At 48.7% G+C, this 572,009-nt stretch overlaps 8 protein-coding genes, 2 long non-coding RNA genes and 1 pseudogene across 16 annotated transcripts; 8 read left to right on the forward strand and 3 right to left on the reverse strand.

The window, feature by feature from the left end:
- Positions 1 to 8,154: 8,154 nt before the first annotated feature.
- Positions 8,155 to 12,970, reverse strand: LHFPL7 (LHFPL tetraspan subfamily member 7). The gene is made up of 3 exons (XM_055254271.2): positions 12,624 to 12,970; positions 11,498 to 11,636; positions 8,155 to 8,995 (listed from the first exon to the last, which is right to left on the reverse strand). Exons 1-3 carry the CDS (start codon positions 12,822 to 12,824, stop codon positions 8,733 to 8,735), a joined length of 603 nt encoding a protein of 200 aa, XP_055110246.1. The 5' UTR covers positions 12,825 to 12,970; the 3' UTR covers positions 8,155 to 8,732.
- A 13,233-nt stretch (positions 12,971 to 26,203) lies between these two features.
- Positions 26,204 to 274,267, forward strand: KIAA1671 (KIAA1671 ortholog). Of its 5 annotated transcripts, XM_055254245.2 has the most exons (13): positions 26,204 to 26,292; positions 101,105 to 101,256; positions 103,416 to 105,008; positions 108,288 to 108,375; positions 114,433 to 117,198; positions 125,588 to 125,722; positions 249,271 to 249,389; positions 252,690 to 252,939; positions 255,787 to 255,961; positions 258,422 to 258,546; positions 261,848 to 261,990; positions 267,494 to 267,576; positions 269,208 to 274,267. In XM_055254245.2, exons 3-12 carry the CDS (start codon positions 103,471 to 103,473, stop codon positions 267,570 to 267,572), a joined length of 5,418 nt encoding a protein of 1,805 aa, XP_055110220.2. In that variant the 5' UTR covers positions 26,204 to 26,292; positions 101,105 to 101,256; positions 103,416 to 103,470; the 3' UTR covers positions 267,573 to 267,576; positions 269,208 to 274,267. The 5 variants fall into 5 exon arrangements, with proteins under 5 accessions (XP_055110220.2, XP_055110221.2, XP_055110222.2 ...); XM_055254246.2 differs by lacking the exons at positions 267,494 to 267,576; positions 269,208 to 274,267 and adding an exon at positions 262,113 to 264,066; XM_055254247.2 differs by lacking the exons at positions 267,494 to 267,576; positions 269,208 to 274,267 and adding an exon at positions 262,116 to 264,066.
- LOC129468560 (uncharacterized) lies at positions 179,090 to 189,468 on the reverse strand. Its single transcript, XR_008652698.2, has 3 exons — positions 189,353 to 189,468; positions 187,169 to 187,286; positions 179,090 to 179,735 (listed from the first exon to the last, which is right to left on the reverse strand). It is a non-coding gene; the product is annotated as an uncharacterized lncRNA (long non-coding RNA).
- A 3,784-nt stretch (positions 274,268 to 278,051) lies between the features above and the next one.
- Positions 278,052 to 284,531, forward strand: CRYBB3 (crystallin beta B3). Its single transcript, XM_055254269.2, has 5 exons — positions 278,052 to 278,318; positions 279,519 to 279,637; positions 280,601 to 280,733; positions 282,050 to 282,192; positions 283,899 to 284,531. Exons 1-5 carry the CDS (start codon positions 278,244 to 278,246, stop codon positions 284,062 to 284,064), a joined length of 636 nt encoding a protein of 211 aa, XP_055110244.2. The 5' UTR covers positions 278,052 to 278,243; the 3' UTR covers positions 284,065 to 284,531.
- LOC129468556 (beta-crystallin B2) lies at positions 279,580 to 309,135 on the forward strand. Of its 2 annotated transcripts, none has more exons than XM_063623426.1 (7): positions 279,580 to 279,637; positions 296,463 to 296,566; positions 298,442 to 298,521; positions 302,252 to 302,370; positions 305,166 to 305,298; positions 306,671 to 306,813; positions 308,870 to 309,135. In XM_063623426.1, exons 3-7 carry the CDS (start codon positions 298,468 to 298,470, stop codon positions 309,036 to 309,038), a joined length of 618 nt encoding a protein of 205 aa, XP_063479496.1. In that variant the 5' UTR covers positions 279,580 to 279,637; positions 296,463 to 296,566; positions 298,442 to 298,467; the 3' UTR covers positions 309,039 to 309,135. The 2 variants fall into 2 exon arrangements, with proteins under 2 accessions (XP_063479496.1, XP_063479495.1); XM_063623425.1 differs by lacking the exon at positions 279,580 to 279,637 and adding an exon at positions 289,614 to 289,649 and having other exon boundaries at positions 296,202 to 296,566.
- A 24,904-nt stretch (positions 309,136 to 334,039) lies between these two features.
- On the forward strand, positions 334,040 to 506,999 carry LOC129467502 (aspartate-rich protein 1-like). Its single transcript, XM_063622361.1, has 18 exons — positions 334,040 to 334,234; positions 342,147 to 342,223; positions 355,035 to 355,444; positions 361,501 to 361,616; positions 364,112 to 364,233; positions 366,143 to 366,290; positions 370,008 to 370,035; positions 377,070 to 377,137; positions 378,534 to 378,555; positions 381,509 to 381,594; positions 383,316 to 383,337; positions 385,969 to 386,048; positions 489,993 to 490,014; positions 497,758 to 497,834; positions 499,576 to 499,597; positions 499,870 to 499,914; positions 502,247 to 502,323; positions 506,922 to 506,999. The coding sequence occupies exons 6-18, from the start codon at positions 366,183 to 366,185 to the stop codon at positions 506,997 to 506,999; spliced, it is 735 nt and encodes a 244-aa protein (XP_063478431.1). The 5' UTR covers positions 334,040 to 334,234; positions 342,147 to 342,223; positions 355,035 to 355,444; positions 361,501 to 361,616; positions 364,112 to 364,233; positions 366,143 to 366,182.
- Positions 389,732 to 442,193, reverse strand: LOC129468552 (low-density lipoprotein receptor-related protein 5-like protein). 2 transcript variants are annotated; one of them, XM_055254266.2, is made up of 5 exons: positions 441,974 to 442,193; positions 403,207 to 403,603; positions 400,402 to 400,573; positions 392,854 to 393,070; positions 389,732 to 390,142 (listed from the first exon to the last, which is right to left on the reverse strand). In XM_055254266.2, the coding sequence occupies exons 2-5, from the start codon at positions 403,470 to 403,472 to the stop codon at positions 390,039 to 390,041; spliced, it is 759 nt and encodes a 252-aa protein (XP_055110241.1). In that variant the 5' UTR covers positions 403,473 to 403,603; positions 441,974 to 442,193; the 3' UTR covers positions 389,732 to 390,038. The 2 variants fall into 2 exon arrangements, with proteins under 2 accessions (XP_055110241.1, XP_063479494.1); XM_063623424.1 differs by lacking the exon at positions 441,974 to 442,193 and adding an exon at positions 405,690 to 405,855.
- Positions 470,350 to 472,679, forward strand: LOC129467503 (immunoglobulin lambda-like polypeptide 1). Its single transcript, XM_055252019.2, has 2 exons — positions 470,350 to 470,875; positions 472,272 to 472,679. The coding sequence occupies exons 1-2, from the start codon at positions 470,365 to 470,367 to the stop codon at positions 472,589 to 472,591; spliced, it is 831 nt and encodes a 276-aa protein (XP_055107994.2). The 5' UTR covers positions 470,350 to 470,364; the 3' UTR covers positions 472,592 to 472,679.
- Positions 479,809 to 484,252, forward strand: LOC134733536 (aspartate-rich protein 1-like). The gene is made up of 3 exons (XM_063623429.1): positions 479,809 to 480,517; positions 482,902 to 482,963; positions 483,501 to 484,252. Exons 1-3 carry the CDS (start codon positions 480,319 to 480,321, stop codon positions 483,576 to 483,578), a joined length of 339 nt encoding a protein of 112 aa, XP_063479499.1. The 5' UTR covers positions 479,809 to 480,318; the 3' UTR covers positions 483,579 to 484,252.
- A 159-nt stretch (positions 507,000 to 507,158) lies between the features above and the next one.
- Positions 507,159 to 513,124, forward strand: LOC134733537 (uncharacterized). Its single transcript, XR_010117122.1, has 3 exons — positions 507,159 to 507,624; positions 507,927 to 507,968; positions 512,425 to 513,124. It is a non-coding gene; the product is annotated as an uncharacterized lncRNA (long non-coding RNA).
- Positions 513,125 to 537,880: 24,756 nt separating this feature from the next.
- LOC129468549 (ral-GDS-related protein-like) lies at positions 537,881 to 548,933 on the forward strand (annotated as a pseudogene).
- The last annotated feature ends 23,076 nt before the right edge of the window (positions 548,934 to 572,009 follow it).

Raw genomic sequence — 572,009 nt, forward strand, 5'->3', positions numbered from 1 at the left:
GTCTGTGGCCAGCTGATGTCCAGATAGGCAACTCTGCTTCTGATGGTTGTCTGGCTGTTGGCTAGGGCAGTGGGGGAAACTGGGTTTCACATCTCACATCCTCCAGCAGGCTAGCTTAGGCTTGTTTACATGGCTATGAGGGCTGATCCTGGAAGGTAAGCAGAAACACACGCTGTCTCTTGGTCTCAGCTTCTCTGGCATAAAGTCATTTCTGCCACATTCTGTTGGTCGGAGTAAGTCACATGATTAAGCCCAACTTCAGAGGGTAGGGAAATAGACTGTACTTCCTGATGAGAGTCTCTAGAAAGTGACACTGAAAAGGAGCATGGGCCAGGCACAGTGGCTCACCCCTGTAATGCCAGCACTTTGGGAGGCCAAAGTAGGAGGATCACTTGAGGCCAAGAGTTCAAGATCAGCCTGGGCAACATAATGCGACTCGACTCCGTCTCTCCAAAAAAAAAAAATTAAAATTAAAATTAGCTGGACGCAGTAGCATGTGTCTGTGTGTCTGTGGTCCCAGCTACTCAGGAGGCTGAAGTGGGAGGATCGCTTGAGCCCAGGAGATAGAGGCTGCAGTGAGACATGGTCATGCCACTGTGCCTCAGCCTGGGCGACAATGCAAAATTCTGTCTCAAAAAAAGAAAAGGAGCATGGATCCAGGCTGGGAGATAATTGAGGCCATTTTTGCAGAGTCTACCACATTCCCAAAGGTCCAGTGCACAAGAGGGGTTCCCAGTCAGCCATTTGACATGAGAGCATAGCTCTAAATTAACACTTCCCTGAATCTCGACTGCTGAGCTAGCTCATTTCTCACCTCCAATGCTCCCAAAGACAACAAGTTCATTTCCCCCAACATCGCTGGTACTCATGGCTGCCATTCAGAACTATAGTCATCAGGCAGTGAGCACCTTGCACAGATCTCCACCTCCATCAGTCTCTAAACATGGACTGAGGAAAACTAGTTTTCAGCTATGGAAGCACAGCCTGATATAATGAGCACCATCAAAACTTCAGATTTTAAATAGAAAAAGGTTTCCAACTAAGCCAGCAAAGTAGAGGAGGAGTTTGCAGGTGGCATTGGCTGCCTGGGTGTGCCACATCACCACTTTCTTTTTTTTTTTTTTTCGTGAGACGGAGTCTCGCTCTGTCGCCCAGGCTGGAGTGCAGTGGCGCAATCTCGGCTCACTGCAAGCTCCGCCTCCCGGGTTCACGCCATTCTCCTGCCTCAGCCTCTCCGAGCAGCTGGGACCACAGGCGCCCGCCACCATGCCCAGCTAATTTTTCGTATTTTTAGTAGAGACGGGGTTTCACCATGGTCTCGATCTCCTGACCTCGTGATCCGCCCGCCTCGGCCTCCCAAAGTGCTGGGATTACAAGCGTGAGCCACCGCGCCCGGCCACATCACCACTTTCTTGGAAGACTCCCAGCAGAGGCAAGAATGAAACCCACAGCAGCCGGCAGGTAGGGGCTCTTTGAGTTGGAACATACACTTCCTCCTGGGGGAAGCATCTCAGAGCAAATACTGGTCGTGATGTTGCCACTGTCCCTTGAAGCCTCCAGTCTCATTTCTCTGACTTCAACATGAACTCTGTCCATGGGCTCTCCTCCTGGAGGGTGCCACTGTTGTTTGCAGCTGCCTGGCACGGCCAAACCTGGGGAGTGCTGGGCACCTGTTGCGTGTGCACAGATGCCTGGTCATATGCACTATTGGCCTTTGATCATTCGCAATATATTTTACAGGGAAAAAAGTCCTAAGAGAACACTTTTGCTTTTGTAAAGGCTTTTCTAAATACATGCACTCGGGCTGGGCACGGTGGTTCACTCCTGTAATCCCAGCACTTTGGGAGGCCGAGGTGGGCGGATCACCTGAGGTCAGGAGTTCAAGACCATCCTGGTTAACACGGTGAAACCCCGTCTCTACTAAAAATACAAAAAAATTAGCCAGGTGTGGTGCTGGGCGCCTATAATCCCAGCTGCTCAGATTGCACCACTGCACTCCAGCCTGGGCGACAAGAGTGAAACTCCATCTCAATAAATAAATAAATGCACTTGAACTTTGCATAGATGCGAAAAGATGGGTCTTGGATCATGAGGCACATTTTCACGACTCAGTGGGGCTGAAGAAGTGGTCTTGGTTTCCATGGGCACCTGTAGTTGGCATCGTGGCCCCCGCTCTTCTCTTCATCCCCCTTTCCTGCACCCCTTTCTCTTTTCCTTCCCCTTCATCATATTCCTTTCCTCCTCCCCCTTCTCTCTCCCCTTCTTTTGCCTGCTCTCCTTATATCAAAGAGCACTTGGATAGCGTCTATGCTCACATTTTCTACCTGAATGATGCTGGTCTTACACAGAGCAAGACTGCAGTGTGAAGGCCTTTCTGGATGCTCCAATTTTTTTTTAAACCATCTGCCATTTCCTTTTCTCCTAGAATCTTCCTTTTGGCTTATAGGAGAGAACTTGGGGCAGTTGAGAAGCACTTTTCATGCCAAGAATTTGGGAGGCCCTCGCCTTCCCATTTCAGAACAGCTGGCAGCCATGTTATGCCATTTTATTTTATCTGCCTTCTTCCCCTCTGTCCTTCTCTCCAAGGCCTGAGATCTCAGTAGCCCAGGGGGAAGGGAAGTAAGGGTGTAATCAGGGACTGTGATGGGATTCCTCTTCTCTCTCATCTTTTTTTTTTCTTTTCAGATGCTCTTAGAATAGAAGTTTGCTGGCCGGGCGCGGTGGCTCACGCCTGTAATCCCAGCACTTTGGGAGGCCGAGGCGAGCAGATCACGAGGTCAGGAGATTGAGACCATCCTGGCTAACACAGTGAAACCCCATCTCTACTAAAAATACAAAAAATTAGCCGGGCGAGGTGGTGGGCGCCTGTAGTCCCAGCTACTCGGGAGGCTGAGGCAGGAGAATGGCGTGAACCCTGGGGGGCGGAGCCTGCAGTGAGCCGAGATCGCGCCACTGCACTCCAGCCTGGGCGATAGCAAGACTCTGTCTCAAAAAAAAAAAAAAAAGAAAGAAAGAATAGAAGTTCGCTGTCTTGGCTGGCCATGGTGGCTCACAACTGTAATCCCACCACTTTGGGAGGCCAAGGCAAGTGGATCACCTGAGGTCAGGAGTTCGAGTCCATCTTGGCCAACATGGTGAAACCCTGTCTCTACTAAAAATACAAAAATTAGCCAGGCATGGTAGCGAGCGCCTGTAATCCCAGCTACTTGGGAAGCTGAGGCAGGAGAATCACTTGAACCCGGGAGGTGGAGGTTGCAGTGAGCCAAGATCACGCCACTGCACTCCAGCCTGAGCAACGAGTGAAACTCTGTCTCAAAAAAAAAAAAAAAAAAGAATAGAATGTAGCTGTCAAAGGAAATAATGATTATTTTACAAAAATGCTATTTCTTACCAAAGGCTTTGAGTCTGAAGCCTGTTCCTTCTCTCTCTCAGAGAGATGTAGCAAGACTTTGAGAGGCATTCAAGACATGCTAGTACCCCTTGAGCCTTTCTTCTTGGAGGATTCAAAGGGGAGTTGAAACAAGAATGACTTTCTCTGCTGGGCGCAGTGGCTCACGCCTGTAATCCCAACACTTTGGGAGGCCAAGGTGGGCAGATCACCAGGTCAGGAGATCGAGCCCATCCTGGTCAACATGGTGAAACCCTGTCTCTACTAAAAATACAAAAATTAGCTGGGCATGGTGGCATGCATTTGTAGTCCCAGCTACTCAGGAGGCTGAAGCAGGAGAATCGCTTGGGCAGAGGTTGCAGTGAGCCGAGATCATGCCACTGCACTCCAGCGTGGCAACAGAGCGAGACTCTGTTTCAAAAAAAAAAAGAATGACTTTCTTACCATACCAACTAAAATCATGTCATATAGCTCTGTCCACATATTCCGGGAACAATAATGTAGGATCCCAGGTCTGGTACTATGGCTGTGTGGCCTTGGGCAAGTGACTTTACCTCTGTGAACCCAGAAAATCTGAGGCAGGTCTCAGTTAATTTAGAAAGTTTATTTTGCCAAGGTTGAGGACATGCCTGTGACACAGACTCAGGAAGTCCTGACGACACATGCCCAAGGTGATCAGGGCACAGCTTGGTTTTATACATCTTAGGGAGAAATGAGACAGCAATCAATATATGTAAGAAGTACATTGGCAAAACAACTTGAAGCAAAGACAGGAAGACTTGAAGTGGGGAAGGAGCTTACAGGTCACAGATGGGTGAGACACAAACGGTTGCATTCTTTTCAGTTTCTGATTAGCCTTTCCAAAGGTGGCAATCAGATATGCATCTAGCTCAGTGAGCAGAGGGCTAACTTTGAATGGAATGAGAGGCATGTTTGCCCTAAGCAGTTTCCAGCTGGAGTTTTCCTTAGTGATTTGGGGTAGTTTCCTTTCACACCTCTTAGCCTCAGTTTCCACTTCTGCAAAATGAAGATAATAATGCCTCCTTTGGTTCTGGACTCAGTCTTGGCCCCTCCACCCTCATTCACTGGAACTCTCTGCCCCTCAGCCTCACTGAGGACGGGGGTGGGAACCCATTTGTCCTGAGTTCCCATCGTCTACCTTTCTTAGGTTCTCAGGTGAGACTTTGAAACTTAAAAGAATGCAGCTGTAGGAGGAGAACTCCGGAAAGGGTGAGCCTTGGACCCTCCTGGGCTGTGTCTTGGAGAAACTCCGAAATTCGGTATGATGAGGCTGTCAGTTCTTGGGCATCATCTACACTGACACTGCAGTCTGCATCTGATTCTGCTGTCAGGAAAGGGCTCCCAGCTCCCCATCTTTTTGGCTTCCAAGCCACTGTGCATATTGAGAGCTTGAGCCCAGGACAGGTATAAACTCTAGAGGAGCACAATTTGACACTTTTTGAAGTGCCAGCTTGCCAGTCCATTTCTAAGTCAACTCCAGCAGAATTCAAATGACCAACGGGATTGTGGAGACTTTCCCACACAGGGACCTTCCAATGTCTTCCTGGCTTTCTTTTTTCAAATTTGTGGGCACAGTAATTTCCAGGCTTTGTAGGTGCAGGGCTCCTTGCAAACAATGGATGCCTCTTGTTTTGATGAAGAGAAAATTACAGCACTCCCTCTATTGCCAGATAAAGACAGAGTCTCTCTGTAACTGATTTTGCTTTACCAGCTGGAGAATCATTCCCTTTGGCATTGCTGAAACAGTTCAAAGAGAAAATTAAGAAACTTGGGGGCCATAGTGAGGTTATCACAGAGAAGAGGCAGCATGTTCCAAGCACCAGTGGGTGATGTGCAGACTGAGTTTGAGCTTCTACTTGCTGGCTTCCACTTGCCCCTCCTTGTACTGGGATCTGCCCGAGGCTTAAGGAATCTTCCCACATGAGACAGATTTGCACTGAAGTGCTTCTGGTAACACTTGAAATGAACCACTGGTCTTCAGTCCATTTGAACCCCTTGGGGTATCTTCCTAGATTTGCTACTACTTTTTTTCTATTGTTCTATTCTGTTTTAAAAAGCTGTCAAGTTGTTCTTACTGTTCATACTGAAAGATAAATAACAAGCTGTGTTCTCTGTGATCTATGTGTCTTCAGAACAATGGAATCACTCCTGGGGGTTGTTCATGTATATTCTTGGGTGGGTGTTTGAAGCCAAAAGAGTTTGATTATGATGAGCTGGATGGATGGGGACAGAGGGAACAAATCCAGGTGTTATTTTGCATCTATCACAGAGTCTGACAGACCTAGGTTCAAATCCCAGCTCTGCCACTGATGGGCTTTGGGCAAGTTTACTGGCCTTGGGCAAGTAATTTTACCTCTCTGAGCCTTGATTTTCACTTCTGTGAAATTGGGATAAGAAAGACTCCCTTAAAGAAAGAACTGGCCATTGCGTGTTTCTGCCTGCTCAGCATCCTTCCCTCCTTCTGGTACCAGCACCCCCTCAACTTTGGGGAACTATAACAGTGGCCTTCTAATGAGACTCCTGACATGGCCCACCCTGCCCAGGGGTGAGCACATGACCCATTGCAGGCCAATCAGACCCCTTCCCTGGGATTTATATATACCAAGAGAGGAAAGAGAAGTTCACTCTTTCCTCTGGGGCAGCTATGCTAGGAGATGGCATCCTAGAGCTGCCTATGACCATGTCTTCTGCAGATAGGAGTCAAGTATGGCTGGGTCCAGATGTTCAAATGAAGTTCTTAGAGCTTAGAGCTTCACCTCTCTCCATCTCGTGCTTCTATTCTCCTCCATGCTGGCTTCCACAGAGCCCATGCCCAACTCTGAATCAATCATTCTGACCAGGCTTGATTTGCCAGAAGGGCTCATTTATCCATCTTAAAGCCCAAGGTAGCCATAGAATGGCTGTGGGTCATTTTTTTTTTTTTTTTTTTTTTGAGACGGAGTCTCACTCTGTTGCCAGGCTGGAAGGAGTACAGTGGCACAATCTCGGCTCACTGCAACCTCTGCCTCCAAGGTTCAAGCAATTATCCTGCCTCAGCCTCCCAAGTAGCTGGGACTACAGATGTGCGCCACCTCCCCCAGCTAATTTTTGTATTTTTAGTAGAGATGGAGTTTCACCATGTCGGTCAGGTTGGTCTCGATCTCTTGACCTCATGATCCACCCACCTCAGCCTCCCAAAGTGCTGGGATTACAGGCATGAGCCACGGCGCCTGGCCAACTGTGGGTCATTTTTTATAGGGATATTAGGGTACTGCTCCCGAAGAAGAGCAATGTGTCAACACAGGAGAAATTAACAGATTGACTCCTGGCAGAGGAAGCAGCATGTGCCAAGCTGTAGAGGTGGGAATGTTCCCGGACCAAACTGAGGGTCAGGCTGCTATTTCTCGTGGCCCAATAGCGAGATGCAGATGAACCGGGGAGAAACAGAGTTTCTATTTCCGTAACCAGTTACAGGGAGAAGGTCTGGAAATTATTGCCAGACCAGTTCAAAATTACAAAGTGTTCCAGAGCTTGTATATTCTAAGTTATATGTCTACATGTAAGTGTGCAGTCATCTAAAGACATAAGTGGGCTGGGCGCGGTGGCTCATGCCTGTAATCCGAGCACTTTGGGAGCCTGTGATGAGTGGATCGCCCGTGATGAGTGGCTCGAGATGAGCCTGGCCAACATGGTGAAACCCCATCCCTACTAAAAATACAAAAAAATTAGCTGGGTGTGGTGGCACATGCCTGTAATCTCAGCTAATTGGGAGGTTGAGGCGGGAGAATCGCTTGAACCCAGGAGGCAGAGGTTGCAGTGGGCTGAGATCACGCCATTGCACTCCAGCCTGGGCAACAAGAGCAAAACTCCATCTCAAAATTAATTAATTAATTAATTAACTTCTTTTAATCTACAACTAAGGTCTGAGTCTTGAAGACTTTCCTCCTCTGGAGCCTCAGTAAATTTACTAATCTAAATGGGTCCAAGTAATGGGATGATTACCCTTATCTTGTCTCCTGCTAAATCACGGGGATTTGGGGGGTTCCTTCAGATCTCTAATAAACTTGTTTGTGGAGGCCTGGGGAGTTTCTTCAGACCCCCAGTAAAACTTGTTTAATCCTAAAATGTGTCCTGCTAAGAATTCCTTTGTTATTTTGTCATGCTTTGAGGCCCAGGCAAGGCCTAGGCAAAACTCTTGGTGGGCTTTTGTTACATTCCAGCCTTTGTATAAGGGCACTGACTTTTAACATTAAACTTAACCACTCGGTCAGTGCTGAAACAGTTGTTATGGAGGGCTGCATTTGGTGAGATCCGGCCTGTCACAGGAATAGGACTTCTGTGGGCTCAGAGGTTTACTGTGGCTAGAAGGAGAGGCACAGGGGTTGGGTGGGTGACAAGAAAGAGCCTGAAGAGAGAGGCTGGAAATGGATTCTAAAGGGTCCCAAGTAACAGTGTAGTTTCCACATCAATGGGATTATTTGCATAAGGGGTGAGAAAGGTCCTTAACTCCTTCTCCCCAACCCAACATTGGCTCAAATTTTTTTTTTATTTTTTGAGACAGAGTCTCCCTATGTCTCCCAGGTGGGAGTGCAGCAGTGAGATCTCAGCTCACCGCAACCTCCGCCTCCCGTGTTCAAGCAATTCTCCTGCCTCAGCCTCCTGAGTAGCTGGGACTACAGGCGTGCACCACCACGCCCAGCTAATTTTTGTATTTTTCGTAGAGATGGGGTTTCACCATATTGGCCAGACTGGTCTCGAACCCCCGACCTCATGATCCACCCGTCTCAGCCTCCCAAAGTGCTGGGATTACAAGTGTGAGCCACTGCTTCCAGCCTATTGACTCAAAATCTTATACATAATAGGCACTCACTAAATATTTGATGAGAAAATAAATTTCAAATGCTCTAAAACAAGGAAGAATTATAAAAAGAGAAGGGAGAGAGAATATGCGCATGCCAATTAAACAATTTAGTTTTTGAGTGACAACCATGAACTCAGAATTAGCCTGGGCAGTTTTCATAAAGATGTTGAATTCTCAGCACAAACTCTTACCTTGAGGTAAGGATTGTAATAATAGTAGCCAATGTTTATTGAACGCTATGTGCCAGACATGGTGCAAAGTGCCTTATTTACATAGAGTATCTCCAGTGAATTCTCAGAACAACCTTAGGAGGTAGGTATGATTTCAACTTTCATTTTCCAGAAGAAAAAACCATTCCAGAGAGGTAAAGGGGCTTGCCTGAAGTCACGCAGCAAGAAGGGGCAGAGATGGGATTTGAAGTTGGCTACATGATGATTTCAGAAAACTCTGGAGTGTGCCCTTTGTGCTCCTCCCAGGAGATTTTTATTTGTTCATTTCTGGCACAAGGATGATTCTCTCGGTGGCACTGGAGAAGATGATGGTCCTCCCTTGGACTTTGGTCGTGTGGCGCCAGCTGATGATGGGCAGGAGGCTGGCCAGGACTGCATTGAGGATAGCAGTCGTGTAACCCCAACCCAGCCGGCACTTCCCACCATAATACATGGAGGAGGCTTCGCACACTTCCTTGACGAATGGGGAGGCAAGGCCAATTGGGAAAATCAGCAGACCCACAATCATGGCAGTAGCTGGAGATAGCAGGAAGGAAAGACAATGTGTTGTCCAAGGGGCACCTCACTAACTTTCCATCCCACGACTCATCCACCCTATATCCACCCATCCATCTATCCACCGACCCATTCATTCATTTGCTTATTTATTGGCTCATCTCTCCTTTTGTCTACCCACTCATTCAACTACGCTTCCAACTATCTGTCCCTTCACTAACCCATCCATTCAAGCATACTCTTACCCACTTATTTCCTCCATCCTTCTATCTACATATCCATTCACACATCCGTCCTTCTATCCATCTTCCTACTTAACCACCTGCCTCCCACCCATCCATCTGCCCACCCATCATCCACCCTCATCTTCCATTCATCCATCCAGTATACCCATTTTCCTTACCCATCCACTAAAATATCCACCCATTCATTCATTGTTCATCCATCCACTTACCAACCCACTCATTTATGCAATTCCCTAACCCACCCATCCATCCATTCACTTATTTATTGGCTCATCTCTCCTTTTTTCCACCCACTCACTCAACTACACTTCCACCCTTCTGTCCATCTGCTCATCCATCCACTCAACCATGTTCATCTCCACTTATTCTCTCCATCCCTCTATCCACCTATTTATTCACTCATCCATTCATTTGTCCATCTTCCTACTTAACCACTTGCCTCCCACCAATCCATCCATCTACCCATCCCTCATCCTACATCCATCCAACTATATTCCATTCTATCCATTTTTCCTATCCTTCCATCCATCCATTCATCCATCCACCAGTCCATCTATCCATCCATCCACCAATGTATCCATCTATTCATCCATCAGTTCATCCATCCACTTATCAACACACTCATTCATCCATTCACCAGCTTACCCATGCAATCACGTGTTCGTTCATCAAAACTGTTAGAGGTGCTGCAGTGGACATTAATGATACTAATGAAATGATTGGACACCTTCTTGCTTCCAAGGCACTCATAACAGAAATCAGAAGATCCCCTGGCCTCCCTTGCTGCTCTCCAGCCACCCTTGTCTACTTTCAGTTCCCTGCACATGCCTTGCTCCCTTGTCTCCATGCCTTTGTTCTTCATGTTCCCATTACCAGAAATGCCCTTGTACTCTTGACTAACTGCTACTCATCCTTCCAGACTTGGCTCAGGTGGGACCTCTTCCAAGAAGCTTGCCTTAACCCATCCATACACTGGGCCCATCCATAAACTGGGTCAGGTGCTTCCTGGAGTTTTTTCTAGCATCCTTTGCTCATCCCCATCATGTGAAATATCCACTGACTGCTGCCCTCCAACCCCCCCACCAACTAGACACTGCAAGCATGCCTAGGACAAGGATCATGTCTCCATCAATTGACTCAGCAAATGTTTATTGGGCACCTATTATGTATGAAGCACTGTGCTAGGGGCTTGTGATAACAAGGCAGACAGACATGTCCTTGTCCTCATGGAGCTGATGTTCTTTGGAGAAAGAGGGACAATAATCAATTAGGCAGATTAGACATTTCAGGTAAGTATGTGCTATGAAAAATATAAAGCGAAGTAAGAAAATAGAGAATCTAAGGAGAGGGAAGATCCCTTAGCTAGAAGTCATGGAAGACCTCATGGAGGCAGTGATATCTGAGCAGAGCCCGTAATGAAGTGAGTAGCAAGACCTGCGAAAATCTGGTGAAAGAGGAGTCCAGCAGAGGGAGCAAGCATGGTGTATATGAGCAACAGATTGCAAATCAGAATAGCCAGAGCACACTGAGCCTGGCAGAGGAAGGAAGAGATGAGGTTGGTGAGGGACTGGGGACTGGGTTAGGTGGAGCCTCATAGGCTACGGTAAGAAGTTCAGATTTTACTCTGAGTATGATGGGAAGTGATTGGAGGGTGGATAAGCCAGTCTGAGTGGCATGATCTGATGTCAGCTTAACAGGACTCATTTGTCCAGTGTGTGGCCAAATAAACACTAAGGGGGAGCAGTGACAGCAGTGAGACCTGTGAGGTGCTTATTGCTGTAATCCAGGCAAGAGATGGTGGAGAATTAATTGAATGAGGATTGCAATGAAGACCTGGCTAGTACATTCAAAAGCTATGTATAAATTACAGAAAAGTGACCCTTCTCAAGAGATGCAGTCTTGCAGGTTCACAGTTTAGCAAGTGAAGTGTGGGCTAGATTTCAGCACTGTGCACAGCTTGCACAGTGCACAACATCCCCAACTGTGTATGGTGGCCCTGGTAAGGATGACACGAAGTGGATGAATGAGAGAGAAACAAAGGGGGACAGATTATTAGGACTGGGTCAGCTAAGAGCAGGAATGGGTGACACTAAGGATGCCATCTCTCCCTCCCCCTGATTTCTGGCTTGCCAAAGGACCAGGACTAGTCAACAATCCTAGGGTTTATCTCCGAGATCTGACCCAAGAGGCCATGCTCTGCTCACAGACTCATTCATTCATTCACTCATTCCATAAATATGTCTAGAGCACTGACTATGTGCCTGTGCATTGGATTTACCTGCCACTGCCTGCACCCCTGGCATTGGAACACTGCTTCTCCTTGGGCACAGCCCTTTGGGGGCCACAGCCCAAGACAGGAGGAAAATTGCATTGAAGGCCAGCAGGAGCCAGCCTCCGAGGAGCATCACAGCTGAGACCTGCAGGGAAGAGACAGAAGGAAGGGTGTTGGCTGGGACAGGGGCAGGTGGATGCTCCCTCTGCTCATTGACCAGCTTCTGAGTCCTCGCAGCATGTGGTTTGTGCTATTACGATCTCCATTTTACAGAAAAAGAAACTGTCCAAGAAAATAAACTGTCCAATAAAAGTCCAAGAAACATAAGTCATTTGCCTCAGAACACATGGGTAATTAAGTGGTAGAGCCGGAATTAAGATCCAGATTGACTGACCAGCATATAATACCTTTATTAGGCACTTGCTACATGCCAGGATCATCAGGAGAGGCACCTGGTAGCACCAGGCTCATCAGGAGAGGCACCTGGTACCCCTATAACAATCAATTTTGAAGGCTGTATATTCTTCCTTAGAGGTGCTGGACTAGGAGTCCTTTCCCATTCTCCCCATTGTTGATTTTGGCAATGTGCATCACAGCAGGGACTTTAACACCTTAGCTTTCATTTTTAAACCTAGCAGTGTTTAGAGGGTGGCCAGGTAAGAGTGTGCAGGTTGTACACTGCACAAGTCTTAGAGACGCATTGGGGGCCATCATAGATTTGCAAACTGATTACAGTGACTTTCCAGCAGATGGCAGTAGAGCATCCTAAAGAAGGGGCACCTTTTCCTAATTTGCACGAAGGTGCTATATTGGCTGGCAGCTGCCTTTGGAATCATCCTGCATGTTTGCTAAATTATCAGTAGCTAGACCCCACTCCACGCCTACGGAGACAGGGGCTCCGGGTGGAGCACAGAACTTGGCATTTTTGCAAAGTTGCACAGGTGTTTCTGAAGGGCTTTCAGGATGAAGAACCTCTGTGCTCAGTTTTAAGGAGAGTAATGGCAAATTCGAAGGCACTAGGACACTCAGGCAGTGAGGAAAGCCTCCTGGAATTCCGCTCAGCCAGGTTTCCTGCCACGATGAGTTTAAACGAGCCCCTGAAGACCCAGTGACTTGGTGAGCCAGCTCTCACCTTCCAGGCAAAGTCAGGAATATCCTCCAGGGAACTGAAGGTCAAGCAGCTCTGGTTCCAACTGTTGCCCTGAGGCCAGGAGCAGTAGGTGAGGATGCCAAAGGAGAAGGTCGGGGTCTGGAACCAGGCAGGGGAGATGAGGCTGAGGGCTGAGGTGCAGGTCAGGGAAAGCCCCAGAGCTACCCACACGCTGCTCCACATTAGGCAGTATTGCTGACCTGGGGGTCAACAGGGAAGATTACGGATGGAGACTGCAGGGACAAGGAGAGAAACGGGCTGGCAGAGGTGCTCCCTAGCCAGGGATCTGGTGTTATGATCAGACCCCAGATCATCAGCCCCCCTTGAGCCTGGAGATGCAAATGGGAGGTACTAATAATGTGGTCTGGTAGTGGGGGTTACTTTGCCCTAATAAATTCTAGAAGTACAACCTCCAAGTCCTAGAATAAATGTTAGCCCTTAAAGACCTTTGAACATTTGCCCTTGCACCTTCTGCATGGCACATCATCCTCACTGGTCCATGCAGGGCTCTTCTCATATTCCATCCATACTTTCATTTGTTCATTTGTTCGTTCATTCATTTATCCTTTTTTTTTTTTTTTTTTTTTTTGAGACAGAGTCTCGCTCTGTGGCCCAGGCTGGAGTGCAGTGGTGTGATCTTGGCTCACTGCAAGCTCCGCCTCCCGGGTTCATGCCATTCTCCTGCTTCGGCCTCCCGAGTAGCTGGGACTACAGGCGCCCGCCACCACACCCAGCTAATTTTTTGTATTTTTAGTAGAGACGGGTTCCACCATGTTAGCCAGGATGGTCTCGATCTCCTGACCTTGTGATCCGCCCACCTCAGCCTTCCAAAGTGCTGGGATTACAGGCGTGAGCCACCGCACCTGGCCCATTTATCTATTCTTCCACCGAACTTCCTCTGTTCAAAAGGGCTGCTTCTACCCAGTTGGGGCACCTTTTAAAAATTCACACACATGGCCCGGCGCGGTGGCTCACGCCTGTAATCCCAGCACTTTGGGAGGCTGAGGCGGGCGGATCACGAGGTCAGGAGATCAAGAACATCCTGGCTAACACAGTGAAACCCCGTCTCTACTAAAAATACAAAAAAAAAAAAAAAGTAGCCAGGCGTGGTGGCAGGCGCCCGTAGTCCCAGCTACTCAGGAGGCTGAGGCAGGAGAATGGCGTGAACCGGCGACCCGGAGCTTGCAGTGAGTAGAAATCGTGCCACTGCACTCCAACCTGGGCGACAGAGTAAGACTCTGTCTCAAAAAAAAAAAAAAAAAAAAAAATTAACACACATAGGCCGGGCGTGGTGGCTCATGCCTGTAATCCCAGCACTTTGGGAGGCTGAGGCGGGCGGATCACGAGGTCAGGAGATCGAGACCATCCTGGTTAACACGGTGAAACCCTGTCTCTACCAAAAATACAAAAAAATTAGCCAGGTGTGGTGGTGGGGGCCTGTAGTCCCAGCTATTCAGGAGGCTGAGGCAGGAGAATGGTGTGAACTCGTGAGGCGGAGCTTGCAGTGAGCCGAGATCACACTACTGCACTCCAGCCTGGGCAACAGAGCGAGACTCTGTCTCAAAAAAAAAAAATAATAATTCACACACATATGCCCGTCTGTCTGTCCTTCCTTCCTTCTTTCCTTCCTTCCTTCCTTGCTTTCTTCCTTCCTTCCTTCCTTCCCTCTTTCTTTCTTTCCTTCTTTCTTTCTTTCTTTGAGAAAAAAGGCTGGAGTGCAGTGCCTGATCATAGCTCACTGCCACCTCAAACTCCTGGGCTCAAGCAATCCTCCCGCCTGCTGAGTAGCTGGGACTACTGGGGCAGCTAATTTTTATTTATTTTTATTTTTTGCAGAGACGTTCCATCACATGTGGCTAATTAGAAACCTTTTTTCTTTTTTGTGGAAACAGGGTCTCCCTATATTGACCAGGCTGGCCTCGAGCAACACAGATGCTGTTTATAGCAGCCACCTTGTTTTTTTTTATTTTAGTTATTTAATGTATGTCATTTTGTGTGGAGTTGTTAGGTTCGCAAAATTGGTGTGGTGCTGTATGCATGCATTTCTCATTGCTGGTATTATATTTTCTTTCTTTTTTCTTTCTTTCTTTTTTTGAAACAGAGTCTTGCTGTGTGTTGCCCAGGCTGGAATGCAGTGGCGCCATGTCGGCTCATTGCAACCTCTGCCTCCCAGATTCAAACAGTTCTCCTGCCTCAGCCTCCCGAGTAGCTGGGACTACAGGCACATGCCACCACACCTGGCTAATTTTTGTATTTTTAGTAGAGACGGGGTTTCACCATGTTGGCCAGGCTAGCATTATGTATTGCATTCTGTGTCTTACTTTTGGACTGAAACACCATGGATTTAGGATGGATTCATGTTGCCGTGTATACACCTGTTCTACTTGTTTTGGTTTGGGTTCCCTTGAAGCAGATCCCAAGGGTCTCACCCCCTAATATCATCACCTTGAGGTTAGGTTTCAACATACAAATTTTGGGCAGACACAGATATTCAGTCCATAGCAAGACTCTAGTGAGAATCTGTGAATGTGGTTTGATTTTGCGTATATTTGTTCTTTTTTTTTTTTTTGGCATGATACTGCTTTTCCAAAGGAAATTCAAATTTTTTTTGTTTGTTTGTTTGTTCGTTTTGTTTTGAGACAGAGTCTTGCTCTGTCTCCAGGCTGGAGTACAGTGGCACGATCTTGGCTCACTACAACCTCCGACTCCCTGGTTCAAGTGATTCTCCTGCCTCAGCCTGAGTAGCTGGGATTACAGGCACAAGCCACCATGCCCAGCTAATTTTTGTATTTTCAGTAGAGATGGGGTTTCACCATGTTGACCAGGATGCTCTCTATCTCCTGACCTCGTGATCTGCCCGCCTCGGCCTCCCAAAGTGCTGGGATTACAGGAGTGAGCCACCGCTCCTGGCCGAAATTCAAATGTATTTTATTTTATTTATTTTATTTTATTATTATTATTTTCTGAGATGGAGTCTCGTTCTGTCACCCAGGCTGGAGTACAGTGGCACGATCTCCACTCACTGCAAACTCTGCCTCTGGGGTTCACGCTATTCTCCTGCCTCAGCCTCCCGAGTAGCTGAGACTACAGGCATCTGCCACCACACCCAGCTAATTTTTTGTATTTTTAGTAGAGACGGGCTTTCACCGTGTTCGCCAGGATGGTCTTGATCTCCTGACCTCATGATCCACTCGCCTCGGCCTCCCAAAGTGCTGGGATTACAGGTGTGAGCCACCGCGCCCAGTGTCAAATGTATTTTAATATAAAAGTAAGTCAATGTAGAGTCAAGTCTTACTTAAATAATAATAGTCATGGTTTCATGGCATGGCTGAGGCTGGAAGGTGATTTGCTAACAAATAGCCAATCCTGCCATTGATGGCCAGAAAGGAGGCCCAGAAGGGTGAGCCTGCCCAAGGGCACTCAAGGTCAAAAGCAGCTGAGCTGCCAACCAGGCCAAGGGCACCTAGGCAGCTTTGCCAGGCACCTGCGGCACAACCTTGGGTTTCACTTTGGCCATCTAAGCCCAGCCACCCACTAAACACGGCGGGAATTCTGGGGTTAGAGGCCAAGAAACCACTCCACCATATCCCTGGTGCGGGACCTGGGGCAAGTGGCCCCATTGCTCTGGGCCTCAGTTTCTCCATCTGTACAAGAAGATTATGAATCCCTTAGTCTGGACTAGGGGCAGACAGCGTTGGGATCAGTCAGTGGGCAGGGTGATATGATGGAAAAAGTCAGAGAAGCCCAGATCCTCCCCTTCCCATCTATAGGAATTTGGGGAGATGGCCTCACCTCTCTGGAAAATTGGAGTGAGGGTTGTTGTGAAGCTTCAAGGGGATAAAGTGTGTGTGTGTGTATAGGTGTTGCAGGGGGATGGGGCAGAGATAAACCTGGGCAGGTATATCTGGGTCAAGTTGCATGGGCTTTTTACCCCGAGATGAGAAAAACCTCGTGGCTGCTCGCCAGCGAGTGAAACATGCTCCCTTGAGTGACAGGGGACAGTATTTTTATGGGATTTTTTTGGTGGTGGTGGTGGTGTTTTCCCTACACCAAAATCAGCCTCTCCTTCAGGTTGGCAAGATCGTGAGGGGTGTAATTCCAGCCAGGAAGCCTGGGAGAGCTGAATCCACCTAGGCCTATGATTGTGCCTCTCTCTGGCTGCGCCAGTGGCTGTCCAGGCGTTTCCCACCTTGAAAGGAGTTTTGTTCTCCAGATAATGCTCAATGTCACCTGGGAAAATCACGCCAACCGTCCAGGTGCCCAGAAACTTAAATGAGGCATTATAACCCGAAACCACATCCGGCCAGGCTGCAATTGGCTGGAATCCACCTAAGGAAAGCTTGAAAGGGACTGAATATTTTCTCCTCTGGCTCAGTGCTTAACTTTTAATAGCAGTCAACAATTTCTGGGCACTCACCAGGCTTCAGTCTAAGCACTTGCATAGGTAAGCACTCGTTATCTATAAGCCATATGGCCACCTGATGCGATAGATACTATTATCACTGTTCCCATTTTACAGATGACAAAACTGAGGCTCAGGAAGCAAGCCATAGAACTGAGACTCATACTCTGGGAATCAGGCTCGGGTTCTGGGCCCCTGAGCCCAAAGTGATACTAAGGATTTAATTTAAAGGCCAACGAACCCAATGGCTTACTAGAGCTGCCCAAGGTTAGGGCATGGTCAACTCTCATGCCAGCCCTGCCCAGGGGACAGGGATGATTCCAGAGAAGCCATACAAAGGCAGAATCTCAGGAGGAGAAATGGGATTGGGAGTTTAGAGGTGGCTGCTAGGGACTTGATATGTCAAGCCAAGTCTCTTTCTTCTTCTGGCTTCTATGTCTTTCTCTGTAAACTGGAGGGGTTGATCAATCATTCATTCAACTTTAATGTGCCCAGCTCAATGTGATCTCTTCACCCCCTACCCCCAGGATACAGTGGTGAACAGAACATAGTCCCCACCTTCAAGGAGCTTAGAGTTTTGCGGGCAAGACAGACCAACAAGATATAGCAATGTGTCCATGTGCTCACCCATTCAACAAATATTTATTGGGTGTCTACAATGTTCCAGGAACTGTTCTAGGTCCTGGGGGATTCAGCAGTGAGGAAAACAGACAAAGCCCCTCCTTATGGAACTTAGACTCTGGAGGGAGACAGACAGGAAGGAAATAAGCAAGTCAATATGTAATATGCTAGATGTCAATAAGTGCCCTAGAGAAAAATGAAGCATTGGATGGACATAGCAAGTGATTGTGTAATTGGGGGATGGTCATGGAAAGCCCCATGAGAAGGTGACCTTTGAGCTGGGCCTGAAGAAGGTGATGGAGGGAGCCATGTGGAGTGGTGTCAGAGGAATATTCCAAGCAGAGTGGGGAGCAGGTGCAAAGGCCCTGAGGTGAGTGTGCCCTTAGCACATTTGAGGATGAAAAGAGGCCCGTGTGACTAGAAGAAATGAGGATAGGAAAGAGCGGTGGGCCTTGTAGCAGAGATAAGGTCTTGCTCTGTTGCCCAGGCTGGAGTGCAGTGGCACAATCACACCTCACTTCAGTCTCAACCTCCTGGGGCTCAAGCAATCCTCCCACCTCAGCCTCCCAAGTAGCTGGGGCTACAGGCATGCACCAGCAGGCCTGGCTAATTTTTTTTTTTTTTTTTTTGAGACCGAGTCTAGCTCTGTCGCCAGGCTGGAGTACAATGGTGCAATCTCGGCTCACCCCAACCTCTGCCTCTCGGGTTCAAGCAATTCTCTTGCCTCAGCCTCCTGAGTAGCTGGGACTACAGGTGTGCACCACCACGCCCAACTACTTTTTGTATTTTTAGTAGAGACGGGGTTTCACCATGTTGGCCAGGCTGGTGTCAATCTCTTGACCTCGTGATCCGCCCACCTTGGCCTCCCAAAGTGCTGAGATTACAGGTGTGAGGCACCTCGCCTGGCCGCCTAGGCTGGTCTTGAACTCCTGGCTTCAAGAGATCCTCCTGCTTTAGTCTCCCAAAGTTTGGGGATTATAGGCATGAGCCACCGTGCCTAGCCTGGCTTTTCACTTGTGAGTGCGGTAGGGAGTCTGTGGCTGGTCTTTAGCAGGGGTATGACATGAACCATCCTAGGTTTTCAAAAGACCACTCTGGCTCCTGGGTGGAGAACAGGCAGAAGAGAAGCAGAGAGAGAAGGCTTCAGAAGGTGACTCGTCAGTCAGACAAGAGACAAAGGTGGAAGTGGATGGACATGGAGGCGGGGTTAGGGGAGGAGGACAAAGAGTGGTCAGATTCTGGATTGATTTTGAAGGGCAAAGGTCAAGCTGATCAGATTTGCTAATAGAGTAGCCCTGGGGTATGAGGGAAAGTGAAGAGGCAAGGATGCCCCTAGGGCTTTTGACCTGGGACGGAGAACCTGCAGAAGGAACATGTTTACTACAGCAGGTGGAGGTGTCTGAGTGTGAGGTTGTGTAAGCAAAGCTTGAGATGTGTATCTTCCCCAACCCATCAATCGATATATACAGGCTTGAGTACAGACACATCTCCACACCATGAAAAAGCCTGGGGTGACACTGGGGACAAGCACAGAGGAAGGGCACCCGATCCAGCCTGGGGGGTGCAGGCCACGTCCAGGCTGAGATGCACAGATGGGCAAACTGGGTCTGGGGAGGACTTTTATCCCTTATCACATTCTCCCGGCTATGCAGCCAGGTAAGTCCAATTTCTGGATCTATTCCAGCATCTGTCACAAATTGGCTGTGCCACCTAGGACAAATTATGTAACGGCTCTGAGCCTCAGGTTCCCCATCTACAAAAGGAAGGTCAGTGGGACTTAACCCTTTGATGCATTCCTTTGAAGATATGATTTAAAACTACGGATGTTGGCCAGGTGCGGTGGCTCACACCTATAATCCCAGCAGTTTGTAAGGCCGAGGCGGGAGGATCACCAGAGGTCAGGAGTTCGAGACCAGCCTGGCCAATACGGCAAAACCCTGTCTCTACTAAAAATACAAAACAGCTGGGCATGGTGGCGGGTGCCTGTAATCCCAGCTATTTGGGAGGCTGAGGCAAGAGAATCACTTGAACCCGGAAGGCGGAGGTTGCAGTGAGCCGAGATCACACCACTGCACTCCAGCCTGGGCAACAGAGCAAGACTGTCTCAAAAAAAGAAAAACAAAAAAAAACTAAACCCCAAAAAACAAAACTATGGATGTTTCCACATGCACTCTCACACGAGCAAGCATGCACACATGAGCACGCATGCACGCGCGCACACACACACACACACACTCACACAATTGTGTGTCATTTCAGAGGCTCATGGGCCTCCTGAAGCCCGTAACAGCCCCTGAACGTGCTTCATGCTATCCCAGTTTCCTTCCCTCCCCACTCCTCACCTCAGGTCCCTTGTCCCTCCAGACTCACCACACTTTAGGTCAAGACCCTCCAACGTGGCCACCTCTGCTGAGGCTCCGGCTTTGGATCCACGTCTATGACCTTGTAAAATTCTCCTCTCCTTTGAAGGAAGAATTTAGCTTGTATAACAATGCAAGGGCATGCTTGATAAACTGGTCTGAGGGTGTGCGTGCGTGTGTGTGTGTGTGTGTGTGTGTGTGGTTTTTCCTTCCCACTTCCTTAAATCAATAGTTTTCACTCCAGGCTGCTGGGTGGGCTGAGCAAAGAGGGGAAAGCCATCTCCAGGTGGGGACAAGGGGAGGGTATACTGTTTTCTGGGTAGGGCAAGGCACCAATAGGGATTAACTGATCTATGATTAAATGCTAGGTGTAGGAAACCACAGATAGAATCTCAGGAGAAGAAATGGGATTGGGAGTTTAGAAGTGTCTGCCACTGTGTTCTCTATCTTTCTGTCCTCATAATTCTAGCCCAGGCAACTGATATGCATATTTTTCTGTATTTATCATAGGATCTTCTCTGTGAGCTGTGGACTTCTCAAAGTCAGGCACTGGGTCTTAAATATCTTTATCCTTAGCACAAGACTTGGCACAGAGTAGGTGCTGGTATTCTTTTTTTTTTTTTTTGAGACAGAGTCTCGCTCTGTCGCCCAGGCTGGAGTGCAGTGGCGCAATCTCGGCTCACTGCAAGCTCCGCCTCCCGGGTTCATGCCGTTCTCCTGCCTCAGCCTCCTGAGTAGCTGTGACTACAGGCTCCTGCCACCACGCCCGGCTAATTTTTTGTATTTTTTTTTTTTTTTTTTTTTAGTAGAGACAGGGTTTCACTCTGTTGGCCAGGATGGTCTCGATCTCCTGACCTTATGATCTGCCTGCCTCGGCCTCCCAAAGTGGTGGGATTACAAGCGTGAGCCACCGCGCCTGGCCTGGTATTCTTTTGCTATAAGTGATGGAAGCGCCACTGAAATAGACGTGAGAAATGTATTGGTTCACATAACTGAAAATTCTCTGGGATGGGCTTCAGGCACAGTGGGATCCAGGTAAATAAGCAATGTCTTCAGAACCTCTCTCTCTCTCTCCACCTCTCAGTTCTGTTTTCTGCTCTGTTGGCTTCACTGTCTAGGTGGATTCCCTCTAACAATATTGCCCTTTGGTGGCTCCTGGCTGACATTCCCAGACTCAGCAACCCCAGAGAAAAGAAAGCTTCTCTTGGCACGCTATTGCAGCAAGTGCTGTGATTAACACTCATTGGACAAACTTGGATCCCATACCCACCACGAATCAATCATTGTGGCCAGGCAAATGGGATGCTCTGATTGGCCAGACCTACGTCCTGTGTCCTAGGGTTGAGGGTTGAGGTTTGGAAAGTGAGGATCAAGTAAGGGTGTCTCGAGGCTTACACCCCTTGAAACGACATAGACGAGTGTAGGGGGTGGGATTCTTCCCTGGAGGAAAACGGAGATGCTGTTGGCAGAGGGGAGATGGCTGCTAGGAAGGTGAGAACAAGAGACATCGCCTCAGTGCACAGGAAATGCGAGCTTTTCCCTGTAGCTTAACGAATGAGCACCTGGCAGTTGGTATTGTCGGAAGCAGGAGGTTCCCAGCCAGTTAGAGGCAGAAAATCTCAGTGAAGCCATGTCTCAGGCTTCACTCAAGTCCCAGCTCTGCCGCCTCAGTCAGTGTGACCTGAGTTGGGGCATCGCTGCCTCCTTGGCCTCAGTTTCTCTACCTGTAAAATGAGGGCGTCTGGAGTGGTGGTTCCAGGGTTTTTTCCCAAGTCACTCAATCATTCATGTATTCATTTTTCCCCTTTCAATCAGTATGTGTTGAAGGGCACTGGAGTTAGCCTAAACTGGATTTGGATTTCAGTTCTGATGTTTACTCACTGTATCAGGCTTGACTGATGCACCTTCTCAGGTGTGCTCAGCTGCCTCCTTCCTAGCCAGCCAGCAGCTCTGGACAAGATCAAGCCTCCTCTTGCTTCCGCCTGCAGACGGCTTGGGTCAGTTGCTGCATCTACTCGGCCACCTAGGCCTGCATCTCCCACTGTCATTCAAGCAGACCTGACCCGCTTTAAGGGAGGGAGCCCTGGACCCTCCTCTTCTAGGCTCAGGTGAAGCCCTGTGTATGGAATTGGCTTCCCTTGGGGCTGTCTGGAGGCACAGATAACACAGTTGGGCCCAACAGTGACTAATTGTGGACAGGGGATGGGAGGTGCCAGCCGATGAAGTCCTTGTGCTTCCTTCATCCCTTCCATGGTCTGTTTCATGCGGCTTCTGTAGCCAGCCTAGTAAGGCATGTCTTATATTTGCTCTCCCTCCTCCCCTGCCTTGAAGTCCCCTTCCCTTCACCCTTACTGAGCTGGGATTTTATCCCTAATAAAGCATTAGTACATAAAATTTGCCTTGGGCTCTGTTTTCCAGGGAGCCAGGCTGAAATACTAGCTGTGTGACCTTGGGCAACTTACTTAACCTCTCTGAGCTTCAGATCCTTCATCTGTAAAAGGTACATAATAATAGAGCATCTCATCGGGGCACAGTGGCTCATACTTGTAACCCCAGCACTTTGGGAGAATGATGCAGGTGAATCGCTTGAACCAGGAGTTCAAAACCAGCCTGGGCAACATGGCAAAATCCCATCTCTACAAAAATACAAAAATTAGCCAAGCATGGTAGCGCATGCCTGTAGTCCCAGCTGCTCGGAAGCCTGAGGCAGGGGGATGGGTTGAGCCCAGGAGGGCGAGGCTGTGTAGTGAGCCAAGATTGTGCTACTGCACTCCAGCCTGGATGACAGAGCGGGACTCTGTCTCAAAAAAAATAAGCAATAATAATAATAATAGAGCATGTCTTATAGGTTGTTGTGGAGTTTAATGAGACAGCACAGGCAAAATATTTGGCTGAATAAATGATAGCCTTCATCAGTATCATTACCGTGAACCAAACGCTGGATTCCAGCATGTGAAAACATTTATGCAACATTGAACTTCATGAATATTTATTGGGTGACAACTCTGTTTCAGGTACTATGCTAGTCTCTTCCCACAAGGACCTCACAGCCTAGAAAGTGGCTGAAGAGTAATTGGGCAATTATACTACAGTGTGATCAGAACTTTAATGAGTGCGGGCACCAGCCCCAGATTCTGCAACATCTAATCAGTTTTTTTGAGACAGAGTCTCGCTCTGTCACCCAGGCTGGAGTGCCTGGGATGGTGGTGGTTAGGGATGGCTTCTTTGAGGAACTGATGTAGAAGCTAAGATCTGAGGGACATTTAGTTGTTAACTAGATGATGGGGAGGCAGAGGGCAAAGACTTCCTGGTGGGGGTAATGGCACGGGCATAGGACTAGTGTTGAGGGAAAACATTTCAAAGAACATATTGGCTCTCACACTCAACATGCAGATAAATTTTAGGAAAAACAAAATGGATAAATATGTACCAACGAAAATGCATGAACGTGGTGGGGTGTAGAGCTATACTGTCCAATATGGTAGCCAGGGCCACATGTGGATTTTAAAATTTATACTAATTAAAATTAAATAAAATGTAAAACTTAGTTCCTCAGTCTCCCTGACCTCATTTTAAGTACTCTGTAGTCATCTGTGGCTAATGTTGGACCGTGCAGATATAGAACATCTCCATCGTTGCAGAAAGTTCTATTGGACAGAGCCGACAGAGGCTAATCAGGACAGACCTTCTGGAGGAGGAGACAAAAGACTGCCAAGAAAGGGTTCTGGGAAAATCCCTGGGAAGCACTGTGCTCTATTTTTAGAAAAAGAAAAGCCAGGGCTGGGAGTGGTGAGGTGGGGGGAGGGAGGGGTGTTGCCTCTGGAAACTGTACTACCTGCCACCTCTTTGGTCAGGGTCTACCTCTGGGTATGTGCGAGCTGGCAACTCTCAACTAGGCGGGAAGACACAGGAATGGAGGGGGAACCAGCTAAGGCGGGGGCCTGACCAGGAAGTCCTGCCCCTTCTGGGTCCAGGTTCAGGAGGACTCTGGGAGTCGTAGTTCAGCACTTCTGGAATCCCCTTAAAGCTTGACAGGGATAGAAGAGCTGACACCGGCCTGGGCTGGGCATCTCTTGGGGCGGAGAGTAGGGTTGATGGTCAGGGCTGGGGCCGTGTCTGGGTTTGAGTCTCCATGGGGGGTGGCAGGAGGAGGACTGTCTTGTCCCCTCCCATCCTTATGTTCTGGAATGGAGAGGAGATGCCAAGGTGGAAGCTTGCATTGGCTGGGGAGCTGAGAAACATGGAACATTCCGTTAAACAGAACCCCCAGCCTACGCATTCTGGTTCATGGAGATTTGCCCAGGAGAGACAGGAAGTTCCCATAAGGTTAGGGAGGAGGGGCAGCAGATGGCATGTCATCAGCTGTTGGCCATTCATGCACTCAGCATATATTCTTTGAGCACCTACTATGTGCCAAGCCCTGTTCTAGGCACTGGGAATCGGAGGTGAAAGAGAGACAGAAGTCCCTTCCTCCAGTAGGTCTAGACAGAAGAGCAGACAATCAACAATGATTTTCCTTTGCTCATATAACATACACGTCATGTAAAGGCCTGACTTACGTGGATTTGGAAGGATTTTAAGTTTCAACCCAGCCATTCCTGGTCTCCTACTCACAGACTTCTCTCTGGAAGTGGTAGTCGTCTGTAAAAGCGACTGGGTTTGATCCTTTCCATGACTGTACTCAAGATACCCAGAGGATAAGGAGAATGTCCTGAGACATGAGACCTCATGGGACCTCTGCCCCCCAATTCCTGGGTTCCAGCACTGTACATAAGTCAATTGGGGGTTATCAGGCTGCTGTTTGGTAAACAGGGTTTACCCTGCCTGGGTCTGACGGTGATGATCAGACCTTCAAAAGGGTTGCAGTGCAAACGGTGTGGAGAACAGGAGCTGCCCTTGTTTCTTACACACACCCAGCAACTTAAGAGCAAAATGAGGCAAGAAGTCTCCCCACCAATCCTCCCGAAGCCACACAATGTGACGTCCTTTTCTTTTTTTTCTTTTTTTTTTTGAGACGGAGTCTTGCTCTGTCGTCCAGGCTGGAGTGCAGTGGCGCACTCTTGGCTCACTGCAATCTCCACCTCCCGGGTTCAAGCCATTCTCCTGCCTCAGCCTCCCGAGTAGCTGGGATCACAGGCATCCGCCACTATGCCCAGCTAAGTTTTGTAATTTTTAGTAGTGACCAGGTTTCACCATGTTGACCAGGCTGGTCTCAAACTCATGACCTCAGGTGATCCACCCGCCTCGGCCTCCCAAAATGCTGGGATTACAAGCCACCATTAGCAGCCTGTGATGTCCTTTTCTTTCTCTTTTTTTATTGAGGTCTATCTTGCTTATAATAAAGGCACATTGATTTTAGGTCCTCCAGTTATTCATGCTCTGTACATTTCCCATAGGAGCACATGTCACAGATTCAACTCGATACACTCGTGAAATTATTTGTTTCAATATCTGTAAGCTGCACAACAGCCTGGATTTTGCCAGCTGCCCACCACTGGGTCTCCAGCACCCAGCATGCAATAGGTGCTTAATAAAGATCTGCTGAATGGAATGAGTAAAGGATAACAGAACAGGTATTTTCTCTTTCAGAGGCGACTTCTTGCGATTCTCTCAACTTGTCCACAAGTTCCTATACCCATTACCCCACAACCCACACCCACAACATAAGGGCAGGAGGATTCGCACACAGTAGGCGCCCCAGCGAACTCTCAGGTGCAGTGCCCTTGTTTGGCGCGAGGAGGCGCCAGCACCGCGCACAGACCTTGCCCGCCCCCGGGCCGGCACCAGCAGCCCAGGCAAATCAGTGGGCCCACATTTATGGAGCGCCTCCTGAATTCCTGGGTTGCATTAGGCTCGCGGGGTCGCCGGCTGGGCAGCGGGTCGGTGCCGGTGATGGGGGATCCTGGCTGGTGACTGGGGAACATCCAGGGAACGCGGGAGGGGACCGGGAGCAAAGTTCCCAGTTGGACAGAGCGGGGTCGGGCCTCGAGGGGCGGGAGCGCTTCCGGCAGGGGTGTCCAAGCGAGTCGTGACCTCTGACCCGCCGGAGAGGTCCCAGGCCCAGGCGCCACTGCCGACTCGGGTCCTGCCGGCTCTGCTCCCCTCCGCGCAGGCGCGGCCGGCCGCAGTTCCCATGGTGACGGGGGCGCGTCCCCGCCCGAGGCCCCGCCCCCAGCAGGCTAGGCTGCGCGGGGCTGCGGTCTCCTAGGGCAGGTGCCGCGGGCTGCGGGCAGGTGGCGGCGCGGCGCGGGCTGGCGGTGGCTCCACGGTAGGTTGCGCAGCGGCTGCGGGGAGTGGGGGCCGGCTGGCCGCCTCCTGTTCCCGGCCGGCGAGGTAGCTGGAGGTGACGGCGGCGGGCGAGGGCCGCCAAGTTTCTGCCCGGCCGAGGCCCCGGGAGAAAAGTTGGCAAAGTTGGCCGGGGAAGAGGCGGGGACCCGGAGGATTTCCCCAGACTCCGGGTCTGCAGGGAGGGAGGATCCCGGTTTGGGAGCCGGGGAATCCGTCTCCCGAGACTTCAGAGTGGATCCCGCGGGAAGATCCCGCACAGGGCAACCAATGGATCACGTGCCACCCGGTTGGCGACTTGGGAGTCGATCCCTGGAGGGGATCGGGCGCTGGAGGCCTGGGGCCCCACTGGATCCCCAGTCAGGGGTGACGGCGGAGGGTGATTCGAGACTGGGAGCGAGAGGATCAATCTCCTCCCACGCTAGCCTGAGCTTTGGGAATGGATTCAGAGAGATCCGGTGGCTAGGAGCTGAGGGATCGCTGGAGATCTGGGTTACTCAGCCTGGAGCTGCTAGGGTCTGGACATCTGTGCGGGTTGGAGGCCCCGGAGGTGGACAGTGGGAAGCAAGGGCGGCGAGCGAGACGGAACCCGGGTCGAGGGGAGCCCAGAGGACAGCGGGGTGGTTCGGGGGGTGTGAGAGGGGCGGCGAGCGGGGCCCCTCGGACGCAGGCGCTCCGGACGCGTCCTCTCGGCCTGGCCTGCGCCCCCCTTCGCCTGTCTTCCCAGGGCGGAGGCGCCCTGATGGGATTAAGCCTCAGTCTCCCTGTTCCCAGGCAGGCCCGCGTGGTCCCCGCCCCGATGGCGGCGCGGCCCACCCGGGCTCACGGGTGGGGCCCTCGGGATGAGAAGCGACTCGTTGACCCCCACCCGAGCCTGACCTTTTCACTCCCTGCTGGCACACACTCGCCTGGGAGTGGGGGCGCCGCGCCTTAAAACCCTGCTGTTTGTCCAGTCCCGGAGCAGGCGTGTGACCTCCACCGCGCGACGCCTAGGTGGCCAGGGCTTCCTGCCTGCCGGGACTGAACTTTCTCTAGCCAGGAGCAGCCATTATCTTTTGGAAGGGAAAGGACTGTACCTGTTGCACAAAGAAAAACACTTTCTTTGCACCTTTTTTGTGACCTTGGGCAAAACACTTAACCTATTTGAGTCCAGATAGGGACCCTCTGGGCACAATGGGCTTGGCCTAGGAGGGTCTGCATTCTGCCTCTTCTAGGAGGCTGGCAGGATGGATCGGAATGAAGGGTATGAAACAGGTGGGGGCTCTATAAGTATCAGTGCCTCCCTCAGTCTATGGCCTCTCCTTTCCCATGCCCCATCCCCTGTGCTTGCCTTACAGTATCTAAAGATTCCAGAAACCCTACTTGCTATCTTTTGAAACTGCAGGATTAGAGAGCTATTTAGCTTAACCTTTCTTCCAAGTGGGTTAATTGCCCCTCTGATCCCCCCTTGCAGAGAGAAGCTCTGAGGTTTGGCTAATGAGTAACCAAGACATTTGGACAAGTCTTCTCCCTTGGTCTGGCTTTCCCTCTGCTAATCCATCAAGGTTCCTGGACAAACATGTGTGCACCCCCAGACTCTGGCGCCTCCTTCCTTCCTGTTGCAGCCAGGGACAGTTACCGAGGAATTTGTACAGACACAAGCCCAGATCTTGGTGATTCTGGCAGGAGGATCCTTTTTAAAGGATTTGCATGCTTGACAAGGGTGCAATTACCCAAGAGAAATGCAGAGTTTCAGTGCAGTGTCTGGACGTATATTTCAGCTGGGCACATGAACTGGCTGGTTCCATCAACCAGCATGTATTGAGCACCTATGTCAGGCGCACTGTAGAAATGGTGTGGCCTAGGGCAACTCAGGATCTGTCCTCTTGGAGTTATTTTCCAGCTATGAAGCAGTCGGCTTGCCCTGCAGTCTAGTACTGATTCTTGATGTTGAGGATACAGTTCTCACCCTAGGTTCAGAGGCTGGAAGCTGCCCCAACCCCCACTGGAGGTCCTAGGGGCTGTTTTTTCTTTGTTCGTTTTGTTTTGTTTTTTGAGATGGAGTCTCACTCTGTAGCCCAGGCTAGAGTGCAATGGTGTGATCTCGGCTCACTGCGACCTCTGCCTCCCGGGTTCAAGCGATTCTCTGGCCTCAGCCTCCGGAGTAGCTGGGATTACAGATGCCCGCCACTCTGCCCCGCTAATATTTGTTTTTTTTTTTTTTTTTTTTTTTTTTTTTTTTTTGAGACAGAGTCTCGCTGTGTCCCCCAGGTTGGAGTGCAGTGGCGCGATCTCGGCTCACTGCAAGCTCCGCCTCCCGGGTTCACGCCATTCTCCTGCCTCAGCCTCTCCAAGTAGCTGGGACTACAGGCGCCCACCACCGCGCCCAGCTAATTTTTTGTATTTTTAGTAGAGACGGGGTTTCACCGTGGTCTCGATCTCCTGACCTCGTGATCCACCCGCCTTGGCCTCCCAAAGTGCTGGGATTACAGGCGTGAGCCACCGCGCCCGGCCAATATTTATATTTTTAGTAGAGATAGGGTTTCACCATGTTGGCCAGGCTGATCCCAAACTCCTGACCTTAGGTGATCTTCCCGCCTCCGCCTCCCAAAGTGCTGGGATTACAGGCGTGAGCCACCGCGCCCGGCCGGGGCTGTTTTTTATTGAAGGCTGACCTTGGCAGGAGAATGAAGGAGCCAGTTGTCTGGTCTGAGCATTTCTCCTCACCAGGCTACATCTCTGACCAACTCAGAAACAGAGCCTCACAGGGATATTTTATATGTGCATTCATTCATTTATTTATCATTTGTTCCTTCAACAAATATTTCAAGACACTGTGTCAAAGATGAGGCAAGCAGCCATATCCTTAAAGGGGATACTTTATGTCCTGAAAGTCTTTGTGAACATATGCACTTGTCTGGAAGGGGAGAACTATGATCATAGGAGGAGGCGCTGATGCCTTTGGCTATAAGGACGGATGGGGGTCAGAGAGTTTAGTTTTCTCGACAGCCAGTGGGAAGAGGTTGGTGTTATGGGCTGCAGAAATGGAACAGTTTGTGCAGAAGCCTGGAGGTAGAGGAGTGCCTAGGGTGTTGACTGGGGCCAGGCCAGCCATGCTTAGTGGTTTGGACTTTATTCCTGGAGCGTGGGGTGCTGTGGATCACAGTGGAAGGGTCTCTGCAGGTGAGGGGCAGGGTCAGATGTGTGTTTTGGGAAGCTTGCCCTGGCTGGTGTGGGGAGGCTGGATGATTGGAGGGTCATGCCAGGAGGCTGGGGGCCAGTAAGCAGGCTGCTAGAAAAATCCAGGTGAGAGGCCAAGTGCGATGGCTCACGCCTGTAATCCCAGCACTTTGGGAGGCCAAGGCAGGCTGATCACGAGGTCAGGAGATCGAGACCATCCTGGCTAACGTGGTGAAACCCCATCTCTACTAAAAATACAGAAAAATTAGCCAGGCGTGGGGCAGGTGCCTGTACTCCTGGCTACTCGGGAGGCTGAGGCAGGAGAATGGCGTGAATCCGGGAGGTGGAGCTTGCAGTGAGACGAGATCACGCCACTGCACTCCAGCCTGGGCGACAGAGTGAGACTCCGTCTCAAAAAAGAAAAGAAAAGAAAAGAAAAGAAAAATCCTGGTGAGAGACCATGGTGGACTGGACATAGAGACCAATGGTGTTGAAGGGTGCTCACTGACAACTTTGACATTGATCAGTGTTACATTTAGAGAGCCACTCACTTTGAAGATCCCTTCCTCAAGGTGGGTGTAACAGTCTACCTGGGGTAAGGAAACCCCTCAGAGGGGGTGGTATCAGTACTGAATTCAGTTTAGCAAACCTGCTTTAGAACCCTCTGCCCGTTCAGGGGTAGGTATAAAACATGCCAGTCCTCAAGGACTTCCTGTGGGGAGACATGGGGCACATTATTCCCATTTCACTGCTGCAGGCCTCTGTGGCATAGTGAGGCCTTTGCCAGGCAGCAGTGGCAAAGCAGGAATTTGAACTCTCAACTTGCAACTAGTGAATATTTGGGTTCAGGTTAAGCAGTAGAGAAGCAACAGAGGAAGGTGGGTTTGAGCTGGGTGTAGAGGGGATAAATTGAAGGAGCCTTCCAGGAGGAGGCAGAGATAGAAAGGAGGGAGCCACCCAGCCCGGCGCAGTGGCTCATGCCTGTAATCCCAGCACTTTGAGAGGCCGAGGCGGATGGATCACGAGATCGGGAGATAGAGACCATCCTGGCTAACACGGTGAAACCCTGTCTCTACTAAAAATACAAAAACAAAAAATTAGCCGGGCATGGTGGCGGGCTCCTGTAGTCCCAGCTACTTGGGAGGCTGAGGCAGGAGAATGGCGTGAACCGGCCAGGCGGAGCTTGCAGTGAGCCGAGATCGCTCCACTGCACTCCAGCCTGGGCGACAGAGCGAGACTGTCTCAAAAAAAAAAAAAAAAAAAAAGAAGGGAGGGAGGGAGTCAGCCAGAGATACTCCAGGGCAAACCCTGGCCCTGCCCGCTCCTAGCTGTGGCCTTGGGCATGGTTATGGTTTTGAGACTCGACTTCCCTATCTGTAAAAAGGGCTCATGATAGGATACTCCCATTCTCAAAAGGTTGTTATGTGAGTTTAACGAAGCAGTGTATGGACAGTGCTAGGCCCAGTGTCTATGCTCTGTAAGGGGTGGTATGATTATTATCACTATAGCCTGTCATCAGGATAAGTTCCAGGTGGGTGGTGCTTTGCTCAACCTGGTGTGTGCATGTGTGTGTTGGAGGGAGAGAGGGAGTGACCCACAGGTGATACTTGAGTCTTAAAGGATGAGTAGGAGGGAGGGCTGGGGACATTCCAGGCAGAAGCAACAGCACTGGCAAAGGCATAGATCGCCTGGAGAACTGCATGCCAACTGATATACCCAGAATTCAGGGTGTGCTGAGTGAATAAAAGACCATGGGCAGCAAAAATTCCTTTTATACCCCAGACACTCCCTGAATTTCTAAACCTGAAGGCTTTGGCAGGTTTGGGGCAGAGAGGAGGGCAGGAGCATCCCTGTCCGGGAGTTCACACTCCTTCTTCCACTCACCCATCCAGATTATAGGAGCGTGAACCTAGACAAGCCATGTCCCCCTGGGACCTCAGTTTCTTCCTCTGTAAAATCAGAGGACTAGGGAGAATGTAGGTAAAGCACGTAGTACATCAGAGCAGCGCTGTTATGCCAGAATCTGGGCTAAGCTCTTTTGTTCCCTTTTTTTTTTTTTTTTTTTGAGACGGAGTTTCGCTCTTATTGCCCAGGCTGGAGTGCAATGGCAGGATCTCGGCTTACTGCAGCCTCCACCTCCCGGGTTCAAATGATTCTCCTATCTCAGCCTCCCAAGTAGCTGGGATTATAGGCATGTGCCACCACGCCTGGCTAATTTTGTTATTTTTATTAGAGAACAGGGTTTCTCCATGTTGGTCAGGCTGGTCTCAAACTCTCGACCTCATGTGATCCACCCGCCTTGGCCTCCCAAAGTGCTGGGATTACAGGCACCCAGCCTTTTTTTTTTTAATATTTTACAACAAACCCAGGTAGTGCCTGTTTTCGAGACCCTCAACTTTACAGTTCATGAAACTGAGGCTTCAAGAGGTTATTGATTTTCTGCGAGGTCACGCAGTGGGAAAGTGGAAGAGCTGGGAATTGAACCCAAAGCTGTCTGCCTCAAAGCCATGCCCTTCCCACTTCATGGCTCCCAACACAAGGAGGGGTGCTTCTGCCTATTCTCGCTACTCAAACTGCTGCCATTTAAGAAGAAGCTAAGGCCAAGCACAGTGGCTCCCGTCTGTAATCCCAGCGCTTTGGGAGGCTGAGATGGGAGTATTGCTTGAGCCCAGGAGTTTGAGACCAGCCTGGGCAACATAGCAAGACTCTGTCTCTGAAAAAACAATTTAAGACCGAGTGAGGTGGCTCATACCTGTAATCTCAGCACTTTGGGAGGCCAAGGTGGGCAGATCACCTGAGGTCGGGAATTCGAGAGCAGCCTGGCCAACATGGTGAAACCCCGTCTCTACTAAAAATACAAAAATCAGCCAGGCGTGGTGGTGGGCACCTGTAATCCCAGCTACTCGGGAGGCTGAGGCAGGAGAATCGCTTGAACTCGGGAGGTGGAAGTTGTGGTGACCTGAGATCATGCCATTGCAATCCAGCCTGGGTGACAGAGCAAGACTCTGTCTCAAAAAAAAAAAAAAAAAGTTTAAAAATTAGTCTGGCGGTCAGGCACAGTGGCTCACGCCTGTAATTCCAGCACTTTGGGAGGCAAAGGCAGGTGAATCACCTGAGGTCAGGAGTTCGAGATTAGCCTAGACAATATGGAAAAACCCTCTCTCTACTGAAAATACAAAACAAAACAAAAAAATAGCCAGGAGGCCGGGCGCGGTGGCTCACGCCTGTAATCCCAGCACTTTGGGAGGCCGAGATGGGCGGATCACGAGGTCAGGCGATCGAGACCATCTTGGCTAACTCGGTAAAACCCCGTTTCTACTAAAAATACAAAAAATTAGCCGGGCGTGTTGGCGGGCGCCTGTAGTCCCAGCTACTCAGGAGGCTGAGGCAGGAGAATGGCGTGAACCCGGGAGGCGGAGCTTGCAGTGAGCTAAGATCGCGTCACTGCACTCCAACCTGGGGGACACAGCGAGACTCCGTCTCAAAAAAAAAAAAAAAAAATAGCCAGGTATGGTGGCACATGCCTGTAATCCCAGCTACTTGGGAGGCTGAGGCAGCAGAATCGCTTGAACCCGGGAGGCGGAGGTTACCCTGAGCTGAGATTGTGCCACTGCACTCCAGCCTGAGCGATAGAACAAAACTTCGTCCCCCCCAAAAAAAGAAAAAAAATTAGCCTGGCAGTGTGTCAGGCTGTGTCCCAGCTAATTCAGAGGCTGAGACAGGAGGATTGCTTGAGCTCAGGAGTTCGATGCTGCAGTGAGCTTTGATTGCACCACTGCACTTTAGCCTGAGACAGAGTGAGACCTTGTCTCAAATAAATAAATACATAAATACATAAAAATTTAAAAAATTAAAATTAAAAATAAAAAGAAGCTGGTTAAGCACAGTGACTCACACCTGTAATCTCAGCACTTTGGGAGTCCGAGGTGGGCGGATCACTTGAGGGCAGGAGTTTGAGACTAGCATGGCCAACATGGTGAAACCCCATCTCTACTAAAAAAAAATAGAATAAAATAAAATAAAAATTAGCCAGGCGTGATGGCGGTTGCCTGTAATCCCAGCTATTCAGGAGGCTGAGGCATGAGAATCACTTGAACCTGGGAGGCGGAGTTTGCAATGAGCTAGATGGTGCCACTGCACTCCAGCCTGGGCAATAGAGTGAGACTCTGTCTCAAAAAGTAAAAATAAAGGAAGCTAACAAACAATTGAGGCACATACACACACACACACACACATATATATTTTTTTCCTTCAATGCAATGAATATTTTATTGAGCATCTTATGTGGGCAAGGCACTCTACTTGTGAAAAATTCAAAAGATCACCTGCCCTTAGGAATCCTCTGGTCAACTGTATGAGAAGAAGGAAGGGGGCAAGGCAAGGTGAGACAAATAAGCAAATAATTATGGACTTGACTTCTGGGCAGAAGCTATCACAGCTACATTTGTTAATTGCTCAGTTAAGTGACCTTTGAAATGTTCTGTAGCCATGTCTCCATTAAGAATATGAAATACGGCCGGGCGCGGTGGCTCACGCCTGTAATCCCAGCACTTTGGGGCCCCGAGGCAGGTGGATCATTTGAGGTCAGGAGTTTGAAACCAGCCTGGCCAACATGGTGAAACCCCGTCTCTACTAAAAATATAAAAATTAGCCACGTGTGGTGGCACCTGTAGTCCCAGCTACTCGTGGGACTGAGGCAGGAGGATCACTTGAACCTGGGAGGGAGGTTGCAGTGAATCGAGATCACACTACTGCACTCCAGCCTGGCAACAGAGTGAGACTCCGTCTCAAAAAAATAAAAATAAAAATAAATAAATAAATAAAATAAAACAAATAATTTCACACATGAATTGAAAATAGATTTAGGTACTTTCCCATTTCAGAATGTGTTGATTTACCTCATTATTTTTAAAAACTGAATAAGGCCAGCTGTGGTGGCTCAGGCCTGTAATCCCAGCACTTTGGGAGGCCGGGCAGATCACTTGAGGTCAGGGGTTCAAGACCAGCCTGGTCAACATGGTGAAACCCCATCTCTACTAAAAATACAAAAATTAGCTGGGCATGGTGGCGTGCACCTGTAATCCCAGCTACTCGGGAGGCTGAGGCAGGAGAATTGCTTGAGCCCAGGAAGGCGGATGTTGCAGTGAGCTGAGATCACGCCACTGCACTTCAGCCTGGGTGACAGGGCAAGACTCTGTCTCAAAAAAAAAAAAAAAAAAAAAAAAAAGAAAAGAAAAAAGCTGAATAATTTCCAGTGCATGAATGGACATTGAGTTGTTTTTCAGGGTTTTTTTTCTATGACACAGTGCCGCAGTAAACATCCCTGTTGACATGTCTTTGCACATTTGTTGCAGTAGGCTAGAGGACAGATTTCCAGGATGTGGAACTTTGGGGATGAAGGGTGTTTAGAACATTGATCTGACCTGCCCATTTTCCCAGCAGAGTGGCTATACCTTTCACACTCTTACCACAGCTGTGCGAGAGACAGCCTCTTTGTGTATTTCAGAGAGAAGGAACAGTGTTTGGCTCTCTCTTGTCTGTGGCCATAGGACATGGCCTCCAGCCTGAGCGAAGGTGAGAGTTCTTATAAGTGACACAATATTTTGTTGCCCTTGGGGTTCTTTTTGTTGTTGTTGTTTTTGTTTTGAGACAGGGTCTTGCTCTTTCATCCAGGCTGGAATGCAGTGGTGCGATCTCAGTTCACTGCAGTCTCGACCTCCCGGGCTCAGGTGGTCCTCCCACCTCAGCTTCCCAAGTAGCTGGGATTACAGGCATGCACCACCACGCCTGGCTAATTTTTTGTATTTTTATAGAGACGAGATTTTGCCACATTACCCAGGCTGGTTTCAAACTCCTCAAGCGATCCTGCTGCCTCAGCCTCCCAAAGTGCTAGGATTACAGATGTGAGCCACCACACCCAGCCTGGCCCTTGGGTTTTAATACAAACTGCTGGAGACTCTGTCTCGGAAGATATTTGCCCATGTACACACGAGACTTTCTGGACATACGTGGTCCCTGTATTAGTCAAGCTTTTCTGTGATCATACTGTGTAACAAACATCTCCTACATCACAGTGGCCTTTAACAGCAAACATTTGTTCCATGCTCACGAGTCAGCAGGTAGCTTGGCTGACCTTAGCTAGGCTTCGCCAGCAAGGCTGGCCCTAGGCTTTGGATTGGGTTCAGGTCTGGCTCGTGAATCTTCATCCAGATTCACAGGCTGAAGGGTGGCAGCCAGCCAGGACATGCTCTTCTGTGGTGGACAACAGAAGCCTCCATTCTGAATTGAGAAGCTGTCACTTCTGCTCTCATGCTATAGGCTGAAGCAAGTCACATGGCAAGCCTGACATCAATGAGTTGAAGTCTACTCCTCTCATGGAGGCTGAAGAAATATTTGCTGAGCAATAATAGAACCTGCCACAATTATGTTTCTGATGGGGTAGGATGGGTCCTTGCAGGAGTAGAGGGTCTGCCTGGAGGGCATGGGTAAGAATCATGGCTCATGATTTGTGTGGGACAAGTGGTTGCAGAGCAGAGGCTCTGGGTAAGGAGACCTGGTTTGAGTTTATAACCAGAGACAGGCAGTTCATCAACTGAGTCTCAGTTTCCTTATCTGGAAAATGGGAATAATTTGTCTTCTCTGGCGAGCTGCTGGGAAGCTCAGAGATATTACTGCATAAGAAGGTGCTTTATACCTATGAGGTGAGGTGGGAAATGAGGGATGATTGTCTTGATAATGATTTTTGTGCTGGAGCTGGCTTACAATTCCTTGAGCAGTGATACCTGCAGCCAGTAGAGTGAGAGAATGCAGCGATGCCAAGGTGAGACTGGGAGGGATAGGCCTGGGTTTGAATCCCAGCTCTGCCCGTTATGGGCCACATGACTTTTTGTATTTTTTTTTTTTTTTTTTTTTTTTTTTGAGACGGAGTCTTGCTTTTTCACCCAGGCTGGAGTGCAGTGGCTCAATCTCGGCTCACTGCAAGCTCCGCCTCCCGGGTTCACGCCATTCTCCTGCCTCAGCCTCTCCGAGTAGCTGGGACTACAGGCGCCCGCCACCACGCCCGGCTAATTTTTTTGTATTTTTAGTAGAGACGGGGTTTCACCGTGGTCTCGATCTCCTGACCTTGTGATCCGCCCGCCTCGGCCTCCCAAAGTGCTGGGATTACAAGCGTGAGCCACCGCGCCCGGCCGGGCCACGTGACTTTTGATCAGCCTCATCACATCCCTCAGCCTCCGTTTGCCTGTCTGTAAAAGGGACACAGTGTGCTTGTGCCCATTAACGAGGACTGAAATGCTTGGCCTGAGGTAGATGATAACCAGATGGTGGCTGTGAGGATTGGCATGGCACTGAGGGGGTCCTGATAGGGGCAGAATGAGGAATTCTGCCACCCATTCCCTTGGGAATATTGCAGGGAACCTGGAGCCAGACTGCTTGGATTCAAATCCCAGCTCCACCGCTTACCAGCTTTGTGGCCTTATGCAAGGCAGTTAACCACTCTGGGCCTCAGTTTTCTCATCTGTAAGCTGGGAGTAATAATAGAGCCTGCCTCATGCGGTTGACAAGCATTAAATGTGTTAACATATAGTACTTGCTAATTAATTTACATGAGCCTTAGCTAGTATTGTTAGGATGACTAGTATTATTATTAGTCTGCGGAGGCCCAGAGAGGTTGCTTCCCTTCCTGGGAGCCACCAGGGTCTTGGGGAAAAGAGTGATGAGAAGCAGATGCTTTTTGGGGTCCTGCTTCTGAGCCGGTGTGCTTTCCCCCTTCTGCTGTAGCTGATATGGGTCGGCCCAGAGCAGGCCTTTGAGGATGTCCAAAGTGCCTTTACCAACCACACAGCCCTCCTGAGTCCTGAAGCAGCCCTGACCCAGCCAGAGAAGAGTCATGGGGAGCTCTGATCTAAGAAGTACTCACATGGCGCCACTATGAATGCACTCAGCAGGCTTCTGGGAGCCCAGGTTTATAAGTATCCACGGGAGTCACTGAGCTAGCTGCAGGGTTAGAGGCCACTCACTCTCTCCTTCAGTTGGGCATCTCTCCATAAAAATGTATCATGTATTGGGAGGCCGAGGCGGGCGGATCACCTGAGGTCAGGAGTTCGAGACCAGCCTGCCGAACATGGCGAAACCCCATCTCTACTAAACATACAAAAAATTAGCCGGGCTTGGTGGCAGACACCTGTAATCCCAGCTACTTGGGAGGCTGAGGCAGGAGAATCACTTGAACCTGGGAGGCGGAGCTTGCAGTGAGCCGAGATCACGCCACTGCACTCCAGCCTGGGTAACAAGAGTGAAACTCCATCTCAAAAAAAAAAAAAGTATCATGTATTGATGTCATGCCAAGTTTGGGGAGAATGAGAATCTGCTCGGTGTCAGGGGTGGGTTTCCAAAGTAAGCTGGGTGGGGAGGGAACATCTGGGGTTGCTTCCTGTGTGACCCTGGGCAGCTGGCCCCACTTCTCTTAGCATTTCCTGTGTGCACATTGTTCAGATGGGCCACTGTGTCATGGGTGGTGAGAAACGACAGCCCTCGACCTGCGCGCTGGCTTCTGCCTGGACTCTTTGCCTTTATAAGTTTGCAGGAGATAGGCCGGGCGCGGTGGCTCACACCTGTCATCCCAGCACTTTGGTAGGATGAGGCGGGCAGATCACGAGGTCAGGAGATCGAGACCATCCTGGCTAACATGGTAAAACCCCGTCTCTACTAAAAATACAAAAAATTAGTCGGGCGTGGTGGCGGGCGCCTGTAGTCCCAGCTACTCGGGAGGCTGAGGCAGAAGAATGGCGTGAACCCGGGAGGCGGAGCTTGCAGTGAGCCGAGATCGTGCCGCTGCACTCCAGCCTGGGCAACAGAGTGAGACTCTGTCTCAAAAAAAAAAAAAAAAGAAGTTTGCAGGAGATAACTGAGGCTGCCTCTCATCTTTATGCAGACCCCACTTTTGAGAATAATAATGTTATCTGTAGTAAAACAAAAATAGGGCTGGACACGGTGGCCCACATGTGTAATCCCAGCACTTTGGGAGGCCAAGGCAGGCGGATGACTTGGGGTCAGGATTTTGAGACCAGCCTGGCCAACGTGGCAAAACCCTGTCTCTACTAAAAATACAAAAATTAACTAGGCATGGTGGGGCATGCCTATAGTCCTAGCTACTTGGGAGGCTGAGGCAGGAGAATTGCTTGAACCTGGGAGGCAGAGGTTGCAGTGAGCTGAGATTGTGCTACTGCACTCCAGCCTGGGAGGCAGAGGGAGACGCTGTCTCAACAAAAAACAAAAAACAAAGAAACCCCACAAAAGCAAAAATAACAAGTGAGTATTAACTCTGCCTAGGCCCTGTGCTCATCATTTTCTTATGTACTTGTTTTTTTATTTGTTATTTTTGAGACAGGGTATTGTTCTGTCACCCAGGCTGGGGTCCAGTGGCGCTATCACAGCTCACTGCAACTTCCATTTCCCAGGCTCAAGTGATTCTCTCTCCTCAGCCTTCCGAGTAGCTGGGACCACAGGAATGCACCACCATGTCCAGCTAATCAAAAAATTTTTTTGTAGAGACAGGATCCTGCTATGTTGCCTGGGCTAGTCTTGAACTCCTAGTCTCAAGTGATTCTTCTGCCTCAGCCTCCCAAAGTGCTGGGATTACAGGTGTGAGCCACCATGCCCTACCCCTATACATTGTTGTATTTTATTCTTGTGACTCCATTTTACAGGTGAGGAAACTGAGGCTCGGAGAAGGAGTCACTTGCCCAGGACCATACTGCTGGGAATGGGGAATGTGGATCCATGTAGCCTGACTCCAGCCACCATGCTCTGAATCTCTCCTGCTGGTGCCCCTCTGGTGGTGAAGCAGGATGGACAGAGCCGAAAAATCCTAGTGTTAGATCCTGTTCCCACATGTTGATGCTGTGTGGCTTTGCACGAGTGATTTCACCTCCCTGAGCCTCAGTTCTGCAGAAAGAAGATGACAAAATTTCTTCCGTGAGGTCATTGTAAGATTAGATACAGCAACCATTTATAAAGTCTCTGGCACATAGTAGGCTCTTAAAAAAAAATGGAGACCTCAGCTGGGCACGGTGGCTCACACCTGTAATGCCAGCACTTTGGAAGGCCGAGGCAGACAGATCACCTGAGGTCAGGAGTTCGAGACCAGCCTGGCCAATGTGGTGAAACCCTGTCTCTACTAAAAATACGAAAATTAGCCAGGCATGGTGGTGCAGACTTGTAATACCAGCTACTTGGGAGGCTGAAGCGGGAGAATTGCTTGAACCCGGGAGGCTGAGGTTGCAGTGAACTGAGATCACGCCAATGCATGCCAGCCTGGGTGACAAGAGTGAAACTCCTTTAAAAAAAAAAAAAAACGGGAGACCCCATAAAAAGATGAGCTTAGGCCAGGCGCAGTAGTTCACACCTGTAATCCCAGCACTTTGGGAGGCCAAGGCAGGCAGATCACGAGGTCAGGAGTTCGAGACCAGCCTGGCCAACATGGTGAAACTCTGTCTTTGCTAAAAATACAAAAAATTAGCCGGGCATGGTGGCGCACACTTGTAATCCCAGCTACTTGGGAGGCTGAGGTGGGAGAATCACTTGAACCCGCAAGGTGGAGGTTGCAGTGAGCCAAGATTGTGCCATTGCACTCCAGCTTGGGCAACAAGAGCGAAACTCCATCTCAAAAAAAAAAAAAAAAGATGAGCTTAAGGTTTTAAAAAATGTGTGTAAGTTGTCCCAAAGAATTATTTTATAAATCATAATGTAAATCTTCCTTGTTCGTTGTAGTAGCAGAAATAGCAACAATGGCAGTAATAAAAAGTAAAAACTCACATTGATTCACTGCTTCTTACAGGCCAGTTCCTCTGACATAGATTTTGCGTGTTTATAGGATCCTCATTACAACCTATGAAGAAAGATGGTAGTGTTATTCCCATTTTACAGATAAGGAAACTGAGGCTCCAAGAGGTGAAATGCCTTGCTTTCCAGCTAGTGGCAGGCAGGGAGGACTAGAGCTTTGTTATTAATACATGAGGATCTCATTCCAGTGCAATACCCCTGCCTGTTGGAGAAACAGCTGTATTTTCACAGGCTCCAGGTCAGGGCTGAGGCTCCCAGCTGACTTTGTGTTGATAGTTCTTTCCTTTTTGTTTTGCTTCCTCGGGGAGGAAAGCCTTTTCTGGGGAGTCCTGTTTGCCGATGGCTTAGCGAGCACTGCCGAGGGAAGGAAATTGTGGGTCTGCAGGGCCTCCCTGCAGAAGGGGAGCCCAGTGGGTGCATTGGGTGCACCGAGGTCACTGTACACTCACACCGCCTGGCCTGTCTGGACTTGAAGCCTGGGTCTTGGCGGGCACTGCCTGCTCAGCCTTGCCCAGTGCCCTGGGCAGGGCTGGGGAGTGACTTGGTTAGGGAACTCCTAGTGCCCTTTGGCCTGGGAAGCTGCCCAAGTTTGTCTTTCCCTTTCATTTTAGGCCCTAGCACTGGAAAGTGCTTGTCTTTGTTTCTGGAATGCTTGCTCACCTGCATACCTGGGACTGTGCTTATCATGTGAAGAGGTTCTAGGCCATGAGAGAGAATATAGAATGTATTAAAATGAGTCCTGGGCTGGGCATGGTGGCTCATGCCTGTAATCTTAGTGCTTTGGGAGCGCAAGATGGAAGGATTGCTTGAGCCCAGGAGTTTGAGACCAGCCTGGGCAACAGAGTGAGACCCCGTCTCTACAAAAAATTTAAAAAATTAACCAGGTGTGATGGTGCACACCTGTAGTCTCAACTGCTCGGGAGGCTGAGGCATGAGGATAGCTTGAGCCAGGGAGGTTGAGGCTGCAGTGAGCTGTGATTGTGCCACTGCACTCCAGCCTGGGTGACAGAGCAAGAGCCTGTCACAAATGAATGAATGAATGAATGAATGAATGAATGGGTTCTAGGCCTGAAGTCAGGCCTCCTGAGTTTTAGTCCAGCTTCTGTGCTGTGTGTTCTTGGGTTTACCCCCTCCCCTCTCTGGACCTTTTTTTACAGAAGGACAAGGAACTGGATAGGTAGATTCTAGAGCCTCTTATTTCTGCCATACATTCTGGGAAGAATTAAAACCAGCCTTTTAAAAGACAGGGCCTAGAAAAATCACAATTTGCTGACAGGGCCTACTGTGTGCCAAGTCCCTTGTTAGGGAGGTACTATGTTAGGTGCCTTCTTGTCAAATCCTCGGAATGACTCAGGCAGTTGGTATTACCAACCCCCTTTACAGTTGAGGAAACGGAGGCTCAGAGAGGTAAAGCCCTCCTCAATGTCATAAGTTTGGGGTAAGAGGCAGCAGAGCCTGTGTTTGAACTCAGGTCTTCCTCCTGCAAATCTCTGACTCCATCAGAAATACCTTCTCTCCCATCAGAAGTTCCAGTGCCGTGTGTCCTTTCTTCTCTTGGGATAGTTGATCATTTTCATCTTTGTTATTTGTTGAGCATCTGCTGTTTACCAAGGCCTGCACTGGGCCTTGGGCCTCAGAGCTGCCTGGGGCCTGGCCTCCGCCCTCCAGGAAGACAGAGAAGAGGAGGCAGAGAGCAGCAGGCCTAGGTCTCTGATCCCAGCCTCGGCCCCATTGTCTCCCAGCCTTGAAGCAAAACCATTTCCCTCGACACGCTTAAGACTTGGATGAGGGCTGGGCGCAGTGGCTCACACCTGTAATCCCAGCACTCTGGGAGGTCAGGGCGGGCGGATCGTTAGGTCAAGAGATCGAGACCATCCTGGCTAACATGGTGAAACCCTGTCTCTACTAAAAAATACAGAAAATTAGCCGGCATGGTGGTGGGCGCCTGTAGTCCCAGCTACTCGGGAGGCTGAGGCAGGAGAATGGCGTGAACCCGAGAGGCGGAGCTTGCAGTGAGCCAAGATCGTGCCACTGCACTCCAGCCTGGGCGACAGAGTGAGACTCTGTCTCAAAAGAAAAAAAAAAAGACTTGGATGAGACAGGACGCTTTGGCAACCAGCAGACCACCTTCTTCTTGGAGAGGCGAGGTGCCTGGTTACTGTCAGATTTAACTCGAGAAAGGCAGTGGTAATGTTTCCAAGTCCTGCCTTGATGCAGATGTCTTAATCACAGCCCCTCTGCCTTCCTGTCCTTTAATTTATTAAAAGGTAGGGGAAGGGGGGCGGCGGGGCAGGGGAGAAGGCAGCAAAAACCATGGAGGAATTTTTGGAATGCCCAGAATGCTGGCTGACCTAGCAGAGCAGGTGTGAGCCATCTTCCCTGGCTTTGGTTGGAGTCTGTTGGGCATGCCTGGAGGCTCTCTGGGTGCCATCCAGTTCTTGTCCCTGAGGCCTGAGTCACCCCAGGAAGGTGGCTCTGCTGTGAATCCAGCTGCAGCCTATAGTAGAAGACGCCGCTTGGGTCCGGAGCCATGCAGCCCGCAGTCATGTCCTGGCTCTGTTTTCTCCCCAGCCATGGGAATGGTTTCCCGTATCCACCCCAGCATCCACACCCCTGGAATGGAGGTGCTGATGTCTGTCTTTCAGCCTGGCTGGGAGCTTTTAGCAGGGTCACATGGTGGACGCTGGGACAAATGGAGTGTCCATGCGATTCTATCTGGGTGGGTGGTGATGGTAAGTAAAGCCCCCACTGTGTGCATGGAGCTGTCTGGAGTACTGAGACATTCCCAGACTTTTATTGATTACATAATCTTATCCTTTGGGGGACCCGCCTGCTTACTTGGCCTCCCCTCCACATCGTGCATGTGTTGGGCATGAGATGACTCTCTTTTTATTTTCCAAATTGATAATTTGTGTGCTCTTTTTATCCTTATTATGCAGCAATACATTTTTATTGTTTTATTGTTTCATTTTGTGTTGTTTTGTTTTGTTGAGACAGGGCTTTGCCTTGTCACCCAGGCAGGAGTGCAGTGGTGCAATCATGGCTCACTGCAGCCTTGACCTCCCAGGCTCAGGCGATTCTCCCACCTCAGCCTCCTGAGTAGCTGGGACTACAGGCGTGTGCCACTATGCTGGCTAATTTTTAAAATTTTTTTGCAGAGGCAGAATCTCCCATTGTTGCCCAGGTTGGTCTTGAACTGCTGGACTGAAGTGATCTGCCCACCTCAGCCTCCCAAAGTGCTGGCACTACAGGTGTGAGCCACCGTGCCTGGCCTCATTTTTGTTGTTGAACATTTCAAAATGTAGTTGTCCCTTGGTATACTTGGGGGATTGGTTCCAGATCTCCCTCGGATACCCATATCTGAGCAAGCTCAAGTCCTGTATATAAAATGGTGTAGTATTTGCATATAACCTACACATATCTTCTCGAATACTTTAAATCATCTCTAGATTACTTATGATACCTAATCCAATGTAAGTGCTAGGTAAAGAGATGTTGTACTGTATTGTTTATGGAATAATGACCAAAAAACACCTCTGTACATGTCCATTACAGACATAACCATCCATTTTTTAAAAACAATATTTTTCATCCAAGCTTGGTTGAATCCATGGATGTGAAACCCACAGATACTGAGGGCTGGCTGTACAGATAAACAAAAAGAAGATAAAATTCATAATCCCACATTCTAAAGATAACTGGTGCTAATATTCTGGGCTATGATTTAGACTTTTCATCATAGCCTGCATACATACATATTGATTGAAATTTCAGCTCTGTATCTTGGGGCACATGTAGAATGTGGGCTTTATACTGAGGTGGCTTATATTCCAGCCCTGGCTCTGTAACCGCTTGGCTGTGTCACTGTAGGGAGATCACTACCCAATATGAACTTCAGCTTCTGCTCTGTAAAACTGGGTTGCTAGGAGGATTAAATGAGTGAAGTTCTGTGCACTGTTTACAGAGGGGCCTCTTCTATGGATGCTGTAATTGATAACTAGTGGATTTAGATAACAGGCTTCAGAGAAGACCCCCTCCCCCAGGCACAGCCGAGGTGGGAGCTGCTCAGAATGGGGCTTGGGCCAGGGAGTTTGACTCACACAAAGCACTCTGGGCAAACTCTCAAACCAGTCCTGATCTTTATCACTCCAGGATGCTTCCTGTCCCTGCCGAGGCCTGGGCATTGTCCAAGTTAAAGCCACCGGACGGTCCCAGCAGGCTGGGAGGTGGCCCCTGTAAAATGAGCTCACCAAGAACCCTTCCACCTCCCCCGCTGACTTCAGCAGTGGCTTCTGGAGGACAGGCTGGAGACACCAGGGGAGAAGGATAAGGCTGGCCTGCTACCTCCAAGAAGGTCTGAAAGCCGTGATGTCACCCGGACACTGGAGGATCCCAGAAGGCCAGAGAGAGGAAAGGGCTGGGGGAGCCATAGAGCAGGGCAGGTCATGGAGCCTGTTTTTCAGAGGGGAGTTTGGGGTTGGAGACATCTGTAGGGAAGTGAAGCTGTGCTGTACTAGCTCTGTGACCTTGAACCAATACATTATACAACCTGGGCCATCCTTGGTTTCCGTCTCTATAAAATGAGGCTAATAGTAGGTCTTACCTAATAGGGTAGATGTGCCTTTATCATGTAAAGGCTCCTAGCACAGCCAGGCACATCGTCAGTGCTTCTTCCTCCTTATCATCATCATCTAGTACAGGGGTCCAATCTTTTGGCTTCCCTGGTCCACACTGGAAGAAGAAAAATTGTCTTGGGCCACACATAAAGTACACTAACACTATCAATAGTTGATGAGCTAAAAAAACAAAAAACAAAACTCAAAAAATCTCATAATATTTTAAGAAAGTTTATGAATTTGTGTTGGGCTGCATTTAAAGCCGGCCTGCAGCCCGAGGGCCATGGTTTAGACAAGCTTGATCTAGTACATTTATAACAACACCAACAATACAGACTGAGCCAGACCCTGTGCTAACCACTTGCTATGCACTATGTCACTCAGTCATCGTAATCAACTGTAGCTGCTGTAATTTATTTATTTATTATTTATTTATTTTGAGACAGAGTCTCACTCTTGTTGCCCAGGCTGGAGTGCAGTGGTGCGATCTTGGCTCACTGTATCCTCTGCCTCCTGGATTCAAGCGATTCTCCTGCTTCAGCCTCCTGAGTAACTGGGATTACAGGCAGGTGCCACCACGCCCAGCTAATTTTGTATTTCTAGTAGAGACGGGGTTTCACCATGTTGGTCAGGCTGGTCTTGAACCCCGACCTCAGGTGATCCACCCGCCTTGGCCTCCCAAAGTGCTGGGATTACAGGCGTGAGCCACCACACCCAGCCAGCCACTGTTATTAATGCTACTATCTGGCTGGCTGATTCCCCATGGGAAGTGATCAATGAAGGACAGCCACAGTGGTTATTCCTATTTTTGCTGGTACTACCCAGAGCTGTCTGTGTGAGACATAGCTCCCTTGCCAACCCAATATCCACAAATTGGGGCATCTACCCCTTGTGTAGAAGTGAGTCTTCTCCTGGGGCTGTTCTTGAGAAAAGCTCCTTGTTTTTCTTGTTCATGACACCTCAGTGCCATGCCAGGTTGCCTTTAGTTTGTGATCCTCTGAGCCCTGTTTGTCTGTTTTAGTTTCCCTGAAGGATGGCTGCTGAATCTTGGGGTTATCCCCTGGGGTCCCCCAGTGTGAATGTTGTACCCACAACATGGTACATTCCCACTGTCTCTCAAATTTGGGGGTGATCCATCTGGCTGCTGTGGGATGTGGTACTGAATTTGCACCCAGAAATTGGTATTTTTTGGGGGGGGGTTCGTGGATCATGAAGGAAAGAGTTTGGCTTGTAGGTAGAGGGTTGGGGAGTTACCTGGGCTTCCCCTGGGCTGTGGCCTGAGTGCTTCCTCAAACAGGCTGGAATTCTTAACGTGCCACAGTTTCCAGAGAGGTTTCTTTAGCAGTGCTTCCAAAGGGAGCATGAACCTGGGGGATTTCATGTTCCAGGGTGTGTCTAGTGGGAGGGGACTGAGGGAGGGTAGGTGCCTGGAACAGGCTAGGGTCCCAGCTGGTGACTCAGTTTCCCTTCTATCTGGTCAGGGCATTGAAGTCCAAGATCATGCTAGAGAGAGATGGGAATCTTTAAACATAACTCTTTCTGTGGTGTTTATTCCTTTTTTTTTTTTTTTTTTTTTGAGACGGAGTCTCGCTCTGTCACCCAGGCTGGAGTGCAGTGGCGCGCTCTCGGCTCACTGCAAGCTCCGCCTCCCGGGTTCACGCCATTCTCCTGCCTCAGCCTCCCGAGTAGCTGGGACTACAGGCGCCCGCCAACACGCCCGGCTAATTTTTTGTATTTTTAGTAGAGACGGGGTTTCACCGTGTTAGCCAAGATGGTCTCGATCTCCTGACCTCGTGATCCGCCCGCCTTGGCCTCCCAAAGTGCTGGGATTACAGGCTTGAGCCACCGCGCCCGGCCAGTGGTGTTTATTCCTAAAACAATATAGGATCATTGCAGAACATGAAGGAAAAATAGGTAGGTAGGCAGGCAGACCAACGTTATGCAGAATGTTATCACCCAGACAGATACATTACAGTGGTTAACAACAACTAATATATATATATATGTATATATTTTTTGTTTTTGTTTTTGAGGCGGAGTCTCACTTTCTTGCCCAGGCTGGAGTGCAGTGGCGCGACCTCCGCTCACTGCAAGCTCCGCCTCCTGGGTTCACGCCATTCTCCTGCCTCAGCCTCCCGAGTAGCTGGGACCACAGGTGCCTGCCACCATGCCCAGCTAATTTTTTGTATTTTTAGTAGAAACGGGGTTTCACTGTGTTAGCCAGGATGGTCTCGATCTCCTGACCTCGTGATCCGCCCGCCTCGGCCTCCCAAAGTGCTGGGATTACAGGCGTGAGCCATGGCGCCCGGCCAACAACAACTAAAATATTGATCATAAACATGGTTAATGATTATTGAGCACTTGCTACATGTTTTATATGGTTTACCTTATTTCACTGCTCAGAAGACAGTGCTCATGACAGATCTGCATTCAGGACCCTGCGCTCATAAGCATATGGTCAGAACCACCCATTCAGTCTTCTGTCTACCGTATAGCTGCTTTCCATCCGTTCTTCCATCCATTCCTCCATTTTGCATTCATCCATCCACCTACCCATTCATCCACTCACCCATTCATCCACTCATGCATCCATCCATACATCTATCCATCCATCCATCCATCCATCCATCCATCCATCCATCCATCTATGCATCCATGCATCCATGTGTGTATTCATCTATCATTTCATTCATCTGTCCTTCCATCCACTTACCTGTCCTTTCTTCCTTCTTTCCATCTATCTACCTACCTACCTTCTATTCCATCCACTTATTCTTTTTTTTTTTTTTTTTTTTTTTTTGAGGCAGAGTCTCTCTCTGTCGCCCAGGCTGGAGTGCAGTGGCGCGATCTCCGCTCACTGTAAGCTCCGCCTCCCGGGTTCACGCCATTCTCCTGCCTCAGCTTCCCGAGTAGCTGGGACTACAGGCGCCCGCCACCGCGCCTGGCTAATTTGTGGAAGACGGTGTCTGCTTTCGATGGGGTGGCTAGGGAAGGGCTCTGGGAGGAAGTGACCTATGTGCTGAGACCTGAAGGAGACAAAGGGGCCATCTGAAGAGCCCAGGGGGAGAGTTATGTAGGTAGCAGGACCGGCAAGTGCAAAGGCCCCCAGGCAGGAGCAAGCTGGGCATGGTGCTGGAAGACCCGAAGGCACAGGGAACAAGGGGGAGAGGCTCAGGAGGCCAGGCTAGTGCAGGGCAATGTGGGGTTCATTTTAACTGCAGTTGCCCTTCATGGCAGGACTCGGTTTGGGCTTTTTAAAAACGCTGACTGCTGAAAAGGGAATGGACTTGTGCTCAGGGGCAGAAGTGGAGGCCTGGAGGCCAGTGAGGAAGCTGCATCTGTGCAGGTGGGCAGGGTGGTGGCACACAGGAAAGGACGGTCCTCCCCATGACCCTCCCATTCCCTGCTCTTGCTCCTCTCAGTACAGACTCCAAACTGCATATGATGGTTTTGTTTTGTTTTTTGTTTGTTTGTTTTGTTTTGAGATGGAGTCTTGCTCTGTTGCCCAGGCTGGGGCGCAATGGCGTGATCTCGGCTCACTGCAACCTCCACCTCCCGGTTCAAGCAATTCTGCCTTAGCCTCCCAAGTAGCTGGGATACAGGCGTGCACCACCATGCCCAGCTAATTTTTTTGTATTTTTAATAGAGACAGGATTGTCTCTACTAGGCCAAGCTGGTCTCTAAGTCCTGACCTCAAGTGACCTGCCTGCCTCGGCCTCCCAAACTGCTAGGATTACAGGCATGAGCCACCATGCCTTGCTATTGCATGTAATTATTTATATATTTGTTTCTCTAATAATGTCTGTCTCTCCTATGGAACTATGAAGCTCCAAGAGGGCAGGGACTTTGCTCCCTGCCATGTCCCAAGTACAGTTTCTGGCACATAGTAGGGACACTTAATAAATATTTGTCAAATGAATGACTAATATGGTCCTCCCAAAAACCTGGGTGAAAATAGTAATGATGCTGAATAATAGTGATGACTATATATTAATAATAATAGTAGCAAGCCGGTGCTGAATGTGCCGTGTAGACCCGGGCCCAGCCCCGCCCGTCCTCTGTCCAGCTGCACCTCCTTTGGTGGTTTGCACGATGGGATTTTCACCAGCTCTGGGAAGCCCCGTCACCTGGCAGGCCCTCAGCAAATGATTGGCTGATTTGCAGGCTCTGCTCCCTTTCAGGAAAGGATTTATCAGCCGGACTTAGGTCTGGGTGGGGCAGGTTTGGGTGAGGCCTCTCAGCTGCGTAGGAGGTAGAACTTCTGGGTAAGCTGAGGACTGAAGTTCAGTTTTCCAGCCTGACTTTTCCCGGCCTTGTGACCTTGGGCAGGTCCCACCCCCTCCATGAGCTTTAGTGTGTGATGTGATGATGATGACAGGTACCAATGCTACCGTTTGTTAACCCATTAGGATGTGCCAGGTACTGTGTTAGGTCCTTTAGTTCTCATGGTGACACCATGAGGCAGGAACTATTCTTATTCCCATTTTCCAGATGAGGAAAGTGAGGTAGAGGGAGGTTAAGTCATTAGCCCATGGTCAGTCGGCTAGGAGGTGGTGGAGCTGGGATTTGAACCCAGGTAAAGCTAATGCATGAACTCCGTGTTTAAACTCCAAACTCCAGTCATTCTTGTATCACTTTGGGATTTTCTTGATATGTGTATACCACCTGGGCTGTTTTTCAGTAAACATTTTTCTTGAACTCTTCTGTCTTTTCCAGTACAGCCTTATTGAGATATAATTCACTTATCATCCAGCTCACCTCTTTTTTTTTTTTTTTGAGATGGATGTCTTGCTCTGTCGCCCAGGCTGGAGTGTAATGATGTGATCTCGGCTCACTGCAACCTCAACTTCCCGGCTTCAAGCAATTCTCCTGTCTCAGCCTCCCGAGTAGCTGGGACTGCAAGTGCACACCATCCTCGCCTGGCTAATTTTTGTATTTTTAGTAGCGGTGGAGTTTCACCATACTGGTCAGGCTAGTCTCGAACTCCTGACTTCAGGTGATCCACCTGCCTCGGCCTCCCAAAATGCTGAGATTACAGGCATGAGCCACCACATCCAGCCCAACCCAGCTCACCTCTTTAAAGTGCACAGTTCAGTGGTTTTTAGTATATTCATAGATATGTGCAACTCTCACCATGACTGATTTTGGAACATTTTCATCACCTCCAAAAGGAAACCCCATACTCGTTAGTGGTGCCCCTTCACCAGTTTCCTCCCCGGCCTTACACAGCCACTAATCTACTTTCTCTATGGATTTGCCCGTTCTGGACATTTCATGTAAATGAGATCATACAATATGTGACCTTTTGTGACTGACATATTTAACTTAGCCGAATGTTTTTGAGGTCATTCATGTCATAACAAGTATCAGTGATTCTTTTTTTTTATTAATTTTTTTTTTGAGACAGGGTCCCACTGTGTCACCCAGGCTTGAGTGCAGTGGTGCAATCATAGCTCACTGCACCTTCGACCTCCTGGGCTCAAGCAATCCTCCTGCTTCAGCCTCCTAAGTAGCTGGGGTGCAGGTGTGTGCCACCATGCCTGGCTAATTTTTTTGATTTTCAGTAGAGGTGGAGTTTCGCTCTGTTGCTCAGGCTTCTGAGTTCAAGTGCTGAGATTACAGCTGTGAGCCACTGCGCCTGGCTTGACCAGTGCTTATTGCTGTCACATATGTGCTGTACCCGTGCACATATTGAAATATATGAAATTGCCGTTTTCGTAGGTCAAGAATGGCAGATACCAGAATTTCATAGGGTTCAACCTCAGGATGATCCCATCAGATAGGCAGTATTGATCTCTTTTTCCAGATGAGAAAACTGAGGCTCAGAGAGGGAACTGACTCCACCAAGGAAATACAGCCAAGGATGGTGCAGAGCGGGGATCCAAATTCCCTGCCAATTTCATTCTGTTCCCCTGGCCTCCCTTTGCACTTGGGGATGCTGCTGCTGACTCACCAGCAGGGGATGAGAGCTTTGGTTAATTTGTCCAGCAGCAGGGATGGGTTTCCCTGCACCATTCACACTCCCTGCCACTATTCAGCATGGGCTTCCCTGCACCATTCACACTCCCTGCCACTATTCAGCATGGGCTTCCCGTGTGGCTACTGTATGCCTTGTGGGAAGAGGCGGGCATTGGGGTGGGACTGGGAACCGAGTGAGTTTGTGGATTTCTGGTCTCTAGGGCCTCAGACAGCCTTGTCCTCCCACTCCCCACCCGGAGCCAGTGACTGCAGGCACTTGGCCCTGCTGCAGCTGGGAACACTGAGCCAGGCACATCCCCCTGGGAAGGATTGCTCCACATTCGGCAGTTCCCTGTTTATGGAGAAAGACAGCAGAACCCCCAGGGGTGGGCATTGGATCCCAGCCCTAACAAGGCTGTCTGGATGTTCCTGCCTTTCTTTTGGAAGCTTTCCTTTTTAGAGAGGGAACAAAAGGCTTAGAGAGGATGAGTATTTTGCTCAAGGTCATTCAGCCAGCCAGGAGCTGAGCAGGGACACAAATGCTAGGATTTTGCTTCCCAGTTCCTGTTTCTTTCCATCTGACATCCCTCTCTGCCTCCCCCCACCCTTCCTGGGCCCCCCTGTTGTTGTGTTGGGGGCAGCATGGGGGTCTGTCCATGCTGCCCCCAACCCTTCGGTGGGTATGAACTGCTCGGGGGTGCAGAAACCCAAGAGCTGTCTGGGTGAGGCTCGAACACCCACTGGCCACCTGCCAGACTTGGACGCTCCCACCTGTGACACAGAGAGCCCACCGGGCTGGTCGCGACATGAAGATGCTTTCAGCACCCAGCACCCAGCACCCCAGTGGGTGGAGGAACAGGTTTGGGCCCTTTCCCTGCCTGCTCCCCATATGCTGGGGCCCACCCCTAGCTGAGCCCGTGGGGGACCTACCTCTGGCTGGGCCTGAGACTGCAGGAGCCTCGTACAAGAGACGCACTGCCAGGTTGGGGTGCTTGGGCTGGGAAATGCAAGGGTGGAAACTCTGGCTTCCCGGGGACCTGCCAGTCATGAGGGGGACCTGCCAGTCAGGATTCAGACCATGTTATTGGGTCAGGGAGGATAGAGCAAAGCAGGTAGGCTCCCCTGTCCTGTAAGCCTGGGTTCAAGTCCTCTGCTTCACCACTTGCTGCCTGTGAAACGCAGGGAAAGTTCAATCCTCGGCCTCAGTTTCCCTGTCTGTACAATGGGAACGATATTAATAGTAGAACCACCTCAGAGAGCTGTCATGAGGATTGACCGAGAGGCTGCCTGTGAAGTTCTGAGCCCAGTGCCGGGGATGTTGTCGGCAGCTGTTATTATGATTACTGTTAATGTGCTAATTATACTAACGTTTCCATGATCAGCGTCAAACATATCCACGTGTGTTTACTGGTGACCTTGCAACATCGGAATTGTGTTTCTTTGGAAAAAGGGAAACTGACAGCGCAATGGAGGCAGGAGATGGATAATGTGACCCTTTAAAGGCCCTTTGTGTCCAGGACTTTTGGATAAAATGTTTGGCCCATGCCTGTTACCATGCGCTGTTGTCTGCTCCCCCAGAGCCTTGATAAACTGGGCTGGAGGCCTGGGTGAGGCTCAGCAGGGATGGTAGGAGGCTTCTTACCCCCCAGCTGCCTCCTGGTAGCAGCTGCCAGGTCTGGCCTCATAGAGCCTGTGAGTCCAAACAGAAAGGCCTGAATGTGTCTGAGACCCTCTAATTCTGATTACCTCGGGAATCCCCCTCCCCCGGCCCACCCTGGGGCTCCAGAGGGCCCCAAGGGTCTGATGTGCTGACACGCCAGGATCTTGGACTGGCTTCTCGCCCTTAGATTCCCAGGGTGGGGGGTTGAGGGGCAGGGCCTGCTGAAGCCTAGAGAGGGCAGGGCCTTGGCCTGCGTCACCCTGCAAGTGGAGACAGAGGATTCTTGGCTCTGGGCTCTGGGCAGGGACATTTTATTTATTGCTGAGTTGGCCCCTGTCCTCACAGTTTAATTTCTCAGCTTCCCCACATTCGGCACCGTAGTCCTTATTCCATACTCATAAGTGGCTTCTTGTCTTAAACCAAACCAAAAGGCTAAAAATCTCCCTGGACCTGCATAGCTTCTTGCGAGTGTCTTTCAGAACCTCAGGGCTCCAGCAGGGTGCGGAGCAGGAGATGATCATGGCCACCACCACCGTAATCATAGCAGTTAACGTATTGAACACATGCTGGGAACTGGGCACTCTGCTAGTCACTTTATACTGATTAACTCCTTTCATCCCCGCAACAGCCCCAGGAGGCAGGTGATATGGTTTGGCTCTGTGTCCCCACCCAAATCTCATCTTGAATTGTACTCCTATAATTCCCACGTGTTGTGAGAGGGGCCTGGTGGGAGATAATTTGAATCACCGGGGCGGTTTTCCCCATGCTTTTCTTTTGGTAGTGATTAAGTCTCACGAGATCTGATGGTTTTATCAGGTGTTTCTGCTTTTGCCTCTTCCTCATTTTTCTCTTGCTGCTGCCATGTAAGAAGTGCCTTTTGCCTCCTGCCATGATTCTGAGGCCTCCCTAGCCATATGGAACTGTAAGTCCAATTAAACCTCTTTTTCTTCCCAGTCTTAGGTATGTCTTTATCAGCAACATGAAAATGGACTCGTACAGCAGGCATTATTACTTCTATACCCATTTTGCAGATGAGCAAACTGAGGCACAGAAGGAAAGTAACTTCAAGGCTGCCTAGCTAGCATGTCATAGAACTAGGTTTTGAACCCGGGCCCTGGTGTCTGACTTGTTTTAAAAAATCCTACTTTTAAAAATTGTGAAATACGGATACAGTTTACCATCTTAATCTTTTTTGTTTGTTTTGTTTTGTTTTGAGAGTCTCACTCTGTCACCCAGGCTGGAATGCAGTGGTGCAATCTTGGCTCACTACAACCTCCACCTCCTGGGTTCAAGAGATTCTCCTGCTTCAGACTCCCGAATAGCTGGGACTACAGGCATGCACCACCATGCCCAGCTAATTTTTGTATTTTTAGTAGAGACGGGGTTTTCACCATGTTCGCCAGGCTGGTCTCAAAACTCCTGACCTCAGGTGATGCTCCTGCTTGGCCTCCCACAGTGCTGGGATTATAGGCATGAGCCACCACACCCAGCCAACCATCTTAATCATTTTTTTTTTTTTTTTTTGAGACAGTCTTGCTCTGTTGCCCAGGCTGGAGTGCAGTGGTGTGATCCTGCCTCACTGCAACCTCTGCCTCCAAGGTTCAAGCAATTCTCCTGCCCCAGCCTCCCGAGTAGCTGGGATTACAGGTGCACGTCACCATGCCTGGATAATTTTTGTATTTTTTTTTTTTTTTTTTTTTTTTTAAGTAGAGATGGGATTTCGCCATATTTGGCCAGGTTGGTCTTCAACTCCTGACCTCAGGTGATCCGCCTGCCTCGGCCTCCCAAAGTGCTGGGATTGGGCCGGGCATGGTGGCTCACACCTGTAATCCCAGCACTTTGGGAGGCCAAGGCGGGCAGATCACGAGGTCAGGAGATCGAGACCATCCTGGCTAACACGGTGAGACCCTATCTCTACTAAAAATACAAAATAAAATTAGCCGGGCGAGGTGGCGGGCGCCTGTAGTCCCAGCTACTCGGGAGGCTGAGGCAGGAGAATGGCGTGAACCCCGGGGGGCGGAGCCTGCAGTGAGCTGAAATCGCGCCACTGCACTCCAGCCTGGGGGACAGCGAGACTCCATCTCAAAAAAAAAAAAAAAAAAAAAAGTGCTGGGATTACAGGTGTGAGCCACCATGCCCGGCCAACCATCTTAATAATTTATTTCTTTCATTTCTTTTATTTTTTTGAGACGGAGTCTCACTGTTTCGCCCAGGCCAGACTGCAGTGGCGCGATCTCGGCTCACTGCAAGCTCCACCTCCCGGGTTCACGCCATTCTCCTGCCTCAGCCTCCTGAGTAGCTGGGACTACAGTCGCCCACCACCGCGCCCGGCTAATTTTTTGTATTTTTAGTAGAGACGGGGTTTCACCGTGTTAGCCAAGATGGTCTCGATCTCCTGACCTTGTGATCCGTCCGCCTTGGCCTCCCAAAGTGCTGGGATTACAGGCGTGAGCCACCGCGCCCGGCCAATAATTTTTAAGTTTACTACCGTTTGGTGGCATAAGTACATTCACATTGTTGTGCAACCGTTACCAGGTACATCTATCTCCAGAGCTCTCTTCGTCCTCCCAGACTGAAACTCTTCTACTCATGAACAACGCCCCATCCCATGCCACCTCCCCACAACCCCTGGCAACCACTGTTCTATTTTCTTTCTCTATGAATTTGACTACTTTAGGCATCTGATATAAGTGAACCATACAGTATTTGGCCTTTTGTGATTGCGTATTTTGCTTAGCAAAATGTCTTTCACCTGTGTTATAGCATGTAAGAATTCCCTTTTTTTTTTTTTTTTCTTGAGACTGAGTCTTGCTCTGTTGCCAGGCTAGAGTGCAGTGGTGCAATCTTGGCTCACTGCAACCTCCACCTCCTGGGTTCAAGCGATTCTCCTACCTCATCCTCCTGAGTAGCTGAAGAATTCCTTACTTTTTAAAGGCTGGATGGATAATATTCCATTGTATGGCTAGACCACATCGTTTATTCTTTCATTCATCAGTGGATGCTTGACTTGTTTCCACGTTTTAGCTAGTATGAATAAAATGCTGCTACAAACTTAAGTGTACAAGTATCAGTTCAAGTCTCTCCGTTCAGTTTCTTTGAGTTTTTTTTTTTTTTTTTTGAGACGGTGTCTTGCTCTGTTGCCCAGGCTAGGGTACAGTGGCACAATCTTGGCTCACTGCAACCTCCACCTCCCCGGTTCAAGCAATTTTCCTGCCTTAGCCTCCTGGGTAGCTGGGATTATAGGCGCCCGCCACCATGCCTGGCAAATTTTTGTATTTTTAGTAGAGATGGGGTTTCTCCATCTTGGCCAGGCTGATCTCGAACTCCTAACCTCATGATTCACCCGCCTTGGCCTCCCAAAGTGCTAGGATTACAGGCATGAGCCACTGCACCCAGCCCAGTTTCTTTGATTTTATACCCAGAAGTGGAATTGCTGGATGACATGCTAATCCTGTTTTTAACGTTTTAAGAAACAACCATATCATCTTCCACAGCGGCTACACCATTTTACATTGCCACCAACAGTGCACAAGGGTTCCAATTTCTTCACATCCTTGCCAACACATTATTATTATTATTATTATTTGAGTTGGAGTCTTGCTCTTGTCACCCAGGCTGAAGTGCAGTGGTGTGATTTCAGCTCACTGCAACCTCCGCCTCCGGAGTTCAAGTGATTCTCCTGCCTCAACCTCCTGAGTAGCTGAGATTACAGGCATGGCGCCATCATGCCTGGCTGATTTTTGTATTTTTAGTAGAGACGGGGTTTCACCATGTTGGCCAGGCTGGTCTCAAACCTCTGACCTCAGGTGATCTGACCACCTTGGCCTCCCAAAGTGCTGAGATTACAGGCATGAACCACCACGCCCGGCCAACACTTGTTATTTTCTGTGTGTGTGTGTGTGTTTTTTTTTTTTTACTGTTATCCATTCTTATGGGTGTGGCTGGCACGTGATTTAATTTGTGAGGAATTTGTAGGCTCTGTATTTGTTGGGTTCTGTGTCTATGTGAGCTGAGGTGCCAGGCAGGGACTGGTTCCTGTTAGAATGTCAGTCACATCCTGCTGTGTTTTCTGGAAATACTTTGTTCTCCCTCACTGGACTGTGAACTTTCTGAGGATGTACCCTGGTGCCCCCATGGAGAGCTGGCCTGGGTGAGATGCTGAAGAAATACTTAACCCACTTCTCACTGACCCGGGGCACACCCTGGTATGTGTCTTTGGAGGGAAAAAGGCTGGAGCCCCGCGTCTCATTCTTCCAGGGTGCTCTACACTTACCAGGGAAGAAGAAGCCCCTGAGTGCCTGAGACATGACTCTTAGCCCTGGATGCTCAGGAGAAACTCCCTGGGGAGCTTCAGAAAAATACAGATGCTGGGGCCACTATCTAGAGACTCAGCCTCAGCTGGTCTGAAGCAGGACCCCTGGGGATCTGTATTCAAAAGGAAAGCTCGGCCAGGTGCGCTGGCTCATGCCTGTAATCCCAGCACTTTGGGAGGCCAAGGCGGGAAGATTGCTTGAGCCAGGAGTTCAAGATCAGCCTGGGCAACATGACGAGACCCCCATCTCTACAAAAAATAGAAAAATTAGCTGGGTGTGATGGCATGCACCTCTAGTTCCAGCTACTTGGGAGACCAAGGTGGAGGATTGCTTGAGCCTGGGAGGTTGAAGCTGCAGCAAGCTGTGATTGCACCACTGCACTCCAGCGTGGGTGACAGAGCAAAACTCTGTCTAACGTAAAAGGGAAACACCCCAGGCGATTCTTATGGCACCTGGCCTGGGAGGCATAACCATATATTACTGGACTCTGCCTGAATTAGCTGAGGAGAGACATGCGTATATGTGTACTGAGATCATGGATAAATTAAGTGAATGAATGAACGAATGAGTGTAGAGTCCCCCAAGCTCTGTCATCCACACACCACTTGAGTGATTTTTGCACATCTTTTTACTTCCCATGTTATTATTCCTCTAATTATCTAAAACCACTCCCACCTCATTGTACTCAAACAATTCTATGTATTATTACTGTCAATTGATAACACCAGCGATGCTGGCCATAAGTAGAAGATTACTTAAGAAATACAGACAAAGGAAATCAAACAGTGTCATCAAGTTCCCACTAAATAAATGCCGCTTTCACTGCAGGTTTTTGAGCTAGAAGTGGCTGTACTCTCTCTTTGCTAAAAAGCCTGATTAGCAAGTGTCGCAGAAGTGTTGAAGACAGGCTGGCACCTCATGGAGACCTTCTCCTAGCTGGAATCACTTTTCTTCTATGAGTCAGTGCTATTTAATGTCCATTCTCTGGACTGTGTGCCTCCCACACTCATCAATGCAGAGCTAGGGAATGAGGGTGTGTGACGCAGGAGCCAGGTGGGTGCAGGATTGTGGGTCTGCATGGGTGAGGGCCTGTTTCTTGAGTGGCCTTTGCTGGTCGCTGGCATTTGCCCTGTGGGTGCTGGGGTAACTTGAGTCCAGGGCATCCCTTGCCCCACAGCAGCCCCAGAACCTCAGGAAGACCCAAGAGGCTTTTATCTCCAGGGTCATTGAGCTGGGATGGTCCCTGCCAAGGTCGTGGTGTTGGCTGGGCACAGAGCCCAGAGGGCACAGGCCTGGAAGTTGGGAATTGGGAGGGAGAGGGAGCTTCTCCTGCTGGACCCAAGTCCTTGCAGGATGAGTGCCAGCGTCTTGGCTCCTTGAATCACTCATAGGGAGGCCAGTGGTCTGGGTGCTGGTTTCCCTGACCTGCTTCAACCTGCTGTGTGACCTTGGATGAGTCCCTTGGCCTCTCTGAGCTTCCTTCCAGGCATCTGTTGAATTCATTTGGAAAGTACTCCTCTGACACCTGCTGTGGGCCAGGCTCTGTGCTGGGGGCTACAGGGAACCCTGCAGCTGAGATTCCTTCTCTCTTGGGGTCTGTGGGCTGGAGGGAGAGGCAGACCTCGCAGGAGGGAGAAAGAAGACCAGGATGCTTTGAAGAAAATGGGTGATGAACTTTAGCTGAGGCGTCGGCTTGTGCTTTTCTGAGTGCACCTTAACAAATTATCACAATCTGGGTGGTTTCAAACAACAGCACTGTATTTTCCGACTTTCTTCAGGCTAATAGTCTCCTCAGAGCCACACTGCTTCAAAGACTGTAAAAGAGAATCCCTCCTTTCTTCTTCCAGCTTCCAGTGGCTTCCAGCAATTGTTGGCGTTTCTTGGCTTCTAGCTGTGTGTCTGTGTGTTCTTTTTTTATAAGGACACTAGTCATTGGATTAGGGTCCACCCTAATGCAGAGTGACCTCATTCAGACCTAACTAATTACATCTACAAGGACCCTATTTCCAAAGAAGGTCGAATTCTGAGATTCCAGGTGGACCTGAATTTTGGGGAGACCGTTTTTCTCCCATTACACTGAAGCAGGGCCATTAAAGCTCAGACTTAAAGGATGTGTGTATGATGGGGGGGCGGGGGTGGTTCAAGGTGCGGTTGTTTCAAGCAGAGGGAACAGCTTGTGCTAGGGCTTTCTGGCAGGAGTGCAGCACAGAGGCCTGTGTGACTGTGCGGTGGGGGCTGAAGCGGGGGATCTGGGGGCCTTGGGGTATGGGGCCATGGAAAGGTGTTTGGATTTTTTTTTTTTTTTTTTTTTTGAGACAAGAGTTTCACTCTTGTTGCTCAGGCTGGAGTGCAATGGTGCGATCTCGGCTCACCACAACCTCCGCCTCTTGGATTCAAGCAATTCTCCTGCCTCAGCCTCCCAAGTAGCTGGGATTACAGGCGTGCACCACCACACCCAGCTAACTTTGTGTTTTTAGTAGAGACGGGGTTTCTCCATGTTGGTCAGGCTGGTCTCGAACTCCCGACCTCAGGTGATCTGCCCGCCTCAGCCTCCCAAAGTGCTAGGATTACAGGTGTGAGCAACCGCGCCCAGCCGGTGTTTGGATTTAACTCTAAATGCCTCTCAGGGGCTTAAGCAGGGACATTATGTGGTTGCATTCCCATTTGGAAGAAGGTCACTTAATTAGGAAGGGGCATGACAGTGACTGAGGGTACATGCCTTAAGGGTTACCCCCAAGCACACTGACGTCCCTCCAGTGTTCTAAGCCTCAAATCCTTTGCAGATAGGTAGGGCAGTACTTTTATCTCTTGAGGAAATGCAGGCCCAGAGAGGTTAAGCAGTTTTCTTAGGGTCACACAGCTAGGGGAAAGAAAACTCAAGGCCTCAGCTAACATCTTCAGTCTTGTAAGTTCTCAACACACCTGCAGGCAAAGGACCATCCTCAAATATAGCTGGGTGTCCAGGGCATGGGAAATAGCCCAGGACAGTGAGTACTGATTTTACACCTGTTGGTGAAGGTAATGCATCATCTGCCCAGTCAAGAGACGGTTTAGCTACTGGGCAAGGGATAAGGCTGCTTCAGCAACTTAATAAGTGTGGAATTAATTCCCTTATATCTGTCAGCTGCTGTGAGTCTTCCCATTCAGGACAAAGCTCAGGAGCAGAGGAGAAAAAGCAGGCAAAACTTTGGGAGGCCAAGGTGGGCGGATCATGAGGTCAGGAGATCGAGACCATCCTGGTCAACATGGTGAAACCCCATCTCTACTAAAAATACAAAAAAATTAGATGGGCTCGGCGGCACATGCCTGCAACCCCAGCTACTTGGGAAGCTGAGGCAGGAGAATTGCGTGAACCCTGGAGGCGGAGGTTGCAGTGAGCCTAGATCATGCCATTGCACTCCAGCCTGGCGACAGAGCTAGACTATGTCTCAAAAAAAAAAAAAAAAGCAGGCAAACAGCAATAAACGCTGACCTGTGTCCACCAAGGAGCATGTTAGAGAGTTGTTATAGAATCCTAGGCCCCGGGCCCAAATGAAATGGCAGGATAATTCCAACTGTTCCAGAACCACGGAGCTGCTGTCTCTCTGATTTTTTGGATATGTATTCATGTGGAAAAGAACTTTCTTCTTATTGGGAAGTAAAAATACATCTCTATTCAGATAAAACATCTCTATTCACATTCCAAACTGGGAACATATCAATTTTTCCCACACTGGGATTTAAAACATAAATTAGGTGCTGTCTCCGAGGTATTGAGGATGCTAATATCCTCCTAAGAGATGGGCTTGTTGGCTGGATCTGAAATTCCCTGTGGAGTGAAAGGCCCTTATTTCCTGCTGTCTTGTGTTTCTTTCTTTCTTTTTTTTTTTTTTTGAGATAGAGTCTCACTCTTATCACCCAAGCTGGAGTGCAGTGGCGTGATCTCGGCTCACTGCAAGCTCCGCCTCCCGGGTTCACGCCATTCTCCTGCCTCAGCCTCCCGAGTAGCTGGGACTACAGGCGCCCGCCACCACGCCTGGCTAATTTTTTGTATTTTTAGTAGAGATGGGATTTCACCGTGTTAGCCAGGGTGGTCTTGATCTCCTGACCTCGTGATCCGCCCTCCTCAGCCTCCCAAAGTGCCGGGATTACAGGCGTGAGCCACCACACCCGGCCTTTCTGTCTGTTGTTTCTTTAGTTCCCTCTTTGTCTCAGCGCCCTTTGAGAGAGGAAGAGAGGGAGGGGGGGAGAGAGAGAGAGAGAGTGTGTGTGTGTGTGTGTGTGTGTGTGTGTGTGTGTGTGTGTGTGTGTGTGTATGGGGAGGGGAGAGAGAGAGAGAATGAGAGGGAGGAACTACTCTGTTCTCCAACACCAGGAGAAACCTCTCCCTCTGGAATAGCCCCTTCCCATTGAGGATTTTTCTCCAACTGTGTTTGGCGAGGGTTGTGGGGTAACCCTTTGGGAGAAAGCTGAGTCAGTAAGTGCCGATGCCGTCTCCTGACTGCTGGGATGGACTCCTTCCCCAGCAAGGTGGAGAGATGCGTGTGTGCGTGTGTGTTATGGGGGGTGGGGACGTGTGAAAGACAGGAGTTAAATTTGGTCCCGGATCTGAACATGGGTTTCCTTCCTCTCCTAGTGAAAGGCCCTATCTCAGATGAATCACGTCCTCTCTTTATAGAGTTCTGGGCTCACGGAATGTCAAGGCCAGTCTGGCGCTCTTGGAGGGGTGCCTGCCCAAGGGATGTCAGATTCTAGTTTGTGACTCTGGAGGGGCATTTGGCCACCGTAAGGGATGACGCTTGTGGCTTCAACCAGAGCATCTTCCCTATGTAGTCAGTCTTCCCTCGGTATCTGTGGGAGACTGGGTTCCAGGATACCAAAATCCTCAGAAGCTCAAATCCCTGATATAAGGTGGTATAGTATTTGCATGTAACCTATACATATCCTCCCAGATGCTTTAAATCATCTCAAGATTAATTATGATAGTTAATACAATGTAGATACCATGTAAGTAGTTACTATACTACATTGTTTATGGAATATGACAAGAAAAAAAAAACTCTGTACCTGTTCAATACTGATGCAACCATCCTTTTTTTCCTGAATATTTTCAATCAGTGATTAATTGAATCCATAGATGTAGAAACCATGGATACAGAGAGCTGACTGCCTATTCATTTCACTCACCCCCCCACCCATCCATCCATCCATCCATCCATCCATCCATCCATCCATCACAAGCTTGATGCACAGCTCTATGCTGGGGGCGGGGCCTCATGGTAATTATCCACCAATTGTTATCTGATCATCTGTCAAGGCCCTGACCCCTTTCAGGCACTAGGGCGCATTCATAGAAATGAAGGACAAGGCCCCTCGCCCTCTGGAGGTCACAGCCTAAAGCAGGGGTCGGCCAGCTTCTCCTGTAGAGGACCAGGTAGTAAATATTTTCAGTTTTGCAGACCATAAGACCTCTGTCACACTTGCTGACCTCCGCCGTTTACTGCACAAGCAGCCCAGAGGATGTAAACGAGTGGCTGTGGCTGTGGTTTGACTGCAATCACAACTTATTTATAGACACACACATTTGATTTTTATATGATTTTTTTATGTGTCATTTAATACTGTTCTTTTGATTTTTTTCCCAATGATTTATTTATTATTATTATTATTTATTTTTTTTTTTTTCTGAGACAGAGTCTCGCCCTGTTGCCCAGGCTAGAGTGTAGTGGCGCGAACTCGGCTCACTGCAAGCTCCGCCTCCCAGGTTCACACCATTCTCCTGCCTCAGCCTCTGGAGTAGCTGGGACTACAGGCACCCGCCACCACGCCCGGCTAATTTTTTGTATTTTCAGTAGAGATGGGGTTTCACCGTGTTAGCCAGGATGGTCTTGATCTCCTGACCTCATGATCCACCTGCCTCGGCCTCTCAAAGTGCTGGGATTACAGGTGTTAGCCACCGCGCCCAGCCTATTATTATTTTTTGAGACGGAGTCTCACTCTGTTGCCCAGTCTGGAGTGCCATGGTGTGATCATAGCTCACTGCAGCCTCAAACTCCTGGGCTCAAGTGACCTTCTTTCCTGCCTCAGCCTCCTGAGTAACTGAGACTACAGGCACACGCCACCACACCTGGCTAATTATTTTATTTTTTGTAGAGGTGGGGTCTTGCTGTATTGCCCAGCCTGGCCCTAAGCAATGCTCCCACCTCAGCCTCCAGAGTAGCAGGGATTACAGGTGTGCACCACCACTCCTGGCTAAATGACAGCTAGTCTGATAGACTCCTGCCAGATTGGGCATATTATGTCTGCTTTGCAATTGAGGATACTGAGACATGGGGAAGGAGAATGACTTTCTGAAGTAGAACCTGGATTTGAGCCCAGCCTTGTAGTCTCTGACCCCTGTCATGTCTGCCTTCTCTCCACACGTCTCCAGAGCTCTCTGCCCTGCAGGGGGTCCATCTGCAGCATCACAGGACTGTCAAGACTCCTGCCTAGATCTCAGCCCCCCAAACTGGGAGCACTTGTTATTTTTAGGGTATCTCTATTCTGACCCCCGCTCAGTGGGAAGGATTCCCATTTTTGCTTCATATGATCCTTTGGGTAGAAAATCACTATTTATGTTAGTTCTTCAAAAATGAGTTTGGGGCCGGGTGTGGTGGTCATGCCTGTACTCCTAACACTTTGGGAGACTGAGGTGGATGGATCACTTGAGGTCAGGAGTTCAAGACCAGCCCACATGGTGAAACCCCATCTCTACTAAAAAATACAAAAATTAGCTGGGCATGGTGGCTAGTGCCTGTAATCCCAGCTACTCGGGAGGCTGAGGCAGGAGAATCGCTTGAACCTGCGAAGTGGAGATTGCTATGAGACAAGATGACACCACTGCACTCCAGCCTGGGTGAAAGAGCGAGACTCCATCTCAAAAAAAAAAAAAAAAAAGGGTTTGGGTGGTTTACCTCATCTGAGAATTGTGGTCCGGTGTCAGACCCAAAGATGGGGAGAGAACAGGGCAGGGAGCTACTGAACACCAGGTACTGTGCTGGGGTTTTCAGTGTCCATCTGGGTTTGGTATCTTCCCCATCTCACAGTTGGAAAAACTGAGGCTCAAGGGGAGCACTGACTTGTCCAAGGTCGTGCAGCCAGTGATTACGGAGCTGGGATTGGAACCCAGGTCTCTGACTCCCTGCACTTTGTGCTGGTGTTGATCTCCCAGGCCCAGTGCACTCACCGCTTCTTCGTGGAGGGAGTTTTGAATCAATCATTTTTCAAGGTCCCTTTGGTTCTGGTTTCCCCTGGTTTCATGTTGAGAGTGAGTAGGAAGGGGTGTTCATTGTCTTCCTCTCAGCCTTGTGTTCAAAGCCATATTGTCCCTTCTCTTGGTCCCCACTGTCACTGAATTCATCTTGGCCACCCTGTCTCCCACCTGGAGGGTGGCAGGAGTCTCCGGCCCCAGCTTCAGGCTTCCCCCTTTGCCATTTAGTTTATTCCTCACTGGGTGCCTGGTGTGCTTGCAGGCGGGTCACAGCCCTGCTGACAGCCTCCTCTTCATTGAGGTCTCAGCTCACATGGCACCTCCTCAGAGAGCCCTTCCCGTCCCCTAATCTAGAGTTGCTGCCCCTCTGCCCTGACTTCTTATAACCCTTGCTGTATCGCCTTCATAGCCCTGGTCAACTCTGAGCTCAGTCTCTTCACTGCTGTAACAAGGGAGCTAGGGCTGCATGGTCTCTAAGATGAAAATTCTGAACTCCTAAACCCTAGGAATTCAGGGCTGGTCAGGGCTTAGCGGGGATGCACTGGCCCAAGGCAAGAGTGTGGGAGGAGGGCTGACCCTGAGCCACAGGAAAGGGAGAGTCCCTGGGTGGGGAAGAAACTATTTGGGATGAGTTCCCAAAGCTTAGCAAGAGCTCAAGAGCCCCTTTCCCCACCACTCCCCGATAAAACACTCACTATTGTCTTAGCTGCAGTTTTGGTGCCGGGAGGGTGTGCGGGGTGAATGTCCACCCGGCAAAGGGACTTCTGCCAAAGGGACTCTTGTTTATTTGAGATTTGAACAAAAAAAGGCTGTCCTTTTAAAACCACAGCTCCAGAAACTTTGTTGGGGTTTTGGGATCAAGGCGGAAGATGGCAGGGAGCTTTTTCTAGCTCTTTGTTAAACATTAAAAACATATTCTTTTGATAGAACATTATGAGCATCAGACGGCAGGAAAAGGAATATTCAGAAGCCCATCATCATTGGGCAAGCACCGTGAAATTTTGGCAGGGTGATTTTTTTATCTTTTATTTTTTTAGACAGAGTCTTGCTCTGTCACCTAGGCTGGAGTGAGTTGGTGCAATCTCAGCTCACTGCAACCTCTGCCTCTGGAGTTCAAGTGATTCTCCTGCCTCAGCCTCCCAAGTAGTTAGGATTACAGGCGCCCGCCATCATCCCTGGCTAATTTTTTTATTTTCAGTAGAGACGGTTTCACTATGTTGGCCATGCTGGTCTCGAACTCGTGACCTCAGGTAATCCGCCTGCCTCGGCCTCTAAAAGTGCTAGGATTAAAGTGTGAGCCACCTTGCCTGGCCTGTTTACTGTCATATGTGTGTTCCTCCCTAGGCACCTCCCACACATGACTCAGTACCTCCAAACATACACATACATCTCACACCCACCCTACCTCCTGGAAACATGTTCCCTGGCCCCACACATACCATGCACACACCATGCGCACACACATGTGCCTGCCCAATGTGCGCCCACGCCAGCAGCAGCCCTGGGTGGTGGTATGAGGTTTGGGCTGCAGAACCACCGCCTCCAACCCAGCCCTGGCGTGGACAGGCCACCTCTGGAGCGTCAACATGTGGGACACAGCAGGCACCTGCTTACACCTTGGCCTTGCCCTTCCTTAAAGGGTGGAGCAACCATGGTCCTCTGGTGACCCTACCTTGCGGGTGGGCAGCTTCATGCTGGTCTTGGATTCCTGCCAGAGGCTGAAGGCCTGGTCTTCCCTCCTCATCTGTAGGAAGGGCTCAGGGCTCGGTGGGTAAGCCAGACACTGAGCTAGGTCCTTCTTGCCCAGCTGGGGAAACTGAGGCTCGGGTGCCACAGCCGAGGTCACAAGCCAGGACCAAAGGCTTTTGCTTGACCACACTGTCCCACCCCTGGCCCAGGGCTGGCCAGGCAGCTCCAATCATCCAGGCCTTCTCTGAGGAAGGGACCCTTCCTTCTTTAATTTTATTTTTATTTTTTTGAGGAGTCTTGCTCCGTTGTCTAGGCTGGAGTACAGTGGCTTGATCTCAAGTCACTGCAACCTCCGCCTCCGGGGTTCAAACGATGCTCCTGCCTCAGCCTCCTGAGTACCTGGGACTACAGGCACACACCACCATGCCCAGCTAATTTTTTTTTGTATTTTTAATAGAGACGGGGTTTCACCATGCTGGTCAGGCTGGTCACGAACTCCTGACCCTAGGTGATCCACCCACTTCGGCCTCCCAAAGTGCTGGGATTACAGGCATGAGCCACCATGCCCAGCCCCTTTCTTCCTTATTTTTAGGAATGTCCCCTCTTTTTCTCCCAGTCCAGCAGGGCAGATCAGCTTTGTGGCTCTGGAATTGACAAGATGAGTCACCTTGAACAGACAATTCATCTCTTTAAGCCTCAGTTTCCTCCTTTCTTGTTTGTTTGTTTGAGACAGAGTCTTGCTTTGTTGCCCAGGCTGGAGTGGCAGGATCTGGGCTCACAGCAAGCTCCACCTCTGGGGTTCAAGCGATTCTCTTGCCTTAGCCTCCTGAGTAGCTGGGACTACAGGCACGTGCCACCATGCCTGGCTAATTTTTGTATTATTATTATTATTTTTTTTTAAGTAGAGACAGGGTTTTACTGTGTTAGCCAGGATGGTCGTGATCTCCTGACCTCGTGATCCGCCTGCCTCAGCCTCCCAAAGTGCTGGGATTGCAGGTGTGAGCCACCGTGCCCGGCCCAGTTTCCTCCTTTCTGACGTGGGGAGAATAATAATCGCTATAGTCACTGAGTAATTGCGAGGGACCATGGCCATAATCTCCATTCAGAGTTTATTTTAGAGCTGGGGATGAGTGTAAATAAGCGTGGCTTGTGTGCTCGTTTTCTTGTTTGAGTTGTTATTTCCTCTGGTGTGGGGAGGTTGGGGACTGGGCTTTGCTCTGTCCCCTCCCGTCTCTTCCCATCCCCTCCTTGGCACAACCACATCAGCATTTTGGGCCTGGGGCACCCCTCCTCCCGTTTACAGAGCGGGCAGGACATGACTCATGCCTACACTGGCAGACACCGCCCTTGGTATAACTGGCTGCACCTGAAGCTAATGTCCTAAGAGATTGTCTCTGGGGCTTAGGGATTTTCCTTCGGGTAATTGGGACGCAGGATGGAGTTTGGACCCTGTAGGAGCTGAGTTACCCTAAAGAGCTGGATTCCTTAAGGATGTCCATGCCTAGGGCTCTGGCAGGAGACAGGAGTCTTAACTTTCAGGGTTCACATGGTGACTGGTAGGCTCCGGGCTTTTACTGGGGGCCAGGGTCTCAGATGGAGGGAATGTACCTACTGTGTGCCTGTAAAATTTTGTCTCTGTTTGCCATTCCTGACTTCTGTAAACATTGGATTTCTTCCTCTGCCTGACTGAACACTGGCCCTGTCTTGTTCACACCTGTATCTCTGGCTCCTAGTACAGTGCCTGGCACATAGTAGGAGCCTGGTAAAAGTTTGATCAATAAATGAACAATGGCCGGGCGTGGTAGCTCACTCCTGTAATCCCAGCACTTTGGGAGGCTGAGGTGGGCAGATCACTTGAGGTCAGGAGTTCGAGACCAGCTTGGCCAACATGGTGAAACCCCCTCTCTACTAAAAATACAAAAATTAGGCGGCTGTGGTGGTGCATGCCTGTAGTCCCAGCTACTCGGGAGGCTGAGGCAGAATTGCTTGAACCCAGGAGGCAGACGTTGCAGTGAGCCAAGATCACGCCACTGCACTCCAGCCTAGGCGACACAGCGAGACTCCATCTCAAAAAATAAAAAAAGAAAAACAACAATGCCAAGTGCTTTTTGATGTATAATCTTAGCAAATCTCTCAGCTACTATTCAAAGCAGATAGGACGGTTTAACTCATCTGAGAGGTGGGGAAACTGAGGTTTGGGAAGTTAAGAAACTTACCCATGCTCATAGAGGTAGGATTTGAATTTGAGTCTGCGCACTGTGGACTACCAGCCAAAGCTCTCTCCCGACTCAGACTCCCAGTTGCCAGGTGCTGATCTCGAAGCCGCCCTCTCTGCCTTTCCCTCTAATCTGCCTTGAAGCCAGCAGTTCTCACCTGGATGCACAGGACGGAGGATGCTGACATGTGAGATGCTGTCCCCCCCACCGGGAGTGGGAGACTCAGTGAGGCTCCTGGCAGGCAGGCAGTAACTCCACCCTCTCCCGCTCAGGAAAGCAGATTGGAGTGCTAGGGAGGCAGGGTGAGGAAGGTGATTCTGGGAGAGCCCCAAACACACTCTCATAGATGGCCTGAGTCCTGCAAGACCCTGTCCGTTGTCTTCTCTCCAAAGTCAGCCTGTGATACTTCCCTTCACTCTACTCCAGCTGTGCAAGCAGAAATTTCTATTCCTTGCATGCCCCAAGCTCTTTTCTGACTCTAGACCTCATGGCTCTCCCTTGGCCAGCTCCCTCTGACTGTAGGTCATTCAGCTGATAGGTCACCACCTCCAGGAAGCCTTTCTGATCACCCGATTTGTGCAGCCCAGCTGCTATTCACATCACAAACCCTGTTCCCTTCACCTCCCTTGTCACATGCTACCGTCTTTGTCTTGGTGCATGGCTTATCCATTGCCTGTCTTTTCCACCTTCCACCTGCTCTAAACTCCATGTAAACAGGAAATTGTGAGTTTATCCACATTGCTCTATCACCAAACATGGAGTATGGCACATAATAGGTCAGTATATCTTTTGGAAAAATTGGAAAAAGAGCAACTTTTAAAAATTCAGCAAGTGCAGCCGGGTGTGGTGGCTCTCGCCTGTTAATCCCAGCACTTTGGGAGCCAAGGCAGTTGGATTACTTGAGGTCAGGAGTTCAAGACCAGCCTGGCCAACATGGTGAAACCCTGTCTCTGCTAAAATACAAAAAAATTAGCCGGGCATGGTAGAGGGCGCCTGTAATCCCAGCTACTCAGGAGACTAAGGCAGGAGAATCGCTTGAACCCAGGAGGTGGAGGTTTCAGTGAGCCAAGATCACGCCATTGCACTCCAACCTAGGCAACAAGAACAAAACTCCGTCTCAGGGAAAAAAAAAAAAAAAAAAAATTCAGCAAGTGCAAGTGTTACAACCTCATCATCTTGGTAGTCAGTGGTTTGCTGACACATTTCAAAATGGGGTGTGTCTCCCCACTGTGTCACGACACCTTAGGAAGGAAGTTGTTTTCCAAGCCAGTCCTTCTATTGTGAGTCAGTGATTCTAGGAAAGAGTGGTGTCACAGGTTGGGTTCCCCCAAAAGCAGAGCCTTAGTCAAGGGTGCAAGGGCAAGCAGTTTATTTGGGTGGCAGTGTACCATTAGGGTGAGATAAGGAGCAGGTTACCTTGGGGGACAGCTGGGGCTCAGCTATGCCGGGGACCTCTGGGAGCCTATAGAGCATGCCATTAAATTATCCGACTTGAGTGCTAGGTAGCTGGGGTATCTATCCCCCAGCAACAGAAAGTTATCCACCAGTGCTGAGAGGATTTGGGTGGAGTCCAGCAGTGTTTGGTATGACAGAGCAGGCTCTTCCCAGGCACCCCGTGGTGCCTGGGGTGGCACACCTCTGGTGAGGACCTGGCTGGCTCCAGCAGGCAGAGGGCAACCGTGGCTCAGGTGAACCAGTGCATGAGATCAGAGGCTCTGACGAAGGAGTGGCTTCCCTGTTCCTGCTTCTGCCTGAGATCCAGGGCTGTTTGCAGAAAGGTGACTCTCTAGGCATATGAGGATCTCTGAGCCCAGAGAGGTCATTTTCTTGGGGTCCCCTTTTAAGAATGAACTGTATCATCATCAGAGCTGTTGTATACTGAGCACCTGCTGTATACACTTTCCAGGCCTCTTTGCTTCCTTGTATCTTTTGAGATGGAGTTGGGGCGAGGGGTCCACTCTATCCCCTTGGGATAGGAGACAAGGCTTGTTCCTCCTCCTGCTTTCCAGCCACGTTCCTGCATTTGTGCAGAAGCTGTGCAGCCTAACTCAAAGCTCCTGCCTCATCCCAGTCTCTGTATGTTAGGTTTTTTTTTGTTTTTTGTTTTTTTCTTTTTTGAGATGGAGTCTTGCTGTCTCACCCAGGCTGGAGTGCAGTGGCGCAATCTCAGCTCACTGCAAGCTCCGCCTCCCGGGTTGATGCCATTCTCCTGCCTCAGCCTCCCAAGTAGCTGGGACTACAAGCGCCTGCCACCATGCCTGGCTAATTTTTTGTATTTTTTTAGTAGAGATGGGGTTTCACCGTGTTAGCCAGGATGGTCTCGATCTCCTGACCTCGTGATCCGCCCACCTCGGCCTCCCAAAGTGCTGGGATTACAGGCGTGAGCCACTGCGCCCGGCCAAGGTTTTTTTTTGGCAGGGGACAGGGTCTCACTCTCGCCCAGGCTTGAGTGCCGTGGTGCAGTCATGACTCACTGCAGCCTCAACCTCCCTGGCTCAAGCGATCCTCCTACCTCAGCCTCCCTAGTAGTTGGGACTACAGGCAGGAGCTACCATGTCTGCCTAATCGTTTTTGTATTCTCTGTAGAAACTGGGTTTCACCATGTTGCCCAGGCTGGTCTCCAACTCCTGAGCTCAAGCAGTCCACTGCCTTGGCCTCCCAAAGTGCTGGGATTATAGGCGTGAGCCACCATGCCCACCCTCAGTCTCTTTAAATGATTAATAATAATACGGTTATGAGGACAATTACTGATGTAGGTGTTGACCATTGGCATTATGCTAAGCACTTCATGTATGTGATCTCATTTAATCCTCACAAAAGCATGTGAAGTACCTACCCTTGCTTCCGTTTTATAGATGAGGAAGATGAGGCTCAGAGAGGTAGAGTGAGTTGCCCAAGGTCACACAGCTAGTACAGATGGAGATGGCTGGCTCTGGAAGTCCTGTTCTGAACAGAGGGATACAGACAAGGGGAGGAGACTGGGGGCACCCAGCTGCCAGTCCTGCATGTCATCCCCTGACCACAGTGTCCTCTGAACTCCTAACTGGTGATTATGCTGGGTAAAGTTGGCATCTGGGAGAAGTGAGGGCAGGTGGTGTTTATCTGAATGCAGGAGATTGTAGAGTGTTTTCTCTAACAAGGCTGGGTAAGTCATCTTCAGGGGAGGGGCTTACAAGGACTCACTGGGGGAACCGACCCCTGTGTATGCAGGTGGCTATGCTAAGAGCTGGTGATAGAGCAGGGTGTCTCAGTGGAGGGCTCCCTCTCGGACTCAGAGGCACATTTTAGACCTTCATTGCTGGTGGCTGAAAAGCACAGCTTAGGTCCTTCTGTGTATCTTACAGAGATTAAAGTAAAGGGCATCAGGAACCAGCAAGTAGACCCTCCCCACATGTGCACACACGCGAGCCTTATGGATTACACGTCCCCTTACAGCGTGGCCCCTGGGTTGGCCACTGGAATTGCCATTCCTTTTCAGACTTAAGATTTGGGAGGCAGTGTGTCAGCCTGGAGTGCGGGCGAGTACTTGAAAGCCTTAAGTTCTGTCTTATGTTGGGTTCCCTAGAAGGAGAGCTTGAGATAGGATTCTGTGAAAGTGATTGATTTGAGTTGTGACTCATCAGTCCCCGAGAGAGGGAGACAGGATAATAGGGCAGGGGAGGGGACATTTGGCCTCAGTCTGATCCCCTGGGGTACTCTGAAGCCACAGAGTAAGTCCTGCCTTGGGGCAAGGGTAAGTAGCCCCTTGTGTCCCTTGGAAGCCAGTCATCGGCTGTGGGAGTGAGGGATTTACCAGGAGGGGTGGAGACTGTGGGCCAGCATGTTGGAGGACAGCCCTCCTGGAAAAAGGTGTAACTGTGAACTGTGGGCAGACAACTGATATAGCAGCTGGGGGATGGGTGCAGCAGCAGGAAATGGGATTTGGGGGAGGGGCAGATCCAACAGCATCTCCCATAGGTTGCAGTGCTAGATTCATCCCTAATTGGCTGTGTGACCTTAGGCAAGCCTCTTGGGGCTGAATTTTACCTTCTGTATGCCAGGGGCTTGCATAGAGCCACTGTGGGCTCCATCCCATTCTTACCCTCCATGCAGTGACTTATTTTCTCATGTAAACATTGATTTGCTTCAGCAAATGTTTATTGTGTACCTATCACATGCCAGGCACCTTGCAAGGCAAGGATCTCTGCATCAAAAAGGATCTCTGCCTTCAGGAAGCAAGGCAGACGAGTAACCAGGCATAAAACAGTGGGGTTGGTGTCACAAAGAAACAGAGAGTTCTGGGAACCAAAGCAGGGGTCTGGAAAGGCTGGCTGCAGGGGTCTGGAAAGGCTTCCTGGAAGAAGTGGTATCTAATTAGGGACCCATGCGCATTAGCTCTCATGAGTACTGATGTCACTCAGGAAAAAGAGAAGGTGACTGGCAGCTTTGTGCGGTCTCTTTCCCATCCCAGGATGGAATTCTTCCAGATTTTGACTTCTCCCATGTCTTGCTTGAGAGAGGAAATTGCCTATATGAAAAACAATCATGACAAAGCTGACATGTCGATGTCCGGGATGAGTGAGTTAGGAGCTGGGAGGGAAAGGGTGCTGGTAGGGGTTGTCGGTGTTGAAAATGCATGGCGTACAGGAGGTTGGTGGGGCTGGTGCCCTGGGTGAGGGGCAGGAGATGAGGTCTTAGTGGTAGACAAGAGCAAAGAATGCAAGACCGTGGTGAGGGGTGTGGACTTCATTTTGTGAGCACCTGGAGGCCACTGGAAGTTTGGGGTTTGCCTCCTTAAGCATAACATACATACAGGAAAGTACACATATCTTAGGTGTCAACTAGACACGTTTACATATGTATACAAGATGTAATCACGCATATCAAGATATAGAACATTCTCAGGTCCCCAGAGAGCATCTTTATACCCCTTCCTAGTCACAGTCCCCAAAGATAATTGCTGTTCTACCTTCCGTTACTCTAGAGCCTACTTCATATAAATTTTGCCTGAATTTCATATACATGCCATTTTACAGAACAGTTTAGAATGCTGCTTGTTTTGCAAACTTTAATGCCTGTCATATTTATCCATGTTTTCTTCTTGTTGCGGTACAAATATTCTTGACTTACAATGGGGATACGTCCTGATAAACCCATCATAGGTCAAAAGTATTGTCAGTCAAAGTTGCATTTAGGCCATGTGTGGCGGTACACACTTGTAATCTCAGCGCTTTGTGGGGCTGAGGCTGAAGGATCGCTTGAGCCCAGGATTTTGAGACTAGCCTGAGCAACATGGTGAAACCCCATCTCTACAAAAAAAAAAAATAAAACACAACAACAAAAAATTAGACGGGCATGGCAGTGTAGGCCTGTAGATCCAGCTACTTGGGAGGCTGAGGTGGGAGGATCACTTGAGCCAGGAGGACAAAGGTGCAGTGAGCCATGATAGCACCACTGCACTCCAGCCTGGGTGACAAATTAAGACCCTGTCTCAAAAAATAAAGGAAATTGCATTTGGGCCGGGCACGGTGGCTCACGCCTGTAATCCCAGCACTTTGGGAGGCCGAGGCGGGCGGATTCCGAGGTCAGGAGATCAAGACCATCCAGGCTAACACAGTGAAACCCCGTCTCTACTAAAAAATGCAAAAAAATTAGCTGGGCATAGTGGCGGGCGCCTGTAGTCCTAGCTACTCGGGAGACTGAGGCAGGAGAATGGGGTGAACCTGGGAGGCAGAGCTTGCAGTGAGCCGAGATCGTGCCACTGGACTCCAGCCTGGGCGGCAGAGCGAGACTCTGTCTCAAAAAAAACAAACAAACAAACAAAAAAACCAAATTGCATTTAATACTCATAAACGTATCACCTATTGTAAAGTTTAAAAACTGTAAGTGGAACTATCACAAATGAAACCATCCTATGTTGGGGACTATCTGCAGGTTGGTTTTTTTTATTGCAGTATTATATGCCATTATGTGAATATGCCACAATTTATGTATCAAATGTAGTGCTGACGGACATTTGAGTGGTTTCCAGGTTTTGACTATTATGGAGGAAACTGTTATGAACATTCATATATAAATTTTTCATGGACCCAAGCATTCGTTTCCATTGAGTAGATACCTAGGAGTGGAATTGCTGGCTCACAGGTTAGGTGTTGAGATTCAGCTTTTATAGGTCCTGCCAGTCTTCCAAAATGTTCGTGCCAATTTAAAAGCAGCTTTAGTTCCACATCCTTATCACCACTTGGTAATGCCAGTCTCTGTAATTTTAGCCGTTGTGGTAGATGCAGAGTAGTATAGTATTTTATAATCAATATAGTGTATAGTATACACAGAGAGAGAGAGAGAGCACAATAGGGTCTTGCTCTGTCACCTATGCTGAGTGCACTGGCGCAATCATGGTTCACTGCAGCCTCAACCTCCTGGGCTCAATTCACCCACCTCAGCCTCCTGGGTAGCTGGGACTACAGGCATGTACCACTATGCCTGGCTAACTTTTCAATTTTTTGCAAAGACAGGGTCTCATCATATTGTTCAGACTGGTCTCAAACTTCTGGGCTCAAGCGATCCTCTCTCAGTCTCCCAAAGTGCTGGGATTATAGGTGTGAGCCATTATGCCTGGCCTTGAGTAGTATGGTATCTCATTTATGTGCTTTGTTTTTGTTTGTTTGTTTGTTTTTTTGAGACGGAGTCTCACTCTGTTGCCTAGGCTGGAGGGCAGTGGTGCGATCTCAGTTCACTGTAACCTCCGCCTCCCAGGTTCAAGCTATTCTTCTGCCTCAGCCTCCCAAGTAGCTGGGACTACAGGCACCTGCCACCACGCCCAGCTAATTTTTTGTATTTTAGTAGAGACGGGGTTTCACCGTGTTAGCCAGGATGATCTCGATCTCCTGATCTCGTGATCCACCCGCCTCGGCCTCCCAAAATGCTGGGATTACAGGTGTGAGCCACTGTGCCTGGCCTGTTTTTTTTTTTTTTTTTTTTTTAATGTAGCTTTTGTTGTTGTTGTTGTTGTTGTTTTTGAGACAGGTCTGGCCCAGGCTGGAGTGCAGTGGCCCAATCTTGGCTCACTGCAACCTCTGCCTCCCGGGTTCAAGCTATTCCCATGCCTCAGCCTCCCAAGTAGCTGAGATTACAGGTGCATGCCACCATGCCTGGATAATTTTTGTATATTTAGTAGAGTTAGAGTTTCATCATACTGGCCAGGCTGGTCTTGAACTCCTGGCCTCAAGTGAACCCGCCTGCCTCAGCCTCCGGAAGTGCAAGGATTACAGGAATGAGCCACTGCACCTGGCTTTTTTTTTTTTTTTTTTGAATAGAGACAGGTTCTTGCCATGTTTTCCAGGCTGGTCGTGAACTGGCCTCAAGCAATTCTCCTGCCTCGGCATACCAAAGTGCTGGGATTATAGGCGTGAGCCAGACCCTCATTGTATTTTTGTGTTTTCCCAATGACCAGTGAAGTTGAACTTTTTTTTCATGTGCTTCTTGGTCATGTGGAGATTTTTTTCTGTGTATGTGTGTAAAGTAACCATTCGAGTCTTTTGTGCCTAAAAGAAAAAGAAAAACAAAACTGAGTTGTCTTTTTTCTTATTGACTTATAGTTCTTTATATATTCTGAATAGAGTGCTTTGTAAAATGTGTGTATGTGTATGTATGTGTATATACGTGTGTGTATATATGTATATGTGTGTATGTGTATATACGTGTGTGTATATATGTATATGTGTGTATGTGTATGTATGTGTATATATGTGTGTATATATGTGTGTGTGTATATGTATGTGTGTGTGCATATATATGCATGTGTATCTATGTGCATGTGTATATACATATTTTTAATTCCAGTCTATGATTTGCTTATATAATTCTTAATGGTGTCTTCTAATGAACAGAAATTTTCTTTTAAGATCAATCTATTCCATGTTTTCCTCTAGAAACTTGGTGAAAAATTTTCACTGAAAGATTTTTGTGTAGGGGATGAAATGTTTACAGTGGCATTTTAGAAAGTTGATGCCTGCCCCAATGTGGACCAGGCCAAAGCGGGGGCTGATAGAGTCTCCAGGCAGGAGAAGGTGGTGGTCTGGATTGGGGCTGGGGGAGATTGGCCCCAGAGGGTAGATGGAGGGAAGTGGGGGATGTGGAGAGAGATTCAGAGGCAGATTGAATAGGATTAGAGTGGGGCATGATCTCTTAGAATCCTTTAGGGCACTTTCTATTTTAAAAAATGCTAACTCATGAGTCCCTGGACCAGACCATCTTGCCAGGCCTGTCCAGCCTTTCTCCCACACTGGGCAGGCCTGAGTGCCTGTTGGTTTTCAGATGATACCTGCTGTGTGGTCCTGTTGGCCCATAACCCAGGATTCCTGTAGCTGGGAGAACCTGCATTTATAGCATCCTTGGGCTAAAGCAATTTTTACATTATGTAAATAAGTATATATTTTTATGTTATATAAATATGTGATATAAAATATATAATCATATATGAGTGTATACATTTATATACATATACAGACATACATATATATACACACACATTGCATCATGAACCACGAACTGCAAGTTCTAGTGGTAATTCTGACTGGCAAGTGTCCCACCTCTGGTTAGGAAAAACACTTCTCTTTCCCCTTTCCCATTGTCCTGCCCTAAAAAACGAGCAGGCTTGCCTTATTTTTGGACTTAGCGTTTGTCATGGAGGTGCTGTGGTTTAATGATCCAGGAAGAAAACCACTTTGGAGTTTTTGCTCCTGGTAACCATTGGTAACCAGTGGGTAGGGGAAGCTGAGCATGTTCAGCTGTTTTAGGTTAGGCTCCCCCAGAAGCAGGCCCAGAGACAAGGATGGGAACATGAATGGCTTTTTGGGGAGCTGACCCCGGCAGCACTGTTTGATGAGAGTGGAAAGTGAGACAGGGAAGGCAGGAAGCTATATACAATGTGTTATCAAAACCACACACGTCAGGCTTCTTCCCCAGAGGAAAGAGGGAGCTGGGGTGTTGATACACCAACTTCCCTTAGTCTTTGGTGGAGGGCTGCTCTGGGGCATTAATTGGCTGCATTTCTGACCTGAGTTGCTCCCACAGCCAAAAATCAAGCCTTTAGCCAGAAAAACTGCGGATGTCCTCAGGCCACCTTCTGCATCTAGAGGTGAAAACTGCAGATGTTCTTAGGCCACTTTCTGCATCTAGAGGTGAATGCTGAGAGCACAGAGCTGGGCACCAATGGTGGCTGCTGAACCCTCCCTGAGAAACACTTGGATGCTGTGACATTTGTATATTTGGAAATTCAGTCCATTGAACTTTGTGTTTTAACTTCATGGCTTTTTTTTTTTTTTTTTTTAAGACAGGGTCTCACTCTGTTACCCAGGCTGGAGTGCAGTGATGCAATCTCAGCTAGCTGCAACTGCCCCTTCCTGGGATCAAGCAATTCTCCAGCCTCAGCCTCCCAAGTAGTTGGGACTACAGGCACAAGCCACCAATGCCTAGCTAATTTTTGTAGAGATGGGGTTTTGCCATGTTGCCCAGGCTGGTCTCGAACTCCTGAGCTCAAAGTGATCCACCCACCTCGGCCTCCCAAAGTGCTGGGATTACTTACAGGCATGAGCCACTGCCCCTGGCCTCTTTGGCATTTGTTTTAAACTTTTTTTTCCCTCTTACTACAAACACGTTCATTTATCAGAAGGCAACACAGCAAAGGAATCGAGAGAGTGGGCTTCTTGGTCCTAGTGTCTGTGAGCTTCAATTTCCTCCTCTGTAAAATGAGAGTAAAATACCACCTGCCTCCGAGGTTACTGGGAAAAACCATTTTTTGTCTGTGAAGCATTTCATATAGAAACTGGCTATACATCCAAACACAAATACTTATCTTGTTATTATTACATAAAACTTACAACTACACAAAAAAGATTAAAATTAGCCATAGCCTTATCTCCTTTCACTTGGAGATAATTTTTTTTTTTTTTTGAGACGGAGTCTTGCTCTGTCACCCAGGCTGGAGTGCAGTGGAACAATCTCGGCTCACTGCAAGCTCCGCCTCCCGGGTTCACACCTTTCTCCTGCCTCGGCCTCCCGAGTAGCTGGGACTACAGGTGCCTGCCATTACGCCTGGCTAATATTTTTGTATTTTTAGTAGAGATGGGGTTTCACCGTGTTAGCCAGGATGGTCTTGATCTCCTAACCTCATGATCCGCCCGTCTCGGCCTCCCAAAGTGCTGGAATTACAGGCGTGAACCACCGCGCCCGGCCCACTTGGAGATAATTTTTGTAAACATTTTCACATGTGTTCCTCTAATACTTTCTCTCAGTATCCATACATTCAAATTTGTATACCCATGCATGTGGATCTATATCAAATGGAAAATAGGATTTTTTTTTTTTTGAGCCCTGTTACCCAGGCTGGAGTATAGTGGTGAGATCTTGGCTCACTGCAGCCTCTGCCTCCTGGGTTCAAGCAGTTTTCCTGCCTCAGCCTCCCAAGTAGCTGGGATTACAGGCGTGTGCCACCATACGCAGCTAATTTTTTGTATCTTTAGGTAGAGATGGAGTTTCACCATGTTGGCCAGGCTGGTCTCGGACTTCTGACCTTGTGATCCGCCCTGCCTCAGCCTCCCAAAGTGCTGGGATTACAGGCGTGAGCCACTGTGCCCGGCCTATTTTTTTTTTTTTTTTTCGAGACACGGTTTCACTCTGTTGTTCAAGTTGTTGTGTGATGGTTTTATCATAGCTCACTGCAGCCTTGAACTCCTGGGCTTCAGTGAGCCTCTGACCTGAGCCTCCCTAGTAGCTGGGTCTACAGGTGCACACCACCATGCCTGGCTAATTTTTGTATATTTGGTGGAGATGGGATCTCACTATGTTGCCCAAGCTGATCCTGAACTCCTGGCCTCAAGTGAGGCCTTGGCCTCCTGAAGTACTGGGATTACAGGAGTGAGCCACCATACCCAACTGAAATGGGATCTTCATGTCCATATTGTACCTAAATGTTTTAAAATTTAGCTTTTATTGATTTGGCTAATACATTGACAAGATTCAAAGTGAAAAGTTACCAAAGTGTAGACAGTGAAAAGTCTCTCTCCCATCCCTGTCCCCCTATCTGCCCATTTCCCTGCCCTCCAGGAAACAAATTTAAAACTTACTTTTAATTGTATTTTATTTTTCCCCTGAAACTCTTTGTAACTGCTTTTAGCTAAAAGTGTAGAAGAGGCCAGGCGCGGTGACTCACACCTATAATCCCAGTACTTTGGGAGGCTGAGGAGGGCAGATCATGAGGTCAGGAGTTCGAGACCGTCCTGGCTAACATGGTGAAATCCCGTCTCTAGTAAAAATACAAAAAATTAGCCGGGTGTGGTGGTGGGCGCCTGTAGTCCCAGCTGTTTGGGAGGCTGAGGCAGGAGAATGGCGTGAACCTGGGAAGCAGAGCTTGCAGTGAGCCGAGATGGCGCCACTCACTCCAGCCTGGGTGACAGAGCAAGACTCCATCTCAAAAAAAAAAAAAAAAAGTGTAGAAGATTTGATTGTACTCATTATAATTCATTAACTGTCAATCAGTGAATCCTGAATGAATTCCTTGTAGGTGGCAAAGGTTATCTTAGAAATGGAAAGGTTGGCTGGGTGCGGTGGCTCACACCTGTAATCCCAACACTTTGGGAGGCCGAGGTGGGCGGGTCACGAAGTCAAGCAATCGAGACCATCCTGGCCAACATGGTGAAACCCTGTCTCTACTAAAACTACAAAAATTAGCTGGGCGTGGTGGTGTGCACGTGTAGTCCCAGCTACTCAGGAGGCTGAGGCAGCAGAATCGCTTGAACCCGGGAGGCGGGGGTTGCAGTGAGCCAAGATGGTGCCACTGTACTCCAGCCTGGTGACAGAGCGAGACTCCATCCAAAAAAAAAAAAAAATAGAAGTTGAAAGGTTACTCCAAGGTGTTTTGTATAATTCTGGCCCTGGAGATAGAGATTTTTCTAGTGCTTGTATGCTGGTTAATACAGATGATGGATTTGGGGGTTGAGGGGCAGTGGGTGGATCATGCAAACTTGTTGCACTCCCCAGTCCAAACCACAAGTGCTCTGTGCCTGTAATAATAACTCACTTCATTCCTTGGATCCTCCGCTAAGCAGAACCCTTCATTAACCCAAGACCTCTACTTTACCTGCCTTGTGGTAGTGTCCCCTGCATTTAAGGCAGAGGGACAAAGACGCCAAAATAAACTCTTCTCAGTGATGCCGAAGGTCATACATAGCTCCCTCCAGTGGGGGAGTAATTTGTGGTTAAATTAAATAAGGTTGGGCCTGGGGTCAGACCATCAGCCCTGTGTCTTCCTGTGTTGAGAAGGCAGAGAATGAAGCTAGAAGATCTAAGTTTTGAGTGCCAGCTCTGCCTTTTCCTACCCAGGTGACTTCCTGTCTCTGAGCCTCAGTTTTACATCTGTATAATGGGATTCTACAATGCTGTCCAGGAGAGCTTTGCATGCTCTCCAACAGCGTACCTAGCATCGTGTGCCTGTGGAGTGCTTGAAATGACACCTGTGCAATTAGAGCACTGAATAGCCAATTTTATTTTATTTTATTTTTCTTTCTGAGACGCAGTCTCACTCTGTTGCCCAGGCTGGAATGCAATGGCGTGATCTTGGCTCATTGCAACCTCCACCTCCTAGGTTCAAGAGATTCTCCTGCCTCAGCCTCCTGAGTAGCTGGGACTAAAGGCGCCCACCACCATGCCTGGCTAGTTTTTTCTATTTTTAGTAGAGATGGGGTTTCACCATGTTGGCCAGGCTGGTCTCGAACTCCTGACCTCAGGTGATCCACCCACCTGGGCTCCCGAAGTGTTGGAATTACAGATGTGAGCCATTGTACCTGGCCTTAATGACATTTTAAATGAACTGATATTTAAATTTTGGTAAATACATGGGAAGTACAGTACCAGGACCTACCTCCCAGGATTTGATGCTGTGAAATGCTTAACAATTGGGAATGGGGGAATTAAGGTGTCTGGTGGCCCTGGGGGGCGACCCAGACAAAGAACTTCATTGAGATGTGGGCTCTGGGGTTTTTCAGGCAGCCATTCAGCTCAATACTGCCTCTTTCGGGAAGCCCTCCCCTTCTCTCCCCAGCCAAGCTAAGCTCTGTATGCGTTTCCTGTTGTGCTGTAACAGATTCTCACAATTCAGTGATTTAAGCAAATTTCTTACTTTACAGTTCTGACGGTCAGCAAGAGTGTGTCCTTTCTGAGGCTCTTGGGGAGAATCCATTTCCCTGCCTTTTCTGTTTTCTAGAGGCTGCTTCATTCCTTGGGTTTCAGCCCCACATCACTGTTTCTGTCCTCACATTCTCTCTCTTTGACTCTGACTTTCCTGCCTTTCTCTTATAAGAACCCTTGTGATGACATTGGGCTCAGAGAATCCAGGATAATCTTCCTGTCTCAAGAGCCTTAACTTAATCACATCTGCAAAGTCCCTTTTGCTATGTAAGGCAATATATCTGCAGGTTTTGGGGATTAGGACCCGGACGTTTTTGGGAGGCATTATTCTGTCTACTGAAAGCTCTTCTTCTTGTGGGTTTCAGTCATGCCTCTGAGGCTCACACTCCTGTGGTCACCATCTGTGGCCATGCCTGCCTCTCGCACCAGACCATGCCTCAAGGACAAGGATGTTATGCCCCTAAAACTTGCCAGAATACCTGCTCTAAGCTGGGTGGGACCTGTGCTACCCTGAAGTTACAAGGTCTGCTAGTGTTAGCCGGGCGCAGTGGCTCGCGTCTATAATCCCAGCACTTTGGGAGGCCGAGGCAGGCGGATCACAAGGTCGAGAGATCGAGACCATCCTGGCCAACATGGTGAAACCCCTCTCTACTAAAAATATAAAAATTAGCTGGGTGTGGTGGTGTGTGCCTGTAGTCCCAGCTACTCAGGAAGCTGAGGCAGGAGAATCACTTGAACCCGGGAGGTGGAGGTTGCAGTGAGCCGAGATCACGCCATTGCACTCCAGCCTGGTGACAGAGTGAGACTCGGTCTCCAAAAAAAAAAAAAATAAATAAAATGATATGCTAGTGTTGAGGTAGGAGGAGGTAGGAGGCGGGACTTGACTTTGGAGGTGGGGCTCAGACTCTGGACCACACTGAAGATTAGCTGAAAACAGGGAAGAGGTGACAGACTGTCTCCATAAGACATGCCCACCAGTGCCATGTCAGTTTATCGTTGCCATGGCAACACACAAATGTTCTGTCCCCTTTCCATGGTAACCACCTGATGACCTGGAAGTTACCACCCCTTTTCTAGAAATTTCTGCATAATCTTCCCCTTGACTTGCATGTAATTAAAAGTGGGTATAAATATGACTGCAGGATTGCCTCTGAGCTGCTCCTCTGGGTGCACTGCCTATGGGGTAGCCCTGCTCTGCAAGGAGCCGTACCTCTGCTGCTGCTGTACACTGCCACTTCAAGAAAAGTTGCTGTCGGCCGGGCACGGTGGCTCATGTCTGTAATCCCAGCACTTGGGGAGGCTGAGGCGGGTGGATTATCTGAGGTCAGGAGCTCGAGACCAGCCTGGCCAACATGATGAAACCCTGTCTCTACTAAAAATACAAAAATTTGCCAGGCGTGGTGTCAGGTGCCTGTAATCCCCGCTACTCAGGAGGCTGAGGCAGCAGAATCTCTTGAACCTGGGAGGCAGAGGTTGCAGTGAACTGGGATCGCGCCACAGCACTCCAGCCTGAGAGACAGAGTGAGACTCCGTCGCGAAAAAAAAAAAAAAAAAAAGAAAAGTTGCTGTCTAACACCATTGGCTCACCAATTCTTCCTGGGCAAAGCCAAGAACCCTCCTAGGCCAGGCCAAGCCCCAATTTTGGCGCTTGTCTGCCCTGCCTCAGCCCACTACGTGGTTGACCTTTGTAAATCACTTTGCCTTTCCAAACCTCAATTCACCACACTGTAAAATGCGGTTAATAATAGTATCAGCCCCAGGAGGGTCATTGAGGGTAGGTATTAACAGACATGCATGTAGAGCCTTTGGCATGTCACCCAGCACTTGGGTAGCACTTAATGACACAGCAACTATTGATGCTTCGAAGATAAATAGGGTGGGATTTAGATTGAGGCCACCTGAGTTCAAATCCTGGCTCCACCACATGGGCCAGTTGCTAAACCTCCCTTGTTGTCCTCATCCATGAAATAGGCCTCATCATGAAACCCAACCTCAGATGGTGGGTTGAATGGGGAGATTCATTTAATGTGCTGTCTGGCACAAAATCATTGTTAGTGATTTGAGGATGAGAATGACTAATAACCAGACTTTCCCAGGGCCCAGCACTTACAGATCTAAGGACAGTGGAGCCCAATAAACTTGCAATGGTTCACTGAGTTCCCTTTTTGTGGTTAGGCCAAGTGTGTCTCTTCAGCTACACAGAGGCCCAGAAATGGGTCTGTTGTCATGCCCTGAGGCTGGCAGTGCCAGGCCCTGATGCATTCATGGAGCCTTGGACTTAGGTGTGGGAGGAGCAGGAGCCAGTGGTTGCCTTAAGGGCGTGGGAGGCACAGAGATACTCCTGGGAAAACCAGGAGAGGACCTGTCAGCTGTCATTTTTGTCACTTTGGGTTTATTGGTATAGATGGCATGGAAACGGGAATGTGGAGTGGAGGGGAGAGTGCAGTGCTGCAGACAGAGATGGACCCGAGACTTCACAACACCAAGACATGGGTTCAGTCTCAACCACCCTTTTAGGCTTTTCTTGCCTCCTGGCTTAAGGGGATGTTGTTTGGTGTTTATATTTCTTGGCACTCTCCCTTCCCCACTTTTTTTTTTTTTTTTTTTTTTTGAGACAGAGTCTTGCTCTGTTGCCTAGGCTGGAGCGCAGTGGAGCAGTCTTGGCTCACTGCAACCTCTGCCTCCCAGGTTCAAGTGATTCTCCCGCCTCAGCCTCCCAAGTAGCTGGGATTACAGGTGCCTGTCACCACACCCAGCTAATTTTTGTATTTTTAGTAGAGATGGGGTTTCGCTATGTTGGCCAGGCTGGTCTCGAACTACTGACCTCTTCCTACCTCGCCCTCCCAAAGTGCTGGGATTACAGGCATGAGCCACTGCACCCAGCCCCCTTCCCCTCTTTTTTTTTTTTTTTTGAGACAGAGTCTCAGCTTTGTCACCCAGGCTGGAATGCAGTGGCGCGATCTTGGCTTACTGCAACCTCTGCCTCCCGGATTCAAGTGATTCTTCTGCCTCAGCCTCCTGAGTAGCTGGGACTACAGGCGCATGCCACCATGCCTAGCTAAATTTTTTGTATTTTTAGTAGAGACGGGGTTTCACTGTGTTAGCCAGGATGGTCTTGATCTCCTGACCTTGTGATCCGCCCTCCTCGGGGCCTCCGAAAGTGCTGGGATTATAGGCGTGAGCCACCACGCCTGGCCCCTTCCCTACTTTTAATCAAGACCTGTACAAGTGACAGACTGGTGTGGAACACAGGCCAGGCTTGTGAACAGTATCTGCTTACCCATTTGTCCCTCATCCCCCTCTCCCCAGTGGTGAAACAGGACATGATTCGACAGTGGATAAAGGTGGACTCCCTTGAATTACTGCCTCTCCCAGATTGTTCTGTTAGAGAGCTATTGCTTTGGATCTTAAACATTTAGGCAGTTCCCCTCTCCCTGCCCCCCTGCAACCCCATCAACTCACAAATACATCTGCAAGTCTTTATATTCTATTTGCACTTTTTTTTTTTTTGAGACAGAGTCTTGCACTGTCGCTTGGGCTGGAGTGCAATGGCGCGATCTCGGCTCACTGCAACTTCTGCCTCCTGGGTTCAAGCGATTCTCCTGCCTCAGACTCCCGAGTAGCTGGGATTACAGGTGCCCGCCACTACGCCTGACTAATTTTTTGTATTTTTAGTAGAGACGGGGGTTTCACTATGTTGGCCAGGCTGGTCTCGAACTCCTGACCTTGTGATCCGCCCGCCTCTGCCTCCCAAAGTGCTGGGATTACAGGCGTCAGCCACTGCACCTGGCCTCTATTTGCACATTTATTGTGCATTTGTAGAGACCTACTATGTGCGGAGTCTGCTGGTAGGTGTTTTACATGCACTATCTCCTTTAATCTTCAGATTTGAAGTAAGTATCATTGACCTTACTCATAAAGAAACTGATCTTTGAGAGGTGAAGTGGCTCTGTTAAAGGAACCACAGCCACTGTGTGCATTTAGAAGACATTTGTCCGCGGAATCCACTTGTGCCAAACTCCGTGTTCATTAGGAATATTTTTGCCTGCATGTAATAGAAACCCAAACCAACAATAGCTTAAATGTGTATATTTTATTATTTTTCACATAAAAAAATGGAGAGGAGAGCAGTTCAGAGTTAGGGCAGTGGCTTAACTATATATCAAGTTATTTTCCATGTCACTATCCTTAAATTGGCTTGTGGTTTCTTGGTCCCAAGACGGTTGCCATGACTCCAGACATCATATTCTTGATCCAGGTTGGAAGGAGAGGCTGCACCACAAGCTGCATCTGCCTGGATTTTTTTTGAGACAGAGTTTCACTCTGTTGCCCAGATTGGAGTGCAGTGGCGTGATCTCGGCCCACTGCAGCCTTCACCTCCTAGTTTCAAGTGATTCTCATGCCTCAGCCACCTGAGTAGTTGGGATTACAGGCACCTGCCACCATGCCTTGCTAATCTTTTTTTTTTTTTTTTTTTTTTTGAGACGAAGTCTCACTCTGTCGCCCAGACTGGAGTGCAGTGGCACGATCTCGGCTCACTGCAACCTCCACCTCCTTCTTGAGTTCCAGTGATTCTTCTGCCTCAGCCTCCCAAGTAGCTGGGATTACAGGCAAGCACCATCACGCCCACTGATTTTTGTGTTTTTTGTAGAGATGGGGTTTCACCATGTTGGCCAGGCTGGTTTCAAACTCCTGACCTCAGGTGAACCACCCACCTCGGCCTCCCAAAGTGCTGGGATTACAGGCATGTGAGCCACCGTGCCTGGCCTAATCTTTGTATTTTTAGCAGAGATGGGGTTTCACCATGTTGACCGGGTTGGTCTTGAAACCCTGACCTCAGGTGGTCGCCCACCTCAGCCTCCCAAAGTGCTGGGATTATAGGCTTGAGCCACTGAGCCTGGCCTGCCTGGTTTGTTGTTGTTGTTACTTCTTTTTCTTTTTCTTTCTTTTTTTTTTTTTTTGGAGATGGAGTTTTGCTCTGTCGCCCAGGCTGGAGTGCAGTGGCGAGATCTTGGATCACTGCAACCTCCGCCTCCTGGGTTCAAGCAATTCTTCTGCCTCAGCCTCCTGAGTAGCTGGGATTACAGGTGTCTGCCACCACACCTGGCTAATTTTGTATTTTTAGTAGAGACAGGGTTTCACCATGTTGGCCAGGCTGTTCTTGAACTGCTGACTTCAAATGATCTGACCACCTTGGCCTCCCAAAGTGCTGGGATTACAGGCGTGGGCCACTGCAACTGGCTCACGTCTAACTGTTTTATTAGCAAAGTAAAAGCCTCCCTAGAAGCCTTTCCCATTTCCCCTAAAGTTCTTAAATATTTTTTAAATCAGAATTGGGTCACATGGCCACTTTTAGCTGCAAAGGAAGCTGAGAAAGCAAGTCTCTGGCTTGTTAGTTTTAAGGAGGGAAGCTGCCAGAGAGCTTGCATCTGCACTGTTGATGCCAATATCATGTTCTTTCCACTTTACTGGTGATTTTCCCTGTTCAGATTAAACACACAAAAACCCCACGAGTTATTACCGTGTCCACTTAACCCTTGTATTGTTGTTTTGTTTTTAAAATTTTCCCCTTTCTTTTCTTCTTCTTTTTTTTTTTGTTTTTTTGGAGACGGAGTCTCTCTGTCGCCCAGGCTGGCGTGCTGTGGCACGATCTTGGCTCACTGCAACCCCTGCCTCCCCAGTTCAAGTGATTCTCCTGCTTCACCCTCCCGAGTAGCTGAGACTACAGGCATGAGTCACCACGCCCAGCTAATTTTTGTATTTTTAGTAGAGACAGCGTTTCACCATGTTGGCCAGGCTGGTCTCGAACCCCTGACCTCAGGCGATCCACCCGCCTGAGCCTCCCAAAGTGCTGAGATTACAGGCGTGAGCCGCCACTGTGCCCGGCCACTTTTCCCCTTCTCAAAGTTAAATATGTTTGTTTTAAAAGGAACCTTTCAAAAACTCTATTGTAAACAAAACCAGTGTTGCTTGCTTTAAGTAGAAAAATAACAGTAAAAATTAAATACAATAAAAACAATCAGCTGCTACTACAACAGCTAATGGTCTGAGCATGAGGCTGTATTCCTCTGTTAAATTGGGAGATGAGCAGATGATGGAGATGTAGGTGTTAAAGTCATAGTGGCACCCAGCAGAGACTGTCTAGCAACTTCTGAAAGCTCCCATGAGGATTAGAAAGGCAACCATGTGCTTTAGTGCTGTGCCTGGATACCAGAGCCTCCTAAAGTCATCTTGTGTCCTAGGTGGCTACCTCCCACCTCTCAGGATCTCAGCCCTGCCCCACTCAGTCTATCCTGTGCCAGGCACTGACTAGGTTCTAGGAAGGGGAACTGAGAGTGGAGGGGTGTATCCTCTGGGTAGAGTGGGATGGGGTTCGATGGGGGATGTAAATTGTGTTAGGGGGACAGTCTCAGGCTTTTCTCCTATGCAAGGCATTTAATCGAGTCAATTGCCCTGGAGGGTTGGAAGTCATTTTGGCCCAGGAAATCAGCATAGGCTTCCTGGAAGAGGTTTTATTTAAACTGCTCTAAAAGGATGAGTGGGAATTGGGCAAATGGACATTGTGCTGGGGGTAAAGGGCTGTCTATGAAGAAGGAATAGCATGAAAAAGACACTCAAGTCATTGTATTTACTTGGGATTGTGAGACTGTGGTCAGGGTCTGCTGTATTGAGTAGGTTGTTTTTTTGGGGGGCGTTTGGGAAGGCTTGAATACCTTGCCCAAGGCAAGGGACAGTGGGAGCTATTGATGATTTTAGAGCTGGGGAGGGATCAGACAGACCTTCCCAGGATTTGGAGCTTTGCCAGCCAGTGTAAGCTTATTCTTTCAGAAATCTATTTGTTCTTGGAGGGAATTATTTCTTTATATTTCCTGCAATGCAATATGTACATCTCAGTCTCCCTAAGGAGAGAGCGTGTTGTGCTTAGATTTTTCTGAGTCAAGCATTGTGCTGCTGTGTTTTATGTTGAATTGAGCTTTGGGGTTGAGTTTCCTCTGCTGTGAACACCAGTTCCAGGGCTGGGTCTTCCTTCCTGCCCCCTCTTCCTACACCAGGCTGGACACACACAGCCTCTGGGCTGGTTCCAGACTCGTCTCTGTCAACTGTTCCAATTGCCCTTGGAAACCTTCTAGTCAAGCTTACGATGATCCTGCCATAAAGCAGGGCCAGTAAAACTCCAAATGAGGGCAAGGCCTGGTTTATTGCTCATTCGACATCTTTATTGGGTCTGCCCCAGGGGAGGGATTAAGAACCCTGACCTCTGAAGCTTTGAATTGAGTCACCATGGGAGATGTTTTCCTTACGTGTGATTCTGCATATATCCAAAGCTCCAGAAGAAACGTGCACCCTTTGAACCAAATAGCCTACTTCTAGGCAAATTTCACTTGGGAAAATAATTGTATGTGGATGTTCATTGCAATGTTGGTTTTAAGGTTCACTGATTGACAGGCTGACCATTAAAGATCCAGTAGTGGGGGATGGGTTATCTAATATTCATATAATGGAATACGATGAAAGCTGTAGAAACTGCTGTATAGGGTGTATAGCTATTGTCCTGAAAGATGGTCATGACATAGTAGTTTGAAATGAAACAATAACAACAAAAAACAAGTTTCTAAATAGGATGCATGATCTGATTCCATTTTAATTTTGACCACGAGTTCCTGTTTTTGTTGGAAATATCAACGTTGTTGTACATCAGAATAGTGGGATTTAGGAATTTTTTTTTTTTTTTTTTTTTTTTTTTTTTTTGAGACAGGGTCTTACTCTGTCACCCAGGCTGGAGTGCCATGGTGCAGTCATAGCTCACTGCAGCCTCAATTTCATGGGCTCAAGCAATTCTCCACTTCAGCCTCCCAAAGTGCTGGGACTACATACACCACCATACTCAGTAAATTATTTTATCTTTCTTTTATAACGAATCTTGCTATGTTGACCAGGCCGGTTGCTAACTCCTGGCGTCAAGCTATCCTCCCTCCTTAGCGTCCCAAAGTGTTGGGATCACAGGTGTGAGCCACCACACCTGGCTGGATTTACGATTATTAAAAACACTTTTGCTTGTGTGTATTGAATTTTTCTGTCGTTACCATGTGGAACGCCTAAAGAAGTCTAGTGGAGGGGTGAGGCTCAGCCAGAATACTGTAAGAGCTTTGGGTATTTGGAAGAGGACATCCACCCTTGGGGGAAGTCCAGTCTCTTAGGAGACTAAGATCTCCCCAGTCTAAAGCAGGGGTCAGCAAATTTTGTCTGTAAAGAGCTATAGTATGTATTTTAGGTTTTCTGGGCCATATGGCCTCTGTGACAACTACTGAATTCTGTCACTAAGGCAGAGCCATAGATAAAGGCTCTTGAAGGAAGCCATAGATAGTCTGGGCAACATGGCGAAGGCCCTTCTCTACCAAAAATTTAAAAAATTAGCAGGTCATGGTGGTGCATGCCTGTAGTTCCAGCTAGTTAGGAGGCTGAGGTGGGAAGATTGCTTGAGCCCAGGAGATTGAGACTGCAGTGAGCTGAGATCATGCCTGGGACACAGCAAGACCTTGTCTCTTAAAAAAAAAAAAAAAGCAGCAGCAGCCATAGATAATATGTAAATAAATGGCTGTGGCTGTGTTCCAATAAAACTTTATTTGCAAAAACAGGCAGTGGGCTAGTTTGTCCTATGGACTCTAGTTTGCCAATTTCGGATCCAGAGAAAAACAAGGGGGGAAACAGCAGCTTAATTAATGGTTTCAGTGAGTAGTCAGCCAGTCCTAAAATAGCACAAATTGTAGGAAGGAACAAGCCAATGAAAACTGAAATGACACAGGAAGGAACAAGCCAATGAAAGTTGAAAAGGCGGATGTTAAGCAGAGGGGTAAAGATAAGTTGTAACATTCTTTCTCCAGATCAGCAGCTGTACTTGGACAAAGGGCCTGGAGTGAGGCAGTTTGGATTATGCTTTAGAGGGCCTAAAAGGCAAATCAGCATATTAAAGGCTCTGAAAAGTCCTGCTGGAAAGACACCTGTTTACCATTGTTGAACCCAGCATTTCCCACAGTCTTTTAATATACCACAGAATGCTTCTGTGGATGTGAGTGTGCCCTACCCCACATCCCATGGTCCAGGGGAAGTTTGGGGAAGGCCATCTCAAGCTGTTCCTCTGGATCCCAGAGTCAGAAACACCCGATGTGCCGAACTCTAATGATGGAATTTACACAGGAGTCAAGACTTTGCTAATTAGGGTAATTCTTACAGAAACAGTATACAGTCCGTACGAAAATTAGTTCTGCTACTGCTGTCATTGCGAAGTAAGAATTTGATTTGACCCCCTCAACTATTTTTTATTGAGCACCGACTTTTTAAGGAATCACAGGTGCTTCCTTTTTTTTTTTTTTTTTTTTTTTTTTTGAGACTGAGTCTCGCTCTGTTGCCCAGGCTGGAGTGCAATGGTGTGATCTCAGCTCACTGCAACCACCACCTCCCGGGCTCAAGCGATTCTCCTGCCTCAGCCTCCCAAGTAGCTGGGATTACTCTTGCGGTCCGGCCACAGGGGTTATTCAGGGATGCACCGAGAAGTAGTGAGAAGAATGGTGAAAGAAAGACACAGAGAAGCGGGATTAGGAGGGACGGTTCCCTGATAGGGAAGCGACGACCCAAGCTCTGGTTTATTCAGTGCTTTTATACATGCCAGGGGTTAACAGTCCACACAATAATTATTTTTGTCTTCCTTTGATGCGGCCTCTGCAGTCTGTCCTGTGCTAACCATTAACTATGAGAAGCCATTCACAGCGCTTCACTGATCTGGTAAGAACAGGAAGCTACCCATAACAGGATCTTCAGTGGTGGTCTTTGCCATCCCACCTACTTCCCTGTCTGCAGGCTTTGCCAATGCATGGGAATGTGAATTTGGCTCTCCACAGATTACAGGCATGTGCCACCAAGCCTGGCTAATTTTTGCATTTTTAGTACAGATGGAGTTTCATCATATTGGCCAGGATGGTCTCGATCTCCTGACCTCGTGATCCACCTGCCTCGGCCTCCCAAAGTGCTGGGATTACAGGTGTGAGCCACCGCGCCCAGCCAAGAATCACAGGGGCTCCCTTAAAAGAGACTAAGAACACACATCTCACAATCCAGAAAGTTGTTCTCCCTCCGGGGAATGTGTCAGGTGCAGAGAGAAGTGGAAAACACAGAACCGATGAGTCTTGGGGTTGAGCCGAATCAGAATCACGGAATCTTAAAAATGACAGGAAATTTAGCAAGCCCTGTTCAACCTCTTGTGTCTGAGGCCCAGACTAAGGCAGGGAGGGGCTCGCCCAAAGCTGTCACTGCAGGTTCATAGAGGAGGTGGGACAAAAACTAGGGTGAAGGACATGGATTCCATTTTTACAAAATATCCAGAAATGGCAAATCCAGACAGAAAGTAGATTAGTGGTTGCCAGGGGCTGGGGGAGAGGGGAATGGGGAATGACTGCTAAGTGAGTATGGGATTTCCTTGGGGGTGATGAAAATGCTTTGGAACTACATAGGGGTGATGGTTGTGATGCACTATAGGCCAGCCCCAGAGTTGGGGCTTAGCCTGGGAGGGTTCTGGGTTCTTAGATTCACCCAGGAAGGAATTCAAGTGAGCTAGCGGTGTTAAACAGCAACTGTTATTGAAGCAGCAGCATGCAGCAGCAGCAGAGGTGCTGCCCCTCGCAGAGCAGGATTGGCCTATAGGCCGTGTGCCCAGAGTAGCAGCGCAGAGGCAGTTCTGCAGTCATATTGATACCCACTTTTAATTATATGCAAATTAAGGAGATGGTTTATGCAGAACTTCATAGAAAAGGGTGGTAACTTCTGGGTTGTCAGGTTGTTGCCCTAGAAAGGGGTGGTAACGGCTGGGCGCGGTGGCTCATGCCTGTAATCTCAGCAGTTTGGGAGGCCGAGGTGGGCGGATCACCTGACGTCAGGAGTTCAAGACCAGCCTGGCTAACATGGCAAAACCCTGTCTCTACTAAAAATACAAAAATTAGCTGGGCCTGGTGGCAGGTGCCTGTAGTCCCAGCTACCCAGGAGGCTGAGGCAGGAGAATTGCTGGAACCCAGAAGGCAGAGGCTGCAGTGAGCTGAGATTGCGCCACTGCACTCCAGCCTGGGCGACAGAGCAAGACTCCATCTCAAACAAACAAACAAAAAAGGGGGGGTAACTTCTGGGTGTTGCCATGGCAATGGTAGACTGACATGGCACACTGGTGGGCAGGTCTTACAGGGAGGTACTTCTGCTCTGACCTGTTTTAGCTAGTTGTCAATTTGGTCTGGTGTCTGAGCCCTGCTTCCGGAGTTGAATCCCACCTCCTACGTCAGTTGCATGATATAAATGTACTAAATGCCGCTGCTTTGTGAACTTGAAATGGTTGAAATAGTAAATTTTATGTTATGTGATTTTTACCCCAATTTTTTAAAAAGTAGGATGATTGAATAATTTATTGCCCAAACCTAGACATCTTAGTAAAATGGGCTTATCCCAGGTAAACCAGAAGGTGGGATCACCCTGACTAAAACCGTCTTGTTCTGGCTCCTAAGCCAGGGCTTCTTACTCCTGGATGCAACCTGGACTCAAGTTAACAAAAGTGTCTTCAGTGTAACAAGTGTTACGTTCTGCCCCATCAGGGCACCTCCCATTTTTAGAAAGTTGAACTTCTCCACAGTCCTGCTTTCCCCTACAGAGGGTGAATGAATAGTGCTTGCACTCTAATAACCATGTTTATCCCATGCCTTTGGGCTTTTGCATATGCATTTCCTCTGCTGACGCCAGCCTCCTCCTCCTCCTCCTCCTCTGCTTGGCTGACTTCTCTCAGTCTCCGTTGCGATATCTTCTCTTCCAGGAAAGCTCCCCTGACCACTGTTTCTTTGGGCTTGTATAACCCCCATGTCTGCCCTCATCAGGGCACCTCCCAAATTTCAGTGTTTCCCTTCCTCCTCCCCTACTAGAGTGTGTCGCCATTGTGATTAGGAACGTTCCCACCACATTCCCTGTCCAGGCATAGCCCAGCATAGACCATGAGGGCTTTTAATAGAGATTCGCCTGAAGGACATGGGCCCCATGAGCTGGGTCACGTGGTAATTAGAGCTTAAGCATTTGGTTCCCGTTATGTTTGTTTTTTAGTTGTTTGTAGATTTTTGCTTTTTTTTTTTATTGCAGTAAAATGTACATCACCTGAAATTTACCATTTTAACCATCTTTAAGTATACAGTTTGGTGGTATTAAGTACATTCACATTGTTGTGTGACCATCATCACCATCCATCTCTAGAACTTTTTCATCTCATTTTGAAACTCCCTGTCCGTTAAATAATAACTCCCCATTCCCCAGCCCTGGCAACCACCATTGTACTTTCTGTCTTTATGAATTTGCCTATTCTAAACACCTCATATAAATGAAATTATGCATACAGTATTTGTCCTTACATGTCTGCTTATTTCACTTAGCATAATGTCTTCAAGGGTCATCTGTACTGTAGCATATTGTAGAATTTCCTTCCTTTTGGCTGAATAATACTCCATTGTATAAGGATAGATTACATTTTGTTTATCCATCTATTGATGGATGTTTAATTGTTTACACCTTTTGGTTATTATGAATAATGCTGCTTCAAACATTGGTGTACAAATATCTGCTTTCAATTTTAGGGGGGTACACTCTTAGGAGTAGAATTTCAAGATTCTGTGTTTAATTTTTTGAGGAACTCCCATACTGATTTCCACAGTGGATGTGCCATTTTATATTCACAACACCAGCAAGGTATAAGGTTCCAAAGTCTTCACATCCTGTCCAATAGTTGTTTGTGCGTGTGTGTGTGTGTGTGTGTGTGTGTTTTAATTAAGTAATAGCCACTCTCATGGATGAGAAGTGCCTTTTACATTTGAACATCATAACAAGCAGTTATTTTAGTTAAGCCCATGTGGATTTTGGTAGAAATCTGATAGGAAGGCAGGGTGGGATCCACAATTCCAGCCACCCATGGGCAAGTCACAGCACTCCTCTAGCCTCAGTTTACTCATCTGTAGAATGGAAGTTGTAATAGGACCTGCCTCTTTGGGTTGGTAAAGGGATGAAATGAAATAATCCTTGTAAAGCATTTAGTGTAGTGTCTGGCGCATGGTGTGAGCTTAACAAACGATAGTTATTTTTATGCTTTGCTTCTGAAAGCGGGCAGGAGATAGTCTTAGCACCTCTACCTTTCAAATTGATGATGGAAAGACAGCTCAGAGGAAAACCTCTGGTATTGAGATGTAAAAAAAAAAAATTGTTTGCACAAACAACATTCATGGACATAAAAGGAATTTAAAAATTTACCAACAAGTCCAACCCAGGTCTCCAACATGTTTTTTTTGTTTTTTTTCCATTTGTCCCTGTTCTCTTCCAGACCTCTGTCATTTGTATAAACAACCTTTGCTATTGTCATGGCCTTGAATACAAAAAAAATATCCCTTCTGCTTCCCCTACCAATTATCCTAAGTGCTTCCACTTTCCTGTGCATACCCCCTTACCTTTGGCTGAGATATGTTCTTTCAGAGTTTGCCTATTATAGTTAAGGCAACTATCTTTTCTGATTCCAAACTCAAGACTTATGGTGTGATGGGATTTTTGTGCAGGCTGGGAATTGGAGGTCTGCTCTTCTTGCTGACAGGTTGCAGCTTTTGTGACATTTCACATGCTTATAAGTCCTGGGTTGTTTCAACTAGGTGTTATTGCCTATTGGAGTATGTTTTTGCTGTGTTTCGTTAGATAACACTGCAAAGGACATCTTTGTGCATATAACTTTTCTTTTGGATTACTTCCAGAGGATACATTTTTAGAAGTGGGATTACTGAGTTGAAAAGAAGTAAGTGTTTTGCCGGGGTGAGGGGAAAATATTTGATTTGGAGTCAGAAGACCTGGATTCCAACTCCACCTCTACCCTTCACTAGCAGTGGGAATTTGAACTGGCTGTTTCTGGACCATACTTTTTTTCTCATCTGTTAGAATGGTGGTAATTAATAATTTGAACAGCACAAGTTGTCGAGAAGATGAATGAGAGAAGGCACAAGATGCACAGTCATTTAGCATGGTGCCTGACTCTTGATGTGAGTCTCAAAAATGTTAGTTGAAAGTGAATATTGCCGAATTGTTTTTACAATTTACATTGTCGCTAGGACCAGGTAAGGAAATCCATTTTCCCACACTCATGTCTACATTGAATATTATTTTCTTCTCTTCAGGTGTTTTTTGCACACCGACTTTATGCCCCTTATGGTTCAGACTCCAGATACAGCCATGAACAGGACCCAGGACCCTTCTTGCTAGGAGCTCACAGTCTAGTGGAGGAAACAGAGGTAGTCACCAGGTATTCCTCAGTGCTGGGCGAGGGGGAAGCAGGAAGTGAGATATTGCAGCACAGAGGAGCACCTGAACAAGCCCCACTCATGGAGCATTAGAGAAGGCTTCCTGGAGGAGGTGGCATTGAGATTAGCTAGGCAGTGAGGTAAGGGCGGTGCAGAGGCATGAAGGCGAGAAAGTGTCCACTGTGTTTTGTGGCCTGTCTGGGGTTCATTGTGCTGAAGTACGTGAGTGTATGTGACAGACAGACAGATGGGGTGGTGTCAGTCATTATAATGAAGCTGGGGAGACAAAGAGGATCTGGATCCTGTAGGGCCTTGGGGAAGAAGTGTGGCCTTTATTCAGAAGGCATCAGAGAGACACGGGGGTGTTAAGCAGGGGAATGACATCCTGGCGCTTGCACGTTGGAGGCACCCCTGGCTACGGCTAGGTGAATGGATTGGAGGAGGCCACAGCTGAGGCAGGATCGTCAGTGAGGAGGCTGATTTTATTTTATTTTTAAGACAGGGTCTGGCTTTGTCACACAGGCCAGAGTGCTGTGATGTGATCTTGGCTCACTGCGACCTCAGCCTCCCAGGCTCAGACAATCCTCAGCCTCCTGAGTAGCTGGGACTACAGGCATGCACCACTACACCTGGCTAATTTTTGTATTTTTTAGTAGAGATGGGTTTTTGCCATGTTGCCCAGGCTAGTTTTGAACTCTTGGGCTCAAGTGATCCTCCCACCTCCGCCTCCCAAAGTGCTGGGATTATAGGCATGAGCCATTGCGCCTGGCCAGAGGCTGATTTTAAATGTCCCTTCTCAGTGAAATCTTCCCTAGCTAGCCTTTCTCACATTCCCTCTTTTTGTGTCACTTATGTAACATTCTGGAGCTTGTCCTTACTTTGTTTCTTTCTTTTTTTTTTTTTTTTGGTCCTTTTTTTCATCTTCGTGAATGTCCATTCCATGGGAACAGGGTTTTCTGTTTGTTTTGTTCACTGCTGTGTCCCTAGCACCTGGCCCAGAGCCTGGTACATAGATGCTTGATAATTGTGTATTGGAAGGAAGGAAGGAAGGAGCTAGGGCCACAGTCATGAGGACACAGACTAGAGGATGCACATACTCCAGTGATACTTGACATTTTGATTGGATACAGGACAGACCTCCTGTGCACAGCAGCCCTTCTCTGGGAGGACACCAGCGTGCACTTTGCCAATCTGTTCCTGGTTCTTTTTTTTTTTGGGGGGGGGAACGGAATCTCGCTCTGTTGCCCAGGCTGGAGTGCAGTGGTGCGATCTCAGCTCCCTGCAAGCTCCACCTCCTGGGTTCACGCCATTCTCCTGCCTCAGCCTCCCGAGTAGCTGAGACTATAGGTGCCCGCCACCACGCCCAGCTAATTTTTTGTATTTTTAGTAGAGATGGGGTTTCACCATGGTCTCGATCTCCTGACCTCATGATCCGCTCGCTTCAGCCTCCCAAAGTGCTGGGATTACAGGCGTGAGTCACCGCGCCCAGCCCTGTTCCTGGCTCTTTGCATGCATGGCTCACTGCACAGGATGGATTTGCAGATTTGGAGGCTAAGGTCACATTCCGGAAGATGCTGGAAGGTGTCAGGACCAGCCCACGCCCCTCACCAGATGGTGGCATTCCCAGGAAGTGGCAGCCAGAGACAACTGAGTAAATGACTGATAAGCTCTCAGATCGAATTTAAGGGTGTAATTATGAAAGATCTTCAACAGCTGTTAGAATGAATCAACACCTCTGAATCTGGGAGAAAAGCTGCCAAACTGTTTGGTTTTGAATGGAAGTGCTTTTCTTCCCTTCTCTCTTGTGAGGCTTCAAGCTCCATGGCTGTGTCCCCAGCACCAAGTACAAAACCTGGCGCTTGGGAGGGAGGCAGTGAGCTTTGGCAGAAGTAGGGTCACAAGGGTGGACAAATGAATGCTTTCGAATGACTCCTGTTGAATTTCAGCACCTGTTGCTCTTGGATGACTCCCTTCTCAGACAAATGATTTTTTTTCCTGCATGAAATAGCAGAAAATGGGAATCTTGCACGTTGCAAATTAAGCTTGGGGAGATCAAGCATGTGGACTTGGCAGGTTCAGCAACAGTAGAGAAACACTCATTGCTAGCCCACTGCCTGGGGTCAGCCTGATGTCCCCTCTCTCATGGTCCTACCACAGCCTCCTGACCTTCCCAGATGGATGCCTTTGTTCTCCATCTGTTCACCGTGCTGCCCTCCATGACAATATACATACATATGAAACTAGAGGTGGCTCAGACTTGGTTTCCCTTCTTTCTCTGGGGAGGTCTTGTCGACTTGGCTTTGGTCATAATGCTCAGCTAATACACTGTTTAAAAAAAGAGGCTGAGGCCAGGTGCGGTGGCTCACGCCTGTAATCTCAGCACTTTGGGAGGCCGAGACGGACAGATCACGAGGTTAGGAGATCCAGACCATCCTGGCTAACACGGTGAAACCCCGTCTCTACTAACAAATACAGAAAAAATCAGCCAGGCATGGCGGTGTGCGCCTGTAGTCCCAGCTACTCGGGAGGCTGAGGCAGGAGAATGGCGTGAATCTGGGAGGTGGAGCTTGCAGTGAGCCGAGATCATGCCACTGCACTCCAGCCTGGGAGACAGAGCGAGACTCTGTCTCAAAAAAAAAAAAAAAAAAAAAAGGCCGGGTGACCGGGCCCGGTGGCTCACGCCTGTAATCCCAGTACTTTGGAAGGCTGAGGCGGGCAGATCACGACGCCAGGAGATCGAGACCATCCTGGCTAACACGGTGAAACCCCGTCTCTACTAAAAATACAAAAAAAAAATTAGCCGGGCGTGGTGCTGGGCCCCTGTAGTCCCAGCTACTTGGGAGGCTGCGGCAGGAGAATCACTTGAACCTGGGAGGCGGAGGTTGCAATGAGCTGAGATCGCGCCATTGCACTCTAGCCTGGGTGACACACCGAGACTCTGTCTCTAAATAAATAAACAGCCAGATGTGGTGGTAGGCGCCTGTAATCCCAGCTTCACGGAGGTTAAGGCACCAGAATCACTTGAACCTGGAAGGTGGAGTTTGCAGTGAGCCAAGATTGTGCCACTGGACTCCAGCCTGGGCGACAAAGTGAGACTCTGTCTAAAAAAAAAAAAAAATAAATAAATAAAATAAATAAAAAATAGTGAACATGTCCCCCCCCAAGAATAAACAGCATCTAGCTTCTCCATGAGTGGGCTTCAGAAATGTTTTCAAAGAGGCTAACATCTCTTAAATCAAGTGTAACATAAGTGATAACATTTAAAAGAAGAATTTAAAGCATACAGTTAAATTGGTTTCCTTGTATTTTACAGCAGGGTAAATGAAAACCCGAGAATCATAGGTTTCTAGGTTTGGCTAGGACTTTAAAATATTACGGAGCCATCTACTATGGTGGTTTAAAAACTCCTTTTACTAGGCCGGATGCGGTAGCTCAATCCCAGCACTTTGGAAGTCCAAGGCGGGCGGATCACAAACCAGCCTGGCCAACATAGTGAAACCCCATCTCTACCAAAAATGTAAAAATCAGCCGGGTATGGTGTCATGCACCTGTAGTCCCAGCTACTCAGGAGGCTGAGGCGGGAGAATTGCTCGAACCTGGGAGGCAGAGGTTGCAGTGAGCTGAGATCATGCCGTTGCACTCTAGCCTGGGTGACAGAGTGAAACTCCGTTTCAAAAAAAAATCCCAAAAAACTCCTTTTACTTTTCTTTGTTCATTGATTTATTAATTCATTCATTGACTCATTTGTGCAACTGTGTTTAGCAGATACCAGACATCTGCTAGGCATTTGCAGTGGTAACTTGAGAGCCAGTTCAAGATATAAAGCAGATGACGGGTCACAGAGGCACTGTTTGGTGTAGAGGAGCGTGGACCAAGGGACTAAATTTATCTTGTCCTCCTTTTCCTTCCATGCAGTATAGTCATTGAGGTGGGTTCAAGGTTCCCAAAATGGGGTGACATTTGTGTACTATTGATCCTAATTCAGCAAACGGTTGCTCTTGGTGACTCTTTTCCCAGGAAAATCCATGCAGAGTAGCATTCATTCCACATTTGGGCAGGTGAGTTGGCGTGACAGTGTGAGGTTAATGTGGATGTAGCAGGTGCCTGCCCTTGGGGTGGAGCTCCTCTATGTGGCCCAGTGAAACTGATAGAGGTCTCTGGGTGAGGGTTGGTGGATTGAGCCTCTGGCTTGTGAAACTGATAGGGGTCCCTGGGTGAGGATTGGTGGATTGAGCCTCTGGCTGAGCACGTCACAGCTTTTTGGTTCTGTCATTCAGTAGCCACAGCTAGAGTAACTCATCTTATGTCCCAGATTGCTTAGAGTCATTTGGCATGAGACTCATGGTACCTGGACTTATTTAGCATCTTAGAGAGTGGGCAGCAGGGGCAGAAGAATGTTTCTTCATTCATTTACTTATTAACTCAGCAATGACTTATTTCTCTATTCAATAATCATGTATCTGGTGCTTTTATGTGCCAGGCTGCTGTGCTAGCCACTAGGGATTTGGGGTGTCCTCTGGCGGGGCTTACCATTGAATGGGAGAGGCTGATGTGAAGGATGATGTCGTATTAAATGTAACAGTGCAGCTATGCTAAGTCCTGCCAAGCCTCCGAGTGTATGTGGTGCTCTGTGAACAGGCAGGAGGGGTTGTACCAGGTTGAAGGGAGACAGAGATGTGTGAACTGTGGTCTGTGTCTGTGTGTGAGCAAGATGGTTGTCCCAGAGAGCAGGCATAGCATGTGCAAAGGCCCTGAGGAGGCATTTGGAGGGCTTCAAAGAGGTGCGATGTCCAAATACTGCTGATGAGCAGAAGCAGCTACCAAGTGAGTCAGCACCTTGAATGCTCAGTAGCTACCTCCTCTAAGTCAAGTGAGTTATGCAGGACCACCAGTTCCAATTCTTCTTCTTTTTTTTTTTTTTTTGAGACGGAGTCTCGCTCTGTCGCCCAGGCTAGAGTGCAGTGGCGCAATCTCGGCTCACTGCAAGCTCCGCCTCCCGGGTTCACGCCATTCTCCTGCCTCAGCCTCTCCGAGTAGCTGGGACTACAGGCGCCCGCCACTACTCCTGGCTAATTTTTTTGTATTTTTAGTAGAGACGGGGTTTCACCGTGGTCTCGATCTCCTGACCTCGTGATCCGCCCGCCTCGGCCTCCCAAAGTGCTGGGATTACAAGCGTGAGCCACCGTGCCCGGCCCACCAGTTCCAATTCTAGGCAATCAATCCTCCTATTTGCCCCCACATCCCACATTTAAAAAGTGACATTTGTTACCCAGTTGTAATTGCTTGTGTGTGTATGTGTGTTTCTTACAGAAGACTGTGAGTTGCATGGTTGCAGGGGATGTTTCATGCTCATCTTTGTACACACCGTAGGTGCTCAATAAATGTATCAGAGAACAGGGAAGATTTTTATTGAGCACGTACTGTGGGCTCAGCACTATTTATGCACACGTACATATAAGGCTACAAAATCGAAAAGCCAAAAGGAGCATACGTTTTACAAGCTGGAGTAGATGCCAGCGGATGCATTTGGAGCTTGAAAGCTTTTGTGCCGTCTGTTCCCCTACTGCCAGAACTCCGGAACTGAGGCTGTCATCCTGTGTCTCCTTAGACCTGCTGAAACTCAGCCTGCTGGGACGGGTCTGCTTTCCCCCTTCTTGTTTCTGCCATGGAAGCGTGTGGACAGCCCCATTCATGATGACATGTGACACTACTGGCTTTCCCCGGCAGTCACACCCCCTGACCCAGGGCCTGCCAGCTTGGGTAAGTGGGGCCCATGCTTGACCCAAGCTTGAGGGCTGGAGTGTCCAGGGGTGTGGAGAGTGCCTGTGAGTTCTGCCAGATAATTTTCTCTCTGTCCTTTGAATCCTGTCATTGTTCCGTGTCTCATGTCCTGGCTATTACATATGTATCCCCAATCAGGGATTCCAGAGGTCACAGGGGCTGGCCCTAAAGGCCAATGGCCCTGATTTTCTGGGTGGGATTCTGGAGCCTTAGAACTCTGGTTGGGATCTTTGTGTATGGAGATTCTCCAATTCTCAGATTCTTCATATCTGACCCTCCATTCTACCTCTAACCGTGTCTAGACAGTGTTCTCCAGTTTGGGGAGATGGAATCTGTTAGCACCATCGAGCGTGTAAGGAAAAGAAAATATCAAAATCTGTCTGCCTTTCTTTCCTGGAGGCTGCTGAGTGAGTCAGAGCCGGGGGAGCAGTGTGGGGCCCCAAGGAAGGGAAGTGGAGAGGCTTGTGTTTAACTAAAATACCTTCTACTTTTTTAGTCCATCTAGATGGGGGCTGGCTGGGGGCAGTTTCACAGGGAAGAAAACACTGGCATGAAGAGATCCCGGGTGATCAAGAACAGCAACTTACCTGGCACTTTTTAAGACCAGAAAGGAATAAAAAATAATTTTAAAAAAGACAGAGCTAAGGCTGGGTGTGGTGGCTCATGCCTGTAATCCCAGCACTTTGGGAGGCTGAGGCGGGTGGATCACGAGGTCAGGAGATCGAGACCATCCTGGTTAACACGGTGAAACACTGTCTCTACTAAAAATACAAAAAAATTAGCCGGGCGTGGTGGCGGGCGCCTGTAGTCCCAGCTACTCGGGAAGCTGAGGCAGGAGAATGGCTTGAACCTGGGAGGCAGAAGTTGCTATGAGCCAAGATCGCACCATTGCATTCCAGCCTGGGCAGCAAGAGTGAAACTTGGTCTCAAAAAAAAAAAAGAGCTAAGTGGGTGGTGGACTTGAGGTTAGGTTTCAGCTGGATGATTGTAGGCAAGTCTGGCGACCTCTCTGGGCCCTTTCCCTTCATCTCCATGAGGGAGAAAATGATCATTCCTTCTTGCCTTTTGGAGTTGCTGGAGGATTAATGAGAGAGGAGGTCCCCTGCTTTGAGAAAACAGATCTCATAGCAGGGTGAACAAGAGGCTTATGCCCCAAGCTACTACAAAATGGGGTCTCCTAATTGTACCCACTAAATAGGGTTGTGAGGAGGATGAGATGTATGAAACGCAAGAAGCATGTGGCATAGCTTGAGATCTCACTCATGGGAAGCCCTCACTGTTGGACATTTCTCTTTCTATTAAGAATATGAAGGCAGTCAGCATAAAATGCGTGTTCAACAGAAAAGAACCACAAAGCAAACAAATAACGAAAGCAGGTTGAGTGAGAAAAATGAGAATGGCTTCTTTTTATGGCATCTGGAAGGGTGGGGGAGGGGAAAGAAAAGGGACTAAGGGATGATTGGGTGGGGTTGGTGCCTAGGGCATGGGTTCCAAGGTCACTAACCAGCTTTGTGCTCCCAGGCACTCCCGAGCTGCATTGCTGTGTGACCTGCAGCAGGTTACTTGCCTTCTCTGTGCTAGGTGCTTGGCACATACTTGTGATTAGGATCACCTAGGATGTGGGCAGGCTCTGCAATGGGAAAACAGGGTAACAGGAGTGAGGGAATGCGAGGACACTCCCACTGAGGCCTATTCAGGGAGGAGCATGTGTGGTGTGAATTTGGTGTCAAACATGGTTTTAAATCCTACTTCGCCTCTTGCTTCCTGGGTGACTCCAGGCCAGTTACTTGGCCTCTCTGAGCTGGTTTCCTTATCTGTGTAGCAGAGATCACTGCTTTTTGCCGTAAGTGCTGGCCTCTAGATTAGCTGTTAGGGGAAAGTCCTCCAGTGTGTGTTGATGCCTTTTCTACACCCTTGGAGCTGGAACGAACTTCACGGTTGGGCGTTTAGTCCACTCCCCTCGTCCAGAGCTCAGAGACGGGAAGAGGCAGGCCCAAGCCTGCCCGGTGAGGTCAGCAGAGGGCTGTCATATGGAATCTGGGGCTCAGGACTCTGTCCCATTTCTCTAAACCATTCTGCTTCAACCCAGACACTGACCGTTTTCCAAATTTACTTTTTTGTTTGTTTTGTTTGTTTAGCAATTGCTTCTCCATTCTTGATGTTCCTAATCCCCATGAATCCACAACCATAACCATGGCCACACGGGTCGAGGTGGGCTCCATAACGCCCTTGACGGCTGTGCCAGGCCTGGGTGAGATTGGCAAGGAGGAGACCCTGACGAGGACCTACTTCCTCCAGGCTGGCGAGGCCTCTGGGGCTCCCCCAGCCCGGATCTTGGAAGCGAAGAGCCCGCTGCGGAGCCCGGCCCGCTTACTCCCTCTGCCAAGGCTCGCCCCCAGACCCTTCTCTAAGGAGCAGGATGTGAAATCTCCTGTCCCGTCTCTGCGGCCCAGTTCAACTGGACCTTCTCTCTCTGGGGGGCTCTCTGAGGAGCCAGCAGCAAAGGATCTGGACAACAGGATGCCCAGCTTGGTGGGGCAGGAGGTGGGCAGTGGGGAGGGCCCGAGGACGAGCTCGCCCCTCTTCAACAAGGCTGTGTTCCTGCGGCCCAGCTCCAACACCATGATTCTCTTCGAAACCACCAAAAGCGGCCCCGCTCTGGGGAAGGCGGTCAGTGAGGGAGCTGAGGAGGCCAAGCCAGGTGTGTCCAGCTCCCGGCCTGAGGTGGCTGCCAAGCCCACCCTGCCCACCCGAAAGCCTGCGGGGACCCTTCCCCGGTCAGCTCCCCTGTCTCAGGACACAAAGCCACCTGTACCCCAAGAGGAGGCAGGCCAAGGCCATCCTCCCTCAAAGGCCAGCAGTGTGGAGGACACGGCACACCCTGTTGTGGAGCCCAGGCCTCGCCTGAAGAGAAGGCCCGTGTCTGCCATTTTCACGGAGTCCATTCAGCCTCAGAAGCCAGGCCCCGGCGCAGCGGCCACAGTGGGCAAAGTGCCACCCACCCCTCCCGAGAAGACGTGGGTGAGGAAGCCCAGGCCCTTGTCCATGGACCTCACGGCCCGGTTTGAGAACAAAGAGGCCTTACTGAGGAAGGTGGCCGATGAAGGAAGTGGAGCCACAGCAGCGGACATGGCTGGGCTAGAGAGGCCCAGAGCAGCGTCCAAGCTGGACAGGGAGTGTTTGGTCAAGGCGGAGGCTCCTCTTCATGATCCTGATTTGGACTTCCTGGAGGTGGCCAAGAAAATCCGTGAACGGAAGGAGAAGATGCTTTCGAAGCCGGAGACGGGCAGCCTCAGAGCCCTGGGGGGCTCAGCCGGGATCACCCCCAGCAACGACCAGAGTCCCTGGGAAGAAAAGGCCAAGCTGGACCCAGAGCCAGAGAAGGCTGCTGAGTCCCCCTCACCCAGGCTGGGAAGGGGCCTAGAACTTGCTGAGGTTAAGAGCAGAGTGGCGGATGGAGAGGCCCCGGCAGGAGGAGAGTGGGCCTCTAGGAGGAGTGTCAGGAAGTGCATCAGCCTGTTTCGGGAGGACAGCACCTTGGCCTTGGCAGTGGGGTCTGAATCCCCCCTGGCCACCCCTGCATCCCCATCGGCGGCACCAGAGCCGGAGAAAGGGGTTGTGAGCGTCCAGGAACGGATCAGAGGCTGGACTGCCGAGAGCTCCGAGGCTAAGCCCGAGGTCAGGAGGAGGACGTTCCAGGCTCGGCCGCTGTCGGCGGATTTGACCAAATTGTAAGTAGGAACATCCCACACCCCTCCCTCAGCTGCCCACCCACAGACCTGAGGAAAAGGGAACCAGGCTCCATGCTGGGCACCTGTCACCCCCCTCAGTTTACCCATAGCCCAAGAGGAGGTAGTGGCAGGGTCCATTTCTCAGATGAGGAAGGTGAGGTGCAGAGAGGCAGTGCAGCTCCCTTCTGGGTATGGCCAGCCAGGGGGCCCGGAGCCCAATTTTCATGGCTTTTCTCAGCTGCAGATGTACTGTGTGATTGAAGTAGGCGGTATGTGCCCATTTCACGGAGGCAGGGCAGAAGGGTGAAATACTGTGAGGAGCTGGGAGCTGGATGGCATTCCAGCTCAGCCTGTCTCCATAGCTAAGCCTTTCTTCCCTGAAGTCAGAGAGAGAACACTTAAGATTGGGCCTAAACCTCTATGAGTGGCCCAAAAAATAAACTCAGAGGAGTCAAGGTAACTTGGGCTAGTCAGTTGGTTAACACTGATATTCTAAGTCATTTGGTTAATAATCATATTCTAAGTCAGTTCGTTAATACTGATACTCTTAAGTCAGTTGGTTAATAATGATACTCTAAGTCAGTTGGTTAATAATGCTATTCTAAGTCAGTTGGTTAATACTGATGTTCTAAATCAGTTGGTTAATACTGATGTTCTAAGTCAGCTGGTTAATACCAATGTTCTAAGTCAGGTGGTTAATAATGATGTTCTAAGTCACTTGGTTAATGATGATGTTCTAGGCCGAGTGTGGTGGCTCACGCCTGTAATCCCAGCACTTTGGGAGGCCGAGGCGGGTGGATCACGAGGTCAGGAGTTCGAGACCAACCTGGCCAACATGGTAAAACTCTGTCTCTACTAAAAATACGAAAATTAGCCGGGCATGGTGGCGGGCGCCTGTAGTCCCAGCTACTCAGGAGGCTGAGGCAGGAGAATCGCTTGAACCTGGGAGGCAGAGGTTGCAGTGAGCCGAGATTACACCACTCCACTCCAGCCTGGACAGCAGAGCAAGACTCTGTCTCAAAAAAAAAAAAAACAAACAAAAACAAAAAAGATATTCTAAGTCAGTTGGTTAATACTGATGTTCTAAGTCAGTTGCTTAATACTGATGTTCTAAATCAGTTGGTTAATACTGATGTTCTAAGTTAGTTAATAATGATATTCTAAGTCAGATGGCTAATAATGTTATTCTAAGTCAGTTTGATATTCTAGGCCGGGCGCGGTGGCTCACGCTTGTAATCCCAGCACTTTGGGAGGCCGAGGCGGGCGGATCAGGAGGTCAGGAGATCGAGATTACAGTGAAACCCCGTCTCTACTAAAAATACAAAAGAATTAGCCGGGTGTGGTGGCGGGCGCCTGTAGTCCCAGCTACTCGGAGAGGCTGAGGCAGGAGAATGGCGTGAACCTGGGAGGCGGAGCTTGCAGTGAGCTGAGATCGCACCACTGCACTCCAGCCTGGGTGACAGAGCGAGACTCCGTCTCAAAAAAAAAAAAAAGATATGCTAAACTTGGCCCACCTCCGACATCTCTTCTTTGTTTTCCCACAAGTGGCCACAACAGAGAGATGCCACTGGGCATGATCGACTGGCTCTTAATGGCATGCATGCCACTGACATACTTTGTCCAGGGTGGAGCTTGCAAGGCAGGATCTCTGGGCAGACTGCCCTCCCGGCCCTGGGAACCAGGATAGCCAGCCAAGCCAAAGCTAGACCACTGGCCCTCAGTGCTTTAGAATAATGGAAAAAATACCAGTGCCTGGGCCCCAACCCCTAGAGAGTCCGATGCACTTGTTCTGGGGAGGGTCTTCTATTTTGGTAGTTTTTATTTTTTATTTTTATTTATTTATTTTTGTCACCCAGGCTGGAGTGCAGTGTCGCAATCTTGGCCCACTGCAACCTCCACCACCTGGGTTCAAGTGATTCTCCTGCCTCAGCCTCCCGAGTAGCTGGGATTACAGGCGTGCACCACCATACCCAGCTAATTTTTGTTTTTGTTTTGTTTTGTTTTTTGTTTTTTTTTTTTTTTTTTGAGATGGAGTCTTGCTCTGCCGCCCAGGCCGGAGCAGTGGTGCGATCTCGGCTCACTGCAAGCTCCGCCTCCCAGGTTCACGCCATTCTCCTGCCTCAGCCTCCTGAGTAGCTGGGACTACAGGCGTCAGCCACCACGCCCGGCTAATTTTTTGTATTTTTAGTAGAGATGGGGTTTCACCATGTTAGTCAGGATGGTCTTGATCTCCTGACCTCGTGATCCATGCACCTCGGCCTCCCAAAGTGCTGGGATTACAGGCATGAGCCACTGCGCCCAGCTCATATTTTGGTAGTTTTTAAAAGCTTCCAAGTCGCTCTTATGTGCAGCCAGGGCTGACAACCCCTGAATTAAGATATCAGAGAAGGACACCTATGCCAGGGTCCTAATATGCTTCCTCTCACTATGTCATCGAAGAGCCTTGGAGAGGCCGTGTGATTATCCCCATCCGACAGATGGGGAAACTGAGGCTCTGAGTTTAGACAGTCAGCCTCACATATCCCAGGAGGCAGACCCTGGGTTGCTGAGTGTGGGTTAAGTTTAAGTGGTTTGATTTCTCTCCCTTTGCTTTTCTTCAAAGTCCCCAGCTTTGAACTAAACACGTGCTACATCTTCAGGTATTTACACCAGAGAGCTCTCCAGAGATGGAAAGATTCTAGTTCCACACCCTCTTCCCTTTTTAAGGTGGGGAAAACGAGGCCCAGAGAGGGCCCTGGTGATCCAGAGAGGCAGAGACAGACCTGGGCTCCCACACATTCCTTGACAGCCCACTACCCTTCAGTCTGGGGGCTGCTCTGAGGTGGGGCTGCTGTTTTACCTGGCATTGCTAACAACAGCCATTCATTATCCCTCATGGGGCATCTTTACTCTTCCCTAAACGCCCTCACATAGCTATTAGGGCCTTGAGTAGCCTCTTATCTGCCCCATAAAAGGGATGGGGAGGTGTTAATTATCCCTGTTTTATAGATGAAGAAACAGAGGCTCAGATGAGGTCACAAGCCTAAACCAAGCCTCCCCAGTGAAGAGGCAGTAGAGCTGGGACTGGCACCTGGGTGTCTTCCCCCAGCCTGGGGTTCCTTCCACCCCAGTAATGCTGTGTTTGAGGTAGGCTCTCCCCACTGGGCAGTTCTCCTTTCGGTAAGTGGAAAGGAAATGTCCTTTCTGAAGGTTACTTGGCCTGGCCTCCTAAGCTGGTGTGTGGGCTGGGGGGAATAACAGCTTCCAGCTCCATAAAGGTAACTCAGATCTCTGTACCAGGTTTTCAAGTTCAGCTTCAAGCAACGAAGTCAAATATGAGAAGAGTGCTGAGCTGAGTGGCGAGTTTCCTAAGGAACGGAGAGAAAAGGTAAGGAGTGGCTGTGTAGCACGTCTCTCATTAACCAGCGGGCAGTTATGGCTGCTGGAGAAAGAGCCTCCATGATCTTCTAGGCCCTGGGAAGACTCAGAAACGTGTCATGCACATGATAAAACATTTTTTCTTCTAATGTTGGGACTTTGAAGTCCCTTTTGGCATGAAGAGTTGTGATTCCCTACTCCCAGGTGTTAAATGCTGTTTACAAATGTTATCAGGCATTTTTTTCTTCACAAAGAGGCAGAGGGGCATGGCTTTCTTATATAGGAGTGCCTGCTTTATTAAAATACTAAAATTTAGGTTTAAGATGTTAATAGAAGCTCCTTCAAGGTCCTTCATAATGGTTCTTATTGCCTTCCCCGTACTTACCACCTAGCCACAGAAGGAAGAAGTAGGTGGCTGGGCATAGTGGCTCACATTTGTAATCCCAGCCCTTTGGGAGGCTGAGATGGAGGGAGGATTGCTTGAGCCCACGAGTTTGAGACCAGCCTGGGCAACATAGTGAGACTCTTATCTCTAAAAGAAAAAAAAAAATTTTTTTTTTTAATTAGCCAGATGTGGTTGTGCATGCCTCTAGTTCTAGTTAAGGCTGAGGCAGGAGGATTACTTGAGCTCAGGACTTTGAGGCTGCAGTGAGCCATGATCATGCCACTGCACTCTAGCCTGGGTGACAGAGTGAGACTTGTCTCTAAAAGAATAAAAATATAAATTAAAACAAAAAGAAGTAGGTTACCAGCAATTAAATTGCTTGAAAAGTATTTTTATTTCATCTTTTTAATAAGAGAAAACTCATAAAATTATCTCCTAGCTAAAACCGGTTTGTGGTTGATGCTTTCTGCAGAGTCTTGGTTGTTTTTTTTGGTTGGTTTGTTTTCGTTTTGTTTTGTTTTTTTTTTTTTTTTTTTTTTTTTTTGACGGAGTCTCCCTCTGTCGCTCAGGCTGGAGTGCAGTGATGTGATCTCGGCTCGCTGCAAGCTCCGCCTCCTGGGTTCATGCCATTCTCCTGCCTCAGCCTCCCGAGTAGCTGGGACTACAGGCGCCCACCACTATGCTCGGCTAATTTCTTTTGTATTTTTAATAGAGATGTGGTTTCACCATGTTAGCCAGGATGGTCTCGATCTCCTGACCTCATGATCTGCCCACTTCGGCCTCCCAAACTGCTGGGATTACAGGTGTGAGCCACTGCGCCCGGCCCAGTTTTTTTAAAAACAGCTTTAATTGAGATACAATTGACATACAGGAAAGAGCACAGATTTAACACATTCAACTTGGTGAGTTCCCTACGTGTGTACACTTGTGAAACCACCATCACAGTCAGAATAGCGAACATCTCCATCACATGCAAAAGGTGCCTCATGCCACTTTGTTGTTTTTCTTTGGAAACAGAGTTTTGCTTGTCACCCAGGCTAGAGTGCAGTGGTGCGATCTTGACTCACAGCAACATCCGCCTCCCAGGTTCAAGTGATTCTCCTGCCTCAGCCTCCCGAGTAGCTGTTATTACAGGCACCCACTACCACACCTGGCTAATTTTTGTATTTTTAGTAGAGACGGGGTTTCGCTATGTTGGCCAGGCTGGTCTTGAACACCTGACCTCAAGTGATCCACCCACCTCAGCCTCCCAAAGTGCTGGGATTACAAGTGTGAGCCACCACACCTGGCCGCCATGTTGTAATCTCTCCCTTCCCCTGCTCTTCCCAGCCCATCACAGGTCTGCTTTCTGTCCGTGTAGATTAGTTTGCATTTTCTAGACTTTAATATAAATGGAAGCAGTCCTCCTTTTTTTTTTTTTTTTGCCCTTGCTTCTTCACTCAGTAAGTATGTTGAGATCATTCATGGTGTAGCATGTATCAGTAGTTCATTCCTTTCTGTTGCTGACTAGTATTCTATTTGTGTAAGTAGACCACAATTTGTTTATCCATTCACCTTTTGATGGACAATTGGGTTGTTACCAGTTTGGGGCAATTACCAGTGAAGCTGCTGTGAACATTTGTGGACAAGGCTTTGTAAGAGCTTCTATTTCTTTTCTTTTCTTTTTATTTTTTAATTTTTTAATGTATTATTATTTTTTATTTTTGAGATGGACTCTCGCTCTGTTGCCCAGGCTGGAGTGCACTGGTGCGATCTCGGCTCACTGCAAGCTCCGCCTCCCGGGGTCACGCCATTCTGCCTCAGCCTCCTGAGTAGCTGGGACTACAGATGCCCGCCACCACGCCCGGCTAATTTTTTTGTATTTTTGGTAGAGACGGGGTTTCACCATGTTAGCTAGGATGGTCCTGATCTCCTGACCTCGTGATATGCCTGCCTCAGCCCCCCAAAGTGCTGGGATTACAGGCATAAGCCACTGCGCCTGGCCTTTTTTTTTTTTTTTTTTTAATTTTTGAGACAGAGTCTCATTCTGTTGCCTGGGATAGTACAGTCACATGATCTCAGCCCACTGCAACCTCTGCCTCCTGGGTTCAAGTAATTCTCCTGCCTCAGCCTCCCGAGTAGCTGGGGACTACAGGCACGTGCCTCTATGCCTACTTAATTTTTTTTTATTTTTAGTAGAGATGGGGTTTCACCATGTTGGCCAGGCCAGTCTTGAACTCCTGACCTCAGGTGATCTGCCTGTCTTGGCCTCCCAAAGTGCTGGGATTATAGGTGTGAGCCACCGCGTCCGGCCAGGACTTCTATTTTCTTTTCTCTTGGGTAAACATCTAGGAGTAGAATGGCTGGATCATATGGTAGATGCATGTTTTATGTTTTAAGAAACTTCCGTGGAGTTTTAAAAATAACACCAGCGCTTGGTTTCAAGCTTGTACCCATCTCAGTAAATCACCAACAAAAGTGGGCTGGCTTTGAATGGCAATACCCACCACCACTCTTGGAGGCGGTGGTTTGCCCTGCAAGTTTTATTGTTGCATTTTCTGAATCATTTCTTTGAAAATGGTTAGGAGTGATACAATTTAAGTAATTAAAGCTCCTTATATTTGTATTAAAATGCTGTAGTGACAGCAGCAGCAAGGGCAAAAAGGCTCTGTGTGGCGAGAGTGGCAAAATGTTGATTGTCATTAAATTGGGGGGATGGGTTGGGCAAGTTCATTATTTTCTCTGTAATTTTGTGTATGTTTAAAACTTTAAAGAAAGGAATAGTTAAGAAATAAACCCTTGCTTTACATGTGATGAGATTTTATCTCTATAAGTAGACTTTATGTGTGTGTGTATGTGGGTGTGTTTATTGTAGTAAAATACACATAACAGACTGGACGTGGTGGCTCATGCCTATAATCCCAGAACTTTAGGAGGCCAAGGTGGGAAGATTGCCTGAGGCCAGGAGTTTGAGGCTGCAGTGAGCTCTGATTACGCCACTGCACTCCAACCCGGGCAACAGAGCGAGATGCTGTCTTTATTTTATTTATTTATTTATTTATTTAGAGATGGAGTTTCGCTCTTGTTGCCCAGGATGGAGTGCAATGGCACGATCTCGGCTCACTGCAACCTCTGCCTCCTGGGTTCAAGCGATTCTCCTGCCTCAGCCTCCTGAGTAGCTGGGATTACAGGCATGCGCCACCACGCCCGGCTAATTTTGTATTTTTAGTAGAGACAGGGTTTCTCCATGTTGGTCTGGCTGGTCTCGAACTCCCGACCTCAGGTGATCCACCTGCCTCGGCCTCCCAAAGTGCTGGGATTACAGGCATGAGCCACCGTGCCTGGCTGAAATCCTGCCTTTAAAAAGAAAAAAAGTACACTTTAACATAAAATATACCATTTTAACTATTTTTAAAGAAAAATAATGAATTTGTGAAATTTAAAAAATTTCAAAAATTCAGTCTTTCTAATATATATATATAAATAATACAAAGAGAGTTCTGAAAGGCTGTTCAAGGATCATAACCCATTGGTAATAGCTGTTATCCAGGAAGGGGGACTGGTATTTCAACAAGTGAACAAAAATGATTTGAACTTTGGCCAGGCGTGGCAGCTCACACCTGTAATCCCAGTACTTTGGGAGGCCAAGGCGGGCAGTTCACCTGAGGTCCGAAGTTTGAGACCAGCCTGACCAACATGGAGAAACCCCGTCTCTACTAAAAATACAAAAAAAATTAGCCAGGCCTGATGGCGCATGCCTGTAATCCCAGCTACTCGGGAGGCTGAGGCAGGAGAATCACTTGAATCTGGGAGGCAGAGATTGCGGTGAGCCGAGATCGCGCCATTGCACCCCAGCCTGGGTGACAAGAGCGAAGCTTCATCTCAAAAAAAAAAAGAGATTTGAACTTTGTATTGTTTGGATTCCTTTACAATCAGAATGGATTCATATATTGTTTATGTAAAATTTACATATTAAAATATAAACAGTCCAAGTGAGGTGGCTTGTGTTTGTAATCCCAACACTTTGGGAGGCTGAGGCAGGTGGATCACTTGAAGTCAGCAGTTCAAGACCAGCCTGGCCAACATGGTGAAACGCCGTCACTACTAAAAACACAAAAATTGGCTGGGTGCGGTGGCGCATGCCTGCACTCTCAGCTACTCGGGAGGCTGAGGCAGAAAAATCGCTTGAATCCGGGAGGCAGAGGTTGCAGTGAGCCGAGATCGTGCCATTGCACTCCAGCCTGGGCAAAAGAGCGAGACTCCATCACAAAAAAATATATATATATGTATATATGTGTGTATATATGTATGTATATATGTATATGTGTATATATGTGTGTATGTATGTATATATGTATATATATGTGTATATATCTGTGTGTGTGTATATATATTTAAACAAAGGTTTACAGTCAGTGTTTTTAGAGCACATCAATGGCATTCCATCATCTACAGTAGGGGTTAGCAAACTGTGCCCCTGCCCTTATTATAACCACTTTAAAGTGCACAACTGAGTGGTATTAAGGACGTTTTCAGTGTTACACAAGCATCACCACTATCTAGTTCCAGAATCTTCTATCACCTCAAATGGAAACCTTGTGTCCTCATCTCCCATTCCCAGGCATCCACTAATCCACTTTCTGTCTCTAAGGATTTACCTATGATGTGTGTATATATTTATATTTGTATATATGCTGTATATAATGGAGTCTTACGTAGCTATTTGACTGGCTTCTTTCGCTTAGCATAGTATTTTCAAAATTCATCCACGATGTAGCATTAATCAGTATTTAATTCCTTTTATTTATTTATTTTTTTAGACAGAGACTCGCTTTGTTGCCCAGGCTGGAGTGCAGTGGCATGACCTCTGCTCACTGCAGTCTCCGCCCTCCAGGTTCAAGCAATTCTCTTGCCTCAGCCTCCTGAGTAGCTGGGATTACAGCCGTGTGCCACCACACCCAGCTAGTATTTTTAGTAGAGACGGGGTTTCACCATGTTGACCAGGCTGGTCTCGAATTCCTGAGCTTAGGTGGTCCGCATGCTTCGGCCTCCCAAAGTGCTAGGATTATAGGTTTGAGCCACTGCACCTGGCCTTTAATTCCTTTTAAAAGATTTTTTTTTTTTTTTTGTATAGACGAGGTCTCACTATTTTGCCCAGGCTGGTCTCGGACTCCTGGACTTAAGCGATCCTCCCATCTTGGCCTCCCAAAGTGCTGAGATGACAGGCGTGAGCCACCGCGCCTGGCCGGATCTGCCTCTTTCTATGGTAACAAATGCCTGTGCAGTAGTCCCTCGTTTGGAGATAATCAAAATTTTGCCAATGCCTTTCCAGTGAGCATTCAGATGGTTTCTGTGTTCTTTTGCTTGTACCAATGGTGCTCTCAACTTTCTTGTTTGTGTAGACTTGTGCATGTGGACAAAGTCCTGGGAGGAACTTGGCCGGATGAAAGGAAATGAGTATTTTAACATCAGGATAGATAAATTGCTTTGCCCAAAGTCAGGTTCATTTATGTTCTCTCCAACAGTATCTGAGTGTCCATTTCCCCACATCCTCACCCACACTGGGTGTGTTCATTCTTTTCAATTTTATAGTATTTCATTGTTTTAATTATACAAGCAGCCCTTTCAATTACTCCACTTTTTCCTTTCCATCTCAAATCCTTAAACACTGAGGTGTTTCTTTCTCTTTTTGTTTCTTTCCAGCAAAAGGAGGGGCATGGTTTGGATGGAGCATGCATCCTGAGAAGCCCCTGGAAGCCTGGGACACTCCGGGAGAAGTCCAGGCAGACGGAGCAGCAGGTTAGTTCTAACCAAGACCCCGACACCTGTCGCGGTGGAAGCTCAGTGGAGGCCCTGTGCCCTTCTGACGTCACTCCAGAGGATGACCGGAGCTTCCAGACTGTGTGGGCCACAGTGTTTGAGCACCACGTGGAGAGACACACAGTGGCTGACCACTCGGGACGTTGTCTCTCCACCACACCCCCTGGTGACATGGCCGATGCCCGTGTCTCAGAACCCAGGCTGAGGCCTGAGATGGGCTCTTGGCTGGGCAGGGACCCACCAGACATGACAAAACTCAAGAAAGAGAACTCCAGAGGGTTTGACAATCCCGAGACAGAGAAATTGGGACCAACTACCCTTTTGAACGGTGAACTGAGACCATATCACACGCCTCTCCGGGACAAATACCCTTTGGCTGAAAACCGCAATAATAACACCTTCCTCAAACACTTGGAAAATCCTCCCACATCCCAGAGAATTGAGCCCAGATACGACATTGTGCATGCAGTGGGAGAGCGTGTGCACAGCGAGGCCATCTCACCGGCACCGGAGGAGAAAGCGGTCACGCTTCGCAGCCACAGGTCTTGGCTATCACTGAAGGACAGGCAGCTGTCCCAGGAGGTCACCCCTGCTGACCTGGAGTGTGGTTTGGAAGGTCAGGCAGGGTCCGTCCAAAGGGCCAGTTTGATTTGGGAAGCTCGAGGCATGCCTGAGGCTAGTGGGCCGAAGTTTGGGGGCAATTGCCCGTCGCCCAAATGGACAGACGGGGCAGTGGTGAGCTCACACAAAGCCACCGTGGCGGTCAGTGAAGAGCACTGTGCTCCCGGGGCCACCTCCATCAGGGCTATCAAGGCTGCCGTCTGGGAAAGCCAGCATGAGGGGCCAGAGGGGGCCAGAAGCAAGCCAGGAGTCGGAGCAAGAGGCCCACCCCAGGGATGCCCCCTCGATCCTCCTTCCAGGGCTACGAATGGGCCTTCTGACTCCCACGCACGAACACATCCAGATGCATTTGCTGTGCAGAAAGGGCCCTTCGTTGTAGCTGCCAGGGAGGGTGATCCAGGGCCGGCCCAGGTGCCACAGCCTGCAGTCAGAATGCGGAAAGCCAGCCCCAGGGACCAGAGAATGGACAGATGGCGGCGGCGGACTTTACCCCCCAACGTGAAATTTGATACATTCAGTTCTCTCGTCCCAGAGGACTCTCTACATGTGGGGCACAGGCGAACAGATTATGTGAGCCCCACAGCCAGTGCCTTAAAACCTCAACTATCCCACTACAGGGTGGAGACCCAGGAGGTAAACCCAGGCGCTTCACGGGACCAGACCTCCCCAGCAGTGAAGCAAGGGTCACCTGTGGAACCCAAGGCGACATTTTTTGCAGTCACCTATCAGATTCCCAGTACTCAAAAGGCAAAGGGTGTGGTTCTGTCAGGAGCTGAAAGCTTGCTGGAACATTCTAGAAAAATCACTCCACCCTCATCTCCTCATTCTTTAACATCCACTTTGGTTTCTCTTGGTCATGAAGAGGCATTGGAGATGGCAGGCAGTAAAAACTGGACAAAGGGACGAGAGCATGAAAATGCAAGCATTTTAAAAACTCTGAAGCCACCAGACCGTCCATCATCTCTTGGGGCCAGGAGTCTGGACCCTTTCAATGGAAGAATCATTGATGTGGATGCCTTATGGAGTCATCGGGGATCAGAAGATGGCCCTCGTCCTCAAAACGATCGGAAGGAAAGTGCGAACAAGATGTCCCCCAGCGGCGGAGCTCCCCAAACCACCCCGACTCTGAAGAGTCGTCCAAAAGATCTCCCTGTGAGAAGGAAGACTGAAGTGATCAGTGAGACGTTCCCAGGTAAAATCAGAGACGGCTACAGATCCAGTGTTCTTGACATTGACGCCCTGATGGCTGAGTACCAGGAGCTGTCGCTGAAAGTCCCTGGGGAGGCTCAGGAGAGGAGGAGGAGTCCCACCGCGGAGCCCAGTACGTTGCCTCGGGAGAGGCCTGTTCAGCCAGGTGGGCTGGAGCAGAGAAGGAGGAGCCTGAAGGAGATGACCGATACCGGGGGTCTCTGGAAACCGGCCAGCTCTGCCGAAATAAACCACAGTTTCACTCCTGGCTTAGGCAAGCGGCTGGCAGAGACCTCGGAGACAGCCATGGGCACCAAATCTAACCCTCTCTTCTGGGCTCTGCCACCCTCGGCTCCTTCTGAAAAGTATCCAGGGGGCTCTCCTATACCTGCGGATCCCAGGAAAAAAATGGGGTTCACTGAGGATGACAGAAAGGCCTTTGCCAGTAAACATCACGTTGCAAAGTGTCAGAATTACCTGGCTGAGTCAAAGCCCTCTGCTCGGGAGGATCCAGGCAGTGGGGTCAGAGTGTCACCCAAATCGCCCCCCACTGACCAGAAGAAAGGGACCCCAAGGAAATCCACCGGGCGGGGAGAGGAGGGCAGTGTGGCCCAGTGGAGTGACCACCCACGTGACTGTGGACGGGTGCTGCTGGATATCAAGAGGGCCTACTCAGAGAAGGGGCCCCCTGCCAACATCCGAGAGGGCCTGTCCATCATGCATGAAGCCAGAGAGAGGAGGCGAGAGCAGCCCAAAGGGAGGCCCAGCCTTACTGGAGAGAATTTGGAGGCCAAAATGGGACCCTGTTGGTGGGAGTCAGGGACTGGAGACAGTCACAAGGTAAGTACCAAGACTCTTTAATTTTGTCAAACATGGTTTAAACATCTAGCCTAGGGGGCTGAAACTCAGATTTTGTGTGGCCCACATGGGTACATAAATGAGTGGAGTCAGGCTGGGTATGAGGCTCCAGGGAGGGGTGTGGATTGTGGCAAATGGAGAGCTCATGCCCTGTCTGAACTGGACAACTGCTGCTTGGTCCTACCTGGTTCTTTTGTTTGTTTGTTTGAAACAAAGGGTCTTGCTTAGTTGCCCAGGCTGGAGTGCAGTGCCGCGATCATGGCTCACTGCAGCCATAATCTCCTGGGCTCAAGCCATCCTCCTGCCTCAGCCTCCCAAATAGCTGGGATGACAGGCGTGCGCCACCATGCTTGGCTAATTTTTAATTTTTTGTAGAGACAGGGTTTTGCCGTGTTGCCCAGGCTGGTCTCAAACTCCTGGGCTCAAGTGATCCTCCCGCCTCGGCCTCCCAAAGTGCTGGGATGACGGGTGTGTGCCACCACGCCTGGCCCAGGTGGTTCTTCATAGGCAGGAATGCTGGCCTTGAGATGGCAAACCTCATTTATCAAGAGAATCTGACAATCTAGATTTTTATGTGTAATCCTCCCATTAGCAAATGAGGAGGACTTATTTTTAAAAATGCTGTTCAGCCCAAACAAGACTTGTCTGCTAGCCCCATGCAGCACGTGGGCCACCTGTTTTACACTTCTGTCCTACAATGACAATAATGATAGATATCAATGGTAGCTTTATTGTGCTCCTGCTGTATAATAGCCTGTTGTATTCTGTTCATTATTATGTCCCCAGAATCCAGCATCATGCTTGACATACTGTGAATGTTCAAGAAATATTTGTTGGCTGGGCGCGGTGGCTCACGCTTGTAATCCCAGCACTTTGGGAGGCTGAGGGGGGCGGATCACGAGGTCAGGAGATTGAGACCATGGTGAAACCCCATCTCTACTAAAAAATACAAAAAATTAGCCGGGCGTGGTGGCGGGCGCCTGTAGTCCCAGCTACTTGGAGAGGCTGAGGCAGGAGAATGGCGTGAACTCGGGAGGCGGAGCTTGCAGTGAGCTGAGATTGCGCCACTGCACTCCAGCCTGGGCAACAGAGCGAGACTCCGTCTCAAAAAAAAAAAGAAATATTTGTTGAATGAGTGAAGAAGTGATCTTACGGGAGATCATCATGGTTTTGGGTTCCAGCAGACCCTTGTTTTTTTTTTTTTTTTTTTTTTTTTTTTTGAGACAGAGTCTCACACTGTCACCTGGGCTGGAATACAGTGGTGTGATCTTGGCTCACTGCAACCTCCACCTCCCGGGTTTAAGCGATTCTCCTGCCTCAGCCTCCCAAGTAGCTGGGATTACAGGAGCCCGCCACCATACCAGGCTAATTTTTTTTTTTTTTTTTTTTTTTTTTTAGTAGAGACGGGGTTTCACTATTTTGGCCAGGCTGGTCTTGAACTCTGACCTCGTGATCCGCCCGCCTTGACCTCCCAAAGTGCTGGGATTACAGGCGTGAGCCACCTTGCCTGGCCTGTAAGCACTTTTTAAGGGGGTGATCCCAGGAAGAACCAGTAGGGGAGAGAAGACGTGAGGTAGGTGCTACAGGGGCCGTGGTGGGCCCCTGAGGCACATCTCACTGGGGACCCCTGGGAGGCAGCATGGAACACCTCTGAAGTTGTCGTGTCCAGGGGTCAAAGAACCTGGAGTATGTATTTTCCAATCCCTCTGTCCTTGCCTGAGGCTGTTTGTGGGGTCATGAACATTCAGACTTTTCCATCCTGGCTGGCACCATGCTCAGCAGAAGAAAGAGGAAGGGATCACTTTAATTACAAGCACACCCTTTTGGGGGTACATAAGCAGAATAGCTGTGAAGAAACCCTCACCCAAATAAGCCACTTTGTTTCTAACACACACACAAATTCAAATCTACCCAAATATCTATCAGTGAGGCTCTAGGGTGTTGGCAGAGGGCCCCTTCTCTTGATCTTTGGCATATACTTGAGTGTTGGGCAGAGTGCTGACACTACCTACTGCTGTGTGATCATCTTCCTGTACAGATGGGGGGAAAAATAACAGAGGCTCAGAGTGGTGAAATAACTTGTCCCAGGTCACACAGCAGTAAGTGACAAAACTGGTATTTGAACCCAAATCTGGCCTATTACCCAAGTGGGCCATATTCTAGGAGACCATTCTGGTGAAGAACCATGAAGGTGGGGAAGAAATCTGAGGCACAAGGACCACCCTTTGGAAGCTTCTGATCTCTGTGGGGAGATGGGCCATTGTGATCCAAGACTGGGGAGTGATGGGGTGCAGAGGGAGGCACTGGAGAGGAGGCCCAAGGTGTCCTGGAGGAGTTGGTGGTCTCAGCCCAAGCTTGAGGGATGGCCATGCTTTTGGGTGGGCTGATGAGGGGAGGTGAGGGCATTCTCAGCAGGGCACAGCATGGATAAAGGTTTGGAGGTGGGAAGAGCATAGGATGTTGTGGGGGACATGTGGAAACTGACTTAGCACCGCCCTGTGTGACGTGGCATCAGCAAATCAGGCTGCAGATTCCACCTTTTCCACTTGCAGCTGAGTGATGCAGGGCAAAACCTTTCACCTCCCTGCACCTGAGTTTTCTTATCTGTAAAAGGGACTAGGCGGCCAGTCTGGAAGTGGATGCTGCAGAAAGGAAACACTGGGATACAGTCAGTAATGATCATGCGGTGAGGATTTGCCTCCAGTTAAGAGTGGGTAAGTGATGGAGTCAGGCTTTGAACCCATGTCTGTTCCCAAGAGGCCAAGCTCTCCAACCACCATGTTCAGGATCACGCAGACTTGGCATCTGAATCTCCACGCTGCTACTTGCCTGCTGTGTGTAAAGCAGCCTGTTGGCCTCTCCTGGCCTCAGTTGCCATGCCAGAGTTAACAGGGATTCCTGCCCCAAAGCACTGTTATTAGACTGAATTGAAATAAAGCACCAAACTTGGGCCATCCCCGTGTGCTTCCTGAGAAGGGTTTCACCTGTCCCTACCCGCAGGCTGATATTGTGGCAACAGTGGAAGAAGGAAGAGGCTGAGGAAATGCGACACTTTATCTGTTTACCAGCACCTTGCTCAGGGCTCCCCGGTGGTGGGGGAGTCAGGATGTTGTGGAGGGGGAATCCTGGGCTCAGCTCTGTCCCGCAGCCCAGCCTTGGATGCCTGCCCGGAGCACGCAGGCCCCAGCAGTGCTGGTTGTCAGGGGATCTGTTTTCTCACCAAGGGATTGGGAAGCCTTGGACCAGCTTCCTGTTTCTCTCTTGTCTCCTGCCGAAAGATCTTCAGTTCTTTGATCTTAAAAAAAAAATAAAAACACACCAATACAGAAGCAAAAAATGTTGGTTGTTAAAATTTCAAACCTTACAGGGGTATAGAAAATAAAAGATGAGTGTTCCCCCAGAGGCAGCCACCATTACAGTTGTTTATGTCCTTTTGGACTTTCCTATATTGACAGTCACTTATCAATCATATATATGCATAATTGTCATGCTTTTCATATTGCAATAGTAGCAAATGCCTGCGTAAAATTTGAAATACTGGCTGGGCACGGTGGCTCATGCCTGTAATCCCAGCACTTTGGGAGGCCGAGGTGGGTGGATCATGAGGTCCGGAGATCGAGACCATCCTGGCTAACACGGTGAAACCCCGTCTCTACTAAAAATACAAAAAAATTAGCCGGGCATGGTGGCGGGTGCCTGTAGTCCCAGCTACTCAGGAGGCTGAGGCAGGAGAATGGCATGAACCCAGGAGGCGGAGCTTTCAGTGAGCGGAGATCGCGCCACTGCACTCCAGCCTGGGCGACAGAGCGAGACTCCGTCTCAAAAAAAAAAAAAAAAAAAAAAAAAAATTGAAATACTATAGAAAAATGGTGTCGAGAGAAAATCTCCTTTAAATATTGAGCGTGGTGCATAAACTGGGGAACACCCCTCCAGGCCCATTAGTGGTTTATAACTGAGGGCAATTTTGCCCCTGGGGCACATTTGGCGGTGTCTGGAGACACATTTTGTTGTTGTCACACCCTGGGAAGAGGTTGCTATTAGCGTCTCGTGGGTAGAAGCCAAGCATGCTGCCCAACATCCTACAAGGCACAGGACAGCCCCCACTGCAAAGAATGGTCCAGCCCCAAGTGTTTGCAGTTTGTAGGTTGAGGAACCCTGGTCTGGACACAGACATAGATATAGGTAAATGCATAGACTTACATATAGGTAAATACATAAGCTTTCTATGGAAAACTACAACAGTCTACAGATAATCTGTGGCTTACTTTTTTTTTTTTGAGATGGAGTTTTGCTCTTGTGGCCCAGGCTGGAGTGCAGTGGCACGATCTTGGCTCACTGCAACCCGTGCCTCCCGGGTTCAAGTGATTCTCCTGCCTCAGCATCCTGAGTAGCTGGGACTACAGGTGCACACCACCATGCCTGGCTAATTTTTTGTATTTTTAGTAGAGATGGGGTTTCACCATGTTGACCAGGCTGGTTTTGAACTCCTGGCCTCAAGCAATCTACCTGTCTTGGCCTCCCAAACTGCTAGGATTACAGGCGTGAGCCACCACACCCGGCCTCCCCTTCCTCTTTTTAATGGTTGCTGAGTATTGTATTATGTGACTGAGCCCAATCTGTTTTCACCTCGACCCTCATTGATGGGTATTTGGGTGGATTTGAATTTTTGTGTGTGTTAGAAACAGGGTTGCACCGGGTGCAGTGGCTCACATCTGTAATCCCAACACTTTGGGAGGCCGAGGCTGGCGGATCACTTGAGGTCAGGAGTTCAAGACCAGCCTGGCCAACATGGTGAAACTCCATCTCTACTAAAAATACAAAAAGTAGCCGGGCGTGTTGGCGGGCGCCTGTAGTCCCAGCCACTCAGGAGGCTGAGGCAGGAGAATTGCTTGAACCCAGGAAGTGGAGATTGTAGTGAACCGAGATTGTGCCACTGCACTCCAGCTTGGGCAACAGAGCGAGACTCTGTCTCAAGAAAAAAAAAAAAAAAGAAGAAAAAGAAACAAGATTGCTTCCTTGGGTGAGGGTTTCTTGATTTACAGCTCAAAAGGGTGTGATCGTAATTAAAGTGATCCCTTCCTCTCTCCATCCCTTCCTCTCTTTTTCTCTGTTCTTCAGTTAACAAACACTTATAGAAACTGTTTCCCAGACCCAACAGTATTTCATTTATTTAAATTATTTATTTTAGTTTTAAGAGAGAGACGATTTCACATGGCTCCACTCCAAGAATACTTAAAAAAAAAATTCCCCTGATACCTGCCATGCTTACATTTCTTCCACCCGGTAATCACTTTTATTCCTTTTTTTTAATTCCTTTTTTTTCTTTTGAGGCTTCTTTATGAAAATACAAGCACATAGAAATGCATATTTTTATTTTTGCTTCACTTTTCCATAATAAAGAGCATTTTCTCTAAGTGGTTGAAACTGTGGTTGCCTATGGGAGTAACACAGGGAATCCTAAAAGATATCAATGACTGGGCCTCTCTCCAGGTCAGTTAGGTCAGAATCTCTGGGGTAGGACCTGCCTTTGTTAGTTATGAAAGCTCCCCAGGGGAATCTTGGGTTGAGGATCTCTGCTGAACCCACAGATTTTCCACCTTTCTGTTTTTCATATAATGTGTCTTGAGAGTTTTATTTATTTTTTTTTTTTGAGCCAGGGTCTCACTCTGTCACCCAGGCTGGAGTGTAGTAGCGAGATCATGGCTCACTGTGGCCTCAACCTCCTGGACTCGAGCAGTCCTCCCACCTCAGCCTCCCAAGCAGCTGGGACTACAAGCACATGCCACCACACCTGGCTAATTTTTCTTTTCTTTTCTTTTCTTTTTTTTTTTTTGAGACAGAGTCTCACTCTGTCGCCCAGGCTGGAGTGCAGTGGCGTGATCTCGGCTCACTGCAGCCTCCACCTCCTGGATTCAAGCAATTCACCTGCCTCAGCCTTCCGAGTTGCAAGGATTACAGGCATGTGCCACCTTGCCCAGCTGATTTTTGTATCTTTAGTAGAAACGGTGTTTCACCGTGTTGCCCAGGCTGGTCTTGAACTCCTGACCTCAAGTAATCAACCTGCCTTGGCTAGGATTACAGGTGTAAGCCCCCACCATCATGCCCGCCCGGCCTCTTTTCCTTTTTTTTTTTTTTTTTTTTTTTTGAGATGGATGGAGTCTTACTCTATTGACCAGGCTGGAGTACAGTGGCGTGATCTCGGCTCACTGCAACCTCCACCTCCCAGGTTCAAGCAATTCTCCTGCCTCAGCCTTCCAAGTAGCTGGGATTACAGGTGCCCGCCACCACGCCCGGCTAATTTTTGTATTTTTAGTAGAGACGGAGTTTTCGCCACGTTGGCCAGGCTGGTCTCAAACTCCTGACCTCAGGTGATCCACCTGCGTCGGCCTCCCAAAGTGCTGGGATTACAGACGTGAGCTACTGTGCCTGGCCTTCCCTTTCTTTTTTTTTTTTTTTTTTTGAGACGGAGTCTCACTCTGTCACCCAGGCTGGAGTGCAGTGGCATGATCTTGGCTCACTGCAAGCTCCGCCTCCTGGGTTCATGCCATTCTTCTGCCTCAACCTCCTGAGTAACTGGGACTACAGGCGCCCGCCACCATGCCCAGCTAATTTTTTGTATTTTTTTTTTTTTTTTTTTTTTTTTTGAGACGGAATCTGTCTCTGTCGCCCAGGCCTGGAGTGCAGTGGCGCAATCTCGGCTCACTGCAAGCTCCGCCTCCTGGGTTCACGCCATTCTCCTGCCTCAGCCTCTCCGAGTAGCTGGGACTACAGGCGCCCGCCACCACGCCCGGCTAATTTTTTGTATTTTTAGTAGAGACGGGGTTTCACCGTGGTCTCGATCTCCTGACCTCGTGATCCCCCTGCCTCGGCCTTCCAAAGTGCTGGGATTACAGGCTTGAGCCACCACGCCCGGCCTGGCCTTCCCTTTCTTGATGGCACAAAAGCACAAAAGTTTTTAATTTTGAAGAAGTCTATTTTATTTATCGTTCTTTTGTTGTTTATGCCTTTGGTATCATATTTAAGAAACCACTGCCTAAGCCTAGGTCTTGAAGATTTACACCTGTATTTCCTTCTAAGAGTTTCCTAGCTTTAGCTCTTACATTTAGGTCTTTGATCTATTTCAAGTTGATTTTAGTATATAGGATGTCAGATTTGCAGCATGTTTTGCAGGTCGAGTCTCAGCTTTGCTGATGGGGTGGAGAAAGGTGGGAGAGAATGGGGAGGAGAATGGAGGGCAACCCGAGGGTCTTGGCCTCCTCAGCTGGGGGATGGATGGGCAAGGTGGGGGAGGAGCAACTGTGGAGAGATGGAATCAAGAGGCATGTTTTGAGCACGTAGATCTGAGATGAGTGTGAGCTTCCAAGAGATGTTGAGTGAGCAGTGGGATCTCCGAGTCTGGAGTTCCAGCACTGAGACAGAATTGGCAGGCATCTGGGTGTAGATGAGATTTATTTAAAGCCATGGGGGGCGTGAAGAGAGATCCCAGAGGGAATGATGTAGCAAAAGGAGAAAAGGCTCTGCGGCTGGCCTGGGACATGTGGGGACACTGATCAAAAAGAGCCAGGGGGTTAGGAGGAAAACCAGAGGGTCTCTGAAGGCATCCAGAAAAGAGGCTATGAGGGAAGGGATTAGAAATCCAGTCTTCCTCTTCCCGGTGCTGTGTGTTCTTAAGCAGGTCCCTCCCATCTCTGGGCCTTTGTTTCCTTGTCCACGCAGGGAGAGTGTGAAGCGTATAAAATATGCATCCGGGAGTCCTGGCCTATGAATGTTTCCCCTATATATAACTAAGTGGAAAAAAACAGCAGGATTCCAAGTAGATGTACTGGAGATGCTGTGCTGTTCACGCACCGTTTCTCTGTATGTGTGCATGTGTGTTTGGGTGCATAAAGAGATGATTAAAATAAGGTCACCAAGAATGACCACTGGCAGTAATGAGGCCGGCCAGCATTTATGGAGGGCTCCCCAGGTGCCAGGGATGGAGGAGGCTAGGGTAAGCCAAGCCAGGTGCCCAGGACTTGTGCACGTCTGCCCCCTGGTGGCTATACTGCATCATGTACATTCCATGTGCTGTTCCTTAGCCCCTAGAAGCTGGATGCTGTTATCATGGGGTTCCTTTCCCAGATAGTTGAGGCTCAGAGAGGTTGAGGCACCCACCTGAGGTCACACAGTTATTAAATGGCTGAGGCTGGGCCACTGGAACCCAGAGCTACCGCCCTACATGTTATCTCTGATCATTAAGGTGGGGGATTTCTGGGGGTTTAATTTTCTTCTTTGCCCTTTTTGGTACAGAATGGACTCTTGGCATAATATATTTTTTCCTGTAAACGACAAGGCTCCCAGTAAAGTCCTTTTCTTGTGCTCTGTGTCTCAGGTGTTGCCACGGGACCTGGAGAAGGAAGATGCCCCCCAGGAGAAGGAGCGACTGCTCCAGCAGGTGTCCCCTGTGGCTTCAGTTCCCCGGAGAAGCCACAGCTTCTGCAAGGACAGGAGGAGCGGGCCCTTTGTGGTGAGTGATACCACGCGGCTGGAGAGGATTGCACAGGGGTGCTGGTTGCTGGACACTGCTGTGAATGTGGTTGTTGGAGCGTCTGGGTGGCCCAGGGCCCTGATGGGGTTGAGGGTAGCAGGCAACTGTCCAGGAATCTGGTGTCATCTGACTAGCTGTGTCGTGGTTCTTGATGTGGAGGGTGTTTGGTGGCTCTGCTGGGGAAACCTTCTTCCTCTTGAGTTTCCAGCCCAGCACTACCTGGTGTGGAGTGGTTAAGGGAACATAGACTGGTGTTGGAAAGTCCTGGGTTCAAATCCCAGCACGGTCTCCTGTCAACCTCTTTGAGATTTTGAGCAATTTACTTAATTTCGCTGCACTTCAGTTTCTTTACCTGGAAAACAGGATCTTGATTCCTATTTCTTTAGCTCTGTTGCGAGGATGGAATAAAAGTGTGTGTGGGGCCCAGCACGTCATAACACACTTAGGAACTGACAGTCATGGTGATAACAGGAGGCAGCAGAAAGCTGGTTCCAGAGCCAGATTGCCTGGGTTCAAGTCCCGGATCTGCATACATTCACGTGTGACCTTGGGCTGGCCTCTGGCTTCAGTTTCCTCATCTGTAGAATGGGGATAATAATAGTATCTACTTTACAGGGCTGATGTGGGGCTCCGAAGAGAGAATGCATGAAGTGCTTAGCATGCTTCTGGGTACATAGCAAACAATAAGCGTCATCGTCACATAATTATTACTTTTGTTACTGGTACGACTGTTCTTGTTTTCAAGTCTCCCTCTGGCTCTTGCTTATCTCTGTGTCCTTGTGCCCTCTTCCCCCTCATCCTGTTTCCTTACTTGTGAAAGGACGTGAGTACACACTGAGCAGGCCCCGGGGGCAGCTGCCCCCTCCAGAGCCTCAGTGTGCCCACATGGGTTCTAGGGCTTTGCCACCTCCAGTGAGTTTCTTTTCGGACTTTAGTTCCATACTGTTTGGAGTTTTGCACTTGCTCATGAAGCCCCTTTCCAGCCCAGGTCCTATACGGGGGCATCGAAGACAGGGCTCCTAAGGCAGCGACACTTCTGCCCACAAAGGCCTCTTTGGTTGCTCGGCTCCGTAAGCTTCAGGGAGACCTGGGCCTGGTCTCACGTTTTGGAGACATACGATTTTGCACTGAAGCTCCATTGAGAGTCCATCCCTTCCAGTTTTATGGCCACAGGCGAGAAACTTTGCTTTCCTGAACCTCAGTTTCCATTTCTGTAAAATGGGGTTGAAGAAGATACCCTGGCATGGTTCGTGCTAGGAGTGATGCAGAGTAGCCACAACGTGAGCCCGACTGTGGGGCTGGGGGAGATGGGCCAGGGAGGAACTCAGATCCCAGCTAGGTGTTTACTGAGCAGCCCAGGAATTTTCCTCGAGGATCCAGATCCTAGCCAAAGATTCACACACATTTGAAACCTGCCTGGATTTTTTGATAAACATTCCCTTCCATTGACTTCTTTCTCAGCCATTTCTCCAGTCCCTCTCAGATAGCTCTGACTTAGCTTATCTGATTGTACTTGAACTTGTGTGTGTGTGTGTGTATGTGTGTGTGTGTGTGTGTGTAGACAAAGGTGATGGGGAGAGAAGCATTTTAAACTTGTCTTTTTAGAGTCTCTGCTTGCTAGCATCCTCCTTGGCCATCCGGCTCCTCCTCTTTCACTCTCTGTCATTAAAGAGCTTTTGTCCTTGGAGTCCTCGGGCAGCTTGCCTTGGCTCTTTCCTTCTGGCCTCTGAGGCCCCTGCCCCACTCTTGCCTGCTTGATTTCCTCTCCTCCAGAGGTAGGTGGGTGGAGGGACTTAGCGGGAACCGGAGAGTGCTGGGGCCTCAGACCTCATTTCCCTGCTTTTGGGACTCATACCTGCAATTCTGGGGAGTGGCCACAAGGAGGAGGTGGTGTTCAGCTGCTATCCTGGTGCCTCCAACAGCCCATCCCAGAGGGACATTTTAGTATTGGGCTCTGGAGGCTGAAAGAAGTGGCTTTAAGTTCCAACTCTGCCACAGTGTGACCTTGGGCAAGTGACTTCATGGACCTCACTAAATATCAGTTTTTTCTTCTGTAAGATAAGGATAGTTCTCTATGACCTCAAGAGTATTTTTGTGAGTAGTAAATGAGATCACCCAGCACACAGTAAATTCTCAGTGTCTCAACTGCAGTGGTAACTTTTCCTACTTTCTCCCTCTTCCCTTCCTCCTTTCCTGATCCTTTCCATCTCTTCTACTTTCCCTTCCCTTTCTCCTCCTCCTCCTCCCCTTCCTCTCCTCTCCTTTTTTTCTCACCTGTCCAATTCTCTTTTTATAAAAGGGGAAAGTGAAGCCAGGAGAGAGGACCTGACTTAACCAGGGTGACCCAGCAGAGGAGGGCTGGGGTCCTGAGCCCCTGGTGGCTGTCCCTGCTCCTCTGGAAATTGGTCATACACGCATTTTGTGTCTCATGAGGCGTTTGAAGGGATTCACTGTGTCTGCTATGATTCCCATCACTGCTTTGATGAATGACTTTGTGCTGTTATTTTCCCATTTAAGTTCATGTTCATCTTCATTTTTTGAGCCTCTCAGGCCTTGCCAGTTCCTACTTCAGCCTCATATTAGAGACCATGAATCCTATTTTGCAGAGCAGGAAAGTGAGGCTCAGAGTGGTTCAGCCCCTTGCCCAAGGCCACACAGTTAGCAGCTGGGGGAGCTGGAATGGAAACGGAGCCTATCTCGCTCCAGCCTTGGTCCTAGGCCCTTCCCGCCATGGGGCCTGTGCTTTTGGCTGCCAGCCCCTGCCAGCTCCTCTCTCCCCTGGGCCTGCAGCACTCCGTGCATTAGCTACATGAGGAAACAAGACACCCTGAGCCCTGGGACTCCTCCTGGAGCTGAGAATGTGATATTTGCTCAGCCCGGGGTTGGCCATCAGCTGCTGTGTTCCTGCTGTCTTGCAGAGGGTGCCTGGGACCTACCAGGCCAATGCCCTGCTGATTTGCATAGCCCTGCCCACGGTTGCTGAACTACAGACCCTGCCACTTGCTAGAGGCCTTGAGCAAGTGAGTTTACCACTCGGGGCCTCACTTTTCCTCCTCTATAAAGTGGATAGTGATAGCAATAACAAAGCCTAACACTTACTATCCTTACATGTCGTGTAGATACTGCTATTATTTCCACTTCACAGATGGGCAAACTGAGGCTCAGAGCCATTAAGTGTCTCTTCCAAGTTCTGGGTCTGCCAGTCCATGCTCTTAAGTGTCTGCTGAACTTTCCACTTGTCTTATATGGTAGCCCAGTGGGAGGACAGAGCCCAAATGAGATGATGCTTACTAAGCTCTTAGCACAGTGCCTGACACCGAGAAATGGCATCACAAATCATAGCAGCTATTATTATTATTAATATTTGAGATGGAGTCTTGCTCTGCCACCCAGGCTGGAGTGCAGTGGCACAATCTCAATTCATTGCAGCCTCTGCCTCCCGGGTTCAAGTGATTCTCGTGCCTCAGCCTCCTGAGTAGCTGGGACTACAGGCGTGCACCACCACACCAGGCTAATTTTTGTATTTTTAGTAGAGATAGGTTTTGCCATGTTTGCCAGGCTGGTCTCAAACACCTGACCTCAAGTTTTCCTCCAGCCTTGGTTTCCCAAAGTGCTGAGATGACAGGCATGAGCCACCGCACCCGGCTTATTATTATTTTATTACTATTTGCTGCCAGGTTTTTTTTCTATGCTCTCCGGAAGAGCTGATGGGAAAGACAAACATCCATAGCCTTAGAAGTTTTTCTGCAGTTGAGGAGACAGGCCCAGTGTAGGGAAGTGTCTTGTGTATGGTCCTGTGGCCTCCAGAGGCAGAGCTGGGGCTGGAGTTCGTCTTTGTGACTCCTTGGCCAGTGCTCTCTGTTTCTCCCCATCTCCCTTGTTCCTTTCAGGGTTCCCCTCAGGACCTCGAGTCCACGTGGCGAATCCAAGTCCTGTATCAGGCTTCCTCCCTCTCCTCTTTTCCCCACGAAGTGAGCTTTGGTCTGCATTTTCGCAGGAACCATAAAACACAGTGACTCAGTTGTGGACCGTGACCTTGAGTCACAATTTACCCTGGAGGCCCATCTTGTGACGATGAAGTCAGAGATTCATCAGCTGGGAGGCTTCCCTGCAATGGGCCAGTGAGAGGGCCTCTGGTAGTCTCTAGAATTTTCTCCCAGTCCCCCAAACCTATTGGTCAGCGTATGCTGGCTCATTTAGTCTTGAGTTTATTTCTTTTTGGGCCTACTATGCGCCAGGCCCTGCATGACGGGGCCTGGAGATTTTCTCCGTCAGCCTCCTGGAGTTCACAGCCCAGGGGTCTGAAAATGACCTGGGAGGGTCCAGTTAGGTGCAGGAAGTAGGAGGCGAGACATTTGGGACTGAGAACTCACATAGGCAAAGGGGGGTGCTTGGGGGACCAGTTGGGCTGAGGTAGAGTGTTTAGGGATTTTGGTTCTTTTTCTGACAAATATTTGTCTGCATGTGGTAAGTGCTATGCTGGGCAGTGGGCTACAGTTATGACTAAGGCATAGACAATCAAGAGGGTGGGTAAATAGGCCAGGCGCAGTGGCTCACGCCTGTAATTCCGGCAGTTGGGGAGGCCTAGGCAGGCCATTTGCCTGAGCTCCGGAGTTTGAGACCAGCCTGGGCAACATGGTGAAACCCTGTTTCTACTAAAATACAAAAAAAAAAAAAAAAAAGAATTAGACTGGCGTGGTGTTGCGTGCCTGTAATCCCAGCTACTCAGGAAGCTGAGGCAGGAGAATCACTTGATCCCAGCTACTCAGGAGGCTGAGGCAGAACAATCGCTTGAACTCGGGAGGCGGAGGTTGTAGTGAGCTGACTTTGCACCACTGCACTCCAGCCTGGATAACAGAGTGAGACTCCATCTCAAAAAAACAGAAGGTAGGTAAATAATTGCAGTGGGTTCTAGTAGCTACTTTTCTTTTTTTTTCCTCAAACAACAGAAATTTACTTTCTCACAGATACACAGGCTAGAAGTCCAAGATGAAGGAGCTGGCAAGGCTGGCTTCTAATGAGGCTCCTCTCCGTGGCTGACAGCTGTGTCCTTCCTTTGTCTTTGCGTAGCCTCTTCTGTGTATGCAGGGTGGGAGGTGGGGGATAGGTACATGTCTCTGGTCTCGCTTCCTCTTCGTTTGCCAGTTTATTACAAAAGATAAGCTGTAGAAGTAGAGATGCGAAGGGTGAGGTATGGGGCAGGGAGCGCAGAGCTTCCATGCCCTCCCTGGGCACTCCACCCTCCAGGAACCTCCCGGTGTTCAGGTATCCGCAAGCTGCCTAATAGCTACTGTTTATTGAACATTTACTATATGCCAGGCATCATGTCATGTGCTTTAATTTAATTTAAATTTGTGTAAAGTCTCCCTGGAGGAGGGAGGGGGTGTCTCCACTTGGGGAGGGCTAGCTGAGAAGCAGGAGTTGGAGACCAAAGAGTCTGAGTTCTAAGTCTTGAAGGCTGAGCAGGTGTTTTTCAGGTAATTATGGTCTAGGGAACAGTGGTTTGCCCCTGATGGAGGGAACAGCATGGGCAGAGGTTTAGAGGCGTGAAATTGTGCTCTATACAATGGACGTCATCTGGGGTCCTTTAAACTTGACTTCCACGTGACCTTCCTGGACACACGCAGTGTTTGGTTTAATGCTGAGCTCAGACTTTCCCACATCTCTCACTGGTGAAACTGTGGCACTTTGCTTCTGAGGCTGGTGCAGTGTCATCGTCATGCCGGCACAGGATCTGCCAGGGCAAAGGTTGGGAGGTTTGAGAGCATTTGGACCTGATGACTTTGTTATTAAGACTGGAAAAAGGAGGGGATTCTGCTGACAGCAGTGGTAGTCCTTGTGAGTGTAATCAACTTGAAATAATTGGGAACTTGTGAGGTGGCCCCGCCCCAAGAACGTATCCTGGATGCTAGTTAGAGATTTCTTCTAGATTTCAGTTGGTTGACAGAGTCCAAATGAGAAGGAAACAATCAGAATGAAAGACCACACAAGGACTGCTGAAAGTAACTCATCAAAGGTTGCAACTGAAATAACAAGTTGTGGGCTGGGCGCCATGGCTCATGCCTGTCATCCAGTGACTCAGGAGGCCGAGATAGGAGGATTGCTTGAGGCCAGGAGTTCCAGACCAGCCTGGGCTGAACATAGTGAGACCCCTGTCTCTAAAACAATGAATAAATAAAAATTTAATAATTAGCCATGGTAGCTCATTGAGATATTTATTTTCATTTCCCTAGTGACTAATGATTTTGAGTATCTGTTCATGTGCCAAATGACCAGTTGTATATCTTTTTGGCAGAAATGTCCATTCAAGTCCTTTGCCCATTTTTGAATCAGATTGTTTTTTCTTTGTTGTTGTTGAGTTGTAGGAATACATACATACATGTGTGTGTGTGTATATATATATATATAGAGAGAGAGAGGGAGGGACAGAGAGAGAGAGAGACAGGCAGACAGACAGGATCTGGCTCTGTTGCTCAGGCTGGAGTGCAGTGGCATGATCTCGGCTCACTGCAACACCTCGTGAGCTCAAACCATCCTCCCACCTCAGCTTCCCAAGTACCTGGGACTACAGGCACGTGCCACCAGGCCCGGCTAATTTTTTTTTTTTTTTTTTTTGTATTTTTGGTAGAGACGGGGTTTTGCCATATTGCCCAGGTTGGCCTCGAACTGCTGAGTTCAAGTGTTCCTCCCACCTCGGCCTCCCAAAGTGCCAGGATTACAGGCATGAGCCACCATGCCCAGTGGAATTTTTTAATATATATTCTGGATATTAATCTTATATCAGATATTTGCAAATATTTTTTTCCTATTCTGTGGGCTGTCTTTTCATTCTCTTGATAATGTTCTTTGATGCACAAAATTTATAACTTTGATGAAGTTTGATGACGCCCAACTTTTTCTTTTGTTGCCTGGAAAAGGATTTTTAAAATTGAAGTGTGAGATGAATACAGAAAAGAGCTCATATCCTAAGCCAGATGGCCTGGGTTTAAATCCCGGCTGTGCTACTTACCAGCTATGTGACTTTGAGTGGATTGACATCTCTGTGCCTCAGTTTCCCCATCTCTGAGACTGGGATCCTAACAGAGCCTACTTGTTAGAAATGCGGTGAAGTGGCCGGGCGCAGTGGCTCACTCCTGTAATCCCAGCACTTTGGGAGGCTGAGGCGGGCGGATCACGAGGTCAGGAGATCAAGACCTGGCCAACACGGTGAAACACCATCTGTACTAAAAATATAAAAATTAGCTGGGCATGGTAGCAGGTGCCTGTAATCCCAGCTACTCGGGAGGCTGAGTCAGCAGAATCGCTTGAACCCGGGAAGTGGAGTTGTAGTGACCCAAGATCGCGCCACTGCACTCCAGCCTGGTGCCAGAGTGAGACTCTGTCTCAAAAAAAAAAAAAAAAAAAAAAAATGAAAGAACTGCGGTGAAGTGAGATGAGCTCCTGTGCACAAGGTGCGATGAACAGTGCCTGACACCTAGTAGGTGCTTCATAAGGGTTGGCTGTTCTTGCTGTGACTATGTTAGACACAGAGTTTCTATGTGGCAGACACTGTGCTAAGCACTGTGCAAACACTATCCCACTACCCGTCTTCATACTCCCCACGTTCTACATGAAGTTCCATTTCCTGGCACTTTCCCCCTAAGTGACTTCGCTATATTCTGAAGTGCCAAGAAGATGCCCATTTAAGAGATTCTGAACCTAAGGCTCAGAGAGGGGAGGTGACTGGCCTCGCAACACGCAGTGAAGAAACAGTGATGGCTGGATTGAATCCAGACCTGTGGACTTATATCTCTTATATCTTCTTGGGAGAAGAAAGGGTGTCTCTAGTGGGGCAGGATCCCCAGGTGGAAGAAGGATGGCTGGCTTCGGTTTCAGCAGTGCCACCTGGAGCTCCGGGGCTCTGTGGGCTCCCAGGGACCAAGGCCACGCAGGGCCCCCAGCTGGATGCCAACCGGCCCGCAGGAGAGAGATGAGTGAATGACAGGGACACCTGTTCCTTGCAAAGCCTTCCTCGTGGGGGTAGGCCAGCATCCTGGCGCGCGCGCGCCCCCTGGTGGAACAGCGCGGGATTGCGGGCTCTAGAGGCTCCCCTTGCTGTTGGAAGGAGACCCAGGAGAGTGCCAACCTTTTCCACCTGTTAGCCCATTAGCTCACAACGCACTGCCGCCATCTCACAGATGAGAAAAACAGAGGCCCAGAAGGGTAACGTCACATGTCCAGTGCGCTCTGCCGGGCTTTTTTTTTTTTTTTTTTTTCTAGACAAGGTCTCACTCTTGCCCAGGCAGAAGTGCAGTGGCACAATCATGGCTCACAGCAGCTTCGACCTGGGCTCAAGCGATCCTTCTGCCTTGGCCTCCCGAGTACCTAGGACCACAGGCATGTGCCAGCATGCTGGCTAACTTTTGTATTTTTTGTAGAGACAGGGTTTCGCCATGTTGCCCAGGCTGGTCTTGAACTCCTGGGCTTGAGCTATTCACCCGCCTGGGTCTCCCAAAGTGCTGGTATTACAGGCCTGAGGTACCACACCCAGCCTCATCCCTCCTTTGAATAGAATCCGTCCTAGCACCCTGTGGCAGACATGAGTTATGGAGAAAGCAAGTTTAAGACTTCAGAGTGGGCCGGGCGCGGTGGCTCACGCCTGTAATCCTAGCACTTTGGGAGGCTGAGGCGGGTGGATCACGAGGTCAGGAGATCGAGACCATCCTGGCTAACACGGTGAAACCCCGTCTCTACTAAAAATATAAAAAATTAGCCAGGCGAGGTGGCGGGCGCCTGTAGTCCCAGCTGCGCGGGAGGCTGAGGCAGGAGAATGGCGTGAACCCGGGAGGCGGAGCTTGCAGTGAGCTGAGATTGTGCCACTGCACTCCAGCCTGGGTGACAGAGCGAGACTCCATCTCAAAAAAAAAAAAAAAAAACAACAAAAAAAACAGACTTCAGAGTGTGATGAAGGATCCAGATTCCAGATGCAGCCCCACCAGTTGGAGCCTAGATTTCTTCTTCTGGAAATGGAAAGAACTCACTCAGGGAGCTTTTCAAAACTTGGATGCCCAGGTCACATCCCAGAAATTAAATCCAAATGCGTGGGGGCAGGGCCTGGGCATCAGTATTTTTTAAATAGACTTTACTTTTAGAACAGTTTGAGATTTACAGGAAAATCAGAATGATGGTACAGAGAGTTCCCATACACCCACACCCAGTTTCCAGCTATCATCACCATCTTGCCTTAGCATAGTATGTTCATTACCATCAATGAGCCAATATTGATACGTTCCTATTAAATAAAGTTCGTAGTTTATTCCGATTTTCTCAGTTTTAATGTTATGTCCCATCCAGGATGTAGTATCAGACTTTCCTTTGTTTTTGATGAGCTTGACAATCTTGAATAGTCTTGGTCAGGTATTTTTAGGACTCCCCTCTATCGTCTGGGTGTCAGTATTTTTAGAGATCCCCGGGGGATACGGCACAGTTCGGGAACTGCTGCTCTAGGGCCTTGTGTGTGTGTCTGGGTGGGGATGAGTTGTTTATATAAAAACGAGTTAGCACCCTGAAGAGTAGAAGAGAAGAAGTAATTTCCATGGTCCGGTGATCTGTTGTTATAATGAACCGTCCCAGAACTTAGGGGTGTAACATGGTCATGGATTCCGCGGGTCAAGAAGCCAAGCAGGGCTCTGTGGGTACAGCTCTTCTCTGCTAGGAGTCCTGAACAGCTGGGGCAGGAATCATCTGGAAACCTCATCACTTAACGTCTGGTGCCCGGGCTGGGATGACTCGAGGCTGGGCTCCTGGGACTCATGACCAGAGCACCTGAGTGAGGCCTCTTCTCAGGACCTCTCTAAACTCAGATGTCACCCTTGGGCAGGGCCTTCCCTGACACCACCTCTGCAGAAGGGCCCGGGCCCCCATTATTCCCTCACAGCACCCCCATTATCACGTGCAGTGTCTTTCCAATATCTGCCTCCCTCATCAGGGTGGAGGCTGTTTGCTGACTTCTTATCTCTCCCCCACCAAACGAGAATTGCAGGACTGTAGGGCTCTTGACGCTCTTGTTCACTTTTGTGTTTTCAGTGCAGAGTTGAAGCTAGGTAAATATTTGTTGAGTGAGGGGCCAGGCATGGTGGCTCATGCCTGTAATCCCAGCACTTTGGGAGGCCGAGGTGGGAGGATCGCCTGAGGTCAGGAGTTCAAGATCAGCCTGGCCAACATGGTGAAACCCCGTCTCTACTAAAAATACAAAAATTAGCTGGGTGTAGTGGTGGGTGCCTGTAATCCCAGCTACTGTAATCTCAGCTACTTGGAAGGCTGAGGCAGGAGAATCACTTGAACCCAGGAGGCAGAGGTTGCAGTGAGCCAAGATCACGCCACTGCACTCCAGCCTTGGCGACAGAGTGAGACTCCATCTCAAAAAAAAAAAAAGAAAAAACTGTTGAATGAAGGAGTGAGTGAGTCCACAGCTGAGGAAGGGAGACAGACACACAACAGACTAACCTGACAGAGGAGGGAGTAATTGGCTCTTCCTTGGCCTGGTGGCAGGGGAACTAGAAAGACTCATCTTGCCCTGGATCCCGACAGGGGAGTAGAGTTTGACTAGGCGGAGGGAGGGGCAGGAAGGGTAACCCAGGGACCAGCCTGCACAAGGCCGGGAGGCTGGACAGCTTGTGTGGCAACAGTACCTTGCTGCCCCTCCCATGTAGTTCCTGGGAGGGGACGCCTGTACCCTCAGGGTGCCCACTCATCACTGAGCAGAGAGGAGGGCTCAGAGGGAAAATGGAGAATTTAGGTGGGGGGCAGAGTTCTGAGGGCAAAGTCCCTTCCAAACTGCCTCAGAAATCCCTGATCTGAGGATTCCTAAATGCCAGGCCTCCTGCAAGGCACCTGGGGCAACTTGGGGTTTGGAACCCGGATTTGCAGGCCCTTTCCCGGGGATTCTGCATCGGGAGCTGTGCCCAGAAGCCAGGCCAGGCAGGGATGGGGATTTCGTGACAAATGTTGGGGAGAAAGGAGCTTCCCCTGCATCCCAGCTCTTCCTTGCCCAGAATGTTGGTTGGATCATCCAGTTTTTCAAGCAGAACTGATGATCCTGATTTTATTTTATTTATTTATTTATTCTGAGATGGAATCTTGCTCTGTTGCCAAGGCTGGAGTGCAGTGGCACGGTCTCAGATCACTGCAACCTTTGCTGCCTGAGTTCAAGTGATTCTCCTGACTCAGCCTCCTGAGTAGCTGGGATTACAGGCATGCACCATCACGCCTGGCTAATTTTTGCATTTTTAGTAGAGACAGCGTTTTGCCATGTTGGCCAGGCTGGTCTCAAACTCCTGACCTCATGTGATGGTCCACCTCGGCCTCCCAAAGTGCTGGGATTACAGGTGTGAGCCACCGTGCCTGGCCTGATCCTGATTTTAATGTAACATCTCACCATGTGCTCAGGCCACATTCCAGCTGCCTTCGGTTCACACTCTGAGTATCGGAGGTCTTGTTATTCACACTCATTATCTCACTGGATCCTTGCCATACCTCTGGGAGACCCACGGGAAACTGAGGGTTGGCGAAGCGAACTGACTTGGCCCGGGCTCCGACACTGGGCAGGTGGCACAGGTGGGGGCTCAATCCAGGGCTGCCAGTTTCTCTGTTTTACCTGCCTCATTCTCCTCCCAGGTGAAACAAGGCACTCATTTTCTTGTGCAGCATTCAGAAATGACCACAAGAGGGCAGGATGGAGACGGTCTATTTTCCACATTTCGTTTTTAATTTGCCTTTAAGCCGTTTTACATTCGGGCCTCCATTCTAAACCTGAAACATCCAAATTTTCCATGACCACTTAGATTTTCATCTTTTCATGCAGCCCACTAATTTCGGTAAATGTGTCACTGTGCTCTGTCCCCGTTGGGCCCCGTGTCAGTTTCTATTTTGTGAACCTGACATCAGAGCTGCCCAGCTGAGCTTAGGATGTTCCTCTGCAGCCTTCACAGGCCTGGCTGCTCCATTTATTTTCATGGATGATATTTTCTCTTCCGGAGAAAGTATTTTTTGGGAAAAAAAATTTTTGTTTTTGTTTTATTTCTAAAAAGAGTGTGGGGTATGGATAGCCGAGTCCATAGTGAGAACCTTATGGATATAGAAACAGCATTTGTGTCTTAAGCAGATGTATTTCCAGAGATGCTGAATCTTCTACTTGAACTCGAAGTCTCTTGAGAATAGGGACATTTTGTCATATTTCAAGCCTGGGTTCTGTGCCACCTTCTCCAAGAAGCCCTCCTGGGTTGCACCCTGTCCTGTGAACTCCATTCCAGGCCCTCTAGCTTCTAGTGCTGTAATTTATTCCCAAGTGCTTCTCTTACAGACCGTGAGCCCTGCTGAGGGCAAGAATCCTGCCTCACTCATGTCCCTAATGCTCCACACTTAATCCTCAGGGCCTTCATTGATTGAGCAGTTGCAGTCAGCCTGCTGAGTGCTTTTCTCACATCATCTGACCTCTGCCTCACTGCCGCCCTGTGAGGGAGGAAATTATCATGATTGTTGTCGTTGTTATTCTCAGCCTCATTTTTTTTTTTTTTTTTTTTTTTTTTTTTTTTGAGATGGAGTCTTGCTCTGTCGCCCAGGCTGGAGTGCAGTGGCGCAATCTTGGCTCACTGCAAGCTCCGCCTCCCGGGTTCACGCCGTTCTCCTGCCTCAGCCTCTCCGAGTAGCTGGGACTACAGGCGCCCGCCACCACGCCCGGCTAATTTTTTTTTGTATTTTTAGTAGAGACGGGATTTCGCCGTGGTCTCGATCTCCTGACCTCGTGATCCGCCCGCCTCGGCCTCCCAAATTGCTGGGATTACAAGCGTGAGCCACTGCGCCTGGCCTCAGCCTCATTTTATGTCTGAAGAAACCGAGGCACAGAGAAGAGAAGCAGGTTGTCCTGGATGACACTGTTTGGCAGGGCCGGAGTTGGGATTTGAACCCCAGGCCTACCTGAGTGCAGATCCCTTCTCCTAGCGGCTTCGCTCCCAGCTCCTGGTAGGGCTCAATCATGTTCACTGACTGAGTGGGGAGGGAGCGCTCCAGCTGGGTTCTAGGCGCTGCTGGCCCTGCGCATGCCCAGGCAAGACCTTCTAGCTTGCTTCTCCCTCTTTTCTCATCCCTTGGCACGGTTTGCTCCTTCTTTTCCTCCTCCCTCTTCTCTTCCTCCCTCTTCTCTTCCTCCCTCTTCTCTTCCTCCCTCTTCTCTTCCTCCCTCTTCTCTTCCTCCCTCTTCTCTTCCTCCCTCTTCTCTTCCTCCCTCTTCTCTTCCTCCCTCTTCTCTTCCTCCCTCTTCTCTTCCTCCCTCTTCTCTTCCTCCCTCTTCTCTTCCTCCCTCTTCTCTTCCTCCTGTTTTTTCTCCTCCTTTTCCTCTTCTTCCTCTTCCATTTTTATCTCTTCTTTCCTTTTCTCTTCCTTCTGCACTTTTTTTTTTCTTTTTAAAAATCGAGACAGGGTCTGGCCATGTTGCCAAGGGTGGTCTGGAACTCCTGGGCTCAAGTGATCCTCCCACCTCAGCCTCCTGAAGCGCTGGGATTACAGGCCTGAGTCACTGCACCGGGGCCCCTCTCCTCTTCCTCCTCCTCTTCCCCCTCCTTTTCCTCTTCCACCTTTACCCCTTCCTCTCTTTTCTCCTCCTCCTCTTTTTTCTTCTTCCTCCTCCTCCTGCAATAGCTTATTGAGATATAATTTACAGACTATAAAATTCACTCGTTTGAAGTGTACAGTACTTTTTAGTAAATGTACCAAGTTGCCCAGGGATCACTCTCTAGCCCAGAACATTGTCCTCACCCCAGAAGGAAGCGCTGTACCTATTAGCAGGCACTCCCCCTCGCCCCCACCCCATCCAGCGGAAGCCCCTGGCAACAGTCGTCTGCGGTCTGTCTCAGCAGTCTTGCCTTTTCTGCACATTTCCTGTCAGTGGGCTCATGCAGCATGGCTCTGTTGTGTCTGGCTCCTTTCACGCAGCACGGCTTTTTTTTTACGCATCTGCGTTGGTCATATCAGGACTTCAGGCTTTTGCACTGGGCTGCTCCTTCTTGCTGGGTCCTGTCTTCGCTGACCCCACCTACCCCGTCTGCCCGCATGGTGGAGAGAACCAGTTGGGGCCAGGAGGGCAGTTGTTGGGTCAGGCTGGGAACTGAGAGGATGGAAAATGTGTTTGCTGTTCCCCACCCCCCCCACCCCCACTCCCCCCCCACCCCCACTCCCCCCCCACCCCCACTCCCCCCCCACCCCCACTCCCTAGTTGTGTGTTTTAAGTGATTTCAAACGTGCTGCAGCTGACAACACTCTTCAGGGCTCTGTGGGTTGGCTCTCCCCCAGGATTGGCTCAGAGGTGCCTTGTTTGGGGCAGATAACCCCATTTTCTGATGGGCTGGCCCCAGTTTGGGCTCCCTCTTGTTGCTCTGCTAGCCAGGGGGGCTGAAGTGGATATGCCATTGTTACCAGAAAAGAGGGTCTTGAAACGGACCTCAAGAGAGGGTTCTCGGATTTCATACATGAAGGAATTCAAAGCAAGTTCCGGAGTGCCGTGAGAAGGGATAGTTGATTGAAAGCTACCGTGTTACAGAGTAGAGCACCCTCAGAAAGTGAGAGGAGGACCCCCCGCCCCGAGTTTGTTTTTAAGTTTTTCTTATAGAGGAGTGTTGTCTATGTAAAAGTTAAGCTAAGCTGTGTCTACTTGCAGGTGAGCTCACGGCATGACAAAATTGATTACTTTATTGATTTAAAGAAAACGTGGCACATATATATACACCATGGAATACTACTCAACCACAAAAAAAGGAAGGGAATAATGTCTTCTGCAGCAACTTAAACGGAGCTGGAGACCATTATTCTTAGTGAAGTAACTCAGGAATGGAAAACTAAATATTACATGTTCTCACTTATAAGTGGGGGAGCTAAGCTATGAGCATGAAAAGGCATAAGAATGATATCATGGAATTTGGGGACTTGGGGGGAAGGTTGGGAGGTGGGTAAGCGTTGAAAGACTACATATTGGGTACCGTGCACACTGCTTGGGTGATGGGTACACAAAAATCTCAGAAATCATCACTGTGGAATTCACCCATGTAACTAAAAACCACCTGTACTTCCCAAAACTATTGAAATATGAAACAATCTTGAAAAGCAAAACAAAAACCATCCTTGACATTTTAGTGTGGGAGTTTACTGAAGCGTAACTATAATTATCTTGCAAGCACATACTGTTATGGGTATTGGGACACCTGGACTCTATGCTGATGTAGGAGTACGTCCTTGTAGGTATCTTTAGGCTGTTTCCTCAACTGTAAACATCCCATGACTATCTTGTGACCAGCAAGGAATGTGGCTTTTTAGTCTTCAGATGGAGTCGAATTGAACATGGCCTTACTCTGGCTCTACCAGCCGCCCGCTTCCCTAACACCACCAGGCACTCACAGCTAAAATGTTTTTTTTGTTGTTTGTTTTGTTTGTTTGTTGTTTTTTGTTTTTTTGTTTTTGTTTTTGAGATGGAGTCTCGCTCTGTCACCCAGGCTGGAGTGCAGAGGCACACTCTTGGCTTACTGCAGCCTCCGCCTCCTGGATTCAAGCGATTCTCCAGCCTCAGCCTCCCGAATAGCTGGGATTACAGGCATGTGCCACCACGCCTGGATAATTTTTGTTATAGTAGAGATATGGGGTTTTGCCCTGTTGGCCAGGCTCGTCTCAAACTTCTGACCTCAAGTGATCCACCCACGTTGGCCTCCCAAAGTGCTGGGATTACAGGCGTGAGCCACTGCGCCCAGCATAAGATGTGTTGAGCCCTTACTGTGTACTGGACTCTGAACACTTTGTACGTACTACCTCATTCATGCCTCCCAGCGACCCTGCGGGGCAGGCACTGTCATCATCCTTATTTTACATGAAGGAGCGGGGGCCCAGAGAGATTAACCAGCTAGCTAGTGTGGGAATGAGGCAATCTAACTCCATCCACACCCTTCCCCTGGGCCCAGGGATGCCTCTGTAAGACACCTCATCCTCTCCCTAGGCCTCAGTTTCCCCCTTTGGGAACCTGTTCTGTTCTGTCTGCGCCCTGACCTTTCAGGGAATCATAAACTGCTTGAAGATGGGCACATGTCTGGCTTCCCTGGGTCCCCTTCGGTGGCTGACAGTGCAGTGCACACAGTAGGTCTGCCATCTTCATGATGGCAGATGATTTCATTGTGAGCAAGACTGGTGCTGGGACAACTGGGAATTCTCTGCCTTTTAGGGAACAGTTACAGAGCACTTACTAAACCCTTGGCTGGTGCCAGTCCCCGAGACCACAGAGATAACCTGGGACCCAGGCTTTGCCCACGGGGAGCTCCCAGCCCTGTGAGGAAGACAGGCCATCCTCACCCAGCACTTCCTACTGTACCCGAAGAGAGGGCGCAGTGACTCATTTTTTGCTGTTTGCATTAGGTTTGAAAGATGGTTGAACGTCCACAGAAGGAAAAGGAATTCTTGGCAGAGGGCCCTGCCTGAACATAGGCAGGGAGGCTGAGCAGCCACGTGTGCTTGAGCACTGGTTCGGCGAGGCAGCAGGCAGCAGCTGTATGGTGAAGGGTGTTGAAGGCTGAGCCAGGAATCAAGGCTGCTGGCCACAGATGCATTGATGACGGATGACGTGCTGGTGGGGCTGAGCACCTGAAAAAAAAGGGCATCAGTTCCCAATGCAGGGCCCGGCATACAGTAGACCCGCAGGGAGAGCATGAGGAATGGGTGGCCACCTCGGGTCCTGGAGGGTAGTATTTCGTATGTTTGGCCTGCGGGATGTGGGAGGAATGTCACTGAGCCATTCCTCAGGTGGCACATGCCATTTTTGCCCCTGTCCCCACATAGGAATGCAGGCCACTTCTCACAGGCTGGAAGATGGCCTTGCTACATTCAAGTCTTCTGATGCTTAAATGTTGGTTAGTAACTAATTCAAACAAAATGGTGCACCACCTTCCTCTTTCCCCCCAAAAAAGAAAAACAACACTCAAAATTATGTCTAAGGGGGCTACCATTTTTCAACCTTTTTTTTTTTTTAAGAATTATTATTATTATTATTTTTGAGACAGCGTCTTGCTGTGTCGCCCAGGCTGGAGTGCAGTGGTGCGATCTCAGCTCACTGCAACCTCCACCTCCCGGATTCAAGTGATTCTCCTGCCTCAGCCTCCCGAGTAGCTGGGATTATAGGCGCCCACCACCACACTCGGCTAATTTTTGTACTTTTTAGTAGAGATGGGGTTTCAACATATTGTCTAGGTTGGTCTCGAACTCCTGACCTTGTGATCTGCCTGCCTCGGCCTCCAAAAATGCTGGTATTACAGGTGTGAGCCACCGTGCCTGGTCGAGACTGGGTACTTTAAAGAAACAGAAATGTATTTCTCACAGTTCTGGAGGCTGGGAAGTCCAGGATCAAGGTGCCAGCAGCTTTGGTTTCTGGCAAGGACCTGTTGCTTGTAGATGGTGTTGTCCAGGTTTTCTCATGCGGAAATGAGGGATGGGATAGAAGGGGTGAGCTCACCCCTTCAAGCCCTTTTATTTTTGTTTTCAAATTATTTTTATTATTGTTTTTAGAGACAGGGTCTGGCTCTGTCATCCAGGCTGGAGTGCAGTATTGCAGTCATAGTTCACTGCAGCCTCAAACTCTCGGGCTTGAGCAATCCTCCTACCTCAGCCTCCTGAGTAGCTGAGACTACAGGCACACACCACCACACCAGGCTAAGTTTTCCATTTTTTATAGACACAGGGTCTTATGATGTTGCCCAAGTTGGTCTTGAACTTCTCACCTCAAGCGATCCTTCCACCTCAGCCTCCCAAAATGCTGGAATTATAGGCGTGAGCCACCGCACCTGAGCTCAAGCCCTTTTATATGGGCATCAATTCCACCCATGAGGGTGGAGCTGTCATGGCCTAATCACCTCTCAAGTGTTCCGCTTCTTAACACCCTCATCTTGGGAATTAAGTTCCAGCTGATGAATTTTGGAGAAACACATACATTGAAACCATAGCCCTGGGGAATCCAGGCTGATTTCACCTCATGACCCTTAACCTCGTTACATCTGCAAAGACTATTTCCAAATATGGTCGCATTTGCAGGTTCCAGGTGGACATACGTTTTTAGGGGTCTCCATTCAACCCATTTTGGGGAGGAAGCCTGCTTTTGACAGCATGGGCAAAGCCTTTGTGGGTGCCTGGCCCACAGGGTGGGGTCAAGTGGTGGGAGGTGCACAGGGGCCTGGGGTGGGAGGGAGCAGGTTGGATTTTCTCCCAAGAGTGATGAGGAAGCAGGGAAAGCATCTAAGATGTGTGTGGGGGGTGCCTCGGTCACATCCATACTTGCAGGTGGCCCTCTGCCATGGAGAAGGGCCCCTGGGGGTGGGAAGAGAGGATACTTCCACTTCGTCAACCTCCAACTTCTGACGCAGCCACACTCCCCGGGTTGCCTGGGCCCATGGGGCAGGGTGGTGGCCAGAGCAGGATAACTAGGACTGGGCACTAGGGGAAGCTTCTCCTGGGGGTGTGCCCTGGTGCGTTTGACCACCTCTGGTTGGGAGATGGGGACTTGAGGGTCTCCATCTTTGGCACCTGCCCAGCGGCGCTCCCCGCCCCTCGCCCCCCACCTGGTCCTAGATTGGCTCTGTCTGCACCTTGGACTCGCCGGGTCTTGGACCTTTGAATGTCTCTTTTTATTCTTAGCCCCCTGCCCTGTCACCATTGTCACTGCCACCTCCAGCTTTCTCCCCGGCTGTTCCCGGTGCTCTTTGTCCCTGCCTCCCGGGCCATCAGTCTCGCTTGCTTTCTCCGACTTCCTTTGGGGTTCATCCCTTGCCCTGCCTGTCACTCTCCCATCAGAGCCCCTACCCCACCCATCTCCCTCTCCTCTCCCTCCATGTCTCTCGTCTTTCTGTTTTTCTCCTTTCACCCTCTGTGTTTCCTGTCTTGCCCTTCCGTCCCTGTCTCATGCCTTTCCTGCCTGTAACTTCCTTCTCCTTCCTCCCACCTTCCTCCCTCTGCCCTGCGCCTGGCCTGCCGTCCTCTCTTCCTCTCTCCATCCCGCCTGTCTCCGGCATCCTGTCTGCCTCCTTCCAGCCCCTTTCTCTCTGGGCGCTTCTCTGTCCTGGGCTGATAGGAGACCAGACAGTCAACCGTTAGCAGCCTGCATGCTCACTGTGGCCCCTGTCAGCCAAGGGGTGTCAGAAAGGCCCTGGCAGGCCCCTGTGTTTATGGCAACAGTCATTCAGTAGGGCAACCGCAAGTGCCGCATGCCCCGCTGTTCTATTAATCCCTCAGTTAGCAGGGCCTAACCCCTGACTTGACACTCATCAGCCAGTCAGCCAGGACCCGCCGCGCCAGGGGTACCGCCAGGCAGCTGGCATCATCCCTCCAGTGGTGCTGCCAGTGCAGAGGGACCAGCCCTTTTGCTGCACTTTCGTCAGTCAGCAGGACCCAGTGCTCTGGCTGTACTGTCAACTGGGGCTGTCCTCTGACTGGTACTGTCAGCTGGGGAGCAGGGCTGGCTTTTCAGCTATACTGTCCGGCAGTTAGGGAGCAGGGCCCACCTTCCGACTGCACCGTCAGGGAGCAGGGCGGGCCTTCTGACTGTGCTGCCAGTCCCTGGCTCTGCCATCACTGGGGCCAACCCCTGACTGTCAGGCAGCGAGCAGCTGAGACCCAGTGCCTGCTGGGAGTGGGGCGCTGAGAATCAATGAAACCACAGGCCTGCCTCTGAAGAGCTTTGAAGCTACCCCGTGGTTTTCTCAGCTGCTGCACCCAACACCCTCTCCTTGTTTTTTGTTTTTTTTTTGAGACAGAGTCTCACTCTGTCACCCAGGCTGGAGTGCAGTGGTGTGATCTCGGCTCACTGCAAGCTCTGCCTCCTGGGTTCACACCATTCTCCTGCCTCAGCCTCCCGAGTAGCTGGGACTACAGGTGCCCGCCACCATGCCCGGCTAATTTTTTGTATTTTTAGTAGAGATGGGGTTTCACCATGTTAGCCAGGATGGTCTCAATCTGCTGACCTCGTGATCTGCTCGCCTTGGCCTCCCAAAGTGCTGGGATCACAGGCGTGAGCCACCGCGCCCGGCCCACCGTCTCCTGGTTTAAGTGAGTTTCCTGTTAGTTGCTCTGTCTAGCGTTGGGTGGTGGGGCTGAAGGATGCAGCACAGATGGGCCCAGGATGTTGCTAGGGCAGTCAGTGTGCCAAGCTCCAGGCTGGGGGCGGGAGCCTGGTGCAGAACCCAGGGCCTCTGCCCGGTGCCTCCGTGAACCCCTCCCCCGCCTCGGTTTTCCCCTCTCAGCAGCGGGAAGGACTTTGCCTCAGAAGCACAGCTGCCTTGCATCCGGCGCTCACTCACCCAAGTCTCTGGGTTATGGCCTCGGCTTATGGCGAGCAGGTGTTGAGTAGGGAATACAGGTGCGTCTGGCTTGTATTTGAACCCCTGTCTCACTGTTTAGTTGCTGCTCACCTCAGGAACCTCTTTTTGACCCTGTGAGCTTTGGTTTCCTCAACTGGACAGTAGAAGTGATGATACTGCCCTCACGATATGACCATGAAAACTAAACTAGATGGTTTGGCAGCATTCTACCTCGTTGAATCCTCAAAGCCCTGAACACAGGGATAATTCATCCCATTTTACACAAGGGGTAACTGAGGCTTAGGAAGATGAGGTGACTTGCTAAAATCATGCTCTTTTGAAGGAAACATCTGGGAAAGTTTGCCTTGGATTTGCCTGAGGTGTGCTTTATTTGCATTTTAATCTCTGAAAATTGACATTCTCCTCACTCCCCACCTGGTGCAGCTGGCAGCTGGTGCCTCAGGGAGCTGATCCCTCCCTTCCCCAGCACCCCACTCCCCATGCTGGGCTGGGTGTCCACAGGAGTGGATGGGCCCAGGACTCATGGCTGGGAGGCCTGGGTTCCAGCCTTGCTTTAGTTACCAACTCACCACGTGACCTTGGCCAAGTCCCTTGACTTCTCTGGGCCTCGGTTTTCCTCTCTGTATAGTGGGGATGGCCACACCCTCCTTCTAGGGGGGATCAGAAGCTTAGCTGAGTTTAAAAGGAACATGACTGACATCAAAGGAGCCCAGTGAACCAATGGGATCCTGAGTTGATTTCCTTCCCTGTAACGAGCGGCAGGGTCTCCTTCTCCTCATGTGGTTTGGGGAGGAGGAACCACATACACTTGGGCTCACACGCACAGCACACAGTCCACATATGCGCAAAACACACTTGTATGCACACATGCACACATACTTGACTCACGTGAAAGCATGTACACACATACTCCTTCATGCATAAACACACACACACACACACACACACACACACACACACACGCATTCACGCATTCAGTTCCCGGGCATCGCCTTCTCTCTTCTTGCCTTCTTGCCGTGCAACTGAAAACCCTCCATGCCTATGGCTCCCGGGAGGGTGAGGGTCCAGGCAGCTGGGTTCAGAAGGAGCCGCCCCTGGACCCGCCCCACTGGACGAGAAGCCAGAGATGCCCCAGGCGGGGCTCATAGGACCGAGTGGTGGCTTCTCAGTTTCCCAGGCAGCCGTGGCCATTAGTGGAGCCGACTGGCTGGTCCCCTGGCTGTGAGCCGGCTTCTGAATGATTTATGCCGGCTTGAACTTGACTCCAGCGTGACAGGAGTGAGAAGAGCCGCTCCCGCTAGAGGAAAGCTGGAAACCATACTGTGCTCACCACATAACCTCTGGGTGCCAGAAATGGAGTATTACTACTGCCCCAGCCTGCTGAAGCTCTTGCGCTACCTCTGGGTGAGTGGCGGGGGGGAGTGCAAGCTCCAGGACGCGGTCACCTCCTTTCCCTCTCCTCCTGCTTCCTGTCAACTTTGCTTTTTGGCTGTGTCTGGTTAGCAATGTCTCTGTTTTCTTTAAGAAATGGTGGAGGTTACACGGAAGAGAGAATGTTGGGGAAAGAGGAAACGGGCTTGGTTTGGGAGGTAGCGCAGGTTTGTAGGAAGAGCTGAGACTCCTGTACAGGAATGAAGATCCTGGATCCGATGTGGGCTTTCCTCTAGTCCTCAAGAAAACAGGAAGAACGAGAACCACGTCAGTGAGTTTTTCAGAAAGCAACATTTATTTGATTTAAAGGACTATTCTTTATTCTGAAATTACATCCCTCTTGCCTCTGTGTGTGTGTAAGAATGTCCATCTTCTATGAGATGAAAATAATAGATTTTGCTTTCCTTTCCTGAACCTACACAGTGAGAGAAGAAGTTGGGACCCCTTCCCCCTCAACACACACACTGTGCTGTCTCCTCTGGATAACAGAGGGAAAAAAAACCAGAACATTTTCTGATGAAACGCCAAAGTCAGGGAAGCTGTGCAGAAGTGCTTTGTGAGGTATAAAATGCTTTCAGGTCTCATTTTGACTTTGCGACTGCTGTCTGTGCCTAGGCAAGTTACTTCTCCTCTCTGGGTTCCTGTTTCCTCCTCTGTGAAATAAGGAGTAGGTGTAGGTGATTCTGGGTTGTGTGACTTTGGTCTGCTGTCTGTGCCTGGGCAAGTTACTTGTCCTCTCTGGGTTCCTGTTTCCTCCTCTGTGAAATAAGGAGTAGGTGTAGGTGATTCTGGGTTGTGTGACATCCATCAGGGCTCTGGGAATAGAGGGACTTATTGAAGAATTGTCACGGGCTGGTCTCAGAGTTTTCCAGAATACTTGCCACTGGTTTCAGCACACCGAAAAGGGAAAGTCTTAGGAAATATTATCTTTCCCATTGCTGAGTGTTTGCAAATACTTCAGATGCCTTCTTGCCCAGATAATTTTCCAGAGCTCCTAAAAATACAACTTTAGGAAACATTGCCTTTCAGCCGCCAGTCCCCGAGTGTCTCACCTCCCTCCTGAGCCCCCCAGAGTAGTGGGGAAACAGGAGATCCCCCCAGTCCATATTGTTCAATCATTGGCATATGAACATTCTTATATAATAAATGTAAGGCAACATTGATTGATTGATGGATGTTTTAATTACAAAAATAATGCATGTGCATGGTAAAAAGACATGGAAAATTCAGACAGGCACAAAGAAGAAAAGAAGTCTCCGATAATCGTATTTTTGAATTGTGTGGTTTGCAAGGTCTGGATAACCTTGATGTGCCTGGCTGCATGTTGGGCTCTGGGCTCCCTGCTGGAGATGCAGAGATGACTAAGATACAGTCCATGATCCCCAGAACTTAGAGCTTGGCATAGGCGTTGAACTCATCGACAAACGGCTGCGATCTTATGTTCATTCAGCACACACTTACCAGCAGTAGTTTGGAGCTAGCGCCAGATACTTGGAATATAGGAGCAAGGCAGCATGGTCCCCTGACTGCATGGAACTTAGTCTGGTGAGAATTTGGACTTTGCTCAAGGAACTGAAACAAAGACCATGTGTGTGTTAGGATGGGGGTGGTGCACAGTGCCTCAAGGGACATGGTCTCATTGGGGTGTGGGGGCCAGGAGAGCCTCCCCAAGGAAGCTAAGTGCTGGAGGATGCCTAGGAGCTGGCAGTTGATGCTAGGGTAGGGGTCCAGGAAAGTGTGTGCCAGACAGAGGGAACAGCATGTGCAAAGGGCTGGGGTGGAGTCAGAAAGAGCAAGAGCCCGTGGCATGCCCATGGTACATTCCAGGTACAGGCCTAAGCTCATTCTGGCCAGTAGAGGCTGGGCAGGAATGCCCTCAGCCTTCTAGGGGCAGCTTTGTGGAGTGACAGAGTCACAGCTCCTCACCTGGCCGTGACCCACCTCTCTAGTGACCTTGGGCAAGTCTTTTCCTCTCTGGGCCTTGGTTTCCCCATCTGGACCATGAAGAGGTAGGGTGAGGCAGTTTAGAATTCCTAGATGTGATAATGAGAGAGATTTCCATTTGTCTGCTGCTTTCTGTGGGTGACCAGGTCCTGGGGGAGTGAGGAGCCACACAGGCCCACCCCTGGTTTTGCAAATTACCCACAATTTCTCTGTCCCTCTGAGTCACTGAAGACAGCCTGGCAGACGTGTTAACAAGACCAGGATCTTGGATTAGCCCTGGTGTCTGCACTTCTAAACTGGAAACTCTTGCTTGACCTCTCAAGGAAGCTTGGGAATGTGGACCTGGATTCTGAGGAAGCCCCGTGGCCTTGGGAAGTCCAATTCAGCTTCCCAAACTTAGCTTCCTCATCTGCAAAGCGAGGCCCCGCTGCCTTCCTCATTTGCTTGCTGGGGCGATTCATTTGAATTCTCTAGCTCATTTCTGAAACCGAGAAGCTGCTCCCAGAATGTCAGCTCCTCCTGCTTCCCAGGAGGCCGCCGTCAGATTTGGTGACCAGCTAACTAGGAATAATTGCAGAGAGCCAGGTGGAGGTGCTCACTCCCCTGGCACTCCTGTAGCTTGGCATAGTTGAGAACATGCATTCATCCATCATTTCTTCAGCATGGGCCCCTCCTCACTGCCCCTGGTCCCTGGTAATGTCACCCATTCACTAGGGTCTTCCCTGGTGAATGACCCCCTTCCCTTCTGCATTCTTTGTCCTGTTATTCTACCTTTTTGTTTGTCTGTTTTTAGAGATAGGGTCTCACTCCGTCACCCAGGTGCAGTGCAGTGAATGATCATAGCTCACCGCAGCCTTGTCCTCCTGAGCTCAAGTGATCCTCCCACCTCAGCCTCCAGAGTAGCTGGGACTACAGGTGCGTGCTATCATGCCGAGCTAATTTTTTAACTTTTTGTAGAGATGTGGCCTCACTATGTTGCCCAGGCTTGTCTTAAACTCTGGAGCTCAAGCGATCCTCCCACCTCAGCCTCCCAAAGTGCTGGGACTATAGGCATGAGCCACCATACCCAGCCTTCAGATTTTTAAAGTTTTAAATAAATTTTAAAACATTGTATACATTTAAAATGTGCAACCAGATGTTTTGGCATATATACATAGTGAAATTAGTACTGCAGTCAAGCAAATTAACATACCTATCTCCTCTCACAGTCACCTTTTATTTATAAACTGGTAAGAGCACCTGAAATCTACTCTGTCAACAAATTTCCAGTATGTAATACAATACCATTAACTATAGTCACCATGCTTTAGGCCTCTAGACATATTCATCCTTTAGAACTGCAACTCTATACCCTTTAACATCTTTCCATTCCTCCCCCTACACCCCTCTGCCCCATTCTGGGTTGGTTTGTTTGTTTGTTTTTTAGGTACTCTTGCTCTGTCGTCCAGGCTGGAGTGCAGTGGCATGATCTTGGCTCACTGCAACCTCTGCCTCCCAGGTTCAGGCAATTCTGTCTCAGCCTCCTGAGTAGCTGGGACTACAGGCGCGTGCCACCATGCCTGCCTAATTTTTGTATTTTTAGTACAGACGGGGTTTCACCATATTGGTCAGGCTGGTCTCGAACTCCTGATCTCAGGTGATCTGCCCACCTCACCCTCCCAAAGTGCTGGGATTACAGGCATGAGCCACTGCGCCCAGCCCTGCCCCATTTTGTTTTTATGTATTTGACTATTTTAGATTCCACATATAAGTGAGAGCATGTAGTATTTTGTCTTTCTGTGCCCGGCTTATTTCACTTAGCATAATGTCTTCCAGGTTCAATCATGTTGCAAATAACACGATCTTCTACTTTTTAAAGGCTGTATAATCTGTTGTGTGTGTGTGTGTAGATATATATGGAGAGGATATATATATATATTATTGAATATATATACATGAAGAAATTGAGGGGTGGCTCATGCCTGTAATACCAGTGCTTTGGGAGGCCAAGGAGGGTGGATCACTTGAAGTCAGAAGTTTGAGACCAGCCTAGTCAACATGGCGAAACCACATCTGTACTAAAAATACAAAAATCAGCTGGGCATGGTGGTGTGTGCCTGTAGTCCCAGCTACTTGGGAGGCTGAGGCAGGAGAATTGCTTGAACTTGGGAGCCGGAGGTTGCAATGAGCCAAGATCACACCTCTGCACTCCAGGCCGAGCGAGGCTGTGTCTCAAAAAAAAAAAAGAAATTGAGGCGCATATATATATATATATATATATATATATATGTATGTGTATATGTATATGGAAACATGTTTCCATGAAACATGGAAAATTCAGATGAGTACAAAGAAGAAAATAAGTCTCTGATAATCTGTATTTTTGAATTCTGTGGTTCGGAAGTATATCTATCATCTGTCTGTCTCTCTGTCCAACTGTACATGCCACAGTTTCTTCATTCATCTGCTACTGGACACTTCGGGTGTGTCCACATCTTGGCTATTGTGAAGATGCTACATTGGAGCATGGGAGTGCAGATATCTTTATGGGATACTGGTTTCATTTCCTTTGGGTATATGCCCAGAAGAGGGATTGGTGGATCTATTCTCAGTTTTTTGAGGAACTATCATACTATTTTACGTAACAACTTATTTTAGAATACTTGAGAAAATTTACAAAGATAGTAGCGGGAGTTCCTGTGTACCCTTCACCCGGTTCCCCTAATGTTAGCATGTTACTATAACCATGGTTCAGTTATCAAAAGAAAGAAGTTAACATTGGTGCGTTACTGTGAACTAAACTCCAGACTGAATTCCAGTGGGGGCGATTTTCCCCTGCAAGGGACATTTGGCAATGTCTGGAGACATGTTTGATTGTCACAGCTGAGGACAGGGGTGCTACTGGCATATGGTGGGTAGACACCAAGGATGCTGCTTTACACCCTATAACGCACAGGACAGGTCCTTCCCTCCCCTCCCCTCGACAGCACCAAGAATGATCCTGGCCAAAGTGTCAATTGTGACAAGGCTGAGAAAACTTGTCTTATTCCACTTTCACCAGTTTTGTCACGAATGTTCTTTTTGTTCCAGGATCTAGTTCAGGGTCCGACATTGTATTTTTTCGCTTTCAGTTTCATCCCTAGTAGGGCCTCATCACTGCCATCTGAATGAGTGAATCAGTATGCATCTTTTTTTTTTTTTTTTTTTTTTTTTTTGAGATGGGATCTCTCTCTCTCACCGAGGCTGGAGTGCAGTGGCGCGATCTCGGCTCACTGCAACCTCTGCCTCCTGGATTCAAGTGATTCTCCTGCCTCAGCCTCCCGAGTAGCTGGGATTACAGGCGCCTGCCACCATGCCCGGCTAATTTTTGTATTTTTAGTAGAGATGGGGTTTCACCGTGTTAGCCAGGCTGGTCCCGAGCTCCTGACCTCAGGTGATCCACCCACCTTGGCCTCCCAAAATGCTGGGATTACAGGCGTGAGCCACTGCACCTGGCCCATCAGTGCTTATCTTTTTGTGTGTCCACTGACAGCATAAAAAAATCTGCCATGTTATTTAAAAACAGTTTGTAAACGTGATATTTAACAGCTGCTTAATATTCCTACCTGTTGTCAGCCTTGGTTTATGGGCTACTGGTTTCATTTACTTTGGATATATACCCAGAAGAGGGATTGGTGGATCTATTAGCCAATTCTTTGTGGTTGGACACTTAGGTTATTCCCAGGTGTTTATGGTATGCATAATTGTTCTCAGCCTTAAATCTTGATTCATATTTCAAGCTATCTCCTGTGTCGGCTTCTTAGAAGTGGGGCCAAGCGTGGGCTGCAACAGGGTTTCTGCAAAGTTGTCACTTGTTGGTGGGATGTTTTTAGCTTCCTGTTGGCGGCCTGAGTCCTTCTCATAGCTGCACTTCTCTTCTGGGGGGAGAAGCCACTATCACTGTCAAGCTTGGTGCTGGTGCAGCAACAGTTGGGGCATGGGGAGAGAGATTAAGTTTCTCTTTCAAACCATTAGTAAGAGCAGCTGAGGGCTACAGCCTCTGGCGTGGCTGTCGTGAGTTACTTAATCTCCTTTGTTGCTGAGATAACCTCGCCAGATGGTCCCAAGGCCTGTGGCCTTGCTGGGGCATCGGCATCAAGCTGCTCTCTTGGGGTTGTCAATTACAGCAATAGTAATTAGTGATATAAGCAATAGTAATATGATGATAAAAGTCACTGTCACCACCACCACTCCTACTGAGTGCTCACAAAATCCTGGGCCTGTGCTAAGCGCCTTTCAGAGGGGTCTCATTATATCCTTATAAGAACCCCAGGGGGTCGATCTCGTTATTACTTGCATTTTGCAATTAGGGAAACTGAGGCCTTGAAAGGCTAGGTATCTCCTCCAACGTCCCCAGCTAGGAAGTGCTGGAGCCTGTATTTGAACCCAGCTCTCCCTCTGTTATTTTTACTACTTCGTGGAATCTGATCTTCTGGTTTCTCAAGTGGGGAAACTGAGGCCCATGGTGTTGAAGCGACTTCCCAGCCTACAGGAAAGCTTTCTATGCATATCAAGCTTTGCAACGTGGAGGATGACAGAAGAATGTGGCACTAGGCCAGGCGGGGCTCTGGAGGGAGAGCCCTGGCCTAGAATCCTGGCCCTGTCTCTACTGGCTGTGTGGCTTTTGGTAAATCACATCATGGCTGTGGGCCTCAGTTTCCCTCCCTATAAGTGGCAGTGGTCAGCCCCACCTTGCAGGAACTGTGCTGAGGATTAGCTAAGAATAAGGGGCATTAGTGTCCTTGGCACAGGGCTGGACTTAGAGTGGGCATTTAATATCGAGATGGTCTTTGTTGGGGGCTGGGGAGGGCTCTGATATAATGGCAGGGACCCCCACCTCCTGTCCCACGCTCTTCCCAGCTGCCTCTCCAGCCCCGCCCAGGGTCTGTGAGGCCGACTCTCGAAGGCTTCCTCCACTCCAGCCCCCCATGGCAGAGGCGGCTGCGTTGAGTGTAGTGAGGAACTGCTGAGTGGCCCGTGGGGTGCGACACCCCGGCTGGGGCTTCTGACAGCTTCTTGGGGAAGGTGCAGGTCCCTCACCTGCCCTTTTAAGATCCTCCTGCAGGGTCCGTGTTCCATGCCTCGGTCTCCCTGGAATGATGGGAAATCACTGTGGTTTTCATTGTGTTTCTAAGCTTCATGTCCCCACGTTTGACTCTGTGACCAGATTTTTGAATGGAAAATATATCTAAATGTGGTTAGTTCCACTGTTTTCTCCCCAGACCCTCTTGCTACTTGTTCATTTGGCTCTGGCCCTCACTCAGCATGTAATCACCTCTAGGTGACAGTAGTAATAATAATAGTCATGAAACAGCAAAAGATATTATCCTCTTTCACGCTAAGTGCCTCAGTGTGTGGGATGATTAATCCTCACAAATAGCCCTGAGGGGTGGATTTTATTATTATTTTACCAATGAGAAAACTGAGATTCTGAGAGGCTGCGTAACCACCGGATATGCAACAGCTGGCCAGGGGCAGAGCTGGTATTTGAACCTGGAAAGTCTGACTCCAAAGCTAATTTGATGACTACATGCAGTCTGTCTCAGGCAGGAAGGTTACTTGTGTGTTTACCACTGAACTCCCAGCCCTTGGCCCAGTGCCTGGCACATAGTAGGTGCTTAATAGACGTGGGCTGGCCAGGTGCAGTGGCTCACGCCTGTAATCCCAAGACTCTGTGAGATCAAAGTGGGAAGATTGCTTGAGCCCAGGAATTTGAGACCAGCTTGGGCAACATAGCGATACTCAGTCTCTACAAAAAAATTTTTTTTGAATAGCCAAGTATAATGGTGTATGCCTGTAATCTCAAATACTCAGCAGGCTGAGGCAGAAGGATCACCTGAGCCCAAGAGTTCGAGGCTGCAGTAAGCTAGGATTGTACCACTGCTTCCCAGCCTGGGAGACAGAGCAAGACCCTGTCTCAAAAAGAAGTAAAAAATAAAAATAAATGTGGGCTGATGGACCACCCTGTTGACCTGACATGTTGAAAGCTATTGTGGGGACAAAAGGCCTTATCGTAGTGCCTGGCACTCCACATGCACACTGTAAGCAATTACTGTTGCCAGCTTCTGAATCTCAGATCACAGTGGCTTCAGTTTGTGCCAAGGGTCTGGTTTGGCTTTGTCTCGGCAATGTCTGTGGCTGAAATAGAAGAACTGACTATTTTTGTGCTGTTTGAGTTGGGCCTGAGGTTTGGGCCACGGGACAGTTGGCATCATGAGAGATTTTCATCTGACTTGAGCTGTGGGTGCCTTTTTAGGCCCAGTCGTGGAGGCGAAAACGGGCTTGGAGTCAGTCTCTCCTGACTTCTAATCCCTACTGGGCCACTTACTAATAGAGCATGGGGCCTCGAGCAAATCTCTTAGCCCTCCCAGAAACTCAGTTTTGCCATCTATAGAGTGGAAATATTGATAGCAACTTCCTCGTGGGATGGCCTGAGGACTCAGTGAGGCGATGCAAACAAAGCCAGGCATACAGTAGGTGCTGAATAAGTGGTGGCAGCCGATGCTGGTGCTAGGCACCTGATGTGTCTTCAGTTCAGTTCAGTCGCATGCACCAGGCCCTGTCCTAAAGGTTTGGGATATATCAGTGCACAAGACAGCCATGATCCCTGCCCCAGGGACTAACATTCTTTTTTTTTTTTTGAGATGGAGTCTCGCTCTGTCGCCCAGGCTGGAGTGCAATGGCACGATCTTGGCTCACTGCAACCTCTGCCTCCTGGGTTCAAATGATTCCCCCGCCCCCGCCTCCTGAGTAGCTGGGATTATAGGGGCCTGGCCAGGAACTAAAATTCTAGTGGGGTGTTCAGCAATCAACAACGGGCATATGTGAGAATGTTGTATAGTATGTCAGGAGGTGGGCTGTGCTGGGGAAAGACAAAAGGAACCAGGTAAGAAGGTTCTGGAGGGCTTGGGTGTGTGGGGCCTCTGCCACTCTAAAAAGGTGACATTTGAACAGAGACTTTAGAAGCAGGGAGAAAATAGGCCAGGGGAGCTTGGGGGGAAACAGGAATAGTCAGTGCAAAGGCCTTAAGGCCCAAGCATGCACAGGCACATTTGCAGAACAGGAGGGATGCCATGGTGGCTGCAGCAGACTGGATGAGAGGAGAGAGTGGGCAGTGAGGGCAGGGAGGTGACACAGCCTGAGCATGCCAGGCCTTGCAGTCACTCTAAGTACTATGCCTCGTGCTTGGGGGCACCAGAGCCATGGGGGAGGTGACCCTTTGAATAGGACTGACACAGCCCAGCTTGGTCTTTGAGTAGGTCCCTCTGGCTGTCATGTGGGGAACAGACTCAAGTAAGGGGACCAGTGAGGAACCACTGCAGTGGTCCAGGTGGGAGATGATGGCCACTCAGACCAGGGGCAGGAGAAGAGGAGAAGTGGGCAGATTCTGGATCTGGTTGGAAGGTTGAGCCCCAGGATGTGCTCATGGATTGGACATGGGATAGGAAAGACATGAGTCATGGATGACCCTGACAGTTTGCCATCTGCTAAAAGATGGAGCTGTCATCAGCTTTCATTAGGAAAACTGCAGGGTAGAGGGTCCTGGGGACAGACCAGGACCCGGGTTTGCACTTGTTGGTTGAGTTTGAGAAGTCGATTAGACACCGGTGTCAGCACATGTTTTCCACCTCCTCCCATAGCTCACCTTCCCCAGCTGTGCAATGGGAAGGCTCATTCATGCCCTGCCCATGCCTAAGAGTTGTTGTGATACTCAGGCGGGAGGGGAATTGTAAAGGATTAAAACACAGGGATTAAAACATCAAGCCCTGTTGTGAGATCCCTCAGCCCCTTGGAAAATCCTCACCATTTCTGAGCTCCAGGAAGCAGTACCCAGAGCCTTTGGAGCAGGAGAAGGCCCTGCTCACATCCACTAGAGGGTTTGAGAATTCAGCTGGGCCCAGGCCAGCTCCCCTCAGCACCTTCCTCACTGTGACAATTTCAGACTCTTCGTTCTTTATTTTTATTTTTTTAGAGACAGGGCCTGGCTCTGTCACCCAGGTTGGAGTGCCATGGTGCAATCATAGCTCACTAAAGCCTCGAACATCTGGGCTCAAGTGATCCTCCCACCTTGGCTTCCCAAAGCACTGGGATTACAGGCATGAACCATCACACCTGGCCAATTTCAGACTCTTTGTCTGCCTGTTATGGCCCCTCCAAGCAAGACCACTGCCCTGCCTGTTAGTCCACAGAGTCTTTGCCATATGTAAAATAGATTGCTTTTTACAATAATAAAAAGAGAGCCATGTGGTAACAGTGGCTCCCCAAGCCTAGACTTCCACTTTTTGGTTCTTGGTGGGCCTCAGTCACCCTTCCGTGCTGTTGGGAGCTTTGTCCTGAGAGGCTGAAGTGAACCCCACTCTCAGATGGAGGTCTTTGAGGCCCCAGCCCTAACTGTTCCAAAGCAGTGATTGCTGGGTGTCAGACATTCCAGGGCTTAGAGCAGTTAGAAGGAGCATGCCAATCTTGTGACTGCTGAAAGGAACCGTAAATGCAAGGCAGAAGCTTGGGAGGGCTGGACATTTGGGCAAAATACTTCTAGGAGCCAGGATTTCAGGATGCAAATGCCATGTGACCCTGAGCAACTATTTGCCCTCTCTGGGACTCAGTTTCTCTGTAGGTATAATGAAAAATTGGACTGGAGTCTCTTAAAAGTTTCTTCCTGCGCACAATCTCCCAATTCTAAGAGTCCAGTAAGGAGTGGAGCTTCAGAGTCAGACAGATGTGGGTTCTAATCCAGCCCTCGCTGCTCTATGACATTGAATAGGTGACTTCATGTCTCTGATCTTGTGTCTCACCTGACGATGAGAAACTCCCGCTCTCAATTGAGGATGATGTAAGCATTTCATTGTGGAGACCAGTGGGGAGAGCACCTAGCACAGAGTAGGTGCTGTCTTTCCACATTTCCAAGGGAGGAATTGAACCCACAGGGCAGAAGTTGCTGGCTGCCTGGAGGGTGGAATGTCTTCTCGATTGAGGCACTAGAGGGCACCCCTGTTCTAACAAATCACTTTGATGGGCAGCTGCTTTTTTTTTTTTAAGCGGGTGCAGAGCTACATGCTTTCACACCTGAGTGTGTGTGGCTGTCTCAACAGCCATTGAGGCAGGGGTTCTGACTGTCCAAATTTTACAAATGAGGACACTGAGCAAAACCTGACTTGTCCAAAGGTTGCACAGAGCCTCTGGAAAGTCCAACATCAGGAGAGAATAGTGTGGAGTGTAAAAGAAGGAAGGAGACGGGAGGATCGTTTGAGGCCTTGGAGTTCCAGACCAGCCTGGGCAACATAGCAAGACTCCATCTCTACAAAAAACGTAAAAGTTACCCAGCTGGGTAGTGCATGTCTATAGTTCCAGCTACTGGGGAGGCTGAGGCAGGAGGATCACCTAAGCCCAGGAGTTGGAAGCTACAGTGAGCTATGGAAGGCTTGATGCAGGTCGATGCCGTCTCTGTGCCCTCTACCTGCAATGTTTGCTGCTGGTAGGCAAATGGATCTTCCAGAGCTGAAAAAGGACTCAGATTTGGGGGTTTCAAGCTGAGTGGACACGTGATTTCTGTGTTTGAGACAGAGTTGATGAGTGTGGAGCCAGGATACTGTGACCTTGTACCAGCCACCGCCCCCTCTGGGCCCAGCATCTTCTTTGCTGAAATGCATTAACTTATCTCATAGTTGGCTTGCCGTGCACGTGTATTGAGTGCCTACCCTGAACTAGGCCTGAGCTGAGTCTTAACACCTGAGTAGGACAAGAGAAGATGGGCATCCAAGAGGCTGAACCACAATGCACAGAGGCCAGGCACCTCTGGAAGAGGTGGGAGATTTGAGGGTGTCATTGATTTTATCACTGTGATTGGAGCCCAGAGGACACAATGTAACTATTTCAATGGTTCAGTAATGCATGGATGACAAGGTTGTCAAGGAATTTGGTCTGAATTATTACAGTTTAAGGAAACCTGATGTTGGCCAGGCCTGGTGGCTCATGCCTGTAATCTCAGAACCTTGGGAGGCCCAGGTGGGAGGATCACTTGAACCCAGGAGTTGGAGACCAGCCTGGGCAACATAGCAAGACCCTGTCTCTACAGAAAATTTAAAAATTAGCTGGGCATGGAGGTGCATGCTTTCAAGTCTCAGCTGCTCAAGAGGCTAGGCAGGAGGATCACTTGAACCCAGGAGTTGGAGGCTGTAGTGAGCTGTGGTTGTGCCACTGCACTCCAGCCTGGGTGACAGAGCAGGACTCTGTCTCTCTAAAAAACAAAAAACACCTGATATTTTATATAGAAATTCTGAAGCAGGGATGCACAACTGCAGGTGTTTCATGTTGCTTTAATATTTTGTATCAAACATATTTATATTAATAAAATATAGGCATGTTCATGTTGACCTAATATTTTCTAGCTATAATATAAATGTAATAATATCATAATCAGAGATTTTTATTTTGCTCCTCCTATGTGCTGGTGTATTAGTTTTCCAGGGCTGCCATATTAAAAAACCAGAGACTTCTGAATGGCTTTATTAAACAGAGGAAATGTATTTTCTCACAGTTCTGGAGGCTACAAGTCCAAGATCAAGGTGTTGGCAGGTATGGTTTCTCCTGAGGTCTCTCTCCTTGGCTTGCGGATAACCACTTTCTCTCTGTGTCCTCACACCATCTTCCCTCTGCGTGTGTGCGCTCCTGTCTGTGTTTCCAAATTTCCTCTAATGAGGTTAACAGTCAGATTGGATTAGAGCCCAACCTAACACCCTTATTTTAAACCTAATGACAACTTTACAGGCCCTATTTTCAAATAATAGTCACCTTTTGATGTACTAGGGGGTTTGGGCTTTAATATATGAATTTGGGGGGAATATGTTTCAGTCCATAACAGCCAGGTACTAGGAAAAGCACTTTAGAATGTTTCTTTTTATCTTCACAACAGTCCTAGAAGAGAGGCACTGTTATTATGTGCATTTTACAGATAAGGTAAACAAGGCTCAGAGAGGTTAGCTCACTTGCAGAAGATCACACAGCTCGTCAACAGTGGAGCCAAGATTTGATCCCAGGCTGTCTTACTCTGGAGCCTGCATTGTGTTAGTTTATGTTTTTAATTTGACCTTAATCCTAGGGATACCTTTTCCACATTCTGTTGAATTTACCAAGCTGTCCTCATGCCTCATTGTACTCTGCCCTCTTCCTGTTAAGGCCTAGATTGGAAAAGACCCAGATAGCGGGGAAGAAAGCCCTTTGCCAGACTCCAATGCTGCCCCAGCCTGCCTGGGCCCCACCTGGCCTGTTTGGCTACCTGCCCAGGGGGGCGTGCCTGGGGCCACCCCCTTCCAGCTCTGCCCTGACCGCCCCTATTTGCCGAGAGCAGCCTGGGCCCAGTGAAAGCCTCCTTTGTCCTCCAGTTCATTCCTCCTGGAAGGATGACCTAAGTCTTGTCTTGAGGACAAAGCGGCGGCCTGCCACGTGAGTGCAGGTCAGCCCCAGTAGTCTGCAGAGTCTCCCAGCCTAACTGATAGGGGTGGCGGCCTTAGTTATGGTTTGCCAAGTTTAGTGGGGTCAGGAAGGCTGCAGAGCCCCCTCTGTGTCCTGAGAGATAATGCCAGTGGCTCCTGTGTGTATAAAACTTGACAATGGCTTACGTCTGTAATCCCAGCACTTTGGGAGGCCGAGGTGGGCAGATCACCGAGGTTAGAAGTTCGAGACCACCTGGCCAACATGGTGAAACCTCATCTCTACTAAAAATACAAAAAGTAGCCAGGCATGGTGGCACACGCCTGTAATCCCAACTACTCAGGAGGCTGAGGCAGGAGAATCGCTTGAACCGGGAGGTGGAGATTGCGCCAAAGCACTCCAGCCTCGGCGACAGAGCAAGACTCTATCTCAAAAACAAACAAACAAACAAAAAACCTTGACAATGTATAAAAGGTGTTTTATGGTTTCTGGTTTATCTGATCCTCCCAGATTCTGCAGGGTGTGCAGGGCAGGGACCTGTTGAAGAAATGCCTCCATATTCAGTTGCCATAACAAACGACTCCAAAACACAGCAGTGCAAACCAACCACTGTTCATTATGTCCATGGATCCTGTGGGTCAGAAATTAGGCAGGGCTCAGTGAGAGTGGCTGCTTCCTGTCTGGAGTGTCAGCTGGGAGCCTCAAACAGTTGAGGGGTACAACCATCTAGAGTCTTCTTCACCCATGTGTTTGGTGCATGTGATGGTTCAAAAACCAGGCTTCCCTGGGACTGTCAACCAGAGCACTGAAACACGTCCACTCCTGGTGGCCTGGGCTTCCTCACAACATGGCAGCTCAGGGCTCTGGAAGTGAGTGTTGTGGCAAAGAAGGCAAACGCCACACTTCCCTTTATGATGGCTGCAGCCGAGGACTTATATAGCGTCACTTCTGTTCTCTGCTGGGCCATGCAGTGACAAGGGGAGGGGACATGGACCCCCTTCTCAATGGCAGGAGTGGCAAAGAATGTGTAGCTGCATTCAAAACCACTGCACCTTGTAGTAAATCAGATGTGCCCAGGTGACATTCACTGAGCACCTACTCTGTGCTGGACACTGTGCCAGGGACTTCATGTGGACGCTTCTCTCAGTCCTCTCAGCAGCCAATTCAAAGCCATTGTTTTCCTGGCAGGCATTTGGCCTGGGAGGGCAGAGGAGCCAAGGAGAACCAACACTGCTGCTGGCAGTTTGGTGTTGAGTATGCCACAGTCGGAAGATGTGGGCTGATCTTTTTCTCTTCCTCCTCTGAACTTAGAATATTCCTTGAGTTTTTGAAAATCCTGAGATGTCTGAATCACCTCACTCACCAAACCCTCCCTCTGGTGTATATTTCCAGCAGTTTCTCTCTCCCAGTCTGCTGAGTTGCCCCCACCTGCCCCCCATAACCCCGTCTGTCCTGCGGCTCCGTGAGAGGGGCGTGTTGCCTGCTGCTGGGTCTTTTGAGGAACCACTGGGTGGGGCCTCATGGCCCTGACAGGAACCAAGTGATTGCTCACCCTGTGTGTGTGAGCTGGTGTTTCTATGACTTCCTTCAGATCCAGGCCTGGTATTCATTCCTCCGCCTCCCCACAGCCTGATAGACAGTAAGTGCCCAATATATGTTGAGTGAAGCAAACTGATAAATGGTGAAGGAAGGAAGGGAGGCTGTTCAAGAGCAGAGATTCTCTAGTATGCACATCTGTGTCCCTGACACATAGTAGGCACTCAATAAATACCCACTGCACTGGAGGAATGAAAGAATGAATGGATGAATGAGACTGTTTGCAAGCAGAAACAGCCCCTATCTTTGTATCCCGGTCACATAACACAGTGCCTGACATCCAGGAGTTTCCATCAATGAATGTTATGCTGAATGAATGAATGAACCACTGAAGTGAACTCTATCAGTAGTGGCTGTGTCTTGTTTCATATCTATATGCCCCGTGCTTAGCAGAGGGCTGAGTACACAGCAAGTGCTCATTAATCATTTATAGAACTGAACGAAAGAGTGAAAGAAAACAATGAATGCGAAAATGAAACTTTTCATCCTCAGAGAGCATGTCTTGTTCATCTCTGTCTCTCCACTTCCTAGCTTAAGGTCTTGCACACAGCAGGTGCTCATTAAATGTTAATCTGAATGAGTGAGTGGGTGGGTGAGTGAAAAAGTGGTTCTTGTGGGTAGGGACATGTCTTGCTCATTAGTTTCCCCACTTCCTAGAACAGGGCTTGGCACACACTAGGTGCTGAATAAATAAATATGTGTTGAGCTGAACGCATGAGTAAGTGAGTGCATAAATGAAATTCTTGAGGAGAGGAATGTATCTCGTTCATCTTTTCCCTCAGATCCTAATGCAGGGCCAGGCATAGAGCAGGTGCTTAGCAAATGCTTCCTGCGCTGCCCTGACCTTTGTAGGAGCATCCATCTGTGAATGAATTGATAAGGGAAGCCCGACTGGGTGGACCTCGCCCATCTCCATCTGCCCCCTGTCCCATCCACTGAACCTCACTGCAGACTTTTCCTGTTCTTCGGTCTGCACAGGTGGACAGGAAATCCCCCAAAGGCCTGCCGGAGAGCTGTTTCCCATATTTTCTCCACACTGGGCTGGCTTTGAGTGTGACTAAGGCGCCAGTCCGAATCCCAGTGCCGTCTGGCTGTGGAACAGTACCCCCCAGGGACCCCTCTTCCTGACCACGTTAGCAGTTCTAAATTTAGAGCCGGCTGAGCCGTTTGCACCAGGCAAGTAAAGCCGGGGAATGTTCTACTCACAGCCAGCCTAAAGTTACCATTTTCAGCACTGGCCAGGCCTGTTAACCCCCAAACAGATGAGCAGTAGGCATGGAGAGAAGAGTTAAGGCTATGGGGTGCAACAGAACAGGGTTCAGATCTACCTCTTTGACTTCAAATTTATAATCCATGACAACAAAATCACTTATGTGAGCCTCAGTTTTTCTCATCTGTAAAATGGGTATAATAAACTTTTATTCCACCCCTCCCACCCCCCACCCCACTGCTGCCTCTGGGATCTTATTTACCAACCTCAGCTACATGTCTTGCTTTTCCAGACTTCTCATGCTGAATCTGCCCACTCTCAGAGATTTAGTTTGGAATCAGTAGATACCCAGAAACTGTTCAAAAAACTGTGTCCCCACCAGGCACGGTGGCGCATGCCTGTAATCCCAGTACTTTGGTTGGCGAGGCGGTGGATTACCTGAGTTCAGGAGTTCGAGACCAGTCTGGCTAACATGGTGAAACCCTGTCTCTACTGAAAATATAAAAATTAGCCAGGCATGGTGGCAGACGCCTATAACCCAGCTACTCAGGAGGCTGAGACAGGAGGATAGCTTGAACCTAGGAGGCGGAGGTTGCAGTGAGACGAGATCGCGCCACTGCACTCCAGCCTGGGAGACAGAGCGAGACTCCTCCATCTCAAAAACCAAACAAACAACAACAACAAAAAACAACTGCATCCCCTTGTTGATTTTGCAGAGCAGTGTCTCAGGTCGGGTTCCCAGAAGCAGACTCTGAGGTGGGGATTTGTGTGGATGTGATTTAGTGACAAGAGCTTGAGTCAATGTGGTCCATTCAGGAGCTTTGGTGGGTGAACAGCATCACAAAATAAGTCCTACTTCAGAGCACTGGGGCAGCTTTTCTTCCACTGCCCACGGTCTGGAGGAGAGGGGGCTGTGAGCCATAGCAGCCAGAGCCCCCAGCACCTGGGGGATGGGTGCCCCAGCCAATAAAGGAGATCTGGCAGGGAACCAACAGCATCTACCACCTTTAGTGAGGCTTCAGGGTATTGACTCAATTAAATGAGATGCTGGGTATAAATTGGCTAGCATGGAGTAGTTGGTGGTCCGTGAGTGGTCATTTGGTAAAATGAAAGCTCTTAAGAAGATGGAAGTGGTTTTACTGGTGTTAATGATGTCTTTCTTTTCTTTCTTTTTTTTTTTGAGATAGAGTCTCACTCTGTCGCCCAGGCTGGAGTGCAGTGGCATGGTCTCGGCTCACTGCAACCTCTGCCTCTGAGGTTCAAGTGATCCTTATGCCTCAGCCTCCTGAGTAACTGGGGTTATAGGCGTGCACCACCACACCCAGCTAATTTTTGTATTCTTAGTAGAGACAGGTTTCACCATTTTGGCCAGGCTGGTCTTGAACTCTTGACCTTAGGTAATCCGCCAGCCTTGGCCTCCCAAAGTGCTGGGATTACAGGCATGAGCCACCGCACCTGGCCAATGTTGTCTTTCATTCCTCAAGCGCTTACTGAGTACCCACCAGGTGCCAGGCTCTGCAGAAGGGTACAGAGGTGCGGCCACCACATTCCCCACCACTAAGGAAGGGGTGACAGACACATAAACGGATACACGTGTGATGATGCAGTAACTGGACTGTCTTCACACACTGAAGGGAATTTAAGTCACCTTTTAGGGACAGAACATTTAATACAAGTGATGATCAAACATTAAAAATAAGTAACTTTTTTTAATTGGAAAAGTAATACACAGACATGTATAACATTTCCAACAGTGCAAAACAGTGTTCTAAAGAGAAATCGGTCTCCCTGCCACCACCTCCTCCGGAAACTGGTGACAGGTTCATGTGTCTCCTTTTGAAAATATTCTCTGCATACATAAGACAATGTCTGTGCCTATATCTGTGTCTGTACCCTCCCATATGTACATATGTATACACACACACACGTGCATGCACACACGCACAATTGGCCCTTTGTATCCATAGATTCTGTATCCATGGATTCAACCAACCACAGATCAAAAACATTCAAAGAAAAATGTATGGTTGCATTTGTACTGAACATGTACTGACTTTTCTTGGCATTACTCCCTAAACAATACAGCATAACAGCTATTTACTTAGTGTTTACATTGCGTTAGGTATAAGAAACCTAGAGATGATTTAATGTATGTAGGAGGATGTGTGTAGGTTCCATGCAAATACTACCCAATTTTATGTAAGAGACTTAAGCATCTGTGAATTTATGTGTTACTGTGGGGGTCCTGGAACCAATCCCCCACATATACCAAGGGATGAGAGTGTGTGTGCCTGTGTGTGTGTTTAATTTTTTTTTTTTTTTTTTTTGAGACAGAGTTTTGCTCTTGTTGCCCAGGCTGGAGTGCAGTGGCGCGATCTCGGCTCACTGCAACATCTGCCTCCCGGGTTCAAGCAATTCTCCTGCCTCAGCCTCCTGAGTAGCTGGGATTACAGGCATGCACCTCTATGCCCAGCTAATTTTGTATTTTTAGTAGAGACGGGGTTTATTCATGTTGGTCAGGTTGGTCTCGAACTCCCAACCTCAGGTGATCCACCCACCTCAGCCTCCCAAAGTGCTGCGATTACAGGAATGAGCCACCACACCCGGCCGTGTGTGTTTAGTTTTTAACACAATCAGATCTTGCTATGCATAGTTATCAATGTCCTGACTTTTCTTTTTCTTGTAATGATGAGATTTTTCTATATCAGCATAATGAGTCTATGCCATTCTTTGTTAATGGCTTTGTATTCTTCCTTGCACTATAGTTTTTTGAACCAGTCGCCTCTAGACAGACATATGAGTCATTTCCAGTTGTGTGCACTATAAACAATGCTGCAGTGAACATTCTTGTGCAGACACCGTTGCACCCTCATGTGTTTTGCTGCAGGAGAAATGCCTGGCTGTGGCCTTTCTGGGTCATCTAAAGATGGAACAAGGGTTTTCCAGGTGGGCTGGGACTGGCAGGGATGATAGAGCTATGCTCAGGCATAAAGAACAGTGTATGTAGGTACAGAGGCTGGAAGCTGAGAAGAGGGTGGTGTGCTGTCAAACATAAACCAGGTCTGCTGTCTGCTTCCTGGCTCCTGGGCTCCAGCCTGATGCTCAAATGCCCCCACCTCTGCCAGGGTTTCACTCCACCTGTGAGGATCCAGGGAGTGCGGGCAGCTCCTTAGAAGAAGTCTGTGGCCCACCAGGCTTTTCTTGCTGTCAGGCCTCAGGGTTTGCATTGGAGTGTGCTGAGCTCTGGAGCCCTTAGCTCTACTGCTGTGCCAGTTGAGAGACCATGATTTCTCTCATCGGTCTCCGAAGTTCTGGTCTCACCCTGCATGTGGCTGGTGTGGTGAGAAGCCCACAGTGGCAGGCTGTTCTCAGCATCCTCCATCCTCATATTTTGGAGAGTTTAGCTGGGACCCCACCCTAAATATGTTCAGGACTCCAGCCTCATTTGTTATCTGGGTAGCTGTTAGGTTAATCTGTTTCCTCTTCCCTGGCCTTTCCTGCACATTTATTTTGAAAGTTGAAATCTCAAATGTCTCCCAGACTCCCTCAGTCCTTTAGAACATAGGCAGTCCTTTGGGAAAACCCCACACCTGGAGAACTTTTCTGAGGCCTTGTCGGGAGAAACAGACAGGGGCTGGCCCCTTCTGCCTCTGTAAGGCAAAATGAATGACTAGTTACTGGGTGCTTGCTGTATATCAGATACCACACGAGGCACTTTTTCTGTCATCTCATGGGTACACGTAGCACCTTCATCAAGCAATATTGTTATCATCATTTTATCACAGGCTCAGACAGGTGTAGTGACTTGCCCAAGGTCACAAAACCAATGAGTGGTGGCTCTGTTATCCCACAGGGCCGTCCTTCTGTTCTAGTGTGTTTCTCTCCACTATTCCTTGTTGGGAATTCCATGCTGTGAATGTTCTTCCATTGGATGTCTGTCCTTTTGGACTGCAGGCTCCACAAGGGCAGGGATCCTCATCTGTCTTGGTTCACTGCTGTATCCCTGGAGTCTAGCACAGAGCCGGGCACACAGTAGGCAATCAGTGAACTCTTCTGAAATGACTGCGTGAATGCGTGAATGAGTGAAGGTTAGATAAAGTACTAGTCCACTCTTTTTTTTTTTTTTTTTTTGAGATGGAGTCTTGCTCTGTCACCCAAGCTGGAGTACAGTGGCGTGATGTTGGCTCACTGCAACCTCCAACTCCCAGGTTCAAGCGATTCTCCTGCCTTAGCCTCCCGAGTAGCTGGGAATTACAGGCACCCACCACCACGCTTGGCTAATTTTTGTATTTTTAGTAGAGATGGGGTTTCACCATGTTGGCCAGGCTGGTCTCAAACTCCTAACCTCAGGTGATCCACCCACCTCGGCCTCCCAAAATGCTGGGATTACAGGCATGAGCCACCGTGCCTGGCCTGGTCCATTCTATTTCAAGCAAAGGTGTTGTTTGTTTGTTGTTGATGATGGTAATGATTATGAAGATGATTTTGTTCTACCTCTCAGAATTGAACTCACGCTGCCAAAAACAAAACTCTTCTTTCTTCGTAAGCCAGTTTACCTTGTGGGAATCTGGCATTTTGCATTTTTCCTCTCCAAGCCAAATGAGAATGCCTATTCTATAAGAATATCAGCAGAGATAGAAATCTGAACATTTCCTTTAGAAATTTCTGCGTAGAAAACTAAAGCGAGGCAGAACTGTGCTTGAAGATTTCAGTTGCCATGGCTACAGGTAATACAGTGAATCATGTTCTCACACGCCTTCTTCCTTGGGCCTTCAACTGCTGTATCTCCGTTACAGGATTTTGACTATTAAATGCACTTTATTCAGTAAGGGGTTGAGAGGAGATGCCAGCTGCTGAGCCCCCGCTGACTGAAATGCTTCAACCAGCAAGGATTTGTTGAGCATCTCCTAGGCTCTGGTTCATCAGGGTTCATCTTCACCACCGTCCTGTGGGTGTTGGGGTTACCACCTCCGTTTTAGAGATGGACAAGCACAACCCCATAGAGTTTGGCTTGTGTGTGTGTTCATTCATTCATTCTTTAGTTTACTTGTTCATTCATTTACTCCTTTGTTTATCCACTCAACAAATTGTATTGAGTCTTCTCTGTGCCCGACGCTGTTATAGTCACCAAGCATCAGAGGGGAATGCGAAAAAAACAGTTCCTGCTCTGGCTGAGTGTGTGTTCTAGTGGGAGAGACAGCTAATATATATGAAAGATAAATAATTCCAAATACAGATAAATGCATGAAGACAAGGAAACAGAATGACATGACAATAAAACAGGTGATGAGACTGGGAGGAAGCGTGACTGGAGTAAAATTTGGGTGGAGCCCTGAGGGAAGGAGCCAGCCACGCAGGGATGTGGGGAAGGAGGCTGCAGGCAGAGGGAACAGCATGTGCAAAGGCCCTGCGGTGGGAACAAGCTGAGAGAGGTTGAGGCATAGTAAGGCCAATATTGCCAGCCTTCCACTGAGCAAGTAGGGGAAGCAAGTGGGAGCCTTGTGGGCCAGGGCAGAACATGTAGAGTTTATTCTGGCTGTAGTGGAGAGATGAGGGAGCATTTTTGGTGGAGGCTAACGTCGTAGGATGGAGAATTGTCAAGCCCAGCCAGGCTGATCTGTGGGGAGTGGACTGGAGGGGCAGGAGGCAAAGCAGGGAGGCCAGCAGCAGTGGGGACTTGGGTCCAGTGCTGGGGTGGGATGGGAAGCAAGGAGAAGTGATCGGGTTCAGGCTGTAGTTTGAAATTCAAGCCAATGGGAATGGATGTGGAAGATCTGGGGAGAAGAGGAACTACGGAGGGTCCCCAGTGTCTGGCCTGAATAACAGGCGAGTGGTGCCAAATTTTACTGCAACAGGGATGAGTGTGGAGGGAGCAGCTTTAGATGCAGGGGAGCTGTTGCGAGTTGGTGGGAAGAGATGGCATCACAGCACAAGAGGAGAGGCTGGCCTGGGCTGTGAGTATGGCCCCTCTGCCCCCTGCACTGGAGGGAGGCAGGGTGACCTCCCAGATGCAGGGAACAGGGAGGGTGAGCTCAAGGTCACCAGCTGAGTATGGATGGGGGAGTTGCAGATTAGTGGAAAGAGAGAATTTACTGAGTTTTGGAAGCAGACAGGTTCCTGGGTTTAAGTCCAGCCGGCAAGTGACTATGTTCATTGAGCACTTACTACGTGCTAGGTAATCTCTAGGCAGTGTCTCACACAACCCTCACACAAGCCCTACAAAGCAATTGCTATCGTTATCCCCATTTACAGATGAGGAGACTGAGACTCAGAGAGGTGCAGTAACTTGTCTGAAGTCCACAGTGCATTGGTGGAGGGGCCAGTTTTGAGCAGGCAGCCTAGCTATGCTTCACAGCCTAGGAACAAGATCAGAGGCTCAGATTTCTTATCTTTCAAGAGCAGAGACGAGACCTTGCAGGGCTGTCAGTGGAATGCCGTGAAATAATGGATGGCAACCCCTGTAGAGTGCCTAGCACTGTGCTCGGGCACAATAGGTGCCTAAGGGACGGCCACTCCCTCCCCTGACCTGTTTCTGTCCGCTTGGTTTCCATTAAGTGACACTCGCTGCTGGCAGCTCGTTACTGCAGTGTGTTCAATTGCTTGGAGAAGTCCTTCCTCCAAGGGATCTCATTAAGTCTGTTTTGAAATGAGAACACTTGGTGGGGAGCGGGGAGGCAGTTATTATTATACCCTGAAAATAACTTGTTTGAGTAAGAATGGAGAGGTACCGGGATCTTCCCTGCTCCCCGACACACACACATACACACACACACCCTGCCCCCGACACACAGACACACACACACACACCCTGCCCCCCGACACACACACACACCCTGCCCCCTGACACACACACACACCCTGCCCCCCGACACACACACACACACACACACACACACAGTCGCTGTCCCTGCTCCTTCTGCTTCTGCTCCTGGCAGTGATGCTGGTTTGCAGACATTTTGCCAGCCCCCTGCCTTGCCTCCCAGGACTTTTCACTTTGGGTTAAAGAAGGGAGGGAGGACAGAGAGATATGTGGGGCCACCCTGAGGACTGTGCAGGTGTCCACATCCAAACACAAAGGCTGCTCCCAACTTAAAGCATCGCTCTTGTTTTTGAAGAATGCAAACCATCAACTCAGACCTTCTTGAGGGAGGAGTTGTTCTGTCAAAGCTCCAAACAGGGCATTTTCTGTTGCCTTCTTCAGACTTGGGATGAATGATGGTTAAATGGGAGCAGGGCTGCCCAGTTTAAACGCAGGTGTGGGTCATTTGCCCGGAGCTCGGAGCCCTCCAGAGGGACCGGCGTGTTGTGCTGTGGGTGGCACATGCAGATCCCCAGGGCGGCTTTGTGGAGTGAATGAATCGGGGGGTGGAGACCTGAAGGGCCCTTATAGATCATCATGGCAACCCCTCCTTGTTGGCTGAGAGGACACAGGCCCAGGCAGCACGTGGGTCTATCCAAGGCCCCTCAGGTGGGAGACGAGCAGGCCCCGGGGTGGGAAGTAAAAGGTGAGAGTGAGAATGCCCCTCAAGAGAACTTGAAGAAGGAGCAGAATGGGACCAGCGAGTTCATTTTAGTGAAGGCTGACACAGCATAACCCCCGGGCCTTCCTCCCGCGGCCTCTCCAGGCCTCCTTTTCTTTCTGAAAGGTCTTAGGGAGGTAGGATTAAAGCTCCGGACAGCGTCTTAAGAAAATATGTCATGTGCCTTGAGAAAGGTGATTGTGAAAATGAACACTTAAGAAGAGGTGTCACTATCACTGTCTGAGCCCGGCCCCAGGAGGTACACATCCGCATTCTCATGACTTTGTGTTTTCATGAGCACAGCCTGTGTCCTGGGTGGATCTGGGAGCATCAGGAAGCCAGCCCTTCCTTCCTCTCTCTCCCTCCTCCCTCCCTCTGATTCTCGCTGAGCATGGTTCTTTGCTACGTCCACTTGTTTGTTCCCCAGCTCTTTATTGAGTGTTTTAAGGAGTGGGGATACTGTAGTCAACAAAACGGCCGGATATGAGTGTGCTGAGTCTCAGGTGGTATTTCTTGAGACATGAGGAAGGCTCCCTCCAGAGTGTATGTACAAAAGTTCACCAGCCTGCAGACCAGACAAGCCCAGGACCAGGCCTCATGCAGTCATTTCTTAGCTGAGTGACCTTGAGCACAACACCGAACATCTCTGAACCTCAGTTTCCCCCTCTGTAAAATGGCAGAGGTACCATCCAGCTCACTCTGTGATTCTGGAGATTCTATGGGGAAAGGTAGGTGTGGTTCTTATGAAAGATGGGGTACCATGCGGTCCAGTCTCTGCACAGCATCACATTCCAGCATCTGGGAGCAAAAAACAATAAAAATTACAAATGCTATGCATCTCTAAAAGAACATCAAGAGGCCGGGCGCAGTGGCTCACGTCTGTAGTCCCAGCACTTTGGGAGGCTGAGGAGGGCAGATCACAAGGTCAGGAGATCAGGACCATCCTGGCTAACATGGTGAAACCCCATGTCTACTAAAAATATAAAAAAAATTTATATTTTTTATATTTTTGGCATGGTGGCGGGTGCCTGTAGTGCCAGCTACTCAGGAGGCTGAGGCAGGAGAATGACGTGAACCCGGGAGGCGGAGCTTGCAGTGAACCGAGATCGCGCCACTGCACTCCAGCCTGGGTGACAGTGCAAGACCACGTCTCAAAAAAAAAAAAAAAAAAAAAAATCAAGAAACATGTAAATGATAAGCTGTAGGAATACTGATGACTGCTAAGCCCCCCAGACTCATCCCCTTACGCCCAAATCTTGTGCAACCTCATCTTTGCTGCTTTTCGTGGTTCTGTTTCCTGATCCTTTTTGACTTAGCATGACCTCACCGTTCTGGTTAGCCTTCAGCTTTCTCTTCTCTTGTCTCTGGTCCTGTTCTTCTGTAGCCAAGACAAAAAATTTCTTTGAGGGTGCAGCACCCAATGGAGGAAGCCTAGGTTTTCTGCTGGGCCTGCCAGCAATAGCACTGTCCCTGGGATCAGACGGAGAGGGAGGATTTGGATCTGCAGAGCCAGATGTGTTCCCTGCCTGCCGCAGATGGTAGTTGGGGAGCTAAGCTGGGAGTTCTTCCTGTCCTCTCTGTGATGAGTCGGGGAGAAAAAGCCTAGAGCTCCCGAGGAATTCTGTTGTGTGTCCCCGGCCTTGTCAGATGAGGAGAGACCATCTGCGGGGTACACGGCGAACCTGACACTCGACACACCAACTCTAGCATCTGAGAACTCCTAAAAGGGCTTGTGGCTGTTTGGCACAGCCCACACAGGGCCTCGAGGCTCCTCCGCCCTACTGGAGTCGGGGTGGCAGTGGCAATTACAGCCGCTTGTCCACAGGCCATCTCCGAGGGCTGCCTCTCTGTGTCTGTTCACCAGAGTAGCTGAGGAGCCTGGTGTCACTCGTCCTCAGCTACGTTAGAGTGGATGGAGGTGGTCTTAGCAGTCACTCAAGACACACAAGGTCTTGTGGGGCCCCTGGCTTCTCAGGCTTCCATCTTCCCTCGCTGTTGCCTCTCCGCTGGTCTTTGGGTGTTTCCCATTTGTCTAAGACATTCCCATCCCATGTCCTTCACCCTCAAAGTTCTGCCTATTACAAGAACCAACACCATTATTATTTTTTAACAGTTCTGAAAAACCTTAATTGACATACAATAAACTACATATTTCAAGTGTAAAATCTGATGAGTTTTGATGTATGTGTATTCCCGTGGAACCGTCACGGCAGTGAAAATAATGAGCACGTTTCCCACTCCCTGAGGCCTGCTCCTGCCTCTTTGGAACCCACCGCTCCTTCCATCCTGTCCTCAAGCAACCATGATCTGCTTTCTGCCACTGTGGATTAGTCTGTGTGTTGTAGACGTGCACGTGAATGGAGCCGTGCACTCTGCAGTCTTCTTCGTTGGTGTCTCTCACTTAGCATAATTATTTTGAGATGTGTCCACATTGAGGCACATATCAATAACTCGTTCCCTTTATCGGAACACTTTTCCATTGCGTGGATGTGCCAGTGCATTCATCCCTTCTCTTGTTGACCAGCATTTGAGTTGATTCCAGTTTAGAGCTATTATGAATGAAGCTGCTATGAACATTCCTGTACAAGTCTTTGTATGGACAAATGTTCTCATTTCTCTTGGGTAAATACCTACAAGTGAGATGGCCTTATCATATGGTAGGTGTATGATAAACTTGTTAAGAAACTGCCAAACTCTGTCAAAGTATTTGTAGCATTTTGCACTCCCATGCTCAGGGTATGAGAGGCCCAGTTGCTCCATATCCTCACCATTGTCATTTGGTACAATGGTGTTTCATCAGTGGAGATGCTGAAAGTAACAAAGACCCCCATAAAAATGGGTCTGACAATAAGGACGTGTATTACCTCGCACAGTTCACCAGCTGGTATTAGTATGGGGTTCGGTAAACTATGGCCTGTGAACCAAGAATGAGTTTTGCACTTTCAAAAGGTTGTAGGCTGGGCGTGGTGGCTCACGCCTGTAATCCCAGCACTTTGGGAGGCTGAGGCAGGCGGATCACGAGGTCAGGAGATGGAGACCAACCTGGCTAACATAGTGAAACCCCATCTCTACTAAAAATGCAAAAAATTAGCCAGGTGTGGTGGCGGGCGCCTGTAGTCCCAGCTACTTGGGAGGCTGAGGCAGGAGAATGGCATGAACCCGGGAGATGGAGCTTGCAGTGAGCTGAGATCGCACCACTGCACTCCAGCCTGGGCAACAGTGCAAGACTCTGTCAAAAAAAAAAAAAAAGCTGTAAAATAAACCAAAAACCACTCAAAACACAAAGAAGGTATGACAGAGACTGCATATGACTTGCAACACCTGAAATATTTACTATATGGCCCTTAACAGGAAGTTTTCCAAGTCCTGGATGCATAGATCCACCCAGGTTCTTCCCATCTTCCTGCACTTTTTCTCGGCATCTTATTCCCTCATGGTCCCCAAATGGCTGCCACAGTTCCAGCCATCCTCAGGAGCCCGGACAACATCCCACCAAGGAAGAGGTGCATCACGAGGTAGACTTCTCCCTGTAGTCCACCCAGCTGACTTGTCCCCAGGTCCCCTTGGCCAGGATTTGGTAGGCAGAGGGTTGTGAAAATTGACACTTACAAAATAGCAAAGAGAACACTGTGATGGGAGAAGCCCAGGAGTTGAGGAGCACAGAGAAGGCACTTTACTTGGAGGAGAGAGCAGCAGAGAAGGCTTCCTGGAGGTAGTGACATCAGCACAAAGTAGAAATTGGCCAGAGAAGGGGGCAGGGAAGAGAAGGCAAATAGTAGTTCTTCCATCCCCTCCCCTCCCTTCCTCTCTCTCCCTTTTCCTTCCCTTCTTTACTTCATTCATTTATCCATTCAACAAAGACTTACCAAATGCCTCCAGTGTGCCAGGGACAGGGGGCAATAGCAGAGACTAAGACATAGAAGATTTCTGTTCTTATAAGCCTTCCTTAGGGGGACAGTAATAAATAAACAATTAGGGAAATACCAAATAATTGTAATTATGAAAGTGTAAGTGAAAGGGTGCTGTGATAGGGTCTGGAGAGTAACCTTAGAGCTGCGACTCAGAAGCAAGAAGCATCAAGGCTGTGTAGGATCTGCAGGCAGCTCTGGGTTGGAAACAACTGGGTGGAGGGGGCGGGGGGGGGTTTGCTTTGATTGCCCTGATGCCGGGGGCTCTGGAAGAGATTAAATCCAGGCTAGCCCAAGGTCTAGGACTCTGAGGCTGTGGAATGTGCATTGTACCCAAAAGATGGGCTGCCATGGGGACCTGTGGAGTGACACCCCTTTGTCAAGATGCCAGGGCTGCCTGGCCACCCCATTCCCTGCCCTCTCCACCCACCCCAGCATGGCTCCTGGAACAGCGTGGGTGGTGCGAAAGAGAGGCTCTCTGCGTGCAGAGAAGCAAGGCATGTGAGAACAGACCTCCAGCCGGGTCAGGAGAAAGCACTCCTGTTTGAAGGCGTGCTCTGCAAGTGGAGACCATTCCTCACAGCAGCCATGAGATGAGAGAGGCGGGGGCTGCCCAGCTGAGTGATGGAAATGATGGAGGTAGGGCGTGATACCACTGTTGCCTTGCCCAGAGAGCCAAAGCTGCTGAGCACAGGCCTCCATGTCAGACTTTGCCACTAAGCCGCTGCACAACCTCCAGCCTTCACTCTCTGCCTCGATTTTCTCCTCTGTACAATGGGGATGCTTGTTTTGTTCCCATGAGTTGATCAGAGCATATAATGTTATCACCACTGGTAAGAAGGGTACCATTTTTCTCCCCTTTTAAAGGCAGAGAAAGTGAGGCTCAGAGAAGGTAAGCTACTTGCCCAGGATCACACAGCAAGGAGCTGGAGGGCCAGGCAGTCAGACTTTGGAGCCCTGCCCTAAACCGTGCTTGTGAGGATGACATGAAATGATGTGGGGCCTGGCACACACAATATGTCCCATCAGCTCTTAGGAAATATGTACCCTATTGGAGCAGCCTTTGGATGAGTGTCGATTTAGCCTGGGGAAGGGGGGCATTTCTCTTTATAAGTTTGTTTTTCAAAATGTGGGGTTGTTTTGTTTTGTTTTGTTTTGTTTTTTAGACAGAGTCTCGCTCAGTCACGTAGGCTGGAGTGCAGTGGCGCAGTCTTGGCTCACTGCAACCTCTGCCTCCCGGGTTCAAGCAATTCTCCTGCCTCTGCCTCGAGTAGCTGGGATTACAGGTGTGCGCCACCATACCTGGCTAATTTTTGTATTTTTAGTAGAGACGGGGGTTTCATCATGTTGGTCAGGCTGGTCTCGAACTCCTGACCTCATGATCCACCCGCTTCGGCCTCCCGAAGTACTTGTATTACAGGTGTGAGCCGCCGCACCCGGCCAAATGTGGGTACTTAAGCCACACTCGTTCCAATGGTGGATTCCAGTGGGGCAGTCCCCACTGGAATATCCGTGCCTGTTGCTGGGGGCCTCCTGTGTGCTCTTGGCTTGCACTGATACCTGGGAGGTAGGTGTCATGATTTCTATCTGCAAAAGGAGGCAGCTGAGGCAGGAGAAGGCTGTGCAAGGGCCCCAGGCCATACAGTATTTGCAACTGGGTCTGGTGGCCTTGTAGAGGAAGGCCGAGGATTTTGAGTTGATCTTTCCCATGGTCTTCCTGGGGAACCCCGTTGGGGAATCACGTCCCAGAGAGGAGGGGAGCATTGCCTGGGGCCCCACAGTGGTGTGGGGAAGAGCCTTGCTCTTCCTCTCCATTCAGCCTGGGCAGGAGGCATGGAAGATGCCTTCTGAGGCCCCCCCAGACCTGCTGGTCACTAGAGCCGTCGATGTGGTTGAGTTTTTGTCAGAACTGAGTACGGGAGGGGGTCCCCAAAGCCATGTTGGTGAACCTTGTGTTTTTCACCATCAGGCTTCAGTTGGGGTTCACACCCAATCTTAAGTGTGAGTGGGAGAAAGCCAAATGGAGTGGAAGGAGGAACACAGGGCAAGGTCTTCCCTCCTGTGACCACATCTTCTGCACCCTATAATCCAGCTGACACAAATGGGGGTATTCACAGGGGCAGGGTAGCCCAGTGGTTAAGGGCACAGGCTTTCAGTTCCACCCAGCCGTGGGTTGTGTCACAGCTCTGCACATAGCAGATGCATGACTTGGACTAGTGATGTCATTGTCCAGAGCCTCTGTTGTCCCATCTGTACAATGGAGATTACAGCCTTCCTGGGTTATACCTGTCAACGAGGCAGTAGGGCGCACAGTAAGCCCTTGGTGAATGACAGCTACTGTGAGTTGAGACTATGCTTACTACAAACCCCAAGTAAAACAGTCGCACAGGCTAGGGATTGGGTCTCTGGCTTCCCTGCTGTAGTACCTGGTTCATAGTAGACATTCAAGAAAGTGCCTGTTGAACTCAGAAGGACAGGAGGGAGGAAGCAAGGAAAGAAGGCCAGAAAGGCCTTTTCATTTTTTCAATCTTTTATGATACTCATGGAGACCTTTATAATCTCGGAGTGTTGCTTAGGGAGCAGTTCAGCCAAGTAAAGCAAACTCACTGGTCAGAAATACATTTCTTAGGGGAGGTCACGTGTTTCTCATCCCATTTCTCATTTGTTGTTTCCCAAGAACATCTTGCTTTGTTTTGCTAACTGAGCCAACAATATGGAACTTCAGCCACAGCAGTGGAAAGAAACGTGTTTGTTGTCCAGCCCCAGGCAGTGTGGCCAAAGATACCAGCAGAGCTCCCCTCCTCCTTCCCAGGGGCTGATTGCCCCCAGAACCACTCGGTGGCCCAGTGAGATAAGTCAGGCAGGGGAATTAGGTGGGGTCCTGCCGCCTGCCTTTTTCCATTTTAGAGAAGGCCAGGGTTTGCAGCCTTATGAGAGGCCTGGCTCTTGGAAGAGGAGCTGTAATTACAGACTGGCTTTGCCATGCCAGGCAGGGCCACATGGCAGACTCTCCACAGCGTGGAAAACGCTGCTTTCTACTTGAGCTGAGGGTGGGGCCTGATAAAGAAAGGTGATGAGTTTCTGTCTGTTTCTAGAAAGATTTCCTTGCCAGATGATTTTTATTTATTTATTTATTTATTTATTTATTTATTTATTTATTTATTGCTCATCCCAAGGTTAGTTAAAGACATCTTAGGTCACTAAAATGACTGTTTGAAGAAGAATGTGATAAATTAACACAAGGAAATAATCTTGGGCTTGGTTTATAAATAATCTGGGATCGACTCGTAAAATCAAGTCATTTCTATTTTTTTTTCTTTTATCTGAATTCCTTTCCCTGTTGCCTTGGAAACAAGTCTCCCAAGAAGGATGTTTGGAGTCCTGTGACTTGGGTTCAAGCCTCAGTGATTCCTTCATTTCACACGGTGGGTGCGATGAGAGCCCCTCGAGGATGTTGAGTATCAAGGCTGGACGGGACACGTCCCTGCCGCCCACAGGCTCGGGACCCAGAGGGGAAGACTGATGGGTAAACCAAATTATGGCCAGGTAAACTGTGTGATTCGGTGGGGGTTACATAGGCAGGGTGGGACACCAGAGGTGCCCCCTGCCCCTATGGATATAAGGAAACAGGGGAGATGTCTCAGAGGCGGGAGTATCTAAGCTGAGCTGTGGTGGACTAGATGCTGACCAGGTGAGGAAGGGGTGGAAAGGTGTCCTAGCCAGAGGGAACAGCATATGCAAAAGGCTGAACCAGAGATGGCATGGCACATTCCAGGATTAACATCTGTCCAGTTTGTCCAGGGTAGAAAGAAGCTGGGGAAACAGGTAATATGTGAGGTTGCAGACAAGTTCAGATCATGCACAATTTCTAGGAGATATCAGAGAGGGCGCCTGCTACAGCTGGACTGTGAGGCCTTAGGGCAGCCCTCGGTCTGGGCCTGTTTCTTTAGTTTAGTGGGAAGGTTGGCCTAGGTTGGTCCCTGCTGGTGTCCTGGTTCTGACTGTCTAGGGTTCTGTGATTCATTTGAACAGTGAGATGATAGGAATTATAATAGAAAAACGATCATTCCTTGTGGTCACCATTTATTATTTTTTTGTTGTTGTTGTTTTGAGACAGAGTCTTGTTCTGTCGCCCAGGCTGGAGTGCAGTGGTGCAATCTCCGCTCACTGCAACCTCCACCTCCTGGGTTCAAGAGATGCTCCTGCCTCAGGCTCCCGAGTAGCTGGGACTACAGGTGCACACCACCATGCCTGGCTAATTTTTGTATTTTTAGTAGAGATGGGGTTTCACCATGTTGGTCAGGCTGGTATCGAACTCCTGGCCTCAAGTGATCCACCTGCCTCAGCCTCCCAAAGTGCTGGGATTACAGGTGTGAGCCACCACGCCTGGCCTTATTGATGTTAACTATGTGCCAGGGGCACAAATTATCTCAGTTGTTTTTTTGTCGCAACCTTTTAAAGGGGGTGGGCCTCATACAAGATGAGAAAACCATGACTCAGGCGATGCAGGCCTTACACGGAAGCCCTGTGCCATCCGCTGCCTTCTGACTGATGGTGTTGCTGCATCTGAAAGAGAGAAAAAAGTAGGCTGAAGCTGAGTTCATGAGCCAGCCCTTCCCACATGTAGTCCTGGGAATTTGTCTCCAGGCCAGTCGACAAGAGAGGGAAACTAATGCAATTGGCAACTGGGCAAGCCCTTCTGAAGGCTTTTCCTGACCCTCACAAGAGGCCTGGGGAACAACCTAGATAAGTGTAGAGAAATGAGGTGGTGAAAGGCTTTGGGATCAGACAGGTCTGGGTTAAAGTCCCAGAGCCCTCTTGCCAGCTCAGTGACCTTGGGCAAGTCCCCCACCCCACCCTTTTATTTTTTTTTTGAGACGGCGTCTCGCTCTGTCACTCAGGCTGGAGTGCAGTGGCGTGATCTCAGCTCACTGCAACCTCTGTCTCCCAGGTTCAAGCGATTCTCCCACCTCAGCCTCCCGGGTAGCTGGGATTACAGGCACACACCACCGTGCCCGGCTAATTTTTTGTATTTTTTTTTTTTTTTTTTTTGAGACGGAGTCTTGCTCTGTCGCCCAGACTGGAGGGCAGTGGTGCAATCTTGGCTCACTGCAAGCTCCACCTCCTGGGTTCATGCTATTCTCCTGCCTCAGCCTCCTGAGCAGCTGGGACTACAGGCGCCCGCCACCACGCCCAGCAAATTTTTTGTATTTTTAGTAGAGACGAGGTTTCACCGTGTTAGCCAGGATGGTCTCTATCTCCTGACCTCGTGATCTGCCCACCTCAGCCTCCCAAAGTGTTGGGATTACAGGTGTGAGCCACCGCGCCTGGCCTTTTTTTGTATTTTTAGTAGAGACGGGGTTTCACTGTGTTAGCCAGGATGGTCTCAAATGCCTGACCTTGTGATCCGCCCGTCCCAGTCTCCCAAAGTGCTGGGATTACGGGTGTGAGCCACCACGCCCAGCTCAGGACAAGTCCTTATGGCTTTTTAAACCTCACTGTCCTCTGCAAAATGGGGAACATCACTAATAGGACTCATGCTCAAGTGTTGTTTTGAGGGTTAAATGAGGTGAGATGTGCAAGTAAACATTTCCTGGGTACACAGTAAATCCTCCATTAGTGGTTATTATTTTCACTGTACCACCTTCTTTTTTGTTTGTTTTGTTTTGAGATGGAATCTTGCTCTGTTGCCCAGGCTGGAGTGCAGTGGCACGATCTTGGCTCACTGCAACCTCAGCCTCCTGGGTTCAAGCGATTCTCCTGCCTCAGCCTCCTGAATAGCTGGGATTATAGGAACCTGCCACCACACCCAGCTAATTTTTGTATTTTTAGTAGAGATGGGGTTTTGTCATGTTGGCCAGGCTGGTCTCGAACTCCTGACCTCAGGTGATCCACCCGCCTCAGACTCCCAAAGTGCTGGGATTACAGGCATGAGCCACCGCTCCTGGCCCCACCTTCTTTATTAACATAATATTAGTGTACCTCTTAGTCTAGGATGCACAGTCTTGGAATGTCCAATCTTTTAGGAAGCAGGATGTGAAGAGGGTCGTATAAGTGGGACCTCCTGCAGGAGATCTGGAAAAAGCTGAAGGTTGTCTTGGAGGTGGGAGAGGAGGGGAAGGCAGCTGTAGGCAGGGATGCCACATGTCCAGAACTCCGAGGGCAAGACTGAACGTGCCCCCACTTCCTGGCCTTCGCACATGGTGTTCTCGCTTTCAGCCCTCTTGGAATACTCCTATTTATCCTTCAAAACCCCACCCAGATACCCTTCTTTTAATTGTAAGTCTTTAATGAGTGATCATTTCCCTGTGACCTTCTTTCCTCAACCTTTGAATTTCTTGGTTGGGGTTCACCCTCCCTATTATGTTCCCATAGCATGTTATTCACTTGTTCATCAGAACCCTTGGCAATTGTTCATTTTTTTTTTTTTCCTATTTCTTTCTTCCACCAGACCAGGGATTCTTGAAATTATACATGTTTGTATTCGATTTTGGGGAGAAAATGGGATAGCCTCAGATTTGAGTTGGCCTTCCACCCTTAATGGCTAAGAATCAGATAGATACACTGAGCTCTTCAGAGACTATAGGTCCCCTCAAGCCCAATGCTGAGCTTGCAGAAAGTAACTGTCCAGGGAATGTTTGTTGAATGAATGAATGACCGACATATTCTGACTTCTTCTTTCTCTTTCTTTCTTTCCTTCCTTCCTTTTTTTTTTTTTTTTTTGAGACTGAGTCTCGCTCTGTTGCCCAGGCTGGAATGCAATGGCACGTTCTCAGCTCATTGCAACCTCCACCTCCCGGGTTCAAGCAATTCTGCCTCAGCCTCCCAAATAGCTAGGTTCAAGCAATTCTGCCTCAGCCTCCCAAATAGCTAGGATTCCAGGTGCCCACCACCACTCCCAGCTAATTTTTACATTTTTAGTAGATACGGAGTTTTACCATGTTGGCCATGCTGGTCTCGAACTCCTGACCTCAGGGAATCTACCCGCCTCAGCCTCCCAAAGTGTTGGGATTACGGGCATGAGCCACCGCGCCTGGCCCATTTTCTGATTTCTGAAATAACACGTGCTTGTCTAGAAATGGCGATCTCTGTGTCTCGCCTCACATTGTAAAAGAAATTCCCATTTACCTCCTGGATCTCAGCAGCTTCTCCAGCATTTTTTGGATTAATTATGTAAGAAAAAGATGGTTTTCTTTCTTTTTTGATGCCCAAAACATCCCAAGAGTTTCCTGGAGAGAACAGAAGACTTTGCAGAAAAAGTCCTCTGGGGGGGAAAATGCTTGTGCTGCCCCAGTTTTCAGGAAGCGAAGCTTTTTATAGTCACACTTGCAGACCGCTCTGTACCTAAAGGAAGCCAGGAGGGAACAAGCAGGCATCTGGCTTTATAGCTCATTTCTGCACCCCTCTCCCCTTTCTGGAAGGAGGCAGAACTGGATGATTCCACCTGCCATTTGGTCTCTGCTTTTCTGGGCACTTGTCTCCATCCAGACTGATTTGGTGAGGGCCAGGATATATAGCTTGTCACAGGTATGAAGTGGGGGGAGGTGCCAAACTCCACCACTTAATAGCTGTGTGACCTTGGGTTGGTCATTTCACTTCTCTCTGCCAGTTTTTCCATCTGTAAAATGCGAGTGATAACCGTATTAATAGTATCAGCCTCCTTTCATTGTTGGGAGGAGCTGATGGTGTAATACAGTGATGCAATGTAATGCCTGGCACATAGTAAGTGCTCAGTTAGCAGTGGTGATGGTGGTGGTGGTGGTCTTTGGTCAGGTTCTCTAGAAGCAGAGACTGACATGAGGATTCTGGTGCAGCGATTCATTGAGGGAAAGCTCTCAAGTGAAACCCATAAGGAAGAAAGGGCAACAACTGGGGCAGGGGACAAAGCTAACTACAGATGTGGTTTCAGCTGAGCCTCAGCCCAGTCCCATGGGGACCCCTACAGTGTGAATTGCATCACTGAGTTGGTGGTGCCTTGAGGCAAGGAGACCTGAGTGTTGTGTTCTGTATTGGTCAGTCATTGGCTGTGGGCATCTGGACATAGCCTTCAGTAAGGGCAGTTCTCCAAAGTAGGGTAGAGCTCTGAGCCTTTTGTAACCAGCATTCACAGCAGCTGAAGGGTGTGTGTGCACCTTCTAGAAAAGGGGATCTTAGTCAGGGGAGGTACCAGCTGCTTCGACGAAAATGATGAGTTTGATGACTTAATCTCTGAAAACCAGAGAAGTCAAGTAACTTGTTCACCATCACACAGCTATAATAAGAGCTATAGCTGGGTCTCCAAACCCTTAATCATGATGCTATACTTATTTAGCAAGGATGGGGTGGGTCTAGAATAAGGCAAGGGAGGTGCTCACATAGGGCACAAAATTGGGGGACATCAAGAAAAGTCACTGATCACTATAAATAATATTTCAATTGTGTTTTTAAAAAATTAAAATTAATGCAAAAATTTATGATGAGAAGGGAATCAGAACTATAAATAAAAACAGTATTAGTATTACTTATTTTTTTCCTTTTGCCTCTGGCGCCAGCATGGCTTGCACTGCACTGAGCAAGTCCCTTTTTGAACAATTAGGTTCTTACACCTTTTCATCATTATCTATGTGACTGTGATGAACATTCTTATAGCAAAATGTTTGTATATTATTATTGTTATTTCCAAAGGAATTCCTGTGTGTGAAACTGGATCACTAACTATAGGGTCAAAAGTTGGACATAGTGCCCCCCCACCCCAACCTTTTATTATGAAAATGTTCAAACATTTAGAAAAATTATATAGGAAAACACCCATCAGCTAGATTCCATAAAATTTTCTATGTGGCTGGATGCAGTGGCTCACACCTGTGATCCCAGCACTTTGGGAGGCAGACGGGGGCAGATCACGAGGTCAGGAGATCGAGACCATCCTGGCTAAAATGGTGAACCCCCCCCCCCTCCCCATGACCAGGTGTCTCGCAGGAAACTTAAAAATACAAAAAAATTAGCTGGGCGTGGTGGCGGGCGCTTGTAGTCCCAGCTATTCGGGAGACTGAGGCAGGAGAATGGCCTGAACCTAGGAGGTGGAGCTTGCAGCAAGCCGAGATCGCACCACTGCACTCCAGCCTGGGCAACAGAGTGAGACTCCGTCTCAAAAAAAAAAATTGCTATGTGTGCTTTATAAAAATGTAGCCATCCATCCATGGCACTTTTTTATTTTTATTTTTTGAGACAGGGTCTTACTCTGTTGCCCGGGCTGGAGTGCAGTGGTGTGATCACAGCTCACTGCAGCCTTAACTTCCCAGGCTGAAGCAATCCTTCTACCTTAGCCTCCAAAGTACTGGGACTACAGGGTTCAAACAATCCTCCCACCTTGGGTTCCCAAAGAGCTGGGATTACAGGTGTGAGCCATAGCACCCAGCACTCCATTGTTTTGTGTATGTGCATTTCAAAATAAATTATTGGCCGGGCATGGTGGCTCATTGCCTGTAATCCCAGCACTTTGGGAGGCCGAGGCGGGTGGATCACAGGTCAGGAGTTCAAGACCAGCCTGGGCAACATGGTGAAACCCTGTCTCTACTAAAAATACCAAAATTAGCCAGGTGTGGTGGTGCGCGCCTGTAATCTCAGCTATTCGGGAGGCTGAAGCAGGAGAATCGTTTGAACCCAGTGGGAAGAGGTTGCAGTGAGCTGAGATCACGCCACTGCACTCCAGCCTAGGCGACAGAGCAAGACTTTGTCTCAAAAAAAAAATTATAGATATCAGTACATTTCAGCTGTACATTTCAATATGTGTGTCATTAACTGGCAAGCCATTATTATTATTATCATTATTATTATTATTTTTTTTTTTTTGAGACAGAGTCTCGGTGTCGCCCAGGCTGGAGTGCAGTGGCGTGATCTCGGCTCACTGCAGGCTCCGCCTCCCGGGTTCACGCCATTCTCCTGCCTCAGCCTCTCGCGTAGCTGGGACTATAGGTGCCCGCCACCTTGCCTGGCTAGTTTTTTGTATTTTTAGTAGAGATGGGGTTTCACTGTGTTAGGCAGGATGACCTGGATCTCCTGACCTCGTGATCCACCTGCCTCGGCCTCCCAAAGTGCTGGGATTACAGGCGTGAGCCACTGCGCCTAGCCGCCATTATTTTTTAAGACTTTTGATTTAGGGTGTTAAATTTCTTCCAGGAAATATATACCAGTTTTCATATCCATCTGCTGTGGGTATATGTGTTTGTTTCACCACAACCTTGACAACACTGGGTATGATCATTTTAAAGGTGTTTTACTTTCTACTTTGATTTAACATTTTTCCTCCTGAGGACCCCAGTGGATTTCCCACCCCGATGTCCAGACGGTCTGTTAAAAAGCTGTGTGCCATTCTAGCTCTCTAGGTATTTCTGGTGTGACTTTCCTGGGGCCAGGGGGGAGGACTCAGCTCTTTCTCAGGTCTGTTCCTGTTTCCACCCTGGACATCCCAGGCCTGCGTGATGAGGGAGCAGGCCACGAAGAGGACTTCCTGGTGTAGGAGCTCACTATGGGCAATCTGTGTGGGGAAAATGGGCGAACTTTGGAGGCCCACTTTGGATGCCAGAAGTCCTGGGACCTAGGAGGCTGCATGTGGTGGAGGGTGGAGCCAGGCACTCATGGAAGTGCGACCTAGCCCTGTGTATGTTTCCTGTGTATGTTTCCTCACCTGCATGGTGGAGTAATGCTTCTGGATATATCAACGTAAGGTATATAGGCTGCTGCAAGAGCCCCCCACCCCATCTTTGCCTTCAACCTTCAGTTTTCTCATGGACCAGGTACCTACTTACCTCTGGGCAGTTGTATCTCTGTGATTTCTATGGGCCAGGAATTTGGGAGCAGTGTGGCTGAGTGACTGTGACTTGGAATTTCTTATGAGGTTATACTCAAGATATTGGCCAGGTCTATGGTCAGCTAAGGGTTTGACTAGAGATGGAGCATCTGCTTCCATAGTGGCTCACTGACATGGCCAGCAAGTGGTGCTAGCTGTTTGCTGGGGTCTCAGATTCTCTCCATGTGGGTTTCTGTGTGTGACTGCTTGAGCATCCTCACAACATTGCGGCTGGCTTTCCCCAGCATGACCTCAGAGAGCAAGGTAGAAACCATGATGCCTTTAATGACCAAGCTTTAGAAGTCCTACACTATCACTTCTTCTTCTTTTTTTTTTTTTAGACAGAGTCTAACTGTGTCACCCAGGCTGGAGCGCAGTGGCGTGATCTCAGCTCGCTGCAACCTCTGCCTCCCGGGTTCAAGCGATTCTCCTGCCTCAGCCTCCCAAGTAGCTGGTATTACAGGTGCCTGCCACTGCCTGGCTAATTTTTGTAGTTTTAGTAGAGACGGGGTTTCACCATGTTGTCCAGGCTAGTCTTGAACTCCTGACCTTGTGATCCACCCGCCTTGGCCTCCCAAAGTGCTGGGATTACAGACGTGAGCCACCGCGCCCGGCCCATCACTTCTTCTTTACTCTGCCAACCACACGGACCAACCTTGATTCGTTGTGGGAGGGGACCACAACAGGGTATGAATAAAAGGGGGCAAGGATTATTGATGGTCATCTTGGAGGACACCTATCAGGCATAACCTTGGTACGTGATTTCACCTCTGTGGATCTCAGTCTCCTCTGTCAAATGGGTTCATGCAAAAAAATTCATTAGTTGATTCCTGTGAATGCTTTAGAATGGTGTTGGACATTGAGTTACCTCTTAATAAATATTAGCCACCACTGTTATCCCCTGCTGGGCTGTGAGCCCTCTGCTCTGAATCTCTATGCAGTGCCTGGCTCAGAGTAGGCACCCTCTGAATCTTTATTAAATGAATGAATGAATGAAAGAATGAATGAGGCTGGATGTGGTGGCTTATGCTTGTAATCCCAGTACTTTGGGAGGCTGAGGCAGGTGGATTGCTTGAGTCTAGGAGTTCGAGACCAGCCTGGACAACATGGTGAAACCCTGTCTCCACAAAAATTACACACAAAAAAATTAGCTGGGCGTGGTGGCACATACCTGTAGTCCCAGCTACTCGGGAGGCTGAGGTGGGAGGATCGCTTGAGCCTGGGAGGCCAAGGCTGCAGTGAGCTGTGATCATGCCACTGCAGTCCAGCCTGGGCAACAGAGTGAGATCCTGCATCCAAAAAAAAAAAAAAAAAGAAGAAGAAGAAAGAGAGAGAGGGAGAGAAAGAGAATGAATAGCTGTAAGGACTGGGAATACATAGAAAAGAAAGAGATCTGTTGGTCACATTGCCAAGGAGTCCTTTGTGATAAGCTTTCTCAAGTGAGGCCCTTTGACCAATGTCTAGAAAACAAATATTTGTTGAAAACTGTAGTGAGATGGTGGTGGAAAGGACATAGGATGCATTCTGAGCGACCTGGGTTTCAATTGTGTACTTGGTGTCCGAACAATAAATATTTACAGAGCCCTGACTCTGGGCTAGGTACCATGTTCGACCTGGGAAAACCTGGGGTGGGAGCAGCTCTGGTGCATGCCTGGTGACATCCTTGCTGTGTGACCTTGGGCGAGTGAATCTATGTCTCTGAATCTGCATTTCCTTGTCTGTAAAAGTAGTGGGGTTGGGGGGACATGGATCCCTGCTAGAAGGAGAAACCTCCTTTAACAGGTGTGCCTGACCTCCAGGATCCAGCTGCTGCCCACCCCCTTCTAACAACCCCTGACATGTTTGGGATCTCCAGGCAGAGGACAGAAAACCTGCATGGGTCAGATGAGCGGGGCCTGGCCGAGGGCAGTGGGTGTTAGGGTCTAGTCGTACCCCCAACCCCTAGTACTCCAGCCCTGTAAGGGTTAAAACCCAGGGAGCTCATGTGACCTAGTGTAAACCATGAATCATTCCCATTGCTCCCAGTGCTGAGCCTGCTGCCCAGGACGGGGCAGATGCTGTGCCCCGGGTTGCCATGGCAACGCCGCCTGTACTGAAATACAGCCCGCCCCAGTCCTTCCTGGGGGACCTCAGAGGCTGTGTCACCTGGATCTGTGTTGCCTTCCAGAGATGGAGAGAGAGACAGCTGAAAAGGAGAGAGAGAGGAGAGAAGCTTAGAGACAAGCAAGTGGAAGTTGAGACACAGGGAGAGGGAGGAGAGCGAGGCTGAGAAATCAACAGAGAAACAGACCACGAGAGGGAGACAGACTGACAGCCGACCGGAGGTCCCAAGACGCTGCCCGTAACCTTAGAGGCAGAAGCCGTTTCCCAGCAGTGCTAACCTTCCCGGGGCTGCCAGGTCTCCGACATACACGCACACACACACACGTGCACACACATGCACACACGTGCAGCCGCATTTCCTGGCGCGCTTGCGGTGAGGGCACAGGGGTGGGTAGGCTGGCAGGCACGTGAAGTTGCCATCAGCCCCGAGGGACCGTGAGCGAGTTGGGACTTGGGGGAGAAAAAAATGGGGGCGGACGTCAGCTCCCTGGGCGGCCGCCGCCACCGCCTCCGCCTCCCCGAGGCCCCTCCTGCATTCCTGGGCAGCGAAGCCCCTCGCTAAGACGGGGGCTGATGTCATCCCGGGCTGCTCAGCCAGGGGACCCGGGGGGCCCTGGTGGCTGCCTCCGGAAGTGAGCTAGCCGCCTGCCGGCCGACAGGTTTGGAATCTCCAGCCAGAGGACAGAAAACCTGCATGGGTCAGGTGAGCGGGGTCTGGCCGAGGGCAGCCGGGTAGGGGGCAGCAGGGTGCGGCAGCTTGCCCACCGGAACCTTCCAGGGTGCACCTCAGGGGGGCTGCCTACCTGAAGGGAAGTGAGGACGAGGGTGCCCAAGGCCGCCCCCTCCACCCCCACCCCCAACCCCCGCCTTTCGGGGACCGTCACGCCCTGGAGTGAGTGCAGCCGGCTTGTTCCTCAAAGCTCCTTGTCTCGGCCGATCTGCTGGGTGAGCCCTGGAACTGGAACCTGGACTGCCCAGTGTGTTGACTTTACAACTCCGCTGGCCTGGCACTTAGCTGCCTCTTAATTCTGAGCGGCACCCGTGGATGCAGCCGGCTGCTGTCTCAGGGATGTTTACTTACCCTTGGTTTGCCTGAAGAAAGCTGCTGTTTTTAAATTTTTTTCCTCCAAGCAAGCCCAGAACTTCCATGAGCAAAAGAGTCCGAAGAGGGGAGAGGACACTGGCGTTTTAATTGCTGTCTCCCTCCCTAACCTCCTTCTTCCCTCTCCTCCTGGCTGGCCCCATGGATTACCTGGGAGATAAACTCACGGTGGCTCAGACCCACATGACCCAGTGGATGGGCACCGTGAGGAGGTCCTTCCAGGAAGCCCTTAATTTGGTGACCACCACGGTGGGCCACGAACGGACCAGTGCAGAGTCGGCCAGCCGGACCCCCTTCAAGCGTACTTCCTCCTTCCGACACCTGGCTTCCCGGAGTCGGGAATCCTTCCGCCGCTTCTCTGCTCGCAGCCAACAGAGATTTTCTTCACTGAGGAAAAGGCATACAGATTCGGAACCGCCAGATATTGTAAGCTTATTATGTTTTAAAAAATATTAAAACAACACTGAAAGCTCCTCCCCTCCAGTCCTCCCAGGGAGGGGGTCCCAGACATCAAACCGGGGAAGTTACTTCTTCCAGAATAGTTGTCAGTCAAAGCCCAGGCACTTCCTGTCCCCTGTACCTGGGAAAGGCACGTAGCAATAATTCCTCTCTCTCCTGAAGTCAGTCAGGAAATTTTTGCTGGAGTCGACGTCTGTGTGGACAGGGCCAGCACATGAGTTGGGCTGAATTTCCCAGTTGATTTATGTTTAAGTGTGAACACCCTAGCCCCCGACACGAAACCTCATCCTTCCCCCTATTTTTGGGGTGGATTAGTGGCACCTGCCTCATCTCCTCTCACCCTCCTAGGAAGCACAAGTGGCCATGTCATGTGCACGCTGAGTTGTAGCTTTTGTCGTTCCACCAAGCTTTCATTGGATTGCCAAGGAAAGGGTCTTAGGAGACCGAGGTGGTGGGCGAGTTTGCCCGCTGGCCGTGAACCTGGGGTTTGGTGTGAGTGGGCCAGGGAGGGAGGCCTTGATTTCTTACTCAGGCAGGCTCGGGAGGGCATGGATTGGGACAGCAGGGTGGAATGACAGCTAATGATTAAAACCTTGGCCTGTGTCCTGCTAGGGGACAGTGCAGAAACAATCGTAAGGTCCTTATGATGATTTGGAGAGGTGGGACTGGGCCCAGAGAGCGAAAGGGCCTACCGTGGGGGAAGCACAGTGAGCGAGTGGCAGAGCCAGGTCTGGAACCCCAGGCTCTGACCTCCCCATTCACAGCTCTTTCCAGTCCAGCTCCCGGCAGATGTTCTCCCCAGACCCTCCCAATTACTTCAGGGCTGCCCACGTCACTGACCAGGCCTGAGCCTAAAGAGAGGGCCTGCCATTTTCACATAAGAGACTTCTGCCACCTGACTGTGTTGGCCCAGTTTGTGGGAGCACTTGAGGATAGGTGAAGGGCTAAGCCAGCCCCTTTTTCTGGGTTCCTCCTAGCCAGGAGTGCTATGGTCATTAAGGGACCCAGCATTTAGGGAGGAGCCCTGAGCTGGCCCTCCCTACACTCGAGGTGGCAGGGCTCACAGCTGCCCTGCCAGGTGCAGGGGCTCAGTATCCCCTCTGCTGGCCCAGAGGTGTGGTGACTCACCCCAGGTCACGCAGCAGCTGGAGCAGGCAGGTGCAAATGCAAGGCAGGAGCCGAGCACTTGGGCATGACATGTGTCTCGTTCACAGGACGTCTCCTTCACAATGGGTCTGTGCTCCTTTGTGGCCCGGAACAAATTAGTGGGGCTTGAATTTATGAGACAGATTCCCCAACCTCTGGAAGGTGTGACTTGGCACAGGGAAAGAAGGCCCCTCATTCATTCTGTCTCCCTCTGTGTGTATCTCTGTCTCTGTGATGTGTCTCTCTGTCTTGCTCTGTCTCTGTTTGTTTCTCTGTCACTCCTGTTCTCTCTCAGGGTATAGGGTTGGTGACAGGCAGGCTCTGTTGGCAATCCTCTTTCCCCACCCTGGGGAGTGGTGTGACCATGGGCATTGGCCTGAATCCCCTAGGCCTCTTACCCTGTGTTGCAGGTTGGTGCCACTGGCAGGAGTGACCTCTCCAGCTGGTTGAATAAATGAAGTTGGGTGGTGCAGAGCCATTCCCTGTTGCATCGAGATGCCACCAAGAGTGTAAATACATGCTAAATACATTCAAGCTTCAGGTTCCTTCCCATGTAGCCACCCTACTGGGTGGTAGGCACCAGCTGGCCTTGGCCTTGACAGCTTGAATCAGACTCCTGGCTGAGGAGCACTGACCCATTCTTAAGCCTCAGTTTCTTCCTGTGTCCAATGAGGAGAACCAAGGCCTTGGTATGAGATTGAAGCACGCCCCCAGCACAGTGCCAGGCACACAGAAGCTGCACACTTGTGAATGCCCTCTCTCTGTTGCTTGCCTAGGCACTCTGCCTGAGCAGGATAAAGGCAGAGTTGGGATAGGAACATGTGCAGTCTTGCAGATAAGTCAACAAAACGCAAGGCCAGGGACCCCCTGCCTGGGGGTTGAGTCCTGGCTCTGCAGCTTCCCAGCTGTGTGATCTTGGGCAGACTCCTTCCCTTTCTGTGCCTTGATTTCCTCCTCAGTGAAATGGAGATGATCGTGCATTGATGTGCTGGTAAACGTGTGGTGGGCGTGGCCGTTCTTAGCTTGTGATGTTTAAAAATTAGTTCTTGTGGCAACCAAACCTTTCCTCTCAAACCATCCCTTCAAAGATTTTCAATGAGCTGGAAAACCCACACACGCCCTTTTTACTCAGGGACTTCACTTAAATATTCGTTTTATGGGAAGAAACTTTTTAAAGCCACAGACAATTACTTAAGAGTTTGGGACAATAGCAGTATCTGTGGCTGGGGCTAGGAGGGGGCAGGATTTTAGTCTTTCTGACCTTGTACGTGATTTATCTAAATAATCCATTCATTTCATCCTGGTTCCTGCCTCCGGCTTGTATTTACTCAGAGCAGTGTAGAAGAATCTATCACGGGCATAAAATAACCCTCAAAGGCGTGCCCTGAAATGTTTTCTAAAGCCAGCCTTGAAGTAATTTGCTAATGGCCTGCCTGCCTCTGTGTCCAAGGGATAAAAGGGGGAAAGAGGGAAAACAAATGCTTTGTCTCTGAGCCACAAAGGCAGGAAGAGGCACGTTTGTGCTGCAGTCCCATGTGAGCCTGAGAAACACGCCTGGTACTCCAGGTTTAGCCGAGGAGACGAGGTGGACTCCAGTTAGAGGCCAGACAGAAAATTCCAGAACCCAGGAACAATGGCACTGGCACAGGGGCCAAGACTGGAATAAAAGCAGGAAGTGGGGGGTCTCTGAGGCCATGGGGTGCCACACCAAGAGGGCTTTGGAGTCAGACAGCCTTAGGCCTGAGTCTCAACTCACCACGTGCAAACTGAGTGACCTTGGGCAGCTTAAATCACCTCTTTCAGCCTCAGTGCCCTCATCTGAAACATGGAGATTCAGCCGGGACTTGTCTGGCGCGTGGTTCAATGGGACAGAGTGGACTAAGAGCCAGCACAGCCCTGGCATGCAGGAGGTGCTGAATAAATGTTCGTTCCACGTTGCTTTTTGGGGGGGCTCAGACTGTAATGTGAGTCCTACCTTCCTAGAAGGCTAGACTGGTGCCTTAGGGAAGCAGAGTAAGAGCCTGATCAACCTGTGTTTGTATTTACTATGTGCAGGTCTCCATGCTAAGCATCAGGTGCAAGTAATTTGTGTGTCTTCATTAATTCACTCATATTTTCATTCAACCAGTATTTATTTATTTTTATTTATTTATTTAGAGACAGAGCCTCACTTTGTCACCCAGGCTGGAGTGCAGTGGCACAATCTTGGCTCACTGCAACCTCTGCCTCCCAGGTTCAAGTGATTCTCCTGCCTCAGCCTCCCCAGTAGCTGGGATTACAGGTGCCCTCCACAACACCAGCTAGTTTTTGTATTTTTAGTAGAGACAGGGTTTCACCATGATGACCAGGCTGGTCTCGAACTCCTGACCTCAAGTGATCCACCCGTTTCAACCTCCTAAAGTGCGGGGATTACAGGCATGAGCCACCGTGCCCAGCCTATTTTTATTTACTTATTTTGAAGACAAGGTCTTGCCCTGTCACCGGGGCTGGAGTGCAGTGGCATGATCATAGCTCACCACAGCCTCGATCCCCTGGGTTCAAGCCATCTTCTCACCTCTGGAGTAGCTGGGACTACAGGCATGCGCCACCACGCCCAGCCATTTTTTTTCTTTTGTGTAGAGACAGGGTCCTGCTATGTTGCCCAGGCTCGTCTTGAGCTCCTGGCCTCAAGTGATCCTCCCACCTCAGCCTCCCAAAGTGTGGGGATTGCAAGCATGAGCCACCGTACCCCACCCCCTCCACCAGTATGCATGTATATATGTATGTATGCATGTACGTATGTACATACTTACGTACATACGTATTGAGATGCAGTCTTGCTCTGTCGCCTGGGCTGGAGTGCAATGATGCAGTCTTGGCTCACTGCAACCTCCGCCTCCTGGGTTCAAGCAATTCTCCTGCCTCAGCCTCCCGAGTAGCTGGGACTACAGGCATGTGCCACCATGCCTGGCTAATTTTTGTATTTTTAGTAGAGACGGGGTTTCACCATGTTGGTCAGGCTGGTCTCGAACTCTGGCCTCAGGTGATCCACCCACCTCAGCCTCCCAAAGTGCTGAGATTACAGGTGTGAGCCACCACACCTGGCCCCCTCAGTTAGTATTTACTGAGTACCTACCACAACTCTGGTGCAGGAGAAATGGCTGTGAACGAAAGAGACAAAACTCCTTCCTTCACAGAGCTGCCTTCTAGTGAGGCTGATAATAAAACACATCAGAATGTAAATATGTCATATATGTGCTGAAAATGAGGGAACTACCTTAAAATATCATGGGTCTGTCTGTAACCTCAAACTATTGCTGTATATTAGAGTTTCTCAGCCTTAGCTCTAATGATATATTGGGCTACATAATTGTTTATGGCTGTGAGGGGTAAGGGGTAGAGTCTGTGCATTGTAAGCTTATCCCTGGTTCCTACCCACTAGAAGCCAGTAGCATCCCTCAGTTGTGACAACCAAAAATATCTCCAGACATTGCCAAGTCCCTTGGGGGCAGAATCACAATGCCCCTCCCAGCCGCCATCCAGGTTTGAGAACACTGCCGTATATAATGTGGTGTGGGGCACAATAATTGTAGCTGGGGTATATTTTCCCAGTGACTTAAATACGGGGAGGAGGGTAGGGATCCCACATCCACTGAGCCTCTCCTACTTGCCAGGAACCACACAGCTGCCTCTGTAGGGTGTAGCCCCATACTTTGTGAATGGAGAAATCTGAAGCACAGAAAGGTGAAGTCACAGGCCTGGGGCCACACAGCTGGGGATCCATGAAGTGGGGACTCCATCCAGCATGTGTCGGCCTTGCTGGGAGCATGACCACGCCCTGCACTGGGGATTCACTGTTAAACACCTGCCCCAGAGCTGAGCGTTCAGTCCTCCAGCCCAAGGCCGAGTGGGAGTATTTGCTTCTGTGTTAATTATGGACTGTAATGGAGGCTTAAAATATTCAGCAGGGCTCACCATCTCCCCCCACCAAACACACACACACACCCACACACACACACGCACGTGCACACACACACGCGCGCACACACACACGTGCGCACACACACACACACACACACACGCACACTGCTTCAGCAAGTGGGGGAGAATTGCAAAGAAAGGATGTATAGGACTCCTGCCTTCGGAAGCACCATTTCAGCCCCATCTCCATCAGTACTTTCTCCCTACTGGGGTCCTCCGGCTCTGTAACAAATTACCACAAACTTGGTGGCTTAAATTAATATAACTTCATCTGTCACAGTTCTGGAGTCCAGAAGTCCAAAATCAAAATATCAGCAGTTGGCTGGGTGTGGTGGCTCACACCTGTAATCCCAGCACTTTGGGAGGCCGAGGTGGGTGGATCACCTGAGGTCGGGAGTTCAAGACTAGCCTGACCAACATGGAGAAACCCCATCTCTACTAAAAATACAAAATTCGCCCAGTGTGGTGGCGCGTGCCTGTAATCCCAGCTACTCAGGAGGCTGAGGCAGGAGAATTGCTTGAATCCGGGAGGAGGAGGTTGCAGTGAGCTGAGATCATACCATTGTATCCCAGCCTGGGCAACAAGAGTGAAACTCCATCTAAAAAAAAAAAAAAAGTCAGCAGTCAACGCCTCCCTCCAGAGGCTCTAGGGGAGCATCCTTCCTCACCTCTTCCAGCTTCTGGTGGCTCCAGGCATTCTTTGGCTTGTGGCCACGTCACCCCAGTCTCTGCCTCTGTCTTCATGTCACTATCTCCTCTTCTCTGTCATCTCCTCTCCTGTCTCTGATAAGGACACTGGTCCCTGAACATAGGAGCCTCCTGGATTACCTAGGATGATCTCACCTGGAGACCTGCAACTTAATTTCATCTGCAAAGGCCCTTTTTCCAAGTGAGGTCACATTTGCAGGTTCTAGAGGCTAGGATGCAAACATAACTTTTGTTTTTTGTTTTTTGTTTGAGATAGGGTCTTCTGTCGCCCAGGCTGGAGTGTACTGGTGCAATCATGGCTCACTGCAGCCTCAACCTCCCAGGCTCAGGTGACCCTCCCACCTCAACCTCCCAAGTAGCTGGGACTACAGGTGTACACCACCACACCTAGCTAACTTTTTGTATTTTTAATAGAGACAGAGTTTTACATTGTTGCCCAAGGTAGTCTCAAACTTCTGGGCTCAAGGGATCCACCTACTTCAGCCTCCCAAAGTGCTGGGATTACAGACGTGGGACACTACATCCAGCCAACATATCTTTTTAGGGGCCACTATCAGACCCCCACACACTCCCCACAGCTTACACTCTGGCCCCTCCCATCCAGTCCATTCTCCTCCCAACAACCCAAGAGATCAGGTCATTCCCCTGCCTCACCCCAGACTTAGATGCCCAGTTTTCCTGTGAGACCTGGCCCTGCCTCTCTGCTGACATCAGCTCCTACCTCTGTCCTTTATGCTCACTCTGCCCTTGCCACTCTGACCTCCTGCTCTTCGTCAGTCACCCCCTGCTCCTTCCAGACCCCAGGACTTTGCCATCACCATTCCCTCTGCTGAAATGCCCTTGCCCTCTCTTCACCTCTGCAGAGAGGCTTCCCAACATTCCAGGCTGTGGTGAACTCCCTGCGTTTCCCTGCACCCATCCTTCTTCATTTCTTCCTGGGACCTATCTCGGTCTATACTTATTTCATGTCACTTGTTCCCTGGTTTTTTCTCTGACTCCTCTACTAGAATGTAAGGTCCACGAGGGCCAGGGCTTTGGCAGTCCTGGTTCACCTTGATATTGCCAGTACCCAGAACAGTGGCTAGGAGCTCACAGAGTATCTGCCTTCCTGAAATCCACTGTCCTTCATTCTTGTGTCCACCCTGTGACACCATCTCCATATTATAGATGGGTAAACTGAGGCCCGGAGAGGATAAGTGACACAGCCCTGGTGTACACCTCTTAAGAGATGACAACAAGTGTACGGCCACATCACCCTGAATGCTCCCTGCTCCCAGTCTCATCTGATCTCAGAGTTGACGCCAGGATTCTAGTCCAGGGAGGTCTGGAGTTCTTTCCCTGTAGAGGGCAGGATGGAAAATCTGAAGTATGATGGTAATAAAAACCACTCATTCATTCGTTAGGAATTTTTAATTGAGTACCTGTTTTGTACCAGATACTGTGCTCGGTAGAGGAAGAAACAGGCAGGGTCTTTGCCCTCACGGGACTCACAGGAGCAGGGAGACGCATTAAACAACTAAGTAAACCAATGAATGAACAAAGAAAGTACTCTCAGATAATGGTGAGGGCTCTGAAGAAAATGTAACAGGGCATGGGGACCCATGGGAGTGTATTTTAGGAACAGTGATCAGGAAAGTCTTCTCAGGAGGTGACATTGGAGCAGAGACCTGCATGAATGAGGGGATGAGCCCCAGAAAGTTTGGAGGGACATTGGGACAGCAGGAAAGGCAGTGCAAAGGCCCTGAGGCAGGTTCGTGCCTGGTGTGTTTGAGGAGCAGCAAGGAGCCCAGAGTGACTGAAGCAGCACAAGTCAGTGGGAGAGGGTAGAAGTGAGCTCAGAGAGGTGGGCCAGGGGCCAGGCCAGGTAGGGCCAGGGAGGGGGTTTCTGATAGGATGTTAGATTTTAGCATTGGAGGGTACTGAGCAAAGGAGAGCTATGATCAGATCTGTGCCTTTGTGTGGAGTGTTGGAAGAGAAGAGCAGAATAACAACTCTAGCTACCACTTCTTGAGTGCCTGCTGTGTGCCAGGCACAGGTTGTTAATAATACATTTCTCCTGGAGATCTGGGCTTCAAAGGACTGGGGTCCAGCTGCTGTGCACCCTTCCTCCATCTCCCGCTGCCTGTGCCGACTGCCAGCTGCCATCTGCTACCTCATGTCTAGAGCCCTGCCAGGTGCCCTGGTCTCGGGCTGCACCTTGGGGTTTGGATTCAAGGGGTTAGACTTAAACCCAGCCCCAAAGGCCAGCATGATGTCACTTCATTCTCTGCTACGGTGTCGCCGGGCAGGCAGGACAGGCTGCTTTCTTTTGGGCTGGCCTCACCCAATTTCAGGTCTCCTTTCACCCTCCCGGCAGCAGAATGATGTCACCCAGAAAACAATGGTTCCTTTATAGATCTAGCCCAGGCCAAAGGCTGGGTCTCAGAGTAGGTGCCTCTGGGAGAGACCTGGAGTGAATGGAGGGACAGAACAGAGGGCTCGGGTGCTCCACAGGGATCTGCTTTTGTTAAATAATGTTAATCACCTTTCCTCTCTCCCCAACCAAAAAAATAGGGTGTGCTCAGTGTCTACTTGGAACATATAGAAAAATGTAAAGAAAACAAAGCCCACCCATTCTCCTAACATCACATTGATGAAAACCACTCCTAGCATTGGAATGCATTTCCTTCTTGTCTTTTTTCCCCCCTCTTCCAAACAAAATTGCCAACCTTCTGTCTCTTTATATCCTTTAAAAAATATGAAAGTTTTGCCGGGCGCGGTGGCTCACGCTTGTAATCCCAGCACTTTGGGAGGCCGAGGCGGGTGGATCACGAGGTCAGGAGATCGAGACCACAGTGAAACCCCGTCTCTACCAAAAATACAAAAAATTAGCCGGGCGTGGTGGCGGGCGCCTGTAGTCCCAGCTACTCAGAGAGGCTGAGGCAGGAGAATGGCGTGAACCCGGGAGGTGGAGCTTGCAGTGAGCCGAGATTGCGCCACTGCACTCCAGCCTGGGCGACAGAGCAAGACTCTGTCTCAAAAAAAAAAAAAAAAAAAAAAAAAAAAAAAAAATATGAAAGTTTTATATGTCTTGATGACACTTTTAATGCCCTTGCAACATTTGTGTGCTCCATAATTTATTAACCTGTCTGGCTGGACATTTGGATCATTTCCCATTCTGGGCTACCAGGAGTGACCCTGCAGGGGCAGGGCCTGCATGTGTACTTCTTCGTCTGGATTTCTGAGAGGTCCCCGAGGTTTAAGTAAGCTCACGTTGCTTTCTGTGATCAGAAGGCCCCTTTGTTACTCTCAGTTTTCTCTCCCTCTCCCTGCGTTTTCTAATCTGAGATGTTTTGTTCGGACAAATGCTTCTTGCTTCCTCATCAGGAAGTCAGAAATTTCAGGAAGGAAATCTGGATTGATATGCATCACAGGGAGTGTTGTGTTTTCGGATTTCATGAAGAATGGAGTCTTTAGTTGGCCGGGCATGGTGGCTCACGTCTGTAATCCCAGCACTTTGGGAGGCCGAGGCGGGCGGATCACAAGGTTAGGAGATCGAGACCATCCTGGCTAACACGGTGAAAACCCGTCTCTACTAAAAATACAAAAAATCAGCTGGGCAAGATGGCGGGTGCCCATAGTCCCAGCTACTCGGGAGGCTGAGGCAGGAGAATGGCGTGAACCTGGGGGGTGGAGCCTGCAGTGAGCCAAGATCGCGCCACTGCACTCCAGCCTGGGTGACAGAGTGAGACTCCGTCTCAAAAAAAAAAAAAAAAAGAATGGAGTCTTTAGCAAGAGAAGTCCTTAAAGAGAAATAATGTATTAGATTAGTTATAATGGTGTGCTGGTAAAATGTTTAACAACCCCGTCTTCTTGGGGAAAAAGCTTTGATTGGTAGCATTTGCCCAATTTGGTGGCATAAATGCTCCCACCGTGGCCAATTGTAAGCTTCTAACTAGTTTTCACTAAACACAAAGTTGGGGAAAGATGGGCAGTAGATTACTGTTCTTTAGTATTTTTACCACACAGATATAATAGACATAAGTGACCGCAAGCCAATGGAAAATAATAAAATGTAGCAAAGTAATTAGGAAGTGATGAGATGTGAATATATATTACTTTTGCTTTTAATGTGATTTCTTTAATTGTAAGTTTAGATCATTTAATCTTCAGTAATGGCTGTGTTTAATACCTGGCTCCTGAAAATTGCAGTTGTCCCTCAGGGGCCAGGACAAGCCAGCTCCAGTATACGCAGCTGGTTAAGAGAGAGAATTGTGGGATCTGGGAACTGTGAGTTTGAATCCTGATTCTGCATCTCCCTTGCTATGTGGCTTTGGGTAGTTTTTGTACTTTTTTAAATCCTCAGTTTCCTCTTCTGTAAAATGGGGCCAATAATATTATTCCCTCCACAATTGCATATGTGGAACTGCGGCACAATGCTTGGTGCATAATAGCGAGGTAGGAAGTGGGACTCGACTCCAGAGGCGGGGCTCGGGCACCAGACCAAATTGAGGACTAGCTAAAACAGAACCAGGGCAGAAGCAGCTTTCCAATCAGACACGCTCACCAATGTGACATGTCAGTTTACCATTGATTGCCATGGTAACACCTGGGAGTTACTGTCCCTTTCCATGGCAATGACCCGATGACCCAAAAGTTACTACCCCTTCCCTAGAGATTTCTGCATAAACTGCCCCTTAGTCTACATGTTATTAAAAGTGGGTATAAATGTGACTACAAAACTGCCCTGAGCTGCCACTCTCTGCCTGTGGGATAGCCCTGCTCTGCTGGAGCTGTCACGGAGCTGGAACACCGCCACTTCAATAAAGCTGTTTTCTTCCATCTCAGCTTGCCCTTGAATTCTTTCTTGGACAAAGCCAAGAACCCTCATGGACTAAGCCTCACTTTGCCTGTCCTGTATCAGTAGGATCTCAGTGAACAGTCATTATCGGCCGGGCACAGTGGCTCATGCCCGTAATCCCAGTACTTTGGGAGGCCGAGGCGGACGGATCACGAGGTCAGGAGATCGAGACCATCCTGGCTAACATGGTGAAACCCCGTCTCTACTAAATATACAAAAATATTAGCCAGGCATGGTGGTGGGAGCCTGTAGTCCCAGCTACTCGGGAGGCTGAGGCAGGAGAATGGTGTGAACCCGGGAGGCAGAGCTTGCAGTGAGCCGAGATCGTGCCACTGCACTCCAGCCGGGGCGACAAAGCAAGACTCCATCTCAAAAAAAAAAAAAAAAAAACAGTCATTATCATCATCACCATTGTTATCTGATCAGAGCTTAATAGTTGGCAAGGCACAGTCAAACATGATAGCCTCTAAGGTGGTCCCCCCAGTGATTCTTGCCTTCAGTTATTCACACTGTTGTGAAGTCCCCTTCTATGCTGTACTGGGTTGGTCAGTGTGACCAACAGAATACACGGCATTACTTCTGAGATGAGTTTTTTTTTTTTTTTTTTTTTTAAGATGGAGTCTTGCTCTGTCGCCCGGGCTGGAGTGCAGTGATGCAATCTTGGCTCACTGCAACCGCCCCTTCCCGGGTTCAAGCAATTCTCCTGCCTCAGCCTCCCGAGTAGCTGGGATTACAGGTACGTGCCACCACACCTGGCTAATTTTTTGTTTTTTTAGTAGAGACGGGGTTTCATCGTGTTAACCAGGATGGTCTCAATTTCCTGACCTTGTGGTCCACCCGCCTCAGCCTCCCACAGTGCTGGGATTACAGGCATAAGCTACCGTGCCTGGCTGAGATGAAGTTTCAAAAGACACTGCAGCTTCCCTCTTGGTCACTCCCTTTCTTGGAGCATTCACTCTGGGGAAAGCTGCTGTGTCTTGAGGACCCTCAAGCAGCCCTATAGAGAGGCCCATATGGTGAGGAACTGAAGCCTCCAGTCCACCACCAGCAAGGAACTGAAATCTGGCACACAGGTGAGCTTGGAAGCAGATCTTCCAGCCTGCAGGTGAAACTGCACCTCTGGCCAACAGCTTGACTCCAAACTCATGAGATACCCTGAGCCAGGACCATTCACTGAAATCCTTCCTAGATCCCTGGCTTCCAGAAACGGTATGAGATAATGTTTGTTGTTTCAGCCCACTGAGTTGTGGGGCTATTTGTTATGCAGCCAGAGATAACTGGTACACATTTCTTCTCACTTATGCTTGTGGAAATAGTCTGAGGATGGCCAGGGAGTATTATTTAATCCCTTGTCTTGCAGATGAGTAAATTGAGGTAGGAAGACCTGCCCATGGTCTGTAATGTGTAGGTGTTGGTATTCCCAGTGGATGCCTTTCTTGTCTCATGTGTTCTTGCCCATAAAGGAGGCTGGCTGCTCAGCCAGCCTGGGGTCAGGGTCCCAGGGGCTTTTGAGCAGCTCACCCTTTTAGGAGTTGGCATGAATCTCCCGGCATGGGATGGAATTTGTTTCTTGGACTCTAAGTGCCCATTACCCCACTTAACTCATCAGACATTCATTGTAAGAGCTGGGCCATAAACAGCAGCGACCTCTACGCAGAGATATGAGAGCATGGTGGCTTTTCTCCAGCATCAGTTTCTAGTCCAGAGAAGTCCTGTCAGATTGCCCTGCTCCCTTGGAAGGAGGGTCTGAAGCATACCTTATTACTAAGAATTAAAAATTGCAGAGTTTTTGAACACTTTTGACTTTTGTTTTCTAGGCATAGATTTGGTATCTTCTGTCCTTTCTTGATAGCAAGAAAAGGGGTGCAGGTAGAATTAGCTGAGTACAGTTCAGAGCTTGGCTCTCCCTTCAGACAGTCCTTAGTTTGAATCCCAGCTTTGCCACTAGCCAGCTTTGGGACCTCAGACAGATGACTTTAATTCTGCAAGCCTCAGATGCCTTGTGAAGTACGCAGCATGATGCCTGGAACCTAGGAAGTGCATAATAAATGCCAGGCACAGGCCAGGCGCGGTGGCTCACGCTTGTAATCCTAGCACTTTGGGAGGCCGAGGCGGGCGGATCACGAGGTCAGGAGATCGAGACCACGGTGAAACCCCGTCTCTACTAAGAATACAAAAAAAATTAGCCGGGCATGGTGGCGGGCGCCTGTAGTCCCAGCTACTCGGAGAGGCTGAGGCAGGAGAATGGCGTGAACCCAGGAGGTGGAGCTTGTGGTGAGCCGAGATCGCGCCACTGCACTCCAGCCTGAGTGACAGAGCGAGACTCCGTCTCAAAACAAAAATAAATAAATAAATAAATAAATAAATAAATAAATAAATAATAAATGCCAGGCACAGTTGCTGGCCTTATAACCTTGACACATTAGTCAGATTAGAGTATGCTGTGCTGCAGTAACAAACTGCCAGCTCTCAGACACTTAACACCAAGTGTTTGTTTGTTTTGAGACAGGGTCTCACTCTGTTACCCAGGCTGGAGTGCACCATTGTGATCATAGCTCACTGCAGCCTCGACCTCCCAGGCTCATATGATCCTCCCATCTCAGCCTCCCCGCTAGCTGGGGCTACAGGCATGTGTCACCATGCCTGGCTAATTTTTTGTAGTTTTTGTAGAGATGGGGGTCTCACTATGTTACCCAGGCTGATCTCGAACTCCTGGGCTCAAGCAGTCCTCTTGGATCAGCCTTCCAAAGTGCTGGGATTACAGGCGTGAGCCACTGTGCCTGACCGTTGGTTTCGTATTTATGCAAAGTTAGCTGCTGGTCCAGGGGCTGTCTATAGCAGCCGCCTCTCCAGGTTGTTCGCATCTGGCAGCTAGGCCATCTGGGAAGATGTGACTTCTTTGTAAAAATTTCAGAGGAAAAAACTGGAGGGCCACATCAAGGCAGAGGCTATTGTCCCATTTTACAGATGGGGAAATTAAGGCTTAAAGAGTAACGTATTTTAAGCATTGGCCATGTGCCAGCCACTGAGCTAAGCAGATTGTCTTAAATCCTTATAGAAACCCCATCCAATAGGTATTATCTATGTCGGGTCTATTTTACAAATGAGAAAATTGAGACTTGGGGAGAGGTGACTTGCCCAGAGTCACCTAGTTCATAGTCGGCCAAGCATGGACTCCAGCACGGGTCTGCTGACGTCTCGTTTCTTGTGCCTCCCATTTGAGGAAGTGGATTGAGAGATTTGGGGTGCGTTTCCTGAGAGGTACCATGGTGTAGACCTGAGTTTCACACCATGGTGACACTGACGTTCGGGGCTGGATAATTCTCTGTCATAGGGAGCTGTCCTGGGCACTGTAGGATGCTGAGCAGCATCCCCGGCCTCCACTCACTAGATGCCTGCACCATCCTTCCCATCCCCAGTTATGATGCCCAAAAATGTTTCCAGCCATTGCCGAATGTCGGGGGCAAAGTCACCCCTGGTTGAGAACCACTGATGTGGATTGTAAGAGCTCAACCTGGGATGTGAGTTCAAACCCCTGCCAGGCTTTAAGTAACCATGTGGCCTTACCCAACAGATTCTGGACAAGGCCAAAGCATTAGTAGTAGGCCTTTGGAATACCCTTTTAGATAATAGAACCTTTGATTCCTGGTGTAATTTTGGGCAAGTCTCTCTGCTCTGATAAAGCATTTTTCTTTTGCTACAAAGTGGCGCAAACAATATCAGTTCACGGAGTTGTTACGAGAATGACAGGAGATGCTGGTGGAGGGCACATAGTTCTTTATAAACAGTGGCTTTTATTGTCATTCTAGTTATCACCTGTCAAAGGAGAGGTTCAGAGGGGGGCAGATTTTCTGGTGTTTGGAAGTACTCTTCACGGTCTGTTAATTCCCAGTCCCTCATCTCCTGGCTCCATGTCCAAATATTTGCTTTCTGCCAAAGCCAGAAGTTATCCAGCACCTCACGTTCCCACCATCACCAGCCTGATTTCTAGAAACAGCCCTTCCCTGGGCACACCTATGATTTAACACTGGTAATTCCTTAATTCATAGCTAGGAGCCTGTTCTTTTCTTCTTGGTAATTGCCTTGTGCTTTGGGAAGGGTGAGGGTTGGATGTGGCAGCCACGTTGCAGACATCTTGGCAGGAAAAACCTGGGATGTTCTGGAGCCTCTGGTGCTGCATTTGAAGAGCATACAAAGGTAGCCATGCTGGCAGATGATGTGTTGAGTTTCATTATCCATAAATGTTTTTAAATGAGCCCTAGGTGCCCATGTAAACAGGTAGCTGAGGGGCATGAGGTTGGTGTGGAATTGTTCTTCATGGAGGAGTTCCTGAGCCTTGGTTGTCAGAACATCTAGATCCTTCCAGTTCCCTCCTTTTTTTGTTACAGCTGAGGAAGCCAAGGCCCAGAGAGGGAGAGAGACCTGTGCAAGGTCACACAGCAAGTTGATGACAGACACAGGACTGGAGCTTGGGTTTCTAAATTCCTTGTTGAGGCATTGGAGGCCCGGTGATTCTCAACCTTGACATCCTTTGGAGTTGAGTCACAGACATTTACTGAGCTCCTATCATTTGCAAAAAGCCCTGTAGTCAGCTGTGTAATGTGTTAAAAATAATGAGACACCGTCCCTGCGTTTGGGTTTTTAGAAAAGTGAGCATATGTGTATCCCAGTTGTGCAGCTTTGAACCAATGTCCTCTCCATTACACTGGCTATGGGCCTCAGTTTCCCCATGTTTTTAGAGGTTGTGGTGTGACCTCTTAAGATCTTTGCAGTAAAATCAGCTCAGATTCAAATCCCTGCTCCCCTGCCTACTAGCCGTGTGACTTTGAGCAAGATTTTGAGCAAGCCTCAGTTTCCCCATCTGTTAAAAGGGAATCATAATACTCTTCATGGTGGTGAGAATTCCATACAGTAATGAGTGTGCTGGGCACATTGGTAGGTGCTCAGTAGCTTCACTCTGCCTGGCCTCCCTTTTGGACCACCAGGGCTGCTCACAGCTCGGCGGCAGCATTCCCTCCTCCCAGCTTTTGCACAAGCTGTTCCCTCTGCCTGGAATGAAGGAACCGTGGCATAGGCTCCGCTGGTGTTTTAAGAGGGTTAAGCCTCTTCTTCAAACTGTGCCATTTTCTCTCCAGAGTGACCCCCAGCCTCGAGTGTTTTGTTTTGTTTTTTTTTTTTTTTTTTTTTTTTTTGAGATGGAGTCTTTCTCTGTCCCCCAGGCTGGAGTGCAGTGGCGCGATCTCGGCTCACTGCAAGCTCCGCCTCCCAGGTTCACACCATTCTCCTGCCTCAGCCTCCCGAGTAGCTGGGACTACAGGCGCCCGCAACACGCCCGGTAATTTTTTGTATTTTTAGTAGAGATGGGGTTTCACCATGTTAGCCAGGATGGTCTCGATCTCCTGACCTTGTGATCCGCCCACCTCGGCCTCCCAAAGTGCTGGGATTACAGGCTTGAGCCACCGCGCCCGGCCTTCGAGTGTTTTAGTTGTTAGAAGGGAGTGAGGTGGACACATGGGCCTGGCATAGAGCCAGCAGCCCCATCCTCTTCTTCCCGGCCTCCTTTGCGTCCACTTGGCTTCCCTGCCCCCCTTGCAAGATTCGTCCCATCCCATCCTGCCCCACCCCACCCCACCCCTAAGTTGCTACTTGATGATCAAAGCATATTTGTGTGTCATTAACAGCCACAACTAATTAGGAAGGAAAGGTTAAGTAGGAGGCATTCCTATATACGCCTGGGAGCTGAACAGTTGGAGATTTTTCATATCCTATGTTGGATTTTCTTTTCCTCTTATGCATAAATACAAGCCCTTTTGTAGGGGAGATGAAAAAAAGAATGGAGGTCATTAGAGATCTGCTTAGTGAGTTTCCTAATCTTTTCATGGGACTTGGAGCCCCACAGATTTTCAACAACTTAGTGCCATTGGTTGAAAAATGGTCTCTGAGCTGAATTGTGGTGAAGCGGCTGCTGTGGTTCAGTGGTGTCTGATTGCTGGGATGGAGGTGGAGGAGGAGACAACAGAGGTACAGATGGGCCTGAGTTCAAATCCTGGCACCACACTTCTGACATCTGGGACCTTGGCCAAGGGCCTCAACCTCTTTGAGTTGTGATATCCTTGCATTTACAGAGGGCTAAAGATATGAAGATTGAACTCAAACTTGGGTGGGCATCAGATATATCTTGGGTCCTGGTGCCACGAGGGGAGTACCAGGCAGGTGCCTTGGGGGTCTGAGGAGGGCCCCAGAATCTGCTTGTGTGACAAGAGCTCTAGGTGAGCCCCGGGTAGAGATGATTATGTGGACACCGCCCTTTAAGGACCAATCCCTTAATGTTTCTTCATGTTCATAAAAATAAATAAATACATATCTGATGGATGAATGCATGAATGCATGGACCAATGCATGAATGGATGCCAAGCTCCTAGCTGGCTGCAAGCCAGGTGTTGGGTGGATGATGAGCGCTCAGCAGAGCTGTGCTTTCTTGCCAGGAACATGATTTGGAGAGGCTCAAGATTATAAATCTGAATTTCCTGTTCAACAGCAACTTGTGTCCATGAAGGCAAGTCTCCCTTCTCTGAGGACTACAGAAGACTGTGGGTCTGTTGTGATCCAGTCTCAAGAACTCAGTGGTCAGTCCTTGTCCAGAGAAAGTGTGGTTTTGTTCTCACTCCCCTAATGGGTGCCCTCCAGGCTATTTGGGCTTTTCTGTGGGTGCCCCAGCCCCATCTCTGTGCACCCCCATAAGCCATTGCTTTAGACCCAAAGATTCTCACAGCAGTGCCAGACTCACAGATCTCCGTTTATGTGGCTGTGTGGGATTGGAATCAGGCAGTATTCCCCAGAGTGAATCTGGAATCCTTTCTGAACTAATATAACACAAAGCTTCTGATTAGCTGGTTTGAATTCCGTCCTCGGCTCATTTATGCAGCTAACCTACCCCTGTCAAGCACCTGCTGTGTGCCAGCTGCAGTACTGGGTGCATTCGCATACCTGAGGTTGGACATTACTTAACCCTCATAATCCTCCTGAGGATGGAGACCAAGGGAGGCAGCTGCACTTAGCGCCAGGGCCCTGGGTGCAGAGGCTGGGGTTCTCCCTGCTGTCTGTGCTCTGTCAGTCCTTTGAGCCAAGTCAGAGGTCCTTTGTTATGTTTCTCTCCCAAGCATGGAGTGCCATGAGGATGGTGGCGGCATGGCAGAGTTAAAAAAAAAAAAAAAACTAGTTAGTGCTAAAAGCACAGATTCTGGGCCGGGTGTGGTGGCTCACGCCTGTAATCCCAGCACTTTGGGAGGCCGAGACGGGCGGATGACGAGGTCAAGAGTTCGAGACCAGCCTGGCCAACATGGCGAAACCCCATCTCTACTAAAAATACAAAAATTAGCTGGGCATGGTGGCATGCACCTGTAATACCAGCTACTCGGAAGGCTGAGGCAGGAGAATCACTTGAACCCGGAGGCAGGGGTTTCAGTGAGCCGAGATCGTACCATCGCACTCCAGCCTGGGCGACAAGAGCAAGACTCCATCTGAAAACAAAACAAAACAAAAACAACCCACAGATTCTGGAGCCAGAAGGCCTGGGTTTGAATCACAGCTTTTCCCAGTTCTGCAATCTACCAGCATGTGACTTAAGCAGCTTGCTTGATGGCATTTGTGCTTCAGTTTCCTCCTTCTTTCTTTTCTTTTTCTTTTTTTTTTTTTTTTGAGACAGGGTCTTGCCCTGTTCCCCAGGCTGGAGTGCAGTGGCATGATCATAACCCACTTCAGGCTAGAACTCCTGGGTTCAAGGACTCTTCCTGCCTCAGCGTCCCAAGTAGCTATGATTATAGGTGCAGGTTACCATGCCCAACAGTTTCCCTAGCTCTAAAATGGAGAAAATAACAATATGTTGTGAAGAATACATCTGTTGACGTATACAATGCTCCTAGAACAGTGCCTGGCACATAGTTGGCTCTAAAAGTGCTTATTAACAGGCAGGGTGCAGTGACCCATGCCTGTCATCCCAGCACTTTGGGAGGCTGAGGCAGGAGGGTCGCTTGAGCCCAGGAGTTTGAGACCAGCCTGGGCAACGGAGTGAGATGTCATCTCTATGAAAATTTTTTAAAATAAATAAGCAATTATTATCAATATTATTATATTCACTGCTATCTTATAAGAATATTATAAATAAATACATAAACTGTTATACATAAATATTTTGGAGGTATGATTTACATACAGCAAAAGGTATATATCGTAAAGACATAGCTTGAGTTTTGACAAATGCACACACCCGTGTAAGCCACACCCTGTTAAGATCTAGGACATTCTCATCTCCCGGAGAAAGTTCCCTTAGCCCCTTTCCACTTAGTCCCCCCTTATCTGGCTCTTAATAAACATTTCTTGAATGAATGAGTGGGTTAAAGAATGTGTACTGAGAATCCATCGTATTTGATCCCAAACCTCTTCATGCCAATTGTACTACTTGTAATCGTCATTACGTAACCTGATTAGCTGTTATATAAATGTATGAGATACAATTGCAAAGAGAAAGAGAGTTGTCATACTCTGAAAACTTAATTAAACACTTTGAAAAGATTCCATACAGGCAAATTGCTAAAAAAAGAAGTCCCATCCTATGAGGGGCGGGGGACACTGTCAAAGACAAGGCTGAGGAATCGTAAACATCTAGATGAGTTCTACACTCCCTGCTTCCCTGGTGTCTGGGCCTCCACCTGGAGCTCAGGCACTGCTCTGTGCCTTCCCCGGCACCTGCAGCACAGGCGACCCAGCCTCTGGGGGGAGAGCTCCTCTCCCCACTGCCCTCCAAGCCTGTCCCTCCTGGGGAAATAGCGCAGCTTGGAGGCTTAGAATCCCATGCCTGAATGTCGGGGGCAAGGTGTGGGTGACCAGGAAGACAGAGGTAAGATCCCAGGGCCCCACCTCCCATAACTTACCCACCACACCCTAAACCAAGGTTGCTCCTTGAGGTTTTTAATATATTGGACTAATGTGATTTTGCTTAAAGAGATTTTTTTTTTTCTAAAGCTCAAAAATGAAAAAGAAAGTAGAAAACCGGTGATGTGGTGCTGGCCACCACCCCCAGTCAGAGACGAGGAGACTTTCAAACAGGGTGGGGGCCTTGCCCAGTGACACACAGGGACTGCTCTGGAAGAGACTGGGCTTCCAACTCAGAGTACTTAGCATTTCGTATGGTGATTTCCATGCAGTGATGAGGCGGGTGCCATCTGGGTGTTTTCCAGCCCTGGAGAGCTGAGGCCATGCTCAGGGAACACACCTGCAGCCTGCGAAGGTCCCTTTCCCTCCCTGCCTCCATGGTACCCTCTGCAGAACTGGAGTTTTGCACAGGTTTGGGGCTTAGGATGCACAAGGTGCCCGGCATGTGCCTGGTACCTCTTCAGCTCACAGGTAGTGCCCACACCCATGGGCCTAGCAAGGTCCCTGCTGCTTCTAAGGGGACTAGGGTCTTTGGCTCAGGTTTTCTCCCTCTGGGGCCTGGCAGGTGGCACAGGGCTGCTCATCCCTGAGGGAGAGTTAGGGATGAAGTCACCCTTCAGGTCCCTGGCCTGGTCAGGCACACAGGCCATTTGCATGGGCTCAGGCTGATGTCACCCTGGGAAGCCATTCAACACTGGGGGCCACCTTCAGCCCTGGCTGCCCGCCTGCCTGTTGTGTGTGTCCTGTTTTGTTTGTCGTGTGGGGCAGGGTCAGGGAGGAGCCCTGTGGTGGAGACAGTTTTCTCTGCTGTCTGAGAACAGGGTGACGCCATCCTTCTTCTCACTGAACCGTCTCAGGTTGGGAGTAGGCTGGTTCCCTGTTCAGGTCTCAGCTCTGCCATCTGCCGGCTGGGTGGCTGTGGGCAGGTTACTTTGCCCCTCGGTGCAAGGGGCATGGCCGGGGCATAACCGCATAGAGTTGTTGTAAGATTGACACGAGTTGATGGGTGTGAAACTATTTAGCACAGCATTGGCCATTAGGAACACCTGTTAGCTGTTGTTGTGATTATGGTGGTGGTGATGGCTGTGGTAATTGTCTGGGAGATGTTTATGAGTGCTGTTATATTATTCCCATAATTGATTGAAGTCACACTTTTCGAAGAAAACAGACACATTTGTCCCTTCTTGGATCCCCACTTATTTTAAATCAGTGCAACTTAACAAGACACATATAATCTGTAAGCAGGGGCTTGCATTGTTTCCAAAACCTTTACTAAAGCTCTCACCCTTCCAGTTTGCAAACTGTTGTTAGAGAACGGAGGTTCTCAAACAATGCAAGTACACAGGCCCCACCTCCTAGACATCTGACATAATTGGTCTGAGATGCAGTCCAGGCGGTTGGAGTTTTAAAATCTCCTAGGTGATTCTAAGGTGCAGCCAGGGCTGAGACCCACTGGGGTCAGGGGGCATAGCAGAAAGAACACAGGCTGTGGAGTAAGAAAAACCCCAGATCAAATCCCAGATCTGCCAGTTACCTCCTGAGCTACCCGGGGGCAAGTTTCTGCCCCTCTCAGAGCCTCGGTTTCTTTATCTGTAATGTATTTCAGGAGTCTGTTGGGAAGCATGTGAGATTCATGTGAATGGCACCTCTTATGGGGCTGGTGAGTCCAAGTGGACATTTCATAGATACATCTCCAGAATATCAGGGCTTGGAAGTGACCTTAGACTCTGCCAGCTGGTCCCACCTTGTCTCTCTACTGAAGATCCCTGTTACAGGGTCCCCTCACTTTCACAGCCTGGACATTTCCCAGAGTTCTTCATGGAAACACCTGGCATGTTGATGAGTGTTCCATGAATAAAGAATACCAACGCCTGTAATCCCAGCACTTTAGGAGGCCAAGGCAGGCAGATCACCTGAGGTTAGGAGTTCAAGACCAGCCTGGCCAACATGGCAAAACCCCATCTCTACTAAAAACGTGAAAATTAGCCGGGCATGGTGGCAGGCGCCTGTAATCCCAACGACTTGGGAGGCTGAGGCAGGAGAATTGCTTGAACCCAGGAGGCGGAGGTTGCAGTGAGCCAAGATTGCACCATTGCATTCCACCTGGGTGACAGAGAGAGACTCCGTCTCAAAAAAAAAAAAAAAAAAAATACCAGAGACAATATATTTAAGACTCACTTGGTTAAACAATGTTTTTAATGCAGGACTTTTCAGAGCCTTTTATTATGCAAATATACATTAGGAACCTCCAGACATGGTCCTTGGCACCCTGCTGTATTTCTGAGATCTCAGATGAGAGAATTGTTGCAGATTTGCTCACTGACTTGAGTGGGAAAATCTCACTACACTGAACGTACACACCAATGGTAAGATTTCCACTTTCAGAAATGCTAAGTCTGGGGGAGAAATGTGCCTCTAACTGGAAGGTTTCAGGAGCATGTGTTGACCACAGAATTCACAAAGCATTTCACTAGGTTGTATCTTGCATAACACACTTTAAATGGGCCTGGTCATTTTGTTTTCCTTTTAGAAGTAGATAGATTAGCTTCCATCAAAAGACTCTGTTCTTCGAATTGTCTTTATATAGTCAATGTTAGTTCATTCTTCCTCTATTTTTATTTTTTTGTTTGTTTTTAGAGACAGAGTCTCGCTGTGTTGTGGAGGCTGGAGTGCAGCGGCACAATCATAGTTCACTGCAGCCTCGAACTCCTGGGCTTGGGCGACCCTCCTGCCTCAGCTTCCCGAGTAGCTGGGACTACAGGCACCCACCATGGTGCTTGGCTAATTTAAAAAATTTTTTTCTTGTAGAGATGAGGTCTTGCTATGTTGCCCAAGCTGATCTTGAACTCCTGGGCTCTAGCGATCCTCCCACCATGGCCTCCCAAAGTGCTTGGGATTACAGGGGTGAGCCACCGCATCCTGCCCCTCCTCCATTTTTATTGGATGGAGAGGAAGGTACATGCATAGATGTATACATCACCCTCGTCCTGGACATTGGTGTCCCTTCCAGATGCAAAGATGCTGGCCTGAGAGGGCCCTGAGATTCCACAAGAGGAACTTTCCATCTGGTCCAGGATCCCCTTTATTTAGAGAAGAGAGCCTCAGCCCAGACAAAGAAACAACTTGGCCAAGGTGACACTGCCTCTTTGGAGCAAGCCTGAAGGCAGAACTTTGCCCCAGAGCTGGGTTTCCTTTTGCTGCCCTCCCCTGTGACTGAGTACCTTGCATGCTGTTTTTTCAGCCTAAGCCTGATTGGCCTCCAGTTATTATTGAAATGAGTGGAGGTTTCCGGGAACACAGCAAATCCATAGAGTTTAATTAATGAATGTGCCAGAGGGCTTGGCAGCTGGATTCTTGTGTTTACCATGGGCTTGGCTAGCAGGCGATTCAGGAAGAACTTTAAGGAGGGTGGGGTCCATCTCCCTAGCCCTGCTTGCTCTCCTGGTATTTTGTGTGTGTGTGTGTGTGTGTGTGTGTGTGTGTGTGTGTGTGTGTGTACCCGAAATCTGATTCTCTCAACCTTTTTATAGGCATATGATGCATATGGTTTTTTTCGTTATTGTTTTTAAAAGTACTGGCATTTTATTTTTTGCATTTATCAATTTGTCAAAACAAAATCATCCCCACAGTGACCTTGGAAATAGTAGTTAAATGTCTCTGACTTACACAGACCTAAGTAGGAGCTGTGCTGTCTCTTCTGTCATCCCAGTTGGGGTTGTGAAATGAGCAATAAAGCTCAGATCACCTTGCAGCCTCCAGCCCAGAGAGTGGAGGCAGCTCAGGAGAGCAGCAGCCTAGCCATGCTGCCGCTCTGCAGCTTTGCAAAGCCGGGAGGCCTAGTGGTTTCAAGGCTTGGATTGAGACAGACCAGAATTTAAATCCCAGACCCACCACTTGCCAGCTCTGTAACCTGGGGTAAACTCCTTAACTTCTCTGAACCTCAGTTTCTTCTCAGGTAAATTGAGGATAATAATATACAGGCAGACCTCATATAAAGATTAAATGAGATAATACAGGTAAAGCACTTAGCACTGTGTCACGTAGCAGACACTCTATACATGTTAGCAGTTATCCTAATCATCATACGTACATTCCGTTTTCTAGGGGTGACCACTGAGTTCTGGGTAGATTCATTGAGTTGCCAAAGGATTGACGTAACATGACAGTTAGGCATTTGTTTGTGACGGTCCCTATCCCTGCCCCATCTCATTTAGTTTATATTCACAAGGATTTGAGGGCTAGTCTGCACTTTGGGCTATTAGTGCCAGTGGCTTTCCCTGCATGGATTTTGGGATTTTTGTTTTGTTTTGTTTGAGATGAGTCTCGCTCTGTCGCCCAGGCTGGAGTGCAGTGGCACAATCTCAGCTCACTGCAAGCTCCGCCTCCTGGGTTCACACCATTCTCCTGCCTCAGCCTCCTGAGTAGCTGGGACTACAGGCACCCGCCACCACGCCCAGCTAATTTTTTGTACTTTTTAGTAGAGACGGGGTTTCACCGTGTTAGCCAGGATGGTCTCGATCTCCTGACCTCGTGATCCATCCACCTCAGCCCCCCAAAGTGCTGGGATTACAGGTGTGAGCCACTGCGCCTGGCTGATTTTGGGATTTTTATGTGTTTCTTTGTGTAGCATTGGCTGTTTGTTCTTCCCTCTGTGTTCACACTTTTGAAATTTCCTTCCCACTCTCGAAGTCTAAAGAATTGAAGTCAGACGTGACTAATTAATGCCTCTTAATTGGGGAAATATAACCTTTTAGATGTTATTATAATAAAATGGCAGCTACAAAAAGAAGGTGATTCTGCTCCTCACGTGGCCGTCTGGTGGGTGTCCGCTCCGGAAAAGGACAGGGAGAGCGCGTCCTCCTGGGCTGCCCTCTTTGGTTCTGCATTTCCAGTTCACTGCAAAGTCAGAGGGCAGCCACGTCATGACAGCATCACCACAGTACTGATGGCTGACATGCATTGAGCGCTTAGCATGTGCCCAGGGCACTGTGCTAAGTGCTTCAAGTCCTTTGATGCTTTTCATCCTTGCAGCCACCCTGCGAGGTAGGTATTATCATCCTGCTTTACAATTGTGGGAACTGAGGCTCAGGAAGGTGAAATGGCTTACCCAAGGTCACAGAGCTGGCAGGCTACAGAATCAGCATTTGAACTAGGGCTTGCACTTGAGACCAGGAGCACAACCTATCCCAGAGTTGTGTACTCTGCAGCTAACTTGAGCTCTGAGTAGGAAACTTCCCTGGCCCTATTTAGAGGAGAAAGACAGGGAGGGAGCTCATGTTCCGTAGGTATCTACCCTGCTTCATGTGCCTTTTATATATCTTTCATTTCATTCTTGGTTTTAAACGCCCCCTCCTCTCTCTCTCATGCAGACACACACACCATCAGCATTATGATCCTTGCTTTTCAGATGAAGAAATCAAGGCTCAGAGACATCAAGGGGCTTCACCCAGATGACACAGCCAGTAAGCATCAGATTTTGAACCCAGGTGTGGCTGATTCTGAACTCTTGCTTTTTTCTACACTGAACCAGACTGTAGCATTTCTGATTATGTTCTCAAAGGGGAGAAGGGATAATGTGAATTCAGAGCTTGGCATCATGCAAACAGCCCTAAACCGTGAGTCAGGAAGCCTGGGATTTCTGGGCAATACCCTGCTGGGATTTCTGTGGCAGTACCCAGAAAATCCTGCCCCTGTTTTTGCCTCCATTGTCCCATTTGTACCACAGGGACATGGTCTCCCAGGTTTCTGAGCCTCTTTTGCATGTCAACATTTCGTGTATATTCTGATTATAGCCAAAGATGCTTGTCTGTGTATCCTGGAGGAGATAGAGCTTGGGGCAGAGCTATAGACCTTTGAGAGGATCCCTGGAGTAGGTGAATGTAGTACATCATGCCTCTCAAGGCAGAACTTAGACCAATAATGGTTTTTTCTTTAAAAACCAAAGAGAAACTTTTCCCTAGTTGGGGGATAGACAAGTAGTGAGTTTCCCATTAAAAGGGTACATTTTTGAGGCATTCAGAGTGATATGGATACTTCAGGCATTAGGAAATGTGAAATAGTGAGGTTAAGCAAGCAGAGGCTGGGCACTCTAGATGCAAATACCTTTCAGCTCTGCAATCCTATTATTCTGATCAAAGATAACCAGGTGGTGAGCCTATAGCAGGGTACCAAGTGGCTTTCCCTGTATCTGCTAACTCTAAATGACTGGGAGTGGCTGCCTGGGGTGCAGTGTTAGGGATTCTCTGATAAGCTCAGTTCTGTAATTGATGATTGATGTCTGCCCTGGGCAAGGAAGTGTTACTGACTTTCTACTTTCATCTTTGCTGTTTTCGAAAGGGTACCCCTTTGTGTTTCCAACATGAAATTGTTACTTTTTTTTTTCAATCAGGGAACAGGAGGACATGGATGTCAGCAAGAATAGGAATAGCAGTCACCAAATCCCACAGCCTGAATTCTCTGTCCTATGTTACTAGGCCTGTGGTAACACCTCTCTGTAAAGGTCAGAGGCTAAATTTAGGAAAGTGTCATGGAATCATGGAATGGTTATTATTCATGATGACTGTCCTTTATTTCCCTCAGTTTGGGAGAATTACATAATGGCCAATAATTGATGTTAAAAAACAGGTGATAAGCAAGAACATTTGAGATTAATCTCTTGCTTCTTAAAGAGGCACTTTTGTATACCTGCCTAATTTTCAAAGCTGTCCCTGATTGTTAGGTAAATGACATGTGCTGAGGAATCGAATGGGGCACAGTTTACCAACTTCTATAAGTGTGTTTTTCACTTTCTGCTTAATCACTGTTATTTACCATTGTGTCCTCATCAAGTGATTTTCTTTCAAACCAAAATAAAAGTTGCCCAACCCTTTCTCGGAGAGTTTGTCCTCCTGCCAGTACCTGCCTGCAGCTGGGAAAGTTTCCAGTAAGTAAACAGTTTACAGTGGAGGAGATTGAGGCCCAGAGAGGTTAAGTGACTGAGGCCTAACATGTCACACAGTCAAAGAGTGGCAGAGCTGGAATTAGAACCGAGGCCTGTTTATCTCAAAAGTTTATCCACTTAAATATGCCAAATGAATGGCTGTCCTGCAGTAGATACTCAATGTACAATGACTCATTTTTCTTGTGCTTGTCTAAAAATTGTTTGCCTCTGTATCTGTCAGGATCAGCTAGGTTGTGCTGCAGTGACAAATGGCCCTCAAAGTTTCAGTGGCTTAAAACAGAAAAATAGGTTTTGTTTTTATTTTTTGAGCATTTTAAATGCCCACTGTCATTGGCTGTGTCTGTGTTCCATGTCATCTTTACTCTGGTGGCCTAGGTTGATGGAATAGATTGCCTGTGGGAACAGCCGGCTGCATGGCTGATGGAAAGAGATCATGGCCAACCAGTCATTGGCTCTTAAAGTTTCTGCCTGGAAATGAGTGACATCACATTTTGCTTGCATTTCACTGGCTAGGGCAAGTCACGTGACTGCACCTGACACCAAGAGGGGTATATAATCCTTCGGTAGGGAGTGACATTGGATGTGTGTGCCTTGCAGTATGGTCTGCCTGACACAGTCTCAACATGATCTTTATCAGTTCATTTGTAGAAATAAGTCTGCCCAAGTCCATTTTCTCCTTCTCTGAAGCATGAGCCACCCTTTTGGATTAACTCTGCTCTTGTTGCTTAGATTGATTAACGATCCCTGAGTTGAACATTCTCATGTACAGCCCCATCTCTGATTTTGATAGGTTCATTCATTTATTCATCTGTTGGTTCATCCTAGAGATGGACTGGAACCTGCGATGTAAAAACAAAAACAAAAACATCAACCTTCAAATACTAGAGTTCTTCAAAGAAATTCAGAGTTCTTTCAAGATATTCAGGCCCATATCTCTTCAACCCACGAAAGTGTTGCTGAGCAGGTCTTGGTGCCTGCATTTCTCCAGGTGGGCAACGTTTATCGAGTGTCTGCCATGTGCCAGGTGCTTCCATGACCCAGGAAACTTCCAGAGATCTCAGAAAGATGTTTTGTCTTTGGGTGCTTGGGAATCCCACCCCTTCCTGGTCTTCCCTCTGAGGGAAAGGGAAAAACAACTTCAGTGCTTGAGCAGAGAGAAGCACCAGCCACTGCACACCACCCCCAGACCCCAACTGAGAAGCAGTGGAGGAACAATTACTGTGGCTTTTAGGCAATGTTGTAACGGGTCTCCTGGGCATCTGTGCTCATCTTTTCTCAGCTGGGAATTCTGGGGATGCTGCTTGGAAGATATTTATAGAAGAAATGCTCATTGCCTGGGGTTCTCAGGCAATTACATAGTAAGAAGGGGGAGCCGAGGCCCCCCTAATGGGGCTTACCCTGGGAAGGCTGCAGGAAGATGCAGGTTTGGCAGGCTGCCTTATCTTGGCAAGGAGCCCCGAATCAGAAGCAGGCCTCCCTGGTTACAGAGGAGGCCTCAGGAAGTGGAGGGAGGCTGTATGGTGCAAAGGTGGGGTCCAGCAGACTTGGCCTTGAGTCTGGATTTTGCCACCTACTTGCTGTGTGACCTTGAGTAAATTACGTGGCCTCTCTGAGCTTTAGTTTCCCCTTCCATCCAGTTGTCAAAGATGTGGTAAGGATTTAATGACACGATCTATCTCCTCAGCAGATGCTTGTTGCGTGCCTACTATGTGCTGGGGATTTATCAGAGAACAGACCATTTACTTTCTAGTTGGAGTTGGGAAGAGAGGCTATAAACAACAGCAAAAGTGGTCTAATATCAGGGGTGGTGAGTGCTGTGAAGAAAAGCAAAGTGAAGTTGGGGAGATAGGCATGGGTTTTGGGGGACATGTACTTTACACAAGAGTTTAGGGAAGCCCTCTTTGAGGAGGGAACATAGAAGAAATGAAAGAAATGAAGCCCAGAGCTGTGCAGATATCTGGGAGAAGGAAGAACATGCCAGAAGTGGGGACAGCAAGTGTGAAGGCCTAAGAACAGAGTGTGCTGTGCTTGGCTTACTTTAGAAAGCAAGTGGAGGTCTTTGTGGCCGGGTGGCAGTGAGTGAGGCTGAGAAGTGGTGTGGTGGCAGTGCATTGATGAGTACTGCTGCATAACAAATGATCGCAAACTTAGTGACTTAAAATAATATAAATATCTCACAGTTTTTGTCAGTCAGGAATCCAGGCCCAGTTGAGGGGTCCTCTGCATAGAGTCTCACAAGGCTGCAATCCAGGTGTTGGCTGGGCTGCGTTCTCAGCTGGAGGCTCGACAGGAGAATCTGCTTCCAACCTCACTTGGGTGATTGGCAGAATTCATTTCCTTGGGGTGGAGGACTGACAGCCCTGGCCGCTTGCTGGCAGTCAGCTGGAGTCCAGCCTAGAGGCTGTCCACAGTTCCTTGCCTCATGGGCTTTCTCATGGCCATTTGCTTCATTAAGCCAGCAAGGAGTATCTCTAGAGTGAGCCTGCTAGCAAGGCAGGGTCTTCTTTTTTTTTCCTTTTTTTTTTTTTTTTTGAGGCGGAGTCTCGCTCTTTTGCCCAGGCCGGACTGCAGTGGCACTATCTCGGCTCCCTGCAAGCTCCGCCTCCCAGGTTCACGTCATTCTCAAGGCAGGGTCTTCTATAATGTGATGCCGCAGGGGAATAACATCCCACCCCTTTGCCACATTCTGTTGGATGAAAGCAAGTCATAGGTTCTGCCTGCACCCAAGGGGAGGGGCTCACACAGGGTGTGAACACCAGGAGGCGGGGATCCTGGGAGGGGCACCTCGGAGTCTGTCAGCCACATGCAGTGAGCCATGAGGGTCGATGCTGGAGAAGTGGGGAACAGGGAGCAGTGGGCAAGGGCCCCGTAGGATGCAGCAAGGGCATTGGGACTTATTCTGTGTATGACAGGCATCCGTAGGAGGTTCTTGAGCAGAGGCGTGGTATGAGAAACTGGCCCTATCTCAAAGAGTGCATTTCATATGTGGTCACTGTCATCATGAACAGTTATTCCAGCTCCTGGGTAGGTCATTGGTCAAAAATATATGGGAAGGAGAAGTGAGGGGGAGTTGGAAGAGTAGAGTTGTCTTTCAGGCTCTTCCTGGGACTTGCTGTGGAACTTCCTACAAGGCCCTCACGTCTCAGAACCTCTGGCCCTCATAAGACCGTAAAACAGATAGGACTGGGCCCAGAGGAGCTCCTCAGCCTACTGGGAGAACCAAATGTTAAACATGTAATCACCCTGCCAAATTACCCCTATGTTTTTATCCTAGCTTTATAAAACAAGGATCAAAAAATGGGCAGGAAGTAAATTCACCCACATTTTAACAGTGATTCTCTTCAGTGGTGAGATTGCGTTTTTTGTTGTTTTTGGTTTTTGTTTTTTGTTTTTTTTGAGACGGAATCTCGCTCTGTCACACAGGCTGGAGTGCAGTGGCACGATCTTGGCTCACTGCAAGCTCTGCCTCCTGGGTTCACGCCATTCCCCTGCCTCAGCCTCCTGAGTAGCTGGGACTACAGGCGCCTGCCACCACACCCGGCTAATTTTTTGTATTTTTAGTAGAGACGGGGTTTCGCGGTATTAGCCAGGATGGTCTCAATCTCCTGATCTCGTGATCCACCTGCCTCGGCCTCCCAAAGTGCTGGGATTACGGGCGTGAGCCACTGCGCCCTGCCCATTTTTTTCTTTATAAATTTTTATTAATATATGTATCTTTATATCTAGATCTATATTTATATTTTATAGTGAAAAATGTATAACTTCTATAATCAGGGGAAAAAACCCTAATCTCCAGGGTTTGGGGGTGACATATCTCTTTTCTAACTACCCTCCCCTACCTTCTGGGAACAGCCAATCCAGGCCTACGCATGTCCCCACCTTTTATTTAAAGAGGTGATGCATCACGGGATTTTCCTGTCCCAGCCTGCTGAAGCCGAGATCCAGAGGTTCTGACTTAGACTACAAGTTCATGAGCCTGTCTGGCATCTTCCAAAGTGTGGCATTCAGTAGATGTGGTTTGGAACCCTGGCTCAGTGATGTGTTAGCTCCATGACCTTGGTCAAGCTCCTATGTCTGTCCATGCCTGAAGTTTCCCAGTCTTTAAGGATAATGCTATATAACCTTTACCTTACAGGGAAAATGAGGAGAGATGGGATGGGGTGAATCCCTGGGAAGCACCTTATTAAGCCATGAGACACCACCAAAATGGTTGCTTGTTCAAGATTAAGAATTCATGAGCTGCCCGTTTCCCCATCAGGCACTTCTGCAGCAGACCCTTAACTTCTGCAATCCCTGAAATTCCACACTAGCATCCTAGGGGTCGGGGGCACTGTGTACTTGAGCGGCAGCCTCTGGTTGCCTAGCAACAGGAAATCCATCCTGGTTGATACTCTTAATTCGTAGGAATGTTCTGCCCACTGGGATGGCGCTGATACTCAGTTACACGAGAAGGGGAAAATCAGCAGTGTGCACAACTTGGCCACAAGTTGCAGAATCTGATCCCTTCTCAGAGTCCTCTCAGCCATAAATAAGATGCTGGAGGCCACAGTAGAGTCACAGTGCTGGCTTTGCCCCAACAATTCCGTGGTCACCAGGATTTCTTGGCACCACCCCCCTGAACTGGTTCCAGCTGCCATCTTGGCCGGAGGGTCTGGTTTGAAATGCTTTTTTGGATCCACAGGGGCTGAGGCGAGTGGGATGTTGTCCATGTGTGCTTCTTTTAAACCAGATGGATGGACCAGGCGTGGTGGCTCATGCCTGGAATCTCAGCACTTTGGGAGGCCGAGGCGGGTGGGTCACCTGAGGTCAGGAGTTCGATACCAGCCAAACTGATATGGTGAAACCCCGTCTCTAATAAAAATACAAAAATTAGCCAGGTGTGGTGGCAGACTTCTGTAGTCTCAGCTACTCGGGAGGCTGAGACAGGAGAATTACTTGAACCCGGGAGGTGGAGGTTGCAGTGAGCCAATCTCGTGCCACTGCCTGGGCAACAGAGCAAGACTCCATCTCAAAAAAAAATAATAAAATAAAACAGGTGGATGAATCCCAAGGTGCTCCTGTGCCTTACCTGGGAAGTAAGTGGGGACTGGCCCTTCAGAGGTAGGCCCCAGCTACGCTTCCGTTCTCAAACTCAGAACTCTCCAGTGGGAGGACTCCTTGGTAGGGACACCTGGGCTTCTAAACACAGGCTGGTGAGGGGCTGTGATCTTTTCACAAGCCTTCACCCTTTTCCCACATCTATTTACTCAGGTATTTTTCAGGCTTTCCCCTGTCCTGGGCACCGGCCAAGGTGCCAAGGAGACAGTGGTGAGTGACATTCACCTTCCCTTCAGGGAGTTGTCAGTCAGCCAGGGGAAGAAGGCCTTGAAACAAGAAAACCAGCAGACACACAAGAACTCCCAAAGGGTTAGGAAGGAAACAGATGGAATGTGTGGGCCTCCACTCTTAGGGGTCTGAGGAGGAGTCTACGCCAGCACAGGGTTGGGCAGGCTGAGCACATGGCAGATGTGTCAGAAAGCAACTGCCTTTTGTTCTGAAATGGTGTTTGTCATTATTTGAGGATGTTAACATGTCCAAATGTCCATTTTGAAATGAATTCGTATAAAATGAAAACATTGCTGCGAAAAGTTCGCAGTCCAGGGTCTGTCTTTCCTTCCTTCTCTCCTCCCTTCCTTCCTTTCTATAAATTGTCATGGGCTGTGAAATGTGAAATGCTGGTGTCCACTCATCTGGTTCCAGCTTCTCATCTGACAGATGTGGTTCCTGAGCCAGCTGGACCTTAGCCAACATCACATGCCCCTAACTGTCCTCTGCCCCATTTTCCCTGCAGATGACATGCACCAGGCTCCCCAACCCTCACCACAAGCCCTGAGGGCCCTGGATAGCCTAGGAGTCTAGAAACCTGGGCCTAAGATTAGACTGGACCAAGTTGATCCTGTTTCTGCCATTTATGTGCTGTGTGACCTTGGGCAAGTGAATTAACCTCTCTGAACCTTTGTTCCCTTGTCTGTAAAATGAGAATGATAGGCTGGGTGTGGTGGCTCATGTATGTAATCGCAGCACTTTGGGAAGCCGAGGTGGGAGGATCCCTTGAGTCCAGGAGTTCCAGATCAGCCTGGGCAACATAGCAAGACCCCATCTCTACCCAAAAAAAATTAACTACAAAAAATTAGAATGATAATAATAGTACCAATGTCACAGAATTGTTCAGGGGCTTCGTTGTGAAAGTGTTTGATTGGTATGTAAGAAACACGTGTGTTCTCACAGTCTCTTTCTCTCTCTTTCTCCTCCCCCTTCCCTTTTTTAACCAGTATTTTCTAGTTTTTAAAATGCTTCAAGTTTTTCTACCTTTACCATGTGCTGAATGGTCTTTGTTCCTGTCTTTACCTCTTGGCACTGTCTCTATCTTCTGAGGTCCAGTTCACATGCCTCCTCCTCCAAGTAGCCCACTGTGCTTCACCCACCCGCTAGACTAATCCCCACTCACTCCGGGTTACAGACTCCAGTGGTCTGCAGATACACCTGGCTCCCCTGATGCTCCTGTGACAGGGAATGTGACCTCCTGGCTCCCAGCTCTCTGGGGGTGCAGGGCCTCACTGCCTTTCCATAGGGCCCAGTTCAGTCAGTGACATTTTCTTATTGAGGCCACAGGACAAACTCATAAATTAGCTCTATGGTTTGACAAAACAGAGTGTGGACTTTGGGCTGGAATACACTTCGGAGTCTCATGGCCTCACATGGGAGGCGAATCAGACTCAACAAACCCTAAACAAATATTTGTGCAGGCTTTACAGCAACTGAGTGAAGTGTTTCTTTCTTGTCCCCCTTGTGTAGGTGAAGAAACTGAGGCCCAGTGAGACAAAGGGACTTGCCCAGGGCCCCACTCCCAGGCATAGAAAGGGAGGGACTTAGGATTCAAGCCTGTCTACACCAGGGGTTCCCACCCTGAACCTCGTCCTAGGAATCCCCAGACAAGCCCCATTCACTGTTAGTTAACCCATACCTTTTCAGGGGTCTGATGTGACTGGGTATTATCTGATGTTTCCATGCAAGAACAAAGAAGTAAGGGGTGTGTCTGCCATCAGAGGTCTGTGACTTCCAAGTTCAGGAGAAAATGCCCTTTTGCTCTTAGAGTCCTTGACTAACCTGCTTTTAATTCCCCTGGGCCATGCACATCTTGGTCCAGGTGCTGTCAGGAGTCCTTTCCCTTTAGGGATGGTGGATCCCTGAGGTCCCCAGAGCTACCTGACAGCCACAGGGCCAGCCCACCTGAGGCCTGGGTCCCAGCATGGGTTCCCTAATTATTGCTGAAAACCATCTCTCGCCTGTCAACATTCTATAAATAGGGACCTGGAGGAAGAATAAAAAATACCACCGGCTCTTTTCCCCAGTGGGGGTGGGTTGAGTTAAAAAGCCTCTGAAATAGCAGCATCAACGGCGTAGGAAAGCTGGAGGGAGTTGGGAGAGCTGAGAGGTCACCTGGGACTGTTTTCCTCCCTCAGAGGACCTGCCTGTGGGCCATGAGGATGCTGGTGGTTTCCCCAAGGCCACGCAGCATGGCCCTGTCTGACTGCTACTCCCCCAGGGACATGGTGTAGGAACATTTGGGATTGGGGAAGACTGGGCCTGGTGATCCCCAATGTGTGCTTCCTCCACACACGTTGAACATGGCCACCTCTGGCTTTGTCACCTGTGCGGGTTACTTCCCCTTCCCTGGGCCTCAGATTCCGTGTCCCTAAAACAAGGTCCTTGCCAGCTCCAAGTCACTCAATGGAAAACCCAAGCTAGAGGCCGGGCATGGTGGCTCACGCCTTTAATCCCAGCATTTTGGGAAACCGAGGCGGGTGGATCACTTGAGGTCAGGAGTTTGAGACCAACCTGGGCAACATAATGAGACCCTATCTCTACAAAAAAAATTAAAAACTAGCCGCATACAGTGGCAGGCACTTGCAGTCTCAGCTACTCAGGAGGCTGAGGTGGGAGGATGGCTTGAGCCCAGAAGTTCAAGGCTGCAGTGAGCTATGATCACGCCACTGTACTCCAGCCTGGGCGACAGAACACAGCCCTATCTCTAAAAAAAAAAAAAAACAAGCTGGATTAATGCTGAATACCATCTTTTGTCAGTGGTAGTGTGCATGAGTGTGCACATGTGCCTGTATGAATGCAATTCTCTTTAAAACTCAGTGACACGCTCAGGAAATTACCTGTGCAGAGAGTCAACTTCTTACTAATTAGAAGGCCCTTTGAGGGCAGAGTTTAATAGAATCTCATAGTAACACTATACAATAATAATAATATAAGTTCTAGTCGTGGCTACCACGTATGGGCTCAGAGAGGTTTATCAAGTTGCCCAAAGTCACACGGCTGGTGGGCAGCAGAACCAAGACCCAACCGGGGTCTGTCTGACCTCAGACCAGTCTTAACACCTGGACTTCCATATCAAGTAGGCTTTGCAGGATAAGTTGCTCAAACAAATCCCTTACCTGCACTTATTTTGTTTTTTGTTTTGAAAAGCAGCACCCTGCTTTTCCTAGCCTTGCCCCCAGGCCTCACCAACAGAGTGCTGACATGTTATTTATCATGAAAACATATGAACAATAGCAGTTCCCAGAGCCAACCTTGCTGCCAAGTTGTTACCACAGGAGATATGTAGAATATGTGGGGGCAAGGAGAGGAACCTAGGAAGTGATATTGAGTCTGGGCTGCCTGGCTTTGACTCCCAGCACTGTGGCTTTTGCCCCAGGGCAGGTCACTTCCCTTTGAACCTCAGTTTCCCCATCTGAAAAATGGGATACTGGCAATGGATAATGTTCCCCCCACTCCTCCAGTGGGAGCAAAATATTTGAAGCCCTTGGTGTTCACATTTGGAGATCATATTTATTAATGCACTCACCAAAGGATCTTGCATATAGACAGTCAGTGCCCAATCAGTGTTTAAAAACAAAATAAAGGAGAGCAGAGTACAGTGGGGACTGTTTGGGAACCCAGGAGCTAGTTGAGCTGGGCAGACCTCAGCCCTGGTCTCCTGCCCCTTTCATCTCCACTGGAGCTTTGACTTATCTTCCATCCTGCAGGGTTGGAGCAAACCTAACACTTTGTGTGCCTAATCCATGTGTGTGTTTGGGAAGCTCCAGGTTTAAGAGCAGATGAGGGCAATATGATTTAGGAAAATGAGAGAGGGAGGGAGGGTGAGGGATGCCCCACCCCCTTCCTTGCTCCTTGATCTAAACGTCAAACATGCTGTCTGTGCCATGCAGCATTTTATTTTTTTATTTTATTTTATATTTTATTTTATTTATTTTATTTTATTTTTTATTTTATTTTATGACAGTCTTATTCTGTCACGCCGGCTGGAGTGCAGTGGTGCAATCTTGGCTCACTGCGACCTCCACCTCCCAGGTTCAAGCGATTCTCCTGCCTCAGCCTCCTGAGTAGCTGGGATTACAGACGTGTACCACCATGCCTGGCTCATTTTTGTATTTTTAGTAGAGACAGGATTTCACCATGTTGGCCAGGCTGGTATCAAACTCCCAACCTCAGGTGATCCATCTGCCTCGGCCTCCCACAGTATTGGGATTGTAGGTGTGAGCCACCGCACCTGGCCCCATGCAGCATTTTATAACAATACTTCCACCTCCAGTCCTTTGCCCTGGCCATGCCCTCCCCCTGGGACGCCTTCCTCCTGGAGGTCCTCTTGGCTGAGGCCCTCATCTCTTTGCTCACATGTTACCTTTTCACAGGGACTTCCCCTGACAGCCAGCCCTATTTAAAATCATAACATTCCCTCCTCCCCCACTCTTCAGTCCCTCTTTCCCTGCTTCACTTTTCTCCACAGCAGGTATCACCTTGCAGTGTCATTTGTGATCTGCTCTGTTCTGTGAAGGGGGGGAAGAAGAATGGAGGGCTGGCAGGTGGGCTTCTTGTGTGCTAGGAGCTCTCATTCACTATTGCATTTAGTCTGTAACAACTCAAAGAAATGAACTGTTTTTCCATTTTTGTAGATGAGGACATTGACACTTGGTATCTTGGTACCTTTATATTATCTGGATTCTAGGATTTATCCCTCTTCCTTTCCTTTCCTCCCTTCCTCTCCCTCCCTCCCTCCCTCCCTCCCTCCTTACCTCTCTCCCTCCCTTTCTTTCCCTTGCTACCTCTCTCCCTCCCTCTCTCCTCTCTCTTTTTTTTCCCCCTCTCTTTCTTTATAAATTCATTAAACACATTGTGCCAGCTTTGGCCCTGGGAAGAAGGAGGTAAGCCTAGTGTGGTCCCAGCACTCCCTCAGAGGCCAGCCCTCCCTCAGTCCCAGCCCTTTCTCAGTCCTGGCACCCCCCTCAGTCCCAGCCCACCCTCAGTCCCAGCCCTCCCACAGTCCCAGCCCTCCCACAGTCCCAGCCCTCCCTCATTCTTAGAGTGGGGATGGGCAAAGCTGGCACAAGCCCCTGCTGTCCAGGGTGCTAAGTGGTCTCAGAGAGTTATGAGTAAGGAGAGTATGCTCCCTGGGCTGTAGAGAGTAGGAGTCCCCCAGCAGATGGAGGCAAGGAAGGGCAGTCCATGCAGGCAGTTCACAGCAGTGGGCAACTGTAGGGCTTATCAGGGAACAGCACTCTGTCCTTTCTTGCTGAAGCAGGACATGAGTAGGGAGGAGCATCCCGTGATGGGCCTGGTGCAGAGCCAAGGAGCTTGAACTTTATCCAACTGGCACCACAAGGGATGTCAGCCTGGGAGCTTCCAGCTCACCTGGAATTTTTGCCCTTCGGAGCCTTGCAAAGGCTTGGGATGTTAGAAGGGCTCAGCTGAGGTTTCTCAGCCCAGGATTCCCCTGCCTTGACCTTGAGTCTTATTTGCATCTCGCTCCCGTAAGTGCTGTGGTCTACCCTTCGGAGAATGAACAGTGTTTACTGCAAGGGCTTTATTTTCCAGAAGCAGAGGGTAGTCACTGCAGCAGTGATTCTTACAGTTCCTATAAATTTCACCGGCTCCTCTGACTGGGCTGATCTATACCAAGAGTTCTGAAAAGAGCAAATTCTGAAAAGCTCCTTGTATCATCCTGCCTCTTGGGCTTGGTGTCTCCTGCTGGTTTCAAAGTGACACAGAACTATGATTCTGACTCTTACGAGCACCATAACAATCACAATCATTTCCTGAGCACCTACTACTTGCCAGGCACAGCCCTTAGCACTTCTCATAGATCATGAGCTCATCCAGTGCTCGCCTCGACTCTGGACATTGGAGCTGAGGCTCAGAGAGGTGTGGTGACTCGCCCAAGGCTGCACAGCTTCTAGGTGCCTGGGAGCCAGGACTGGAGCCTGGGTCTGCCTAGCTCCAAGGTGCCTGCTGACCTGGGGTTCATCTTCCCTGAATCCTCGTGACTTTCATGGTCTGCATCTGACGTCCTGGCCCCTCAGGGGACTGAGACCACCTCTTTTCTTCTTCACTCCTTCAGGAATTCATTGGAGGTAGAGAGAAGTTTCAGGGAGGAGGAGAGTGGAAGATTTGATTTTCTGGGGCGCTGGTCACCATCCCTGGCTTGAATCCTTTTACCTCCCTTTCCCTAGAGCTCTCCTTCCTGCCCTGTCCCTGGTGCCCCAAGCCTCTTGCCTCCTCCCTTCTCTGAGCCCTTCCTCCTTGCCCCTCCCCAAGATTGGACCCTGGAAGACCCCCCACTTTTATTTTCCTTAAATGCATCTGCTTCTCTTTATCGCTTTGCTCTGCCTTGGGTCAGGCCTCTGTGGCCTCTCACCTGGACAGTGGTGGTGGTCTCTCCACTAGTCCCCGGGCTCCTCTCTTGCCCTCTCCAGCCCATCCTATGTACAGCAGGTGGAGTGTTAATCTTGTCCCTTGGAGTGGTAATTCTGCTATATAAGTCGCACATGGTCCCTGTACCTTTGCCTTAACTGCTCTTTCCCTTCCCTGGCTAATTCTTAGTTTTCATTAAAGACTCAACACAAAAGTCACCACCTCCAGGAAGCCTTCCTTGACTCCCTCCCCATGCCTTTCCTCTGTGTTGCATCCATTCCATCCACTCCAGCCTTGGCCTTTGCCCTTCCTGTACCCGGTTGAAATGGTCAGCTTTAATATCCATCTCCCCAACTTGATTTTAAGCTTCCCCAGGGCAGCTGTCTGAGGCATGTCAGATCCTTAGCATAGTTCTGTCATACAGTAGTTGCTGACGAAGTGCTCAGTGTCCTGAGCGAGCACCAGACAACCTCTGACCTCCTCTATCCTGAGTCCGCAATCCCGTGGTTCGTGAGGTGGACGGGCATTGTTTTCCTCTGCTGTTCTCATCACTGCATGATGATGTTGCAGAGGAGGCCACCTGATGGGAGCAGCCACAGTTGGCCCAAGAGGGTGGCTGCTTTCTGCCTGGCAGCAGAACCCCTGGATTCTAGGGATGGACCCCCATTTTACAGAGGGGGAAACCCGAGGTCCTGAGAAAGTGACTTACTTGAGGCCATACAGCCAGGGAACCAGGCTCTGTCGGCCCTCTGAGCCCCTTCCCTGTGCTAAGCCATGGCAGTGGGTGGCAGTCCAGGGCAGTGGAATTCTCAGGAAGGTGCTGCCTGCACTCCTTTGGGCTGCCCCTGCCTCCCCCAACACCCCACCACCCTTCTCTAAGGCCTAATCTGCCTGCTCCTCACCTGGACTGTACCTCTTGCTCTTCCCTGGCATGGTCTCATAAAATACCAAGACTCGGGAAATAGAACTTGGGCGTAGCTGGATGCCAGGCAGAGTGAGCCGGTCTGTAAGCGACGCAATGCCAGCTCTCACGGCGGTGGGGAGAATATGCAAATTGGGGGCTGAACAGTACCCCGCTCCTCAAGTCTGTGGGCGGGAAAATCATAATGTGTGCATAACTGGGTTGGTTTATGGCTCTTTTCTGGGTCCTCTGCTTTTTTTTTTTTTTTTTTTTGAGATAGAGTCTTGCTCTGTCGCCCAGGCTGGAGTGCAGTGGCGCAATCTCGGCTCACTGCAAGCTCCGCCTCCCGGGTTCACACCATTCTCCTGCCTCAGCCTCCCGAGTAGCTGGGACTACAGGCACCCGCCACCATGCCTGGCTAATTTTTTGTATTTTTAGTAGAGACGGGGTTTCACTGTGTTAGCCAGGATGGTCTCGATCTTCTGACCTCATGATCCGCCTGCCTCGGCCTCCCAAAGTGCTGGGATTACAGGCGTGAGCCACCGCGCCCAGCTCCTTTGCTTATTTTAAAAGAATTAACTCAAGCAAACCATGCCCACTGTAGAAAAATAAGATTATAGAGAGAAACAAGAACAAGGTTATTTAGCATCCCATCCCCTGGAAATGATCTTTATGACATATCTGTATCCTTTAAGAATTTTTTGCATTTATATATGCAACATATATACATATATGCATATACAATATATAAATATATATGTATACATATATTTTTGTATATATACACATATATATATATAGATAGATCAACAAAGTCCAGTTACACAACATCAACATGAACTTTTTTTTTTTTTTTTTTTTTGAGACGGACTCTCACTCTGTCACCCAAGCTGGTGGAGTGCAGTGGCACAATCTCAGCTCACTGCAACTTCCCCCTCCTGGGTTCAAGCAATTCTCATGCCTCAGCCTCTCCAGTAGCTGGGACCACACCTGGCTAATTTTTGTATTTTTAGTAGAGATGGGTTTCACCATGTTGGCTAGGCTACTGTCCAACTCCTGGCCTAAAGGGATCTTCCCACCTCGGCCTCCCCGGCTTCCCAAAGTGCTGGGATTACAGGTGTGAGCCACTGTACGTGGCCAACTCTTTTTTTCTTTTTGAGACAGGTCTTGCTCTGTTGCCTGGGCAGGAGTGCGATGGTGCTATCTTGACTCACTGCAGCCTCCGCCTTTCAGGTTCAAGCAATTCTGGTGCCTCAGCCTCCTGAGAAGCTGGGACTACAGGTGTGAGCCACCACGCCTGGCTAGTTTTTGTATTTTTATTAGAGACTGGGTTTTGTTGTGTTGGCCAGGCTGCTCCTGAACTCCTGGCCTTAAGTGATCCGCCCGCCTCAGCCTCCCAGTGACATGGACTCTTTTGTAACTAGTGTCCGTTCATTTTCCCTGCTTTGACTGACTTCCTGGGTCAGTGAATATAGACCAGCAGCCTCATTTTCAGTAGCTGCGCTATATTCTGTTTTTCAGGTTACGCCCACTTTATTTCGTCAGGCCCTCAATGATTTTTGGATACTTAGATTGCTTCCAGTTTTTCTGTCTTATAAATAATGCTGCAGTGAACATTACTGAGTATTCATTCTCACACACCTGTGTAATCAGAATAACTTTTAGCAGTAGGGTGACAGGGACCCAGGCCAAGCCCATATACAGTTTTAAGGCTGTGCTGCACATTGCTGAGTGGGTTGAGAAGTCCATTGTCATGGCCATTTACATGCGTGTGTGAGGTGATTAAATCACTCCCATGTCAGCTAAACCTTGCTGTGAGCACGCGTGTACACACAAACACATCCGTGCAGGCACACAGACACATGCATATACAGAGGAACATACACTGACTAGTTGCCTAATTTCTCTGAGCCTCAGTTTTCTCCTATATAAATGCCACACCAGGTTTGCAGTCCCCGATCCACCCTTCTGAAATTCAAAAAGCTCTCATTTGAGCAAAACTTGCCCCTGTACCAGTGCACCTGGGTGAGTTGCTCTGTCACCCAGGCTGGAATGCAGTGGCGCGATCTTGGCTAACTGCAACCTCTACCTCCTGAGTTCAAGCAATTCTCCTGCCTCAGCCTCCTGAGTAGCTGGGATTACAGGCGCATGCCACCATGCCCAGCCAATGTTTGTATTTTTAGTGGAGACGGATGGGGGGGGTTTCACCATGTTGGCCAGGCTGGTCTCGAACTCCTGACCTCAGGTGATCCACTCGCCTCGGCCTCCCAAAGTGCTAGGATTATAGGTGTGAGCCACCATGCCTCGCCTAATTTTTGTATTTTTATTCCTGATTTTTTTTTATGCCACATGGTGAGGCTCTTCCTATGTGTCATGAAATATTAACATGTTTGCTTGTGGAGTGTTGTCCTACTCACATGTTTATGAACCTTGTTTTCATTTATCATCCCCCAAGGGGCCTTTCTAAACATTTTTTCCCTAGTTGCCTTCCCAGTAACTGTACTACCACATAGTATAGTATATCAATAGTATATCTGTACTGCCACAGATATATTGTAAATCTGTATATGTACCATATGCATATCTGTGCATCATACATTGAAAGATATTTTTCCCACACGTCCCCCTAGAAACAATTTTCCCTGCTTGGGGATAATACCACTCCTGTTGAGACTGCACCAACTAGACCAGGAGTTCTCAACCTGGGGTGACTTTGCCCCCAGAACATTTGGCCTTGTCTGGAGACATTTTTGGTTGTCGTGATAGAATGGGGTGCTACTGACATTGGTGGCTGGAGTCCAGGGATCCCACATTGCACAGGACAGCCCCCACCACATGTCCGTAGTGCCATGGTTGGGAAACCCCATCCTAGACCTCACTGGGGGAATCTCACAATATGCAATATACCCATGCATTGCCTTTCTAAAACCTGAAAAGTCCTGAGTTGGAGACATACCTGGCCCCTGGGTGTGCGATTGGGGCTGGTGGAGCTGTGACAGTAGAACCCGCCTCATGGTGTTGGTGAGAGGCCCCTTTGGGGGCTGGCATAGTCAAGTGCATTGCTGGGCACCTGCCCCACAGTGTGTGCTCGCCCAGGAAGAACCCAAACGCCTAGAGTCCTGGGCACTCGGATGTTGCCCTACAATGAGAAATGGGCCCTTCTGCCACAGAGCATCCTGGCTGCAGCATCCCAGAGGCCTTTGGGAGCCCTGACGAATCAGAGAAGTGCAGTCCTTGCCCAAGGCTGCACAAGCTTCTAAGTGCCAGGGAGCCAGGGTTGGAGCACGGGTCTGCCTCACCCCAAGGCGCCAGCTAACCTGGTGTCTCTTCCATGAATCCTGTGACCTTCAAGGTCTGCAGCTGACATCCTAGCACCTCAGGGGCAAGAGACTACTTTTCTTTTCCTTTTTTTTTTTGAGACGGAGTCTTGCTCTGTCGCCCAGGCTGGAGTGCAGTGGCGCAATCTCGGCTCACTGCAAGCTCCGCCTCCCGGGTTCACGCCATTCTCCCGCCTCAGCCTCTCCGAGTAGCTGGGACTACAGGCGCCTGCCACCACGCCCGGCTAATTTTTTTTTTTTTTGTATTTTTAGTAGAGACGGGGTTTCACCGTGGTCTCGATCTCCTGACCTCGTGATCTGCCCGCCTCAGCCTCCCAAAGTGCTGGGATTACAAGCGTGAGCCACCGCACCCAGCCTGAGACTACTTCTTTTCTTCACTGCTTCAGGCATTCTTGGGAGGTACAGAGAGGTATCAGGGAGGAGGACAGTCTAGGTGTGACTTCTCAGTCAGCCAAGTAAAGTCCGGCTCCAGGGATGTCCAGGGCTTCCCTACGTGCCTGAAAGCCTGCCTATGCAGTGGGTTTGTTGTTTTATTTGGGGGCTTTGATCCAGGCACTGTGTCTGCCTGAACTGGCCTCTGGGTTCTCCACATGCACCAGCTTTGCAGCCAGCTGATAAGCTGCCTTCAACAGCCCTAGTCCCTATGTCTCGGGGCTCACAGTTGTGGCTTCCAGAGAGCTCACCAGATTGCTCTGATCAACTTAGGACCTAACACTCATATGATGCGCAGATAATCACTTGCTCATTCCTCCTCAGGACAGACAGGAACCACTGCAGGAGATCGTTCTGTCCTGACTTGGGCATTGTTAAGGGTTGGCCAAAGACATACCATCCACTTGGGTGTTTTCCAGGGCCTCTGGCTTACCATGGGGTGGATTGGGAAATGGGGTGGGTGGAGCTAGCTGTGAGTTAGAACAGACAGCACTCTAGGCCTGGGCAGAGTCTTTGAACAAAGCCACAGGCTGGGCTCAGCACCAGAAGGAAACAGAGCCCTTGGCTCTGTCTCAGGTAATGGAATGTCAGCCTGACTGGTTTTCCCCCTTTCCCTGGGGTGGGGTGTTCATCAACAAAGGAATCTGTTTGCTGGTTGACAGCTTGAGGTTCCAGGCACCCCCTCACCGCCGCTGCAAGGTCCCCAACTCCAGAGGAAGAGAGACTTCATTCATGCTGAGCTTCCTATAGGCCCCAGCTCTGCCAGGCCAGCTATGCAAGGCTGCTCTGCAGGGCAGATGGGAGGGGGCTGTCCAGTCACACAAAATAGTAGTCTCTTAATAGATACGACAGTTAACTTCCCCAGGCTGTTCCCTCTGGCTGCTTTGCCTTCCCTGATGTCCCCACCTGTCATGTCACACCCTCCTCAGGGCCCTCTGTCACCTGCCACTCAGGCCTTCTGTGCCCTCTCCCCCACTCTGTCTGAGGCCCAGGGGACCTTGGATACTTGGGATAGGAAACGTTGATTAATCAGCAGAGCTCGATTCCAGATGGCATTTTCTGCCCCTTGCTCTTTTTAAACCTATTCATAATAATTTTCGCATCTTTCCACATCAGCCCTTCAATTTCTGCCTTCTGAAGAGGCAGTCGTTGTTTTGAATGGAGACACCATGTTATTCCCTTGCACTGATAAACTATAGTTTAGGTATCAGGTGCTCTTGTGGAAGGGCAGTTGGCTTGTGTGTTTGCTATTACCAAAAACAGTGCTGCTGGGACCATTCCTTTGTGCGTTTGTATGTGTATTATATATGTTTTGTGTGTATGTGTATTTGTGTCTGTTTCCATGTATTTGTGTATGTGTGTGTTTGTGTGCGGTTTTTTGCAGGTATGCATTTGTGTATATTTGTGTGTATGCACCTGTGTTTGTGTGTGTGTATTGGGTGCATGTATTTATATGTGTTTTTGTGTTGTCTGTATTTTTTGTGTATGTGTGTGCATTGGTGTAGATATTTGTGTGTGTATATTTGTGCATGTGTATGTGCTTGTGTATATTTGTGTGAGTGTTTTTTGTGTATATGCATTTGTGTGTACATATGTAAGTATCGTGTATTTGTGTGTATGCATATCTGTGTGTTTATACATGTGGTTATGTGTATATTTTTGTGTATATGCATTTGCATGTGTATATACCTATGTGTGTATTTGTATTTATGTACCTGTGCTTGTGTGTATTTGTATATATGTGTGTTTATGTGTATTTTTTCTGTGTATATGCATTTGCCTGTATATGTGTGTATTTGTATGTATGCACCTGTGCTTGTATTTGTGTATGTGTATGTATATAGTTTTGTGTGTATGTATATATATATGTATGTGTGTATTTATGTGTATCTGTGTGCATGTATGTGTGTATGTGCTTTTTTTGGAGACAGAGTCTCGCTGTGGCGCCGAGGCTGGAGCGCAGTGGTGCAATCTCGGCTCACTGCAAGCTCCACCTCCCAGGTTCACGCCATTCTCCTGCCTCAGCCTCCCGAGTAGCTGGGACTACAGGTGCCCGCCACCACGCCCGGCTAATTTTTTTGTATTTTTTTAGTAGAGACGGGGTTTCACTGTGTTAGCCATGATGAGGTTTCACCGTGTTAGCCAGGATGGTCTCGATCTCCTGACCTCGTGATCCACCCTCCTCGGCTTCCCAAAGTGCTGGGATTACAGGCATGAGCCACCGTGCCTGTATGTGCTTTTTATGTGTATGTAATTGTGTGCATATATGTGTGTATTTGTGCGTATGCATCTGTGTGTGTTTATATTTTCGTGTGGATATGTGTTTGTGTGTATATGTGTGCATGTGTATTTTTGTGTACATGTTTGTGTGCATTTGTGCGTGTTTGTGTGCATGTGTTGTGTTTACATGTGTTTGTGTGTATATATGTGTATGTGTGCATCTGTATGTATTTTTGTGTCTTTGCATGTGTGTATGTATACATATGTGTGCATCTGCATGTGTTTGTATGTTTTGTGTATATGTGTATATGTGTTTGTGTATATATACATGTATGTATGCATCTGTGTGTGTGTTTTGTGTATATACATTTGTGTGTATATACATGTATGTGTGGATCTGTGTGTGCGTGCATCTGTCTGCTGGATGGACTCCCAGTAGCAGGGATGGTCAAGCCACTTTGTGACATTGGAATGTTATCATTCCCATAGAACACAGCTGATTTGGTGGCAGTGTCCTTCCAGGGAGAGAGAGACCAGGCCCTGGGCTGGAGGATTTGGGGTCCTCAGTCAATGGGGAGACACACCCAGCTCCCTGCCTCCTCAACAGGTTTACACGTACGCTGCAAGGCTGCAATTCTGTCACCTGACAAGTTGAGCCCTAGCCTGAAATAAACTATGAGAGAGATGTTTTGACATGTGATGTTTCAAAAAAAGAAGTCAAATTGGGCTTAGGCTGTTTTAAGAATCCCTCCAAGAGGAGCCAAGCTGGGATCAGTGGGAGCAGATTCCATTAAAAGGAGATGCTGGGAAACGTAAAAGAATTATATACTTACATATAATTATACATTTTCAAAACGTACTTTTTATATCACTAGCCGCAAATGTTACAAAATATAAAAAGAGGTAGAATAAAAAAAAAGTCATCTCTCCCCATCCTCTAGTCACGCAATTCCTCTCCTAGAGACAAGTATGATTGCAGTTTTCTTGTGTCCTTAGATATTCTGTACGTTTTGATCTTTACTTTTTTCCCCCTCACGAATGGCAGAGTCCGCCACCTGTTACTTTGCACCTTGCTTTACTCACTAGACAGTGAATCTTGGAGGTCGTTCCATGTCAGTAAACTTATGTCTGCCTCATTCTTTTTAACTATTCTTTCTAACAATTAAATAGAGTTCTACATTATAATTGTTCTATAATTTAGGTTAAATACATTTTTTAAAACTCCAAATTCTCTTTTCCCTTGACTCATCATAACCTTAGAACTGTAGAGCTTATATTAACAGAAATTCTGAGTTAAAAGGAACATCAAATTTGTCTATCTCCATGCAAGAGTTCCATAGTACTTCTAGAATGTTCTGTGCCCCTCCCCTCTCCCCTGATTATTTTGGGCATTTTTCTTCTCCCTCAGGATCAGTCTCTCCTATTTTGCACCTAAATGTATCACACAGGCCACCCCAGTTTCACTGTCAGCACGCTGCACATAGTTGTTTTTTTTGTTTTTTTCAGATGGAGTCTCGCTCTGTTGCCCAGGCTGGAGTGCAGTGGCACGATCTCAGCTTACTGCAACCTCCACCTCCCAGGTTCACGCCTTTCTCCTGCCTCAGCCCCCCGAGTAGCTGAGACTACAGGCACCCGCCACCACGCCCGGCTAATTTTTTGTATTTTTTGTAGAGATGGGGTTTCACTGTGTTAGGCAGGAGGGTCTTGATCTCCTGACCTTGTGATCCGCCTGCCTCAGCCTCCCAAAGTGCTGGGATTACAGGCGTGAGCCACCATGCCCAGCCCACATAGTGTTTTATAAAAAACAATTTGTTTTAAAAAGCAACAAGAATTAAATTTTAAGGACATATATAAAAGCAGATGGTCCTGTGATATATCAAGAGGGTCTGGGTAAATAGCAGTGTCATTCTGACATTAGAGAGGAGGCAGGGAGTCATTTATGGGTTCATTCACTCCATCCATCCATCCATCTTCACTTGCTTCCTGTCCACTGTGGCTGTCTCTGAACTTGGCACTGGCATTTGAGGGCGAACAGACCCCAGTTCCTGCCCACAGGGAGCTTACAGTTTAGAGAAGACAGTCAAACAAATGATAACCACAGCCCAGCCCAATAATTTCTATGACGGGGTGAGCACAGGGGGTTCTATGGGGGTCCTAAGAACCCACCTAGGGATGGGGCCAGCCAGGAGAGGCTTCCTGGGGGAGTGGATGCCTGGGCCGCATTTTAGGGACACATTCCAAACAGACCCCAGGCCATACTGCCAGCAGCCGACACACTGGACCGAGGAGCACTTCCTGGGTGAAACTACAGTGGGCGTTGGTAGAGTGGGGAATCGCAGGCCACTAACTTGAAGCCCAGCCACCTGGGTTTGAATGGAGCTGCTTCCTCTCTGTGCCTTGGTCTTCTCATGCAGAAAGTGGGGATAGTAACAGTACCCGATTCCTCGGATTGTTGGGAGGACTTAATGTCACGGCCCAGCATGCAGTAAGCGCCATCCAAGTGTCTGCTATTGTTACTATTTAATGTCTCAGAGCCTCAGCTCCCTTATCTGTGAAATGGGGATATTAACAGTATCTATTATGGGAATTAAACTTGATGGTCTACATAACGAATCTGACATGGTGCCAGGCGTGCAGTTGGTGCTTCTTAGGTGTTTGTGGCTGTTACTATTCTTATTGCCTCCCTGCCCACCTCTGACACCCACAGCGCAGGCTCTAGGGTTCCCACTGGGCTTCTTGGGTCTAGGGGAACCCAGCCTCTGAGGCCGACAGGGGCCTGGGCCTTCCAGCCCAGCTGTTGTTTCTGTTTATAGCCTCCAAGGAAGCCCCCACTCAGAGCCTTGTCAGGCACTCCCAGCCGGGAAACCAAATATGCCTCCTGCAGACCAGCTGCAAACTTGTGTTCCTGTCACTTTGGGTAACGCTTGTCCCATGGAGACAGCATGTCTCTGCCACAGGCATCATTTTGCAGCCTGCGCACCACGGTGGATGACTCATCTGCCCTGCAGAGCTGGGGCTGCGGATCATTATGTGATGTAGGACCTTCCCCAGGGTGCCCTTGGAGGGAGTCCTAGTCTCCCTGGACATCAGGTCCAGGGAGATGCTGGGGGATCTGCTTTAGGTAGCCACTCTGGTTCTTAGCTGAAAGACAGAACTGTCAGGCCTCATCAGAACCTGTTAGCACCTTGTCATGATGTTTGTTAAAACGATGTGTTTGGGAACTGAACAGTGGACACCAACATCATGTGGACTGGCATCTATTTGGCACCGACCACATGCCAGGCATGTGCTAGTTCTCCCCAGACATTGACATAATCCTGCCAACACCCCCAAGCTTCCCATTTTACAGAGGGGAAGTTGAGGGTAGAGAGGTTGAGTTGTAGCTAGCAAGTGGCACAGCTGGATTTCTCTGGTCTGCTCGGTCATAGAGCCCTAGCTCAGAACTGCTAACCTGTCCCACCTCCAATATGTCAGAGCATCAGGATAGGTTAATTTCATATCTGCAACCTAAAAGTTTGTGGTTTAGGTTGCTAATCAGTAAGGGCTGTTAGCATATCTCTGGAATGTTTGTAAAAACTGGTTATATTGAAGCCCCAAGGAGTGAGCCCCATTATTTCATCATTAGTTAGGTGGGTGCACCGCCAACATTGTGAACAATCTGAATACATGCTGACTTAAAGGGGAATGAGCCAAACCCTTTACACCGACAGTTCACGCAGAAGGTTTTGTAAACACTGGACATTAGCCAGCAGTCAGAGGTTAGCCATCAAGCTGCAGAGAGCTGCTGAGACCTCCAGTCCCAGACCATTGATCACCAAGAGAGTAAACTGAAGCACAGAGAAGGGCAGGGCCTTGCTTGAGGTCATCTAGGGAGTGGAGCCAGAGCTGAGGATGGCACCTGTGCTCATGACAATGGGTCAGGAGTTACAGCTCGGCCACATGCACACAGGTGCACACGGGCGTGTCCCTACGGGTGGAGCCACAGAGCCGCAGCCCAGGTGGGCCCATCCAGCCCCCTCATTCAGAGGCTTGGGCACACATGCCCCTCCACCTCCCTGTCACTCTTGCCCTGTGTCTCTCTGCGCCCATCTCCGTGCTTCTCAGTCTTGGGCTTGCTCTTTCGATTCGGTCTTGCTCCCGTCTCTGTCCTTGCTGCTTCTCTCTCTGCCTCTGCCTGCCTGTCTCTGTCTCCCTCTCCTCTTCTACTCTCCCTCCTCCACACCAGGCTTGCATCAACCCCAGAGATGACCTCAAGGCCTTCCTGCCCCACTGAGTAGTGTCCACAGCATGTCCTGAGTAGCCTGCAGCCAGGAGATCAGCCCAGACTCTGGACCATGCCGCTGCCTCAGTCACCACACCCAGCCATATCCGCCACACCTGACTACACCTGGCCACACCTGGCCCAGCCTGGCCACACCTACATTGTTGTCCTTGGAGCCCACTGAGGGGGAGTCAGTGGCTGCTGTCCCACAGCTTTCCCTAAGAAGCGCCATTCCTCCCCTGACACAGAGCTGGGGATGGGGCAAGACTTGGCTTGTGCTGTAACCAGAGGTGACACAGTGGTCTGCCCGGAAGCCCATCATACATCCTGACTTCTCTCTCAGCTGGGACTCAAGTCCATGGGAGGGGATGCTGTGCAGGTTTTTGCTGGCAGCTTTGAGAGAGGGTCCTGAGGGGTCTGCCCAGCCTCATATCCCATCTAGTTCCTTCTAGTCTGACCCCCTTCCTTCCCCTCCCCTTCCCTCCTTGCTTCTCCCTTCCTCTCCCATCCCTTTCTTCTGTTCCCTCCCTTCCTAACTTCCCTTTTCCTTCTTTCTTCCCTCCTTCCCTCCTTCCTATTTATTGAGCACTTACTGTGTGCCAGGTACTGTAACTAAGCACTGAGAATTGCGACAGAAAACAGCGACCCCCTCGGAGACTGCATGTGCTGGGAGGGACACACATTCAACAAGTCATACAAATAATTTCAGTACCACCTACTGAGGCCAGGGCTCTGAAGGGGAGGATGCCCACGTAGACCGCCAGGGGTCAGGGAAGCCCGTAAGAGGAGCTGACATCAGCGTGCCATCTGAAGGATGAGTGGGCCTGGGCCCGTGAAGGCAGCATCCTAGGCGGAGCCAACAGCTCAGACGGGCCTGTGGCACAATGGTGCCTTGTGTGTGTGAGGATCGCGTGGCCAGATCAGAGCGGGTGAGGAAAGAGGGTGAGATGAGGGTGCCAGGAGTGAGTGCTGATCAAGTGGGACCCACAGGGCCCAGTGAGGACCCTGGTTTTATCTTCAGAGTGCTGGAAGGGAGCCGCTGGAGGGATGGGAGCATGTGTGCCGAGGCCATGCTGGACCTTCTGAAAAGACAGTCCTGACAGCTGGGTGTGCAGGGTGGATGTGAGACAGACTGGGGGACTTGGCCCATCCTTGGCCTCCAGCCCCTCCCCTTCTCCTCTTCTTGGGCCCAGCTGAGACCCCGCCTGTGGATGCACTTCGGGATGGCCTGTGGTGACCAGAGCACTGGCCAGGGAGTCAGGACGCTGGGTTTCAGGCCTGGCTGGGCATGCCTCCCACTGCCTGGTCCTCAGTTTTCCCATCTGTAAAATGGTCCTTGAGGACCCAGGAAAGCCCTCAGTGTCAAGCCAGAGTCAGGAGAATGTGCTGTCTTTGGATGTCTTTGGGTGCCAGGCAAACTCAGGTTCAAATCCCAGCTCCACCCCTTCCAAACCATGTGACCTTGGGCATGCCAGATCGACTCCCTGGGCCTCAGTCTCCTCCTCTGTGAAATGGGTTCCTCATGGTTCCTACTTCATAGGCTTCTTGGGCGCTTTCCATGGCATGATGATTGGCACATTGTCAGCACTCAGGAGTGTCAGCCCCTGCCGTTGTTATTACTGTTATTGCTTGGCCATGGTACTGGTCTGGCCTGGACACAGGACGAGAAGCTGCCTGGGCCCACAGGGGCACTGGGACAGAGTGCGTGTCCCCCACACTGGCCTGGGCCCCATGACCACAGAGCTCCCTGCACAGCCGGGGGTATAGAATTGCAGAGGGGATTGGGACACACTTCTGGAATCTCTCAGAACTGCTCTGTCAGCTGTGTGCCACCGAGCACTGCCCTGACTCAGGGTTCTTTCTTAGGCGGATGTGTCAAACACCCCAAAATACATGCAGGTATCTCTTTTTCCCATCCCCTGTGTAACTATATCACCTTTTCTATTTAAGAAGCTCATGGTTACTCACTGCAAAAATATTATTCTCAGAAACATATTTCTCCAACAAATGTTTATTGCACAACTACTAGAGGTGAGGTATTGTTCTAAGTGCTGGGGTACTATGATGAATGAAACGGCCCCTATAGATCAGAGATCAGCAAACTACTGCCTGAAAGCAAAATCTAGCTGGCTGCTGCTTTTGTAAATAAAGTTTTATTGGGACACAGCCATGCACACTCATTTAGCTATGAGTCTTGTGCTGCCTTTGCATTAACAACAGCAGAATTGAGTAACTGGAACAGAGACCATCATGACCCACAAAGCCCAAATATTTACTATCTAGCCCTTTACAGAAAAAGTTTGCTAAAGTCTGGTGTAGATTGACTAAGAGCCTGTTTCTGATTGGTAATTTATGATGTGTACCTACACTCCCATTTATGTGTTTGTTTTCACAAAACTGGTGCCACAACATACATTGTTTTGTTACCTTAAAAAAATTTTTTTTGGCCTGGCATGGTGGCTCAGGCCTGTAATCCTAGCACTTTAGGAGGCAGAGGCAGGTAGATTGCTTGAGCCAAGGAATTCAAGACCAGCCTGGGCAACACGGTGAAACCTTGTCTCTACAAAAAATACAAAAATTAGCCAGGCATGGTAGCACATGCCTGTAGTCCCAGCTACTCAGGAGGCTAAGGTGGGAGGATCGCTTAAGCCTGAGGAGTCGAGGCTGCAGTGAGCCGTGACGGTGTCACTGCTCTCCAGCTTGGGTGATAGAGTGAGACATTGTTTCAAAAAAAAAATTTTTTTTTTTTACGTTTTCTAGTTTATGGCAGACATCTTTCTGTGACAGTAAATATTACTTCTGGACATTATTTTCCTTGGCTGTATTTTTTTTTTTTTTTGAGACAGAGTCTTTTACTGTCACCCAGGCTAGAGTGCAGTGGTGTGATCTCGGCTCATTGCACCCTCCGCCTCCTGGGTTCAAGAGATTCTCCTGCCTCAGCCTCCAAAATAGCTGGGACTACAGGTGCACGCCACCACGCCCAGCTAATTTTTATATTTTTAGTAGAGATGGGGTTTCACCATGTTGGCCAGGATGGTCTTGATCTCTTGACCTTGTGATCCATCTGCCTCGGCCTCCCAAAGTGCTGGGATTACAGGCGTGAGCCACCACGCCCGGCCATTCCTTGGCTGTATTTATCCATTGCGTGGATATTGTATTTCACCATTCCCTGCCGTATTGAACATTTAGGTTGTCTCTAGTATTTTGCAATAATAACTAATCCTGCAGGGCGGTGTCCAAGTTCATAGATCTTGGCAGGTATCTCTGATGGATTCCTTGAGATAAATTTCTGGAGTGAAAGTTACTGAATTAAGGCTATGCAGATTTTAAATTTGGGGACATATATTATGGGTTGTTTTAATATAGCCTTTAGGGGGTATGTGTTAGCCTGTCTCCCCAAAGCTGTCCACTGAGGCACTTGTCTGCCTGCAAGACAAGGGCCCAGAGATCTCACCTTCCAGTGGCTTTGGGGCTTGGCAAGCCAGTCCAGGCAAGTGGTTTTTAAACCTGCCAAGTCTTGAGGTTTTTCAGAGCATTGTAACCTACATCTCCTTTTGAGAGCCTCCTGACACATCATAGAAAAGGTGGGGCAAGTAGAATGTTGGTGGCAGGAAGGAGCACCGGGAAAGGAGCCCAGAGCCTGGGTTCCAGTCTCCCCAGCTCCGCTTCCCACTCACCGGGAGAACTAATAGCCCCATAGCTGTTCCTGTTTCTGGGCCTCCATTTTCTTATCGAAAAGGAAGGGCCGACTGAATGGACTCAGAGGGTCCGTCCAGGTGTACTTTATAGTATTCAGTCAACCTCATTTGACATATGACCAAATCGAGGTAGGGATTGGAGACTTGGATAAATGGAGACCAATTCAGGCAGAGCTCTCTGCCTGCCTTTTAATTCATCATGTGTATTTTCAGAGTATCTTGTAGATTATCCACCTGCCTGCAGTCACTAAGGGTGTTTTTTACAGCAGCCTGTGAAGCAAAACGGAGTTGGAAGAACATCCTGCCTTAAAGCTAATAAAACAACCTGACTTTTAGAAAGTGAGTTGCAGGGGCCTGGTATGGTGGCTCATGCCTGTAATCCCAGCACTTTGGGAGGCCAAGGCAGGCAGATCACGAGGTCAGGAGTTCGAGACCAGCCTGGGCAACATAGTGAAACCCCGTCTCTACTAAAAATACAAAAATTAGCTGGGCCTGGTGGCACCCACCTGTAGTCCCAGCTACTAGGGAGGCTGAGGCAGGAGAATCGCTTGAACCCAAGAGGCGGAGCTTGCAGTGAGCCAAGATTGCGCTACTGCACTCCAGCCTGGGCAACAGAGCTAGACTCCGTCTCGAGAAAAAAAAAGAGAGAGAGAGTTGCAGGCCTGTGTGTGTGTGTGTGTGTGTGTGTGTGTGTGTGTGTCTGTGGTTGATTTTGAGGCCTCGTAGCTCTGGGGCTAAGCTCAAGTGTTGTGATTTGAAGCCCCGCCAAGTTCTGGTCGAATGATGAGGCATGAATAACTTGTAATGCACACAAGGTTACCAGGATACTAACTAGATAAAAGTGCTGATTAACAGCTTGCTTTCTTAAACTGCATTCACAAGATGAATTCCCTTAGGTACCCTAGCCCCTACATGACTCCAGATTTGAGGGTCTGTGTTAAAAATCAGAGAATGCAGTTATATTCACCATAACCTACTTTGATTGAACATTGAGACACAGAGAAGTAGCTCGTCCAAGGTCATATAGCTACCATGTGGTGGTCTCTGGATTCAAGTCCAGGTGTTCTGGCTCTGGAAGCAGTGTTTGTTCAGGGAAGACTGCTGAGAAACTGGTAAATGATAATTATTACACTGTGGAAAGTTCTACAGCAGTGCTGTACACTACAGCTTTCTACAGTGATAGAAATGTATTCTCCATGCTGTTCAGTATGGTGGGTGGCTGTGGAGCCCTTGAAATATGGCTAATGCCACAGGGGAACTGAATTCTTAGTATTATTTAATGTCAATTAATATAAATTGAATTTAAATAGTCATAAGTGGCTAGTGGCTACTGTATCAGATGGCACAGATGCAGAGACCTGAGGTCTAGGGGACGATGGGAGCCTGGGGCCTCCTGAGCCAGCCCTCAGGGTAGGATGGCGGGAAAGTTCAGGGAAGGCTTCCTGGCCATCAAAGTTGAAATCTGAATGATAACTCGGAGGTGGTGGCTGCTCCACCAGGTCTGGAGGTGAGAGGGAGGAATGTGAGGGGAGGGAAATGGGGCTGGAGGAGCCAGTGGGAGGGACTGGGGGTTGAGAGGAGGGATATGGGAGGAGGGAAGCAACACTGAAGGAGCTGCTGAGCCCACCAGGCCCCGTGCCCATGCAGGTCCCGCAGGCCGTAACCCTATCCCTAACCCCAGCCTTTACCCGGAGGGACGTGGGGGGCTGTGGAAGGGCTTTGAGCAGGGACTTACTCAGTTTTGGAAAGTAGAATGAGAAGAACATACAGGGCGAAGGATGACAGGGGAGGCCCCTCGGAAGCTGCCGCCGTGGGTGAACAGATAGCTGGTCATAGCTGGAAGGAATGTTCCAGAAAGAGACTTTGAAGGACTGAGGATCGATGCAGTGTGGCAGTAAAGGCGAGAGAGGAGGCAGCAGCGCTGGCCTCAGGACCCTCAGTCTGGCATTAGGCGGTGGAGGGAGAAAACCCATCCATCCGTGACTCTTGGAGAGTTCAGATCCCTGAGCCTGAATCCCAGACCTCTGTGGGGAGGGCACACAGTTGGTTGTATAAAGGGAAGCCACCATGTTTTGGTTGGACACCATTTATCCCCAGGGCCATCCGCAAGAGGTCTGGAAACTGCCCCCTTGCCGCCTGCCCTGGTTTCACCCTCAGCAATGGACTTGACCTTTTGGTTTCTAGGGGGCCCCTGCAAATTCCTTCTTCCGTCCCTCAGCCCTGAGGGGGATCCCCCTTTCTCAGGGACTTTAAGAACCCTTTGCCAAGCCTCCATTCCCCTGCCTGACTCCAAAGAGGGCCTGAAAATTGCTGCCATCATGACGGTTCCCATCTCCTGGGCACCCATTTATGTGCCAGGCAGTGAGCTTAACACTTTCCGGAGATTATCTCTTGATACCTCAAAACTTTAGTCCTTGTTTTTCCAGTGTGAAAACTGAGGCTTGGATGGGTGGAGTCACTTAGCCAGGCCGCACAGCTGGGCCGAGCAGAGACAGCAAGCCCTGCCCTGGGTCCCCACCCTAGCTATAAGCTGTCACTCCTCTGCTTCCCACTGAGCTTAGCACACCCAGGCACAAGCCCAGCATCCACCTTGCAGCCTCAGGACAACAAGCTGCTTGGGACAACGATGTCTTGTCCTCCACCGGAAACAACCCCTGAGTCCCCAGCATCTGGCCTCTGATTCTGACCTCCGAAGGGCATTAAGTTAGGGAATGGCCAGTTCCATCACATCTTTGAAAACAGTAAGGAGCTGGGAGCGGGCTCAGATGACCACTTCCAGCCCAACGTCCCAGGGAGAATTCTGTCCACGGTGCTGTGTCTCTGAGTATATCAGGTGACCTTGCCTTGCAAGGCAAAAACATAACACTCCCCAGCAGGGCCTGACTGCATCCCTACAGCGCGCTAACAGCTATCCCCATGTGCTGCCTGTGGGCTTGGAAGTTAGGCAGCCTCTTCCAAAGCTGGCTTGCTCATCCGGATCCCAGAGCCCTTTGACCTGGTGACTCTATACCTAGGAATTTCTCTTACGGGAATAATTGCAGAGATGTGTTGATTTAGCCTCAGGGTTGTTTGTCATATTATTGATTCTAGTGGTGAAGAAAATCCTCAGCAACCAAAAGTCCCAGCACTTGGGGTCTGGTTAATTGGAAGATGCTTCATCCGAAAAGTGAAATATTCTTCAGCCAGTAAAATGGTGATGTAGGTGAATTGATCCTGAGAAAATTCCAGGCAGGACTATGACAGGATACTGTCTTTGGGTGATGAGTTCTTTTAAAATGTATTCTTCGTGATTTTCCGTTACTCCTAAATGTTTTACAATGAGTAAGGTGTTATGTTGTAACTAGAGACAGAAAAGCTTCTACAGACAGTAGAATTAAGAGTAGACAGCAGCTCTTATTCAGGTCTATGAGTGTAGCCATTTAGCAGGGGTGACTGAGGGATTTATTCTGAATTCCCGTCCTTGTATACACCTCATTCACAGTATTCCCACAAACATCATGGGGTATATGAGTATCTCTAAAAGGCAAGAGAAAGAGAATGGAAAGGAGGTGACCATTTATGGGATGTTTCCTGAGTGCTGGGCCCTGTTCTAGGAGCTGTCAGTTTGCATCTGTGCCCTGGGGTGACCATTATATTCTCACTGAATTCTTGTAACTTCTCTGCAATTCAGAGAGGGAAGCCAGAGCCCTGAGGCCACACAGCAGGCTTTTGCCCAGGCGCCCACTCATTCTGCAGGACCACACGGACCACAAGTGCTTTCTCGGCTCTATGTGGTTCCAAAGAACCTGAGAAGAGGCTGGCTCCCCTGCCTGGGAGGAAGATAAACTGCTGAGGAACAATCAGCCCACCTCCGTTAACTGAGCACCTACTGCGTGCCAGGCAGGCTCCAAGAGGGGAACAGAAACATTGGAGCATCCCAGTCTTAAAGGGCACATCTGATGAGTTGCAGAATCCCAGAGCCTGCGTCTGTGCTGTGACCTCCCACACCCAGTTCCCCAGTGCCTAGCATGTAGTAGGTGCTCAGTAAATATCAGTTGCATAATATAACTTATGTGTCACATTCTGCCTGGTACAATTGATAAATCATCCAGGGTATACAGTGGTGGCTCACGCCTGGAATCCCAGCACTTCGGGAGGCCGAGGTGGGCGGATCACCTGAGGTCAGGAGTTCGTGACCAGCCTGGCCAATGTGGTGAAACCCTGTCTCCACTAAAAATACAAACAAAATAGCCAGGCATGGTGGTGTGTGCCTGTAATCCCAGCTACTAAGGAGGCTGAGGCAAGAAAATCACTTGAACCTGGGAGGCAGAGGTTGCAGTGAGCCAAGATTGCGCCACTGCACTCCAGCCTGGGAGACAGAGTGGGACTCCATCTAGGAAAAAAAAAAGTTTAGGGAGGAGATATCACCATGGGTTGCAATAGCTTTGGGTAAGAAGGATGGATAGGGAGGTGGAATGACACAAACAAGGCTGCAGAGGCCAGGAGTGTGTGAAGCTTGTGTGGATATGGTATGTAGTAAGCCAAAGAGTGTGGGATAGAGAGTTTGTTTGGAGCAAGGGTAGGGGATGGGATCAGACAGGAAATTTGGGGGCTCGCTTGCAAGGGGCCTTGGATTTCTACGTGAGGACAATAGGGAACCCCGGAAGGTTTTTGAGCAGGAGATGATCTGAAGCATATTCCAGCAGAATGTGCCTCCTGATCTCAAATGGAACAGAATGTAAGGAGTAAAGATGAGCCCCGTTTGTCTTTCTGGGCCAGGCTTATGCCCTAACCCCCATCTCCAAATTCCTCATCAAAAGACTGTGACTGGGGCTGGGCGTGGTGCCTTACGCCAGTAATTGCAATGCTTTGAGAGGCCGAGGCAGGAGGACTTCTTGAGCCCAGGAGATTAAGACCAGCCTGGGCAACATGACGAGACCCTATCTCTACAAAAAAAATTTTTTTAAATAGCTGAGTGTGGTAGTGTATACCTGTGCTCCCAGCTACTTGGGAGTCTCAGGAAGGAGGATCACTTGAGCCCCAGAGGCCAAGGCTGGAGTGAGCTGTGATTGCACCACTGCACTCCAGCCTAGGTGACAGAGTAAGACCTTGTCTCAAAAAAAAAAAGAAAAAAAAAAGGTGACTGAGAGCGTCATTCAAAGCTCAGGCAGCCAAGGCCATCTGAGTCATCAGTGTGCCAACAGCCCATACAAGGATTGGACTTTTGGTTTTGTCTTGAGGGCACCAGCTTCCCCACTCAACAAAGCACAAGCCTAAGTGGCAGCCACTTCAGTGGCCACATCACAGGGAATGGGCTTTTAATTTGCAAAGCAGACAAATGAGGGAAGACAGCAGTTCAGTCATTTAATGGGGATTTATGGCCTTTCCACTGTGTGCCAGGCTCGGCCCTGTGGTCATGTCTGTGCTAATCAGCACCCTTGCTCCCTGCCTGCCCTTTCTGAGGGCCCAGGCCAAAGGCTGAGACCAGCAACAGACCAGGTTGCAAGAGTCCAAGGGATTGATGTTGCCTGAAGCACAGTGGTTTGGACCTGGGGGTTGAATTCCATTTCACTGGCTGTTTACTGGCTATTTGATTTGGGGCGTGTAATTTCATGTTTGTTTTTTTTTTTTTTTGAGATGGAGTCTCTCTCTCTGTCGCCCAGGCTGGAGTGGCACAGTCTCGGCTAACTGCAGGCTCCACCTCCCGAGTTCACGCCATTCTCCTGCCTCAGCCTCCCGAGTAGCTGGGACTACAGGCACCTGCCACCACACCCGGCTAATGTTCTATATTTTTAGTAGAGATGAGGTTTCACCATGTTAGCCAGGATAGTCTCGATCTCCTGACCTCGTGATCCGCCCACCTCGGCCTCACAAAGTGCTGGGATTACAGGCGTGAGCCACAGTGCCCGGCCATAATTTCATGTTTTTAAGCCTCAATTTTATCATCTGTAAAATGGGGATTGTAATAAGATCCTCCCCATGGGATTGTGGAGGGACTGTAGTTCAACCAGGTGATCTCATGTCAGGAGCTCAGCCCAATGCCTGTCCCAAGTTTGGTGCTCCACGGATGTTGTGTCTGGTGATGCGGTTGGGAAACACGGTAGTGGTAGGAACCTGGGCAGGCGGGTGCATGGAGCTTCCCCCAGCCAGATCCATGAGTCTGAGTAACACTGAAGATGAGAGAAGTGTGCCCAGGCTGTACTGAGAGGAGGAGAGAGGGCCATTGAGGTGGGGGCCAGGCGATGCCCTGCAGGGCTCCACATGCCAGGTAGGGTGACCACTTCATCCCAGTTTGCCCACTTTTAGCACTGAAAGTCCTGTATCCTGTGATACCTTGGCAAACCAGGACGATTGGTCACCCTAGTGCCCAGCCAAGATGTCTGGCCCCACTTAGGAGGGCAGCGGGGAGCTGGGATGGGTTTGAGCGGGGGGCCATGCGATCTGATTTGCGTGTCAGCCGGCACGGGGGTTCTGAGTACATTTCCTGGTAGAAATCTCACATCTGGCTTGTCTTTGCAGGACCAGCTGAAGCAGTGTTTCTCCCGGCGGCCTGCTGAACCCAAGGACACTGACACCCTCGTGCACGAAGCCGGCAGCCAGTATGGGACGTGGACAGAGCAGTGCCAGAGCGGGGAGAGGTAGGACACGTGCGATGGGATTCTGGCTGCAAAGGGGGCAGCTGGGCTGGAGTTGCTGCAGCCCACCCACCTCCTGATTTCTATATTGCTAAAACCTCCAGTCTGTAATTACAAGAGGAACCCATTCTGGTTTTAAAAAAGAAATTAGGAAGTACAAAAAAAAACTAATAAAGATTATGGGCCGGGTGCGGTGGCTCACATCTGTAATCCCAGCACTTTGGGAGGCCGAGGCGGGCAGATTGCCCAAGCTCAGGAGTTCGAGACCAGACTGGGAAACATGGTGAAACCCCGTCTCTCCTAAAATACAAAAAATTAGCTGGGTGTGGCAGCGTACGCCTGTAATCCCAGCTACTTAGGAGGCTGAGGCAGGAGAATCACTCGAACCTAGGAGGCAGAGGTTGCAGTGAGTCGGGATTGTGCCACTGCACTCCAGCCTGGTGGAAAGAGCAAGACTCCGTCTCAAAAAAACAAACAAAAAAAAGATTATGAGTCAGCCGCAGTGGCTCACGCCTGTAATCCCAGCACTTTGGGAAGCCCAGGCAGGCGGATCACTTGAGGCCAGGAGTTTGAGACCAGCCTGGCCGATATGGCGAAACCCCATCTCTACTAAAAATACAAAAAAAAAATTAGCTGGGTGTGGTGGTGGGCACCTGTGATCCCAGCTGCTCAGGAGGCTGAAGGACGAGAATCACTTGAACCCGGGAGATGGAGGCTGCAGTAAGCCAAGATGGCGCCAATGCGCTCAATCCAGCCTGGGTGACAGAGAGAGACACTTTGTCTAAAAAAAAAAAAAAAAAAAAAAAAAAAGATATATGAAATATCCAAGATAGGCAAATACCATAGAGACAGAAAACAGATGAGGTGCTGGGGGTGGAGAGGGAATGGGGAGTGGCTGCTTCATGGGTACCTGGTTTCCTTTTGGGGTGATGGAAATTTCTAGGATGACAGTGATGATGGCTCCACAACACTGTGACTGTCTCACATGTGACCAATGGCAAATTGTATTTTACCACAGTGATAAAAATGATAAAGTCACCAATATTAAAGTTGGGAGGGGGGTGATAGAATTGAAAATGGATAAGAAAAAGTAAAAGGAAAGCAAAGGTTTTTTACAGTGCCCAAGAAAGCTGTTTTTCCCACTGACCCATGAAATATGTGTTTAGTTATGAGCTTACTTAAATTTCTTTAGAATACCCCTGCAAGAGCACTGGACTGAGAGTCTGGAAACCCAGGTCTTGGTTTTGCACATGTCACTGTGTGACCCTAGGAGCCCCTTCCTCTCTCGGGGTGTCCATTCCCCAGCTCTGACTTGGGACCTGTGGGACCTGGAGCATGGACTTGGGTGCGCCCCTGAGGGGGTGCTCCCTGCTGTCCCACAGAGACACTGCAGCTTCCCCTCCTCGGGCCACCGCAGGAGCATGGCGCATCCAGCCTTGGACAGTGGTGCCACCTGCTGTCTCTCGGTGGTGTTACCTTCATCCTGTGTAGATTTGCCTCAATCCACCTTACAGCCCTAACATCCTCCGTATGACAAGTAATAAAATCATCCCAGAGCTGACAGAAAGCATGGTGAAATGCCAGCACACCTGTGGAAAGTTCTGCTCAAGGGAGCAGCCTGGTGGTCTTGAGAGTAGGCCCACTTGTCAGGTGTGCCCACCTGTCCTTTCTCAAGGCAAGGGTTTCCCATGACCTGGAGGCTTTGCTAGGCTGTTGGCTTAGGTGTTGTTTTTAATATGTGGGCGGAGGCAGGGCAGGAGGTTATTAATGACTTGAATTATCTGTAAATTTTCTATCTTACATGGTTCCAATGACCCAAGCGATACCTGATTATACTATCATAGGAAGAGATTTCAGAAGTAGGAGAGAGCCAAAGACATGGATGCTGGAGTCAGACTGCCTGGGCTCAATCCCAGTCCTGCTGCTGGGGGCAAGCTAATTTACATCTCTGTGCCTCAGTTTCCTCACCTTTAACAAGGTGAATAAGAATACTTCAGTTCATGAGGCCAATTATATTAGTCTATTTTCACACTGCTATACAGAACTGCCTGAGACTGGGTAATTTGTAAAAGAAAGAGGTTTAATTGACTCACAGTTCTGCAGGGCTGGGGAAGCCTCAGGAAACTTACAATCATGGCAGAAGGTGAAGGGGAAGCAAGGCATGTCCTACCTGGCAGCAGGAGAGAGAGAAGGGGAATGTTCCACACACTTTTAAACCATCAGATCTTGTGAGAGCTCACTCACTATCATGAGAACAGCAAGGAGGACATCTGCCCCCATGATCCAATCACTTCCCCCACCAGGCCCTTCCTCCAATTCGACATGAGATTTAGATGGGGACACAAATCCAAACCATGTCACCAACCCTAACTTGTAGGATTGTGGCAGTTATAGGATAATCCTCATAGGATTGTTGGAGAGGATTGAATGACACATTTTTTAGCACAATGCTTGGCACATAGTAAGTGCTCAGTAGATTTTTATTAAATGACTGAATGAATGAGTGAATGAAATAACGCAGGTCCCACCACCTGCTCTTCCATGGGTAACTGCTGATAACAATTTGATCTACATCAGCACTGCCCAGCAGAAATACAACATGATGATTTGATCCTTATGCAATATATACTTGTATTGAAACACCACTCTGTACCCCAGAAACGTGTAATTACTATGTACCAATTATAAATAAAAAAGAATTACAATGTGAGCTGCAAATGCAAGACATACATGTAATTCAAAATGTCCTGGTAGCTACACCAAAAGAATAAAAAGAAACAAGTGAAATTCAATTTAGGGATGTATTTTATCAGAACCAAGGATTCAAAATACTATCATTTCCACATGTAATTAACATGAAAAGTTATTAGTGAGGCAGTTTACATTCTTTTTTTCCATTCAAAGTATTGGAAATCCAGTGTGTAAGGTATAGGAAATCCAGTGTGTAAGATACTCACGGCATCTCAGCTCTGTCACTTGCTCCATTTGCAAGGACCCAACAACCACCTGTGATAAGCAGCTTCCGTCCAGGACAGCGCAGGGCTAAAGGATCTTGAGTGGCACAGGACTAACTCCTCCTGTTCTGCACCTGGCCAGGCGTTCCAGGCAGTGCCTTAAACAGCACCTCGCTGGCATATCTTGTGCTGTCTCCAAAGAGGGTCTTCTGCTGGGATGTTCTGTCTGTTGTTACCTGGCTTATAAAACATACCCCAAGCTATGCTGCCTGCAGCATCTTTCACTTGAAATCCCGTTCTCTGAAACATTCTCCATAACTATGTCTCCCTTCATTCCCTTTTTTGGCAGCTTGGCCACTGAGTCCCCAGATAGCAGTGCCACATCGACAAGGAAACAGCCCCCCAGCAGCCGTTTGTCTTCTCTGTCCTCCCAAACGGAGCCCACCTCGGCCGGGGACCAGTATGACTGCTCCAGGGACCAGCGGAGCACCAGCGTGGACCACTCCAGCACTGACCTGGAATCCACCGACGGGATGGAGGGGCCGCCCGCACCGGACGCCTGCCCTGAAAAGAGAGTGGATGACTTCTCCTTCATCGATGTAAGTCGGTAGCCAGGAGCATTTCTTCTTAAATGGAAATTCCAGCCTCTCTCTGTGAATTGCCACTTCAGGTGTAGGTGTGCCAGGGACCCTTGGAGTGGGTACAGAGGGCACCGTCTTTGAAATGGGACTCACTTATGCATGTATCTTGGACCTGCGATACACCTGCTGTGTGTCTTGGGGCAAATGTCTTTACCTCTCTGAGCCTCAGCTTCCTTATCCACTTGTAACCAGCATCATCAGCTCCACAGCCTCAAATACAATTGCATGCATTCAAATTAAAACTGATCTAAGCCCTCACCTGCCAGGTAAGCAGGGAGTCTGACCACTTACCCCTGGGAAGTCACCCTGGAGTTCATAGTTCCAAGCATGAAGAGCCTGGAGTTTGCTCAGAATGATTCTGCTGAACGTTCTCACTAAGGTCTTGCTTGGTACAACAGTGTCCCTGGTATCAGGGGATCCAGCTGTCTCTGTAGTGGCTCTTCCAGGACAGAAAGTCCCCTCAGGCATGGGCGCCTTTCATCGGGGTCCCAGGGGACAGCCCCTAGCACTCAGCTCTTTCAGGTCCCAAGCACAGCCAGGATGTCAGCTGCCCCAGCATAGCAGGTCAAATGGTCTCCTGCTCTAGCACCTTCCAGACCAGAACTTGTCCTCCTTTCCCCTGGGAGCCCCACCTCCAGGAGTCAGGCAGATCTTCCTTTTCAACCCTTGAAACCCAGGGGTGATGTCATTATTCTCCTCCCATAACAATAGGGCTACCTGCCCACTCTCTGGGGTATGGAACATCTGCGAAATGTGAAAGGGACCCTCTCTCCTGGCAGTAAAGCCTCCCACCTACACACTTGGGCATGGCTACCCACATTTCCCCAGAGGAGGAACACCGCTGCTTTAGAAAAAGGGCTTCCTTCAGGGCTTCAAAGAGGATTCTCCTTCAGTGTATGGCCAAGGTCTCTCACTGGCACCTCTAGATCAGGGCAGAGACACACAAGCTGAGTCTTGATTAGGGAAACCCATTATATAACCATGGCCATGCCCACCTCCCTGGGTGTCATCAGGATTTAGTTGGGTGATATATTCAGTTATTCACTCAACAGACATGTATTGAGATCTTGCTGTGTGCCTTACCTGCCAGCATCATGTCACTGCATCATGAACTTTCCTGCTAGAATGCTAAGTGGTTCCTTCTTGATGTCCATTATAAACAACAGTCACTGAGTGTTGACCACTGGCCCAGACACATGTTAATAACCCCAGAGGCAAAACTGCGTGCCCATTTTGCAAATTAGCAAATCGAAGTGGCCATGGAGTGACTCTAAATGCTGGTGTCCCTAAGCATAGGTCTAATGCTTACTGAAATTATACTGAGGTTTATGTGTGATGCCCACCACGATTTGGGTCTCCTGTGGGGATACTGAGGTTTATGTATGGTGCCAACCATGATTTAGGTCTCCTGTGGGGACGGTTTGGAGGCCAAATGGGGAGGTGAAGGCGGGGCACTAGGGAATCCAGTCTCTGTACCAGGCTGAGGACGCAAGGGTAGCACCATCTTCCCTTCCAAGCCAGCCCCTCTGTCAGTGTGATTCTGTCCTGCTGTCTCGGAGTCTGAAAACCTGGCTCTATTAAGTGGCTGAGAAGCAAGCCTGCCTCTAGGTGCAGCAGGCACTTTCTGATTTCCGTCCTTCCCCCTCTTTCACTGGTCCCATGCAAGTCTCCTCACAAGACACCACTGTGGCTGGTTTGGGGAGTAGCTCCTTCCACCACCCCATTGGGACTTAGGTTACTTACCATTGTTGGGAAATGATTCATTGAAATTAGCCTGTCATCACTGACTTAGAAGGCCTTGGGTGATGGAATTTCTCCAAAGTGGACCTAGGCGGAAGAAACCAACATTTCATGTAAGAACGTGAGCTCGCCGGAAAGAGCTCTTGGCTGTGAGCCTTGGTCAGGCTCTGTCTGAAACAAGGGCTTTCCACACCTGAGCGCAGGGCGTTCTCTCAGCCACTGTAGGAAGGAGACACTCTGTTTATCTCCTTTTTATAAATAGGGACACCCAAGCTCAGAGAAGTGAAGCTCATTGCCCAAGGTCACACAGCCAAGATTCGAACCCAGCAGGGTTTGAACCTGAGCTCTGAGCACTTCACTGCTGTCTCCCGGGAGAATTCTGAGCCAGGCGCTTCCCATCTCCTTACTGGGGCCCACCCAGATGGTCTGCATTCCCCACCCTTTCACTGGGGATAGTAGTGACTTGGCAGCCCTCACCAACCCCCCACCTGTCGCAGCTCAGAGTGTGAGTCTTCAGGGATGCCTGAAAATGGACGCCTGATGTTTAGTAAGCTGCCCCTCCCTTCCCACCTGCACCCTAGATTATGTGAGTAACGGAGGAATTCCACGGAGAACCTCTCAACCCGGGGACTCTGTGTGAATACAGTTGGCAGAAGGATTTAGTTAGATGTTGAATCCGTTATTCATTCAACAAACAAACATTTATTGAGCTCCTGCTGTGTACTGATCATTGCCGTAGATTACATGTTTTGTGGTGGATGTCACTGGGAGGGAAAAGGCATTCATATTATGTGCCTACTGGGTGCCAGGCAGCCAGGCACTGTACTAGGGCACTCAAGGTTCATTATTCCACCTGACTTTTGTCATCAGCCTATGGGGTATGTTTTATGGGGAAATTTAGGCTTTGGGTGTTAGGTTACTATTAAAATGTGGAAGCCCTGGCCTAGGTACCACCTAAATAGCCTCTCGTCTGTCAACGAAGCTGTGTACCGCCAACTGTGTTGTGGTACCCTCCATTGATGGTTCCCTTGATTTTTTTCCTCTTCCTCCCTGCTGCTCCCAAAGCAAACCTCAGTCCTCGACTCAAGTGCCCTCAAGACCCGGGTGCAGCTCAGCAAGAGAAGCCGCCGCCGGGCCCCCATCTCCCACTCCCTCCGGCGCAGCCGATTCAGTGAGTCTGAGAGCAGATCACCTTTGGAGGATGAGACTGACAACACGTGGATGTTCAAAGACTCAACGGGTATGCCATGCCTTCTTTCCTCCTCAGACAGCACATTGAACAGCAGGAAGGATTTAGACTAAGCCCTACGAAAAAATTCTTCACTTGGAAGGCTGTAGATCATTAGAACACAATTACATAGGAAACTGATTTCTTGTTATGCAGAGCTTATCAGAAACTAGGTAAAACAGTGTTTTGAAGGTTAGTATATTGATTGAGGCTCTTTGAGTTACAAGAGACAGAGACATAGCATAATAAGGTTTTACTATTTCTGCTTTTATTTTGATTAAATTCACCCCTGTATGCTCTTTAGGTTTGCTCGCTGGTCTTTTTTCTATATTCCTGAGTTGAAAGATCATTCCGTATATTATCAATCTTTTCTGTTTTCTGATGCATCATTTGAGGCTATACATTTTCTTCTAAGGACTACTTTGGCTGCTTACCATATCAAAACCTGAGCTGAATCTTGAAGAATGGATAATAATGAGTTAGGGAAAGTTATTCCAGGCAGAAGTATCAATAAGATCAAAGGGACAGAGATGTGGAAAGAACATTCTGTGTGTGGCAGGAGCATCTCTAAGCAGTTTCGTGTTGCTCAAGCTGGGAATAGCAGGATATGCTGGAAAGGCAGGCAGGCAGGGGCCAGATCATGGAGATCCCTGATGCTTTGCTAAGGAGTTAGATTTCATCTGTAGATGGAGAGCCATGAAAGACTTTTAAGAAGAAACAGGCCGGGCACAGTGGCTCATGCCTGTAACCCCAGCACTTTGGGAGGCCGAGGTGGGTGGATCACGAGGTCAGGAGATTGAGACCATTCTGGCCAACATGGTGAAACCCTGTCTTTACTAAGAATACAAAAATTAGCTGGGCATGGTGGCACGTGCCTGTAATCCCAGCTACTTGGGAGGCTGAGGCAGGAGAATCACTTGAACCCAGGAGGCGGAGGTTGCAGTGAGCCGAGATCGCGCCACTGCACTCCAGCCTGGTGACAAAGCTAGACTCCGTCTCAAAAAAAAAAAAAAAAAAAGAAGAAGAAGAAGAAACAAAATTTCTTCTTGCAATGGAAACTAGAGCAGCTGACCTGCCCACTCTATCCAGACACAGCCTTTAGTCCTCAAAAACATATCGTAGGTGCCTTTGTTCATTTGGGATTTGCCCATAGCAAACATTAGGTTGTCAGACCAGGCTCTGAGTTGAGTGAGGGGCATTGCTTCTGACCAGATATCTTAAAGAAACGCTTGGGCCAGGCCCGGTGGCTCACGCTTGTAATCCCAGCACTTTGGGAGGCTGAGGCGGGCGGATCACGAGGTCAGGAGATCGAGACCATGGTGAAACCCCGTCTCTACTAAAAATACAAAAAATTAGCCGGGCGTGGTGGCGGGCGCCTGTAGTCCCAGCTACTCGGAGAGGCTGAGGCAGGAGAATGGCGTGAACCCGGGAGGCGGAGCTTGCAGTGAGCCGAGATTGCACCACTGCCCTCCAGCCTAGGCAACACAGCGAGACTCCGTATCCAAAAAAAACAAAAAGAAATGCTTGGAGAGTTCTCTCTCCCACTCCTATCACATTTCTATTACTAAAAGAAATGTTTAAGTGCCTCAGGTGAGACCTCTCTGCACTTTCTTGGTTTTCTGAGCCAAGCTCTATTAAGCCACCTAGAGCAAATGAAGACCATAATAGGGACAAAAGCACACAAATACCCCCAGCTGGAATGTGGCAGCAGCACCTCTAGCTCCCGTCAGCCTTGAGGAGCCGGCCAGGGGCTGGATGGGGAAGGCTGGTTCTGTGTTTTCTTAGTGTACCTCAGTTCCCCGGGTAGCCCAAGGGCTCCAGAGCACCAGGTCTTGCCTCGTTCATCCCCGCCCCTCCTCCAGTCCTCACTGTGCCCATGCCAGCATCCTGGTCTCAGGGAAGTAGAAACTCCTCCCATATCACTCCTGGAAGAGTGGGACAGGCAGCCCATCACCCAAAAGCTTGAGTTATCAGCTCGGCCTCAAGCACGGGGCTGGGGTTAAGTCCTGGAAAGGGGAGCCAGGGTCAAGGAAAATGGCTTCCTGGTCCACCTTTGGGCCGCCTTTCCATAAGACACACGAAGCTCTCCACATTCTCCTCTGAGAGCATAACCTCGGTGCATTGTTGGCTGAAAGCATTCCTATCTACTTTCCTGCCTCCGCCAAAGATTTCCTTCTATTTCCCTGACTTGGAATGAGCCAAGGGCCCAGGAGATGGGTTTGCCTGTGTCCTCCCACAAAAGAAAACCTACTCTGCCTGTTGTCAGTATCTTCTGGCAAGAAGCAGAGTTGTGGGAAGAGAGAGCATGAAAGCAGGCACCTGGGTGGTCCTCATCTGTAAAATGGGCCATAGCGTCTTCTGTGCAGGTCTGATGTGAGCATTGCATGAGATACTGTGTGCAAATTATCTGGCATGTAGGACCTCAATACATGGCAGCTGCCGATGACTTCAGTGCCCTTTTCTTTGCAACAGAAGAGAAATCACTGAGGAAGGAAGAGTCAGATGAGGAGGAGAAGCCATCCAAAGCTGAGAGGACCCCCGTCAGCCATCCTCAGAGGATGCCCGCGTTTCCAGGCATGGATCCGGCAGTGCTAAAGGTACCAGACCTCTCACCAAGAGTCACCTGGTGGGCGTGCTCCTCAACCTTAGCAGCATAAAGAACAGATTCCAGCCAGGCACAGTGGCTCTCGCCTGTAATCCCAGCACTTTGGGAGGCCGAGGCAGGCGGATCCCGAGGTCAGGAGATCGAGACCATCCTGGATAACATGGTGAAACCCCGTCTCTACTAAAAAATAGAAAAAATTAGCCGGGTGTGGTGGCGGGCGCCTGTAGTCCCAGCTACTCAGGAGGCTGAGGCAGGAAAATGGCGTGAACCTGGGAGGCGGAGCTTGCAGCGAGCCGAGATCGTGCCACAGCACTCCAGTCTGGGCAACAGAGCGGGACTCCATCTCAAAAAAAAAAAAAAGATTCCTTCCTTCCTTCCTTCCTTCCTTCCTTCCTTCCTTTCCTTCCTTTCCTTCCTCTCTTCCTCCCTCCCTCCCTGTCTCCCTCTTTCCCTCCTTCCTTTTGTCCCTTCTTCCTCCCCCCTTCCTACCTCTTTCTCTGTTTCCTCCCTCCCTTTCTCCTTCCTTTTCTCTTCTTTCTTTCCTCCCTCCCTTTCTCTTCTTTCTTTCCTCCCTCCCTTTCTCTTCTTTCTTTCCTCCCTCCCTTTCTCTTTTCTTCCTTCCTTTCTTTTTTGTCCATCCTTTTTTATCCTTTCTTTTTTCCTTCCTTCCTCCTTCCTTCATTCCTTCCATTTTTGAAATAGTTTAAGATTCAAAGGAAGTTGCAAAAATAACCCAGGGAGTTTCTCCATATCCTTCACTCAGCTTCACCCACGTGATAGTATTTCACATGACCATAGCACATTGGCAAAATTAGGGAATTGGCTTCTACCATTAACAATACTACCAACTTACTTGGATTTCACCAGTGGCCCTGTGTTGCTTAATCTCCGCTTTCTGACTCTCCTCCGCCCCCAAACCTGCTGCTCTGTTTGGTGTCATAGCTAAGCCTTGGTTTGCTTATCTGTAAAGTGGGCTGAGAATCCAACTGGTGACGCTCACCAGTGCTGAGCGTCAGAGAAGCAGGAGTGAACAAACCCAGGCTCCTGAAGCCCTTGAGGAATCCGGTCTGCTGGGGAAGGCAGGCACAGAAAATGATCATTTCGATACCAGATGACACAGGAAGCCAGTTCTGGAACCACGTCCCAGTCTCCCAAATTGCACCAGAATGCCAACTGTATTACGCAATGCCGAGGGAAAGGCTGAGCTGCCTCCCTCCTCCCCATCTCCAACTCTCACAAGTGTCTCTCATAGTCCTGGAACCAAATGGCACTTAATTTGGGTGAGGAAAGAGGCCCTTTTGCCCCCCTGTTCTGTGTCAGACATCATGTGCTTGCAAACTCACTTTATGCTCCAGCAACCTAGCAAAAGGTAGCTCTTTCCCCTTTTATTGAAGAAATGAAGGCAAACGAGCCTGAACTGTTGGTGGAATTTCTCAACTCTGTGTATCCCATGCAGGCCACGCAATCCCCATGTGGGAGCGCCGTGACTCTTGCTCCTGTAGTAGACGGAAGTTTTGCTTTTCTGTCATTTCTTCCAAGAATAGAAAGTCAGGCAGTAGTAGATGCGTGCTTGTGTCTGTAATTGATTTTACAGGCCCTTAAAGTGTGAACATCTTTCAGTCACTAGAACTAGGTTGGAGGTTTTCTGACTTTCTTTCCCTCCCTCTGTCCCTCCCTCCCTCCCTCCCTTCCTCCCTTCCTCTTTCTCCTTCCTTCCTTCCTTCCTTCCTTCCTTCCTTCCTCCCTCCCTCCCTCCCTCCCTCCCTCCCTCCTCCCTCCCTCCCTCCCTCCCTCCCTCCCTCCTTCCTTCCTTCCTTCCTTCTTTCTTTCTTTCTTTCTTCTTTTTTTTGTTTTTTGAGACAGAGTCTTGCTCTGTCTCCCAGGCTAGAGTGCAGTGGTATGATCCACTGCAAGCTCCGCCTGCCGGGTTCAAGCGATTCTCCTGCCTCAGCCTCCCAAGTAGCTGGGACTACAGGTGCCAGCCACCATGCCTGGCTAATTTTTTGTATTTTTAGTAGAAATGGGGTTTCACTGTGTTAGCCAGGATGGTCTCAATCTCCTGACCTCCTGATCCGCCTGCCTCGGCCTCCCAAAGTGCTGGGATTACAGGCGTGAGCCACCGCATCCGGCCTTCCCCTCTCCCTCCCTCCCTCCCTCCCTCCCTTCTTTCCTTCCTTCCTTCCTTCATTTTCTTTCTTGCCACAAAGCAAATGATCTTATAAGGTAGCCTAACGCAGGAGGCAGACAGCCACAGGCCCTGGGTGTAGGTGAGATGGAGGCCTTGGGGCTCCCATGTGGATGCACCGAGTAACTGCTGAGGCAGATCTTGGGATTCCAGAACACAGCTCCAGTCCACTGTGCTCTGTGAAAACGGGGCTCTGGCCATTCATTCATCAATGTTAGCTTAAACTTTAATCTCTACCACAACAGTTTTAGGCAATTATTAACAACCAGGGGAGGTTGCAGGGCTTGTCCTAGAAAGAACCCTGGAGTTGGGCTACGGGCAGACCCGGTGTGAATCCCAGTTCATAAAAGCTGTGTGACTTCGGGCTTGACCTTTGAGCTTTGGGCTCTCTCGCCCTGTAAAATGGGGAAAGCCAGGATCTGCCCTAAAAGAATCATACACACATGGAACGAACTCACATTTGTCATATTACTTGAGCCTGGTAGAGCACAAATGATGGGTGATCAGTGCACAGAAGCTATCAGTGGACAATGGTGATGACTGCTGTTGCCGGGGGCTAACCCAGCATGCCTGGGAGAGAGAAGCCACTTGCCACCACTCACACCTCAGGTCCCACAAGGGAATTTTATGCACACCATTGTATTCCATTCCCAACCTGCCCTCCAAAAATGGGTGGATATTTGCCCTCTGGTTTTCTTATGGGACTCTAATGGACTGTCAAAAACTTCATTTTATTTACATGGCTCCAGGAGTAAGTAACGGAACGGAGCTAAGCTGCAGCTGTTGGATGGAGGGAGCTGCTCTCTCCATGTAGGGTTCTCAGGGTGGCATGCCGTGCACTGAGCACACTACAAATGGTGGCTTTTCAGCAAAAGAGAATGTGATTATGTGGGGTTTGGGTGGTGATTTGATCTTGGGGGTCGAGGGTGGCTGCCTGGAATGCCAGACCTCTGACTTTTCTCAGCCCCCGTGTTTCCTGTCTGGGTTTATTCTGATTCAGGGACCCCCGAGTGTTTACAGAAGGCTCATCGTACCTGACATTGCCATGGGAGGGGGCCATTCACCAGACAAAGGGCGGTTTACAGACTCAGCTCTCTTCTCTCCCCAGGCTCAGCTGCACAAGAGGCCAGAGGTGGACAGTCCTGGCGAGACCCCCAGCTGGGCACCCCAGCCCAAGAGCCCCAAGTCCCCCTTCCAGCCTGGGGTGCTGGGCAGTCGTGTGCTGCCTTCCAGCATGGACAAGGATGAGAGGTGAGAGGTCTTGGGGAATGGGGGTCCTTCTCCTTCCAAACTCAGGCTATACTTTTAGAGAGGTGCTTGCATCGGTTTTAGAGCTGAATAGAAGAGAGTTTCAACTTTTTAATTTTCTCTAGCAGCAGAAGCTTTGTTCATGTGAATTCTCAACACGCGGATACCTGAAAAGTACAACAGAGGCCGGGGAATCAGGCCAGCTGGCCTCTCCTCTTCCCCCGCCCCCTGCCACCTCCTACATGGAACGCCAGGGCACCATTGTTGGAGAACTACTGATCCAGTTTAGCCCGCTCCAGACCAATGGGGAAACTGAGGCATTCTCCCTCCTGTTACCCTTCGGGGAAGTATCTTTATCTTCAGAGATCTGGGGGACCTGGGAAGGTGGATCAAAGGGCATGGCCAGGTTGAATGAGATCAGTTTCACTCCCTCCCTTCGTGGAACAGCTGTCCCGATCCTGGGCTGCTCTGTGTAGAGATGAGCACAAAGCAGCTTCTGCCCCGCAGGAGGCTCTCAGACTGGGGTGTTTCAGCAGCTGGAGGTGGAGGTTAGGAACAGGGGATCTAAGGTCACACAGCCAGGGTTTTAATTCCAGCTTTGCTGCTTAAGAGCTGCATGACGTGGGAAAAGGTACTTGACCTCCTGAACCTCAGTTTCCTCTTCTGTAAAGTGGGTTTTCTAACCTCCTAACCTTCTGAGGTGGCCATGAGGATGAAACAAGAGTGTGTCTAAAGCCCTGTGCCTGAGCCCTGGGATGCAGAAGTACTCAGTGAAGCAGAGTGGAAATCTTACCATGAGCACTGTTAACCCATGAAAGTTAGGGATTGTTCCTGATGCTAGATTTGTAATGATAGTAAGTGCTGGCTGGATCAGAGCAAGAGTGGGTAAGCTATGGCCCACAGGCCAAATCTGTTTTTGTAAGTAAGCTTTATTGGAACACAGCCACATGCATTCATTTATGTATTGTCTATAACTGCTTCAGTGCTACCACTGCAGAGTTAAGAAGTAGCACAGATGCCCCACAGCCCACAGAATCAGGAATATTTTACTCTCTGGCCCTTTCTCTGACCCCTGTGATGGAGGGAGGCAGAGGAAGGGCTCATAATGCACACTTGAGGATGGGCGGCAGAAAAGACTTCCAGCTGGGTGCAGTGGCTCACATCTATAGTCCCAGGACTTTGTGAGAGGATTGCTTGAGGCCAGGGGTTGGAGGCTGCAGTGAGCTATGATTGCACCATTGCACTCCAGCCTGGACTACAGAATGAGACCTTGTCACGAAAAATAAAAAAAGAAATAAAGAAAAGAAAAAAAATTAGCTGGCTGTGGTGGCACATGCCTGTCTGTGGTCCCAGCTACTCCAGAGGCGGAAGTGGGAGGATCCCTTGAGCCCAGGAGATGGAGGCTATGATCGTGCCACTGCACTCCAGTCTGGGCAATGCAGTGAGTCCCTGCCTCTCTAATAAAAAAAAAAAGAAGCTTCCAAGAGAAGGAGATACTTGAACTGAATCATGGTGGACAATTGGGTCTTAGCTAGACCACGGGCAGTGAGAGGGGATCCCAGGCTAAAGCCACTGCACATGCAAAGGCCTGGAGGCCAGATGTACCTGGGAGCCTCAGGCAGTGTAAAATGCATAGCACAGAGTGGGCTGTAGGAACCAGAAGGTGAGACATTAGAGAAAGACAGGGCCATAGTTGAGACAGTGCCTCCCTGCTCTGGTAATGCCAGAATTCCGGCTCCAGCGTCAGTGGAGGGCTCCAGCATTTCTCTGTGGCTAGAGGAACCCGCAGACTAGGGTCTCAGAGGCACCTCTGGAGGCCTGCGCTTGTGTTCCACTATTAGGCAAAGCTTGGCTGAAGTCTGGAGTACCCTAGACCCCCATCTGCCCGGGGGGCCCTCTTCTTCCTCATTCCTAGGCTGGCAGGCATAGCAGTTGGAGGTCTGCCTGTAGACTCCAGAGTCACCTCATCTCTCATCCCCTCAGGTGCAGACCCCCACTGTACCACCAACCAGGCCAGCATCTTTTCCGACACCTCCAGGGCCACAGGTCTCAGGAACTTTCTCTGAGAAGAGAATCAGTCACGTCTTGTGTGCATGTGTGTTTGATTCTAAAAGCAGTAGGTCTTTGCTGTAGAAAATACAGAAAGAATACAAAGGGGAAAAGAAAATCATCCACGATCCTACTGTGCAAAGACCACTACTGTTGATATCTGGGCATCTCTCCTTCCATTTTCTTTTTCTTTGTAACGTAGCTGAGATCACGACGTTTGCATAGTTTGATTCCTCTGCTCCGTGTTCTATATGAATGTTTTCCCGTGCCCATTTAACAATCTTCATAAACATGATTTTTTTTCTTGAATAAAGTTTTAAACAATGGTGACTTGATTGGTTTTTATTTTGCTTTATTTTTTTGTTTTTGAGACAGGGTCTCACTCTGTTGCCCAGGCTGGAATGCAATGCCGTGATTATAGCCTCAACCTCCCCAGTCTCAGGTGAATCCTCCCGCCTCAGCCTCCATGAGTGACTGGGACCATAGTTGTGTGCCACCATGACTGGCTAACTTTTGTATTTTTTTGTAGAGACAGGATTTCGCCATGTTGCCCAGGCTGGTCTCGAATTCCTGGGCAATCGTCTGCCTCCCAAAGCACGAGGATTACAGGCATGAGCTACCGTGCCTGGCCTGACTTTATTGTTTTTTATTACAATGATGTGTTCTCATTGTAAGAAATTCTGAGAACACAGAAAACTGCTAAGAAGAAGGTAAAAAAATAAAACTCAAAAGTAGTACCGTGTAGATGGTGGCTACTCAGATGTATTCACTTTGAGAAAATTCATTGAGCTGTGCACATTTTGATTTGAGTACCTTTCTGTATGTGTTCTTTCATTTAAAAAAGTTTGAACAGGCTGAGCATGGTGGCTCACGCCTGTAATCCCAGCACTTTGGGAGGCCGAGGTGGGCGGATCACAAGCTCAGGAGATCAAGACCATCCTGGCTAACACAGTGAAATCCCATCTCTACTAAAAATACAAAAAATTAGACGGATGTGGTGGCGGGCGCCTGTAGTCCCAGCTACTTGGGAGGTTGAGGCAGGAGAATGGCGTGAACCCAGGAGGCAGAGCTTGCAGCAAGCCGAGATGGCGCCACTGCACTCCAGCCTGGGCGACAGAGCAAGACTCCATCTCAAAAAAAAAAAAAAAAGTTTCAACAAATCTCACCTCCCCAAAACAATTATTGTTGACCTTCGATAAAAGGAATCTCTGTATGTCTTATGGGCATTGTATTGTTCAGAGTTCTCCAGAGAAACAGAGCCAGTCGGGGGTGTGTGTGTGTGTGTGTGTGTGTGTGTAAGTGTGTAAATACAGTTGATCCCTGAACAAGGCAGAGATTAGGGGTACTGACTTCCTACTTAGTCAAAAATCTGCATGTAGCTTTTGACTTCCTAAAATTTAACTACTAATAGCCTAGTGTTGACCAGAAGCCTCATTCATAACCACATACGTATATTTTATATGTTATATTTTATATATTCTTACAATAAAGTAAGCTAGAGGAAAGATGTTATTAATAAAATCATAAGGAAAAGAAAATATATTTCCTGTTCATTAAGTGGAAGTGGATCATCATAAAGGTCTTCATCTTTCATCCTTATTGTTTTCCCATTGAGTAGGCTGAGGGGGAGGCGGAAGAGGAGGGATTGGTCTTGCTGCCTCGGGTGGCAGAGGCAGAAGAAAATCCAAGTGGACCCACACAGTTCACACTGTGTTGTTCAAGGGTCAGCTGTATATACATGTACATATATATATATGTATGCACGTGTAGACGCATGTATGTATGTATAGAGATTGATTTTAAGGAATTGGCTCATGTAATTGTGGAGGCAGGTGGGTCCCAAATCTACAGAGTAGACCAGCAGGCTGGAGATGTGAGAAAGAGTTGAAGTCCAAAAGGCTTCCCTCTTCTTCCTGGGAGGCCAGTCTTTTTCTTTTTTTGTTTTTGAGACGGAGTCTCGCTCTGTCGCCCAGGCTGGAGTGCAGTGGCGCCATCTGGGCTCACTGCAACCTCTGCCTCCCAGGTTCACGCCATTCTCCTGCCTCAGCCTTCCGAGTAGCTGGGACTACAGGTGCCCGCCACCACACCTGGCTAATTTTTTTGTATTTTTAGTAGAGACAGGGTTTCACCGTGTTAGCCAGGATGGTCTCGATCTCCTGACCTTGTGATCCGCCCACCTCGGCCTTCCAAAGTGCTGGGATTACAGGCGTGAGTCACCGCACCTGGCGAGGCCAGTCTTTCTCTATTCAGGCCTTCAACTGAGTAGATGAGGCCCTTTCATATCATGGAGGGTAGTCTGCGCTACTCAGCACCTACTGATTTAAATGTTAACCTCATCTAAGAAAAAATATCTTTGCATAAACATCTAGAATAATGTCTGACCAAATATCTGGGTACACATTAGGTTTAAGTTGATGCATAAAACTAACCATCACAGACACTTACCTGGATAGAGAGATGGAAGGATGAATAGCTATTTGCATGACAAATAGATGGATGGAAATTATAGGACGAATTTTTTGTTTGTTTGTTTGCTTTTTATGGAGAATGGGGTTTCACTGTGTTGCCCAGGCTGGTCTCAAACTCCTGGGCTCAAGCTATCCTCCTGCCTCTGCCTCCCTAAGTGTTGGAGTTACAGGCACGAGCCACTGTGTCCAACTAAGATAAATTTTTATACCTGCAGATTATCTCATAGAACGGATATATTGTGATTTATTTCAGTGGTCCCCAACCTTTTTGGCACCATGGACCAATTTTGTGAAAGACAATTTTTCCACAGAGCAGGGCTATGGGGGGTGGTTTTGTGATGATTCAAACACATTACATTCATTATGTGCTTTATTTCTATTATTATTACATTGTAATTATAATGAAATAATTCTACAACTCACAGTAATGTAGAATCAGTGAGAACCCTGAGCTTGTCTTCCTGCAACTAGATGGTTCCATCTGGGGGTAACGGGAGACAGTGACAGATCATCAGGCATTAGATTCTCATAAGAAGCTCGCAACCTAGATCCCTTGCATGCACAGTTCACAATAGGGTTCACACTCCTATGAGAATCTAATGCCGCTGCTGATCTGACAGGGCGCAGAGATCAGGTGGAATGTGAGTGATGGAGAGCGGCTGTGAAATACAGATGAAGCTTCACTCACTCGCCCACCACTCACCTCCTGCTGTATGGCCCTGTTCCTAACAGGCCGTGGACCAGTATCGGTCTGTGGCCCAGGGGGTTGGGGATCCCAGATGTATTTAATATTCTCTATCATTGGACACTGTGGTTAATTTCTACTTCTTGCTTATCAGTCCCGTTAATACGGGCATCTTTGCCACCTCTGAGTGCTTGCCCCAGCCCTGCCTGGGCCCAGGGATAGACAGTTGGGACCACTCAGTCCTGCCCACAAGGAGCCCACAGTCTGGTTTCAACTAGTCTCTTAACTGGCTTTGTGGTTTCAGGTCGGATGAACCCTCTCCCCAGTGGCTAAAGGAATTGAAATCCAAGAAGAGGCAAAGTCTTTATGAGAACCAAGTTTGACCAGGTATGAAGGGGCTCTGTTGGGGAACCTGGGAAGAGCCCTGCAGTCGCAGGAATGGGGAACTCAGGGGGGCCACACCTCAGAGACTGGGGCTGTTGTACCCAAGGAAAGAGTCTGTGCAAGGGGAAAAGTGAGGGGTGGGGGGTGTTCTGAGTTCCTGCAAAGAGGATGGTTATGTCTGTTTCCATTTAGGGAGAAAACAAAGCTGGGCTGCCTGGAGAGGGGGAAAGGTACCAGGCCAGGAGGCAGGTGACTGGGGCTCTGGGCTCATGCACTTGGCTGGCCCTTCTAGCTGCATCACAGTCCCCTCTGATAAAACAAAAGGGTGGGACATCAGAGGTTAGCTTAATTAGAAATGGTTACTTTTTTTTTTTTTTTTTTTTGAGACGGAGTTTCGCCCTTGTCACCCAGGCTGGAGTGCAATGATGCAATCTCGGATCTTGGCTCACTGCAGCCTCTGCCTCCCGGGTTCGAACGATTCTCCTGCCTCAGCCTCCCAAGTAGCTGGAATTACAGGTGCCTGCCACCATGCCCAGCTGATTTTTATATTTTTTGTTGAGTTGGAGTTTCACCATGTTGGACAGGCTGGTCTCGAACTCCTGACCTCAGGTGATCCATTCGTCTTGGGCTCCCAAAGTGCTGGGATTATAGGTGTGAGCCACTGCGCCCAGCCAGAAATGGTTACAATTTTTATAGGGGGAATGTTTCATATACAACCTATGTAGTTAAAAATGAATTTGAAAAAATACACATTAAAAATTACGATTAGATAGGCCCTGGTGTAAGTTGCAAATGACTGAACATCATGGACTTCAGTTTCCTCATCTGTAAAATGGGTTAGCAGTGTCCACACCACCGAGCTGTCCTCAGGGCTCACTGAGAATGCACCTGTGGTGCTTGACCGAGCGCTGCCTGTTTCTCCTCAGTATAGGAGCTCATGGTACGTGCACCATCAAAGTCAGCATTGATGTGTTGAGCACAAGAGACTCCCCATCCCTTATCCACAAAGCCAAATTCCAGAAAGCCCTGCAAAACCAAAGCTTTTTCCTAACTCAGTGGTGAAACCTGACCTGAGTAAATATAATTCTACTTTGACTCTATTTTCCCCACTTTAGATGAATGTTCATAATACACTGCAGGAATATTATCTGCTTGATTATGGTGGTGTTACATATGTATATATATACATATATGTGTATATATTACATGATTATATATGTATGATGCACATGTGTGTGTATGTATAATAAATTCTAAAAATTATAAATTCCCAAATAAAACTATGCTCAAGGGATTTGGATAAGGGATCGGGACCTGTGTTTATTTTGTGTTTGGTGCAGTACATGTAATATCTCATTTAAGCCTCCAGCAACCCCTTTGAGGAAACTGAGGCTCAGAATTGAGACTGGAACCCTGACCTGACCCTAAATTTCATGTTGGTTTCACTGTATTCCATGCCTGCCACCCTCCTCACCTCCCCTTTCCCCCTAACACAAAAAATCTCCTTTGTGACCTTAGGCTTCTAGGGGTGACTTTATTGGAGAATATCAGGTGAGATTTTAAGGACTGAGGGTAGAGAGAAATGGAGCCAAATGTTCCCACTGCTGACACCAGGACTGTCCCTTCCTCTCCAGGCAGGGAACACTGCCACGTCTACGTAACAGAAGCCTTAACCATCAGAACCTGCAGACGAGGCCGAGCTGCTGCCATTTCTTCCTGCACAATGCTTACGTGCCTGGGCCCTTCCCATTGGATTGAGAATGCTATCCAGTGCCCCTGTCCTCGCCAGGCTCTCTCTGGATCCAGACGGGAAGACCCAACCTCCAGGAGCACTCGCTCATCTCCCCAGACAGCACTTCAGGCTGGGAAAGGAGCCAGGCTGCCCAGAAATGTCCATGTGGGTGGTTTTGCTTTTTATGTAAAAATTTGCATTTCTACCTATTTTAGACACCTTCATCAGCTCCAAGAACATCAGCGTGATGCTGGAATTGTCTCCCCAGGTTCTGAAAAACACCTGAATTTGTGAAAGCACCTCCTCACCCGACCCCAGGGCAGGTCTTTTTTTTGGAAGGACATTTCCAAGGAAGATCAAACTGTTCATTTCCTGCTGTAGTCTCAGTGCAGGGTATTACCGCTGGGTTGAGGTTTTTTATTCTTTTTTTTGGTGAGTTCCTCCTTCCCCTCGAGGAATCAGCAGTTCCAATTTTTAAACATACTCTCCCTGATTATGTGTATTTCTCTTTCTAGTGGGGCTGTGTGCATCGTTGGCCTATGTTATTGTATGTCATTTTTGTTTGCTTTAGAAGGTGATAAAGCAATAATTCAGCTAATTTTCTTTGAAACTTGATAGTTATGTATGTGTTTACGTTAAAGGACAGGAGGAAAGATGTGGGAATAATTTGTTCTGAAGTATCCAGTCACCTCAGGTTATCTTATCCCTATCCAAGCTGTTTAGAAGTTATAATTGTCACTCTTCTATTTATTTCCATGGCTTCTTTTCATTTGAGCTCTGGTTTCGGTAGGGTGACCTTTGCCCCTTGGCCTTAAGGGTTCATAAACTGCAGCCCAAGTGGGTGGTGCCTTTGCCACTGAATCATCAGACCTGCCCTAGGAATCTTTTTCTCCAGAGCCTTCTTTGAACATGACCTGGGCTGGGCTGCTGGCATGGAGGAGTTGGTCCAAACTGGCCTCAGAACAGATGCATGAATGAAGGGTACTTTTTGCTTTTGCTCACCTCATTTTCCCCCATCTTTCTCGATGAATCCATTATTTGCAAACGCTGTCAAAACATGCTTCCCTTCTCCCTGGCTACCTCTCAGGAGTTCATTTGTCTCTCTATCTCAGCTTCCTCCCTCATCTTCCTTTACCCCTCTTCACTGTCTTAGTGGGTGGATGGGCGTGGATAGAAGTCCTGTTTCTTTAGGTTAGGATAAACACCTGGGCCCTGGTGAGGCAGTTGCTGTTCAGCACCAGGGACAGCAACTGCAGGACTGTGAGGCAGGAGCCCACCTTGTGTCCTGTTCAATGAGCTTTGGTTACTGATGAGCAATTGCCAGACCATGTCACCCACCCAGCCTTTTACACCTGGGAGCCTCATGCATCTGGGTTTGGGAGTTTGGCCCTGCTGATGATAGTTTGTTTTCTCTTCATTCCCTGAATTAGTCATCAGTTCTCTGTGGCCATTTGGGGATTCATGCCTGCAACTGCTTCAGCTGAATTCTTTTTGAAAGATCTAGTTTATGTTTTATAATAATTTTGATCTTATGGCTTTCAAAGTCAATAGGATCCCCTTTAAAAATACCCTGCTAGTGTTTTGTTTTGTTTTGTGTTTCTGAGACAAGGTCTTACTCTGTTGCTCAAGCTGGAGTGGAGCGGCACGATCATAGCTCACTGCAGCCTCTAACACCTAGGCCCAAGTGATTCTCCCACCTCAGCCTCCCAAGTAGCTGGGACTACAGGTGTATGCTACCATGACCAGCTAATTTTTAAATATTTTTGTAGAGACAAGGGTCTTACCATGTTGCCCAGGCTGGTCTCGAACTTCTGGGCTCAAGCAATTCTCCCCGCTCAGCCTCCCAAAGTGCTTGGATTACAGATGTGAGCCACCGCACCTGGCCTAAAACACATTCCTAGTCTTTTGATCCTGACTTCTTATCTTGGCTGCTGTCTGTCTTTCCTTCAGGTGGGAAGGACCCCTTGGTACCATCTCAAGCAGTAGGAAAGGACCTGCCCTTGCATATATTGATGGTCCTCATGCAAAACTCTCAATTCTTAATTAGTCATGTCTCAGCTCAAGGATATCAGACAGGAATGAAACACACTTGAAAATGAGATTGACCTGGAGATTTTTTTTTCCGTAATCTCTCATACCTTAATTGGAAAAATAATGAATTTAATTCTATGTTAATTAGGATATACAAAGTTCACGCTCCTTGAAAGTGACTAGGGCAAGCCCTGAAGATCTTCCTCATCCCCTTTTATTTTTCTATAACCTTGTCTCCTCCAGCACCACAGGGCAGACAATCACAGTGGGTCAAGAGCAACCCTCTTTCATGCGGGCTCCGCCATGACCTCTGAGTCCTGCTTATGATCAGTGCGATGAAGTTCGAAGTAACTGATGATTGGGAGCCTTTGCAGATAGCTGGGCAAATGGGTGATTTACTTAGCCCCATTCTAAATGGAGTGAGCTCTCTTTGAGGCTAAGCAAGGGGGCGTTGTATGCTAGTTTCTAGACTTTGCCTGGAGACCCCTTTGGAAATCCGTCGTCTTCTTTTTAAACTCACTTAATACGCCTTAATCATCTGTGTGCAATGGAGTCATCCGCTCCTCATCTAACCCTCCTCCCCTGGGGCTTTGGCTGTCCTCAGTGAGAGTTTCATGCAGAATGGAAAATCCTCTATATGTACAATCTCTCTCTCCCTCATTTCTCTTCCTCCTCACCTCCACCACCCCTTTGCACATCAGCATTTTGACAGCTGGTCTTTTGAGAAGCCTGTATCTTTTTCCTCTTCAGTGGATACCCTTCTTCATGGTCCTTTGCCTAATGAAACAGAGGCCTTTGGCCTTTGAAAATCCATGACAAGGCCTCAGAAATCAGTATTGTGGAGGATTACTCCATGCCACCAGAGAAACTCTGGTGAAAGAGAAACCTCGTGGTCTTTAGGATGTTGGGATTTTGAGTGAACCTGACCTGATAGCCTCAGGATTCAGGGAAAGGACAATCAGATGGCAGTGTTTTCCAGGGAGATGAGCCAAATCACGTGGTTTCAGACAATTGTGTTTGCCTTTGTGCCTCCCTGGAAGGGAGGCCAACTTAAGGGTATCACCAAGAAGCCAGAAGAGAAATAGGCATGAGCCTGCGGTTTTAAACTTTACAGGCTGGGCGAGGGATTTAGAAAGACCCTTAGCATGATTTTCCTAAAAGAGACCTCAGCTGCTCTGACCTGGTGCTGACAGCTGCTTTGTCGATCTATGCTTTAAAATTTTTCTTTATAATATGCCCCCAGATGGCTCCTGGAACTAGTCATAATTGCAAACTATAAAAATCCCTCCTCCCCAGTGTAGATATTTAAACCAGAATAAGTGATGGGGAGACATTCTGTGGTCTCTGAATGTGCCTTCCCCCTCACCGTGTGTTAAAACACAAAAGCCGAAGTTCCATGGCGTCATGATTCCAAGGGGCTGGAGGGATAGGACCCACTCCACATCTGAAGAGGATCTGCTTTGGGCTCGGTCCCCTTAGCGAGTGGGGAACCCTTGCTGTGTGCTGAGAGGCTGCTAGGACTCACCCAGTTGGAATTCTGGGCAGGCTCGGGAAGTTTAGAGCCACGCAGAAAGCTGGTAGGCATGAATGTGCCAGGTCTTTGCCAGCCTGCGTCTCCTTTTGCACCCCCCAATCCAGAGTTTTCTTTCTTTTGACTAAATTGGCTCCTGCAGGGGGAAGGGCGGAAAGCTAGGCCCTCTGCTCTGGAAAGTCGGCCTGAGGTTTCTGGCAAGTTAACCCTTAAAATCGACACCCCTCAGCCCACCCTCCCCTTTGGCCTTCCCAGAGTCTCCTTCAGTGGTTGCTCTCACACCTGTGCCATAACATCATCTTCCATGACTTGGACGGGCACTTCCTTGACAATCCCTGTTGGCATCACACCGGCTACAAATTACGCTGTTTTCTAGAGAATTTGAACTTTTTTTTTTCTTTTCTTGAGACACGGTCTTGCTCTGTTGGCCAGGCTGGAATGCAGTGGCACAATCATAGCTCACTCCAGCCTCCAACCCCTGGGCTCAAGCAATCCTCCCATCTCCACCTCCAGAGTAGCCTAGATGACAGGCGCACACCACCATGCCCAGCTGATTTTTTAAATCTGTTTTGTAGAAACAGGATCTCGCTATATTGCCCAAGCTGGTCTTAAACTTGGTCTCAAGCGATCCTACTGCCTCAGCCTCCCAAAGTGCTGGGATTACAGGCCTGAGCCACCATGCCCAGCTGAATTTGAGCTTTTTAATAATCTCATTCCACATAGCCTTATAGATCCTGTAAATAGGGGGGGTCACAAAGGTAATATATTGTGTTATGGAAGATAATTTTGTACTGTGCTATTTCCTAAATCATACCAATATCCTAAAGTCATGCACTTCCCAGATGATTGTGATCCTCAGAATGCTTTGTAAGATGGGGTGGGGCGTGGAAATAGATAGGTATACACACACGCACAGAGACACACACACACAAGTATAGTATATATTTTCCTGACCTTTCTTCTGGGTCCTTCCTCAGATCTTTTGAGTCACGATAGAAAAGGAGCTTGAGTTCTTTGTGTAGGAAAGTTAAGCTTCCTGCCTGCGGTGTTCTTGCAATTGCCTTAGGAATTCACAAGCTCTAGGAGTTCTGAACGGAAGGCAGACGAGAGGCACTTTATCCAATCCCAGAAAGAATCTCTAACTGTGTGACTGAGAAGTCATCTAGAAAAACTTATATTTTTAATGTAAAAACAAATAGGGCTTACCAGACCTCACAGAGTATTGGACGTCTACAAGTGCTTTTATATTTTGTAACTGTAAAGAAGTTTCATATGCACAGAAGAGCAGTTGGAAATCTGGTCGACTGCAATAAAACAAGATGACCTTTGCATGTACAAAGATGTTGCATTCAGACTATGAAAATAGCAAATAAAGCTTTGGTGCAAGTTGCATTGGAGAAGTCGGTGCGTCCATGTGTGAATGAATAGAGTCTCCCACGCATGCAGGCCCTGACTGCTGGCTGAGTCAGTCTGTCCTGTGCTGAGCTGTGGGCCAGCCAGTGAGAGGGCAGAGCTGGGGTCCTGGGAGAGGGTGTCCATGCAGAATGGGAGGCCATGGAAACAAGGCAGGATTTCCATTCAGACTGACAAGGGGTTGAGTCCTCCTTCTGCCACCTCCTGGCTGGGGATTTCTTTTAAGCATTGGTTCTCCTTAGCTATACAGTGGGAGTGGTGATCGGGACATTTGCAGATAAGAATTTAAGGTGGTGGTTCTCAACTGGGTGGATTGTGCCCTCCAGAGCATGTCTGGTAATGAAAGGAGGCGTTACTGGTTATCACAAGGAGGAGAGAAGATGCTGCAGGAAGTGAGTAGAGGCCAGGGATGCTGCTCAGCATCCTACAATGCACAGGACAGCTCCCACCCTGACCGCACCACAAAGAATGACCCAACCCCAAATGGCAGTAGTGTCAAGGTTGAAAAGTCTAGATTGGGGAGATGTGGTACATCAAAGTGCTGAGCACACAGTAGGTCTGCAAGATCCTGAAAGATGTGATGGGAGGGGGGGCCACGCCATCCCCACCTCTGCCTTCCTCCTTCTATCCCAGCTGGCAGCAACTACATCCCAACTCAGGGGGTCCAAACTGACTGCTTTCTGTGACCTTCAGCAGGAAGTGGCCCTTTGGCTTGAACTGTCCAGAGTAGGCAGGATGCTGGGAATAAAAGTCAAAAATAACAGATACTGTGTGCAGTGCTTTGCTTGCATGACCTCCCAAAATGGCCCAAGTAGAGAGAAAGTTCCCCATTTATGGTGAGGAGACAGTAGCTCTGAGACCTTCAGGAACTTGTCCAAGGTCACACGGATCTGCCTGACTCAGGGTCCAGCTGTCATCCACAGCATCTCACCACCATCTCCCTCTAAGGGGTACAGGGTAACTGGGTTTTTGTTTGTTTGTTTTTTGAGACGGAGTCTTGCTCTGTTGCCCAGGCTGGAGTGCAGTGGCACGATCTTGGCTCACTGCAAGCTCCACCTCCTGGGTTCACACCATTCTCCTGCCTCAGCCTGCCATGTAGCTGGGACCAGAGGTGCCTGCCACCACGCCTGGCTAATTTTTTGTGTTTTTAGTAGAGACGGGGTTTCACTGTGTTAGCCAGGATGGTCTCAATCTCATGACTTTGTGATCCACCCACCTCGGCCTCCCAAAGTGTTGGGATTACAGGTATGAGCCACCACGCCCGGCCTGTAACTGGGTTTTATGCTGACTTGAGGATTTTAGCCAAAAACAAATACCAACAACAACAAAAGAAAACCTTGTCAACTCACTCCTTTGCTCCAGTATAATTTTATTCATAAAATAATCACTTATTAGATACTGATTACAGGCAAAATTATACTTTGTTAGACACTTAAAAAATTCCTGGAAGCTGGGTGCAGTGGCACATGGCTATAGTTCCAGTTACTCAGGACACTGAGGAGAAAGGATTGCTTGAGCCCAGGAGTTTGAGTCCAGCCTGGGCAATGTAGCAAGATCCTACCTCTAAAAAAAAAAAAATTAAAATACCTGGATCTACCTTTTCTTTGGTCATAAATAAGTTGACTGTGATGGTCACTTTATTTCTATTGAGGTTAAGAGCCCAGGCCCTGGAGTAGGCCAGCCCCTTCTCTCTGCTGTGTGATTCTGAGTAAATGAGTTCATCTCTCTGAACTCAGTTTCTCCATGTATAAAATGGAATCAGAATTCCTCCCCTAAGGATGGCTGGGTGAGAATTCCATACAATGCTTGTGAAGCTGGAACAATGCCTTGCATGTAGTAGGTGTTCAGTAAATGGTAGCTGTTATTTGTGCGTGTCTTCTACATGAAGAAAGTCAGTCTGTCAGTTCTGTGACAGCATCCTATGGAAACAATTGGGTGGATTTGCGCCCAAGTTGGAGAGTATGGTTCGGGTGATCTGACTTAAAATTTAGGCCACATGGCACATAGAAAGTGGAGAGTGTCTGGGGTCCCTCACTTTAAGAACTAGAATTTTTCCAAAGGTTGCATGTGACTCAATAGGAAATGGTGACCCCAAGAAACCAAAGAAAGGGAGTTGGTGGTTGTGGGGAGACACCGGAGAGCTGCACACCGTGCCCCTTGCCTGGCACTGCTGGGCTCCCCACAAAGCCAGTGAGGTCCATCTGCCCCCAGGAAGTCATCAGAGGCTGTGGCTGAGGAGACAGGCACTGGGGGCCTCCGTGGACTTGCTATTGGAGTGAAGTGGCCTGGATGGAATTGGGTGGACAGGGTGCCGCCTCAGCAGGCTGGGATGTGCTGGGCTGTCAGAAAGTTCTCATAAATAGCATGCCCCTTGCGAAGGCTGGCGAGTCTGCAAACGGCCGTGGCTCCTCTGTTCTTCCCGAGGCTACTGCAACAGGTTCATTCTGGGATGGGTTGGGGGTGGGGAGGCAAAAGCCACCCTGCCAGGCCCGGACCTTCGGTGGTCTCTCTGGGACGTGCATGGCTGACTGCCTGCAAAAAAAAAAACAGGGCCTCCCTTAAGGGTCGGATCCTAGTGAGAGGACCTTGACAGCCCAGCTGGGGGTGGAACGAGGGACCGTTGTCTGCAGTGGCCACGGTCCAAGTCCCTGGACATGTGCTTAGGGCAGGGGACCTTCCAAAACAGCCTCTCTGAGGGAGGGGAGTGGGCACACATGGTACCTGCCAAGTCCCCCGAGAGTCCCCTGTGAGCTGGACCAAGCCCTGTTTCCTGCTGAGGCTAGGACAGACAGGACTGACAGCCCGCAGGCTGTGCATGGTTAGGCCTGCATCCAGAGTATGTGGGCTGTGCAGCTGTGCATGCTGGGGTGGCCGTGCTGGGAGCTGTGGGTGGGTAACAGTTGGATGTGGGGTGTAGATGTAGGTGCCTTGTGTACCACTGTGGATGTCTGAAATGGGCAGGGTTGTGCGTGTGCGTGTGTGTGTGTGTGTGTGTGTGTGTGAGGAGAGAGAGAGAGAGAGAGAGAAAAGCTGTCCTGTGAGCCCATGGGTGAAATATGACTGATAGTGACCACAGAAACTTTTGCGAGTGTGTGCACCTATGTGTGTGTGCTGACACACAGAACAGTCCTGTGTGTGTCCATGGGTGCAACAATGATGAGAATCCTTCCATGTGACTGCGGCAGGGGCCTGTAATGCGTGTCACTGTCCCTGTAGCAATGAAGGAGTACTGTCGGTGTCTGGGTCTTGAAGTGGCTGGTACACAGTCGTGTTCAATAAATGCTTAAGGAATGAGTAACCGAACGCGAGGAAACTGACCTGGAGCAGGTGTCCAACGACCTGGTCTTACAAGCCCTTTCTCTAGAGGTCTGTCTGTCCACCTCCCAACATATGGGGTCTCCTGACCCTCCTGGTCACCCAGCCCAGAGCCTGGCACTGTGTAGGTGCTCATGGAATCTTTGCTGAATAAAGTAACCAGTGAACAAAAGAGTTCCTGGAGTACGGAGGTGGGAGAGACCCCTGTAGAGGAAACTCCCTGAAGCCCACCCTTTAGCCAGGGTCTGGGGGTGGGACATCTGCAGAGAGCTCTGAGAAACCTGGGTTTCGGGGAGCATCTGGATCAGGGGAAAAGGGCACGGGCTTTGGAGCCAGGCCCGACCCAGGCCACTTCCTCACTATGTGCTTGAGGAAGTGGCCTCGCTTTGCTGAGCCTCAGAGTTCCCCTCTGTACAATGGGGCTCCTGATCCCACTGTCTCAGCCCACGTGGCCCATGGCAGGTGCTCAATGGATGTTTGCTGAATGACTGAATGACCGAATGTCGATCATAAGTTATGGCCATGCCCCATGGGCAGCAAGGCTCTGTAGCTCATCCTGGACTCCAGTCACATCAACACCTGGCTTCTCCTGGGTGGATCCAGTAACCCATTTTCCTTTGGTTTGAAGCCAGAGGTGTTCCTGGGGAGATGGCGGAACAGCACGGAGCACCCGAACAGGCTGCAGCTGGCAAGAGCCATGGAGGCCTTGGGGACAGCTACAAGGTACTGGGCAGGGAGGGGGTCAGAGGGCTGCTCCTGGGCCTCAGGGTCATCTTCCCAGCCAAGCAGCACCTCTGCAGAAAGGAAGAGCCATCCTTCCAACCACCCGAGCCAAGACAAAACGCTCCGGGTGGGTCCTCTCACTGCCACCCTCCTGTTAGAAACTTGCTTCATGACTTTGCTGCATCTTCCCTCATCTGCAAAACAGAAATGGTCACCCACATCCTGCCTGCGCCAATGGATCAGAAAGGCCCAGGAGTTTCTGGAAACATGGCTCTGAGCTCTGACTCTCCTGTCTGACCTCAGCCTGGTGTCTTGCCTGTGCCGGAAAAGGGCACAGGTTTTGGAGGCTCTCTGGGCCTCAACAGCCCCATCTTTGAAATGGGGATGGTGCCCAGACATCGTGCCAGAGTTGGTGTAAAGGCTAAAAGACACGAGTGAAGCCAGCTAGCAGAGGGAGGCACGCTAGGAATCTGAGAGAAGGTTTGAATGTGTTGGCTCTGCCCTTTCCAAACCATCTCCGGCGTCTTTTTGGGAAACTATTCCAGACAGAGTCTAAGGATGGGTTGAATCCCAGTGCCTCCTCTTAACTTGCTGTGCAGCCCAAGGCAAGTATCTTACCCTTTCTGAGCTTCTTTGATCCCTTCTGTAAAAAAATGACTAGAACAGATGTTCTCTGGGGATCTTCTACAAAGTCAGTTTGTGTTTCCAGGTGGGCGAGAGAGGCAAAACCTTGGTCTGCCTTTGCAGCCCCTCTCTTCCTAGGCTTGGGGCAGGCAGAGGTCTTCCCAGAGACTGCAAACAGGTGTTTCATTTTTTAAAGGGGGAAATTTCATATTAAGGAAAATACAGATTTCTGACCTCTCTTGAAAAAATTGGAACTGGGACCTCATCCCCTCATTGCCAGAAGCAGCTTCATTTCCCCACCGACCTCTCCTGGGTTATTTCAGTCCGCTGGACTCCCCACCTGGCTCCTGCCGGACATCAGAGTTGCAATCCCTAGTTTAATTGGTCTCATTGAAGTTCCTGCAGGCTTTTCCCTCCATGACCATTAGAGGGCAGTGCAGGCCCGCCTCGGTGCCGGCTCCAGGCGGGAGAGATGCAGAAAGCAGACGGTACCTCCCTCTAATGCCCCAAGGAGGGGCAGAGGCTGGAAGCCCGGAGCCCAGCAGAGGTGGGATATTGAGGACGCTGCTCTTCTAGGTGATCGTGTACGAACTAGAGAACTTCCAAGGCAAACGCTGCGAGCTCTCGGCCGAGTGCCCCAGCCTGACCGACAGCCTGCTGGAGAAGGTGGGCTCCATCCAAGTGGAGTCCGGGCCGTGAGTACCTAGATCCCCAGTCCCTCGCCACAGCCCTGAGCCTTCTGGGAGCGTGGAGGCCCGAGCTCTAGATCTGTTGTGGGGCTTTTGACAGCTCCCCTGCCTGCTCTGGCCTCATTTTCCGCATCTGTAAAATGAGAGTTGAAGAATTCTCTAGAATCCTAGATGTCTGCAGAAAATCCCAGGATACCTGAGGTTGGAAGAAGAACAGCAAGGTCAACCTAGCACCTAACTCAGTGACTGGAACATGGGATTTAATATTTATAATTTTAATGATAATTGTAACACCTAAAATGTAACATGCATTATGTCGTTGAATCCTCATGACCCTGCAAGAGAGGTGTCATTCTTATCCCCACTTTATAGATGGAGAAACTGAGGCCAAAGTGCGTAAGTGTCCCGTCCATGTCCACAAGGCAGGCAGGTATCCCAGCTGGGCCCTGAATTCCCGCCTTTGGATTGCAAGTCCAGGCTCTGGCACTAACCATCTGGGTGATCTTCGGCAAGTTGCTTCACACACCAGGCCTCTGTTTTCTCATCTGTTGAATGGGGATAACAATGGTACGTACTTCAGAGAGGGTTTTTATGAAAATGAATGGAATGATGCAAATAAATACATATTAATAACAATACAATACAAAGAAGAAGAAAAGGAAGAGGAAGAAGTCGCTGTCACCTATGGAATACTTATTGTGTGCCGGACATTGTGCTAAAGACTTTTCTGAGTACCTTGCACAGAGGCTAGATTCTCAATAACATTCCCTAGGATGGTTTTCTGGCCCAGAGTCTCAGTTCTCAGTGTGTCCTAGCAGCTCCTTTAATTACAGGTCCAGGAATTAGCAGTAGGGTTGGAGGGAGGGTACAAGGTTCAAGGTCAGCAGCTCTTGGACCCTTCTCTCACTAAACTTGAATCCTTCCTCAGCTGCAGCAAAGGTGACCCAGCCAAGCCTCTTCCTCCCTCAGGTGGCTGGCATTTGAGTCCAGGGCCTTCCGCGGGGAGCAGTTTGTTCTGGAGAAGGGTGATTATCCTCGCTGGGATGCCTGGTCCAACAGCCGTAATAGTGACAGCCTTCTGTCCCTCCGGCCTCTGAATATTGTGAGTGTGGTTCCTGCCCACTGCTGGGCGTTCCTGGAAGCAGGGTGCACTGAGAGCTGGTCAGGCAGCTCATTGCACAAGCTGGGCTGAGGGCTTGGCCCATATGGACCTGGCCTGGGAAGGGCCCTCATATTTCTGATCTGAACAATGGTGTGGGACAAGAAGTGGGATATTGAAGGGATATTGGGTTGGGGGTTGAGACACTAGGACTCACATCTTGAATTAAACCAGCATAGCACTGGGACTTTTCTTTGTAACCCTACTAAAACGATGAGCCACATGGCCCAGTCTCAAATCAGTATTGTTATCAAAGAAATGCAGTCCAGGAAATAACTTCAAAATACTTTAAGTTCTCCACTTGTGTTTTTCTAGCACCTGAAAGGGACACAGTCCACAGTGACACTTTTTATTTATTTGTTTATTTATTTATTTATTTTTCGAGACAGACTCCTGCTCTGTCACCCACGCTGGAGTGCAGTCTTTCTCTCTCTCTCTCTCTCTTTTTAAACATTTTTATTTATGTATTTTTATTTCATTTTGAGTTGCAGTCTCGCTCTGTCACCCAGGCTGGAGTGCAGTGGCATGATCTCTGCTCATGTGATTCATGTGATTCAAGTGATTCTCCTGCCTCAGCCTCCTGAGTAGCTGGGACTGAAGGCACATGCCACCATGCCTGGCTAATTTTTGTATTTTTAGTAGAGGTGGCGTTTCGCCATGTTGGCCAACCTGCTCTTGAACTCCTGGCCTCAAGTGATCTGCCTGCCTCGGCCTCCCAAAGTACTGGGATTACAGGCCTGAGCCACCGCGCCCGGCCCACAGTGACACTTTAAACATCACCCTTCTCCCTCCCCTGCTTCGCTTACACCCAGCAGCTGCTCCAGCCCTTTCTCTTTGTCACATAACTGAGTCCTCCTTAGAGGGTAGTGGAAGAGGGGAAACTGGGAAGATGAAACTGGCATCTGGTTAGGAAAGAGGGAAAGCTCATATGTTGATACTTTTGATCTCTGTCCACCCTCTCCAGGCCTCAGTTTCTCTATCATTTAAATGATGGGATTGAACAAGATCTGGAAATTCCTTTTCAGTTTTATAATCTACGGCTCTAAGTTCCTAAATCAACCAGCTTTGGAGGAATCTCCCCGTCCCTCCTACAGTGAATTTGGGGGTGGAGGCATCTCCTGAGGCCCTTCCCTCCTGCAGCGGGTTTGGGGGTGGGTGTTATTTTGTGGTGACTTGTTGATTCCTTCTGGCATCTGAAGCCTCCTTGACCTCTGTTCTGGATATGGGAGCAGCCGCTCACCCCATGATATTGCCCTCAGGATAGTCCAGATCACAAACTGCATCTGTTTGAGAACCCAGCTTTCAGTGGCCGCAAGATGGAGATAGTGGATGATGACGTGCCCAGCCTGTGGGCTCACGGCTTCCGGGACCGTGTGGCGAGTGTCCGTGCCATCAATGGGACGTAAGGGACCCAACCCTCACCCTTGCCCCATCTTCTGGTCAGCCATGCCTCTGGCTCCAAACAGAATCAGTGCCGATAGTTTATTACTTTATTTATTTATTTATTTATTTATTTATTTTTGAGACAGAGTCTTGCTCTGTCGCCCAGGCTAGAATGCAGTGGCGTGATCTCAGCTCACTGCGAGCTCCGTCTCCCAGGTTCACGCCATTCTCCTGCCTTAGCCTCCCATGTAGCTGGGACTACAGGTGCTCACCACCACGCCCGGCTAATTTTTTGTATTTTTAGTAGAGACGGCGTTTCACCGTGTTAGCCAGGATGGTCTCAATCTCCTGACCTCATGATCTGCCCGCCTCGGCCTCCCAAAGTGCTGGGATTACAGGTGTGAGCCATGGCACCCAGCCATCAGTGCCCATAATTTCTTGCATGATTCATGTTCCCTGCACTCCTGTACTGTTGAGATTTCTAGGCAGCCTTGACTTAAAACTAGTGAAATCTGTTCTCTCCACCTGTTCCCATCTGAGTCCTTCCTCCTTTTTTAAAACATCCCCACACCCTTGAACTGATTTTTGAAATGTTCTTCCCCCTCACAATTCTTATTCTTCTTAACAAGGGGCCCAGGATGTATGTAGTTATTGAGATATGACACAAGTTGTACAGAGGAGAGCAGGCTTATCACCTCCCTCTTTCTAGGCTTAATATCACCATTGATGCAGTCTTAGGATCACCTGCTTTTTGTAGGTGGTTACATCTCACTTGTGGGCTTGTAATCTGGGGTTGGGCCTTGAGAGGTGCCACCTATCCCTGATAATAATTTACTCAACAATTTTTTTACTGAACATCTGCTATATGCTGGTGTGCAGATACAGAGAACAAGAAGAATGGCACATCCTCTGCCCTCAAAGAAATTGCGTAGTCTGGGGCCGGGCACAGTGGCTCATGCCTGTAATCCCAGCACTTTGGGAGGCTGAAGCTGGCGGATCACCTGAAGTCAGGAGTTCATGACCAGCCTGACCACCATGGAGAAACCCTGTCTCTACTAAAAATACAAAATTAGCCGGGCATGGTGGCGCATGCCTGTAATCTCAGCTACTCAAGAGGCTGAGACAGGAGAATCGCTTGAACCTGGGAGGTGGAGGTTGTGGTCAGCCGAGATCACGCCACTGCACTCCAGCCTGGGCAACAAGAGCGAAACTCCATCTAAAAAAAAAAAAAAAAATACATAGTCTGATGGAGAGACAGACAAAGTAACAGGTATTCACAACGTATTATGATCAGGATTGGGACTGGGATGCACAAGGGGCTCTGGGAGTCCCAGTAAGGTACTCGATTCAGCCTGCAGGAGTCTGGAGACATCTAAATTGAGCTGTAAAGGATGCAAGTGGAAAAAAGAGGGAAGGAGAAGCATGAGGTGTGCAAGAGTGTTCCAGGCAGAAGGAATCATGCATACAAAGGCCCCCCAACACAGCAGGTTCTGGGAAAGTAGAATAAGAGAGGCCATGGTGTCGAGTGTGAATGGGATGTTGAGGGATAAGGCTAGAGATGCTTTGTGAAGGGTCCTGTGAGCAGGGTAAGGAGTTTGGATTCATCCCGAGGGCTCTGGGGAGCTAAAGAGGAATGTAGGCAGGCAGAGTGCATGGTCAGATGCTGGCTGGAGGCAGGGTGAATGGAAGCAGACCGTCCACATCTCGACCTTGGTCTCCCGGCAGGTGGGTTGGCTATGAGTTCCCCGGCTACCGTGGGCGCCAGTACGTGTTTGAGCGGGGCGAGTACCGCCACTGGAATGAGTGGGACGCCAGCCAGCCACAGCTGCAGTCTGTGCGCCGCATCCGCGACCAGAAGTGGCACAAGCGGGGCTGCTTCCCCAGCAGCTGAAAGGCACCCAGACTTCAAGGACCCAGACCCACCCTGGGGGGCTGCAAGGGCAAGAAGAGGAGGCTCCAGGGTTGGGGCGAGGGCCGACCTGTCCACCCTTCCCTGGAATCTGCTCAATAAAGCCTGGGGTTGGTCCCCCACCCGCCATGTTCCTCAGCATCACTTCCTGAGGGAGCCAGGCCTGGGGCAGGACCTGTGGGAGAGGCTCACTGAAGGAGGCTGGGGCTTGAGCGTTCTGAGACTCCCAGGAAGGGGCTGGGAACTTTGCCCATATCCTAGGCTCTAATCGTTTCAGGCAGAACCATGTGCCCCTACTGCCCTGATCTTGTGTTTGTCTGCTGCTGCATGTTTCCATCTGAACGTCTGTCAGTCTAGCTATCCACTCACCCATCCATCCATCCACCCACCCACCCACCCACCCATTCATCCACCCATTCACCCACCCATGTGCCCATCCATTCATCTACTCACCCATTCATCCATCCATCCACCCACCCACCCATCTACCCATTCATTCATCCAACCATCTACCTACCACCCATTCAACCATCCATGCATCCATCCATCCATCCATCCATTCATCCACCCACTTACCCATCCATCCATTCATTCTTCCTTCCATCTTCCTATATTTCTTCTTTCCATTAATTCATCCATTTTTCCTTCCACTCACCCATCTTTCTATCCTTTTATCCACTTATCCACCAAATTTTCTGTCAATCTACTTGTCCATCAATGTGTCTATCTGATCTTCCTTCCTTCCTTCCTTCCTTCCTTCCTTCCTTCCTTCCCTCCTTCCTTCCATTCATCTATCCATTATTTTCCCTTCCACCTCTCTGTGGGTCAGTCTCTGTTGTCATTAATGTATTCAGCAAATGCCATGCCCTGTTCAGTGTATTCAGCAAATGCCATGCCCTGTTCAAGGCCTAAGAACAGGGCACAATGTCCTACCCTCCAGGTTCTCACCTTCTGTGGGAGAGACAGAAAGTAAATAAACAGGTCGATGAAGGCTATAATGTTGGGAGGCAGTAAATACCAAGAAAAATAAAGCTGGATAAAAATATGGAAGTGATGGGGGTGGTGGCCAGGGAACCCTGTGCAGAGGAGCCGAGTCCTCAGTGAACCACCAGAACATTCCAGGCAGAGAAATAACAGGTGCAAAGGCCCTAGGCAGGATTGTGCTGGCCTAATGGGAAACAGCCAGGGGGCCAGCTGGTCTGGAATGGAGTAAAAGACTGGGGGTAGGGTTCAGAGGGAACAGGGTCAGGTCATTTAGGGCTTTGCAGACCATAGTGGACTTTGCTTGTTCTCTGAGGGAGGTGGGAGCCATGGTCTGCATCGGGGTTTCATAGGATCACTCTGGCTAGGGTGCAGATAATACACTTAGTGGCCAAGGAGGGATGCAGAGAGACCAGTTGGGAGGCTACTGCAGAGAGCCTGGCGAGCTGTGTTGGTGCGGTCCACCTGAGCCTCTCTCTCTCATGCCTCAGTATCTCTGTCCCCTTGCCCAGAGGCCTTCTGCAGCCTCACCTGGGGTACTGAGTGCCCATCCCACCTCCCCCCGCGGACCACTGCTCTGGGCCCCCGTGGCTTCATCTGGGCAGCGGGAGTTGCTGAAGAGCTGAACAGAGACACTGGGGCAGTGCCAGGCATAAATGAGGCCTTTATTTATTTATTTATTTATTTTGAGACAGAGTCTCGCTCTGTTGCCCAGGCAGTGGCACCATCTTGGCTCACTGCAACCTCCACTTCCTGGGCTCAAGCAATTCTCCTGCCTCAGCGTCCCAAGTAGCTAGGACTACAGGTGCGCAGCACCACGCCCGGCTAATTTTTGTGTTTTTAGAAAAGACGGGGTTTCACCATGTTGGTCAGGCTGGTCTCAAACTCCTGACCTCAGGTGACCCACCCACTTCGGCCCTGCAAAGTGCTGGGATTACAGGTGTGAGCCACCATGCTCAGCCATAACTGAGTCTCTTCTGCCCCCAGGTAGGAAGGGGAGGGGCCTCCTCTCTGATAGCCAGCTGACAACGGACTTCCTGCAGGCAGGCCCTGGGACCACCCCTCACCCGTCCCACCTCCATGAGCCAACTCTGCATCATTTCCCTGACTTTGTTCCCCTTTTGTGCCCGGAGCCTGTCTCAGCCACCTGCAGCCTCCCATTGGGTGATGCAGCTGGTGTGTGGGAGGCCTATGGGGGCCTCAGGAAGGTGTTCAAAAGGATACGGTAATTTTCAATTACTTTAACTTGCATATTTTACAAACAAGGTGAGAAATCACCTTGACTTTTTCCGAGTGTGTGAGAGACCTGGGCTGGGCATCAGGATCAGATGGGGCAGGGGTGGCCCAGCAATGAGACAGATGGAAGGCAGGGGCTTGACATCCCCAGTGCGGAGATACAGCACCCCTATTGCCCACCCCTTTCTCCCCGCTGGACCCACCCCTTCCTCCCTTTCACAAGGAGAGGCCTTATCATGCTTTATTCTTTTTTTTATCTTTTGAGATGTGGTCTTGCTTTGTCGCCCAGGCTGGAGTTCAGTGGCGTGATCATAGCTCACTGCAGCCTTGAACTCCTGGTCTCAAGCAATCCTCTTGCCTCAGCCTCCCAAAGCACTGGGATTGCAGGCGCACACCACCATGCCCAACTAATTTTTAAAATGTACTTTTTGTAGAGATGAGGGTCTTGCTGTATTGCCCAGGCTTGTCTCAAACTCCTGGCCTCAAGCGATCTTCCTGCCTCAGCCTCCCAAAGTGTTGGGATTATAGACATGAACCAGGTGCCATCCAGTCTGTTTTTTTTTTTTTTTTTTTTTGAAGCAGAGTCTCACTCTGTCACCCAGGCTGGAGTGCAATGGCTCGATCTTGGCTCATGGCAACCTCTGCCTCCCAGGTTAAAGCAATTCTCCTGCCTCAGTCTCCTGAGTAGCTGGCATTACAGGCATGTGCCACCACACCAGGATAATCTTTGTATTTTTAGTAGAGATGGGGTTTTACAATGTTGGCCAGGCTGGTCTCAACTCCTGACCTCATGATCCATCCATCTCGGCCTCCCAAAGTGCTGGGATTACAGGCGTGAGCCACCGCGCCCGGCCTGTCATGCTTTATAAATCAGCGCTTACATCATCTCATTGAACCCTAAGAATGCCATTGGGAGGTAGGTGTGGTTATTAATTCTATTTAACAGATGAAGAAACAGGCTCAGGGAGGCAACATCACCTTCCTAGAGCCACACAGATAAGAAGTGGTAGAACTGAGACCTGAATCCATTCCTGAGTGCCATACACTCTGATGTATCCATCAAGGACAGGAAGTCACCAGGGAGATATAGATGAAAGTAACATCAGCAGTTGCAGCAGAAACAACGGTAATAATAGCTGCCACTGTAGAGCTGCTGCTAAACCCCAAGCACATTATTGAGTGCTCTAGAGTTTCATCTCGACTCTACAGACAGGCAATAGTGATCCTCATATGCAAGGAGAGAAACTGAGGCCCAGAGAGCTGAAGCAAATTGCCCCAAGTGCCACAGCTCTTAAGTGATGGGACCAGGACTCATATTCAGGTCTGTCTCCAAAGCCCGTTTCTCTATATTCATCAGCTGTTGATGCTGTGGTCGGCCAACCTAATGCCACTGTTGGTGTGGGCAGTGACTTCATTTATTGAGCATCTACTATAGTCTAGGCACCAGGCCACAAGCTGTCCATGCCTGATCTCAGTTAATACCAACAGGCCCCTTGACTGGCTCCTGGGTAACAGGAAGGCTTACAGGGAGGCTTACAGGGAGGCTGGCTCAAGTGTGAGTCAGTGTGCCCACTCACTGTGTCCACTCCCAGGCCAAACGCAGCCCCGGGATCTGGAGTTGGGTTGATTCCAGAGGTGGGGTTCAGCTGCACTGCCAGATTCATGGCAGCCCTAGGCAGTCACTGATGTCCAAGGGACTCCATCCAAAGCCTCACACCCATAATAACCATCTGTGTCAGGAAGCTCTTGTTCTTTGCAAGTACTCCCATACGTTGTCCTCTCCAGTCTTCAGCTCCAAAAGGCTCAGAGTGAGGAAGCCAACTGCTGAGGTCACACAGCCAGGGAGGGGCAGAACTGGGATTTGACCCCAGGCCCGTCTAACTCCAAAAGGCTGCTCTTAGCCCCAACCTAGACTCAATTTTTTTTTTTTTTTTTTTTTTTTGAGGTGGAGTCTTGCTCTGTCACCCAGGCTGGAGCACAGTGGCGCAATCTCGGCTCACTGCAACCTCTGCCTCCATGGTTCAAGCGATTCTCCTGCCTCAGCCTCCTGAGTAGCTGGGACTACAGGCGTGCTCCACCACACTCTGCTAATTTTTTTAGTAGAGATGGGGTTTCATTATGTTGGCCAGGTTGGTCTCGAACTCCTGATCTCATCATCCACCCACCTCAGCCTCCCAAATTGCTAGGATTACAGGCATGAGCCACTGATCCCGGCCTTCAAATTTTGTCTTCTACAGGGCAGAACCCGAGAGTGACAGTGAAGCAAGAATATCCCTCAGTTACAAGACAGCGAGGTTTAGCGCCAAGAGATCATTTCACCAGCTTAATTGAGAGGCAGTATTGCTCAGTGATTGCAGGCAGTAGAGTCAAGTGATAGGAGGCAGAGTGACTGAGTTAGGCACTTGATTTACACCACCTGGTTTCCTCTCTCCTAGCTCCACCACTCACTGTGTGCCTTTGGGCAAGTCACTTAACCTCTCTGTGCTTCTGTTGCCTCATCTGTAACATGGAGATAATAATGCTATCTATCTCATAAGGTTGTTGCTGGTAGTAACCTGAGTTTACTTTGCAGAAAGGGCTTAGAACAATAAGTAAAACCAAGGACGTGCAATGTGAGTGTTCATCATCCTCTTCTCTTGATCATTTTTTTGATGACAAGAAGAAGGGCAACAGACAGGCTTCCAGAGCTCCGTTCCAGACACAAGATGCTGAAGACATGCTCCTTAGTTGTATGGAGCAGAGAGACTTTGCAGTTACTCAATAATGGGGGTTTATTCTAAAGACATCTGTAGAAACAGGGAAATTAGAAAACTAGGCTACATGGCCACACTCAGAGAATCCAAGTGAAAGCCCTACAAAGAGGGTTCATGGCAGGGGCAGGGGGCCAGGACCCAGACAGTGAACAGGCATCATGGAGAGAGAAACTGGAGCCTGAGAGCTCTTGGGAGCTGGACAGCTGGCTTTGTGGTCACCGCCCCCAGGAATCCACCATTAGGGGGCCTCAGCAAATGCATCCCCAAGTCTTGGCTCTCTTGGGAGGACCTTCTGGCCATTTCCTGTTGCCAGCTTCCTCTTTCCCTTGCCTTTCCACTGGACATCTTTGATCTGCTGTCTGGATTGTAAAAGATGCTGGCTGTGCTTTTCCTACTCTGCAGACCTTACAATGTTGCTGTGTGAGGGCCACTTCCACCAGCCAGCATCCGCATGTCTATGTGCCTGGAAACTCTCTCTTGTGCCTGGAGAGGTGGGAGGCAGCTATAATCTTGTGGAATGAATACCTACTAGGAGCAACCTTCATCCAATGACTAACAGGAGCGGGGGTATCAATTCCCCAGCTCCCCAGCGCTCAGGTGAGAACTTTACCAAGCATTCTTCACCATTTTGGAAGTTAATGTCACCCATGGCAATGCTACATTAAGTGTATGAAAATGTCTAATGCATATTAAGTTTAATATTAACTTCCTGTCTAAATGTATGCATTATAAATAGGAGTAATTGCCTAACTGCTTTCTTACATCATCTGCTTGAAGCCTTTACATACCAAAATACATATTGTTATACATTCTATGCTTATTATTCTTTTATAATACAGTTAGAGTTAGGACATTTTATTATTAATTTATTTTGAAAGCATGCATGTAGATGGGTTACATTATCAATTTTATTTCAAGAGAGTAAAAGGGCTGTTACAAAAAATTGTCACAAGAAGGGAGTGTTGTTTCTGATAGCTATGAGAACACCTTTTGATGATCTCAGAGCCTCCTTCCAGCTCTGACTCTTTTGTATCTAAAAGTTAAATATTGTTTGTCCAAGGGGAACACCAAGACCTGTTCTCCTCATGGGGGCAAGAAGATGAAGTGGAGAGGAAGGTTTGAGTCCTTTCTCTCTATGTATCTGTCAGGCTATGCTGCGGTAACAAACAGCCCCCAATTCTTGGTGGTTGAAAACAACGAAACATTTCTCACTCATGAAAGATGTCTAGTGCTGGTCGGCAGGGGGCTCTTCTCTACAGAGTCACTCAGGGACCCAGGCTGGTGTAGGCTCTGCCATTTTGCAACGTTGCCATCTCAGGACAGCAGAAGAGAAGAGAGCACTGGAAAGTGTGGCTCCTGTAAGAAGATGATTTCACCTGGAAATTACACCAGTCATGTTTGTTCAGAATCCACTGACCAGAATGAATCACATGACACCCCCTAATTTTAAGAAGACCCAGTGGTAACCTGCTCACTAATACACCCTGAGTTGCCTGCCTGCCTTTTTCTGGCTTGCTTCCCCACTTCCTACTTCCTGATGCTCTCTGGGATCACTTTCCAAATAAATTATATGCACCTGAACTTGTTGTCTTAGAGTCTGCTTCTGGTAGAGCCCAAATGAAGACACCCCTGCTCTTTATCATTAATTAATTCAGCCAGTCAATACATATTTTCTGAGCACCTACTATGTGCTAGATCCTATGTAGGCACTGGGGGCATGAAGATGACTGAGCCATGGCTCAGCTCTCCACGACCTAGCTCATTGGCTAGATGAGCAAACTACCCAAGTCACATCAAAAGCAAAGATCAGCCAGGTGCAGTGGCCCATGACTGAAACTCTAGTACTTTGGAAGGCCAAGGCAGAAAAATTGCTTGAGGCTTGGAGTTCACGACCTACCTAGACAACATAGTAAGACCCTATCCCTAAAAATTTTTTTAATTAGCTGTGCACAGATGTGTATACCTGTAGTCTGAGCTACTCAGGAGGCTGAGACAGGAGGATCACTTGAGCCCAGCAGTTGGAGCCTGCATTGACCTGTGATAGCACCACCGTGCTCCAGCCTGGGCAGCAGAGCAAGACCCTACCTCAAATTTTTAAAAAGGCAAAGCATTTTGAGATCATAGGAACCTATGGGCTGTAAGTTGCACCAAGGTGGGGACCCTATCTGTATCACTCCCCACTGAGTTCATAGTTGACACATTTGCTGGAAGTAGAAATGAATAATGAATTAGTAGAAAGAAACAGGCGGGTTGCTGACAGTCTCTGTCTTGGCACCTACTTTGAGTGAGGGAGTGAAAAGAAATAAAAAGTCTTTTAAAACATTGCCATCTGCACAGATGTAATAATAATGAATAGCATAAAAGCTATAGTTACTGAGTGCTTTCTATAATATTTGTAAGAGCCACTACTGAGGGCTTCACATGATTGGCTCATTTACAAAGGGTATAATTACAAATATTGTAATGTCCATGGGCCAAAATATTTAACTCTTCGCAAGTGTGAAGGAGAAGGAAACAGGTAAGAGAAGAGAAGTAGGCTAGGCTGAAGGTTTTGGAGTCTACAAATCCTGATCTTTGAGTTCAAATCCCAGCTCTACCACTTCGTAGCTGTGAGCCTTTGGGCAAGAAAGTCTCCTCTCTGAGCCTCACTTTGCTTATCTGTAAAAATAGGAATAATAATCAAACATCTCCCTAGCATGTTTTACCACTTCTATCAGCCAGTGAAAACCCTGACTGCTTACTCAATGAGAATAATAGGTTGGTGCAAAAGTAATTGTGGTTTTTGCCATCAAAAGTAATGCCAAAACCCGTGATTACTTTTGCACCAACCTAATACATGGTGCAGGGACCAAGTGTTGGGAACAGGCCCCCCAGAATCTGGCCATAAAATGGCCCCAAAACTGGCCATAAACAAAATCTCTGCAGCACTGTGACATGTTTGTGATGGCCATGATGCCCACGCTGGAAGTTTGTGGGTTTACCAGAATGAGGGCAAGGAACATCTGGCCCGCCCAGGGCAGAAAATCGCTTAAAGGCGTTCTTAAACCACAAACAATAGCATGAGCGATCTGTGCCTTAAGGATATGCTCCTGCTGCAGATAACTAGCCAGACCCATCCCTTTATTTCAGCCCATCCCTTTGTTTCCCATAAGGAATACTTTTAGCTAATCTACAATCTATAGAAACAATGCTTATCACTGGCTTGCTGTTAATAAATATGTGGGTAAATCTCTGTTTGAGGCTGTCAGCTCTGAAGGCTATGAGACCCCTGATTTCCCATTCCACACCTCTGTATTTCTGTGTGTGTGTCTTTAATTCCTCTAGCGCCGCTAGGTTAGGGTCTCCCTGACTGAGCTGGTCTTGGCGCCAAGGACTTCATTTCTGATGGGGAAATTGAGGCCTGGAAGAGAAAAACTTCACTAAATTCCCAGAGCTCTGTAGGAAGCTTTATAGTTTAAAAGCTAAGAGCATTTATCTTGAAGTCAGACTGATATAAGTTCAAGCACTGGTCCTACCACTTCCTGGCTATGTGACCTCGAAAAAGTTACTTAAGCTCTATGAGCCTTGGCTTCCTAATCTGTATTAGGGGACATTAATAATACCTACTTCAAAGATGGTTGTGAGGATTGAATTAATGAAACCAGACAGTTTCAGGGCTTAATCCATAAAGCCTAGTCCTACTACTCACTGGCCGTGCAAATTTGGGCAAGTGGCTTAGTCTGTCTGAGCCTCAATTTTCTCTCTTATAAAATGGAATGATCAATAAATACAATACTCACATCTTGAGTTTGTTGGGAGGATTAAAAAAAGATGAGTATGGACAATGCCTGACTCATGTCAAGCTCTCATACTATCAAAATGTTAGGAATTCTTTCTTATTTATAAGGACACAGCCAGGTCTTGAATCCATTCATTTATTCAACACATATTAACTGAGATCTATTATGGGCTGACCTGTGTCCATAAAAGATATTCCAAAGTCCTAACCTCCAGTACCTCAGAATGTGACCTTCTATTTGGAAATAGGGTCTTTACAGAAGGAATCAATTTAAAATGAAGTCATCAGGGTGAAGTTACCTAATGAAGTCACCTAAGCCAACATGACTGGCATCCTTATAAAAGCAGAAATGTAGACATAGAATCAGCCATGCACTAAGGGAAGATGATGTGAAGACACAGGGAGAAGACAGTCACATGATTAAAGTGATGCAACTCCCATCCAAGGAACACCAACAATTACCGGCAAACACAAAGGGCTGGGAGAGACAAGGAAGGACCCTCTCCTAGAACCCCTGGGGCAGGCATGGCCCTGCTGACAGCTTGATGTCAGACTTGCAGCCTCCAGAATTACACAACAATAAACTTCTGGGTTTTTTTTTTTTTGGACACTTTTGTGGTAAAATGCTGCAAAACATAAAATTAACCATTTTAACCATTTTTAAGAGTACAGTTCAGTGGCATTGTTATGGGACCATCACCACTATCCATCCCCAGCTTTTTCATCATCCCAAACAGAAACTCTGTACCCATTAAGCAATAACTCCCTATTCCCCACTCCTCCCAGCCCCTGGTAACCTCTATTCTACTTCCAGTCTCCATGAATTTGCCTACCCTAGGTAACTTACGTAAGTGGAATCATACAATATTTGTCCTTTTGTGTCTGGTTTATTTCACTTTGCATAACATTTTCAAACCTCATCATGTTGGAGTCAGAATTTCCTTTCTTTTTAAGGCTGAATAATATTCCATTGTATGGATAGACCACATAGTGTTTATCCATTCATCCGTTGAGGGATATTTGGGTGGTTTCCATCTTTCGGCTATTGTGAATAATGCTGCTATGAACATGGGTGTGTAACTATCTCTTCAATTCCCTGCTTTCAATTCTTTGGGGCACGTGTGCAGAAGTGGAATGGCTGGCTCATATGGTAATTCTATGTTGGATTTTTTTTTTTTTTTTTGAGACAGCCACACTGTTTTCCATAGTGGCAACACCATTTTACTTTCCCAATTTCTGTTGTTTTTAAGCCACTCAGTTTGTGACACTTTATTACAGCAGCTCTGGGATTTATTTTATTTTATTTATTTATTTTCTTTGAGACAGAGTTTTGCTCTTGTTGCCCAGGTTGGAGTGCAATGCCATGATCTCAGCTCACTGCATCCTCTGCCTCACGGGTTCAAGCGATTCTCCTGCCTCAGCCTCCTGAATAGCTGGGATTACAGGCATGCGCCACCATGTCCGGCTAATTTTGTATTTTTAGTAGAGATAGGGTTTCTCCATGTTGCTCAGGCTGGTCTCGAACTCCTGACCTCAGGTGATCTGCCCAGCTCAGCCTCCCAAAGTGCTGGGATTACAGGCGTTAGCCACTGTGCCCGGCCAGCCCTGGGATTTTAAAACAAGTACCTACTATGCATCAGGCACTGGGCTCTGGAGATACCATGGTAAACCAGGGGGAATACTCCTTTGCTTTTGTGGTGCTTATCTCCTCATTGGAAAGACAGAAAATAAATGAGTAACAGAATGTTGGGTGGTGATGAGTGCTGCAAAAGGAACAGCCCAGCTAGGGGGCTGGGGCACGTGTGCATAGTGTCTGTGCATGTGTGTGCATGCATATGTGTATTAAGAAAACGAGAGACAGGGGAAAGCAGGTATACTTGACCCAATCTCTAAGCCTCGGATTGGATCAAGACACAGCCTGGGCTGCAAGGAAGGTGTGTGCACTAAAGAAATGTGAGTAAAGGCTGGGCGCGGTGGCTCACGCCTGTAATCCCAGCACTTTGGGAGGCCAAGGCAGGCAGATCATGAGGTCAGGAGATTGAGACCATCCTGGCTAACACAGTGAAACCCTGTCTCTACTAAAAATACAAAAAATTAGCCGGGCGTGTTGGCGGGTGCCTGTAGTCCCAGCTACTCAGGAGGCTGAGGCAGGAGAATGGCGTGAACCCAGGAGGCAGAGCTTGCAGTGAGCCGAGATTGTGTCACTGCACTCCAGCCTGGGTGACAGAGCGAGACTCCGTCTCAAAAAAAAAAAAGAAAAGAAACGTGAGTAAAGGCTGGGCACCCATGTGGCAGTGAAGGGGCCAGTGGTAGGGATCTAAAAGCACCTCACTCTAGGACAGTGGTTAAGAAACAGGCCGGGTGCAGTGGCTCATGCCTGGAATCCCAGGACTTTAGGAGGCCAAGGCGGTTGGATTGCCTGAGCTCAGGAGTTCGAGACCACCCTGGGCAACATGTGGAAACCCTGTCTCTAATAAAATACACACAAAAAAAATTTAGCTGGACCTGGTGGCGCACACCTGTAGTCCCAGCTACTAGGGAGGCTGAGGCAGGAGAATTGCTTGAACCTGGGAGGCAGAGGTTGCAGTGAGCCGAGATCACACCACTGCACTCCAGCCTGGGTGACAGAGCGAGATTCCATCTCAAAAGAAAGAAAGAAGAAAGAAAGAAAGAAAAAGCAAGCAAGCAAGAAAGAAAAGAGAAAGAAAGAAAGAAAGAGAGAATGAAAGAGAAAAAGAAAGAAAAAGAAAGGAAGAAAGAAAGAAAGAAAAAGAAAGAAAGACAGAAAGAAAGAAAGAAAGAAAGAAGAAAGAAAGAAAGAAGAAAGAAAAGAAAGAAAGAAGAAAGAAAGAAAGAAAGAAAGAAAGAAAGAAAGAAAGAAAGAAGAAAGAAAGAAAGAAAAAAAGAAAAGAAAGAAAGAAAAGAAAAGAAAGAGAAACAGCCAGGGGCCTTGAGAATAAAATGCACTCTCCATAATTGGCCTCCCTGGCCCTGCAACATCAGGCGCTGCCCACCTTGGCCACCTGGCACAGGCCCTATTTGTCACATGTCATGCTTTAGCTTTGTTAACCTGTTTTCAGGTCTTCTTGAAATACACCATGCTGGTTCCTTGTATATGGACGCTTTCTGCTTGGAACTGTCCCCCCACTCTGTTCCCAGTCTTCCTTTTCTCCATCCCTGAGGGATGCGCTACCTCCCAGGAGCTTTTCTGAATGGCCTGGGCTGGGGTAGGTCCTCTTCCTGACACTCTCCCCTAGAACAGAGATTGTCACCAAGTGGATGCCCGACAAATATTTGTTGAATGAATAAATGGGTAGATGAACGAAGCCCGGACTCTGCCAAACCACCCTTCTTTACTTGTTCTTCCCCAGGCCCACTGAGATGTTCCTCTGTCTGCGATGCCTCAGGGCCTGACTGACCGTACCAGTGAACCCAGCGTGCCCCCGGCCCTGGCAGCCGGATGGCTGATGCATGCAAAGTGGGCATCTCCTTGCCCAGCCGCCTGACCGCCCTGGCGCAGCCGAATCTGAAAGCTAATGACATTATTGTGCAGAGACACAATGTCTGTGGGCATTTGCTGACCTGAGCTTTGGTGAGAGCTTAATCCAGCATTCTCACCCTGCTTTTCGCAGGAACACAGCGGTCACTCATCTTGGCACCGGCACTTCTGGGGAAGGTATAAATGCCACCTCCCGCTGGCTGAGCTTCACGGCACTCGCAGGGGCTGGTGTCACTGGTAAGATTGCCTCTCTTGCTTGTCTTCCCTTCTTTCTCTCATCCTCACCCCTGTCGGCAAGTGTGGGAGCACCCGGATTCTGACAAGTGACTTTGGGCAGAGACTTCAATGCTGTTAGCCTCAGTTTTCTTTTCTGGTAACTGGGAAGGGGGTTAAAAAGCCTTTATTGTACGGATTCAAGATAAGTTAGGTGGATCATCCAGCACAGTGCCTGGCACACAGTGGGCATTGGGGTAATGTTCTCTATTATTAATATTAAACAGACTGTCAGCATCCTTGTTTCACCAGTTGCTGAGGAGGAGAATGTAACTGAGGGTTTTGCAAGAATCAAACCAGTGACAGTTCAGCAATGTTTCTAGGTGGGTGAGTCCGTTTTCCTCCACATCTGCAATTATGGGGCACCCACTCTGTGCCTAGCCTCTGGGAGTGCTAGGGGGTAGGATGCAGCCTCAGGTATGTGACAGCTCCCAGCAACAGGTGATTTCAATGCCACTAAAGCGTGGTAGAAATGACTCTAATAATGCCACAATTGCTGCCATTTGCTGCATGCTGAGCGTGTTCTGGGCCCACGGCCAAGTGCTTCCGGTTTTATACATTACATATTGGATCCTCACAACCTGTTCACAGGTATTATTAGACATCATTACTGTCCCCATTTTATAGAACAGGAAGTGGAGGTACAGGGAGAGGATGTGACCTGCCCAGAGTCTCAATTCTGGTAGGCAGCAGAGACGGCTCCTGAACTGGACCAACTGAGCTTCTTCAGTCTGTGAACACTCAGGATTGGGAAGCGATATGGCGGGACCTCAGGCACTCTGACAAGCCCAGAGGGCTGGTTTCTTGTGGGAGTGCAGTAGGTTTGGCTGCCAAGGTGCGTAACTGCATTTCTTCCTCCTGGGAAACATCCAGTCTTGGCCTTTCATGTGGAAGGGGCTTCTGGAAGCTGGCGTTATCTCTGAAGAGGAAGGCCAGACTTCCTCTCTTACCCCTGGGGAAACACAGCCTGGTTTGACCACCCCTCCTGCAGGAAGGGGGAAGAGGCTGACACTTTTCCAGACTTTTCTGATGTTCTCACTAGCTGGTCTGACCACCCGTCCTGCAGGAAGGGGGAAGAGGCTGACACTTTTCCAGACTTTTCTGATGTTCTCACTAGCTGGTCTGACCACCCCTCCTGCAGGAAGGGGGAAGAGGCTGACACTTTTCCAGACTTTTCTGATGTTCTCACTAGCTAAGGCAGGTCTACCCTGCTGCCTGCCACAGTGCCTGGATTTCTACCGTCGCACCCATTTCTTCCCTTTCTTGTAACGTGGGTTCTGTATCAGACAATTTCACTAATGGTGGAGTAAAACCAGTGGCAGAGAAGAGAAATCTAGGTACCAGGATGGGGAGAGGAGTCCCAGGGAGAGGGTGGGAGAAGGAGCAGGGGAACAGGGAACTTTGTGAGTTTCTAAACTGGGCACCACCACACCACAAAATACAGCCAATGCATAGGTTTTGTTTGTTCCACACAATTTTATTTAAGAAATTTCTGCATAAAGGCAGAAGTTCTGGGATTGACCGTTCTATATTCTGTGTGGTATCTATTGTCTGGGGTTGAGTGTTGGGGACCCACTTGGGACCTCATTTAAGCTCTAGTTTATTACCGCTCTTTTTCTTTGAGTAGACCTTGTTTTTCCCTCCTTCTGGAGCTGGCCTGGATAGAAATAAATGAAGCTAAGGACAGAAGTTGAAGTAGCTGCTTACGGACCCCACAGCTCTGGGATGGCCTGAAACCAGGGAAAAAAGAGAATGTTTGGGGCCAGAGGGGAGTAGTCTCAAGGCCCCACAGAGTGAAAAAGCCAGTGGCCCCTCCAGGTCCTCACTGCTTTATTCCAGGTCATTCCTGCACGGGACAGTCCACCATGGCCTCAGACCACCAGACCCAGGCGGGCAAGCCACAGTCCCTCAACCCCAAGGTGGGTACCTCTCGGAGGAGGGGGCGTGCATTGCTTCTCTCCCAGATTTAGTTGCCCTTCTGTAAAATGGGCCTGGCATCTTTCTTCATGGGTACCCCCTCTCCGCCCCTGCCCCTGTCTGGGACTCAGTCTCCTCTACCCACACATTTGGGGCTGATTCTGAAAGTCCCTCCCCAGCCCATAGCTGGCATGCTGGGATTCCCAGTATCAGCCTCTGGCTTTGGAGACTTCAGTTTCTCTCTCCCTTACCTGTTTTGCCACACCCTATTGTCCACAGGGCTCCCTGAAACTGGAGTAGACCCTCATTCTCAGTCAGAGATGGGATTAGTAGACGGAAGGTGGGTGTGAGTCCTGGCTCTGCACCTGCTGTGTGACCCGGGCCAATTATTTGATCCCTCTGAGCCTCAGTTCCATCTCTGTAAAAGGAGGAGTCAGATTTATTGCATAGGGAAGTTGTGAGAGCCAAAGAAACCAGGCTCAGCCTAACACCCGGCCCGGGGTGAGCATCCACCTAACACCAGCAAATAATTCCTTCTTTGATTCCTCATCCACCTGCCCACCCAAGAATGGCAGGATCTTATCCCAACGTCAGAGGCTTGTCACACCCAGTCTGCCCTCAAACCTCTATCGAGGAGCACCCACTTGACTGCCCTCCTGTGCCTCCCTGCGCCTCCCTGCTTTGGTAGCCCCGGGCACAAGTTCCTTCAGGAATGGCCCCTTTGTCTGACTCGGTGCCTCCTGGGCCAGGGAAGCCTGAGCAGATGCAGCCCCTCACCTGCTCACCCCAATCAGTCCCTTTTGAGGCTTACTTTCCAGAAGAAGGACAGACAATAAATAAATGAATATATGATTTCCAGTAGTGAGAAGTGCTACAAACAATTGTAAACTAGGGGAAGGGGCTCCTGAGCATCGCAGTGGTTGTGTTAGCTCAGGTGGTCCAGGAGGGCCTCTCTGAGGAGGTGACTTTGAGCAGACACCTGGGTCAAGTGAGGAAGCGGCTATATAAAAATTGGGGGTGCCTTTGCGAGGCCGAGGCGGGAGGACTGTTTGAACCCAAAAGTTTGAGGTCAGCCTGGGCATCACAGTGAGATCCCATCTCCACAGAAAAATGAAAAATGGGGGTGAGGGTTGATGAGAGCATCCAGACAAAAGGAAGAACAGGCACAAAGACGCCGAGGTGGGAATGAGCTGGGTGAGTTTGGAAAAAAGCAAGAAGCTCTGTCCACTAGACCTATAATGTGAGCCACATAGGTAATGCAAAATTTTCTTTTTTTTTTTGAGACGGAGTCTCGCTCTGTCACCCAGGCTGGAGTGCAGTGGCGCGATCTCGGCTCACTGCAAGCTCCGCCTCCCGGGTTCACGCCATTCTCCTGCCTCAGCCTCTCCGAGTAGCTGGGACTACAGGCGCCCGCCATCACGCCCGGCTAATTTTTTGTATTTTTTTAGTAAAGACGGGGTTTCACCGTGGTCTCGATCTTCTGACCTCGTGATCCGCCCGCCTCGGCCTCCCAAAGTGCTGGGATTACAAGCGTGAGCCACCGCGCCAGGCCTAGGTAATGCAAAATTTTCTAGTAGCCACATCATAAAACGTAAAAAGAAATAGGTGAAATTAATTTTCATATTACATTTTATGAAACCCAATATATCCAAAAGATGAGCACGTTAATATATAATCAATATAAGAATTATTAGGCAGATATTTTACATTATTTTTTCCATTCTGAATTTTCAAAATATGATGTGTATGTTACACTTAGAACACAGTATAAGTAATAATATGGGCTAATTACATGTGCTCAGTGCCATATGTTACTAATGGCTGCTGTGTGGGACAGTGCAGGCTTAAAGGATTGGATAATTTGTAAAATTTTGCCCTCTACTCTATTGATTAATAACAATGCTATCCAGCTCCTGGGTCCTCTGAGCTTCTGGGCTTTCAAATGCATGGAGAAACTGCCCTTCCTCACCTGCCTACCCCTATTCAGGTGGGCACCCCAGGCCTGCTACCTCAGAAACTGCATTTGATCAAGATCCCAGTGTTAATGTGCACAGGTTAGAGTCTGCAAAGTGCTGCTTCAATTTCAGCTGCATCAGACAAGTCTGGGATTCAATTTCACCTCTTCCACTTATTCACATGGGATCTGTAGCATGTCTTTTAATTAACATAATTATGTCTCCCACAAGCAGTGCAAATACTACGTGCTAACCACCCACAAGCCCTGGTCTCCCAGGCCAGGGTAATAATAAACTCTAGCCCCGAACTTCCACATTCTTGAGTCCCTATTTTACAGATGAGGGAGCTGAGGCCCAAAGTATTGAATTGCTTTTTAGGTTTGTACAACTGGATGTAACAGAGGACACATTGGAACCCTTGTCTCCTGACCCTATCTCTGGCTGAGTCAGTGACTGTAAAGGGCTGGGTCACTGACTGTAAAGGCTGGATTGAGCCTGTGGAATTCGCCTCTAAGCCCTGTAGGGCACCCCTTTCCCTTTCTTTGTGTGGCTAATCCCAGGCCTGGGAGAGAGGGCTATGTTTATCCAGCCTGTGCTGACCGTGTTGATTCTGTAGCTGCCCCGACTGGGAGTGTGCTGACCTGAGCCCATCTTTTCATCCAGGGGCAGTTTCCTGGGGAAATGTGGCTGAAAAAGCTCTACCTCCAAAATTCTCACTGGAACCGTGAAAGGTGGCAGCTAGCCTCATGGTTAATGCTTGGATGTGGGATGTTGCGTGGGTCCCTTCACTTTGCAGAGCTTCAGTTTCCCCGATGGGGATCCCATGGCCCCCTCCCTTGGGCTGATGAGAACATTAGGGTTGAGTGTTAGGGTTTGCAACGTGCTGCTTCCATTTCAGCTGCATCAGACAAGCCTGGGCTCCAATTTCAGCTCTGCCACTTGCTGGAATCTGTACCATATCTCTTAACATAATTATGTCTTAATTATGTCATAATTAGGTGTCCCACAAGCAGAGCAAATACTGTGTGCTAACCATTATGCTCCTCTGAATCCTTCTAACAAACAATATCACAAGGCAGTTTCTGTCTTTGTTTCTTTTTCTTTTTTTTTTTTTTTTTGAGACGGAGTCTCGCTCTGTCACCCAGGCTGGAGTGCAGTGGCGTAATCTCGGCTCACTGCAAGCTCCGCCTCCCGGGTTCACGCCATTCTCCTGCCTCAGCCTCTCCCAGTAGCTGGGACTACAGGCACCCGCCACCACGCCCGGCTAATTTTTTGTATTTTTAGTAGAGACGGGGTTTCACCGTGGTCTCTATCTCCTGACCTCGTGATCCGCCCGCCTCGGCCTCCCAAAGTGCTGGGATTACAAGCGTGAGCCACCGCGCCCGGCCTTCTTTTTCTTTTTAAAAAAAATTAGAAGTGGGGTCTTGCCATCTTGCCCAGGCTGGTCTGGAACTCCTGGGCTCAAGCAATCCTCCCACCTCAGCCTCCCAAAATGCTGGGATTACAGGGGTGAGCCACCACACCTGGCCTAGGTTCTGTCTTTATTTCCCATTTTACAGATGGGGAGACTGACGCTCAGAGAGGAGAAATGCAGGCTCAAGGTCCCACGGCTGCTTATAGCCAGAGGCAGGGCTGTTTGATTTTATGTTTGATTTGTCACTCTGGAGGTGAACCCTTCAGCATCCTTTGGGTTCTGTGAGCTCCCTCCCCACGTCTACCACCCAGCTCTCACTCCTCTTCATCATGATGAGGGTCTGAGTCTCGCTTCCTGTTGCAGATCATCATCTTTGAGCAGGAAAACTTTCAAGGCCACTCGCATGAGCTCAGTGGGCCCTGCCCCAACCTGAAGGAAACTGGCGTGGAGAAGGCAGGCTCTGTCCTAGTGCAGGCTGGACCGTAAGTACCTGGGTGGCCTCTCCTGGTCAGGGACTTTGGGTGAGGTGATCAGGTTGTGGAGTGGGGGAGTCTACCCTTGCTCCTGTCTGCAAATCTGCGGACTAAGTTTTGGGGTCTGGCAGCCTATGGAGATATTTCATGCTTTGCAGTCAGATAGAGCTGGGTTCAAATCCAGGTTCCACCACTTCTGGGTTGTGTGGTGTTGGACCAGGACCTTCCCCCTCTGAGCCTCAGTTTCCTCCTCTGTAGGATGAGGTTAACCATGTACTCTGGGGATGAAGGGAGAGGGTCATGTGGAAAGCCTGATACAGAGGTCAGCCACTTCCTCAAGGTGGGAAGATGGACATAGTGACTCATGAAGCTTTTAGAACTGCCAATCTCTGGCTCCAGGAGTGTCCTCACTCCTGGGAGGTTTAAGGCTGGATGTTCCAGCTCTGCATCCTCTCCTCCCTTCCTGAATCCTGGCAATACTGGGTCTTTACAGATTTTTTGGCACGCTTGGGGTCCAGGTCTCTATCCAAGAGAGAAGGGGAGCTGAATGGTTGACTCACCTTATGTGATGTAGCTGAGCATAGTCCTATGTGAGCCTGCAGAGAGTCTGGGACACAAAACCACAGCTTCTCTGGTCACTCCTTCCCTGTAAAAGCCTCAGGATGTAGGAATGTCCACTGGTGGCCAGTAAGTCAGATATAGCTGGAGATCCTAAGGTGACCCATACCACACCTCAAGGTTCTCAGGGAATTTTGCAGAGTTCCATGGCCCTACATGGGTCAGAACCTGAAGATGTGCAGAACACAGCTAAAGCAGTGGCCCTGCCAAGCCTTGGTCATCTGACACACTCAGGGAATCTGTTACGTCGAAGAGAATCCCTTTCTGGATAGCTGAGATTTGACCGTTTAAGCACCACATCTGATTTTCAGCTGCTTTTTCAAATATTTTGATGAAAAAAAATTTCCCAAAGAGATTTTACACTCTTCTGCTTTTATAAAAATATAACATTTAGTATTTTTATTAATTATCATTTATTTTAAAACTAAGAAGATATGGTTTAAGGCAAAAAACCGTATGACTTGTATTCACTACTCAGAAGTAACCATTGTTAAGATTTTGGTATGAATTTGGATTTCTCTCTCTCTCTCTCTCTCTCTCTCTCTGTCTGTGTGTGTATATATAATCAAATCAAACTTGGATCATACTAAATATAATGTTTTATTACTCACTTTGGAAACTTTACAAGGTAGCATGAACTCTCTCCATGTCATTAAATAGCATTTTATGTTGGTGTTTTTCAAAGTAGTTTGAGGAAAATTAGCATCAGATTCACAGAAGGGAGATGCTTTAAAATGGAGGTTCTTGGGCCCCAATTCAGCCCCACTAAATCAAACTTAGCTCTGGAGCCTGGAATCTGCATTTAACAAGCTTACGTGGTGATAGTTACACCAATTACATTTGAGGACACATCCTATGTCATTACTTACCATGGCTTTGTAACAGTCCGTGATTCAATATGTCATATCCAGGCCCTGACTGTAGGATGGTTAAGTTTTTCAGTTACTGGATATTATAAACAATGCCACAATGAACATCCTTATTCAGATATCTGTGATCCCTTGACAACTGTTTTTGTTTGTTTGTTTGTTTGTTTTGTTTTGTTGAGACAGAGTTGTAGCTCTTGTCACCTAGGCTGGAGTTCAATGGCGCGATCTCAAGTCACTGCAACCTCTGCCTCCCGGGTTCAAGCAATTCTCCTGCCTCAGACTACTGAGTAGCTGGGATTACAAGCATGCACCACTGTGCCTGGCTAACTTTTTGTGTTTTTAGTAGAGACGGAATTTCACCATGTTGGCCAGGATGATCTCGAGCTACTGACCTCAGGTGATCCACCCGCCTCGGCATCCCAAAGTGCTGGGATTACAGGCGTGAGCCACAGCGCCTAGCCCCTTGACAACTGCTTTCTAAGGACCCATTGCCTAAAGTAGAACTGCTGGATCAAGACTACTCTTCCAAAAGAGGATAATAAACACGGTCTTCTCTTTCGTTAATAACATTATTCCTCTGAACAGCCATTATTGCACATTGCTGAAATGTTCGCCTCTGCACTGGTTGGCCCCAGAATGTGTCTTCTTTCTCCTATTTTCTGCTTTCCTCTATTAGCCATGCCCGACCTGAAGGCCATCCCTCCCTTTTTAATGTACTATTTTTCTTCTAATGTGGATCTACAAAAACAGAGTCTGGGCAGAGTCTAACAACAGGAACAAGAGAAGAAACAGATCCAAAGAGAGGGGCTTTGGGCACAGCGATGTTCTGGAGTCAGTTCTCAGTGGTGAAGGTTGACTGTGCATCTCTCTTCCTAACTTCACTTGCAGTCGTGTCATATTGATAGCTTGAAATCTGCCACAGTGGGAGCATTTACACCATGGGAATTGGTGAACACTGCAAATCAAGAGTGTTAATTTCTGTTTTGTTTTTTGAGAGTTGGCTATTAACTTACCAGCATGCTATTGGCTTTAGTGCATGGCGTCTATATGTTGGTATTTGTTGCTGGGCCGTTATTTAGACTGCCTTCTTATTTCTTAACTGTGTTCCAGGTGGGTAAAGGCAGCAGAGCACTGAGTTCTGGATAAGTGAGGGGATTGTGCACTTGGATTTGCTGTGCTAAGGTTTGTGTGGGGCTATTAGATCTTGCCGGGCTGGGCAAGAGTGACCCCTAGGGGCCAACGTGAGTAGCCAGGATTCTGCCATAGGAAGCTTGGAGTGGAACTGACCTGCCCCCTTTCTCTCTGTCTCTGTGGCAGCTGGGTGGGCTATGAACAGGCCAACTGCAAGGGCGAGCAGTTTGTGTTTGAGAAGGGTGAGTACCCCCGCTGGGACTCATGGACCAGCAGCCGGAGGACGGACTCCCTCAGCTCCCTGAGACCCATCAAAGTGGTGAGCCCCGTGCCATCATCCTACTTCCTCTCTCTGCCCATCATCCTACTTTCTCTCTCTGCCACCTTGGAGCCGGAGGTCCTGGGACCAGGAAGGAGCCTGCCCCTCTAGCATTGTGCCCCTTCTGATTGGTGAGGAACCTCCTCACTAGGTGACCTTGCAAAAGTCATTTTACTTCCCTGAGCCTCAGTTTCTTCATCTGTAAAATGGGCATATTGGTATCTACTGTCCTGAGATTCCAATGTGCTTATTAGCTTGAGGGTTGTCACACTGCGCAAATCGAGGGGGCTGCAATCACAAGACTATGAAATTCTCCAGAGGGCACTATTCACATTCTATTTTATGTGGTTGGTGCCCACACCCCCCCGCCCCGCCAGGGTTGGGCAACTCCCGTCATTGCTCAATAACCAATAGCCATCAGAAAAATTACAAGAAATAATGAGTTTGGGGCTGGAGAAGAAGGTGGTTATCTCTTCTTCAAGACTCGTGCCACTATGAGTTTTCAGTGCTTCTGAGATCCTGATTCTTACTAGTGTGTGAGTGTGTCACCTCTCGGGAAGGGGACAGGGCCCGTCACTGCTCAGTTACACTCTCAAACCCTCCAAGCCCAGTCTACCTCCTCCCAGGACCTACTGGAAAGTTGGAGAACACTGGACTTTGCACCCCACAGACCCAGGTTCCCAAGTTGGCTGTGCTGCTCCCAGCTCTGTGACCTTGAGCACGTCATTTGACCTCTCTGTGCCTCACTTTCTTCATCGGCTAAATGGCATAAAAGGATTTTATGTCTAAGGGACAAGGGTTTTATGTCTAAAGGATTAGATGAGATAACTAAGGAAAATGTCATAGAAACAGGAGGATGGGAAGAGATGTAGAAATTAAGAAAAATCAAAATATCTCAGGTGCCTATTAGAGGCACAATTAGCCTGTGCATGTGTGTGTGTGCATGTGTGGGTGTGCACGTGTGTGTGTGCATGTGTGTGTGTGCAAGTGTGGGTGTGTGTGTGCATGTGTGTGCGCACACATGTGTGGGTGTGCATGTGTGTGTGTGCATGTGTGGATGTTCACATGTGGGTGGGTAGGTAGATCGTAGCCACCATTTATAAAAGAGAAACTTGAGGAAGAAAAAATGACATTTCAGAATCAAACATTCCCCAAAGTGTTGCAGAGTGTCTGTTACATGAAAATGGCCCAGTAGAAACTTAATAAATGGCTGTGATCCAACAGCAGTTTTCATAGACACGTAGTGGGTGCATTGGGAAGACAGTGATGTGTGGGACATGCTGATCCCAACTCTGGGGCATGGGCATGGGGTGGGAAGGCCAACCCTGGGCCCCCTCACCCATACTCACTTCCCCCCATCCTCTGCCAATAGGACAGCCAAGAGCACAAGATCATCCTCTATGAAAATCCCAACTTCACCGGGAAGAAGATGGAAATCATAGATGACGATGTACCCAGCTTCCACGCCCATGGCTACCAGGAGAAGGTGTCATCTGTGCGGGTGCAGAGTGGCACGTAAGTGCATTGCCAGCCCTGGCTCACCCTGCCCCAGGAACTGAGACTCTGGGGTCCTAAGTCCTGCTCTGCCCTGTACACACTGGTGATCTTGCACATATCAGTGTGCTCTGCTGACCCCTGGCTTCCCACTGGAAAGTAAATGGGAATTCTCTGCCCATAGGTGGCTTACAGCCTCTGAATTTCTTTCTAGAGCTGCCTTTGGGGAAATGGTATGACTTCGGAGTGGAGAAACCTTGGCCTTAACCTCAGCCCCAGTGAGCAAGACATGTATGTCAGAGGGGCAAGTTGAGGCAGAGGGAGGATTAGGTTGAGGCAGGAGGGAAGGAATGAGTTGAGTAGTCTGAAAGCTATGAGAAGCAGGAGGACCAGCCCATGCTGCCTTTGACTGCGTGTGTCCCTAAGTTTGGGAACAGGAGGTGTCATTTTCCACTGAACTGAAGTTCCTGGGCACATCGACCCTGGCCATCAGCAATGAGGGATTTCTCATGGTAAAAAATTTGGATTCCATGGGGGTCCACAGATGAGCTTTGGGCAGCGGTATGCTGGAAACAGCTTATACCAGCTTGTAAGAACTGATTTTTTTTTTAATTGAGATGGGGTCTCGCACTGTCACCCTGGCTGGAGTGCAGTGGAACGATCTCGGCTCACTGTAACCTCCACATCCCAGGTTCAAGCGATTCTCCTGCCTCAGCCTCCCAAGTAGCTGGGATTACAGGTGCCCACCACCAAGCTCAGCTAATTTTTTGCATTTTTAGTAGAGACAGCGTTTCACTATGTTGGCCAGGCTGGTCTCAAACTCCTGACCTCATGATCTGCCCACCTCGGCCTCCCAAAGTGCTGGGATTACAAGCGTGAACCACCGTGCCCAGCCTGGAACCGACTCTTAAATTTTCAGAATTTGTGTGAAGTGGTTGACTAATCACTGGTAGCTTGAAACCAGCCACAGGGTGCATTTACAGCAGAAATCAGCAAGTGCTACGAATTAAGGCTCTTTCTCCCCAACAGAACCAGTTTAGCCAAACGTACTGGCTTCTTGGGGTTTGTCAAACTCCTAAAATAGTGTGCAAAGTTCTGTGCTTCTTTTCCCCTTCATTCCCTCATTCATTCATTCATTCATTCATTCATTCAATCTGTCAGTGCTGCCATATGCCAGGAATTGTGTTAGGTGCCCAGGGTGAAGGAGATTAAAGAGATCTGACTTCTGCCCTGTGTAGCCAACAGTCTAGAAGGGGCAACTGTTAATACTTTAAGAATCCACATGAATCTAAGCTACTTCCTTGGAGAAAAGATTCTTGAGCTGAGATCTCAAGGAACAGTAGGAATTGCAGGGGTAAAGAGGCCAAGGAAGAGCATCCCAGACAACGAGAGCAGCATGTGCAAAGGCCCTGTGGTGTGTGTGTGGGGGGAGCCTGATAGATCTGAGAAAGTCTACAAAGGCCACGGTGGCTGGAATGCAGAGATGTGGGAGCATAAGAATGCAAAGTAGAGCTGGAGGTGTCCACAGAGACTGGCCAGGCAGGTCCTTGCAGGCCAGGCCTGCGTGACATTTTCTGGAGAGAAGACCAGCACTTTCATTAAGTAGCCCCTGGAACCTCTTTCATTAGAAGGCCCCTGGAACCTCCCCCAGCTCTTCTTTGACCTTGTAGCTGGGCTTGGAGGTGGGATAGGAGTGGAGGGAGATGGTTCAAAGGCCTGGCTTGGAGGTGGGATAGGAGTGGAGGGAGATGGTTCAAAGGCCTGGCTTATTCTAAGCTTCAGTGAGCTTAAGATATCACCCCCTTGCTCTGACCCCAGTACAGTACAGTACAGGCCTTCAGTCAAAATTTGCTTCAGGAGGCAGTGAGCTCCCCGTCAAGAGAAGGAAGAAAGCAGAGGCTCAGTGCTGGAAGGGTGGGGTGGAAAGGGTGTCCTGCTTACCCTTGGAAGTGGCAATGGTTGGGAGGCTTCACCCTTCCTAGTGGCTTATGGATGCTCTATCTCTCTTCTCTTGCCTCTATCTCTGCTTCTCTTCCTGTCCCCCTGGTTCACCCTCCCCTCACCTCTGGCCCTGCAGGTGGGTTGGCTACCAGTACCCCGGCTACCGCGGGCTGCAGTACCTGCTGGAGAAGGGAGACTACAAGGACAGCAGCGACTTTGGGGCCCCTCACCCCCAGGTGCAATCCGTGCGCCGTATCCGCGACATGCAGTGGCACCAACGTGGCGCCTTCCACCCCTCCAACTAGTGCCCTCCTCACCATGCCTCCTTCCCAGGACCCAGGTCTGCTGCCCAGGAACCCTCCAGAGCACCCAGAGAGTGAATAAAGTGTGACTTGCAACTTGTCTGCTGTGGGTCTTTGATCTCCCCTGGCAGCTGGGGTGTGTGTGTGTGTGTGTGAGAGAGAGAGAGAGAGAGTGACAGCGAGAGAGAAATGAGAATCAGCAAGTATCTGGGCTAGGAGTAGGGCAACAGAACGCTTATTGAGTCTTACAGTTCTGCAGCTGCTTAGCTGTGTGACCTTGGACACAGTGCCCAACCTCTCTGAGCCTTTGTTTCTTCATCTGACTTGTAATTCCCTTGCCTCTGAGCGGCTGGCTTGGTTGAGCTCCTGAGCTCCCTGTTACATGCTGGTTGCTGGGCACAGTCACTCTCAGGGGCATGTGATGGGTGCCCCAGCCCGTATCCACTGCCCGTCGATCTCACATTATCACATTATCCCCTTGAGTCTGGGAGTCTTTTTGGATCTGCAAGAGAAGCCAAGAACCCTGAAACCCCCACTCCAGCCCGGAGAGAGGTCAGAATGCCATGTTTGTGAGTGTGTTCATTCATTCATCATATGGCTGGGGGGCAACTATTAGTAATTGAAGAATCTATACAACCTCTAAGCTACTTCAATGAGGAAGAGACTATTGAGCTGTGAGGATCTTGGCTATAGCCAGGCTCAAGGTGATGCAATGATCTAGGAATGAAGGCTGGGTTTACACTGCTCTTCTGGGGCACTGGCCAGGGATAGAGGCTCAGGCAAACCCTTTTGCCATCAGAGCTTTGATGTTTCTACTCAGGAAGATGGGAGAGAATTAGTACCTTCCTAACGCGATTGCGATGGGGCTGAAATGAGATGCTGCAGGCCTTCTGTCTTTAGACTCAGGTTTTGTTGGTTAATTTGTAGTGCGAATATCTGCTGCCTGGGTGTAACCTCTGGCCACTTTGTTTTTGGTGTCGCTTGATGACATTTTAAATTTTAATGTGGTCAAACAGCAATATTTTCCTTTAGGGTTTATGCCTTTCAAATCTCCTTGAAGAAATTCTTTCTTTTTTTTTTTTCCCCAAGACAGAGTCTTGCTCTGTTACCCAGGCTGGAGTTCAGTGGTATAATCTTGGCTCACTGCAACCTCTGCCTCCCGGGTTCAAGCAGTTCTCCTGCTTCAGCCTCCCGAGTAACTGGGATTACAGGCATGCACCACCATACCTGGCTAATTTTTGTATTTTCAGTAGACATGGGGTTTCACCACGTTGGCCTGGCTGGTCTTGAACCCCTGAACTTGTGATCCACCTGCTTCGGCCTCCCAAAGTGCTGGGATTACAGGCATGAGCCACTGTGCCTGGCCAACCTTGAAGAAATTCTTTCTAATCCCTGGTTACAAAGAAATTCCGCAATATATATTTCTTTCCCTAAACTTTTAAAACTTCTGCTCTTCACATTTGCGTTCTTAATCCTTCTGGAGCTGATTCTTGTATGTAGTGTATGGTAGAGATTCAGTTTCTTTCTCTTTTTTTCCACTTTGGACGTCCAGTGTCCTAAAATCATTCATGAAGGGGTCCATTTCCTGCACTGTGGCACAATGTCACCTTGCTGATCTATCCCCTTCCCCACAGGTGGGGTGATTTTATAGCCCCTCCACCCCCAGGCCTCCTGTGGCCTGGAATGGGGCCTGCACAGCAGGAGGTGGGCATTACAGCCTGAGCTCCGCCTCCTGTCAGACCAGCAGCGGCATTAGATTCTCATAGGGGTGCAAACCCTATTGTGAACTGCACATGCAAAGGATCTAGGTTGCATGCTCCAATGAGAATCTAATGTCCCCTGCCCACAGCCCGTGAAAAAGTCTTCCACAAAATCAATCCCTGGTGCCAAAACATTTGGGGACCACTGCCCTATAACATGATTCTTCTTCAGGAATGTTTTAGATATTCTTGCCCTTTTAGGACTCCATTTAGAAGCATCCCCTCACATTTGGAAAAGTGGAAAACCTTGTTGAATGAGCTGAAGTGGTTAAAATGATTATCATAAAGGTAGAAACCAGTAAGTGCTCCATATACACCATGGAATAGTATGCAGCCATAAAAAAGAATGAGTTCATGTCCTTTGCAGGGACATGGATGAAGCTGGAAACCATCATTCTCAGCAAACTAACACAGAAGCAGAAAACCAAACACCACATGTTCTCACTCATAAGTGGGAATTGAACAGTGAGAACACATGGACACAGGGAGGGGAACGTCACACACTGAGGCCCGTTAGGGGGTGGGACAAGGGGAGAGAGAGCATGAGGACAAATACCAAATGCATGCAGGGCTTAAAACCTAGATGACAGGTTGATGGGTGCAGCAAACCACCATGGCACATGTGTACCTATGTAACAAACCTGCACGCTCTGCACATGTATCCCAGAAATTAAAATATTACACAAAAAAAGGCCGGGCAAGGTGGCTCATGCCCGTAATCCCAGCACTTTGAGAGGCAGAGGCAGGCAGATCATGAGGTCAGGAGATCGAGGCCATCCTGGCTAACAAGGTGAAACCTCATCTCTACTAAAAACACAAAAAATTAGCCGGGTGTGGTGGCAGGCGCCTGTAATCCCAGCTACTCGGGAGGCTGAGGCAGAAGAATTGCTTGAACCTGGGAGGCAGAGGTTGCAGTGAGTTGAGATCGTGCCACTGCACTCCAGCCTGGGCGAAAGAGTGAGACTCCATCTCAAAAATAAATGAATAAATACATAAATAAATAATAAGTTAAAAAAAAGAAACCAGTAAGTGCTGAATAAATGTTACTATCATCTATTTCTTCATTCATTCTTCAACCAATACCTACTGAGAGCCTATTTGGATACTTGGCTTAGTACCTGGGTGATGAAATAATCTCCAACAAACCACCATGGCATGAGTTTATAACAAACCTGCACATGTATCCCCAAACCTAAAATAAAAGTTAAAAAAACAGAATCCGCACAAGTCTAAGCTACTTTCTTGAGGAAAAGACTCGAGCTGAGATCTCAAGGAGGAGTAGAAGTTGCAGGGGTAAAGAGGCCAAAGAAGAGTGTCCCAGATGAGAGCGGCATGTGCAAAGGCCCTGTGGTGGGAGGAGCCTAGTAGCTCTGAGAAACTCCACAAAGGCACGGTGGTGGCTGGAATGCAGAGATGGGGGGCACACGGAAAACCTTGTTAAAGTGGTTAAAATGATTATCATAAAGGTGGAAACTAGTAAGTGCTAAATAAATGTTACTCTCATCCATTTCTTCATTGATTCTTCAACCAATACTTATTGAGTGCCTATTTCACTCCTGGAACTGGGCAGAGTAGGGATACAAAGTAAGTAAAACAGATTCCCTGCCCCTAGAAGCTCTCACTCTGGGGGGATTGTAATAGTTTGAGAGTAGAGCAATGGTGATTATTATGGGTTTAATGAGAACCCCCCAAATTCATATGCTGAAATCCTAATCCTCAGTACCTTAGAGAATGTGACCTTATTTGGAAACTGGGTCATTGCAAGTGCAGTTTTTCTTAAGAGATAGGGTCTCACTCTGTTGTCCAGGCTGGAGTGTGGTGGCACAGTCATAGCTCACTGCAGCCTCCAACTCCTGGGCTTTCAAGTGATCCTGTTGCAAAAATTAGAATTTGACAGATTCTAGTAATGTTGAAGATGCAGAAATCTGGAGGCCCAACTATTTCTTCACTGGGTGTTTACCCTGGAAAATCTCTCCCACAACTGTACCAGGAGATAGGTTCAGGATGCTCAGAGCAGCACTGTCTGTGCTAGCAAAAAACTGGAAATAACCTACACGTCCATGAGAAGGGGAATGAGTAAATAATCAGCATGCAATAATATCATCATGCAACAGACAAAAGGGATACACAAGACCTTATGTATTCAACATGGGCATATCTCAGAAACATTCCCGGAGGTAAAAAAAATAAAAAAAATTAAAAAAAAAAAGGCCGGGCGTGGTGGCTCACGCCTGTAATCCCAGCACTTTGGGAGGCTGAGGTGGGCAGATCACGAGGTCAGGAGATCGATACCATCCTGCCTAACATGGTGAAACCCCGTCTCTTACTAAAAACACAAAAAATTAGCTGGGTGTGGTGGTGGGTGCCTGTAGTCCCAGCTACTCTGGAGGCTGAGGCAGGAGAATGGCGTGAACCCGGGAGGCAGAGCTTGCAGTGAGCTGAGATTGGGCCACTGCACTCCAGCCTGGGTGACAGAGTGAGACTCCGTCTCAAAAAAAAACCAGGCAAGTTACAGAACAATATTTGGTATTTATAAGAATGTTTTTAAAATGCACATTATCTGTAGTGAGGGATCAGTTTTTTGTGTTTCACCTTTTTTGATCCCTTATGGACTGAAAAGTTAGTAGAATACAACAAAAATCAATTACTGGAAATGCAAAATGAAAAAATACAGCAATCATCCCCAACTTTAAATTTAATTAACAATTAAAACAGACTGTCAAATTATTAAAAGTCTTCTTCTTCTTTTTTTTTTTTTTAAGAGACGGTGGCAGGGGGAGTCTCACTATGTTGCCCAGGCTGGTCTTGAACCCCTGGCCTCAAGAGATTTTCCTGCCTCAGCCACCCAAAGTGCTGGGATTATGGGGGTGAGTCCACCATGCCCAGCCAAAAGTTTCTGAAGTCTTACTCTCAATTTCTATGTTTGTCTCATCGCAGATTGGTAACAAACAATTACCACCGACCAGACTTTGAGTAGGTGTTGGCAAACTTTTTCTGCAAAGAACTAGGTAGTAAATATTTCACATTTTGGGGGGCAATATGGTCTCTGGCAACTACTCAACCCTGCTGGCATCACATAGAAGCAGCTGTAGGTAAATGAATGGGTGTGGCTGTACCTCTGTAAAACTTTATGAACGCTGAAATTTGAATTTCATTTTTATGTATTATGCAAATATTTTTATTACTTTTTATATTTTAAAAATATATTGGTTCATATTTGGGGGTAGATGTGATATTTTGATACACATAATATATAATGATTAAGTCAGGGTAATCAGGATACCCATCCCCTCAAACATTTATCTTTTATCTTTTCTTTGTGTTGGGGACATTACCCAACACAATTTTCCTCTTCTGGATATTCTGAAATCTGTAAGACATTATTGTTAACTCTAATTTCCCTGCTGTACTACTGAATACAAGAACTTTTTTTTTTTTTTTTTTTTTGAGGCAGGGTCTTGCTGTGTCGCCCAGGCTGGAGTGCAGTAGCGTAATCTTGGCTCACTGCAACCTCCACCTCCTGGGCCCAAGCAATCCTCCCACCTCAGCCTCCTGAGTAGCTGGGATTACAGGCACGTGCCACCACGCCTGGCTAATTTTTGTGTTTTTTGTAGAGTCAGGGTTTCACCATGTTACCCAGGCTGGTCTCAAACTGCTGAGCTCAAGCAATCCATCTGCCTCTGCCTCCCAAAGGGCTGGGATTACAGGCATGAGCCACCATGCCTGGCCTGAATACAAGAACTTCTTTCTTGTACCTAACTGTATTTCTGTACCATTATCCAACTTCTCTTTCGTCCTTCCCTCCCCACCTTCCCTTCCCAGCCTCTGGTAATCACCAATCTACTCTCTACCTCTGTGAGATCCACTTTTTAAACTCCCACATATGAGTGAGAACACTTGAGTTTCTTCCTTTGATTTTTTCCCCAACCATTTAAAAATGTAAAAACTATCTGTAGCTTGTGGGTTGTATAAAATGAAGTATCGGCCAGGTTTGTCCTGCAAGCCATGGCTTGCTGACCTTTCCTTCTTCTGGCAATAGACACAAATAAACATAATGTTTGTTTTTTCAGAAAGATTTAACATAGCTGCTGTCCAATTTTCTAAACAAAACGCTAATGATTTTGATATATGAGTTACATAATTTTTTTAAAGTATGCACATAGAAAAAAGACTGGAAAACATGCCAGATTATTAAAAATGGTGAGTTTGTGCTCTGGGTCATTTAGGCAATTGTTACTGTTTGCTTTGTGCTTTTCTGTTTTTTTTTTTTCAATTTCCAGGAAGTTTCTCTTTTCATCACCACGAGTCCTGGAAGGGTGTTGTGTTCTGTCCCTCTCACTCCTGACTGGCAATGACTCTAAAAAATCCCCCACCCGTGAGGAGGCCTTGGAAAGTAGAAGTGGAGATGTGGTCACTGCTGTCGGGAGAAGCTGAAAACACAGTCATCAGCCCTAGGACAGGGGTTTTCTGCACTTCCTTGGCCATTGCTGGCCTCTGGGGTGTTTCAAGTTTTTCTGGAAAACAGGATCGTTCTGTGGAGTGAGTCTCAGGACCTTGACACGGGAGGAACAAAACTTTTCTTGCTTTTTTGGTGCACCCTGGGCTGAAATAAGAAAACCACTAGGGGTGAGTCTGCAAAGCAGCAACAACCCAGGTGAGCGGAGTGGTGGGAAGGATTTAAAAAAAACAGGTGGAGAAGAGCACTTTCTCTCTCTCAGATAAGATCTCATTCAGTGGGGAGAACCATGCATGCTCAGGATGGGATGCCTGCCTCAGAATCCCCTGGGATATGGATTTCCACCCCACCCATCTTCTGCTACAGCAATGGAATTGGTTTCTATAAAGGTGGGACTGAGGTGCTGGGCAGGTTGACTATCACCTCCCAAGTGATGAAGCAGCTGGCTGGGGATGTGGATGGGAAGGAGCTCAGAGGCTGCCCCAAGCTCCTCCCAGCACAAAACTGAAAACCAGACCCTTCTGACCCTAAGAAGCTGTCGAGGGCTTCCTGGCTCCTCCTGTGAGAAAAGAGACTCAATGAAGCAGGGCTCAGATTAGTGAATCCCCAAAGGCATTCCCAGCTGCCCTGAAGCTGCGGTTCTCAGCGTGTGAGCCACAAACCAGCATCACTGGCATCACCTGGGATCTTGTTAGAAATGCAAGTTCTGATCAGGAGCCGTGGCTCAGGCCTATAATCCCAACACTTTGGGAAACTGAGATGGGAGGATCGCTTGAGGCCAGGAATTCGAGACCAGCCTGGACAACATGGTAAGACCCTATCTCTATAAAAAATAAAAAGTTAGCTAGGCGTGGTGGTGCACACCCGTAGTCGTAGCTACTCAGGAGGCTGAGGTGGGAGGATCACTTGAGCCTAGGAGTTCAAGGCTGCAGTGAGCTATGATCACACCATTGCACTCCAGCCTGGGCAAAAGAGTGAGAATGTGTCTCAATAAATAAAAAGAAACGCGAGTTCTCAGTCCTACCCTAGACCTACTGAATCACAATTTGGGAGGGAGGGGTGTCCCAACTGTAAAACCAAGTTTGAGAACCATTGCTTTGCCGAAATAGGGTCTTGCTGTGTTGTCCAGGCTGATCTTGAACTCCTGGGCTCAAGTGATCCTCCTGCCTCAGCCTCCCAAAGTGCTGGGATTATAGGTGTCAGCCATTGCATCTGGCTACCATTGCCTTTGGGTTTTGTATTTCTTTAAATTGTTCACCTTTCTGCATCTTTCTTTCATGAAAATAGGTGGGTGATATGTTCATTTTCCAAGACCAGTTTATAGTTAATGCTGTTTCTTCATAAAGTTATTATTCTTTTTTTTCACTAAAGAAGGCAACATTGAGTGGATTGGGCATAAATTTTCTTTCTCTCCATTAATCCAGGAATTAGGAAACATCAACCAGGTGGCTCATGCTGCCATTTCCCGAGACAGTTTCTGTCCTAAAGATTGGTCCACATATTGGTCAAATCCTCCTTTTCTTCCAGGCATACTTTATATTCATCATTATTATATATTCAGGAGGCAAACTATATTCTTCTTTTTAGAGATAGGGTCTCACTCTTGCCCAGGTTGGAGAGCAGTGGTGCCATCACAGCTCACTGAGCCCTGATCTCCTGAGTCAAGTGATCCTCTTGGCTGAGCCTCCCATGTAGCTGGGACTACAGGTGTGCACCACCATGTCCGGATAATTTTTTATTTTTATTTTTTGTAGAGGTGGGGTCTCACTGTGTTGCCCAGGCTGGTCTCAAACTCCTGGGCTCAGCTCAAGCAATCTTCCCATCTCGGTCTCCCAAAGCACTGGGATTATAGGTATGAGCCACGGCCCCCAGCCTTCAATTTTTCTTTAATGTTGGTTTCCCTGTTAGAATGAAAGCTCAGTGAAGCACATCTTGTTCACCATTGCATTACCAGCACCGCGTACCATGACAGGCTCACAGGAGGCATTTATTAAGTGATTGCTGGCTGATTTCCTCACGCCTGAAGCTATGACACCTGTGGCTTATTCCCATTTTCTAGGGGAGCCCCTGAGGCTCAGAAAGGGGGAGATTATTTGCTCAAGGCCATACTGGTGGAAAATGAAAAAGCTGGGTTTGAACCCAGGGCTCTATCCCACCCCGGGTGGTCAGTCTCTCTGGCTTTCCTTGCACCACGGCACTCCAAAACCTCCTCCAACCATGCTGGAGGCCTCTCTCCTGGCCGCCCATGGTCACTGCACAGCCCTGTGCACAGAGCCTGTCTCTGGTGCTAAGCTGGAGGGAGGTGAAGTTTTTGAAGCTTCCAGTACTGGAAATGTTGGTGGTGGGCAGGGTACCCTGACCCTGGCTTTAAAAATAGGAAGCCTGGCTGGGCGCGGTGGCTCATGCCTGTAATCCCAGCACTTTGGGAGGCCCAGGTGAGTGGATTACCTGAGGTCAGGAGTTTGGGACCAGCCTGGCCAACATGGTGAAACCCCGTTTCTACTAAAAATACAAAAAATTAGCTAGGCATGGTGGCAGGCACCTGTAATCCCAGCTACTCAGGAGGCTGAGGCACGAGAATTGCTTCAACCCAGGAGGTGGAGGTTGCAGTGAGCTGAGATTGTGCCACTGCACTCCAGCCTGCGGAACAAGAGCAAAACTCCATCTCAAAAAAAAAAAAAAAAAAAAGTGCTTGATGTAAAATCTGGTGCATAGTATGTGCACAATAAATCTCAGCTTTGCTTGCTTGCTTGGTTGATTGATTTTGTCTATATTGTACTAAACTTAGTTTGGGGACTAAATATACAAATACAAATCATACATATATAGCCCTTGTTTTTAGGAGCCTACGTCTTCTGGGAAAAGCAGGTGTGTTTGGTGATTAGAAGTGTTTGATAATACCCAGGGAGGTATTTATAAGCACTGTGCATGTCTAGTGTGCTGGGCCTAAATCAGCCTGAAAAATAAGAGGTATCATCTGTGGATTTTCAAGTCCTTTATCCCATTTAACCCCCTAGGGAACCCCAAGTGGTTGGGAAATATTGCCCCATTTCAACAGAAGGCCCAGAAAAATCAAGGCACAGTGGCCAGCGTTCTCTGCTGCACCTGGAAGGTACCAGACACCCTGAGGCATCCTTGCTAGGCCTAAGCTGTGGCCACTGCAGAGGTCCAGATACTTCCAGGAAGGTCTGATTGTCAGTGAGGCAGTCTCTGTGTGCAGCCAGGAATCTCCGAGTATAAAGGACAGAGGAATAGAAATCTAGCAGGACAGGCTTGGCTCCAATCCCACATCTCAGGGCCAGAGAGCAGAAGAGATTCTGAGTGGAGTGAGATGACCATCTCTGGTCTCTTACTTAGGCCCAGTCCACGGGCTCATGTTTGGGGCCCCAGAGGAGCAAGGGCGGCAAAGAACAGACAATGGGCTCCGTGCAGACCTCTGCAACACACTGGGGCCTGAGCCCACTGCTGCAGGACCCATCAACTACAAGGAGGAGGGAGAAGGTGTATGACGCCCCCCCACAACTTTCCCATGATCTCCATGGAGACCCAAAGATAGATACCGCAGCACCCAGCAAAGACATGGTACTTGGTAAGGACAGTGGTACCTGCCTGTTCCACAGGGAACATACTAATCATGTTTGTAAACCTGTCTGAGACAGCCCCTGAGATGGGCTTGAATACCCGGCTGTGGAGGAAATTGTAAGAGCTGAGGTCCTATGGAGCCAAGAGGCAGTCAAGCTGGTATTTATTTATGTATTTACAACTATTAATGGGGCACCTTTTATGCCTACAGACTGCTGAGGCCTGGATTAAGCTAGCACAAGAGTTTGGTAAGAGAAGAGGACAACTAACCCTGTGCTTTGAAAATCCAATTCACATTTCTTGAGTATGACTATGTCCTAGGCAGTGCGGATATGAAGGAGAATAACATAACACCATCTATTGGAGACACCAATGAGAAAACCAGAATTGTAATTCAATGCAATAAAGGCTATGCTAGTAATACTTGTGATAATCCCTGAACCAACTGGTATGGCCAATCATAGACATGAGATCTCAGCTAGTCCAGTCAGAGTGAATCCCAGAGCTCTTTACTAGAAAAAAAGCTTGTTCTTTTTTCTTCTAGGTGTTGGAGTGTGGATATGAGTCATGGAACTCTGGGGCTATGTTGCTGCCAGGTAAGAATCTGTTCTAGGAAGGACAAAATCAATGGACATAGAAAGGCAGACTGGAGGAGAAGGGAAAGGGAGCTGAGCCCTGCTGATAGAGTAAACCTCTGGATTAAACTATGCCTGAAGCCCACATTCCTGTTTGACTTTTCATTTATATAAGCTGTGTTACTCAGGGTTCTCCAAAGAAACAGAAACAAGCAGAAATACATATATTTCTATATAGAGAGATATATAGAAAGAGATTTATTATGAGCGATTGGCTCATGTGACTGTGGAGACTGAGATGTCCCATGCTCTGCTGTCTGCAAGCTGGATGCCCAGGAAAGCTGGTGGTGTAGTTTCTATCCGAAGTTGAAGGCCCCAAAACCAGGGGTGCCAATGGTGTAAGTCCCACTTTGAGTCCAAAGGCTTGAGAGCCAGAATCACTGATGTTCGAGGACAGAAGAAGACAGATGTCCCAGCTCAAACAGAGAAAATTCTCCCTTTCTCTGCCTTTTTGGTCTATTCAGGCCCTCAATGGATTGGATGGTGCCCACCTACATAATTGAAGGTGGATCTTCTTTACTCAGTCGACTGATTCAAATGCTAATCTCTTCCAGCAACACCCTCATAGACACACCAGAAATAATGTTTTACCAGCTATCTGTGTATCCCTTAGCCCAGTGAAACTGACACATACAATTAACTATCACATAAGCCAATACTCTTTATTGTTTAAGGCCATTTGAAGTGGGTTTGCCACAACTTGCAATTGACAGCATCTTACAACACAGAAAAGACAGAGTGGAAGATTCAGGTCCTTAAAGGCTATAAAATGCCTTGGGTACTCATTTAACCAATTGCATCTCTTTCCTCAAAGTCATGGGGGACTTCTTGAAGCAAAGGGTGGGGTAAATGATCAGGTTCTTATATTTTAAATATCTTGCTGGCTCCAAAGTGGAAGCTGGATTGAAGTAGGGCAATAGTGAACAAGAGGGGCAATATGGGGCTCCGGGGAAGTTTAACATTTGCCCAAGTAATGAGTGTAATATGGTGTCCTGGATGAAACCATGGGACAGAAAAAAAACATTAGGTAAAAACTAAAGAAATCTGAATAAAGTATAGACTGTAGTTAATAACTGCCTTAGTTCATTTTATGTTGCTATAACACAATACCACAGACTGGGTAATTTATAAAGAAAAGAAATATATTTGGCTCATGATTCTGCAAGCTGGAAAGTCCAAGAGCATGGCACCAGTATCTGGCAAGGACCTTTGTGCTGTGTCATCCCATTGCAAAAGGTGGAAGAGTAAGTGAGCATGTGAGGAAAAGGAAATCAGGCTGAACTCATCCTTTTATCAGGAGCCCACTCCTGCAATAGCTAACCTATCTCCCCCATGACAGCATTAATCCATTCATGAAGACAAAGTCCTCATGATCAAATCACCTCTTAATGGTCCCACCTCTTAATACCATCACAATGGCAATTAAATTTCAACCTAAGTTTTGGAGGGGACATCCAAACCATAGCAGTAATGGTGTATTAATATTAGTTCATTAATTGTGAATAGTGCATCATCTGAATGTAAGATGTTAACAATAGGGGAAACTGGGTGTGTGGTTTGTTGGAGCAGTCTGCACTCCCTTTGCAATTTTTCAGTAAATCTAAGACTATTCTAAAACAAAAAAGTTATTTTAAATTACCTTTAAAAAGCAGGTAAAAATGTTTTGGTTTCAATGTCTTTATGCTTTCACGTCTATTCCTTTATTGATCTGCAAGTATTTATTGAGCACCTACTCTATGCCAGGCTCTGGGCTGAGTCCAGGGAATGAGCTAGTATCTTGCTTAGGCTCAGGAAAACATTAATGGTTTTATCTTCTATCTTGTTCACATGACTATGAGGTCCACAGGTTAATGGCCCAGAACTCTGGCTGGAGTCCCTTTCCCAGCCTTGCCAGTGACTGTTAACTATGACTTCACCTCCCTTGGCCTCTATTTCCTCTTCTTCTCATTTACAAAGACTTGTGCCTGCTTCGCCTACATCAGTCATAAATCATGAGGCTGAAATGGGCACCAGAACATAAAATCAGGCCATGGCTTGAATGGACTTTAATGTCTATCCAGGCCAACCACTGTTTGATACACAGGGAAACTGAGGCCCAGAGAGGATAAGTGACTGGTACAAGGTCACACAGCTAAAACCAGAAATCAGACCTTCTCATGCTTTCCACTATAGAAGTCTGGAAGGGTCCTGGAAAGTTTAAAAACTTACGTAGGTAAATGCAAGGACAAATTTCTGTTTTTACAAGTTCCAAAACTGCTAAATTCAGAGACTTTGGGTTTGTATCTTTGACAAATTCATCAGATGAAATTTGAATCTAAAAGGCAATAAAGCAGAATATGCCTTCACAGTCTGCTTACCTCTCTTTCTGAATACCTTTTTTTTTTTTTTTTTTTTTTTGAGACGGAGTCTCGCACTGTCGCCAGGCAGGAGTGCAGTGGCACGATCTCGGCTCACTGTAACTTCTGCCTCTCCAGTTCAAGCGATTCTCCTGTCTCAGCCTCCTGAGTAGCTATAGGCACGTGCTACCACGCCCAGCTAATTTTTGTATTTTTAATAGAGATGGGGTTTCACCATGTTGGCCAGGATGGACTCTATATCCTGACTGCGTGATCCACCCACCTCGGCCTCCCAAAACGCTGGGATTACAGGCGTGAGCCGCCGTGCCCAGCCTTGCATATCTTTTTATTTATTCATTCATTTGTATTTAACTTCATTTCATTTTTTGAGCCTAGTTTCACCCCACTCTGTATGATTTGGCTAAGTTAGTAATTTCTCCTTTTTCCCATATTTAAGCACTTCTCCTTGTTCCCATATTTAAGCATCTCACCACGCTCCAGTTTCTGGGAATCATAATAGTCTTCAATAGTAGGTCTGGGGGAAGAGGGATGACAAAGTAGCCAGAGGACTGGCACTGCCTGGCTCAGGGATCCCCAAGGCTGGCCTGTGGCCAGTTGGCAGCACAGGTTAGTGATTATGTCCAGAGAGCTTAGATGCAAACTCTGTGGCACAAATTCTAGCATTTCCTGGCAACAAAACATCGGGCAAGTTATTCATTCACCCTGTGCTTCTGCTTCCTCATCTGTAAAATGGGGACCACCCTTACCTCATGGGAGGACTGAGAGAATTAAATGAGATAATACATGAAACGTGCTTAGCACAGGTTGTGACGTATCGTAAGAGTTTAAAATTACTGGTTCAGATCCCTAAACTTATCTAAGCCACGTGTTTTACGCTCATGAAAACTGAGGCCCAGAGAGGTGGCAAGACCTCCTGGGAGGCAGTGACCTGCTGCCAGTGGAGTCCTTGAATATTCACAGATCATGGCGGGCCCTAAGAAGGTTCTTGTGGTGGTTTCACTGGGGTGGAAGGATCCTGCTCTCCAATCCTCACCTTCCCATCCCATTTCCATTAGTCTTCACTTCTGGCCCCTTAACATTTCATCCATCCCTACTACATCTGCATCCCTGGTGCCTTCCTGTCATTTCCCTTGTTTCTTTCCCACCACACCAGAGAGAATAATTAAAGGCCCTTGGCTAGGAGTGATGAAGCTTGGCGGAGGAGGAGGGTGGAGAATTAGAGGCACAAGACTCTTTGACCATTATGCATTGAGTGGTATAAAAGAGAAAGTGGAATCCACTTCTGCATATAAACCCAAAAGAATTGAAAACAGGGTCTCAAAGAGGTATTCATACACCCATATCGATAGCAGCATTATTCACAATAGCTAAATGGGGAAACAACCCAAGGGTCCATCCAGCGATGCATGGATAAACAAAATGTCATCAATCTATACAGTGGAATACTCTTCAGCCTTAAAACAGAAGGAAATTATGACACATGCTACAACATGGATGAACCTTGAATATATTATGCTAAATGAAATCAGCCAGTCACAAAAAGACAAATACTGTGTGATTCTATTTCAATGAAGTGCCCAGAATAGGCAAATTCATAGACAGGAAATAGAATGGTAGTTGCCAAGGGCTACGGGGAAAGGGGAGATGGGAGTTATTGTTTAATTGGTACAGAGTTTCAGTTTTGCAAGATGAAGACTTCTGGAGATGGATGGTGGTTATGGTTATACAATAACACGAGTAAACGAATGCCACTGAATTGTACATTGAAAATGGTTGAGATGGTACATTTTACATTATGTGTTTTTTTACAATTAAAAAGGAAAAAGGAAGGTGGGAGAGCTCTAAAATTAGAAGGTAACAGTTTGATTAACTGTTCCCAGTTTAAATAACTCATTAGTGGCATGAATGTACCACTTTTGTTTGGAACGTGGCTCAGATCTCCTGTGTTCCTATCCCAGCTCTATCAGTTTCTTGCTGAGTGACCTTGAGCAAGTTGCTTGACCTCTCTGAGACTCTTTCCTCACCTGTAAAATACAGATAATAATAGTACCTATGTCACAGGGTTGTTGTGAAAATGAAATGACATGATCCACGAACCAGTAATTTTAAACTCTTACGATACGTCACAACCTGTGCTTAGCACAGAGCCTGGCATATTTACTTTTCACTTAGCAAATATTGGTTAAGCTCCTACTATGTGCCAGTAAGTGCTGAAGATGCAACAGTGAACAAAATGGACAAAAGTCTCTTCCCCTATGGAGTTTATATGTCCATGTGCATTAGCCTGCATTTCCCAGAAAGCAGAACTTGAGGCAAAAGCTTATGTGTTGCCCTTTTACAAGCGGGGGTGCAGTCCCAGGGAAATATGAGTGAAGGAAAAGAGGAATGAGACAGGCAAGAAAGGAGAGACAACACAAGCATGCGATTCTGTCTGGTCATCTCTTGGTATCAAGAGCTACTTGTTGCCCCTCTCATGGGACCATCTTTGGTGGGGCTACATGAATTACTGTGTTTAAATATCATTCAACTGGGAGCCGGAAGGGGAAGGAACAAATGCATCAACTTCCAGTCTAGATTTGTCAAAGGTTTGCTGCAAAGGGCAATCATTAAAAACCCAAGTTGCTTATGAATGGTGGCTGAGTCAGCTCTGCTGCTCTTAAGTCTCAGCATCAACATGATCGGTGAGCAAGGGCTGCAGAGCTTTCCCTGTGTAGAGGTGGTCAGAGCCCATGCACAGTCGATCACCCCCATGGCAATGGAATAGAGCCAGTAGCCATGAGTCCCAAAAATAGCAGAGGCCAGAAGTCCACAGTGGTGCCCAAGAGGTGTCAGACACAATGTATGTAATGCATGTGCCTGTACCTACCCACGTCTAGGTACATATTATAATTAAAACTCAGATGCCTCCAGCATCTACAGCTAAGAACACTTTCAGCCAAATACAGTTCTGCTGATCATCCCTAGAAGGACAATCGTGTTATAGGACCAACAGGTTTGTATGTCCACTGTGCAGTAACAGACCAATTACACTGAGGCAGCAAGGTTTGCAACAGAGAAAGAGATACATGATCATAGGGCACTGAGTGAGGAGATGGGAGGAGACCCTCAAATCCATCTCCCCAAGGAGTTCTGGGCTGGGTTTTTTTTTGTTTTTGTTTTTGTTTTTGTTTTGTTTTTTGAGACAGAGTCTCACTCTGTCACCAAGGCTGGAGTGCAGTGGCACTGTGTCAGCTCACTGCAACCTCTGTCTCCTGGGTTCAAGCAATTCTCCTGCCTCAGCCTCCTGAGTAGCTGGCATTCACCACCACCCCCAGCTAGTTTATATATATATATATATATATATATATATATATATATATATATATATATATATATTTTTTTTTTTTTTTAGTACAGATGGAGATTCACCATATTGACCAGGCTGGTCTTGAACTCCTGACCTCAGGTGATCCGCCCGCCTCGGCCTCCCAAAGTGCTGAGATTACAGGCATGAGCCACCATGCCCAGCCCTGGGCTGGGTTTTTTAAGGGGATCATGGAGGGTGAGAGACTAGAGAATTGGGGCTGTTGATTGATCAGGGAAAGGGGGCTGAAATCATTAGGATGTGAAAACTGCATTCTCTGGCAGTCAGATTCTCATTGGGTCCTTCAGATTGGCTAGTGTTATAGTCTTATTAGTATGCAGGACCTGAAGGACTGTCTCAAAAGGAAAACTTAATGTTTTGTAATGTTCAGGTTGTTATCTATAGAGCAGTTAAGGGGAGGTATAATCTTGTAACAGAGTCTACGTGATTGTAGGACAATAGGTACCACACAAATATGAGGAAGCAGGTCAGAGAGCAGGCCGACTTAATGATTAATGCTGAATGTGCTACAGTCTTGTTTCATTTTCATTTCTCCTCCTCCCTTTTTTCCTGATTAATTTTATAAAGTTCATAGGGGTGGTTTCAAACACATGAGAAATTAAAACGTTTATTATCAGAGTCAGAGCCTGACTATATTGATTGAATGAAGCTTTCCTTTATAAAATGCAAAGTATGTAAACAATTCCAACACAGTAGCATATTCATGAGTTTTTAAATTCATGAGTTTTAGAGAAGAGAAAATATTTTACTTAAAACCGGCACATGATGATCTCTGACAATATTATGTAGCCTGAACCTGGAGTTTTTTGGCTGATGAGTTGTCTCAGCCTGTGGCAGATTTTAGCTGGCTTTGGTTCATCTTGTATCACACCCCCACACTCACATGCTCACACACTGTCTTAGTCAGCTCAGGCTGCCATCACAAAATACCATAGACTGGGTGGCTCAAATAACAGAAATTTATTTCTCACAGATCTGGAGACTTGGAAGTCCAAGGTCAAGCTGCCGGCAGATTCAGTTCCCCAGTGAAGGCTCTTTTCCTGTCTTGCAGGTGCCCACCTTCTTACCGTGTCCTATGGCAGAGAGAGAGAGAGACAGGGATAGGCAAAGAGAGACAGAGAGAGAGAGGGAAAGAGAGAGAGAGAGTGCACATTGCCCTGGTCTCTTCATCTTCTTAGAAGAACACCGATCCCATCATGGGAACCTGGCCCCCATGACTTCATCTAAACCTAATTACTTCCCAAAGGTTCCCATTTCCAAAAACATCACATTGGAATTCAGCTTTAACATGAATTTTAGGGAGACAGAAACATTCGGTCCATTATACATACCCTGTGATGTACCCCCATAAAATAAATACACTGAGTGGCTGTTGGGTTTGTCTTCAGGTGGAAGGGTCTGATCCTCTGAGCTTCCAGATAGGGTTCTTGAATGATCCACACCACATCGATTTCAGTGTTGTCCAAGATGCTGGCACAAAAGTACAGACTCTCAGGCCCCACCCTGGACATTTCAAGTTAGGGTCTCTGGGGCTGGGGCCAGGAATCTGCATTTTGAACCAGTCCTTCTTTCCTCCACTTGCCTGCCCAGAAGATTCTAGCAGCTCCCAAAGCTTGAGAACCACTGCTCTGTACCTCTGCATCCTCTGGAGATTTTCCAAAACTCATGTATCTTCTTAAATCAGTTGTTTTTATAATGACTATGACACATAAAGCCATGTGATATAACAAAGGCTGAGCTGGATACAGAAAGGGGCTTCTGATTACAGCAGGCTTTGGAACGTGGATTTAATGACCTACTACTTTGATGAGTAGAGAAAAGGGGAATAAAATCCCAGTGGGTCAGGATTTTTAAAATTAAATTTCTGTTTGAAAGGATAGGGAGAAAAGGGCATTGCTTCCCTAAAAACTAAAGCCCCCCCCTTTTTTTAATGGAGTCTTGCTCTGTTGCCCAGGCTGGAGTGCAGTTGCATGATCTTTGCTCCCTGCAACCTCCACCTCCCAGGTTCAAGAGAATCTCCTTCTTCAGCCTGCTGAGTAGCTGGGATTACAGGTGCCCACCACCACGCCTGGCTAATTTTTTGTATTTTTAATAGAGTTGGGTTTCACCATGTTGGTCAGGCTGGTCTTGAACTCCTGACCTCATGATCCGCCCACCTCGGCCTCCCAAAGTGCTGGGATTATAGGCATGAGTCACCGCGCTAGGCCAAAGCCCTTTCTTGATCATATAAATGACTCTAGTGTCTTCGTGCTTGGTGACTGCTTTCCATACCCTGCTACAGATGATGCTGCCTGTTTGTGAAACAGGACAGATACAACTCTTCTGGAAGGCACTTTTTCATATCTAAATATCAAAACTGTTAATCATTGTTATTAGTAATTCATTATTAATATGTTAATAGCTCAAGTACTACAATTAACTATTCAGCTATTTAGCCCCAGTTTTCCTTTTTTAAACTTATTTTTCCAATAGCACTGTTGTTTGAATGCTAACTTCAGATTTTAGCCTCCTTTCGACTTAGTGATTGTGAATCTATAAATTCTTTTTATTTTATTTTATTTTTTTGAGATGGAGTCTCGCTCTGTCGCCCAGGCTGGAGTGCAGTGGCATGATCTCGGCTCACTGCAAGCTCCACCTCCCGGGTTCACGCCATTCTCCTGCCTCAGCCTCCCGAGTTGCTGGGACTACAGGCGTCCACCACCACGCCCGGCTAATTTTTTGTATTTTTTAGTACAGACGGGGTTTCACCGTGTTAGCCAGGATGGTCTCGATCTCCTGACCTCGTGATCCACCCGCCTCAGCCTCCCAAAGTGCTGGGATTACAGGCATGAGCCACCGCGCCCGGCTGACATTGTGTTTTCATTCAGGTTGTGCAGTGGGTCTTTGAAAATGTGGGAAATTGACAGACAGGCCCTTGTTAGGGGAAACAAAAATGGTTTCTAGTTTCAAGGTTGAATATGTTTCTTTTTGTAAAATTACCCTATTATTTCTAACAGTCTGAATGACAGTTTTATTTCTCTTCATTAGTAGATAAAACCTAACATTTTCTAGACAATAAAAAGCAGTCTGAAAGATATGGATGACACATTTAAAAATACTAACATCTGCCCTGGGTATTGCCCTATGCACCGAAACCTAAACTCATAAGATGTTATTGAGGGGAGCAAGTATTCTTTACTTTGCAAAATGATTCACTGCAGGATTAAATAAAGCTGGAGAATTTCAGAATTTGAAAAGACATCAGGGGACCTGTTCCTTCAACCCCTTCATTAATTATTGGTAAAAAATGGTATTTAAAAAGCTTAAAAGACTTGCTTAGAGTTACTCAGCAATGCCAGAGCCAGCGGGTCAGAGCCAGCACTGTTTTATTCATTCTCAGTGCTGGTCTCTTTCCTTCAGGCCCTGTATGATGCAGAGATGCTCCAATGATGCTGCTGCTGCTGCTAACCAGGTCAATATTTATCGAGTGCTTTCTGTGTGCCAGACACAGTTCTAAGTGCTTTTTACATGTTACAGCATTGCTCTCAGGGCAATCCCGTTAACAACACTGAGACAGAGCTGAGACACAGAGAGATTAGACAACTTGTCTAAGGTCACACAGCTCAGAAGGACTGGTCTTGGGCTTCTTTTCCATTTGACTTTTGAGCCCATGCTCTGAACCACAACACTGTGGCTTTTCTTTAGACTGACTCCCTGACCAGCAGTCCCCATAGAGAAATGTGTTTCCACTCACATATTGAAGGAAAGTACTTCTGTATTGAACATCATTTCAATGCTAATAGCTAATAGTTTCATAAAACCAAAGCTTGGTATCATACCTTTTGGCAGATCTTTATAAAGCTGTCATATATAGAGCTGCCATTAAAGTTTGTAAAGCTTTGTGGATAAAAGTAGCATGAAAAGCAGCTCGTATGATGTGTGTGACAACAAACAGAATTGTGATCCAAATTACAGGTGAAACGGGACAGTGGCCCCCCCGGGAGGCTAGAAATACCTGCAGAGGCTTACAGAGTGAGATGTTTGTAAATAAAGCCATTCAAACATCAATTGTGTGTGGTTTTCCTGAGAAGCAACTGTATTTAAGGGACTGCTTACACAAAATCAAGTTCTTCTTAGCAAGGATTGCTTTAAATATTCTGACTTGAATGAAGGCCAGTCATGTTCTGCCATTTTCAAAAATCTTCTAACTGAAGTCTTAGAGTTGATTTTCTTTTCTTTGTGATTAATTTCCCAGAATAACATTCCCAGCTCCCACCCCACCCAGCGTTTACAGTCCAGAGATTCTGAGAGTAGGAAGTCCTAGTAAAGCCCAGAATCTAAAACAAATAAGACCAGTCAGTTCTCTAGTTAGCTTTTTTCCTTTCAAGTTGTTAGCAAAATAAACTCTGGAAAGCCTAAACTTTAATGCACCCATCTCGGCAACATCTCCTCTAATGATGGAAAGGCGTAGAAAAGAAGAAAAGGGAACATTATGAATCTTGTGGGAACGCTGGAGTTTTGTCTGTTATCACAAGCAGCATGAGCCCCAAGTCATTTAAATCCTCTGGGGGTGGGAAACATAATTATTTGCAAGGGAGCATTATTAGCTAAGTACAAATGGGTTGCTATTTGTTTTCTCTGTTCTTTGTGATGATTACAGGCTGGGGATGGTGTTTAGTAACAGGATCCAGCAGGTCAGTTATGACAACTTCATCACTGTCATTAACCCCTTTTGTTTGCAGTGAACACAAAAAGCTGCTCAGTGTCAAGAGAGGCAAGAGAAAGAGAAAGAAGAGGGGATGGAGAAAGTGAGACAACCAAAGAGACAGCCAGGGAACAGAAATTCATACACTATGAACACCAGAAAAAAATACCCCTGGGTAATTGAGTCAGCTGACTCAAATGGTGCAGGGGCCTCAGTTAGAGGATCACATTTTGGACTCCTTGTTCTTTCTGCCAAAACAGTAATTGTTCTTGTTTGTAAATGCAAATGTTTTTGCCATTTTGGTTCCTAGAAATGCCCTAGGGAGATGTTATTTTTGGTAAGGGGTCTTCCTGCTTCAAGTGTAATGACTGTGAACAACTAGTTTCAGTATCTTCTCTAGCATGCCAGGGTAAAATGAAGCAAAATAAATAGAGGAAGTGCTATGATCTTTATTGAGGATCTACTCAGTGCCAGGCAAGATGAATTTTTTTTTTTTTTTCAGACAGGGTCTCAATCTTTCACACAGGCTGGCGTGCAGTGGTGCAATCTCGACTCACTGCAGCTTCTGCTTCCTGGGTTCAAGCGATTCTTGTGCCTCAGCCTCCTGAATAGCTGGGTTACAGGCGTGCACCACCATGCCTGGCTAATTTTTGTATTTTTAATAGAGACATTATTTTTAATGTATTTTTCATGTTGGCCAGGCTGGTCTTGAACTCCTGGCCTCAAGCGATCCACAGGCCTCGGACTCCCAAAGTGCAGGATTACAGGTGTGAGCCACTGAGCCCGACAATGTGCATTTTTATGTGCTTTTTCTCCTCTGTCTTCTCAACAACCCCGGAGTAAAAGGCCTCATTTCCACTTTTCCTATGAGAACAATAAAGTAGAATGAGGTAAGAGATTGCCTCTTAGATCACCCAGCACAAAGCAGGGATTTGATTTCAGGTGTGTCTTGTTCCAAACTTACTACACCGTGCTGCTGGGGGAAAAAAAAAGAGCAAAAAGCAAAACCCAAAAGGTTCTTAACTGAAGTCAAAGACGACCAAGAAAATGTAGGCAGATGTCAGGTCTGATCATGTGGATGCTCAAATGATAAACAGACACATTGAGAGAAATTGTATTCATTAAATCATAAAAATATGTTCTGCTTTTTGGGGAATCTACTCCTCCTCCTGGGGTGACCCTTGACAAGACATTCCGTCTTCCTGTTTTTAAGCAAAAAAAAAAAAGTGGGTAGAAGATGAAAGTCTGATATTTCGCTCATGCATAGCTTTGTCTCATTAATATATTTTGTGCTACTTTATGCCTATTGTGCCTTGGATCTTGAAAAACGTGGTAAAACTGGCCAATGGTGATGGCAGGCATAGCAGGCAATCAGATTGAGGAGGATGGGGGTGGGGAGAGAAAATAAAAGAGGGCATCAGGCTACTTGATGACGGAATCAGGCTGCTTCTGCGATGACATTACATGAAATATCTGAAATTTGACCTTAATTGTATCTGGTGGGTGCCGTTAATCCTGTAAGTTTAGACAGAGCATTCACTCAAATTCTAGCAACGTCTAGGCTCGTGGGAACACGTGAACAATTCAGGTGAATGAAAGGGATTTTAAAACATTAATTTCCAGCTTAAGTCTTCCTAAGACTGCCTGCGTGTCCCTTACCACCACTCCAGCCTGAGTGTCACATGGATCCTGAATGTGAACTTGTGTGCACACTGTAGAAAAATAAGAAGCAACTGAAAACCCCAGGCAGCGGGGTGCAGCGATGACGAAAGACACCGAGACCCAAGATCGGGAAGCTGGAAACTCCCCCCAGCTTCGGTGTTTGGGCTCTATCTCGCTTTTCCACTTCCCTAAATCACCCTCATGGTGCGAGTGTGCTCGCAGTAAATGCTCCCTAATTGTCTCTAACCCTAAGGGCGGGAATACACTCTCCTTCTATTTCTCAACACATTTCAACACCCAAACTAAAACCTCTCACCTGAGTGTAAGGGAGTGGTGACCTTCTTAAGCCCAGAGCTCTTCCATCAGGGGGCTCCCTAAGGGCATCTCTGTTTCTAGCGGGGAAGCCCTCACCCCACTTTGCTCTGCTTAGCCTGGGACACGCAACTTTCTCCAGCCTTTACTCTTCGCTGAATTCTCACGGTGGGCTTGGGGGTATGTTCAGGAGCGAGGTTGGTGGCCCAGCCCGCTGGGCGCTGTTCACCGGTAGCTCAGACCAGAGCAGGGGCTTCATCATCACCTGCGGGGACAGGTGGGACACATGCATTTCCGGGGCCATCCCAGACCTCCCGGAGGATGCTGATTGACACTGTCCAGTTTGAGAACTACTGTGTCCAGGGAGCAGAGGCCTCCCCGATGCCCCTTGAGAGTTGGGGAAGGCTCCATGTTGTTGGTGGGTACAGATTTAGTATAAATGAATTAGTCTTAGTCATCTTTCTATATTCTTGTGGCCAGAATACTTCCAGACCCATAACAGATCCTTAGCAAATATTAACTGACGTGAATATGCTTGTATCATTGTGTAGTTTATTTAGAAAGATGATGCTCTTTCACTCCTTTGTGGACATTTTGCAGTGACATGTTGAGTCCTTTGGTATGCAACAGTGTTGAAGGTGGGGGATTGAGTACTAGAATGATTGCTGATGTCTCTTTAAGGGTGGTGGGAGACACAGGGACTTCTATCATTAACAGTTAGAAAGAGTGAATAAGACCTGCTGTGCAATAACACAACAGAGTGACTATAGTCCATAATAACTTAATTGTACATTTTAAAATAACTTAAAGAGTATAATTGGATAGTTTGTAACTCAGAGGAGAAATGCTGGAGGGGTTGGATACTCCATTCTTCATGATGTGCTTATTTCACATTGCATGTCTATATCAAAACATTTCATGTCCCCATAAATATATCTACCTACTGTGTACCCATAAATGTCAAAAGATAAATTAAAAAGAAAATCATGACTGTCCATCGTGGGAAATGATACGGCAGTGATGTACAGCAAGCAGTAGGAACAGAGGTGGGAGGGCTCACCTCTGCAGAGTTGGAGAGGGCTGCATAGTGTTGGTGACCCCTAAACTGGGTCATGGAGGATGAGTAGGAGATTTTCATGTGAAAAGGAAAGGGCATTAGAGGGAATGGTATTTACAGAGTGATGGAGCTGGAAGAGCCTGTGTCTTTCATGAAAAATGAAAAAGTCAAGTGTGGCTGCAGTGTGAGAAGGACAACAGCAAGACCTGGTTGAGGCAGCCTCCTTGAAAATGCTCCCTGCAGTACCCTAAGGGGTTTGGACGCTGGGCAAAGTGAGAGGCCCTTGCAATCTTTTTTTTTTTTTTTTGAGATGGAGTCTCGCTTTGTCGCCCAGGCTAGAGTGCAGTGGTGCGATCTCGGCTCACTGCAACCTCCACCTCCCATGTTCAAGCAATTCTCCTGCCTCAGCCTCCTGAGTAGCTGGGATTACAGGTGCCCGCCACCACATCCGGCTAATTTCTGTATTTTTAGTAGAGACGGGGTTTCACCATGGGTCTCGAATTCCTGACCTCAGGTGATACCCCTGCCTTGGCCTCCCAAAGTGCTAGGATTACAGGTGTGAGCCACTGTGCCCAGCGGCCCTTGCAGTCTTTTAAATGAGATGATTACATGGTCCGATTTATATTTTAGAAAAATTACTCTTGGAAACAAGGAGGCTGCAACCCTCCCTGCATGAGGCTCCCTGACCCCAGTCTCAGTCCTCTAATAACGCCACAGCCCTAGAACATAGTCTCCTCTGTATTATTCCTGATTTAAAGGATTTTGATGAAAAGGCAAATGGATTCTGAAATGATTCTTATAACTAATTTATTTCTATTTTTTATTTTTTGAGGCAGAGTCTTGCTCTGTCACCCAGGCTGGAATGCAGTGGCGCGATCTTGGCTCACTGTAGCCTCTGCCTCCCAGGCTTAAGCAATCCTCCCACCTCAGCCTCCCAAGTAGCTGGGACCACAGACACGTACCACCATGCCTGGGTAATTTTTTTATAGTTTTGGTAGAGATGGGTGATATGGTTGGGCTGTGTCGCCACCCAAATCTCAGCTTGAATTGTACTCCCATAATTCCCACCTGTGATGGGAGGAACCTGGTGGGAAATAATTGAATCACGGGGCAGTTTCTCCCACACTGTTCTCGTGGCAATGAGTAAGTCTCACGAGATCTGATGGTTTGATAAGGGGAAACCCGTTTCACTTGGTTCTCATTCTCTCTTTTGCCTGCTGCTATGTAAGACGTACCTTTTGCCTTCCACCATGATTGTGAGGCCTCCCCAGCCACGTGGAACTGTAAGTCCAGTTAAACCCTTTTTCCTGGATAAATTACCCAGTCTCGGGTATATCTTTACCAGCAGTGTGAAAATGGACTAATACAGTGGAGTTTCACCATGTTGCCCAGGCTGGTCTCAAACTCCTGAGCTCAAGTGATCCACCTGCCTCGGCCTCTCAAAGTGCTGGGATTACAGGTGTGAGCCACCATGCCCTGCCTGTTGTAACTAATTTAAAGGGATAGTTTCGAGTATAAAGGTTCAGTCTCTTTGTTTAGGTAAACCGAGGACCCCATAAATTTATCCTTCAGCTGGTGTCTGTTTGGGGATGACTTTTGTATCTGATGACTGTGTTTGTGGGCCAGTGAAATTCAAGTATATTTAATGTAACCTTAATATCTAGTTATATTGCAAAAAAAAGGGCATTAAAACACAAGGTGGATTATTAAAATATTCTAGGAAAAGCACAAAATAAATTTGTAGTTAGCTTAATTGGGTTGTGACCTGAACGTAGATTGTCCTGTGCTGAATTGTTTAATACTATGCAAATTATATGAGACTTTCCGGTAAAAGACGTTAAGAAACTGAGGAAACTCGAAGAGTTGACATTAAACTATTTAAGATTCTTTTACAGACTACATCAGAATCCTGGCGGAGTTTGGTGGTCTTAAATCTAGTGGTCAAGTTTTTATTGTGACTTTGGATAACAGAGCTCTATTCTGTGTGCTTGATGAGTGGTTTGTGGAAAATACTTAGTAACTACATATAAGAAAAGTAGTTTCATTTTGGAGGAACAGAATCTTGATATGATTGTGTGGTCATTAAAAAGAATCTTTTGGTTTTCTTGGTGGTCAGTAATGGTAACAATTCTCATTTGTGTGCTGCTTATAGTTTATTAAATTTTTTTTTTTGAGACAAGGTCTGTCACCCAGGCTGGAGTGCAGTGGTGAGATCATAGCTCACTGCAGCCTCAAACCCCTGGGCTCAAGTAATTCTCCTACCTCAGCCTCCTGAGTAACTGAGACTACAGGTTCATGCCACCATCTTGGCTAGCTGTTTAATTTTTTGTGTAGAGAGCAGTTCTCGCTATGTTGCCCAGGCAGTTCTTGGACTCCTGGCCTGAAGTGATGCTTCTGCCTTAACCTCCCGAAGAGCTGAGATTATAGAGCCAGCAAGCCCACTCACTGATTATAGTTTAGAAAGCACTCTCTTACAAACTTGTTCAACCTTTACAACTGCCTTATTATGTGCTACTAGTTTTTCTAGGCAATATATTACCTGTTAATTAAAATATTTGCTTAAATGCATTTTATTTTGGACATTAGAATAAAACCTCAGATACAATATGTAAGCTCTTAATAACGTGAGGTTATCTAGCTATGTCCTAAAGATTGTAGTTTCTTTACTAGTAAGGTGTTGACATACAACCTAGCCCACCTGTTCTTGGCCTTTAGGGAGCAGATGTCTGGTGGCTGGTCTTTCAACCACTCTCATAGTAGAAAAAAATTAAAATTATAATACAATATTTATTATGCTTACCATGCATTTATGTAGCAGGACCCCAGTAGGCCATGACAGGTAGGGCTGGTGTATTTCCAGCCATTTGGTATTAACATAAGTCATTATGCCTCCAAGCAGTATACAGTGTATGATATACATAACTCTTATTTTGGTGAGGGGGAGTGTAAAAGTAATAATCCTGGACTCTGGAGGCCAGAATTTGATGCTTTAAAACTCTGTATAATGAAAATTTTAAACATGTACACAACGAGAGAATAGGAGTATGAAATTGATACAGCCATCCCTCGGCTTTCTCAGTTATTAATACTGTATTAGTCTGTTCTCACACTGCTAATAAAGACATACCTGAGACTGGATAATTTATAAACGAAAGAGGTTTGATGGACTCACAGTTCCACATGGCTTGTGTTTCTTCCAGCTTTTGACCATCACAGATAAAGCTGCTGAGAATATCCATATGTAAATCTCTGTATGGATATATGCTTTCATTTATCTCAGGTAAATACCTAAAAATGGAATGGATTTATCATATAGTAGGTGTAGTTTAACTTTACCTTCTAAGAAGCTGCCAAAATCTTTTCCAAAGTGTGTGCTTCATTTGACATTTCCACTAGCAGTGTGTGAGAATTCCAGTTACTCCACATCCCTCCCAACATTTAGTATGGTCTTTTGTAATTGTAGCCACTCTAATAGGTACGTAGTGGAATCTTCTTGTGATTTTAGTTTACCATTTCCTAATGACTAATGATGTTAAACAACTTTTCATATGCTTATTTGCCACCCACATATCTTCTTTGAAGTGTCTGTTCAGATCATTTGCCCATTTTTTATTAGGTTATTTTCTTATTCTTGAGCTTTAAAGGGTCTTTATTTATGCTGGGTACAGATCTTCAGTTAGATAGATGGTTTGCCAGTGTTTTCTCTTGGCATGCGGCTTGTCTTTTCATCCTCTTAAGTGTCTTTTCAGGAGCAGCAGTTTTTAATTTTGATGAAATTAATTTATCTGTTTTTCTCTTATTCATGTTTTTGCTCTCATATCTAAAGTCTTTGCTTGAACTAGTCATAAAGTTTTTTTTTATATTTTCTTTGAGAACTTTTATAGTTTTAGGCTTTATATTTAGATCTATGTCCATCTTGAATTACTTTTTAGAAACAATAATTGCAGCTTTAACTTTAGATTTAAGGGGTACAGCATGTGCAGGTTTGTTATGTGGGTGTATTGCGTGATGATGAGGTTTGGGGTATGATTGATGCCATTGCGTAGGTAGCGAGCATAGTACCCAATAGTGTTTCAACCCTTGCTCCCTTCCCTCCCTCCCCTCATTCATCCCTGGTGTCTATTGTTACCATCTTTATGTCCATGAGTACCCAGTATTTAGCTCTCACTTATAAGTAACAACATGTGGTATTTGGTTTTCTGTTCCTGTGTTAATTTGCTTAGGATAATCACCTCCAGCTGCATTCATGTTGCTGCAAAGGACACGATTTCATTCTTTTTTATGGCAATATAGTATTCCATGGTGTATATGTACCTCATTTTCTTTATCCAGTCCACCATTGATGGGCACGTAGGTTGATTCCTTGTCTTCATTATTATGAATAGTGCTGTGATGAACATATGAGTGGATGTAGTGTTTTTTCTTTTGGTAGAATGATTTATTTTCTTTTGGAAAGAAAATAAGTATATTCAGTAATAGGATTGCTGGGTTGAATGGTAGTTCTTTGTTAAGTTCTTTGGGAAATCTCCAAACAGCTTTTCACAGTGGCTGAATTAATTTACATTCCCACCAGCAGTGTATAGGCGTTTCCTTTTCTCCAAAGCCTTATCAGCATCTGTTTTTGTTGTTGTTGTTGTTGTTGTTGTTGTTGTTTTTGTTGTTTTTTAAAATAATAGCCATTTGCCTGGAGTGAGATGGTATCTCATGGTGGTTTTGATTTACGTTTCTCTGATGATTACTGATGTTGAGCATTTTTTCATGTTTGTTGGTTGCTTGTATGTCTTCTTTTGAGAAGTGTCTGTTCATGTCTTTTGCCCATTTTTTAATGGAATTATTTGTTTTTTTGTTGTTAAGTTCCTTATAGAATCTGGATATTAGACCTTTGCCAGATGCATAGTTTGCGAATATTTTCTCCCATTTTGTAGGGTGTCTGTTTACTCTGTTGGTAGTTTCTTTTGCTGTGCAAAAGCACTTTAGTTCAATTGGGTCCCACTTGTCAATTTTTGCTTTTGTTGCAGTTGCTTTTGAGGACGTTTTTTGCATTTTTTGAGGACTTTTTTGTATATGGTAAAAGTTAGGGATCCAGTTTCAATCTTCTGCTTATGGCTAGCCAGCTATTCCAGCACCGTTTATTGAACACGGAGTCCTTTCCCTATTGCTTATTTTTGTTGACTTTGTCAAAGATCAGATAGCTGAAGCTGCGTGTGGCTTTATTTTTGGGTTCTCTCTTCTGTTCCACTGGCCTATGTGTCTGTTTCTGTACCAGCACTATGCTGTTTTGGTTATTGTAGCCTTATAGTATAGCTTGAAGTTGGGTAATATGATCACCTCTAGCTTTGTTCTTTTTGCTTAGGATGACTTTGGCTATTTGGGCTCTTTTTTTGTTCCATATTAATTTTAGAATAGTTTTTACCCATCCTGTGAAAAATAACATTTGTAGTTTGATAGCAATAGCATTGAATCTATAGATTGTTTTGGGCAGCATGGCCATTTTTACAATACTGATTCTTCTAATCTATGAGCATGGAATGTTCTTCTATTTGTTTGTATCATCTGTGATTTTTGTCATCAGTGTTTTGTAGTTCTACTGGTAGAAAAAAGTCAAGGAGGAGGGACTCCTCCCTAACTCATTCTGCAAAGCCAGCATGCAAAGCCAGCATTACCCTGATAACCAAAACCTGGCAAAGACACAGTGAAAAAAGAAAACTACAGGCCAACATCCCTGATGAACACAGAGGCAAAAATCCTCAACAAAATACTAGCAAACCAAATCCAGCAGCACATCAAAAAGGTTAATTCTCCATGATCAGGTAGGCTTCATTCCTGGGATGCAAAGTTGGTTGAACATATGCAAACCAATAAATGTGATTTACCACATAAAAAAATAAAAACAAAACCATATGATCATCTCAATAGATGTGGAAAAAGCTCTCAATAAAATCCAGTACCCTGGCCGGGCACGGTGGCTCAAGCCTGTAATCCCAGCACTTTGGGAGGCCGAGGCAGGCGGATCGCAAGGTCAGGAGATCGAGACCATCCTGGCTAACACGGTGAAACCCCGTCTCTACTAAAAATACAAAAAATTAGCCGGGCGTGGTGGCACATGCCTGTAATCCCAGCTACTCGGGAGGCTGAGGCAGGAGAATGGCGTGAACCCGGGAGGCGGAGCTTGCAGTGAGCCGAGATCGCGCCACTGCATTCCAGCCTGGCAGACAGAGAGACTCCGTCTCAAAAAAAAAAAAAAAAAAAAAAAAAATCCAGTACCCTTTACGTTAAAAAGCCCTGAACAAACTAGGCATTGAAGGGACATACCTCAAAATGATAACAGCTATCTATGACAAACCTAAAGACAATATCATACTGAATGAGCAAAAGGTGGAGGCATTCTCCTCGAGAACTGGAACAGACAAGGATTCTCACTCTCACCACTCTTATTCAACATACTACTGGAGCAATCAGCAAGAGAAAGAGATAAAAGGCATCTAAATAGGAAAAGAAGGAGTCAAACTGTCTTTCTTTGCCGATGATATGATTCTATACCGAGAAAACCCTAAATACCCTGCCAGAGACTCCTGGAATTGAAAAACGACTTCAATAAGTTTCAGGATACAAAATCAATGTACAGAAATCAGTAGCATTTCTATACACCAATAACGTTCAAGCTGAGAGCCAAATTAAAATGCAGTCCCATTTACAGTAGCTGCACACACACAAAATGCTTAGGAATACATCAAATTACTTCTTGTATGTAGCATTAGACAACCAGCCACATTCTTTGAGCTAAAAATAAAAACATGCAAAATATTAAAAATACAAATAAGAACTGAATAGTACAGTGAAGAAAATTACAAGTAGAACATAAGGGGATAGTCAAGAATTGTAGGAAAAAATAAAAATATAAGCACAGACTAGATTTCTTATGGTTAGAGAGGAAATTAGACTTTTTAAATAAATAAAAAATTGCTGGGCATGATGACTTGCACCAATAATTCCAGCCACTTGGGAGGCTGAGTTGGGAGGATCTCTTGAGGCCAAGAATTTAAGACCAGTCTGGGCAACATAGTGAGACTCTATCTCCAAAAAGAAAAAAAATAATAACTGGGTGTGGTGGTGTGCACTTGTAGTTTCTGCTACTCAGGAGGCTGAGGTGGGAGGATGGCTTGAGCTCAGGAGTTTGAGGCCGCAGTGAGCTATGATCACACCACTGCACTCCAGCCTGGATGACAGAGCAAGACCCCCTTTGTATGTATGTATGTATATATGGGTGTGTGTATGTATATATATACGTATACATGTGTATGCATATATATATGTGTATAAAATGTTATACTTCAAGGAAGATGATTACATGAAGGTATATAAGAATCCAACCACCTTCTACAGGAAGGGAGGAGTAAAAATCATATCATCGTAGGAATTGTATGGAAAAACTGGAAACTCACAATGGAATAGGTAGTAAATTGCTAAATTTGACGACTGTTTTAGAATGCTTCTGGAACACTTCTTCAAGAGTATTCATGGGGAAAAATGAGAGTCATGGTAGGTGAAAAACCAATCATCATACGTGAAATGTTAGATGAATAAAGTAAATGAGGTCTTTCAATTTACTAAAGAAAGATTGCCGTTCTTCAAAAAGAAGTAGTGTGATCTATGAATAGAGTTTGGACTCAATTGAATATCTCTATCTATGAATAGAGTTCGAACTCCCGACCTCAGGTGATCCGCTCACCTTGGCCTCCCAAAGTGCTAGGATTACAGGCGTGAGGCACCTCGCCTGGCTAACAATATACTTTAAGTATGCATTTAATTATATATAAATTATGCCTCAATTTGTTTTTAAAAGTAAAAAAAAAAAGTAATGCTAAGTTATTGTTCACTCCCACCATCAATGGATGATAGGGATTCAATTTTCTACTTTTTCCATTTGGATAATCACTTTTGGGGTTCACTTACTACATAATCTATCCTTTCCCCATTTTTCTGACTTGCTACTTCTATTATATGTCAACGCTGAATGTACGTGTGGCTCATTTTCTGCACTCTCTTCCATTTCCTTGGTCAGTTTGTTTATCCTGTCTTTATTAACTTCATAATAAACCCCAGTATCTTTATTCTCTTTCTTCAGAAGTGTTTTGGCTGTTATTGATCCTGTATTTTTTTGTATAAATTTTAGAAAGAGCTTATTTATTTCTATGTTCTATGAAAAACCCTATTGGAATGTTGATGGGGATTATATTGATTTCATAGATAAATTTGGGTAGACTTTGAACTTTTTTTTTTTTTTTTTTTTTTTTTGAGACGGAGTCTTGCTCTGTCGCCCAGGCTGGAGTGCAGTGGCGTGATCTTGGTTCACTGCAAGCTCCGCCTCCCGGATTCACGCCATTCTCCTGCCACAGCCTCCAGAGTAGCTGGGACTACAGGCGCCCGCCACCACGCCTGGCTAATTTTTTGTATTTTTAGTAGAGACGGGGTTTCACCATGGTCTCGATCTCCTGACCTCGTGATCCGCCCGCCTCGGCCTCCCAAAGTGCTGGGATTACAGGGTGAGCCACCGCGCCCGGCCGGCGACTTTGAACTTTTACAGTATTAAATTTATCTGTTTATCACTGTGGTACATCTTCCTATTTATTTAGATCCTCTTTAATGTCTCCCAATACAATTTGTAATTTTTCCCATAAAGTTGTTGCACATATTTTGAAAGAATAATTTCAAAGTATTTGATGTTTTTTATTTTATTGCAAGCTAAATCTTTTAATTATGTTTTGTGCCTTATGTTGGAGTATAGAAATATGATTTTAAAAATATTTATATCTAGGGAACTTTTGCTTTTGTTTTAGAAAGAAGCTCATTTATTGATTAGCAGAATTTTTGGTAGGGGGGCACAGGCATGTGTGTGTGTGCATGTAGGGTGTGTGCTGTGTGCATGTGTTTGTGTGTGCACACACATTTGTGAATATTTTGGAGAGCAGATATATTGAGGTTGGGTTTTCCAAGCCCTGAAATTATTTTCTGCAGTTGAGTTTCTACATGTAAGGTTGGCACTGTGTCGCAGGAGGGGATGGTGGCTAAGGCCGTGAAGTTTCCAGCTTTTAGGCTGGTCTGCATTTCATGCAGTCGTGGTAAGAAGGGTCTCTTGTAAAGCTGGTATCATGAAGTCAAGACATCCGTGTCTCTTTCATCCTGGGGATGGTTACTCACGAGGTAGGCTGTATTGTTAAAAATGTGTCACTCTTCCCTTCCAGTATCCGGAGTGTGATGCAGAAATATCTTGCAGAGAGAAATGAAATAACCTTTGACAAGATTTTCAATCAGAAAATTGGTAAGTCCTGCTTGTTCATTTGGCATATGGTAATTTTAGTGATGAAATTGGGCGATACTATAGTAATATATGAATGCACCCCCCAGTGCTTTATAGCCTCTATAGCTGCAGCTGGAAATAAAGGAAATTTCATGTAATAAGGTATTTAAAGATGACTTATATTCCTAGTAACATATTCTATGATTAAGCTCTTGGGAAAGGGGTAATTCTAGGATTTTTACATGAAATCAGCGTTGCTGAATGTAAGAAAATAGGATATTCCTTTCTTTTCTTTGCGCCTTGCCTGCCTCATGTGGTTACTGAGGTGGTTTGCTGGGGAGCTGTGTGTGATAGTTTTAAAATTATTTTATGGCTGGAGGAAATTACTTTATGAAAATTCCAAGAAATTAAAGTTCCCTAGAACTCAATTTGTGCTCTGTTTCCATGATTAATAGACATAGACTGATAGATCCCTTTAAGACTGCGTATTCTTCGAGATAATTCTGGGCTTGCCCTTTTGTTTGCTGATGAGGAGATGTAGACACAGGGAGGTGGAGTGACTTGTTCTGATTCGCAGTTCTCCTTCTTCTTTACTCTGATAATAAAATATTAACCAGTAAATAATAAAATAATTACCAGTAGAAGCTGGTGCAGAAATCTTTGGATTTTTGTAAACCACTTTATCTGATTTACAAAAATTAGCCTGTCTGTGAAGAGGGTCTTTGGTAGATACAGCTTCTTTGATCACGCATGAAGTACAGTGAGGAAAAGGTGGACGGAGTGGTTTGGAGAAGCAGATGACGTGTGGTCTGTCTGTGCCTGAGCACTGTGTGTGGAAAGTGATTGGTCTTTGCCATATAGAGATATTTCATCCTGCTCCTCAGGAGTTGGTTGGGGAACAGATAAGTTAAAAGAGTTTGGCTTTCATTTTGTTAGTTCTCACAGCTTCTCGTTATTTTCATGGTGTGTGGTTACTGTAAGCTACAGAGATGTTCTCCTTTGCTTCTGATTTTGTGCTAAAAAACAAAACTCATGATAACAAGAGAGAGAAACTATCTCTGGGAGTGGAGGGAAAAAAGAATTATTTATCTTTTTATTTGCTAGTTAAAAATTTTTTTATTTATTTTTTGTGGATTTATTGAGGTATGTTTCACATAGCATACAATCCACACATTGAAAGTAAACAGTCGAGTGACTTCTTGTGTATTCATCGTCATGCAGCCATCTGCACTGCCTAATTTTAGAATGTTTTTATCACCCCCAAAAGAACTTGTACCCATTAGCAGTCCTTCTGCCTTCTACCCTCCCTCAGCTCCTGGCAACCATGAATCGAGTTTCTGCCTCTATGGATTTGCTTGTGTTGGACACGCCACATGAAGGGAATCACACACTGTGTGGCCTTTTGCACTGGCCTTCTTCAGCATAAGGCCTTCAGGGTTCGTTCTGGTGGTAGCATGGATCAGAACTTCAGTCTGCTTTCCCCTCAGCTCTCATTCCAGTGTCTGAAATGCATCCAGGATTCTTCTTTTGTGTTTTCTGTTCTTCTCTCTCCCTTCTGTAGCTCCTTTCCTGTCTACAGTCCCCCCAAACATACATACGGCCCCCTAAACATGTATTTCCCATTGCTTGGATTAAAACCTTACCTGACCCTGGCACCAGGAGACTCTGACCTGAGCTCCCAATGGCGTTAGTGTGGCCGAGCATCTCAGCTGCACGGATCGTTCCCTGAGAGCAGCCTCACTGGGCGCTGATGGGCTGTGCATTTTCTCTGAAGCTGTTAAACACTGTTTAAATAAATAATTTCAGCCAGGCACGGTGGCTCATGCCTGTAATTCCAGCACTTTGGGAGGCCGAGGTGGGTGGAGCACGAGGTCAGGAGATCAAGACCATCCTGGCTAACACGGTGAAACGCCGTCTCCACTAAAAAATATAAATAAATAATTTCTTCTTCTCTTCCCTTCAATTCGTGACCTTGGATCTGGTCAGGAGAAGCTGAGTTTGAGCTTGGGAAGGTCATGGTCACAGGAAAGAAGAGCGGCTGATCGGAGGCTTAGGGAGAGCGCACACCACCATCTGTAATTACGTTTTGACAGAGCTGTCTAGTGTTGTTGGCCTGCTCCCCGTTTTTCTCTGTAGTAGTCCCACTTTCCGCCTGGTCTCAGGGATTGGGGGAGAGTGGAAGGTGGGCCATGGTGGGAGTAAATGTGTCTGACACTCCAGGTCTTCCTTTTCCAGGTTCCGTTTGCGCCTTCCGTCACTGACTCCAGGCGTTCCTGCCTTACTCTTTCCCTTCTCCATCTTTCCTTCCCTCTCCCCTCATTGTTTTGCTGGTCCTCTTGTTCTGTTTCACCCTCTATCTGCCTACCCATCTGCTCCTTTTCCCTCTTTCCTTACCTCCCAAGGTCCCCGACACACAGGATCACCATAGGGCTTGGGAACTGCCCTCCAATGTGTGCTGTGGGCAATTGGTAAAAATGGTTTTCAAAATGAAAACCATAGAAGTCTTTAATTTACTTGGCCTCTGAGGCATTGCCGAACTGGCAGATTGTTTGGCTACACCCTGAAGTGGTTGTTATTTCGTTACTTTTTATCTATGAAAGTAGGGATAATAATAGTTCTGGTCCATGAGGCTGTCGAGAGGGTTTAGCTGGTGGTGTACCTGAATCCCTTAACACGACAATTGGCTCTCAGCAGATGCTCAGTGAATAGAAGCAAATTGTTTATGTTAAAAATTTTCAACATACAGAAAAGTAGACTAGAATAATTAACCCCATATGTATGTATATGTGTGTGTGTGTGTGTGTATATATATATATATATAGTTACATCACCTAGATTTGATATATTTCACCATTTTGCTATACTTTGTTTTCCCATCCTGCCTTTTCTTGTGGTTGCTGAAGTAATTAACAAAGCAGTCACAGCATTTTGTCCTATATGCATCTCTAAAGTGTATGCATGCTTTCTTATACAACTGCAGTACCTTTATCCCAAACATGAAATTTACCATGATTCTTAGTGTACTCTCATACCGAGTTTATTGTCAAATTTCTCTGATTAACTTAAAAATGTTTTTTGTTTTTTTTTTAAACTCTTGGTTTGAATCAGGATTCAAATGCTGTTCTTGTATTGTAATTGGTGATAATATTTCTTGTAATCTAGACCAGTTCCCCCGCATTGCCCCCGCCAGCACATGCACAGGTAATTAACTTACCGAAGAAACTGGGTCCCATGTGTTGTAGAATGTTCCATGTTCTGGGATTTTCTGTCTGCTTCTTAATGGTATCATTTAAAATTTTTTTTTAATTTTTATTTATTTTTTTTGGGACAGAGTCTTGCTCTGTCACTCAGGCTGGAGTGCAGTGGCACAATCTCTGCTCACTGCAACTTCTGCCTCCCAGGTTCAAGCAGTTCTTGTGCCTCAGCCTCCTGAGTGGCTGGGATTACAGGTGTGCACCACCACACCCAGCTAATTTTTTTTTCTTCAGTAGAGACAGGGTTTCACTATGTTGGCCAGGCTGGTCCTGAACTCCTGGCCTCAAGTGATCTGCCCACCTCGGCCTCCCAAAGTGCTAGGATTACAAGCGTGAGTCACCATGCCCGGCCTTTAATGGTATCATTTAAATTGTACTTCTGTTTCCTACATTTCCTGTAAACCGAGAGTTTGCTCTAACAGCTTAATGAGGTTTAGCTTCAGCTGTTTTTTGGTAGGAGCGCTTTACAGGTGGTGCTGTGTACGTCGTAGCAGGAGGCACATGCCATTTAGGGTCTCTGTAGTCAGGTCTCTAAAGTGGGCTCAGATGTGGTCGGCGTCAGTTTCTCATTGACAATCATTGTCTAAATCAGTTATTTTATTCGGGATCAACTTAACTAATGTTCATTAAGACATATAATTTCTATATAAGGATGAGGATAAAAGTAGCTGCACTTAACCCCTTTCTTCTGAATAGTGGCAATTAAAAACAAAGAATGGAGTTTATTAGGGAGTTACAAAATGGTGAGTTTTCTAAATACACGATTCCTTCTGCATTGATTACTTTTATTCCTCAGTGGGAGGATATTTAGTTGCCTTTAACTATAGTTTAATTAGAAAGGCAGGTGGTCATGGTGCAGCCCCATGACCCTCGCCTCGTGGTGTTGCCCCCATGCGTAACATGGCTAAAAGAGATTCTGCAGTTGGAATGAAGATGATTGTCCAAGTGGGCTTAATCTACTCACATGTGCTCTTTAAAAGCAGAGAGTTTCCTCAGACTGGCACCAAGGAGGAAGTCAGAAAGATGTGAAGCTCAAGAAATATTCCACACACTGTTGCTGGCTCTGCAGATGGAGGGCGTGTGGGTGCTCACTAGGAGCTGAGAGTGGCCCTGGCTGGCAGCAGCGAGGAAACAGCCACCTCCATCCCACAACCACAAAGCACAGAATTCCATCCATAACTGGGATGGGTTTGGAGGCAGATTGCTACTTGGAGCCTGTAAGTAAGAACCCGAGCTGACCGACACCTTGAATTTGTCCTGGTGAGACCCTAAGCAGAGAGCCCAGTGGAGCCCACCCACACTTCTGACCTACAGAACTGTGAGATGATACGTGGGTGTTGTTTTCAAGTCACTAAGTTTCTGGTGACTTGTGACACATGAGAAAACTAATACAGCAGATGAAATCTCCATTTGTTGTTTTTAATTGCCACTATTCAGAATAAAGGGGTGATATGCCAGTTACTTTTATCCTTATCCTTATATAGAAATTTTATCTTGGCCGGGCACGGTGGCTCACGCCTGTAATCCCAGCACTTTGGGAGGCCGAGGCGGGCAGATCACGAGGTCAGGAGTTCGAGACCATCCTGGCTAACACGGTGAAACCCCGTCTCTATTAAAAATACAAAAAATTAGCTGGGCGAGGTGGCGGGCGCCTGTAGTCCCAGCTACGTGGGAGGCTGAGGCAGGAGAATGGCGTGAACCCCGGTGGAGCCTGCAGTGAGCCGAGATCGCGCCACTGCACTCCAGCCTGGGTGAAAGAGGAGACTCCTTCTCAAAAGAAAAAAAAAAGAAATTTTATCTTAAGAAACATTAAGTTGATCCCTAACTTGCTGTCAGTAAAACTTAACACATTTAGACATTGACACAGTATGTTTGGTTTTAAGGGGCTACTGGTTATTGAATAGACAGGAAAATCATTGTATCAGTTATAGTTAAGATTATTTTGTGACTATTTTTCTTCTTTAAGATACATTGAAATTGTAATTTCATCATATGAAGTGAGGCACATGGCATTTGATGAAGTCTGTCTGTGGACAAGCTACTTAGCTTCTCTGTCTGCATGTTCATTCCTGTTAGAGGAGCATGTTTGAAATTATAAGGAGACTCCAAAATAGATCTTTTTTTTTTTTTTTTTAAGACAGTCTTGCTCTGTTGCCCAGGCTGGAGTGCAGTGGTACACTCTTGGCTCACTGCAACCTCCGCCTCCCAGGTTCAAGCGATGCTCTTGCCTCAGCCTCCCAAGTAGCTGAGATTACAGTCATGTGCCACCATGCTCAGCTAATTTTTGTATTTTTAGTAGAGATGGGGTTTTGCCACATTGGCCAGGCTGGTCTCCAGCTCCTGACCTCATGATCTGCCCGCCTGGACCTCCCACAGTGCTGTGATTACAGGCTTGAGCCAATGCACCCAGCCCCCAAATCGATACTTAATACATGAAGTATGTAAATGTCATTCTCATGTATAAAGAACATGGTGATTAATATAATATTATATCACATACTGCCATTAAAGGCATTTCATTTTATAATACTGACTTCAGAGCTCAATCCACAGTTTGAATAGTAATCTTTTCCAATTTCTGTGAAATAATTTGGTGTCTGATATATAGACACAAAAACCTTACTTTTTTTTTTTCTTTTTTTAAGACAGAATCTTGCTCTGTCACTCAGGCTGGAGTGCAGTGGCGTGATTTCAGCTCACAGCAACTCCGCCTCCCTGGTTCAAGCAATTCTCCTGCTTCAGCCTCCTGAGTAGCTGGGATTACAGGTGCATGCCACAATGCCTGGCTGATTTTTATTTTTATTTTTTTAGTAGAGACGGGGTTTCACCATGTTGGCCAGGCTGGTCTCAAACTCCTGACCTTGTGATCCGCCCGCCTCAGCCTCCCAAAGTTCTGGGATTACAGTACAGGCATGAGCCACCTTGCCCGACCCGGTAATTTTTACTTTTTAAAAAATGACTTGTCCGGGTATGGTGGCTCACACCTGTAATCCCACCACTTTGGAAGGCTGAGGCAGGAGGATTACTTGAGGTCAGAAGTTTGAGACCAGCCTGGGGGCAATACAGTGAGACCCCATCTCTATAGAATCTTTTTCTTTTTTGAGATGGAGTCTTGCTCTGTTGCCCAGGCTAGAGTGCCGTGGCATGATCTCGGCTCACTGCAAGCTCCGCCTCCCGGGTTCACGCCATTCTCCTACCTCAGCCTCCCGAGTAGCTGGGACTACAGGCGCCCACCAGCATGCCCGGCTATTTTTTTGTATTTTTAGTAGAGACGGGGTTTCACCATGTTAGCCAGGATGGTCTCGATCTCCTGACCTCGTGATCTGCCCACCTTGGCCTCCCGAAGTGCTGGGATTACAGGCATGAGCCACCACACCTGGCTCCCATCTCCATAGAAATTTAAGAATAAAATTAGCTGGATGTGGTGCTGCATACCTGTAGTCCCAGCTACTCAGGAGGCTGAGGTGTGAGGATTTCTTAAGCCTTGAATTTCGAGGCCTTAGTGAGTCATGATCGCACCACTGCTCTCCAGCTTGGGCAACAGAGCGAGACTCTGTCTCAAAGAACAACCCTCAAAATGCAAAACTACTATATGCCATTCACCCATTGTAAATGTATTATGTGATGATTTTGGTAAATTTCTACAGCTGTGCACCGGTCACCACAGTACAATTTAAAAACATTTCCATGCCTCCAAAAGATCCCTCCTGCCCATTTGTCATTACTCTGCTCCTATCCTCAGCCCCAGACAAACACTCATCTGTCTGTCTCTATCTGCCTTTTCAAGACATTTCATAAAAATGGAATTACACAGTATGAAGTCTGTAGTCTCTTGCATCTGGCTTCTTTAAGTTAGCGTAAGGTTTCTGAAGTTAATCCATGTCGTTGTGTGTATCTGTACTTCATTCCTTTTTGTTGCTAAATAGCATTCCATATTATGGACAGAGCACACTTTTTTTTTTTTTTTTTTTTTTTTTTTTTTTGAGATAGAGCCTTGCTCTGCTACCCAAGCTGGAGTGCAGTAGCTTGATCTCTGCTCACTGCAACCTCTGCCTCCTGGGTTCAAATGATTCTCATACCTCAGCCTCCTGAGTAGCTGGGATTACAGGTGCATGCCACCACACCCAGCTAATTTTTCTATTTTTAGTAGAGACTAGGTCTCACTGTATTGCCCAGGCTGGTCTCGAACTCCTGACCTCAAGCGATCTACTCACCTCAGCCTCCCAAAGTGCTGGGATTACAGGTGTGAGCCACAGCGCCCAGCCTACAGAGTGCCCTCTCTTCATTCAGCAGTTGATGGGCATTTGGATTATTTCCACTTTTTGCCTGTTATGAGCAATGCTACCATAAACGTTTGTGTACAAGTATTTTATGGACATATGTTTTCATTTCTCTTGAGTCTTTACCTAGGAGTGGAATTGCTGGCTTGTATGGCAAATTTGTTTTTAACTTTTTAAGAAATTACCAAATTACTTTCCAAAGTGGCTGTACTGTTTTACATCCCCATCATCAATTTATGAGCATTCCAGGTTTACTATATCCTCATCAATACTTGTTGTTATCTGTCTTTTTTGTATCCATCTGAATGTATAGGAAGTAGTATCTTATTGTGGTCTTGATTTGTATTTCTCCAGTAGTTAATGATATTAAACATGTTTGTGCTAATTAGTTATTTATATATCTTCTTTAGTAAAATGTCTATTTAAATCTTTTACCCATCTTGAAATTTGGATTGTCTTTATGTTATTTGTTGTTTATGTATGATTTACAAATGTTTTCTTCTGGTTGGTGGCTGGAATCCAGTCTCTTTCATTTTCCTAATGGTGACTTTTGAAGCACAGGTTTTAATTTTGAAGTCCAATTTATACATTTTTTTCTTTTTTTATATTTTTTTTTATTGTTATACTTTATGTTTTAGGGTACATGTCACAGTGTGCAGGTTTGTTACATATGTATCCACGTGCCATGTTGTTTTGCTGCACACATTAACTCGTCATTTAGCATTAGGTATATCTCCTAATGCTGTCCCTCCCCCCTCCCCCCACCCCACAACAATCCCCGGAGTGTGATGTTCCCCTTCCTGTGTCCATGAGTTCTCATTGTTCAATTCCCACCTATGAGTGAGAACATGCGGTGTTTGGTTTTTTGTCCTTGCGATAGTTTACTGAGAATGATGTTTTCCAGTTTCATCCACGTCCCTACAAAGGACATGAACTCATCATTTTTTATGGCTGCATAGTATTCCATGGTGTATATGTGCCACATTTTCTTAATCCAGTCTATCGTTGTTGGACATTTGGGTTGGTTCCAACTCTTTGCTATTGTGAATAGTGCCGCAATAAACATACGTGTGCATGTGTCTTTATAGCAGCATGATTTATAGTCCTTTGGGTATATACCCAGTAATGGGATGGCTGGGTCAAATGGTATTTCTATGACTCATATACTAGTGTCATATTTAAGAGCTTTTTGCCTAACAAATTCGCAAAAGTGTTCTTCTCTTTTTCTTCTAGTGGTTTTACTCTTTTAGCTCTTATATTTTGGTCTGTGGTCGATTTTGAGTAAATTTTTGTCTATGGTGTAAGGCAAGGTCTAAATGTATCTCTGTTGCATGCGGATATCTGATTTTGTATTTCTCATTAAATTTATTATTAAATATTTTAATCTTTTTGATGCTATTGTGAATGGAATTGTTTTCTTTAATTTTGGTCGTTCATTGCTAGTACATGGAAATAGAATGAGTTTGTTTGTAGTGATCTTGTATCCATTGATCTTCCTGAACTAGTTTATCAGTTCTAGTAAGGGGTGTGTGTGTGTGTGTGTGTGTGTCTGTATTCCTTAGGATTTTTTATGTATGGAATCCTATCTGAATAAAAACAATTATACTTCTTTGTTTCCAGTCTGGTGCCTTTTATTTCCTTTCAGTTTTTACTTTTCACTTTAATTTCTTAAATTTTTTTTAAGTTGGTCTCAAACGTATTTGGCATGATATCAAAGAACATTTACCTAGAAAGAATACATAAATTATATTTGACATTTAGGGCCAAGGCATAAGAAATGTACTTGCTCTGGGCTTTGAAAGCAAAGGTGTATGTTTCATTATAAAAAGAATACATTGATTAAAACAGAAACTACTACCTTTAAAAGTCCTTTTTTTGAAAAAAGAAAAAACTCTGAGCAGTCCCTATTGTAATAAAGACGGATGTAGATATACCATAGATGCTTATGTTAAAAATTTGGTAATTGTATAAACCCAAAATACTAAAAAACATAAACTAAAACATTTTAGGATCACTTTTTTGTCAGTTTCAAAGAATAAACTTGCCAATCGATTTCATATTTGTAAAATTATTGCTTGACATGTTTAATATCTACAATATAACACATAGATGGTTAAAAGCTGAAAACATGTATAAGTCAGCAGCTTTGGATTCAAAAGTTGAGGTTAAATTATAGCACATAGAGCCGTCTTGCATAAGGTTATAGAGAGGGAACTGTTATCCTGGGAACCAACTTCAACTTTGTTTTCCTCTGTGTTCCTACCTTTGTTTGAAAGTGTTTGTTTCTGTCACAGTGAAGGGCCTCCCCTGACAGATCCCCTGATTGACAGTGACACAGTCAGTTCCCACCCTGCCTTATCTGTAAGAGTTCTCTAACCAGAGCAACCACAGCCTCAGAGAAGAAAAACCTGGGGCCCTATTCAATTCTGCATCCATTATCCATGCCTTTGTGGAGACTTTTCGTGAGGGGAAGAGTTAAAGAGGCATGTAAACTTTCAAACAGCAGAGACCAACAGTGGACTAAGCACAGCTAATTGGATTTTCTGTTGAAGAGCCAGTGCACTGACAGGGTGCAAGCAGTAAGGGGAGCCTGGGTGACTTAGGGTCACAACCTCTGCACAGTTTCAACTTGGGTTTCCTAATAAAAATGCTGCCCAGAGAGGAAAGACACTAGGGTAGAGGAAAAGCTGTTACTTACAAACCTACTGGCAAGTCAGTCTTTTCAGCTGACTTCATTATCTGTGTTGGACTAAACAAGTCTGGGCATCAGCTCCTGGTGCTGCAGTCTGCCCGGGCTGGGAGCCTCCACCTGCCCCCGCAGTGCAGCCTCTGCAGCTCTGAACATATGGGACATCTGAGCATTTTGGGTTAAAAAGGATAAAAAGAGGAGAAAAAGGCTAAACCAGTTCTATGGGAAAATTTGGTTGTCTTTTTTTTTTTAAAACCTAGCGTAGTAGGGCTGGTTTTCCTTCTTAAAATTATCATTCAAGTTCAAAGACCAGCCATAATTATCATCGCCCCACCCAAAAAAAAAAAAAATTCAGAAAAGCTACATTTTACTGGAAAAGCACAATCCTTTAACATCTACTAATCACTAGAAACTATAGGAGCGCTGATTTGCTGGCTAGCAAATGTATTATCTTTTTTTTAATGTTATTTATTTATTTTTTGAGATGGGTCTCGTTCTGTGGCCCAGGGTGGAATGCAGTGGTACACTCTCAGTTCACTGCAGCCTCAGCCTCCTGGGCTCAAGCAGTCCTCCTGCCTCAGCCTCCCGAGTAGCTAGGACTACAGGCACAGGCATGTGCCAACATGCCTGGCTAATTTTTGTATTTTTTGTAGAGATAAGGATTTGCCATGTTGCCCAGGCTGATCTTGGACTCCTGGGCTCAAGAGATCCACCCACCTCAGCCTCCCAAAGTACTGGGATTATAGGTGTGAGCCACTGTGCTTGGCCATCTATTATCTGTTAAATTTTTACTGCTTAATTTTCCCAGAGTTCTTCTGATTGTGTGATTGGAATACTATTAGTCCATAATTGGATTTACTATTAGTTTAAAACAGTGATGCTACCTGTGTACTAGACACTTCAGTGAGTATTTTTTGTGCTGGTAAAATAATATGATCAAGTTTGCATAACTCCCAAGTGGCAGAGCCAGAGTTGGAAGTCATGTGCTTTTTCTGCCTATAACCAGCAAAATTTAGCGTGGAAATTAGCATGCATATGAAGTTCTTTAAAAAAATGACATATCTACTGTATAATTTTTATTTCCTATATAGTGATACTAAAATCCAGGATCTGGCAGCTGTGCACAAAGATCTCTCTGTAGCTGGTCTACTTTATGTGCTTTGCTGAAGGGGACATTCAATCAAATATGTTTGAGTCCTTGACTGGGAATGTCTCATTAAACAAAAAGGCACGTGGAGAAGACTAAGACAGAAGGCTCCCATCCCTAACCAGCTCACCCTGAAAAAGATGGGTAGCAAAGTATGTGTGGAAGCGCACAGACCTCTGACATTCCAGTACTGAACAGTTGTTAAGTGTGTTTACTATCGCCAGGGAGCCCCTGAGATTCCCAGAAGAGCCTACTAGTCATTTTCCTGAGGCACACATTTAAATCCTAGGGCAAATGTGGAGAAGCTACTCTCTTAGCCAAGAGGTAAGCATTGCTGATCAGCCAGCCTCTGCAGCTAAACTCCGCTTTGTAGCTCTCTCTCTGCCAGGGTCAACATAGTTTAGGAAAAAAAAGTTGTGTGCTCTAGCAATATTAGCAAATGTGGGATCTTAATCTATGTTGCTAGAGAATGCCAAGGACCTATGAAACAGCACCTCTACTGGAAAAGTTCTCTGTAAACTTTTTGAACTGACAGTGGGGGACGATGGGGCTGTTTTAGGATTTTAAGAGCCCTCAATTGGTTTTGAAATTCAAGGTGGTGCTGCATTGTCATAATATCTTCTGGTTTTAGCCTTTTTTTTTTTTGAGATACCTTTTCTGATGATTTTACACCTTGTCTTTGATTTATTTTAGTATTTCTACTTCTAGTCAAAGTTAAAACCAGGAAATACAGAGATGTGCTATGGAGGTGATGGTTAAGCTTTGTTTGAAACTTGTTGCTAAACATTCGGTTGTTCGTTTAATAAATTTAACTATGTGCCATACATTTCTCCTAAGCACTGGGGAATCCCTTAGTGAACAAAAGCAGAAATCCACACCCTTATGGCGCTAACTCCTCCTTCTTGGGGGAGAAAGATCCACAAATACATACTGTCCACAAGGGGGTAAATGTCAAGGAGGGTAGAAGAGCTGCAAAGAGAGGCAGGGAGTGCTGGTGCACATGGTGGCTTTAAATGGGGTGTTTTAAGAAGGTGCCATTCTTAAAGGACAATTGAGCAAAGTCCTCTGGGAGAGGAGGTACTGAGCCCCTGTGGATTTATCTGGGGCAACAGTACCCAGGTGAAGTGTTCAGCAGGGCAAAGACCCTAAGGCTGGAGCCTCACGGTTGAGACACAGCAAGGAGGCCAGGGGGCTGCAGGGCAGGGAGTACAGTGGGGGTGGGGTGGAGAGTGGCCAGGCCCTTGAGGCCCTTGTGAGGGTTTCTGCTCTTACCCAGAGGTGGGACATAGGGAAGTTTGAGAGTTGGGATGGCATAATCTGACTCAAGTGCTCCTGGATCAGTCTGGCTGTTGGGCATGGGCCAGGGAGGCTGTGTTAGTCCTGTCTCACACTGCTGTAAAGAACTGCTTGAGACTGAGTAACTTATGAAGAAAAGAGGTTTAATTGACTCACATTTCCACAGGCCTAACAGGAAGCATGACTGGGAGGCCTCAGGAAACTTACAGTATGGCAGAAGGCAAAGGGGATGCAAGCACCTTCTCCATGTGGCGGCAGGAGAGAGAGAGAGTACGCGAAAGGCAGGTCCTACGCTTTTAAACCATCAGATCTTGTGGGAACTCACTCTTACTAGAACAGCAAGGAGGAAATCCGCCCCCATGACCCAGTCACCTTCCACCAGGCCCTTCCTTCAACACTGGGGATTATAATTCAACATGGGATTTGGGCACGGACACACATCCAAAACATTTCAGAGGCCTCTTAGAAAGCTAGAGGCTGTGAGAGACGATGCTGGCCTTTGGACCATTGGGGTTGCCGTGGAAGTAGACAGAAGCCATGGAAGTCCCAATTTTGAAGATAGAGCCAATAGAATTGGTAAGAAATTATGTTGCAGTACAGAAAAGGGTTGTGGGGAGAAGTGGTTTGCTGGGGACACTGTGTCCTCAGGTCTAAAGATAAAGGAGAGGTTCTGATAAGAGGTTGAGACTGTAGGGCGATGATATTGTTTATGCCTCTTGGAATTAAAGTAACTTGATTTGCACAGTGGGCCATTTGCTGGAGTATTGTCACACCTCCTTTGCATTCTAGCTGGTGCTCTGAGGTCAGCATTAAGCTAAGAGCTTTGTCCTGATGCTGATAGCTTTTTGCTAGATGAACAGAGAAGATTCTTATGGGTGTGAGTTGGGAGTGAAATCCCAGCTGGGACAGAGAGAGTCCTTCTAGGCCCCCAGATAGTCTGTTTATAACATTGGAACACAAAAAGAGAAACTAGGACAACTTTTTAAAGAAGCACATATTCTTACCTTGAACGATATGGATAGAAAGTCGGATATACTCTGAAAATAAACTAAAAGGCAACAAGGAAAGAAAGGGCCAAAATCACTATTCCCAGCGAGCTATTCCAATTCAAGTTCTTTTCTGTCACCAATTCGGAACTCAACTGCTGGCTGAAAAGCAGAAGCCAAAAACAACTAATTTCGATCTTAAATAGCCATAAATTTTAAGATAAGGAAATGAATTCCTAAAGAGCAAACTCCAAAGGCTTACAAATATAAGAATCCAGTGTTATTTATTTTTCTCTTGTTAACTAAGAAATGTGCTCTGTGCTTATGTTCTTACTTTTTTAAACAATTTAATTGCTGTAAATATGCATTTCCATAACTTCAGAAAGTATAGTCTTGCCCTTTGGGTTCAACTCACCCCAGCCCTGGGCAGCCACTGATCTGCTTTTAGTCACAATAGATTACATTCACCTTTTCTAGAACTTCATATAAATGGATTCAAACAGTACATGCTCTTTTGTGTCTGGTTTATGTGGCTCAGTGTAATATTCTTGAGGTTCTTCCATATTGTGGCCCCTGTATCGGGATTTTTTTCTTTTTTTTTTGAGACAGAGTCTTGCCTTGTCATCCAGGCTGGAGTGCAATGGTGTGATCTTGGCTCACTGCAACCTCCACCTCCTAGGTTCATGCCATTCTCCTGCCTTAGCCTCCCGAGTAGCTGGGACTACAGGCACCGGCCACCATGCCCAGCTAATTTTTATATTTTTAGTAGAGATGAAGTTTTGCCATGTTGGCCAGGCTGGTCTTGAACTCCTGACCTCAGGTGATCCACCTGCCTCAGCCTCCCAAAGTGCTGGGATTACAGGCGTGAGCCACCATGCCTGGCCAGTTTTAATTGTTAATTATTTCTAAAATAATTTCAAAAATCTTCTGCAACATGGATGAAACTTGAAGACATTATACTTAGTAAAATAAGCCAGACACAAACGGGCAAATGTCATTTGAATCCACTTCTATGAGGTACCTAGAATAAGTGAATTCACACAGACAAAAAGTAGATTTGAGGTTAGCAGGGCGACGGGGAGGGAAGAATGGGGAGCTGTAGTTAATGGGTTTAGAATTTCTGTTTGGGAAGATGAAAGAGTTCTGGAGATGGATGGTGGTGAAGGTTGCCCAACGGTGTGAATGTGCTTAGTGCCACAGCTGTACGTTTAAAAATGGTTAAAGTGGAAATATTGTTGCTATGTATGTATTACCACAATTATACAAAAGGCACCGGGCGTGGTGGCTCACGCCTGTAATCCCAACACTTTGGGAGGCTGAGGCAGGCAGATAACCTGAGGTCGGGAGTTCGAGACCAGCCTGACCAACATGGAGAAAGCCCGTCTCTACTAAAAATACAAAAAATTAGCAGGGTGTGATGGCGCATGGCTGTAATCCCAGCTACTTGGGAGGCTGAGGCATGAGAATTGCTTGAACCTGGGAGGTGGAGGTTACAGTGAGCCGAGATCATGCTATGGCACACCGGCCTGAGTGAAACTCCGTCTGAAAAACAAACAAACAAAAAAAAAAAAAAAAGGGAAAGGAAATGAGTCTCTATGTAGCAGGAGAGAGAGGGAGAGATCAATATTATACTTCTTTCTTTTTTTTTTTTTTTTTTTTTGAGACAGAGTCTCGCTCTGTTGCCAGGCTGGAGTACAGTGGTGCCATCTTGGCTCACTGCAACCTCCAACTCCCAGGTTCAAGCCATTCTCCTGCCTCAGCCTCCCGAGTAGTGGGACTACAGGTGTGTGCCACCACACCCAGCTACTTTTTTTTATTTTTAGTAGAGATGGGGTTTCACCATGTTGGCCAGGATGGTCTCAATCTCTTGACCTCGTGATCCACCCACCTCAGCCTCCCAAAGTGCTGGGATTACAGGCATGAGCCACCGCTTCCAGCCAATATTACATTTCTTTTTTTTTTTTTTTGAGATGGAGTTCTGCTCTTGTTGCCCAGGCTGGAGTGCAATGTCACAATCTCTGCTCACTGCAACCTCTGCCTCCTGGGTTCAAGCAATTCTCCTGCCTCAGCCTCCCGAGTAGCGGGGACTAAAGGTGCATACCCACGCCCGGCTAATTTTTTGTTTAATTTTAAATTTAATTTTTATTTTTTGAGACAGAATTTCGTTCTTGTTGCCCCAGATTTTCGCTCTTGTTGCCCAGGCTGGAGTGCAATGGCACTATCTCGGCTCACTGTAACTTCTGCCGCCGGGGTTCAAGCGATTCTCCTGCCTCAGCCTCCCAAGTAACTGGGATTACAGGCATGCGCCAACATGCCTGGTTTCTTTTGTATTTTTGGTAGCGACACGGTTTCTCCATGTTTGTCAGGCTGGTCTCGAACTCCCGACCTCAGGTGATTCACCCACCTTGGCCTCCCAAAGTGCAAAGGGATTACAGGAATGAGCCACCACACTCAGCCTTTTTTTTGTACTTTAGTAGAGATGGGGTTTCACCATGTTGCCCAGGCTGGTCTTGAACTCCTGAGCTCAGGCAATCTGCCTGCCTCAGCCTCCCAAAGTGCTAGCATTACAGGTGTGAGCCACTGCACCCGGCCCAATATTACATTTCTTAAATGCACTTCTCATTTCTTAATTGTCTGAAATGTTTTATATTCTCATAATTTTAAAAGAATAAAGATTTTTTGGGGGCCGGGCATGGTGGCTCACACCTGTAATTCCAGCATTTTGGGAGGCCCAGGTGGGCGGGTCACTTGAGGTCCGAATTTCGAGACCAACCTGGCCAACACGGTGAAACCCTGACTCTATAAAAGGTAGAAAAGTTAGCTGGTGTGGTGGTGCATGCCTGTAGTCCCAGCTACTTGGGAAGCTGAGGCATGAGAATTGCTTGAACCCAGGAACTCAGGAGGCGGAGGTTGCAGTGAGCCGAGATTGCACCACTGCACTATCTAGCCTGGGCAACAGAGTGAGACTCAGTCAAAAAAAAAAAAAAAAAAAAGCTAGGGGTGGTGGCTCACACCTGTAATCCCAGCACTTTGGGAGGCTGAGGCAGGGAAATAATGAGGTCAGGAGTTCAAGACCAGCCTGACCAATATGGTGAAATCCTGTCTCTACTAAAAATACAAAAATTAACCGGAAGTGGTGGTGTGTGCCTGTAGTCCCAGCCACTTGGAGGCTGAGGCAGCAGAATTGCTTGAACTCGTGAGGCAGAGGTTGCAGTGAGCCAACATGGCGCCACTGCACTCCAGCTTGGGTGACCGAGTGAGACTCCATCTCAAAAAAAAAAAAATTTTTTTTTTTAAATAAAAAATAAAGGCCGAGCGCGATGACTTATGCCTGTAATCCCAGCACTGCTGGAGGCTGAGGCAGGTGGATCACGGGGTCAGGAGTTCAAGACCATCATGGCCAACATGGTGAAACCCCATCTCTACTAAAAATAAGCTGGGCACGGTGGCGCGCGCCTGTAGTCCCAGCTACTTGGAGGCTGAGGCAGGACTATCGCTTGGCCCCAGGAGGCAGATGTTGCAGTGAGCTGAGATTGCACCACTGCACTCCAGTCTGGTAACAGAGCAAGACTCTGTTTCAAAAAAAGAAAAGAAAGAAAAGAAAAATAAAATCTCACTGGGCATGGTGGCTCATGCCTGTAATCTCAGCACTTTGGAAGGCCCAGGAGCTCGAGACCAGGCTGGGCAACATGCTGAGACCCCATATCTACAAAAAAATACCAAAACAAAATTAGCTGGGCGTGGTAGCACATGCCTGTGGTCCCAGCTACTCAGGAGGCTGAGGTGTGAGGATTGCTTGAGCCCAGGAGATGAAGGCTGCAGTGAGCTGTGATAGCGCCACTTCACTCCAGGCTGGGCGTCAGAGAGACACCCCGTCTCAACAAATAGATAACTAAACAAATAAACAAACAAACAAAAATCTTATATTTACATCACAAAACCAATCACCAATTACTACTCCGGTCTGAACCCCTGGCAGGGAGCTTGCGCCCAGTAAGCCCCAGCTCAACACCACATCCTTGTACCAAAGAGAGTTTGAGATTAAAATCCAGAAAAGCAAAGTTCATGCTTCTTGTGGTTTTGGAGTCTCAGAAGGTGGTTTTATTGTTTCTTAATCATTTGAGCCTTCTTTTAGCTTTAAAAGAAGTGTCACCAGGCGTGGTGGCTCATGCCTCTAATCCCAGCACTTTGGGAGGCCAAGGCGGGGGAATCACCAGAGTTCGAGACCAGCCTGGCCAACATGGTGAAACCCCGTCTCTACTAAAAATACAAAATTAGCCGGGTGTGGTGGTGCATGCCTGTAATCCCAGCTACTCTGGAGGCCGAGACAGGAGAATTGCCTAGAACCTGGGAGGCAGAGGTTGCAGTGAGCCGAGATCATGCCAGCCTGGGCGACAGAGCAAGACTCTGTCTCAAAGAAAAAAAAAAAGAAATGTCTAGATGCAGTAGCTAAGTACGCAGAAGCCATTTCAGTGTGAGAGGCGAGGTGACTGAGTCCAGGGACTCCAGGTTTCTGGCTGAGGGGTTGAGACCACCCATGCTCATTGTGATGAGATGAAGATGGAGAATGAGCTGGGCTGGGGGAAGGTGGTCATCTCCTCTGGACATGATTAGTTTGAGACTCCTGTTGGGTAGCCCACTGGGCATGGTCAGTAGGCAGTTGAGGAGCTGAGAGGGTTTGGAGCTGGGATAGACCCCAGCCTCACCATGTGGGCAGTAGTGGGGGCCACAGAGTGTGAAGATGGCTAAGAAAGAGGTCTGGGTGGGGGTCTGGGGAGTCAGCAGCCAGGCATGGGCCATTGAGAAACAGATGCCAGGGGAAGAGGAAAGGGCAGTCTCAGACCCCAAGGGGAAAAAAGTCACTGGAAAGAGGGACCAGCCCCATGTCACATCCAGCAGAGACACCAGGTACAGCAGAAGGACCTTGGACATGACCATGAGGAGGGCCTTGTTGGCCATGACCTGGGAGAGATGGGGGTGAGAGCCTGGGGGACCACACCATGTCCCCAGCACATGAAACAGTGCCTGGTAGACAGGATGGATTTATGGATGGACGGACAGGTAGGTGGATGGACGAATGGACAGATGATAGATGGATGCAAAGACAGATGCATAGATGGACAGATGGATGCACAGATGGATGGATGGAGAGATGGAATGAATGACCAGAAAGGCTTCATGAACAAAGTGGGACTGAGCTGCATCTCCATGGATAGATCTAAAAGCAGAGGACTCTCCTCTTGAGTCAGGAATGACCCAGTGGCCTGGTCCAGGGAGGAAGTCAGCCTGGCTTGACTGTGGACACTTGTGGCGGATTTCAGAGGCTCTTAAAATGGGGCCAAGTGAGGTTGGGCAGGTCTGAGCCAGCTCAGGACTCCTCAGCCACATCGCACAGCTGCCTGAGGGGATGTGTCACTCATGGAGTTGCTGGGACCTACTGGGCCCAGCATTGCCATCAGCACCAACAGCTTCAGAGAGGGGGACACACGCTGGGGTGACTCCAAGGCTGTGGGCAGAAGCTGCCTCAGACAGGGAACAGGCACAGAGACACTACTGGGGGATACTACTGGGATACTGGCCAACCCCCTGCCCTGTGCCTAGGTCACAGCCTTCACACTGCAGCCCTGTGCCCCTCACACCCAGCAGGTTCCTGCTCCAGCGTGGCTCCTGGACTGGCCCCAGGTGCTGGCCCCGGGGGTTTCAATCCAAGCATACTTCACTGAAGCATGTGTTTGGCAGCAGGACCCAGCTCACCGTTTTAGGTAAGTGGCTCTCACAACCATTCCCAGCCTGTCCCACCCTCTCCTTTCTCTGGAAAAATCTGTTTTCTCTCTCTGGGGCTTCTTCCCCTCTGGCCTCCAGGCCTTAAGCACAGAACCCTTCCTTTCTCCGTGGGGTCTGGGGGAAGCGGGCTAGTCTCAGGTCAACTGGCTTGAAGGGCCCCTACATTGGGAGCAGCCGCCTTCAGGTTCCAACAGCGGGACACAGCCTGGTCCTGGGGCCTGGGCTGGGATTGGGTGGGGTCAGGGCTCCTCCCCTCTCCCAGGGCAGATGTCTGAATGAGGGACAGAGGCCGGTTCTGATGAGGGGCCCTGGAGTGGCCTTAGAGACAGTCCCCCGGACCCCAGGGTCTAGGCTGAGGGCTGGATGCCCATCCAGCCTGTGAGGGCCACACAGGGGCCTGGGGACACAGGGGTCACCTTGAGGGGAGACCAATGGAGGGCACAGAGAGGGCTCTGGGTCTAGGCTGCAGCTCTGTGGCCTGTGCTGGGTTGTGAGGACATGGGGACACAGAGGGACAAGTGAGACTGGGTGAGGTCCCAGAGCCCAGCCCTCCCAGGACTGCCACCAGAAAGGAAAGGGTCTCTTAGGGCAGAGATGTGGCTGTCCCTGGAGCCCCGTCACCCCTGGGACCTGGTGTCTCTGTTCATGGGTCGGCCTCCTGCCTTCATTTGAGGAAGGGCACCTTAGACTCAGGAGGTGACTAGTGGGGAGTAAACGGGGGTGCAGAGAGCTCCACGGCTGCCAGGTGAAGTCCGGGGGCATCAGAGGCTGCTGGGGTGGGCATGGGGGCTGTGGTACCCCAAAATCTGGGGGAGCAGCCCCAAGAACCCAGCCAATGTGAAGAGTCCTGGGGTCGGGCTGGTGGGGACGGGGTGACGGCAGAGCCCCAGGGTGTGTCTGGGTGGAGCCCACGCTTCACCGGGAGAGCTGAGTGGGCCAGGCTGGGGCACAGCCTGGTGCCCCAGGGGACAGGAAGCTCCAGGCCATGCCAGGTTTGTGCCTCCCCACACCCTGCCAGGTCAGTTTCATGTGCTGTGGGGGAGACCCCTAGATTCCAAACTCAGACTCCAGAAACAGGAAGGAGGGAGCACAGCCTGCCCTGGGTACACATGGGGAAACCGAGGCTGCAGAGGAAAGGGCCGGGCCAGGACACCTGGGAAAGGTGACTTGGGAAGGGCTCCTAAGAAGGCGTGGGGCTGTCTGCTCTCCAGAGGGCTCCAGTGGAAAGGAGGGAATGAGGAGGGAAGGAGAGGCCCTGGGTGGGCCAGACGGTCACACCATGAACCCTCCCAGAGACTTTAGAGAGAGAGAGGCGCTCCACAACACCCCACACTGCCTCTGCCATCTCTCACCCCCTCCTCTGTCCACACAGCTCAGCCCAAGGCCACCGCCTCGGTCACTCTGTTCCCGCCGTCCTCTGAGGAGCTCCAAGCCAACAAGGCCACACTGGTGTGTCTCATGAATGACTTCTATCCGGGAAGCTTGACGGTGACCTGGAAGGCAGATGGTACCCCCATCACCCAGGGCGTGGAGATGACCACACCCTCCAAACAGAGCAACAGCAAGTACGCGGCCAGCAGCTACCTGAGCCTGACGCCCGAGCAGTGGAGGTCCCACAGAAGCTACAGCTGCCAGGTCACGCATGAAGGGAGCACCGTGGAGAAGACAGTGGCCCCTGCAGAATGTTCATAGGTTCCCAGCCCCCACCCCACCCACAGGGACCTGGAGCTGCAGGATCCCAGGGGAGGGGTCTCTCTCTGCATCCCAAGCCATCCAGCCGTTCTCCTGTACCCAGTAAACCCTCAGTAAATACCCTCTTTGTCAACCAGAAATCCTGCCCCCTCTCTTCATTTCTTATCTCTCATATAATTTGATGCTTCTCCTGGGTTCTCAGTGTGGCATTGGGAGAATGCTGGCACCAGTGGGAAAGTAGCCTGGAGGAGAGGATCACAGCCTCCCACGGGTGTCCCCTGGGGAAATAGGCCAGGATAGGAGGCGTCGGCTCACTGGACACCAGTCCCTCCATTCTCTCCCTCCTCCCCTTTCTCCTTGCAGCTCAACCCCTAACTCGCTGCCTGCTTTCTGAAGGGAGCTATTTCTGGCTGATCCTCCAGATACACCCTCTGTCCCTGTCCTGGTCTGGACCCTCTGCCCACCCACGGCCTCTCTTTCCTCAGCCTGAAGTCCTACTCCGGGCCTGGAGTCCCTCTGCTTCTGGCCCCAGCCCCTGGAATGCCCTCCTTCCTCTCTGCCCAGCTCCCCACCCCTGAGGGCCAGACTGTCCAGGATTTTTCACCTGACAGCAGGTTCAGAGGCGTGAGAAAAATAGGAGCAAGCCAGGAAGGAAACACACATGCAAGGCCTGCAGGAGGATCAGGACACTTGCAAAAGATGGGCTCTGAGCTCCCCAGGAACCTGTGCAAGAAGGGTAATAGCTCCATCATTTATTTCTTTTTTTTTTTTTTTTTTTTAGTTGGAATCTGGCTGCATTGCCCAGGCTGGAGTGCAATGGTGCGATCTCGGCTCACCATAACCTCCGCCTCCCAGGTTCAACCGATTCTCCTGCCTCAGCCTCCTGAGTAGCCGGAATTATAGGTACATGCCATAATGCCCGGCTAATTTTTGTATTTTTATTACAGACAGGATTTCACCATGTTGTTCAGGCTGGTGTGCTCCATCATTTCTAAGAGATTAAACAAGTCTTTGCTCGAGGGAAGTTGGTGTTCTCAATGCTGAGGCCAGGCATCTCCTCATAATTAAAAGTGGGGATGTGTTTTACCCAAGGCCTCACTATTGATGGGATTTGGGCTCTGACATGTGCACAGGTGACTGCCTGGCAGCGCTAGGACATGGAGAGTTTCTCAGCTGCTTGGCACAGAGAGTCACTGGCCATCTTTGGAGGAAGCATCATTCTGGGAAATGGAAAACCAGGTCCTGTGTTGGGCATTTCTCTGTGAGGCTCCCAGGGTCTGGAGCTCCAGCTGCTCTCTGAGAAGAAGGTGTGGGGGGAGAGAACAGGGCCCAGCCACACCCAGCCCCTCCTGCATGGTTCCTGCTGAGCAGGGTGTTAGAGGGGTGGGGGCACCAGCAGTGGTCAGGCCTGTGTTTCTGTGGGTGGGGCCAGGGAGGGACCCTCGGGGCATCCTAGGGAGTCTCTCCCATGGCTCCTGTTTCACTTTCCTGTGGCTGCTGTCACAAATGACCCCTAATTTAGAGGCTTAAAACATCACACATTGATTCTCTCCCTGGTCTGGAGTCAGATGTCTAAAATGAATCATAGAGTGCTAAAATCAGGGTGCCAGCTGGGCCAGGCTCCTTCTGAGGGCTACGGAGAGAATCCGTTTCCAGGATTTTTCCAGCTTCTAGAGGATGCCCTGGGCTCTTGGCCCCTTCCTCCAACCTCAAAGCCAGAGCTCAGCATCTTCAAATCTCTCTCCCACTCCTCTCTCTCTCTCTCCCCCCACCATCTTCTCTCACCCTCCCTCCTCCTCTCCCTTTCTTTCCCTCTACCCCCACACCTGCTCTCACTCTGACCCTCCTGCCTCCTTCTTTCCCTTAAAAAGACCCCACCTTGGACCCACTCAGATAACCCTGGATCTTCTTCCACCTCAGGCCCCTTAACATCATCACATCTGTGAAGTCCCTGTGGTCACACAACACAGCGCATGGACAGGTCCCAGGACTGGGACACAGCCATCCCTGGGCCCTAATTCAGCCGCCACAGCTCCTTTCCCTCCTTCCTCTCTCCTTCTCCGGGTATAAGAAGGGAATGCAGAGGTTAGTCAATGAATACACACTTACAGTTAGATGCAAGGAATGCGTTCTAATGTTGGATAGCAGAGTAGGGTGACTATGGTTAGCAATAACGTATTGTATATTTCAAAATAGCTACGAGAGAACTTGAAATATACTCAACACATAGAAATGATAAATACTCAAGGCCATACCCCAAATATCCTGACTTGATGATGACACGCTGGATGCACAGAACCAAACAGCACATGTACCTGAGAAATGTCCAATATAGGCTAGGTGCGGTGGCTCACACTTGTAATCCCAGCACTTTAGGAGGCTGAAGTGGGCGGATCATGAGGTCAGGAGATCAAGACCATCCTGGTTAACACGGTGAAACCCCGTCTCTACTAAAAATAGAAAAAAATTAGCTGAGCATGGTGGCGGGTGCCTGTAGTTCCAGCTACTTGGGAGGCTGAGGCAGGAGAATGGCGTGAACCCAGCAGCCAGAGCTTGCAGTGAGCCAAGATCACGCCACTGCACTCCAGCCTGGATGACAAAGCGATACTCCACCTCAAAAAAAAAAAAATTTCCAATATTATGTATCAGTATATTCTTTTCCATTAAAAAGAAAGGCAAGAAAAAGAAGTTAAGCATAAACTAGCCATTTGAGCTAGCAATTCCAGCCCTAGGAATTTATCTAGAAGAAATGAAAGCTTGTGTTCCCAAAAGACGTGTACATAAATGGTCTCAGCAGCCTTATTCACTATAGGCAGCAACTGGAAACAACCCGAGTGTCCGTCAGCTAGAGAATGGATAGACCCACGTGGTCTGTGCATACAGTGGAGTACTGCTCAGTTACACAAAGAAAAGAAACTATGGATACAGGCCACAGGAGGGATGAACTTCAAAACATTACAGTAAGTGAAAGAAGTAAAACTCCACGAGGGAAGTTGGTGGGTATGGACGTGTTTTTGAATGGGCAGAATTTTACTCTGTTCATTGGGGTATTAGGTACTGAGTCCCTATTGACTGGGTACTGTGCTAGGTGCGGCCATTAGAGACATGAGACGCAGACACCAGCTCCATTGTGATGAGACTCACCCGATCAGTCATTTCTGATGAACACTCAGGTACCTTGACACTCACTGCTCACATTTGCAGGCTTTACTTAATGCCACTTAAATCTCCCCATTCCCCAAGTCTCCTTTCTTTTTTCTTCTTTTTTTTTAGACAGAGTCTTGCTCTGTCACCCAGGCTGGAGTGTAGTGGCACCATCTCGGCTAAGCAACATCCATCTCCTGGGTTTAAGCAATTCTCCTGCCTCAGCCTCCCGAATAGCTGGGATTACAAGTGCCCACCACCACGCCCGGCTAATTTTTGTATTTTTAGTAGAGACGGGGTTTCACTATGTTGGCCAGGCTGGTCTCGAACTCCTCCTGACCTCAGGTGATTCGCCCGCCTAGGCCTCCCAAAGTTTTGGGATTACAGGTGTGAGCCACTGCACCTGGCCCCCAAGTCTCTTTTCTTTCCAACTCCCCTTATTATACACAGCGTTTTAAAGCAATCCCTGCCATACCCATGGCTTCAATTGTTTTCTATATGCTCTGATGACAATAAAATTTAAATGTTGTTTTTATAGAACAGCTTTATTTTACATGACACCTCATTCACCATGATCATAAATTCAGAGTTGCTCTAAGAAAGTAATAACTAAAAAATTGTCATATTCTTTGTATGTAAATATTAGGAAATTTCCTTAATTGTTTGACTTAGTGTATATGTTATTTTTTAAAACATGAGTTGTGATGTCACAGAATGGACTTAGCCTGCAGAGGTTTCTATCCAACTTTCAAGCAGAGAGCTCCATTTCAGTGCGATACCTAAGAGTCCAAAACTATCTTTTTTTTTTTGTTTTTTGAGACGGAGTCTCACTCTGTCACCCAGGCTAGAGTGCAGTGGCATAATCTCGGCTCACTGCAAGCTCCGCCTCCCAGGTCAAGGGATTCTCCTGCCTCAGCCTCCCGAGTAGCTGGTATTACAGGTACCTGCCACTGTGCCTGGCTAATTTTTGTATTTTTAGTAGAGACCGGGTTTCACCATGTTGACCAGGCTGGTCTCGAACTCCTGAACTCGTGATCCACCCAGCTCGGCCTCCCAAAGTGCTGGGATTACAGGCATGAGTCACTGAATCCAGCCCAAAACTATCTTATTCCCCATACCTATTCCTCTACCTACATGGTCTGTGTAGGAGAAAGTCACTGCTATTTACCCAGTCCTTCAAACTAGAGCCTTAGCAGCCTGTTTTTCCTTTTACTTCCCCTGTTCTTCCACATCTAATCATCTAATGCTTCCTGTTCTCTCTCCCAAATGATCACAAAACTTTTCCATCCACTTCAGTCATTTCCACTGCCTTTAGCCTTACCTGTTCTTCCAGATGAACATAATGTCTCTTTTTTTTTTTTTTTTTTTGAGACAGAATCTCTCTGTGTCGCCCAAGCTGGAGTGCAATGGTGTGATCTTGGCTCACTGCAACCTTCACCTCTCAGGTTCAAGCGATTCTCCTGCCCCAGCCCCTCGAGTAGATGGGACTACATACAGGTGCCCACCACCATGCTAGGCTAATTTTTGTATTTTTAGTAGAGATGGGGTTTCACCATGTTGGCCAGGCTGGTCTCGAACTCCTGACCTCAAATGATCCACCCACCTTGGCCTCCCAACATAATGTCTTTTAATTGGTCCCATTGCTTCCATCAGTCCTCTATTGTGCAGAGAGACCTCACCGCAAACACATCTGATAGAGACTCCTCACCTCTATGTGGTTCAGTGACTGTCATGTTTCCAGAATAAAATTTAAACTCTACTTAAACTCTACTGCTAGACAGTGAATGAGCCTTTGTATTCCAGATTCATTCACTGCCCAGCAGTGTACTCTTAGACCACTGAACTCTCTAAGCCTTGGTTTGCTCATCTGCCTGAACTCACTGAGTGTTGAGACTGTTTCAGGCCCATGCAGTGCCTCACCCTTAGAAGGGACTTAATGTTAAATGAAGGGGAGGAATTTAAAAATCCACATAAAAAAACATTTTTTTTTTGAGATGGAGTCTCGCTCTGTTGCCCAGGCTGGAGTGCAGTGGTGTGATCTCAGCTCACTGCAACCTCTGCCTCCTGGGTTCAAGTGATTCTCCTGCCTCAGCCTCCTGAGTAGCTGGGATTATAGGCATGTGCCACCATGCTCAGCTAATTTTTGTATTTTTAGTAGAGATGGGGTTTTGCCATGTTTCCCTGGCTGGTCTCAAACTCCTGACCTCAGGTGATCCACCCACCTGGGCCTCCCAAAGTGCTAGGATTACAGCTGTGAGCCACCACGTCCAGCCATTTTTCTTAAAATACACTAATCTACAATGTCACTTCCCTTCCATGCTAGACTTCTACCTTTGCTTTCTGATAATCACAGTCATCTTGTGGGGATCAAGACTCCTCAGGATTAAATTCTGGCCCCACCATGAGCAGTCGTGGGACCTTGGGGAAGTTACTTGACTTTTCCATCTAGATTTATTCTGTAAAATCGGTAAAATGGGACTGTTTCTGAGGGTTAAATTAGTAGGCCACAGTTGGAACAGTGTCAGACATTTAAGGCTTGTCAGATGTTGACTATTCATCTTTATCGAATGAGGACAATGGTACCCCACTGTGTGGTTCTCAATTTTGTATAACAAAATAATGCTTTATGCATTATTAGTAAAAGAAATATCTGGCCGGGCACGGTGGCTCAAGCCTGTAATCCTAGCACTTTGGGAGGCCAAGGCGGGTGGATCACAAGGTCAGGAGATTGAGACCATCCTGGCTAACAAGGTGAAACCCCGTCTCTACTAAATATACAAAAAATTAGCAGGGCGTTGTGGCGGGCGCCTGTAGTCCCAGCTACTTAGGAGGCTGAGGCAGGAGAATGGCGTGAACCCAGGGGGCGGAGCTTGCAGTGAGCGGAGATCCCGCCATTGCACTCCAGCCTGGGGGACAGAGCGAGACTCCGTCTCAAAAAAAAAAATAAAAAAATAATAATAATAATAATAAAGAAATATCTGAGGCCGGGCATGTGATACGATGCATTCCTTCACCTGGAGGAGAAATGTTTTCTTCTGGGGCTTCTTCCCTTGTTAATGAAATGAAGATATAAAAATCTGACCATGTATATAACAGATGACCAAGACAATTTTCTTGGTGGGGGGAAAAACCCAGTGAATATCATTTTTGATTGCCATTGTCAATCAAGCTTCAGTAGGTCATGGACTCTAGTGACCAGCCATTTGAGTTTATGACCAACTGAGGCCTGATTGACAATGACAGTAAAAAATGACAGCATCACCTACAAACTGTCTGGTAGTGAGTATATTTCTGAGTGGCAACTTTTTCTTCTTGAAAAATAATTTTGTATTTCCCAGCCAACATGGACTTGCAAATATTCCATGAAAACCCATTGCCTTTTCCACAGGCATTCTCTATTCTTTACTTGGGGGCCAATGACTTGATCACTGTTTGACATGTGGTTTTCTAATGTCACCAAGTGAATAAAAGACCTGTGCAAACAGGACCCAGCATGATCAGATCCTTATGGCATTTTCTTTTTCCTATTGCAGATGAACTATACAGCCCAAAATTCCTACCGTATGTATTTTTTTTTATTATTTTAAAAAAAGCTTTATTGAGACATAGTTGACATGCAAAACAATTCACCCATTTAAAGTGGGTGATTCACTGTTTTTACTATATTTAAAGGGTTGTGCAACCATTGTTACAATCTCATTTTAGAACCTTTTTTTTTTTCTTTTTGACGGAGTCTCACTGTCTCTCCAGGCTTGAGTGCATTGGCTCAATGCAACCTCCACCTCCTGGGTTCAAGTGATTCTCCTGCCTCAGCCTCCCATGTAGCTGGGACTACAGGAGAAGCTAATTTTTGTATTTTTTAGTAGAGACAAGGTTTCACCATGTTGGTCAGGATGGTCTTGATCTCTTGACCTTGTGATCTGCCCGCCTTGTCCTCCCAAAGTGCTGGGATTACAGGCAGGAGCCACTGCGCCTGGCCCACTTTTTTAGAACCTTCTCATTCCCCCTCAAACCCCATATCCGTTAATAGTCACTCCTCTCTTTTCCCAACCCCCACACCCCTGTTTCTAGGTAGCTACTCATCTACTTTCTATCTCTGTAGATTTGGTCTCACTGAACCATACAGCACCTTTCTGTATTAACTAGTTTTTAACGCGAATGTTTCACATTGGTTAGGTTGCCCTAGCTACAAAGCCAAGGCTCTTTCTGTTCCTCCCCTTTGCCTCCCTTCCACACCAAGAAGAATGGTCCAACAGCAGCTCAGTCCATGCTTGTCAACCACCCACCTCCACAGTCCAGCCCCGGTCCATATCCCCCAAGGCTCCTGTGGGATTCCTCAGCAGCACCAAAGCACTGACTGTCACTCTATGTTCTCCTAGCTCCAGATCTGGAGGAGTGTGCGCTTGATATTGTGGACAAGATGTTACCTGACGTGGTAAGATGCATTCCTTCATCTGGAAGAGAAAGGTTTTTTTTTTCTTCTGGGGCTTCTTCCCTTATTAATGAAATGAAGATATAAAAATCTGATCATGTACATAACAGATGACTAACAATTTTCTTGGTGGTGGGATTATCAAGTGAATATCATATTTGATTGCCATTGTCAATGAAGCTTCTGTTGGTCATGGACTCTAGCGACCAGCCATTTGAGTTTTTGACCAACTGAGGCCTGATTGACAATGACAGTAAAAAATGACAGCATCACCTACAAACTGTCTGGTAGTGAGCATATTTCTTAGTAGCAACTTTTTCTTCTTGAAAAATAATTTTGTATTTCCCAGCCAACATGGACTTGCAAATATTCCATGAAAACCCATTGCCTTTTCCGCAAGCATTCTCTATGCTTTACTTGGGGGCCAATGACTTGATCACTGTTTGACATGTGGTTTTCTAATGTCACCAAGTGAATAAAAGACCTGTGCAAACAGGACCCAGCATGATCGGATCCTTATGGCGTTTTCTTTCTCCTATTGCAGATGAACTATACAGCCCAAAATTTCTACCGTATGTATTTTTTTATTATTAAAAAAGCTTTATTGAGACATGATTGACATGAAAAACAATTCACCCATTAAAAGTGGGTGACTCAGTGTTTTTACTGCATTTACAGGGTTGTGCAACAATTGTACAATCTCATTTTAGAATGTTTTCATTCCTCCTCAAAGAAACCCTGTATCCGTTAGTGGTTACTCCTCTCTTTTTCCAACCCCCACACCTCTGGTGATAGGAAGCCACTCATCTACTTTCTATTGCTGTAGATTTGCCTACTCTAGCCATTTCTCTTTTAACTTTTTTTTTTTTTAAGTTCTGAGATACATGTGCAGGATGTACAGGTTTGTAAAAGTGTGCCATGGTGGTTTGCTGCACCTGTCAACCCATCACCTAGGTATTAAGCCCTACATGCATTAGCTGTTTATCCAGATGCTGTCCCTTCCCCTGCCCCCTGACAGGCCCCAGTGTGTGTTGTTCCCCTCTCTAACACCGTATATATTCTAAGACCATTCCCTTGCTGATGACAAATCTTGATGGGTCGTGGGGGACTCTCTTGCCTGTTTTTGTCTGGAGAGCCTGCCTGGCTTCAGGTTCCTCATAGGAGTGAGGACCTGGAGTGCAGTGTGAGAAACAGATGGCTCCGTGAAGAACTGTCATCATCCACTAGAGTCCCTGGAAACAGCTGTATCATTTAGATGGTGTGGGTTTGTGTGCAGGAGGGTTGGGAGGTAGCTAGGAGTGAATTAATGTGTAGTGATTGTGAGTGTGTTTGTAAATGTATGTTTTCCCCCAAAAATGTGGACCCGCATGCCCAGCACAGTAGAAGTGTCACTTTTCTTGAATTCCTGGCCTGTGGTGGTCCTCTCACCTCAGCCTCCCGAGTCATGTCATTCTTCTAATAAAAAGGAAGAAAAACTTCAACACCACCATACACTTTACATAAATGACCTCTTTCCTCCCTCACCACGCTGTACCTGAAGGTCAGTTTAATATCCCTACTCCTTAGATGGAGAGAGTGCAGAAAGAGTGAACCCAGATTTTGACCTCCTGAGTGGAAGAGGCAAAAGTGAACCCAGAAATGGGTCCCAGTGTTGATGGTCTATATTACTCAACTATGTCAGCACTCAGGCTTGGTGATATGACCCCACACCAGGGAGTTCCAGCACCTATGTGTGCACCTGGAACTGTGTTGGCCTATAAGCGTGCCAAACATTGCTCATCATCAAATGGGGCCCCAGTGGTCACATAACCCAGGGTAGCAAAAGGTACACGGAACAACAGATGTTTGCATGGACATTACTGTGAAATACACATAGAAAGCCCACAGGCTTCTGGTCAGCTCACAGATTCTGAGAAGTGTAAGGGTTCACATGGAACAGTGCAGGTCAACATCTCTCAGTGCTGGGGTCACTCCTCAGCACTTGGTCAAAGCAGGGAAGGATCAGGAAGACATTGCATTGTATTTAATAACATGACTACCTCAAGCCCGGGCACAGTGGCTCATGCCTGTAATCCTGGCAGTTTGGGTGGCTGAGGCAGCGGATCACCTGAGTCAGGAGTATGAGACCAGCCTGGCCAACATGGTGACACCCTGTCTCTACTAAAAATACAAAAATTAGCTGGGCATGGTGGCGCACACCTGTAATCCCAGCTACTTGGGAGGCTGAGGCTGGAGGATTGCTTGAACCTGGGAGGTGGAGGTTGTAGTGAGCGAAGATCGAACCACTGCACTGCAGCCTGGGTGACAGAGTGAAACTCTGTCTCAAAAAAAAAAAAAATGCTCTAATCCATAGCAGACGGACAAGGGCCAGTGCCACATCAGAACTCAGAGGACATTGTTGTTAGCCTGGTGCCCATCACCCTCACTGGAGACCTCCTGCACCGCTAGGTTAGTGAGGCTCAGCACTCACCATGTACTGATCCCCATGGTGGACTGTCCCACTGTTGGGGGCTGGTGTGAGCATGAGCAGCCACTGACTCAATGGATGCACACACAGTGTAAAGAAACAGAAGACATGGGCTGGGCATGGTGGCTCACGCCTCTAATCCCAGCACTTTGGGAGGCTGAAGTGGGTGGATTGCCTGAGGTTAGGAGTTCCAGACCAGCCTGGCCAAGCTGGTGAAACCCTGTCTCAGCTGAAAATACAAAAATTAGCTGGGTGTGGTGGCGGATGCCTGTAATGCCAGGTACTCAGGAGGCTGAGGCAGGAGAATCACTTGAACCCAGGAGGCAGAGGTTGCAGTGAGCCGAGATTGAGCCATTGCACTCCAGCCTGGGTGACTGGGTAAGACTCTGTCTCAAAAAAAAAAAAAAAAAAAAAAAAGAAAAGAAAAGAAAAAGGGAAGAGCAGAGGAGAAATATCACAGGGTTAGTACTCATATATCTGAGACCCCTTCTCAGTAGGAGTGAGCAGGACCTGGCCTTCCTGTCTGCCAAGAGCATGGCGTGGACATCATCCTAAATGCCTCAAGAATGGAGTTGCATTGCTTTCCCTTGTCCTCTCCGTCTCTTTGTGTGATGATGGCAGCGACATCAGCAGAAATTGGTGATGGGGCAGAACAGGAATCAGGTCCCCACGGAGCAGACAGGACACAAGTCAGCAGGGATGGACTTCAGGGTCAGGACTGACACAGAGAGGTCCCAGGCTTGATCTTCCTGGGGCTGGGACGATGAGTTTTTCTTTTTCACCTCTTCTGGAAGTCACTTGAGGAATGGTCCTTGAGGAGACACTGTTGGCCAAGGGTTGTCTGGCCCAGAAATATGTGTGTGTTTTTTTTTTTGTTTTATTTTGTTTGTTTGTTTTGAGACAGAGTCTCACTCTGTCACCCAGGCTGGAGTGCAGTGGCAGGATCTCAACTCTCTGCAACCTCCACCTCCCAGGTTCAAGTGATTCTCCTGCCTCAGCCTGCTGAGTAGCTGGAATTACAGACATGCACCACCACGCCCAGCTAATTTTTGTATTTATAGTAGAGATGGGGTTTCTCCATGTAGGTCAGGCTGGTTTTGAACTCCTGACATCAGACGATCCACCCGCCTCAGCCTCCCAAAATGCTGGGATTACAGGCGTGAGCCACTGTGCCTGGCTGACATATGTTTCAACTGGACAGAGCCCCCTAGCACTGGGCCTGTAGCTGCAGCACTCCCGAGTAGCAGGGGAGGTGGGGAGGGACACGAGTGCCAGTGCACCAGGAGCTCAGCAAAGTAATGGGGACTGATTCCAGAGTCCAGCTCATCCTTGCAACTCTTCTGTGGAATCCAGAACACATCAGTTTCCACTTATTTTATAGAAGGTTTGGAATCTTCAGTGTCAAACTCTATCTGTGTTGTGTCTTCCCACAAGGTGGATAGAGGAGCCCTGGCTATGGGTGTTTCCTGCCAGGGCAGTGACTGTGTCTTCCTCATTAGTCCTTATCCCAGAGCTCAGTCCTGGGGAGAACATGTTAGGCCCCATGGGCATTGTAATGAACACATCCCTGGGATGAGTTCTAGGTCGCCCCTGGGCTGGGATCTAGTGCAGGTGTGGAAATGTTTCCTTCTCAGCCTGTTGAGCCCTACACCAATCCCGGAGCCTGCCCCAGCTTCTGAGTCAGGGTCCCTGGAGATGAAGTTGAGCTCCTGAGGACAGTGAGGTGCCCCTGCCCCTTGGCTCCTGCTGCTCTGATCCTGTCTAGACAGGGTGTGCAGGGCCACGCTCTTCCCCTGTGTGCATACGCGCCCCCTGCTGGAATCCCTCTGGACCTGGATGTTGTCCTCATTGTCGTCATATCCCCCAGCCCCACACAGTGACTGGCCCTTGTGCAGATGCCCAGGAAGTAACCATAAACGTATGGCAGGAGCAGAGCTGCAAACTATTTTGCAAGAAAACACCAGGGGAGGGGAGTCATGTCTTCCTCATGCCTGGATCTCCTGTGCTGTCTAGTGTGGTTCTCAGTCATCTATGTGCCTCCTCATATTTTTTTTTTTTTTGAGGCGGAGTCTCGCTCTGTCGCCCAGACTGGAGTACAGTGGCATGATCTTGGCTCACTGCAAGTTCCGCCTCCTGGGTTCACACCATTCTCCAGCCTCAGCCTCCAGAGTAGCTGGGACTACAGGTGCCCACCACCACGCCCAGCTAATTTTTTGTATTTTGAGTAGAGATGGGGTTTCATGGTGTTAGCCAGGATAGTCTCGATCTCCTGACCTCGTGATCCACCCGCCTCGACCTCCCAAAGTGCTGGGATTACAGGCGTGAGCCACTGTGCCCAGCCCTCATATTTAAATACATTTAAATATTTACAATTAAAAGTTCAGGGCTGGGCGAGGTGGCTCACGCCTATAATTCCAGCACTTCGGGAGGCTGGGGCGGGTGGATCACCTGAGGTCAGGAGATTGAGACCAGTCTGGCCAACATGGTGAAACCCCGTCTCTACAAAAATTAGCCGGGTGTGGTGGTGCACACCTGTAATCCCAGCTACTCGAGAGACTGAGGCAGGAGAATCGCCTAAACCCAGGAGGCGGAGGTTGCTGTGAGCCGAGATCATGCCATTGTACTCCAGCCTGGGCAGCAACAATGAAGCTCCGTCTCGAAAAAAAAAAAAAAAATTCAGAACCTCATCACAACAGCCACCAAGCAACTGCCCATCAGCCTTATGTTAATGAAGTGGAGAGATTTCCATCCCCGCAGAATGCTCTTTCACATCCGCTGTGAGCCTGGCTGAGGGACCAATTGTTGAACTCCTCTAACTCAAAGCGTGCACATCAAAGTGGGAATCTCAGGGCTGTGAGACTGGAGGTGAGACCTGTAATGGGCCAGTGGAAGGAAAAGTGGAAAGGTCATTCCTTCAATTCCTCTTTCTCACTTGAAGGCTGGCAAGTGTGAGCAATGCCTTTTTAGAGACCTCTGACTCCACAGAGCTCAGGGAGAGTCTGACCACACCAAGGAAAGGGCAGAATGATCTCATGTAACCCAGTGTGGCCTCACCTGGAGTGGGAGGCTGGGCGAGTTGCTCTCTGGAATAACTCCTTCCGGATGTTTTTGTCTCTAATGATTGGCCAATGGACGCCATCCACGAGGGCAGCTGCAATGAGAGATCTGCAGGTAGAGAATGATACTCTAGGAGGAGCTCTGGGAGCAGCTGGGTGACACCTGTTGCTTTGGAACCTAGGAAAAGGGCGATGAAGTCAAAACCAAAGGAAATATGTGTAGAAGTCTGACTTGTTCCTTTTGTATTTTAATAAGATAGAGATGAGACAGTATGTGTCCACGGGCTTTGTGTGCTGTGTTTGTAACCCTTTTGTTTTCTTGCTCTGATATTTAATGGTTACCTTTCCCAGAAGACCAGTTTTTCCTCTCTATGTCACAGCAAACATCAAAGCCCTGATTTTTGATTGGTTACTATCTTCTTTGACTTGGGAATGTAAGAATCTTACCAGGTCTAGGCACTGACGAAGATGCAAGGTCTCTGGTGAGACTCCCTCATGCTCACTACTTGAACACAGTTGTTTCTCTCAGATGCTCTCAGAATCTTCAGTCCCACGCTCCACATGCCGCATCCAGCAAAGCTCTCTGAGGGACTCAGTCTCCAACCACCAGGGCACTGACATTAACTCTATGTCCTTTTAGGTCCCCCTGAGGACCGCCTGAGTTTAAAATTTCTACCACCAAGTGAGGAAGACAGTGATGATGCCAAGGTAAGACCCCCTTTCTTTGCCTTCTAAAGAAATGTTGCTTTCCTGATGTCAGAAACAAACTCACCCATCCACACCCAAAGAATGGACTCAGAGGCCTGCAGAACAGCGAAAGTGAGACTTTTCATGATGGTCTTGCAAGATCCGGTGTCTGATGGACAGACACACCCAGAACAATTTCAACAAGCAGTTTATCCCCTAATGTGCAAGTCCCTCCCCCAGTTCCTCATAGGCTGAGTACTATGGGGTCACAATCTTCCCAGGTTGTCACATATTGATTGTTAGTTAGGAGCTTTAGGTTTTTTGTTTTTGTTTTTGTTTTTTTAGGGTTGTCTTACTGCATTTTGTTGCAGCCCACAATGCATTGCCATCTTAGTCAGCTCAGGGGCTCTTCAAGCATTCGACTTATGACCTAAGTAGCTGCACAGGCTGGTAAGAACAGACAAAGCAAGGTATTTTGCAGGCTAGTAAACTTTCAACGTAGACTAAACGTCTTTGTTCAAGTGATGGGAACTAAATAGGGTGGAAGGGGAGCCCAACAAGCAGACATTGCCTGTCCAACCAGGAGCCTAGTATTTCTTCTGTAGTTTTTTGACCTGAACCAGTTCAAGGCACTTTGTCTTAAAAATGGATCACCGTATACATTATTTCCTTAAACCGATTTCTTTCCTTCTCAATTAATTTTGACATAAGAATATGATGAGGCACATAAGATACAACATACACAATTCTCTTTGTGAGGGTGGAGTTCAGTGGGAATGTCTTCCCATCTAATACATGACACACTAGGATGTTTTTAAATGACAGCATCATCCATCATCAACTGTAATGCAGAGGCGTTTTCCTCCACACCAGTTTTGCTCTTTGAATTAGGCATTGTGCATTTACCAATCTAAATCTACTTCAAAGAAATTCTGTGGGAAAAGTTCTTGTCTTTTCCACAGGTGTCCTCTATGCTAGAATGTTTGGTCTTTGAACCTTGACTCAACTGTTTCACAACTAGTTTTCTGAAGTCATCAAGAGACTAGAGGCCGGGCGCGGTGGCTCACGCTTGTAATCCTAGCACTTTGGGAGGCCGAGGTGGGCGGATCACGAGGTCAGGAGATCGAGACCACGGTGAAACCTCGTCTCTACTAAAAATACAAAAAATTAGCCAGGCGTGGTGGCGGGCGACTGTAGTCCCAGCTACTTGGAGAGGTTGAGGCAGGAGAATGGCGTGAACCCAGGAGGCGGAGCTTGCAGTGAGCCGAGATCGCGCCACTGCACTCCAGCCTGGGTGACAGAGCGAGACTCCGTCTCAAAAAAAAAAAAAAAAAAAAGAGAGAGACTAACAGATCTGTGTAAGGGGTGCAGCAGAATCGATCTGATCCTCATAGCATCTTCTTTTGTCTCTTTGCAGATTTTACCATCACGTGTCCAGGGTACATACTTTGAACTAACTTTCTGAGAAACAAACTTGCTGGTTTTAATATATAGAAACCTCAATCTGGGTTCCTGTTAAAAATATTGGGGGTGTGGTGAGAGCAAATGATTTTGCAAGTGTATAATGTATATATGAGCAGAGGGGCTGTAGAAATGTGTTTGAACCCAGAGGACCAACCAGGAGATTTTGTGTGAGCCAGTGTGTCTTCACCTGGAGTAGGAGAAGCAAGTGCATCTCTCACTGACTTATCCTGATGTTGTTGGTTCTAAAGAGTGGATTCTGGAGAATCTCAGCAGGGATGAGGATGCCTTTCCAGGTAGGCAAGAAGACTTCAGGTTGGATCTAATAAAACAGAATTTCCTGAAACCTTCAAGTTATACCTGCTGCTTGGGAGGCTTAGGGAGAGTGTAGAAAGAGGGAAAAAAAAGTAGTAAATATAAGCCGAGTTTGTTATTTTCAGAGTTCAATGTCATTGTGGTGAGAAGTACTATGTTTATAGGCTTTTGAGTATCCTGTGTTTTCAATCACCTCTGCTTGCTTTATTGTTTAAAGATGATCTTTCTGAGAACACCTGCTCTTTTCCGCCTGTGCCACTGCAAAATGGCAGAGCCTTTGGTTTGGGACACAGTTCTGTCACAGGCAGTCACTTAATCCTGGAGACAGAATTCTTCTGCGGTGTGCCCTGATGCATAGGAGAAATAGATTCTCACCTTATGAACTGTTAGGTTTCATGGCAGCACATTTGTCTGTCCTTGGTATTTACCTCTGGTATCAAGACATCTCCCTAGGGCGTGGAGGACAGAATGAAAATTCACTCTGGGCTCAGTGCAAAAGCTCCAGTGTCTTGGAATTGGAGGGAGAAGCACAACCTTGAGCACACTGTCAGCATTCCATTTCTTCATTTGAATGAAAATATGTAGTTTTACCATCATTTGTGGAAGAGGCTTTCCTTTCCCCCTTGTGTATTCTTGGCACCTTTGTTGAAGATCAGCTGACTCTGTATGTGTGCATTTAATTCTGGGCTCTCTATTCTATACCTGTGATACTTATGGGTGCCCCCACGCTAGAAGCATGCTGTCTGAATTTCTCTGTTTTGTAGATTTCAATCTCATGAATGTATGCCCTCCAACACTATTCTTTTTCAATGTTACCATGGTTATTTGAGCCACATAAAAGTTCCTTAAAATTCTAGGATTATCTTTTCCATTTCTGCACAGATGGCTGTTGCCAATTTGACAGTTATTTTTAATCTGTAGATATTCATGTAGTATTGTGTGTTAGTCATGCTTAGTCTTCCTATCCATGAATACGGGAAGCCTTTCAACTTATTTGCACCTTCTTCACTTTCTAGAATCTTTATGTTGACAGCTTGTAAGTTAGATTTAACATGACTGATACAAATTTGTGATTTTTCTTTTTTGAGACAGAGTCTCACTCTGTCACCATGCTGGGGTGCAGTGTTGTGATCTCCACTTACTGCAACCTTCGCTACCTGGGCTCAAGTGATTCTCTTGCCTTAGCCTTCCAAGTAGATGGGATTACAGGTGCGTGCCACCACGTCCACCTAATTTTTGTATTTTTAGTACAGACGTGGATTTACCATGTTGGCGAGGATGGCCTCAATCTCTTGACCTCGTGATCTGCCTGCCTCGGCCTTCCAAAGTGATGGCGTTACAGGCATGTGCCACCACACCTGGCCAAATTTGTGATTTCTTTTTTTTTTTTTTTTTTGAGACGGAGTTTCACTCTGTCACCCAGGCTGGAGTGCAGTGGCATGATCTCGGCTCACTGCAAGCTCTGCCTCCCGGGTTCATGCCATTCTCCTGCCTCAGCCTCTCCGAGTAGCTGGGACTACAGGCGCCCGCCACCACGTCTGGCTAATTTTTTGTGTTTTTAGTAGAGACGGGGTTTCACTGTGGTCTCAATCTCCTGACCTCGTGATCCACCTGCCTCGGCCTCCCAAAGTGCTAGGATTACAAGCGTGAGCCACCGCGCCCGGCCTGTGATTTCTTATACCAATATTTTGTATGTCTGAATGAATAGGCATCATATAAAAAAATTTACGCAAGCTAGTTAACCAAAAATTCACCCCTGCACTCATGGACATTTTTTCATGAATTTGTTGATTTCTATTGGTATACATTTCCTCATTTCAGTAGATAATGCATATTTGAACCTGGAAACTTATCCTCATGGTAGAAAGTGTTCAGAGTCAGGTGTCTCAGCTTCACCGGTGTAGGTAGAGCAGGCTGTGTGGGCTTGGCCTGTTTGAATGAAGCCTGATCCTTAGGAAATCTCCTCAAGGAGAGTGACACAGGAGCTGCTGAAGCCTCTGATCACAAGGTCCCAAAAGGTTGTGTGCACACACCATGGTTACAGAAGACATACAAAGAGGAAATAATGACTATTTTTAATTGTAACATTTTAATATTTAATTTTTTAAATGATCTCTATGAAAAAGAATATGTGATTAATAGAATAATTTGGGTGAAATTGAATCCATTTCACCAAAAAAATAGGCTTTTAATTAAGTAATAAATTCTTTAAAAGGGATGCTAAATGTAGTGCCAGCATAATTGGATCCTAGTGTACTGACACCATCTTGAATACATTAAGAAAATGCTGCTTGTTTAGAAGAGTTTCAAAATATTTGAGAGGGAGGAAGGCACTCTGCCATTGACACGTAGTGTGTGTTTTAGTTCCATTATGGGTTGATTCTTCTGTGTTCCTGCATGATGCCTCTAGCACAAGGCCAAGGCCTCCATGTTTTGTGTCTTTCCCGCTTGCCTCCTCTGTCATCCCTCTTCCACCCAGAGGAATAGCCCAGCATCAATCAACTCAGTCCATGCTTGTTAATCAACCACCTCCATACACCACATCCAACAAAGTTCCCTGGGTTACTCACAGTCACAGACAACCAGGGCACTGATCTTTCCTCTATGTCCTTCCAGCTTCTCCTGAGGACAACCTGGGTTTAATATGCCTACCACGAAGTGAAGATGATGACTGTGATGATGCTGATGATGATGATGCCCAGGTAAGACCACCTTTTTTTGTCTTCTAAGGAAATATTGGTTTTCTGATGTGAGAAACAAACTCACCAGTCCAAACCCAAAGAATAGACTTGGGGAGCTGAAAAACTACAAAAGTGAGATTTTATTTTATTTCTTTCTTTTTTTTTTTTTTTTGAGACACAGTCTTGCTCAGTTAGCCAGGCTGGAGTGCAGTGGTGCAATATCGGTTCACTGCAACCTCCTTCTCCTGGGCTCAATCAGTTCTCCTGCCTCAGCCTCCCAAGTAGCTGGGATTACAGACATGTGTCCCCATGCCCAGCAAATTTTTGTATTCTTAGTAGAGATGGGGATTCACCATGTTGGCCAGGCTGGTCTCAAACTCCTCACCTCAGGTAATCTGCCCCCCTCAGCCTCCTGAAGTGCTGGGATTACACACGTGAGCCACCCCACCTGGCCAAAAGTGAGACTTTTAATGACAGTGTTGCAAGATCTGGTGTCTGATGGGCAGACACACCCAGCACAGTTTCAACAAGCAATTTATCCCCTAGTGTGCAGGTCCCTCCCCTGGTTCCGCATAGGCTGAGTACTATGGGGTCAGAATCTTCCCGGGTGTCACATATTGATTGTTGGTTAGGAGCTTTAGGTATTTTTTTTTTTTTTTTTTTTTTTTGAGACAGAGTCTCGCTCTGTCGCCCAGGCTGGAGTGCAGTGGCGCAATCTCGGCTCACTGCAAGCTCCGCCTCCCGGCTTCATGCCATTCTCCTGCCTCAGCCTCCCGAGTAGCTGGGACTACAGGTGCCCACCACCGTGCCCGGCTAATTTTCTGTATTTTTGTAGAGACGGGGTTTTACCATGTTAGCCAGGATGGTCTCGATCTCCTGACCTCGTGATCTGCCCGCCTCGGCTTCCCAAAGTGCTGGGATTATAGGCGTGAGCCACCGCACCTGGCTGGTATATATTTTTTTTTTTATGGTTGTCTTACTGCATTTTGTTGCAGCCCCCAATGCATTGCCATCCTAGTCAGCTCAGGGGCTCTTCAAGTATTTGACTTATGACTTACTTAAGTAGCTGGGCAGGCTGATAAGAACAGACAAAGCGAGCTATTTTGCAGGCTAGTAAACTTTCATCTTAGACTAATATTCTTTGATTCAAGTGAGGGCAACTAAGTGGGGAGGAGGGGGTGCCCAACAAGCAGGCATTGCCCATCCAAGCAAGAGCCTAGTATTTCTTCTGTATTTTATGACCTAAACTGGTTCAAGGCACTTTGACTTAAAAATGGACCACTGTATACATTATTTCCTTCACCTGATTTCTTTCCTTCTCAATTAATTTTGATATAAAAATATGACAAGGCACATTATGTACAACATACACAATTGTCTGTGAGGATGGAGTTCAGTGGGAGTTTCTTTTCATCTAATACATGACACACTAGGATGTTTTTAAATGACAGCATCCATCATCAACTGTAATGCAGAGGCGTTTTCCTCCACACCAGTTTTTCTCCTTGGATTAGGCATTGTGCATTTACCAACCTAAATCAACCTCAAAGATAAATTCTGTGGGAAAAGCTCTTGTCTTTTCCACATGTGTCCTCTATGCTAGAATGTTTGGTCTTTGACCCTTGATTCAGCCACTGTTTCACAACTAGTTTTCTGAAGTCATCAAGAGACTAACATATCTGTGTAAGGGGTGCAGCGGAATTGATCTGATTCTCATAGCATCTTCTTTTGTCTCGTTGCAGATTTTACCATCACCTGTCCAGGGTACGTACCTTGAGGTAACTCACTTTCTGAGAAACAAACTTGCTGGCTTTAATATATAGAAACCTTAATCTGGGTTCCTGTTAAGAAAAATTGGGGGTGTGGTGAGAGGAAATGATTTTGCAAGCGTATAACTATGACCAGAGGGGCTGTAGAAATGTGTGTGAAACCAGAGGACCAACCAGGAGATTTTGTGTGAGCCAGTGTGCCTTCACCTGGAGTAGAAGTGAGTGCACCTCTCACTGACTTATCCTGATATTGGTGGTTCTAAAGAGTGGATTCTAGAGAATCTCAGCAGGGAAGAGGATGCCTTTCCAGGTAGGCAAGAAGACTTCAGGTGGGATCTAATAAAACAGCATTTCCAGCAACCTTCAGGTTATACCTGCTGCTTGAGAGGCTGAGGGTGTAGAAAGAGAAAAAGTAAATAAAAGCCGAGTTTGTTATTTTCAGAGTTCAATGTCATCATGGTGAGAAGTACTGTTTATGGGCTTTTGAGTATCCTGTGTTTTCTATCTCCTCTTCTTCATGATTTAAAGATGATGTTTCTGAGAACACCTGCTCTTTTCTGCCTGTGCCACTGCAAAATGTCAGAGCCTTTGGTTTGGGATGCAGTTCTGTCACAGGCAGTCACTTAATCTTGGAGACAGAATTCTTCTGTGGTGTGCACAGATGCATAGGAGAAATAGATCCTCACCTTATGAACTGTTAGGTTTCATGGCAGCACATTCGTCTGTCCTTGCTGTTTACCTCTGGTATCAAGACATCTCCCTGGGCATGGAGGACGGAATGAAAATTCACTCTGGGCTCACTGCAGAAGCTCCAGTGTCTTGGAAATGGAGGGAGAAGCACAACCTTGAGCACACTGTCAGCATTCCATTTCTTCATTTGAATGAGAATATGCAGTTTTACCATCATTTGTGGAAGAGGCTTTCCTTTCCCCCTTGTGTATTCTTGGCACCTTTGTTGAAGATCAGCTGACTCTGTATGTGTGCATTTAATTCTGGGCTCTCTATTCTATACCTGTGATACTTATGAGTGCCCCAACGCTGGAAGCATGCTGTCTGAATTTCTTTTTTTTTTTTGTAGATTTCAATCTCATGAATGTATGCCCTCCAACACTATTTTTCAATGTTACCATGGTTATTTGAGCTACATAAAAGTTCATTAAAGTCTTAGGATTATCTTTGCCATTTCTGCACAGATGGCTGTTGCCAGTTTGATAGCAATTGTTGTTAGTCAGTAGATCATTTGTGTAGTATTGTGTGTTAGTCATGTTTAGTCTTCCTATCCATGAATACAGTATTCTTTTCAACTTCTTTGTACCTTCTTTACTTTGTAGAATCTAGGTTGACAGCTAATAAGTTAGATTTATCATGACTGATAAAAATTTGTGATTTTTTTTTTTTTTGCCATGGAGTCTCACTCTGTCACCATAGTGGGGTGCAGTGATCTGCTCTCCGTTCACTGCAACCTCGGCCTCCCAGTTTCAAGTGATTCTCCTGCCTTAGCCTTCTGAGTAGCTGAGACTACAGGTGTATTTCACCACACCCAGCTAATTTTCTTTTTATTTTTAGTAGACACGTGGTTTTACCATGTTGGCCAGGATGGTCTCAGTGTCTTGACCTCGTGATCTGCTCGCCTCAGCCTCCCAAGGTGCTGGAATAACAGGCATGAGCCACTGCACCTGGCCAAATTTGTGATTTCTTATACCAATATTTTGTATTAATGAGTAGGCATCAAATAAAAAAGTTTTTATGTAAGCTAGTTAACCAAAAAATCACCCCTGTACTCATGGACAATTTTTCATGAATGTGTTCATTTCTATTGGTATACATTTCCTCAGTTCAGTAGATCATGTGTATTTGAACCTGGAAACTTATCCTCATGGCAGAAAGTGTTGAGAGTCACATCTCTCAGCTTCACTGGTGTAGGCAGGGCAGGCTCTGTGAGCTTAGCCTGTTTGAATGAAGCCTGATCTTTAGGGAATCTCCTCAGGGAGAGTGACACAGAGGTGCTGAAGCCCCTGATCACAGGGGCCCAATAGGTTTTCTGCACACACCCTGGTTCCAGAAGAAGACTTACAAAGAGGAACTCATGACTATTTTAAATTGTAGCATTTTAATATTTAATTTTTAAATGATCTTTATGGAAAAGAATGTGTGATTAATAGAATAAATTGGGTAAAATTGATCCATTTTACCAATAGGCTTTTAATTAAGTAATAAATCCTTTAAAAGAGATAGTACATGTAGTACCAGCATAATTGGATTCTAGTGTACTGACATGATCTTGAATATGTTAAGAAAATGCTGTTTGTTTAGAAGAGTTTCAAAACATTTGAGAGGGAGGAAGGCATTCTTCCATTGACCCTTAGTGTGTGCTTCAGTTCCATTTGGGGTTGACTGTTTTGTGTTGCTGCATGATGCCTCTAGTACAAGGCCAAGGCCCCTATGTTTCATGTCTTTTCTGCTCCCCTCCTCTGCCATCCCTCTTCCACCCAGGGGAATAGACCAGCATCAGCTCAGTCCATGCTATTTAATCAAACACCGCCTTACACCACATCCAGGAAAGCTCCCTGAGTGACTCACAGTCACAAACAACCAGGGCACTGATCTTTCCTCTGTGTCCTTCCAGCTTCTCCTGAGGACAACCTGAGTTTAGTATACCTACCACGAAGTGAAGATGATGACTGTGATGATGATGATGATGTCCAGGTAAGACCACCTTTCTTTGTCTTTTTTGTCTTTTTTTTTGAGAAGGAGTCTCGCTCTTTCACCCAGGCTGGAGTGCAGTGGCGCGATCTTGGCTCACTGCAGGCTCCGTCCCCCGGGGTTCACGCCATTCTCCTGCCTCAGCCTCTCCGAGTAGCTGGGACTACAGGCGCCCGCCACCACGCCCGGCTAATTTTTTTTTGTATTTTTAGTAGAGATGGGGTTTCACCATGGTCTCGATCTCCTGACCTCGTGATCCGCCCGCCTCGGCCTCCCACAGTGCTGGGATTACAAGCGTGAGCCACCGCGCCCGGCCCCTTTCTTTGTCTTCTAAGGAAATGTTGGTTTTCTGATGTCAGAAACAAACTCGCCAGTCCAAACCCAAAGAATGGCCTCAGGGAGCTAAAAAACAGTTAACAGTGAGATTTTTTTTTTTTTTTTTTTTTTTTTTTTAATTATACTTTAAGTTTTAGGGTACATGTGCACAACGTGGACGTTAGTTACATATGCATACATGTGCCATGTTGGTGTGCTGTACCCATTAACTCGTCATTTAGCATTAGGTATATCTCCTAATGCTGTCCCTCCCCCCTCCCCCTACCCCACAACAGGCCCGGGTGTGTGATGTTCCCCTTCCTGTGTCCATGTGTTCTCATTGTTCAGTTCCCACCTATGAGTGAGAACATGTGGTGTTTGGTTTTTTGTCCTTGTGGTAGTTTACTAAGAATGATGGTTTCCAGCTTCATCTATGTCCCTAAAAAGGAAATGAACTCATCATTTTTTATGGCCACATAGTATCCCATGGTGTATATGTGCCACATTTTCTTAATCCAGTCTATCACTGTTGGACATTTGGGTTGGTTCCAAGTCTTTGCTATTGTGAATAGTGCCGCAATAAACATACGTGTGCATGTGTCTTTATAGCAGCATGTTTTATAATCCTTTGGGTATACCCAGTAATGGGATGGCTGGGTCAAATGGTATTTCTAGTTCTAGATCCCTGAGGAATCGCCACGCTGACTTCCACAATGGTTCAACTAGTTTACAGTTCACTAACAGTGTAAAAGTGTTCCTATTTCTCCACATCCTCTCCAGCACCTGTTGTTTCCTGACTTTTTAATGATGGCCATTCTAACTGGTGTGAGATGGTATCTCATTGTGGTTTTGATTTGCATTTCTCTGATGGCCAGTGATGATGAGCATTTTTTCATGTGTCTTTTGGCTGAATAAATGTCTTCTTTTGAGAAGTGTCTGTTCATATCCTTCACCCACTTGTTGATGGGGTTGTTTGTTTTTTTCTTGTAAATTTGTTTGAGTTCATTATAGATTCTGGATATCAGCCCTTTGTCAGATGAGTAGATTGCAAAATTTTTCTCCCATCTTGTAGGTTGCCTGTTTGCTCTGATGGTAGTTTCTTTTGCTGTGCAGAAGCTCTTTAGTTTAATTAGATCCCATTTGTCAATTTTGGCTTTTGTTGCCATTGCTTTTGGTGTCTTGGACATGAAGTCCTTGCCCATGCCTATGTCCTGAATGGTATTGCCTAGGTTTTCTTCTAGCGTTTTTATGGTTTCAGGTCTAACATGTAAGTCTTTAATCCATCTTGAATTAATTTTTGTATAAGGTGTAAGGAAGGGATCCAGTTTCAGCTTTCTACATATGGCTATCCAGTTTTCCCAGCACCATTTATTAAATAGGGAATCGTTTCCCCATTTCTTGTTTTTGTCAGGTTTGTCAAAGATCAGATAGTTGTAGATATGAGGCATCATTTCTGAGGGCTCTGTTCTGTTCCATTGATCTATGTCTCTGTTGTGGTACCAGTACCATGCTGTTTTGGTTACTGTAGCCTTGTAGTATAGTTTGAAGTCAGGTAGCATGATGCCTCCAGCTTTGTTCTTTTGGCTTAGGATTGACTTGGCGATGTGGGCTCTTTTTTGGTTCCATATGAACTTTAAAGTAGTTTTTTCCAATTCTGTGAAGAAAGTCATTGGTGGCTTGATGGGGATGGCATTGAATCTATAAATTACCTTGGGCAGTATGGCCATTTTCATGATATTGCTTCTTCCAACCCATGAGCATGGAATGTTCTTCCATTTGTTTGTATCCTCTTTTATTTCACTGAGCAGTGGTTTGTAGTTCTCCTTGAAGAGGTCCTTCACATCCCTTGTAAGTTGGATTCCTAGGTATTTTATTCTCTTTGAAGCAATTGTGAATGGGAGTTCACTCATCATTTGGCTCTCTGTTTGTCTGTGATTGGTGTACAAGAATGCTTGTGATTTTTGTACGTTGATTTGGTATCCTGAGACTTTGCTGAAGTTGCTAATCAGCTTAAGGAGATTTTGGGCTGAGACAATGGGGTTTTCTAGATATACAATCATGTCATCTGCAAACAGGGACAATTTGACTTACTCTTTTCCTAATTGTATACCCTTTATTTCCTTCTCCTGCCTCATTGCCCTGGCCAGAACTTCCAACACTATGTTGAATAGGAGTGGTGACAGAGGGCATCCCTGTCTTGTGCCAGTTTTCAGAGGGAATGCTTCCAGTTTTTGCCCATTCAGTATGATACTGGCTGTGGGTTTGTCACAGATAGCTCTTATTATTTTGAGATACGTCCCATCAATACCTAATTTATTGAGAGTTTTTAGCATGAAGGGTTGTTGAATTTTGTCAAAGGCCTTTTCTGCATCTATTGAGATAATCATGTGGTTTTTGTCTTTGGTTCTGTTTATATGCTGGATTACATTTATTGATTTGCATATGTTGAACCAGCCTTGCATCCCAGGGATGAAGCCCACTTGATTATGGTGGATAAGCTTTTTGATGTGCTGCTGGATTCAGTTTGCCAGTATTTTATTGAGGATTTTTGCATCAATGTTCACCAAGGATACTGGTCTGAAATTCTCTTTTTTGGTTATGTCTCTGCCAGGCTTTGGTATCAGGACGATGCTGGCTTCATAAAATGTGTTAGGGAGGATTCCTTCTTTTTCTATTGATTGGAATAGTTTCAGAAGGCATGGTACCAGTTCCTCCTTGTACCTCTGGTAGAATTCGGCTGTGAATCCATCAGGTCCTGGACTCTTTTTGGTTGGTACGCTATTGATTTTTGCCACAATTTCAGAACCTGTTATTGGTCTATTCAGAGATTCAACTTCTTCCTGGTCCTAAACCCTTCTTTATAAGGCAAAAAGTCTTTCTAGGCTGGGCACGGTGGCTCACGCCTGTAATCCCAGCACTTTGTGAGGCCGAGGCGGGCGGATCACCTGAGGTCAAGAGTTCAAGACCAGCCTGGCCAACATGGTGAAACCCTGTCTCTACTAAAAATACAAAAAAACTAGCTGGGTGTGGTTGCATGTGCCTGTAAACCCAGCTACTTAGGAGGCTGAGGCAGGAGAATCGCTTTAACCTGGGAGGCGGAGGTTGCAGTGAGCCGAGATCATGCTACTGCACACTCCACCCTGGGCGACAGAGCAAGACTCCATCTCAAAAAGAAAAAAACGGTCTTCCTGTATTTGTCCTGGATGTTTACATTTGCATTATAAAAGAATGCTAAGCAAACGGGCACTGGAAAGAGAGCGGGTGGGGTGTCTGAAGTCAAGCTCAACGGACAACAAACATTTCGCATTCACACAAGCATTTCACAAAAGCCCTCGTGTGTGTCTACTGGATTTGCTCATTATAATCATCTATTTTTTTTTTTTTAAATAGGCTTGCTCATATTTAATTAGCTTGAATTGAGTTACAATAAATATTATAGTGCTTTAAGAAAAATGTCTGAAACCTTTGAGGCAGGTACAGAGGCAAGGTTTTCCCATATAGGCTGCACGTGTGCACGTTCGGGCCCACGCTACCTTCAGGCTGACGTCTGTCCAGTAGATTTGGTTGCTGGACACATCAAAGTCCAGGGCTGAGGCCTCCTTGACGCCGAGAGCAGGATGGCGGCTCTGCTGGTGAAGACCAAGAAGGCCTTGGGCACGATGCAGGTCTTCATGTCACTCAGCAGTTCCAGGCCCCAGATGGGGCAGCCAAACCGGGTTGCGTGGGGCGTGAAGAAGCACAGGTGGCTGCACCCCCATTCCTGTCCACACGCGGGTTGGTTCCTGGAAGCGAACACACAGGCTCTGATCTAAACACCAAAAGCCCAGCAGGGAAAGGGGTGCAGCCAAGCCACACAATGAATGCCACCATGAACCACACAGCTCGGGGGTGCCAAGCTCAGGACTCACCCCCAGGTCGGGTTCGACCTCATGGCTGGGTTGGGCTGTGATTATCATTCCCATGGCCGGGCTCAACCCTCAAACACACGTGTACCTTTTACCTCAAAGCCAGGATGTGCCAAAAGCTGCAACGTGCACAGCTTTATTGCAGCCACACGTCAAAACAGGGACAGTAGCTGGGCGTGGTGGGAGAACGCCTGGCAATGGCAAGCAAGTTCTCCCCTGGTACGGCCAAGGGTCAGTATCAGTAATAGCAGTGCGGGCTCTGACTGGACCTTGTCAGGCCCCAGACACTGATCCCAGGGAATCACCTGTTTGAACTCACTCCATCCACCTTGGGGTTAGGAGCTATTCTCATCCTCATTTTTCATTCAAGGAAACTAAAGTGCAGAGAGGCTGCTGAAGGGAGCATGGTCAGGAAGTCAGGGAGCAGCTCAGCGAGAGTGCCAGCCTGGTGGTCCAGCTTCCTGGCCTGTGCTCCGACCCAGGAAGAACACAGTAACGCCTTGGGGGCAGGGACTGGGTAAGTCACCCCTTGGGGTCTCAGCTCCTGAGACTCCCACCTAGGCCCTTCTTCCGATCACAGACATTCCCAGCAACCTTGAAAACTCACTTTCACCCAGCATGGCCAAAGCTGCCTCTTTTTCACACACTACAGAGAGTGTTTGTTTATTTTTGGCCAGTCTGTTAATCTTACTCATCAACCAAAGTGCTGTTAAAACTGGCTTTAATTTGTGTTAAATATTTAAGCCAAAAAAAGAATCCTTTTGTTCATCTCCTTTAGTAAACCATGGGGTGAGAGGGGAGGGGAAAGAAGCCCAATTTCTCAGCTTTAAATCACAGCTCCATGGATGCACCCTTTTGTCTTATCTCTGGGGATTATTTTTTGTTCTTTGAACAATCACTCACAGTGGATCAGTCTCACCTTCCATGGTGGATAGTGAATGTTTTTTTTTTGTTTTTTTTTTTTTGAGACAGGGTCTCAATCTGTCACCCAGGCTGGAGTGCAGTGGCATGATCTCCGCTCACTGCAATCTCTGCCTCCAGGCTCAGGGATCCTGCCACCTCAGCCTCCTGAGTAGGTGGGACCACAGGCACATGCCACTATGCCCGGCTAATTTTTTGTTAATTTTTATTTTTTTGGTAGAAATGAGGTCTCTCTATGTTGCCCAAGAGAGACACTCTCAAATTGCTGGGCTCAAGTGATCCTCCTGCCTCAGCCTTCCAAAGTGCTGGGATTTCAGGCGTGAGCCACTGCTCCTGGCATTAATGCATTTTTTTTTTTTTTTTGAGACAGGGTCTCACTCTATTGCCCAGATGGAGGGCAATACCCAGATGGAGTGGCACAATACTGGCTCACTACCTCTGCCTCTTGGGTTCAAGTGATTCTCCTGCCTCAACCTCCCAAATAGCTGGGATTACAGGTGTGTGACACCACATCCGGCTAATTTTTTTTTTTTTGTACTTTTAGTAGACACGGGGTTTCACCATGTTGGCTAGGCTGGTCTCAAACTCCTGACCTCAAGTGATCTGCCTGCCTCGGCCTCCCAAAGTGGTGGGATTTCACGTGTGAGCCACTGCCCCTGGCATGAATGCGTTTTTAAAGGAGGCTGAGAAAACTAAATTCATGGATTCCATCCCCTGCATGAGGACCACAGGGTGCAATGAAGGCCGTGACGGAAGCACTCACTGCTCCTGGGATCGCCCGCACTGCCTCAGCTCCAGGCCTCTGCGAGGCTGTCCTTTCTGCCCCAACCTGCTCCCTCAATTTCCATCTCCCTTGTATTTTAAAGCCAGGGATCTAACATCACAGCTAACATCACATCCACCCGACGGGGAGCAAAGCCAACCTGGGCATCTCATCCAGGATTGCAGGCAATGCAGCAGCAAACATCACGTCCTCTATCCTCTCATCCTTCATTAGCAAAGATTTACTGAGTGCTTCTGACACACAGGTGCAGCGCAGGACCCCAGGCCCCAGCCGGACACAGAGCCCCTGCCCGCAAGCCCCAGGCCCATCTCTGTCACACCTGGATGCTGCTCTCTCCAGTGTAACTCTATCACCTTTTCAGGAAGAGACAAATCATAGTGCCAAACAACGACCTCCTCGGAAAACGTTCTGCGGATCCTTTCAGGTGAAAGGTGCGCGTGTGTTTGGCCACAGGGGCAGCAAGCAGCACAGCCCAGCCCAGGCAGACCCGGGAGTGAGTCTTGAGCTCGGCACCTGTGAGTTGTGTGGCTCTGCCTCCCACTCCCCAGTTTGAGTGAGGCAAAGAACTGCATTCGCAGACGGGGTCACTCTGGGCATGAAGGCTCCCAGCCGGGGCCAGGCACATAGCAGGTGCTCAACAAATGTTAGCCACTTTCTAACCATTGTTACTGATATTCCTAGTCCATAGCGATTCCCTAATCAGCACCCTTGGTCCCTTCCCATCTACCCTTAGCCAGATATTGTCACCTTTCCCATCCTGCCCTTCCCCAAGGCGGGGCACCCCAGCTCAACACTTATGCCCAGGTTTGGACCCGTCACTTAATTCTTCCTCATGCAAGTCTGCAGCTGAGCCACGGCTTGGGGCCCGCCCCGCTGAACTCACCAACGACCTTGTCCACGTTCACAGCTTTGAGCCCCATCAGGTCGGGCAGCTGGTCAATGATGACGTCCCGGTTGGCCTTGACCTTGTGCACTCGCTTGATGCTGTGGCACTGCCAGTCAGTCCAGTAGATGAAGTCCCCCAGCAGGGTGAACCCGAAAATGTGTAGGAGCTTGTCCTCCAGGAGGGTCTGCCTCCTCGTCTCATCGACATTGATCACCTGCAGGATGGCAGAGATACAGGTCTGGATGGGCCAGGGCCACGCCAAGGAGAGCCAACCCTGACCCTGCCTCGGGCCTGAGCTGCCCCAAACAAGACGGGTTCAACACCCAGGAGCCTCAACTTCACCTGCACCTTGCCAGGTACTGTAAAACGCCAGGTATCGTGGCTCTCCAGGGGTACTGGATAAATGACGTTTTCTTTTCTTTTGAGATTTTGAGACAGAGTCTTGCTCTGTCGCCCAGGCTGGAGTGCAGTGGCGAGATCTCGGCTCACTGCAACTTCCACCCCCTGGGTTCAAGTGATTCTCCTGCCTCAGCCTCCCAAGTAGCTGGGATTACAGGTGCCTGCCACCATGCCTGGCAAATTTTTGTATTTTTAGTAGAGACGAGGGTTTCACCATGTTGGCCAGGCTGGTCTCGAACTCCTAACCTCAAGTGATCCATCCTCCTCAGCTTCCCAAAGTGCTGGAACTCCAGGCGTGAGCCACCGTGCCCAGCCATGAGGTTTTCACTATGATCCCATATCCCCAGCTGACAGAGCAGTGATGGGGCCAGCTGAAGATCCCTTTCCCACAGCATCCCCCACCTGTGCTGGTATGAACAGCACAATTTGGAACATAGCAGGTAAGCAGGTGTCCTCTCCCAAACCAGTGCAGCTGACAGGCAGCGGCTGCCTAGAGAACCAGGGTGTGGGTCTTGGACCAGGGCGTGCTCTGCAAGGAGTCCTGGGATCAATTAGCAATGCCTGCCCCAACATGCAGCAGTGCGGAATAGGGATTGGGTGGGTCTCCAGATCACACCCACCACACAGAGTTTGTGTGGGCAGCTGCAGGACCTGGGGCAAGGTTCTCCCGCTTCTCTATGAACTCATTTCCCGCTGGGTCAGGGCCCGATGAACTCTGAGGGCACTTCTGGTTCTAAGTCTGAGCCTGCAGGTCTCAGGTGCTTTCCACCCTGTCTCCTCTTGAGATGTAACAGCTAAATATTTTTCTTGAGGAGTCAATGCTGATTAAAAGCTACCACCGCAAAAGCCACAGAAGAAAAAATACTATCCAGGTAAAAACGCCTGAACCAATGGAAGCATACAGACGCGTGGGATAGGACGTGGTCCTGATGATCAATGAGCCCACGGAATATAAACAGGAAGGTTGGGTTAGGTGCAACATCCAAGTCCTCTACCTCTCAGGACCGGATGAAAGAGACACGAGGCCATTAAAGGCAAGCGTCCATGGGCCTGTGCAGCCAGATTACATTTCCAGCTTACCAGAAAAGCAACAAGTCCTCTGTTTTGCAGGTGGCAAAACTGTAAGGCTGATGGAATGCATGTTAAGAAGCAAAGACTTCGGTCATCTGTTGTTGGACGGCACAGGACAAAGCTGCTAGGGCCGGGTGCAGTGTAACCCCGCCGGTAATCCTAGCACTTTGGGGAGCCAAGGCAGGCGGATCATTTGAGGCCAGGAGTTCGAGATCAGCCTAGCCAACATGGTGAAACCCCAGCTCTACTAAAAATACAAAAACAAATGAGCTGGGCATGGCGGCGCACACCTGTAATCCCAGCTGCTCGGGAGGCTGAGGCAGGAGAATCGTATGGTAGTGTTAGGTTTGACTTACTGAGGAACTGTTAAACTGTTTTCAACAGCGGCTGCGCCGTTCTGCATCCCCACCGGCAGTGTGTGAAGGTTCTGAGACCTCGTCTCAAAAGAAAGCTGCCAGGAGAGCGGGAAGGGGACCGGCAGCTCTGGGACCCAAAGCCAGGCCCCACCCCAGCTCTGCCCCAAGGGGCTCTGGGTCCTAGGCAAGTCCTTGCACCCCCATGGGCCTCAGTTTTTCCACCTGTAACTGAGGGGCTCAGACTAGCCCAGTGGCTAACGTCACAGAGGAAACAACAAAACATAAAACAAAGGCTTGACCCCAACCTGGAGCAATTACATCAGAATCAGATGGCCCAGGGCCCAGGTATGGGATCATGGTAACAGCCCCCCAACAGGCGGTCCTGATGAGCAGGCTGGCAGGGACACGATTAGAACAGCCCCTGCGACTGTGCCTGGAAGTCTGACCTCTCCACCCACTCCTAGCTGCTCTGGTGAGGAATGAACAGCAGGTAACGGAGTCCTGGTCCCAAAATCATCTAGGGTTCTTTGCGTTTTGCTTCCACAACAGGAAGACACGCAAAGGCCATGAATGCACACACCTGTGTGTGATACTCAGAAAATGCCTGAGGGGCTGGCCCCATCCCAGCAGCACAGAACCATGCCAAGGAGGGACCCAGCCCTGGCGTACAATGAGGAAGTGCAGGCTTCTCCAAGGACACGCAGCATGAGAGGTGGGGCTCCCAGTAGCAGGGGAATCCTTGCCCCTTCTTCCACTCACAATAACAGGGCTGGGGGAGGGACATTTGCACAGTACACAAACACAACGAAGAAAAGAATCCGCATTTAGAAAAAGAAAGCACTCCAGGTTTCAGTCTACCAAAAGGTCACTATTATCTCTTAAATCTTATTTTATTGTTGTAGAGCTGGAGTTTCAGGCTGGTCTTGAACTCCTGAGCTAAAGCAATCTGCCCATCTCGGCCTTCCAAAGTGCTGGGATTACGGGTGTGAGCTGTTCCACCTGGCCAGAGGTCACTTTTTTTTTTTTTGAGACGGAGTTTCGCTCTTGTTGCCCAGGCTGGAGTGCAATGGCGCAATCTCGGCTCTCACTGCAACCTCCGCCTCCCAGGTTCAAGCAATTCTCCTGTCTCAGCCTCCCGAGTAGCTGGCACTACAGGCGCACGCCACCAGGTCCGGCTAATTTTTGTATTTTTAGCAGAGACAGGGTTTCACCATATTGGTCAGGCTGCTCTCAAACTCCTGACCTCAGGTGATTCACCTGCCTCGGCCTCCCAAAATGCTGGGATTACAGGCGTGAGCCACTGCGCCTGGCTTACAGACAGATTATTAAAGTGGGAAATCAACACGCAGTGCTTACGTCATTGTGACATGAAGGCCCCAGCAAGTGCAGGGCCTGAGGGTAAGCTCCTGCGACCCCCTTGTTCCTGCACAGCTCCATTTCCTCTTGACTGCATTTCTCTTCTTGTTTTGACTTTGCCAGACCCTCTGATTCTTCTAACTTCCCAAGGACAGTAGAGAGAATCTGGAATTCCTTCCTTTTACCTTAGATACCCTCCCCATTCCCCAGAACCCCCCGTCCTACTCCAGTCTGGACGACCAAGATATAAAGTGACTTCAGGACCAAACCACAGACATCGTGTATCCAATGTGGACAAAATGCTCCTGCTTTGAGCTTTGGTGTTCTCATCTGAAAAATGTGGGAACACCCTGGGCTCCACCCACAACACTAGGAGTGGCAAGGATTGGAGCTTGGTCGGCTATGGAGTCAGACTGCCCGGAGACCCCCTGCTCACTGCATGACACGGTACAAGTTGCTGTTCCCTAAACCTCATTTCTCATTCGCAAATGGGGACTGTGCTACGTATCTCAAAGTGCTGAGGTGTGGCAAGCCTGGGACAAGATGCTCAGTATCCTAGTTATCAGGGAAATGCAAGACAAAGCCACATGGGACACCCACTAGGCTGGCTGTGATAAATTTTTAATAATTTTTTATTTTTTGAGATGGAGTTTCACTCTTTGTTGCCCAGGCTGGAGTGCAGTGGCATGATCTCGGCTCACTGCAACCTCCGCCTCCCAGGTTCAAGTGATTCTCCTGTCTCAGCCTCACGAGTAGCTGGGATTACAAGTACCCGCCACCACACCCAGCTAATTTTTGTATTTTTAGTAGAGACGGGGTTTCACCATGTTGGCCAGGCTGGTCTCGAACTCCTGACCTCAGGTGATCTGTTTGCCTCGGCCTCCCAAAGTGCTGGGATTACAGGCATGACCCACTGCGCCTAGCCCTTTTTAAATATAATTTTTAATTTATTTTTATTTTTATTTTGGATGGAGTTTTGCTCTTGTTGCCCAGGCTGGAGTGCAGTGGTGCAATATCGGCTCACTGCAACCTCCACCTTCTGGGTTCAAGCGATTCTCCTGCCTCAGCCTCCTGAGTAGCTGGGATTACAAGCACACGTCACCACTTTCAGCTAATTTTTGTATTTTTAGTAGAAACTAAAAATCATGTTGGCCAGGCTGGTCTTGAACTCCTGACCTCAGGTGATCTGCCCGCCTCGGCCTCCCAAAGTGCTGAGATTAAAGGCGTGAGCCACTGCGCCTGGCTGAATATTTTTTAAATGGAAAAGAAGCACTGGTGAGGAGGTGAAGTCCGAACCTTCACAGACTGCCGGTGGGGACGCAGAACGGCGCAGCAGCTGCTGAAAACAGTTTAACAGTTCCTCAGTAAGTCAAACCTAACACTACCACACGACCCAGCAATTCTACCCCTACACATATACCCAAATAATTCAAAACAGGTGTTCAAACAAAAACTTGCATTCAAACGTTCACAGGAGCATTATTCATGGTGGACAAAAGGTGGATACCACTGCCCACCAGCCGATAAATGGAAAAATAAAATGTGCTCTGGCACGTTTTGTCATCCAGACAAAAAAAGAACTTTTTTTTTTATTTTTTGAGACAGGGTCTTGCTCTGTTGCCCAGGCTAGAGTGCAGCGGTGTGATCACAGCTCACTTGACCTCCTGGGCTTACGTGATCCTCCCATCTCAGCTAACTTTTAAAATTTTTTTGTAGATGAGGTCTCGCTATGCTGGCCGGGCTGGTCTCAAACTCCCGGCCTCAAGTGATCCTCCTCCTGCCCTGGCCTCCCAGAGTGTTAGGATTACAGGCCTAACCTACTGCACCCCGTCAGGAATGAAGTTCTGGTAATGTGCAACAATGTGGGGATGAATCTTGGAAACGCGACGCTACAGAAAGAAGCCACACACGGGCCACTATTGCAGGATTCCAGTCACACAAAATGTCCAGAAGAAGTGAACCCCCCCGAGAAAGAAAGTAGATTACTGGTTGACAGAGGCTGGGAGAGAGGGGAGAATGGGTATGAGTGCCGACGGGCATGGGGTTTCCTTCAGGGGAGAGGCAAGTGTTCTAGAAGTAGACAGTAGCAGAGATAGCTGCACCACATTGTCCTCATACTAAACGCCCCTCAACTGTTCACTTTTTAAAAAATTTCTTTATTTATTTTTCGAGACAGAGTCTTGCTCTGTTGTCCAGACTGGGGTGCAGTGGCGAGATCTCGGCTCACTGCAACCTCCACCTCCCAGGTTCAAGTGATTCTCCTGCCTCAACCTCCCAAGTAGCTGGGATTACAGGCGCCCGCCTCCACACCCGGCTAATTTTTGCATTTTTAGTAGAGAGGGGGGTTTCACCATGTTGGTCCAGGCTGGTCTTGGAACTCCTGACCTCAGGTGATCCACCCGCCTCAGCCTCCCAAAGTACTGGAATTACAGGCATGAGCCACCGTCCCTGGCCTGAATTGTTTACTTTAAAATGGTTAAAATCATCAATTTTGTGCTATGTTTATTTTATCACAATAAAAAAAATCATTGGGCTTGGTATGGTGGCTCATGCCTGTCATCCCAGCACTTTGGGAGGCCGAGGCAGGTGGAACACTTATGCCTCAGTTGTTTGAGATCAGCTTGGGCACCATGGCGAAACCCCATCTCTACAAAAAAATATACAAAAACTAGCTGGGTGTGGTGGTGTGTGTGTGTAGTCCCAGCTACTCAGAAGCTGAGGCAGAAGGATCACCTGAGCCCAGGGAGATGGAGGCTACAGTGAGCCATGATCGCGCCACTGCACTCCAGCCTGGGCAACCGAGCGAGACCCTGTCTCAAGAAAACCACTGCTGCGACAGTACAGGGAACAACGCCTGTCACAGTCCTGGTGTGCCACAGACACGCGAGTCCCTGACCTGCTCCCACGGGTAGGGGGGATGCGTGAAGGCAAATCATCCTCAGCAGCCCAGAAACGTGGGCCTTGCCAAAAACAAAACATTTACAAGGAGTTCCAACAGGAAATGGCCACATCTGCAGGTTCTAGAACTTTTGTGGGAGGGGCATCCACTCAGGCTTTTCCATCCCTGGGTTCCCCACCCTGAAGGTGCTGAGGCTCCTCCTGCTCAGAAGCAGGGTCTGAAATCCTGCAACACAGACGCACACTCGTGTTCTCCATCCCACCCTCCCCTGCAAGCTGCCTGGTTCGGGCCTCCCCTGGGAGACCTGAGGAGAGCAAAGGTGACCCCAGTGGTGAGGTCAACAAGGACTGATGCGGCTCAGGAAAATCCTTCAGAAGTTGCGGGAAACAAAGGGAGGCGTCTACCCCGAGGAGAGGCACCAATGTCACCTCGATGGGTGACAATGTGCGATGGGGACACATGTAACTAACATATCACTGGCACTAAGAGCACCTCAAAAAAATGCTCAATAGAGGCCGGGCACGGTGGCTCACGCCTGTAATCCCAGCACTTTGGGAGGCTGAGGCGGGTGGATCACTTGAGGTCAGGAGTTCCAGAACAGCCTGGCCAACATGGTGAAACCCCGTCTCTACTAAAAATGTAAAAATTGGCCGAGTGTGGTGGCAGGCGCCTGTAATCCCAGCTACACGGGAGGCTGAGGCAGGAGAATCGCTAGAACCTAGGAGGCACAGATTGCAGTGAGCTGAGATCGTGCCACTGCACTCCAGCCTGGACAACTACAACAACAAAAGCTCAACAGAGGCTCCATAGGTGAGCAAAAAGCAAGCTGCCAAAGCACACCCACAGGACAAGGCCACTGAAATCCGACCACAGCGGCAGGGCAGGGCTGCACCCAGCATAGGGAGAAGAGACATCCACAGAAAAACAAAACTGTCTTCAACTGCTTGGGAACGAATCAACAAACTCAGGCCAGTGGCTGCCTCTGGCTTCAATGACACCCATGTTTTATGTCTTAAGTGGGGGCAGTGGATATGTTATTAATTTTTTGTCTTAATTTTATATTGTTCGTGAAATAGTTTAAGGCTCACAGTAAGTGGCAAAAGCAGTGCAGAGGTTTCCCGTGTCCCCTTTACCCGGGCTGACCTTAAACTCTTGGGCTCCAGTGATCCTCCCACCTCAGTCTCCAAGTAGCTGTGACTACAGGCGCCTGACCCAATGATAACATCTTACGTAACCACAGGACGTTGTATAGCACTACCCTCTCAAGGCATTTTTGTCAGAAAGTATTGTAACTATTTTTTCAAGCATTACACTTGGCCAAATAGCAGAGCACAGGCACCCATTGGTGCCTTGGCGATACGTATGTCAGGCTGCAGGGGGTGGCCGGGCCTGGCCTCTTAGAAGCCCAGGGACAGCCGGGCAGGGCCAGGCCTCCTGGATCAAACACCTCCATGGGAGCCTCACCTCGATCTTGTCTGTCTTGGTATCTCCCCAGTCGAGCTTCCCTTCCTGCAGATCCAGGGCCAGGCCGTTGGGCCACCCAAGGGAGGCGTTGACCAGCACGTGCAGCTCCTGTCCGTCCAGGTTGGCACACTCGATTTCAGGGTTCTCTCCCCAGTCTATCCAGTACATGAGGCTGGAGAAGAAGCAGAAGTCCATGACCCCATGCGTCTATCTGGTCTCTGTGGCATCCCCACTGCCAAGAGCAATGCCTGTCCCCGAGCCGGCCCCCATCTCATGGCTAAATGTTGGGGTCAGTAAATATCAGCATTGGTAAATGCTGGTGTCAGTAAATGTCGGTGTCAGTAAACGTCGGCGTTGGTAAACGTCAGTGTGGGTAAATGTCGGTGTTGGTAAATGTCAGTGTTGGTAAATGTCGGCATTGGTAAACGTCAGTGTCGGTAGATTCCAGTGTCAGATGTCACTGTTGGTCAGTGTCGGTGTTGGTCAATGTTGGTGTCGGTAAATGTCGGTGTCAGTAATTGTCAGTGTTGGTCAATGTTGGTGTTGGTAATTGTCAGTGTCAGTCAATGTCGGTGTCGGTTAATGTTGGTGTCGGTAAATGTCAGTGTTGGTCAATGTCAGTGTTTGTAAATGTTGGGTGTCGGTAGATGCTGGTGTCAGTGCTGGAGGACTGAGCATGCCAGCGGCAAGCCCAGTGACCAGAGCCCCTGGGGGCTCCCCTAGGACAGTGGTGCCCACTTCCATCCTGCACAGGCTTCACCGCACCAGCCCTTGGGACTCTCAGGGGCCAGGAGCTCATCTCCCATCCCAAAGGTCAGTGGACAGCAATAACCCTGCCCAGGGTCTAGGGCAGCCTCATGTCTGACTGGTGGGCTGGAGGAGCTCAGCACCCAGAGGGAGGAAGGGGCAGAGCGGAATCTTCTGCATATAGCTGAAGGACTCCCCTGTGCAAAGGACAGGTGACTTATTCCCTGTGGCCCCCCAAGGAGGGAACCCAGATCCTGGGATGGCAGCTCAGGGGTGGAGGTTCTGGGGCCTTAGGTCACAGCCTCTTCTTCAGCTGTGTCTGACCCAGCCGGCCAGCCCCTCTGCCTCCCGCTTCCAGCTCGGTGCCCCTCCCTGGACCCCATGGCCTCACACGTCAGACTGCCAAGCCCCATTTCCCTGGGATCCTCAGACTCATGAAACCAGGGCTAGGAGGGACCTTGGAGTCAGCTTCCCCGTCCCTTCCTCTTTCACAGATGAGGACACTGAGGCCCATGAGGCAGTGACTTGACCAAGCTCCTGACCTCAGGGCCATGTTCCCTTCACTGCAGCTGGCAACCAGCTCCTGTGCCTCCTTTTGCTAAAGCCCTGGGGGACCCCACTTCCTACCCTCATCTGCCCTCCTTGGGGCACAGCCCGTCAGCCACCGACATGGAGCAGCTCTCTTCCACATGCCGCCATGCCCCAGGGTCCACAGAGGGCTGCTCGGGCCCCACCATCTGCCTACTGTGCTCCCGCTGCCTGGTGCCTGACATGCTGGCTTCTAGACACCAGTTCACTTGCAGGAAAAGCTCCCCAGCCAGCACACTCGCAACCCCCAGGGCCGGGCCATGAGCACAGGCTTCATAGCCTGCAAATCCTCTGCCCGCCAGGTGCGCTGGGCAAGTCACTTCACCTTCTGAGCTTCAGGTCCCAGGGCCATGAACCTGGAAACACACCTGGCGCCTACTAAGTGCTCCACAGAGGGCGGCACTGCAACTGACCTCCCAGTTTCTCCGGGACTTCCCATCGGCACCCGCAGCTCCACTGCGCCTCCTCCCTCAGGGTCTGCCCATTTAGTGTTCTGGGTTATGAGCCCCCAGGAAGGCCCCTAGCTACTGCAATCTGAGCCGCTGTGGGGGGGCGGGTCTCAGAAATGCTCCCCTACTGACTGACAAGCTCTCTGCTTTCACAGACTTCTACGCTGGAGAGCTGGAGCCATGCTGCCAGGCCCAGCCCCACACCTGCCACCTCCTGCTGTGTGACCCTGGCCAAGTCCCTGAGCATCTCTGGGCTTCACTGTCCTCAACTGTATAACCACCTACCTTCCTGGATGAAAAGATCCATGGTGTGCAAAGTGTTAAAAGAGGCCTGGCCTGGCCAGGCCTGGTGGGTCATGCCTTTAATCCCAGCACTTTGGGAGGCCAAGGCAGGTAGATCACCTGAGATCAGGAGTTTGAGACCAGCCTGGCCAAAATGGAGAAACCCCATCTCTAGCAAAAATACAAAAATGAGCCAGGCATAGTGGCAGGCACCTGTAATCCCAGCTACTTGGGAGGCTGAGGCAGGAGAATCGCTTGAGCCCGGAAGGCAGAGGTTGCAGTGAGCCGAGATCATGCCATTGCACTCCAGCCTGGGCGACAGAGTGAGACACCGTCTCAAAAAAAAAAAAAAAAAAGAGGCCTGGCCTGTACTGTGGTCAGTGTCACAGAGGCTGCCCTTACTACTGTCATCCTGGAAATCACCCAGGTGGACCATTCCATTCTACAGATAAGGAAGCTGAAGCCAGGGGAAAAAAGGGCTCACTCCAGGTCTCCAGGGCTGTCTATGCATGCACCCAGCAGCAGCACCAGACCACCTGGGTACTTGTTAGAAACCCAAGCCCTCAGCCCCGCCCTGGAACTCCTGAATCAGCACTCTGGGGATGGGGCCCAGCTGCTGGTGTTTTAACAAGCCCTCCTCCAGGTTCTGATGCAAGACAGTGTTCCAGAATGACTCGTCCTGGTCTCGCCTCTGCTTGGCCTGGCCCTGGCTCCAGGCCCCAGCCCCCACCTGTCTTACCCCATCTCGGGGTGCAGTGCAATGGCACGGGGCTCGTCCAGGTCCTCTGACACCAGGATCTTGTGGGAGGTGCCACTGAGGTGCATCACCTCGATGTGGTCCGTGCCCGTGTGGGTCCAGTAGAGGCTTCGGGCCACCCAGTTGACTGCAATGCCATCGGGGTCGTCGATCTTGGTGTTGATCAGCGTCTGTGCCCCGGACCTGTCCAGGCATGCCCTGCGGATGGCCCACACCTCGTCATCCATCCAGTAGACGTGGCCCTCCATTGGGTCATAGTCGATAGCGATGGCATGCTGGATGTCGTCCACCTACAGCATGATATCGGTGAAGTCCAGCGTGTCCAGCGAGATCCTCCATAGGTCCGTCTACCGGGCCAGCAGCAGGACCTCCTCGGCTCCTGTGGAGACAGGTGCAGTGGGGTCAGGGGTCAGGGGCCTGCAGCAGGCACAAGACTAGGCCTGAGGTGGGCCAGGCAAAGGAAGAACTCAGCCAGGTCCCCAGGGCTCTCCTTGCAAAGGCTGGTAATGTTAGGTGACACACACCCAGCCCATGCTACGTGGTCACTCATTCATCCTCATGACAGCTCTGGGAGGCTGGCACTGTTTGTTTTCTCATTTTATAGATGAGAGAACTGAGGCACAGAGAGGTTATGCACCCAGTTGAAAGCCACACAGCCAGGCCATCGGGCTTCAACCGCTGGATGGGAGCTGCCTCACAGTCCACCTTGTCTTCTGCCAGCCCCTCTCCTGGCCACACACCAGCCCCAACCACAAGTCCCTCCGGGTACCGAGCTGAAGACCCACCTGCTGGCCATGCTGCTCAGTGTCCCCAGCACACCCACCCCACCTTGCAGGGGCTCACCCTTCCCGCCCAGCTCAATGCCACCTCGTCCCTGAAGCTCTCTCCATCCCCGAAGCTCTCTCCGTCCCCTCCACCACCCGAGGGCAGCTTCAGGCCCCAGGACCGTGCCTAGGGGCGCTCCTAGACAGGACCAGATGTACCCGTCAAGTGAATCACCCTCTTTACTCACTGCCCAGATGGTCCTGGGTCACCGAGATGAAGGGAAACCCTGGTTCCGAAGCCCAGGGGCACCTAGAGCTAACACAGAGTTTTGTGGCCACTTGACACACCAGGTAACACAGGCGCAAGATGAGAAACACCTCCAGGGCATGCGTTCTGGTCAAGGCTAGACCCAGGGCCCTGGCTCCTTGGATGGGGCTCCACCGTGGCCATCAGAATAGAATGTAGCGATGACCCCCAGTAACTCAGCCCTGGTTTCTAAATAGGGTCCCACAGAAAACAGGTAAGGTACTGTCCATGCACTTCCAACTGGGTTTCAGAACCACCCCATGAAGCAACCACCCCACAGCCACCTGGGTCTCTGCTGCACCCCAGGCCCAAGCCTGCTGCTGGCTAAACAGCTTGAGGCCAAGCCTCTCCACAGCATGGGTGGACAGGCTTCAGGGTGGCACTTACGCAGGTGGATGAGGGGAGAGCCTGGTCCTCTCAGGATGTCCCTGCAGACAGGCTGGACACAGCTGGGGACAGGAGGATGCTGAGGTAATTCTGGTCTCAAAAGCCCCCTCTCTAGCTGAGGGAAAGATTTGCCAGACCTCAAGATTCGCATATGTTAAATCCCCAAGGAAAGTTTTCTGTTCCGGGTATCTGTGCCCTGCCGAACTCACCAGCGTGGCCTGACAGCGTACAGCCGGCACAAGAGAGGCTCGACTCAGGCTGTCTCGGTGGCCACAGCCACACTGAGAGAGCATCTGAGCAGCAGGGCCCAGGGATCAGCTGTGGACGGGGTCCTGCCGCTCAGACCCAGCAGCATGCAAACCCAGAGACCCCTCACCACCCACTCCACAGGACACATGGAGACCCCCCCAAGCTTTCACCCATGGCCCTCCAGTGGGCTTCTCAGTTTGGGGGGCAGGGGCGGTTACAGGATTCTCTTCTGAACCCCTGTGGCCCACCTTCCACATGCTCCTGACCCCCAGGGCCCAGGGATCCACACACAGCGGCATCAGCATTTCTGACTGTGTCCTAGGACCCCCAGGTGGGATTTATCAGAGCTTCCTGCAGAAGTTGCACGTGGAGACCCATGCAGACTCGGGGCCCCCAGGGTGCCCCATAACCCTCACACGGATCCTTCTGAGGCTGCTGGGGTCAGGATGTGGCTCCCTCCCCGAGTGAGGGCATTGTTCACTCATTTGTTCCAGACCTTTCTGGTCTCAAGGATGCACAGAGCCAAGAAGGTCAGGGTCAGAGACCCCTCTCAGCATCATGTGGCCATGCCTCCACGGTCACAATCCGCACGAGCGCCCGGGGCTGAGCCAGCCCAGAGCGTCCCTCATGCCCTGGCCCCTAGACCTGGCCCTGCAGCCAACTGCGAGGTCTCCTGAGTGCCCTACCAGCTGCAGCCTTCAAACAACAGCAGCCCCCTGAGCCCAGGCTCTGGCTGTTGCCAGGAGGAATGCAGAGACCTGAAGAGGTGTTCCAGGATCCCGGCGTCCAGCATTTCAAGGAAGGACAGGAGCCCCTTCTGAATCCTGCTCCAAGCCCCGTAGTGCATAATCCGATTCATCCACTAGAGGGCACCCACGTGATGGCGACAGCGGCACAGGCCCAGGGCTGGGGAAACCGAGGCAGGCAGGCTGGGGACAGTGAGACGGAGGCAGCACTCAGAAGGTGCCCCAAGTGCCTGGCTACAATGGAAATCTCTGAGAGCCAAATTCAGATCTGGTAGGAGGTGTCTGATTTGGTGTGTATTGGTAGGGGGAGGGGGATTTCTGAATTTCAACAAATTTTCTCCCTCTAGACTCCACTCCCAAAATGTTCTGTTGACATTGGACCTGTCCTTCAAGGCCCAGGTCACACGACACCGCCTCCTCCTCCTCAGGGAAGCTGTTCCTCCCCGCACCCCGGTGAATGGCCATCTCGTACCCCCAGTCGGCCCCATGGCCAGGGCGCCACCCCTACTGGCTCACCGAGGTCCTGGCGGAAGCCCTCTGCTCTCCACAGCCCCTAGCACAGCCCCATGTCCACAGCAGCGCTACATCCAGGGATGAGCAGGGAGAATCCGAGACCGAAACCTCGGGGGCCTGCCCGTGCTGGGTGACCTCGGGCAGGTTCCTGCCCCTCTCTGGGCCTGTCTCCTCATCCACAGTGAATAACAGCCAGGCCTGATGGTGCCTGAGTCCCTGTCTAGCTATGACTTAGAGGGGACCACAGACTCCACTTCACGAAGGGTCCCTGCTTAATCAGCCACGGTGGGGAGATCACAGTCCTGGAAGTCCTCCAGGGCTTGTCTGGGAAGAGCCCCGTCCACACAGTGTCTACAGAACTTTCCAACGAGACTGCCAGGCACAGCGTGAGACGAATCATGCTTGACCTCAGCAGTGTGTCCATCATGGCCCCACAGAGAATGCCAGTGCCAGACAGAAACCGGCATTCGATCCCAAAACACATTCCAAGCCTGCCTTGCCAGCAAGTTCCCTCTGTCCTCCTAAGAAATCACTAAAGTAGGCTAGGCGCAGTGGCTCACGCTTGTAATCCCAGCACTTTGGGAGGCCTAGGCAGGTGGATCACCTGAGGTCAAGAGTTTAAGACCAGCCTGGCCAACATGGCAAAACCCTACTAAAAATACAAAACTATGCCGGGCGTGGTGGTGCACTCCTGTAACCCCAGCTACTCAGGAGGCTGAGGCAGGAGAATCACTTGAACCCAGGAGGCAGAGGTTGCAGTAAGCTGAGATCGTCCCACTACACTCCAGCCTGCGCACTGGAGTGAGACTCCGTCTCAAAAAAAAAAAAAATCATTAAAGTAACACACAATTTTCACACTACCCCTCGAGCTATGAGGATGCCCCATCCTACTGACAAGGACCCCAATGCTCAGAGAGGGTAGGCTCCCGGCCCAAGGACACACAGCTGCAAGAGGAAAGCTCACTTCGCTTCCTCAAACACTTCAATCCCAGGAGCCAGCACATCCAGGAAGCGCGTTTTTCACTTGATGCCTGGCTGCCTCCGTCATCCCAACAGTATCTCTGTAGGAAGCTACTTCAGGCCAGGCCCTGGACCAGTTGCTAGGGAAGGAGAGGTGGATGAAACAGACTTGGGATCTGCCCTCAGGACGCCCTTGGGGTCACAGGGCAGAGACCTTAGGTGAGCGACACTATCCGTGAATACACAGCCACAAACTGTACTGTGAAGGCGGGCTAGGGTTATGGGGTATGTGCAGGGGGCCCGCTGAGATTGAGAGGTCTGTTCTCCAGCTCAAGAGCCTCTGGGATTTAGGTAGCTGTCACCACGTGGCAGGTTCTGGCGGGGCGTCCCAAATGGGCCTAGAACCTTCAGGGACTGAGCACACCCAGCCCTAGCCCTCTGTTAACTAGGTCAGCAAAGGGCCTCCAGTCCCACCATCAGGAACCCATTCTCAGCATCCCATGCAACTACTTAGGAATAAATCAAACCTCTGTGGTGAAGCAGTCCTTTCACTGCTGGGATGAATCTGTAGGTGTTTACTGACTCCAAGGAGTCTCTGACACGCCTCAGGCTGCAAGGCCCCTGAGGTTTTTGCGTTTTGCAGAGATTGTGACACCTGGGAGAGACCCAGGACCCAACCCATTTGCCTGAAGGTCTGAGTGAGCTGTGACCAGTATAGAAGTGACCCCAGTGTGGTGGGGACTCTGTCCAGCCAGGCTGGCAGGGAGCAGCTGCAGAGAGAGTGCCACCAGCCTGGGCTCTGCCAGATGCCTGCCAAGGCTGGTGCCCACAGCTGGCCTCCAGGAGGTTCTGTGTGTAGTGAGGTCCGGGCAGCAGCCATGGCCATGGGTAAGCAGGCCTGTGGTTGGGAGGGGCAGGCGCAGGCGACTGTGTTGGGCTATAAAGAAGAGAGGCCAACTCCTTCCCTGGGACCAGCTACAGAGCCTTGGTAGGAATTTTTTAAACACCAAGGAAGTAAATTGGGAACTAAAAGTTTGGCCAAACGGTTTTCTTTGGGGTTGTTTAAACGAATAGCCAGCCCCACAATGTTGCCTGAAAGTGAAACCTTCCCCTCACTCGAGCCTCCTCCAAGCGGGCTTCTGACCTCTCCCTTCCTCCCTGCACAGATGCAGGAGAGAAGAGCAACATCCCTTCCACGAGGCCAAGCACAGGGCAGATCTGAATTTGGCTCTCAGAGATTTCCACTGTAGCCAGGCACTTGGGGCACCTTCTGAGTGCTGCCTCCGCCTCACTGTTCCCAGCCTGCCTGCCTCGGTTTCCCCAGCCCTGGGCCTGTGCTGCTGTCGCCATCACATGGGCGCCCTCTAGTGGATGAATCGGATTATGCTTGGGGCAAGGGCCAGGCAGGGTACAACTTCCTGGTAAGCAGCCTTGTCCTCAAAACAAAAAGCAGTCTTAAGGGATGGGCCGGTGTCGTGGACGTGTCCATCCCTGCCCACCTCTGCCCCTGACCACATGGACAACCAGAACCTGTGGGGGGCTGCAGTGACACATTGCCGCCAACCAGGTGGCTTCTAACATCAGAAATGTACCCTGCCCCCAAGACCTGCATCCCAGAAGTCAAAAGTCAAGACATCTTCAGGGACAGACTCTCTCTGAAGGCTGCAGGGGAGGATCCTTCCTGGACTCTTCCAGCTTCTGGTGTTGCAGGAAATATTTGGAGTTCCTTGGCTTGCAGCCGCCATCACGCTAAGCCCTGCTCTGACTCCACACAACTTTCACCCCTGAGTGTCAGTGTCTGCTCTCCTGCTCTTATGAGGACACCAGCACCGTGGATATAGGCCCCCCACTCCAGGGTGACCTCGTCCTCACTTGATTACATCTGCCAAGACCCCGTTTCCAAATTAGGTCACAGACACAGGTTCCAGACGTCAGCATATCTCCTTCAGGGACACAATTGGACCCATACCCAGCGGGGAGCAGCGGGTAAGGGGAGCGCTTCAGTGGAAGGCCAGAGGCAAGTGTGCCAGGCAGGGGGATGGCCTGGGCCACTGCACAGAGGCCAGAGAGAGGATGGCCCAAACCTATCGCCAGGGCTGATCTGAACGTGGAGGCCCAGCGTCCACCAGCATTGACGTTGCCCCACCCGCCACGGCTCTCTGCTGAGGCCCCACTGCGTGCAGGATGCTGGTGCAGCTCCGAGCCTAGCCCTGTCCTCCAGGAAGCCTCATGCAAACAGCCCGCCGTGCCTGCAGCAGATCCCAACCACGAAAGCAAACAGACTGCCACCCTCACACAAAAGCCAGGAAGGAAATGCACTCAAATGTCAATAGTGGTTATCGTAGGACAGGTCCTATCCTTCCTTCCAGCTGTCGGACAGAGGTCAGCAAGCACTCTAGGAAGGGCCAGAGAGCAAATATGTTCAGTGCTGCGGCCTACACAGTCTCCTTCCCACCTCTTCAGCTCTGCCGTGCTGTGGGAAGGCAGGCTGCCTCAGACAACACAGCTAGGGGCAAACAAAACTTCATTTATGGACACTAAAATGCGAATTTCGTGTCGTTTCCCCATGTCCCAAAACATTATTCTCTCGATTTTCTTCTCAACCATGTAAATACGTAAAAAGCATTCCGAGCTCTTAGGCTGTCCCAAACAGGCAGTGAGCCATCTGGCCCCTCAGCCAAATGACCCTTATACAAGAAGCATGTGTGACTTTTGAGATGGAGCTTCACTTTTATTGCCCAGGCTGGAGTGCAGCAGCGTGATCTCAGTTCACTGCAAGCTCCGCCTCCTGGGTTCACACCATTCTCCTGCCTCAGCCTCCTGAGTAGCTGGGATTACAGGTGCCTGCCACCACGGCCTGGCTAATTTTTTGTATTTTTAGTAGAGACAGGGTTTCACCGTGTTGGCAAAGCTGGTCGTCAATTCCTGACCGCAGGTGATCCGCCTGCCTCTGCCTCCCAAAGTGCTGGGATTACAGGCATGAGCCACGCACCCAGCCATGCATGACTTTTATAATATCAGAAAGTAAATTACAATAGCGGGAAGGAGGGGAGATGGGGAGGAGGAGAGCAGGTGGAGGGAACTCTGTACTTGTTCCTTGATTTTTCTGTAAACTCAAAACTGCTCTGAAAAAATGAAGTCTATTAATATCATTAAAAAAATTAAAAGGTGTACAATAGGAGAAACACCAAAACCCTAGCAATAAATAAGCAGAGACTCTAAATACAAATTAACAGGAGAAAGAGCAGTCAGTAAATGAGTAACTTCTCAGTCATCTGCAAATAGAAGTGAGCCTCCCAGAGTTGAGCTGCCGGTGAGGTGGAAAGGCTTGTTTGACACCTACGTGGGGGCATCTCCTGCTTCCTGAAGGGCTGGAAAACACCGCAGGCTTCCTGGTCAGCAGCCTGGGAGCTGCTGACCCCAGCGTGTCCTCTCTAAGCACACAGGCGGAAGCAGCAGCTGGAAATGCATGGAGATTCATGCATCCAGACACCACCATGGCTTCATCAGAACAGCAAAACTCAAGGCAAAGAACCTGGAGACAACCCAACGTCCCAAAATACTTTTGAATAAAATTTACTTATTTTACCTAAACAAGAGCATTCAAGGTGATCTGTGATGACACAGGCATGAAGCGGCACGCTCTGGAGAAGAGGTAATGATGTAGGAATTTGCACAAACGATAAATGACAAAAAATCAGACACAACATCATTACACACAGTTTGAACGAATCACCTAAAAGTCAATTTTTTTTTTTTTTTTAGACAGAGTCTTGCTCTGTTGCCCAGGCTGGAGTGCAGTGGCGTGATCTTGGCTCACTGTAACCTCTGCCTCCTTGGTTCAAACGATTCTCCTGCCTCAGGCTCCTGAGTAGCTGGGATTATAGGCACCCACCACCACGCCCAACTAATTTTTTTAGTAGAAATGGGGTTTCGCCATGTTGGCCAGGCTGGTCTCAAACTCCTGACCTTGAGGATCTGGGCCACACCCCCCCCACCCAGCCTCCCAAAGTGCTAGGATTACAGGCATGAGCCACTGCATCTGACCCTAAAAGTCCATTTTGATATGTGCACAGAAAAAAAGATGCACAAGACACATGGACGCAGGTAACTCTGGGTGGCAAAATTATGGGTAATTTCTATTTTCTTCACTATTTTTTGTAACATTTTCCTTGCTACAGTGAACGTATAAATGTTATAAGAGGAAAGAAATAAGCCTTTGAAACACGGGTGAACCGGTTTATCCTTAGAGGCTCTCACTCTCTAAGGGAGGTGGGTCAGGATGCTGGGGACCAGGCCCTCTTCCTGGGGCAAAGTGGGGGAATGAGCCACCTATCCCTCCACTGAATTGCCCTGGGGCGTGGGTACCGACGGCTCATTCGGCTTCCAGGGTCTGAGATATGTTGGCGGGAAGAACAACAGGACATGGGAGAGATGGGGCGAAAGAACCCACCTGCAGTCCCAGGAACTATCTGGCAGTACATGGTCGCCCAGCGGCCTGAGCCACCCCTGCCAGAACCAGGAGGAGACCCTGCCAACAGGTTACCAGTGCACAGAAACTCAGAAGGTCACCATGATTAATACCCTCCACGCCCCAATATGGGAAAACAGTTATTTCCACAACAAACAAGATAATTTTTGTTATTTTGGCAAAAGGAGGCAGGGCAGCCCCAGACACCTCCATCCCACCTCGGCACCCTACTGCAGGGCCCTGGCCATCCCTGCAGACAGAGTGGATGTCACAACCTTCCTGCACCGAACCAAGTGCAGCTCCCAGGCCACAGGCCACCCAGGAAAGGTCCAGCACCCCTCCAGAGGCTCCCATTACAGGCCTCCTGCCACAGCCGGCACCACTCCCAGACAGCTGTGTTCTCTGGCTTCTTTTCACACTGGTGGCAGAAAGCTGAGATCTGGGGAAAGCTGAGAATCGGCCACTCTCTGCTGCCCAGACGCCCACCCCCAGCTCTGCTCCCAGCTCCAGGGCCTGCTTCTCAGGTACCCCCATAGGAGGTAGAGGGCTTCGGCCACCTTCGGGCCTGGGGCATGTGAGGCGAATGGCATCACAGTGCAGGCCGCTGTCCACTGCGCAGATCCCAAGGCTGTAAACAGCCTGGCCACGGTGGCTTCCCAGCTGGCAGGCAGCCAGATTATTTTTGTTTTTTTAGCAATTGATTAGGTTTCTCCACTGCCCCCAGGGGTAAGTGGTGGGGCAAATGCTGTGATCACAGCCCAGCACCTTGACCCGGGAACTTGCGCCAACCACAGGGTCACAAAGCACAGAGGAAGTGGCTGGGCCCGATGCTGGCTCTGCTAGAACCTGAGGCCGGCCGCTGTCACCCGCAGGGTGCCCAGGGCCTTCCAGCGAGCGCCGAGAGGCTGCGGCCCAACAGGAGCAGCCTGCAGGCACCTTGGCCTGCAGTCAGGGGCTCCGTCTGCTCAGCTCTAAAACAGGGAAGTCGCTGCTCTGGCTGGGGTCAGGGCAGCCAGAGAGTGACCAAGTCAGTGCCGGCTTCGGGAAGGGACCTGCAAGCGGGTCCCTTCCTCTCCCATCCCCCGGTGCCAGCCAGCCCCTCTCGTGGCCCCCCACTGCCTGCCTCTGCCCCCACGTCCCACCACAACCTCAGGCCCACGGCTTCGTGGCCATTCCCCAGGCAGGCAGTGCCGTCCGACGGGCTATGCGCCCGCCCCCTCAGCAAACAGACCTGACTCCGGCTCCCAGCCCCATCTTGTCACAGAATGACCTTGAGTGAGCAACTTGACCTGCTTCCCACATGTCAGCCTCAAGGAGATGTGGCCCCCCAGCAAGGTGATATGCCTGTGACCAGGCCCCAGGGCATGGACCCGCCCTGTGTTTTTGTTTTTAGACAGAGTCTCACTCTGTCGCCCAGGCTGGAGTGCAGTGGTGCGATCTTGGCTCACTGCAACCTCTGCCTCTCGGGTTCAAGCGATCTCCTGCCTCAGCCTCCCGGGTAGCTGGGATCACAGGTGCCCATCACCATGCCCAGCTAATTTTTGTATTTTTTAGTAGGGACGGGATTTCACCATGTTGGCCAGGCTGGTCTCTAACTCCTGGCCTTGCGACCCACCTACCTCAGCCTTCCAAAGCGCTGGAATTACAGGCATGAGCCACTGCGCCTGGCCCTCCCTGTGGTATTAAACACTTGTACCCCCTTGCTAGGGACCCTGTTGAGGGAAAACAGCCTCACAAGTGAAGCATGGCTTTGTTGGGCAAATGAAGCCTGGGCAGCCCTCTCATCTTTGCCTAAAACCAAAGAATTTAGGGGTGTGGATATATAAAACAGTTGGTGACTTAAATGAAAAAGAAGGCCACATTCCCCCCTTTAGGCAGGCGGCTCAATTCTTTAAAAGCCAACACAGGGTGCCTTTCTGAACCTAGGCACACAGTAGGTGTTCAGGGAACAGCAGGAGTTACTTGTACTGCTCATGACACCCTGTTTGTGGCCCCTGAAGCTGGCTCTGGCGTGACGCACAGCTGAGCCCCTCTTGCAAGGCCACCCCACTGTAGGTGAAAACTCTCGGTGCAGGCGGCCTTGGGGGCCAGGACGTCCAGGCCCAGAACCCATCTGCGCCCTTCCTCCATGGACCTGAGTGAGCGCTCAGCACTGCGTGCCTCAGGCCCATTCAAGAAGCAGGGCCGGCTGGGCGCGGTGGCTCACGCCTGTAATCCCAGCACTTTGGGAAGCTGAGGCGGGTGGATCACGAGGTCAGGAGATCGAGACCATCCTGGCTAATACAGTGAAACCCCATCTCTACTAAAAATACAAAAAATTAGCCGGGCGTGGTGGCACACATCTGTAATCCCAGCTACTCGGGAGGCTGAGGCAGGAGAATCGCTTGAACCCAGGAGGCGGAAATTGCAGTGAGCCGAGATCGTACCACTGCACTCCAGCCTGGGCGACAGAGTGAGACTCTGTCTCAAAAAAATAAAAAATAAACAAAGCAGGGCCAGCGCCGACGACCCTTCACACAGCTCCCAGGAGGAGTGCCCGGGTATAGGACTCAGGACTGTGACCTCTGCAGTGGCCCCCAAGAAACATTACTGCCATCACCCACCCTGCCTCTGTGGCAGTGGCCAAGATAACAGATCAGAATGGAACCATATGACAATGCCACTGCCCTGAGTGACGGAAGATGGCTGACTATCAGCAGTTCATGTGGCCCCACCTAACGCAAGTGCAGGGCGCTCTACAGTTTATAAATCCTTTCCCAGACACCGTCTTTTCGACACTCCCAGGTCAGCAAGGCACATAGGGCCTGCATTTCACAGCCACAGAGCAGAGGGCTGAGGCCGGAACTCAGATGCTCTGATTTACATTCAATCACGTCTCCAGAGGTGGCACGGAGGGGACAACGGGGGGCTTCTCTTGACAAAGTAGAGAAAGTCATTGCCAGCTCCACTGAAGACCAAAGAACCTCAGCTCTCAAACACTCTTGAAGGTGTTACTGAACTCTCCCAGCCTGTTTCCTGGGCCCTGACGTTGGTCCCGTGGGACACAGGAAGAGGAAGAAGCCAGCTCTGCTCTAGGGAGCAGAGCCTGCACACCTGCCACACTCTCAGAGGGCTGGGCACGGGCAGAGGAGCCGTGTGCAGGAGCAGTGTCTGGATGGAGGGGCGCTGTGGCAGGGGGCAGGGAAGGGTGCCCCAGGCAGCGGGCACAGCACGAGCAGGGGCAGGGAGGTCCACGCTCAGATGTGCGTCAGGGAGGCGCAAACCATGCATTTCCATTGGAATAGGCAGTAAAAGGTAGAAAAACAGAGTGGAGGCAAGGAAGGGAGTTGGAGCTTTCATCTCTCTCTGCAGGTAAGCCGTGGCCCGAGGTGTCAGCTCAGCACAATTGGGGCCCAGGGGCAGTGTCTTCTATCACTGACCCCAGGGCACATGGAACTGGGCAGGGAAAGCAGAGGCACAGGGCATGGTCAGTGAAGCCAAACAAGGAGTTTTGGGCCATCATCAGATGTAGAATGGGCAAGGAATGCCCGCAGCCACACAGGGGTTTTCTCTGGGCAACGTGGGGGTCCCACCAGGGCCTGCACCCTGCAAGCACAAAACTCACCTCTGAAGATAAAGGGAAGCTGTTGGAGCTGTGGAACTGGTCTGGGGTCAGGATGGAGCTGGGCTTAGGCTGCAGTCACAAGGGGGACGCAGGAGAGGCTGCAGGGGACAAGACCAGTCCAGGGTGATGACGGTCTAACTCTGAGCCTGAGGAAAGGGTGCCCACAGAGCTCACCCACCCTGGAGGCGTCATTCTGCCTGTGCCCCACCCCATGGTGACAGCGTTCTCTAGGAATATGATGCGCCCCTCTCCTCTTGCATCAGCCCTGAAAGTGAGTATTCTGGCCAAAAAGCAGAAGAGCACAGCTGTGTGGTCCATTTCCATGATGTTCTGGAACAGGCAACGTTAATCCATGGTGACAGACCTCAGGAGAGTGGTGGAGGGGGAGGGGGCTGAGGATGGCAAAGGGGCACCAGGAACTTTCCCAGTGGTGGAAATGTTCTCTGTCTGGACCAGGTGGTAGTTATGCACATACGCAGCTGTCAAAGTTAATCCAAATGTACATGTTAAAATGTGTGTGTTGTATTGCCTGCAAGTTACACCTCAATTAAAAAAATAAAGTTAGTGCTCAGGCTTCTTCCACAACTTCCTGAACCGTGCAAGCTGACTTTCTTGCTATTAAAAATTCACCGGTCCATGGCTGAGAACAGCAGCTGCCTTCTGTTTGCAAAGTCAACGCCAATCACTGCCCAGCAGTGGCAGACTCGGCCCCACAGGACCTCCTTTCTTTTTTCCCTTTGACCTACTTCCCTGATAAGTGACAAGACAGCCAGACTCCGGGAACAAACGCCCATCATTCAGCCCCAAGCTGAGCATGCCATGCTCCCTGGGCTAATCCACCCCGACAATGGGATGGATGTGAGGGGCTTTGCCATCGGCTCCAGCTGTCAGTCTGCCTGTCAGACTCGACAGTGGCCCCCTCTGTTCCTCCCGCCACCCCTACCCCATCCCCGACTTCTTTTTGTTTCCTATTCTTGACAGATGAACATCTGTTAAAATTCTGCTGGGTAAGCTGTGACCGGCGGCCCACAAATCCCCAAGCCACACCCCAGCCTCATCTGGGCACTGCCGGGAGCACAGCCTAGCCACCCTCTGGACACAGCCCCAAGAGCCACCAGCCTGGGCACGTGTGGCCCAAGTGGCATGGTGCATGCCACTAAGCCCACTGCCCAAAGGCCCCCAACCAGGAGGGATGTTCGGGTGACAAAAGTCAAAGCAACAGGGGCACGTTCCACAGAGGATGGGGCTGGAGGGGTGGCAGTGAGGGACAGCAGCTTCCAAGGACAGCGGTGGCAACTCCCAAATAAGGCCCCACTCCTGCTGTTTTTAGCTCATTCCACATACTTGGAAAAACATGGCAGAAACTGAAGCCAGCTGCTGCCTCGGTCCTGGGGCTGTGTGGAGGGGGTGGGGAGGCCAGGGGGCCCAGGCTCTGCACTCGACTGCTGGGGATGAGAGTGACTCTGAGCTGCAGAGAGCAGCACTGCAGCCGCCGTGGTCCCACTGAACCCCGGCCACCCTGGGCGGCAGAGGGCTGCTCACGGGACATACCTGCCTTGTCTCATGGGGGCCACTTCAGGAGGGGCCTCCCCAGGGCCAGCGATCACCCTGCAGCTCCGGGGCCAGGTGAATAGTGCCACCCTACAGGCACACAGCAGCACAGGGACCCCCACACATCCCTGCCTCTAGGGGGCTGCCTATGCACCCCTGGGAACGCTCCTCCCTGTCCCCTGGGTCCTGGCATGACCACCCTCTCAGCCCCTTACTTGGGGAAGGCACCCGACTGCCTACACCAGGCTGGCTTTCATTTGCTCAAAATCAGGAAAAAGCAGAACTCAAGACATCAAAGAAATGTCTTCACCTCTAACTCCACGAAACATAAATGGTCAGACACCCAGGAGAGAGTCCCAGGGACCCTTGAGTCTCACCTGAGGCTCTGGCTTCAAACCCCAAGATGTTTCCAGCCATGCCAGTGCCGCCCCCCCACAACTTACTGCACACAGGCCTCCCTTGGGAACTCGCAGATTTGGCCCCCCACCTCCCCACCCTGTTCCTTCTCGTGAACTGGCTGGGTTGGGGTGGGGCTGGGGACTCTGGATGCGTCATAAGAGTCTGAGTGGTCCTGACACAGCTGGGCCCTGCCCCCATGCTGGTCTTCGCCCCACAGGAAAGAGAGCCACATGCCTGGAGCACCCAGCACAGCCCCCTCCGTCCTCCCCGGGTCGCCTGCCGGCAGTGCGAGCTGTGCTCCCCATTGACCCATCACCTCTCCCCAGTTCCTCCTGGCAGCACCCAGCCTTGGAAGCTACTTCTGATTACAACCGTCGAAGGAAGACTCGCTCTCTCAGCACTGACTCAGACGGCCTGCACCATCGCGCTGCTCAGCACGGCCCGCAGGGCCTTCCTCCAAACCCCATGTAGTGGGGAGTATAATCACCCCCTTTTTACCAATGGGGAAACTGAGGCACAGAGAGATTAAGTCACTTTCCCAAGGTCCCAACACGATGACCAAAAACAGAAAGCCAGCCTGCAAGTGGAACTAGGTGCTCCAAGTCCTGGGTCTGCCTGACACCGCATTTCCTCATCACCACAATACTCAGCAGGCTCCCAACTACAAACTAAGCCATGTCCTCCATCCTGAATCCTCTCAGCCTAAACGTCACTCCCAATGCCTCCCTCCGGACCAGGCGCAAGTCCCACCAGCACAGCCTCCTTTGTTATCCGCATTTTCACTACCCCAGGACCAGCTCCGGAGCCCTCACCACGCGGCCTCTATCCTTCACCCCCAGACACTGGACCTCACCAACCCACAGCCAGGAGATCCGCGTGACCCCAGGGCCTCCTCTGCCTGACTCTGAATTCCACTGCCCAACATGACACCTCGGAAGCCTTCCTGGGCACTGGCAGCCCTCCATGGGCACTGCTCCTTCCAGCCAGCTCTCACATCCGGCTGGCGAGGTGCCCTGCACGAGGCCTCTGCCCACCAGGACCTCAGAGCCGTGCTGTCAGCTACAAGCAACAGAATTTCACATTTTCTTCATGTTGCCCCTGTGTGAGCAGCTTCTATCTCCAAGCGGTTTTCAGTCGAGTCGAGTCAAGGTGAGGCGAGGCGAGGCGGACCGTCCGCAGCCACGCTGCACAGCTAATTCATGCCCACCAGGCGCACAGCCGCAATACCAACGGGCGCCTGCGGCCTGGAAGGCCAAAGAGGAACAGAGAACAGCTACTGTGCTCAGGTGACAGGACTGTGGTCTTTTAACAAAACATTTTCCTTTAATGTGATATTTTATGGCAAGGAATAAAACCTGGAGGGCAGGACATTTGGATACTAACGCCCCAGGCTGCCACGTGGTCTGCTTTGTGAGGTCTGAAGCCCAAGCCCCATTCTGGCCCCGCTCACAGATCCGTCTCTGACTCACCAACTTCAATGCCAGGCTCTACCTGTCCTCCAACCAGAACATGAGTTCCTCGTGGACAAAGCCATTTCTCACCCATCTCCATCTCCCTCTGGATTAAGAAATATGGAAAGATCTTCTAGAACCACCTCAAATTTGCAAAGAGCCACCTTGGTGACAAACCCTTGAAATGCTTCTGAGAAGAGTCTAGGTTTCTTCTCAACTCTAAAACCTCTAGAAAACTTTATTTCCCCTTTTCCACACCAGCTGCCCCTGGAACACTTCAGCTTCAAAATGGTCTAGGGCAGGGAGACAGAGAAGCCAGCATCCACGCCCAGCACCGACCGGCTAATTAACCGGAAGCCCCATGAGGCCCATCTCCAGGCACCCCTGAGGCCAGGCTGGAGTGAATTGAGATGCTCACATCCTCATGCAAAACAAGACTCCCGGTTGCATCCTTCTGTCTCATCGAGGAGCATTTTTCTCCCTTTGACAGAACACCCAAACACAGCATCTGGAGCCAAAGCAGAAAGATTGAGGCTCAGAGTAAACCAGTCCCTGCACTGGCTGCATGTAGATGTTCCCAGCCAGAGTGCCACCCAGGCAGGGCCTCTAAATGACACAAAATGTTTCTCTCCTACATGCCTGTCATGCTCCAACTGAGTTGTGTGTAAAAGTGCTTCTCACGGCTGGTGGCAAAAACAGTTCCCACAAGACCAGACAAGGCTGACCCTTGACGACTGAGTCTCCAGGGAGCGTGGAGCTGCGTGCTAGCCCCTGCGGCCCTAACGGCTCTGGACTGGAAAAGCTTCCAACAGGAAGGGCAGGGCTTGCTGCTAATCCAACGGTCCAACCCCACAGTTGTCTGCGTTGTCAGTTCTATGCCACAGAACCACCAGGGCTGGGGCCAGAGCCACCAGACCCCGTGCCAGCCTGCAGGGGCCTCCTTCTCTGGGTAGCCCACCCACCTTCTGTGAGCGCAGGCAGCCTCTTCTAATCACCACAGGGCCTGCCCCAGCCCAGCCCTACCCACCCCCTTGCAGGAAAATGAGCCCTGAGGACTCCCCTGGGCTGCTCTGGGCCTGGACATGGAGACTGGGAGTGACATTTGCAGAAGGAGCGCACTGCCCTTGAAGGGCTCAGCCACTGGCAGCCAGTTCCCAAGGCTCAGAAGGCCCAGCTGTCAGAATGCTGGGAGCCAGCACCACCCAGGCCCCACCCCTGCCCAGACTGCAGGCGACATCCCTCGGGTGAGGGAAGGCAGCTGCTCTGAAACACCAGCTGAGGGGTCTGCATTTCACCTGTGCCACCCAGCCCGCAGGCACCCCAACTCCAAGACACTCAGCTCCCTCCACTCGGTGAGGCTGCGAGGGAAGAGCCCGGGTCCCTGCCCCCAGGCCCTGGGCACATTCAGGGGAGTGCAGCACCCGCTACCAGGAGGTCTGGCCGACAGGTGCACCAAGGATCAGATGCCAGACGCGAAGGGGTCCACAGGAGCGCGGGAATCATGCCCAAGATGCAGGAACGCCTGGGCCTTGAGAGACAGAAGCTGCACTGAGGCCTGGGGGCAGGAGGTGCCTTCGCAGGGAAGAGAGTTGTGTGTGAGACCCAGAGGGCATTGGTGGCACAAGCAGATGGAACCATCACCAACAAGGACACCCACGGCACACCCAGGCCAGGCGGCCCCCACACAGTGTGTTCCCACTCACCTTCCTGGCCACTGGAGCAGGGATTACTGATACTCTCATTTTGTGAATGAGGCCAACTGTGCCCCATGCCCCAGCTGCCCCTGTGGCAAGGGCCCCCAGCTTGTCCCCACTCATCCAGTGAAGGTGTGATCCACCCAGGCACACTGAAATTCCATGCTTCTTGGGGTCACAGGCCCTTTGAGAAACTGGTCCCCCTCCCCAAGACACAAACACACACACACACACACACACACACACACACACACACACACACACACAGTGCTATCGCCCAGGCCCCATGAAGTCCCCCTGCCAGGGTGGACCCAGCTCCAGCCTGAGAGTCCCCTGCTAACACAGGCACAGAGTGGGACCGGACATGGAACTTTCCACTCTAAATTAGCTTCCTTGGACAACAATGACACAGATTGTCTCAGGAGGCAGCGAGCCCCCACCACCGTGGGTGTTCAAGCAGGTGTGGGACTGGGCCTGCCAGGCCTGCACCTCACCAGGCAGACGATGGCCCCAGTGCCTCTGATGCTAGAGAGGCCCACAGACAAGAGACCTCCCATGGGCTGTATCTTCCAGGCAGGAGGGGAACCAGGGTAAAGGCAGGCACACCTGCCCTGAGGGGCAGTCCACAGTGCCCAGCACCCCAGTAAACCCTTCCCCACTACAGCTGGAGGTCCCAGCGGGGGGCCTTGACCAGCCCAGAGGAGGGAGACAGGAGCTCTTGGAAACCCTAGGTACAAAAGCCCTAGCTCTGCCCTGCTTCTCCCCAAGCTGGAAAGACCACATTTCACCAAGGTTTACACTCTTGGCTGTTCAGGTGCGTTCTTCAAAGGCCAGAGATGGGGGTGCTTTTTAATTTCCTGTGCTTTTCTCAACCCACACTAGGGGAAGCCACGAGAGCCGGGAAGCAGCGGCAGGCCCTGGGAACATCTGTGGGCACGGCCAGGGTGAGCCCCACCGTGGCAGGCAGGCTCTTTCCAGGAGCCGCTCAGGCTTCTAAGATGCTTAGAAACAACCACACACTCAATTCCTAAGTTTAAGAGGAACCCACATCACTCTTCCGCCACCTGGGGAACTGACTTTCCTTTGGAAGGACCTGGCAGTGGCCCCAGGGTCCACAGCAAATGGGAAGGCTCTGTGTGGGTGGCCCCTGCCCTTCCCCAGCAGGCAGAGATGGCACCTCCTCTTCTGCTCCCCCTCCTCCCCCACCAAGGCCAGTGGCGCTCTGGGTGATGGGGGCACCCTGTCATTGAGAAGCCCCGCGCCAAGGCCCTACAGCCCTCTCTTCTCCAAAGGGGAAAGAAACCCAGACAGAGAAAAACCAGCCTTTGGTGGGGAGGGTGGAGAACATAGCAGGAGCAGAACCCGATGGGAGGGAGAGAGAAGAGCAGAGTAGCAGAGTAGAAGGGCCGGCTCGGTAGCTCACATCTATAATCCCAGCACTTTCCAAGGAGAGAGGATCATCTCAGGCCAGGAGTTCAAGACCAGCCTGAGCAACATAGCAAGACCCCATCTCTACAAAAACTTACTTTAAAGCTTAAAAAAAAAAAAAAAAAAAAAGCAAAGAGGACAGTTTAGGAGAGAAATCTGTAGAAGCAGTACGCTAAGGAGGAGATGCAGCCCAGGCACCAGGAAGGTCTGGCCATGGGCACTCACTCCTCCAGCAGGCGAGCGCCCAGCACCAGCTGGCCCACCCAGGCACCCAGGACACGGGCCTGAATGGCTCCGTATTCCTGTGGGAGGTAATAGACAAGCAATAAACATAGACAATAAGGATACCTTAGTGATGTTAGATCATAAACGCTGCAGATCAGGGAAACGGCGCAGGGTGAAGTAGGTGAGATGCATGCTACATGAGACAGTCAGAGCAGGCCTTTCTGGGAGAGAGGGAGCTGGCAGGCCCGGGCAAGGTCCTGGGGTGGGAGGACATGGGAGCAGAGTGTAGAGAACGTGGCGAGTGCTGGTCCTCTGGGCTCCTTCCCACCATGTGATCTGCCCATGTGCCCAAGGTCTCTCATTTCACAGAACCCTGCAGCTCGGGGGTCACAGCTACACAGCCCCCAGATAGCATTAGAAAGGTGCCTTGGCCAGCCCCAGGTCATTCCATCCAGTGATGACCTGCTGACCTCTAGCCTGAGCTCTGGGCAGTGTAATTTGAGGAGGAGGAGAAGGGAGGGCAACAGGCCGGGGGTGTTGAGGGATGCACAGGCTGCGGCAGACACCAGAGGCTGCACCTTGGAGCCTCAGTTCTGGGTTTGGGTGTGGGGTGGACAGGGTGAGGGCTGGAGCAGCTGGGCCTGGCCACTATCACACCCTAGGACCCACCAGATCACCACGAAAAACAGAATGTCATCTGGCAGCCCAGACTGCAGAACAAACCTTCCAGAAAACACAGTGGTAAAGGTTGCATCAGGAACATAAAGTAATTACGTCCTCTCCCCAGGGATCACCCCTGCAGAAATCTGTCCTAAGAAACACCACAAAGAAGCAAAAGGTCTTAGTCACAGTGTTTGCTGAGGCCTTATTTGTAATAGCAAAAAAATAAATAAATAAATAAATAAAAATAAACGATCTCCAACGGCAGGGTTAACTAGACTATTGTCTCTGTGGAAAGGTGGCACTGATTAAAGTAGTGAGAAAATGACTGCAGTAACATCAAAAATGTTCAACACGTCAAAACCAAAAACCATACACACACAGCATGCCACGAACCATGATTTCTACTAGAATGAACAGCAGTTACGAGAAAGTGCCAGCGGAGACGAAAATTGAAAAAGGAAAGGTGGCCTCACTAGGGAGACCAGTCTCTGAGTAATATACTGATAATACTGGTAAATACATACTTTTTAATATATTTTTCACTCCAAATTCCATGTATGTTCCTATGAAGCTATTTGTGCAAATATTTTTTTCAGGACCATATATCACAAGGGCAAAAGGGCCAGGTCAGCTCTCCAGCTCAGAGTGACCAGCTCAGAGCAGGCGGCAGACTCCAGGGTTAGCAGCCTGGCTGACACCTGGCCCACATGAATTCCTCAACCTCTCTGACCTAAACATCCTGTCTGTGAAATGGGGATATTTACTGCACCTCTACATCAGAGAGTGTGAGGCTTAAACAGGATGCTTCATAGAAAAGTGCTCAAGAGGTAACAGCTGGAGGGGGTAGTGGTTTTCATTAATTAAGCGTTGCCTTCATCCAGCCGCGGGCCAGCTCCAACACAAACCACACACCACTGACTCAGACTCAGGGGCCTGGATTCAAAGCCGGGCCTGGATTCAAAGCCTGGCCTGGCTTCCAGCTGTGAGATTCGGGGCTCCCAGAGCCTCAATTTCCTCATTCATAAAGCAGAAAGTGATCATTCCTCTTATTTTTATTTTTGAGACAGAGTTTCACTCTTGTTGCCCAGGCTGGAGTGCAATGGCACAATCTAGTCTCACTGCAAACTCCACCTCCCAGTTTCAAGCGATTCTCCCACCTCAGCCTCCTGAGTAGCTGGGATTACAGGCATGCGCCACCACGCCCAGCTAATTTTGTATTTTTAGTAGAGACGGGCTTTCGCCATGTTGGCCAGGCTGGTCTCGAACTTCTGACCTCAGGTGATCTGCCCACCTCGGCCTCCCAAAGTGCTGGGATTACAGGTGTGAGCCACTGAGCCCGGTTGATAACTGCTTTTAAACACACCTTTGGCTGCTGTGGAAAACAGCCTGGTAGTGCCTCAAAAAGTTACACACAGAATGATCCTATGACCAGTAATTCCACTCCTACATATATACCCAAAAGAACTAAACCCCTCTACTTATGTATGTACACACAGGTACACGAATGTTCACAGCAGTGTTCACATAGCCAAAACATGGAAACAGCTCAAATGTCCATAACTGATGAAAGGATAAATGGAACGTAGTGCATTCACCAACTGACGGAGGTGAGAGAGGCCATAAAAAGGAATGGAGCACTGACACATGGCAGCATGGATGAACCTTGAAAATACACTCAGAGTTCAAGACCAGCCTGGCCAACATGGTGAAACCCCATCTCTACTAAAAATACAAACATTAGCCAGGCATGGTGGCAGGCGCCTGTAATGCCAGCTACTCCGGAGACTGAAACAGGAGAATCCCTTGAACCGGGGAAATGAAGGTTGCAGTGAGCCAAGATCACGCCACTGCACTCCAGCCTGGGTGACAGAACGAAGCTCCGTCTCAAAAAATTAGCCAGGCACGGTGGCGGGTGCCTGTAGTCCCAGCTACTTGGGAGGCTGAGGCAGGAGAATCACTTGAACCGCGGAGGCGGAGGTTGCAGTGAGCCGAGATTGTGCCACTGCGCTCCAGCTTGCATGACAGAAGGAGACTCTGCCTAAAAAAAAAAAACAAAAACAAACAAACAAAAAGTCTAGGCATGGTGTCTCCCACCTGTAATGCCAACACTTTGGGAGGCCAAGGCAGGTGGATCACCTGAGGTCAGTAGTTTGAAAGCAGCCTGGACAACATGGTGAAACCCTGTCTCTACTAAAAATACGAAAATTAGCGAGGCGTGGTGGCACATGCCTGTAATCCTACCTACTCGGGAGGCTGAGGCAGGAGAATAACTTGAACCTCGGAGGCAGAGGCTGCAGTAAGCCGAGATCACACCACTACACTCTGGCCTAGGTGACAGAGCGAGACTCTGTCCCAAACCAACTTGGATTATAAAAAGCTTTTCTTACGACCCCAAGAGCGGAGGAGCTCAGGGACAGACAAAATAGAGGCTGGCTGCAGAAGGCGGAGAGTGGGACTTTCGCGGATGGGTGGGGAGAGAGAAAGCCTGGAGCTGCACCCCCAATGTCTGTGCACATCACATGCTGCAGAATAACACCACCTCTTCCAGCTTGGCCCCCACCTGCCCTCTCCCAGCCCAGCCACCCAGACAGCACCCCACTCCCCACACACACCTCACATCTGCCCACCTCACACTCACCAGCTCAGGCTCCCAATGCAACCTGGAACCTGCCCTTGGCCTCTCAGCTCAGCCACCCCCATTCCTGTTGGCCCCTGGCTCCCCCATCTCTCTCATCCTAACGCACACACTCGCACTCTCAAACTCACACACACACACACACACACACACACACACAGTCCGGAGGAAAACCATAATTAACTGAAGTCCAGGCAATTCCCCGAGCAGGGACCACATTTCAAAGGTGAGGGAAGCAGGCAACAGGAAACATACAGGGGGCACGCTTGGGGGTGGAGCATGAAATAAGAAATCACTTGCAAAAGAGAAAAACAAAATGAGGTAGCTGGTTTTAGACACCTCTGAGCACACAGAACAGGACAGGTGCCTCTTGGTCTTCACTCAACAGGGAGATGGGCCAGACAGGTCCCTGCTGCTCCACTGCAGAGCTGGGGGCCACGGCCCTGACACCAAAGCCCTGGGGCAGGTGGGGAGGCAGCTGTTCTCCTGCCTGTGCTCTGGGCAGGGCTCAGCCTCACAAGGGAACTGGCCCAGGGCTCTGCTTGGCTACTCTGGAAAAGTCCTGGGAGACAAGCAAAGGACTTGCTGGGTCACTCCAAATGGCCCAGATGTGTTGGTGACATCAGGTATCAGGTTAGGCACAACTCCGCTTACCCGGCCTCATCTGTAACCTGCCCTCTCTTCCCAACAAGTAAAGGATGCCTAGGTAGAGGGGGACAAGGCCTGGAGCATAATTACCATTATAAAGGCTCTGAGAAGTGCTGCAGTGAGGAAATCCAGTTCGCTTTCTCTCCCCCAGGATTACTCAACTGTACCTGATCACAGAACATTTTTTCGTTTCAACTCAGGAAACACATTTTGAAAAACACTGGCCTAGAGGCAGAAGTGAAATGGAAAACACCAAAGTAAAACTGAAGAGGAGGCGCTGGGCAGAGAACAGTCGGAGGCGCCCTGAATCCTGGACCGGTGGAGATCCCCAGCTCTGCACGCTCCCCTCCCTGGGCCCAGACCGCCTCCCCCCATTTCCTGGAGAAGAAGGCTAATGCGCACCAGGGTGAAGGGCTTGCCTGGGCCACACCCCCGGGCTCACCCCACACCAATCATGCTCCTGCGAGAGCCAGTGACTTTCTTGATTTGGCTACTGTGGAATTGTTTTCAACTAACCACCCCAGATACAAATGACAAATGACCGGATATAAATGACCCACAGGTCTCTGTGATATGGCTTCATGCAGGCCAGCACAGCCACTGCCATGCAGAACGAGAATGACCCCAGGCAAGTCCTCGCCTCCCAGACCCAGAATCCCGTGGAACCCAACAGGGCTGGGTCACAAGCACTGTCTGGGTTGGGCAGAGATTCCAGCAAAGGGAGGAAACATTCATGCACCGGAGCCAGTTACCAGAAGCAAATCGCCTTTTCCAAAACCAAGGCTGTTAATGGAGTCCATTGATGACCGGAGTCAGGGTCTAGCTATGGAATACTGCACAGCAGAGATCTTCCCGAGAGAAAGTGCTTCTCCCTGAAAGCCAAGTGTCCTCTACAATGTTTTAACTGGGCGAGCATCTATATTTCATTGCAGTGGCCATGCACGTGCTGACAAGGGGCTGGGGGCAGGGTGGGGAGCAGAAGCTCAGGGGCCTGGTAGGGAAGGAAACAGGCCACCAGGGCTCCCCAGAAGGCATGTGTCTCTCTCGCTAACATAGGCATGCACACACATGTGCACACATATCCTGCAAGCCCTGAGTTAGCAACTGTGGAATGTGACCAGGTCAGTGATCCCAGAACAAGCTGCTAGAGAATATGACATTTGACTGATGTCTGCAAATGTGCGTTTTCACTAATTAGAACGTTTAGGGCAGAGCAGAGAAAAATATGTATTTCAGGGTCCCAGTTTGACCTGCCAGAAACAAGCCTGTTACTAACATTCTTATTTTCAACAAAATATAGCATTCTGATTACATACCATCTTGGTTCCACGCCTCCTGCCTTGCCAAGCCCCCGGAAGCAGCCCAAGGCCATGGCAAAGAGTGAGAAAAACAGTCCTGGGTGGAGACTGACTCGGGGTGTCAGTCAGTGGGGGACTGATGGCTGGTGGGAGGCCAGCAGTGATCACCTTCTCATTGGGACAGTTAGGTAGTGCTCCCCCAGGGTCACGTGGCCACTCAGGTTCATATGGGAGGCGAGGGAAGTGGCAGACCCCAGGAGAGTGGCTCCGATGTCACAGTCCCCTCCAGGCCTCAGTGTCCTCATCCATTAAATGAGCAGGCTGAGGTCTGGGATGACAAGGAGGACTTGCACTTACTGAAACGCACAGGAGGCTGTTCACTGATTTCTTTTATTGATGGAAGAAAACACTTTTGTAAGTAGCAATTAAGAGGCAGGCACTGGAACCACCGTCTGCCGATTCCTAGTTTTGCCTGCAAGAAATTGAGCAAATTAATTGACCTCTCCTAGCCTCAGTTTCTTCATCTATAAAACAAGGGTAGTGATGGCCCCCAGCCCACAGGGCAGCTGGAAGGATTAAAGAAATCAAACATCTCTTAGAGCACGCCTAGCACAATGTGATACACTACAAATGTTAGCTATTTTTATCTATGAAGTCTAGATTTTATATCTTGGGTGTTCTAAAGCAGGATACATTTGTTTAAAAACAAGGATTTTCATTAAACGCATACCCCACAGAAAGCAACCCCATGGAGACTGCTCTTAATTCAGGCCAGTATCGAAACGACTCTAACTACAAACTTTATACAGGTGTCCTGGCTGTCCTTCAAATCCAACTAAGGTGGTACTTCTCAAGTACTGTGCACGTGTGTGTGCATGCACACGTGTGGGAAGGCAGGGCTCATGGATCCCTCAAGTACCCCATCCCCGCAGTCTCAAGTCACGAAGCGACAGACGGGGCAGCCAAGGAAGGTCTGCGCCCGGCTGGACTCTGGTGAAGCCATCAACTCCACCTCTGCGCCGTGTCCTGCAGACTGGGCTACCTTTTGGGTGGGGACCAGCATTTGGTGCAAGAAAGACAGACAGAATAGGAAAAGAGTGAGTTTGACTCCAGGTAATGAAGACAGTACCAAGTCCCAGAGTCCACAAATGCCACGCAGATGGAAGCATTTAGTGCAAGGCCACACGGCAAACTCAAGGATCCAGGGACAGAGGTGCAGACTGCAGTGCTCCTGAGCCATGACCCTGCAAATTACCACCATAAGAAAGGAGGCTACCAAACCCCTGACAGTCGGCTGGGCTGGCAAAGACTTGTGGTTTCCATCAAGGTGGGAGGAGGTGGGACATCCTAGCCCCTCCCCAGTGCCCATAGCAGAGGGAAGCAGCCACTTCCCCTGTGTGGTTACAAAGATCTCATTATTCTTCCCCACAGAGAGGAAACTGGAGGACTGAGCTCAGAATGCATTTTGGAATTGGCAGAAAAGAACATCTGGGGAAGGAAACACACTTCAGAAACAAACATACCTTTGTACCAGCTTTTATTTTAAGTGTTGGAAAAATAATAATAAAGACATGCCGAATTTATCATCACTCTACAAAATCCCTTTATTGAGCAAAATGTGGCAGCTCTGCTTTCAAATGATCTACCGTTCCTGGAAAATTGCAGTGACGTGGATGCCAAGGCCCAAAGGCTGCTGTCAGCAGCCAAACAAAAGATGCCACCTCAGGCTCCATGACACTGTCCCATGCCCGGGAACTGGACAGATTTGGGGAATGCCACAGTTTGCCTTTAACCCCTTGCCTCCTGGTCTCTTGATGCATCTCAGAGGCTAACATTCTTTGAGGAACTGGCATTTCTTAGTTCTAAATATGTATGTGGGTTTGGGAGCTGCCTGCAAAGTCCAGTGTTGAGGATCAGCTCTGATGGCCTTGGAATCAAGCTTAAGTGTCGGGTCTTAAAGAGGAATTTGGAGAAGCTGAGCACTATGGTTTTGTAGGCCCTGGGTGAACTCTGCCACCAAGCATTCATCGTGGACCGACAGCGTGCGAGGGCCTCTGCAGGCAGGTGCACAGGACGAAGCAGATTCCCTCCGGGGGAAACCTGGAGGGAAGCTCCGTTTTTTTCCTAAGGCACCAGGCCTGGCTTCATGGGTCCATATCTTCCATGCCTGCCACACTTTCTGAGTCTCGTGTGGGAGCTGCTCCTGGTTCCTGACTTCACTCAGTCATCATAAGAGGTGTAACTACTGTCACTCCATTTTACAGATGGGGAGACTGGGGCATAAGGGGACCAAGAAACTGATGCGAAGTCACACTTGGCTGATCAGTGACAGGGGAGATCAATTCCCAGATTCTTTCTGCAAGAGTTAAATTGTTTTCATGCTGCCTAAGGGGGCGGGGAGGGGCAATTGAAAGACCCCTGGGTATCTTTGCAAAAAGGGTCAAGCACAGGAGCCACAGCCAGTGGGTCAGATCTGCAGAAGCGCTGGGGTGACCCTCCCTACACCCAGAGGGATGCTTGTCCCCTCCTGGCATTCACTGGGTCGCCTCAGGACCGTGGCCTCCCAGGACCTCAGCACAATCCTGGTCCTGTGCTCCAGGACAAGCCCTCTGTCCCCAGGATGATGAGGAAATGGAACCAAGAGAGGCTCGCTGCAGCCCAACACCCACGCTGCCCCTTCTCGGGGGCAAGAACCGTCCTGGGGAGGACTTGGCTTTGGAGGGGGACCCTGCGAGTCAACAAGCCTCTCCTGCTCGTGGGTGGGATCCCACCCTAGGCCCTCACCTGCTGAGGCGGGCAGGGACGGGCAGCACAGCTTGGCCAGGGCAGATAACCCCCACCTTGGCTAGGGTGAGGGTAGGACATGTGGGCTCCAGCCCGGCCCCACCATCCCTGCACAACACTGGGCAAAGTCCACGTTCTCCTCAACTGGGTGTTGACATCTGCAGGACAGGGGCATGGATGCACAGAGCACTGAAGCCACACAGCAACCTAGGAGCAAGACTCCATGCCTCCCCGGGGACCCCTCCCCACCATGAGGACCACGCAGGCTTCCTGTGTGTCGCAAGGGCTCCAGTGTGGAGACACACGTCTCCTACACAGCCAGACCTAACACTCTTGTAGCCGGGTGGTCCCACCTGGGCTCACAGCCGGAAAGCCAGGGGCTCAAGGCTTCACAGGGTCTGCTCTCATCCCAGAGGCGATGGGGAGCCACACAGCAGGCTGTAGGAGAGAGGGTGGCGCCCCCCTCCACTTCAGAGGCCCCTTCTGGCATACAGACTGGAGAGCATATCTCACAGTAACCACGGAGCGCCAACTGGGCACAGGGCCTGGTTGGCAAAGCGGGGCAAAGGCACTGACCGTCCATGGCCAGGGTGAGGGAAGCCGAGCAGGCAGAGACCTCGGGCAGAGGGGGAAGACCCTGGTGTCCAGGCTGGCCCTGCCTTCAGCAGTGAAGCTGACCGCGGAGGCGTTGATGCAGGGAGTCCAGAAAGGGCTGTTGGTCAGCCAGGGGGAGCCCCCCACAGAGGAAGCAGCCAGCCAAGACACAGAAGGCAGGGTCCCCTCAACAGTATCCTCTGAAAAGGAGAGGCAGGGACTGCTCTGGCGACACCTACAAATAGATGGTCAGCCCCCAGCCATACCTCTAACAAAGCAGAGGTCCCCAGGGGAGGGGCACCCGCAGGTACCTGCACCTGTTCCCCCAGACTCCCAGAGCCCACCCGACCCCATCTCACCAGGGCTCCAGCTACAAAATAAATGCCGGGGCCAGCTAGGCAAGGACGCACACTTGGTACCGACTGAACAGGCTCCACACTGTCATGAGTGCAACCCACAGGCCACGCTATGCAGAGCTGAGATTGTTGCAGCCAAGCAGCCTTTCAGCGGAGTCAAACAAGTCCAGAGTCCCCGGGGGGTCCTCACCATGGAGTAACAATAGCAATGCGATGGTAAACCTAACAGCTAACCGTCACTGAGCCAGGCCCTGAGCTAGGCACTTTTCAACACTGCCTCTCTGCAGCCTCAGGACGATCCTGTGGGAGCCCAAAGATCATTCCCTATTACAGATGGGGAAACTGAGCCCTGGAGCAGTGAACGTGCTTGTCCAAGACCACAGAGCTAGGAGTGAGACAGAAAAGCAGGTTGGGCAGGAACGGATGAGGGGGGCCTGCAGCCCCCAGGACCCCAACCCTGCAGCTCACCACTGCCCCCTCAGCTATTCCAGCAAACCTCAGGGTAGGGGAAGGAGGCTGGGGACACCTCAGGTGTTTGAAACAGTAGCTTCTGCTTGGAGGCCAGCGCTGCATAGTGGCTGCTGTCCAGAAGCACACCCCAAGCCACCTGTGCCACCTGGGGTGACCTTCCAGCATGCCTTGATGACCAAGCTGGCCTTATATACTGTGGGCAGCCAAGAACGGAACAGGGCCCACCCATCCTCTTCACACCTACACAAAGCAAGAGGGGGGCACTTCAACTGAGTGCGTCCCTCTTGCTCAAGGACCTCACGGATCACGGGGTCATGGCGTGATCCCAATTCTGGACTCCCATCTGCCTTTCATACTGCTCTGCCCACACAAGCCAGTAACGCTGGGGACATCCCTGAACCTGTTTCCCACCCAAAACACATCATCCCCTTGGACCCCAGCCCTCCGGGAGAGGCCCTAATCCTTGACTGTGGTGAGATCAGATCACTGGTTAAGTACCCGGAGGAGCCTCGGTCAGGGAGCTCCAGGGGTTGGGGGTGATAGGTGTGGTGGTGTCCCGCCCTGGGCTACGGTCCACCCTGATGCAGGAGGTCTATGGTCAGAACCGGGCTGTGCAAGGCACAGGAGGCCAGAGGGAGAAATGCTCACCTGGGGGGGTCTCTGAGCAGGGCTCCCTGGACCCTCAGAGAAAAGCAAAGCAAGGAGGCCACCCGGAGCCCAGCATCTAGCACCTAGAGGCATGCCAGACCTGCGTGGATCCTGGAGGAGATCTCCCATCACGCTCCAAGTCAGTCATGCCCAACCCAGGGACCCACAGCCCAAGGGGCTGTAAAGATGTACTGGGTCCAAGAAGGGCCTTCGACACTAAGAAGCCAAGTGGCACCCCTCGGTGTGGAACAGGCGGAATCCCACCAGCCTCTGCTCTGCCAGGGAGCATGGCTGGACGATGAGCAGAAGGGGCTGTTGCTTAGTAAACGTCATTTCCTTAAGAGGAGAAAACTTTTCAAAATAGATAGAAATTTTTTTTTTAATTAAAACTGGTGGCCAAAGGGATGGAAAGCGCCCGTTGTCCTTCCCTCCCATCGTGAGCCATCCTCTGCACACCTCAAGCTGTTCGCTGCCCAGGTGTCTCCTGAGGTGCAGGGGGCAGGTGAGAATCCATGAGCCCTCGGCTAGCCATGGCTCTCTGGAGCTCTGCCCCAGGCCTTCGGGGGACAGGCTGGGCAGCCTGGGGGCCACACAGGGCAGAGCCCAGCTGGGTCAGCACACAGGGCCACACCGGGCACAGACTCTCTGAGCCTCCCCTGTGGACACAGCTCTCACTATGCCAGCCCACTGGGTCCCGGGGGTCTGTCCCACAGGGTGATATGCTGTCACAGACCACCACCACAGCCATGGCCTGCTGTTCCGCCCGCAGCCAGGCAGTCACCTGCTCCACAGGGACAGGCAACGCCGCACTGGGGACTACTCTGTGGCAGGACTACAGCTCCAGCAGCTCAGCCCTCCTGAGAGGGAGAACTCCGTGCCCTAAAGGAGGCAGACGCAGCAGACGGCACCAAAGCCACCACAAGCCCGTGGCGCCCTGCGTGGCAGGACAGGAGTCCCTGATCGCTGCTCTTTGTAACCAGAGCTGCAGTGGAGCCTACAAGGCAAGGACTGGGGGTGGCAGCGGCCACAGCAGCTGAATGAGTGTCCCAAGGGAGCAGGCGGCTGCGGGGAGTCCTCCGGCACTGCAGCAAACTCCCTGGGCCCCCTGAGCAGCAACCTGGTGGCAAGGGCAAGAACTCCCAGGGGCACAACCCGGGAAAGTGAAACTCTCTTCATGTTCAAATTCTTGAGAACATATTAAAAATATCACTCAGTCACCTACTCTATAGTTTTAACTCAAAAGTACCAAATTAGCCAGGCGCAGTGGCTCACGCCTGTAATCCCAGCACTTTGGGCGGCTGAGGCAGGAGGATTGAGCCCAGGAGTTCCAAATGAGCCTGGGCAACATGGTGGGACCCCATCTCTACAAAAAAAGTTGTTTTTTTTTAAATTACCTGGGCATGGTGGTGTGTGCCTGTAGCCCCTGCTACTCAGAAGCCTGAGGCAGGAGAACCACATGAACCTGGCAGAGGTCGAGGCTGCAGTAGGCTGTGATGGCACCAATGCACTCCAGCCTGGGCAACAGAGTGAGACTCTGTCTCAAAATAAATGTAAAAAGCACCAGGCCAGGTGGGGTGGCTCACGCCTGTAATCCCAGCACTTTGGGAGGCCGACGTGGGTGGATCACCTGAGGTCAGGAGATCGAGACCATCCTGGCTAACACAGTGAAACCCCATCTCTACTAAAAATACAAAAAAATTAGCCGGGCATGGTGGCGGGCGCCTGTAGTCCCAGCTGCTCAGGAGGCTGAGGCAGGAGAATGGGGTGAACCCAGGAGGCGGAGCTTCCAGTGAGCCGAGATCATGCCACTGCACTCCAGCCTGGGCGACAGAGAGACTCCGTCTCAAAAAAAAAAAAAAAAAAGTACAAAGTAGAGTGTGGTGGCACATGGCTGCAGTCCCAGCTACTCAGGAGGCTGAGGCAGGAAGATCCTTCAAGCCCAGGAGTTGGAGGCCAGCCTGGGCAATAGTGAGAAAAAATAAAATTAAATAATAATAATAAAATAGGCTGGGCACAGTGGCTCATGCCTGTAATCTCAACACTTTGGGAGGCTGACATGGGAGGATAGCTTGATGCCAGGAGTTCAAGACCAGCCTGGGCAGCAAAGCAAGACACCCATCTCTACAACAAATTTTTTTTTTTTTTTTTGTTGAGATGGAGTCTTGCTCTGTCGCCCAGGCTGGAGTGCAGTGGCCCGACCTCAGCTCACTGCAAGCTCCGCCTCCCGGGTTCACGCCATTCTCCTGCCTCAGCCTCCCAAGTAGCTGGGACTACAGGCGCCTGACACCGCGCCCGGCTAATTTTTTGTATTTTTAGTAGAGACGAGGTTTCACTGTGTTAGCCAGGAGGGTCTCGATCTCCTGACCTCGTGATCCGCCCGTCTCGGCCTCCCAAAGTGCTGGGATTACAGGCGTGAGCCACCGCGCCTGGCCTACAACAAATTTTTAAAAATTAGCCAGGCAGGCTGGACACGGTGACTCACGCCTGTAATCCCAGCACTTTAGAAGGCCGAGGCAGGCAGATCACTTGAGGTCAGGAGCTCGAGACCTGCCTGGCAAACGTGGCAAAACCCCGACTCTACTAAAAATACAAAAATTATTCAGGCGTGGTGGCGGACACCTGTAGTCCCAGCTAGTGAGGCATGAGAATCTCTCGAACCAGGGAGGCAGAGGTTGCAGTGAGCCGAGATTGTGCCACTGCACTCCAGCTTGGGCGACAGAGTGAGGCTCCTGTCTCAGAAAAAAAAAAAGAAAGAGCCAGAAGCTGCAGGGCGAGGGAGGGCACAGAAGCAGCACCTCTTCTGGGGGTACCCTCAATCCCTAGCGGTCCAGAGGCCTCAGGATCCTGAAGGAAGAAAAACGTGAAGCCCTGTGCTAGAAGAGGCCATAGAGATGGAATCAGCTGGTTCCATTTTACAAAAAAGGAAACTGAGGCACTCAGAAGGTGAGTGCCCCCCAATGCCCCACAAGGAGGCAGGGAGCGGGGCTCTGAGCCCTGCGGGGTCCTGGATTCTTGCAACGCGGTGTAGTGGAGCCTATGCCGCCTCCACCAGGCACCTTCATATGCTTGAGGAGCCATTATCATATGCTTGAAGGGGCCCTCGAGGCCTCAAAAAGGCTAAAAACCACTTTCCTCTTTGCGTGAGCCTTCACTTCAGTTTAACCACAAGAAAAATTACATTAAGGCTGGGTGCAGTGGCTCATGCCTGTAATCCCAGCACTTTGGGAGTCTGAGGTGGGTGGATCACTTGAGCCCAGGAGTTCAAGACCAGCCTGGGCAACATAGTGAAACCCTGTCTCTACAAAAAATAAATAAAATCAGCTGGGCGTGGTGGTACACACCTGTGGTCTCAACTACTTGTGGGCTGAGGTGAGAGGATTGCTTCAGCCCAGGAGGTATATAGGCTGCAGTGAGCGGTGATTGTATCACTGCACTCCAGACTGGGCAACAGAGCAAGCCTCAAAAAAAAAATAAATAAATAAATCTTGTCTGGGCACGATGGCTCACGCCTGTAATCCCAGCACTTTGGGAGGCCGAGGCGGGCGGATCACAAAGTCAGGAGATCGAGACCATCTTGGCTAACATGGTGAAACCCTGTCTCTACTAAAAATACAAAAAATTAGCCGGGCGTGGTGGCGGGCACCTGTAGTCCCAGCTGCTCAGGAGGCTGAGGCAGGAGAATGGCATGAACCCGGGAAGCGGAGCTTGCAGTGAGCCGAGATCGCACCACTGCACTCCAGCCTGGGGGACAGAGCAAGACTCCGTCTCAAAAAAAAAAAAAAAAAAAAAATTTTGAATCTCCAAAAAAATTACAATAAGGCAAACTAAAAACAGATGTTTCAAATATACATATTAAATTAAATACACTTCAATAGAGCAAATAAGAAAATACCCAGAAAGCGATCGGGCACAGTGGCTCACGCCTGTAATCCCAGTACTTTGGGAGGCCGAGGCGGGCAGATCACAAGGTCAGGAGATGGAGACCATCCTGGCTAACACAGTGAAACCTTGTCTCTACTAAAAAAACAAATACAAAAAGTTAGCCGGGCGTGGTGGCGGGCACCTGCAGTCCCAGCTACTCAGGAGGCTGAGGCAGAGGAATGGCGTGAACTCAGGAGGTGGAGCTTGCAGTGAGCCAAGATCGCGCCACTGCACTCCAGCCCGGGCGACAGAGCAAGACTCCGTCTCAAAAAAAAAAAAAAAAAAGAAAATACCCAGAAAGCACAATCTCCCCACCCGCAAGACAACCTCCCAGGGGGTCCACGGCAGGAGACCCCAAGCACGAGGGACAGAGAACAGTGTCCCTGTGGCGGAACCTCCAGCCCATCAGGCTCAATCAGAAAATGAGGCTCCTGCCACTGTGAGAGCAAGAGGCACCGTCGTGCAGCAGCCACGGGCTCTGGCACACCACAAGCCAGGCCAGCAAAGCGTCAACTGCCCCCTACAAGGCGACAGGCAAACCATGACAAACTGGAAACCAGAGACTGGACCTGGAGCACAGGGACCACCACAAGGGCCTTGGAAATGGGCAGGGACCACAGATGGCCACCCACATGTGTAAGAGCGGCCCGTCTGCACATGTCTCTGCATGGCTTAGGGGCACAGGTCCCCACCCACTCCCAACCCAGGAAGGCAGCCCCCATTTAACCAGGTGGGGCAAGAAGGGATAGGGCCAGCATCCGGCTCTGCTTTTCTTTTTTTTTTGGAGACGGAGTCTCGCTCTGTCCCCCAGGCTGGAGTGCAGTGGCCCGATCTCGGCTCACCGCAAGCTCCGCCTCCCGGGTTCACGCCATTCTCCTGCCTCAGCCTCTTGAGTAGCTGGGACTACAGGTGCCTGCCACCATGCCCGGCTAATTTTTTGTATTTTTAGTAGAGACGGGGTTTCACCGTGTTAGCCAGGATGGTCTCCATCTCCTGACCTTGTGATCCGCCTGCCTCGGCCTCCCAAAGTGCTGGGATTACAGGCGTGAGCCATTGCGCCCGACCGGGCTCTGCTCTTAACTCAGGGCTCTAGGCCCCCTCGGAGGCAACGAGCACAGAGCTCAGACCCCAAATACCTTCACCCACCTCCTGGTCCCCATCTGGACAAGGGTGCTGGGGACTGGCTCTCAGTCACACCCTCAGGGTACTTTTCAAAGGACAGCTGGGGCCCCAGGGCAGGAGCTTTTGGCCCCCAGCTCCCTTACCCCAGACACCAGCTCTTGGGACCCCACCAGCATCGGCAAGGTGGACACCATCGTCCCAATTTTGCAGATGAGGAAACTGAGGCTGAGGGCCAGCACACAGCTCTCCAGAGCTGAAGAGAATGCAGAGAGCAGCCGGAGCCAGCCGGTGGGTCCCTGGGGCCAGCTCGTAGCAAGCCACAGTCGCCTCCGCCCATCACACTTGGGTCGCGCTGCCCCAGGACAGCCCTCCAGGGTGGCCTGGCATGGAGCCCACACCCGGCTGCTTCCTGAACAAATAAGTGAACGAGGCCACCAAGCCAAGGGGCTGGATGCAGCCCCAGCTCCTGCCAGGGCCTCCCCAACAGACTCCCTGTTTGGAGAGCGCATTAAGTGTCTCCAAGGCCTCACAAACCACAAATGTCCAGCTGTCTCACAGCTTCTGTAACCCAAACTTGGCCCTCACTCTGCCCTCCCAGGGCTCCTCTCAGGGCCCAGGCCCCTCCTCTCAGAGGCCAACACTGACTCCCCAGCTCATTCTATCACCTGGCTGGTTCCTGAACCTCAGCAGGAGAGTCTCAGGCCAGATCCTCCCACCAGCCACCTCCACCAGGATGCATGAGCCCTGTTCATGCTGGCTGGGAGACACAACCAACCAAGATCAATCCAATCAGTGGATAAACTGACAAATATAATGTGATCCCTGGCCAGGTGCGGTGGCTCACAGTTGTAATCCCAGCACTTTGGGTAGCCGCGGCAGGCGGATCACGAGGTCAGTAGATCGAGACCATGGTGAAACCCCGTCTCTACTAAAAATACAAAAAATTAGCCGGGCGTGGTGGCGGGCGCCTGTAGTCCCAGCTACTCGGAGAGGCTGAGGCAGGAGAATGGCGTGAACCCGGGAGGCGGAGCTTGCAGTGAGCCGAGATTGCGCCACTGCACTCCAGCCTGGGCGACAGAGCGAGACTCCGTCTCAAAAAAAAAAAAAAAAAAAAAATGTGATCCCTCCACACAACGGAATATTATTCAGCCACAAAAAGGGCTGAAATAGGCCGGGCACAGTGGCTCACACCTGTAATCCCAGCACTTTGGGAGGCCGACGCCGGCAGCTCACTTGAGGTCAGGAGTTCAAGACCAGCCTTGCCAACATGGTGAAACCCCATCTCTACTAAAAATACAAAAATTAGCCGGGTGTGGTGGTGGGCACCCATTAGTAATCCAAGCTACTTGGGAGGCTGAGGCAGGAGAATCACTTAAACCCAGGAGGCAGAAGTTGCAGTGAGCCGAGATCGTGCCACTGCACTCCAGCCTAGGCAACAGAGCAAGACTCCATCTCAAAAAAAAAAAAAAAAAGGCTGAAACACCCATACCTGGTACTACTTGGATGACCCCTGAAAACATTACAGTAACCAAGGAAGTCAGCCACGAAAAACGACGACGTATTGTATGATTCCCTTCATACAAAATGCACAGAACAGGCAGAGCCATAGAGGCAGAAAGCAGACTGGTGCTCATCAGGGGGTCGGGGGAGAGGGAACGGGAAGTCACTGTGTAATGGGTATGGGTTTTACTTTGGGGTGATGGAAATCTCTTATAACTTCATAGAAGTGATGGTTGTAAACACTGTGAATGTACTAAATGCCTGCCTTGTATAATTTTATATCATGTAAGTTTCACCTCAATTAAAAAAAAAGATCAACTCGGCACTTTTCACCTAGGAAAGGTCTGACTTCAGCTTTCATTTCCTATCACTCCTGCCTAAAGCCTTCCAGTAGCTTCTACTGCCTTCTGGATCACAATGAGACTCCACAGCATGATCTGGCCTCTAAGGACCTCTCACAGGATGCCCCGAGGGTGAAGGAGCACCCCTGGGCCCACCTCTGCATAGCTGCACAGCTTGTTTCCCTGTCCTCCCCTCCACACGATAAGCCCTGCCTACGGCGGAGGGGCCTTATTTGCCATTCTATCGCATTTAACCCCAGCACTTCACACAGTAGCAGACACCAAGGCGAAACAGCAACGGCATTATACTGGGCCAGGTGCACGTTAACTCACTGAATTCATGGTAGGAAGGATTCTTATCCCGATTTTACAGGTGAGAAAACTGAGGCACACAAAGGTAGCGTCAGCTTCTCAATGCTTCCCAGCACAACAAGCGGCCAGGCTGGGATCAGACCCTGGACACAGGGGCTCTGTCCACAGTGCTAACTACTCCTGCCCCCCAGGGCTGCAGCAGTGAGTGAGTGAGGTGGTCAGTGGACTGGATGTCGAAGGTCACACAGACTATTGTAATAACAGCCTCTAGACCGGCCAGGGCCAGAAAGATCAAGGACTCCTACACACAACTGCCACTGCAGCACTGCCGCTGCCAGTCCCCATCCTGGGCCAGGGATGGGGCTAAAGGTCTCACACAGGGCACTAAGGGCTCCCCAAGGCCTGGGAGAGGAGCGGGGCAAGAGGACAGAAACTAGGTATGGTGCCTGAAGTCAAACAGCTACTGAGCATGTAAATCCAGGTGGGTCTGACCCCCAAGCCCCCTCTCAGCCCTGCAACTCGTTGCTGCAAGGGAGAAAGCAACTCGGAGGCCTCATCTGCCTGCAACCTCACCCCCATCCCTGTGTGTGAGTTCTACTAAATGCCTGAGCAGTGACACAGTGCCGCTGAAATTAAACGGATTCCAAAAACGACAGGAAGCACGAGGTGGATCTCCCCAGAAAAGTGCTGAACAAATGTCAGATCGGGTTCACCGGGGAATTTCTTGGAACTGAACAAGGGGAGTTAAACGCAAGGGGCCCTGCTTTAGAGGGGACTCTCTCAGGGCGCCCCATGCAGCACTTAGTTAACCCCACTCAGCCCTGCTGGCCTTGGCCTTGGGCATCTACAGCAGGAATTTCCAGGGGGAAAGGGAGTGCCTAGACAGGCGGGTCCTGGAATAAGCACTTGGGCCCCGAGGAGAGAGGCCTAGGGCTTGGAAGCTGGGGAGGTTTCTCAGCACTGGGACCACTAGAACAAAGCCATTTCCGTGGGTTCACAGCTTCCAGTTGCAACAGGAAGCAATCAGGAGAAATAATTAGCTGCCCACTTACTGGCTTTGCTGAGGTCCGAGGCAGGTATCTCACACAGAAAATCAGGGACATAACATCAAAACCGTTCTGCAGAAAGATTCCTCCCTTTCCTTTTATTTTAGGACTGGATCATCACCACATTTGCTGGGGCTCCCAGGCCTTGCTGCCTAATGTTAAAATAGTGAACTCTATTTTTGCCTCACACACAACTGAACTCTACAGCTGTAATTCTTTCTCCTTAGGAGCTCGAACCACATGGACGACAGACATTTGATTCCAGTAACATCACCCAAAACGTGCACAAAACCCAAAACTGCAATGAGGTGAAAGGCAACGTGGTCGGCCTAGAAACCCCCCCTTTAAAACAAACAGCTTCCTCAAAACCCCTTTTGCCTCCTTAACCCAGGCATTTCCAGAAAAAGGAGCGGTGCTGGCCTGTACTCCCCAGATACTGTCGCTGTTTTGTCTTCACCTTGTTTTGCTAGCTCCAGACAAGGCCCCAAAATGCAAACACGCTCCTGAGAGAGGCAAATTTGGGGTGAAACTGTCCACAGAATCTCTAGGTTTGGGTCAGAGGCAGGAGAACTTGAAACAAAGGCCAAGCTCCTCCTGTTCCCCGCTGCCCCTACACCTCCAGAAGAGCCCGGGGGAACTGACTACGCGGCCACCCCCCTGCACCATCCACACTGGAAATATTCAGGGAGACAGCTGTTTTGCCTTAAGGAGGCACAGACAAAGGAGCCCGAGGTCCTTCCCGCTAAACTGCCACAAACAGAACAGGAGCCCAGGGGTGCATAGGCACTTGCGGCCGTGCCACTTGGCTGGCCATACTCCAGAAAAGCAAAACACGCACATCCGAAGAGAATGATTTAGGTAGCAAGAGGCTTGCTTCAAAAACCACATGGCCATCTCCAAATTAAAAGAACATGTGTAGCGTTTTACAACTGCTTAAGTCTCCTGAGTCCTCCTGACCTCAACTCCACCCCTTGGGAAACACCAAAAGTTGGAGACAAAGTTCCCCGGCTCTACCCTCTCCCCACGGGAGTGTACAACTGAGGCACGAACCTGCCTCCCCTACTGCCCCGCGCTCTGGGACCATGTCACCGGGGAGGGACACCATCTGGGACCCCGGCGGCCAGAAGGGACATTCGGGTCGCCCCGGCACCTGGCAGGTGTTAGTCCGCTTAGAAACCCACAGCCACAGCTCACAAGGGCAGCGCCACCGGCCAGGCAGCCCCGCACCCGGGCTCAGAACTTTCTCGCTGCAACCTCAGCCCGTCCTCGGAGCACGCGGGCCGGCCGCGCGGCCGCTGGAAACAGACTCGCGAACCCGCTCCCCCGGGCCCCAAGTCCCAACTTGGTGTTCGGCCCGGGCCACACAGGCCCAGCGAGGGCTCGGCTCCTGACTTCCCGCGGGCGCGGGCAGGTGAGGACCCGCCGGCGCCGCCCGCGCGCCCTCCTCACCGGCCCGGGACGCGGCGTCCCCGGGGACGGCACGGGCGGGGACGCCGGGGACGGCGGGGGGATCCCCGGTGCGTGCCCCAACTCGCCCCCAACTCCCCCCAACTCGCTTCCGAGGCGGCGGTGGCGCTCGCGCACTTAGTCGCCCGGCCGCCCGGCCGCCCGGGCCATTGTACGAGCAGCCTGCGGTCCCGGGTCGGCCCGCGCCCACCTACCTGCGGCGGGGGCCGGGCAGCCGCACAGCGCCAGCAGCAGCGGCCACTGCTGCCCGGGCGGCGCTGCCTCCATGTTGTCCAGCGGCCGGACTGGCCGGCGCCGCGCTCACTCGGGCGCCATGGCGCGGCGGCGGCGGTTCCTGGCGCGTCTCCTGGAATCTCCGTCTTCCCCGTTGGGCGCCGCGGCCAGGACGACTGGGAGGAGGGAGCAAGGCGCGCGTGAGCGGAAGCAGCGCCGCGTCTCCGCCCCCCGCCGGCGCAGCCGCCCGCGCCCCCGGGAGCCGGCCGGCGGCCAGGCGGGCCCGACCACCCCAGCGGCCCGGGTCCCCGCGGCCCCTCCCCGCGCTCCCCGCCCTGCCCTGGGGGCGCCGCCGGGAGGCTGGGCGCGGGGCTGGGGCGCGGGGTTTCCGCCCCGCGGGGCCCGGCGGCCGATCGGGGCCAGGAGCCAGGTGTGTTACCTGTGGAGCCTCTATGAGTGGGGAAACTGAGGCACGGGTGGGGCGGGGTTGTCCAAGGGCACACAGCGAGGCAGTTTCAGGGCAGGAAGCCTGGGGCCCCACGGTGCTGCCCCGACACTTGTTCTCACCTGTGGAGGGCAGAGGAGGGAACAGGGAGAGAACTGCATGAAGCTGGCCAGCTGAGAGTAGAGGTGGGTTTGAAGTTTTACTTTAAACTAAATGTGTATCCTCTACCTTAATTATGAATTATGAGACACGAAGACTGCGAAACAGACACGCTCCTCTAAAAGTGCCTCTAGGCTGACAGGGAGAAAGTCCCGCCAGGCTCCCAGACGCCACCTTTGAGTCCTTCAACAAGCAGGACAGGGCCTCTTGCCCACCGGTGTCAGCTCAGCCACTGAACCCTCCAGGAAGAAGAGGTGCTGGGAGGGGAAGAATCTCACCCAGGCACAGCCTGGAAGGGGCACAGAAGGGGCTCTGGAACCAGCAAGCCCAAGTTCAGACTCCCGATCTGCTACTTTCTAGAACGACTGTGCCCTTGGCGAGTCTAAATAGAACCTCTCCGGGCACTCCTTCCTCCCTTGTAAAGTGGGGACAGCAATGGCTACCTTGCAGGTTCAGAGGGGGCTTGCAATACCTCAGAGAACTGGGTGCTCGTGAACGTGTGCGTTCCTCCAGATTTGTGACAAATTTGCCAGGCTGGCATCAGGCTGAACGCCTCTGCCCTCATGGGGTTTAAATTCTAGGAAGGGAGACCAACAAAAACAAGAAGACAGAAAATTAAAACAACAAAAGCCCCATTGACACAACATGAAGAATGTCATGAGAAATGAAGGGTGTTGGGCTGCAGTGTTGGGAAACTGGCTTAGGGAAGGAAGGACACTTTGAGCTGCCACCAAGGAGCAGCTGTCCGGCGGAAGGGCGGTTCAGGAAGAGCACACATCAATGGAGGAGGCCCTGCGGCAGGGGCCAGCGTGGTTAATGGACTGGGAGGAGGAACCACATCAGGCCACGAGCTGGAGCTGGGGGGTGGAAGGTGGAGCTGGGGGAAGGAAGAGGCCAGCTGGGGCCAGCACATGTCAGACCTCAGGCAGGGAAGAGGAATTGAGAATGTACCCCACCATCAATAGAAAGACAGGCTAGGATTTAAGCAGCAAAAATCCTTTCCCTTCTTGCACCCTGTGTCCACCTCTACCTCGACCCCCTTCCGCCTGACCTCACAGCAGCCAGGGAAGCTCCAGGGTTTGTGAGGGCCGCCATCTCAGGAGAGAAACAAGGGCCTCGGGCACCTTCAGGGCTGGCTCTGGCCACACTTGTTTCCTGACCTCTCAGCCTCCTTAGCCACTCTCCCTCCCCACCTCACCCTGTTCCAGCCACGGTGGCATCCCTGTGGGTTCTCAAACACACTAGGCACACTCCTGCCTCAGGGGCTTTGCACTTGCTGTTCTCTGCTGCAACTTTTTTTTATTTTTGTGAGACAGGGTCTTGCTCTGTCACCCAGGCTAGAGTGTAGTGGTGTGATCTTAGTTCACTGCAACTCGAACTCCTGAGCTCATTCAATCCTCCCACCTCAGCCTCTCGAGTAGTTAGTTTTCATTGTTTTGTTTTGTTTTGTTTGAGATGGAATCTCACTCTGTTGCCCAGGCTGGAGTGCAATGCCACAATCTTGGCTCACTGCAACCTCTGCCTCCCAGGTCCAAGCGATTCTCCTGCCTCAGCCTCCCAAGTAGCTGGGATTACAGGCATGCGCCACCACGCCTGGCTCATTTTTGTACTTTTAGTAGAGACAGGGTTTCACCATCTTGGTCTGGCTGGTCTTCAACTCGTGACCTCAGGTGATCCACCTGCCTTGGCCTCCCAAAGTACTGGGATGACAGGCATGAGCTGCTGTGCCCGGCTCTAGTACTTAGGACTACAGACAGGGACCATCATGCCTGGTGATCCTCCCACCTTTTCTGCTTCAACTCTTTCACTCCACTTAGCCACATGGCTTACTCTCTTACCTCTTCAGCTCCTCAGTCAGGCCTGACCACCCGTATTGAAAATTGCAAATCATACCCCCCCACTGCCCACTCTTGCCAGCAGTTTCTGCTCCATTTCTCTGATTTACTTTTTCTCCTTTACACTCATCACTACCTGACTCATTACATGTTTACATATCTTTATTCCCTCCACTAGCAAGGAAGCCCCAGGAGAGCAGACAGTGTAGTTTTGTTTCCTGATGTGTTTCCTGTGCCTGTACCAGGGCCTGGCACACAGTAGGTGCTCAGTAAATGTTTGTTGGATGAACAAATACAGTGAAAGGATCCAATCTACATTTATAAAGAGGGCACTCTGGCTGCTGAGTGGGGATGAGACTGTCAGGGGGAAAGAGGCCCTGTGGGGGCCTGGCCAGCAGGTGGGTACAACGGTAGCAGCTTGGACTAAAGTGGATGGGGCCTGCTTAGGGCTCTGGATGCAGGAATCAAGGGAAGGGGGCAGAGGATGGCCTACAACTGGTCCAAAATCCAAGTCAGGTTTCTAAATTTGGGAAGCGATACAGAAAATCTGAAGACTCTACTGGCTGGTTATTTAAATGATTGCATAGAAAATGTACCAAGAATATTAAAAAAAAAAAAAAAAAGCCTAGGCACGGTGGCTCACACCTATAATCCCAGCACTTTGGGAGGCCGAGGCGGGCAGATCACAAGGTCAGAAGATCAAGATGATCCTGGCTAACACAGTAAAACCCCATCTCTACTAAAAATACAAAAAATTAGCCGGGCGTGGCGGCAGGCGCCTGTAGTCCCAGCTACTTGGGAGGCTGAGGCAGGAGAATGGCATGAACCTGGGACACGGAGCTTGCAGTGAGCCGAGATCCCACCACTGCACTTCAGCTTGAGCGACAGAGCAAAACTCCATCTCAAAAAAAAAAAAAAAAAAAAAAAAGCATCATGAAGAGGTCATCAGAGACTTCCAGAGAGTAAAGGGGCTATGGGCCGGGTGAAGTGGCTCACGCCTGTATTCCCAACACTTTGGGAGGCCAAGGAGGGCGGATCATGAGGTCGGGAGTTCGAGACCAGCCTAGGAAACACAGTGAAACCCCATCTGTACTAAAAATACAAAAAATTAGCTGGGCGTGGTGGCAGACACGTAATCACAGCTACTTGGGAGGTTGAGGCAGGAAAATTGCTAGAACCCGGGAGGCAGAGGTTGCAGTGAGCCGAGATTGTGCCACTAGACTCCACCCTGGGAGAGAGAGCAAGACTCCGTCTCAAAAAAGAAACAAGAAAGGGGGATGCCGGGCGAGGTGGCTCAAGCCTGTAATCCCAGCACTTTGGGAGGCCGAGGCGGGAGGATCACGAGGTCAGGAGATCGAGACCATCCTGGCTAACACGGTGAAACCCCGTCTCTACTGAAAATACAAAAAAAATTAGCCGGGTGTGTTGGCGGGCGCCTGGAGTCCCAGCTACTCGGGAGGCTGAGGCAGGAGAATGGCGTGAACCCAGGAGGTGGAGGTTGTGGTGAGCCGAGATTGCACCACTGCACTCCAGCCTGGGTGACAGAGCAAGACTCCGTCTCAAAAAAAAAAAAGAAAGGGGCTGTGGTCTGGGGCCCAAAGCACGCTACTGCAAGGTCCCAGGGTGCCTGACTCCAACCAGAGCCTTGAGAAAATTCATTTGCAAAGAATGAATTAAAACTTATCAGTATTTTATTCTGCAGGATTCTGACACCCCAAGGACGTCATTTTTAGACCCTTCAGTAATGTAATAAGTAACCAGAGGATGTGCTAAGCTTCCACTTCCCCAGACGGTTGCCTGTCACAGCTCATCAGGACACCAAATTTTTCTTAGGCCTCAAATTTGGAAAGGTTCACTCTCAGTTTATTCCTCAGATGCAAGTCCGTCCCAATCAAGTAACAAGGGCTCAGCACCTGTCCAGTCTCATTGCTTCTGGGGACAGGGACCCATCGGAGGATGCTGTTTCAAGCTCTGTGACACTTGGGCAAAGTGCCTTTGGTTTCCCTCCCAGACTGGAATGTGCTGGCTCTGTGAAGTTACACCAGGCACAAGAGCCCCTCCCAACCCGGCCAGACTGACTGCTGTGGTCTGAGGTGCCCCTGGGGCTTTTGGAGCCACAACATCTTCCTGAGGGCAGCACCGGAGGAGGTCCCAGTGGGACTGCCCATTGCCAGGCCCATCCCTCAGGCCCCTGTAGACCTCTCCCCCCAGACAGGCAATACCTCCCAGCAACTTGCCCCAGGAGCAGGCGAGGGAAGGCCACCATTGGCCCATGGTGCTGGGCTCCGGAGGGCTTGGTTGATAACAGGGCATGGTTTCTATGAGCCAGCTGGGGTGTGAAGGACACAGGCTGGATTCAGCTCTCTGGGCCTCAGTTTCTGCATTTAAAAAATGGGAATCATGATATCTGCTCTATTTCTTCTTTTTTTTTTTTTTTTTTTGAGACAGAGTCTCGCTCTGTCACCCAGTCTGGAGTGCAGTGGTGCGATCTCGGCTCACTGCAACCTCCGCCTCCCAGTTTCAAGCAATTCTCCTGCCTCAGCCTCCTGAGTAGCCGGGATTACAGGCACCCGCCATCACGCCCAGCTAATTTTTGTATTTTTAGTAGAGACGCGGTTTCACCATGTTGGTCAGGCTGGTCTCAAACCCCTGACCTCGTGATCTGCCCGCCTCGGCCTCCCAAAGTGCTGGGATTATAGGCGTGAGCCACCGCGCCCGACCGATACCTGCTCTATTTCTTATCTCTCAGTGCTAATGTGAACCTCCAATAAGACTTTGAAAAATACTCTTTCTACCTTACTTTTATTTTTCATTTATTTTGAGACAATGTCTAGCTGTCTCACCTAGTCTGGAGTGCACTGGTGTGATCATGGCTCACTACAGCCTTAACCTCCTAGGCTCAAGTGATCCTCCTACCACAGCCTCCCAAGTAGCTGGAACTACAGTCATGCACCACCACACCTGGCTAATTTTTTCTTTTGAGACAAGGTTTCACTCTTTCACCCAGGCTGGAGTGCAGTGGTGTACTCTTGGCTCACTGCAGCCTCAACCTCCCTGAACTTAGGCGATCCTCACACTTCAGTCTCTCAAGTAGCTGGTACTACAGGCGTGTGCTAGTACACCCGGCTAATATTTTTGTATTTTTGTAGAGATGGGGTTTCACTATGTTGCCCAGGCTGGTCTTGAACTCTTAGGTTTAAGCAATCTACCTTCCTCGGCCTCCCAAAGTGCTAGGGAGCCACCCCACCTGGTCTGTAATCCTACCACTTAAAAAAGGCCTGTAACCCTAGCACTTAAAAAAAAATTTTTTTAACTTTTTATAGAGATGAGGGGAGAGTCTCACTATGTTGCCCAGGCTGGTCTTGAACTCCTAGGATTAAGCCGTCCTCCTGGCCTGGCCTCCCACAGTGTTGGCATTGTAAGCATGAGCCATTATACCTTACTTTTTTTTTTTTTTTTTTTTTTTTTGAGACAGAGTTTTGTTCTTGTTGCCCAGGCTGGAGTGCAATGGCGCGATCTTGGCTCACCACAGCCTCTGCCTCCCAGGTTCAAGTGATTCTCCTGCCTCAGCCTCCCAAGTAGCTGGGATTACAGGCATGTGCCACCACGCCCAGCTAATGTTGTGTTTTTAGTAGAGATGGGGTTTCTCCATATACCTTACTTTTAAAGCGCTGCATTCATGTAAATTGTGATTAACATGGATTCAAGAGACGGAGTGAGGACAAATGAGCCAGGCACTCACCTCAGCTGTCCTCCTCCACTTCTCTCCTCCTTCTGACAGTCATTGTCCATCCCTGTTTCTGTAGCCATTTCTTTGACCCTCCTGATCATTTGGCTGGCCACAGTAATTTGCCTCCTGGGAGAGAATGCCCTGGGCAGGCCCTCATGAGTGGTGAAAAATAATCTGCAGTGAAAAATAAAACTGCTAAGAAGTCTGGTCCACTGAACAGTCTTATTTTTTCACTGCAGATGAAGGAGTTGACATTCAGGTTTCATTTTCATTTTTAAGTGCTTTAAAGACACCTACAGTGGATTGAACAGTGGCCTTCAAAAAGATATATCCACATCCTAATCCCTGGGACCTGTGAATGTTAACCGAGTTGGGAAGAGGGTCTTCCCAGGTGTCATTAAGTTAAAGATCTTGAGATGGATTATCCAAGTGGACTCTGTGTCCAAGGACAAATGGTCCTTAGAAAAGAAAAGCAAAGGCTGGGTGCTGTGGCTCAAGCCTGTAATCCCCACACTTTGGGAGGCCGAGACAGGCAGATCACCTGAGGTCATGAGTTTGAGATGAGCCTGGCCAACATGGTGAAACCTCATCTCTACTAAAAATACAAAAATTAGCTGAGCTTGGTGGCACGTGCCTGTAATCCCAGCTACTCGGGAAGCTGAGGCAGGAGAATTGCTTGAACCCAGGAGGCAAAGGTTGCAGTGAGCTGAGATCATGCCACTGCACTCAAGCCTGGGCAACAAAAGTGAAACTCTGTCTCGTAAAAGAAAAGAAAAGAAAAGAAAAGCATACAGAGATTTGAGACAGAAGAGGAGAGTGAAGAAGAGAAGGCCATGTGAAGATGAAGCAGAGGTTGGAGCCACGCAACCACAAGCCAAGGAACACCTGGAGCCACCAGAAGTTGGAAGACGTAGGAAGGAGCCTCCCCTAGAGCCTCCAGAGGGAGCACAGCCCTGGCAACACCTCCATCTTGGACTTCTAGCCTCCGGCACTGTGAGATCATCAATTCCCATTTTTGTTGTTGTTGTTGTTGTTCTTTGTTTTTTTGAGACGGAGTCTCGCTCTATCGCCCAGGCTGGAGTGCAGTGGCACGATCTCGGCTCACTGCAAGCTCCGCCTCCCGAGTTCACGCCATCCTCCTGCCTCAGCCTCCCGAGTAGCCGGGACTACAGGCGCCCGCACCACGCCCAGCTAATTTTTTTTGTATTTTTAGTAGAGATGTGGTTTCACCATGTTAGCCAGGATGGTCTCCATCTCCTGACCTTGTGATCCGCCTGCCTCGGCCTCCCAAAGTGCTAGGATTACAGACATGAGCCACCTCGCCCAGCCAATTCCCATTGTTTTTTTTTTTTTTTTTTTTGAGACGGAGTCTCGCTCTGTCGCCCAGGCTGGAGTGCAGTGGCACAATCTCGGCTCACTGCAAGCTCCGCCTCCTGGGTTCACGCCATTCTCCTGCCTCAGCCTCTCCGAGTAGCTGGGACTACAGGCACCCGCCACCACGCCCGGCTAATTTTTTTGTATTTTTAGTACAGATGGGGTTTCACCGTGGTCTCGATCTCCTGACCTCGTGATCCGCCCGCCTCGGCCTCCCAAAGTGCTGGGATTACAAGCGTGAGCCACCGCGCCCGGCCATTCCCATTGTTTAAAGCCACCAGATTTGTGGTAATTTGTTATGGCAGTTACAGGAAACTAATACATCACGTAATCTTCACAAACCCCTATTACAGAAAAGGAAACTGAGGTCAGAAAGGTATGGGCTTGCCCAGTGTGTTAGGCCATTCTTGTATTACTACAAAGAAATACCTGAGGCCAGGCATGGAGGCTGATGCCTATAATCCTAAGCACTTTGGGAGACCAAGGATCACTTGAGGTCAGGAGTTCAAGACCAGCCTGGACAACATGGTGAAACCCCATCTCTAATAAAAATATGAAAATTAGCCAGGTGTGGTGGCATGCACCTGTAGTCCCAGCTACTCAGGAGGCTGAGGCAGGAGAATCACTTGAGCCCGGGAGGAGGAGGTTGTAGTGAGCTGAGATTATGCCACTGCACTTCAGCCTGGACAACAGGGGAGAAACCCTGTCTCTAAATAAGTAAATAAATAAATAAATACCTGAGACTGGGTAATTTATAAAGAAAGGGGTTAACTGGCTCACAGTTCTGCAGGCTGTACAAACATGGTGCTGGCATCTGCTTGGTTTCTGGGAAGGCTTCAGGGAGCTTTTACTCATTGTGGAAGGCAAAGCCAGAGCAGGTGCATCACATAGCAAAAGCAGGAGCAAGAGAGAGAGAGCAGGGAGGTGCGCGCACTTTTAAATGAGCAGATCTCATAAGAATTCATTATTGCAAGGACGGCACCAAGCCACAAGGGATCTGCCCCCATGACGCAAACCTCCCACCAGGCCCCACCCCCAACATTGGGAATTACAGTTCAACATGAGGTTTTGGAGGACAAATATCCAAACTATATCATTCCACCGCGGTCCCCCAGATCTCATGCTCTTTGCACATTGCAAAATATAGTCATGCCTTCCCAATAGACCCCCAAAGTCTTAATTCATTCCAGCATTAACTCAAAAGTCCCAATCCCAAGTCCAAGTCCAACATCTCATCTGAAGATGAGTTCCTTTCACCTATAAGCCTGTAAAAATGAAAACAAGTTATTTACTCCTGAGATACAATGGGGGCATCAGCATTAGGTAAACATTCCTGTTCCAAAAGGGAGAAATCAGTCAAAAGAAAGGGGTTATAGGTCCCAAGCAAGTCCAAAACCCAGCAGGGTAATCATTCAATCTTTTGGCTCCAAAATAATCTCCTTTAACTCCATGTCCCACAGTCAGGGCACATTGGTGCAAGGGGTGGGCTCCCAAGGCTTTGGGCAGCTCTGTTCCTGTGGCTTTGCAGAATTCAGTCCCCACAGCTGCTCATACAGATTGGAGATGAGGGCCTGCCTCTTTTCTAGGTGCAGGGTGTAAGCTGCTGGTGATCTACCATTCTGGGGTCAGGATGGTGGGAGCCCCCTTCCTGCAGCTCCACTAGGCATTGCCCCAGTGGGGACTCTGTGTGGGGCATTCCCTCCCCACATTTTCCCTCCAATGTGAGGGCTCTGCCCCTGCAGCAGCCTTCTTCCTGGGCTCCCAGGCTTTCTCATACAATCTAAGTGGAGGCTGCCAAGCCTCCTACAGTCTTGCACTCTGCACAACTACAGGCTTAACGCCACATGGAAGCTGCCAAGGCTTATGGCTTGAACCCTCTGAAACAGCAGCCTGAGCTATGTCTAGGGCCCTCTAAGCAAAGAGTGGAGCTGGAACAGCCTAGATGCAGGCAGGGAGCAGTGTCCTGAGGCTGTGCAGGGCAGTAGGGCCCTGGGCCTTGACAATGAAACCATTCTTTCCTCCTAGGCCTCTGGGCCTGTGATGGGAGGGTTGTTGAAGATCTCTGAAATGCCCTTGAGGCCTATTTCCTATTGTGTCAATTATTAGCACTGCATCGATTATTAGCACTCAGTTCCCTTTTAGTTATGCAAATCTCTCTTAACAAGTGGTTACTCCACAGCCTGCTTGAGCTCCTCTCCTGAAAAAGCTTTTTCTTTCTTTCTCACATGGCCAGGCTGCAAATTTTCCAAACTTTTATGCTCTGCTTTACCTTTAAATATAGCTTCTAACTTTAATTCATTTATTTCTTTGTGCATTGGAGCACAAGGAGTTAGAAGCAGCCAGGCCACATCTTGAATGCTTTGCTGCTTAGAAATTTCTGGCTGGGTGGTGGTGGGCTCACACCTGTAATCCCAGCACTATGGGAGGCCAAGGTGGGCGGATCATGAGGTGAGGAGATCGAGACCATCCTGGCCAACATGGTGAAACCCCGTCTCTACTAAAAATACAAAAAAATTAGCTGGGTGTGGTGGCGCGTGCCTGTAGTCCCAGCTACTCGGGAGGCTGAGGCAAGAGAATTGCTTGAACCCAGGAGGCAGAGATTCCAGTGAGCCGAGATTGTGCCACTGCACTCCAGCCTGGCGACAGAGCAAGATTCAGTCTCAAAGAAAGAAATTTCTTTGGCTGGGCGTGGTGGCTTACATCTGTAATCCCAGAACTTTGGGAGGCCAAGGCAGGCGGATCACGTCAGGAGATTGAGACCATCCTGGCTAACATGGTGAAACCCTATCTCTACTAAAAATACAAAAAATTAGCTGGGCATGGTGGCAAGCGCCTCCTCTTTACCCTGAATGCAAGAGACCCTAATAGGTAGGCAGGAATATCACTGCCCCTATTCAGCATGAAGAAGTTACAGAAGACAGACCTTCATCCTTCTACAACCCCTAGGATTAAGGGTCCTCTTGTAAAAGGGAAAGGGGAGATATGTAGGAAGCATTCAAACCAGGGCGACTCCATTTTGAATACAGGCTAAGAAAAATGAAGCTGGATCACCAACTGACAATTAAGGGCTGCATAGCCTGCAATTGCCTTGCTCAATTAATTTTAAAAAGAGGCCAACTTATGCTAATAATGACAGCTATGGCAGTTTTTACAAAAAAGAGAAGGGGGGTATGTTGGGAGAAAAGCTGAGTGTTGGGAGAGAAGCTGAGGCGGGGCTTGCATGTCTGTTAGACTTGCTGGCTCCTTGCTTCTAGCACTCCCATTATTTCAAGCAGCCATATGTTTCTCATTCACTTGATACACTGTTTCCTTTCAACTCCCACATCCTCACCACCTGTTTGTTTGAATACCAATAAATAGCGTGGATTCCCAGAGCTCAAGGCCTTTGCAGCCTCCACCCTCCTGACGCCCTCTGGTCCCACTTTGTCTCTCAAACTCTTTTTCTCATTCCTTTGACTCCTCTAGACTTTGTCGCCCCCACGACCTGGTGTTGGGTCTGATCACCCCAATAGGCACAGAAGACAGAAGAACAGATTTCCTGTTCCGGAATGTTTTCCAGACCACCCCACCTCCAGGCTTGGCAGCCACTGCATGGACTGCCTAGCCTTGGCCCCTCTTGTTGCTCTCTCTCTTACTCCCTCTTTCAAGTTCCCCTCTAAGTCCCCTTTCTTAGGCAAAGGGAGTGAGCTCTCTCCATTCCTACGCCTAAAGTTCCCAGACTCACCTTTGCACAGCCCAAGCACATCAGGGCTCTTGGCTGCAGGAGAGGCCTTCCAGGCCATAAGCAGCACCAAGGACCCGTGGGGACCTGGCAGTTAGCACTCCTCCTTTCATAGGAGGCATCCCTTGAGTGGCACTTGTGGTTTTAAGTAGTAATTTTCCCCCTCCCTTTAGCTTATTTTCCAATAGAAGGCTGAGGCAATCTACGATCTTTATGTCATTCATTCATTTACTCACTTATCCATCCAACACATATGTTGAGCAAAGTCAGTGTGCTGAGTGCAGATGCTGGGGCAACAAATACAGACAGACTTGTTTCCAGAAGCAAGCTAATGGATTGCTCACCTCACCTGCGGGCTATGGTGACAGTGGAAATGATTTATGCCCTGGGTATTGCCCTATGCACCGAAACCTAAACTCATAAGATGTTATTGAGGGGAGCAAGTATTCTTTACCTTGCAAAAGGATTCACTGCAGGATTAAATAAAGCTGGAGAATTTCAGAATTTGAAAAGACATCAGGGGACCTGCTCCTTCAATCCCTTCGTTAGTTATTGGTGAAAAATGGTATTTAAAAAGCTTAAGAGACTTGCTTAGAGTTATTCAGCAATGCCAGAGCCAGCGGGTCAGAGCCAGCACTGTTTTTTTTTTGTTTTGTTTTTTTTTTTTTTTTTTTTTTTTTGAGACGGAGTCTCGCTCTGTCACCCAGGCTGAAGTGCAGTGGCGCAGTCTCGGCTCACTGCAAGCTCCGCCTCCCGGGTTCATGCCATTCTCCTGCCTCAGCCTCTCCGAGTAGCTGGGACTACAGGCACCCGCCACCACGCCCGGCTAATTTTTTTTGTATTTTTAGTAGAGACGGGGTTTCACTGTGGTCTTGATCTCCTGACCTCGTGATCCGCCCGCCTCGGCCTCCCAAAGTGCTGGGATTACAAGCGTGAGCCACCGCGCCCGGCCGAGCCAGCACTGTTTTATTCATTCTCAGTGCTGGTCTCTTTCCTTCAGGCCCTGTATGATGTAGAGATGATCCAATGATGCTGCTGCTGCTGCTAACCAGGTCAATATTTATCGAGTGCTTTCTGTGTGCCAGACACAGTTCTAAGTGCTTTTTACATGTTACAGCATTGCTCTCAGGGCAGTCCCATTAACAACACTGAGACAGAGCTGAGACACAGAGAGATTAGACAACTTGTCTAAGGTCACACAGCTCAGAAGGACTGGTCTTGGGCTTCTTTTCCATTTGACTTTTGAGCCCATGCTCTGAACCACAACACTGTGGCTTTTCTTTAGACTGACTCCCTGACCAGCAGTCCCCATAGAGAAATGTGTTTCCACTCACATATTGAAAGGAAAGTACTTCTGTATTGAACAATGTTTCAGTGCTTTTAAAACCAAAGCTTGGTATCATACCTTTTGGCAGATCTTTATAAAGCTGTCATATATAGAGCTGCCATTAAAGTTTGTAAAGCTTTGTGGATAAAAGTAGCATGAAAAGCAGCTCGTATGATGTGTGTGACAACAAACAGAATTGTGATCCAAATTACAGGTGAAACGGGACAGTGGCCCCCCCGGGAGGCTAGAAATACCTGCAGAGGCTTACAGAGTGAGATGTTTGTAAATAAAGCCATTCAAACATCAATTGTGTGTGGTTTCCCTGAGAAGCAACTGTATTTAAGGGACTGCTTACACAAAATCAAGTTCTTCTTAGCAAGGATTGCTTTAAATATTCTGACTTGAATGAAGGCTAGTCATGTTCTGCCATTTTCAAAAATCCTCTAACTGAAGTCTTAGAGTTGATTTTCTTTTCTTTGTGATTAATTTCCCAGAATAACATTCCCAGCTCCCACCCCACCCAGCATTTATAGTCCAGAGATTCTGAGAGTAGGAAGTCCTAGTAAAGCCCAGAATCTAAAACAAATAAGACCAGTCAGTTCTCTAGTTAGCTTTTTTCCTTTCAAGTTAGCAAAATAAACTCTGGAAAGCCTAAACTTTAATGCACCCATCTCGGCAACATCTCCTCTAACGATGGAAAGGCGTAGAAAAGAAGAAAAGGGAACATTATGAATCTTGTGGGAACGTTGGAGTTTTGTCTGTTATCACAAGCAGCGTGAGCCCCAAGTCATTTAAATCCTCTGGGGGTGGGAACATAATTATTTGCAAGGGAGCATTATTAGCTAAGTACAAATGGGTTGCTATTTGTTTTCTCTGTTCTTTGTGATGATTGCAGGCTGGGGATGGTGTTTAGTAACAGGATCCAGCAGGTCAGTTATGACAACTTCATCACTGTCATTAACCCCTTTTGTTTGCAGTGAACACAAAAAGCTGTTCAGTATTAAGAGAGTCAAGAAAAAGAGAAGGAAGGGGGGTGGAGAAAGTGAGACAACCAAAGAGACAGCCAGGGAACAGAAATTCATACACTATGAACACCAGAAAAAAATACCCCTGGGTAATTGAGTCAGCTGACTCAAATGGTGCAGGGGCCTCAGTTAGAGGATCACATTTTGGACTCCTTGTTCTTTCTGCCAAAACAGTAATTGCTCATATTTAGAAATACAAATGTTTTTGCCATTTTGGTTCCTAGAAATGCCCTAGGGAGATGTTATTTTTGGTAAGGGGTTTTCCTGCTTCAAGTGTAATGACTCTGAACAACTAGTTTCAGTATCTTCTCTAGCATGCCAGGGTAAAATGAAGCAAAATAAATAGAGGAAGTGCTATGACCTTTATTGAGGATCTACTGGGTGCCAGGCAAGATGCTTTTTTCTTTTCTTTTTTTTTTTTTGTGAGACAGGGTCTTGCTGTGTCACCCAGGCTGGGGTGCAGTGGTGCGATCTTGACTCACTGCAGCTTCCACTTACTGGGTTCAAGCAATTCTTGTGCCTCAGCCTGCCAAGTAGCTGGGATTACAGGCGTGCACCACCATGCCTGGCTAATTTCTGTATTTTCAATAGAAACAGGGTTTTGCCATGTTGGCCAGGCTGGTCTTGAGCTCCTGGCCTCAAGCGATCCACCTGCCTCAGCCTCCCAAAGTGCTGGCATTACAGGTGTGACCACCACACCCGACAAGGTGAATTTTTATGTGTTTTTTCTCCTCCATCTTCTCAACAACCCTGGGGTAAAAGGCCTCATTTCCACTTTCCCTATGAGAACAACAAAGTAGAAAGGGTAAAAGATTGCCTCGAAGATCACCCAGCACAGAGCAGGAATTTGATTTCAAGTGTGTCTTGTTCCAAACTTACTACACCGTGCTGCCGGGGCAAAAAAAGAGCAAAAAGAAAAACCCAAAAGGTTCTTAACTGAAGTTAAAGACGACCAAGAAAATGTACGCAGATGTCAGGTCTGATCATGTGGATGCTCAAATGATAAACAGACACATTGAGAGAAATTGTATTAATGAAATCATAAAAACATGTTCTGCTTTTCTGGGGAATTTACTCCTCCATGTGGCGTGACCTTTGACAAGACATTCTGTCTTCCTGTGTGTTTTTTTTTTTTTGGGACGGAGTCTCACTCTGTCACCCAGGCTGAGTGCAGTGGTGCAATCTCGGCTCACTGCAAGCTCCGCCTCCCAGGTTCAGGCCATTCTCCTGTCTCAGCCTCCAGAGTAGCTGGGACTACAGGTGCCTGCCAGCACGCCCAGCTAATTTTTTTTTTTTTCTATTTTTGTAGAGACGGGGTTTCACTATGTTAGCCAGGATGGTCTTGATCTCCTGACCTCGTGATTTGCCCGCCTCAGCCTCCCAACTGTCTTCCTGTTTTTTATTAAAAAAAAAAAAAAAAGTGGGTAGAAGATGAAAGTTTGATATTTGGCTCATGCATAGCTTTGTCTCATTAATATATTTTGTGCTTGCCTGTCATTTCAGCTTTCTGCTGCCAGACCAAGCTCCTTCGACTGCCATTCCTACTTCAGACACTCCTCTTGTCCTTTTCAGGACAACTTTATGCTTATTGTGCCTTGGATCTTGAGAAACACATGGTAAAACTGGCCAGTGGTGATGGCAGGCATAGCAGGGAATCAGATTGAGGGGGGCTGTGGGATGGGAAAGAAAACAAAAGAGGGCAACAGGCTACTTGATGACGGAATCAGGCTGCTTCTGCAATGACATTACATGAAATAATCCGAAATTTGACCTTAACTGTATCTGGTGTGTCCCATTAACCTTGTAAGTTATGGACAGAACATTCACTCAAATTGTAGCAGTCTAGGCTCATGGGAACACGTGACCAATTCAGGTGAATGAAAGGGACTTTAAAACATTAATTTCCAGCTTAGGTCTTCCTAAGACTGCCTGTGTGTTCCTTAACACCACTCCAGCCTGAGTGTCACATGGATCCTGAATGTGGATTTGTGTGCACATTGTAGAAAAATAAGAAGCAACTGAAAATCCCAGGCAGCAGGGTGGAGTGATGAGGAAAGACACCGAGACCGATCGGGGAGCTGGAAATTGCCCCCCAGCTTCGGTGTTTGGGCTCTATCTCGCTTTTCCACTTCCCTGAATCACCCTCGTGGTGCGAGTGTGCCCTCAGCAGATGCTCCCTAATTGTCTCTTGTATTTGTAGCAGGACAAGCAGCAGACAAAACTCCTCAGACACCGAGTTAAAGAAAGAAGGGGTTTATTCAGCCGGAGGCATCAGCAAGACTCCCGTCTCAAGAGCCGAGCTCCCCGAGTGAGCAATTCCTGTCTCTTCAACTCTAAGGGGGTGCACGTGAGAGAGTCGTGATCGATTGAGCAAGCTGGAGGTACGTGACTGGGGGCTGCACGAACCGGTAAGTAGATAGGAACAAAACAGGATAGGGATTTTCACAGTGCTTTTCTATACAATGTCTGTAATCTCTAGGTAACATAACTGATTAGGTCAGGGGTCGATCTTTAACTACCAGGCCCAGGGTGTGGCGCCGGGCTGTCGGCTTGTGGATTTCATTTCTGCCTTTTAGTTTTTATTTTTTCTTTCTTTAGTGGCAGAAACTGGGCATAAGACAATATGAGAGGTGGTCTCCTCCCTTATATTGACACTAAAACCCTAAGGGCAGGAATACTCTCTCCTATTTCTCAACACCATTTCAACACCCAAACTAAAACCTCTCACCTGAGTGTAAGGGAGTGGTGACCTTCTTAAGCCCAGAGCTCTTCCATCAGGGGGCTCCCTAAGGGCATCTCTGTTCCTAGTGGGGGAGCCATCACCCCACTTTGGTCTGCTTAGCCTGGGACACGCAATTTTCTCCAGCTTTTACTCTTCGCTGAATTCTCAAGGCGGGGTTTGGGGGATGTTCAGGGTCAGGAGAGAGGTTGGGGGCCCAGCCGGCTGGGCGCTGTTCACCCGTAGCTCGGACCAGAGCAGGAATTTCATCACCACCTGCGGGGACAGGTGGGACACATGCATTTCCGGGGCCATCCTAGACCTCCTGGAGGATGCTGATTGACACTGTCCAGTTTGAGAACTACTGTGTCCCGGGAGCAGAGGCCTCCCCATTGCCCTTGGATAGTGGGCATCGGGCACATGGCTTCTCTGGATGAGCGGGGCGGGCATGAGAGCACATGGAACTGGGGGCGGGAGGTCGGGGCAGCGAAGGAGGAGAAGGAGGAGGCGGAGGCCGAGGGGGAGGGAGGGGAGGAAGAGGAGGAGGAGTCCTTTGTGGCCACCCCGAGGGGAGAGACTTGGTTGGGAGGCGCCGGCGGAGCCGGGCCGCTAGGACTCTGCACCCAGGTGCGCCAAACATTGGGCGCGCTCTCCCCGCAGACCCTCGCTGAATGAGCGGTGGGCGGCACGCGTGCGCGGGGCGGCTGGCAGCGTGAGGCGACCCTGACGGGCTACAGCTTACACCGCTTGCAGGGCGCTGGTGGGGCGCGCAGAGCGGGACTGCCCCGGGGTGGCTCCCCCAGGTTGGGGCGCCGCGGGCGGCGGCGGCGGGCGCGCGTCCCATCCGGATCCCGAGTAACCGCCACCGCGGCCGCCAAAGCTCGCCAACCTGGCGGACCTGGAGGCCGTGGTGGCCGATGCCAGTTACCTGATGGCCATGGAGAAGAGCAAGGCGACCCCGGCCGCCCACGCCTGCAAGAGGACCGTTCTGCCCGAACCCAGGTTCCATCTGCCCCGGCCCGCGCCGGTCCCCGACGCCGCCGCCCCCTGCGGCCGCCAGCGACCCCCTGCGTCCGGGAGAATCGGGCGCTGAGCCGTCGCTGTCCCGGAGCGGGTGACACAGCGGAGCGGGCGATGCGGGGCTGGCCTCCTCGTTCCAGTCTCTGAAATGCGGGGCATCGGAGGGCAGGTAGGGGGCACTCCGGGAGAGAGCGCTCCAAAGTGCCCGGCGCCTCGCCCTGCGCGCAGCTGGCGCCCCAGCGAGGGGCTGGTTATGACTTGGCTGGACCAACTCCATCCCTGTCGCCCCCTCCCCCAGCCCTGTCCTCTCCTGTCCCATCCCCGTGCTTCTACCTGTTGCATTGGTGTGGTCCCTTTGGGCTCCTTGCTTGTCACTTGTTTGCGCTCCATCCTGGTCGCTCCTTCTTCCCGGGCTCTGTGGTCCCCCTTTCCAACTCCATCCTCTCAGCTGCCTCTGGGCCGCTTATCTGGGGACTGTAGGCTTGTTGCTTACTGTCCTAGGTAGTTAAACTGCTGTTTTCAGTGCTTGCTCTTCTTGAGGTCCCTAAGTCTAGTCACCTTCTTCGTCTCCTCTTCTATTTTGTGCCCAGGCAGGATTTTGACCCACTCAGTATTCTTTTTGGTGCCAAGTGTGTCACCTGAGCTGCTTTCCTCAACTTGCAGATCTACTGGTGGCACTTTATTAAAAAATTGAAATGGGATTCATTTAAAAAGGCACTTGAATGGGTGATTCCAGACAGGAATTTGTTGTTAAATTATCAAAGGAGGGCCCGATTGAATTGGCGAGGGTCTCGGTGAGGTCCATACCAAGTTGCAATTTTCTCTCAAATGATTTATTATTAAGGAACTAATAAAATTTTTTGCTAGTTCATGTCATTGGCACTTCCCCAGAAAAAATAGTTCGTCAGGTTAATAGTGAGTTTTAAATAGTGTATCAAAGCGTCAGCGATGGATTTTTTTTTTCTCTAGCTCCTTTCCTAATTAACACCATCATGAGTTGTACAGCTAATGCGGTTCCTTGATGCTAAATAGCTCTTTGAATTGATGCTCAAAAGAGGCATTTTCTTTATGGTGAATTTGAAACCATGCAATTCTGTAAAATATTGGAATCTAAACCAAAGTTATTGTCCATTTGAAATCATCAGTCCTTCAAGCGTTAGGCGCCCAAAATTGCTTCAATGTTACCTAATGCTAAGTGATCATCATCTTTACAAGTCATCTATGAGCCCTATGATACAGAAAATACCAGTCCCCTTGTTATTTGTTGTGAAAAGCTAAATTGTGCAAATGAAGACATGCTTGCTAGATATTTTGGCTTGCTTCTCCTCCTTAGCCCATGCCTCTTGTTGGTTTTGCAGGATGTGCTACTCTTTGATAGGCAATGCCAAGTAGTGAAAATGAGGGAAAAGTGCAAACCTTTCTGCAATGTCCTGAGTTTAACACCCCTATTCCAGAGTGTAGCATATCTGAAGCTAACTGAAAAAATCAATGCTGCTTAAAATTTCCGGCAAATGGGAAACTTACTTAGAGAACAAGAACTCCTATATCAAACCTAAATTTCACTGAAAAAACTGTACATTTCTATAAATGTGGTAGAAAAGGCTTAATTCCTTTTTCTCTTGCCTTTCCTAGTGTCCCTCCACCACCCAAAGGCAGGGAGTCCTAAATATGTAGGGTTTCTAGATATAAAATTGATAAATCTCAACTCATGGGCAGTTTTTTTGGGGGGGGAGTATATAATATCACTAAAGTTAGGAACTTCTGTTCAGTTTTTATTTTTTTTTCTTGGTGTTTCCTTTTTTAGTGTCCCTCTTAAGAACGTACTTAATGCACTTAGGGTGTTCACTTCCTTGTATGAATGCCTTTGTTTTTCAGTGGTATTCTTTGGTAATGCTTTCTTTTAAGGCAGAGTAAGTGACAGCCAGCATATTTCTCATGACATTTGAAAATTGAGAAATACCAACTAGAGAGTAATTTTAGGAAACAGCCCTTCAGTAATTGTTATTCTGTTGCTCTTTTTAAAATAGACTCTCCAGTTGGTCCATTGGAACCTCCTCCTGAGATTCTAATTTGTTTCCTTTTTCTTTTTTTTTGAGACGGAGTCTAGCTCTATCCACTAGGCTGGAGTGCAGTGGCACAATCTTGGCTGACTGCAACCTCCGACTCCTGGGTTCACGTGATTCTCCTGCCTTAGCCTCCTAAGTAGCTGGGACCACAGGCATGTGCCACTACGCCCAGCTAATTTTTTTTGTATTTTTAGTAGAGACAGGGTTTCACCATGTTGGTCAGGCTGGTCTCGAACTCCTGACCTCATGATCCGCCCGCCTTGGCCTCCCAAAATGATGGGATTACAGGCGTTAGCCACCATGCCCCTGCCTGTTTCCTACTTATATTAGTGGCTTTGGCTTTAGTTTTGTAATGTAGCCATTTACATAGTAACAGTCACTCCTTGTGCTGTGCTAGGATTCTGTTACATTGAGATTATCAGGTAAAATATCTTGCAAAATTCTCTTTACCACAGGATGGCAGTTAGTAGCCTACCTGTTTGATTTGGAGGTTGGGGGTTGGGGAATTTCTAGATCCTGTAAGAAAGTTAATTGCATGTTAAAATGTCTCAGCCTAATGACTTAAATGGCTGGTATGACTTCACGCTGTTGGTAAAAGGGATTCGGGTCAAATGTTTTTTGACAAGAGTTTCTATTTCAGCTTCATTATAGAGCGAGCCATGTGATCGCCAGTTTTTGGTATTCTTGAAAGAGATGTTCAGATTTGTATTTTTAGTATCTGAATGAGAAGCATACATTTTAATTTGCCTTTGGTCTATCACTAGTGATTTTTTTATTTCCAGCAAATTATTTGCAGTCACTATTCTTTGTGCTTCCTTATTTTAGTTACTTTGCCTTTTCCACAATTTTAAACAGAAGAGCATCAGAACGAAATATCTAGCTAATTTAAATGAAACAATGGGTTTGCAGCTTCCTGCCTATTACAGGAGAGTCTCAGAAAATGGAGCATTCTGTCTAGGGGAGATTTTGCTTCCCTGAGATGGCAAGAGGCAAACATTTTGTTATGTTGACACATTATTCAATTAACCAATGAGTGCAAATCCTGGAAAAGCTGACTATTTGTCCAAATGGTATAGCTGCTTTAGTTTACTGAAATGTTGTTGAGCTAATGTAGCTGATAATGGGGCCTACTGGGAGTGGTAAACTGTGACCCACAGACTCCCTTGCAGGCCCAGTTAAAACAGGAGCATTTCGATGTGCAGGCCAGTTGTTTTACATCACGTTGGAAAAGAAATACCTTTTTTTTTTTTTTTTTGAGATGGAGTCTTGCTCTGTCGCCCAGGCTGGAGTGCAGTGGCGCGATGTGGGCTCACTGCAAGCTCCGCCTCCCGGGTTCACGCCATTCTCCTGCCTCAGCCTCCCGAGTAGCTGGGACTACAGGTGCCGCCACCATGCCCGGCTAATTTTTTTTTTTTGTATTTTTTTTTAGTAGAGACAGGGTTTCACCGTGTTAGCCAGGATGGTCTTGATCTCCTGACCTCGTGATCCACCCGCCTCAGCCTCCCAAAGTGCTGGGATTATAGGCGTGAGCCACCGCACCTGGCCAAGAAATACTTTTATTTAAGTAAGGTCTAATTCATAAGCAAAAGCCCACAGAGGGTCAACATCTTAAGCCCTGAAGTGATTCAGACGACTTTTACTGTAGGCTGTATTACTCTGTTACTCTTTTTAAAAAACAGAATGAAATTCAGATGACTTGAAATCACACATAGTTGAAAGAGGTTGAATAACGTGAACTTAATCCTTCCCCTAGAGTCTCATTTTTATTTACTGGACATTGTGAATGTTGGATCACCTATTGCAAAGCTTGTCCTTTCAAAGTATTCATACAATATGATAGGAAGGTCTGAAACAACATTTTAAAGATTCTTTATAATTTTCTAGGAGCACTGACAGTCCTTAAAGGACATTTATGATACCGTTTATGACATTAATTCAGTACATAGTTGTAGAGCCATTTCTGTGAGCCAGGCATGGGGTACTATGACAAACCCAGCCACAGACCATTCCTTCATGGAGCTTATAGACTAGTGTGAAATATACAGAGTTGAGCCAAGAAGGATGTTTGCTTTAAAGTGTAATTGCTTGAAGATTTTATTTAACAACAAACAAATAGCATATGGATAACTTTTATTATTCTATATGCATAGAATATAGAATAATAACAAAGAATGAAAATAGAATATAGGATAATGCATAGAACACATTTTTTTTTTTTTTTTTTTTTTTGTTGAGACAGAGTCTTGCTCTGTCGCCCAGGCTGGAGTGCAGTGGCGCAATCTCGGCTCACTGCAAGCTCCGCCTCCCAGGTTCATGCTATTCTCCTGCCTCAGCCTCTCCGAGTAGCTGGGACTACAGGCGCCCGCCACCACGCCCGGCTAATTTTTTTGTATTTTTAGTAGAGACGGGGTTTCACCGTGGTCTCGATCTCCTGACCTCGTGATCTGCCCGCCTCGGCCTCCCAAAGTGCTGGGATTACAAGCATGAGCCACTGCGCCCGGCCGAACACATGATGTTTAGTGTTTTACAATAATTTGTTAGTGACTATACCTTTGAAGAACTATCTAAACGTAGTCTCCATAGTGATATGGTAGTTTGCATCTTTCTGTTTGTGTAGCCACCACGAGTGGCCTAGTTTTCTTCTTTAGTGGACATGGAATTTATTTAGTAATTTTCTAGCTTCAATCAGTGAGTGATTGGTGGATAACTTGAGATATTCCACTCTATTTAGGCTGTAGAGTTTTCTGTGTCTTCATTCTCCTGTGCTCATAGCCTAATTTTGAACTGAAAAGTCCATGTTGAAAGCACAAATAGCCTTTAGAAAGAAAGTATTCCTTATTATTTATAGGAGTAGTTCTATGTGTAAGAAATGGTAGTGTTCTTGCTTCTTTCCATTATGGTACAAATTCAAAACGTAAATTGTAATTTGTCATTTATTTTGTGTTTATTACAGTAGATGGTCATTTATTTCATGTTTATTACAGTAGATGATCATTTATTTAGAGTTTAAGAAAAATCCACTAAGATTTGTAGATAGTGTTTTATAGTTTTATATACGTTAACTCTTTTTAGTTTTTACAGTTATGCTTGATAATAGGTAGAAATTTTAAAAAGAAAAAAATTACTCCAGATACATCCATGTGGAGACATTGAGAGGTATATTTTATCTATTTGAGGACAGCTGGTTTTCTCCTTAGATACCAGTGTCTTGACTGTGGTGCAGGGAGTGGCTTTCAGCCTTTCAGACTCAGAAACTAGATTTTATTATGTCACTGTACTAAGCATCTGCCTCTTATTGTGAAACTTACATAATCAGCCAAGTCTGCCTGACTAAATTATTCTCTTCCTATAGGCCTCTGGTTCTTATTTTAAGATTAAAGACCCTTTTGAGAATCCTACTAAGTGAGAGCCTCCCCCTCCCAAAAGTGCACTAACTCACTTACACAGATTTATCTGAAAAGCTACACTATAGCTAGAATGTCCAGTTTGCTACGTTGCATTAAACACTGGCTCCCACAGGAGCCTACGTGCCCAGCATCTGTGTGGCTGGAGCTCTCTCTCTTGTGGGTCGCCCTTGTGGGAAGCAAAATGACCATCAGAAGGTGGTGTAGCGAGCACAGACCCATGGTCGGATGAGTCAGATGGTTACTTGGGACCAAGTCACCCCTCCTAGGGGTGGCTTACGCTGGATGTCCAGCACTTGAAATCCCTGACTACGGTGGCTTTGGGACAAGTCATCTTTCCGTATTTTCATGTTTCCCATCGTAATTGGTGGGCACACCTCCACTGGATTTGAGACTATGGTTCATGAAACCACTGCCAAAGCTGCCTAGACCAGAAACCTTTGGCATTTCTCGGCCGTTTGTGTTATGTATTGATTTAAAGTTTTTATTCTCAGAGAGCAAGCTTTTTTCTTTATTTAGAGATTCTTGGAAATGGCTTCATAATACTCATCGTCTTATTTTAGAAGAAGGAAATTCAGGTTCAGGGAGAAGCTAATTGCTCAAGGTTGCGTTGATAACAAATGGTGCAGCTGAGCTTCAAACCCAGGTTTTCTGATTCCAAATTCAGCATATTTTCAGAAAAGCCTTCAGACTGTCTTTTTTCCTGGTGAATCTTATTTTATGAGGAGGGGGCTCATGGATTTGAGTAGAGGAGCACTGTCAATTTCAGACATTAGTAACACAGTTTGAAAATGCATTGTATTCATTCAGTAAAGATTATCCACTGCAGGGGTCTGAGGAAGTGCTCCAGTAGCATAATTTCACTGGCCACGTTAACGTAATAATAAATACATTAATAATTCCCTAGAAGAAAAGATGTCATAGATTCCATGTTAAGTAATAAGATTGTTATTAATAATGATGGCAAAGTTATAACTGGAGAAAAGCTACATGTCATGAGTTCTTAATGTTTTCTTACCCCAAACATCTTTTTGTGATTTTAGGTGCATTCTTAATTAAAATTCATCTCCATCCTGCCAGTGGGTAAATGAGTATCCTTGACTTGAATATGTTTGTCAGTTACTGTCGATACACAAAGGTTTTTTTTTTGTTTTTTTTTTTTTGAGACAGTCTCGCTCTCTTGCCCAGGCTGGAGTGCAGTGGTGTGATCTCGGCTCAGTGTAACCTCCGCCTCCCAGGTTCAGCTGATTCTCCTGCCTCAGCCTCCTGAGTAGCTGGGACTACAGATGTGCTCCACCATGCCTGGCTAATATTTTTGTACTTTTTGTAGAGACAGGGTTTTGCCACATTGCCCAGGCTGGTCTCAAACTCCTGGCCTCAAGTGATTCAGCCTCCCATAGTGTTGGGATTACAGGTGTGAGCCACCGTGCCTGGCCCGTAAAGGATTTTTAATGTTAAACTTGGCACTCATTAGCAGTTCATTCTAAATTGTGATGGAAAATTAATGGAGCAGGTTGCATATCTAACCCCTACCCAGAAAGGTTGTTGAGCTCAGCTTGGGACAGAGTTGTATTTGTCAGGAACACATTAGTAAATCCACTTATGGCTTTTGCCTTCTTCACCTAGTAATGCGCATGGAGCTTTTCCTCGTCAGCAGTATATAGATCTGTTCAGTGTTTGGAATCGCTGCATGAGATGTCAGAACTCTGATCTACTTAACCCTGTGGCATAAGCCCAAGAGCAATTGCAGTGAATGTTCTTACACAGGTGCCTTTGGGTCTATGTGTGAGCCTTTCTCTAAGATGGACGCCTAGAAATCAGTAAGGTATGGGCATGGTCTCCTCTACGTAGAGCTGCAAAGAAATTCTAATTTTATTCAGAAGCTTTACTGTTTTTTTTTTTTGAGACGGAGTCTCGCTCTGTCGCCCAGGCTGGAGTGCAGTGGCGCAATCTCACCTCACTGCAAGCTCCGCCTCCCGGGTTCACGCCATTCTCCTGCCTCAGCCTCTCCAAGTAGCTGGGACTACAGGCGCCCGCCACCACGCCCGGCTAATTTTTTGTATTTTTAGTAGAGATGGGGTTTCACCGTGGTCTCAATCTCCTGACCTCGTGATCTGCCCGCCTCAGCCTCCCAAAGTGCTGGGATTACAAGCATGAGCCACCGCGCCCGGCCAACTTTACTGTTAAGAGTAATATTATTTTTAGTTTGAAATTATTTCATATAAACAATTATTTCATATATATAGTCGGGTAAAACAAAAAAGACCAATGTTATCGTTGGTTAGAACCAAGAATTTAAATGTAAATGAAGAGCCACATGAGTACAAGAGTTAAATAAAAATTCTGTAAGATCAGTTTTAAATTGGAAGGTTATTTGAAATTTATGATTTTTTAAAAAAATGTGTACTTATCATCCCCAGTCTTTAAAAAAATCGAAGAAACAATTGCATTTCTATCATATAGGCACCCCGTACATCTGCACCTGACTCCAGGGGTGCGTGAGATGAGCCTGGACCCTCTGTTATCTGTTGTATCAGAAAACAAAGGAGCCGTCCAAGAAATGTGGTGGGCACCATCCCTAACTAACTCTGAGGCCAGAAGAAGGGGTTTCCACTGGCTAAAAGTGAGACACCCTGAACATCAAAAGAATACGACTGATACAAACCCCCTGTGGTGGGCATGGGCAGAATGATGCCCCCTGAAATATCCACATCTTAATCCCCAGAACCTATGAACATGTTATATTATATGACAAGGGGGCATTAGGGGTGTAGGTGGCATCACAGCAGCTAAGGTGCTGAGTTTAAGATAAAGAGATTATCCTGGATTATCTAGGTGGGCCCTAGTGTTACCCCAAGGGAGGCAGAGAGTTGGTGTCAGAGCGATGCAACATGAGAATGAGTCAACCAGCCACTGCTGGCCTTTTGAGGAAGGAGGAAGGGGCCATGGACCAAGGAATGTGGGCAGCCTGTAGAATCTGGAAAAGGCAAAGAAATGGCCTGTCCCTTACAGCCTCCATGCGAGATCGCAGCCCTACTGACACTCTGACCTTAGCCCAGGGAGGCCCCTTTCAGACCTCTGACCTGCAGATCTGTAAGAGAGTCAATTTCTGCTTGATTTAAGCCACCAAGTTTGTGGTTACGCAGGAGAATTACTTGAACACGGGAAGTGGAGGTTGCAGTGAGCCAAGAAGGCGCCACTGCACTCCAGCCTGGGTGACTGAGTGAGACTCCATCTCAAAAAAAAAGTTTTTTTTTTTGAAAATAAGAAATAAAGGCCAGGCGCAGTGGCTTACACCTGTAATCCCAGCACTTTGGGAGGCCGAGGCGGGTGGATCACGAGGTCAGGAATTCGAGACCATCATGGCCAACACGGTGAACCCACTCCTCTTCTAAAAATATAAAAATTAGCTGGGCGTGGTGGTGCATGCCTGTAGTCCCAGCTACTTGGAGGCTGAGGCAGGACTATCGCCGGAACCCGGGAGGCGGAGGTTGCAGTCAGCCGAGATGGCACCACTGCACTCCAGCCTGGCGACAGAGGAAGACTCAGTCTCAAAAAAAAAAAAAAAAGAAAAAAGAAAATCTCTCTGGGCATGGTGGCTCATGCCTGTAATCCCAGCACTTTAGGAGGACCAGGAGCTCGAGACCAGGCTGGGCAACATGGTGACACCCCATTTCTACAAAAAAATACCAAAAGAAAATTAGCTGGGTGTGGTAGCACATGCCTGTGGTCCTGGCTACTCAGGAGGCTGAGGTGTGAGGATTGCTTGATCCCAGGAGACCAAGGCTGCAGTGAGCTGTGATGGCGCCATGTCACTCCAGTCTCGGCGTCAGAATGAGACCCTGTCTCAACAAATAAATAAACGACAAAAAAAATCTTGTATTTACATCACAAAACCAATCACCAATTACTAGACCAGCTTCTAAGGTAGAAACACTCTGGTCTGAGCCCCTGGCAGGGAGCTCACACCCAGTAAGCCTCAGCTCAACACCACATTCTTTTTTTTTTTTTTTTTTTTTTTTTGAGATGGAGTCTTGCTCTGTCACCCAGGCTGGAGTGCAGTGGCGCAATCTCGGCTCACTGCAATCTCCGCCTCCCGGGTTCACGCCATTCTCCTGCCTCAGCCTCCCGAGTAGCTGGGACTACAGGTGCCCGCCACCACAGCCGGCTAATTTTTAGTATTTTTAGTAGAGACGGGGTTTCACCGTGTTAGTCAGGATGGTCTCGATTTCCTGACCTCGTGATCTGCCCGCCTCAGCCTCCCAAAGTGCTGGTATTACAGGCATGAGCCACCACGCCCGGCCGCAACACCACATTCTTGTACCAAAGAGAGTTTGAAATTAAAATCCAGAAAAAAACATTCAAGCTTTTTGTGGTTTTGGAGTCTCAGAGGGTGGTTTTATTGTTTCTTAATTATATTGAGCCTTCTTTTAGCTTTAAAAGGAATGTTGCCAGGTGCGGTGGCTCATGCCTCTAATCCCAGCACTTTGGGAGGCCAAGGCGGGTGGATCACCTGAGGTCAGGAGTTCGAGACCAGCCTGGCCAACATGGTGAAACCCCGTCTCTACTAAAAATACAAAATTAGCCGGGTGTGGTGGCGCATGCCTGTAATCCCAGCTACTCTAGAGGCTCAGACAGGACAATCGCCTAGAACCTGGGAGGCAGAGGTTGCAGTGAGCCGAGATCACGCCAGCCTGTGCGACAGAGTGAGACTCTGTCTCAAAGGAAAAAAAAAGGAATGTCTAGATGCAGTAGCAAAGTACGCAGAAGCCATTTCAGTGTGGGAGGCGAGGTGACTGAGTCCAGGGACTCCAGGTTTCTGGCTGAGGGATTGAGACCGCCCATGCTCATTGTATGAGATGAAGATGGAGAATGAGCTGGGCTGGGGGAAGGTGGTCATCTCCTGTGGACGTGATCAGTTTGAGACTCCTGTTGGGTAGCCCACTGGGCATGGTCAGTAGGCAGTTGAGGAGCTGAGAGGGTTTGTAGCTGGGATAGACTCCAGCCTCACCATGTGGGCAGTAGTGGGGGCCACAGTGTAAAGATGGCCAAGAAAGAGGTCTGGGTGGGGATCTGTGGAGTCAGCAGCCAGGCATGGGCTGTGGAGAAATGGATGCCGGGGAAGAGGATAGGGGAGTCTCAGACCCCAAGGGGAAAAAAGTCACTGGAAAGAGGGGCCAGCCCCATGTCACATCCAGCAGAGACACCAGGTACAGCAGAAGGACCTTGGACATGACCATGAGGAGGGCCTTGTTGGCCATGACCTGGGAGAGATGGGGGTGAGAGCCTGGGGGACCACACCGTGTCCCCAGTACATGAAACAGTGCCTGGTAGACAGGATGGATTTATAGATGGATGGACAGGTCGATGGATGGACGAATGGACAGATGATAGATGGATGCAAAGACAGATGAAAGACAGATGCATAGATGGACAGACAGATGGACAGATGGAAGGAATGATCAGAAAAGGCTTCATGAACAGTGGGACTGAGCTGCATCTCCATGGATAGATCTAAAAGCAGAGGACTCTCCTCTTGAGTCAGGAATGACCCAGTGTCCTGGTCCAGGGAGGAAGTCAGCCTGGCTTGACTGCGGACACTTGTGGCGGATTTCAGAGGCTCTTAAATTGGGGCCAAGTGAGGTTGGGCAGGTCCGAGCCACCTCAGGACTCCTCAGCTACACCACACAGCTGCCTGAGGGGATGTGTCACTCAGGGAGTTGCTGGGACCTACTGGGCCCAGCGTTGCCATCAGCACCAACAACTTCAGAGAGGGGGACACGTGCTGGGGTGACTCCAAGGCTGTGGGTGGCACCTGCCTCAGAAAAGGGACAGGCACAGAGACACTACTGGGGGACACTACTGGGATACTGGCTACCCCCCTGCCCTGTGCCTAGGTCACAGCCTTCACACTGCAGCCCTGTGCCCCTCACACCCAGCAGGTTCCTGCTCCAGCGCGGCTCCTGGACTGGCCCCAGGTGCTGGCCCCGGGGGTTTCAATTCAAGCATACTTCACTGAAGCATGTGTTTGGCAGCGGGACCCAGCTCACTGTTTTAGGTAAGTGGCTCTCAGAACTTTCCCCAGCCTGTCCCACCCTCTCCTGTCTCTGGAAAAATCTGTTTTCTTTCTTTGGGGCTTCTTCCCCTCTGCCCTCCAGTACTTAAGCATGGAACCCTTCCTTTCTCCATGGGGTCTGGGGGAAGCGGGCTGGTCTCAGGGTAACCAGCAGGAAGGGCCCCTACAGTGGAAGCAGCCACCTTCAGGTTCCAACAGCGGGACACAGCCTGGTCCCAGGGCCTGGGCTGGGATTGGGCGGGGTCAGGGCTCCTCCCCTCTCCCAGGGCAGATGTCTGAGTGGGGGACAGATGCCAGTTCTGATGAGGGGCCCTGGAGTGGCCTTAGAGGCAGTCCCCCGGACCCCAGGGTCTAGGCTGAGGGCTGGATGCCCATCCAGCCTGTGAGGGCCACACTGGGGCCTGGGGACACAGGGGTCACCTTGAGGGGAGATCAATGGCGGGCACAGAGAGGGCTCTGGGTCTAGGCTGCAGCTCTGTGGCCTGTGCTGGGTCGTGAGGACATGGGGACACTGAGGGACGGGTGAGACTGGGTGAAGTCCCAGAGCCCAGCCCTCCCAGATCAGTTACCAGAAAGGAGAGGGTCTCTTAGGGCAGAGATGTGTGTCCCTGGAGCCCCATCACCTCTGGGACCTGGTGTCTCTCTGTTCACAGGTTGATCTGCCGCCTTCATTTGAGGAAGGGCACCTTAGACTCAGGAGGTGACTAGTGGGGAGTAAACGGGGGTGCAGAGAACTCCACGGCTGCCAGGTGAAGTCCAGGGGCATCAGAGTCTGCTGGGGTGGGCATGGGGGCTGCGGTGCCCCAGAGTCTGGGGGAGCAGCCCCAAGAACCCAGCTGGTGTGAAGGGTCCTGTGGTCGGGCTGGTGGGGACAGGGGCGACGGCAGAGCTCCAGGGTTTGTCTGGGTGGAGCCCACGCTTCACCAGGAGAGCTGAGTGGGCCAGGCTGGGGCACAGCCTGATGCCCCAGGGGACAGGAAGCTCCAGGCCATGCCAGGCTTGGGCCTCCCCACACCCTGCCAGGACGGTTTTGTGTACTGTGGGGGAGACCCCTACATTCCAAACTCAGACTCCAGAAACCAGGAAGGAGGGAGCACAGCCTGCCCTGGGTACACATGGGGAAACTGAGGCTGCAGAGGAAAGGGCTGGGCCAGGACACCTGGGAAAGGTGACTTGGGAAGGGCTCCTAAGAAGGCGTGGGGCTGTCTGCTCTCCAGAGGGCTCCAGTGGAAAGGAGGGAATGAGGAGGGAAGGAGAGGCCCTGGGTGGACCAGACGGTCACACCATGAACCCTCCCAGAGACTTTAGAGAGAGAGAGGCGCTCCACAACACCCCACACTGCCTCTGCCGTCTCTCACCCCCTCCTCTGTCCACACAGCTCAGCCCAAGGCAGCCCCCTCGGTCACTCTGTTCCCGCCGTCCTCTGAGGAGCCCCAAGCCAACAAGGCCACACTGGTGTGTCTCATGAATGACTTCTATCCGGGAAGCTTGACAGTGACCTGGAAGGCAGATGGTACCCCCATCACCCAGGGCATGGAGATGACCACACCCTCCAAACAGAGCAACAGCAAGTACGCGGCCAGCAGCTACCTGAGCCTGACGCCCGAGCAGTGGAAGTCCCGCAGAAGCTACAGCTGCCAGGTCACGCACGAAGGGAGCACCGTGGAGAAGACAGTGGGCCCTGCAGAATGTTCATAGGTTCCCAGCCCCCACCCCACCCACAGGGACCTGGAGCTGCAGGATCCCAGGGGAGGGGTCTCTGCATCCCAAGCCATCCAGCCCTTCTCCTGTACCCAGTAAACCCTCAATAAATATCCTTTGTCAACCAGAAATCCTGCCCGCTCTCTTCATTTCTTATCTCTCATATAATTTGATGCTTCTCCTGGGTTCTCAGTGTGGCGCTGGGGGAATCCTGGCACCAGTGGGAAAGTAGCCTGGAGGAGAGGATCACAGCCTCCCAGGGGTGTCCCCTGGGGAAATAGGCCAGGATAGGAGGCGTCGGCTCACTGGACACCAGTCCTTCCATTCTCTCCCTCCTCCCCTTTCTCCTTGCAGCTCAACCCCCGACTCGCTGCCTGCTTTCTGAAGGGAGCTATTTCTGGCTGAGCCTCCAGATAGACCCTCTGTCCCTGTCCTGGTCTGGACCCTCTGCCCACCCACGGCCTCTCTTTCCTCAGCCTAGAAGTCCTACTCTGGGCCTGGAGTCCCTCTGCTTCTGGCCCCAGCCCCTGGAATGCCCTCCTTCCTCTCTGCCCAGCTCCCCACCCCTGAGGGCTGGACTGTCCAGGCCACCCCAACACCATCAAATTCATGAGCTCTTACATTTTGGGCCCACCTTGATTCTTCACCTGACAGCAGGTTCAGAGGTGTGAGAAAAATAGGAGGAAGCCAGGAAGGAAACACACATGAAAGGCCTGCAAGAGGCTCAGGAGACTTGCAAAAGATAGGCTCTGAGCTCCCCAGGAACCTGTGCAAGAAGGGTAATAGGTGCTCCATGATTTCTTTCTTGTTTTTCACATGGAGTCTCGCTGCGTTGCCCAGGCTGGAGTGCAATGGTGCGATCTCGGCTCACCATAATCTCCACCTCCCAGGTTCAACCGATTCTCCTGCCTCAGCCTCCTGAGTAGCCGGAATTACAGGTACATGCCATAATGCCCGGTTAATTTTTGTATTTTTATTACAGACAGGATTTCACCATGTTGTTCAGGCTGGTGTGCTCCCTCATTTCTGAGATTAAACAAGTCTTTGCTCGAGGGAAGTTGGTGTTCTCAATGCTGAGGCCAGGCATCTCCTCATAATTAAAAGTGGGGATGTGTTTTACCCAAGGCCTCACTATTGATGGGATTTGGGCTCTGACATGTGCACAGGTGACTGCCTGGCAGCGCTAGGACGTGGAGAGTTTCTCAGCTGCTTGGCACAGAGAGTCACTGGCCATCTTTGGAGGAAGCATCATTTTGGGAAATGGAAAACCAGGTCCTGTGTTGGGCATTTCTCTGTGAGGCTCCCAGGGTCTGGAGCTCCAGCTGCTCTCTGAGAAGAAGGTGTGGGGGGAGAGAACAGGGCCCAGCCACACCCAGCCCCTCCTGCATGGTTCCTGCTCATCAGGGTGTTAGAGGGGTGGGGGCACCAGCAGTGGTCAGGCCTGTGTTTCTGTGGGTGGGGCCAGGGAGGGACCCTCGGGGCATCCTAGGGAGTCTCTCCCATGGCTCCTGTTTCACTTTCCTGTGGCTGCTGTCACAAATGACATGTAATTTAGAGGCTCAAACATCACACATTGATTCTCTCCCTGGTCTGGAGTCAGATGTCTAAAATGAATCATAGAGTGCTAAAATCAGGGTGCCAGCTGGGCCAGGCTCCTTCTGAGGGCTCTGGCGAGAATCCGTTTCCAGGATTTTTCCAGCTTCTAGAGGATGCCCTGGGCTCTTGGCCCCTTCCTCCAACTTCAAAGCCAGAGCTCAGCATCTTCAAATCTCTCTCCCACTCCTCTCTCTCTCTCTCTGTCTCTCTGTTTTTCTCTCTCTCTCTCCCCCCACCACCTTCTCTCACCCTCCCTCCTCCTCTCCCTTTCTTTCCCTCTACCCCCACACCTGCTCTCACTCTGACCCTCCTGCCTCCTTCTTTCCCTTATAAAGACCCCACCTTGGCCAGGCACAGTGGCTCATGCCTGTAATCCCAGCACTTTGGGAGGCCAACATGGGTGTATCACGAGGTCAGGAGATCAAGACCATCCTGGCTAACACGGTGAAACCCTGTCTCTACTAAAAATACAAAAAATCAGCCAGGTGTGGTGGCGGGTGCCTGTAGTCCCAGCTACTCAGGAGGCTGAGTCAGGAGAATGGCGTCAACCTGGGAGGCACATCTTGCAGTGAGCCAAAATAGCACCACTGCACTCCAGCCTGGGCAACAGAGCGAGACTCCATCTTAAAAAAAAAAAAAAAAAAGACCCCATCTTGGACCCACTCAGATAACCCAGGATCATCTTCCACCTCAGGCCCCTTAACATCATCACATCTGTAAAGTCCCTGTGGTCACACAACACAGCACATGGACAGGTCCTAGGACTGGGACACAGCCATCTCTGGGCCCTAATTCAGCCAGCCACAGCTCCTTTCCCTCCTTCCTCTCTCCTTCTCCGGGTATAAGAAGGGAATGCAGAGAGGTTGGTCAATGAATACACACTTACAGTTAGATGCAAGGAATGTGTTCTAATGTTGGATAGCAGAGTAGGGTGACTATAGTTTGCAATAATGTATATTTCAAAATAGCTACAAGAGAGAACTTGAAATATACTCAACACATGGAAATGATAAATACCCAAGGCCATACCCCAAATATCCTGACTTGATGATGACATGCTGGATGCACGGAACCAAACAGCACATGTAACTCAGAAATGTCCAATATAGGCCGGGTGTGGTGGCTCACATTTGTAATCCCAGCACTTTAGGAGGCCGAGGCGGGTGGATCATGAGGTCAGGAGATTGAGACCATCCTGGCTAACATGATGAAACCTCGTCTCTACTAAAAATAGAAAAAAATTAGCTGAGCACGGTGGCAGGCCCCTATAGTCCCAGCTACTCGTGAGGCTGAGGCAGGAGAATGGCGTGAACCCGGGAGGCAGAGCTTGCAGTGAGCCAAGATTGCACCACTGCACTCCAGACTGGGTGACAGAGGGAGACTCTGCCTCAAAAAAAAAAAAAAAAAGTCCAATATCATGTATCAGTATAGTCTTTTCCATTAACAAGAAAGGCAAAAAAAGTAGCTAAGCATAAACTAGCCATTTGACCTAGCAATTCCAGCCCTAGGAATTTATCTAGAAGAAATGAAAGCTTGTGTTCCAAAAAGACGTGTACATAAATGTTCTCAGCCTCATTCACTATAGGCAACAACTGGAAACAACCCAAGTGTCCGTCAGCTAGAGAATGGATAGACCCATGTGGTCTGTGCATACAGTGGAGTACTGCTCAGTTACATAAAGAAAAGAAACTATGGATACAAGCCACAGGAGGGATGAACTTCAAAACATTGCAGTAAGTGAAAGAAATAAAACTCCACGAGGGAAGTTGGTGGGTATGGACGTATTTCTGAACTGACAGAATTTTACTCTGTTCATTGGGGTATTAGGTATTTAGTCCCTATTGACCAGGTACAGTGCTAGATTCGGCCATTACAGAAATCAGAAGCAGACACCAGCTCCATTGTGATGAGACTCACCCGATCAGCCGTTTCTGATGAACACTCAGGTACCCTGACGCTCACTGCTCACATTTGCAGGCTTTACTTAATGCCACTTAAATCTCCCTATTCCCCAAGTCTCCTTTTTTCTTTTTCTTTTTAGACAGAGTCTTGCTCTGTCACCCAGGCTGCAACATCCATCTCCTGGGTTCAAGCAATTCTCCTGCCTCAGCCTCCCAAATAGCTCTGATTACAGGTGCCCACCTCCACGCCCCGCTAATTTTGTATTTTTAGTAGAGACGGGGTTTCACCATGTTGGCCAGGCTGGTCTCGAACTCCTCCTGACCTCAGGTGATCCGCCTGCCTAGGCCTCCCAAAGTGTCGGGATTACAGTTGTGAGCCATCGTGCCTGGCCCCCAAGTCTCCTTTCTTTCCAACTCCCCTTATTAGGCACAGCTTTTTAAAGCAATCCCTGCCATACCCATGGCTTCAATTGTTTTCTATATGCTCTGATGACAATAAAATTTAAATGTTTTTATATAATAGCTTTATTTTACATGACACCTCATTCACTAGAATCATAAATTCAAAGTTGCTCTAAGAAAGTAATAACTAAAAAATTGTGATATTCTTAGTATGTAATTTTTTATCAGTATGTAAATTTTAGGAAATTTCCTTAATCGTTTGACTTAGTGTATGTGTTATTTTTTAAAACATGAGTTGTGATGTCACAGAATGGACTTAGCCTACAGAAGCTTCTATCCAACTTTCAACTAGAGAGCTCCATTTCAATCTGATACTTAAGAGTCCAAAACTAGCTTTTTTTTTTTTTTGAAATGGATTCTCACTCTGTCGCCCAGGCTAGAGTGCAGTGGCACCATCTTGGCTCACTGCAAGCTCCGGCTCCCAGGTTCAACGGATTCTCCTGCCTCAGCCTCCCAAGTAGCTGGGATTACAGGCACCTGACATTGCACCCAGCTAATTTTATTTTTGTATTTTTAGTAGAGACGGGGTTTCACCATGTTGGCCAGGCTGGTCTTGAACTCCTGACCTTGTAATCCACCCAGCTCAGCCTCCCAAAGTTCTGGGATTACAGGCGTGAGTCATTGCGCCCAGCTGAAAACTATCTTATTCCCCATACCTATTCCTCTGCCTACATGGTCTGTGTAGGAGAAAGTCACTGCTGTTTACCCAGTCCTTCAAACTAGAGCCTTAGCAGCCTGTTTTTCCTTTTACTTCCCCTGTTCTTCCACATCTAATCCTCTAGCACTTCCTGTTCTCTCTCCCAAATGATCACAAAACTTTTCCATCCACTTCAGTCATTTCCACTGCCTTTAGCCTTACCTGTTCTTCCAGATGAACATAATGTCTCTCTCTCTTTTTTTTTGAGACAGAATCTCTCTCTGTCGCCCAGGCTGGAGTGCAATGGTGTGATCTTGGCTCCCTGCAACCTCCACCTCCTGGGTTCAAGCGATTCTCCTGCCTCAGCATCTCGAGTAGATGGGACTACATACAGGTGCCCGCCACCACACCAGGCTAATTTTTGTATTTTTAGTAGAGATAGGGTTTCACCATGTTGGCCAGGCTGGTCTCAAACTCCTGATCTCAAATCCACCCACCTTGGCCTCCCAACATAATGTCTTTTAACTGGTCCCATTGCTTCCATCAGTCCTCTACTGTGCAGAGAGACCTCACTGCAAACACATCTGATAGAGACTCCTCACCTCTGTGTGGTTCAGTGACTGTCATGTTTCCAGAATAAAATTTAAACTCTACTTAAACTCTACTGCTGGACAGTGAATGAGCCTTTGTATTCCAGATTCATTCACTGCCCAGCAGTGTAGTCTTAGACAACTAAACTCTCTAAGCCTTTGTTCACTCATCTGCCTGAACTCACTGAGTGTTGGGACTATTTCAGGCCCATGCAGTGCCTCATCCTTGGAAGGGATTTAATGTTGAATGAAGGGGAGGAATTTAAAATTCCACATAAAAACAATTTTTTTTTTTGAGATGGAGTCTTGCTCTGCTGCCCAGGCTGGAGTGCAGTGGTGCGATCTCAGCTCACTGCAACCTCTGCCTCCTGGCTTCAAGTGATTCTACTGCCTCAGCCACCTGAGTAGCTGGGATTACAGGCATGTGCCACCATGCCCAGCTAATTTTATATTTTTGGTAGAGATGGGGTTTTGCCAATTTCCCCCAGCTGGTCTCAAACTCCTGACCTCAGGTGATCCACCCACCTGGGCCTCCCAAAATGCTAGGATTACAGCTGTGAGCCACTGTGCCCAGCCATTTTTCTTAAAATACACTAGTCTACAATGTCACTTCCCCTCCATGCTTGACTTCTACCTTTACTTTCTGGTAATCACAATCATCTTGTGGGGATCAAGACTCCTCAGGACTAAATTTTGGCCCCACCTTAAGCAGTCGTGGGACCTTGGGGAAGTTACTTGACCTTTCTATCTAGACTTATTCTGTAAAATCCGTAAAATGGGACTGTTTCTGAGGGTTAAATTAGTATGCCACAGTTGTAACAGTGTCAGGCACATAATGCTTGCCAGATGTTGACTGTTCATCCTTATCCAATGAGGACAGTGGTTCCCCACTGTAGTGTTCTCAATTTTGTATAAGAAAATAATGCTTTACGTATTATTAGCAAAAGAAATATCTGAAGCCGGGCGTGGTGGCTCACACTTGTAATCCCAGCACTTTGGGAGGCTGAGTCGGTCAGATCACCTGAGGTCAGGAGTTCAAGACCAGCCTGACCAACATGGTGAAACCCTCATCTCTACTAATAATACAAAAATTAGTCAGATGCAGTGGCGCGTGCCTGTAGTCCCAGCTACTCGGGAGGCTGAGGCTGGAGAATTGCTTGAACCTGGGAGGTGGAGGTTGCAGTGAGCCGAGATCGTGCCACTGCACTCCAGCCTGGTCAACAGAGCGACACTCCATCTCAAAAAATAAATAAGTAAATAAAAGAAATATCTGAGTACCCCTGCCATGGAAAGAAGAAACAGAGGGAGAAAAGGGAGTTGGTAGGTCCTAGCATTACAGAGCTGGGAAGGATGTGTTCAGTCCCTATTTTATAGATGAGGAGGGAAGTGTGATGTGTCCCAGGGTTTCATTGAGGATACACAGCCATAACTCTCTATTGAGAGTGCGACCAGGGCCCTGGGGGTAGCTATGGTCAAGTTGCAGACAAGAACTAACACTTGTAAGACAGGAGAGAAGCATTTAGTTAGAAAAGCAGTCAAAAATTTGTGTATAACTACATTTGGTGAGCAAATGAAAGCTATCAGACTCAGAAAAACAGAAATGCTGGTGGAACTGACTTTAGTAACTGGGGTTTTCTTTATTTCTTTTCTTTTTTTTTTTTTTGACACAGAGTTTCACCCTTGTCACCCAGGCTGGAGTGCAATGGCATGATCTCGGCTCACTGTGCAACCTCTGCCTCCTGGATTCAAGCGATTCTCCTGCCTCAGCCTCCCGAGTAGCTGGGATTACAGGTGCCCGCCATCACACCAAGCTAATGTTTTGTATTTTTAGTAGAGATGGGGTTTCACCATGTTGGCCAGGCTGGTCTCGAACTCCTGACCTTGAGTTATCCAACCCCACCCCCAGCCTCCCAAGGTGGTAGTATTACAGGCGTGAGCCACCGCGACCGGCCGTACCAGGGTTTTCTATTGAGATTCTTGCAAGGGTGACTTCCAATAACAACCCCCTCTGCACTTTGCTCAGGACTGGAAAGCTCAGGCAGCGCAGGGTGAATAAAAGCCTGAGTGGTGCAGTCCCCACGGAGGGGCAGGGCGGCCACAAGGTGGGCAGCACCTGGGACGGGCATTGTGAGGCATTGGGGGGGCTGTGGGGCTGGACATTGTGAGTCACTAGCCTGACCTGGCTGTTTCCTGGCAACCAGGTGACATAGGAAGCTTTATGGGTTATAGGCATCAGCCAGGGCCAGCAGCCTTCAGTCGGTAGCTGGCAGTGGAGGGAGGAGGAGCTCCGACTGTGCTGACGGCAGTTTTTGTGCTGCTTGGCGCTTGTCGTGTTCGTTTATTTTTCAAAGAAGACAGCAGGTCCCCAACCTCATAGACCAGCTAGTTTGGGAGGTGGCGGCAGAGTAAGGGCTGAGGCCCCAGATCTGCCTGGGGTAAGGCTGCTTCTAAAAGTGCAGGTCCACCCTCAGTAGTGTGGCTGCTAGGGCAGCACAGTTACAATTTCATTGAAGGCTCAGGCAGGAGTGGAGAGGCCCCATGGGGAATATACTGAGCTGTTGTGGCAGCTCCAGCTGTGGCTGGCGCAAGCGGAAGGTGGCATCCTGTGATGAATCTGATATTTATGAGGCCGTGGCTGCTAAATCAGAATCCGCTGCTATAGAGCCTGGCAAGCTGGATGTGGGAGCCACGGAGGGCCAAGACCTGCAGCACATCAGCAACCAAAAGACGCCCACAGGTAAAAAAGCCACAGGTGCCGTTTACTCTCTGGCACACGTCTGGCCACCCCACCCCCTTCCCATACCCTCATCCCCAGAGACATCCTCAGCTTCCAGCTCCCTGCTGCCCACAGCCAGCTTTCCCAGGTCTGGGGCATGGGGGACAAAGGCTGACTCTGCCTCTTGCCTTAGACATTGAGGCTTTTTTGATGTAGTCTCTCCCTTTTCTCAATGAAAATTCAAATACCCCAATTTTGGAGTCCCCATCCCATTCTCTAGCCTCACCTATCCGGCCGGTTTGGTACCTAAATGAAAGAACCAGGTAAGGGTCAGATTGTTTCTTTTCTTCCATCCCTTAAGGTAGCTAATAATTGGGATAATTCAGGCCCAAATATTTGGATTTTTTTATTTTTATTTTTGAGACAAGTCTCACTCTGTTCCCCTGGCTGGAGGGCAGAAGCACGATCTCAGCTCACTGCCACTTCTGTCTCCCGGGTTCAAGCGATTCTCCTGCCTTAGCCTCCTGAGTAGCTGGGACTACAGGCACGTGCTACCACCCCTGGCTAATTTTTTGTATTTTTAGTACAGGTGGGTTTCACCGTGTTAGCCAGGATGGTCTCTATCTCCTGACCTCGTGATCCACCTGCCTCAGCCCTCCAAAGTGCTGGGATTACAGGCGTGAGCCACCGCACCTGGCTGGAGATTTCTTAAATTCACAATTCAAAATTATTATTATTTTTTGAGACAAGGCCTCACTTTGTCACCCAGGAATGCATTGGTGCAGTCACAGCTCACTGCAACCTTGACCTCCTCAGGTTCAGGTGTTCCCCCCACCTCAGGCTCTTAAGTAACTGGCACTAAGGCAACATGCCAAGCTAATTTTTCTATTTTTTTTTTTTTGTAGAGATGGGGTTACACCATGTTGCCCAGGCTTGGTTCACTTTTAATAGTAAAGGACACCTCAAATGTTTAGATACTTGCTTTCACTTTGGGCAATTATGAATATAGCTGTTAAAAACCTTGCTGTGTCTTGTTTGGAAACATAATTTTAAAAATATAACTAAGGAAATACTTAGGATTATGATTACTTGCTTATATGGTAAGACCAGGTTTTTCTTCGTAAGAATTTTGGGGCTGGGCACGGTGGCTCACGCCCGTAGTCCCAGCACTTTGGGAAGCTGAGGCAGGCAGATCACGAGGTCAGGAGATCAAGACTATCCTGGCCAACATGGTGAGACCCCGTCTCCACTAAAAATACAAAAATTAGCTGGGCATGGTGGCCTGTGCCTGTAATCCCAGCTACTTGGGAGGCTGAGGCAGGAGAATCGCTTGAACCAGGGGGTCAGATGTTGCAGTGAGTCAAGATCGCACCACTGCATTCCAGCTTGGTGACAGAGCAAGACTGTGTCACAAAAAAAAAAAAAAAAAAAAAAAAAAGCTGGTAGAATTGTTTTTTTCAGTGAAACCATATGATTGTAGTGTTTTTGGTTTTTCCTTTTTTCAAAAGATTATTAATTTTTGATTCAATTTCTAAAATAAATATAGGCCTATTCAGATGATCTGTTTTTCCCCAGAAGACTTTTGGTCTTCCAAAATAGATAAAAAGGAGTTAGCTCATTTCATCTAATGTATCAAATTGTGGGCATAGATGTGTTCAGAATATTCCTTTATTAGTTTGTGATTTAACTGCTCTTCAATTGATGCTATTAGTACATTGTAACATCTTTCTTTCCTTTGTGGTTAGCCAAGGTAGAGGTTTATCAATGTTACTGATCTTTTCAAAGAACTGGCTTTTTGTTTTGTTGATTTTCTCAGATGGCTTCCTGTTTTCTATGCCATTGATTTCTGCAATCTTTGTTTTTTAAGCTTAGATTATGAATTTAGATTTTTCTTATTGTTGACAAGCATCATGAATGTAGCTCACTGAATTCAATCTCACTGAACTGTACACTAAATAATTAAAATAATTAATATTTATGTTTCACCACAATTTAAAAAGTAAAACAGGATAAATGATAAATGTAGTAGCAGGATATGTAAATCCACAGAATTAAATGGTCTTGTAACATTTGAAAAATAAGGGGATTGGCCTGGACCTTCAAATGGGCAGGAGGTGTGATGAGAAGCTCTCACTGAACCATACAATGCCTTTCTGTATTAACCAGTTCTTAACAAGAATATTTCACATTGGTTAGGTTGCCCTAGCTAGAAAGCCAAGGCTCTTTCTTTCTGCTCCTGTCCTTTGCTTTCCTTCCACACCAAAGAGAATGATCCAGCAGCAACTCAGTCCATGCTTGTCAACCACCCACCTCCATAGACTCCACCCTGGTCCCACATCCCCCAAGGCTCCTGTGGGATTCCTCAGCAGCACCAGTGCACTGACTGTCACTCTATGTTCTCCTAGGTTCTGTTCCGGACCTGGAGGATTGTGCGCTTGATATTGTGGACAAGATGTTACCTGAAATGGTAAGATGCATTCCTTCATCTGGAAGAGAATTTTTTTTTCTGGGGCTTCTTTCCTTACTAATAAAATGGAGATATAAAAATCTGATCATGTACATAACAGATGACTAAGATAATTTTCTTGGTTTGGGGAAATATCAAGTGAATATCATATTTGATTGCCATTGTCAATGAAGCTTCTGTTGGTCATAGACTCTAGCGACCAGCCATTTGAGTTTATGACCAACTGAGGCCTGATTGACAATGACAGTAAAAAATGACAGCATCACCTACAAACTGTCTGGTAGTGAGCATACTTCTTAGTAGCAACTTTTTCTTCTTGAAAAATAATTTTGTATTTCCCAGCCAACATGGACTTGCAAATATTCCATGAAAACCCATTGCCTTTTCCACAAGCATTCTCTATGCTTTACTTGGGGGCCAGTGACTTGATCACTGTTTGACATGTGGTTTTCTAATGTCACCAAGTGAATAAAAGACCTGTGCAAACAGGACCCAGCATGATCGGATCCTTATGGCGTTTTCTTTCTCCTATTGCAGGTGAACTATACAGCCCAAAATTCCTACCGTACGTATTTTTTTATTATTTTAAAAAAAGCTTTATTGAGACATAGTTGACATGCAAAACAATCCACCCATTTAAAGTGGGTGACTCAGTGTTTTTACTATATTTACAGGGTTGTGCAACCATTGTTACAATCTTATTTTAGAACCTTTTCATTTCCCCTCAAACCTCGTATCTGTTAGTGGTTACTCCTCTCTTTTCCCTAACCCCCACAACTCTGGCCCTAGGAAGCCACTCATCTACTTTCTATTGCTGTAGATTTGCCTATTCTGGCCATTTCTCTTTTTTTTAACTTCTTTTTTTTTAAGTTCTGAGATACATGTGCAAGATGTACAGGTTTGTTACATAGGTAAAAGTGTGCCATGGTGGTTTGGTTTGCTGCACCTGTCAACCCATCACCTAGGTATTAATCCCTGCATGCATTAGCTGTTTATCCAGATGCTCTCCCTTCCCCTACCCCCTGACAGGCCCCAGTGTGTGTTGTTCCCCTCTCTAACACCATTCGTATTCTAAGACCATTCCCTTGCTGATGACAAATCTAAGTGATGGGTCGCAGGGGACTCTCTTGCCTGTTTTTGTCTGGAGAGCCTGCCTGGCTTCAGGTTCCTGATAGGAGTGAGGACCTGGAGTGCAGTGTGAGAAACAGATGGCTCAGTGAAGAACTGTCATCATCCACTAGAGTCCCTGGAAACAGCCATATCACTTAGATGTTGTGGGTTTGTGTGCAGGAGGGCTGGGAGGTAGCTGGGGGTGAATTGATGTGTAGTGATTGTGTGTTTGTAAATGTGTGTTTTCCCCCAAAAATGTGGACCTGCATGCCCAGCACAGTACAAGTGTCACTTTTCTTGAATTCCTGGCCTGTGGTGGTCCTCTCACCTCAGCCTCCCGAGTCACGTCATTCTTCTAACAAAAAGGAAGAAAAACTTCAACACCACCATACACTTTACATAAGTGTCCCCTTTCCTCCCTCAACACAGCTGTACCTAAAAATCTGTTCAATATCCCTACTCCTTAGGAATGGCGTGAACCCAGGAGGTGGAGCTTGCAGTAAGCCGAGATCGCACCACTGCACTCCAGCCTGGGCGACAGAGCGAGACTCCGTCTCAAAAAAAAAAAAAAAAAAAAAAAATCCCTACTCCTTAGATGGAGAGAGTGCAGAAAGGAGTGAACCCAGATTTTTATCTCCTGAATAAAAGATTTGCAAAAGTGAACTCAGAAATAGGTCCCAATGTTGATGGTCTGTATTACTCAACTGTGTCATCACTCAGGCTTGGTGATATGACCCCACACCAGGGAGTTCCAGCACCTATGTGTGCACCTGGTAGTGGTAGTGGATGGCCTATAAGCATGCCAAACATTGGCCATCATCAAATGGGGCCCCAGTAGTCACATAACCCTGGGTAGCAAAAGGTACACGGAACAACAGACGTTGGCATGGACATTACTGTGAAATACACATAGAAAGCCCACAGGCTTCTGGTCAGCCCACAGATTCTGAGAAGTGTTAAGGGTTCACATAGAACAGTACAGGTCAACATCTGTCAGTGCTGGGGTCATTCCTCAGCACTTGATCAAAGCAGGGAAGGATCAGGAAGATATTTCATTGTATTTAATAACATGACTACCTCAAGCCTTAGAAATGCTCCAATCCATGGCCGGGCATAGTGGCTCATGCCTGTAATCCCAGTACTTTGGGAGGCTGAGGCAGCAGATCACCTGAGGTCAAGAGTTTGAGACCAGCCTGGCCAACATGGTGAAAGCCTGTCTCTACTAAAAATACAAAAATTAGCCAGGCATGGTGGCCCATACCTGTAATCCCAGCTACTTGGGAGGCTGAGGCTGGAGAATTGCTTGAACCTGGGAGGTGAAGGTTGCAGTGAGCCAAAATTGAGCCAGAATTGATCCAGCCTGGGTGACAGAGTGAGACTCTGTCTCAAAAAAAAGAAAAAAGAAATGTTCCAATCTCTAGCAGACAGACAACCGCCAGTGCCACATCAGAACTCAGAGGACAACATTGTTGTTACGCTGGTGAACATCACCCTCATTGGAGACCTCCTGCACCGCTAGGTTAGTGAGGCTCAGCACTCACCATGTACTGATCCCCATGGTGGACTGTCCCACTGTCGGGAACTGGTGTGAGCATGAGCAGCCACTGACTCAATGGATGCACACACAGTGTGAAGAAACGGAAGACATGGACTGGGCACGGTGGCTCAAGCCTCTAATCCCAGCACTTTGGGAGGCCGAGGTGGGTGGATTGCCTGAGGTTAGGAGTTCCAGACCAGCCTGGCCAACCTGGTGAAACCCCGTCTCTACTGAAAATACAAAAATTAGCTGGGTGTGGTGGCGGGTGCCTGTAATCCCAGCTACTAGAGGCTGAGGCAGAATCACTTGAACCCAGGAGGCAGAGGTTACAGTGAGCCGAGATTGAGCCATTGCACTCCAGCCTGGGTGACTGAGTGAGACTCCATCTCAGAGAAAAAAAAGAAAAAAAGAAAGAGAAGAGCAGAGGAGAAATATCACAGGGTTAGTACTCAGCAGAAATTTGTGAGGGGGCAGAACAGGAATCAGTTCCCCACTTCTCTGACACGGAGCAGACAGGACACAACTCAGCAGGGATGGACTTCAGGGTCAGGACAGACACAGGTCCCAGGCTTGATCTTCGTGGGGCTGGGACGATGAGTTTTTCTTTTTCACCGCTTCTGGAAGTCACTTGAGGAATGGTCCTTGAGGAGACACTGTTGGCCAAGGGTTGTCTGGCCCAGAAATGTGTGTGTGTGGTTTTTTTTGTTTTGTTTGTTTGTTTTGAGACGGAGTCTCACTCTGTCACCCTGGCTGGAGTGCAGTGGCAGGATCTCAACTCTCTGCAACCTCCACCTCCCAGGTTCAAGTGATTCTCCTGCCTCAGCCTGCTGAGTAGCTGGAATTACAGACATGCACCACCACGCCCAGCTAATTTTTGTATTTGTAGTAGAGTCGGGGTTTCTCCATGTTGGCCAGGCTGGTCTCGAACTCCTGACATCAGACGATCCACCTGCCTCGGCCTCCCAAAGTGCTGGGATTACAGGCGTGAGCCACCGTGCCTGGCTGACATGTGTTTCAGCTGGACAGGGTCCCCTAGCACTGGGCCTGTAGCTGCAGCACTCCCGAGTAGCAGGGGAGGTGGGGAGGGACACGAGTGCCAGTGCACCAGGAGCTCAGCAAAGGGATGGGGACTGGTTCCAGAGTCCAGCTCATCCTTGCAACTCTTCTGTGGAATCCAGAACACATCAGTTTCCACTTATTTTATAGAAGGTTTGGAATCTTCAGTGTCAAACTCTTATCTGTGTGTGTCTTCCCACAAGGTGGATAGAGGAGCCCTGGCTATGGGTGTTTCCTGCCAGGGCACTGACTGTGTCTTCCTCATTAGTCCTTATCCCAGAGCTCAGTCCTGGGGAGAACATGTTAGGCCCCATGGGCATTGTAATGAACACATCCCTGGGATGAGTTCTAGGTCGCCCCTGGGCTGGGATCTAGTGCAGGTGTGGAAATGTTTCCTTCTCAGCCTGTCCAGCCTGTTGAGCCCTACACCAATCCCGGAGCCTGCCCCAGCTTCTGAGTCAGGGTCCCTGGAGATGAAGTTGAGCTCCTGAGGACGGTGAGGTGCCCCTGCCCCTGGGCTCCTGCTGCTCTGATCCTGTCTAGACAGGGTGTGCAGGGCCACGCTCTTCCCCTGTGTGCACACGCGCCCCCTGCTGGAATCCCTCTGGACCTGGATGTTGTCCTCATTGTTGTCATATCCCTAGCCCCACACAGTGACTGGCCCTTGTGCAGATGCCCAGGAAGTAACCATAAATGTATGGTAGGAGCAGAGCTGCAAACTATTTTGCAAGAAAACACCAGGGGAGGGGAGTCATGTCTTCCTCATGCCTGGATCTCCTGTGCCGTCTAGTGTGGTTCTCAGTCATATATGTGCCTCCTTCTATTTAAACACATTTAAATATTTACAATTAAAAGTTCAGGACCGGGCATGGTGGCTCACACCTGTAATTTCAGCACTTTGGAGGCTAGGGCAGGTGGATCACCTGAGGTCAAGAGTTCAAGACCAGTGTGGCCAACATGGTGAAACCCCGTCTCTACTAAAAATGCAAAAATTAGCCGGGTGTGGTGGCACATGCCTATAATCCCAGCTAATCGGGAGACTGAGGCAGGAGAATCACCTAAACCCGGGAGGCGGAGGTTGCTGTGAGCCGAGATCATGCCATTGTACTCCAGCCTTGGCTGCAAGAGTGAAACTCCGTCTTGAAAAAAAAAAAAAAATCAGAACCTCATCACAACAGCCACCATGCAATGGCCCAGCAGCCTTATGTTAATGAAGCGAGAGCATTTCCATCCCCGCAGAATGCTCTTTCACATCTGCTGTGAGCCTGGCTGAGCGACCGATTGTTGAACTCCTCTAACTCAAAGCGTGCACATCAAAATGGGAATCTCAGGGCTGTGAGATTGGAGGTGAGACCTGTAATGGGCCAGTGGAAGGAAAAGTGGAAAGGTGGTTCCTTCAATTCCTCTTTCTCACTTGAAGGCTGGCAAGTGTGAGCAATGCCTTTTTAGAGACCTCTGATTCCACAGAGCCCAGGGAGAGTCTGACAACATCGAGGAAAGGGCAGAGTGATCTCGTGTAACCCAGTGTGGCCTCACCTGGAGTGGGAGGCTGGGCGAGTTGCTCTCTGGAATAACTCCTTCCGGATGTTTTTGTCTCTAGCGATTGGCCAATGGACGCCATCCATGAGGGGAGCTGCAGTGAGGCAGATCTGCAGGTAGAGAATGATACTCTAGGAGGAGCTCTGGGAGCAGCTGGGTGACACCTGTTGCTTTGGAACCTAGGAAAAGGGCGATGAAGTCAGAACCAAAGGAAATATGTGTAGAAGTCTGACTTGTTCCTTTTGTATTTTAATAAGATAGAGATGAGACAATATGTGTCCATGGGCTTTGTGTGCTGTATTTGTAACCCTTTTTTTTCTTGCTCTGATATTTAATGATTACCTTTCCAGAAGACCAGTTTTTCTTGTCTATGTCACAGCAAACATCAAAGCCTTAATTTTTGATTGGTTAACATCATCTGGGACTTGGGAATGCAAGAGTCTTATTAGGTCTAGGCACTGACTAAATGCAAGGTATCTGGTGAGACTCCCTCATGCTATTTGAACACAGTTGTTTCCCTGAGATGGTCTCAGAATCTTCAGTCCCACGTTCCATATGCCGCATCCAGCAAAGCTCCCTGAGAGGCTGACAGTCTTCAACCACGAGGGCACTGACATTAACTGTGTGTCCCTTTAGGTCCCCCTGAGAACTGCCTGAGTTTAAAATTTCTACCACCAAGTGAGGAAGACAATGATGATGCCCAGGTAAGATCCCCTTTCTTTACCTTCTAAAGAAATGTTGCTTTCCTGATGTGAGAAAAAAACTCACCCATCCACACCCAAAGAACGGACTCAGAGGCCTGCAGAACAGCGAAAGTGAGACTTTTCATGATGGTCTTGCAAGATCCGGTGTCTGATGGGCAGACACACCCAGCACAGTTTCAACAAGCAATTTATCCCCTAGTGTGCAGGTCCCTCCCCCGGTTCCTCATAGGCTGAGTACTATGGGGTCAGAATCTTCCCAGGTGTTGCATATTGATTGTTGGTTAGGGGCTTTAGGTATTTTTTATTTAGGGTTGTCTTACCGCATTTTGTTGCAGCCCCCAATGCATTGCCATCCTAGTCAGGTCAGGGGTTCTTCAAGTATTTGACTTACTACCTAAGTAGCTGGGCACGCTGATAAGAACAGACAAAGTGAGCTATTTTGCAGGCTAGTAAAATTTCAACTTAGACTAAACTTTTTCAAGTGATGGGAACTAAGTGGTGTGGAAGGGGGGCCCAAGAGGCAGGTATTGCCTATCCAACCAGGAGCCCAGCATATCCTATTTCTTCTGTACTTTGCTGACCTAAACAGGTTCAAGGCACTTTGTCTTAAATATGGAGCACTGTACACATTATTTCCTTCACCTGATTTCTTTCCTTCTCAATTAACTTTGATATAAGAATATGATGAGGAACATAAGGTACAATATACACAATTGTCCTTGTTGGGGTGGAGTTCAGTGGGAGTATCTTCCTATCTAATACATGACACACTAGGATGTTTTTAGATGACAGCATCCATCATCAGCTGTAATGCAGGGGCATTTTCCTCCACACCAGTTTTTCTCCTTGGATTAGGCATTGTGCGTTTACCAACCTAAATCAACCTCAAAGATAAATTCTGTGGGAAAAGCTCTTGTCTTTTCCACATGTGTCCTCTATGCTAGAATGTTTGGTCTTTGACCCTTGATTCAGCCACTGTTTCACAACTAGTTTTCTGAAGTCAACAAGAGACTAACAGATCTGTGTAAGGGGTGCAGCACAATTGATCTGATCCTCATAGTATCTTCTTTTGTCTCGTTGCAGATTTTACCATCACCTGTCCAGGGTATGTACCTTGAACTAACTTACTTTCTGAGAAACAAATTTGCTGGTTTAATATATAGAAACTTTAATCTGGGTTCCTGTTAAAAAATAGTGGGGGTGTGGTGAGAGCAAATGATTTCGCAAGTGTATAACTATGAGCAGAGGAGCTGTAGTAATGTGTGTGAACCAGAGGAACAAGCAGGAGATTTTGTGTGAGCCAGTGTGTCTTCACCTGGAGTAGCAGTGAGTGCACCTCTCACTGACTTATTCTGATGTTGGTATTTCTAAAGAGTGAATTCTGGAGAATCTCAGCAGGGAAGAGGATGCCTTTCCAGGTAGGCAACAAGACTTCAGGTGGGATCTAATAAAACAGCATTTCCAGCAACCTTCAGGTTATACCTGCTGGTTGGGAGGCTGAGGGAGGGTGTAGAAAGAGAAAAAGAAAAAGTAAATATAACCCGAGTTTGTTCTTTTCAGAGTTTAATGTCATCATGGTGAGAAGTACTAGGTTTATGGGCTTTTGAGTATCCTGTGTTTTTGATCACCTCCTCTTTGTTATTTAAAGATGATCTTTCTGAGAACACCTGCTCTTTTCTGCCTCTGTAACTGCAAAATGTCAGAGCCTTTGGTTTGGGACACAGTTCTGTCACAGGCAGTCACTTAATCCTGGAGACAGAATTCTTCTGCGGTGTGCCCAGATGCATAGGAGAAATGGATCCTCACCTTATGAACTGTTAGGTTTCATGGCAGCACATTCATTTGTCTGTCCTTGCTGTTTACCTCTTGTATCAAGACATCTCTCTGGGCATGGAGGACGGAATGAAAATTCACTCTGGGCTCACTGCAGAAGCTCCAGTGTGTGGGAAATGGAGGGAGAAGCACAACCTTGAGCACCTTGTCAGCATTCCATTTCTTCATTTGAATGAGAATATGCAGTTGCACCATCATTTGTGGAAGAGGCTTTCCTTTCCCCATTGTGTATTCTTGGCTCCTTTGTTGAAGATCAGCTGACTCTGTATGTGTGCATTTAATTCTGGGCTCTCTATTCTACATCTGTGATACTTACGGGTGCCCCCATGCTAGAAGCATGCTGTCTGAATTCTGTTTTTTGTAGATCTTAATCTTATGAATGCGTCCTCCAATACTATTTTTTTTTTTTTTTTTTGAGACGGAGTCTCGCTCTGTCGCCCAGGCTGGAGTGCAGTGGCGCAATCTCGGCTCACTGCAAGCTCCGCCTCCCGGGTTCACGCCATTCTCCTGCCTCAGCCTCTCCGAGTAGCTGGGACTACAGGCGCCTGCCACCACGCCCAGCGAATTTTTTGTATTTTTAGTAGAGACGGGGTTTCACCGTGGTCTCGATCTCCTTACCTCGTGATCTGCCCGCCTCGGCCTCCCAAAGTGCTGGGATTACAAGCGTGAGCCACCACGCCCGGCCCCTCCAACACTATTCTTTTTCAACGTTAAAATGGTCATTTGAGGCACGTAAAAATTCATTAAAGTCTTAGGATTAACTTTTCCATTTCTGCACAGATGGCTGTTACCAGTTTGATAGCAGTTGTTGTGAGTCTGTAGATCCTGTGTGTAGTATTGTGTGTTAGTCATGTTTAGTCTTCCTATCCATGAACATGGGAAGCCTTTCAACTTATTTGTACCTTTAGTTTCAAAAATCTTTATGTTAACAGCTAATAAGTTAGATTCAACATGACTGATAGAAATTTGTGATTTATTTTTCATTATTATTATTTTTTTGAGACAGAGTCTCACTCTGTCACCATACCGGGGTACAGTGATGTGATCTCTGCTCACTGCAACGTCCGACCCTGGGTTCAAGTGATTCTCTTGCCTTAGCCTTCCGAGTAGCTGGGACTACAGGCACAAGGCACCATGCCCAGCTAATTTTTAAGTTTTTATTAGAGGCATGGTTTTATAATGTTGGCCAGGATGGTCTCAATCTCTTGAATTCGTGATCTGCCTGCCTCAGCCTCCCAAAGTGCTGGCATTATAGGCATGAGCCACCACACCTGGCCAAATTTGTGATTTTTTTTTTTTTTTTGAGACGGGGTCTTGCTCTTTCGCCCAGCCCGGAGTGCAGTGGCGCAATCTCGGCTCACTGCAAGCTCTGCCTCCTGGGTTCATGCCATTCTCCTGCCTCAGCCCCCCGAGTAGCTGGGACTACAGGCACCCGCCACTGCGCCCGGCTAATTTTTTGTATTTTTAGTGGAGACGGGGTTTCACCGTGTTAACCAGGATGGTCTCGATCTCCTGACCTCGTGATCCGCCCGCCTCGGCCTCCCAAAGTGCTGGGATTACAGGCGTGAGCCACCGCGCCCAACCGTGATTTTTTTTTTTTTTTTTTTTTTTTGAGACGGAGTTTCGCTCTGTCACCCAGGCTGGATGCAGTGGCACGATCTCGGCTCACTGCAAGCCCTGCCTCCCGGGTTCACGCCATTCTCCTGCCTCAGCCTCTCCGAGTAGCTGGGACTACAGGCACCCGCCACCACGCCCGGCTAATTTTTTCTATTTTTAGTAGAGACGGGGTTTCACCGTGGTCTCGATCTCCTGACCTCGTGATCCGCCTGCCTCGGCCTCCCAAAATGCTGGGATTACAAGCGTGAGCCACCGCGCCTGGCCCCGACCGTGACTTTTTATACCAATATTTTGTATGTCTGAATGAATAGGCATCAAATAAAAAAAAAAAATTATGTAAGCTAGTTAACCAAAAAATCACCCCCATACTCACGGACATTTTTTCCTGAATTTGTTCATTTCTATTGGTATACGTTTCCTCATTTCAGTACATCATGTATATTTAAACCTGGAAACTTATCCTTATTGTAGAAAGTGTTCAGAGTCACGTCTCTCAGCTCCACTGGTGTAGGTAGAGGAGGCTCTGTGAGCTTGGCCTGTTTGAATGAAGCCTGATCCTTAGGGAATCTCTTCAGGGAGAGTGACACAGGAGCTGCTGAAGCCCCTTATCACAGGGGCCCTTAAGGGTGTGTGTACACACCATGGTTCCAGAAGAAGACTTACGAAGAGGAAATCATGACTATTTTTAATTGTAACATTTTAATATTTAATTTTTAAAATGTTCTCTATGAAAAATAATTTGTGGTTAATATGATAGAGTAATTTGGGTGAAATTGAGTCCATTTTGCTAATAAAATAGGCTTTTAATTAAGTAATAAATCCTTTAAAACAGATGCTAAATGTAATACCACCATAATTGGATCCTAGTGTACTGACACGGTCTTGAACACATTAAGAAAATGCTGTTTGTTTAGAAGAGCTTCAAAATATTTGAGAGGGAGGAAGCACTCTTCTATTAACTCTTAGTGTGCTTTTTAGTTCCATTTGGGCTTGACTCTTTTGTGTTGCTGCATGATGCCTCTAGTACAAGGCCAAGGCCTCCATGTTTCATGTCTTTGCTGCTCCCCTCCTCTGCCATCCCTCTTCCATTCAGGGGAATAGTCCAGTATCAACTCAGTCCATGCTTGTTAATCAACCACCTCCATACACCACATCCAGCAAAGCTCCCTGAGTGACTCACAGTCACAAACAACCAGGGTGCTGATCTTTCCTCTGTGTCCTTCCAGCTTGTCCTGAGGACAACCTGAGTTTAGTATGCCTACCAGGAAATGAAGATTATGATGGTGATCATGATGGTGATCATGATGATGCCCAGGTAAGACCACCTTTCTTTGTCTTCTAAGGAAATGTTGGTTTTCTGATGTGAGAAACAAACTCAACAGTCGAAACCCAAAGAATGGACACAGGGAGCTGAAAAACAGCAAAAGTGAGACTTTCTTTTTCCTTTCCTTTCTTTTTCTCTCTCTCTCTTTTTCTTGCTTGCTTGCTTGCTTTCTTCTCACTCAGTGAGTGAGTGGAGTGCAGTGGTGCAACCTTGGCTCACTGCAATATCCATCTCCTGGCCTCAATCAATTCTCCTGCCTCAGCCTCCTGAGTAGCTGGGATTACAGGCATGTGTCCCAATGCCCAGCTAATTTTTGTATTCTTAGTAGAGACGAAGTTTCACCATGTTGGCCAGGATGGTCTCAAACTCCTGACCTCAGGTAATCCGCCCACCTTGGCCTCCTGAAATGCTGGGATTACGGGTGTGAGCCACCAAGCCTGGCTTAAAGTAAGATGTTTAATGACAGTGTTGCAAGATCTGGTGTGTGATCGGCAGACACAGCCAGCACAGTTTCAACGCAATTTATCCCCTAGTGTGCAGGTCCCTCTCCTGGTTCGTCATAGGCTGAGTACTGTGGGGTCACAATCTTCCTGGGTGTTGCCTATTGATTGTTGGGGAAGGGCTTTAGGTATTTTTCTTGGGTTGTCTTACTGCATTTTGTTGCAGCCCCCAATGCACTGCCATCCTAGTCAGCTCAGGGCTCTTCAAGTAGTTGACTTATGACCTAAGTAGCTGGGCAGGCATAAGAACAGACAAAGTGAGCTATTTTGCAGGCTAGTAAACTTTCATCTTAGACTAAACTTCTTTGGTTCAAGTGAGGGCAACTAAGTGGGGAGGAGAGGGGGCCCAACAAGCAGGCATTGCCTATCCAAGCAGGAGCCTAGCATATACTATTTCTTCTGTGTTTTGCTGACCTAAACCGGTACAAGGCACTTTGTCTTAAAAATAAATCACTGTATACATTATTTCCTTCACCTGATTTCTTTTCTTCTCAACTTTGATATAAAAATATGACAAGGCACATTATGTACAACATACACAATTCTCTGTGAGGATAGAGTTCAGTGGGAGTTTCTTTTCATCTAATACATGACACACTAGGATTTTTTAAATGACAGCATCCATCATCAACTGTAATGCAGGGACATTTTCCTCCACACCAGTTTTTCTCCTTGGATTAGGCATTGTGCATTTACCAACCTAAATCAACCTCAAAGATAAATTCTGTGGGAAAAGCTCTTGTCTTTTCCACATGTGTCCTCTATGCTAGAATGTTTGGTCTTTGACCCTTGATTCAGCCACTGTTTTACAACTAGTTTTCTGAAGTCAACAAGAGACTAACAGATCTGTGTAAGGGGTGCAGCAGAATTGATCTGATCCTCATAGCACCTTCTTTTGTCTCGTTGCAGATTTTACCATCACCTGTCCAGGGTATGTACCTTGAACTAACTTTCTGAGAAACAAACTTGCTGGCTTTAATATTTAGAAACCTTAATCTGGGTCCCTGTTAAAAAATATTGGGGGTATGGTGAGAGTAAATGATTTTGCAAGTATACAACTATGACCAGAGGGGCTGTAGAAATGTCTGTGAACCCAGAGGACCAACCAGGAGATTTTATGTGAGCCAGTGTGTCTTCACCTGGAGTAGGAGCGGTTAGTGCACCTCTCACTGACTTATCCTGATGTTGAAGGTTCTAAAGAGTGGATTCTGGAGAATCTCAGCAGGGAAGAGGTTGCCTTTCCAGGTAGGCAACGAGACTTCAGGTGGGATCTAATAAAACGCATTTCCAGCAACCTTCAGGCTATACCTGCTGCTTGGGAGGCTGAGGGAGGGTGTAGAAAGAGAAAAAGTAAATATAAGCTGAGTTTGTTCTTTTCAGAGTTTAATGTCATCATTGTGAGAAGTACTGTGTTTATGGACTATTGAGTATCCTGTGTTTTCGATCACCTCTTCTTTATTATTTAAAGATTATCTTTCTGAGAACACCTGCTCTTTTCTGCCTCTGCCACTGCAAAATATCAGAGCCTTTGGTTTGGGATGCAGTTCTGTCACAGGCAGTCACTTAATCCTGGAGACAGAATTCTTCTACAGTGTGCCCAGATGCATAAGAGAAATGGATCCTCACCTTCTCAACTGTTAGGTGTCATGGCAGCACATTTGTCTGTCCTTGCTGTTTACCTCTGGTATCAAGACATCTCCCTGGGCATGCAGGACGGAATGAAAATTCACTCTGGGCTCACTGCAGAAGCTCCAGTGTCTTGGAATTGGAGGGAGAAGCACAGCATTGAGCACACTGTCAGCAATCCATTTCTTCATGTGAATGAGAATATACAGTTGTACCATCATTTTTGGAACAGGCTTTCCTTTCCCCATTGTGTATCCTTGGCACCTTTGTTGAAGATCAGCTGACTCTGTAAGTGTGCATTTAATTCTGGGCTCTCTATTCTATATCTGTGATACTTATGGGTGCCCCCATGCTAGAAGCATGCTGTCTGAATTTCTCTGTTTTTTTGTAGATTTCAATCCCATGAATGTGTGTCCTCCAACAGTATTCTTTTTCAACGTTATCATGGTCATTTGAGGCACATAAAAATTCATTAAAGTCTTAGGATTATCTTTTCCATTTCTGCACAGATGGCTGTTACCATTTTGATACCAGTTGTTGTTAGTCTGTAGATCGTTTGTGTAGTAGTGTGTGTTAGTCATGTTTAGTTTTCCTATCCATGAGTATGGGATGCCTTTTAACTTATTTGTACCTTCTTTACTCCCTAGAATCTTTATGTTGACAGCTCATAAGGTAGATTTAACATGACTAATAAAAATTTGTGAATTTTTTTTGGGGGGGATGGAGTCTTACTCTGTCATTAAGACAGTGGTGCAGTACCATGCTCTCTGCTCACTGCAACCTCTGCCTTCTGGGTTCAAGTGATTCTCCTGCCTTAGCCTCCCAGGTAACTGGGACTACAGGTGCATGCCATTACCCCTAACTAATTTTTTTGTGGTACAGACATCATTTTACCTTGTTGGCCAGAATCATCTCGATCTCTTGACTTCGTGATCTGCCTGCCTCAGCCTCCCAAAGTGCTGGGATTACAGGCATGAACCACTGGGCCCGGCCATATTTGTGATTTTTTTTTACCAATATTTTATATGTCTGAATGAATAGGCATCAAATAAAATTTTTTTGTAAGCTAGTTAACCAAAAAATCACCGCTGTACTCATGGACATTTTTTCATGAATTTGTTCATTTCTTTTGGTATATGTTTCCTCATTTCAGTAGATCATGTATATTTGAACCTGGAAACTTATCCTCATGGCAGAAGGTGTTCAGAGTCACGTCTCTCAGCTTCACTGGTGTAGGTAGAGCAGGCTCTGTGAGCTTGGCCTGTTTGAATGCAGCCTGATCTTTAGGGAATCTCCTCAGGAGAGTGACACAGGAGCTGCTGAAGGCCCTCATCACAGGGTCCTCATAGGTTTTGCACATACACCCTGGATCCAGAAGAAGACTTACAAAGAGGAAATCATGACTATTTCTAATTGTAGCTTTTTAATATTTAATTTTTAAAATTATCTTTATGAAAATGTGTGATTAATAGAATAATTTGGGTAAAATGGAATCCATTTTACCAATAAAATAGGCTTTTAATTAAGTAATAAATCCTTTAAAAGAGATGCTAAATGTAATATGACCGTTATTGGATCCTAGTGTACTGAGATGGTCTTGCATGTGTTAAGAAAATGCTGTTTGTTTAGAAGAGTTGAAAATATTTGAGAGGGAGGAAGGCACTCTTCCATTAACCCTTAATGTGCATTTTAGTTCCATTTTGGGTTGACTCTTTGTGTTGCTGCATCATGCGTCTAGTACAAGGCCAAGGCTTCCATGTCTGGTGGTCTGGTGTCTTTGTTGCTCCCCTCCTCTGCCATCCCTCTTCCACTCAGGAGAATACCCCAGCAATAACTCAGTCCATGCTTGTTAATCAATCACCTCCATACACCACATCCAGCAAAGCTCCCTGAGTGACCCACAGTCACAAACGACCAGGGCACTGATCTTTCCTCTGTGTCCTTCCAGCTTCTCCTGAGGACAACCTGAGTTTAATATGCCTACCACGAAGTGAAGATGATGACTGTGATCATGATGATGTCCAGGTAAGTCCTCCTTTCTTTGTCTTCTAAGGAAATGTTGGTTTTCTGATGTGAGAAACAAACTCGCCAGTCCAACCTGAAAGAATGGACTCAGGGAGCTGAAACAGCAAAAGTGAGATTTTCTTTCCTTATTTTCTTTCTTTTTTTTTTTTTTTTTTTTTTTTTTTTGAGACAGATTCTCGCTCAGTAGTTAGCCAGGCTGGAGTGCAGTGATGCAATCTTGGCTCAGTGCAACCTCCATCTCCTGGGCTCAATAAATTCTCCTGCCTCAGCCTCCCGAGTAGCTGGGATTATAGGCATATGTCCTCATGCCTAGCTAATTTTTGTTTTCTTAGTAGAGACGGGGTTTCACCATGTTGGCCAGGCTGGTCTCCAACTCCTGATCTTAGGTAATCTGCCCACCTTGGCCTCCTAAAGTGATGGGATTACAGGCCTGAGACACTATGCCTGGCTGAAAGTGAGACTTTTTTTTTTTTTTTTTTTTGAGACGGAGTCTCTCTGTGTCGCCCAGGCTGGAGTGCAGTGGCGCAATCTCGGCTCACGGCAAGCTCTGCCTCCCGCGTTCACGCCATTCTCCTGCCTCAGCCTCCCGAGTAGCTGGGACTACAGGTGCCTGCCACCACACCCGGTTAATTTTTTTTTTTTGTATTTTTAGTACAGATGGGGTTTCACCATGTTAGCCAGGATGGTCTCGATCTCCTGAACTCATGATCCACCCGCCTTGGCCTCCCAAAGTGCTGGGATTACAGGCGTGAGCCACCTCTCCCAGCTGAAAGAGAGACTTTTAATGACAGTGTTGCAAGAACCAGTGTCTCATGGGCAGACACACCCAGCAGTTTCAACAAGCAATTTATTCCCTAGTGTGCAGGTCCCTCCCCTGGTTCCTCATAGGCTGAGTACTGTGGGGTCACAATCTTCCTGGGTGTTGCCTATTGATTGTTGGGGAAGGGCTTTAGGTATTTTTCTAGGGTTATCTTACTGCATTTTGTTGCAGCCCACAATGCATTGCCATTCTAGTCAGCCCAGGGGCTCTTCAAGTATTTGACATATGAGCTAAGTAGCTGGGCAAGCTGATAAGAACAGACAAAGTGAGCTATTTTGCAGGGCAGTAAACTTTCATCTTAGACTAAACTTCTTTGGTTCAAGTGAGGGCAACTAAGCAGGGAGGAGAGGGGGCCCAACAAGCAGGCATTGCCCATCCAAGCAGGAGCCCAGCATATCCTATTTCTTCTGTGTTTTGCTGACCTAGACCAGTTCAAGGCACTTTGTGTTAAAAATAAATCACTGTATACATTATTTCCTTCACCTGATTTCTTTCCTTCTCAATTAACTTTGATATAAAAATATGACAAGGTACATTATGTACAACACACACAATTCTCTTTGTGAGGATGGAGTTCAGTGGGAGTTTCTTTTCATCTAATACATGACACACTAGGATGTTTTTAAATGACAGCATCCATCATCAGCTGTAATGCAGGGGCATTTTCCTCCACACCAGTTTTTCTCCTTGGATTAGGCATTGTGCGTTTACCAACCTAAATCAACCTCAAAGATAAATTCTGTGGGAAAAGCTCTTGTCTTTTCCACAGGTGTCCTCTATGCTAGAATGTTTGGTCTTTGACCCTTGATTCAGCCACTGTTTCACAACTAGTTTTCTGAAGTCATCAAGAGACTAACAGATCTGTGTAAGGGGTGCAGCACAATTGATCTGATCCTCACAGCATCTTTTGTCTCATTGCAGATTTTACCATCACCTGTCCGGGGTACGTACCTTGAACTAACTCACTTTCTGAGAAACAAACTTGCTGGCTTTAATATATAGAAACCTTAATCTGGGTTCCTGTTAAGAAAAATTGGGGGTGTGGTGAGAGGAAATGATTTTGCAAGCGTATAACTATGAGCAGGGGGCTGTAGAAATGTGTGTGAACCCAGAGGACCAACTAGGAGATTTTGTGTGAGCCAGTGTGTCTTCACCTGGAGTAGGAGAAGTGAGTGCACCTCTCACTGACTTATCCTGATATTGGTGGTTCTAAAGAGTGGATTCTGGAGAATCTCAGCAGGGAAGAGGATGCCTTTCCAGGTATGCAAGAAGACTTCAGGTGGGATCTAGTAAAAGAGCATTTTCAGCAACCTTCAGGTTATACCTGCTGCTTGGGAGGCTGAGGGAGGGTATAGAAAGAGAAAAAGAAAAAGTAAATATAAGCCGAGTTTGTTCTTTTCAGAGTTTAATGTCATCATGGTGAGAAGTACTAGGTTTATGGGCTTTTGAGTATCCTGTGTTTTTGATCACCTCCTCTTTGTTATTTAAAGATGATCTTTCTGAGAACACCTGCTCTTATTTGCCTCTTCCACTGCAAAATGTCAGAGCCTTTGGTTTGGGACACAGTTCTGTCATAGGCAGTTACTTTATCCTGGAGACAGAATTCTTCTGTGGTGTGCCCAGATGCATAGGAAAAATGGATCCTCACCTTATGAACTGTTAAGTTTCATGGCAGTACATTCATTTGTGTCCTTGCTGTTTACCTCTTGTATCAAGACATCTCTCTGGGCATGGAGGACGGAATGAAAATTCACTCTGGGCTCACTGCAAAAGGTCCAGTGTCTGGGAAATGGGGGGAGAAGCACAACCTTGAGCACACTGTCAGCATTCCATTTCTTCATTTGAATGAGAATATGCAGTTTTACCATCATTTGTGGAAGAGGCTTTCCTTTCCCCATTGTGTATTCTTGGCACCTTTGTTGAAGATCAGCTAACTCTGTATGTGTGCATTTAATTCTGGGCTCTCTATTCTGTATCTGTGATACTTACAGGTGCCCCCATGCTAGAAGCATGCTGTCTGAATTTCTGTTTTTTGTAGATTTCAATCTCATGAATGTGCGTCCTCCAACACTATTCTTTTTCAATGTTACCATGGTTATTTGAGGCACATAGAGATTCATTAAAGTCTTAGGATTATCTTTTCCATTTCTGCACAGATGGCTATTGCCAGTTTGATAGCAGTTGTTGTGAGTCTGTAGATCATTTGTGTAGTATTGTGTGTTAGTCATGTTTAGTCTTCCTATCCATGAATACGGGATGCCTTTCAACTTATTTGTACCTTCTTTAGTTTCTAGAATCTTTATGTTGACAGCTCATAAGTTAGATTCAACATGGCTAATATAAATTCGTGATTTTTTTATTGAGATGGAGTCTCACTCTGACACCATACAGGGATGCAGTGATGTGCTCCCAGCTCACAGCAACCTCCGTCTCCCAGGTTCAAGTGATTCTCCTGCCTTAGCCTTCAGAGTAGCTGAGACTACAGGCATGTGCCACCACGCCCAGCTAATTATTTTTTATTTTTAGTAGAGACGTGGTTTTACCATGTTGGCCAGGATGGTCTCAGTCTCTTGACCTCGTGATCTTCCCACCTTGGCCTCCAAAGGTGCTGGAATAACCGGCATGAGCCACCGCACCTGGCCAAGTTTGTGATTTGTTATACCAATATTTTATATGTCTGAATGAATAGGCATGAAATAAAAAATTTTAGGTAAGCTAGTTAATCAAAAAATCACCCCTGTACTCATGGACATTTTTTCATGAATGTGTTCATTTCTATTGGTATACGTTTCCTCATTTCAGTAATTCATGTATATTTGAACCTGGAAACTTATCCCTCATGGCAGAAAGCGTTCAGAGTCATGTCTCTCAGCTTCACTGGTGTAGGTAGAGGAGGCTCTGTGAGCTTGGCCTGTTTGAATGAAGCCTGATCTTTAGGGAATCTCCTCAGGGAGACTGTCACAGGAGCTGCTGAAGCCCCTGATCACAGGATCCCAATAGGTTTTGTTCACACATCCTGGTTCCAGAAGACGACTTACAAAGAAGAAATCATGACTTTTTAATTGTTGCATTTTAACATTTATTTTTTAAAATGATCTTTATGAAAAAGATGTGATTAATAGAATAATTTGGGTAAAATTGAATCCATTTTACCAATAAAACAGGCTTTTAATTAAGTAATAAATCCTTTAAAACAGATGGTAAATGTAATACCACCATGATTTAATTCTAGTGTACTGACATGGTCTTGAATATGTTGAGAAAATGCTGTTTGTTTAGAAGAGTTTCAAAACATTTGAGAGGGAGGAAGGCACTCTTCCATTAACCCTTAGTGTGCTTTTTAGTTCCATTTTGGCTTGACTCTTTTGTGTTGCTGCGTGATGCCTCTAGCACAAGGCCAAGGCCTCCATGTCTCGTGTCTTTGCTGCTCCCCTCCTCTGCCATCCCTCTTCCACTCAGGGGAATAGCCCAGCAATAACTCAGTCCATGCTTGTTAATCAATCACCTCCATACACCACATCCAGCAAAGCTCCCTGAGTGACCCACAGTCACAAACAACCAGGGCACTGATCTTTCCTCTGTATCCTTCCAGCTTCTCCTGAGGACAACCTAATTTTAATATGCCTACCACAAAGTGAAGATGATGACTGTGATGATGATGATGTCCAGGTAAGACCTCCTTTCTTTGTCTTCTAAGGAAATGTTGGTTTTCTGACGTGAGAAACAAACTCACCAGTCTAAACCCAAAGAATGGACTCAGGGAGCTGAAAAACAGCAAAAGTGAGATTTTCTTTGATTATTATTTTTCTTTCTTTTCTTTTCTTTTCTTTTCTTTTTCTTTTTCTTTTTCTTTTCTTTTTTTTTTTTGAGACAGATTCTCCCTCAGTTAGCCAGGCTGGAGTGCAGTGGTGCAATGTTGGCACAGTGCAACCTTCATCTCCTGGCCTCAATCAATTCTCCTTCTTCAGCCTCCTGAGTAGCTGGGATTACAGGCATGTGTCTCCATGCCCAGCTAATTTTTATATTCTTAGTAGAGACTGGGTTTTACCATGTTGGCCAGGCTGGTCTCGAACTCCTGACCTTAGGTAATCCGCCCACCTCAGCCTCCAGAACTACTGGGATTACAAGGGTGAGCCACTGCGCCTGGCCGAAAGTGAGACTTTTAATGACAGTATTGCAAGATCTGGTGTCTGATTGGGCAGACACACCCAGCACAGTTTCAACAAGCAATTTATCCCCTAGTGTGCAGGTCCCGCCCCTGGTTCCTCATACGCTGAGTACTGTGGGGTCACAATCTTCCTGGGTGTTGCCTACTGATTTTTGGGGAGAGGCTTTAGGCATTTTTCTAGGGTTGTCACTGCATTTTTTTGTAGCCCACAATGCATTGCCATCCTACTCAGCTCAGGGGCTCTTCAAGTATTTCACTTACGACCTAAGTAGCTGGGCAGCCTGATAAGAACAGACAAAGTGAGCAGTTTGTAGGCTAGTAAACTTTCATCTTAGACTAATCTTCTTTGGTTGAAGTGAGTGCAACTAAGTGGGGAGGAGGGGGCGACCAAGAAGCAGGCATTGCCCATCTGAGCAGGAGCCTAGTATTTCTTCTGTACTTTGCTGACCTAAACCGGTTCAAGGCACTTTCTCTTAAAAATGGACCACTGTATATGTTTTTTTAAAAATTTCTTTCCGGCCGGGCGCGGTGACTCAAGCCTGTAATCCCAGCACTTTGGGAGGCCGAGGCGGGTGGATCACGAGGTCAGGAGATCGAGACCATCCTGGCTAACACGGTGAAACCCCGTCTCTACTAAAAAATACAAAAAATTAGCCGGGCGTGCTGGCGGGCGCCTGTGGTCCCAGCTACTCGGGAGGCTGAGGCAGGAGAATGGCGTGAACCCAGGAGGTGGAGGTGGAGGTGAGCCGAGATCGCGCCACCGCACTCCAGCCTGGGGGACAGAGAAAGACTCCGTCTCAAAAAAAAAAAAAAAAAAAAAAAAAAAAAAAAAAAAATTTCTTTCCCTCTCAATTAATTTTGATATAAAAATATGACATGACACATTATGTACAACATACACAACTCTGTGAAGATGGAGTTTAGTGGAGTTTCTTTTCATCTAATACATGACACACTAGGATGTTTTTAAATGACAGCATCCATCATCAACTGCAATGCAGAGGCATTTTCCTCCACACCAGTTTTTCTCCTTGGATTAGGCATTGTGCATTTACCAACCTAAATCAACCTCAAAGATAAATTCTGTGGGAAAAGCTCTTGTCTTTTCCACAGGTGTCCTCTATGCTAGAATGTTTTGTCTTTGACCCTTGACTCAGCCACTGTTTCACAACTAGTTTTGTGAAGTGATCAAGAGACTAACGTGTCTGTGTAAGGGGTGCAGCAGAATTGATCTGATTCTTATAGTATCTTCTCTTGTCTCATTGCAGATTTTACTATCACCTATCCAGGGTATGTACCTTGAACTAACTCATTTTCTGAGAAATAAACTTGCTGGCTTTAATACATAGAAACCTTAATCTGGGTTCTTGTTAAAAAACATTGGGGGGTCTGGTGAGAGCAAATGATTTCCCAAGTGTATAACTATGAGCAGAGTGGCTGTAGAAATGTGTGTGAACCCAGAGGACCAACCAGGAGATTTTGTGTGAGCCAGTGTGTCTTCACCTGGAGTAGGAGAAGTGAGTGCACCTCTCACTGACTTATCCTGATATTGGTGGTTCTAAAGAGTGGATTCTGGAGAATCTCAGCAGGGAAGAGGATGCCTTTCCAGGTAGGCAACGAGACTTCAGGTGGGATCTAATAAAACAGCATTTCCAGCAACGTTCACCTTATACCTGCTGCATGGGAGGCTGACGGAGGGTGTAGAAAGAGAAAAAGGAAAAGTAAATATAAGCCAAGTTTGTTCTTTTCAGAGTTTAATGTCATCATGGTGAGAAGTACTATGTTTTTAAGTATCCTGTGTTTTCGATCACCTCTTCTTTATTATTTAAAGATGACTTTTCTGAGAACACCGGCTCTTTTCTGCCTGTGCCACTGCAAAATGTTAGAGCCTTTGGTTTGGGATGCAGTTCTGTCACAGTCAGTTACTTAATCCTGGAGACAGAATTCTTCTGTGGTGTGCGCAGATGCTTAGGAGAAATGGATCCTCACCTTATGAACTATTAGGTTTTACGGCAGCAGAGTCATTTCTCTGTCCTTGCTGTTTACCTCTGGTATCAAGAGCTCTTCCTAGGTGTAGAGGACAGAATGAAAATTCACTCGGGACTCACTGCAAAAGCTCATGTCTTGGAAATGGAGGGAGAAGCACAGCATTGAGCACACTGTCAGCAATCCATTTCTTCATGTGAATGAGAATATACAGTTGTACCATCATTTTTGGAACAGGCTTTCCTTTCCCCATTGTGTATCCTTGGCACCTTTGTTGAAGATCAGCTGACTCTGTAAATGTGCATTTAATTCTGGGCTCTCTATTCTGTATCTGTGATACTTATGGGTGCCCCCACGCTAGAAGCATGCTGTCTGAATTTCTCTGTTTTTTGTAGATTTCAATCTCATGAATGTGCGTCCTCCAACACTATTCTTTTTCAATGTTACTATGGTTATTTGAGGCACATAAAAGTTCATTAAAGTCTTAGGATTAACTTTTCCATTTCTGCACAGATGGCTGTTAGAAGTTTGATAGCAGTTGTTGTGAGTCTGTAGATCATGTGTGTAGTATTGTGTGTTAGTCATGTTTAGTCTTCCTATCCATGAATACGGGATGCCTTTCAACTTATTTGCACCTTCTTTACTTTCTAGAATCTTTATGTTGACAGCTCATAAGGTAGATTTAACATGAGTAATAAAAATTAGTGATTTTTTTTTTTGGACGGAGTCTTACTCTGTCATTAGACAGGGTTGCAGTAATTGATCTCTGCTCATTGCAACCTCCGCGTTATTCGTTCAATTGATTCTCCTGCCTTAGCCTCTCGAGTAGCTGGGACTACAGGCATGTGCCATCACCCCCAGCTAATTTTTTTTTATTTTTAGTGGAGACATGGTTTTACCGTGTTGGCCAGAATGATCTCGATGTCTTGAACTCGTGATCTGACCCCCTCGGCCTCCCAAAGTGCTGGAATAACAGGCATGAGCCACCATGCCCAGGCAAATTTGTGATTTTTTTATAGCAATATTTTGTTTATCTGACTGAATAGGGATCAAATAAAAATTTTTTGTAAGCTAGTTAAGCAAAAAATCACCCGTGTACTCATGGAAATTTTTTCCTGAATTTGTTCATTTTTATTGTTATACATTTCCTCATTTCAGTAGATCATGTATATTTGAACCTGGAAACTTATCCTCATGGCAGAAAGTGTTCAGAGTCACGTCTCTCAGCTTCACTGGTGTAGGTAGAGCAGGTTTTGTGAGCTTGGCCTGTTTGAATGCAGCCTGATCTTTAGGGAATCTCCTCAGGGAGAGTGACACAGGAGCTGCTGAAGCCCCTGATCACAGAGGCCCAGTAGGTTTTGTGCACACACCCTGCTTCCAGAAGAAGACTTACAAAGAGGAAATCATGACTATTTTTAATTGTAGCATTTTAATATTTAATTTTTAAAATTATTTCTATAAAAAAAGTGTGCTTAATAGAATAATTTGGGTAAAATTGAGTCCATTTCATTAACAAAATAGGCTTTTAATCAAATAAAATTTTTTTAAACAGATGCTAAATGAAGCACTATCATAATTGGATCCCAGTGTACTGACACGGTGTTGAATATGTTAAGAAAATGCTGTTTGTTTAGAAGAGTTTTAAAACATTTGAGAGGGAGGAAGGCACTCTTCCATTAACCCTTACTGTGCGTTTTAGTTCCATTTTGGGTTGAACGTTTTTTTTTTTTGGGGGGGGGACGGAGTCTTGCTCTGTCGCCCAGGCTGGAGTGCAGTGGCGCAATCTCACCTCACTGCAAGCTCCGCCTCCCGGGTTCACGCCATTCTCCTGCCTCAGCCTCTCTGAGTAGCTGGGACTACAAGCGCCCGCCACCACGTCCGGCTAATTTTTTGTATTATTAGTAGAGACGGGGTTTCACCATGGTCTCGATCTCCTGACCTCGTGATCCGCCAGCCTCGGCCTCCCAAAGTGCTGGGATTACAAGCGTGAGCCACCGCGCCCGGCCTGGGTTGAATGTTTTGTGTTGCTGCATGATGCCTCTAGTACAAGGCCAAGGCCTCCATGTCTCATGTCTTCCCTGCTCCCCTTTTCTGCCAACCCTCTTCCACTCAGGGGAATAGCCCAGCATCCACTCGGTTTAGGCTTGTTAATCAATCGCCTCCATACAGCACATCCAGCAAAGCTCCCTGAGTGGCTTACAGTCTCAAACAACCAGGACACTGATCTTTCCTCTGTGTCCTTCCAGACTGGCCAGAGGACCGCCTGTTTTTAAGATGCTTACCACGATACAAAGATGAAGATGATGATGATGATGTTGATGCCCACGTAAGACGCCCCTTTTTTTGTCTTCTATGGCAATGTTGCTTTCCTGATTCCTTTACTTCTCAATTAATTTTGATATGAAAATCTGACAATGCACATTATGTACACTGTACACTATTCTCTTTGTGGGGCTGGAATTCCGTAGGAGTGTCTTCCCAACTTATATGTGGTCCACTAGGGTGCTTTTAAATGACAGCATCCATTATCAACTGGAATACTGAGGCATTTTCCACAACACCAGTTTTCCTCCTTGGATTAAGCATTGTGCATTTGCATTTAAAGGTAAATTCTGCAAATAGAGGTCTTGTTTTTCTATAGCTATCCTCTGTGCTAGTCTTTGGGGGACTTTGACCTATGGCTCAATCACTATACTGCCTTCTGGTTTTTTATCGTTGTCCAGAGAATAACAGATCTGTGTGAAACGCACAGCAGAATCTGATTCTCATAATGTTTTCTTTTACATAATTGCAGATAACAGCTCAGAAAGAAAGCGGTATGTACCATGAAATAACTCACTTCCCGAGGGAAAAACTTGCTAGCTTCAGTGTATAGAAACGTGATTCTGGGTTCCTGCTGGGAAAGAGGCTTGGGGTTCTCGTGAAAGTAATTCTGCCAGTATAGAACTCTGACCCGAGAAGCTGTAGGAAGGTTTGTCGACCCAGAAGAAAGATGCGGGGATCATGTGTGAAGCAGCGTGGAGTGGGAGACTAGCCCATCACTCAGCTTCAGCTAAAGTAGGAGGAGTGGGGGAGTCACTCTGTCTAATGACTTATCCTGGTGTTTTTGTTTCTAAAGACCTGACGCTGGAGAGTCTAAGTGACGAGGAGATTCATCCAGGTAGGGAACTACGTGCCAGGAAAAACCCAATGGGAAAAGGTTCCCAGGAGCCTCCAGGTTATCCCTGCTGCTTGTGAGGAGGGGCTGAAGGAGGGGGTATGAAATCAGAAAGAAAATGGAAATATGTGTGAGGTCTGGCTTGTTGTTTTCAGAGTTTCTTGGCATCATGGTAAGAACTGTCTCTATGGGCTATGAGGGTGCTGCATTCGTGAGAGATTGTCTTTGCAGTGCACCTGCTCTTTTCTGCCTGTGGAACATCAGAGCCTTTGGTTTGGATTAGTCAACACCCCTTGGGCTTAAGCACTGGGTGTCATCTGTGATGAAGGGAGTCTGGGGGATACAACTCTCTCCCAGGCATTTCCTGGAACCTAGAGAAACAGTTCTTCTGCTGTGTGCCAAGGGGAAATCGAGAATCACCCTCTGAACTTTCAGGACTTGTTAATGCACATTCATGTTTCTGTCCTCACTGTGCGCTCCTGGATTAAAGGGATCTCCCAGGGTGGATGGCGGAGTGCATATTCACTCTGGGCTCACTGGTAAAACTCCAGTCTCCTTTGAAGGGAGGAGGAAAGTTTGACCTTGAGCACATTTCCAGCCTCCACTTCCCAACCGAGTCACAGATTCTGAGATGTGGCTTCTTTCTCCCAGTTCTCTAATTTTTTGGGAAGCCAAAAGTTCCTTCCCACAAAAGTTAGTATCACACTATTTCCTGTCTTCAAAAATTTGGCTTTGGTTTTGTTCTCTGAGTTGATATTCATCACTTAAGTTCTAGACCTTTTTTTTTTTTTTGAGATGGAGTCTCACTGTGTCGCCCAGGCTGGAATACAGTGGCACGATCTCGGTTCACTGCAAGCTCCGCCTCCCGGATTCTCGCCATTCTCCTGCCTCAGCCTCCCGAGTAGTGGGGACTACAGGCGTCCACCACCATGCCTGGCTAATTTTTTGTATTTTTGGTAGAGACAGGGTTTCACCGTGGTGGCCAGGCTAGTCACGAACTTCTCAGCTCAGACGATCTGCCCGCCTCAGCCTCCCTAAGTGCTCGGATTATAGGCATGAACCACCATGCCTGGCCAGGGTTATTTTTAATATAATTGTGGCTATCTCAAGTAATGGTGCTTTTGAGTATTTTTGTCAGTGGTTTTGGAATAATACCAGCACTCACTTCCATGGAGTAGACTGTAAGGAGGGGGCATATCTTTCATTGTCATAAATAATGCGAAACTTTTTCCAAAATGATGACACCAATTCATGCTCCTCTAACAGCATATGTGAGTAGCCATTTCCCCAAATCCTTGTGGACTCTTAGTTTTATCTCTTTCTAAAAATTCCATCACTGTGGTTAGTCTTTCATTTGTATAACATATTACTTAAGATGTTTACCAAAAAGAAATATTGTTTTACTCTAATGATACAGCGCAGTAGGTTTGTTTACACTCGCCTCATCACAGACATGTAAGTAATGCATTGCACCGACATTCCAACAGTTACGACTTTACTAGGCAAAAGGGAATTTTCAGCTTTGTTATAATCTTACGGGACCACTGTTATATATGTGTTCTGTCATTGGCCAAAATGTCATTCTGCCACATATGACTGTAGTTAATAAGCAGGTGCTTAAGTTATAAGAATGAAAAATGAAAATAAGAATGAACAGAGATAAATTGAGTATCAGATACTATAGGGCACTTTTCTATGTTGCCTCCTTGAAGTGTTACAATCACTTTGAGAAAGAATTAGTTTTGCTATAGTCATTATGCAGATGAGGAATGTGAGTCTCAGTTAAGTAAATGCCTCACGAGACACACCAAGAGCTGGATCTCTTTAACGCCAAAGGCTAATCTATAAACTAATATGCTACACCACCTGTAGTGGCAGAGTAGACTTACCATAAAATGAAATTTGCTTCCACAGCTGGGCATGTGAGCTCAGTGAGGCTGGTGTTACCCATTGCTCCACAGGTCAGAAATTGGTCTTGCTGAAACTTGGCTGTAGAAGCTCTTGGCTCAGAGTGAAAAGTTACTGACAGGTTATGTGAGTGCAATTGAAGGATTATGCATCCATAGAGCATGTGGTTGTTCTCGTGGAATGAGAACAGAGAGAATCAAAGAAAATCACCCAGAGAGAGACTCCGTCTCAAAAAAAAAAAAAAAATGCCCATCTAATAGGTTAAAAATTAGATACAGTCAACCACACAGAGTGAAAAGTTACTGACAGGTTATGTGAGTGCAATTGAAGGATTATGCATCCATAGAGCATGTGGTTGTTCTCGTGGAATGAGAACAGAAAGAATCAAAGAAAATCACCCAGAGAGAGACTCCGTCTCAAAAAAAAAAAAATGCCCATCTAATAGGTTAAAAATTAGATACAGTCAACCACACTGGGTCTTACTGTGTAAAAAAAAAATATGCTTTTTGATAGTGACAGGAACAAAGAAAAAAATTTAAAAAGTTGATGTGTTCTATGTGGGACTGTGGAATAAACTGCTTTTAAATAGAATTTTGTATGAAGTTCTTTAGGCAATTAGTAAAAATGGAAACCTAATGGCAGGGAGCAGCCAGGACCACAGTTGCCTGTGGATGCAGAGACTGTGGTGGAGCCTGGAATGCACCAAAGACTGCCCCACGGGTAGTCAGTTCAGTGGCAGCATCGCTAATTTTCTGATCGGGAGGCACCCCAGTAGCACATGGAGAGAACGGGGAGGCCTAAGATGAGTCCGGACCATGGAAGGTCTCCAGTGAGGGGATCTTGGAAGATGTGAAAAGCATCCTGGAGGGGCAGGTAGCCCTGCAGCTTAGCGGTCCAGTTTCCCTCACTGGTCTGACTTGGTATGGCATAGAGGTGCTCACACAGCAGCCCCCAGTATCCTCCCACTTCCCTAAAGGCTTAAACATACCGTGACATGTATCAGTTTCTAAAAGAGCACAATAGCACATTAGTGAAAAACCAAAATTGCAGAGAAGTGGCCTCATTTCCTGGAAATGATTCAGGGAGGGGGAGGTGGTGAGGCTCCACTGGGGAAATGCTCATGACCAAAGAAAGATGAGGCCTGAGGACTGTTGGTTGGGCTCAGCCACATGGAGACCACGTCGTGCCCTACAAGAGCAATCTGGTGGTGTGGTGCTGCGGAGGGGAGAGGGCCACGGCCACAGAGCCTGTGCAGGGATTCAGAACCAGAGGGCTCCTCAGAACAGGCACAGGAGATGGTTTCTAAGGACGTGTCACACTCCAGTGAGGGCATGAGGGGCAGGGAGGGAGGAAAGCAGCCCCACATAGGGGGACGCCCAGGGAGGGGAAGCAGGTCTCGGGAGAGCTAGGTTTCAGTCCAAGCAAGAAAGGAAAGAATGTTCCAGGGAGAGGCTGAGGCCCTGGGGCCTCCAGAGGGCTTGGAAAAAAGGTTTCAGCAGATGGGGTCAGAAAAGGAGTATTCAGGGCCTTGAGGGGGAAGTGAGCTGAGCTTCTTGCAGCCCCTGATGCAAACAGGGATGAAGGACATAATGACATTAGTCCCAAGTCTGAGGCAGAAAGCGGTGAGGAGGCTGTGAGTTTGGGGAAGGGAGGGAAGGGCCTGGCTGGGAGAAGGCAGGGTTCTGGGCCCTCTACGGTCCTGCCAGGGAAGGTCAGAGCCCAGAGAGGCCCAGGGCTCCCTCCTTGCACCTGCACAAACAGCTGTACCCCTGGTCAGGGGGGTGCTCTGTAGACTGCTGTGGAGTGAGGGAGCAGCTTCTCCTGGGCATAGGACCCCAGACACCTGCAGGATGCAGGGCTCCAGGCTCCCTCAGATGCCTGCTGATGGGTCTCCTCTGAGGGGCCGTAAACTGGCTTCCTGGGTACCCACAATGTACAAGGCACTTGTTTTCAGCATAATGCACCCGGCACTGCCAAAATCATACCCATTTATGATAGGCACAATTACTATCCCCACTTTAGAGCTAGGAAAACTGAGGCACTGAGCAGTTAATCAGCTTGCCCCAGGCTCCACAAACAGTGTAGAGCTGGGGTCTCAACACAGCAGCCTCCCTCCATAGTGTGGGCTTATAGCCACTGGCTGTCCCTCTGCCCTTGTCCACCCTCAGCTGTCTGGGGTGTCAGTTTGTGCCTTTGGGCTACAGTTGAATTACCCGTTGCCTCTTCCAGGCTGGCTCCCATACCTCTCCCGGCAGCAGCTTAAATCCCAGAAGCTGATACTGGTAAATGGGCCTTGGAGAATGGAGGCAAGGGTGTGGTGCTCAGGACTTCTAGGTCCCAACATAGGCTGTGTTCCTGGCCCTCCCCTTGTAACAGAGGCACCTCTGTCCCTGGCTGATGAGTTCCCACATCTCTAATTTCTCCTCAGCCTGGACTGCAGAGGCGGGAGCGCAGAGATGCTGGTGTGGAGGCTGCTTAGTGGGATGATATCATAGAGCACAAAGCTGGGAGCCTGCTGTCACTGAAAAGGGATTGTCTCTTCTTCATCCAGAGTGAAGCCCTTCTGTGGAGCTGACCAGGGTGCTGGCCCAAAGGACAGGCCAGCGCGTGCTACAGAGACATCTGAGGGAGGATCAAGCTCTGCAATCAGCGGTCTTCCCTGGCTTGGCCTAGAGAAATGATGGCGACTTTCCTGTGATTCCTAGGCTCCCCTCCTGGACAGCACCAGGAATGTGCCTTCGAGGCGGCTGGGCTTCAGGCCAGCCTGGGGGCGTGCTTGGGTGACTTTGGAGAATGCAGCTGTTTGCTGGGAAGATCTTAAGGAGGAAACCAGAACCTCTCCCTGTCCCGAACTCTCATCCTTGGAGGAGCCTGTTAGGACAGAGTCTTCCTCAGTTATAAGAACCTGCATCGGGTTTCGCCTTTTGCCTTTCTTCTTGCCATCCACGATGCGGATGGGGTAGACCTGGCTGAGCAGAACCACATCCAGCCACACCCCATGGGTCAATCCCTGGAATTTCTGAAACCTGGGTGGTGCCTGGTGCAGCTGAGTTCCTTCCTTCCCCCAGCCCAAGTTCCTGCCCCCAGCATTGTCCCTGGAGGTCTCAGTCCTGCTGTCTACATTCTGAGGAAAACTCTTGGCCCCAGCAGGGAGCAAAACTCCAAGGCCACCTGCCACCCACCCCCTGTAACTGTGCTCCGGGAACAGAAAGTGCCATTCCAACTTGAAATAAAGAGACTGAGCGCATTTATTCAGGTGCAGAGGTGGCTGATCAGGTCTGACCCAATGAGGGGCTCAGGGTTTCCACTCAATGACATTGATGGAGATCTGGGTCACCTGCTATAAGGCCTCGTTTTCCTAAGCCTTGCTGTCAGAGTCCTCCTCAAGGACACGGAAGGTGTACACATGGGCCTGCACGACCTTGCAGCCCTCAGGGGCCTCTGGCAGCATGGTGAGGGCCTTGGTGGCCTTCAGGCACACCCTGCCCATGCGTGAGTGTAGCAGCTTCAGGAGCAAGCTGATGGCTTGTGCTTCCAGTAGGGGGAGGTAAAATTAACTATGTTACGTCCATGGTAGGGAACATTAAACATTTAAGGTATGTTTTTGACAACTGTAATGACATAACAAACATTTTAAAACATTTAAACATTTGAAATATTTCTATTTTAATTTACAGTAAAGTTTACTGTTTTTGGTGTAGCTAATAAAACCTAGTATAATTTTTTAAATATCATTGACTCATGTAACTATCACAACTGAAATACAGAATATTTCCATCACCACCCCCAAATTTCTCTAAGCACCCCTTTTTTAGAGACACAGTCTCACTCTGTCACCCAGACTGGTGTGCAGAGGTGCAATCTCGGCTCATTGCAACCTCCGCCTCCTGGGTTCAAGTGATTCTCTTGCTTCAGCCTCTCGAGTAGCTGGAATTACATGTGTGTGTCACCACACCCAGGTAATTTTTGTATTTTTAGTAGGGACAGGGTTTCGCCATGTTGGCCAGGCTGGTCTCAAATTCCTGGCCCCAAGTGACCCACCTGCCTCAGCCTCCCACAGTGCTGGGATTACAGGGGTGAGCCACTGTCTCAGCCCTTATGTTCCTTTTGTAGTCAAACCCTTTCTGTACCCCAACCATGGCAACCACTGATCTCTTTCTGACCCTATAGTCTTGCTTTTTACAGAATATCATAGAAATGCAAACGTAAAGGATGTGACTGTTTTTTAAATTAAACTTTTTATTTTGAGATAATTGTAACTTCTCATGCAGTTGTGAGGAATAATACAGAGGGATCCCAGGTACTCAGGCCAGTTCCCTTAAGATTAACACCTAGCAGCTACAGTAACAGATCACAGCCAGGATACTGACACTGATACAGCAAGAAAGGGAACGCTTCCCTCCCAAACATCCCTCATGTTGCCCTTTCACAGGAACACTCACTTGCCACTGTCCCAAACCCCTCCTTAGCCCCTGGCAACCACTAATTTGGTCTCCACTTGTGTAATTTTGTCATTTCAAGCTCACGCTTGTAATCCCAGCACTTTGGGAGGCCGAGGCAGGCGGATCACGAGGTCAGGAGATCGAGACCACGGTGAAACCCCGTCTCTACTAAAAATACAAAAAATTAGCCGGGCGTGGTGGCGGGCGCCTGTAGTCCCAGCTACTCGGAGAGGCTGAGGCAGGAGAATGGCGTGAACCCGGGAGGCAGCGCTTGCAGTGAGCCGAGATCGCGCCACTGCACTCCAGCCTGGGTGAAAAAGCAAGACTCCGTCTCAAAAAAAAAAAAAAAAAAGAATGTTCTGCACATGGAATCATACAGCATGTGACCTCTGGGGACTAGCTTTCTCCCACTCAGCATAGTTTTCTGGGTGTTCCTCCAGGTGGCTCGGTTGCAACATAGTTTGTTCCTTTTTAATACTGAATAGGAGTCTAAGTATGTAACCTTCTCAGCCTGGCTTCCTGAGTTCAGTGTAACAATGTTGCGTTTCATCCCAGTTGCCCTATTGATCAATAGTTTGTTCCCTACTATTGCTGAGCCTGATTCCATTTATGAAGGTATCACAATTTTTCTTTTTTTTTTTTTTTTTTTGAGACAGGATCTTGCTCTGTCACCCAGGCTAGAGTGCAGTGGTGCGATCTTGGCTCACTGCAAGCTCTGCCTCCTGGGTTCACGTCATTCTCCTGCCTCAGCCTCCTGAGTAGCTGGGACTACAGGTGCCCACCACCACGTCCAGCTAATTTTTTTGTATTTTTAGTAGAGACGGGGTTTCACCGTGTTAGCCAAGATGGTCTCGATCTCCTTTAGCCATTTACCAGTTGAATGACAATTGTGTTGTTTCCATTTGTGTGTGGGGTGTGTGTGTGTGTGTGTGTGTGGTGAGTCAAACCAGATGTTTCTGCTGTTTTGTGTGTGTGTGTGTGTGTGTGTGTTTTGAATAGCAGGTTTTTAAAATTTTTTTTCATTATGCTTTAAGTTCTAGGGTACATGTGCACAACGTGTGTATACAGATGTTTCTGCTTTTTGCCAATGGTGAATAAAACCAGTATAAATATCTGCAAACAAATTTTTGTTTTAACATGTTTTCATTCCATTTGGATAAAAACCTAGGAGTAGGGTTCGCTTGATATGCATAAGCATATGTTTATTAGAAATTGCCAGCCAGGCGTGGTGGCTCACTGATCGCGCCACTGCACTCCAGCCTGGGCGACAGAGCGAGACTGTCTCAAAAAAAAAAAAAAAATTCCAAATGGTTTTTAGAGGGGAGGCTGGTGGGGGTGGGGACATCGGGGTAGGGGAGGATTCGGTTAATGAAGCCTCCGCCAGCCCAGGTGGAAAATGGGCCTGTATCCCAGCACTGAGGTGCCCAAGCCCTGTGCCCAGACCTGAGCTAGACAGGGTCTCAAGATCGCAGTCAGTCAAGGGTCAGAAGTGGCATCTTCTGCTCCAGAAGCTTCTGTTCATACAGGCCCTGCCCCCTCCTCAGGGCTCCGCAGGAACTGTTCAAATGCTGGGTGCAGAGCTATGGCCAACTGTAGGGCACAGCGAGACACACAGAGCTCAGAGGGACACAGGGTGGGTAGGATTGGCTGAAGCTGGAAGTGGGTCCCTGCAGGTCACACCCCACCTGCTGCCTCTAGACCTTGGACATTTCATGGGGGCTGGGCCAGTTACAGGGAGGGAAAGGGAAATGAGGACCCTTCCAATTGCTGCCCTGGGGCCCTAAGGTCTTGGGTAGTGACAAGGAACCTGGAAGCACAGCTGCCCCCAAGAGGCCTTCCAGGGTCCCTCCTCCATGGACAGGACTTCAGACTGGAGAGTTACTTATCCATTTTTCCATCAGTCTGTCCATCCACATATCTGTCCATGCACACACACACCCATCCTTCCACAAGCCCCCTGAGGCCTCCTGGGGCCTGACCTATATAGATCCTCAGCTCCTGATGTCCTGGGCAAGGCAGGATCGGCCTAGCCCAACCCCAGGTGAGACCTGAAGTGTGCCTGCTCATGCACCATGGGAGAAGGGGGCTGTGGCACTGGGTCCCCTGGGAGTACTTGTCCCTGCCCCGTCCAGAGCTCAGGCTGCAGATGAGACCCTCTGTGAAGAAAACAAGGGGCAGGGGATACTGGGGATTCCATGTCAGCAAAGGTGGCCTGGGGGCAGTGGCAACCTCAGACAGGACTGGGAGCTGCAACCAGGGCTCGAGGGCAGAGGGAGGAAGGGCATGCTGGAAGATGGGTGTGAGCAAAGGCACAGGAGTGACCTTAGCGCCCCTTCTCTCAACAGGGATATGGCAGATGCACACGGGCCCCCACAAAAGCAACCTGAAGGATCATCTGAGACCCTAGAACCTGTCTGCCATGTCAGCTGCCCTGCCACCCTGCTCACCACCCAAAAATTCCTTCCATTCTGCCGCACAGCTGGTCCCTGTACTCGGCCAGGCCTTCATGGGGGCAGGAGACAAGGGAGGGAGGGGGTCTGGTCCCTGAATGGGACACAGGCAGTAGCCACCTGGTAAACAAGACTAAATGAGCCGAGGATGCAGGGAGGCAGGTCCAGGGCAGGGCGCTGCAGGGTGCACAGGAGTTCTCTGGGGTGGATGGTAGACCAGGGCTGTGAACACGCACGCTGGGCTGGGGCAGCAGGCTGACATGTCCTAAGCCCCAGAGCCCTGCAGAGGGGCAGGAACAGGGCCCAGAGGGAGCAAGGCCGAGAATAAGGGCCATGAATGCCTCAGATCTGGCCAGATCTGCAACTCCTAAAGGCAGCTGCGTCCTGTGTTGAGACGCTATTGAGTGGCCTTATTGTCCCTGTACTTTTTTTTTTTTTTTTTTTGAGACAGAGTCTTGCTCTGTCACCCAGGCTGGAGTGCAGTGGCGCAATCTCGGCTCACTGCAAGCTCCGCCTCCTGGGTTCACGCCATTCTCCTGCCTCAGCCTCTCCGAGTAGCTGGGACTACAGGCGCCTGCCACCACGCCTGGCTAATTTTTTGTATTTTTAGTAGAGATGGAGTTTCACCGTGGTCTTGATCTCCTGACCTCGTGATCTGCCCGCCTCGGCCTCCCAAAGTGCTGGGATTACAAGCGTGAGCCACCACGCCCGGCCTGTCCCTGTACCATTTATAAAATAAGGGACACGTGTTATCCGGCTGAGCCACTCAGGGATTCTGTGGGGCCCACAGCCAGGATCATGGTCCCATTTCACAGGTAGGATAACAGGCCCAGAGCAGTTAAATCCCAAAGAGTCAGGCAGAGGCAGCTCAGGGGTGCCCTGACTTTCAGCCCAGGGCCTCCCATCTGACAAATGGAGAAATCGAGATCAAGCTGCATAGTATTCCATGGTGTATATGTGCCACATTTTCTTAATCCAGTCTATCGTTGTTGGACATCATTCTCAGTAAACTATCGCAAGCACAAAAAACCAAACACCTCATGTTCTCACTCATAGGTGGGAATTGAACAATGAGAACTCATGGACACAGGAAGGGGAACAGCACACTCCGGGGACTGTCGTGGGGTGGGGGGAGGGGGGAGGGACAGCATTAGGAGATATACCTAATGCTAAATGACGAGTTAATGGATGCAGCAAACCAACATGGCACATGGATACATATGTAACAAACCTGAACATTGTGCACATGTACCCTAAAACCTAAAGTATAATAATAAAATAAAATAAAATAAAATAAAATAAAATCGAGATCAGGAGAGGAAGGGGCCTGCCCAAGCTCACATCGGAGCACACCTGTACGGAACACATTTGTATGGAGGGCGCCTGTATGGAGCACTGCCCTCTCCCAGGCACCAGATGTGCTCAGGCGGGATGACCTCCCTTTACCATTCCCCAGTTCTGACCCCATTTCAGGGATGCAGAAAAGAGGCCTCAGAGCAGAGTAAGGCCGAGTCAGGGCTACAGAGCCCGTTGGCCACTCCTCCCCTGAACGGCTAGAAGGAAGGAGGGCAGCTGGGAAAGTTCTGAAGGAGCCCACAGCATGTTCTTCCAAGTGGAGCCTCTGCTGTGGGAGCCCCAACCACAGGGTCAGACAGAAAAGGGGTCCCGCCCAAGCTCAGCCCTCAGAAGCCCTTGACCTTGGGCAGTTTGACTCCCTTTAATGGGCCTCAGTTTCTTCATCTGTACAGGGATGTGATAACAGTCTCTCCCCACAGGTTGGTTTTGGGGATTAAATGAGAATGCCTGGGGAGTGCCAGGCCCATGGGGACCCTCACCTACCCCCACCCATTGATGTTATCTCCTAGGTTCTTGCCCAGACCTGTGGGTGACACACTGTGTGATCCTGGGCAAGTGCCTTTCCCTCCCTGGGCCCAGCCTTCGCTCTGGTCAAGGAGAAGCTGGATCAGGGACCCTGAAGGCCAGTCATTCAGGAAACCAGTAGATTCCTGGGTGAAGGGGTTGGCCAGGGAGGCCTGGAGGGGCAGCGAGACCTGAGGTGAGAGTAGGGTGGGGGCCAGGCCAAGGGATAGGGATGGGGGATTCACCTTCCCAGCTCTAGTGGCTCTGCCTGCAGCTGGCTGACCCTGGGAATCCCCAGGCTAAGGTTAATCCTAACATTGACCTAAACCAGAACTCAGGGTGACAAGGGAAAAAACTAAGGCAAGAAGAAGCCAAGGCTGCCGTCTGGGATGTATGACAGGAGAAAAACAAGACAGATGTGGCCAGGGAGAGGGATAGCATATTTCAGGGCTGCACTGGGTGTTCATGCAGCTCACAGGTGAGGGTGGAACAGTCCTCTCCCTACATCCCACCCGCTCCTAGCCCCAGCCCCCCACCAGGCCTGATGCTGCCCCCTGACTGCCTTCCCACACCCCGAGCTCCATCTTGGGTCCTGCAGCTCTGGAGGACCTGGCTTCAAGTGATCCTACCTACTTCTTCCAGGACCCTCTTTGACTAAGGAAAAGCTGTGGCCTCCCAGAGATGCAGCCTTTTCCAAAGTCTCCAGACTCTTCATCCCATCTCATCCCCAGCTTAGTGCCTGGTGCATACACGGCTCCCAACCAACAGTTTATCTGTTTATTTATGTATTTCTTTTTTTTTTTTTTTTTTGAGACAAGGTCTCCTTCTGTTACCCAGGCTGGAGTGCATTGGTGTGATCATGGCTCACTGCAGCCTTGACCTCCAGGGCTTAATAGATGCACTGACCTTAGTTAGCTTCCTGAGTAGCTGCATAGCTGGGCCTATAGGTGCCCGGCTAATTTTAGGTTTTGTTTTGTTTTGTTGTATTGTAGAGACTGGGTTTCACCATGTTGCCCAGGCTGGTCTCAAACTTCTAGGTTCACACACTTCACCCGCCTTGGCCTCCCAAATTCTGGAATTATAGATGTAAGCCACTGTGTCCTGCCAACAGTTTAAATGAGGGAGGGATGGAGGGAGGGAGGAAGGAAACAGGGAAGGAGGCAGGAATGAAGGAAAAGAGAGACGGGTCGGTCAATGAAAGTTATTACAAGAGACAAAGAAGGACATTATATATTGATAAATAAGTTACTTCATCTAGAAGATTTAACAATTAGTACATATGCATCTAACCACAGAGCCCACAAGTATAGGAAGTAATGACTGATGGAACTGAAGAGAGAAACAGACAGCTTCACAATAATAGTTACAATACTATACGGTCAATACTGGCTAGAACAATGAGACAGAAGATCAGTAAAGAAGTAGAGGACTTGAAAAACTATAAATCAGCTAGACCTGACAACATCTACAATAGACACAGAATACAGATTCTTCTCCAGCACACAGGGAATGTTCTCTGGAATATACTTTATATTAGACCATGAAACAAATCTCATTAATTTAAAAGCACTAAAATCAAAGTATCTTTTCTGCAAAAGAACAGAGGTAGAAATCAATAACAAAGGAAATCTGAATTCAGGAATATATAAAAAATTAAACACACTCCTAAACAATCAATGAATCAAAGCAGAAATTACAAGTGATGTTCAAAAATTCTTTGAGATAAATGAAAATGGAAACAAATCACACCAAACTTGTAGGAGGCTGTGAGACCAGTGCTCAGAAGAAAATGTAGAGTGGGGAGGCCACGGTGGGAAGATGGCATGAGGCCAGGAGTTTAAACCAGCCTGGGTGACAAAATGAGACCCCATTTTCACAAATAAAAATAAAAATAAACAGGTGGGTGCCATGCACCTGTGGTCACAACTACTTGCGAAGCTGAGGTGGGAGGGTTCTTGAGTCCAGTAGATCAAGGCTACAGTGAGCTGTGATCGTGTCACCACACTCCAGCCTGGATGCAAGACTCTGTCAAAAGGGGAAGGGGAAGGGGACAGCCTTTGAACTGCAGCCCTGAGGTTGGACCTGGGGAGAACTGGCCTCACAGGAAAGAGAAGAGGTGCTAGATGGAATCAGACTCTCAGAAAAGGGAGAAAGGAGATGAAGGGAAACAGGGAGAAATGACTAGAACCCACTGTGGAAGACTCTATGTGCAGCAAAAATGATGTAATGGGATAATGAAGGGACAGTTTCTATCTCCTACAGAGCAGGAGTGCCCTGAGAGCTCCAGTGAGAGGACAGGCTGCAGGTTCCTGGGATTTCAGACATTTGGAGCGGGAATGCAGGGATGTCAGATGATGTGTTTTCCAGTCCCCTGGCCAGCAATGATGCTTCTCAGTTATGAACGTCCCTCATGGAGAGTCCTAGGGTCTTCCTGTCTGAGTCAACCTGTCCTCTCAGTTCCTCCTCCCTAGATCTCTTTAGAATTATTTCCTGGGTTAGGGTTTCCTGAGAGTGGAGGAGAAGGAACTATGGATGCCCCCTTCCTCCCTCACCATGGTTGGAAGTCTGGCCAAGGCCACTTCATTAAGGGACAGGGGACCTTTCCTATCTCCTCAAGGGCAGCCTTCTGAGTTGGTCTGACTCCCAGATTTAACCGGAACACCCTAGAACTTTCCACACCATCTGCACATGGAAAATGTGTGTCTGTTCATTGATTTATGAAGACACCTAGAAAGATTAGCTATAAACAATGTGTTTATTTAATTTTAGGATATATTTTCAGAGGCAACTAGGTAGAAAGGTGAACTTTTCCATCACTTAGACCTCGAGTCAGCAGCTTATGCAGCAGTGATTGCTCGGGTGACTCTGAGTAACCTGTTCTACCTCTAGAGCTGACGTTTCTGGTTAGGCTAAATGGAGGAAATAAAAATTCTCCAAACATTTCATTAAGATTCACTGGGAAACAGTACCCTGGGTGCTTAGAGCTGCACTCTTCACACAGAAGACCCAGTAAGGGTTAGGGAACCTTCTCAGGGGATGAACACACACAAATTTTCACCACAGCAACCAAGAGCTTATATTGGGAATCTGATTCCAGCCTCTAGGGAAGCTGGAAAATCCAAAACCAATCTCATTCAACTATTTCATCTGCTCATAGGAGGAGCCCCAGTTCTTATAAAACTGCCAGCCCTTCCTTCTCTCCCTCTCCTCACCCTCCACACACAGGACAGGGCCGGGAACACACAGGAAGGACACTGAGGACCTGGGTGGTGGAGACACTGGCTTTCCTCTCTTCTCACCCATGGTGGGCTCTACTTATCCTCATCTTTTCTTCCCCAGTTAGGTTCCCTGGGAGCCTGCGAGTTGTCTGGGGACCTCATCATTTGCTCAAATGCCTGACTCTGCTCACCTCTTTCAAAGGGGCTCCTCCTTCTGAGCCTGCAATGTCTGTGTGATTGGGAGGTGTCACCTCCAGGCCCTGAAACCACAGTGCCCCAGGTCTGAGGTTCCTCTAGGAGCTTTGGAGATGAGCGAAGCCTCTGCTTTAACAGGAATAGATCCTGTTTATCAAAGCATGTAAAGGCCAGACATTCCTTTCTATGTTAGGGGTCCTGAATAGCTGTTTCAGAGTGGATGAACGACTGTCATATCCTCAGTGGCCCTGCCACTCTGACACGAGTAGTCACTTGTCATATATCTTGTTCACTTGAACTTCCACAATGACTAAAAATACAAAAAATTAGCCAGGCGTGGTGGCGGGCGCCGTAGTCCCAGCTACTTGGGAGGCTGAGGCAAGAGAATGGCATGAACCCGGGAGGTGGAGCTTGCAGTGAGCCGAGATCACGCCACTGCACTCCAGCCTGGGTGACAGAGTGAGACTCCATCTCAAAAAAAAAAAACAAAAAACCCAAAACATTCTATTTATGATTTGAAATGGAAATAACAAAAAGTACAATTACTATCATTTCAACTACTAATTAAGCAAGTACAGAAGAAATCTATGACATTTGAGAAGAATAATCTGCATACAACAGCACCTTCCTCCTGATTTTAATGTGACCACCACCAGTTGTTTTAAGACTAGCTTTCATTTAACTGAATAAGAGGTCAGCAGCAAGGTTATTGAATTACCGATGTTTCCCACAGTGATTCATTTTAATGTATAGTTGATTTTACCATGAATGTAAAAAGTGTGTTTTTCTCCTTTGTATGTTATATTTTAATAATAAATTGAATTTTTAAAAAATGCAGCCAGGCGCAGTGGCTCATGCCTGTAATCCCAGCACTTTCGGAGGCCAAGGCAGATGGATCACCTGAGGTCAGGAGTTCAAGACCAGCCTGGCCAACGTGGTGAAACCTCGTCTCTACTAAAAATACAAAAAAAAATTAGCCAGGTGTGGTGGCGCACACCTGTGGTCCCAGCTACTCAGGGAGGCTGAGGCAGGAGAGTCACTTGAATGCAGGGGGCAGAAGTTGTAGTGAGCCAAGATCACACCGCTGCACTCCAACCTGGGCGACGGGGAGACTCCGCCAAAAAAAAAAAAAAAAAAAAAAAAAAAAGCATCATCCTGCTTTGATAAGACATGGAAGTCTGTTCTAGTCTGTTCTTCAGGATTTCTAGGAGTGGGAATCGTATTGTCTTGTGTACAACTCCACTGTGGCAGGCATCAGAATTGAGGAGTGACCTTCTCGCACCCCTGGAGTCTTTTTGACTATGTGAGCTAAAACATGATAAGAAACTGTCATTTTAACCCCCACAGTGACAGTTTCCCCACAACTGAATTCTAATCTTGAGTGTTGCACTTCCCAGAATGTTCTGGAGAAGGCCTGGTGCCGTCCCTGCTGCAGTCCCTGGAGGGAGAGCAGGGAGTCTCCTTGGGGCCGCCGTGGAATCTCTGGGGCACGAGGGAGGCTCCCAGGGGGAGGATGACAGGTCTGCTGACTTCCAGACTGGACACAATTCCTTATAGGCTGCCCTCTGGATGTGAATTCCAGATGCACAGGTAATGCAGCAGCAGAATCTCCTCTAAGATTATGTCTGTGTATAGTTTTGTGGGTTTGAAAAGTGTTTTTGTCATTTGAGTCTTCATACTTACTAAACAAACAAAAATAAACTGGAAAAAATTCTGAATTTGTAAAGTAGTATCAATAGTGTAGATACATTTTTTTTTTTTTTTTTGAGACGGAGTCTGGCTCTGTTGCCCAGGCTGGAGTGCAGTGGTGCGATCTCAGCTCACTGTAAGCTCCGCCTCCCGGGTTCACACCATTCTCCTGCCTCAGCCTTCTGAGTAGCTGGGACTACAGGCGCCTGCCACCAGGCCGGCTAATTTTTTGTATTTTTAGTAGAGACAGGGTTTCACCGTGTTAGCCAGATGATCTCCATCTCCTGACCTTGTGATCCGCCTGTCTCGACTTCCCAAAGTGCTGGGATTACAGGCATAAGCCACCGCGCCTGGCCTAGTGTAGATACATTTTAACGTCAACAAAGTAAGAGACGGGCCAGCATCTGGGGGGCCAGCAGGTTTTGTCCCACTTCCCCACCTGCCTGTGTCACTGTGAGAAACATCACTGGTCCAGGCATACAGTAATAGCCTTGTCCTCTAGCTGGGGCCAAAGATGTAAAGAATTCCTGCGTTTTCATGGGCATCTTTGGTGCCAAAGAAGCGGCTGGGGACGCTGGAGCCTTGGTGCTTATCTGAATGCGTGTGGTAGCTCAGGAGATGCTGAGGAGGGCTCCCCGCCTTCTGCCATCTCCAGTGTATCCCACAGTCACCAACACTGAAGCCACTGCTCAGGGTGCAGAGGAGTCTGGCAGATGCTCCCGGGGTTGCAGAGAGGGAGGGCAGTTGAGTCAGCACAGGCTGGAGAGGGAACCTGCAGACACAGACAGTCACTGGTGCTGGGTGAAGGACCAGGGTAAAGATTCTCAGGGCCAGACCCAGAAGAGATGAAAACAGACTGGGGGCTGCCCTGGGTCTCTGAGGCCTGTCCCTACCTGTGCAGTGAGAGAGGGACATGAGGAGGAGAGGAATCCATGCCGTGGTGAACGCAGCCCCTGACCCTCACAATGGGGCTGGGCTGTCCCAGGCTTATCTAATTTCCCTCCTGCCCCCAGGGAAAAGAAGGGGCTGTTCATGCAAATTTACTCTCTCCCCTCCTGAATCCCTCAGACCCTGCCAGATCACTGATTCAGGAGCCTGAGAGGGGACTTGAGGACAGAAGAGGCTGAGGGAGGGGCTGCTCTGAGTGCAGGCCCAGCAGCATTGTGCAGGGAGCAGCTGTTGGGAACACACACAGGACCCTGCCAGGCCTTGAGAGCACCAGGCCATTGGGTCACATTCTGAGCACAGGGGACAGCGGTGACTCTGCCAGCTGGAGGCCAGTGGGGCTCACCCAGTTGTGAGCAATCCCCAGACAGGGCCTGGGACAGGGCACAGCACTCTTTACTTGTCACAGGCCCATCTTCAGTGTCCTCAGGGTCCTGGTACTTAATGCCCCAGGATGTCCCACCATCATTCAACACACAGTCCCCCAGGCCTCTGTGTAAGCAGTATGCTTAGGTCTCATTTTACAAATATTGATGAGTTGTGATTTCAGAGGCTTGCAATACAGAGGGAGAACTTCTCAATCCACAGACAATCCTGTGACTATTAGGGGCTCAACAAAACATACAAAACAGTGGGGATCTCTGGCCTGGCGCAGTGGCTCATGCCTGTAATCCCAGCACTTTGGGAGGCCAAGGCGGGTGTATCACCTGAGGTCAGGAGTTCGAGACCAGCCTGACATACATGGTGAAACCCATCTCTACTAAATTAAAAAAAAAAAAATTAGCCTGGCATTGTGGCAGATGCCTATAATCCCAGCTACTAGGGACGCTGAGACAGAAGAATCGGTTAAACCCGGGAGCTGGAGGTTGCAGTGAGCTGAGTTTGCACCATCATACTTCAGCCTGGGCAAGGAGAGAGAAACTCCATCTCAAAATAAATAAATAAATAAATAAAATAAAATAAAATAAAATAAAATAAAATAAAATAAAATAAAATAAAATAAAAAAAGCAGGGCTCTCTCAACACTCAAGACATTTTGAGAACTACTCAGAGAAGACATTCTTGAAATAAAGTTGTAAGAGACAAGTGGGGATGTGCTTCTTCTGGTGAAATAACAGAACACAGAAAACAATGAGTTTTCTTTTTTTCTTTTATTTTTGAGATAAGAGTCTCGCTCTGTAAACCAGGCTGGAGTGCAGGGGCGCGATCTCGGCTCACTGCAAGCTCCACCTCCCGAGTTCACTCCATTCTCCTGCCTCAGGCTCCCCAGTAGCTGGGACTACAGGGGCTCGCCACCACGCCTGGCTAAGTTTTTGTATTTTTAGTAGAGACGGGGTTTCACTGTGTTAGCCAGGATGGTCTCACTGTCCTGACCTCGTGATCCACCCACCTTGGCCTCCCAAAGTGCTGGGATTACAGGTGTGAGCCACTGCGCCCAGCTGTATGTTCATTTTTACACAACTTTTGCCATAGTCATGAGTGTGAAAATCACAAATGCACCCTGACGTTCCTGGTCAGGTTGCAGATTCCAGGAGTTGCCAGGGGCCATGCAGAAAATAGTGGCCCACACCTGAAGCCCAGAACATATAAAATTGTTGATATATTTTAGCATACTTGTTAATATCATCACCACAAACCCAGAAATGCTCAAATCCTGTGAGCTAAAACCCCTAGGGAGAGTTACAAATAAGAACTCAAAGTACTGGCCAGGCACGGTAGCTCATACCTGTAATCCCAGCATTTTGGTAGGTCAAGGTGGGTGGATCACTTGAGGTCAGGAGTTAGAGACCAGCCTGAACAACATGGTGAAACCCTATCTCTACTAAAATACCAAAATTATCCAGGTGTGGTGGCAGGCACCTGTAATCTCAGCTACTTGGGTGGCTGAGACAAGAGAATCGCTTGAATCCAGCAGGCAGAGGTTGCAGTGAGCAGAGATCGTGCCACTGCACTCCAGCCTGGGCTAAGAGTGAGGCTCTGTCTAAAAAAACAAAAAAACAGAAATAAAACCCACCCCAAGTCTCTGCTTAATGCCCAGCACCATGCCAAATCCTGCAGTGCTATTATCCTCATCTTATCCATTTTATGTAGGAAACTGAGGCAGAAAGAAGAAAAGGGATGGCCAAGGTCACATGGTGGTGGAACCACTAGTTTTTTTTAGATGGAGTCTCTCCCTGTTGCCCAGGCTGGAGTGCAGTGGCATGATCTCGGCTCACTGCAACCTCTGCCTCCCGGGTTCAGGAGATTCTCCTGCCTAGTAGTTAGGACTATAGGCACGCCCCACCACCCCCAGAAATTTTTTGTATTTTTAGTAGAGATAGGGTTTTACCATGTTGGCCAGCTCTTGAACTCCTGACCTCAGGTGATCCACTCACCTCGGCCTCCAAAAATGCTGGGATTACAAGCATGAGCCACCGAACCGGCCATGTTTTTGTTTTCTTTATTGTTTTGGGGGTTCACTAGAGACTTCTTTGTCACAAGATCTGAGACTGGCAGTTCCTTCTGTTGTACTCCCTGTAATATACAGGGGTTCTGAAGACGGAGTGGTGTGGTGTGGAGGGAGGAAAGCATTTGCAAGTCCTGTGATAAGTCTTCTAGGAGTCCAAGGCCCTGTGCTGTAACCTCCAGGTGTGCCTTTCAGTTTTCCCCTCTTTGGTGAGATTGAAAGGATAGAGATTTGGCAATTTCCTTTTCTCCAGGCTCACAATGTTCTGCAAAAACAGTTTTCCTTGAGGGCAGTTTTATCTTTTACTTTTTTAAAAACATTTTTTATTTTCAAGGGTTTTGGGGGAGCAGATGGTATTTGGTTACGTAAGTTTTTGTGAGATTTTGGTGCATCCATCTCCTTAGCAGTATACTGAACCCAATTTGTAGTCTTTTATCCCTCACCCTGTTTCCTTCCTTTCCCTCTGAGTCCCCAAAGTCCATGGTGTCATTCTTATGCCTTTGCATCCTCACAGCTTAGCTCTCATTTATGAGTAAGGAGACTAGAATACTCTGGGCATATTTCAGAAGCAGCCCTAGAAGGAATGAAATGTCTCCTGGACCAGGCCAAGGGCCTCACTGCCGTGTGCAGCCTTGGGACACTGCTCCCCTCATGCTGGCCGCTCTGGCTCCAGCCTCAGCTCAAAGGGTCCCGGGTATAGCTACAGCCTCCACCTAGATTTCAGGGAATGTATGGGAAAGCCTGAATGTCCAGGTAGAAGCCTGCTCGGGGGCAGAGCCTTCACAGAGAACCTCTACTAGGGCAGGGCAGAGTGGAGGGGAAATGTGGGCTTGGAATCCCCACACAAGAGTCCCCACTGGGGCACTTCCTAGTGGTGCTGTGGGAAGGGAGCCACGGTTTTCCAGACCCCTGAATCGTAAAGCCACTGATAGTCTACACCCTGCTTGCACCTGGAAAACCTGCAGTCACTCAACAACCTGTGAGAACAGCCCAGGAAGCTGAACCCTGCAAAGTAAGAGGGGCAGAACCCAGAAGGACAGCCACATATGCACAGCCAACTGATCTTCAACAGAGCCCACAGAAACATGCGGGGGAAAAGGTCACCCTGTTCAATAGTACGGGGAAGGTTGGATAACCACATGCAGAAGAGTTACACTGCGCCCCTGTGTTCCACCAAATACAAGTTACCTCAGGATAGATCAAAGATTTGCACATAAGACCCAAAACTCCAAAAATACTACAAGGAAACATGGAGAAAACTCTTCTGGACCTCGGTCTACACAAATAATTTATAGCTAAAATTTACAGCTCAAAAGCCTGACATGGGGGAGTTATCCTGTAGGATGAGCTGGAGAATGGCCCAGGGTGCAGGTGTAACAGGAAGTCTCAACGTTGGAGTGAAACCAGAGAACCTCAGTTCAGCCAGGTTGATGGTGTCCTTGGCTGGGGCTGTGCTGTCACTGTGGGGCATCAAAAGGGCCTGGGTAGATGGAAAGAAGCTTTCACTGGAGCCAGCAGGAGGCCCCAGGAGGAGAAGCTGAGAAGGGGGACTGGTATCCATGGGGGTGACCTCCAAGTCAGCTGTTGGCTGGGGAGCCAGTGTAGCAGATGTGCTGGCTGCAGGGCTGGAACTGGCTCCAGATACAGCGATCCACAGACTCCGGCAGAGAGGAGCACTAGAGTTGGGACAATGTGGGGCTGTGTGTGGAGAAGACAGGAAAATCCATGCACTTTGGGGACAGGGATTCCAACCTGCTGGTGCTGAGAGAGACAGGGAAGGCAAAGCCAGCTCTTGCTGTAGCTGTGGCTGAGGCCCAGGAATGTGAAGGGCCTCCGTCTTCCTCGTTCAGAGGGGACACCCACGTGGGATTCACTGTGGAGAGGGGAAGGGCTGCTGAAGCAGCTGCAGGAGCAGGAGGGGCAGGGCTTGGGCTTCTCCTGATGCAGACCATGCTTGGGGCTGGGGAGGGGGCAGGAGTCAGCAAGGTGAATGGTGCCAAGGCCTGGGAGTGGGAAGAGGTGGCAGGAAGGGGATCTGAGGAGGAGAACAGGGGGCCTGGTGAGTTGTGCTTCCTCCCAGACACAGGAGGCATAGAGGGGGCCCCTGCAGCAGATGCTATCAGGGCCACTGGGCCCAGGCAGTCCTGGGACCTGTCTCTCTCCTGTTGTGCATCCATGCTGGGTGTTAGAGGTGCAGGAGGAAGATGAGCCACCCTGCTGTGGGCGAGGGCAAAGCATGGGAAGTCCGTGAGGCTCTACATTCCCAGATGGCCTTGGCCTCACCCCACAGTGCACTGTTGATGCACCAGAGTGCCACCTCCTTCTCCTCCTCAGATCCCCTTCCTGCCACCTTTTCCCACCAGGCCAACACATCCATGCATCCGAGAGCTGTCCCAGGCCCTCCCTCCCACCACCCTAGTAAATAGCCCCTTTATTAAATTTGCCTCAATGTACTCAGTTTTGGGGAGCCATCTGTTTCCTGTTGCCACCATGACAGTATTCACACACTGTCTCAAGTCCAAATGCGCAGAGTGGAGAAGGTTGCCCACTTACAGCTGTGGATCTCAAAACTCAGAGAGGTTAAGCTCCTCTCCTAAGGTCACACAGCCGGGAAGCTGGCTGCAAACCTTTTATCTTGGGAATGGATCTGGAGCGGGTGGTAAGGGTGCAGGTAGTTCTCAGCCTGAGGGACGGGCTCTGACAAGTGAGGACCTCTCCCACCTTTGCTACCCAGCTACTGGCTATAATATCTCCCAGGATAGTTTGATATCCCAGCTACAGGCTAGAATATCTTCCCAGGCTGACAGCCTGAGGCCAGGAGATGAAATTGAAAAGGCTGGTAATTAGCAAGGAGCGGACAGGTTATTACCCTTGAACACTGCAGAAGAGGGCATTGTCTCCATGCAGGAAGAAAGAGGAGGGCGCATACTCCTCCAAACCCATCCCGGGGCACAAACCAGACTGTGGACAGGGGAAGAGGGCCAGGCAGCCCTGGAAGGAAGAGCTGGAATTCAGCTCACTCTCCCCATTCCAGGCTTTCAGACGTGGGCTTGGGCTTGATCCACTTTGAAGGCTGACAGATGCCAGGGAGTCTGGGGTGGTCCAGGGGCAGTGGTGGTCTGGGATCACTGTGGCCTGTGTGTAGAAACTTTATGGTGGTGAAGCTCACTATTCACTTTTTTTGGGCACTCACTATGTTTCAGGAACTGTGTATAACCACAACCACCCAGATGATGTAAGTCCCCAAATTACTCCATTTTATAGGTGGGGAAACTGAGGCACAGATTTTTTTTCCCACATAATCTGCCCTAGGTTACTCAAAGGTGGCAGGAGTCACATCCAGGGCCCTTGTTCTAATGAATACCTTGTCTCATAGCAGAAGCTGGAGGCTATTTTGGACCAAATGATAAAGTAAGAGAATATTTACTTGAAAATGTTCCTTTTAAAGAAAAATAAAAAAACATTTTAAGTTCAAGGGTACATGGACAGATCTGTTATACAGGGAAACTCATGTCACGTGGGTTTGTTGTACAAATTATTTCACCACCCAGGTACTAAGCCTATTAGCCAAGTTATTTTTTCTGCTCCTCCCACCTTCCACCCTCCGATAGGCCCCAGTGTCTGTTACCCCCCCTTTGTGTCCATGTGTTCTCATCATTTAGCTCCCATTTATAAGTGAAAACAGGTGGTATTTTTGTTTTGCATTAGTTTGCTAAGGATAATGGCCTCCATCTCCATCTATGTTCTTGCAAAGGATATGATCTCATTCTTTTTTGTGGCTGCACAGTATTCCATGGTATATATGCACCACATTTTCTTTATCCAGTCTACCATCGATGGGCATTTAAGTTGATGCCATGCCTTTGCTATTGTGAATAGTGCTGCAGTGAACATTGGCGTGCACATGTGTTTTTTTTTTTCAGACAGAGTCTCTCTGTCGCCCAGGCTGGAGTGCAATGGCACGATCTTGGCTCACTGGAACCTCTGCCTGCCAGGTTCAAGCGATTCTCCTGCCTCAGCCTCCTGAGTAGCTGAAATTACAAGTGTGTGCCAACATGCCCAGCTAATTTTTGTATTTTTAGTAGAGAAGGGGTTTCACCATGTTAGTCAGGCTGGTCTCAAACTCCTGACCTCGTGATCTGCCCGCCTCATCCTCCCAAAGTGCTGGGATTACAGGCATGAGCCACTGCGCCCAGCCGCATGTGTCTTTATGACAGAATGAAATTTATAGTCCTTTGGGTATAAACCCAGTAACGGGATTGTTGCATTGAATGGTATTTGTCTTTAGGTCTTTGAGGAATTGTTGCTGTCTTCCACAATGACTAAACTAATTTACACTCCCACCAAGTGTGTAAGCATTCCCTTTTCTCTGCAACCTTGCCAGTGTCAGTTATTTTTTGACTTTTTAATAATTAGCCATTCTGACTGGTATGAGATGGTATCTCACTGGTTTTATTTGCATTTCTCTAATCATCAGTGATGTTGAACTTTTTTCCACATGCTTATTGGCCGCATGTATGTCTTCTGAGAAGTATCTGTTCATGTCATTTGCCCCCTTTTTAATGAGGTTTTTTTCCCTTGTAAATTTAAGTTCCTTACTTGAACATACTTTATGTGCCAGGTGCTTTTATAGAATACTTATTTAATCTTCAAAAGAGAATTATTATCCCCATTTTAAAGGTGTATAAACTGAGGCTCAGGGAGTTTATGCAATTTTTCCCCAGAGTCACACAGCGAGGAAAGGGCACTGCTGGAACTCGAACCTAGGCCTCTCTGGATGGCCTGCCTTAACGCCCTGCCTCCAGCCCCGCCGAATACTGGGTCATCTGAAAATCAAGGTGCTAGGAAACCCATGAGAAGGGATTCCTCGGCTTCTCCCAACTTGAGGACCAAAAGAAACACCGCACTGGGAGTTAAGAGACCTGGGTTGCCTGCCAAGACTGCACCAATCACACCCAAAGGGGGCCTTTCAGGAGACAGGGGTCCACAAAGGTCCAGGTGGTCAGGAGGCTTTTATCCCTCCCCAGCATCCATTCTACGGGGTCCTCCAACATCTGCTTACATACCTCCAATGATGGGGAGCTCATTCCTTTTGGAACCAGCCAATTAGCATAAAGGACAGGGTGTCAGGAGGCAGCTGAGAGAGAATGAGAGCCCAGAATGTGGAGTCACTGACTTGGGGTCGAATTCTTGGCTACTCACTGTATGTGTGATGTTGGGCAAGTGTCCAACCTCATGTGGATATCTGTAAAGTGAGGTGGGTGGTAACCAGCACCCCTCCCTCTTAGGGGTAAGGTGAGGAGGCCTCAATGAGATCCTGGAGATGGTGCCTGACACACAGCAGGGATTCTTCAAATGACAGACGTGCTTGAGATGACACAGACTACCCAGGAGGTGCTCATGGGTGTCAGGTGAATGGCTGGCTGCTGAGGCATCCTTCAGCTCAGTGCTGCCTTCTCTGGGCTTCCTACCTGCTGGCTAGTCGGGACCTAGCTGGTCTCTGAGGCTGCGGCCCAGCCCCGTCCCTCCACATCATGCCTCTGAGCACCCACCCAACCACCTCCAGCCACACCCTGCAACCAGTCAGAAACCAGTCCCGCCCTCCCTCCCTCTCCCCACCTGCAAATATTTAAACAGCATAAAAAGAGGATTACTCTCAGGAGGGACTCAGGGCAAGTGAACGCTAATTCCAGGCAGGGAAACCCAGGGCAATCCGTGAGGCAGGAAGGGGGATTCTGGGTCTCCTGGGCCTGCCCTGTCTTCTCCAGTCCTCTCACCTGCCACCTGCCCACACCCAGGTACCCTCCGCTGCCCACCTTGAGTCCTGCCAGGTTCCACATTAACTTGCTTCTCTTCCCTGCCTCCCCACACTGGGCTGGGTTTACTCCTTTGAACCCCAGATGAGACTCACATGCCCCAGGGTGCAGAGCTGTCATAAAGATTGCAGAAAATAGAGGCAGAGAGCCTCAAACAGGACCCAGCACATAGCCGGTGCCAGATCAAGGCAGGCACTCTAGGGGAGTAAAAACATAAACAGGTCAATCTCCAGCTCTGCCATTTGCTGGGCGACCTCGGGCCTCAGTTTCCTCATCTGTGAAACGGACATAGTACCTGCATCACCTCATAGGGCTGCTGTGCGAGGATGCCATGAGCAAAACATACACAGTACTTGAACAGGGCTGGGCACACCATGAGGGCTGGAGAAGGGGTAGCCCCCAGGAAGCCACGTCCTCACTCCATTCTGTGGTCGGCTCCAGTATCTCCCCCTCGGAGAGCCTCCCTGATCACCTTGTCTAAAACAGGGCCTCACACCTGCCATCGCTACCCTTTTCCTCTGCTGCGTACTCTTCCTTAGGACTCATGCACTTGACCTCTCTTTATACATCTCTGGGCTCATCTATTTAGCCTCCATCTCTCCCATGAAGAGCTTGAGCCCCTAGGACAGTGCCCGGCCACACAGCAGGTGCTCAGTAAATGCTGACGATCAACTGGACTACATTAGTAACACTAACACCAGCAGCTAATGCTTACTGAGCTTGGTTCCAGGCAGTGTCCTAAATCCCCTTGACTCTAGATTCCATTGATACGTGTTTAAAGCTGGGATCAGTAAACTTTCTGTAAAGGGTTGGGTAGCAAATATTTTAGAGTTTGAGGCAGGACTGCCTGATAAATTACAGGATGCCCAGTTAAATCTCAATTTCTGATAAACAAGGAATAATTTGACTATAGGTATGCTCCAAATATTATATGGATTATTGATTGATTCTCTGAAATTAAAATTTAAACAAGGCATTCTGAATTTTTATTTGCCAAATTTGGCAAATTATTTTTATTTGTTAAATTTCTATTTGCTAAAACTGGAAAACCTATTTTCAGGCACATACAATCCATCTCATAGTATCTTTTGTTTTTACAACCCTTTAAAAATGTAAAGAGTGGGTACAAACAGGTCAGATTTGGCCCACAGACACCCCTCGTTTAAAGCACCCAGCACAGTGCTTGTGGCACAAAGCAGGTCTAAATAAAAATCACCCAGGCCAGCTGTCCCCTGTTCCTCTGAGGCCTGCTGAATCAGAGCATTCCACCTCTACTCCCCACCTGGGGTCTCTGATGGTTGAGGTGGGGTGAGTACCATGCAGGTGGGGTGAGGACCACCAAGCTAGCACCCAGTTATGACATGGGCTCCCTGACGCTTCCCTCCGGAAGAAACTGGCAGTGGAGAGGATTGTGAAATTGGGATGCCTGGAGGGCCCTGCAGGGTGGCTTTAAAAATAACTCTCAGGACCCGCCACAGTGCCTCACGCCTGTAATCCCAGCACTTTGGGAAGATGAGGCAGGTGGATCACCTGAGGTCAGAAGTTCAAGATCAACCTGACCACTACAGTGAAACACACCCTGTCTCTACTAAAAATACAAAAATTAGCCAGGCGTAGTGGCATGTGCCTGTAATCTCAGCTACTCAGGAGGCTGAGGGAAGAGAATCGCTTGAACCCGGAAGGCAGAGGTTGCGGTGAGCCGAGATCATGCCACTGCACTCCAGCCGGGGTGACAAAGCGAGACTCTGTTTCACAAAAAATTAATTAATAAATAAAACTCTCAGTATGTGAGAAAAGTGGGGAGAAGAGCGGGTGACTCAAAGGCCCCTCAACAACCACTGGAGCAATGGGAGCAGAGGGCTGGCTGTGCCACTCTGCCAATCTCACAGGCACCTGGGTCTCTCAGGACAAGACACATGAACCACCATCTTCAGCCCTGCCTGGGCCACTGACCCTCAGCACTGGTCCCCAAAGGTGGCACTACATGCTCGCTTCTGTACCATTGCTCATGTGGTGCCTTCTGCCAGATGCTCCTCCCCAAATGCTCCAGCTGGCTAGCTGCCAATGCAGGCTTCAAGCTTCAGCCAAGGTGTCACCCCCTCCTGGAAGCCGTCCAGGACTCCCCATCCCCTAAGCTGGGATAAGTGTGCCTCTTCCATATCCCATTAACACCTCCTTCCCTGCACATATCACAGGAACCAAAACTGTCACTCATGCACTCAGTATTTCTTGAGTGCTCCTGCGAGTCAGGCACCAGGGAGCAAGCAGACATGGTCCCTGTCCTTGCAAGACTTACAGTCCAGGGAGATGGAAAGATATAAACGGAATCACAAAATGGGTAAATCATTACAAAGTAAGACCAGTTCTTTGCACCTTCTGACCTCTGTGACAGATCCCACAGCCAACACTCATGCCCCAGCCAGCCTCCAAACCCAACAGCTCCCCAAAACCCTGGATATAAATAGCCTGTGTACTGCTAAGCAGACACTTCAGGGAATGATCTGCTGGCTGTGAAGAAGATGCAGCCTCAGCAGGGTTCCATGAGCCTTCTGCAAGCAAAATCTTCTTTGCTTGGATGCCCATTAGAAACACTGAGGGAGCTCTTCAAAGAAACAGGGCCAGACACAGTGGCTCACATCTGTCAACTCAGCATTGTGGGAGCTGAGGCAGGAGGAGAGCCTGAGACTAGACCAGCCAGGGTGGAACAGTGAGACCCCACCTCTACAAAAAACATGGTATGGCATGGTGGTGCATGCCCATAGTCCCAGCTACTTGAGAGGCTGAGAAGGGAGGATTCCTTTAGCCTGGGAGGTCAAGGCTGCAGTGCTTATGACTGTGCCACTGCACTACAGCCTGGGCAACACCACAAGATCCCGTTTCAAAAAAGAAACAAAACAAAACAAAACATGCCTGTCTCCTGCGCCATCAAATAAATTCAAATCTCTGCAGGGTGACACAGGGTATTAACATTTTTAAATATCTCCTCTGCTGAAGTAAATATATAGTAATGGCTGAAAACCATTCATTATTTAAATACACTTCCTATGACTTATTTGTAGCCCTTTCCTATCTAGCAATTTCTACAGACCTTCTCTATGGGCTTTGGAAGCCAGAATGGGCAGGGCCAGGGGTGAGGTGTCCTAGGACACAGAGGGTAGAGCACAGCTCCCAGCTCAGGGGGACCCATTGCCGAGGCTAAGGCACCCACCTGGGGCTCAGCCTATCTTCACAGGAAAAATCATACCTCAGAACCCCAGAGACCAAAAAGCAAGCTCAAGTTCAGCAGATACCTGTCAGTGGGCACTGAAGCGGCTGCCCCAGGGAAAACTTCCATTGCACTGTCAGCTCCCTCCAGCCCTCTCTCGGGTCCCAGGAGTAGGTTTCTAAGTTCAGAGGTCTCAACAAATGACAGGTTGAACATCAGAGGAGTTATTAATAGGCCTATAGTCACCTCAAGACTCCACCTGACCAGGGCCAAAAATGAGTCCTGGGAGGGCAGCCAGGAGGAAAGTAGGGCTGAGAGGAAACACAGGGAGAGAGGGCCCTGGGATCATGTCAGATATGGAGGGAACCAGGGGAACGAGAGCAGCCCTGATGATTGTGCTCCCCACAGCCCCTGCACGCCTGTGTCCCCTGAGAATTCAGGGTGAGGAGCTCACTCTTGCCCTTCACCTGTTCCTGGGCTCTGGCAGGCTGGCCTGCTTCCTGCCCCAACCTCACCCACTCTCCGCACTCCTCGCCACTGATGTGGGCAAGCTGATCTCTCTGGTTTGCTGGGCTCTAACTCTGCCCAATGGCACCAAGTTAACATCTTTGCATGCTTTATATTCTATGATTTAAAAAGAAAGCAATTCTCACTAACGCCATTTTTCAGAGGAGAAAATAGGCACACGGATGTTCTACGACTTCCTCACGATCCCCAAGCTACAAGTGGGAGCTGGACTTTGAACGGAGGTCTACCCATGCTCCTAAAGTTCAGCCGTCCTCCAAGGAAAGGACGGCACCTGTAAAAGCTCAGTGAATGGGGTGGGAGGGTCCTCACTAGGGCCCGACCATACTGGTACCCTGATATCCAACTTCCAGCCTCCAGAACAGGGAGAAATACAATTCTGTTTTTGATGAGCTCCCCAGGCTATGGCTCTTTGCTATAATAGTCTGAACTAGCCCAAAAGTGCTATTCCATCATCTGCGTCATATTCCATCATTCAGAAGGGAGTCACTAACCCCTCAGTGCTGTCTTTATGGACGCTGCCCACCCTAGGCTGAGATGATGCACAGGGTCTGGGTCTAAATAAAATGGGAAGGCACTGGAAGGTGCAATGTTGGAGGAGGAGGATGTCTGAATTTCATTTAATTTCAACCTCTACTGGTGCAGCAATGAAAGACGAGACCCAGAGCAAAAGTGTCTTTTCCTGAGATCACACTGTGGACCCCAGACCCACTGGAGTTATATTCCATGCTACCTCTCACTCATTCTTGTATTTATTCCATCTCTAAGTGTGTGAAGTATCTACAGGGAACACCACACCATGAGTTTTTTAAAGATTTATCTCAAACAGACCTCAAGAGTTCCCTAGGAAGGAGATGCTAGCATAGCCCCCATTGTGCAAGCTGGGGAGGCCCCAAAACACCAGAGGAGTTCTGTAGGGTCTCACAACTGCTAAGATAAAGGCTGTTTGACCCAGCACTGCCTGGGACCCTGGTTATATCCAGGTCTTCCCAAGGTGCTGAAGGGGCACAGTTTTTCATAATGGTGAACAGGTAAGGAGTTGACAGGGAGAGGGTGAGCAGTCAGAAGCCCAGTGGGGCCTCCGAGTAGGTCTTATGGAAAGGAAGAGCTTACAGGATGGAACCTACAAGATGTGACCTCACTTCCTTGCTGACGGACCCCCAACCGAACTTAGAATTCTGGTAACTAGGCACCCATAGTCTAGAGACAGCCCCATTTCCAGCTCACTTTGTAGGCGATGCTCGAGAGAACATGTTCTCCTGCTGTATCCCGACATGCTGCCGACCTCCTCGTCGCAGAAGAGACCAAAATGAGAGTCATTCCCGAGAATATAGACGTTGGTTCAACCCTCACCCTCAACGCCTCTGGCCCTTTGCCAGAAGGCACCCACAGGTAACACAGGGCCCAGGGCAGGCCCATCCAGGCCAGGCCGCAGCTGTGCCCATTACGGCAGCCCCAAGCCCCTCTTCATGTGTTTGGGGGAAACAGGAGATGAGGGGCCTTCCCTGGACAGGAGCAGGTAGGTTGTCAGGTGTTTGGAGCCTGGTACGTATGTCAGGTTCACAGGCCACGCCATGCCTGGCAGGATGGGATGGTGAGTGTCGAGGACACAGTTTGTCTGCTCAGATCTGAATCCCAAGACCTCAAGCTGTCATCTGCCAGAGACCCCAAGCTTCTCTGGCTGGAGGTCTATGCAGATGCTCCTATGTGCCAAATCTTGTGTGTGTGTGTGTGTGTGGGGGTGGGGGGCGCCAGGGAGGAGCTCTAATGGGGGTGTCCCACTGTGGGGTCAGCCAGGCAGCCCACTGACACCTCTTGGCCCGGCTCTTGGGCACTCTCTTTGCAGAGCTCCACACAGCAGATCAAGCAGGAGCTGTTGGATGGATTCAATTTCTCCGTCTTCAAAGAAGGGAAGGTGCACCACGTGACCAACCATGGCCAGCGCTGGTCTGGGGTGAGATTGGGCACAGAAGGGCCTCCACAGACAGGGACTCGAGAAAACCAGGGTGGGCTCAGGACTCAAACACGAATATGGAGACTCCCTAGGCTCTGTCCTAGGGCTTTCCCACTTGAGTGACCCACTGTTCCCTCCCAAAGATATCTGGCTGCCATTAGTCCCCAGTGGCAACCTGGTTACAGGCAAAGTCCCTTTCACCTGTCAGAGGAAGATCAGAGAAAATCCTTCTGTTTTCACTTTATGCTATGCCAGGAGTATCTCAGCATGTTGCCACAAGAATTGAGTACAATATTGTTATCATTTTAACTCCCCACCCTAAGTGTATCTCCAGCAACAGGCAGCTCCGATGCCCTGCCAGACCTCCTCCAGGACTTAAAATCCAACACTTTTACACTAACAAGGTGGGTGGGGGGCATTGATTACAACAAAAGAAGGTGAAGCTACTCTATGCATTTGTCTTTAAAGTGTCATCTCACAGAACTCATCCCTGCAGCCCCATCAGGCAGGAGCTGGAACCTCGCATGTCACTGTAACATTCCTTAAGGGAGGCCATTTTCCACAGCGGGTCAGCCTCTCAGTGCTGGTGGATCCCGTTGTGATAAAATTCCCTTTCGAGGCAGCCTTTCTACAAGGAGCATAATCCTATGTGTGTCCTAATAGGCTGGAGCAGTTTGCCAGGGCTGCCATAACATGGCACCCTGACTGAAGGGCTTAACCACAGAAATCTGGTTCCTCACAATTCTGGAGACTGGAAGTCCAACGTCAAGCTGTCAGCCTGGGGTGGTTTCTCTGGGCCTCTCTCCTTGCCTTGGAGATGGCTGACTTCTATCTCGGTCAGCACAGGGTCTTCTCTTGAACTTCTCTGTGCGCTGACCCCCTCTCCTTGTAAGAACCCCAGGCAAATTAAATTAGGGCCACTCTAATGAACTCACTTCACCTGAATCACCTCTTGGAGCACTCTGTCCAGACACAGTCACGTCCTGAGTCTCTGGGTTTGAGAAGAGAAACATTTACATTTGGGAGAGGGGACACAATTCAACCCATAAAATACGCAAATCCCCTGCAGCAGACAGACACCCAGGAAAGGGATATCTGGGTGAAAGGATACGCAGATATCAAGTTTCAACAGCTCTAGCCAGTTGACTTTCCAAAAGGGCTCCAGCTGGTCACACGGTCACCAGCAGCCTCTGAAGGTAGCTGCTTCTCTGAACGCAGCCTCCCCTGAATACTAACATGCTTTTAACATTTTGCCAATCTGCTGTCTGTGTGGCAGAGAAAGTCACCTTGTTTCATTTCCACTTTCAAACAAACATTTGCATAACCTTTCACGGGTTCAAAACCTGCCTGCGTTTTCTCTTCCCCGAGTCGCCTCACAGATCCTGGGCCTTGGGATGCGCTTCCTCCCACCCTGGAGTCTTCCAGCATTTTCCCCTTGGCTGGGGCTGGGATGGCCGTAGCTGTTTCTCTAGACTCACGTTCATGTTAAAGGAACAAAAACAATCATATCCCTTTAAAGTCAAAGGGTTCTTCTAGAGTGTCTTGTCCTGCGCCCTGTCGCTAAAATGAGGAGGGGACCAGGCCTCTCTAGGTCTTGAGGACTTGCAGGGATGATGCTCTTCATGCAGGTTGTTGACATAGACGGTGTCATTGCCCCACAGCTGACAAACACCGTGACGATGCCTTGAAGGCATGAATCGTTTTATCATTCTCCATCCTCATATGCAATTTTACTTTGAAAGCCTAGAACCCTTTTCACCATGGGCACCCAGGTTCTCCACATGCACAAGTCCCTGAAGGGTTGGTGCTTCTTGGTGAGTTCCAGATCCTGGTCCTCTGGCAGTTCATGGTGTTACCACTGACTCCCATGTCCCTTCTTGTTCCCCTAGTATGAAAATGAGATCTGCAAGATGAGAACTTTCCAGCCCAGCACATGGGAGAAGCTGTTGCAGTCCCTGGTTCCAGCCTTTTTAACTAAACCCATCTCCTCCTATGCCACCTGCCTGGGTCCCTCCTGCGACTTTATCACTGTGCCACACTTTTTGGAACTACTGGTTAGAAGGTGAGTGTCCATCCCCTCCAAGGCACGAAGGTGTTTCTGTCCCCTACTGGCTGTCTTGAAGATGCAGCTCTCAGGGCCTCAGTTGGCTCCTCTGGAACAGGGAGTAGTGAGAAGATGAACCCCACAGGGTTCTTGTAGGGACTGAATGATCTAAGACATGGCAAACAAAGGGGTCCCTAGAGCCTAAAACTCTGGAAAATCTGCTGGGGGTGCCGTGATTCATGTTTATTACTTTTCTCTTCCCCGTCACTGAAGCAGCTCTCAGCATTCTGCCTCAATGGCCCATATCCCTCGCTGTTTGGAAAAACACATAGAAAGCAAGTCTACGATGGCATTAGTAAAGGATGTCTGAGATTCCTTCTGGCTGGTCTTTCTCCTTGACACAGACAGAAGACAGGTCCCTTGGTGCTGAAAAAGGAGCCACAGGCCCACTCAGACATCTGGAGAGGCTCACTGGGGTTCTCCAACGGTTGGGGTTCACTCATTCAACACATACACACAAAACACCTCATTTGTGCATTGCTCTTCTTGTGGCTTGGCGTAATTTCATAAACAAAGCAGATGACACTCCCTGGGCCTCGATTCTACTCAGAGTCAGGCACTCACAGTAGACAGAATAAACAAGTCGTATCTACAGAATGTTACAGGCCTCCTCTACGTATGGTGGCATCCTCCCAGATTCTGACTAGAATGATGGAGCCCAGCAACAAGTATAAACTGGGTGGATTTAGGGTTCTGAAGGGCCTTTTCACCCACAAAACATGGGAGAAAAAATGTGGACTCTGGCTGGGGAGAGACTAAAGGAGGCCTGGGGCTCATACTTCTTATAATTCCCATGACAAGGCTGACATCTGGGGACTTCCCCCGCAAAAGGCAAATACTGAGTTCTGTAAATGGAGACTTAGGTCCCCTGCAAAGGAGAGGGGAGGCTGGGGTCACAGCTGGTCACTGAGAGATCCATCCCCAGCATTGTGGCTTCCCAGCTGTCTCTGTCCTCCTCCACCGCCCTCCCCTCTTAACCCCAGAACCAGGGGACCCAGAGCTGGAGCTTTGATGAGCAAGCTGCTCACAAATCTGCCTGGAGCTACAGTCTTGAGCGCCCAGGTGGCACAGTGCTGTGCTCCAGGGCCTTTGGGAAAAGAATGTCAGTGGGAAGCCAGGGCGCAACAAGGGTCTGTATAGCCCTGCTGCATGACCAGGTCTGCCCCTTCCACGACAGCACTGATGGCTTGGGGTAGGGTGGGGCTGTCCCCTACACAGGCAGCAACAGGCCAGGGACCCAGAACCAGGCAAGGGTGCCCTGGAGGGTTGTGGGGGAGAAGGCCAGGCTTCTGACTCAGCTGTCCACTCCATCACCAGTACCATCAGCTCCATTTTGTTCAACTGGCCCCCTGAAAACACTTCAGTTTGCTATCAGCCCCCCACAGTGATCATCTTTCTGGATAAAGCTGGCCTTCAGGAACTTCGCCTGGCCTGGACTGGGATTGGAGGACCATCAGGAAATTGTCCTAGGCCAGTTGGTGCTTCCGGAGGCCAACGAGGCCAAGCCAGATGGTGAGGGGGCTTGCAGTCTGGAAGACTTTCCAGGGGTGGTGTTTTGGGGCTACAAATTCCCTTAAATTCCATCTGGCCATTTCTGTGCTTGTAAAGCCCAGTGAAAAATGACTGGAGTGGTGACCTTTTCTCCTTTTGCAGATCATGCTCCACCTCCTGGGCAACACGCACTAACAATGCCAGCCCTGGAGCCAGCACCACCACTGCTGGCGGACCTGGGGCCTGCTCTGGAGCCAGAGTCACGTGCAGCCCTGGGTGCGCCAGGATATCTACATTCAGCACCAGGGCCAGCACCAGCACCAGGGGAAGGGCCCCCACCAGGGACAGTGCTGGAGCCACAGTCAGCCCCAGAGTCCCCCTGTCCCTGTCCCGGGACTGTAAAGAACCAACCCAGTGAGGAGCTGCCTAACATCACGACCTTCCCCACCCCCCCCACCCCCCCCGCCCAGGCTGCTGGCAGAGCAGCTGACCCTCATGGATGTGGTGAGCAGCTAGGCTTTGCAGGCTGTGTCTCTGGCACCAGCTATCTCAGACCAGCCTCTCCCTGAGGAGCAGACAATGCCCTGGGTCCAATTTCAGCTCCACTTCTTACCAACCATGGGATCTGGATGAGTTTCCTTACACACAGGCCTTCCCTGTCTGCATGTGGACAGCACAGATGGGACATCGCCCACACCAGCTGCACAGAGTGACTGTGCAGATTGAACGACAGGGGAAGGACAGAAAGCAGGGCAGGGCAGGTGCTCACTGTGGGGCAGGCAGGGCCATGGGTCACTCACCCCGCTGCTCAGCAGCCTCACTACCCTCAGCGCTTATTAGGTACCTGATGCATGCTGGATTCTATGGCAGACACCCAAACAGAGCCCATAGTTGCAGCTGCCACAGGGAAAGTGCACCGGTATGGAGAGAAGGAGTAGAGGGCTGATTGGGATGGGAGGAAGACAAGGCCCCAGGATGGGCAAGCCTGAGCCACCTTCTAGTTCTTGGAGTCAGGATGGCCTGGGAGAAAATGTCACTCTCTCTTCCCACCCTTGCCGGGTTCTGGGCCATGATGCATTCAGGGCCCTCGGTGTTTGGCAGAAAACCAAACCCAGAGACTCCCACAAGTCTGGAGCCCATTTTAAAGCTTTCTGAGCTCCAGCTTGGTTCCTGCCAGAGACCATGGATGACTGTGAGCTCAGTCCCTGCCTGGGACTGTGGGTGACTCTGAGCTGGGGTGTGCTGTGGCCGTGACACTCTCCTCCTCCCCCAAGGAGCTGTTCAAGAAGGTGGTGCTCTACGAATGCTTGGGCTCCATCTGGGGCCAACGACATAAGAAGGGGAATAAGCACGTAGCACCCACAGTTCGTGCCACCATCGCACACATCAACAGGCTCACCAACTGTGTCACCACCTCCTGCCTTGGGGACCACAGCATGAGGGCCCTGGACAGGGCCAGGGTGGTGGAGCACTGGATCAAGGTGGCCAGGGTAAGCCATGGTTGGGCCTGAGGATTCCCTCTTTAAAAATGGGGAACTTCCTCTTTTCCCCCATCGGCTTTCAGGATTGACATCTGTATCTCTGGCCTGAGCCCTGCACATCCCCTGGCCCTTCTTGTCAGAGCTTCACTGACCTTGACTCCCATGGCCCAGTGGTGGCTGCTCACTTCCGACCTGGGCTCTTCCTTGGGTTGAACTAAAATCCTCCTAGATGAGTGACATTCACTCGGCACCAGGTGCGCCCTCCTGAGGCTCCCCAGGCCTCTGCTTCAGCCAGGAGGGGAGATCTCAGCAGAGAGGGCTGAGGCTGAAGTGGGCCAGACTCCACCTCTGGACCTCACAGCTCACTCTTCCCTCTCCAGGAGTGCCTAAGCCTCAACAACTTCTCCTCGGTGCATGCCATCGTCTCTGCTCTGCACAGCAACCCAATACATTGGATACACAAGACATGGGCAGGAGTGTCCAGGTGAGGAGGGCTCTCTCCACGGGAGCATCAGGGTTGACCTAGGGACCCATAGGTCTCCCTATGTTCCCTCAACGACTCTGAAAGGTTCTTGGAGACCAGGGACACTGGAGGCAGGGTTGGGCTGGTGGGTGTGGTCACTAAGCTGCCCTGGACTCCTAGGCAAGGATTTCCAACTCAGGACTAAGGTTTTTTAACCATCAGGAACAGACTGGCGCCAACTGGAGGCTTTCAGGTGTTTGTACCCAGAAGTGTAACTATATCCAACTGAAAGCTAACTGTAAACACGCAGGTGGCTCATGTGAAGTGCAGATGGGGCCCAGGGGAGGAGCATGAGAGGTCCCACCCTGGTCCTCTGGAGCCCTTGTGATCAGAGGACCCCACTGAAAACTCTCACCCAATAAGCTGGGATTCACTGGGTTTTCAAACAAAAGGGATTGGAACTCACAAATCTCTCCCGATTCCCAAATTTACCCTTCTTTCTTTCCTCTGTCCATAGCAAAAGCATGAAAGATCTAAAAGAACTCTGCAAAAAAAGACACTGCGGTGAAGAGGGACCTACTGATCAAGGTACAGTGGAGCCTGGGAGATGCAGGGCAAGTGTTTAAGGGTCAGAGAAAACAGTGAGTTTGGAAGGGCATTGGACCAGGTATGGAGTGGTTAGTGGACTTGAAAAATTCCCTCCATGCCTACCTTGGGCCAACAGGAAGAGTCGTGTGTGGGTCCATGGGCACGTGGGGGTACAGGGGAAGGAGGCCCTGGAAATGGGATGTGGCAGTGGCTGCTGGGCTGCTGGGCTGCTGAGCGGGGGTGATGAGCTGCAGCATTAGCAGGGCTCTGGCTCCCATGCTGGTCCATGCTGCTGGCATGGAGCTTCCTCCAGGCTGGGGGGTGGTCATGGTAGGTGGGACTTTCTTCCTTCCTCAAACCGGCCAGCAATTCCTCAGGAAGCCAGGCCTCTACTGCTGCTTCTGTCTGCAGCGCACCTCCATGGGCAGGGGGCCTCTGCTCACACTGGGCGAGAGGGGGAACGAAAACGGAGGAAGCTCATGTGCCAGGGAGTCCAGTGGACCGCCAAGCTTTGGGTACCAATGGGCATACTCAGGACAGATGTATGTGTGTGCTGGGACTCCCCTTTCTGCTCTTTGCAGACACCTGAAAACGGTCATGTCATAGGATTCTCACCAGTTAGCAGCGACACATGCTCATGACAAGTATCTGGGGGATTCATGCATTCCTAGGGGATCCTCCCTGACCAGATCTCAGAATCTTCCATGCAAATGAGAAGGTAACATGTCACGCCACCCAGGATTCTGGAAAACCCTGACATGTCAGTCAGAGATGGCGCCTCAGGAGGCCACTTCCTGAGTGGAAGAAGAGAGAGTTCTGTGCATGGAACTCCCCTGGGGGATCATGGGCGAGGCAAAACTGTTGGCATGGCTCAAACCCAGTTTGTGCGGCAGAGACTCCTGTGGGGCTGGGATAGGCAGGTACCACTTAACCAGGTCCCCTAAAACACCCTATCCCTTTCCCATCACGACTGTGCCTGGCTGGAGACCTAGACACTCAGAGACTCCAAACAACACGACCCTGATGGGTGGTGGTGCTGGGATGTGGGGTGAAGGCAGCCAAGACAGAGCCTCGAGGAGGGAGAGGAGGCGTCCTCTCTTTTGGGGCTCTGGGGAGTCACTGCCCACTCTGGGCCTCTGTTTCCTCATCTGGAAAATGAATGGATGCTAAGCCTGTAGGGCAGGCCTCACAGGGTGGAAATGAGGTTCAAGAAAAGAAAGCAATTTGAGGGTGCTCATGCCTGGTTCTTCCTCAGAGGGATGAGGGTGAGAACAATGGCAACAGCTATAGGAAACTGAGCCCTCAGGAGGCCCTGTGAGGTAGCTGTGCTTTTCATCGCTCTTTACAGAAGAGGAAACAGTCTCAGGGAGGCCTGGTTGCATGATTGGATGACACACACAGGGAGTGTGGGTCTAGGCCAGTGGTATGAGCACTGTGCCAGGTGACTCACCTCAGTCCCTGGGGATACAAGTGCGGGGTGGCTGGGGTGTAACTGGGGGAGTGGAGGAGAACCTCACTGTCCCTGTCTCTGACACCTGGCAGGCAGGGAGCTTTAAGGTGGCCACCCAGGAGAGAAACCCTCAGAGAGCCCAGATGAGGCTGCAGAGGCAGAAGAAGGTGAGTGAGCCTGTGGCACGGAGGGAATGCAGGGGATCAGAGGACAGGGCTCCTTTCCCCGCCAGCTGGAGGCCTCCATATCAAGACAGCGGGGGCTTCCTCCCCAGCCTTGTCCTCCTGTGGCCACTGGGCCTGGAAAACCTCCATTCGAGAGACCAGAGCAAGGGGCTGGGAAAGCTGGACTCAGAGTGGTTGTGGGGAAGGGTAAGGCTGGGACATAGGCCCTTGTGACTTGTTGAAACCCCACCATAGAGGTAACTAGGAGTGCTTGCTAGACTTGGAGGTCAGCTAGGATAGAGGACGCAGAGATTTGGGAAAGGCAGCTGAGGGTCTTTAGCTGCTCCAACCGAGAGACCTGGGGAGGGGGGTTCTGGGAGACAGGGGCTGATGGGATTTCATGGGGCAGGACCTTGGGCAGGTACCTGAAGGCCAATACTCATCACTGCTACCCCTCCCACCTCTCCGCCCCTCCATGGCACGGGGTGTGGTCCCCTTCCTGGGGGTTTTTCTGATGGAGTTACACAGGTTGGATTCGGCCATCCCGGATGATCTGGATGTGAGTGAGCCTGGGGCAGGCTGGTTGGGGGGCAGGCTGGTTGGGAACCAGGATCCTGAGGCTTGGGAGGAGAGGGTCTCAGACCCAGCCTTTAGATCTCAGCCCCTGGCAAACCTCCTCTCCTGACAGCCTCACAGCTGCTCCTGTGGGTGGGGGTGTCAGGCCCATCTCATCACCTCTGAGTGATGGAGGCTCCATGGCAGCCACCAGTCCCTATTCCTGAGTGGTGAAGCTGCAGAGCTGCCTGACTGCAAAGCTGCTGAGTTGTGGGCTGAGCTGGACTCAGCCTCTCCCTAGGGTGGTCCCGTAATAGGAGGGTGAAATTTTGCCTCTCCAAGGGCAGGCAATTCCAGGGTCACTGAGTGCTTTCTTTCTATGAGAGACCTCAGTTTCCCTGTCTGTCATCAGAGAGGGTTGGGGCAGAAGGTCCCTGGGCCTCAGCTCCCATGCCCCCTGCTCTAGAGCCCAGAGCCTGAGGCAGGTCCAAGTCCTGTCGTGTGCACATCCCCTGACCCTGGTGGCCCTGGCAGTAATGCAGCATGGGAAGGGGTAGGGTGGGGCTGGTTGTGGGCCAGGGACCTTTCTGATGGACTCTGTCTGCCTTCCAGGGCAACACCAACAAGAGGAGGAAGGTGAGCAGCTGGGGCACTCACGTTGGATGAGGGTGGGGATGTGGACGTCACAGTCCACCCTGGGCAGGACATTCCCTGGCTCTAACCTCTACATCTTACTTAGGTTTACTGGGAGGGTTTGACACATACAGCAGGAGGAGACCTATCCCAGTGGAGAAAGTGGGAAAGGCACTGGAATCAAAGACCAATTCCTGCAGGAGGGGCTCTTTACATCCAACTCTGAGGACAGGCTGGGGGCTGCATGGGACCTCTTCAGAAAACTGCCCCAGGGACCAGCCCCTTCTCCCTGCCTGCCAAAGGCCCCCTCAGCATCTTCTACCCAGGCTCTGTCAGCATCCTGTCCTCTGTCGCTAGGAGGTCCGAGTTCTGCAGGAAATGCAGCTGCTCCAAGTGGCTGCCATGAATTACAGGCTTTGGTCTCTTGAGAAATTTTGTCACCTATTTCCCAAGAATGGATCAGCTCAATGACAAGGAGAGGCGAGGGCCTAGCAGATGGGCTGAGGGTGGGAGAAGGCTCTCCTTTTTTTTTTTTAACATGGTCTGGCTCTGTCGCCCAGGCTGCACTGCAGTGTCACCATCTCTGCTCACTGCAATGTCTGCCTCCTGGGCTCAAGCCCTTCCTTAGCCTCCCAAGCAGCTGGGACTACTGCTGTACACCACCATGTCCGGTTGTTCTGCTGTTGTTGTTCCGGTACAGATGGGCTTTCACGATGACGTCCAGGCTGGTCTCAAACTCCTGGCCTCAAGCAATCCACACACCTCAGCCTCCCAAAGTACTGACATTACAGGTGTGAGCCACCCAACCTGGCCTAGAGGAGGCTCTCCTGTGGCCAGCTGCAGAGACCCTATGGCCATGCCTCCATGGCCAGCATCAAGCCCTGTTGCACGGGGACTGCTGGGGACCCAGGATTCCACCTGGGCAGGCACTGAGAGGGGACCTGATGGGTGGCTCATGGTGGCCTCACAGCTGCCTCTCTGTCCTGCAGCTACAAGCTGTCCTGCCAGCTGGAGCCCGAATCCCAGTAGGCTGGCAACATCCTGCAGTGGCTGGGACCCCACCGGGATGCTGGCCAGAACACCGGCTCTGCACCATCCTTCACCCACACCATGGACACCAGGGAACCACATCTAGGAGGCTGGCAGCTCAGCTGCATCTTGACCCTGCTCCTCATCACCAACTGCTCCTGCTGGCCAGGATCAGGCCATGGGACTTTTGCAAGTCAGGTGGGAGACCATTTTATGTTTATTTTCTTTAGTGTATAAGTAAGGGTTTTTTTCTTAACTTTCATTAAAATAAAATTTTAAAATACTGTTCAAAATGTTCTATAGTTGTTGGAATGAGAAAAGTAACTGCAGTGTGGTAACCCTATACCAGTCTTTTTTTTTTTTTTTTTTTGAGATGGAGTCTCGCTCTGTCGCCCAGGCTGGAGTGCAGTGGCGCAATCTCAGCTCACTGCAAGCTCCGCCTCCCGGGTTCACACCATTCTCCTGCCTCAGCCTCTCCGAGTAGCTGGGACTACAGGCACCTGCCACCACGCCCGGCTAATTTTTTGTATTTTTTTTAGTAGAGACGGGGTTTCACCGTGGTCTCAATCTCCTGACCTCGTGATCCGCCCGCCTCGGCCTCCCAAAGTGCTGGGATTACAAGCGTGAGCCACCGCGCCCGGCCCCTATACCAGTCTTTAGGATTCATAGTCTAGCGTGTCAAATTGAGGCTATGGCTGAACAAGTCATGGAATAGCGTTCATGTTACGCATGCCAACCATTTAATGTTTTCCTTCTTTATTCAAATTAATTATTGTTAACTCTGTTTAAGGAAAACAACAACAACAACCAAAAAAAAAAACCCTTAAAAACCATAGTATGTCACCCAATCTACCACATTTGTTCTACTAACCAGCTACTCTCAAACTTAAATTCTAGTTAAATTCAACTTCCACTGGGTTACTCTACTTTCTTAAGGTTTAAATATTTAATGAATCACTTAAGTATTTACTGAAGGGCTGGAGATGGGAGGTATTTAAACAAGTAGTAGGGCTGGCCTTCTCCAGAAGTCCTGTGCAGAAGGGAGCTGGCCATCAGTCTCCACGAAACACAGATAAACTTTTTTCACTGTGGATCTTCTCAGACTTCCTGACACCTCTCCCTCTAAGTGAACATCAAGGAAGGAGACAATTGCTTGAACCCAGTATCTAAAGGATGTCCTACAGCTTAATTTGAACACAACCCCCACTGTGGTATATCAGACAAAAACAAGCCAAAGAAATCAACATTTCAAGGTCTGAAATATAATACCCCCAAATCAACACAAAATAAACACCTAAATCCAGTCCTGGAGCTGCAAAGCTCCTATAAGAAAAGTGGGAGTTTGTATTTTAGCAAAACTTGTATCTATGCATGCAGTTGGCAAAAAAGAATGAAAACAAAAGCAAAAATTATCTATGGCTAGAAACCCTTAGACCATGCAATTGATTTGGCAATACTTTTCCTTTCTTATTTTTTGTTCTTTTTGGATGGGACACAAAAATCACTGCTAACAAATGTGAATACAAACACACGGGACTATACATCATTTTAGAGCTTCCGCATGGGGAAGAGAAACAATGAACCATTAAAGAAGGCATCCTACAGATTGAAAGAAAGTTCAGCAGAATCATATCTGTGAAAGGGGTTATCTAACATGTACGAGAAACTAACACTACTCTAACTGGGAAAATGAACAAAACCTAATACCCAAGCTAAAACTGGGCAAAGAACCTGAACAGGCACATCTGAAAAGAAAACACAAAATTCACTGACAGGTCAAAGAGAAGTTGCTCAGCTTCACTAATCTTCACACAAATGTCTAAGTGCAAATCACATTCAGATACCTCTCACTCTAATGAGAATGAAACTTATCAAAAACAACAAAAAACCCATACGTTCACAGGCAGTGGCCAATGTAGAAATGCAGAAAAAGACACTTTATACACTATTGGTGAGGATGTGCATTACTAGACACACGAAGCGAAGCAGTTGAAGGTGCCTTAACCATTTTACATTACAAATACCCATTCACGTAAGCAATCCCACTGCTGGTTATACACAGAAAGTGCATGAAATCTGTTACGTTGAGGAGATATTGGCCTTCATATGGTGATTGAAGCACTATTCACAATAGCGAAGGTATCCAATCAACCTACCTGTTCATGCACAGATAAAGGGATAAAGAAACTTCAGTACATAATGGAATCCTCTTCAGCCATAGAAATTCATGAAACCATGTCATCTGCAGCAACGTGCAGAAACCTGGAGGACATGATCTTCAACGAAATGAGCCAGGAAGATAAAGACAAACACGGCACGACTTCATGCATGTGAGAATGAGATCAACTTTCTCTCTAAACGACTTTATCTCCTAGAGTAGGAAGTTCCACAGTGGTAAAAAGAGGCTGGGGGTTGGGGAGTCCGGGCAGGAAGTGGGAAATGGATACAATGTTACACTCAGATGACAGGAATAAATTCAGCTGTTCTACTCCACAGCAGGATGTCTAGAGTTAACAGTATCCTACCTTATTTTCCAAAAAAGGCTGAAAAGAAGGATTCTGAATATTGCAACCACAGAGAACTAACAAATAATAACTACACATGGTAACAGAGACAGTCAATGCCTTGCTTTCATCATTACACAAGGTATATATGCATGATCAAAATGTCCCACTCTACTCTTTAACTGTATACCTTTACTACAGAGCAAATTGGTTTTAAGGACACAGAAATAAACAATGCTGGAGTTCATGTGACACCAGGAAATGCCCTGCATTTCCAAAGCAACTCTGAGAAATCCAAACTACACTGCATGCATCACACTCCCTGATTTGAAATTTCACTCAAACTCTAGGGACTGCTTCCGCATGGATTAGTGGAAGAGAACAGAGAACCTGAAGTAAACCCACACACCTCATACCACCTGATTTTGGATGAAATACACAATGATAAGTAATGGGGAAAGAACTCCCTTTTCAATAGTCTTGGGATAAGTGGCGAGCCATATGCAGAAGAGTAAGTAACACTAGGCCTCTACTTCTCACCATGTACAAAAGTTCACTCTGATGAATGAAAGATGTAAATGGAAGACCTCGAACTACAAAAATCCTACAAGAGACCCTATATCAGCTTTGACAAAGCATTTATATGCCTAAGACCCCACATGACACTGCAACAACAGCAATAACCAACATGTGGGACCTAATACACTAAAGAGCCACCGCACAACACAAGAAATTACCAACACAGTAGACAGACAACATACAGGATGAGAGAAAATGTTCCCAAACTATGCACCTGACCAAGGTCTAATATCCAGAATCTACCTTAAAGACCTTACACAAATAAATTAGCAAAACCCCCCAAATAATTAATAAGCAATGGATATAAACACACACTTCTCGAAAGATGATGCACAAGCAACCAACAAATGTGAAAATATGCTGAACCTAATTGTCAGAGAAATATAAATCAAAAGCACAATGAGATATCATCTCACGCTGGTCAGAATGGCGATTACACAGTTAAAAAAAAAAGGACACTGGCAAGGCAGCAGAGAAAGGGGACACTGGTCCACTTTTGGTGAAAACGCAAAGTAGTTCAGACACCATGGAAAGCACTTCAGAGATTGCTCAAAGAACTTAAACCAGAACTACCATCTGACCCAGCAATCCCACCACTAGGGTATACACAAAGGAAAATGAATCCTTCTGTCCAAAACACACATGCACACAGACGGTCATGGCGGCAGTATTTACAATGGCAAACACGTGAAATCAACCTACGTACCCATCAACAGTGGATCAGAAAAGGAAAATGTGGTACATATATACCACAAAAAACTAGGCAGCCATAAAAAAAACAAGGAAATCATGTCCTTGGCAGCAACATGAAAGGAGCTGGAGGCCATTATCTAAAGAGAAATAAGGAAAAAACAGAACACCAAATGCCACATGTTCTCACTTATAAGGTGGAGCTTATAACATTGAATACACCCTACCATAAAAGTGAAAACGACAGACACTGGTGACTATCAGATGAAAAAGGAAGAAGGGATGAGGTATGGGCTAAAGACCTATCTGGTGGGTACACCCACTGCCTGCATGATAAGGCTGCTTGGACCCCAAGTCTCAGTGTCATGCAATATACCAAAGGCAGTAACTAATCTGCCTTTGTTCGCTTTAGTCTATAATAAACGTAGAAATTATGTTAAAAAATACAAACTTAGAAACTAAAAAAAAGAATGAAAAACACAAACTTTTATAATTATCTAAACAATCTTTTATTGGCATAAACTAAGAAAGTGGACAGAATGAGTAAACCAAATACTCAATCCCAATTTATATATAGTGAACACATTTTTCAAAAGAACACCAAAAAGACACAATGGGAAAAAGAGAGCCTGTTCGATAGATGATTTTGAGCAAACTGAATATTCATATACAAAAAACACTGAAATAGGACCCTTAAGTCATCCAACACAAAAATCAATGCAAAATACATTAAAGACCTAAAACTCAATCCTGAAACCACAAAACTCCTACAGGAAAACATAGGGTATGCATATATTTTAGAAAAGAAATCTATGCCTGCAGGCTGCTAAAGGTATTTAAAAAACGTTAAAACAAAGGAAACACTCTAAGAAAACACCCATAGACAATGTAATGGCTTGGCAGTTTCACTGAAAAGCTGGGGACCTGGTTCCACAGAACAGTGGAACAGATTAGAAGACTCAGATATAAACCTGCACACCTGAAACCATCCGACGCTTGAAAAAAATCAACAAAAATAAGCGATGGAGAAAGGACTCCCTATCAGTAAGTGGTGTTGGGATAAGTGGCTAGCCAGATGCAGAAGAAATAACACTGGGCCCCTGTGTCTCACCACGTAAGAAAGCAACTCAAAATGAATCAAAGATTGAAATGCAAAACCCAGGGCCAGGTGCAGTGGCTCATGCCTGGAATCCAAGCACTTTGGGAGCCAAAGCGGGCAGATGACTTGAAGTTGGGAGTTCGAGACCAGCCTGGCTGACATGGTGAAACCCTGTCTCTAAATAAAAAAACAAAACTTAGCCAGGCATGGTGGCACGTGCCTGTATTCCCAGCTACTCAGGAGACTGAGGCAGGAGAATCACTTGAACCCGGAAGGTAGAGGGTGCAGTGAGCTGAGATCGCTCCATTGCATTCCAGCCTGTATGACAGAGCGAGATTCGGTCTCTAAACAAATACATAAATACACAAAAATCCAAGACCTGAAATAAAAAAATCCTGCACAAGAATCTAGCAAATACCCTTCTTTTTTTTTTTTTTTTTTTTTTGAGACGGAGTCTCGCTCTGTCAACCCAGGCGCGATCTCGGCTCACTGCAAGCTCCGCCTCCTGGGTTCACGCCATTCTCCTGCCTCAGCCTCTCTGAGTAGCTGGGGCTACAGGCACCCGCCACCACACCCAGCTAATTTTTTGTATTTTTATTTTTAGTAGAGACAGGGTTTCACCGTGGTCTCGATCTCCTGACCTCGTGATCCGCCCGCCTCGGCCTCCCAAAGTGCTGGGATTACAAGTGTGAGCCACCGCGCCCGGCCCAAATACCCTTCTTGACAAAGGCTTTGGCAAAGCATTTACATATCAAGTCCCCAAAAGCAATGGCAACAGAAACAATTACTGATAAGTGGGATCTAATACACAAGAGCTGCTGCACAGTACAAGAAACTACCAACAGAGTAAACAGACAGCCTATAGAATAAGGGAAAATATTCCCCAACTATGCATCTGAAAAACATCTAATATCCAGGATTTATTGTAAAGAGCTTAAACAAATAAAATCAGAAAAAAAAACCTTATAAATAGGCAAGGGACATGAACACACACTTAAAAGGAGGTGTACCAGTAACCAATGAGCATGGAAACATGCTCCATGTCATTGATCATCAGAGAAATGCAAATCAAAAACATACTGAGATACCATCTCACACTGGTCAGAATGGCCATTATGACACACAGTCCACAACAACAGAGGCTGGAGGGGCGGATGAGCAAAGAAATGCAGGTCCACTGTTGGGGGAAATGCAAACTAGTTCAGACCCCCTGGAGAGCAGTGTGGACATTTCTCAAAGAACTTAAAAGAGAACTACCACCCCACGCTGCAACCCCACTCCTAAGGATCTACCCAAAGGAAAATCCTTCCATCCAAAACACACATGCACTCGTATGTTCATGGTAGTACTACTCACAATGGTAAAGACACAGAATCAGCCTTGGTGCCCATCAGCAGTGGATTAGAGAAAGGAAATGTGGTATATACACACCACGGAACACTACACAGCCATAAAAAACAAATCCATGCCCTTACCAGAAACGCAGACAGAGCCGTTATGAACAAAAGCAAGAACAGAAAACCATAATTTTCAAAATAGCTGCAAAGGTCAGTTGTGAATATTCTCTCCACAGAGAAATCATAACTCTGGAGCTCACAGAGATGCTAGACACTGCAACTTCATTATGATGCTATGTTTACATAGATCAAATTGTCCCTTGCAGCCGCTGGTTATACACACATACTCTATGGCAATGAAATTGCTATCCCATTTTGGTAATATTCATTCTCACCGGAGTGAGATGATATCTGAGTGTGGTTTTGATTGACTTCTCATGAGCATCAGTAATGTTGATTCAGAATCTTTTACCTGTGCATCCATCTCAGGTCTTCAGGTCCTTCCACCCACTCATACACATCAAATTGAAACAAGTTCACAATAACTTGGCAAACATCACTAACCACAAGCAAAATCTAAATTAAAACCACACTTAGATACCATCTCATTTTTTGTAACAAAAAAAGACAAAAAACACTGAAAGAAAGGTAAATGCTGGTGTGTGTTTCCAGAGAGAGAGACACTCTTCTCCACAGTTCGTGAGAAGGTAAACTAGTACACACGCTACAAAAACCACTTGGAGGTTCCTCCAAACCTTAAAAGACTCCAACTACCATTTCAACCAGCAATTCTACTACTAGGAATACATTCAAAGCCATTGAAATCAGGACACCAAAGATAGATCTACCCACCCATGTGGATTCCAGCAGTGTTCCCAAGAGCCAGTATAAGCAATCAACCTACCTGCTTATCCACAGATGAAGGGATAAAGAAGCTGCTCCACATGTACACACTGGGATACTCTTCAGACAGAAAACCACAATGAACTCATAACATGGGGAACCACAAGGTTGCACCTGCAGGACATGATGGTAAATTAAATGAGTGAAGGGGAGAGAAACAAACCTTGAGTCATCTCACTCACGCAGAATCTGAGAAACTCTATCTCAAAGACCTGGCGAGCACAATATGGGTTTCCAGAGATTGGGGGAAAAGAGGGGTAATGGGCGGGTATTGTAAATGGGTACAAAGTTACACATAAATGAGAGGAAGAAAATTCTGTTGTGCTATTCCACTGCAGGGTGACAATGGTTAACAGTATTGGCACATCACTTTCAAAGCAGCTTGACAGGAGAATATTGAAGGTTCTCACCATAAAGGAATAAAGAATGGGAAAAGGTAACAGAGACAGTAAGTACTCTGATTTCCTCATTCCACAATGTATGCATAGACCAAAACGCCCCACTCTACCCTCTCATTGTATTGTTCCTTTACTATGCAACACATTTGTTGAAAGAAATAGAAATACATGCTGCTAATATTCATGTGGGACCATGAAGCACCCTGAGTTTCGTCCTCAGCAATCCTGAGACATCCAGACTACATCGGATACATCACTCCCCGATTTCAAATTTCAGGGAAAGCCTAGGGACCCGCTCCCACACAGAGCAGTGGAACACAAGAGAGGACCAAGAAGTAAAACCACACACTGAAAACTATCTGATCTAACACAGAATCCACAAAAGTAAACAAAGGGAAAAGGACAGCCTATTCAATCAACGGTGCTGAAATAAGCGGCTAGCCATGTGCAGAAGAATAACACTGGGCCCTCCCTCTCACCAGACACAAAGAGGAACTCAAGATGAATGAAATATTTAAACGTAAAAAAACTATTAAAGTCTTATGAGAAAACTTGTGAAATATCCTTCTCCACATAGGCTTTGGCAAAGCCTTTAAATGGCTAAGTCCTGAAGAGCAATGGCGACAAAAACAAAAATTGACAAGTCAGACCTAATATCTCAAAGAGTTGCTGCACAGCAAAAGAAACTACCAACACAGTAGACAGACAGAGTACAGAATGGGAGAACATGTTCCCAAACTGTTCATCTGAACAACGTCTAATATGCAGAATCTACAAGGCCCTTCAACAAGTCAACCAGGGGAATAAACAGAAAAAGAATATCCCATTAATAAATGGGCAAGGGATGTAAACACACTTCTCAAAAGTTGACAAGCAACCAACAAACAGGAAAACACGCTCAAACTCACTCATTATCAGAGAGCTGCCAATCAAAAGCATGACGAGATGACATCCCACGCAGGTCACAATGGTGAGGACCACGTAGGCAAAGAACACATGCTGGCGAGGCAGCCGAGGAAAGGAAATGCTGGTATGCTTTTTGTGGGGATGAAAACTATTACAGACACCATTGAAAGCAGATCAGGGATTTCTCAAATTGCTGAAAACAGAACTACCATCTCACCCAGTAAGCCCATTCCTGTGCATCTACCCAAAGGAATATTAATCCTTCTATCCAAAAGACACAGGCACTTGTATGTTCATGGCAGTGTTATTCACAATGTCAAAGACATGGAATCAACCTAGCCATCAACAGTGGATGAGAGGCCGGCACAGTGGCTCACACCTGTAATTTTAGCACTTTGGGAGGCCAAGGCAGGTGGATGGCTTGAGTCCAGAATTCGAGACCAGCCTGAGCAAAAGGATGAAACCCCATCTCTATAATAATACACAAATTAGCCGGATGTGGTGGTGGGTACATGTAGTCCTATATAATCTGGAGGCTGAGGTGGGAAGATCACCTAAGCCCAGAAGATTGAAACTGCAGGCCACTGTCATAAGCGAACTAAGGCCCAAATAGAAAACCAAATGCCGCATGTTCTCACTTGTAAGCGGGAGCTAAACTTTGAATGGACTCAAACATAAAGAAGAGAACAACAGACACCTGGAATGACCAATAGACCAATAAAAAAACAAGGCAGGGGGAGCGTGTGCTGAACACCCATCCTGTTGGCCCTCTGCTCACTGCCTGTGTTATGGGGTTGCTGGCACCCCAAGACTCAGTGTCATGCAATCAACAGATGTAACTAACTTGATTATGTACCCTTTAAACTATAATAATGAGAGTAGAAAGCATTAAAAGAAAAATCCAAGGTTAGGGCGCTGTGGCTCATGCCTCTAATCCCAGCACTTTGGGAGGCCAAGATGGGCAGATCACAAGGTCAGGAGTTCACGAGCACCCTGGCCAATATGGTGAAACCCCGTACAAAAACTAGCCTGGCGTGGTGGTGGGTGCCTGTAATCCCAGCTACTTGGGAGGCTGAGGCAAGAGAATCACTTGAACCCAGGAGGCGCAGGTTGCAGTGAGCCGAGATCGCTCCACTGCACTCCAGCCTCGTCAACAGAGCGAGACTGTCTCAAAAAAAAAGAAAAGAAAAGAAAAGAAAAGAAAAATCCAAGGTAAGAAGCAAAGAAAATAGTAAGTGAAAAAACAGTCTGTAGTTATCCACACAATCCACGACTGTCACAAACACAGAACAAGGACCCAAGTGACAGAATGAGGTAGCCAGATACTCAACCCAATATGTTATGTAGAGAATACATTTTTCAAAACCCTAAACAGACACAATGGGAAAGGGAGAGTCTGGTTCAATCAATGATTTTACCCACACGCAAAACACTGAAACAGGACCTTACATTTCACAATACACAAAATCAACACAAAATGAATTAAAGACCTAAACTCAATCTCGAAACTGTAAAGGTCCTATAAGAAAACACAGAGTGGGCGTATATTTTAGGAAACCTGTATCTATGCACACAGGCTGCAAAAGGTAAAAAAGCATCGTAACATTTAAAAAAAAAAAAAGTGGCCAGGCGAAGTGGTTCATGCCTGTAATCCCAGTACTTTGGGAGGATAAGGCAGGCAGATGACCTGAGGTCAGGAGTACAAGACCAGCCTGGCCAACATGGTGAAACCCCATCTCTACTAAAAGTACAAAAATTAGCCGGGCGTGGTAGCAGCTGCCTGTAATCCCAGCTACTTGGGAGGCTGAGGCAGGAGAATCGCTTGAACCCAGGAGGCAGAGATTGCAGTGAGCTGAGATCGTGCCATTGCACTCCAGCCTCGGGGACAAGAGCGTGACCTCATCTCAAAAAAAAAAAAGGCTGGGCACAGTGGGTCATGCCTGTAATCCCAGAACATTGGGAGGACGAGGCGGGCAGATCATGAGCACAGGAGATTGAGACTATTCTGGCTAACACAGGGAAACCCTGTCTCTACTAAAAAAAAAAAAAAAAAAGTAGAGAAACTACACCCACAGACAATGCAAGGCTTGGCTGTGTGTGTGCGTGTTTGTGTGTGTTTTGTATAAGTGGGGTGTTGAACACAAAAATCACTGCTAACATATGAAACTATAACCATATGAGACTAGGGACACTTTACAACTTCTACAAGGAAAAGAAAACGATGAAACAAAAAAAAAGGCATCTTAAAGACTGGGAGAAAATTATAAAAAATCCTACCCCTGAAAAAGGTTCTTATCTAACACATAAAATAAACTGACATGACTAAGTGAAAAACAACAACAAATATCCAAGGTAAGAGGATCTAAATAGATCTGAGTGAAAAGAAGGCAGGAAACTGACTCACAGGTGACAGTTTCTCAATATCACTAATCCTCACAAAAATGTGAACGAAAACCATACTCAGTTACCACCTAATTCCACTTAGAATGAGTATTATAAAAAACAAAAGTCAAAACTGTTGAAGGCAATGGTCAGTGTAGACTTGCAAAAAAAAAAAATCCTCTATACCATTTGTGGGAATGAAAATTACTATACACACTACAAGAAACTTTTGGAAGTTCCTTAAAAAATAAAAGGTAGGCCAGGTGAGGTGGCTCATGCCTGTAATCCCAGCACTTTTGGAGGCCAAGGCAGGTGGATTATGAGGTCAGGAGATCGAGACCATCCTGCGCAACATGATGAAACCCCGTCTCTACTAAAATACAAAAAAAAAAAATTAGCCAGGCATGGTGGTGCACGCCTGTAGTCCCAGCTACCCAGGAGGCTGAGTCAGGAGAATCGCTTGAACCCCGGAGGTGGAGGTTGCAATGAGCCGAGATCGCGCCACTGCACTCCAGCCTGGCGACAGAGCAACACTCTGTCCAAACACACACACACACACACACACAAAACAAAAACGTAAATACACAATGCTAATATTAACATGGAACCACAAACAGCCCTGAACATCTAAGGAATCCTGAGAAATACAAACTAATTTGGAAGACTCACAATTCCTGATATCAAATTGTGTTGCAAGCTGTAGGTAGCCAATATTCCAATCTGCATGGTCTCGTGATATGCCACTGTGCTCCAGCTTGGGTGAGAGTGACCTGCCTCAAAAAAGAAAAAGATTGTGAGAAAATATGAGGGAATCATAGAAGTGATAATTGGTTGTTATCAAACATGTACACAGAAAAAAAAATATCAAATAGCATAAAAAAACACGTATCCAAACTAAAACTGGGCAAAAAACCTGAACAGACATCACTGCAGAAACAACATAAAATGCACAAACACGTAAGAGAAAATGTCCTCAACATTATTATTCATCAGAAAAGAATGTACTCCAAAACCACATTCAGATACCATCTCACACCTTCTGGAATACATGTTACTGAAAATATCTTAAAAATTTAAAAGAATGCTGGTGTGGATTTGGATAACGGGGAAATCTTATACACTATTGCTGTAAAGATAAATTAGAATATACACTATGGAAAAAAGGTGTAGGCCAGGCACAGTGGCTCACGTCTGTAATCCTAGCACTTTGGGAGGCGGAGGCAGGCGGATCACCACGTCAGGAGATCCAGACCATCCTCGTTAACACAGTGAAATTCCATCTCTACTAAAAATACAAAAAATTAGCCGAGCATGGTGGCATGCACCTGTAGTCCCAGCTACTCGGGAGGCCGAGGCAGGAAAATCGCTTGAACCCGGGAGGTGGACTTTGTAGTGAACCAAGATCGTGCCACTGCACTCCAGCCTGGATGACAGAGCGAGACTCTGTCTCAAAAAAAAAAAAAAAAAAAAAAAAAATTGTAGATTCCTCAAAAAATTGAAAATGCAACTACCATATGATCTAGCAATCCCACTACTGGGTATACCTCCAAAGCAAATGAAAACAGTATCAGAGATCACAAAGCCTCAATGAGGATAGCAGACTTTCTTCATTAAATGGTTTTGAGAAAACTGATGTTTGTATGAAAAAGAATGAAATAGGCCCCTTCTGGTATACAATACACAAAAATCAACTCGAAATGGACTGAAGACCCAAACACAAGACCTGAAATTATATCTCACCGTCACCTGTAAGGAAAAAGGTCAGGGGAGATGATGGAGCACTTAGTTTTGGGGCAACTTGCATCTAAGCTCACAGGTTGGAAATGGGAAAATAAAAAATGGAAAAAAAAAAGAAAACAGAAAGGTAAAACCTCGTGGAGAATCGAATGGCTTGTGAATATATTTATTTTTCAAATTGGGAAAGCGAATCACAAGTAACAAAAGCAAAAACAACCACGTGGGGCTACATCCAACTGGAAAGCTTCTGTACAGAAAGGAAGCAATGAACCAAATGAAAAGGAATCCTACAAATGCGGAGAAAGTTTGGGGGGAGCATATATCTCCTAAGGGGTTGTTATAAAAAATATGCAATACGTTAACAGCGCTAAGCAGCAATAACAACAAGATAATCAACCCCAAACTGGGCAGGGACCCTGCACAGACATTTTTGCACAGGCGACATAACACTGAGCAGCATGGAGAGAACCAGGTCCTCAGATCGCCGTCATCAGGGGCAAGTCCCCGTCAGGCTCGCACCAGGGTGTCCCTCCCCCCTGGTCAGGTGGTCGTGACCAGAGGGACAGAAGGGGACATAGGCTTCCCTGGAGGCGGGGGTTGGAGGGGGGTCAAAGAGTCCCGATGTGTCCCGATGGCGGGAAGGCAAATTTAAAAATTCATCAAATCCTGGAGGCAGCTGGCATACTTTTTCCTCCGTCTGAGGCCTGGACAGGAGTCGGCCAAATACCCAGGCCTGGCCCCCACTCCCACCTGGGCCCGGCTTCCCCTTCCTCCTGGGGCTTTCCTCTCTCCCCATCTATATAGGACAAGTTCCCTCAGAAAAAGTCCTCAAACCCTAAAAATACCACAGTCTGCTACACTTGCCACCCTCAAAAGCCCTCAGGGAACAAAATTAATGGTAAAACAAATACTAAAATACTATAAGAGAAAGAGGAAAACTAGTGAGAAGATGAGCATAAAGGGAAAGTTCCAGAAAACAAGCTTCTGTAGTCACCGTGTAGAAGGAAGTGCCCTGGAGAATCTGAGCTGCAGGCAGCTCCCACCTAAACAGTCAGGGCCACAGACAGGAGCTGTTTCCTCCCCGGGGGGGGGGTCTCCAAGTCATCCCCAAGCCGCCGCGGTGCCCCCTCAAGCGAGTCCCGAAGGAACCGCAGCCGTTTACACCACGCACGCCATGAAGCCTCTGCGGTGAGAACACGCATGCGCACCATGTGGGGCAGAAAAGGCGGTTTCGGCGCCTCCTGCCAGTCACAGTGCACAGTGCAGGATGATCCACTTCATGGTCAGCATCAGCCCAGGTCAGTCTAGGAAGGGTAGAAAGGTGTGTTGTGCGACACCAGGGCGGAAGAACTCCCCAGTCTATGCATGTGGACCTCCCCCGTGAAGCTCTTATTTTCTTTTTGTTTGGACAGGGTCTCACTCTGTCACCCAGGATGAAGTGCAGTGGTGCAATCACAGTTCACTGCAGTCTCAAACTCCTGGGTGGGAGGCTGTACGGTGGAAGAGCAGGCAGGGCTGGGGCTGCTGAGAGGCTGGGAGGAGGGGGCTGTCAGGGAGGGAAAGGGGGGATGGGGCCGGGAGGGAGGGCACTTACTACCATCACAGTCGCCCTAACAGGGCCGGTCACAGAATAGCTGTGGGGCTCAGTGCAAGACACAAATATGGAGCCTCTTGTTCAAAAATGATTAAGGATTTTTTTTATTTTAGTTGGAGTCTCACTCTGTCTCCCAGGCTGGAGTGCAGTGGCACGATTTCGGCTCACGGCAACCTCCACCTCCTGGGTTCAAGCGATTCTCCTGCCTCAGCCTCCTGAGTAGCTGAGACCATAGGCACACACCACCACACCCGGCTAATTTTTGTATTTTTAGTATAGACGGAGTTTCACCATGTTGGCCAGGCTGGTCTCGAACTCCTGACCTCAAGTATCCACCCATCTTGCCCTCCCAAAGTGCTGGGATTACAGGCCTGAGCCATTGTGCCTGACCAAAAATGATTAAGGATTTTAAGGCAGCCCCCACAGAGCATTAAACAAGCCTCTAGAGCTGGCCCCGCCCCCGAAGGCTCCAGGCCCATCTGTCTTGGGGATGCACAGGTTCCAGGGACCCAAACCCACCCTTCACAACTCTCTTCCCCTCCCAGCACCGCAGGGGCCCTCCTGGCCCCAGGACCTCCCATGGAACAGGCTCTCTGTCCAGGATGGAGATGGGGACCCTCCTCACTGCCCTGTGCCCCTCATGGGCTGGACACGCCCACACCCAGGAAGAAAGGCGTAAAGGGCTGGGCACCGCCCTTTTGGAACCAGAGGCTTGGCGGCCCCAGATGGGTCTGGCTGAACCCGCCTTCAGAGGGCTGAGATGAGCCGGCCGCAGTTACTCAGCTGACGCCCCCTCCCTGCAGGGCCTGGGGAGTGGAGTTTCCCAGACTGCACACCTAGCCCCTACCGCACTTCCATTGTCTCCAGACACGCGCAGCAAGGGTGCCCAGGCCAGAAACAGGAAGCAGCAGCTCTCCCTCCTCCAGTTCCCGGGAACCGTCTCAGCCGACCCCCCAGCACCCTTCCCCGGAGCCTCACCTACAGGAGGACGGACACCTCGGGCCCTCCCCTGCACCCAGTGCTGTAGGGAGCAACCTCAGCCCTGGGCCTGGGATGAGTGCCCTCCCCAGCCTGGGGCCGGGAGACAGGCTCTCCCTGACCCAGCACTTGAGTGTCCACTTACAGGACACTCACCTGCAGAGGTGCCCTGAGCAGTGTTGTGGGTTAAGGGACTTTCTCCCCTCTGGAAACAGTCCCTGAGAAGCTGAAGGTCTTGGGGGCCTCTCACCAAATGTTTTTGGGAGGTGGGAAGACATCAAATGCGGGTGTGGCTTCCCTGGAACAGCTCCGTGTGGGGACTCAGGAGCTAAGCCCCCAGCACACGCCTCTAACACTTTCAGTAAGGGCCACCTCTCTGGAGCCACGGGTGGCTGCGAACACCCTGTGGTTCCCAGCAGGCACCACCCAGGCAAGACAGAGAACAGGCCGGGGAACAATGGGCTGGCCTGACCACAAGCGCTGGGGCAGATCACAGACCAGATGGCCTAAACTCATGCCCTGGGGCCAGCTCTGACTCCCTGCAAGTGTGGCAAGAGTCCCTTTTGGACACCTTGAGAAGCTGCAGCTGGGAGAGGGCCACCCGCCTGTCTGGACGTCCAGCCCAGGTGGCAGGGCCCAAGTGACCAGTCCCAGGCCACAGCCCTTACCACCTGCCCTGGCTGCAGGGGCTCCCAGAAGCCACCAAGGGCCTGGCTTGGCCATGCCTGTCCGCATCTAAGCTTCAGTTTCCTCATCTGCTCAAGAAGGGGAGGGGAACACTGATTAAATTATGCAAACTCTGAGTGGCAGGATTAGGTGTGGCTGGGACAGCCAAGGCTCCCCAGGGTGGTGGCATCTCTGGAGTCCCAGGATGGGCCCTGTCTCCCTTCCGGGCCCCCAGCTGGGTTTGGATACCTCCTTTCCCCTCCCTCCCTCCAGAGGGGACCCCTGCAGAGCTGCCTCGGCCCCAGGGCTCAGCCTGTGTCTGACCCGAAAGCTCCCGCCTACCCTGGAGGATGAGTTGGGTGCACCTCCTTCCTGCAGGAAGATGAGCGCTAGAGATGGGGTCAGTGTCAGGGCTACAGAGGCTGGAATCCTGCCTGGAGCTAAAACAGCCCTGCCTTACCCACCCTGCACATCAAATCCTCTGCTGCAGCCCCACCTAGCACGCCCTGCATGCAGGGCGGGGCTGGGACCCAGGGTCTGAGCTTTGGCCTCTGGACATCCTGCTACTCACCTGCCAAAGGTCCTGCAGCTGGAGGCTCTGGCCTCCTCGCCCTCCCACAGAGTTTCCAGGGCTGAGGTCCAGCCCCCTGCTCCATGTCCCAGGCCTGCTGGCCAGGAATGTGCTAACGGGGCAGGTTGGGCCTTGCTGGTCCATGCAAGCACCTGTGGACTTTGAGAGGGGACTAGGTGGGGAGGGGTGGGGCAGGGCAGGGCAGGGTTGGGCGGTGCTGCAGAGTGCAGGGCGGGCGGGGCCAGGCTGGTGGGGAATGAGCTTGTCTGGCCACCTCACCTCGGAGCCACTGCACTGCTGGCTGCAGTCACAGGCTACACCATGAAGCCAGCCCTCTTGCCCTGGGCCCTGCTCCTGCTGGCGACAGCCCCTGGCCCGGGCCCTGGACACACAGCAGGTATGCCTCCCTGCCCTTCTGTGCCCCCGTCTGTCTGTCCATCTGTCTGCAGCCAGGCCTGGGCAGACACCCCTCTGGGCTCAGCCTCTGTCCATCTGTCAGGCCATCTGTGGCTGTGCTGGGGTGATGGGAAGAAATTCTGAGGGTCCACGTGGAGGGGCAGCCCATGGGATGGGAGGTCTGAGCTGGGCCCACCCTAAACCCGCTGGGAGCTAGGAGGGAGGCGGGGGAGACCAGCAGAGGCCTCAGCCTGTGTCTCAAGCCCTGACAGGGCAGGATCACGGAGGGGGAGCCAGGATTGTGGGTCCTCATCAGGGTGGGGCTGAATCCAGGAAAGTCTAAGGAAAGCCCCGAACTCCAGAACCAGGACACTGGCCCCAGGCCGCCCCCCACCCCATTTCCCATCAACCCTCCTGCCACTTATCTCACTTGCAAGCATCTCTCGGCCTCCTCCCCCGACCCCTGTGCACCACCACATCCTTGGCCAATACATATTTATTGTTGCTCTTAAGTGCCAGGCACTACACTTAGTGGAGTGGGGCCAGCAGGGTGGCTCAAGCCCAGGCCTGGCCCTCGACTGGCCTCTTTTGACGGGGGACGGGGAAGGGCGAGGGAAGTGCGATTCCAGCCTGGGTGCATGCACCCACCCCAGTCCCTCCCTGCAACCCTTCCTTCATGCCAGCCCCTGGAAATATGGCCTTGCCGCCGGTCTCATGGCCCATAGGAGATGCTTTGGGCCCGGCACCCACAGCCCCTCGCAGTGTGCACCCCCACTTCCCTTTCCCTGCTGCTGGGACCCCTGCTCGAAATGTTCCTCCTCTCCCCAGAAAGGAGGGGAGCAGCCCTTGCCTTCTGCCCTGAGGGTGGAGCTCTCTTTGGGGTCTCAATTGCAGCCCCTGGGAGAGTGATAAGGGTCAAGTTCAGACCCTGCACCATTCCCTACCAGGCCTCGAATGAGACTCTTGGCAGCCATATCCCCCACCCCAGTCCAGGCAAGCAAGAGGGGTTCTTCTGCAGGCCTCAGGGCCCCCAGAAGGCGCGCTGTCCACAGACACCCTGGGGAGCCAAGAGAGGTCGAGGGCTCCGGCTACCGTGGCCTTCTGAGGACCCCCGCCTGTGGGATAGAGGACTTGGTGGCTGAAGGGCAGTCATGCCCAAGGGGCTTCTCCTGACCCTGCAGGGTTGAGCGGATGCAGCCTTTTGCCTCTTCTCGCTGCAAAGGATATTTTATAGGCTACAAATAAACAGCCACATGAAGAGATGCATAGGGTGAGATCTGGAAGGGTCACAAGCACAAGAGCTTCTAGCCCCATGGAGTTTCCTCCTGGCACATTTGTTCACCTTCCTGTCAGGCTCCGCATGGTCAGCTGTCCCGAAGCTCCCCTAACCCTGCCCTCTCGGGCCTTTTATGGAGACTTCATTGGATAGTCATGATTAAAGGATGGACAACCATGTGGAAATGCCATTAGACAAAATGGGTGTGATCTAACACTAATAGACGGGGTGGGGAAACCCCGCAAGGCCTGTCCAGATTCTTTTTGGCCTCTCTCTGTGGCATTTGTTCCTCCAGGGTGTAGGGCAGGACCTTTCTGTGGAGTGAGGTCTTATGACCCACAATCAGATTAGGGTCCTGCCTTGGGCAGGTGAAAGGAGGGCAAGAGAAGTTTCAAGAGAGAGAGATTCTGTCTCCTGAGTCCTGCTTCTGAGGCCTAAAGTGCCCCAATGTTATAACAAAAGACTGTAACAAGGACTATAGGAGTTTTGAGCCGGGAACCAGGGATGAAAGCTCAAGTTTAAAGATGTAATAGTGTGTAATCCTTTGAAATGCCCTCCCCCAAAAAAACTAATCACAGAATCTCCTTGCCCTTCCCAGACAAGAGGCAGTTGTGAGGAGACAGAACACTCCAGCTCAGGCGACAGAGCTAGACTCCATCTCAAAAAAAGAAGAAGAAGAAGTGTTCATGAGGTCAGGAGATCGAGACCAGCCTGGCCAACACAGTGAAACCCTGTCTCTACTAAAAATACAAAATTAGCTGGGCGTGGTAGCAGGTCTCTGTAAACCAAGCTACTTGGGAGGCTGAGGCAGGAGAATCGCTTGAACCCAGTAGGTGGAGGTTGCAGTGAGGTGTACTCCAGCTCAGGCGACAGAGCTAGACTCCATCTCAAAAAAAGAAGAAGAAGTTTTTTTGTTTTTGTTTTTGAGACGGAGTCTCGCTCTATCACCCAGACTGGAGTGCAGTGGCCCAATCTCGGCTCACTGCAAACTCTTCCTCCCGGGTTCATGCCATTCTCCTGCCTCAGCCTCCCGAGTAGCTGGGACTACTGGCGCCCGCCACTGCGCCCAGCTAATTTTTTGTATTTTTAGTAGAGACGGGGTTTCACCGTGTTACCCAGGATGGTCTCGATCTCCTGACCTTGTGATCCACCCACCTCGGCCTCCCAAAGTGCTGAGATTACAGGCGTGAGCCACCACGCCCAGCCTGAAGAAGAAGATTTTATCTGTGCTTCAAAGCCTGTCTTCTCCTACAACCCCCGGGTTACAGAAGAGAACAGCAGCCTTATCATGCAGCTTATATGGAGTGTTTTCTTCTTGCTACTATGAAATAATAATAATTATTATTGAGATTGAGTCTCCATTGCCAGGCTGGAGTACAGTGGCTTGATCTCAGCTCACTGCGACCTCCTCCGACTCCCAGGTTCAAGTGATTCTCTTGCCTCAGCCTCCCGAGTAACTGGGATTACAGGTGCACACCACCACATGCAGCTGATTTTTGTGTTTTCAGTAGAGACGGGCTTTTACTATGTTGGCCAGTCTGGTCTCGAACTTCTGACCTCAAGTGATCTGCCTGCCTTGGCCTCCTAAAATGCTGGGATTACAGACATGAGCCACCGCATCCAGCCTGAAATAATTCTTTTCTTAGAAAAAACACAAAAAATAATATAACCCTTCTCCCAGATCTAACACATGTTAACACTTAACTATATTTGTTTCAGAATTGAAAAAATTAATTCATTGCATCTATAATGTTTTTCAGCTCACCCAAGGCCAGCCCCAGGGATTTGTCTTTTCTGTAGCTCTCAGACCACCTTCTTTGCCCTCATCATGCTACCCGCCAGCCTCTTGTAGAGAGCGGTGTGGGACTGGAAGGCAAGAGTGTGGTACTAGGTCCTACTCTGATGCCAGTCCCCAGCCCCTGCCCCTCTGTCTCCATCCCCTTTGTGAAATGCAGTGGCTGTCGGCTGGGTGCAGTGGCTCAGCCTGTAATTCTAGCACTTTGGGAGGCCGAGGTGGGTGGATCACCTGAGGTCAGGAGTTCAAGACCAGCCTGGCCAACATGGTGAAACCCCATCTCTACTAAAAATACAGAAAATTAGCCAGGTGTTGTGGTACAAGCCTATAATCCCAGCTATTCGAGAAGCTGAGACACAAGAATCACCTGATCCCAGGAGGTGGAGATTGCAGTGAGCCGAGATCACACAACCACACTCTAGCCTGGGCGACAGAGTGGGACTCCGTCTCAAAAAATAAAACGCGGCGGCAGGGGCGGGCAGTAGAAATGCGATGGCCAGGGTGGTGTTGGACCACGTAACCCTTCAGAACCCTTCTAACTGGTGTCCCAGGGCCCTGGCTACTCTGTGCTATGAGCATTCACTGACCACACTGACCTGGCCTCATATTTTCTCTTCTTCCCTTTCAGTGGCCGCAAGAGGAAGAGGACGTGGAATGGGACGTGGAAACATCTTTCAAAAGCGAAGATAATTTTCTAAGTTGAACAGAACTTTGTCCTTTTTTCTCTCAGGTTATCTGAGTTCATTGGGGTGGGTGCTTGTGTATATGTCCTAGGTATCTTTTGACATCTTTCTCTTTAGATCAGGGGAAATGTTTAAGCTAAATAAATCTGGGTGGGGGGGGTTGTTCTGTTTTGTTTTGTTTTGTTTTGTTTTTTTCCTTTGAGAAAATAAGGACTTTGTGTTCATTTGGAGTTTGCTTTGGCTAAATTTTGACACCCGTGGGGTGTCCCGGGACAATGCCAGTACTTTGAAGTAGCACAGCTATTGATAAGAGTTTAAGCTGCTGTTCCTGGCCAGTTGCAGGTTAAGCCCCAGAAAAGTTCACCTTGGAGAAGCTCCGAGAACAGACAGATTCTGTCTCATTCATCTTCAGACACAGGCACTTAGTGTGGCACTTTGTCCAGTTAACATTTGCGGGACTGTCATCAGCTCAGCTTTAACAACACAGGTGACCCTGTCCCTTGATAAAGTCCAATGCTCTGACCCCTGTAGTCTGAATATCCTAGTGGTTCAGCATTTGGAAAAAGTAATCAAATATTAAAAAGTAATTCAGGGGCTGAGCGCGGTGGCTCACGCATGTAATCCCGGCACTTTGGGAGGCCAAGGGGGGTGGATCACAAGGTCAGGAGTTTGAGATCAGCCTGGCCAATATGGTGAAACCCTGTGTCTACTAAAAATACAAAAATTAGCCCGGCGTGGTGGCAAGTACCTGTAGTCCCAGCTACTTGAGAGGCTGAGGCAGAAGAATCGCTTGAACCCAGGAGGCGGATGTTGCAGTGAGCAAAGATCACGCCACTGCACTCCGGGCGCGGTTGCTCACGCTTGTAATCCCTGCACTTTGGGAGGCCGAGCGGGCAGATCACGAGGTCAGGACATCGAGACCACGGTGAAACCCCGTCTCTACTAAAAATACAAAAAATTAGCCGGGCGTGGTGGCGGGCGCCTGTAGTCCCAGCTACTCGGAGAGGCTGAGGCAGGAGAATGGCGTGAACCTGGGAGGTGGAGCTTGCAGTGAGCCGAGATCGCACCACAGCACTCCAGCCTGGGTGACAGAGCGAGACTCCGTCTCGAAAAAAAAAAAAAAAAAAAAGTAATTCAGGGGATCCTAGTGGCCAACTTCCTTGGCTCCTATACTGGCTACACAAGCAATTTTGTGGTGATTTGGGGAAACAGATTCTTAAGAGTTTATCAGAGCATCTCAGCATTGATTGGCACATCCATAGTTTTTAATGTAGAAAGGGTGACCAGCAGCTGGGCACGGTGGCTTGCTTCCAGCACTCTGGGAGGCTGAGGTAGAGGATTGTTTGAGAGGAGTTCAAAACCAGCCTGTGAGACATAGTGAGACCCTGTCTCTAAAAAAATTTTTAAAAATTAACTCGGCATGGTGGTGCACACCTGTAGTCCTCACTACTAGGGAGGCTGAGGTGGGAGGATCACTTGAGCCTGGGAATGTGAGGCTGCAGTGAGCTATGACCTTGCCACTGTACTCCAGCCTGGGCAAAAGAGCAAGACTTTGTCTTTAAAGAAAGATAAGAAGTAGTAGTAAAGAGTATAAGATACACAGGGTGAATAATTGTGACAAAAACACAGAAATTGGAAAAGCAGCCTGAAAAAATCAAATAACCAAAAAGAGGTCTTGCTAGGGATTCAGTGTGGTATGAGCTACAGCATAAGCCTTCAAGAGGAAAACTGATAAGTTATTGGCCCTTAGAATATTGCTCATTGAACAGATTGTTCAAGTAATGAAAGAGGAGGGAAAAAAATCCAGCACATTAGTTAACCTGGCATCAATTAATGAGTTTCTAATAAGCTTTGTCTTATGATACTACCTGGAGGTTACAGAACTGGTATTCTGAGGAATAAGCATCAGTGAGTTGGTCAGATACAATAGACGTTTAAAATAGGGCTTCAGGCCAAACATGGTGCCCCACGCCTATAATGCCAGCACTTTGGGAGGTCAAGGTGGGAGGATCATTTGAACCTAGGAGTTTGAGACTAGCCTGAGCAACAAAGCAAGACCCCATCTCTAAAAAACATTGAAAAGTAGCTGAGTACAGCTGATGCCTGCAGTCCCAGCTACCCTGGAGGTTGAGGCAGGAAGACCACCTGAGCCCAGGAGATTAAGGCTGCAGTGAGCTGTAATTGCACCACTTCACTCCAGCCTGGATGACAGTGAGACCCTGTCTCTTAAAAAAAAAAAAAAAAAATGAAAGCAGTGGTTTTCACCATCAACTAAGGATCTTATTAGAAATGAAGACTGCAAGCCTCACACCTGGAGTGGGGCCCAGGAATCTGCATTTTAAACAATTCCCTTGTCCCCAGGTAAGTGATTCTTAAGTATTCTATCTTAAGTAGACCTGAAGCCATATTTTGACCCTGTACTAGAATATGTTATTTTAGTATAACCATTAATTCATCATACTTTTACAGTAAACAGTACTTTGAATAATAACACATTACACTTAATAGTAGTGAACTGCATCCTCAAGCTCAAAAGCGGCTTTTGGTGTAGTTCACCCGGGACCTGTACAGAAGCATCAGCCTTGCACATTCTCCACACAATGGAAACTGGCTATAACCCTACCTAGATCCTGAAAAGTGAAGGGGGATCAGGACCAACCTAAAATATGTAGCTTTGTAACCAGCATTTTTTTTTTTTTTTTTTTTTGGAGACGGAGTCTCACTCAGTCACCCAGGCTGGAGTGCAGTGGCGCAATCTGGGCTCACTGCAAGCTCCGCCTCCTGGGTTCATGCCATTCTCCTGCCTCAGCCTCCCAAGTAGCTGGGACTACAGGCGCCCACCACTGTGCCCGGCTAATTTTTTTGTATTTTTAGTAGAGACGGGGTTTCACCGTGTTAGCCAGGATGGTCTCAATCTCCTGACCTCATGATCTGCCTGC

This window comes from Symphalangus syndactylus, chromosome 18, assembly GCF_028878055.3.
Source record: "Symphalangus syndactylus isolate Jambi chromosome 18, NHGRI_mSymSyn1-v2.1_pri, whole genome shotgun sequence".
Lineage (NCBI taxonomy): Eukaryota > Metazoa > Chordata > Mammalia > Primates > Hylobatidae > Symphalangus > Symphalangus syndactylus.

Bases quoted from the DNA above. Each gene is read 5' to 3' on its own strand.
- LOC129468556 (XM_063623426.1), top strand. From the start codon at position 298,468: ATGGCCTCAGACCACCAGACCCAGGCGGGCAAGCCACAGTCCCTCAAC. The intron at 298,522-302,251 runs GTGGGTACCTCT...TTCCTGTTGCAG, and splicing joins CACAGTCCCTCAACCCCAAG to ATCATCATCTTTGAGCAGGA. The intron at 302,371-305,165 runs GTAAGTACCTGG...TCTCTGTGGCAG, and splicing joins GTCCTAGTGCAGGCTGGACC to CTGGGTGGGCTATGAACAGG.
- LHFPL7 (XM_055254271.2), bottom strand. From the start codon at position 12,824: ATGTGGAGCAGCGTGTGGGTAGCTCTGGGGCTTTCCCTGACCTGCACC. The intron at 11,637-12,623 runs GTGAGAGCTGGC...TCTTCCCTGCAG, and splicing joins TTCCTGACTTTGCCTGGAAG to GTCTCAGCTGTGATGCTCCT. The intron at 8,996-11,497 runs GTAAATCCAATG...TGCTATCTCCAG, and splicing joins AGGGGTGCAGGCAGTGGCAG to CTACTGCCATGATTGTGGGT.
- LOC134733536 (XM_063623429.1), top strand. From the start codon at position 480,319: ATGGGGAATATACTGAGCTGTTGTGGCAGCTCCAGCTGTGGCTGGCGC. The intron at 480,518-482,901 runs GTAAAAAAGCCA...ATGTTCTCCTAG, and splicing joins CAACCAAAAGACGCCCACAG to GTTCTGTTCCGGACCTGGAG. The intron at 482,964-483,500 runs GTAAGATGCATT...CTCCTATTGCAG, and splicing joins ACAAGATGTTACCTGAAATG to GTGAACTATACAGCCCAAAA.
- KIAA1671 (XM_055254245.2), top strand. From the start codon at position 103,471: ATGGCCACACGGGTCGAGGTGGGCTCCATAACGCCCTTGACGGCTGTG. The intron at 108,376-114,432 runs GTAAGGAGTGGC...GTTTCTTTCCAG, and splicing joins CTAAGGAACGGAGAGAAAAG to CAAAAGGAGGGGCATGGTTT. The intron at 258,547-261,847 runs GTACCAGACCTC...TTCTCTCCCCAG, and splicing joins TGGATCCGGCAGTGCTAAAG to GCTCAGCTGCACAAGAGGCC.
- LOC129467503 (XM_055252019.2), top strand. From the start codon at position 470,365: ATGACCCAGTGTCCTGGTCCAGGGAGGAAGTCAGCCTGGCTTGACTGC. The intron at 470,876-472,271 runs GTAAGTGGCTCT...CTGTCCACACAG, and splicing joins GACCCAGCTCACTGTTTTAG to CTCAGCCCAAGGCAGCCCCC.
- LOC129467502 (XM_063622361.1), top strand. From the start codon at position 366,183: ATGGATAGACCCACGTGGTCTGTGCATACAGTGGAGTACTGCTCAGTT. The intron at 386,049-489,992 runs GTAAGACCACCT...GTCTCGTTGCAG, and splicing joins ATGATGATGATGATGTCCAG to ATTTTACCATCACCTGTCCA. The intron at 497,835-499,575 runs GTAAGTCCTCCT...GTCTCATTGCAG, and splicing joins GTGATCATGATGATGTCCAG to ATTTTACCATCACCTGTCCG.
- LOC129468552 (XM_055254266.2), bottom strand. From the start codon at position 403,472: ATGGAGGGCCACGTCTACTGGATGGATGACGAGGTGTGGGCCATCCGC. The intron at 400,574-403,206 runs GTAAGACAGGTG...CTTCTTCTCCAG, and splicing joins GCACTGCACCCCGAGATGGG to CCTCATGTACTGGATAGACT. The intron at 390,143-392,853 runs GTGAGTTCAGCG...GTTCGCTTCCAG, and splicing joins GAACGTGGACAAGGTCGTTG to GAACCAACCCGCGTGTGGAC.
- CRYBB3 (XM_055254269.2), top strand. From the start codon at position 278,244: ATGGCGGAACAGCACGGAGCACCCGAACAGGCTGCAGCTGGCAAGAGC. The intron at 278,319-279,518 runs GTACTGGGCAGG...CTGCTCTTCTAG, and splicing joins GCCTTGGGGACAGCTACAAG to GTGATCGTGTACGAACTAGA. The intron at 280,734-282,049 runs GTGAGTGTGGTT...TATTGCCCTCAG, and splicing joins CCCTCCGGCCTCTGAATATT to GATAGTCCAGATCACAAACT.